We start from the raw sequence: 516,107 nt of genomic DNA, 5'->3' as shown, positions 1-516,107 counted from the left end.
AAACCCGAGTGCTCCAATTTGGATGAAGAATATCAGATCCTTATGAAATGTTTTTCTTTTTAATTTTATTATTGTTTATTTAATTTTACTTCTAACACTAGGGGGTACGGGTACTTTTGTTCTGAGTTCAGGGTCAAGTTGAATTCACTCGATGATGTGGGAAAGTACTGATTGTTTCGATTTACGTCTGTTTCTTTTTGGGTTTTTTTAACGCTAAAACTGTTTATAAAAAGTTTTTGTTTTTCAATGATATCACTGATTGAATATGAATTTTTGAGTGCTTGAAAATTTTTGTGAAGTGCTTGAAAAGTTTTTAAAAAGTGCTTATTTTTGATTCAAAGATTTGGCTACGCACCCTGCATAAGCTTTATTTACAAATCTTGCCTTCTTCTTTTTGGATCAAGCATATTTTACTGATTTTAATTGTACATCACTAAAAAAAACATATTTGTTGCTTTGAATCCTAGTATATTATCACTTTTCTTTTTAACTTAAAAAATGCTTAAGTGATGCTGTTGTGGAAACAATAGACAAAACTAAATGTGGCAACCATAATAGATTATTCATTGGAAGCACTTTCAACTTTTAAACCAAAAGAACTTGACTTTTACTTCATTTAATTCTTTTTTTTTTTTGTTCCCTAAGTTAGATGAATTCAATGAACAACATAAACTTGGCAGCATGCATGGACTACATCACCATAGTAGTAATCCTGTATTTATGTTTTGCGAAATTAAATAATTTAAAATGGAAGGTAATTGAAATGGAAAAAAAAAGCATTTGTTATTTATTGAAAAGCACAATTAACAAAAAACAGTAAGTAAACAAAAGTAACAGAAATAATCGCCATGCTATTATTGACGATAATGATTCTAAATTTAGGTAATGGGTGCATATTGAAATAAAAGAAATAAGCTATGTGCTAAAAAGCAAAATTGATGGAGTTCGGGTACTTATTTGTTTAGTTTAGAGGGACCGTAAAAAATCACTACTATTATTGGCGCCAATGAAAATGTTTGTAATATGTATTAATTGAAATAAGTAGATAAGTTTGTACTAAAAAGCAAAGTTAAAGAATAGGTATCTATTTATTTGGGGAACCATAAAAAATCTCCGTACGCAAATGACACTATTAGTTTTGGCAATATGTACTAGTATTTTGGCAATTGGTGCAGTTTTAATAAATATTCTTTGGATTTTCTGCAATTTCAAAAAATATTTTAATGCTAGTAAAAAATGGTGTATTAATAGTAAGAAGTAAACACTTTTTCCACAACTACTTATGAATATTTTAAACAGTACAATGAATGTCGTGTAGAAAAATAGTCACACTCTAAAGTACTTATCAAGATCTTTAGTGTGTTTCCACTGATAAATATGTTTCACACTAAACTCAAATATAGAAGAGTTTTGAAATAGGTACTAAATATATTAATATAGGTATAAGGTATTTTATTGATATATTTGGTAATTATATAACTTCACCAATATTGTAGAAATAAGTGTCTTATGGTATAACCGCCATGAGTCATCCTCGTAAGTGGTAGCGAACACGATATTCAGATTTGTATTGAGAAAACTCTAAAAAAAATAGTTTCAATTTTAAGCGAAGTAAAATATTTTTGCCTCAGCTTATTTAATAGCAATTAAGTATTTTTAAGTGGTGAATTTTTAGCTTTTTATTTGAATAAATCAATATTATTAATCACGTTATAACTCGATAAAATGAACATGAAGGACTGTTTGATGTTTTTCATGAAGCAATATGTGTACTATTTCATAATAGAAAATAATTTAATAAGAAATTTTTTTCTTTTAATTTTAAATCGTGATTCATAATAACTATTTTTAATGTCAAAAGAATGAACCCCATTTTAGTGTATTTTCTAATGTGTAATCAAGTATTGGATTTAATCGTACATTTGAAAATAAGAAATGATACATTTTAGTACAGAAACGAATACATGACAAATAAAAATATCTTATATCGTGGCAGGAAAGAGGCAAATAAAGAAATTATAATTTTATTGGCACATTTATAAAACTGCTATTTTAAAATGGGTCCTAAAAAATTCTTTCAGAATCATATGATATGCATTTAAATTCCAAGTGGAAATGTATTATAAACATAAACACTGTATTTATTTACAAATTAACCACGCATATAGTATAAAAATATAACAAAATAATTTAGCTAAGTATTTAAGTAATAGTAATTATAAAGTAATAATAAATAAATTATTTAGAAAAGTATGTTGAACCTTAAGATTATAAAACTTTAAAATAGTATTTATTATTTTCAAAAATAAATATAAATTTTTTTTATTTTTGTTGACTATTATAAAAAAGTGAAGTATTTTCAAATATGAATTTTTTCTAACATATAAATTTATTGATGACAATCTTATAAAATTTGTTTAAAAAAATATCACAAAATAGAGATTCCTATAGAAAATTATTAGTATAATATTCTGAGCAGAAATTGTTCAATAATTAAAAAAAAAATATGCACGGTAATAGAGAAAAAAATATTGAGTAAATTTTCTGAACTGTATTTGAAATAGTCTACAAGTTATTGTTAAATTGTAATTAAAAAGAAAATTTTTAAGATAGAAAAAATTTAATAGCATTTAATAAAATCGTTTTTCCTTTTACTCAATAAGATACAACTCAGTTATTGATATATTTTTGTAGGATACATTTCAATGAATAATGTATACATATGTATAAACTATTGTTTTAAAGCTTGTTTACATAAATCCTTCCAGACTTATAAGATAAACATAAAAATGAGAATAGCTAATTTAATCTGGATACAAACTCAAAAGTTTTTTATCATTAAGATTGCAAAAATTTAAATTTAATTTTTTTGTTTAAGTGTTTCATTTTTTGTATAAATTATGATAGGTCACTTCGAAAATAATAACATATCAATTTTTTTGTTGTTGCTAAATTTGTACAAAAAGAGGAAATATTAATTGGATAAATTTATGGAAAAATAGCAATAAATCGAGAAGATTCATTAATATCAACGAACTATATTGAATATTAATTAAAAAGTTTTCTCTTTAATATTTTCTAATTAACAGTAGAAATCAAAAATTATCTATCTATATATGTATATTTCAACACTTTTGACAATCTTTGGTTAATGTGACGCATTAAAATTCAATTACAAAATCTAATAAATAATTATAAAGTAGTAAAAAATTATTTAAGACATCATCATTAGATATGCAAAAACAATTTATCTGTGTTAGAAAGATTAATACCATTCGAAGCATAAACAGCAGTTTCATTGACATTCATCAAAAATTATAACGTACAAAAATTAAAATGGCTAACAACGAATTAAATTCCTTTTTTTATTGATATCGTTTATTGCATCTGAGTTTTTTTTTGTTTTCGAGTATAAATATTTATGAAATTTCACTCATATAAAAGTAAGCTATCATTAAGAATAAATAAGCTTCAAGTGCCAAACAACAGTTATTAATTTTTATTTCTTTCAGAAATGCAACTAAACTGCTTTTTTTTTACTAGTTTTTTAAAATAATAAAAATCTCAACTCTTTAATGACATCTGATATTTGTTCATGTATATATTTAAACAGGAAAAATGAAGTTTACGAATGCTTTGCTAGTTTTATATTCATAGTATTCGCTTACAATAAACGAAACAGAAAATATTTTAAATCTTAAATGCAACTTCTTTCATTATGTAATTAAAAAGCTCATTATAAAGCTTGCAAAAAACAATTTAAAAATATAAGAGATAAATAACTCACTCGAGTATTAACAGTTATTTGATAACTGTCTCCTTTAATGGAATTAATCCATTTTCGTTTCATTTTTTCACTTTTGGGAAACTTAAAACCTGAGACTTAAGGCCGATTTTTGTAATTCCCTTTGCATTTTGGGACTGCATATAGCATTGTTAAGGTTGTATAATAATATAATATATATTACCACGTTTATATCAACTTGCATTCGTGTATGTCTGTTCGGGTGGAATTTTGTAATCGATTTTAAACTAACTTCCCGACTAGCTACAAGCTTCATATTTGGCCCATAGTTCAGAATTGGATGACAATGCATGAAAATGAAGAGAAAGGAGACATACAAAGTAAATTAAAATTAAAGAAAAATTAATATTTTTGCGATTGTCTTTTGTTGTCGATTCGATTATTTCAAATTAGTATCACATGTCAGTTGAAAAGTTTTGTGTACAGTGAGTGAAAAAATTGAGATTTTGGAAGAGAGTACAAAAAAAAAAAAAAAAAAAAAAATCAAAATAAAAAGTAATATTTTTAAAAACCACGTTTTTGTAGTGGAGAATAATAATTACAAAAATTTGAGAAACGAAAAATGTGGCGCGCATGAAATAAATAAAAGTACATATACACATTTTCTTACTCATACAGGGCTGATTGTGCTCTGGAAAAAATCCGGATTTCCGGTTTTTTCGCTGATCCGGAAGTTTCCGGAGATCGAAGGTCCAGACGTTTCAAAAAATCATTGATCACAGAAGTTTCCGGAAATCAAATTTTTAAAAGTGGAACTTAACACAATTCATTTTATTTGTTTGTTAGGGAGAGCCAGATACTTTATAAGCTTATATTCATGATTAACATTCATTTTTTATCAGTAAATAGTTAATATAACCATAAACTGAAGAAAGAAAGACATATTTGTAAATTTTAATTTCTTCTCCAGGTTATCATAGGTATGTGTAAATAGTATAGATATGAGTAAAATTTTAAATATATTTTATGTAAACTAAGAAATATTGAGAAAAAGGAAGAAAAAAAATCTTGCTTAATTTTTTTCTAATTTTTCAATTTAAACTTTTTTTTTTCAACTCGGGAAATTTTCCGGAATTTTGACTTGGGCTCACAATCACCCCTGACTCATACGTATGCACAGCCACATATACATCCTCATACACAAACATATTCCACATTCAGATACAATTACAGATATACATACGCATATTCTCATGAGCACACATACACACACTAATATAACATTACTGTTATGTATTTCATGCGCCCCACGTTTTTCGTTTTTCAAATTTTTGTTTTTTAATTATTATTCTCCACTACAAAAACGTGCTTTTTAAAAATATTACTTTTTATTTTGATTTTTTATAATAATTGCTTATAGCGAATCACGTATCCGACGAACAAACGTGGTTGTTGAATTACAAATATTTGAAATTGGCGGCTTGTCAGCTATATGCCACAGTATGTAATATTGATGATCTCAACGGCCTTATTTCTCGTTGGCTATGCTTATGGTCCCTCAAAAGGGGAAAACCGGAGAAAATTGCTTGAAAGTGGTAAATTTCAACCACCGTGAGTTGGGCGCAAACAAAAGCATCATTGTTGAGTTCAGTCAATCTTAGTTGTCATTGGATTAATTATAAAATACTTGTTTTGCTTAATTTAAGAACGGAAAGTTGCCTGTAAGGGCAACGGATTATTAACCAATAAAAAAATTGATTTTATAGCTCTTTGTTAAATTGTGTCGGTATGTTTAGTGCACGATTTCATATTTAGTTCTGATTGAGTGATGCTTTAGTTATTTTTTTTTTATTCACCCCATACGAAGAACGGTTTGTTCGTGTTATGATGCACACATTTTAAAAGAGTTTTTTCACGTGTTCGTTTGTTGACTTGTTACTTTAAAGATTCAAATTTTTTTTTTAAATCTTCCAAAAGTCAAAATTTAGATCTCTTCCCCTCAATAACATGATCTAGGAAAGTAGAATATGTTAATGGTGTAAAAAAAAAGATGATGAATAATGATGTATTAGATAGTTAAAAAAGTTCTGCAACACTCTTGCTGAAGGATCTCGTTTATAGCAATAACGAATCAAAACCCAAAGTTCAGTTTTATCCAAAGTCATTTAGAACTTATTGATGAAAGTTTAAACTTAGAACACCAAATAACAGCAACACAAAATTAAAATTCATAAAAGATGAAATTTTCGTAAGTGTTGCAGAACTTTTTTAGCAACCTAATAGAAAATTGTTCAATATTTCCTGTCAAATGTAGATAACAATTGAACATTTAATGGCTTCTTTAATAATTTATAAAACTTGCTAGATTATTTTTTAAACTTTCAAAACTGTAAAGACAAATGCCTATGGAAACACTAAATAAAAAAAAATTATGACAAAATATATTTGCATATCTCGGCAAAAAATTTCCGATTGCAAATGCAGAAAAAATTTAAAAACTACTCTAGTTTTCGAATCCATAAAAGAAAATAAAGCCTTTTCTTTTATCTCTAATTCACGACATTTGTTGAACGATCATTGTTAAACATTCACGAACGATTGATTTGTTGAACATTCACGAAAATTGAAAAACTACTCGAATTTTCGAATCCATAAAAGAAAATAAAGCCTTTTCTTTTATTTCTAATTCACGACATTTGTTGAGTTTTGCATTGCTATGTGAATATTTGAATTTTTTTTAAAAAGTATGCCATTATTGTGATATTACGAATCTCATGAATAAACTCTAGCAGCAATTTTACCTTAGCCCAAGTTGGGCTCAAAATTAGCTCAGTATAGGTTCTATAAGAACATGCATCAAAGGACCAATATTGGTCACAAACTGGCCAGTATAGGGTCTATATTGGCTTAATAATCAATATTTACATTTCATATGGAATTGGTTGTAAAGTGGCTGTAAAATATCCGGAGAATGTGACAATTCTGTATAGGGTAAATATCGTAAAAATAACGGTCCTTTGAACCCTTAATGAACCAAGATTCATGAATATTGATCCAATCGGGGCTCAAGTTATTTTACTGCTAGGGAAGTCTCAAAATTTTACCAATGAAATAGATGGAGATGAGTTTAAAAAAATATTTTGAATGAGTTCATATCTCTTCATTATGCAAATTGCCTTTCTGATATTTTGCCAGATTCTTAAGTAATATTTTGTACGAAACTTTCAAGATCTTTTTTCTTTTTAACCATTTATCGACCACAATGCTGAAGCTAGAAACCTTGTTTAATTGACAGTAACTAAATAGCAAGATGAGTGAAAATGGCAATATCCTCTTCATAACCCCCGGTGGAAAGATCTATTAACATGCTTACGCATGCCACAAAAATCGGGCTTATAAGATAAATAACATTTTCTATTAGGAAAGAGAGAAAATTGGAAGTCAAATTTATAAAGAATTAAAGAAATTTTTTCAGCGTAGCAAGAAAGTGAAGGGAGAAAAAAAAACTTACGACATAAGTACGTTAACAAGTTTTGAAATTATAGCTTCCCTGAGCTGTCGCCCACCTGTTAAGCATGGCCCTGATTGATTCTTTCGTGGCACTCTTTGTTTAAAGCCTATCCTCCACGACAAGGTGGTGCCACATCGGATAGGATCGGCTTTTAATTGTCCTGCCAAAAACAAGATAAACTGCAGACACCCTAGTAGCAAAATAACTTGGGGCCAATATTTATGAATCTTGGCTTAGTAAGGGTTCAAAGGGTCTTTATTTTTCTGATATTGGCCCTGTATAGAATATTCCGATTCACCCGATATTTTACAGCCACTTTGCAACCAATATCGGTCCTATATATAATTGTCACATTGACCCGATATTTTGTATCCATTATTTAGCCAATGTAGGTTCTATATTCGCCAATGTGGGTCCTATATGGGCCATTCTAGGACCAATATTTTTATTTTATTTTAAAACCGTCGTTGAACAGCCGACCTAATTTTTTTGGGTTTACAACTACTAATGTTCAATTTCTTAGCCTTGTAATTTTGAACCCAATCCAAAAGACAAGGGAACTCCTGGATCGAGTATTGGGAGAAATTTGCCTTTGTGGAGGACTTTCTGATGGAACTAACCCGCATTTGCGTTACATGAAGAGGAAGACCACGAGAACCTCCCTCGGTTAGCTTAACGGCAAGGGGACTCTAACCTATGATTCGTCTACCACTGAGGATATTTCACGTCAGCACTGAGGTCGGTGCAAGCTGGATGCGAAATTCGTATCGACTGGGATTCGAACCCGGTTTGCCTCATTGGAAGGGGAACTCTCTATCCCCTGAGCCATCGTGTCTCCAGACATCCCAATATTAGTCCCTCGATGCATGTTCTTATAGGACTCATATCGATCCAACATTGAACCCAACAGGGGCCAAGTTAAAATTATTGCTAGGGCAGAGATTCGATTTTTAATTGTCCTTCGGCTAAAAATCATGTAAAATGCAAACAATAATTTTGTTTTTAAGCCAAAGGACATAGAAAAAGCAACTGTAAGAAAAGATATTCAGACAGCGTAACCCTCAAACCATGCTGTTGCTACTTATCTGGACATCCAGAAAGATTAAATTAATCTTTCTGGGCCATACAGAAAAAAAGTTCTGTCTGGATCAGAAAATTCAATTGCACGTGAACAGGGATCACCCTGTCTAACGTTGTATATTAAACAGCGACTGAATTTGAAAGGAAAAAAAATTCAGATCTTTTTAAACCAATGACAGTGGGTATTTAAAGCCCTTTTTTTAAAAAGAAATTAATAAGAACAAGTTGATAGCACCACTATTAAAATGGAAATGACTGGAACAAAATGAGGTTTCATTATTACTTTTGTAATAATTAAATGTTAGTGTAAATGTAGTATGTAAGTATCGTTGACATGAAACGAAAGTAGTTTGTTCTAACAACAATTTAAACAAGAAATAGCTTACCGTTAAAATGCATTGCAAGTTAGAAAAATTATGTTATAATTGTAAAGAAATATACCATATTATTTATAATACAGATTTATTATTTTCAATAAAAAAACAACTTTTAAACTTTTTTATTTATTTTTATAACCGTCGTTGAACAGCCGATCCAATTTTCGGGTTTACGACTACTAATGTTCAACTCCGTAGCCTTGTAGTTTTGAACCCAATCCGGAAGACAACTGAACTCCTGGATCAAGTATTGGGAGAAACTTGCCTTCGCGGAGGATTTTTTGATGGAACTAACCCGCATTTGCGATACATGGAGAGGAAGACCACGAGAACCTCCCACGATTAGACTCACGGCAAGGGTACTCTAATCCGTGATCCATCAGCCACTGAGGGTATTTCACGTCAGCACTGTGGTCGGTGCAAGCCGGATGCGGAATTCATATCGATCAGCCATATGGCCGGGATCAAACCCCGGTTCACCTCATTGGAGGGCGAACGCTCTATCGCCTATGCCATAGCGGCTCAATTTCATATTGGCCTTCAAAAGTTAAGGTACAACCTGTTTTCTGTGTCTTATTTGCAAATGAATGAACATAGAAACAAAAAATTTGAAGAAATGCGTACTAAGCAATTTTTTATTGAATGCGACAGAGAAATTTACATAAATTTAAACGCTAAAAGAATTGACAACATAGAAGACTTGGCAGAAAGAACACCTCTTAAAGAAAACACTATATCACAGTTCTATATACAGTGGTACCTCGATTTTAAGTTATCCGTCACAAATCTTACGCTTTGCAACATTTCGAAGCGCTTTTTTTTGTCGAACTTTTTTTAATGGTTTTAAATTAAAATAAGGGCCTCAACTCTCTTCTCGCTGCCCTCTCCTATCCCAAAGCCTTCGTAGCTCCTTTCACTCGCTTATTGAATTATCTTTATATAACTTGCTGTACTTTTTAAAATGAAGTTTTACAATTTTGCAACTGTAAAACTTCATTCCTGTGAAACTCTTGATTTATGTACATTTCTTTCATATTGTATTCATTAAGATTTGATTCTTATGCTTTGCTACTTGAAAATCTCATTTCAAGCAAGTAATTCATTGAATTTCGTAGAAACTTTCTTTCAACTCTGTTAGAATTTTCATTCTAAAATTATGGTAAAATAATAGGCAGCAGGATGTCCATTCGATTAACCGTAAAGTTTACGATAAAAGAACATTTTTGCCTTTACGATTTTGAAACCGTTTACACTTAATGTGGTTAAAAAAAACCTGGTTTAATGCTAATTTCTTTTTTAACTTTTTTCACCATACTTCGTGATTATTTTAAACGAATCCAAAAAATTTTTACTCAAAAATATAGAATATCCAAAGATAATTCCATGAAAAATTTTTTATTTTATTTATTATTTATGTAACAAGGATCAACGAAGTTTTGCTTCGTAGGGTTCACATGTTTGTACATAATTTTAAACTTTGTAGCTTTAAATGACAAAACACAAAATTTGAATGAAATTGGTCGAATAGTTCTTTAGGAAAAGAATTTAGAAAATATCGCTTTTTTGAAATTTTATATCTCAGAAATTATTCCACCGATTTTTCTCAATTTTCGTATTTTTTTCATTTAAAATAACCTAATTGTAAATAGTGCAAAATTTTGTATCCCCTTAAGTTCACATATTTTTTGTCCCTTACTTCATCTATATGAAATAGTGTATTTTTTAATAATTAATAAATTTTTTTTCTGTTACCTACTACTTTAGTTTTTAAAAAGCATCATGCTTTAGCTTCAGATTCAAATATAAATATTCAGATTATTATTGTGTTATGTTGAGCAAAATAAAATAATTCTGCAAAATAAATCCCAATAACGAAGCACTTATCTTTCTTTTTTGATATAAAGAGCCATTATTTTAAGAGGACGCTTAGCACTAATAGGTTACATAAAATATTAAAAAAATTTTTTACATAAAATTATCTTTATTATGAATATTATCAAAATTATGAAATAAATAAATTTCATAATTTTGCGCAAAAAAAGTTTCGTTTCGCTTTAAAATATAGCTAAGATATGACTAAAGACGCCGAAAGTGAAATTAACATTAAGGAGCCTAACTATTGAGAGCTGTCCTGTGGGACCTTATTTTCCAAATTACGGCTGCACCCTTATTTTGAAGGACAAAAACCTAAATCAATTTTAAAAAAATAGGTGTGTTTATTTAGAAAAAATACGTTTTTGTGACTGTTTCTTTAACTTAATCAACATTTAGCTATACTAAATTAAAATATTTTAGGATTCCCTTTGGAACTGTTAAAATTGGCACTTATTTTTGCAGCATCCTATCATTAAAACAAAAATTATTTAAGGGATAGTTTGTTTGTTTTATTCTGCGTACTGCACGTATAAGCGTTAATGATTTAGAATACACAGTTTACTCCCTTGATATATTAGTTCTGGGACACCAAGGGAAATTCTATCTGTTTTTAAGCAATTTCAGTGCTACGATTTAATGTTTTATTTAATAATGATTATAGAATGAAAAAAATGCACCTTATAAAGAAACTAAAGGAATTTGTGAAGTATTGTTCAATAACAATAAATAAATTGCCGAACACGCAAAAAGCGATGATAGATTTTGCGTTTCTCTGCATACTTAACGTAGTTGCGGAAAAGACACTTTTACAGAGTAAACTGAATAAAAACCTAATGCGAAAGCGACAGATTGGGTCAGTTTTCTTGGGCATGGAGCTGTTAGAGCCTGCTCCAAACTGTTTTGGCGACGGCGTTCGGAAACAAACTGAGAAGTTTAATAGTTTTCATCTTAAGAGAAGAATTAAGATATTCTTTCCTTCTCTGTTTGTCATAAATAAAAAAGGTTTCTGTAGAACTCAGATGTTTCGAAAACAAACTTTTATTTTAATACAAAATATTTTCCAACTCTGCGCCGCCAATATTTTTTGTCAATATTTTATGAAAATAAAAATTCCTGTAAAATTTGTGTTTAGAAATTGAGATTTTAATTGGCGTATTTAAAGTAGTACCATCAAACTACTCTCAGTTCCTAAGTTTGTAAAAATCGTGAATTTTTATTTTAGTTATTAAGATTTTAACTTTTTTTTAATTGTAGTTTGGTCTTCTGTAATAAATATTTAAAATTAATAAATAAAGAATAATGACATCAAATAAAAATTGAATCAATTGAAAATTTAACCGTTAAATAATTGACAACTGTTAAAAGTAAATGATAATCTTCTCTAAAGTTGAGGAAATTTGAAGCGGGCTCCAGGCCAATTTATTCTAATAAAAAAGAACACTACTGTTTAGAAAGAGATTACGTAAAACAGCGTGATTAAATAATACTTAAGAATGTCTTCTTGCGAATCTAAGTATTGAATTAAAATTTCTCAACTGTAATGAAATTTACAAAAAGAAATGAGCAACCTTTTTTTCTTCGAAAATCGACCTTTTATATACATTATCGTTTTGATAAATTTAAATTTATTTAATACATAATTTTTATTAAATTGTCAAGAAAAATTAGCTTACAGTCATACAAAAAGTTAGACCAGAAAGAAAACTTTATTTGGGAAACAGAGATTTTTAAAAGTAAATGAAATGCGAACATTTGCGCAATTGTTCTTGATATTTATAAAATAACTATTCTTTATTTCATTGTGATAAAATTAAGCTTGTGATTGGCGTTGTTAAATATATTTTCAACTATTTTTATAACATTATTCATCAGTTATACATTTAGTTCAACTGCAATATTAAAAATAGCACAACCTTACTAATGAAATACTTCCAAGCGAAAATTATTCGAATTCGAAAAACCTATCAAAATCCCAAAATAGATACTACTCTTGATTTAATTTTACTTCAAGCATTCCAAATGAGCTATTATTAGCAGATTTATTTCAGTCGAATAATTGCTCGAATCTAATAAAACATGAACGTATTATCATCAAATATATCAACATCATTATAGCGAGGAAAAGCGGAAATGGAACTATGCTATTTTTACCAAAGTGAACAAACTGTAATGTAAATAAGTAATAAGTCACAGATAGAATAAAAAAAACAACCGGTGTTTTTATCCATATACAGTACTAATACATTTTCGAATTATTGCAGTTGTCCTTCTACATTATTCGCTGAAGATCCTATGTTTCCATATTTAGAAGCTCATTTATAATTCACGACTTCGCCGACAAAATAACATGAAAAAAAGCATATCACCTCTCTCCCTGGAGCTTTAGCCCCAGTATACTAGTTCTAATTCTAAGGCAAAAGTCAATGATATTGAGAAGAGTTATGTCTGACGTATGCACCTACTCAGTTTCCTTGTTTCCATAGCAACTTGTTGCTCACCCTCCTACCTTATCTGATTGGTCGGCAGATTAGAAGGGAAATGCGTTTTCTACCTCACGGGCAAAAGAGCTACCAAAAATAGCTTTCAACATTAAGCGGAAACGCCAAAAATAGAATTCAAGACGAGCTTATTTTTGAAGGGATGGAAAATTTCTGGCGCTAAAAATTCTTTTTGAGGTATAACTGCATTTTTGACAAATCAGAACTATTCGCGAAAGCTTTTAATGATTTAAATTTAACCCCATTGCACTTACGGTTTCTATTTTTGAGACGATGAAAGAAAAGTTTCGAATTAATTGGAAATGTTTCGCATTTTATTTTTATCAAATGTTATTTATATTAAATACTGTCATGCATATATAAAGAATAAACGTATTTAGCTTTTATGAATTAAAAATAACGAGAATTCATCAAATTGATATTATTTTTGAACTACAAAAAGGAGCAGAAAAAGTGTTTCAGAAAATACTTTTTTAAGCAAATAAAAATAGAAATCAGAAAATAAAACGCATTTCACGATGTCTTATTACAACATTATACAGATAAATTAGTAGTAAATCCTTTCTAATTTATTAGTAAAGCATTAATAATAATTTGAAGCCATAATTTGAAATAATAATTTGAATTAAACTTTTTAGATGATATTTTCATACAAAAAATTGTAGGTTTGTTCCTTCCAGTCTTCCAGACGCCAGGAATAATCATGCTTCTTAAAATTTTGAGTTTCCATCTTTTCCTTGCCTGAACATAATCCTTCACTCAAATCAAATTTTTAAAATAAAATTTATTTTTAACAAATTTTTTTTTGATTTGTATTGAGTAATTATGCTTAGTAGTCCTTTAAAACATCTTTTATTTACAAAATAAATTAGCTACAATAATTACCAAAAATTCAAAACTTTAAAAGTATAAATTTGTTTAGCTCCGTACTGTATCACCGAGTGATTTTGCTGCCACCGTTCTCAGACTCGTAGTGGCTCAGGGAATAGAGCGTTTTCCTCCCAATGAGATGAACCGGATTCGAAACCCAACGTTGACTGGTCGATACGAATTCCGCACCTGGCTCGCACCGACCGCAGTATTCACGTAAAAATACCCTCAGGAGTAGACGGATTAGAGTCCCCTTGTCGCCAGACAACCCGTGGGAGGTCCATCACAAAGTTCTCCATGAAGGCAAAATTTCTCCCAATACTTGATCCAAGCGGAGCCTTGTCTTCTGGATTGAGTTTAAAATTCCAAGGCTACGGAGTTGAACATTGGTAGTCGTAAACTCTAAATTGGATCGGCTGCTTAACGACGGTAATAAAATTAAAATAAAATCACCGTTCTCAATATATATTTTTAAACTTCTTGTCAATATTGTAATAAAAAACTTGGATTGTCAGATAAAGTAGGTAGATAGGTACTTTATTTATGTCGCACTAGAGCTGCACAATGGGCTATTGGCGACGGTCTGGGAAACATCCCTGAGTATGATCCGAAGACATGCCATTGCAATTTTGATCCTCTGCAGCGGAAATGGCTCCCTTCCTTCGGTAACTAGACGACCTGCGCGTGAAATTGACCACTTTACGGTAGAACAGTTTAACGAGGCCGATACCACGCACTCTCGGTCCCTACGTATTCTGATTAAAGTGGTAACCCATCTGCTTGCTGACCGCAGCCAGTGATGCTTGACTTCGGTGTTCTACTGGGAACCGTGTCATTACGATCAGTCCACAGAATTGCCAGATAAAGTTTGAAAACTCTATTCTTAAAACGCTATCAAGAAGAAATCTCATAAAATCTATTGGAAAAGTTAGAAATAGACATTTTCTGTATTTCTGAAAAGGAATCAGCGATTTAGTTTATCTTTTCCTGTTTTTTATTCACAGCAAACTGGAAATTATCCTTTAAAAAGCGATTGAAGAATTGGTTAGCAAACTATGAAAAAAGAGTAATCGAATTTTTTTAGATTTAATTACAAAACAAAAATTACTAAAAGAGTAAAAATGGATAGAAAAAGAAACTCGAATTTTTAATATTAATCGATGAAGCACTATGAAAAAAACAAGATTTGTCGCAAAATTATTTTGAAAATATATTATTACTGTTCATTTTTGATGGAAATAGAAAAGTCTTAGAACATATACCCGTTTTTTAAATTACGTAACTAATTTCCTGGAAAGAAGACTGAACCGCTAAAAGAAAAGTGATAATTTTCGATGAGCAAGAGTACTCAAATCTCTACTGCAGCTAGAAGCCTGACGACTATACAAGTTTCAACCTTATTTCGACTGCTGCAAACAGAAGTTCTTGCCAATACGAATTTTGTTTTTTTTTCCCTGATTAGTGAAATTGTTCAAAACTTAGGCAGGAGAACATTACAAGTTTCAATCATTTTCTGATGGCTACAAGCAACTTTTCTAACACCATTTTATCGCAAAATAGAATTTATCGTCAGTCAAAATTTTAACCTCCTTTTGACTAACTAGAATACTGAAAATTTTAACTTAGGATCAGCGTCTGACTTCAATATAAGTTGTTATTATTTCCCATATGTTACAAGACAATTTTTTCACTATTCGAATTTCAATCAATTTACGACAGAAATAAGCTAATAGTCACAAAATTAAGAGAGGAAATAATAAAATAAAATGGAATTTGGAAAAATTGTTGTGCTTCGCGTTTTCGTTTTAGGTTTTACGAAAATAAGATTATTTTAGCAAATTTTTTATTTTATTTTATTATTTTACCCTTTTATATCGAATTCTTTTTTAAAAAAAATAATAAAAAACTTTAAATAAAATACTAGCGAATTCCTGACAGTGAAAATTTAGCCAGTTAAAGTTATTTCTTCAGACATATCACGTGTATAAAATAAAGCGTAATACAGCTATTTTTCCGTAAGAGTCTAATACTAAATCAGTTGAAACTCATAATTTCATTTTATAAAAAGTAATTTAAAACTAAATTTACTTTTTTTTAATTAATTTAGAACTAACAAACCAAAATTAAGTTTTAAATAGTATTTTTTTTATTATATTAAAGTAAACGGTATATATCTAAACACTGGATTAGAAATTCATATAAATTTTCTATGAAAGATGGTGAAAACTAAAAGGCTACCGAATGGTTAAATAAAGAAAGGAATGAGGAAATTGACAAATAATTGAGAGATTGACGCTGTGCTCTATTTCGGGAAAACTAATCTCTTATAACCTTTGGGGAAAGACAAATGTAGGATTTTTCCAATATTCTCTGAGAAGGAAAAATTGAAATTTATTGGGATTGCATTAATAGTTTCATTCGCCTTTAAGTGAGTAAGTCAACTTGATTAAAAAACTATTTTTGTAAAAATTTATTATGGTGTTGCTTAACGTATCTACAATTCTCTCATTAACAAACTAATATTGTCAAATGCCATGATCTCCTCTTAAGAATTAGGAACCTTAGCAGAGTTGATGCACAGATTTTTTATTTTGAAATTTTTATTATGTACCTAAGAAGTAAGATAGAATCGTTATCATAAATATCTTGCAATTGTTTTTAATAAAGCAAACTATTATGTCTAACATATCTCATACCCATCTATTATGTCATTACATTTAAAATTATCTCTTGGGCAAACTAACTTCGTCAAATGCAATGATAGTTTTTTTAAAAAATAATTTATGCGTAATTTTTAAGCATTTTGCAATATTTAAAACAACAAATTTTTTATTCTCTTTTAAATGAAGAAAGTTACTACGACAGCAATATCTCGTAGCAATTCGTAATGGGCATTATATTTATAATAGTTTCATGGGTAAACAAAAATTGTTAAATACCATGATAGCTTATCAAAAATAATTTTCGCGTAGTTTTTTAATATTTTGTATTATTAATTACAACATATTTTGTACCATAAGGGGAATACTGTAGATAATATGTTCCGTCAGTAATATTATCTACTATCCATCATGGGCAAACTAATTTCGTCAAATGCAATGATAGTTTTTAAAATAATGTATGGACAGTTTTTGAATATTTTGCAATATTAATGACAATATATTTTTATTATTCTTTTTTAAATGAAGAAAGTTATTATGGCAACAATCATATCTCGCGACAATCTATTATGGCCTTAAATCTGCAATGGTCTTATGGGCAAATTTATATCGTTAAATGCAACCTTTTTTTTTTCTTCAAATAATTTATTCGCAGTTTTTAAACGTGAATAAACATCTTCCATAAAATGCACAAAAAAGGCTAATTCTCATGTTTGCAACTTTTTTGAAAATACTATCTTTTAGACGGTAATTTACAATTTGAAACTAGAAACATCAGTTTACGTAAAATGGTTACAACCGAATACCTGCAAGCAACGTCATCGTTGATAAATCATGTCATTTGTTGATTCAGAAGCCAATCAGGTTCACCACACACGCGTGACGTCGCTTACAGGAGGTCAAGGAGTTGATCTCATACCTGGAAGATCGCAGGTTCGAGTCCCGCTTCGAGTATGGGTGTAATTCACTTCTAGATGCTCCTTGTGTTATTGGAGCGACAGTGATTCTCCTAAATGGTGCCCACAACTAAGTGATTATTATAAAAATTAGATATGTTAGGCACTACGGAGATTTTATTGATTCATTTTTTGGAAAAAAATAGAATGACGAAATATTTCGTTACTATTGACGAACTATATAACTTCTGCAAAATTCGATTCGACAACCTTCTGGTTAATGCGGATGGTGGTTAATGCGGATGTTGTGACGGTTTTAGAGAATAAAGAATCACTATTTATGTTTGAGGCTTCGTATCTCAGAAGCTATCAATGTTTGGACTTTGTGTCAATGAGAATTTTTGATCAGAATGTTTTGAACTACAACATATTAAATTTTTAAGACAATTTGACAGAGATTTGACTTCTATAAGACTTGTGCGGGTCCTTTGTTATAACAATATACCATTAATTTTAAAAGTTATTTAAAAAAAATTATTTATGTTCACTAATAGTTCTTATGTAAATATTTTCAAGTACGGGAACTTGCCGCACAAGTGCAAGAAAACTTTTTTTTTAATACATATATTTTAAATAAATTATTTCAACTTTCGTAGAAAAAATGGCTTTATACAAAAACAATCATAATTATTTTACAACAATCATGGGGGTTACAGAAGGGCAACGAAAAGGAGACTTAATCCCTTAGTCAAATAAAATATTGTTTTATTAATTCACTAATTGCTCTCTGAAACCATTTTACTAATGACTTCAATTTTTTTCTTGATTGTTTGAAACTACATTATTAACAGTGTAACATTTGAAGTTAATATAAATGAAAATTATAACTGAAATGAAAATGAAAATTATACAAAGATAATTGAATTTTTGATGCAAATCTGTAAAATCCTTTTTAACCCACATTTTGAAAAGCATGTGTAATTCTCATATGAAAATAAAGTTGTAGAACCACGAAATTTTCCCACTTTGTGCCTATTAATACTTCATCTTAAGCCATAGCAGAAATCACGTGATAATCATCATGGAACTAGGAAGGGAATGTTTACTTCTGTATCTGGTCTCTGGAAAGGGCGCGAAAACAACTGCCACCTATTTATAGCAAACTTCACCCATTCGCAACCCCATGATTTGTTTGATTATTACAATTCGTATTTTTCACTAACCATTGCCTCTGAAAGCAAAACAAATCACATAAAAGGAAAATTAACAGAAAAATATTCTTTTGCAAAAAGTTTTATGATATATATTGGTTAAGTGTAATCTGAACCTACCAGTTTATTTATTTATCATATTACATTATTAAAAACAGTTCTGTCATTCAAATACAGGTCCCACGATCCCCGAGGTCTTTGCGACCTGCATCTTTGAGTAAACTTTTCCTCCTCTCATTCTTTTCGGATTTGCTGCCTTTTTTTACAAAGTTACAACCATAGTTCATAATGCAATTTAATTCCGTTATTGTACGTAGTAACGTTTGTAGCGCTATGTAGTCGCTCAATGACCATCATTATGTATTAGTCAGTAAATCTCGGTTCGTAAAAAAGGGAAGAAAAGATGTAACATTGTCAATAATAAGCGTAAGATCGTTAATAATTTTCTTTAAAATATAACCAAACTTGTTTATTATGAGCTCTGCCTTATAGAAATCAAGGTCTTAACGTGGGGATTTTAATAAGTTGGCTTAATGTTAAAAAAATTTACATTAATCCCCGTTATTGCGATATTTTGATTGACTTCGCAGCATAATCTTATTGAAACTTGAAAATAATGTTATTGTCAGAAAAAGAGAATTTGGCACTATATAACTTTAGCTAAATTAGCTAAAGCAATTTAATGAAAAGCGGAAACTATATTTTCCTCATACGCTTAGCCACGAAAGACATAATTGCAAATGCAAACCATTGCATAGATTCTGTACCAATTATTGCTCATGTCTGAATTCAAGTTCCTGATAGTCATGAAAGACACAATAGTAATGACTCACTGACTGAGTACGCTGCTATGCAAACCATTGAATAGATTCTGTACTAATTATTGTTCATGTGTCTGAATTCATGTTCCTGATAACCATGAATGACGTAATTATAATAATTGAAAGAGTATGTTGCTATGAAAACCACTGAATAGATTCTGTACCAATTATTGCTCATGTGTCTGAATTCATGTTCCTGATAGCCATGAACGACACAATTGTAATGACTGACAGAGTCTATTGCTACGCAAACCAGTGTTGAATAGATTCAGTATTAGTTATTGCTTATGTGACAGAATTTGTGTTCCTGATAAACTTTTTGAAAAACGTCACATTTGGCAGTGATAAAGAAGAGACAATTAAAGCACTGCCAACCACATCCGAAGACATGTTTGAAAATTGCAATTTTTCCTAGGATCAATAGGAATTTGTGATAATGTATTCAGCAGTGTGCTTACAGTAGAAAGAACAATTGATAAGGTTGAATTACGAAAAAAGAAAGTCTCAAATATTATTCCAATCAGTGGGAATTAAAAAATAAAAAAAAGCTGGTCATTTTTTAACATTTTTAGTTCGGTTTTTTAAATAATAGCTAGTAGTTTGATAGTTTTTGCTGATACGGGCTTAACGATTGAACGAACGAATTCCGTTTATAGGCGCCTGAGACCCGATCTTTAAATAACGACAGAAAATGCGATTTTTACTTAGATATGTGCGATATTTACCTGCCGATGAGCAGACCGATTGCACAGTACGACTAGTCCGTTCTCCAGAGGTGGTATCCACTCTTGCAGGACCACCACAATGGGTGAGATACCGTTGGTCATGTTAATTTGGACGTCTAGTTTCTGCCACACTAGATGGCAGCACCGAGACTTTATTTGGATGCCAAAGTGCAATAGGAATTTAATTTTGCCGGAACTGCCAAGAGCCAATAAGGCACTCCAGGGATCTTTTACATGCCGCATAATCATACGACATGGCTGCTGAGGATTTTCTGCATCCCGAAAATCCGGTGTCTGGGCCGGGGATCGAACCCGCAGACTTGGGTTCAGAAGGCCGACGACAAACCAACTGCGCCACCCAGCCACACGACGACGAAATATTCTATGTTAAAAAAAGTTCAATTAGTTAAACTTAATGAATTCTTAGTTATTGTTAAGTATAACATAAAATTTAAAAAAAATAAATTATTTTTTGGAATTTTTTGCTAAAGGTTCTTTTTATAACGTATTTTTCTTAACATTTCGGTTACTAAGCAAAGTATACTAGACTCGAATAATAAGATATTTATAAACCATAAAACTGCCAAAAACTTGCATAAAATTTTTGCCTTTTCTTATAATTCCTTGAAATTTGAAAATTCTGTCCAACAAGGAAATTCTTATAATATTTCTAATTAGAGGTAACAGATTTGCGAAGTAAAACATTCTTGAAATATCATTTTTTAGAGATAAAATTGCACCAAATGTTTACTAATCTTTTGGACAATGATCTCTAGTAGATAAATGAGTTGCATTGTAGGTTCATTTAGCCGTTTGACGCATAATTTTTATTTGGAATATTTTTCCTACTTTATTCATTATTTTGTATTAAATTAGAACAAAATAAGTAAAAAATATTGCCTTTAGCAATTTAATAATTTGTAGTTATGAATTACAGCATGAAACATCGGTGTCTTTTTCTGTGTTAAAGGTTATATCTTCCAAACAAGACTCACTTCCAAACAATAATTTTTCTAATTTGCAATTATTTAAATCTAAAACAAATAGTTATTCATCATCGAAATTTCTTTAATTTGCACGATCAATTAGTGACAAATTTTCGAACATGTATAGGAAGAAAAAAAATTCAAACTACTTTTTTTTAGATTTTATATTTTAGTACAAATACAATTCCGATAATCTAACAGATGTTTTTAGCAACTATTAGACTGATTTTTCAATTCCTACTATTAGTTCAAACTCTCCCTATATCCTGTTCACATTTTCAATAGTTAATAAAATACTTTTTACTCATCCACCCAAGTTCAAATACATTTTTGTTAAACTTGTAGTGGATGACACATGATGTTAATTCAGTTTTTTTGATATGTATTAATTCATTAATTAAAAAAGGATAAGCGAAAAACGAAACGGAATTTCACTGAATGGTTAAACGTAAGTCATTGTTTTAAATTATACTTTAAGCGATTCATTTTTTCACATATTTTAAAAATAACATCAGTGATAATTTCTAACTTATAGCTCTATTTGAATAAAAATATAGTTTATTGCGCACATTTAAATATTTAATTATTTTATATTCGCTGTGTCAGATTAGAGCCCCTGAATTGGGTATAATATGAAAAAAACACAACTACTTCGATTTAGTAGGAACAACATATGACGCAATGCTAAACGAATGGAATTTAGTTGTTGTTTATTTAGTTATTGTTATTAGTAGTTGTTGTTATTTGTTTTAGTTGTTGTTGTTTATTTAGTTGCATTTAGTTTCAATAACTTTTCTTTATAATGCAATAAAATCTGGCGAGCAGCTATTTAAACGATCGAACACTTCGTCTGTTTATTTGTGGCTTGAAGTTAGGCTCGCAGAAAATGCCGTTCATGGGTTAAATTTAGTAGGAACAACACAACCTGTGACGTAGGCTATATTATACCCAATTAGAGGATAGTATAGGAGCCTTATGTTAGATAAATTCAATAAAGAGCATTACGTGGTACCACGTGTGGTTCACGTCACCAAATTTATACTTTTATAGTAGAGCCCATGAATTGGGTATAATATAAAAAAAAACACAACTACTTCCACTTAGTAGGAATAACATTTACCATGACGCAATGCTAAATTCTATGCCACTATCCACATCAATCAATTATTAATCAAAAATCGAATATCAATTACTTTTCTTTATAATGCAATAAAATCTGCCGAGCAGCTATTTAAACGATCAAACACTTCGTTTGTTTATTTGTGGCTTGAAGTTAGGCTCGCAGAAAATGCCGTTCATGGGTTAAATTTAGTAGGAATAACACAACCTGTGACGTAGGCTATAGTATACCCAATTGGACCTAGTATAGTAGCCTTATTTTATAGTTGTCTGATACCACGCGTCTTTTTTTTTTCTTTTTTCAATTCCTACTATTAGTTTCACCTGTAGAGACATAAAATTTAAATTATTATTTGAACGTGTTTTAAAAAATATAAGTTTTAGTTTTGGCAACGGTGTGAGAGAGATAAAAAAATGTTGTTGTGTTCGAAAATGTTTACGAAATAAAATATGTTATTTTTTTTGATAAAATTATTTGTAGAATCATAAATTGGCGTTCATTTAATTCATTTAATTCAGTTGGCACAAAGACCCAACAAATTGGTGACCCGTATTTTTGACATGACTACAGAAAACAGTGAAAAGATCGAAGCAACGATCGTCATGGACGCCGAAGCTAATAAAGAAAGCATTAAAATTCCACCTTTTTGGAGAGAGAAACCCGACATTTGGTTTTACCAAGTAGAAGCACAGTTTCAAATAAATAAGATCACAACTGAAGAAACCAAATTTAATTATTTGATATCCCAGCTGGAACCAAAGTATGTAGAAAATATTTGGGACATTATTAAAGACACAAAGCCGAACAAATATACCTTGGCGAAAGAAAGACTTTTAAATACGTTTAAGGAAAGCGAAAACAAGAGAATTCAGCGCTTAGTTACCGGATTAGAACTTGGAGATTACAAGCCAAGCCAACTTTTGCAAAAAATGAAAAATTTAGGAGCAGACGATTTTTCAGAAAAAGTGTTAAAATCTTTATGGCTTGATAAAATGCCGAATTTTATACGAAATATTCTGCTTGTCAGTGAAGAAAGTTTAGATAAACTGTCTACGATGGCGGATAAAATTCACGAAATGAAAACTGGGGAAGAAATATGTACTGTTTCACCAAATGTTACCAACAATGATGCTTTAATTGCACGAATAGTAGCATTAGAACAGAAAATTGATTCACTGCAAATAAATGACCGTAGTAGATCTAAATTTAGAAATAATTACCGAAATACATCTCGAAGTCGCAGTCATTCAATAAAAGCATTCAATAGGAAAGGTAAATATTGTTACTATCATTTTAAATTTGGTAATCGTTGCCGACCTGAGAAATGTTATTCACCATGTGCTTGGCGAGAAAAGTCGGAAAACTCCATGATGCAACAGGATTAGCGGCTACAACTATTGCTGATGTTAATGAAAGCCGCAAGTTCAGATTATTTGTAAAGGATAAAAATTCAGGATTACGATTTTTAGTTGATTCAGGAGCTGATGTTAGTCTAATACCTGCAACTCATCGAAATAAAACAGTAGAAGATTTTAAACTTTACGCAGCAAATGGAACGGAAATTCCTACTTTCGGAATTAAAATTTTAAATTTAAATTTAGGACTTAGAAGAGAATTTAAATTTTCTTTTATCTTAGCTAAAGTTGATAAACCTATAATAGGAGCTGACTTTTTGAATAAATTTAAACTTTTAATAGATATTCACAATAAACAAATTATTGATGGGATAACTAATTTGGCTGTTCGACACCACTTAACGACAGTATCCGTGGATGAGGTTATCAGTACTTTGGATAAAAATTCTAAATATGCTAATTTGTTACAACAATACCCAAATTTAACTAAGCCTAATTTGACAGCATCTAAATGTGAACATGATACTGAACATTTTATTACAACTAAAGGACAACCTACTTATTCTAAAGCTAGGCAACTGGATTCAAAACGATTAGAAATAGCAAAACAGGAATTCCAGTATATGTTAGAAAATGATATCATTCGACCATCTAAATCTCAGTGGTCCAGCCCTCTACACATGGTACCGAAGAAAGACGGTTCTTTTCGCCCATGTGGGGACTACCGACGCTTGAACGCTCAAACAATACCAGATCGTTATCCTATACCTCGGCTAGAAGATTTCAACCACATTTTAAAGGGTACTAAAATATTTTCTAAAATGGATTTACATAAAGCATATTTTCAAATTCCAATTAATGAAGCTGATAAGCAAAAAACTGCAATAATAACACCCTTCGGGTTATATGAATTTAATGTAATGAGTTTTGGCTTGCGTAACGCTCCGTCTACATTTCAAAGATTTATCAATGAAGTATTCAGAGGACTAAACTTTGTTTTCCCGTATTTGGATGATGTTTTAATTGCGTCAACTACGGATGAAGAACACGAAACACACCTGAAATTAGTTTTTGACAGATTACAAAAGTATGGATTGAGACTAAATATTTCTAAATCTGTTTTTGGAGTTAAGGAACTGGAATTTTTAGGTTTTCTAATAACAAACGAAGGATCAAAACCCCTTCCTGAAAAAGTTAAAGCCATTAGCAATATTAAACTGCCTGAAACTGTTCATCAGCTACGAACCTTCCTTGGAATGGTTAATTTCTACCGTCGTTTCTTGAGAAACGCTGCTAGTACTCAAGCCATTTTACATGAATACTTGAAAGGATCAAAGAAAAAAGACAATCGGAAAATATCTTGGAATAAGGAAGCTATTGAGCAGTTTGAAAAATGTAAAAATGATTTGGCAAATGTTGCTGTTCTGTCTCATCCAAATTCTGAATTACCTCTTTCATTGTGCACAGATGCTTCAAATAATGCAGTGGGGGCAGTTTTACAACAACTTGAAAATGGCAATTGGAAACCGATTGGATTTTTTTCCAAGAAACTTAATGACGCTCAACAAAATTACAGTACTTACGATCGAGAACTTCTCGGAATCTATTTATCTATTAAATATTTCAAACATATGCTTGAAGGCAGAAAATTCACTGTGTATACTGACCACAAGCCATTAATCTACGCATTTTTACAAAAGTCAGATAAAGCATCTCCACGCCAAATTCGACAACTGCAATATATTTCCGAATTCACAACAGAAATTGAATATATTGCAGGAGAAAGCAACGTAGTAGCGGATGCTCTATCAAGAATTGAGGAAATTGCCGTAATGGATTATGACCTAGTTGCCGAAGAACAAGAACAAGACGAAGAATTTCAAACATATCAAAAATCAACAAGCTTATCATTTTATTTTATTTTATTTTATAACCGTCGTTGAACAGCCGACCCAATTTCATGGGTTTACGACTACTTACGTTCAACTCCGTAGCCTTGTAATTTTGAACCAATCCAGAAGACAAGGAAACTCCTGGATCAGTACCCCCAGAGGTATTGATTTGTTGTGGGAACATGGAGGACTTTGAGACTCGACAGATTTAACGTGCATCAGTCACCATTTACTACACGGGGAGTCTTCGGCCGGCGAGGATCGAACCCACGACCTCTTGGATATGGGCCCAGCGCCCTACCGACCAGGCTATCCCGGCCCCAAGCTTATCATTTAAAAAGTATTCACTTCCATCAGGAAAATATCTATGGTGTGATACTTCAACGCAGCAGATCAGACCATATGTACCTAAAAAGTTCCGCATGAAGATATTTCATCAGTTTCACGGATTATCCCATCCAGGAATTAAATCTACAGTGAAATTAATTTCCTCAAAGTTTATACGGCCAAATATAAGGAAAGATGTCCAGCTTTGGGCGAAATCATGCATTCCATGCCAAAAATCAAAAATTACCCGCCACACAAAAACAGCATTAGGTGAATTTCAGAAACCATCAGGTAGATTTCAAGATGTACATATTGACATTGTAGGTCCACTGCCACCATCAAACGGTAACACCTACTGTTTAACGTGTATAGACAGATATACAAACTGGATGGAAGCTATTCCTCTGGAAAACATTACTGCAGAAACGATATCAAGAGCTTTTTATAGCGGTTGGATAGCAAGATTTGGAGTACCTTGGAAACTTATTACTGATCGTGGAACCCAATTTTCATCCGAAATATTTCGAACCTTGTCAAGAATTTGCGGTATTAAGCTTTCACGTACCACAGCCTATCATCCGCAATGTAACGGCAAGGTAGAGCGTTTACACAGATCTATAAAGGCTGCTTTAAAAACACATAACAATATATCTTGGAGTGAAACGTTACCAACAGTGCTGTTAGGTTTACGAACTGCGATCAAGAAAGATACTAATTATACTATTGCAGAAATGGTGTATGGAGAGAATATTAAACTTCCTGGAGAATTTTTTGAGGCAAATATACAATATACATCACCAGGAACTTTTATAAATGATTTACAAAAAGCTATGGAATCAGTTAGACCAATCCAAAACCAACACAATAGTAATTCTAAAATATTTGAACATAAAGATTTGAAATCAACTTCTCACGTTTTTATTCGCACAGACAGAGTTCGAAAACCACTGGGAGCACCATACCAAGGCCCATATACAGTTATCAACCGAACACCAAAGTATTTTACCCTTCTGATAAAGAATAACGAAGTAAATGTAACAATAGATAGATTGAAGCCAGCTTATATATTACCAGAAGAAAATGCTGAAGAACCTATACCTAAAACGTTTGTAAAAAATATGCCTACAACACTGCCAGTAAAGATTCTGTTCCAGCCTGAGCTGAAATCAGCGATTAAACAATCTCGGACTGGTCGAATAATAAAGACACCAATAAGATTCAAAACCTGAATTTTATTATGCATTTCTCCTACTAGAAGCGTAACGTTCGTTACTGGTAGGGGAGTATATGTAGAGACATAAAATTTAAATTATTATTTGAACGTGTTTTAAAAAATATAAGTTTTAGTTTTGGCAACGGTGTGAGAGAGATAAAAAAATGTTGTTGTGTTCGAAAATGTTTACGAAATAAAATATGTTATTTTTTTTGATAAAATTATTTGTAGAATCATAAATTGGCGTTCATTTAATTTAGTTGGCACAAAGACCCAACACACCCTCTCCCTATATATATTTATATATCTTGATCGAATTTTTATTCGTTAATAAAATACTTTTTATTCATCGTGTAGCGCATCAAGCCATATTAAAGAACTGTTCAGTTTTTTTATAAAAACTTTTATTTACAATCAACGCAAACAGTAACAAATATGAATTACCCGCAACGGGATAGTGAAAGATCATAAAACAGCAAGAAAAACCCGTAACGGGATATAAGGAAACTCACCCGTAGCGGGATAGATAAAATATTATAAAACAACTAGATAAAGTCCCCGTAACGGGATATATAAAATATTATAAAACAACTAGAAAAAGTGCCCGTAACGGGATATATAAAATATTATAAAACAACTAGATGAAATGCCCGTAACGGGATATATGAAAACTCAAATTCCACACAAAACTCATTCTAAAAAATCAACAACTTTTTGGTGTTCTAATTTTATCGTCTGCTTTTATTATTTAAATTTATCTTTTTATGTGTTTATTTTATTTATGCTTTTGCCAGCCCGTTAGTTTTTAATATTTTTACTTTTATTCATGCTTTTGCAAACCAATTATCTTTCTTATATTTTTAGACTTTACAATCGATTCAGGTTCAAAAATTTTTTTAAACTTGTAGTGGATGACACTTGATGTTAATATAGTTTTTCAAATATTAATTCATTAATTTAATTTAATTAATTAATTTTAGTTTTATATGGGAGAAATTTTTTAATTATTTAATGAAAGGTAACTAAAATAAAAATTTTATTTGCTAACCTAAGTAGGAATTGACTTTGAAATTTTTTTACGTAACTTGGTATAATGGAAATAAGACAAAACATATTTTTGCTTGTAAAAGGAACACTGGTGTCCCATTGGCGTCAAAGAGTTATGAACGAAAAGTTCCAAACATGTTCAAGAAAAAAAAAAAGCACCCGTATACATTCACAACGATCAACACTTGAAAGATTGCATTAATTATATAACTTAAAATAAATTAGCCCACCCATGGCTAAATCTAATTTAAGTATGGGTTTTATTTCTTGTACAGCTATGAGCAATCTTTCATTGAGAGATAAGAGAACATGGGAACGATTTTGGCAAAGGAGCATGAAAATTCCCGAAACAGTTGTCATTTTTTTTCCCTCGTCAAACGCCATTCATCATTTTCTTTCAAGAGAGCAAAATGGCGGTGCGAAAGAAATACATCATCAAGTCTTGAGCCAAAATCTTGTGTAACTTCAAGAACTGATTCGTTGTATGTCAAATATTACGTCTTTAACAATCAAATACGTTGAATTTCTGAGTTCTGGTTCTTTTTTTTAATATAAACTCTTTTCAATAATAATTAAGTTTTTCAAAGGACTCAGTCAAACTTTGGCGGTTTAGAGCACAGAAGCCTGATAAGTATCTTGTTCGTTGTTCGGATTCGGCTATTTCTAACCAATTTTATCCTTATTTTTATTTGGTTATTTATTTTTATTCTTCTACATATGCAGGCTTGAAGAATCAACATTCAAGGCTTTTAAACTGAAAAACGGAAAGTGTAACTTAGAGAAGAACAGGACACAGATACTTCCAGTCGGGATTCGTAACCGCTACCTCTAAGCTTGGCGAAGGAATTAATAGAGAGATTTTTCATTCCATTTGTCTTACGTTTACCTTAATAATAACGTTATTGTTAACCCCTTAGCAATATACCGATTTGTAGGAAGCTCAAATAGCGCTAGGAGGAAACTGTAACGATATGTAAATTTTTTTAATTACCCATCAGCATTGTACTTAATTTATTTGTACTTCAATTTACTGTGGTTTTCAATCTCTCATTGAGTGAGATTTTTTCTAAACTCGCCTAAGGCATCAGAATACCTTCGGAGGCAAAATTTTGAAAATTTTTATTCATACATTTTTTATTTGGATTTATATGTGTATTATGCACTAAAACATGGTATAAATACAAAAAGAAAATGAAACAATTCTTTTTTAGAAAATATAGGGGGGATTATTAAAAATGAGATAAAGAAAACGAAATTTTTTTCAAAATTGCATAGCTTAGTCGAAATTTTTTAGTTTTTCATTATTCTTGCTTTATTATTCTCATAAAAACTCAACTACTATGTAATTATTGTAACTACGCATAAGAATAAACTACGCATAAGACATAATATTTATACCGAGGTATTTGGCAACAAATATCGAAACTTATTTTGCCAAAAAAAGACAAAAGTTGCAGTTATTTATTTTAATTATTGCTGTGAAGTCTAGAATACTAATTCAATCAACTAGTTGTAGTCTATTCCCTAAACATATGTAGAGAAAATGTTCATGCAGTTTCAATTAATGTGAATAATATATTTTGAGATATTGCATTTAAAGAGGAGGAAAATAACCAAAAAAATTAGTTTTGAGCAAAAAAAAAAAAAAAAAAAAAAAAAAAAAAAAAAAAAACGAAAAAGGCACAGTTATCAGTGTAATAACCAAAATAAACGAATGATTTTTTAAAAATCGCAATAACTTCTGTTCTATATGACGAAAAAACAAAACTTAAACACTGTTTTAGAAAGTGAAAAGTTAATAGTTTTATTTCATATGAAACAAAAAGATTTTTTTTATAGTCAAAAATGTTGTTTTTTTCAATTCTATAACTATTGCTAACGATGAACAACAAACATTCAAGCACCGATTTAAAGAAATAATGCATTAGCGCAATAATCTCCGTTACCTAAGATTTTATTTTAGCGTCGCACTAAAGTTAAGCGAACAAGCTATTAATATATCGATAAGAAGCTGAAAATATATATTCTACAGAAGGAAAAAATGCAAAAATACAGTGTTTTGCTTTTGTTGATTGTTTATTTGGTTATTTACCTAGCAGTGTATTGCTCCCCAACAAATGGCAGAGTTAGTATGATAAATCGGATTAAAGTCGATTTTTTTTTGTATTGCCAAAGTAAAATTATTTCTACAAACACAAAATATGGCAACAATGGAGACTTCTGAAGGAATTATTCATTGTTATTATTATAAATATCATAAAAAATCTCGTAAATGTTGTAAAAAGGAAAAAAACTTTTATTTCTTCTAAGCAAGGATAAAAAAAGTGGAATGTCCCAAAATAATTTTTCCATTATGCTCTTATTATCATCATCAGATGCTATCGATTCTGGAGTCTGCCCGTTTTCCGTAAATACTTGGGTGCTCTACCCGGAATAACGGAAAAGTGGGGGAGGAGGCAGATGAGACAGGGGGTGAATAGAGAGGGGGGTAGAAGTTGCAGAAAAGGTTCGATGTTGACCTTCGTTTCTATTCCTGCCCTCCTGAGTATCTAAAAATAAACCCTAGGACTTCGCTCAATCTCCAACGATACTAACTGCGCATGCGCCGGGATCTACTCGGCAAGGCTACAACCGCATTCGCGGATGGAGGATTTCTAAAACCATGCATTATCGCCAAAAGTTGGCGACAAGAAAACAATAGCTTTCTAAACAATGTTACGACGAGAGGAATATTTAAGTAGTCTGATAATAAGCATAATTAAGTAAAGCGTAATGTTTTATTCGACCTAAGAGTTTGTCCGTAATAAATTTCATAGGTATTCATTTGTTGCCTGTGAATAGAAAAGTATATTTAGGGTTTGACACGATTTGTTGTTTTATAGCATTGATATCATAGAATTAGATACCAATGAAATTATTATTATTTTTTTTTAATGTTAGAATTAAAAATGGTGATAGCTCAAGAACCCTTCATAATTAAATTTGTAATTAAGGAAATAATATTTAGTTTAATGTTATGTTAGAGTGAGATAACTTAGCAAAAGTTAATTAGAAATATTTACACGAGATAATAGTAAGTATTAATAAAAATATTTCTATAACATATAATATTGTTATTAGTTTTCGAACCATTAAAATGATAATTAATTAATAATGTAATAATTAAAAAAGTGACAGTTATAGTTAAAAAAGTGATATTTAAATTCTTATTTCGGAAATAATATTTAGTTTAATGTTAGATTATGTTAGCGTTAGATAGCTTAACAAAAGATAATAAGAAACATTTACACGAGGTGAGAATAAGTATTAACAGTAATATTTCTATAACATATAATAATGTTGTTAGTTTTCAGATAATTAAAATTATAATTGATAAATAATGTAAATAATAATGTAAATAATAATGCTATAATTAAAAAAGTGACAGTTCCACAATTCTTAATATTAAAATAAAGATCTTTTAAATTTTTATTTCGCAAATAATATTTAGTTAAATGATAACTATGTTGGAGGTAGTTAATTTAACAAAAGTTTACAATAAATATTTACATGAGATAATAATAAGTGTTAAATAATAAAATTATTTCTATGAAACAGAACAATGTTATTAGTTTTCATATATTTTGGTTTCTCTATTTCTTTCAATTAGCAGTTATGTATTAGTTCGTTAAATTCAATTGACTTAATGGAACAAAACTCACTTTAAACCAGAGGTCGCCAAAGTGGTCTATATAGACCCCCAGGGGGCTATTTAACAAAATTAGGGGTCAATCTGAGCCAGGGGGTCGAATGGGGGTCGATCCGAATCGGAAGGGTCGAAGAAAAAGCAGCTCTTAATACGTAAATCCCAAATATCTAATTGAGTATGTAAAATTTGTGAATTTTTTTTATAATTGACTTAATATCAGTTTCTTTATAGAACATAAATTAATAAACGCATCATCAAAAACGTGGACATCAACCAGCAAGAGGAGTTTGCTGAATTATTATCGGATCTTGAAGCAAAGACGCTTTTTAAGAATTTAACAATAAGTAAATTTTGAACAAATATAAATATAATGCAAAAATATGTCGAACTTTATGAAATAGCTCAGCCTTTTTATGCTAGCTTTTCCAAGTTCGTATATGGTTGAAGCCGGTTTCAGTCACGTAAATTCAATCTTAACTAAGTACAGAAATAAATTGAATGTGAAGTTACGAGGGGATTCAAAATTAAAATTGACCAATTTTGAACCCAATATAGCGAACCTTGTAAAAAAACACCAGGCACACTCATCTCATTGGTTAAGAAGCAATAAATCTGTAGTTACTTTACTTATTATTTCTACTTATTTATAATTACTTATTATTTAATAAATATTAAGGTATTTAAATTTCAACATTAATATATTTTTCATAAAACTATTGTTACACAATGTACTATTACTTTAATATATGCTTAAATCATGAAATAAATGTACAAACACAGTATCTTATAGAGTTTTATCTTAATTAACGGAAAATTACTTTTATGGGGGTCGAGGGTGATTTCGAAAAATTATATAGGGGTCGATGATGAAAAAAGTTTGGCGACCCATGCTTTAAACTGAGCTTAAAAACATAAATTAATTCATGCGTATTGTAAGAACAGCATAATTAATGATGATATAAGTAATTAAACAAAATCTACAGAAAACTAAGCAATAAATCTATCAGAGAGTAACTTTTTAATTTGTAGAAAAATAGTGGTTTTTTATAACTACGAATTTGAATATGATGTAGATTTTAACCAAACTCAAAATTATGCTCCTGAAAACACCGATTTTTGATTAAAAATATTTATTAAGATTTTTATTTTCAAAAGATTCATACGAAAAAACAATTTGGTAATTGTCATTAAAGTATTCTCTCTGCACGAAAGTATCATTTAAGTACACGCTACATAAACTCCAACATCCGAAGTTGAAACATCGTATCTTTAACAAAAACAGAAAAATTAAAGTTATAAATTATTTATTTTTTAGTTATTTAAAACAAAGCAATAAGGTCATTGTTGGAGTTTTAAATCATGTTGTTTATAAAACAAAACAATGTGGTCATTGTTGGAGTGTCAATGTATATCTTTTAAAATCGAAATAATATAGTAATTGTGTGAGTTTTAATGCATATAAAAGAAACAAATAGGATCATTGTTGGAGTTTGAATGCATATTGTTTTTAGAAACTAAACCATATGGTCATTGTTGAACTTTCAATGCATATTACTTTTACAAACAAAACAATATGTTTATTTTTGAAGTTTTTGTGCATAATTTGTTTTAAAAAACCAAAACATATGGCCATTGTAGGAGTTTCTATGCATATTGTTTTTAAAAACGTTATCGTCATTGTTGGAGTTACAATGCATATCATTTTTAAAAATAAAACAATATGGTCATTGGCGTTTCAATGCATATTGTGTTTAAATTATTAATAATACATATTTTAAAACTTTAACTTTTCAATTTTAGTGAAAGATGGGACGTTTAACCTTAAATATCGGATATTGAAGCTCAGACAGGGTATCCTTGGTTGAAATTTTTATGTCGAGAGAGCTGGGGTTCCTTTGATTTATTTATTTTATAACCGTCGTTGAACAGCCGACCCAAATTTAAGTTTACGACTACAAATAGTCAACTCCGTAACCTTGTAATTTTGAACCAATCCAGATGCCAAGGAAACTCCTAGATTAGTACCCCCAGAGGTATGATTTGCTGTGGGAACATGGAGGACTTTGTAACTCGACAGATTTAACGTGCATCAGTCACCATTTACTACACGGAGAGTTTTTGGCCGGCTGGGATCGAACCCACGACCTCTTGGACATGAGCCCAGTGCCCTACCAACCAGGCTATCCCGGTCCAGGGATCTTTTGATTCCTTTGTTTGAGAATTCGACTAAAATAAAAGATGAAGTTTGTTGGTCTGAAAAGACATCATGTTGGTATTCCGCACGTTTCCCATGTTTTTATAAGAATTATTGTTACGTGTGAGAGAAAAGAGATGCGTTCTTGAAACCCTATGTTCGTTTTTTAAGGGACTATTTTTTTCCGATTTGATTTTAATGGACTTCAGCGCACGGCCAGATAGGACCTCTGTTGAGAATTTTCTGGAATGCAAAGATATTCACTGGATTAGCTCGTCAGATCTCCAGATCTGAACTCGAAAACTTTTTTACTACTACCTTGGTTTGTAAGTAGCTGCTATGAATCCTCCTACTGATCCTTAAGGACATTTAAAATGATGTTTACTCCATGTCTGGTTTTTGCTCCCCTTTCCAGCAGCTGTAGGGAAAGTCGATGCCACCAAAGAACTAGAGAGTTTTTTCAAAGTGCAACGGTTCCCCCTTTCTTTAATATTAACACCATTTGAAATTATAGCGCATGCGCGACGAGTTCCGACCAGAAGCTAAGTGTCGCTAAGGATAGAAAAATAAGGTTAGCGTTACGGTTAACACAAGACAAACTTGATGCAAAATCTCTCCGCAGTATATACCTTAAAAGAAGCTATATTTGTAATGATAATACAACAATTTCGCACATGAAACTGTTTGATCTAAGCTTTCTGAAAAGGTACTTTTCTGTTTTTAGAAAACAATCAAAGTCAAATACGTAATAATAGCATAGTAAAATAAGTAAAATAAATGTTACAGGTAAAATGCCTTTAAATTAGGCAGTAGCTATTGCACCGATCTTCGATAAAATATCTCCACCGCTAGCCTGCCGACTTTAAAAAACAGTGACTTTCTATAGGAGCAAATCCGAGCACTTAACTTAAAAAAAAAAAAAAAAAAAAAAAAAAAAAAAAAAAAAAAAAACTGTGTAAGGTTTTTGGGCAGTGGCACTTAACCTTAATGAAACATCAGTGTAAGATAAACTTTGCGCTTTTTACCTTAAAAAACATCAGTGTAAGGTAAACTGGGAAGAGGTATATCACGCATTAGTACCTAATCTTAAAAAACATCATTGCGGGTGTATCGGACTGTGGCACTTAACCTTAATAAAACATCAGTGTAGGGTAAACTTTCCAGTGACTTTTTACCTTAAAAAACATCAGTGCAAGGTAACTGGGAAGAGGTATATCAAACATTAACACTTAATCTTAAAAAAAAATCATTGTGGGTGTATCGGGCAGTGGAACTTAACCTTAATAAAACATCAGTGTAGGGTAAACTTAACAATGACTTTTTACCTTAATATCAGTGTAAGGTAAACTGGGTGGAGGTATACAACGCAGTAGCACTTAATCTTAAAAAAATCATTGTGGGGTATATCGGACAATGACATTTAACCTTATTAAAACAACAGTGTATAGTAAACCCGGTAAAAGCATTTAAACCTAAAAAAAAAAAACTCTTGTGTAGGATAAACAGGGAAATGTATACCGGATAGTAGCACTTCACCGTAAAAGTCATCAATGTGGGATAAATCTGGCAGTGGCACTTAACCTGAAAAAAAACTTGTGGGAAAAAAGTGTGGGATTAACCATGTAATGACACTTCCCTTGGTCATTCTGACTGTTAAAAGTAATAAACGGTGATTAATAATAACGGTCGTTTTCAATAAATTAAAATTTTCCTTTATTTTTTGCATGAAAAAATACCAAAAATTCCTCATAAGAAGAGTATGTGATCCCACAGCAATCATTGCAGCTATTATTATCAAGAGAAAAAAAATAAATAGGAACAAGTAACGTGAACACACTCTGGGATTTGTCGAAATTTGCTTCAAAGCAGTAACAAAATGAATTTTTTTGAGCCAACTGATCGATGTCATAAACATTTAAATTAAGAATACACAAACATTTAATGGGAAAACAATACCTTTATGATTTTTATTAATTTTATAATGATGGCAGAGAGAAAAATATGGAAATTTATGGGGAAAAACTGAATCGTACCATATGACCAATAAAAATCTACCGACAACAAAGAAATCTGCGTTAGACCATTATGTGTTTATGTTATATAGAAATATGCCTGTTTAATGAAGGTGTATTTATGATTTTTAGACCAAGAGCTTAGACGTTTCAGTTTTACCGGTTAAGGTTAGAAGGTAAACTTAAAGAACGTGCGACTGATGAACAGATTGAAATTTTTTCAGTCTCATTAAATAAAATTAGAATTAAGATAAATCATTATTATTATTTTTGCAAGCAGATAAGCTCAACCAAGTTTCTTTTCATAGTTCACATTGATATTTCTAAATCGAAGTAAGTTTGTAAAGCAATGAATCGTATTAATATTATTTACCATGTTATTAAAATCAGTTTTAATACGTTTAACTGGAAGTATCGAATGCAACTAAACATCTTAATGGAATATGGATATATAATGGAATGTTAAATATTTTTCTGTTGCTTAATTTTAAAAATCGTTAGATTTTCTAGGTTTAAGAATATATTACAGGTAAAAATTTTAAATATTGATGTTTTCAATGGAAAATGATATCTCTCTACATTATGAAAGAGTTATAATCACCAACCGATGTTACAACTAGCAACTATAAGAAGTCATAGCGTTAAATAACGTGATTTCTCATAGAAAATGACGTCTATCAACATTATAAAAAAGTTATTTCCGTGGACGAAATGTTACAACAATTTGCAACTTCAAAATTTGTTTTGTTTATGTTAAGGACATTAATTTTAAATTTATTTTTCTTAAAAATTACAAGTTTTTTTGTTTTATTTTTGTCGTTAAATTTCGTATAGAGAAAACTAAATGCAGTCGTACGCACTAATTTAGCATTTATTATGCTTCTTGCTTTATGAAAGCTCCAAAAAGTTTGTTAATTTTTACCGAAATGCTTTGATAAAAATTTTAGAGAAATTAACAATAAAATGTTGTTTTATAATATGCATTAAAATTTGATAAATGTGGTAAGGTTTGGTAATTTTATTAAGATATATAAGAGTCTTTGGCATAAAATCATCTATTCGGTTAAGTTTACTCTTCAGTTTCGTATTTTTACTAAATGTGTGGTAATTAGAACTAAATTTAGAAATCCAGAAATTCAGGCAAACCATAACCATATGAATAGTTTATCATATTATCATATGATTAGTTTTAATACTGTATATTTTGTTTTTATTACCGGAATTATGTTTCTTTTTCCCAGAAATATTTTTACCATGCAGTAAGGTAATTTTACATAATGTTTTTCTTCCTTTCATTGCGTTTTAGCTTTTTCGATGTAAAAGAAAAAATTAATCGCAATAGAATTATGTTTGTTTTTTCTAATCACGCACTCTTGAATATATCAAATGAAACGACAAGGCTTATTTAACATTTTGAATCGGTTTTGTAATTCTTAAGTTTAGTTTTCAGCTTTTTTATTCGTAAATATTTCTTTTGCTTTTTATTTCAATTGTATAATCCCTAATGATTTTTTCCAAATGTTTGAAAAATATGGCCAAATAATCTGCTTTCATTGAAAAAACTAATCGGATTATTTTAACTTGAGGACACCAGAAAAATTCCTCTAAATTCCTTTTGAATCTACAGGACTTAGAGTTTAGCATAAATATTATTTCTTTCCTCAAATGAAAAATAAAACTAATTTTGTTGATTTTATTTTATTTTCTGTGCAGAACTTTGCTGAAATGGTCGAAATAAATTTTTAAACTCCTATCCTTTTTAGATATAGAGTAATCTACATTTACAATGTGCTTGTTGACCATTTTTATGATGTATTATAGAAACTATTAAAATATAAGACGTAAAGCCAAATGTTTAGAAAATGTCCAATTTTAAGCTTTAAATTTTAAAAACATACAAGCAATAAATGGATGAAGTTGTATTGTGAATTTAATAAATTAAGTTCAAAATAAGTTATTATTCCAATATAATCGAGAACTAAATTTGTGGAACCAAGTAAGTTGGAAAACTTTTTTCTTAAATTACTTTAATGTAATTAGTTATAAAGTAATCGCTGGGGTAGGTAAGCGGAGCGAGCGGGAAATGGAGCTTCTCTAGTTTCAAATTATAAGTCGTGCGTTAAAATTGTAAATTGCCTTAAGAACTATTGAGTATAATTTTTTCCTTGATTCTTTCTTTGTTCGCCATTTGTCAATAGAAAAATCTAAACTTTGTCTCCCTTTTTAAGTGCAAAATATTATGTTTTCGAAAAGTGAACACAAAATAAATTCAGAAAAGCAGTTACAATTTCAATTGTAACTTTGAACACATACTAAATTGAAATTCCCATTTTAATAATATTATTGTCTGCAACTTTTTAGACTCCACCTCGGTTTTCCAACGTTCTGAGAAAAATAAAGAACTAATAATAAAGTTTCTAAAAGTATATTCCAAATCGCACCTCCTCAGTTTCCTTATTTTTTTTAATTTTATTTATTTATTTTTTTTTTTTTTATAAAAAATCACTTTCCTTACATAAATTTTATTAAAGATTTCTGTTTTAAGAATTATAAAATTGGAAACATAAAATGGTTTTGGGACTTCTTTCTACAAAATTTACAACCAGTTTTTTAATTTTTTCACGGCGCTGATAAGCTTTCTTCGGTTTTAATCACTCTTTGTGTGACAGATGAATATAAATTTTTACATTTTATGGTCGAAAATGAAACAGAATATACTAAGTTTAACCTTTTGAAACAGAGAGGGCACCGGTGTCCGTTTTTATATATATTTTTTCTGATGCTCTAATTATAAGCAAAAATATATGTTGATATCTTTTTAATTATAAATCAAAATTTAATAGTTAACAAAGAAACTGTTAGATCGGAAAACTGTTATCGGAATTATACTTGTTCTAAATTATTAAATTTGAAAAAAAAAATGAAGTTTGAAAAGACTTTTTTTTCTCATTCATAATCAAAAATTTATCAATAATTGATTTTGCAAATTAAAGAAATTTCAATGATGAATAACTATTTCTCTTAGATCTAAATGACTGCAAATAAATTGCGAATTTTAAAAATTATAGTTTAGTAGTGAGCTGTGTTTGCAATATTTTACCTTTGACACAGAAAAAAAAAAACTGGTGCTTCATACTGTATTTCATAAAATGCTGAATCTATTATTTTTCACTTATTTTGAATTAATGCAAAATAATAAAAACTATGAGTAATATGTTAATATAAGTTCATCAAAGGGTTAAATTTACGCAAAGGCAAATACGAATAACCAAAGAAATATTCACAAGTTTTGTTTGTTTAAGAGGTTGGACTCAGTTAAATACATTCGGATGGTAACCTTGATTGGAGGCTAAATTGGAAGGTCTTATTTAAATTTATTGATCTTAGTTAATTTTTAAAGATCATACTTACACTTTATAGTCGAGAAATTAAACAAAATAAAGCAAAATTTAAATCTGCGCAAGAACTAGTAATAACTGCAAAGAAATATTTCCGAAAATTATTCTGAGTAAACTGTTGAACTAAATAAATAAAACTCTGAAACAACCTTGATTTGACTTTCGATTGGAAGATCTTACTTAAATTTATCAATCTTGCATAATTTTTTTAAATTTTACTAAAATTTTATAGTTGTGAAATTATGCAAAATATAGTAAATTTAAATTTGCGCAAGAACTAGTAATAACTGCAAAGAAATATTTCCGAAAATTATTCTGAGTAAACTGTTGAACTAAATAAATAAAACCCTGAGACAACCTTGATTTGAATTTCGATTGGAAGATCTTACTTAAATTTATCGATCTTACTTAACGTTTGAAGATCATATTAAAATTTTATAGTTGTTAAATGACACAAAATATAGATATTTTAAATTCATGTAATAAATAGTATGAATGGGCAACGAAATATTTCCAAAATCTTATTTTGTTTAGACTGTTAGAGCTAAATAAAATACATCCCTAAGACAACCTTGATTTGAAGCTATATTGGAAGATCTTACTTAACTCTTGGAAAGTTGTGTGTGAATTTGCATGCCAAGATTCCAGGGAATTCTAACAAAGATCAACACTGTTCTTTACAGGGCGTGAAAAAAATAAATAGGATTTATTTATCCGAACGATATTTTCAGATGATAAAACGGAGCACAATTTATAAATAGTTTTAATTGTGAGAAGAACGACTTAATTTAGCTCATTTGTTTTATAAATATAAGCTAAAAATGCGAGCGTAAGTAAAAAAGAGCGAAGACTGCACCATTTTCTACGAAAGCCAAATACTTAATCTTGGAATTCATGCATGTTATAAGGAGAAAATATTGATAGCATATTAATTATTTAATAAGAAAGGAATCTACTATATTTAGTTACGCCTTAAATTTTAAAAAAGTGTGCAAAACAATAATATTTTCAGTCTTTTTTCAAAAGGTTTCATGGAGATTTTTCTACTAATAAATAACTCAATAACTTTAGCTTTTTGTATAATGCGGTCTGTTTTCATTTCATAGATTGAAGTAATAAATAAGCACAAATAAAGTTCAAATAAATGAGTTTAGTTCTTGATAAACAATGAATAAAGTGTAAGACATAGCGGCTCACGGGTGTCTTGGTAATGTGGATATGTTGGACAACTTCCATTTAAACTCATGCATTGTTTGAACTTCATAAAGTCTATCGTTTTCTTCCTTTTTTTAGTTTCTAAACCAAAGAGAACGAGAAACAGTTAAGTTAGTGTAACTACACAGGAGGAAAAAAATTCTGGTAAAGTTTCCGTACTGTATGGTAATATCATTTCCGGTAAAAATAAACATAATTCTGGTAATAAAAAACCCAAAAAGTGTTTAAACCATTCATTTGGAAATTTTTCTACTTATACGGTAACGGTTTACTAGGAAATTCTAGTTTTAAAAATTATAGTTCTGATTACCACACATTTAGAAGAAATACATACCTTAAAAGAAAATTTAACTGAATAAATGGTTTTAATGCGATGCTAATGTGGTATCATGATAAAATTACCAAATTTTATATTTACCGAATTTTATCACATATTGTAAAATCGTATTTTGTTGTTAATTTTACCAAAATTATTACCAAAGCGCTTCGGTAAAAATTGCCAAAAATTGCGCTTTTACCATATTCTGGTAGCTTTGATATTTTTTTTTTCTCAGTGCAAAAATTACAATTTATATCAGCTGCAGGAAAATTCATTTATATTGATGATTTTGCCCTAATTACATTATTTCGCTCAAATTACATATTGATGATTTCGCCCAAATTACATTATTTCGCTCAAATTACATAATGATGGTTTCGCCCAAATTACATTATTTCGCTCAAATTACATAATGATGATTTCGCCCCAAATTACATTATTTCGCTCAAATTACATAATGATGATTTCGCCCAAATTACATTAATTACATTAATTTAAGTTACTATTTCTTTCGTTAATTCTTGTGCTAATTGGAATAGACATTTCCATTTCAAACAACGATCACTTTATTAGCTGTAAGTACATAGTGGGTACAATGATTCGTAAACCTGAAAATAAATTTGAAAAAAAAAAAAAAAAAAAAAAAAAAAAAACAATAGTAATGGCGAGAAGTAATGGAAAAGTGGATAAATGTTTATGATTTTATACATGTATATACATGATCATGTAAGTATTTTGTGCTTATATATATGCGTACAAAGAAAGATTTTAAAAAATTGGTCGTATGTTAAAATGTTCAAATTTTTTTTTTTCTCCAGCTACAACAAAAATTGAATATCGTTGATGGAAGGGCACACTATTTGTTTTGTAATTAATTATTAGTTCGTTACGCCTATGCCCGTATACGCGCTAATTATTTGGGTTAACTCCCCCACCCTGCAAAAAGCATCTCGATACGACACTGGACCCACTTGTGTTTGAAAAAGGTTTAATTCAAAAATTAAGATTCGCTCTCAAAAACTATTAGGTCTTTAATTTATCACATGCCATTATAAATCATTTCAAATAGAAAATGAGAGACAAATTACAATAGCACGCATCAACAATTTATAAATGAAGGGTTTTTGTTTTTGCATAGCTGATTGAAACAGTGCCATTCATCACCCAGTGGTTAAGACGGGATGACAATACGAGTAACTCTCTAGGCGTGTTAACTTGGCGAAATATGAATCCATCGCCAAGGAAAAACTCAAATAAAGCAACCCTTATTTTACTCCTGAGAGCAGACGATAGCAATTGTAACTATAAGAAGAGTTGAGAGGACAGACTCTATTTTATCTCTTTATTTTGTCTTTCTCTTAAAAATAGAAACTCAGTATTTGCACAAAAATTCTAAAGGATACAAATGAAATAATTAATTGATAAATACGACACCAAAATAAATTATAAAAATACACACATTGCAAACGCATGATTTTTCGATGGTGTTTCTAAGTAGCGAGATTTTAATGACATTTGTGTGTTGACATCTTGCCAATTTTAGGGACGATTTTATAAACAGTGTTTCGTCATCAACTCAGCTTATAAACTCTTTATAGTTCAATAATGCATAGCATATGGAACATTTAACTACTCCAGCAATGTAGTGATGCATTGTGACATTTTTGCGTCTCTTTTAGATATAAATAGTATTTTTTCTGGGCACTTTAAAAAGTTTTGTGACGTAATATTTCCTTAGAACTACTTCAAAAGGATTTGTGCCAACTTTTTCTGAAGAAAATTTGGAAGACCTGTTGCTTTTCTCATTAATTAAATAAAGGTTAGTAACCTTTCTACTAACTTTGGTTCAAGAATTATTTTGCAAACATTGCCGATGCGAAAAGTTTTAGTTTAAAGGCACAAAGTTTTTAAAATCACTTTAATTTTGAGTATTTCCTGTTTATCTTTTTAAGGAATTTCTTATGATTAATTTTATGACTAAGAAGAAGTGCCTGAACTTGTTTTCATTATCAAAAAATTATTTTAAATGCAAAAACAAATTTACACTCTGAAACGAATTTTTGGAAAAATCATCACTCAATGGAGTTTCAAGTTAAATTTAGGATATTAAAATTTTTTCAATGGAACAGAAACAGTGAAAATTAGGTTCATAAAAACAATATAATCTTATTGCATTCTATAGTCTTATAGTATTATAGTCAATATAGTTAAAATTGAGTTATCTTATTCAAAATGCTATTTCTTTCACTAAAACTAAAGTTTGTTTTATCTCTCATTATTGTTTATTTCAAATAGGCTTAAATGTATCAAATATGAATAAAATGTTTGTACGAAAGTAATGAGTACGAATGGTAATTACACGAAATATAATGATAGTTTTTAAAATTGCCTTTTTATTATGTTTGTGTTTCATTACTCATTAGTTAGTGAATTGGAAATTATCCGAATAATATTTTCTAAATTTTGTATTTATTCATAGGCATGAAAGACATAATACATTATTCTATCTATCCCTTACACATATTGCGCTTAGAAAAATATTTTATTCAAAATGTTTTTTTGTTTTTTTTAAAAAAAAGAAAGAAAAAAAAAAGAATTTTGATAAAAACAATATTGGTTGCCTGTTAAAATAAATTGGAAGTGTTATTTATATCGAAGATTGAGTTTTTTGATTTCAAATATGTAATAAGCAATAAACTAAATAAATCAGATACTAAAAAAATCGCTTTTTTCCACGGATAAAAAAAATGGTAATGAGTTTAAAAAAGGAAAAAAAGAAAAAAAAACGTAATTCTGGTTAATAACACCAAAATATGCGGTATTTAAATAATTCATTTGGGAATTTTTCTGTTCACATGGTAACAGTTTACCAAAAATTCTGATTTTCAAAATTATAGTTCTTATTACTACAAATTTAGTAAAAAAATACAAAATTGAACAGTAAGTTTTACCGGATAAATGGTCTTTATACCCTGCTCTAATGTATCGTGATAATACTACCTGCTACCAAACCTACTACAGCTACCTACTACTTTATCACAGATTTTAAAATTATATTTTATTGTTAATTTCACTAAAATCATAACCAAAGTGTTTCGGTAAAAATTATAAAATTTTTTTAGTGTTTCCATTGAGCCAGAAACACGGTAAATTTTACCATATTATGATATTTTTGATTATATTTTTTTTCTCAGTGTACGAATCTTAATTTAATAATCATCTATATATTTTAGAGCAGTGTTTCCCAAACTTATGACTTTTGTGTACCCTTTCTAAATTTTTCGTAACGCTGTGTACCACTAATAAAAAAAAAGAAGGTATTTTTTACGATAAAAAAATTGCACGACAGTTTAAAATCACAACTGGTTGTTGACACTACTAATTATTAACTGTTAACTCTGCAAAAAATAACCAATAGAGAAATACGTAATCGTAAATTTTCATGGCCAGCTTTGTTTAGAAATAAAAATTTTTGAAATTTTCGTTTGTTGCAAGATATATCGTATTTAAACGCGTACCCCCGCTAAATTAACCGTTCCCTTACCCCTGGGGGTACGCGTACCACACTTTGGGAAACACTGTTTTAAACACTTACTTTTCATAAATACTGACGTAAAATATTAAGTGCATATATTCTATAGTTTCTTTTTGCCTAACATTAATTTAAAAAAAAAAAAAAAAAAAAAAAGAACGAAAGTTGGCCCAAGAAAAGGGTTCATTGCCATCCAAATGATTGCTTCGCAATAATTGTTGCTTCTTAGCAAAAGACAGTCTTTTCGACGAAAGTTTAAACTATTCACTTAAAATATATGGACTATAAAGAATTCTGTTTACTTACGCTTTTACCCCACTTCCCGCTTCTTGCACTCATTTTTCTAAATTTTACGTTTGTTTTGAGTTAAATTCTATTGGCAAATAATATCAAAAATCTCGTTTGATTCTGATTTCCTTATGATTCTATCAAGATCTAATGGTGAACATGAATAATTTTGCTTAGTAATAATTTTTTTTTAACTAAAATTTAAATTCGAGGTACATACCTATGACGAAATTCTTGAGTTCACAACCGTAGTTTAATATTTTCGTTTATCAAACAGGCTGTTATTAAACACAATTTTTGAATGCATCACATTGTGCATGAAGCTGATCAATAAATTATAAATTATTTACCGAATCTCTTTAACGGAATTAATAATAATATTGATAATGAGTTAAAATAGAATCACATTATAATAAAGAAGTAAATCTTTTATTTTAAAACTCTGAATTTAGAAAACAATCAAAACCAAAAACATAATAATAGCAGAGTAAATTAAGAAAATTAAATATTACTGGTAAATGCTCTTTAAATTAGGAAATAAAAAGATTAGGAAATTTAAAGAATTGTCAAAAATTTCTGAAATTAGAAATTCGGATAATTTTGAAATTCGTGTTTAGTAAACTGCATCTTATCAAACAAAAAAGTTTTTTTTTTTTTTTTTTTTTTTTTTTTTTTTTTTTTTTTTTTGATTTTCAAAATGAATGTTGACGTATATAAAGAAATATATATTCCGTACTAAAGTTTTTGTTCACGGCCATCGGGCTCCAGAACTTGCAAATCTTGTGATCAAGACTTGACGAGGACTCTAATCTTTGCACTAGCACTGCATGCATAGACACGACAACAACAACAACAACAACTAAACTTTTTGAAAAATATAATAAAGATATAATTAATTTTAAAATGTTAAATGTTTAAATTGGAATTTCGTTTAACCAAAGATAATTTCATGCAAAACATGATTATTTCAGTAAAAATGCATTATATTTAATTATTTTGCTTAATAAAAGTCGAAAAAATTTAGAATTCTAAGGTATACCTTATTATTCAAGATTTTCTCGACCTCTAATAAAATTAAATAATAAAGAATAATTAATTTTTAGTGAAAGTTACATTTTTTCTGGAATCATCTTTGAATAAATGAATTTTATAATTGTGCGCCAAATTTTTCCGATTCGCTTAAAAAATTCTCGAGCTATGGTGAAATACACAAAAGAAGAGGTCCACATTATGGGGTCCAAACTACCCCCCATATTTTTGGGGTCAGAAATCCGAATCCTTCGAAAAATAGGTATGTTTATTCAGAGTTCCTCAAGTACGTTTTTGTCTCAAATTTCGTAACTTAAAATATTGTCTGTCTTAATTAATTTCTTTTTATAACCGTCGTTGAACAGCCGACCCAATTTTATGGGTTTACTTCCACTAATGTTCAACTCCGTAGCCTTGTAATTTTGAACCCAATCCAGAAGACAAGGGAACTCCTGGATCGAGTATCGGGAGAAATTTGCCTTGGTGGAGGATTTTTAGATGGAGCTAACCCGCATTTGCGTTACATGGAGAGGAAGACCACGAGAACCTCCCATGGTTAGCCGGACGGCAAGGGGACTCTAACCCATGATTCGTCTACTCCTGAGAATATTTCACGCCAGCACTGTGGTCGTTGCAAGCCGGATGCGGAATTCGCATCGACTGGGATTCGAACCCGGTTCACCGCATTGAAAGACGAACGCTCTATCCCCTGAGCCAGAGCTTAATTAATTAGCATATTTGAGATCAAACCCCGAAGATTGAGTCCTAGATCGCGAAGATTCGATTATTAGATCAAAAGTTATTCCTGGTGGTTCGCACTGTACGTGGGAAAATTGTCTCAAGTTAGCGCATTGCTTAGAGATCGAAAACTTGGTTTAGAAATAGACAATCATTCTAATGTTATTAAACTAAACTTGGTTTAGAAGTAGACAATCATTCTAATGTTATTAAACTAACAGATAAGAGGAATTTAAAAAAAAACAATTCCCCTGAACAATGGATTATTTGACATAAATTTCCCTTACCAACACATAGTGTTCCTAGCTTACTTTAAAGCTCTTTATTTAAAAATATTTGGAGAGGCAAATTGTATTGAATACATTGCAGCATGAATTATTAAAGAACTCTCCTTCCACATGAATCTTTCCACCACAAATTGATGGATTCTGTAGGATTCAAAATTTGGAATGGAGATGACAGAAGGACAGTTTAATGAATATTTTGTTTTCCAATGTCTCTTTCTGCATTAAACCAGAAAAAAAGCGATTTTATCATCAAACAAAATACTCATCATAAAACTATTTTCAAACTAAAATATATATGTATAAAAGAAAACGATTAAAAAATGATTAGTTGTTTACTTAATTTAAGTCGAAACCTTTTTCCTTGTCGACCAGCCACCGTGGCGAGTATTTATTTTCAAGTCTAGTTCAAATTACCAAAGATAATCCAGATTTCAGCATGAGTGAAATAACTTTTCACATTACAAAATAAAAAAAGATAAACGGAATTCATTATCGTCGCTATTAAACGCTAGTATTTAGAATAGCCATTAGAAACAGTAGAACAAAGGGAAAATGTTTATGAATGTCTAGTTTTTATCTTTTCTCGATTTTTTTTCACTCTTTAAATAGCCTCAATAAGGCATAACGATGTTGCTAATTTTTAAAAAAAATTTTATTGCAAAATTAAATTTTCTTTTAGTTATTGAAGATTTTAGCACTGGTTTTAAGAAAATTCAGACGTCTTTGTCGTGAAAAGGACAACGGATAGACAACGAAAAATGTACGCCTTCACGCTTCTTATCATTTACGTCTTTTAACTCTTTTTCTATTTCTGAGGCAAAGAAGCAGGTTTTGATGGTTGCCACTTCTTCCTTTGTATTAATTAGTTGGATTTTTTCTTACTTTAATTACTTTAGAAACCTTAATCTGCAAACTGTTTCGATTTCCTTTTCGGCAAGGAAGTCAAAAAAAGTTTGCCTATTAGGTAAAAATATACATTAAGGGTGGTTATTGCATAACACCCAGGTACATCATTAAGGCTTTTGATTGATAGCTTTTATTTATGCACACAGACTATAACTCGAGGTTTTTTGCTTGGCGAAGTTTTATTATTTTCCCTTCTTTTTAAATTTTCCTCTTTTAAGTTTTTAAACGAATTTTGGTCCAAGGAAAGTACCTATCATTATAATAGCTATAGATTTGCTCGAAAACCTAGCGTTAAAATACAAAGCGTAAAATAAAAAAAAGCCGAACTGCTTATAGCTTTTGCAATGATCAGAATCGCATTATGCTTTCTTAAAGATCCGAAGGGCTAACTTTAAGTATGCTAATTAATTTGCTTTAATTATAGTAGAAGTGACGAAATCAAAGACAAAAATGTACCTTCTTATGACAAGCATGCATTTATTTTGGACTTAGAGGATTATTATTAAGATTTTTTCTTCAAAATCGTGTGGGGGGGGGATAGCCGCTGGTTGACTCAGGAGAGCAGTTGAAAATTTGAGATCTCCTTAAATTTGAGATCCCCTGCTTTTAGCATATTTCGCTATGTCGAAGAACTATTTAATCGCTTTCGTATCAATTTACGGGTAGCGAGGAAAAACCTCCGGTTGAGGTGTTTTTACACCGGATAATGAGACTCGCTATACCAAATTTTATTTCACGATATGAGAAGATTACAGGCACCGTTGCATGAATTGAGGGGTGATTTTTCTTAAATTTGTATTTTCTCTTATATTGAAATTACTTAAAATATCATCATATTATTAGTAATACTTTCTTTTTAATGACGGTTAAATTACTTGTTTGGATTTTAAGAGCGATTTGTATCAGCTGTGTGAAAGCTCTAATTAAAAATATTAGAATAATTGAAAAAGTCTACGTGAAAATTCTCTTTCTTCCTTCTTTTGTTTTTTACTCATTTAAATTTAATGACAAATTAAGCGAGGCCAATTTACATATTTCACAATATTTTTGAACAATAAAAAACTCTGTATAAAATATAAATAATACGATTTATTTTTGAAAAAATAAATCATATTATTTTAATAAAATTTTATGTGGACCAAGATATTTAAATATTTTACTAAACACTAAAATCATATTGTAAATGGAGAGAAAAAGTTATGTAATGTTTTGTAGCATCGCCTTTAGCTTTGATCACTGCATATCAGCGATTTTGCATTGAACAAATAAGTTCTTGTCAGTCTTTTTTTTGTCCATACGAGTATTAGCCTAAGTAGATTTAATGTTTTCCACTAGCTCAGATTTGTTTGAAACAGCTACTTCTTAGAGTTTTCTCTTTACTATCCCTCGTTAATTTTTAATTGGGTTAATATCTGGTGAGTTAGTTGGCCATTGCAGCTCTGTTATTTGACGTTGCTCCAGGCAGATCTCTTTTGATTTCGACTTATGAAGTGAAGCTAAGTCTTGTTGGAGAATAAAATCGTATTCAGAAATGTTTTCAGATGATTGAATCATGTAGTCTATCTATCTTGATATATATCTATTTTGATATATAACAACCTTGATATATGTACCTAAATTTACATTTCCTTTGAGGATGCATAGCCTTCTAGGTTCATTTGATCTTATGCAGTTCTATACCATCGCACTAACTTCAAATTTTATCGAATGTTTTATGCACGCTTTATTAAATGCTTTTTGATTTATCCTCCAAATTCAAATACCTTGATTGCCATAAGATACACAAAGCATACTTTCATCACTAAATACTATTTTTATCCTCCAAACCTCATAACAATCTTGAATTGTACCATCTCACTTTCGTTTACTTATTAGGTCATAAATGGTTTTGTTTCTGGAAGACGAGACTACGTTTGAGAAACATTAATTTCGTATTCTTTCAATTTCCGACACAAAAATTGTATCTTCTTAATCGACGATTTTATTTTCCAAGAAGATTTGGCTTCACTCATTCAACAATATCAGCAATATCTGGTTAGAACAATGCAAAATTGCAGTGCTGTCATGGCCAGCTAATTCACCAGATCTTAACACAATTTAAAATTTTTGGTAGATTGTGAAGAAAAAACTACAAAAAATTGCTCATACAGAGTTGAGCTAGTGGTAAACAAGTAAACTTGGTCTAATATGGACAATAAAAGGATCTCATGTGACATCATTCTAATATTTTGATTTTTTTAAAAATATATAGTATAATTAATTTATGCTTTATTTCAATTTTTTTAATTTTTAAAAATTGAGAAATATGCCGGTCTGATTAGATAAATTTGTAATTTAATTTAAATAAGTAAAAGACATATAAATAAAGTAAGAGACTTTTAAATGTCGACTTTTTCACTTATTCTAATATTTTGAATCAGAACTGTGTATATTTTCCATAAAACGTAGAAATTGATTATTTTGTTCCACAGATTATCTAGCTAATTTATCGATTTACTAGGGTGATCTCTGAAAGTGCCACAAAAAATTTTCATTTCTGAAATTATCTAAATAATTTGTAAATTATCAAGATAATCTGTTCATTACCTACTAGGCAGTTATTAAAGTGGAAATAGAATCATAGCTGCAACAACAACGATTCTGTTCGCTTAACCCTTTCGGGACGGGGGAGTCATAAATGTATTCATACGGAATCAGTATCAGGATGGTAAAAAATAAAAAGCGGTAGCTTTAGTTTGGGCAAAGCTAATTTGACAGATTTATTTTTTCTTTCACTTTGAATCTAACACATCCAATCCAGTTGTGTTAAAAATATAACTATCCAATTTTTAATTCGTACTAAGTAGTGGTGAATTAAACAAAGCAAACTATCCCCACTCATAAACTGCAATAAAAATAGTTTTGCTATCAGTTTTATATTTTTTTTTACCCTGATTATCGCCATCCTAAGAATGCATATATGACTCGCCCGTCTCGGAGAAGTTAAATTGACAAATTAACCTGATGTTTATTATTAATTTTTCACTATCTAAAATCAAGTTAACTTGATTTTAGATAGTAATAATTATTGCGATCAAACGATCAACATATTAGCCAACAACCACTTTAAAAAAAATGAATCAAACGGCTTAAAATATTATTACAATTAAGAAAATAAATGTCATTTATTTATTTTTAAATGTTTAAAAAATTAAATCGATACGATCAACAAATTTATTGATAGAATGAGAGTAGGAAAGGTTTGAACATAAACGATTTGCGGAAAATGCTTGATTCCGCATTTTAAACCCCGGGTTAGTAGCTAGGTAATATCCATAGCTAGGTAATATCCATATATATATCCGGATAGCTAGGTAATATCCATATTAACGGCTTTAGAGTTAACAATTATAATTTTATAAACGAGTTTTTGCAGTAACATATTTATTCTCGCCACTTATTTCCATAGTTTTTATTTCATTATTCCATCGTTTTTATTTTATTTCATTATTAACGATAAATGAATGCCGTAACCGTAACTTGAAAAGGTTTGGGAGCCCCTGGTGGTCTAAGCTATCCTTAACTGAAATAATTAATTTTTTTTTTTTTAAATTAAATTCGTCATAAAATTGAACTCTTTTCTTTTGCCCCTAAATAATGTGTATGGGATACATTTATATCTTTAATAAAAAGTTTAATACGTTTATATCTATTTCGATAAATATGCAGATATTATTCACCATTGTAGGTTAAAATGTAAAATCTCTTAGAAAGATAATAGATAAATTAAAAATTGCCTATAGTCTTCTAATACGCCGAAAGATGGCGCTGTTTGCCCGTATACTCTTCTGAACGGCTCATTGCATCTTCATTCAAATTGAAGATCCGGATGATGATACAGAGGAACAAAATCTTCGCTTCGACCGTAAAATGAATACAAATATCTAAAAACCGGAAATCAACTCAAACTTAATTCGTTATAATTTGAGGTTCATTTTACATTTTAACGGATTTTAAAAGAAATATTTTAATAGCCAGTTAAATAATTACATTGGTATACAGAGCAATGAAAATACATAGTTTGACGTAGTAAAGAAAATATTCTGCCTTTGTTGTGATTTACTGATAACAAAAGTAACGCCAAACCATTAAAATTGCTGTTGAAATGAATTTTATTAAAATATTCCTTACATTTAAGTCTTATAATCATTACTCATCGTGCCGTTAAATATTTACCATCGATATAAGATTTGTTAATTGTACAAAATATTAAGAAAAAAAGAGATGTCTTTGAAATGGAAAAAAAAATAATAATTTTTAAAAAGTACTTAATTAATATAGTTGTTTCAAATATACTTCCCAGGACAGGACGATTTTCTGATTCTGATTTTCTGATTTCATTTTTACCAGAGCTTCGATTACTCGCTAACAGCCGGAACGATTTTTACATTTTCTTTCTGATTGATTTGATCGTACAGCAAACTTAAGTGATACTCTCTAATTTTTTGAAAGCAATAAATACGCTCAGTAATTAAAAGACAGATATTGTCTGGTATTTGACACTGAAGCACGTGATAGCTACTAAAAATTAAAATTTAGCACAATATGCTAAGCAAATGCCTTTATTTTTTATTTATAAATTAATAATTGAAAATTTGACACTGATGATGCGATTTGACATTCACATTTGTTATTAATGATGCCGCACATTTTTTTTTCGCTTTTAATTATGTGTAGGTTTCTGAGTCATCTGGTTTTATACATTGCATCGTTTATATATTGCACGTATATGTAAATTTATAATACCATATGTATAAAATTGCGAGAATACATTTCTTTAGCATCTCTTATATTTTTAGATTTTGATAGTTCTTTTTTCTTCTTTTTTTTTAAGTTCTGTCATCGCCTCTACAATTGTAAGATTTTTTTTATTATTTTCATTTTTAAATGAATACTTAATCGCTGTCAGATAGGACTTCATAAAAGTGATTTTAGATCTGATTTCACGATATTCAATACTAATTTGGTTTTATAACCGGAATAATTTTTTTTACCTCTATTTATTCATTTTTTTAAACCAGAAATGATTTTATCATGCAGTACGCTAATTTTAAAAGAGTTTTTTTTTTCATCGTGTAGGCTTTGAATTAAGCTTTTTTCTGCATTTCGTTGAAAACACTCGGGACGAATGCTAAAAACACAATAAAATCCTTATTAGTCACATTATATCAGTGAAAAATTTGCATATTGATTTTTAACATTGCTACTGGTAAACTGAGTGTTAGAATCATTGTGATATTATTTACAATTAAATTTAATCTCATAGATTACAATCAAAGTTTTTTTTTTTTGCATAAATAAAAAAGAATTATTAAGCTGACTATTCTCCTCATTCTTCTGCTTCGCAAATCATTGCTCAGTAAGTTTTCATGTTTATTTCAGCAGCATTTAATCTTAGCTACACTTCTGGAATTTTCCTTCTATATTTACATTAAAATAATCGGCAGCAAACTGTTCATCAGATTAACCGTAAAGTTTACGATTATCTGGTACCGTATTTCAAAACCGTAAAACTAAGGAATTGTTACAATTCTTTTCCTTTACGGTTTTGAAGCCGTTTACTACTGGTATGGTAAAAAAACCGTGAATACAAAATTATACGGTTTTGTAACCAATTGCAACTAACATGGTTTCAAAACCGTAAAGTTGAAATTTAATTGGAGTCAAGTTATCTTAAGGATTGGATATTGGAGATAGGTTGTGGTAGAGTTGTGTTTTGTCACATGAACCGTGGCACGTAGCTTAATTAGTATATCTAGCAGTGTCATCACTTCAAGAGCTGCAAGAATGGAAGATATATTGTGTTTTCAACGCTGGGAGTTGAACAGCCGTTCAGCCAGTCATGAGGTTGACAGTTTAGCCATTTCAATCATAGTTTGTGACCAGCAGCAAGAAGCTAAGGGGTTTCATAAGGTGTTTCTAGTTGGTGTTGCTAAAATTCTGGTTGCTTAACCACATTTGGTGAAAATAATCTTAATGGACAATTTTTCTCTCAGTTAGTTCAGTTTGTATACCAACTTTATTATGGTTATTTGACTGTATAGGTTGTATATGTTAAAATAACTACTTAACAAATAGTTATTTAACTATTTTTTCAGAGAAATTACTAACAGTGTAGTGAAAAAATAGCTTACTTCAGGGACCGTGGATCTGAGGGGACAAATGGGGCTTTAGCCCCCCTATTATAAATGAAGGGCGCAGCCTCTTCTAAGATTACAATTTTTCACTCTATATTTGTGTAATTAAATTTACAATTAAAAAAAAAAATCATAGTTTTTTGTGTCAGAATCGTAAAAAAAAAAATTATCTATTTCAAGCGAGCTTTAACATTTCTTCGGTAAAAACTGCTACCAAAGATTGGAAAAAATTCCCGGTTTTGAATGTCAGAGTGAAGAGAGTAAAAAAGAAAAAAGTTAAACAGAAAAAAAAAATACCGTTAAAAGAGATAAATAATTTACAGGTGAACAATTAATAACGAAATTTATCTTAATATTAAAGCAATTCGAATTATGAAGTTGAAATTGCAAGTTCGAATGTTCTTGATTGTTATTTTTTGAGGTTAAGATAATTTGGACCAGGTTAAAACTAATTGTAGTGTGTCTACCACTACAGAAATACAATTCCAATTCACTAGTATATAAGACATGTTAACTCGATTCTATGTTGGGGTACCTTATCGTAGATGAAGGTTGACATTGTCGATATCTACTCTTCCCACATTGGTGACCCAGACGTGATGTGAAGATTCCTACCTTGAAAGAAACTCCCAATTTTATATGAACACGCCTATCTTGACAGTAACGCCAACTTCGATCGGAACACGCCTATTTTGGTGTATTGTCCACATTGAACAGTTGACTTGCTACTTGTGACTGCGACATTATCCACCTCCTCGCGCTCTTACTACTCAGTCTCGATCACACACAACATCAGCCTGCGTTCTCTCGACTGCTAAAGGCAACACAGGAGCGACCACGACAGTGAACTTAATACAGCTCTCACGATCAGCAAAAAGCACGGCGATCTTAATACAGCTCTCCCGGCTTCTCACAAAACAGCGATGAATCAATTAGTGGTATCCGTTCATCGAATTTTATCACAGCTATAATTCTGGTGGGGGCGTACTGTAGTGCACTACAAAAATACAATTCCAATTCACTAGTATATAAGGTTAACTCGATTCTATGTTGGGATACCTTTTCATAGATGAAGGTTGGCATTGTCGATATCTACTCTCCCCACATTAATCTATATATATCCACTGCCACTGGCTTACTTAACGTATAATTTGTTTTTAATAATCAATGTTAATTTCATGTTGCTTAAAATTACAGAAATCTTATATTTATTACAGCGCATAGTTAGGAATTAGGTACAACAAATTGTAAAAAGCACCCTAGTAATAATATTTGAATTTTAATCAAAAATATAAATGCGACTTTTGTATCTAGCAAGTCAAAATGAGATTTTTAAATAATCCAAACTAGTGGTTATAATTTTAAATAATCTTTCTCTTAGCATAGTTTTAATAAGTCTCTTAATAATTCTCTTAACAATTATATATTGAATATCTAAATATTCTTTAATATAAATTTATTTCCTTTTCTTGCCCTTTAACAAAAATACAACTTTTCGTAACAATATAACAACCAATGAATGCTTTGTTCTGTGCGAACTTTGACTTTTTCATCGTCTACTTTGGCAGTTGAGTGGGCGGTATGTAATCTGTTTGGTCTATTCAATCTGTAACAAACATAAAAAAGAAAAATTTTTCTGTTTGTCATGGAGATAGTTAAGGGATTTACTTTCAATTTCCGCTAAAAGGGAAACAAACAGTTGATTAGAAAAAAAGGTTGGAGATTTCCACAGAACTGGCGTTAATTTGTTTACGTTTGTCAACCATATAAATATATATGTTTGTTTACAGTATATAATAAGGAATTAGGATAAAAATGAATGCTGGAAAATTGTTGTTGCTCATATCACATATCCATTCCAAAAAAGAAGAAAAATAATATTTACTCCTGGAATAATGAATAAAAAATTGCAAATAGTTTAAATACAAATTGTTTTATTGGTGTACAGAGTGCCCAAAATAACACCTTGAATAACTTTTGATCCAATTTTTGATCGCCACTTTCTAGGACTATCTCTTAATGGTGACTTCAAATATGCTAATTAATACGTGCAGACGATATTTTAAGTTACGAAATCAGACACAAAAACGTACTTTTTCTGAATAAACATACCTGTTTTTTCAATCGATTTCGAATTTCTGATCCTCGAAATATAATAAATATGGCAATCTGGAAAATATGGTCCCCATAGTTTAATCAGGAGAGTGATTAAAAGTTCGAACCCCTTAATGTTAACTTTACTTTTTGAGTTTTAAGTTATAAAATTCGTGAGCACACAGTTAGATATCTGAGTATTTTGAAATTCAATTTATTATTCAACTATTCAACCTATTTTGTTCAAATTTTGTATTTTTCCATGTAATGTTATTAACCAAAAATTGTATACCTTAAAATTAAAAAAATTTTTGACCATGCTTAAATAAAATAATAAAAAATATAAAATATTTACCAAAAGTTATTTTTTCCATGGAATTATCTTTGGATAAATGAATTTTACGATTGAGTGGAAAAAATTTTCAATTCGCTTAAAAAGTTTTCGAGATACAGCGAAATACGCAAAAAAGTAAAATGAGCATTCTTTCAACTTTGGAACTTTGTTAAAACTGAGGAGACACGTGGAAGCTAACGCGACTCCTAAAATAAAAACATAATATTCAAATAGAGAGATGAACTAAAATGAATAATTAAGTTGATTAAGAATAGAAACAATTAACAGAATGCCAGCCATAATTAAATAATAATAAATTTAATAAAAAGATAACAATTAAGGTTACAAGTTAAGTTCTAGATTAAACATCGTGGCGGACAGGTTGTCCCAGTAATATACACAGGCGTCGTCACAGACCGAACTGAGGAGAAAAACAGGTGCAGTTAGGTCTGCAATCGTGATTGTCCTTATCGCCAACTGGCGACGTAAGTTTGCCACATTTCGGCGTTTAGCATGAAATTGGCTTAAAAGCAGCAGCCGCTGCATACTCCCTCCGCAGTGTAACGGTTAAAAATGGACATACCGTTGAGGTCTACGAATTGTTCTACCGGTACGAGTTGTGTTGGCTGGATCAATCGGTTTCACTGTCTCTGAGTTTTTTGCAGGAACGGTTGATTCAATCGACTCGACTGGAGAAGGATAAGTATGTTGATTAGTGTCTTTGGGCAGGAAAGCTGGTTTAAGCCTGTCTATGGAAATGGTATACTTTTTCCCCTTAAGTTCGATGTCGAAAAGTCTGTCACTTCTTTGCAGAACTCTATACGGACCATCGTACGGAGCTTGGAGTGGCTTTCTAACAGCGTCGTGTCTGACAAATACATGTGAGCAGTCCTTCAAATGTGGGTGAACAAAAATTGTTCTGTGTCCATGACGAGACATCGGGGCTGGTCTCACATTTTCGAAGTGGGATTGCAAGTCCAGGATAAGTTGATTTTGGGAAGCACTGGTCGGTGACGGAACGAAGAGTTCGCCTGGTAGTCTGAGAGGTCTTCCATAGACCAATTCGGCAGTTGTGGCTCCTAGATCCTCTTTAAAGACTGCACGGAAACCTAGTAGCAATGTAGGTAGAGCTGAAGACCACTGCTCGGTATTATAGGCCTTCAGGGCTGCCTTTAGTGGACGATGAAACTCCTCGATCAAGCCATTTCCCTGAGGATGATACGGAGAAGTCCTGATGCGTTTGATGCCTAGGAGTTGTGACAGGGCCACGAAAAGTGAACTTTCGAACTGCCTGCCTTGGTCAGTAGTAACACGGACAGGACAGCCAAACCTGGAAATCCAATGAGTAAAAAAGGTCTTTGCAACTGTGTGTGCAGTTATGTCAGGAATAGGGACAGCCTCTGGCCACCGAGTAAATCTGTCGATCATAGTTAAACAATAGTAATTCCCGTTGGATGGTGGAAGAGGACCCACAAGATCCAGGTGTACATGCTCGAATCTTTGTGACTGGTCTAAAAAATTACTTACTGCAGATTTTGTGTGGCGAGTTACTTTTGATCTTTGGCATGGGACACATTGTCTAGCCCATTCTGCACAATCTTTACGTATGGACGGCCAAACAAATCTAGATCGCATCAATTTTGAGGAAGCGCGAATCCCAGGATGGGATAAATTATGCAAAGTAGTAAAAACTTTTTTACGAAATATTTCAGGAATGTATGGCCGAGCTGTGCCAGTTGATAAATCACAATAAATTGATTTACTACAATCAGGCAGGGTTATTGCTTTAAATTTTAAGACGTCGGAATTTGTCAATAAATCATTTAGTTCTTCGTCGGTTGTTTGTGCCTGTGCAATTTCGTTATAGTCGATTGTGTTGGGCATAGATATTGCTTCGATTCTCGATAGTGCGTCTGCCAAAACATTATCTGATCCTTTTATATGATGAATATCGGTCGTAAACTGAGATATGTAATCTAATTGTCTCGCTTGTCGCGGAGAGCAATTATCAGAGCGCTTTCGGAATGCAAAAGTTAGAGGCTTATGATCTGTGAAAAGAGAAAATTCTCGCGCTTCAAGCATATGTCTGAAATGTTTGATTGCCGCATAAGCTGCCAATAATTCTCTATCGTATGCGCTATAAATCTTTTCAGCTGGGGAAAGTTTTCGAGAGAAAAAAGCAAGTGGTTGTGCATCATTGTTAACTATTTGCGCTAAAGCCCCTCCTATTGCGAAATCCGACGCATCGACATGTAAAATTAATTTGGCATTCGGTTTAGGGTGCGACAACAGCACAGCGTTTGCAATTAATTCCTTACACTGTTTAAAATCATTATTAGCTTGATCTGTCCATTCAAGTTTCGTTTTGTCTTTCTTTTTGGCTCCTTTTAAATACGCCGTCAAGTGTATTTGATTTTGTGCTATATTCGGTAAAAATCTACGGAAAAAATTTAAAATTCCTAGAAATCTTTGAAGTTCATTAACGGTTTGAGGTTGGGGATAATTTAAAATTGGTTTGATTTTGTCGGGTAATGGTTTTGTACCATCTTGAGAAATAAGGTGTCCTAAAAATGAAATTTCAGGTACACCGAAAACACATTTGGAAGTTTGTATAGTTAATCCATACTTGTTCAAACGATCAAAAACCAAACGTACGTGTTTTCTATGCTTTTCTTCAGTTTCACTGAAAATTAAAATATCGTCGAGATAAACGTAGCAAAAGGAAAAGTCACCAAGAATTTCATTCATAAATCTCTGGAACGTTTGAGCTGCTCCACAAAGACCGAAGTTCAGATAGGGAAACTCAAAAAGGCCAAATGGTGTACATACCGCGGTTTTCTGTACATGTTCCGGGTGCACTGGTATATGAAAATATGCTCTCACAATATCGAGTTTTGAGAAAATTTTCGCACCATAGAGAGAGTTTGAAAAGTCCTGTATGTGCGGGATTGGGTAACGATCCGGAGTTGTACACGCATTTAATCTGCGATAATCTCCTACAACACGAATACTACCGGAACTTTTCGGAACCACGTGGAGCGGAGAAGACCACGGTGACTTGGATGGTCGACAAATTCCCTGCTCCATCATGAATTGGAATTCTTTTTTAACGGAATCGTATAATCTAGGGTTTAATCGCCTAGGCTTACAATGAACGGGCGGTCCGGTGGTTTCTATATAATGCACAGTACTATGGTTAGAATCTTTTAGTTTTAATGACAATTTAGTTAAATCTGGGAATTCTTTTAACATTTTATGATACTCCGATTCTCCGGAGATGAGTTTAATTGAACTAATAGGTTTAGGTTGGGCAAACATACCCTGTATTTCTAACTTAGTTACACTGTCAACAAGTTTTCGACGTTTTAAATCAACTAAGAGGCCAAAATTCTCTAAAAAATCAGCACCTATAATGGGTGTTGGAATAGTTGCAATTAAAAAATGCCATTTAAAATTTCGTCGAATACCCAGATCAACATTGATTAATTTTGAGCCAAAAGTTTTAATTTTCGTGTTATTTGCAGCGTATAATTCCAAAGGCTCAGGTCTTAATTTTTTAGATACCTTAGGCGCGGGGATACAAGATACATCGGATCCTGAATCAACTAAAAATTTTAAATGAGAACGTTTGTCGTAAACATAAAGGCGACATGAGTTTTTGGCTATCGGGATTGCAGTCGCAGACACTTGTTTTTCGATAGCCGAATCTAGTTTTCCGGATTTTTAGTTTGATTATAAGAACAAGGCTCTCTACAATGTTTTGCACGAGCGCCAAATCTGTTATGGTAAAAGCAAAATTTCGGGTCGCCACGCGATCTTGAAGGAGTTTGATGTCGGTGGGGAGATTTGTTATATCGTGATCGAGACCGATCTCTACTACGCTCGCGAGATAATCTCTTAACTTCTGCACTCAACGAAGCTATCTCGTTTCGCAAAACGCTTATTTCAGACGGAGGATTGCGCTGTGAGCTTTCCGTAGTGTGTTGCCCAATAGCAAACACGCCAGTTTCTGTCGGAGTCGTACGGACTTCTGAAATTTTGTCAGCCATTTTGGCTAAATTGTCCAAAGATTCAGAGCTAATTGATAAGATTGTTTGAATTTCTTGAGGCAGTCTCTGAAACCATAAAGTTTTCAAAAAATCATCGTTGACGCTTTTACCCCCTAATTCGCGCATTTTTCTCAATAAATGGGACGGCTTAACGTCTCCAAGATGCAATTCAGAAATTAATTGGCGAATTTGTTCGTTTTCCGAAGCAGAGAATTCGGCTATTAACCGGTCTTTCAAAGTGTTGTATCTATCCGCAGCCGGTGGCGCAAATAAAATATCGGACACTGAGGATAAAGTTTCAGGATCTATTGATGAAACGAGGTAATTATATTTCGTTAAATCATTAGTGATTTTAGCTAGCTCAAAATTACTCTCTACCTGAATAAACCATAGTTTAATTTTTGATTTCCATAACGGGGGAATTTTTACTGAAAGATGGGAGACCTGAGATGCATTTGAAGAACGTGCAGCATTATCTGCATCATTAACCTGCTCCACCACATTCGGCATTATTTTAAAGTGTTAGTGCAGCAAATAAAATTAAACAATTTGTATGATGCAGTGATAAGCGCAAAGATCAAATTAAACTCGAAAATAATGCAAATACATTTACTAAAAATGGTAAAAGGTTTAAATAATTATTGCTAATGAAAGTGATTTTCAAACATTTCGGAAGATAATGCACTAAGATAACAGACTCCGTACATGCCGTAGATCAATACTAACAGTAAGTTTAAATCAGAGATACTAGCAGTAAGTTAAATTAATACATTAATTTAAACATATTAAAGCAACAGTAATTTTGAAATGACCAATCACAAAAAGACAGCAGAAATTCGATAACATACCCTTAAAATATCCATGTGTCCATCCATCCATATCTCCTTGCAATCACAAGTTTGTAAATAAAAAAAAATTTTCAAAAAATAACGCTAAATTTTAAATTTAGTTCTAAAGGAGAAAAGGTTATTAAAAATTTAAGCTGGTCTTCGCATAAATTTAGAAAGATTGCATAGATTCAAAGCCGGGTCACCAGTGAGGAGACACGTGGAAGCTAACGCGACTCCTAAAATAAAAACATAATATTCAAATAGAGAGATGAACTAAAATGAATAATTAAGTTGATTAAGAATAGAAACAATTAACAGAATGCCAGCCATAATTAAATAATAATAAATTTAATAAAAAGATAACAATTAAGGTTACAAGTTAAGTTCTAGATTAAACATCGTGGCGGACAGGTTGTCCCAGTAATATACACAGGCGTCGTCACAGACCGAACTGAGGAGAAAAACAGGTGCAGTTAGGTCTGCAATCGTGATTGTCCTTATCGCCAACTGGCGACGTAAGTTTGCCACATTTCGGCGTTTAGCATGAAATTGGCTTAAAAGCAGCAGCCGCTGCAAAACTTTGGGTCAAAACTTTGGAACTCTCTCCTGATAAAACTATTAGAACCATACTTCCGTGATTACGTCTACTTTCTATAATTTGGGGATCAGAAATCCGAATCCGTAGAAGAAAAAAGTATGTTTATTCAAAGAAAGTACGCTTTTGTGTCAGATTTCGTAACTTAAAATATCGTCTGCACTTATTAATTAGCATATTTGAAGTCACCCTTTTGAACCCCTTTGAGTCATTATGATTCAGTCCTAGAACGTGAAGATCTAATCATTAGATCAAAAGTTATTCAGGGTGGTCTGTTTTTTCTTTTTGGCTCACTGCGTATTTAAAATATGACGCACATTTGTACAATTATTAAATAATTTTTGCATCATGATACAAATCACTATAAATGATAATATTTTTTAATTTGTTTTAAGCACTGTTGTTAAACAGATCTTGCTATTTTATTTTATTTTATAACCGGTGTTGAACAGCCGACCCGATTCTGAGTTAACGACTATAAATGTTCAACTCCATGGCCCCATAATTTTGAACCCAACCCAGAAGACAAGGGAATTCCTGTATCAAGCGTTGGGATTAACTAGTCTTCGTGGAGGACTTTTTTGATGGAACTTACTTGCATTTGAATTATATATAAAGAAAAACAACGAAAACCTCCCCCTGTTAGCCTTACAACAAGGGGACTCTAACCTACTGGGTTAGAGTCCCCTTAACCACTGGGGAAAGTTTACGTCACTACTATGGTCAGTGCAGGCTGGGAGCAGAATTCGTACCAACCAGCTACAGCTGAGATTCGAATCTGGGGTACCTTATCAAAAAGCGATCTTGTAATTAAAAAGAAATTGGAAAAAAGTTAGTATATTTGAACAATTAAATTCCTTTAATAATTAAGAAATATTTAATTTACAACAAAGCAACGCTAAATTAAAATACAAAAATTTTAAAATTAATCATCTCGACTTTTAATTTTCGAATTATTTTGTATATATATATATATATATATATATATATATATATATATATATATATATATATATATATATATATATATATATATATATATATATATATATATATATAAAGAATAATTTTTATCTTAGGATAATTATTCTTTATTCAGAAATATCGCATTTGTAGCAATAGATGTGTCTTGATAACGACTATTTGCTTTTACCATTCTTGCTTCTGTTCCATTTAATTTTTTATTTTATTCATGTTTTTCATGTTAATTTGTGTATATATATATATATATATATTTGTGTATATATATATATATTTGTGTATATATATATATATATATATATATATATATATATATATATATATATATATATATATATATATATATATATATATATATATATATATATATATATATATATATATGTATATATATATATATATATATATATATATATATATTTAACGAAATGCAAAAAAATTAAGACGTGAAACGTGTCCCCAAAATACAAAACTCTCCCACAATCATATTGTGCTAATCTGTTTTGAGTCACACATATGTATGTATGTCTTTAAATAAACATATCCATACTAAATGTAAAAATAAATATATAAAAAATAAAATAATTAAAACGTACCCATATTTTGAAGTTCAAAATATGTGTTCGCAATTTCATTACATCATAACATAATTAGCCATCAGTACGAATCAATTATCTAGTTGTTTTGATCCTTGATTATATTTTATTACGTGAAAATCCTATCATTATGTTTAAGTTATTTAGGGTGCAAGTAAATGCTTTTTTTCTCTCTTTCAATCTCTGAAATTTCCCCATTTTTGAAATTAGGCTTATGATATTTAAAGCTTAAACTAATGGAGTAAAAAGTACAGTTCACCCTACAATGAGAAAGAAGTAAGGTCAATATGGTTAAGTTAAATACCTGAATATGGTTAAAAACCTGAATATGGTTAAATTTACATATTTTTTTGCTCCATGGGAATACTGAGAAAGTCGGTAGTTTTAATCGAAGCGCTTTTGTAATGATTTTGGAAAAATTATCAATATAATATAGTGTTAATATGAGATAAAATTTGGGAAATAGTTCAATTTTTTTACTTCTTAAGAGCATGGCATAAAAACCATTTATTCGGTTAAATTTACTTTTCAACTTTGTATTTTTTACTAAATGTGTGGTAATAAGAATTTTAATTTTAAAAACCAGAATTTCCGGGAAACCGTTAACTTACGAAAAGAAAAAAATACTAAATGAATTGTTTAAATACTGTACAGTCGGACCTCTATTTAACGGACATCCCTTTTAGGAATTTCTCAATTTTGCGAATTTTTTCGAGAAACCAAGAACATTTTGGAAATTTCTCCGTAAAATAACTTCCAAATAGTGAAGTGAATTTTCTATTTAACGAACTTTTCCTTGAAATCCACTTTCCCTATTTCCGAAAAATTTCAGAACATTTTAAACTTGTTAACGCATTTTATGGGGAAAATGCCCTTGAATTGATTTTTGAAGCCACTTAACTTTTAGAAAATGCAGAAAAATCCTTTTCCCTTTTTTTTTTTTTTCTTTTTTCTTTTTTTGCATTTTAAACGAAAAACTCAAACAAAATTAACGGATTTTATCAGTAGCAATTAAACTTAACGCATGTGGTAACTTAATGCATGTTTAACATTAGTTTTATAATAAATGCAAATACAGTACAGGACCCGTTATCCGGAAATCAAAAAACCGGAAAACCAAAAAACCGGAACGAAATTCGATAAATTTTCCCATTTTTTAAAAAAAAAAAAATTTTTTTTTTTTCCTCTTAAGATTTTTCTTTCTTTTTTGAAAGATGTTTACCTTACCATCATTTTGGAAATAATCATTAGTGTATTACTTCATCGTTTTTTCTTCTTTTTAAGATTATTTCCAAATATTTTTTTTTATAGTTTGGTTTAACAATAAAAAAACCGGCTTTTTGTAGCGATTCAGAAAACCGGAAAAATCAGTTATCCGGAATAGCGATGGTCCCGATCATTCCGGATAATCGGTTCCTTACGTATAATTTTATACATTAATTCAGCTTTTCTTAGCTGAAAATATATATAGCATGTATTGGATAATGTTTTGCTCTATTCTTGCTTTCCATGCAGATTTCTTTTATGGTTAAGATTTTTTAAATAAATAGTAGATACAACTTTGCTAGATAAAGGTGTACTAATTGCTATGTTAATTATGTAGTGTTTATGAATTTAAAACCTGATTTGTGATGTTTAAGTATTTCAAAAGATTACTTTCTATTTAGCGAATTTTCAATGTAACGAACTTATTATCGGGATTTAGCGACTTCGTTAAACAGAGGTCCGATTGTATTTGGTTTCATTAATCAGAATTATAGTTTTTTCTGCCAGGAAATGTCACATTACCATATACTATGGCAATATTACCATAATTTTTTTTCTCCGTGTGTCAAATTAAAATATTTAGTAATTCGTTTTTATAGCCAAGTCCCAGCTTAAGATGAGTAATGTTTTGATTAATTGTGTAATGAGGGTCCTTGAAAATGGAAAGGGCACTTGCATGACTGACAGAATTAAGTGTAGGAAGAGAGGGAAAAATTGGCGGGTAATAGCCATAGGTGAAACTCCACGCTGTCTCTGAAGGGACCTATCGAGTTATATAAATCCCCCCTTTTCCCAAATTAAACAAAGAACACTTCTGTTGATTCTATTTTAAGATTGTGTGTCTTGCGGCCTTGTTCCGCTTAATGCCTAGCCGCAAATAGAATTCCCCAAGCTCAAGTACACACACGCAGCTATTCCAATCTAAAGTTATAGATGTCGTTTACACACACTAGGTGCTAAGTTCCTTCCCCCCTTTCTTCTTTAACACTCATTACAAACATCGATCCTATTTGTTCCATAGAAGTAGTAACTAAAATAAGTTAAATATTTATGATTTGATTTCGCTATATATCATAAAAAGGTAATTGTCTTCTTTCCGTTTCGTACATTTTCATTAGATATGGCCTTTTTTTTTACAAAAGAAAAAAAAAATCAAGATATTTTTGATTGTCTTTAGCATAAAATCAATAAAAGTTACATCGATATTTACCTTTAGTTACTCTTCATTTAATAGTATTTTCTAGTACTTTAAACTCTCGGTTGCTATTACTTTTTTAATTTTGGTAATAATTCAAAATAGTTTATGTTATTATATTTCCTCAAAAATCGCACGAAATTACTTTCTTATGCAACTTTTTATAATAACGTAATTATCTGATGTTTTGCAATTATAAAACGGTAAATAGGGGAGAGTTGGATAAAACGGGATACCATTATTGTTTATATTTACTACGGAATATCTGTTCAGGAAAACCATACATTACTTTTTTTTGTAGCTACAACATTTATCGAAGCACACAAAAAGCATATTTTAAACTAATTTTACTGACTGTGAAATAGAAAAAAAAATTAATTTCCAAACTCTTACATATCCCGTTTTAGCATACCTGGGTTGGATAAAACGGGATAGGGTTTACAATGTTTAAATTTTTGCATATATATAAATATAAAATTATAAATAATGCAAATATATTAATAATATTGTTTATACATAAAAAAGCTCAAGTCTTCATCAGAGAAATACATTACAATTAGTTCTAAAGAAAGATGTGAAATCCTAGAGTCGAAAATTAAATGCTTAATAATGAACGTTAATAAACAAATTTTGCATTACTATATAAAAAGACTAAATTTTTCAAAAATCTATATAGCTAATATAAATAAGTTGTTTAAAAAGCCTAGGCCTACATTAACATATGGCTATTTTAAAAGGTAATAATCCAACAAATAAATAGGTGGATAAAACGGGACATAAAAAACTCTATCCCGTTTTATCCAACTCACAAGTGTCCCGTTTTGTCCGACTCCGACACTCTTTGAAACAAACATGGCTGCTGTCTAAATATGAAAAGAAAATTAGATAGACTGCACATCAAAATATTGGTTAATAAATGATTAATTAAATTTAATACTCACCGGAATTTTATTCCCATATATGTAGGCAGTACAATGTAAAAAACAACGCACGTAAATGTAGAAAATGGCTAAAAAATAGAGTAAAAAAGTTCTGAGACTTATAACTTTCTATCAAATAGTGATCTCGAGGCGGGACGCACCGAGAATGATATAATCACGGTCGAATAACACGTTTCTGTCGTTGTCCACTAGATAGCTGCAATAGTCTGGTCCCAAGGCGACGTATCCCGTTTTGTCCGACTATCCCGTTTTATCCAACTCTCCCCTAAGTAATGTTTGATTTTTGCTAAGCTCTATTAACTTTTATAATAAATTTTATGCATCACTGTTGTGTCAACTTAAGTTGACGAGTGCAAAATAATTATTTAATGTAAAACGATGAGTACAAAATAATGAATTAAAAATCTCTAGCAATATTTAGATTAACTTTTTGCACTAATGCTAAATAATCCTTTCCAAATATTCATAACAAACCAAACTTTAAATACGAATTTTAAAAACAAGTTTGTGAATGAAGTTGTTATGGTAACCAAGTAAAATCATCAAATTTAAATTTTATCCCAATAGCATCAGAATGGAACTAAATCTGTAAATAATAATGAAACTATTAAAAAATTATAATAAAATATATAATAAAAATGAATAATAAAAATAAATTTTTAAAAAACATTTGAGAACTTTTAATAAAATAATTTTAAATTTTCAAGTACTTATCCATTTATTGTCAAGAAGCAAAGGTTTTTGACGAGCAATCATGGGGGTTGGCGAACGAAGCAAGCAGGCGGCGGTGCCTTATCGGCTAATCGTTGGAAGGCTGTACACACCTACACCGAAGAACCATTACATTATGACCACCCTGCTAATAACATGTAGGACCACCTTTAGCCCTCAAAACTGCTAGCACTCGCCGTGGCATTGATTCCACAAGGTGCTGATAGATAGTCTGAGGTATCTGGTACCAAGCGCTCACCAACTGGTCTTGCAATTCCCTCACATTGCGAAGGGGTAGCGTGGCAGCTCGAATTTGGTTTTCCAAGTAGGACCACAAATGCTCCAAATGCTCAATTGGATTAAGGTTAGGTGAATTTGGGGGCCAAGACATGACTTGAAAGTCACTGGAATGTTCCTCGACGATTCGACCTTTATGACATGGTGCATTATCCTGTTGGTAAACACCATCCCCCGCAGGAAAAACTGTTGCCATGAATGGGTGAACCTGGTCTGCAACTATGTTCAAGTAGCTTACAGAAGTCAGGGATTGTTCTATGAGGATTATGGGTCCTAATGTGCCCCATGAAAACATTGTTTCTGGGCGAGAAACCATGAAAACCTGGGCGAGCCCATTGTTATAGATGGAGGGTGGTCATAATATAATGGCTCTTCGGTGTATATTTCTTTGAAAGAGATGAGTGTGATGTGAATATTGAGACGAGTCTTGGAGCCATATTTTTTGCCATTTTTAGGGCAGCTGTTGGACTAAATTTTATTTTAATGGAAACAATAGGTGGAAACTTAAAACTGATCTTCGTGTCGATTATCTGAAATTCGAAGAACTTGATCGTATGGATGGGCTTCAGGCATCAACCTTGTTGAGTAAAGTTTGTCTACAGCAAGAACCCCCCCCCCACAAAGTCTGAGGCCATCTGCTGCTATGGAAACAAGAATAGTGCATTTCAAGATGGGATAGCTTCTTCTCATTTTAGGGTTAATACAGCAGATAGAAGAAAAATATTCCCTGTCTCACACTGACCAGAGCCAAGACCTGTTATAAACAGTGACCTCACACCCCTTCTTGAAATAATTATACCTCGTTAGTATAGTTGCAGCCACGGGTCCAGACGAATCGCTAGGGGAGTTCTTACTTTGGACAAACTATAAGCCTAGGTCTGAAAGGGTATATGCAACTCGCAACGCCCCTCACGTAATCATTCAGGGCCTGAAAACATGATTGCTTAACGGTTAAGGTTTTTAACTAGCGTCAAACAATGCCAAAATTTTCTGACCTTCAGTTGTTTCTTCCCTTTCATTGATTTTAAGAGGATTTTTTTTTAACAACGTGGCAACTCAGCTTGGCTGCCAATTATTTTTTTCTTTCCGACTTACGACCTTCATACTTGAGAATTTCTGCTTTTGTTGAGATATTAAGCAATCGTAAGTTTTATCCTTAACCAATTTTTTTATAAATATGATTTTTACAGTGGTTTTGGACACAACTAAATCTATACAATTTACACAACACTTGATAATCTAAGACTAATTGATAATTTAAGTGCTGGTATAATGAAACAGCCTGAGGCGGCCTTGGCCGGAAACCGGCTGTAGTGCCTAAGAAGAAGAAAATGAAATAAATGATTACCTCAATTGTTTCTTCGCTATCACTTAAAAATACTGTGGGGTTCTAGAACTTTCGGGCTGGCATGCATGAAGCACATTTGCTAACAAACATATATATAAAAGGAAAATTTTAAGTGATGAGGTTTTTTCATTTATCATTAAAATAACTTTATATATTAAAATTTGAATGGATCAAAAAATTTCCTTTGAGGAAAATTAGTTAGCTGTTGCTTATAAGCTATTTTTTTATTTCTTATATTTCCTCGGCGGAAATTTATATATATATATATATATATATATATATATATATATATATATATATATATATATATATATATATATATATATATATATATATATATATATATATATATATATATATATATATATATATATATATATATATATATATATATATATATATATATATATATATATTTATATATATATATATATCATAAATCTGGTTTCTTTTCGTAAACAATTCTTGCAATTAGCTTCTTTCTTCCTGCCCCAGAAATATGTTCTTTTTTCGACTCCTTGAAGTGTCCAACTTGTGTACCTATCAGATACTTTATTTATAACTCTGCATGCTCCTCATCAGGGCGGGAAATATCATGTGCGCAGACGCCGGACTGATGCCGGACCAGCGCTTGTCCGGGAAAGTCCAGGGATAATGGTTTCTATTTTAGGATCTCTGGCTGTCAGGGGCTTTTGCAGCCCCAAGGTCAGATTTCTGCTCCCAGGGCGCCCTATTTTGCCCCCCCCCCCCATCTTTACAAATGACTTCCGCTTTCCATATCGTAACTGAGTATTTTGATTATGAAACTAATCATCGTAAACAGAAAACCTGATCGCATGCAAAACTTGTTTTCTATTTCATTTTTTTTTTTTTTTAAATGATTGCTTTTTTTAAAAACTTGTATTTAAAAAAATTTTTATTTTGAAATAGTTTCATAATTTTTACCATTTTTATAACAGAAATATTTAATTTAAATAAGGCGAATTTTTAATCTCTGTAAAAAATTCTGGATCAAATTACGGTATAAAATATGGGCGCATCATCCGTAAAATTCATTTTACCGTAAAATCCATTATTACTTTGAAATATTATACCGTAATTTTTCACAGAAATATTTATTCAATTAGAATGATTCAGCAATTTTACGGTAATTATTTCTGTAAAAATTACGGTATATCATAATCTTTCTGTTCTGTAATATATTCCGGTAAAAATGGATTTTACGGTAAAAAGTACCGAACCCTGTTTATTTTTACCGTTATTTGATCCTGATTTTTTTTTTTACAGTGCAGGCTTTGTTTTGTTTAACCATTAATAAAAATGAGTTTTTAATTTCCTCTATAACTTAAAATTTAGGTGAGTGATTCAAAACGAATACATTTTTATGTTTCAATATAAAAATATAAATCTCTAATATTTATTGAAGATAATTATACCGTAAATGCTAATTCCTTCCTTTTCTTAGAGGTGGTTGCAACCATAATTGAACTATTTGTTGAAAACTTTGGTATGCAACGTGCTGAAAATAGTATCAAATTTAATAGCATAGAAATTGAGATTTTTAAAAATCAAGATTTATTATCATTAACTTTTGAAGTGAAGTTAAATTGCCAGTCCTGCGTACTTAGAGGAAAACTCAAAAATATAAACTAGCTTAAACATGTAGAAGGCTAATACCAAATGAAAAGTAATGAATTATAATTAGATAAAAAATTGTTCTGTCATTCATTTGGTAGAGTTATTTATGTCTGCTTTATAAATATCAAGGACTTTCAATTTTTAAAAGAATTTGAATTCAGTTTAAATTGCATCGCCATAGATTTGATGTATTAATTCAAGAAAAAAAAACAGTATTTTTTTTTCTTTCGCATTTGACTTACCGATTTCTATGAAGCTTGCCCTAGTAAGGGAATTACTTTTTCGAATTACTAGACTTTATCTTGTAAAAGGACAATTATTTATTTTATTCCAAGTTGAGCCGCTGTGACTCACGGGAAAGAGCGTTTGCCCAACACCTCCTAGAAAGAACAGGCCTCAGCACGGGTTACCATAAATATCCCTTAGTAGTCCAAACGCAATGACATATTTTGTATTTTCAACCACTGCGCAGCTTAGTACCCCTAACGTAATGACATTTTTCTTATTTTTCGTCTACTGCGCAGTTAACTTCGTCACATCGGACTACTAAATTGATCCGTGCTGAGGCCTTTCTACTTCTAGGAGGTGTTGGTTTGCCTCCCAATGAGGTGACTCCAGTTCGAATCCCAGTGATGACTGGTTGATACGAATTCTGCACCCGAGTCTCTCACCAACCACAATGCTGGCATAAAATATCCTCAGTGGTAGATGGATCATGAGTTAGAATACTTTCTCTGTCCGGCTGACAGTAGGAGGGTTTCATGGTTTCCGTCACCACTTACCGCAAATACGGGTTAGTTCCATCAAAAAGTAAAGCAGAAAAGATAATCTGTCCCAATGTTTGATCCAGGATTTCTCTTGTCTTTTGGGTTGTGTTCAAAATTACAAGGATACGCAGTTGAACATTGAGAGTCATAAAGTAGTACTACATCGGCTGTTCAAAGCCGTTTATAAAATAAAATAAAAACGTTTGAAGTAACGTAGATCTTAGAACTTACTTACCTATCAAAAGGTATTTTGACATTACTTGTTTAAAAAGGTAAAAATGAAAACTCTAGGTCAGCAGTTTGTCCGACTCAGGCTCTTTAAGCAACTTTAAGCTCTTTAAGCAAATAAAGGATTTGCTATATTCTTTAGAGTATCTAAAATCTTTTGAAGTTTTAAGTGGAAGACCATAGCTCATCTTGTGAAATATATCACTTTTAGGATATTCATACAAAAAAAGATTCCCTTGGGGGCAAATATATTAAAATATTTTAAGAAATGATTTTAAAAAGTAAAATAAAGTTTTTTTTAACTTCTTTAAATTATTAAAAAATTTAAAATGCGTAAGATGCAGCAATTACTTTAATAAAATAAAATAATTTTAAAACATTACTTTTATTTCAAATATGAAGTGAAACTGAATAAAATTTTAAAGAAAACGTACTACCGTGAGTATAAAGTGAACAAATGATAAGTGTCTGTTATTAAGTGTAAATGAAATTAAAATTCTAAAAAAATGAAAATGTTAGACCTGCTTCCAACGAAGCATAATTATAATTATTTATCATTATATTATCACTATAATTTAATTATTATTATTTTTATAATAATTATAACTTATCTAAAATTATTTTGTCTTTTCCCACAATAATTTCTTTTTAGGTTTAAATATTATGTTTCAAAAATGAACTCCAATTTTTCCACGCACTGGAGATTTATTTACTGTATTCTTTTATCCATAAAAGTGCTAAATTACTCAAATATTTTTTTCAAACAAATGTTAATGTTACTTAATTGCCAAATTCAAGCAAATGCTAATACTAATTAATTATTAAATCCATACATATTTCATTCATAACATATTGCATATTTTAGATAATATTTAGATATTACATGCATAACATATTTTATTCATACAAAAATTCATAATATTTCTAAATTATTGGCTTCATACAAATGTAATGTTGCTGAATTATTAAATTCATATTAGTTTAAATGTAACTGAATTAATAACTTTGAAAATGGTATAATTACGTAATTATTAAATTCATGCGATTGCTCAAATTACTGAAATTTTAACTTTATACCAATGTTAATATTATTGAATTATAAAATTGACACAAATTTTTTTAATAAGGAATCATTAAAAACATTTAAATGACAGTTACTTCATAGAAATTGTTACATTCTCATACAATTAACTTCATACAAATATCAATGTTGCCAAATTATGGCGTTTATACAAATGTTAATATTTCCTAATTATTAAATTAATATAAATGTATATAAATCTGCATTAACTTCATACAAACGTCATATTAATTTCCTATATATGTTAATATTACTGAATTACTGGCGTCATTCAAATGTCGCGCAATTACTATCGTTACCAAATACTATCGTAATATTACTGAGTTATTAACTTTATATAAATGTTAGTAATGGATTATAAATTTATTCTTTAGAGATGGTTTTCCTATGAATCACTTCATTTTTCCATTTATAAAGTTTGAAGTGATTATTTCAGTTTCTGATTCGGATCATCCTCGTGGATGTTTCTCTGACCGTCATCAATAGCAGTTAAAGTGACGACGTAAATAAATTTCTGCAGCAACAACAGTAGTTACATAGGAAAAAAAGCAATTAACCAATGAAAACTCAAAATTAGCAAGTGTTTTCTAAATAAAAAAAAGGTTATCGAACTGAACAATTTTGCGTCATCACGAACTATATTACTACTGTTAAAGTTATCGAATTCGACCACATTTACTACCAAACAGCGTGCTAATAAAAACTATATTTTGTTGTTAATTTTAGCAAAAAATCATTACCACTGTAAAAATTACAGTTCTTCCATAGAGTCAGAAACACAGTAAATTTTCCAATATTTAAGAAGTTTTAACCGTGCTTTTTTCTCAGTGTAAAATTTGCTTCAGATAAAACAGTTTCTGTCAGAAATATCGCGCAGTGGACTTATCGTTAAGATACGGTTCTCAGTAGAACACCGAAGTCAAGCATCACTGGCTGCGGTCAGTGTGCGGGTGGGTGACCACTTGGGTTAATCTGCGTAGGGACCGAGGGTGTGCGATATTGGTCCTCGTTAAACTGTTCTACCGTAAAGTGCTCGACTTCGTATGCAGGTCGTCGAGCTACAGAAGCGGGGGTGCCATCCCTTCTGCAGAGAATCAAAATTGTGATGGCATGTCTACGGATCATTCTCAGGGATGTTTCCCAGACTGTCTTAAATAGCCCATTGCGTAGCTCTAGTTCGACGTAAATAAACTACAACTGCAACTATTAGAAATATGAACATAAAATATAATCGTACTTACCACAGTTTTTATTTTACACTTGTTATTGTTTCACAACAAGGTATTTATTTGTAAAATCTTGAATGGATTTTATACTTATGTTTTGTTAATTCATTACAAACAATTTTCGTTGGATTTTAATAGTTCATATTTTATTAACTATCCTTTTTCAATTTTTTTAAGGTCTCATTGAGAAGGGGTGGCATGATTCAAAGCTGTCATAGTTGGAGTAGAAGAAAGGCCCGATAAACATAAGCCTCATTTTGAATTTCGTATCTTTATTAAACTTTGATCCATTTGCAGTTGCTCTGCAGAGACCGGTAAGCTTTATTTAGAATATGAATTGCTGTATACGATTATGAATGACTCATAATTTCTATCACCTTGATTATAAATTGTTTATGACCTATTCCAACGAGATCTTTAGTTTAGATATCTTGGCTGAAAGGTTTATTTTGATTATAAATTCCTGTAAAAGATTATGAATGACTCATAATTTCCATCACCTTGATCATACATTGCTTATAACCTATTCCAACGAGATCTTTAGTTTAGACATCTTAGCTGAAAGATTAATTTTGATTATAAATTCCTGTAAAAGATTATGAATGACTCATAATTTCTATCTCCGTGATTATACGTTGTTTATAACCTATTCCTACGAGATCTTTAGTTTGGATATCTTGGCTGAAAGGTTTATTTTGATTATAAATTCCTGTAAAAGTTCATGAATGACTCATAATTTCCATCACCTTGATTATACATTGTTTATAACCTATTCCAACGAGATCTTTAGTTTAGATATCTTGGCTGAAAGGTTTATTTTGATTATAAATTCCTTTAAAAGATTATGAATGACTCATAATTTTTATCACCTTAATTATAAATTGCTTATAATATATTCCAACAGGGCCGGAATAGCTTGGTTGGTAGGGCACTAGGCCCATGTCCAAGAGGTCGTGGATTCTAAACCTGCCGACTGAAGACTTCCCGTTTAGTAAATGGTGACTGATGCACTGTAAATCTGTCGGATCACAAAGTCCTCCATGTTCCCATAACAAATCATACCTCTGGGGGTACTGATCCAGGAGTTTCCTTGTCTTCTGGCTTGGTTCAAAATTACAATGCTACGGAGTTGAATATAAGAAGTCGTAAACCCAAAATTGGGTTGGCTGCTCAACGGCGGTTATAAAATAAAAACAAAATATATTTCAACAAGATCGTTAGTTTCGTTATATTGGCCGGAATGTTTATAAATTGTTTATAAATTGTTTACAAAAGATTATGACTGTCTCATTTCTATCATTTTGATTGTAAATTTCTTATCTATTTCCCTTTGATTATTAGTTGTTCATGATCAATTTAACTTCGATCATAAAGTGCTTATAATCTAATTAATTTTAATTATAAATTGCTTGTAGTGAACTTTGATTGTAAATCATTTATATTCAGTTTCACTTAGATCATAAACTGTTTATAATCCATTTATTACTGATTATCATTTGATAATAATCTATTTCGATTTCAATATAATCTGCTTTCTGATTATGATTTGTTTTTTAACATGATATGATCTACGCTAGAAATTTTTTTTTTTAATTCGGTTATTAGTCACCAACAGTTGCTCAAAACAAAGTAGTGGAAAATATGATAGGGTGATTTTTTTGTCATTTTTATCATCCTACTTAGCTATCATATTTTTAAGCAACTGGCAAATTAAAGAATAGCTTTAGAATTTATAATAAAACAGATTTTTTGATTTTTTTTCTTCAAATTTACGAAATTTTTAATTCATTTATCTTTTTGCAAACAAAATAATAAAATTACACATAAATTAAACTATAAAATTCAATTGCATAATATTTAAGCAATGCATCGTTAGAGTAATGAATGTATAACATTTTAGAAATTCTCAATATGGGAATATATTTATAAAATTATCTTAATTTACATATTATATGTATCACTCCCCAAATCAACTTCGGGATTACATTGAAATCACGACGAAAGCGAAATTCGACTATGCATGTTTTTATAAATATAACTTTCTGTAATATTTTTGCATACAAATCTTAAATATAATCTTTTATCTCAAGTCTTTCTAAACCCAACTAATAAGCTATCTAATTTTGATGATATATGCTTGAACTGTTAATATCTTCTTCTAGCATCCATATCATACCAATAATGGATGTCTCTCAGCCGCGACTAATTTAACGCGCACCAGTTGTTTATCAAAAAACATATCTCAATTGAAGAGCTTAGTGAAAGAAGGTTCTAAGAGACTTTTTTCAACTTAATAAGCTATAAAAAAAATACATAGCAAAAGCAGAAAGGTGTTAATTAAACACATCTGAGCATTAAATACCGTCTTATTTGCTGAAGTGGAAATAAAACTCAATGCTTACGACTGACCTTAACTTTTTAAAACTCAAAATGGCGTACTTTGACAGTCACTCGGTATTTTCTTTCACTAAGTCTTTCTATGAAATACAGAGATAAAGTGTGTTTTAATCACTCTGTCAAAAATTAAGGTAAAAAGTACCGGCACTCAAGGTGCCGGTACTTTATACCGTAATTTGATTCGGAATTTTTTACTCGTTTTTTTTACATGATTTATTTACTTGCCCCACCACGGGATTCAATAAGAATATTCAAGCAACGAATAGAATCTCGTTCTTACACTCTTAGAAATGTCGGTTGTTATAATTAAAAGCATATTCGGTAATTTTGTTGAATACTCTTCTTTATTGAACTTCTCTGGCATTTGAGTCAATGTTAGTAAAGCTAACTTGAACTTGAATTTTATCCACTCTGCACAGCTTCCATTAGCATCAAAGAGATTTGGGTATAAATACATAGGTAATTTCTTTATCCTTTATCACTCATCCAATAATTTCTTTTCGTCTGTAGGGTCAGTCCAAGGCTCTAAAAACGTGTGCAGTCTTTCTGTGATGCACAACTTTACATAATTAATTAATCTCCCTTTAAAAGTATAAAACTGTTTCTCCCCGCTTTTAATATTTTTTAACTGAAAACTCACGATTCAAAGAAAAATAATGGTAGTTTGAGTTGAAACACAACATTTATCAGACAAATCTTACTCGCCAACATTAAGCAATCAGTCGTCAATGGCGAGTAGAAATTTCGCGCCCTACTTTATTATATATTTTTATATTTCTTGTTTAAAATGAATGCATATTTTATCAGTTATCGGTATGAGCTTTGTTGCATGCGAATATTAATAACGTATTTCCAATAAATCGCAAATATATGGAATCAAAGACTTACATTCTATTTTTAAATGCAATTTGTAATATTTATACAATACTTGTTAATTTTTTGAGATTGAGAAAGTTGTTCTTTCTTTTAATTCATGGATTTTTCTTTTTCTTTGAATGAAACTGAGCTTTTGGAATTAGCCAATTATAAAACTATTTAGTAAATCAGTCACAAAGAGATTCGTTACCTAACAAAACAAAACACGGCTTTCTTTCATTTTCTCCGTTTTGCTAATCTACATTATTAATTTTTTATTCTTTTTTGACGAGCTGAAGAACGTCTTTGATTGGTTCAAACAACCAGAAGAAGAAACGCCTCGTTTCTATTTTTATCCTCAAGGTTGCTTATTTGTTATTTGTGACGAAGACCAATAGAGGACGCTGACTTCGCCAAACGTGCCTCGGTCTATTGGGAAACTTTCGTAAGATAAACGAATAGAATAAAAACATTGTCCTGAAAATCTATCCATTTTTTTATGACTCGTTAATAGTTAATAGCTGTCTGCAAGAGAGGCTTAAAATTTAATTTTGAGCAATGAAGTACAAATATTGTTCAAACACAAAAACCTGTGCAAATACTTGTAACTGTAACAATGTATTCTCTTATAAAATATTAAACAACTTTATAAAATTTTCTTAAAACGGACGGCAGGTGTTTGAATTAAAAAAAATAATAATTGAATTACTTATTATAGTTGGAGAAAATTAATGTATGTATTGTTGGTTGAAAATTAAAATATTTCTATGAAAAGTGTTAAAAATAACAAATATCAAAATTGATTGAACCGATCCAAATCGATTGTGTTGATAAGTTTGAATTTATTTATCAGTAATGTGATCTCTAATAATATAGTTAAATATTACAATTAAACTATGTTGTAGTCAGATTAAAATTTAAAAAAATTATTGAAATATTGCTAATTGCTTCAATTTAAAAATTTCAGTGGCTCTAGGAGATGACCTAGTTCACTGGCCACTAGGCAAGGCCTTGAATGCAGTGCTGCTTCATTTTAATAGTACTCACTCATTTTAATAGCCTCACTTTGTACGTAATATTATTTCTATTTATTAGTAAAATTATCTCACTTCATTTGTAACAAGTCGCATCTGGAGACCAGCTGGTTCACATTTTTAGATCAGTAGAATTGCAAGTATTTTTAGATTTAAAATTGTACAGTAAAAAATCAAAAGGCAAAAATCTGAGAAAGTATTAACTCATATTTTCATTTTCGACACTTATAAGTTTGTATTTTTAGATCTTGGATGTTTTGGGCCATTTTTCAGATTTGACGAAAATTTGCAATTAAAAATAATATTTGTTGTTCAGTACAATATATGCTATGGTTTTAAATTTAAAAAAAATGTTAATTGGCTCAATGGCACTTTTGAAGGTTACCAAAACATGATAATGATAACAAATAATTAGCATTATTATCAATTGGAAACAAAAAGTTTTAGTATTAGCAATTTATAAATTTAAATCCCTCGAATTTAAAAGAGTGATTAGGCTATAAGGTATAAGCGCAAATGAAATTTTCTAGAGATGGTAAAATATAGTATTTCTTTAATTTTTTTATAGCTTATGTTAACTTACATACTTGTTTCTAGCACGCGTTTTATCAGGATTTAAACTACGAGTTAAGTAAGCTTTAGATATATCTAATTTTTCTCGAAATTTTGTCTGTTTTTCTGTCTGTCTAAAACTTTTGAAACAATCTGTAACGATGCTTTGTCCATGACAGCACACGTTGAAGTAATAAAAAAAGACACTTTTTTTTCAGTATTTCAAGGGATTATATCCTTTTCGCTGTGATAGAAAATATTGCAAAAATGTTAGCAATCGATAACAAAAAGCGCCGCTCCAATCGGTGAAGAAATTGAATTTATATCAGAGTAAGTTTAATCTGTAGCAACGGGTTTTAACAATGGAATTCCGTATTTTCAATTTTGTGCCCGAACTACATGACGCCGGAAAGTGGCGATTGTTTACAAATCACACCATGAAGATTTGCACACTGACGATTTGAAAAAAAAGAAGGAAAAAAAAAGAAGAAAAAACGATCCAAATCGGTACTTTTGTTCTTGATGTATTATCGAAAATTCATACAGAATTTCGTTTTTATATATACGTAGAGATATTACGCATAAGACTTTTTCCTCAGTTTAGTGTAAAAACTATATGTAGTAATTAAAACGAGAAAATGTTAACCAGCTTTAAAAATCCATCTTTCTTTCTTTAGAAATTGCTTCTCGAGTTTATTATAGAGATAATTAAAAAAATGTTTGAAATAAATAAGATCAATCTCTTGAATGATCTAAAATTGTGAATTTTTTTAAAAAAGTTTTAGATGATATGATGCGTCATATAACATAACGTAAGTTACACCGAAAATTCATTTTTCATGATTGACAGGCTACAAGCTTTAAATCATATTTTAAATTAGTCTGATGGTTAATTTATTTTCTTTAACATCTAAAAATAGGGAATAAAAATCATTTTAAGCATTTTTTTAAGTTTATCATTTTACATAAACTCGGCAAAAAATTTTAAAATTTCAAAAAAAAAAAAAAAAAAAAAAAAAAAAAAAATACTTGCAAAATTGTATACACTAAAAATAATAATTAAAGGATAATAATTTAGTCAGGCTTTCTTTAAGTTATGCTATGGACTACGTATACATACTTTTTATTTTGACTTAAATTATATAACGAGGTTTTAAGATAGACGAAACAGTTAAAGAGAAACATAGTTTTTCGTCAAACTCATTTAGATACAAGCTTAGCTGTTTACTCATTTACTGGCTTAAAATAGGAAAAGCAGGAAAAATATCAAAATTCCAACCAAAGGCTTATCCTATAATTAACTGGAAGTCTAATCGCTTAAGTCTTAATATTTTTGGCGAAATTATTCATTATTGCATTGAATAATGCAGGGAAAAGCCTTCAACTAAATTTTGTAAAAAGCCTGAGTTCAACGGATAGTATTTTTTATTCATCTACTTATTTATGCGTCTAGGTTTACTAATTTTGAAACTCCAACATTTTGCTTTAAACTGAGTCGCCCAGTTTCAAAATCTGACAGAAAGTGAAAATAACGTCTATGGCGTTTATTTTTCCAGTTTACCGATCGAAATTTATAATCTTGACTCCAGAATTTACTCATAATCCCATTATAAGGTTATTATACTTTATTTTATATTCTATTTTATTTTATATTCTATTTTATTTTATTCTATTTTATTTTATATTTTATTTCATTTTATTTCATATGTCATAATAGGGCGCTTCACCTATTATAACCTGTTCTGAAGAGCACGAAGAAACAGTTCGTAATAGTGAAGCGTACCTAGAGGCATATGGTGACATTTATTTTATTTTATTTTATGTGTCATAATAGGGCGCTTTCCTTATTATGACCTGTTTTGAAGCACACGAAGAAGTAGTTCGTAATAGTGAAGCGTGCCTAGAGGCGTATAGCGACATTTCTGGGCATGGATTCCTATGAAATTTTAATCCTGATGACGTGAAATAACTCCCCTAAAAGTTAGTCGCAACATTTGTGGGCCCACTTATATATAATGTTTCCATACTTGTACATTTTGCCCAAAATATAGACTAAAAATGACATTTAAAAAAACTGTAGTTTGGAGAGAGAAATCGATTGTGAAATTTGAAATTAGCGATACGAAAGTATCTAAGATCTATTAAAAAATCTCATTGAAAAAAATTTTCTCTAGTGTTATTTAAACATGTTTTTTATCCTACGTTTAAAAACAAATTGATCAAAATGCTGCCTTATTCTGATGATTTTGTTTGCATTGACTAAATTTTGTAGATTAATTATGTTTTCTGTTGCAAACATACAAATTCAAAACATTAATATATACCATTTCAGTGTTTCCATCTCAGAAGAAAAATGGGTGAGAATTTCTCACCCTTTCTCAAAAACAGGGTGAGATTTCAAAAAGTTAAGTGAGATTTCAAAAAAAAAAAAAAAAAAAACACTAAGAGACTTGAAAAAAAAATCATTTCTTTAATTATAATGCATTTTTAACATCTTCTAATTTTTAAAGCATTGAATATTTTTGCTGCATCATCATATGGAAAATGTTCTATATCTACTTTTTCATCAGCTATTCTCATTAGGTTGCTCAAATGCGTATTTGTTTCGTTTTGATCGTTTCTACCCACATTTGTTTCATTTTCATTTGTCCGTTTCGGAGTAGAAGATATTGGCTTTACAAGGTATTTGTCCATCTTACATTAACGAGCAAAAAATTTGAACGTCTTACATGACCTTACCTACGGTAAACACGTGGTTGCAGAGAAATGCGTTCTGAAAGAGGTTCCGTTTTTCGGAAGGATGGTATTCTGTTGTTCTTAAAGGTTCTGAACAATACTGGTAAATAGGGAAGCTAGATAACGGGGCAGATGTTGAAAATAATGAAAGATCCAGGAAGAAAAGTGAAACGGATTTTATTCTAAATGGCGCAAATGAGAAATTTTTTTCAAAATGCGAGAAATTCGCGAATTTTGAAATTGGTTTGTAGAATGCGCGAATTTCTCGCGGTAATCATTTTTTAATGCGAGAATATAAAAAAATATGCGAGATTCTCGCGTTCTCGCGCTGTAGTGAAAACACTAATGTCATTAAAATCGTAGCTACAGTGTAAAAATAAAGCTTGAAGCATGTTCCATTACGTAGCATTTTGTTTAAAAAATGAAAATATATGTTTATGTAACATAATTTGTGATCTATAACAATTGGGTGGGAAGGGAGTTGTGACGTGTAACACTTTGTGACAATGGGCAGGAGGGTTTAAACTCTATTGGGGGAAAAAATGAGACCTCGTTTATGGAAAGTCTTTTAAAAAAAGACATAGCAGTGGAAAGAAAAATAAATATTTTAGTGAAAAATAAATAAATTAAAATCTTTACAAATTTGAAACATCTTTGCGCTTTTGAAATTCTTAAATAAGGGGCACATGGAATTTACTGACTTAAAAACAATTTTAACGTTCTGAGATTGACCAAAAGTGTGTTAAATTGCCCAAAATCCATAGTTCTGAAAATAGTTTGAACTAACTTCAATTGTAATCATTATGCACTTACTGCGTGTAAAAAAAACTATTTAACTATAATATTTACTGATACAATTTGATAAATATTAGGTCAGGTCAGTAGGAAATGAAATTCCGCGATTAATTGTCGTAAGATTATATTTATAAAATATGTGTATAATGTATTAAAATATATCGTAATTGACCAATTGATATTTATAAAATTTTATACATAAAATTCATAATATTTTGAAAAATTTCATAATAGAGTTCTTTCTTTCTTAAAATATGTTTCAAGATGAGATTCTATACATTTTTACTTTTAGTTAACTTATTTTTGTCATTTTCTTAAATTAACAGAGTTTCGCACTTAAAACTGCACTACTATATCTAGTTTTGAACAGTTCAAAACGGAAAGTGTTAGCAGAAATGAATTAATTGTTAATTTCGTTCTGTTGTCCATTGTTCGTATTCTTTTAATATTGTTTAAAAGAAAAATTAGCAAAATCTAGCTATGATTGATTAATTGATTGATAAGAATTTTTGGCACAAGAGCCATGTTTTGGCTATACCTTGCATAAAACCAAGTAAAAAAATATCTAGCTATGAACAAAAGTGTTTTGGATAATTTAACACAGTTTTGCACAAAATATTTTACTTCAATAATAGTGGGAAGAGGTATGACGCAGCAGTTGAGCTTAATTATTTCGAAAAAATAAATAAATAAATTATGGATTTAAGTAAAAATAACTAACTAAGTTATAAAGTTAGTGCTGAAAATTACATTTATGTCAACTAATCTGTAATAGACGCTCGAATCTCGCTTTAACTGCAGAACAATTTCAGAGAAATCTGTTCTACAATGTAGTTTAGAATGTATACACTGCCAATATTACTTCTAGATTTAAATATATAGAATTTGTATTTTGCAGTCTGAGAAAAATCTATTGTTAAACATAAACGTATAATTGAATTATCAAAATACCTATAACGCCAGTACATTGAATTATTTAGCAAAGTACAAATTTGCCTCAACCTTTATAATACGTTAAATTTAACACTGTTTACACTCAAGGTTAATAATAGTTTCACGTAATCAGGTTTAAATTGACTGCTGTTATGATTCAACACTTATTAAACTTTTTAAAGGCGTAGGATGAACCATATAAGCGTTATCATGAAAAATCAGTTTTAAAAATAAAAGAAAAATTTGATTAAGATTGACGATATCGATATAATATCAATAAAATCAACAACAACTTCTATCCTTTTACGATGGAAAATTTTGTTTTACAATATTTCAAATCTTGCAAATGTGGTTTTTCAATGTTTAAATGTTGTCAATGCTTTAAAATCACGCACAAAATATTCACTCTAATTTATATATATTCACCCTAAAAATATATTTATTCTATATTCACTCTAAAAACAGGTTGATTTTTGAAAAAAAATATTAGAATTATGAGACATAGCTTTGCTGCAAACGTAATTAAATTACTTGTAAACCTATTTTTTTTTCTTCGTATTCAGATTTTTACATATTAGAATACTCTACAAATTCACACTATTTTGAATATTGATGGTCTTTATACAAGATTATACAGAACTGTTTTTCAAAAATCTACACTAAGGTCAGGAATATCATAAAAACATGATTCACAATGAAATATATTGTCGCTCTAAGTTTCTTCTATGTGGGATACTGAAAGATTCGAGACAGGTTACAAATAATCATACTTTTTATTACAAAGGTGAGTTTACACAGCATTTTTGTTTAAAAGTAAGTTTTAATGTATGTGTTCGAAGTTGCGACTTAGAATTGTAATACATACCTCGCCATAATAATGTATCAGCTGGTGTATCAGCAATTACTTAGCGCTAAAAAAAGATTCATTCTTCCAACTCTATGCCCGATTCCATCAGGTTTCCGTACACTGTAGTTTTCATACAACCTTAAAGGGAAAAATCAATGCGAAAGAAATCTGGATAACAAGGTGGCCACACTCTCTTGCGCGCCTGGATTGCCTTTGATTAATGATACCCTAAAATGGAAATTTTATAGTGAAGCCTAGTTAATTAATAATCTTAGTCCAATAGTAGGGGAGAGTGGGGTTAATTGTAACATTTTTTACTTAACTATTTTTAACTAACAAAAAATCCAATATATTATTAGTATTAATTGGCAGACGAGTAAAGTAGACTATCCTCTACTAGAAAAAAAAAATACCTTATTTTAAATTTTATTATATTAGTTATTAACAATTTTTGACAGTCGTGCACTTGTTACAATTGTCTCCTCTTACGGGGTCAATTGTAACAGTTCATAAATTCAACTAAAACATAGTTAATTATACATATTATCATAGTTGTAACATATTTTCTTATTGATCAAAATAGTAGTGATATTTTAGGAGTAAAAATAATAATGAGCAGAGATCTAAAGGGTTAAACTTTTAACTATAAGGGGTTAAAAATTTTAATTTATGTTGTGAAAGGTGACAAATAAAATAATGCACATGCAGCATAATATAAATGATATAGGAAACTATTAGCAGTTCCTAAAGAGTTAAGTAATGGTTTGTAAACATAAGATTATTTATTTTCAGCTGTTACAATCGTCCCTTTACTTATTGTTACAATCGTCCCCAAGACGCCATTCCAGCTTCATTTGTTAAAAACAATGCTTGTTAATTAACGAAACTAATCTTTTTTTTGAAATGTTAATTAAGGTGTCCACTTACATATTTGGTTAATAATTTTTATTTGTTTAAACAAAATTACTTTGTTACAATATAATATTCTAATACCAAAAAAAGTACTTACGTAGCATGAAAATATCTTTTGTGATGTAACTCTTTCAAAAGTACATAAAAATGGTTGCCAGCATGTACATGTAGATTTATTAAATACACCTTGTGCGCCACCTAGGAACCAAATCTAGAACCCGACACTCGAAATTTTTGCTCTGTTACAATCGTACCCTGTTACAATTGACCCCACTCTCCCCTACTCTTTTTAGCCCACTTTGTTTAAGAAAAAAATTATGACTAAAACTAGTTTAGCTCAACATTATCGTTCACAATTTTTTGTTTTTTGTAGAAGTGGGTTATAGATACATAATAATATTAACATTTTGAAGTGCCAGCTTTGCATAATTTTCATGTGCACAACTAGAAACTCGTATGAAAATAATAACTCATATGAAATGAGAGCATTGTTCCATTTTTGCTTAGTTAATTTAAACTGTTCTGTTTAAGATAATATTATCATTATAATATTTTCTTAAAGCAAACTGATACAGATTACTATTATTTATCCTTTTTATGAAGTGGATGTTGACGTTGACACCGTCTCTCTAAAAATCACAACAGTGAAAAGTCAAACTGCCGACTGGGTTATATGAACGTGTGGTGAGAAAGAGGTAGTTGAAGATATTTTGGGCCTCCCACACGCGGCGAACTGGTTCTAAAAATTACACTATCCATAAACTTCTGCTTTAAATCGTCTCATGCGCTGACTACACGAGACAAACAACCCAGGCTTAGGAAAAAATATCCTTTCTTTTTTTTTTTCCAACACAAATTTCTCACATTTTTACTATATGAAGATGGTTGCGTGAGCTATTTTTGGATAATTTTGCCTCCGGTCCTTGATTTTGATTATGACAATAAATAAATAAATGAATGTGTTATTTCCATAATGGAGACAGTCAGAATTCTATTGCATGTTTAACCATCTTTCATGTAATTTGTTTCAGACTTTAAAAAAATGCTTTGCTTTTCTCTTTTGTTTGGGCCAAAAAATATGAGTGTTTCAGACTCGGGCAGGTTCAAGTCCCTAACTTAGTTCTAGTGATATCTGTTTATGATTTGCTCTATATATACAGGGTTTTTGCAAATATAATCTTTAGAACACATTTTTAGAATCCTTTTCAAGAAGTAATTTAAAGCGTATGCGTATCTCAGCTAAACAAATGCAGAAAATGCAAAAAAAAAAAAAACAAAAAAAAAAGCAAAATGCAATTGGAAGACGGTGGTGATTTGCTTAGCTCCGATGCAGGCATTTTCAGATTGAAGAGCTACGAAATTATGGCAGTTTGTAAACTGCGGTAACTTTGAAGTAATGCCAATTTTTCAATAATTTAATTGTCCTCACCTAAGGCAAAACAGACAAAAAAATTCATATACATTATTTTCTAAACTAAAAATATTAGTCATAAAAATAAACTGACGTTGCTTTGCGAACAACGCTTTGGATATCCTAAATTTTTGCATCTTTTTTTAATAAAAGAAAAATATAACTGAATTTATAACTGAAATTTAGACTATATGTTATTAAAATTTTCGCTTGTGCTATCATGTTCTCTAAGACCTTTACTAAAATATCTTAAGACGAAATTTCGATACAAATATATTAAGTTTTTTTTTCTTATCTTCCTAACTTAATCTGAATCAGTGCTTTCTAATACACTAAAGGCGAAGTCGCAGAAGTCATTTTATTGTAGATAAAATACCAGCGAATCACTATGATATTTACTGTGTTTCTAAATCTTAGTATGAGAAAAACATTCTTGGAAGAACTGACGCAAGATTTTATCTGTATTTGACATAGTGTCTATGATGTCTACATTGAGAAAAAAAAGTACTGTCAAAAATACCATAATATGGTAAAATTTATTGTGTTTCTGGCTCTATGGGAACAATAAAAAGTTCGGTAATTTTTACCGAAGCGCTTTGGTTATGATTTTGGTTAAATTAGCACTAAAATATGGTTTTATAATATGGGATAAAATTTGGTGAATGTGGAGAAATCTGGTAATTTTTTTCCGTGTAACAATAGTTTTTAACAGTACAACAACGTGTAACAAAAACTTTGCACTGCGTGAATTAAGCAATAAAATCAAATTACTGTGTTGAAAATTTATTTTTTAATTGAAATCGATATATTTGAGATAGATATTGATTATATATGCAATTTGATTTGTAGCATTTTAATATTATACATATATAAGGAGCAAATACAAAAACAAACATAGAAAATGTAAAAAAGTTTAACATGAAATAATATAAGATTTCAAGAAAATAATATTAATTTTTATTTTATTGCTATTTAATAAAATAATTGCGCTGCAATAAGTTGAAAAATTCAAATTGAAGAATAGAAGTAACCAGCTATACAATGTCTATTATACAAGTGTTAAAAATTTCGTCAATTTGCTTATACCCCAGCTAAAAATAAACTGTAGAAACTTTAAAGAAAAAATCGGTCAGAAGACTGGTGATTTAGCCGATTCTGAGACAGAATTTTTAAGATCGAAACACTACAAAATTATTGCAGTTTGCACCACTGTATAGGCAGATGTATTAATTTCAAAAATTCTGCATTGGAATCGGCCAAATCACTGCATTCTTGAAACTACATTTTTCCTGCAGTTATAATGCAAAAAATATAAATTTTTTATGCTAATAAGCGAAGGAATAATTTACTGATTGCGATGAAATTAATGAGAATTTAAGTTAACTATGTGTGAGGAAAGTGTTTCTATTAAAGTCTCATCAAGTAACCAAAAAATTCGATTAAATAATAATAAAAAGCAATAAATAATAACAAATTAAAACAGGATATGTTTCGGATTAATTTATAGTGAGAACATACGTCTTTCAGTTTTGAGCGTGATTACGTAGCTTTGATCAATTATTTACTTTTTTTAACCCGTAAAAAGAGCTATTATACAGTTAGTGCTAAATAATAATTATACTCATGTTAACCACAGTTTCCTACTTTTTCATTATATTTTATAATTGAGTACTTATAAATCGTAAAGATGAATACGTAATTAAGTCCAAAAAAGTGATTTAAATCAAATTTAATTCAACTTCTGTAAGCGATATCACGCGTGTGTGTCAAACCTTACCGGTTTCGGAATCGACGGTGACGTAGCTTGGGTACCTTGATCCTGATTGGTTGTAAACGTTGCATTTGTTTATGTTAGCAATTGCTCTTACCATTCTATTTCGAGCAAGTCAACACCGTCAAGTATCAATCCTCTTAAGTGTCACGTTCTATATTCTTTCGCCAAGATTCTTTCACAAAGATTTCGACTCTTTCACTGTATATATTTTTTTACTTTCGTACTAAGACCGACTTGGAACCAAGTAGAACATAAACAAACTAATTATGCTTCGAAATTGTCAGGTACACAAAAGGAAAATATATCACGGTTACAGTAAGATACAAAAATCTAAGTTAAATAAAAGACGTATACGAGAAAAAAATTATATTTTAAAAAATTCGATGTGCGATACGCCACTGTCTTAAGTTAACTTCAAGTTAATAAACATTCTAACGTATATGAAGAAACTTAGCTCAACTTTTACAAGCCATTTCGCTTATAAAAGATCAGCTGGCACTGACGTCATAGGTCACATAGGTGGGTATCCATGATCTTCTTCTTCTTGAAGTGCAAGTTCCCAATTAGATACTTGCAATTTGAGAAGAAGAATACCGCTGAAATGCTTAATCACGTAGTTTGTATGGCGTGATAATGTTAGAGTTATTATATGTTTAGTTTATTATACCGCTGAATCAATTTTCGAATCAGATTTAACTGGATACCTGCAAGCTACGTCACACGAGTGGAATCTAATTGGCTGTTGAATCGTGGTACAAGCACAATGCCACGATTTACCTAAGAGTGACGTCACTTTCAGGCGTACAATTAAAATAATGAAGTGAATGAAAAATAGTTCAGCAGTCAGATGTAATATAAAATCAATTTTTTGGCTATTAATTTAATCATCTACCTGATTTAATAGTTTTAAAAGACAGAAGAGTTTCCCTTATCAAGTTGTGGCTTATTCTTCTTATATCTTAGTTTTGAGCTGTTCTATTGTATTCTGTATAATTTCTAATGTAATAATTCTTTAATTCGAATTAAGCAGTGTTTTTGTTGCAGTTTGAATCCTTCTCAATCCAGAGCGTCCACCTTAGCCAGAACTTAATGATTCTTCCTAATGGCTAGTTTATTAATTTATATATTTATCTCTTTTTTTTGGTTTTATCGGAACCAATCAAAGGTATATAATTTAGCTGTACCTTTTTGAGAGTTTGTATCAAGTTCTGTGGTTCTGACTTTAAGATATATTGTAATATTACTGAATTAAAAACCTATATTAAAGCACGAAAATAATAATTATGCTTTAATGCTTTTATTAAGTTTAATTTTTTGATGCAATACTTACATTGGTGCGTCCTCTAAGTTTTAACTAACCTCTAACCTCTAAGTTTTAAACTAAATTTCGCCAATGGTTTACAATTTATCATGCATTTTGTCGTCCCTCATTAATTTCCAACCAGTGATTTGGTGATGAGTTTGTGTCCTAAAATAGCACCACAGTAATAAAATATTACAAAATATTTCATAATAATTTTATTGAGGCATACTGAAGTGATTTATTGCTTCCAAAAATAACGAGATTTGTTTATTCAGCATTTATGCAAAATGCTCTTTGGTTTAAATCTTGATTTATATGTTTGCTGTTCCAAAAAGCAGGCTTTTGTTTTCGGACAAAATTTATTTTATTATACTGTATCATGTACTATAAAAAAGGAATAAAGTAATGTCATTTTTGTCCAGTACACGTTTGAATCACAACAAAATAAAAATTCGGAAGCATGAAAAACCTCCTTTTATCTCCTTTTAGGTTTCTAATTATATAAAAAAATAAGTTTCTATAAAAAAAATAACTATTCAAATTATATAAAAAAATATTAATTATATAAAAAAATAACTATTCAAGCAATTGCACGAACTGTCCGAATTATTCTAACGGCAAAAATGCCTCGGCATTTTATAAAATGCACTTTTAGGTGAAGTATGATATTTCCGAATTAACATTTACTTAACCTAGGCAATATAAAAAATATTAAAGAATTCTCCAAAATGACAATTGCTCTTTTGGCAGATATTGATGAAAAATGATAAAGAAAGAGAATTCTAAGAAGACTTTAATTCCTCAAAACTATAAATGTTAGATAAAAAAAAAGACTGCCATTAAAGCGGCCAATTATAAAGTATAGAAGGAATAAACTTTACCCAAACACGGCCAAGCACTACCCATTCATATTATGTCCCCTTTAGCAAGCATGCTGCCTTTCAACTGCCATGGTAAATTGTTGATAGCATTAAAGTTGCCAGCAATGTGGGAAATTAAGACCATCCATATAAAACCTTGTAATTTGTATTGATGCAATTCATATTTTACTCATTTGCAATCTGATATTCAATAGAATACCTAGGCAGTGAGTGAAATGTTTAATCGTTTCATACTTTGCCAGTCAGGATAAGGCAAAGAAGGAATAAGCATCACCCAAATATTGCCAAACACCTAGCTTCGTAAACGATCATGTTACCTTTTAACTGCCATGGTAAATTGTTGATAGCATTAAAATTGCCGGCTCTATGTAGGAAACTGCGACCATCTGTGATAACTTGGTAATTTATACTGATGCAATTCATAATTTGCCGGTTTGTCATCTGGCATTCTATAGAATACCTAGGCAATGAGTGAAATGCTTAATCGCTTCATACTTTGCCAGTCAGGTTAAGGCATAGAAGGAATAAGCATCACCCCAAATATTGCCAAACACCTAGCTTCGTAAACGATCATGTTACCTTTTAACTGTCATGGTAAGTTGTTGATAGCATTAAAATTGCCGGCTTTATGTAGGAAACTGCGACCATCTGTGATAACTTGGTAATTTATACTGATGCAATTCATAATTTGCCGGTTTGTCATCTGGCATTCTATAGAATACCTAGGCAATGAGTGAAATGTTTAATCGTTTCATATTTTGCCAGTCAGGTTAAGGCATAGAAGGAATAAGCATCACCCAAATATTGCCAAACACCTAGCTTCGTAAACGATCATGTTACCTTTTAACTGCCATGGTAAGTTGTTGATAGCATTAAAATTGTCGGCTCTATGTAGGAAACTGCGACCATCTGTGATAACTTGGTAATTTATACTGATGCAATTCATAATTTGCCGGTTTGTCATCTGGCATTCTATAGAATACCTAGACAATGAGTGAAATGTTTAATCGCTTCATACTTTGCCAGTCAGGTTAAGGCAGATGACATTATCGGGCATTGGTTCTTATTCAGTTTTAATCTTTATGATGTGCTCTAACTCATTATACGTTTGTCTCAGCATTTATGCTATCCTTGGTCACATATAACGTTTACAAGCTTGTATTTTTTGACGAAAAATGGACTAAAAATGTCACTCCAGAAAAATCCTTAGCTTTCAGAGCAAAACTAATTTCAGCGAAATCAAGTATTTGCATAAATGCAACAAAATTTTTGTTCTCCAACATAATTTAAATCTCTGACCAACGAGGATAAAAATTCTTTTCTATTTTTACCTAAATAATCTCTTTTAATAGGCATACAAGTAATCTTACAAGTGAAAGTGAAAAAATAATGCCAAATTTTGTCCGATATATTAGATCTCAGATTCTGGTTGCAGTTCCCCATAATGATATCTAGAAGGTAAGCCAAGAAATACGATATCCACCATACTCAAGAAACATGTCCCGAGGTTTCCATAAAAGATATTTCTTTCCTATTCACACTATTATTCCCCCCCTTTTTTTTTTCAACAAGTTCCCAAATCCTCGGGATATTAGCAGCTGATAGAAGCTCAGAATAAGACGAACTTATGATAGGGATGATGTAACGTATTTTTAAGATTCTTTGGCATCAGCAGGAAATTAAGCTAATTCTTAACTTATCTTGATTAGCAGTGCGATATGCCATCTTTCCTTCTTTGTAAAACCGGAGAACCCCTCAAGGGCAGCAGGTGATTTCCACATTTAAAACTGAAGATCTAAAAATACTTTGCATTTTTCGATTTTCATTTTTCTTCCCACGTTTATCGATAACGAAGACTCGTGGCTTAAATTTGCATTTAAATAAAACCTTGAAAATTACCTGGTTGGGGAGTATAAAGAGTGCTTTTGGCGTCGATCTTAGCTTAGCTTTCCAAACCCCTTTAGGATTACGCAGTTATGCAATTCGTTCTCCTCGAGCAAGAATTCGTCAATCGAGGGAAGAAAAAAAAGAAAGAAAAAAAAAAGACTCTAGGGAAAAACGCGTGAATGAAATGTAGCTTAAAATATGTTCAGAATTTACGTCATGGCTTTAAACTTGATTGAGTGACAATTCTAAAAATTGTAGAGCTATTTTTAATGTTAGTATGCGCACCAAGAAACAGAAACAGAGAGTTAATGTGTTTTAGGTCTATTTGTAATGTTTTAAAGCACAGACTAGTTGTTACAGTAAAGCTGTTTTCCAGTCTTAATCTGTTATTAAAATGCTACTGAAAATGCTAACTCATGAATGGAACAAGTTTGAAACTTTTCAAATGTATTATTTATTTATTTATCCAATCCATACAGCTTCCAAAACCTCATTTTTTCTGAATAAATGTTATGATTTTTGAGTTTGTTGCAAAGCCTGGAAATAAACTTTGTCAAACACATTATCGAAACCTAAAACATGCTTATTTCAAAATAAACTTTTGAATTCACTATAAGTAATTCCGGATTAAATTATATATAGTATAAAGTACCGGCACTTTGTGTGCATCATCCGTAAAATCCATTTTAACGTAAAATTCAGTTTTTAGTAAAATATTATACCACTCTTTTTACAGTAATATTTATTTAATTACAGTGATGCAGCGATTTTACGGTAATTATTACTATAAAAATGACGGTATATCAGATTTTTTGTTCCGTAACATGTTCTGATAAAAAAAAATTTAGGGTAAAAAGTAATGAGGTACTTTTTACCTTATTTTGGCAAGAATTCGTTACTGAGTATGATAAATTTTTTTCAGGATTGCCACGACTGACTATTTTTTTCCCTCATAGTCTAAGTGATGAAGAAACATTTTTTTTGAAATTTTGAAACTTTAATTGCAATTTTTTTAAACAAATGGTTTTGTTTTTTAAATTTCCAAATTCTTAAAATGGTTCCAAGGGATCTTATTGCAATGGTTGTAATTTAAGTTTTCGATCATGTAAAAAGGACTATTCTGAAAAGGGACAATGTTTAAATAAAGTGGTATTTTTTATGTTTGTTAACAATTTAAAAAAAAATTAAAATTTTGTGACTGTATCTACAAATAAGGAGCAATTTATTGCTAATAACTCACAGTGGAATTATATTTTCTGTTTCTTCAAGATAAAACTTAATTATGAAGTAGTTGTAACATTATTTTGTATTAATTTATTCTGCCTTGGAAAAAAAGAAAAAAAAACTGTCCACGTTGCATAATGTAAAATATCTCTAAGGTGAATGGATTCATTGAACCTATTCACAGTACTGCGCCGTTTAAGAGAACACAACGAGAAAAACCTTCAAGATAAATTCTCCTTCATCTTCATTAAAACTTTATTTACATACAATTTAAAGTATAAAATAAGAAGTGGGTTCCAACAAATCTAGAGTAAACCATGAGGTTTCAAACTCTGAATAAAAAAAAGCAAATTATGGCAGGATTAGTTAGGATAACGCAATGGGGAAATAACCCCACCGTAATTTTTTTGCATTTTGTTGTTTTGAAGAAAAATTTCAGTATTTGAAACTTCATGATTAATTCTAGGTTTATTTGAACTCATATTTCTGTATTTTAAAATTCCAATGGAGGTGAAACAGAAAATTTGCCACGAGAAATTATCCCGTTGTATATCGTTCTCTTAATGATACTCTAACGATAATATAACCGTCATCGAACAGCCGACCCAATTTTGGGCTTACGACTACTAATGTTCAACCCCGTAGCCTTGTAATTTTGAACCAATCCAGAAGACGAGGACACTCCTGGATCAGTATCCCCAGAGGTATGATTTGTTATGGGAACATGGAGGACTCGATAGACTGTGACTCGACAGATTTAACGTGAATCAGTCACCAGTTACTACACGGGGAGTCTGCGGCAGACGGGATCGAACCCACGCCCTCTTGGATATGGGCCCAGTGCCCTACCAACCAGACTATCCCGGCCCATACTCTAACGATAGTGGTGAAAACCAAAACTTAGGTTGTTGTTGTTGTTGTCGGCCATTAAGGCAGAGGGGGTGCGATTATAAATGCTTTCCAGTGGAGCCATCTATGGGCAAGAATTCGACTTCTGCCACAACCATACATCACACCCGTTTATAGGGCGGACCCATTCATCCACAGATCGTAATTTTGACCTGAACCAGAGAACGATCAATCGCCAATTCAGTACCCCCAGAGGTATAAATTTGTTATAGGAACATGACGGGCTTTGTGACCTGACAGATTTAACGTGTACCAGTCACTATTTAATACAGGGGGAGTCTTCGATCGGCTGGATTCAAACTCCCGTTCTCTCAAATTCGCAAACCAGGCTATTCCGGTCAAAGGTTAGGTAAGAACTATTAGTCATAACATAAAAAATGCACACATTATTTTTGTTTGAGAAAACGTTATTTCTATTAATAAACGTATACAGTGGCACAAAACAAGTTTGTAAGCGTTCTATGAGTGAAAAAATCCTTAGTAATATTTTTTTTATGTCATAGGCTAATTAGTAAATTCAACTCTTTCGAAATGTCGAAGTCTTATTAGCCAGGCTAACTAAAAATGTTTCCACTATTTTCTCTTCAGTCTGATATTTCTAGGCTTATTTCAATATTTATTAAAGTTTTCTTTTCAATATTTCCTATTTCTCTTTAGGCTAATTAAATATATGCTAAGAATTAATCAATCAATTTGGATTAAATATAGGTATATTGAATCTATGAGCCTTTTCCTCTATCAGCACTTTCTACACGGAAAAAAAAACAATTCTGTTAAAATTACCGTATTGTATGACATTTCTCTCTCACGTCTCTCAGCTCCCAACCAGTTAACCTCTCGTTCATATAAAGTCGCACCTACCCGAGAAAAATGCACCGCAATAAATAAAATGGAAATAATTTAATATTTCTTGGTGCTCTAAGGTATCATGATCAAATTACCAAATTTTACCCACAATTACAAAATTTTATCACAGATTACAGAACAATATTTTATTGTTAATTTTAACAAATTTATTGCCCAGCTAATGCCTGAGGCAATGGAACCAAGTCAGACATCTACCTTTTGGCTCTCCAGTCATTTCTTTTTGATAACAGTAGCTGCCCCCTTTACTCCATCCATGATGTGTCACTGATGGCTAAAAAAGCTGAAAATGCCTCTTGGACCATCCACCTGTTCACCAATGGCAACACAGAAAGTGCCCTCTGGGGGTGCACTTTCAAGTCTTGTAGGCGGGACCAGACGGCGATCGCCAGACTTATCAATGGACATTTGTCGAAAAAAGGTTTTGCCAACCTGTGTGAAGTGTGCTGACCATCAGGCCAACCCTGACCATATACTAGATTGCGTGGAGCGTTCCAGACAAGATCACTTCACAAACTCGATTCTAATATTAGATTCTCTCAGTGACAGATTTACATATTACATTATTTGCATATCTCCGTTGCTGAGCAACGGAGATACGCAACAATACCAAAATCATTACCAAAGCGTTTCGGTGAAAGCTACCGAGGTTTTTTGGTGTTTTTATTGCGCCAGAAATACGGTAAAGTTTGAGATATTCTGGTAGTTTTGACGGCACTTAATAGAGATAGTACCTTCTCAGTGTTTAAAGAGAAGGAGCAAGCTTTACATCTAACTGTTTGAATTGACTTTAATAAGCTTTTACTTCACTTATCTTCATTTGAATGATCTTTCATTATTGTGGACTTGAATAACCTGATTGAGAAATGGGTGGTGCATTTTGGTAAGTAGGCTCATTGCGGGATGCTTAAATTTATTAGAATGATTCGAAAATACTGGATACTTTTCCAATAAGTCTGATGCATTGCTAGCAGATGGCAGCAGTTTTCAAAGAGTCAGAATTTCAACTAGAACACATAAAAGAACAATTACTTCACAAGAATAACAATAAAATATCATTTTACAACATGCATAAAATTTGGTAAATGAGGTAAAATTAAGTAATTTTATTATGAAACCTTAAAATATGGCATAAAAATTATTTATTCGGTTAAATTTTCCTTACTTTTAACTACACGTATAATACTATGAACTATAACTTTGAAAACCAGAGTTTCCGGTAAACCGTTACCACAAGTGGTACCGCCGTGGTTTTTCTGTTCAGAAAAACTATCAAATAAATTGTTTAAATACCAGTTATGTTGTTTTTTTTACCAGAAATATCATTATCATAAAGTACGGTAATTTTACCACAATTTTTTTCTCTCTTATTTTCAGAAATGACTCAAACTGAAGAACATTTCGGTTCAAATTATGGTGAAAAGTACCGGCACTCAGGATGCTTTTTACCGTAAAATCCATTTATACCGGAACATGTTACGGAACAAGAAATCTGATAAACCGTAATTTTTTCAGTATTAATTTCCGTAAAATCACTGAATGACTCTAATGAAATAAATATTACTGTGAAAATTACTGTGTAATATTTTACGTAAAAATTGATTTTATGGATCATACACCCAAAGTGCCGGTATTTTATATCGTAATTTGATCCGGAATCTCTCACAGTGCATGCAAATAAGGGCCGTTTTTAAAAATAACCATGATTTTCAAATGTTAACTTTAAAAAATATTACATATATATATATATATATATATATATATATATATATATATATATATATATATATATATATATATATATATATATATATATATATATATATATATATATATATATATATAAACTCACATATGGTCGGTGACCTTATATTATTTATTATTTACCGAGACTGGTTAATAGGTGTAAAACATGAAATATAATTGAATCATACTATTATAAAATAACTTAAAGAACTCGTCATAATTCGAAACAATTTAATCTACATATTTTGTATTTACCTTTTTTGCATATTTTAATAAAACTTACTAATTTTATTAGATGAATATTTTATATCACTTTGGAGATATACTGCAGATTTAATAAAAACAGTTTTTTATGTTTATTTGTAGATAATGAGTTAATTTTTAGTGACTGGCTTAAATATTATAAACAATATAGAACTGTGAATAATTATGGTCGTCAATTCAGTCATAATTAATTCTGCTTTGAAGTCATAAGGAAAAAATCACAAGGATTCATTATGTAACAGAAAGACTTATTATTTATGATATTATGATTATACTAATATGAATAAATTTACCATTAGGAATATAATATTTCATTTTTCTTTTGACTATCGATTTTCATCTATACTTCATTTATTCAATTTTTTTACATTAATGGGTACACTGTATACATATTAATTAATAATATATTATCTGAAGATTTATGATAATTAGCACCTATTGAAATATTCTTAAGGACGGATAATCAACAAATCAATTATTAATTACATAAAACAACTGCGTAATATTTTTTATGAATGTCAAATGAATGACATAGTGTCCAAATGTTTTCAGGTTTCACTTAATAAGCTGTATGCATTTTTTTAGATTTTGTGTAATTCAAATTTAATGCTTCTTAAAAAAGTTACACGCTATTTTAAGTCTAGTAACCTAACGCTATTGTCCATTTTATAAATTTCGGATTAAAAAAATTGTTAAATCAAAATTTTTATTTTTAATCAACGTCAAATAAATATCTAAGACAATTTCACTTATTTGTATGACATTTACTTATAATTTCTTTAAATATGATTTTTTTTAAGCGACATTTTTTTTTATGTTCTCGCTGAATGAGGAACACCTTTAATTTAAATGTAAAAGCTACTTAGATAAGAATATTCCTTATTGCGAGATGCTTCTGTATTTTAGAGTAGTTATGATCAATTGATTTAAAACATTGTCAGAATTTTAAGTCAATTATGTATCTTAATATTAGTAAACTAATGTGCTAACTTATTTAATAATTAACCTAAAAAAACTGATATGAGATATAGTTAAATACTGTGCTAAAATAGACTGCAGGATATTATCAAATGACCACTCACAATATATATTTTTATAGTAAACTGGACAAATTAGAGATCGCAAAATTGCCCTTTTATTCGGGAAATTTTTTTTCAAACTATGATTTTTCTGTTTTATGACTGTAGTTGATAAACTGACCCATTTTTATGCTTACGGCTTTAAAGGTTCAACTCCGAGTTCTAATAATTGAGAACCCTACCCAAATGACAAGAGAACTCCTGGACTAAACAGTGGGACAAACTATCCTCTCTTTCATATTATTAATCCACATTTTCATGGAGTGGAAAACCACGAAAACCTTCCATTGTTTGCTTGACAATAAGGGGATTCTAACTCATGAGCCGTCTCTCACTAGAGATATTCTAGGTCAGCATTGTGGGTGAGTGGTCGGTGCGAGCCGGGAGCAGAATTCGCATCGTTTAGCCATAGCTGGGATTCAAATCTAAGTCACCTCGCTAAGAGTTTCGCAGTTTATTTTATCAGTGGCACTGCTTTACATTAGCCTTTAACTAAAAATTACCTTACTGATTTCAATAATGATTAACCAGAGTATAAAAACATTATTATTCTGTTTCATTTCAATATTTATTGGTGAATAAATGCGCATATAAATAAAGAGCGGTCATTACGGAACACCCTGTATAAAAACAGTAGCGTAAAAAAGTCTTGATAATATCAATACAACTGTAGATTGTAAAGCTTAATCTTTTTTAATTGAAAATCTAGAAGAAAAAATTATATTGTTTTTGAATGATTTACTAAGAAATCCTGTAAAAAAAGTAATTTAATTTATAGAAGTCTACACTGCCATAGGCACAAACTGCAATTTTACGACTTTTTTAACTGAGATAATTCTAAATCTTTTGTTTATTTTTAAAATTTAAGAAGCTCCAATTGTTATAAATAGCTTTAAAAAAAGGTTAACTGTTTTTTATTTAAATCCTAAAACGCAGCAAGCAAAAAAAATTTTACCAAATAAAAATAATCTTTGAGTAAAAAGGGTTTTTTCTTGAATTTCAACTAAACATTGCATTATAGTAATAAAAATCTTGGGCGGCTCGTAATTCTTTTATAGTAACAACATACTTTGAACCAATTGATTAAATATGATTTTACAATAAATCATAAACAAGTTAATATTTGTCTTTCGGATTACATTTAATTTAGAAAAACAGATAAACAGATATCACAGATAAACTGTGTTTATTCTTAATCAACCGTTTTATTTGTAACGTTTCAAAAAGCTCCTGTTTGAACTGAAGTCATTAAAATAACAATAATAAATTGAGGTTAATTTATTTAATTGTCAAAGATACACACTTGTGTGTAAAAGGGGGAAATAAACATGCCTTTTGTGTAATGGTGTTGTCTTCTATTTTTAGGAGCTCTTTTCACAGTGAATGAAATCGTAGATTTGTGACGTCAATTATTCCTAAAGAATAGAATGAAGAATGGAATGACGTCAAAAGTGAACTCAAAGCTCGAAAAATATAACGTAAAAGAAATACCTGACTTTTTTTCAAACATCTTTTTTCGTTTCCAGAAAATCTCAACCATGCGATTGCCGTAAAAGATTTAATGATGGCTAACACAATATTTTTTATTTATCTTTTGATAGAAATGATATCGAAATAATATAATTGGTTTCACAATTAATTATTTTAACGCCAAGTACAATTTTTAAGCTTTGCTTTCTAGACTAAATATTAAATTGAATCGGGGAGCTTTCACGATTTTGATCTGCAAGAGAATAATTAAAGCATTTTTCAAACAACTTTTTTTTAAAATATTTTTCAGTTTCTTAATTATTCTGAATCAAATTTAAATATATTTAAAAATAATTTTATTCATAACCCTAAAATAATGCGGGTAATTGTAATTTCTATAAAATTATAGTACTCTGACGTGGAATCATTCAATGTTAAAACTCAACAGTAAAACAAAAAAACTTAACTTAAAAACAAACTTAAAAACAAAAAAAGAATGATCAAAAATGTATAAATAAGTTCAAAAAAATAAAATGAAAATATTAAAAAAATAAATATTTGTAATATTTGAAATTAGTTATTTTCAATGCATAAGAATTACATTTTGAAATTAAATGAATTTAAAATGTAATTCTAGGAAAAAATAAAGCTACATGAGCTAAGCTGCCGAAGCCGAAGTTATCAGGGCCTAGCAAATATATTTGAAAGTTAAACCAGCTTTGGCAAATTATTTTAATATGGCATAGGAAAAAAACTCTTCAGGTTTAATTCAGTTTTGATATGTTAACTATTATTTTATAATATTTTTGTCATTTGTGACCTAATTTAATTTCAATTAAATTAAAAGTTAAACATTTAAATTAAAATTCTTATTTTAAATCTGTCATTAAATTTCTAATGCATTTGTGATTGAAAAAAAAGAATGTTAAAAGCGTTTTCATTTGAAACTAAGTTCTTCTTTTGTAAAAAATTACTAAATTTTTGTTATGTATACATTTAATAACAGAAAACGAAAAAATATTTGAAAATTGTATACACTATCCTCGTAATAAAGTTTTTTTCAGCTCAGTGAATAAACCACATAAATACTAACTTAAATAAACTTTAAAATTTAAAAGACAATAGTAATAAATTAGAACTCAAATTTCTAAATTCTGTAAATTTTCTGAAGTCAAATTTCTAAAGCGACGGTAGTAATTTAAAAAAAAAAAAATACACGAAGAAAAGAAATTCTGGTAAAAGAACCGTATTGTATGGTAATAACATTTCTGATTTGAAAAACAACACTTCTTTGGTTAGTGAAACTAAAATATGTGATCTTTAATCCAATCATTTGGTAATTTTTCTGTTCGTTGTAACGGTTTGCCGGAAATTGTGGGTTTGAATTTCCACACATTCTTAGCACCACACATTTAGTAAAAAATTAAAAACTGAAAAGCAGATTTAACCGAATAAATGATTTTTATGCCATGATCTAAGGAAGGGATGGGCCCGCGGGCCAACTGAGGCCCGCCGGAAGATTTTATCCGGCCCGCGGATAGAATTTTTATTCGCCGATCAGTGACAAATATAAAGAATATACATCCATTTTCTTGTCGACTATGTTTAAAATTATTTCTGTTTTTCCTTTTTTAACAAAATACTGATGACATTTTTACTTTTTCTATTTTTGTTCTACAAAACATAAATTGATGAAAATAGTTAGCACAGACAGTTTCAATTGGTAAAATGTTGAAAGCAGAAGTTCTTTATAAAATAGCCGTAGATTGGCTCCAACAAGCGTTTGTCTTTCTCGAGGAGCTGACTTATAGAATCTAATATAGGTAAATTGTACTTCACATTTGGCAGACTGCGCATTTTACACTCCAAAGAGCGGACGATCTAACAATCATCTGAAGCAGTTGTTTCTAACTACGCCAAAGTTTTACAAATCATTACCAAAAGCTAGTTTGCAAAATTTAATATTTCATGCCCAGAAAATCAGTGCTATGTTTGCTTGATCTTATATATGTGAACAAGAGTTTTCAACTGTGAACCTCAGAAAAAATCATTTCAGAAGTAGACTAACAGAAAAGCATTTAACCTTGTTCCTTAAAATAAGCACATCTCACTTCGAACCTTAATATTAAGGAACTTTAAAAAATGAAATCGAAATTTCCTTCATCTCACTAAATATTTAAATCAAAACTTGTATATCGATTTTTTTTTTAAATTTTGAAGTCTTTACTTGGCCCACCAAAAAAAAATTTTCTTGATTTTTGGCCCTCGACCAAAAAAGTTTGCCCATCCCTGGTCTAAGGTATCATGATAAAATTATCAAATTTTAACACATTTACCAAACGTTATATATTATAAAAACATATTTTACAGTTAATTTTTACCAAAATCTTTGCCAGTATGTATTTTTCACTTCAAAGCACTTCGATAAAAATTATTGAGTTTTTTGGTGTTTACATATGGAACTAGAAACACGGTAAATTTTACAATATTCTGCTGGAAGTTTTGACTAACATTTTTTTCTCAGCGTAACAAATGGGAAAAACCTTTTCGCTTCGAATACTTTGTAAAAGAATTACCTTCACTTTTTTTAAAGTATTTTTTTAAAGTATCTTTTGTTATTTTTTTTCTTTAAAAATAAACGGAAATAAATCCTTGAAAACTATAATCGTCAAGCTCTTAGTGAAGTATTAGCGAGCTTTAAATGCTATTTAGTTAAAAATGTAAAAGATCAATAACTTTTATTATTAATTTGTACTAAAACACTTTAACAAAACTCCCTTTAAAATCTTAATAAAGTGCGCACCGCATTTTCATATCATATTTGTTCTAAGAACATTTTTAATTTTTTTAAAACGGAATATCCACATTTAGGGAAAAATGCTTGAACTTTATATTTAACGAATACATTAAAAGCTTGATTAATTGCTACATTTGTATTTTATTTTTACATTTGACATTTTATTGTAATTTGCAGAAAAGTTTTAAATTATTAGTGTATTTGTTTGATTAGTAAAATTTGAAGTTAAGGATTCAACATTGTTTAAAAGTTAGCAAAAGTTTTTGTAATTTTAATTTTTTTTCTTTTCTGATAAGTTTACTTTAAAACAGTGGTCCCCAAGTTTTTTTGGTTGCGGAATTCTTAATAATTTTGAGGGGAGCTCCACAGTTTATTAAGGTAATATTGAACGTTATAACTTACAAAAGACTATTTTTAAAATGTTTAATTAGAGAAAAGATTTTTTTTAATCGTTTTATCATTCATCTTAAGTTACGTTTTATGCCCGACTATTAAATTTGCAGTCCTTTTGCTGTATCTTGTCTAATTATGAATTTGTTTTTGGTGTTTATAAATAAACTGAAAATGAATAAAATAAGCCGAATTATGGTTTACTTCGAAATGAAAACTTAAAAAACTGCTATAAGCGTTGAAAACGGTTATTACGGAAAGATATTTTTTTATTAAAAAAATTTGTTATTTTATTTTAGTTTTAAAAACGCCATAGAGAATAGTAATGTAATATTTTATAAATTCTTGTTCTTTTCATAATTTGTTTATTATATTGGTATTGGAAATATTATATTTTCTTTTAAAAACCGCCATTTCTATTTCATTGACATTTTACTTGAAATAATTTCATAAACGCAACCGAAATTATGAATAATAGGTTAGATCCTATCTATAATGAGACGATTCAAAACTCATCACTATAAAAAGTACTAACTTGTTCAACTATTTATCTTTTCCACGGAACCCTAGAGTTCCGCAGAACAACCATTTGAGAACCACTGCTTTAAAATATCAAGAAGCGCTCTTTAGATAGAGGATAGATTTTTCACATTGAATGATTGAGTGGTGAATCATAGACATTGAAGGATGATAGACATTTCATGACTTCTATCTATTTCTAAATAGTGTTCTTCTGGATTCCTTTGCATTTGTCTTCCATAATTTTTTCAACTCTCACTCTTCAATTTCACTTGAGAACTGCAATCTGCATCTATAACTGTTCTTTTGTTTATTTGCGTGAACTAGAGCTGCACGATGGGCTATTGGCGACGGTCTGAGAAACATTCCAGAGGATGACCCGAAGACATGGCGTCGCACTTTTCACCCTTTTCAGAGGGGATGGCTCCTCTGCTTCGGTGGCCCGACGACCTGCACGCGAAGTCGAGCACTTTACGATAGAACAGTTTAACGATGACCGATGACCGCACCCTTGGTCCCTACGCAGGCTGATCAAAGTGGTCACCCACCCGTTTACTGACCGTAACCAGTGATGCTTGACTTCGTTGTTATACTGGGAACCGTCTTTACGATCAGTGCACTGAGGGACTCTTTTTGTTCCTATGGGCAGAGTTAAATATGTTACTTTTAAGCTAAAAATCTTTCAAAACTTAAGAAAATAGAAAATTCTAATTATAATAAGGAGCATAGATTTTAATTTTAAAAACATGCGCCTGCCAAAAATTTGATTCTACAAAACGGCGAAAATGATTTCATTAAAGGATGTTTGAACATGTTTTAAAATTGTAATGATTCTGTTCCTGCAGATTTTATTTTATTACTTAATTCAGTAATTTTATTAGTGATGGTCACAGTATTCACTTTTAAATGAAATAAAATTCCCTCCAGACTTTTAAAAATAGTCTTACTTTAGTAGAGGGACGAGCACTTTTTTCATATCTTTAATATCAATTTAGATGTGGTGACGATACTATAATTCCACCTGTACCTTAATTGTTAGATCACCTGTTTCAATGGCACTCGCTTTCTCAAATAACTCTACTTAATAAAAGGTGAAAAAGTGAAAACTGAACAAAAACCACCAAATATGAAACACCCCGCCTTATACACCCCGCCGTACAAATACGCAACATTATTTTACCTGTAAATTTATTTAACTGTGGAGATCAAATTCTTATAGTATATTATAATTCTTATAGTATAGTATATTATAATTGTAAGCATATTATATTTACAAAATAATTACAATTTGGAGATGCTGTTGTAAATATTATTTCTTAACATCTATGTAGAAAATTAGTACTCAAATAAAATATGTAGATTTAAAAGTACTTATTGAACTATCAAGTCGAGAAGATCTTTCAAATCAATACAGAATCAGGTGTGAAAACTTAAACAGCTGGAAAAATATTTTTTTCCTTTTTTATGAGCATTGTATTTGGAACAAGGCGCATGTCAAGCTTTTCTTATATTAAAAGCTTTTTTTCATATTTTTTATATCCTCTTTTTTTATATCAAGTTTTTTTTTAATATTTTTATATTACTTCAGTAGTGTTATCACACTTTTATTATTATTTTAGTTTTTCATTTTAAATTGCGATTACTGTCACAGTTTTAATACATTTTTGGTTTTAACTACTCCGTAGTTTGCAATTTGAAGGATTAGGGAATTAGTTTATGACCGTATTAATGGATAGACGAATCAATTAATAGACGAACCAATTAATGAAATAATAACTTTATAAGTAAATAAGTTATAAAACTTGTAATTAGCATTTGAAGACCATATATATATATTTAATAGGGATATCGAATCAAGGTTATTTTAAGACGAATACAAATAGTCCATAGTGTAGCTTTGATACGACGAGCACAAATTACAATTTTTTAAACTAATTATGTTAAAATTCCATTCTAAAAATACACTAGGATTTAGAAATATGAACTTAATGTTTTTAAGATTAATTTATTCTAAAAGTTTTAATTAATTTAATGATTTATTTTTAATTAAGTGATTTAGGGAATAAATTTTTTTCAAGTAATATGCAAATTATGTACTGTAACATGCACTGTTCAGCGAGAAAATTAAAAAAAAACCTGTTATCATTTTCACTACAATTTTACAAACAGTAAATAAATAAAAATTGAAAATTCGAGTCTGTATTTTCTGAGTTACAAAAAAATTAGCCATTTTATCGTTAGTTCTATGGGATCATCCACGAATATTGCAATTAGTGCATGGAGAAAAAAATTCTGATAAAATTACCTTGCCGTATTAAAAAAACTATAATGCTGGTAAGTATAACTGAAATATATTGTATTTAAACCATTCATTTGATAACTTTTCCCTTCATATGTTAACTGCTTAACGGAAATTCTGGTTTTCGAAATTATAGTTCTCGTCACTACACATTCAGTAAAAAAAAAAAAAAAAATTACCGAATAAATGGTTTTATGCCATGCTCTAAGGTATGATGAGAATATTACTAAATTTTACCACATTTACCAAAATTTCTCATAGATAATAAAATTATATTTAATTGCTACTTTTACCAAAATTATAATCTAAGCTCTTCGATAAAATGTATCGATTTTTTTGGTCCTCCCATTGAGCTATGAAACACGATAAATTTTCCCTTATTTTGTAGTTTTGACCCTACTTTTTTCTCTCTCTGTTTGTAGTCAGGGAATTTTAGCAACAAGTTTAAGTTAACTGCAAAATTTTTTTAAACGATTTCCAGAAAAAAGAGTGAGGGTGATATTCGATAAACTGTCTGAAGTTGCAATAAATAAGCATTTTTATAACTTTTAAGCATTAGCATTAATTAAGCATTTTTAGAAAAGTTTGTATAAAAGACTATTTATCTTTAATATACGTTATGCCATTAAATTATAATACACTATGAGAAAATTATAACTACCAACAGTCTCGAAAAATATTATGATAGATATTTTATAATTTCTCTAACGTTATAAATTTTTGCACGGGGAGTTTTCTTGCTTACAAGAAAGGAGATGAATCAGCAGATTTTGTAGCGACGTCTCACCCACATTTTATGGCAAACACACGTATCTCATAGCCCCTTAGTTTTCACGAGAAGGGTGCTGAAAATAAACTTAAAACCTTTTAAACGAGAGATCTAGTTGCTGGAAACCTCGAAAAATCGTGCTTTTATAATAATTGCTCATTATAAAATCATGAGTGCAATGTTAGTTTTTTTGTAACGAAAATTTGATTTCTCACAAAATCCAAATTTCAGAAATGCATAAATAACAAAAGATTTCAAGATAATTTTTAAATTTAAAACTTTTGTATAAAATTAGTTTTTGCGTAGAGCGAATGAATGTTATTGAGTGACAAAAAAGTAACTTTGACTGATATAAAAGTTTTAATGCTTGTCAGATTATAATAATCAAACTTTCAAATAAACTTAAAGAGCTGCGATGGCTCAGGGGATAGAACGTTCGCCTTCCAATGAGGTGAACCGGGTTCGAATTCCACGAATTCGATACGAATTCCGCATCCGGCTGCACCGACCACAGTGCTAACATGAAATATCCTCAGTGGTAGGCGGATCATGGGTTAGAGTCCCCTTGCCGTCAGGCTAACCGTGGGAAGTTCTCGTGGTCTTCTTCTCCAAGTAACGCAAATACGGGTTAGCTCCATCAAACAGTCCTCCACGAATTCAAATTTCTGCCATTGCTCGATCCAGGAGTTCCCTTGTCTTCTGGGTTGGGTTCAAAATTACAAGTCTATGGAGTTGAACATTAGTAGTCGTAAACCCATAAAATTGGGTCGGCTGTTCAACGACGGCTATAAAATAAAATAAACTTAAAAACATAACTACCTGTAACAAACTTACAAATTTTGGATGGGACCATATGGTCTTAATGGGACCATATGGTCTTAAAACTTTAAGCGTGTCTCATGATTTTCTGTCATGATCCACAACTCACCTACATATATTTTGGCTAATTACTTGCACAAAAATATTTTTAGTTATGCCAATGTCTTCATATTATGCCTTAACGCCCTTTGCCTGTAATACCGTCTCCAAGATGAAACTAAAAAAAAAACATTGAATTCAAGTCTGATAAATAAAGTAGCCATACTCATGCTCTAAGAAAGTAAAAAAAATATTACACTATTCTTAAGTATCTTTAACTTTACATGCTTAAAAAGAATTCTTTTGGGATTCCCAGTTTTGGCTTCAAAAGAAATTTTGTACTCAAGGTGGCATATCATCGTCCAAAACAAGTTTGCATAATTGCATATATTTATTAAAAATTTGAAAACAGAATTTTGTTTTCTATACATCAAAAGGGGTGAACAGTTTCTGAGAGCGAAGTTGTACCGCTTATTAAAACTGTTGAATTTACATTGTATTTTTAAATGTGCGAAGTATTTCACAATTTTAACTCCATACGAGAAAAATATTAAATTTTAAAGCAGGAGTTTAAATATTTTTTACAATAATAGCGTTAATTATAATTGATGCGGGCCGGGATAGCCTGGTCGGTAGGGCGCTGGGCCCATATCCAAGAGGTCGTGGGTTCGATCCTCGCCGGCCGAAGACTCCCCGTGTAGTAAATGGTGACTGATGCACGTTAAATCTGTCGAGTCTCAAAGTCCTCCATGTTCCCACAACAAATCAATACATCTGGGGGTACTGATCCAGGAGTTTCCTTGTCTTCTGGATTAGTTCAAAATTACAAGGCTACGGAGTTGAACGTTAGTAGTCGTAAACCCATGAAGTTGGGTCGGCTGTTCAACGACAGTTATAAAATAAAATAAAATTATAATTGATGAATGTTTGTACAACAAAAAGTATGATTCAGGCAAAGAAATTTTACTTTTTCATACCGTGGATATGTTTATGAACGAATAAATGCTTGTGAAATTGTAATGTTCAGTGTGACCATGTCAGTGCAGTATGACGGTTGCAGAAAATTTGAATCATATTGTGGTGCAACAAGCTCCAATTCCTAACCATGTAGTTACACTAATTAAGGATTTAAATTAAAACAAAGTGTAATGAATATTGTATCCCTTATGAAGAAATAAAATTTTAAATCAAAGTAACTAACTATTTTTTACATTGTTGGTGCAAATGGAAAATGAAAAACGTTTGCGAAATCGGAAGGTTAATCAATCATTATTCTAAGAAAATGCCATGCTCTCTCCTTCGATATTATCGCAGTTTGTTACTTCCAATCAACCATGGCAACATAAGTTGCTTTTCTTTGGAGTTCAGAAATAGATTTGGCTGAGATCTTCTTCATTTACTTTGGCTTCCGCACAACATCTAAATACGACGTTTCTGAGCTTTTAAGCGGACATAAAGCGAGAACCATTAGTTCCAAATTTATGTTCCATTTTTAACGATATCCATCTTTTGAGGCTTCTTGTCAGGGGGTTGCCGGGAAAGTATCATAAATTTCCCTCCCCCTTAGAGTTCAAGGTGTTACATAATTTTAGACACTTTCTCTTCTTCTTGGTATTCTGTTATTTTTCCTGGTTTTTCAACGAAAAAAAAAATGTTTTTGAAGCTTTTGATTCCATTTCATACTTGACCTTGCTGTTTTAGCAAATTATGTTTATTGTTTAAGAGCAATAAAGAGGACTTTAAATAAACAAGAATCTTGGCAAATGGTTAAAGAAAATTCGTTTGCTTAAAAAAAAACTTGATTTTATGTTGTTTACTTATTAACTGATTGCGTTTCATAAAAAGACTAGTTTTCTTTGCGATTAGAATGAGTTATGAATCAGTGTTCATTTTAGTTTTCTTCTAAAAGTTGACCAAACACACACTGGGTATGGAAAAATTTAGGAACTTAGATAGAGTTTATGTTTACGCGAAATAATAAAAACATTAACTTAAAAAAAAAATCTAATTTGTCAAAAATTTAATTCAGTAATTTAAGAACATTCCTTTTCGATTAACTAAGATCCAAATTCGCCGAAAAATAAAAATATTTGTAAAAAACATTGACCAAAATCGCATCTAGCTAACGCAACTACATCGCGAAATTCCTCGAAAGCTATTCTTTTTCTTAACAAGCAGTGGAATTTTAAAGAAATCACGTGTTCCCTTATAGTAAGCAAGCTAATGAAATAATTGAATTAATCTTTCTTTTTTATTTAATTATCTGCTCGTATGTATCTTAGATACCCATAAATTGAAAGAAGCATATTCAAGTGCTCTTACCTTACCTTACTTTAGAAATCCTCTTCTTTTTCGATCGTGAACGTCATAGAACAGTCTAATCATACATCATTATGTGCACACCATGCCCTACCTTCTTAATTATTTGAGAATTAAGAAGTCTTTCGCACAAATAAAGCGTTTTTTTTTATTTTAATTAAACTGAATTCTCCAAATATTTCTTTTATTCATTTAAAAGTTTGTTAAAGATGTTTTTAGAGGAATTAGAAAAGTTCCTCGGGTTACTGTGTCAAAACAAAAAAGCTAACTACTACGAAATGAGAAGAAATTGACCATCTTTGTTCTGTTGGTTTGCACTAAAAATAAAATGTTCTGTACATTACGTTCTTAAGTTTAATAAAAAAATTTTGGATGGGTTTTTTACATTCCAAAACTATTTTCCGTAAAAGTATCAATGCAAAAGTTTTCTTGTTTTGTTTTCAATTTCTAAATTTAATATGAAATGTTTTGTGTGTAATAATATAATTGAAAAGTGGTTTACGTGATACATTACAGAATTTGAGTTAACTAACTTTAAATTTTATGCCTTCATTTCTTGTCCGCTAGATTCCCAACTGGCAAAATCTATAAATCCCTAGCACTTATTTGAACTGTTCGCGGCATACTCTGTTAGAATTTTCATTCTAAAATTATGGTAAAATAACCGACAGCAGTCTGTTCATCTAATTTTTACGATAAAGAACATTTTTTTACCCATACGTCTTTGAAATCATTTACAACTTCTATAGTTAAAAAATCATCATGAATACAAAACTGCGAATTTTTAACCATTTACATCTAGTATAGTTTCAAAACCCTAAAAAAATTTAACTGGGTATTGTAGCTGGACTTTTCGTTAGGTAATAGACATTGAAGTTGGGTTATGGTTCAGTTGCGTGTTTTAAAATAAACAGTGGGAAGTGGTTTATTTAGTTTTTCCGGATGTTTCCCCTATAGTAAGAGATGGGAAATACTAAACTTTTTTGTGTTAAGCAGCTTTATGGCGCTGCTATCTATGCGTGAATGAACAAATTGAGGTGTTCAGGACACTGGAAACTATTAATTTGTTGAAGGGAATGGGGGAAATATTGTGGTATCAACTCTGGAACTCGAACCCCCGTTCTGTAGATCATGAGATTGACGAATTTGCCCGCTCGGCTATAACATGCACCCAGTTGCATGGAACTAAGTGGCTTCATTACGTGGGTCTATTTTGGTTGTTTAACCGCATTAGATGAAAGCAGTTAATAAACGATTTTTCTCGCTGTTACAGTTTGAATACCATCTTATTCATGGTTATTTGAATGTTTTGTTTGAATATGGTAAAATAACAATTAAAAAGATTGTTATGTAACCATCTTTTCAAAGAAATTTCTAACAGTGCTTTGAGCATTTTTCTCCTTAGTGTTCTAATTTCTTGTCAAAGGAGAGGCTGTATAACATTTAAAATTACTCGTAGTTATCAAACATTTTTAGGTTCCTTCTTTTTCTCCCCATAGTTCTGAATGTTTGCCCCTTAGTACCTTCATCTACAAGATTTGCGAAAATAAAGACGGCGGGGAAAAATATGACCTTTACGAATTTTATATAGTTAAATAAGACTATAATAATATTTTCCCTAGAAATCTAATTTTTTTTTTTGTAAGAATCATTTAGATCTTTTTTCCATTTATCCATAAAGCTCTTAAAATTAGTGCATCATTTTCTAGCATACTTTTATAGTTATAAAACTATTACTTTTTTTCTTTAATTGTACGCTTTTTAAAAAAAATTTTTAACTTTGAACATGCTTCAACATTACGATTGTACGATGCTTCAACATTAATAAAGTTATTAAGTTGGCAATATTTGGGATCAAGTTACACGACAATGTCGTACAAACATATTTAAAGAGGAATAATTTTGCACTTTAATAGGACTCAACATGGCATTTTAATGAACAATTGCAGCCGAATTAAATTTTTACAAACTTATCATATCGGACGGGATTAACTTTTGTTCGAACACAATAATGCAGGATAATGAAAAATATACCTTTATTACACGGAGAAAAAAATTCTGATTAAATTAAGTACTTTATGGTAATAATATTTACGGTAAAAAATCATAATTTAGGTAATAAAAACTAAAATACATGGTATTTAAATCATTTATCTGGTAATTTTACCACCGTTCATATGGTATAGGTTCTTTTAGTACCCAAAATTATACTTCTTATTACTACACATTAAAAAAAAAAAGCTAAAAGAAAACAAAACTGAAAAAATACATTTAGCTGAATAAATGATTTTTATGCCATGCTCTAGGGTTTCATGATAAAATTACAAAATTTGAAAAGTACTTAATTTTATCACATATGATAGTAAAAGTGGCAGTAAGCTATATTTTACTGTTACTTTTACCAAAATCACTACCAAAGCGCTTTTGTATAAGCTACCGATCCTATTGATGTTTGTATAAAACAAGAAACACGTAAATTTTATAATATTTTGAGTAGTTTTGACCATACTTTTTTTCACAGTGAAAAAAGAAAAAAACTATTATATTACATTTAAGCGCAATTTGTGAAACATTAATTTTAGTTTTATATATCTCTCAACTCTATCGATTTAAGTGTGCAGTAATTTTCAATACTATAAGATAAGTATGGTTCTTTGCTCTGGTTGCAAAAAATTGACAAAGGGTTAAAGTTTCAGCACTGTATTCAACATTCTACAATATTTTTCATATGGAATATTAAGTTATAACAGTAACATTAAACAGTTTTAATATATTACTGATAACTCCAAGATAAAATACGCTATCTTCTTAAAATATTTGAAACGTTTTTTTTTTAAAGTTTTTGAATAAACTTTTTATGTGCGTTTTTTTAGCCCAAAATTCAACTTTTCCGTTGAGTTGTAAAAACGCTTTTATTTTCGTCCATTTTAAAAGAAAGGTTTGTGAGAGTTACGGATTCATTTTGCAATCAAGATTTGTTGCCAGCACTGAGATGTGAAAAAAACACATCACGGATTGTCATGTCTCGTGCCAAAATCAAGCCTCTGTTCCAGGAATACTTAAACAACCGGATGTTTCAATGGAAATTCAAAGTTAAAAGAGGTTTTAATTTTGGCCCTTCCTGTTTTTATGTAATTTTTAAAAACCTGATTTGCCATGTTATTAGCATCAAAAGCTTATTTTAAGGCAGGTTTTCTTGTTTTGAAATGAACCAAGAAATCTCTCACTTTTGTTCTAAAAGATGAATTTACGGTATCTGCACTTTTTCTCTCAAAACGAAACTAAGTGTGGATAAGTATTGGCAAAATGAACGCGTTTAAAATCCATTTTTCTCTTAAAGTTTAAACTTCAGTCTTCATTGGCGGAAATTTTTAGCACAGTGAGCCAAAAAAAATATTTACACTTTAAATAACTTTTCGAATGATTGCTTTTTCGCATACTAAATGCCAATCTTAATGGTTTGTGGGCAAACCCCAAATATGCTAATTGATTAGTGCATATATTATCAGCTCTGAAATCAGTCTCCTTAATGTGCTTTTTTTTTTTTTTTTTTTTTTTTTTTGCAAAAGCAAACTTTTTTGTCCGAAAGATTTGGATTCTTGACCATCAAAGTGATGCAACCGTTATTTCTAAGATAGGGTTCCAATTGTTTAGCCAAGAAAGTGGTCAAAAGTTTGGTTCCCTTAAGGTTATTTGCAGTTTTTGCACATTTCACAATATTTCGGGAATTTTTCAAGCAAAGTAAAAACCTTTATTTAGCGCACAATTAGGAAACTCATTTAATAAAAGATTTTTTAATACAAAACTAATTTTTAATCTTCATTTTATATTTTTTATTTGTTTAATTATTAATTGTCAGAAAAAGTTTGAATTTTAAGATAATTTTCACATCATTTTAATTCACAAAATGCGAAATTTGAGTTAAATCTGCCGGATAGTTTCTGAGTTATAAAATTTCGAAAAAGGCGCACTTTAAAATGTCATTTCTTAAGAACTATTTTTCACATATTACATTGTAGTATTTTATAATGATATCAAAATTTGATGCCTACGTACAGCATATTTTAAGCAGAGTAATTCGCGTCATTTATAAATTCTTTGCCAGAATATCTATAACATATGTCTGTTTGAAATGAAAACATTATTATTGGGTCCATATCTTCGAGATTGTTCTTTTCCACTTTTCTTTGGGGGGGATGAAAATAAAAATCTATTGAAAAATATGCTTGTTGATTCAAATAGCAAACGTTTATGTGCCTTATTGTGTACAGTAATTAGGTACTGCATCTTCTTAAATAAAAATCCGATCATTTCACCAAGTAACTAGGGATTTTTATTTTGCGTACTTTAGATATTTATATCTAGTATTTAAATTATTCTAACTGCTGTGAGTTCTCAGATTGCCTTTCATAGATTAAAAGCAATCTGAAAAATTTATCATTTAGAACTTAACAGTGAGGAAACTTAATAATTAAGGCTAAACGTTTCTGTTTTGCCTAAATTAAATCTAACTTCTTCGAAAAAATAATATCAATGTTAAATAAATAATCCCTAGAAACTGAAGCTGTAAGATATAACCTGATTGAAAATTTCCTACGCTTCACAAATATGCAAAAATGAAATGACATTCGTCATGTATCAAGCGCATCAAAAATAGGAGCCCATTTTCAAGACTTAACAGACGTGAATGTAAGGAAACAAAAAAGATTTGAAAAAACGTAAGTTGCCCACGAAAAATTAAAAAAAAAGAAATAAAAGTGAGAAACAAAACTAGAAAAACCACAGAAGCCTAGTTAAGAAAAAAGGTAACAAAAAATATTTATATATGTAAATAATACTGTGGCCGAGAGTCAAATCAAGGTAAAATACATCTCTGTTATGGCAAGGTAGGGAGGAACTAATTTTGTTGACAAGGGAATCAGCATTCAGATGAATTAAACAAGATTCCAGGGTATCAAGATGAACTGACAGGGATGGGAAATAATTTAAGCCTTGCCGAAATTAAATTTATGCCCAAGATTCCAAAAATGTTAAGCAAATGAAGATTTCTCGAATTCTTGATAACGGACATATCTATCGGTTTCCTTAAATCTGAACTTTAAAGTGCGTTTAGTTTGCTCGATGTAGCCAAGATCACACTGACAAGGAAAATGGTAAATTAGAACAAATTGGAGTAACTTGTTTGAATTGCTACACATTGTTGGATCAAATTATTTGGGCGGATCAAATTATTTGAGCATAAATTCAATTTCGATAACGCTGAAATTTTTTCCACCCCTGTCACATCAGCTCACCTTGATACCCTGGAATCTTGTTTTATTTATTTGAATGCTGATTCCCTTGTTAACGACGTTAGTTTTTCCGCAGTTCTTTATAACGAGCGGAGATGCATTTTACACTGATTTGCCTCTGGGCAACTGAGTTTTTTCTTGTTCTGTTTTACATCTTGTTATTTCACCTTCTGTGGTTTTTCTAATTTTGTTTCTGATCTTTATTTTTTCATTTTTCGTTGGCAACTTACGTTTTTTCAAATCATTTTTGTTTCGTTACATTCACGTCTAGCAAGTCTTGAAAATGGGTGTTATTTTTGATGTGCTTGAAACATGTCAAATGTCATTTCCTTTTTGCACATTTTTGAAGCGTATTAATTTTTTCAATAAGGTAATACCAATGTTATTTTGTGCTATACTGCTTCCCTTTTTATTCTTAAATTAAAATTTAGTGTTGTCTTTGATTTTCAAAACAGTGTCTTACTAGAAATGTTTTTAAAGCATTGACATCTTTTTTAGATTTCTGGAAATTCGATATTCAGTGCCAAGTTTGAGGCGACTGCATGTCATTTGACTATTATCCTGATCACAAGAGATGTTTAATTCGTAATCAGGTAATGATTGTTTCATTTTTTATTATTTATCTCTCTATATGAAAAAATCGCAAGGGATTCTGACGCTGTTTTGGGTGTTAAACTTAAAGTTACATTTTATTTTACTGCGCAAAAACTGTAAAACTTAAAATTATTAAGGTGTGTAAAATTGTGTTCGGGGATTTCGATGGAATAAAAAAAATTAATATCCGATAATAAATAGTTTGAGAATTATTAACTGTATAATTTGCTGAAGAAAAATACCATACTGACCGATCTACAGGTAGAAAGTGTATGCAATTGCAAAGTTGAAAGTCCATATATTGAAAGAGGAATTGTTTATGAACTTAATACAGAGTTTTTTCTAATTATCTATTTGTTCGAAAGTTATTGCGACTTTAATTGCTTTTTTTGAGAATTTATTCTCACTTTTTTTTTGCTTTACGTTACATTTTGCTTTTCTGCTCAAAATACATCAAACCTAGAAACTTGAAATTACGAAGATGTGTTGAAAAGAATATAATGAGTAGGATGAAATAAAACGACGACTGTCCGCTGAAATGCAACTACGAAGTTGAAATTTGACGTGCTGATAGGACAATTTTTTATTTTATTTTTAATATGAAATTCCTTCGAAATGTCTATTTGTTCGAAAGTTTTTTTGAAATTTAAGTGCTTTTTCGTGATTTTTTTCAGATTTTTTGCTTAAAATATTGACTTTATTTATTTATTGTTGTAGAAAATTTATTTTTCCCTAATTATTTATTTATTTTATAAGCTCGTGCTCGAGTAGATGTCAAACAAAAGTAGCAAGAGAGAGACAGGCTTACATGCTGCCAGAGTTAAATCTTAACATTCATAGTGAAATTTTTATAAATAAAAAAGGAATTCGAAAAAACAGCGTTAAAAACTGTTCCATTTTTAAATAGCAATAATTCTTTTAAACGAGCAAAATTGTTTCGCCTCCATTTTTTCTTATTGAGTCCTTCAATTAATATTTTTTTTCAAGTGCAGAGGACTATTTTCCAAATCTAGGTAATCGTCGATTTTTGTTACGATTAAAACATAAACAAAACGTTCTTACATAAAGCTACAATAATTGCCTATTTTGAAATTAAAATGTTTAGCATTTTCGGGGGAAATATTAATGTTTAAAAAGAACTAAATAATGATGAATGAGAAGCAAATACGGGGATTGACGAACGGAGCGAGCAGGGGATGGATTTTCCTAGTACTGAAAGAAAACTTTCATTGGATTTACACCTTGTCGTCGTCGCTTTTCAGTATACTGTTTTTTTATTAAATTTTCTTTCTTTCTTTATTTTTTTTCTTCCTCTCTTTGGTAATTTTGAGCATTACATAAGGTGTTTTTAGCTGTGTTTTTCTTGGAAAATCAAATTTTCTAAACATTAGTTTTTATTATTTAATCTGTTTCTTAAAAGAAAAAATCTCATGATTTCCAACTTAATCAACCATTATAAAAAAATTTTGTTTACGCAAATGAATCTTGTACTTGTCGTTTCTCAGTATATTGAGAAATAAGGTCCTTTCTGCAATTTTGGGCATCGCATTAAGTCCTTTTTAATTGTATTTTTCGATGAAAATCTAATGAATTTTATAGACATTATCATTGTTTAATCAGTTTTTCAAGAAAAATATTTATGATTTCAAACTTTGAAATCTATTTTAAAATTTTGTTTGTGTTGTGCATCGAGACAAATAACGCAAGGAAAAGGAAAAATAAAAAATAAAATAAATTTTTTTTCGTGAAATCCATTATGTTTTTCAAATTGAACTAGAATAAAATATTTACAAAACTATCCCATCTATAACGAACCATTTATTGTAATTCCTGAACAAAGATTTCTCACAGTGATGCAATCGAACACATATCTCAGCTTTCGTGCCAGAAACGTCGCCAACGTTACCAAATAATAAAAATATTTTGAAGCCCCTCTTAATCCTTTCTTTCAGTTAGGCGGCAGATGAAGACGATTCTTCCCCTTTTTTTCTGCTCACAAAGTGCCATTGATAAATATTGAAGTGACCAATCAGAAAACTAATTCGTGCAGAGTGTGCCCATTTCGAGACTAGAATATTTTAACCATTCAAAGGTGAATTATTTCGATAGAGGCGTATAATTTTCGAAGTTTGCCCTTGACCACAAAGAGATAGCGTGCATAAGTCTGTGACAGGGTGGGAGTTTGAAAAAAAGTTATGCAGAACTCAGTCGAGGTATTTCCTTTTAGGTTTGACTCTCTGAGCATTTAAATAATTAGCGACAACCGCGGTAGAAAACATTTCAAAATTTATTGATCTCAAATTCTTCCATTTTTAATATTTCACCAAACATGAAGCTCTTCAAGAAATTAAAATAAATGCGAAAAACTTGCCATCAATATTAATTTTTGAATTGAAAAAGCTTAAAAAGGGACTATTTATTTTTAAATCTTATATTTTTAAGTGAATATTATTTTATTTTATTTTGGGTGGTTTTAAGAGCAAAATTTGCTACGAATTATACTCCTCCCCCTGTAGGAATAGAAACTCGATCTGTAGCAGCATAGTGTGTTACTTAACATTTCACATTTATTGGTCAAATTCCGCCACTTTCAATAATTTAATATTTTGCGGAACTTGAAACTTTTCAAGACATTAAAATAAGTGTGGATGATATTTGCAATTAGTATTAACTTTTACATTGGAATTGCCTATGAAATGTTTATTTTTTTATATCTTATATAAAAAAAATAATGTATAATTACGCGTTATATAATTAAGTTAATCTTATATAATTAAGTGTGAAGATTACTTAAATTTTATTTAGTGTAAAATAAAAGTGTAAATTTTGCCTCAATATACTCAGCATAGAAACTCGATCAATAGCGATGCTATGCATTAGATAACATTTCACATTTATTGGTCTAACTCTGCCACTTACAATTTTTTACGAAACTTGAAACTCTTCAGGACATTAAAATAAATGCGGATAACATGCGAATATTACAATAAAGTATGGTTTAATAATGTGTGATAAAATTTGATATATGTTATAAAAATAGGTAATTTTAACATGATATTTTAGAGCCTGGATGAAAACCATTTGTTTGGTTAAATTTATTTTTCAGTTTTGTATTTTTTACTGTGTGTGATAATTAGAACTAAATGTGTGATGATAAGAACTAAATGTGTGATGATAAGAACTAAATGTGTGATGATAAGAACTTAATTTTGAAAACCAGAATTTCCGGTAAATTGTTATCATGTGAACAAAAAAGTTACCATATGAATTGTTTAAATACAGTATATTTTTGTTTTGTTAACCAGAATTATGTTATTTTTTCTTATATTTTTCTTTAACTAGAAATGTTGTTATCATACAGTATGATATTTTTACCAGAATATTTTTTCCGGGTTCTATTTTGTACTTATGCTTATTTAAGAGATTTACATATCTACGGAATCTTATCTACACAGCTCAAAATACGATATTTTAAAATTATGTAAGAGATTGTATACCTTATGATTCAAATTTTTTTAAATTTAATTTCTACTGTAAAATAATAAAAAATAATAAATACTTACTAAAATTTATTTTTTACGAGGAATTGCCTTTGGATAAACTAATTTTATAACTGTGTGCAAAAATTTTCCTTTTCGCTTGAAAAGTTCTCAAGACATAGCGAAATACGCAAAAAGTAAAATTGACATAAAGGGTTCCAAATTTTCGATCGCCCTCCTGACCAAATTATTGGGACCATATTTCCCAGATTGCAGCTTGCTACTCCTTGTATTCTGGCAGGCAGAAATCCGAATCCGTTATGTTTATGCAGAGAAAACACATTTTGGTGTCTGATTTCGAAATTTCTAATTATTAAATGAATAATTATTTAGGTGTTCCATTTTTTCGTGTATTGTATTGTTTTCTGTGTAATAGAATGAGACTCAAACCAAGTCTGCAGAATAGTTAAATAGTTACGAATTTATGGGATCACAGATCCAAATTATAATTTTTTACTTGAAGTGCTTTTAAACATTTCTCCACAATTGTGAACAGTTTCATATTTTTTCATTGAATATAGCTTTAGTCGTGATGGAAATTTTGTGAAACTACGCTATTGTTAGTAATTTGTATTTTTAGTGGAACTGTGAGGAAAGTAATTAAACTGCTGTTTGTAGAAAATGCAACACCATGAAAGAATCATCAGAATCAAATGAAATTTAATGCAGAAACGACTTGTACTGATACAAATAAATGATGAAATTTTCAAAACAAAAGAAACAAATTAAGCGTCCGAAATCAGTATTTGGTGCAGCCACCACGCGCTGCAATAAGTGCTGCTATACGACGTGGCATGGAGTCAAACAGATGTTGAATATCTGCTTGAGGAAGAGAATTCCATATCGCTTGTATGCGCAACCAAAGTTCGTCTTTGGAAACTGCAGGACGCGGATCACGAGTGAGACGCCGACCAACCATATCCCACACGTGCTCAATAGGCGACATATCCGGCGAATAAGCAGGCCAAGGAAGAAGTTGCATGCGTTGTGCTGAACAGAAGTCTCTAACAGTCCGCGCAACATGTGGGCGTGCATTATCCTGCTGAAAGATAGCTCCAGGGATGCCTTGAAGGAAAGGAACGACTTCGGGCTGTAGCACTTCACGGACGTATCTGTTGCTATTGAGATTACCCTCAATTCGTATCAAATTGGATCGTCCATGATACGAAATCGCACCCCAGACCATAACTCCGGGTGTTCGACCACTATGTCGTTCAATAATACACTCAGGAAGGCAGCGTTGACCGGCATAACGTCTAACACGAACACGGCCATCATGGGTCCACAAATTGAAGCGTGATTCATCTGAAAAGACAACTTGGTGCCAATCAGCTCGCCAGTCTCTGTGCTCAAGAGCCCACTGCCGACGCAGCCGTCGATGATCCGCCGTGAGGGGAATCCTGTATAATGGCACCCTTGCACGCAATCCACGGCGCAGCAGACGACGACGAATTGACGAAGCCGACAATTGCACACCTGTAGCAGTAGACCAATGTGCTGCCAGCTGCCTGGAGGAAGCTGTGCGATCATTCACCGCCATGCGGAGCAGGTGTCGATCATCGCGCTCTGACGTCACCTTCTGTCGTCCAGTGCCTGTTTTTCGAGTTGTTCGGTGCTCGTCGGTCCACTGCTTCCAAACTCGCATCACTGTGGAACTGTTCCGCTGCATACGAGCTGCTATTGCGCGATAGGAAAATCCTCCTTCTCGAAGGCCGATTATCCTCCCTCGTTCAAACTCCGTAAGTTGCTTGAATTTCTTATTCTTCCGTCGTGGAGGCATACTCAGGTCTCACTAAACGTTTGCCACTAACAAATAATCATAGACTATTTTCAACGTCCCGCTACAGCACTTTATTTATACGCTTTCAGCATCAATTCAGAGGGCGCTGCGCGCGCCACGCACGCGCGATGGCTCTGAAACTTTATTAATTTGCATAATATCCTATAATTGACATTTGCTGCGAATTTCATTTGATTCTGATGATTCCTTCATGGTGTTGCATTTTCTACAAACAGCAGTTTATTTCACGAACTAAGAGAGATATAAATTTTTAAGATATTTATTTCAATCAGATAAAAACATGATTTAAACCTATTTATCTGTCGTGTTCGTCGTCTGACTAATAAATGTTGATTCGTGCTCTTAATTCGTGAAAAGATTATCTTCACATTATCACTTGCATAAGACCTCAAACAGTTATAATTAAATTTGCTTGAGAAATTAGTTTAGATACTTTTCTGACAATACTTATTATTATTCTAACAATACTTATTATTATTATAACAATACTTATTATTATTATAACAATACTTATTATTATTATTACACATTTATTATTATAAGGAAAAAGCTCTGGTAAAATTACCGTACTGTCAAATAAGGATATTTCTGGTAAAATAATACCATAACTGTGGTTAATGAAACCAATATATATGGTAATTAAATCATTCTTTTTGGTATTTTTTCCGTTCATATTGTAACAGTTTTCCAGAAATTCTGGTTTTTAAAATTATAGTTCGTATTACCAAGCATTTAGTAAAAAATATAAGACTTAAAATTAAATTTAACTGAAAAAAGGGTTTTTATGCCATGCTCTAAGGCAGTGTTCCCCAACCTTTTTATCACCGCGGACCTGTCAACGTTTGATATTTTTACCGCGGCCCGATTGGGGGGGGGGAATTGATTGTTTATATTTTAGATTATTTTAATTTATTAATTTTAATTTAATTTTATTTAAACATGCCTTCGAAATAAAATGCAGTTACATCAAAAATAAATATAAAGTGATTTAACATTTTAACTTACTAGAATGAAAATTCAATGAACACCCTGAGCTTGTTTCTTTGCAATGAGACGGTTCCATCTGGGGGTAATCGTTTTAAATCATTAAAAAATTTACGTCACTACCTTCAGGGCCCCTTTTTTTTTAATAAATAAAATTTTAATGGAACACAGATATTTTCAATTTGGGGTAAGAACCTGGGAATTTAAATTCAGTTTCAATGAAATGGGTGGCCCGGTACCATTTGATCCACGGACCGGCGGTTGGGGAACACTGCTGTAAACGATCAGCTGGCTCTGACGTAGTAGGTCACATATGTGGGTATCCGTGATCTTTGTCTTCTTGAAGTGCAAGTACCCAATTGGAAAAAAGAAAAGACAAATAGAAAACATATTCATTTATTAAACTATGTTTTTAGCCATAGTTTAATAAATGAATATGTTTTATATGTATAGTTTAATAAATGAACCTGGGAATTTAAATTCAGTTTCAATGAAATGGGTGGCCCGGTACCATTTGATCCACGGACCGGTACCGGTCCACGGACCGGGGGTTGGGGAACACTGCTCTAAGGTATCATGATGAAAATACCTCATTTAACTACATTTACAGACTTTATCACATATTATAAAACCATATTTTATAGTTAATTTTACCAAAATCATTAACAAAGCTCTTCGGTAAAAATGATCGATTTTGATCATAAGGTATGTATACATTCAGACAAAAAATTAACTAAATTAAAAATACGCATTTTGAGAAAAATTTGTAGTTTTCTGAACGAAACTAATTTCCTATTTGAAATCTTGAAATTTGATTCAGGAAACATTTGTTTTACTTCGAGGAAAAGAAATAAAAATATTCACAAAATGTTAGTTTTTTTTATGAATTATATTCCAACTTTATATTAAATCTGTGCACAATATACTTTATATGTGCGTACATATTTAATATAAATACAAAAATACATATTTAATATGTACAATGTGACTTCATATAAAATATGTTTTACATTAAGTATGTTCCTTAAACTATTATTTTATATAATATTTTAATATGAAAAATAAATATTGTTATGTTTTATTAAAATTAAGTACTTGTATAATAATTGTAATGCTTAAGTTTGTTTTAATTCTGTTTTTCTCAACTAAGGTTAGGACTTAACCTGTTATTTTAACTCATTTACAAATTAATTATGATGTCTTGTATACAAAATCAGATATTTTTAAGAAGAAAATTAGCTCTTTTTTTATCAGTCACACTCGTTTTTATTTCAAGGAATTACTTTATATCGTTTTACTGCGGGATAAAATTATTTTGCATTTCCTCAAATATGCAATATGTTTTTTTAAAAAAGATTATCTTATAGTTAAAAAATTTAGATTAAAAATATACTAGACCAATTTTAAAAGGTTTGAATAATTTCATACTATTTTATACTTATTTTATTAAATAATACTAATTTTACTTTTTGTTAATAAAATTAAAGAAAAGATAAATTTTTTTTGAGGAAATTCACTTGAAATTAATTTAGAATGAAGCTCATTTGTACCTTAATCCATATAAATTGACGCATAGTTGGGAGTAAATTTGTTAATTATTTGTTACTAAAATAAATATTTTGTTTTTAATTATTTGCAAAAAAATCTGACATTATTTAATTTTCCAACATACTATAAATATTTTAAATAGCATTATTTTTTTGTTTTTGTTTTTTGAATGAAAATGTGTAGAAATGATAAAAAACTATTTTGATTTCGTTTTTAAGAATTTAATTTATGAACGAGTCAATTGATATTGACAAAAATAAATTCCGTAATAAGACAGACTAACTGTTTAAAACTAAACTTTGTTTTTTTTTGTTGTTATTTTTAATAGTTTTTAATACTTTGATAAGGTTATAAAATGAAGGTTTAACAAAATTTAATCGAAAAGAGGACTAGTCCAGTTTCTATGGTTCTATTTTTTTAAAAATTATTTTTGATCTCGTTGATAAAATATAATATAGCTCAGGAAGTGTAAGCTAATCTTTTCACACAAACTTGCTATAAATGTTTAATATAACCAATAAAATAATTTTTTGTTATCACTTTTTGAAGAAACGAATGAAAAGACATTAAAGGAATGTATACTTTTTTATACTACCCACTAATACACTCGGTTAATGCATGTGTGATTGTAGTAATATTCCATACATATTTTATTGCGTTATGGGTAAAACAATATTTAACTCTTGATTTGATTGTTAAAACTAACCAATACTTGTTTATGACGTCTAGACTATTGCATCACAAATCCCATTTTAAAAGAATGCACAGTGAGCTCCTTGTGTTAAACATCATTATTGCGATGCATATTTATACTAGACAGGAAGTTTTGTAAAACGTCTCAATTTTAAAGAAACATTGTGAAGTTTTGTTTTCAAATTTAAGCTTATTTCGCTTCTAATGAATAAATTTAAAATTTTCCCTCCTAATGTATTATTGTTTAGTTGCCTTATAAAAGCAAGTAGACTTTGTAGGAAGTGGTGTTGTGATGAAATTTAAAATTTAAATGACATTGATTCTTTATTTAAGTCTGAAACGTATTTGTTAAAATTATAATTAAATTGATAAAATTTGATACGATTCTCTATGAACTATCTTGATTAGGTCACGTGCTTTCAAAACTAACTAAGCGTGTTTGAATATAAATTTCTAAATAAGCTTGTTTTAGCGTTTTTTTCCTAATTTAGTGATCCAATTCTATGTATTGCATATGAAAGAAATTTTGTCTCTCAAGTTTTAAATAATAATATGCTTTGTAAATGTAATAATTGATGTAATAATGATAATTTATGTAACACAGCCGTGGGGACTCAGGGGATAGAGCGCTCGTCTTCCAATGAGGTGAACCGGGTTCGAATCCCAGCGATGGCCAGTCGATACGAATTCAGAACCCGGCTCGCACCGATCACAGTGACAGTGAATATCTTCAATGGTAGATGGATCATGGGTTCGAGTCCCCTTGCTGTCAGGCTAACCGTGGGAGATTATCGTGGTTTTCCTCTCCATGTTACGCAAATACGGGTTAGTTCTTTAAAAAAGTCCTCCACGAAGGCATATTTCTCCCACTGTTTGATCAGAAGTTCCCTTGTCCTCTAGATTGGCTTCAAAATTAAAAGGCTGCCGAGTCAAACAATATCAGTCGCAAACCCGAAATTGGGTCGGCTGTTCAACGACGGTTATAAAATAAATAAAATAGATGTAACTAAGCCATGGTGGTTCAGTTAATAGAGCGTTGGTTTTCCAAGGAGGTGAACCAGGTTCGAATCCCAGTTTTTACTGGTCGATACGAATTCCGCACTCGGCTAACACCGACAACAGTGCTGACTTAAAATATTTGCAGTAGTAGACGGATCATGGGTTACAGTTCCCTTGCCGTCTGACTAGCCGTAGAAGGTTTTCGTGGTTTTTCTGTCCATGTAACGCAAACGTGGGTTAGTTCCATCAAAAAAATCCTCCACGAAGTCAAAATTTCTCCCAATGCTTGATCTGGGAGTTCCCTTGTAAGTCAAAAAGGATCAAGGATCAAGTTCAAAATTACGAGGTTACAGAATTTAGCATTGGTAGTCGTAAACTCAAAATTGGGTCGACTGTACAACGAAGGTTATAAAATGTAAAATAAAATTTATGTAACTGATGATAATTATTACAAAATTTGTACGAAATCAAGCCAATACTTCTCAAGCAAATAGATACAAGATTCTGCGCAAAAATTGCTGCTGCTAAATTAGAGATGCAACATACAAATTTTTGGTATTTAGCCTATACTGCTCAACACAGAATATTCATTTCGGACCAATAATGGAAACAAAATCACTCACATTTTTAATAATTTCAATTGACAAATTTTAAATAACACAACTTAGTTTATGTATCACTTTTAATGTGTTACGCATTAAGTAAACTTGAACAATTCTTAAATTTATAATATTTTGTTTAAAAAAAATTTGACAGAAATTAACTTTTATTTACATAATATTCTATTAATTAATTTTATGTATAAATATAAATTGATCAATTATTTATTCACAAAAAAAATTATGATATAATATTAATAAGAATGCGCACACGATGCTTGTAAAAGTAGAAATACTTTCTTAGAATACTACATTTGGAATTTAAACTTAGGGAAACTTAGTTTGTCTCCAACCGTCTTTCTTCCTCACCCCAGAAGGGTTTATTCGATTAACAAAACAATAATGAAGAAAAACGAATATGTGAAGGGTCCGGTTAAAAGATAAATTATTTTGTGAAGGGTCCGTTGACGGTTAACAGACCCAAATTTATTCTAAACAGACCTCTGTTAGAACTTAGGATTTAGAAGCCATTATTACCAATCAAGCATAAAAAAATAAATAAAATATGTTTTTAATTAATATCTTTTACAAAAATAACATTTTTAGTGTTCAATAATATTGACGGTATTTCAACCTCTTCACCTACTTTCTATTTTTACTTATTTACTTGATCCCCCCCCCCAAACTTAAATGCTTATATTTTTACTTTGTCTAAAAATAATCCCGTAGTGGTTCGTATCTCCCTATTTTCGCAATATTTACTCTAAGCATTTGTAAACACTACAGCTATATGTACTTGTCCCGGTGCAACACTGAAGTTCAGGAAACCTACAAATGTTCTTTTCTCCTTTGTCGAACATTTTATGGGCTTTGAATTGTTCTCGAATCTTTTGCAAGAACGTAAAATTTCTCACTGCTTTGTTTTTACGCCTCGTTTATATACTCAGCTGAACGGGTTTATTAAAAATGCAGCTACAATAAAATAAAAGCACGGATAGTTTATCGTGTTTCTTTGATTTAAAGAAATACATTTTGACTTGAAGTCAAAAATAGATTCGACACATTTTGCAATTATAGAGTGATTAGGGTTAACATAATTCAACATAAATTCATCTTAATAATTTACATCATTTTGAAAATAACCATAAAAATTTAAATATATATATGTATTCTTAACTTTTTTCGTGTTTTCTTGTATTTATTTATTTTGTTATATATATATATATATATAATAACAGGGCTACATCCCTATTATCATTGTTCTATTCAGCTTGAATAATTCAGTCGTAAGCCATAATACGTTATCAAAAGGTTTATTTAAAGGAAGGCTGGTGGTTATAACAGTTCACAGCCCCACTCCATAAGGGAGGGGGTGTGGACAAAACTCCGGATGTTTCCGGTAGATCTTTTATGGAACACGTTATTCAGCAAGAGACATGCGAAAACCACCGCTCCCGCATTTAAATACTAACAGACATGGAGGTGAAAAGGCTCAGTCACTGCATAGTTTGTAGCTCTACGCATCATCAATAATCATTTAATGCTTCCTAATATGGAAGTGAAGGAGGGACAAGATTCTAAAAATAACTCCTCCTTTGAAATATAAATCTAATTATAATTCAATGGTATGTTTTCAGTCTTGAAGTCCCAAAATAGAATTTCTACACCTATTCTTTACCAAAGACATTTTATGAAAACGAGAGAGTTTTAATGTTGTTATTAATAATAATAATAATAATAATAATAATAATAATAATATATATATATATATATATATATATATATATATATATATATATATATATATATATATATGTTAAAATGTAAACCTTAATGTATAGAAAGTATGCGCACTCTCGCGACGAAAATAAAGTTTATACGCGAAGACTTGTATCATTCGTCAATTTGTTTATCATCAAGAATTAAAATTGATTGCGAAGCTGTTCTGTGTTAAAGAGTAGAGCGAACAGGGTACAAAAACCCTTAAAACTTGCACAAAACTTAAATTAAACTGATTGTTTTTTACAGACATTTAAGTTGAAAAACAAAAAGGAATAAGAAAATAAAAATTGTAGGTTTTATCACTCACGCGCTACGGTGAGGAGACGTGTGTTTGATATAAAAAAGATTATATTAAGTTATAACTGTCTGTAGTAGACGAGAAGACAAATAGTAGTTAAATTTTATAGCTACCAATAAAACGATCTAAAGAAAATCTAAACTTTCATTCTTGATATCCTAAATTTCAGAAACTGTAATTTCAAAAGAATTCTGGTGAAATATGAAAAAGCTTTAGGAATGGTGTGTCACTATTTGATAGTATTGTAAATTTGGGAAATTATTTAAGGTGACAGTGACCAAAAATAGTTTAATAATTAAACTCAACAATATTTAGAAATTGTATAATTTGTTTTTAGGTTACAGGTTATATTTCAGGTTTTATTTTTATTTCAGGTCTAATTGTATGCTGCTTCCGGATCAAATTACGATAAAAGTCTTTACCGAAAAATCCATTTTTATCGAAAGAATGCTACGGAACAAAAAATCTGATATACCGTAATTTTACAGTTATAATTACAGTAAAATAACTGAATCTTTCTAATTATTATAATAATTATTATTATATTCTAATATTATTATATCTAATTATTATTATATTCTTTCTAATAACTGAATCTTTCTATTTAAAATTACGGTACAATATTGTAATGGATTGGTAAAAATGGATTATTCGGATGATGCACAGGTGTTGGTATTTTATTCCGTAATTTGATCCGGAATATTTTAGATATTTTACTATTAATTAATTTATTAATTAAATAAATTAATTATTTAATAATTAATTATTAATTAATTCAATTAATATTATTATTTAATTATTTAATCTAGATATTTAATTATTAATTAATTTAATTACTTAATTTTTCATTAATTCAATTAACGATTAATTTATTTGAATTTTCATATGATAAGTGGTTAAAATTGTAGAAGCAAAAAATTCACAGTGTAGATCCCTGGATATTCAACATGTTTTTTTTTTTTACAAATATTAAGTTCGCCATTATGTTTTTTACTAATTGTGCTTAGTTTTAACCAAACATTAAATGTAAAGGTCATTTTAAAGAATTTCTATTTCTCATCTTAAAAATGTCTTTGCAAATGACATAAATGTATTAAAATATTAAAAATATAAAACGTTTTGTATTTAAAGTAAAATAAGCATCTAAAGCGTTTTAATTCCGATGTGTAATTTTCGTTAATTTTCTTTTTCACTCTAAATTAATTAGTTCAAGTTAATAACTTTTTTGTTGATATTTTTGTATAGAATGTTTCAATTTAAAGAATTGATCGCTTTAAATGTAAAAATTGTGCTGTATAAATGTTATTTTATGCGATTTTGGAAACGGTGGAAATTGCATAATTGTTTACGTTTTCTTTCTTTTTTGTTTTGTTTTGTTTAACTATATCATTCACATCTAAAAACATTTATTATATATTTACTTGCTCAAATTAAATTTCCATTTTCCTGACCATCCATATTGAAATCAGAAATCAAATGAAGTGTTACATCAAAGACTCGTAACAAAAGGTGATATGAAGTAAACTCAAATCAAAACAAATAACAATACCGTACTAAATAAATTAGCAATGGCGTATTTTCCATATAACAAAATAAATACGTTTTAAATAAGTACATGAACAATATTAAGTAGCAGTGAAACTGCTATACTGATGTATATTAAATATATAATACCTAAAGAGGTTGTAAACAATTTCCAAGTTTCTCTTTGTATTTAAATTGAAGCATTAAAAATATATATCTCAAAAAATCTCAAACAAAATTCGCTTACAAGCGCTTACCTTGATTTTTACTTTAAAAAATGAAATTATGAAATAAATTAAAGGTAACAAAAAGAGTGTGATTCGAGGTGTAGTTTTAGACAGTTGACAATAGCGCATAAATAATAAATGAAAGTCGCGTAGATTGTTTAGCGTACGATTAAACAGTTGTCTTAATAAAACAATTTCCAGTATTATATTTTTGAAAAGTTCTAAACTAAAAAAAATCCAAGCAAAAAAAAAAAAAAAAAAAAAACAATTATGCATAGATAGAAATTTGTATTAGGCGTATACAATTGTTCCGATGCTCTACCTATCATAATTATCAAAACTTCACTCACAAACTTATGATCATGATGTAACCTTAACATTTTAGTACTTCCCTGAGTTTTTTTTAACTGTAAATGTTAACTGAAAATTGTTGCATACACTTGATACACAATACTTGTAAACCTACTTCGGAGCTTAAAGTAAGTAGCAGCTTATCATCTTAAATATAAAGTATCATAGCAGTTTTAAATCCGTGATCAAAATTTTCTTCGAGCTTTTTACGTTATTCTCATTAATTCAAACGATATTTATGCTTTAGATATTTTATGTCTTTTTAAAATAACTTAATTTTCAATTATATTTTATTAAAATGTTGCGTACTGTTGAACCTTGGTTTTCCAACACCTGATCATTTGGTTGTTTGACTTGCGCGAAAAGCATTTCGATGTAGGATTAATGACTATAGCAGTTGTTGTTTAGCACTTCTGTTGTAGCAACGAATTCAAATCTGGCTCTTAAAGAAACATCAATTAACAAAAAAAAAAAAAAAAAAAAAAAAAAAAAAAAAAAAACTTCTTTTTTTTACATTATTGTATCGTTATTTATGTTATAAAAATTTAGAAAGGATTTATATATATATATATATATATATATATATATACACACGAAACTTTACGAAACTGTTTTCATAAAATTACTGACTCTTGTTAATGAGCGTTAATTAATAAGAAGCGCATTTAGAAAAACTGTTTTTTAAAACAGATATATTGAAATACAAATACTGCGTTTCCTGTAAAAGTGTCAAATTCGTCACATTTATAGTTTAGCATAAAAATATTCTACAGCTTTAATTTTGCAAGGAAATATTTTAAAAGAATTATCAAACACCGTCCATTGTAATCTCCTGCTGTTTGGATTTTTGTGTACTTACATGCTGTGTATTTTCCTATTTCGTCACCTACTACGTATCGAATTGTTTAAGAAATCGTCACATGATTCTAAATTTTCCGCATTGTTGCAAAATCAATTGCTACCGACATCAGCACTCCGAAGAAAAATCGTTTGCAATCGGTCAAATTTTCTTTCTTTCGAAATCTCAAGTGCTATTGTTAGTTCTTCTTTAATATAAAAGATTTTAAGCCAGAAAAAAAATGAGGAAATTATTTAACTTTTCTTTAAACAAACTACGTGGTATCCATTTATTATTTGCTTCGTATTATTTTTTGTCTAAAAATATGCTTCACGTTGTTCTCTTGCTTGCATTATATGTTGGCATCATCTTGTTTTATAATATGAATAATTTCATTTCTTATAATGAAACGTAAGGTAAGCATTTGTAAGCGAATTTTCTTTTAGATATTTTCTAAAATGTCTTGAATTAATACAAACATAATCTCATTGACATTCTTCATTTTCTTTCTATGCACTTCTTTTATCTTATTTTACATTTATTTTGATTTATTTTAAATGTTTTAAAAGCTTTTTTTCCTTTCAAAAGAATGTTCAGAAAAATGAAATAGAACCTCTTTTTTTTATATTTTAATTTAAATATTTTGCGGAGCAAACAATCAAAATTAAGTCCGTATAAATAAGAATTGTTTTATTAAGAAAAAGTTACACAATGTTTGTGAGTTTAATACAAAAAATAAACTGATTTTTTTGAAATTTTTTAATGATTTTTGTCTAAATTTGAAATTTTTGAACAGTGAATTTCAGTATTTGTTAGTAACCAGCACTTCTTAATTTGAAGAGAGTTTTGGAAAATTGTTTATATAAATAGAAATTCAACAATTATTTATATATTTTTATTAAAATTTATTTTTAATTTGAATGATTTTATTTTTAAAAGTCCAATAGGGGATAAATGCATGCTTTTATTTCAAAAAAAGTTCTGAAAAAATATTTGTTTTGAAATGCATAGTAAATACAAATAAAATGTTTATTTACAATTTCATTTTTAAACTGAAAGCATTAACACTCGATTTTTAGTTTTTCTATTCTTATTTTTTTACATTTTTAGTTTCAAATACCTATAAATGATGTTTATTTGTTATATAAAGTTGAAATCAATGCTTCATTTCTAATTGTTTTCAATGAAGTTTTTTATTAAATTTATTTTTCAATTAAAAATTGATTTAAGTAAAACAGAAGTTTTTATTTAATTGCATTTGAAAACTATTGAAATCGTTTTTGAATGCCGGTGTTAAATTCTCTAATAATTTGTGTTTAATCGTTACAGAAAAATCGAAGAAATGTTGTCGAACTAAATATTTGTGGTGTCATTCTAAAGACTAAAAAATGACACATCATCTCAAAATTTGAAAATATAATAAAATTGAATACATGTTAAGATATTGTGATTTATAAAATTTAATTTTGTCGTAAAATGACCAAATAACAACAAACTAAACAAGTGTAGTGAAAGAAAAATTGGCACATTATCATTAAGTAATCAAATACCTCAGACACAATCAAATTAATGAAACATGTGATTATAATGTGCATAAATTTGATTATTTATTTTAAAATAACCAGATGAAAATAAACTAAGTTATGTAGTCTGATATAGCGGTTTATTACTATATTATTATTTCATTGCTTTATAGTAATAAATATCGAAAAATAAATAAATCTGTTTCAATTAGTAAATAAATCATTGATGATGAATGTATTTGAATGTCATTATATGAATAGTCATGCAGCTAATATTTGCTAAGCAATAATTTTTCTAAGAAAACGCTTTCTTTTGTGCAAAATTTCAATTTGTAACTTATTTTTCAAGAAAAATCATTTGCATCATCTATTATTCATTAAGTGCAAAATGTTTTTTCTCCTATTTACTCATTTTTTTTGCATGAAGATGTATGGTTCGAATATGCAATTATGTCCTCAACTTATTTATATGGTATATTGCTGCAATCGGACAAAATCATTTCATATACTATTTATGATCATTAAAACATGCGAAATTCCATTTTCATAATCAAAAGGGTTTCATAAACGGGCAGTAAATATTTGAGAAAAATTAAAAACACAAACCAAAATATCTGTTGTGTAATATGTAATAAAAATGTGCTCTCTGATATTTTTGTGCATTTTCCATTAATTTCCAGTTAGATACCTATGCAAAATATAGAGTGTATTAAAAATTATAGGTCAAACATAAAAGATAATACTTTCCGTAAATAGATATAATTACTGCTGAAAAATTGCGAATTAACATGTTTAAAAAAATAATAAATGATTCAATTGTAATAAGACACCTATAAGTCCTTAAGAAAATAAGTTTTAAATAAAACTTTTGTTTTTATTTTTAAGTTCCATTTTTTGCATGGAATAGTGGGGAGTTATTTTGTTTAGTTGTTCTTCGAATGTTGTCAATCTTACTATTGATCGCAAATTTTTTTTACTGATAGCTTATTTTAAGTCTTTTATTAATGAAAGAAAACTTGAAAGAGTGCTTAAATTTACGTTTAAGAATATAATTCAATATTTTGTAGCTGAATGTTAAAATGAAGAAGAAAAAAATAGTTACCTAAGTATAAAAATGTAAAAGTATTTAAGTGAGTGCTGAAATATATAGTTACGTTTAAATTGACCATAAGTTTTTAATGTTGTTTCAAAGAAGTGTTACAATATAAGGTTAAGAGTATGATGAAAAGAAAAAGGTAAGCTGAGTGTAAAAATGTAAGATCAAGTAGTACATTAGCTCGAGTAGTACATATAGTATATTAAAATACATTTGCTTTAATGTTAAAATGAAGAAGTACTTAATAGCTAAGAGCGGAAGTATAAATTTTTATCTGATCCTAAAATGACAAAGTAATAGAATTACCTATTCTAAAATAATAGTATTATCTATAAAATATTGATATATTTATTTTTACTCTTTAGAAATGTCTATGACGTTGTTTCCTTAAAATTCAAGATATTGTTAGTTGTATAAACATCTTGGAATAATTATGTATTTTATGCATAACATTTATTAATTATATACAAGCATCTTCCGTTTTATAATTACTTTATAAATGTCATTAAATTACTTCTTAAAAATTCTATCATATTTCGATACTTCATTTTCGAAAATAATTTCTATCTACGAAAGGATAGTTTCGAAAAGTAAAAAAATGATGATAAGTATAAATGAGGAGTTTTTCCAACAACCACTCCCTCAAACATCCCCTTCTCTCTTAATCATTCTTTATCCTCTTTAATAATAAAAACCGTGTTGAGATTCCTAGAAATTATCGCCAACAGGCGCAATCTATTGATGCCAAAATGTTTCTGTTTGCAACCCTGTTTTGTGCTTAGGAAGTAGCCGACTCAACACGTGAGACGTTTTCGTGTACAACGGAGGTAAAAAAAAATCGCTTGGCTGCAGACGATTACAAACGTCGAGAGAACGGAGCGCCGTGTAGTGCAGTGTATATTCCTTGAATGTTCCTACGCAGAATGAAAAGAGGTGTCCGCCGCTGCGGCACTCATGTTTACTACCCAGGATAACAAAGATTTGTGAAAACGTATTTTTTTCTTGACATTCTTACATTCCTAAAAGTGCTTTAGATGTAGAACTTATTAATTTAGAACGCAAAATGTCTGCCTTTAAGATGGGACCCGAATGGCGAGAGCCTATTGGTAAGTGTTTGTTTTTAAATAAAATTTTGTATCTTTTATTTACATATGTGCAGTTTGCGATTTGCGTAAAAACGCTCTACTGCGCAGGTAGGTAAGAGGAAGAAATGCAAACGTGAACTGGCTGAGACTATTAGATAGGCTCTTCAAGGCCGAACACCCTGCCACTAGTGACCGTGGTGTTAGATGCCTAATGCGCGGTGGGTACCGCTACATTTCATCCCCGGTGGGATTGCCGACGGAATGAGCAAAACCTCTACACAGTCTTGTCTTAAATAACATGCTTCTCATGATGCTGATTTCTTATATATTTACAAAAACTGTAGTTTTTGAATAATTATAGATATATTTATAGAATATTTTGCGATTCGTCGTCGAATACTTACTTTACCTAGTTTTTTCATTAGGTATTGTTTAAATTAATGTATATGTAATATATAATAATCATAGTTATAAAAATATATATTATTTTAAACGCTTTCATTAAATATCACATTTTTATAAAATAGTACTGTTTACGAACGTTGAACATGAATGTTCAAATAACTGCTTATAAACATAACACTTTAAATGTTTTTCGTATTGTTTACATCATTGGTTATGCGTAACAGTAAAATTCACAAACTGTAGACATCGATTAATAAATTTTTAATTTTTGATAATATCATACTCAATTTTGAATGCATAAAAGGTGTTTTTTAAAAATGAAAGCATATAATTTTCAATAATTAGATTAGTTTCCGATTATAAATAACATTTTTCTTTAAAATTCAAATAGGTCTTTTAAAGTAAATGTGAGTTTTAATTCATAGGTAAAAATAAAAAATTACAAAAATACCTTTAAGCACTTAGCTACAGGTATTCTTTTCTCATAGTACATTAATATTCGTAAAATACTAGATGTATCTTAGTACATCGGTCTTTTTTCCAAGTTTTATTTTTTATTTAACGGATTAAACTTTATGTTGTTATGTTGAAAAAGTATCTTTAACAAATTCATTACGTTCTTAATTATCATTGAAGAAATTCGATAATTTTTAATTATTTTTGTTAGACGTCTTGATATTAGACAAATTATCCGCATTTGTTTATGATTTTTGACAAAAACAAAAAGGACTAATTTTCATTTTCAATACTTTAAAATAAACTTATATTATTTATTTATTATGTATGCTAATTGTTGTACACGTTATTTAATATTTACACTAATTATTTAATATTATAGATATACTGAACACATTATTTAATAATATTTCTGAGTAATATTTCTGATAATTTTTTTTACATAAATAAAAACTTCTAATCTAATGAAGTTAATGGTATCATGTATTTAATTTAGATTTTTTTTTTTAAAAGGGATATAGTCTCTTATTTTTTAATCGGAAGTCTTAGTCATAGATTATTAACTACTTATATAATAATAATATATAAGATAATGTAGTCTTACGAATATAATAATTAATCATCATAAAATTTACAGACAATTACTCTCCTATAATATTTGTAAAGATATGTGTTGCTTAGATGCAAAAATAGCTTTATTTGGTTCAATAAATCAAAAAGGAAAAAAATAAGCTTTAACTAACCTCGCCTATATATTTTAATACCATGAAGTCATTCGTTATCTTAATTGAGATAAAAATGTTAAAACAAGCCTTAAAAATAATAAAATACTGTGTTAAATCTTCAGTTATATACATGAAAAAAATTCTTTGAACAAGGCGCCAATTAAAGGAAATCCAACCTTGCTGGAGTTCTAAATTCATGTGTTAATTATTTTTATAGAATGTGTAATCAATTGAAAAATAATTATTAAATGCTATTTCTCCTAAATTAGCGTGAAGCAATTTTGTAAAATAAAATAAGTGATACACGGTTAAATTATTTTACATGAGTTCGATGATAAAAACAATCTTGCAAAATATGTGTAATTCTATATATTAACATTACTTCCCAAGAAATCGGATAAATAATTGTAACAAAGACATTTTTGAGATAATAAAGTTTAAACTTTAATTAAACGTATGTAGGTTTTTGTTGTTGACTAAGGGTCAGTTACCTCAAAACAATTAATTGTTTTTGTTTCTCATTTATAATTTTATTGGCATAATTCTGGTTAAATATCTGGAGTACATGTGATTAGAATTCTAGTAAATATACCTAATTGCCAGTATCGTTTGACCTTGAAATTCCTCACACTCCCATCAACCTTGGCTAAAATCCATGTTGCCAGGAAATCTGGATTCGATCGATCGGAATGGGCATCTAGGCCGTGTTGTGACAGATCACTCAGTCAGTCCTCCACCCCCATTTGGATGACGCAATCCGCAAAAACTCAGCTGGGTTGCAGGTATGGGGAAAACCCCCTTTCCAAAGGAATCGTTCTTACCCTGGTGATTAATGACTCACGGTTTTTCTCCGAAATAAAAGGAATTCAGCTTAACTGTTAACTGTATCAGACAAATAATTATGATTTTTTTTTTTTCTGTTCTGCTCAGATTTTTCTGCGAAAGACATTCTTTGTCGATGAGGAAGCACGCAATTCCTTTATTGGTATTTAACTGGTTTCGAAAAACAGGACATTTATGTTTTAGAGATAATATTATTTCGAACAACAAAAGTAGTTTTGTTTTGTAAAATTTATGAGATGGTTTTTTGTTGTCCGGTATTTTAAATCTTATTTACTCTTTTGATAATTAAGTTTAATAAATTTTGTGTTAATTCTGTATAAATCATAAAAATGTGTTGTTAACATTTTCTGCACATGAATTTATTTTAAAACTAATGATTTCAAATATTTTTCATTTGATTGTATTATAGTTGAAAAAATTATAGTGAAGATAAACACATTTTTGTTACCTGAATAACTAGACAGAGTTTTAACTGTTACTCTAAAATCTTTTGTATTTTAAGAATTTTTTTTAATATCGAGAAATGCTCAGAAAGTTAAAAAAAAAATTTTAAAGGCTTATTTAAAAATTATATTTAAATCCTTTTATATAATATATTACTGCCTTCTTTTAAACGTGTTAGAATACAAAACTACTATTTTATTACGTTATGTGTACATTTATTTATTTTCATAGGATGTATTATATAGTAATAGTTAAAGTACATATTCATTGGCTGTTAGATGTAACCAATTAAAACAAATATAAAGATTGTTTGTGCAAAATGTCCTTGCTTTAAAGGCTAAACAGTGATTTCTATATTTCATTGGCCGTAGCGATAGCACATTAATTTATCCAAACCTCTTTTAAAGTTAACTGTATGACAGAGTTTTAGCGATTGTAGCAATTTTTAGCGATGATAATTTTTCCTCTTACGTATTGTTTTGAATTAGAGGAAATTATCTTCGACTTAAAAAAGTTGCATAGTTTTAAAAGGAAAATTATCAGTAGCTTATTTGTTGCTCGAATTATGTTTCTAAAAAAAGATAATATTTGAGTTCATGTGTACTTGCACGCGATTACTTAAACATGTATGTATTTATGTAGACTTTTTAAACCAAAATTGTTTAAAAAATGTTGTTTTTAAACCTCCAACTTCATTTAGTAAGAGTCAAGAATGGATGCTAAATTTTTGAAGCTGATACTGTTATATATCATTTTATTATAAAAACGTAGGAAACTAACTGGTTCTGGCATGGAATTCCCCCCCCCCCATTTATTTCTATGCATTGTAATTAAAAAATATCTTCAAAAATTTTATTTAATTTATAAAATATCATATTAATAAAACTTAATCTTTTTTCCTGATGAACCTCAATAAATCTAACTGAAAACAGCATAAAATAAATTCAGTTTTCCTTAATTTGTTATTGTTATAATTCTTCAAAACAATAGTTCATGAGTTTTTCTTTAAAAAATTTTTAGTTTTGGGGTTGATCTATTGATGTTTACATTGTTTGTATTTCGATTGCTAAATAGTAGAAAATAATTCAAGGTTAATTGTTGGAAGTAATTAAGGTTCGAAAATGAAGTCAAATTCTATTTGTATATTTCAGCATGTAATTGGCAGCAATAGCAAATTTTTTTATTCTAGAATTATCGTTTGAAGTTAAAGAATCATCACAATAATAAATTAATGAAAACTGAAATTTTTTCTATGCTGCTTCCTATTTATTACAATATTTATAATTTTTTGACAAGTATCGAAACATAAATAAAGAAACAAAAACAAATTATGTATTTTAAACATTTGTTTTGTATTGCATTTTAACTGTTTGTTTCCTCAATATCATCAAAATCTTTATTTTCTTCTTGAATTGATGTATAGCAGTAATATACTATTAAAAAAACTACTTTCTATAATATTTTCTGCTGATAAATTTATTACTTTTTATACTATGTTTAGATTTCGCTCCATTCGATTAATAAATAAGTGAAAATAATTCAAAGTTAGTTATTGGAAACAATTAAGTTTCAGAAATAAAAACTGATTATATATTTTACTTACTCAAGTAATATCGTTTAAAACAGATTATTACAACCAATCGTAATTATAACTTTTAAATATTATTCAAGTATCACTCAAATTTGTCTATATAGTAATTCCACACTGAGAAAAAAGATATGGTCAAAACTACCAGAATATGTTATAATTTACCATGTTCTCAGGAGAGGACGCCAAGGACTGTAGTTTTTATCCAAGCACCTTGGTAATGATTTTGCAATAAAATATGCTTTTATAATGTGTGATAAAATTTGGTAATTTTATCATGATACCTTACAGCGTGGTATAAAAACCATTTATTTGGTTATATTTACTTTTCAGTTTTGTATTTTCAGTTATGTTTCTACATTTTTAGATTCTTTATGTTACTTTTAGCCTTATTATGTTACAACATTTTTAGAATCACTATGTTTGTACTTCATAAGATTCATTTCGCTTCTACATTTTTAGACTCATTATGTTCCTACTTTATATTCATTATGTTTCTAGGTTTTTTTCTTCATGTTACTACCTTTTTTTTTATTCATTGTTTCTATTTCTTCAGATTCATTATGTTCCTACATTTTTAAATTCTTTGTTACCACTTTTTTTAGATTTATTATATTTCTGCATTTTTAGATTCACTATGTTTCTACTGCGTTTTTTACGTGACTTGATTTGTTGCCACCAGGAACTAAATTTATCTAAAAGGTAAAATGCGACGACAACAAGGCATTTGAAAATTTATGGTGATATTATTAGAGAATGAATTGTCATACAATATTTTAGAACTGTAAAGCTGATTAGATTAGGCATATCATTTTGTTATCACTTGCTTTATTTTTAAAATGGAGAATGCAGCACCAGGCTGTTTCTCACGGATCTGTTTTGTAACAATCTTTCTAAATCTGTACACCAAGTTTTAAAAAGTTATTAAAAAACCTTACATAATAAAGACATTTGTTTATTTAATAAATATGATTTTTTGCTTATAATGCCTGTATTCATTCAGTTAAGCTTCTGGTTTTTGATTCGTTGGACAGAGGGTTTATGCATATATTCACCAGAAAATATCTTTTTAGAATTTTTGTAAATATATTACAGCTATTCATTTTCTTTATGAAATATATTATAATACTATTGCATTTAAAATAAGTTTAATAACAATTACCTAATGAATCAAAATTTGTTTTAATAACTATTGAAATAGTCTTATATTTTAACTTCCCTAGTCCTATTTTATTTCTTTAATACGCAATTTTGTCATGTAATGTTTTAACAAATTAATTTTTATAAAAACCAAATTTTCATAACTTTTCAAAAGTTCGAATTTAAATAATTTTCAAACTGTTTTTTATTTTGGGAATGTTTGTTACATTGTAAAATTTCGTACAATATTAAAAATTAATTTTTAAAGAAAGATTTTTGAAATTTTTAGTAAAAGAAACAGTACAGCATTTGGAAATAAATAAAAAAAATAAATATTTATTTTACATTCCATGTTTTTTTTTCGGAAATTTTAATATTTTAATTTTAACAGTTTATAACTTAAATTTTTTCTATTTTAATTACATGTTTTCAAAAACAATAGAGTATTGTATTTTTCAGTATGAAATAAAATTTGTTATTTCATTTTAAAATAAAAATTTTATTTTATATTGAAAATTAATTTTATTTTCGTTTCGTTATTAAAATAATGCTGTAATTAAAAGAAAGTTTATTCGGTAAAACATTAGTGTGGAATTTGAACGAAACTAATTACATAAAATAAAGCTGATTGTTAGAATTAAAAAAAAAAAAAAGTCTTTAAAATATATAAAATAGAAAATGTTAGAATGTTGCAGTTTCTTTTCTCAAAAATTGCTTTATTGGAATTAAAGTTCTCAATTTTAATTCAAAATTAGTGTTTCTTAAATTATAATTGAATGAAATACGCCTTTCTCAAAATATTCGTAATCTGAGCTCAAAATCTGATTTACTTTTATTAAAATTCGTAAAAAAGCAACAAATCAGTATGCTTTGCTTTCGTCGTAGAATGAATTGCCTGAAATAAGTTACTTAGTGAAAAAGGAAAATTTGCACAAAGTGTTCGAAATTGCTACAAATATTGTTTAGACTATTAGCCCCAGGTCGTTAATGTCAGTAACAAAACTTGAATACATACTTCTTATGCATATAACATGGTTTTGTGCTAGAATGGTCGATTTTTTTAAAAATCTTCATATAAATTATCTATATGAGATTTTTTTCGAGATTTTAGACTTAAGTTTTTCTAACATTAGTGATTAAGCGATTGAAATCCCTCCGACTTTCCTACATTAGCGATCTAACATTAGACATTAAACAATTCAAATATAATCGAGATGAAACGGGCTCAGTCCGAAAGCACGAATCCAATCCCGGGCTTGAGCCCATTAGCTGAAAGAGGTCTTCTGGTTCATTCTAAAGGATCCATTGCTTCTAACGCAATGAGTAAGCTAAAATTCGTTTAATTCAGAAATAAATGTGAAAATTATTTAGTGTGAAACATACATCATTATGCATGTAAATAATTGATCTCAATAATCCTTTCTCTTAACAAATTTTAATTTTATACGTTTGTGAACATTAGTCCTAGCTCACGTATAAATTTTCTAATCGATCTGGTTCGGATTTAAAGCTTTTAAAGGTTCACAAAGAAAAAATTCTGATAAAATTACCTTTCTGTATGGTAATGAAATTTCTGGTGAATAAAACTTAAATATACGGTATTTAAACCATTCACTTGGTAATTTTTCTGTTCATGTGTTAACGGTTTACAGGAAATACTGTTTTTCAAAATTATTATTCTTAATGCCACATATTTAGTTCAAACTGGAAAGAAAATTTAACCGAATAAATGGCTTTTATGACATGTTCTAAAGTATCATGATAAAATTACCAAATTTTACCATATTTACCAAATTTTATTGCATATTATAAAACCATATTTTAGTTAATTTCACCAAAATCATTACCAAAGAGCTTCGGTAAATATTACCCAGCTTTTTGGTGTTCCTATAGAACCAGCCACATTGTAAATTTTGTCCTATTCTGGTAGATTAGACCATATTTTATTTCTCAGTTCACGTTTCAAAATGAAATAGTTTAATTAAGTATATAGCAATATCCGTGGATACTTTCTAAAGGCAGCTGGTGTTAAAAGTAACAATAAAAATTATTTTTAATATTTAACGCTCTTTATTTAGCTTTAATTGTGTTTTCTGATGAAATATCTAAATCTAGACTGATATCTCTTGAGGGCATGTACTTGCTCTTTTTTATCTCGAAAACATAGAGCTTTCTCTGCGTCAGAAAGAAAAGGAAACAATAATTGCGTAATTTTTAAAGTGGCTCTGTTGATAAAAAAAAAATTCTATCCCATCTTATTGAATGGCTTTCAAAAGACAACAATTTGTTTATACTCAAATCGGAAGTACGTTACATCTACTACTACTACTACATGCTTCCTAAAACCAATAAATTTCTTTAAAGTAAATATGTTGGATTTATCTTTATCTTAAAACTGAATTACTTTTATGTAATACTTGATATAGATTCTAAACTGATTTAGCAGGGTAAAAGTAATTTTTTATGACTTTTAACAGTAATGATACTTGTATATGCCCTTGTATGCATCAAAAAATTATTATTATTTGGATACTTGCGAAGTTCGCGTAAGAAAATATGCTGTTAAGCTTCATACACTGTTAGAAATTTCTCGATAAAAATGGCTAAATAGCAATTTATATGTAATTGTTACTGTACCATATTCAACCAAAGCAGCCAACTAACAGTAAAAAAGATGATATTTAGACAGTTAAGTGTGAGAAAAGACTTTAATTGATTGTTTTTACCTAATACTGTTTAACAATCTATCTACACCAATTTGGCTCACTTTATGATGCCATTTTGTTCCCTGCAGCTGGGTACATACTATAGCTGAGAGGGCTAATCGATCAATCTCATGACCTGCTGACTAAGGATTTGAATCCCAGCTTTTATACCACAATATTTCGTCCATTTCTTAAATACACTAAAGGTTTATTGTGTCCTGCACTTATCAATTGGGGATCCTAGACTATTAGAATACGAAACTATCATTCACGCGCAAATGGCGCTGCACCCATACCTATGTCCTTTTAAATTTCATTTTTACGGTTTAGGAGACTATGCTAGTTGTAAATGGTTACAAAACCGTATAATCTTGTTTTCAGTTTTTTTTTAACTGTATCAGTTGAAAACGGTTTCCAAACCGTGATTTTACCGTAATTTCAGAATGAAAATTCTAACAGTATCTAGTAACTATATATCGTTTAATCTGATGCTACCTTATAATATGATGACAAATTGATCCATATTTTCTTACCAATCGTCATACTACATATAAAAACAATCGTTAAACAACACTGGCAGAAGTTTTTTTTTCACATTAAACCATTGTTTGTAACCTTTATATGGTACTAAATTGAACCATATTATCGTGAACCATATCATATTACAATGTTAAAATAATTTGAATGTGTTAAAGCAGAACAGTTTAAACAGTAAAATTATGCTATTGTTAAAATCTGGTACAACCTTAACATGGTGTTAATTTGTACCATATTATCCTGTCTCTTAAATTTGTTTACACCATATTATGGTTGAAGCAAACTTGTGCCGTATAATGGGTTCGCGATACCAATATTATGGTTCAATGTTAAACTGATTTATTTTAGAGTGCGCGATGATAGTTTGATGAAGTATTTCTGATAATAGAAAATATTCTACTTAAACTAGTGCAAAATCTTCAAAACAGCTGGCACACTTTGAAATTGGTAAATCAGTATGAAGCATAAATTCATAAAACTCGAGGGAAAATCGGACTTAGCGATTTCATAACGAAAACAAACAAAAATTTTAAAAAACAAGCAGTTATTGTAATTATATTTATTTCATTATGTTAGCACTATGATATTACCAGACTTAAATAAAATGAAAAACTTTCTACGAACTAAAAATTTCTATTAAATAACTTTTTCTGCGCAATTAATTTACTCCTATAACTAGTTTAAATTTTTTCCATTGCCGCCTAATTTGGATAATTTTTTTAATAAAATTTGTTCGAGAATCATTGCGTTAAAATTTTTATAAAACTTTTTTTTGAAGATATAGAACTAGTTACTATTCTTTTATACAAATTTTCTAAAATTGACGGTGAGGTAGATTATGAGATTTCGCCCCCTCTAAGTCACTTTTTTTTAATAATGAGTAAAATTTTCTTCGATAGTGACAAAATTTCCGGTACGTTCGTGTAAATTATGCTGGATATTACTGTGAAAAGTGTTTAGATTACCAACTTTTATTTTTATTTTTGAAAATTTAAATAAATCTTATAAGAACCAAACTTTAAAATATACGATATTATTATTTTATTTTTCATCTGTTTTTGTTGTGTTGTTTCCCCCATAATGTAGAAATCTAAAACGCAATTTAACTTTATACAAAACAGAATAAAAGATTTCCCTAAAGACATGATCTTCAAAAATCGAATTTTTTTCCTTCAAAACTCGCTTTAAATCCCTCAAGAAATAACTTTAAACATTTTTAGAAATGTTGGAACGTATTAAATGATACCGTTCAAATTTTCCACTTTGAAATTATTTCACAAAATTGGACCATATTATTGTGCAAAATAATCCAGTAATATCTTGATTAAGCACAATGCTATCGTTCAACTTAAATGGAAACACGTTTCAATCTAACATTTTATTAAGGTCTCAGCAAATCAGCTCAATATTATGATACTGAGTAACGGTATTACGATTTAACGTTGAACCGTTTTTTCTGTTCAGTTTAAAAATAAATACTAATTGTAACTATATATATATATATATATATATATATATATATATATATATATATATATATATATATATATATATATATATATATATATATATATATATATAGTTACAATTAGTTTTTATTTAATTTTTTGTTTATTTTCGGAAGACTATATAAATATTTACTACTTTAAAGTAGTCATTTTTAAAAGCATAAGTAAAGTAAAAAAAGAGATGTAAATAGCTTTTTAGAGCGTCACGATGGCTATGTCTTCTTTGTCAGCAAAATTAGTTAGAGGTTTTGATATTCACCAACTTTTATACGGAAAAATAAAAGTTGGTAAAAACTAAGCTAATCACGTTTATATAAAATTAAATGTTAATGAAATAGAATTATTTCTACCTGCTTTAAACAAAAGATTTTTTGTCAAATGAGATGATTTTTAATCTAAAAAGTGATTCACAGTTTAACTAAGCGCTTAGCTCAAATGATAATCGGCACCCTCCTCTCGTTTGACAAGATAAGATGTTGTTACTCATAAAAAAATTTAATCTTAATCACGCGATTTTTCTATAGCCTTTCCTCACTGAGTTTCCTGAAAAATCTGCTTTCAACCGGCTGAGTTTTTGTCACGGTATATTTTGAAAAAGAATTTTTCTTTTCTTCAATCGATTCAAGTTCATCATATGTAATCGTTTTAAATGCATCTGCCTTTGTTTAGTATTTAAAAAAAAGTTTAAGAATTCAAATTAATTTTGGAAAGGAAATTGAATAGAAAATTTGATTGATTTCAAAATGAAGTCATGAAATCATGTGCAGCTTCAACTCTTAGACCGTTTTTTCTTGTTATGCACTTATAATAATCCACACACACACAGCACAATACATGTTTTAGACACAGATATATACTATAGCTGATATGAATATAGCAACAAAAAACTCAAAATTTAGATTTTATCTATAGTAATAATTTTTAAATGATTAGCTACAGATCAAAAAAAAAAAATTTTTTTTCAAAAAAAAATTTTGTTTTTTCAGTTTTTTGAAATTCTGTTTTACCGTTCGTAGCATAAGCAATGGAAAGAAAGTAGTAATCAATTTTTTTTCTCCAAAATCTATAGTGAAGCATTTAAGTTGACATTTCAATTGCACGGCAGTACAGGCTGTGGGGTATTGGCGTGTTTTTAATCTCTCTACAACATGTTTAAATCATGTTTTTTCGTAATTTGGGAAATATAACATGTTATTAAATGATTTTGCATTATTTCGAGTGTTTTTTTTTAAATCTATGTTTTAAAAATGAATTGAAACGTTTTATTAAAAGTTACAAAATGAAATTTCTCGATCGTATGCAGCCAAGACTTATAAAAATGTTCGTGTCGCTGTGACGCTTAAATTAGCGTATCCTACATACAGAATCTAACATGTCATTCACAAATATTTTTTAGAAATAATTTTAGTTCCTACATATAGAATATAGCATATCATTCAGAAATATTTTTTAGAAATAATTTTAATTAAATGATAATATATTAGTTTAAAAAAAATTCAATGTTTTTTTGCCTTTCAGGAGCATGTTTACAAAAAATATCAATATCAATTTGCATAAAAATATCACGAAACTTCTGTACCTAATGGCAATTATTCTAATTGGAAAAGAAAAGTTCTGGATTCCTAATTTAAGCGTTTCCGGGCTTTTTTGAATTTTCAAAATCACCTATTAATGTAATAAAAATAGATTATTTTGCACTATGTAGGTTTTTTTAAAGGAGGCTTGTATCTAAATGCCTATTTAAAGCATATTTTTTTTTTTAATTTTCTAAGTCGCCATTAAATGTAATAGAAATAAATTATTTTGCTCTTTAGTAATCATAAAACATTTTCGGTCCTTTTTGAATTTTCAAAATTATTTTTAAAGGTAATAAAAATATATTATTTTGCACTTTAGTGATCATAAGTTGTGTTTTGGATCATAAAAAATAATGTCGAAAACCGAATCATCGTGTAAAATATATTCAACGTTTATGTAGAGTATGTTTTGAAGTGAACAAACGCATGGAGCGTTTCAGAAAACTTATTAAATACTTTCTTTAGCTAAAAGTATTAGCGTTATCTAATCTATACTACTTGGTATGAATTTTTTAAAAAATAGTTGCGATTAAAATAAGAAAGAAAAAACTTGCCTCCTAATCAGATATGTACCATCAAATTTTCATTCAAATTTTTTTCTTTTGTGTGGCTTATCATTATTTAAAAGTAAGATTTATTTTACTTTTTTTCCAGGCTCATTGTTGTTTAAAAACATAGAGGCGAAAAATTACCCAAAGCGTATTAGCAAAAGTTTACTATTAAACTTTTTTTTTCTTTTGTAAGGCTTAGCATTATTAAAAATTTTTCAATTTCTTATTTTTGTTTAAAAATAAAGAAAGGATGAACTGCCCGTAACACATTAAAATAAATTAACCTCCAAATTCTTACTATTTTCCTTTTGTGGTTTATAATTAACTAAATACGAACTGTTCTTTTTTTCACTTATATTTTTATTACGTTGTTTAGATCGTTCATTGTCTAAAATGAAAGAATTTATTGTTATGACATTCAGCAAAAGGTGACAGGTTACGAAACTGAAACTGCACTTAATCAAACAACTTTTCTTTCGTTAAATGTTTCAAAATCTACGTAAATAAAGCCCTCTATGAGAAAACTGCAATATTCAAATAGATTGAAATTGTAGCTTAAATTTACTTCCGTTTGGTTTAGTAATTAAAAATAAGTGCTTGTTTAAGTAAATCCAAGTTATATTCACAAGTAAACTTATCTTCTATTTGACAACCATACTTAAAAGTTGCAAAACTTAATCAATAGGTTGAAACCAGTCTTGAATCACTTTCAGCCTTAAGGAGATTTCTGGTTAATTAAGTCTTGTTTAAAGGAAAATTCTAAATATCAAAGGCGGAAGCTTATTATTATTCAAATAAGATTGCCACTTTCATTATTCCAAATGGATATTAAATTTTTTTTATTTTTTGGAAGCGTTATCTTTTAGTTCCTCACTGTTATTTGGGTCACTTTTAGTCGCCTTTGAAAAGGACTTATTCATTCTTTGCAGGGAATTTACTAACATCTGCTTACTATGTATCCATTCTTTTGAATTAAAAAATTGCTTCTGTATAACTAATATATAATTTTATAAAGAAATATTTCAAATTTCATTACGGATAATTTTTTAGACTTTAATTAAAGTAATATTAGTCTATAAGATGCCGAATGCATCTCAAATCTAATTATGAATAAAAATGTCTAATTTTTTTTTTTTTTTTTTTTTTTGTTAAAATCTTTTAAGACAAAAAAGTATTAAATAATTAATTCCTTAAGGCATCAAGAAAAACAATTATTATTTTTAAGAATATAATTTATTATCAATGAATCTCAATGAATTAGAATTATAAATTTTAAGAATATGATAATTTAATTTAAATAAAAAAAAAAATAAAAGAAGAATCATTAGAAGAAAAAGATATCCTTGATATTGTAACTAAAATTTTTAAAGTAATGATTTTATGATTCATAAACGAATTTAATGGTTCAACATAATCGTTTAAATAAAGTAACGGGTATCAAGAAATAACATTATTATTAATTTTCTATTTTCTATAAGTTTTAAGAATATGAAATTTTTAATTAAATAAAAAATTAAGAGAAGAATCATTAAAAGAAAAAGATATCCTTGATTTGATATTGTAACTAAACTTTTTACAGTAATGATTTAATGATGGATTCATAAACAAATTTAATGGTTCAACATAATCGTTTAAATAAAGTAACGGGCATCAAGAAATAATATTATTATTTATTTTCTATAAGTTTTAAGAATATGAAAATTTTAATTAAATAAAGAAATAAGAGAAAAATTATTGAAAGAAAAAAATATCCTTGATATCGTAACTAAATTTTTAAAGTAATGCTTCAATGATGGCGTCATAAATGAATTTAATTAATGGTTCAACTTAATCGTTTAAATAGAGTACGGGCAACAAAAAATAAGATAATTTATATTTCATAAATTTCAAGAATATGAAAATTGTAATTAAATAAAAAAATAAGAGAAAATTCAATAAAAGAAAATAATATCCTTGATATTGTAACTAAATAATTTACACTAATGGTTTAATGATGGTTTCATAAATGAATTTAATTAATGGTTCAACTTAATCGTTTAAATAGAGTGACGGGCATCAAAAAATAACGTTATTTATATTTCATAAATTTCAAGAATATGAAAATTGTAATTAAGTAAAAAAATAAGAGAAAATTCAATAAAAGAAAAATAATATCCTTGATATTGTAACTAAATAATTTACACTAATGGTTTAATGATGGTTTCATAAATGAATTTAATTAATGGTTCAATTTAATCGTTTAAATAGAGTGACGGGCATCAAAAAAATAACGTTATTTATATTTCATAAATTTCAAGAATATGAAAATTGTAATTAAATAAAAAAATGGAGAAAATTCAATAAAAGAAAAAAAATATCCTTGATATTGTAACTAAATATTTTACACTAATGATTTAATGATGGATTCATAATTGAATTATATAAGGTAGACATTTAGTAATTTTGTGTTGAATAATATAGTGTTTTTTTTCTTTTCTAAATAATCTTCTTGATGAAAGAGAATAGCCTTGAAAATGTACCTAAATTTGCTGCATAAATGAATAACTGATAGAATTATTATTTTATTTAATGAAATAAATGTTTCGTCGGTGTGACTAGAATTGAAAATAAAAAAGTTTCATTGTATAACGTTTTCAGAACCATATTAATTCATATTTAATCCAAACTTTATTAATCTACTTACGCAATATTTATTATTTTATTTCTTTTTTATTACTTACTTATTCCTATAACACTTCTGCTACCTACTGAAATGTGTTGAACTCATTTTGACGGAGTTTTATGTGATTTAATGCAGAAACATGATTTGAAGGCAACATTTTCGAAAACGAATTTATTATAAATTTAGTATTCCTATACTCTTAGCTAGCTTTCAAAAAATGTTTTACTTTTGTTATTACTACAATTATTTACTAAGTTATAGCAGTTTTTGTGCAAGATGATAACATTGGATAGACTAATGATTTTAAGTCTTTAGATGCTTTTATCTCAAAATCATTTTCCCCCACTACATTAAACACGATATCTCGTGTTGTTTTTAAATAATTGTCTACATGAGTATTTATGATTATAGCTCGCATGTTTTGAACTACATACTAAGAGAAAAAAGTAGAATTTCCTTTTTTGTGCATATTTTTGGCAAAGAAAAGTACGGAAAGTTTTAAATATTTATTACCTATAGTAGTAGGATATTATACACTTGCTTTTAAGGTAATTGTTCCTAGTTTATAGCCTTCTAAATAAAATCCTCAAAGGACTTATGGTTTTAGACGATAGAAATCTTTTTACTGTCTTTAGGGCTTATACACAAAAAAAGCCTTGTTTTTACCTATAAATGGCCGTTTAAAAAATAACAATAATATTTTTTTGCTAGTTTTATAAGTTTATACACATGATAAAACAATTAAAATAGTTTCTTATAACTTATTAATATTTAAAAAAAAGTTGCCGAAACTAGTCAGATAGAATACCTTAATGGTTGGACAGATTTTAAATTACTACTAAAATCCCATACTTAAAAACTTGATCTCGGGCATTGTTTGAAAATATTCAAAATTGAAATCAAAGTACTTCCGCACTGGCAACAGTTAGACGGTGTAAAAATTTGGTAAATATATTGTTTTTTAAAACTAAGTAAGGTGTGTTAGGATTGGAGGAGGGGTTGAGGAATTAAAATATTTAAATACAGTTGTGCTGTGCCTTGGTTATCAATAAGTTTATATGTAGTACGTCACCAAGCTGGTTGCTAAAAGTAGCTAATATTTATATTTTAATGAATTGAATCTCATTAAAAACATTAAAAATGTGTCGAAAATTGTTTATATTTGTGATGAGAAATAAAAGTATTTTAAGTATTTCAAACCTTAGAGAAAGGTGTGAAAAAGAACCAAGTCATGTGATACAGTTGAGTTATTGGATTGGTTGGCCAGCTTTATTACCGGGTGAAATTTAATGGTGTTTCTAATTGGTTATTCTAAAAGTATTTTAAAAACACTTAAAAGGTTTCTCGAAAATGAGAAAAATGTGTCAAAATAGTTTCAAAACAAATACAGGCGAATTTGTAAATCCCATGTATGCATTACTTAGCATGTCTTACGGCCATGTATTCATAATTGAGCTTTGCTGAAAATATTTGTGAGCATGTCACTATAATCAATAATGAAAAAAGGGTTTTCATATTGTATTATGGTTGTTTCGGAGCTAGTTTTACACATTTTTGCTCAAATTTGATATAAGCACCCATAATGAAATGGTTAACTGATTATGATACACATACACAATATCTGATTGTGGGTTTTAAAATTTTTATCTGACATTGTGTTGCTATGTCTAAGACGGTGGCTTAAACTTTTTTTTCTATGATGAATTGTTCTTTTGAATAATTTTTAATGTATTGAAAATGTTTATATAATTAGATTTGACATCTGTGTAAATGTTTAGATTTAGGAAATATCCAGCTCCATTAAAAACGAAAAGAAAGAAAACTTATTCATACACTTGCGACATTTAACTCGAAAATAAGTCCTATGATTAATTTACTCATTATTTATTAAAAAAAGTAAAAGCATATCGAAAAGTTGCGTGTATTTTTTGAATTGCACTTTTGAAAATTAATGATGAGTCTAGACCTCCTTGAAAATAAATCAGCTTGTACGAAAATCGCTTATTACTGTATAAAAAATGTAAAATTGTGTAAGAACTGATTATGAAATGCATTATTTGAAAACAAATTTTCAAGTTGCTTATTAGTCTTTCTAAATTGCTCTCTTAATTAGAATCTAACTTTTCAACTCTAAAACTTACCTTTCTCTATGTTGTACTCTGTACAGTGAGCAAAATAAAAACCAGAATACCCTGAATATTTTTTGATTTATTGATCAGATTTTCGAGTACTAAAACTCAAATGTTAATGACCGGCCCTCTAATATGCTAATTAATTAGTGCAGACTATATTTTAAGGTACGAAATCAGACACAAAAACAGTATTTTCTCTTAAATAAAATTATGGTCTGGAAGTTTCGGACCCAATAGTTTAGTTTGAACCCCTTAATTTCATTTTTTGCGCATTTCGCCTTAATTCGAAAACTTTTTAAGAACAATGAAATAATTTTGTACACGATTCTAAAATTCGTTTACTCAAAGATATTTCCCGTGAAAATAATTTTTAATAATTATTTGTTACTTTTTTATTAATTTATTTAATAATAGTCGAAAAACTTTGCAGTGTTATGTATGCAAAATTTTATATCACCTTAAAGAAGGTAATTTTAAATGACAAAATCCAAATTTAAACGAAATCACTTGAATAGTTTTTGAGAAATAAAATTATAAATATATAACGTTTTGTGAAATTTATTTACTCAGATTATAAATTAATTACCATATTTAAGATTAGACCTTTGAATCATTAAGATAGAGTTTCAGTGCGGCGTGAAAATTTGTCCCCAGCTGGAAAGAAAAATTGAGAACCGCTCTTGTAGGAAATACAGTTTTACTCCCGTATCTAGAACTCTGAACGTGAAAATGATTTAAATAGGAAGTAATTATTTGATATCTCATTTGATAAATGAAAGTTATTAAATGTTTAAAATGAATTATTAGTAGTTGAAATGATGTAAAATGAACGACTAATCTACCGTTTCGCATAGATAGGAAACGTTTGATCAATATTTTTCAATCATTTCTTTAGTTTTGACAGTGAAATCATGTGACAAGGTGATTTTTTGTGGTTAATCGCACGTTATGTTTTATTTATATTTTTATTTCGATTTTTCCCAAATGTAATCGCTTTTCTTTGACTTTTCTTTCTTAACATTTTTACAATTTTAAAATTAATTATAAATTATGTCTTATTTTGATAGTTAAAAACAATAAGAAGTATAGCTGTTAATCTTAAATTTTATTTTGATTTTATTTGTTATTATTCTCAGAGTTCTCCCTAGGAATAAAAGAGAGCATAGTAAAAGAACAGAAAAAGGGCTTCTTGAGTTTTGAAAGGGCACTCCCTCCCTTAACACTGCAAGAATTTATCAAAATGCGTAATTTCATGTAATAACTGAATTTGATCCTCAACAATTTTTAAGTTACTGTCTTGTGTGTATATTTTAAAAAGTAATTTTCACTCATTATCTAAATAAAGAAGACAATCTCTATGCATGCATTGTTTTTTCAAAAATAGCAAAAAAAAATTTTTCATAAACAGCTTAAAAGATTTTTTCTATAATTTATTCTGAAAATTATAAGAGACCAAACATTTAAAAGTGCATTTATTTAAAAAAAGATATTTATTTAAAAAATAATTTTAAAATTTAAAATCACTTAAAATTTTTTTAATATACCCTCTTGAGAAAAAAGAGAAACTTATAGAAATTCAACCAGTTGAGAATAATCCCAACAAAGTAAATATTTATAATAGTAATCAGGATTAAACCTATAAATACCGATAATTTTTGCATGCAATTATTATTTTAGCAGTTATTTAATTTCTCTTAAAAATGGAATATGAATAAAAAGGCGGTGTTTTTAAGGGATTGCTGCTTATTTTTACAAAAAGGACAGAGAGGGAGCATTTATAGGGATCAAAGGAACAGGCAAGGGGCCTAAAAACGCTTAGGGAGAACACTGTTATTCTCAAAATTTATACGTAATAAAAATATTTTCGATTTCATTTTATCGCTGTTATTGCTAACATTGTGTATGAATTTTCCAATTATAAACGTTTTAATTTATTAAATAGTTATAAGTTATTTTTTATGTATTTCAATTGCTCTTGAAGCTTGAATATTTTGATTTCACTTTATTGCTCTTAGTTTTAACATTGTATATGAATTTTCCAATTATAGACGATTGAATAGTATTAAATAGTTAAGTCCTTTTTGGAATGTTTGAATTGCTCTCAAAAATAGTTTATTTAGCTTTTAAGTTCATTAATAATTTATTGGAAGTTTTCCATTTAAAGCTTATTTTATCCTTTCCAATAGGATACAGAAACAGTGGAATAATTCGATTCATTTTATTTTATCAAATTATTTTGTTATTATAATTTAAAACTTCACTTATTTATGAATCCATTTTTTTATTTCGAAAAAGTAGTCTTATGCTACAGCTGTAATTTAAAAGAAAATGGAAAACTGTTAAGTAGTGCAAACAATTAAATCATAGATATCCAATCGTATGAAACAAATAGAGATAAAATAAGCGGAAAAATATCGTATGACGTAAATAGAGAAAAATTTACAATAAAAAGATATATTTAAAATTTGGACCAAATTATACCTATTATAATTCTATAAATTTTTTTTCAATTAAGATGCTTGGATATTTTATTTTATAAAGCACTGAATCTCTCTGACTATCTCTCAATTGTTTTAATATCTTCTTTAGACTTTTTTTAAAAAATTCATATCGTTATAAAGAGTATTCTAAAACTAATCAATTTCAGTTGAAGTTAAAAATAAAATGTTTTTGTGATTTGTCTTTGAAAGCTTATAAATTCGTATCTAAATTTTATTAATATATAATATATTATTACTTAAAAATATTATTGTGATGATAAAGCTACTTTTCTTTGAATACTTCTTAATGGATTTTTTCAGCGGTTTACCTTTTATTCGATCAAAATTATCATGGAATATACTTTTTTAAAATGAAAATTCAAATATTTTTCATCTGATTTGATTTTTTTTATTAATTAATGAATTCAATTTTTCAGTTTAAAAACTGTTCATGCTTTATTTGTAAATTTTTAATACTTACTTTAATTTACCTTTTAATACTACCTTTTAATTTTAATATTTACCTTTATTTTGTTGTCAATTAACGAATTCAATTTTTCAGTTTAAAAACTTTACATGCTTTATTTAAGCATAAATTTTTAATACTTACCTTTTATTTATATCTTTAACGTAACGTACTGTAGTTAATGATTTAACTTTATTCAGATATATCACATATCGATACTTCAATGTTCAAACACCTCAATATTAATGATCTTAACATTCATTAATTCACTATTAACTTTTTCAGTATTCATTATCATATTATTTAATAGCTCATTAATCTTTGATGCAAAAGCTGCAAACAGTGTAATCGAAGCGTAGTGGCATCGTATTTTAAACATACTAACTCGTATGAAAAAAAGCAAAAATGTATCTTTTATACAAATTTTTATCAAATGCTTGCTGCATACAACTGATTTTATTTAAAAAATCAAATTTATCAGATTTTGTTTTCGAGCTACTCAATTACTTTTTTAAAATTCTTTCCCATTCGATCTACGGTGAAGATTTTTTTGACATTTATTTTGAAAATATTTTTAAAATTACGTATATTTGTTCTTTTTAAACCTTTTAACTGTCTAAACATGCCCTACTAAAATTTTGTATCGTTTTGAAACATAACAGTCGAACTTGCATAGTGCGGTTCACATTGATTTACATTACTGGTTAATTTAATCTCTCTTAATCATTGTTGAGAAATAATATGGTTCATCTTTAACGGAAACACAATAAAATTTAGAAACTTACTAAGGTTGCTGTAAATTTGCACGATATTGTTCAACATACCGATTTTAACAAATGGAACATTTAAATCAGTTTTATTACTGGGTGTTTCTAAGGATTGCTTTTCACCTTCATTTCCTGCAATAAAACAGGTGTCGATGTTTTTTTAAACAAACCTTTCTCGTTCATGGCTCGCTAAAATGAATTTTTTTCCCTCGTTTTAAAAGTTATTTATGATCCTAAGTGTTTAGATATTTTTCACTTCATATTTGAAAATATTTCAAAAAGTGCGTATTAAGAGCAGTGATTACGAAACATCCGGTCATTCAATAGTTCAAAAATATTCAACTAATATTTCCAAAATTTAATTTTCAGTGTCGTTGCATAGCCATAATTGCAACGCAAAAACGTTTAAATTTATATTTTGTATATATTTAATAAAAACTTCATTTAAAGTTACAACTATTTTATCCTTATTAATTCTATTTTATTTAGTGAATAGGGAATATAAATTTATTTTTTACCAACATAACTTCATGGTCAATTGTAAATTGTTTTTTTGTTTTTTTTTATTGATAAGAAACATTTGAATCTATATTTAGCTAATGTATTCAAAAATAGCACTTTATGAGTTCGTATTATGATCTGAAATACGATTTCAATTAATTCGATGTCTTTTTTTTTTATGATTAATAACTTTGACTTCTGTGTTGAACAATTCCTTTCGTATGTATTTCTGACTTAATTTGCAACCAGCTTTACAACCACGCTGCTTAAGATTTCTAAAAAAAGCGCATAGATATGAAAACTTTTTTTATGGCGCAGCTATGTCACCATAGGTAGGCAATAACATTCGTTCTGTGAGTATTTTAATAGCACACGACTCACGAATTGTGGTTTTCAAAGTCGTAGTGCAATGCAGCTGTGTCGTAAGTTTCAGTATTGTTAACGTCTTTTAGTTGTATCTAAAAATAAACAATCACCGTAAATACGAATAAAAAAACTGCCTTTTTTATGAAATGATGTTTTATTTATGTGCATTTGAAATCATTCCCCCTTCTGTTCAAATTATTTATGTTCTAAAGTGATGATACTCGTTCCTTGGTATTGCTCAAGACTAGTGGTTATTTTTGTAAGGAATATTTAAGCAAAATATCAGGGAACATTTAAAAAAAAATAAGTAACTATAAAGAATTGTAGAATCTAGTAAAACCCCGGTTTCGATAATGCGGCAAACTATATTTTTTTGAAATGCAGTCTTACGAAATTATATTTGACTGTAAAACAATAGAGCATATTCACTGATAATCATTGTAAATGACAGTATTGCTGTAAAAATATGTCAAAATATCGATATTTTATATCTAAATTATTAGTTTATAAACTGAAATTCTTGTTATATAATAACATTTTATTTCACCAAAAATATTTACTGAAATTATTCTATAAAATTTCATTTAAAAAAAAAGGTATTTATTAATAATAATTCCATGAAAATTTATCATAAACTTATTTACTGATATTTATAGTGTACTTTGATTCTAAGTTTTAATTATTTTGTGAAACGCATGTTCTTATCGATTTAAAATATGTTACTTTGATTATGATGATTGATGATTTATATAAATCAAATTAAGGATCAAAAAAAATTTTTTTTTCTTAATTTCTTCATTTATGTAGAAAACTTTTACATAACTCCTTTTTAAAATTTGGAGAATTTTATTTTTTAATTAAAATTTACAATTCTAGTAGATTTTTGTCAAACATTGAGTTAAAGCATAAAAATTAATGATTGAAAATAACAAAATGCGAAAAAATATGTTCAAAAGTAATCAATATCAATACAAAATATTCGATTCGATATGATTTAGTAGTTCTTCACAAAAAACTACATTAAATTTTTTGATTAACTTTTTCGACTTCATCAACGACTAAAAATAATTATAATTGCAAAAATGTACACAAAGCGATAAGGAAAAAAAGTGTTTAAAAATTAATTCAGTAGTTATCAAAACTTCACCAAGGTTCGCCATAAAATAGTAGATCGTCCGACTGGTTTTATAGGTAAGAATGTGCTATTTCTTCTCGAAGAGTTTTTACTTTATTTCATTGTTTCTAACTTCAGCGATTTATATTACACGCTTCTTCTTTTTTTTTTTTTCACTTTAAAAAACTTCATGCTCTGAATTAACAAACAGTAACTTTAAACGAATTCAAGTTACAAACTAAACTGGCTTTGTTTTTCTTTCAACTTGATGCCTCGCTAACATACGAAGATAGGACCCACGGAATCAACATTAAATACAACCCATTGCCGCCGCTTCTAAGAAACGTAATACTTTCTCGTTAATTAAAACATTAAAAAGGTTTGCGCTCCAGTACAATGGATTTCATTTGGTAATTAGACGGAAAAAAATATACGTAAGCAATACTCTTGCCAACTATTATGTTGCAGAAAGAAAAAGTAATTTGTACTTAAAGTTAGGCGTTTTTTTTTAAATTTTTTTTTATAAAAATAAAAGTGAAAAAATATATTTTCTTTCATCATAACCTTGAAATTGTGGTTAAGCTTTAAGTTAATCCTCTTAACATTTTTAATTTTTATTCTTGGTAAACCTTATTGTTTAAAAGACACAAAACTTTTATTCTTTGGTTAATACGGGTAATTGCGATGAACGTTGAACCGCAGCATCCTTTACGTTTGCTATAACCTAATTACGGTGCCGAGTTTTAACTTTATTTAATGATATTATGGCTCATTCTGAACAGAGATAGAGTTAAATTTGGAATCTTATTGTCACAAATTTGTACAATAGTATGGCAAAGATTATTGATAAATATTGAACCGATTTTTTAAGAGAAGAGTAGTAATATGTGAGATATTTAGGAAACCTTTTGCAAGTAGTTTTTAAAAGTTTAATTATTATTTTCACAGAGGTAAAATAAATGTTTTTGTTGTTTTTGTTTTCTGGCCTAGGCTATTTTTAAACTGCGTTCCTATAATCTTTTATAAACTTCAAGATTCCTTTTTATCACCCGCATTTATTCAGAAAACTTAAAACATTGAGTTTTGGATTTCACATTTAAGGTACCGCATTTTTATATTGCAAGACTTTTATGATAATTAGTATTTGCTATTTGTGCACTGAAAAAAAAATGGTGAAAACTACCGGAATATAGTAAAATTTACCGTGTTTCTGGTTCTATGGGATTACACTAAAAAGCTCGGAAATTTTTACCGAAGCAATCGGCAAATGATTATGGTAAAATTAACTATAATATATGGTTTTACAATATATGACAGAATTTGGTAAATGTGGTAAAATATTGTAGTTTATGATGGGGTTTTAAAGCATGGCATAATTACCACTTATTTTGTTAATTTCAGTTTTCTATTTTTACTTAATGTATGGCAATTTGAATTAATTTTGAAAATCAGAATTTCTGGTAAACCGTTACTATATGTATGGCTTAAATGAATTTTTTTATTAATTTTTTTAAAATCAAACTTATTGTTTTTCTTCTTCTTGAAATGTCATTACCATACAGTTCGGTAATCTTACCAGAATTTTTTTCTCCGTGTGGTTAATGGAAGAAGTTATAAATAAATAATTCAAATCATTATATTATATGAAATAGACATTCGTTGTGTATGATCTTCTTCCTGCCGTTTACTTCGTAAGAAAATCGAAACGTAGGTACTTTTTTATCTGACAGGTATCTTTAATTTTTAATAAGGTTCTAAATTATCAATTAGTTCTTAGACTTGAAATTGATCATCGTCGAATCATAATGTCTGTACTTCGAACCATAATATCTTTCAGATTTTTTGAAAACTTGATAAGGTGCTAAAATAAATTTTTTTTTTTTAAAATTCTAGTTGAAGCTTTATTTTGTTTAATCATGTTTGAGATTATTTATTTTGCACAACAATAATGCGGTTTAGCTTTTACCGTATTACGGTTGCAGCAAATGTATACGATACTGGTTCTATGCGCTGCAGCATTTTTAACAGCGTAGACTAACTTGTGTGGAAAACTAAACTGCTTTTTATAATTTCTTAGAATAAATAAAATGGAAAAGTTTCAACCGTAAAATTATAAAATTTTTAATTCGAATTTTATGACGTTTTAAATGTGGAGTTTTTCGTTTTTGGGGTTCTTAATGTAAGAAATTTTGAAATTATTAAACTTGTTGCTATGTCGTCTTTTTCACTCTTCATAGGTACTGCATATTTAGCAAATACGTTGTCATATAATTGGAACCTTGGCCAAAGATTGGAACGAACGAATTTTGCATAATAAATGTCCTTGAAGATAGAACTTAAACCAGACAGTTGCTGATCCGATGCATCGATCATTATACTACCACTGTCAATAAAACTAAAACTGTAGCTTAAATTAAATTTAAATGCGGCAAATTTTTCTTTTTTTGAAATATTTCTAAAATTCTTAAAATTAATGTTAAATGTTTTATTTAGAGTTATATGTTTTTATGCGAACAAAAAGTAAATTTAAAAAATAAAATGGAAAGAGAATATATACTCATAAATATATAGGACAATTACATAGGTTTTGTGTATTTGCGTTAAAACCAAGATGTATTTATTCTAAACGCTTCTTTTAATGCACATCTAAGTACTTATTTTGTTACCAATAACTTTACCGCAATTTATAAAGTTTGTACTTAAAAAATCTTTTTCAAATTTAATTTTCAAAGAAGAATGAAATAAGTAGAAGTTTAGTTCGACATAATTTTTGTTTGTTTTTGGTTATCATGATAGACATAAGATGAAAAAATAAAGACGTTTAAGACGAAATACGTTTAACTAAGTACTATTGTAAACAATGATCTTATGAAAATATATAAGTAAATATTTATAATCAAATATCTGAATAAAAATATTACTCTAATTATTTAAATTATAATTTATTTACAATTTAAATTATAATTTATTTACAATTTAAATTATAATTTATTTACAATTTAAATTATAATTTATTTACAATTTAAATTATAATTTATTTATAATTAAATTATATTTTATTCAAATTATAATTTAAATTATATTTTATTTAAATTATAATTTATTTAAATTATAAATAACTTATGTTTGGTTAAACTGTTGAAAAAGTTATTAAATTTCAGAATCAATTTTATTTACTTTAGTTGAAAAGTTAACTAAAAAGATATGCAAATAAATTTTTGTATCATATTTGTAATGGTTTCTTAGTTCTCAGATATTCTGTAGAGAATCTTCTGTTTATAAGGTATTTAAAAATATGCGTGTGTAATATTCATATTTACACGGAGAAAAATAAAATTCTGGTAAATTTTATCATACTGTATGATAATGTCATATTTTGGCAAAAATAAAAACTGTTCTGATTAAAAAAAAAAAAAAAAACTACACATTATTTAAAGCCATGCATTGGGTATTTTTTCTGTAAATATGGTAACATATGGAAATTCTGGTTTTCCAAATTATTGTTCTTATCACACGTTTCGTAAAAAATACAAAACTGAAAAGTAAATTTAATTGGAAAAATGGTTTTTATGCCATGTTCTGAAGTATCATGATAAAGTTACCTAAGTATACCACATTTATCAAATTTTATCCAAGTTTCTAAAATCATATTTCATTGTTAATTTAACCAAAATCATTAGCAAAACGCTTCAGTAAAAATTAACGAGCATTTTTGTGTTCCCATAGGGTCAAGAAACATGGCAAATTTTACTATATTCTGGATGTTTTGACCAGAGTTTTTTTTTTCTCACTGTAGGGAGACATTGAAATATATAATTTGAAATTATTATTTACTAGTAATAATGTTTATATTTATCGGATTGAGGAGATTTCCGTATCGCGATCTGTGGCAGAATAATCACGAAGTCTTGGCAACTTTGTCGCGAAGTCTTTGGCTCGCGAGAAGCTTTAAAAAAACAACTTCACAGGAAGAAATTAACTCAAAAGCTATAACTCGCACTGGTTAAATACATTGTAGTTGGCACGACAGATCACGATATGGAAATATCCCCATTGAATTCAATGAAACTTTCAATAGAGAATAAATCGAAGTTGCACTCTCCAGAGTAAAGCCTTGAGTCGAAGTCCATAGCGAAATCTTGAGTCAATTCGAGCATTTCAATTACCGACTGCCAGGGCTCGAAAAAACTTAGAAATCTTGTCCAACAATGTACCCGTCCACCTTTGAAACTAACCCGTACCTTCTAAATAAATAAAAATATACTTTTCTCTTATTTATTACGAACATTTATGTAAATTGCACAATGAATTAGTAGTTACTAGGATTACATTATACAGTAATAAAAGAAATACTAGGTTGCCAATAGTAACCTAGTATTTCTTTTATGAAATAATTTATTTCTTTTATGAAATATTTTAAATGACAAAGAATCTAGAATGATCTAATCTTATCTAGAATATCAATTTATCCGAGGGTGCTGCGTTTTTTAAATGAATCAAATACGACGTTTGCCTGTTCCACAATCAAGCCAATGATTTACAGAGGTTTCTGCACAGAAATCTGAAAGGGGTTTACCATTTAGGTAGATGCTCATAATTGCGTTTAACGCTTCTTGTTTAAGACCAGTACATAATGTGTTTTTTTTGTTTCGAATTTCATTGCTGAGAAGCCCCTTTCAACCGCTGCAGTACTCCCAGACAGAGAAAACATCAATTCCACCATGCGCAGTATGTTGTTGTATTTCTAGATCAGAGGGTCATTTTAGAAGTGGGGCGCTAGACTCTCTTGTAAGATAACAAAAATTAAAAATGTATCTCGAACATTAACGGGAAAATGCCGTCCGCGCGGACGTCGGATTCGAGAAATTCGTTGTCCGAGGGGAATTTTTGACCGCCGAGGACGGCCGGACGGGTGGTTTTTCGAGCCCTGCCGATTGTATGTCTCTGACAAGAACACATACAATCACTTAATAAAATCCCTTACTATCATAACTAGCTAAAACTAATTTAAAATCAACTTTGCTTTCCTGTTTTTAGAAGTTTATTTCCTAGAAAGCCATCATTTAAAAACCACCACTTGGGAATTTTTTTCTCAGGGATATCTCTCAAGGCAAAACCCGAATTTTTTCTCGAAAACCCCTTTCTTAATTGTATCCTCTCATAAGTTACGTTCCGCGAACTCTTTCTAATGTCTCAAAAGTGGTCTTGTTATTTATGACTTGTCATCGCTTTGGTTAGCAACAACTACCGCTAATTTCACCCACAAGTAAAACAACACGTTCTCATTAGTTAAAAGACTCCTTTGCCGAGGGATTATGAGAAAAAGAAGAAAGTCTCTCTATGGAAACTGATTCCGACAAGATCCACTTTTGGATGCTCTAGAAACAAGAGAAGACAGCTGTTGGGAACAATTGTTTGATTCATTGGCGACACTCTCCAGACTGTATGGCGAAGTTAAAGCTTCTTCATCCCCGCCAATTTATTTTTAATTTTTTTTTTTTTTTTTTTTTTTTGTGGTTTGCCAACCATACAACCACTTTATCTTTTGTATCATGTGACTTTTCTTCACTAGTTTTGCACTTTCAGGTAGTTTTTTTTTACCTCCAATTTAAAATTTGTTTTTGTGAACCACATTAGATAAAGAAGGTGAAGTCTTGGAATTTTTTTCCCTTTCAAGATCCAGATATCCACTTATTACTTGTAAATGTGAAATCAGTGACTCATTTAGTTTCATTTAATTCCGCCGCTTTATTTACGTAAGGTTTTGAATTCATAACTTAGACCAACTTAAGAAATTAGATAAAGAAAAAAAAAGAAATCTAGAATTTTCTCTCCTTTTAAGCTTCAGAAATTCATTTTTATACTTGTAAGTATGAAATCAGAGACTAATTTAGTTATTTTTAAGTCGGTAGTTTTATTTTCGTAGATTTGCGAATTCATAACTTAGTTTAACTTACGAAATTAGATAAAGAAGAATGTGAAATCTAGAATTTTCTCTCCTTTTAAGCTTCAAAAATCCATATCTTATAGTAAATGCGAAATCAACGACTTATTCAGTTACATTTAAAATAAATCGGTAGTTTTATTTTGGTAGAGTTGTGAATTCATAACTTAGCCTTACTTAGAGCCACATTAGATAAAGAAGAATGTAAAATCTAAAATTTTTCCCTGAATGATCTCCAGAAATCCATATTTTACTTGTAAATGTGAAATCAGTGACTTATTCAGTTACATTTCAATCTGTAGTTTGATTTTCGTAGAGTTGGGAATTGATAACTAAGCCTCACTTCTATTTTTAAGTCATCTTCTATTGTTGTGAAATTTTATTTTTAATATAAGTAAGTTAGTTAGCATAAATTAGCTATAATATTTATCGTAACATTATTTTTCAATAATTTTACTCAATAAACTAACTTGCCAAGATATTGCTATTGTGTGCTATATTGATTTATTATAAAAATTATAAATTTTTCACTTGGCAAAATATTTTCAAATGCTTAGATATTGCTCTCTTCAAAATCTAGTGTGATTTATATTTATAATTATTTTTTTCAATTTTTAGCATAACTAAAAAAATATAATAAAATCTTATTTTTAAAAATTGGTGGCATAGTACATATAGTTTTATAAATATTGCAGAAATGGCCAAGACAAAAAGTTATGTAATACTGCAACGATAAAGTGTACATCCTTACTATACGAGATAGTTTTTTTTATTTATTTTAAAAAGCAACTAAATGTTGACATATTCTTTTCACTGCCTGTTTTACCCAATAAACTTGATTATTTTTTTTAAAGAAAAAATACGCGCAAGGAAAAAAAAAACTCGTGAGAAGAATTTGTATTTACTCATTAGAATCCTTATTCAATTCAAGGTCGTTTTTTAGCCTTCAATTTTTTTATGTAAAATTTGTTTCCGTGAGCAAAGTTTATGATTTTTTCTTTACGTTTACTATTGTGAAGAAAAAAGTCTCTATTACCTTGCCTTACGTTATATATCTTGTCTGATATCAAATTAAACGCTATTTACTGTTTTTATGCTTTTTTGAAATATAAAAAATGAAAAAAAAATCGTTTATTTTTTTTTAATCATTTCTACGTAAAATAATTGATGATGCATTATTCATCTAAAATTGTGAGAAACCTGTTATAAAAAATCTAGTTTTGGCTAGTTAAATGCTTTAGGAGTTTTGAATTGTGTTGATTGTTTGAACTGAAGATATTTTCTGCTATACTTTCCATTATAAAAGGAGATGCTTTCCACTTTAATTAGAGTAAAATCTTAAGTTAACCCTGCTAATCTTTCTTTAGCATTCTTACGTGTAAAAGCCTTCATTATTCTTATAGAAATAGTTTGATCACATCAAACTTGTAATGTTAATTATTCACAAAATATTGATCTGTATCCTTTTTATAAAACTAGTAAAAAGTTTTTAGCGAACACAAATAAAACTTCACACAAATGGTGCACATCAAATTTAGAATTATAAATTACAGCATCGTGTATAAATTATATCTTCTTAAATCAAGATGTTCTGATAAAATTCTAAGAAATTCAAATGAATATTTTTGTTATTAAGAGTTTTTTTTATATATAAAATAGAATATTACTTATAAGAAAATTTTATGTTATTGAAATTTTAATTACTTACTGTAGGAGAGTGAAATTAAATCATCTATATCAAATTTTTAGTTCAGACAATTCTCATAAAAATATACATTATTTCAAGCTTAAAGTATTGAACGAAGAGTCTAACAAAGAATAGTTATACCACAAATATGTATTATTTAAATTTTAGTGAAATTTTTTATTTCCCTTTTTAAATTCTATTTAATATAATTTCATATTAAAATGTGTATAATTTAAATTTAAGTTCATATATATCCCTTTTTAAATTCTATTTTTTGTAATCCAAAAACAGAATCTTTCCTTCATAAGTCCTCGTATAAATGGAATCTGTTATGCTCTTAGCCTATTATGATTTCCAAAGATAATATTTTCTAAGGTTTTTTTGTGAATTTACTTCCTTGTTGTATTGGATTCCGACGTAAGAGATTCGACTTAATTCTTCGTGATTTTTCGACATCACGGAAGGATATGTGAAGCACAGGAAAAGGAGTGCTGAAGAAAAGATTCGTTTTAACATATTTATCTTGATTTCACATATTCTAAACATACGATATTTATAAAAAAAAAAATTGTAAAACTTAATTAGTTTAGTTATTCATATTTAGTTAAAAAAGTATTATTTGAGTTTTTTCTTTTTTTTTTCTTTTTTCAATAACCAGAAATTGCAACTCTTAAGAATTTTCAAAAGCCATGTTTTCTTTATTGATAATTTAATTCTAACAGTTGAAAACTGTAGGCGATAATTATAACTTACTAGTAGAAATTGTAATGAAATTTTTTTTTTGAACAATTCAATAAATCTTATTCAGATTACAGCATTATTTTGATTTTTTTTCTTCATTTTAAATCACAAGAACAACTTGGAAGAAATTGCAATAAACCACGTTTTCTTTCTGTAAATAATACAATTGGGTATACTATAGCCTACGTCACAGGTCGTATTATTCCTACTAAATTTAACTTGTAAACAGCATTTGCTGCGAACTTGATTTCTAGCAACAAGTAAACATTAAACGAAGTGTGTTGTTATAAGTCGCTACTCGTCAGGTTGGAAATTTATTAGTCTAGTTCCTTTTGAAATAATTTATTTTGTTGTTTTATCTACGTTTATGAATTTAGTAAACATATTTAAAACTCAGCTCATTAATTAAACTAAAAGGTAAATATTATTCCTAGTAAAATTTTCGGAGTGGAAGTAGTTGTGTTTTTTTCATATTATACCCAATTGGGTATACTATAGCCTATGTCACAGGTTGTGTTATTCCTACTAAATTTAACCCATGAACGGCATTTTCTGCGAGCCTAACTTCAAGTCACAAATAAACAAACGAAGTGTTTGATCGTTTAAATAGCTGCTCGCCAGATTTTATTGCATTATAAAGAAAAGTAATTGATATTCGATTTTTGATTAATAATTGATTTATGTGGATAGTGGCATTAATGTGGATAGTGGCATTTATGTGGATAGTGGCATAGAATTTAGCATTGCGTCATGGTAAATGTTATTCCTACTAGGTGGAAGTAGTTGTGTTTTTTTTATATTATACCCAATTAGATACATACAAATGACGTCATCGTAGGTAAATCGTGCATTTGTTGATTCAGAAGCCAATTAGGTTCGACACATACGCGTGACGTTGTTTACAGGTATCAAATTAAATCTGATTTAAATCACATGATTAAGCACAATCACTTCACTTCTTCTCGAGTTGCAAGAACCAATGGGATACCTGCAAGTGACGTAGTGTGGGTATCTTGATCCTGATTGGTTATTGAAACGTGGCATTTGTTTACGCTAGCAACTGTTCTTTTTATTCTACTTTGTCAAGTACCAATTCTCTTAAGTAACCAGCCTATAATCTTTCACAAATATATTAATTCTACCACTATATAATAACACAAAGACAGGTACGAAGCCATGTAGAACACAAACAAACTTATTATGCATCGAAGTTGCCAGGTACACAAAACAAAAATATATAACAGTTACAATTAAATACATGAACAAATAGTAAATTAAAGTTAAGTAAAAGAAGTAGACTAGAAAGAATTATATTTGCTATACGGCTCTCTATTTAATTAACTCAACGTTAATTAATATTTTAAGTTATGTAGAGAGACTTAGCTCAACTTTAATACTCTATATTGCTGATAAAGATTAGCTGGTGCTGACGTCATAGGTCAAATGCATGGGTATTGGTTGTCTTCTTCTTCTTGGAGTGCAAGTACCCAATTGATTTATAATTTAACATTTTAAAAGTTCAGACGATATTTAAAATTCACTTGTAGGTTTTATTTAGATTGCTAGTATTATTTGAATTCTTTTGTCATTTCAAACATTAAAATTGTACAACTTGTAAGTAATTGCAACAAATATTTTTTTCGATAGTAAAAATAACAAATAAAATAATTATTTTCATTATTATTATCTCGCTTGAAGTCTTCAATCTTTTGCAATGGAACAAAAATTTTATAACGAGAGCAATAAATATAACTAGTTTTTAGGAAGTGAGTCATTTTAAATAACATGCAACTACAACTACAAGAAATTGTAAGTAGTTAGTTGTTCAGTAAATGATAATTTAGCTTTTTATAATAATATTTAGATTTTCAAATCTTCAAGCTTTTAAAAAACGAATAAAATTTAGGAAAAAAAGTATTCAAATAAAATTAACTATTAAAAAACATGTTAATCTGAAGGATATTATAATTCGCTTAAGAATTATTTAGTATGATTTAGATCAAAGATAAGTATCCTTTTTCTTTTATAAAAAACTATACATGCTTATTAACAGAATAATAATTACTAATAATGTTCTAAAATATTTAAACGCAAAAGAAGTTATTTTTTATTTATCTATATACATCACAAGTAATCTATTTCATACTTTAAATGTTTTCAATTAATTTAACTATTATTTTGAAATAATTTATTACAAAATTTTAAAGAAAATGGAAATTTTAAAATGTTGGACATGAAATAAAAATTTGTTTCTTTTAGTTTATTAATTCAGATATCTGATTAAATTTTTTGTTACATTTAACGAGTGAAAGTAACTGTTTATTTTTATTTTAGATATAAACTTTTTATTTAAAAAAATACCTGTTATAACTTAATGATTTATTCCGCGAAGAAAACGTTACAAGTTACCTAAAAGTTTCTCTTTATTGTTTTCTATTTTTAGTTTCTAATTTGTTGTTTTTTCGTGTTTCTATGACAACGAGTTCTAATCTCGATCATTTTATTAGGGTTTACTTTGTAAATCAATTTCAGATATATTTTCATATTTGTATCACTTAAAAAATCAATTCCTTATCTATTTATAATTCATTTACGTATGAAATTTTTAAATAAATTACTTTCTCACTACCTGAAAATAAAACTTATTTTTCTCTTGAAATTTCTTTAAATATATTTGATAAAATTCTCTGCTTTATTGTTGAAAATTCTTTTGATTCGGCATCTTTTTGGTTGACATAAAACTATTGCAAGATTGATTGACCATGCGAAAATTTATTTAATTATTTTGCACTGTTTTTATAGCTCATATTATCTAATTTTTCTTCAACTAATAACATTGCTATTGTTAAAATTCTATATCCAAAAATAATATTTGAATAAATTCCCCAGAAATAATAATTTTACTATTTTGAGTTGATTTCTCAAGAACTATTCAACTAATTTGGTTCAATCTTAAGATTTTGTCATTTAAATTTTTCATAGAACCACTCGTAGATTGCAAACATTTTTATCCCTTGAACTTATGTATTTTTACGAGCATTATGGGCAAACCAATCGAGGTACATTGAAAGATTAAAAATGGCACTTTTCAATCAGTTCTGGTATTTTCTAAAGGAAGCCTCTGTTCCTTTTTTTAAAAATTCTTTTATTTACATTATTATATTTCTTCTTATTTTATTGCTTTACCATAAATTTTACTATATTTATGACGTAAACTATATGTATGGTGTAAAACGGCGCTTCTGAACTTTTCTGTTATAAAATTGGTCCATGGTATGCAGAAAGTTGGCAACCCTCTGTCTAAACTTTCAGCAAGTTTCTTAATTAGCAAGTCTTTATTTTCCAGATTGCTAAAACCCCTTACTTTTTGAGAGCTATGGATTATAATCCGAATGCATTGAGAAGAATCATAAAGAACATGCATTTTATCTGATTTTGTAACTGAGAAAGCAATAATTAACCAGCATTATTTTATATATATTCTTCTATTTATTTTGGTTGCAAGTTAGTAAAAATCTGATCACTAGATCAAAAGTTATTAAGGGTGATCACTTTTTTTCTGTAAAATATATATAGCTAATATTTTCTAACACGATACTCCAAATATGAATTTTTCATGACTCTTGCAAAACACGAAATCGAACTAGAATATATATAATAAAAAAAAAGGAATGTAGGTGTTTTTATCTCCATCCCTACAGACGTTCTTTCAGTCTCGATTAAGCAATAAAATTCATTCCAGAAAGCGAAAGCTGCAAATGAAGTTGTCTCAGCTGCTATTCGAAGCATCTCAAGGCTCTCAAATTTATGAAGATCGTGAGGTACTACACACCGAAGTATTATGACGTGGCCGTCCGCATCAAAGACTCTCTTATTTTTTTCAAAAACCGGGAGTTAAATTTCAAACCTCTGTGGCCATCTGTGATTTATGTAACCAATACTACCCGGGGTCAATCCTCTTTTTTTAAAAACAACCTGTGTACTGTTGGTTCCCTTCTTTTTACTTCAGAGACATATAAAAGAGTTTTCTGCTAATTGTCTGAGTATAAACTACTCATTTGTTTATTAGTTTTTTTTTTTCCCTTCTCTCTTGGGTAGTCGTCGTCAGTAGATTCGCTCTGTTGAGTACTTGTGATCTCTATCAGAGCTTCCTAGAGAAAGTAGACTCATAAAAAGAAAATAGTGTGACGTGTTCGTGACGCTGGTGTTTTCATTTTTGTGCGAGTGGCATTGCTTGGTATAGCGTGGGATCTGGTTTACAGGGGAAGTGGTGTAAATAATGAGCTGCACTCATAAAACAGGAGTTTCCCAGCTCTAATGTGGGTCGTGGGGTTTTGCGAGTGGGTTTAGCTAAACTTCTCACGCTGCGAAAAAATGTCTGATCAAAACTACCAGAATATGGTAAAATTTACCGTGTTTATAGTTCCATGGGAACACCAAAAACCTCGGTAATTTTTACCGAAGACCATTGGTAAAGCTTCTGGCATAATTATGCATAAAAAATGTTTTAATAATATGTGTTGAAATTTGTTAAACGTGATAAATAATATAAAAATATAAAGGAAAAAATCTGATTTAAACATCTTTAAAATGTAAAAAGTTTCAAGCAATTTTCTAAGTAGTATTTGTACTTTGAAAAAAAAAAAAAAACTCAAAATGATCAGGGTTTTTTCACAAATTTTTATTACGTAGTATTGCAAATTACACTACTCTATAATGACTGAACAGCAAGAACAAAATTAAATATGTGGAAAACCCTTTATCGTTTTGAACTTTTTTAAAAAAAGTACAGAAACTAATTAGAAAATTGCTTAAAATGTTTTATGTTTTTAATATATTTAAATCAAATCTTTTTATATTAGTTGCCAAATATGATTCCCTATAAAATTATGAAAATATAATTTTAATTTTTTTCCGTGCATGCGCAGTACAAAAGAATTACTCTAAATGCACGTATTTTGCTCATTTTTAAAAATTTATTTTTAAATTTTAAAAAAAATAATTTTGCTATAAACATTTTGTTTAATTTTACTGAATATTTTTAAAGTTTTAGCAAAAAAACATGAGACAAAAAAATTTGTTTATTTGTGAAAATGTTCTTATCTCCATAAATATTTAAACTAGATTTAGGAAATTGTACATAGTCATTGCAAATAGATCGAATATAATCGATGCAAGTTACAAGCTTATTGCTGAAATTTTTGGTGTATGGTGCTCAAAAATAATAATAATTTTTTCTTTTTTTAGTAACTTATTGTCGGTTCTTACAATCCCTGATGACTTTTAACTTAATTGCAAAGTATGAAAAATCTCATGAACTAATCACTTCTAAAATTACAAAATAGTCCTCTAAGTAAACCTAAAAAATTTTGAAAAAATATCAAAAGCTTAAAGTGTCTCTTCTATTATTGTAAGGCAGTATATATATTTTTGTTGAATGTTTATATATATATATATATATATATATATATATATATATATATATATATATATATATATATATATATATATATATATATATATAACATTTAGAGTAGCGTTTATTTCTCTTTCATTGCAAATTATATTAATAATCAGTAGTTAAAAACTAATTAATATAGTTTTCTTATCTCTGTGAATATCCATTTTAGTAGCCTCGTATTATTCATCAATTTATCTACGTTTTTTATTATCTGTGTCTATAAATAATGGGGCCTGAAATATCTTTTCTTCTTGTGATAAAATAGAATTGCATGTTTTAAGCGATAACTGTAGTTCTAATAATGGTACAGAAAGCGCTCTTCGGTAGTATGTGTTTTAGCTGTATATTTACTAAAGCTATGTATTTACTATAAAAAAAATATATACTAAAAGTTATAATTTGCATGAAATTATATTTATATAAAAGAATTTTTTAGTTGTGTGAAAAAATTTTTCAATTCACTTAAAGAGTGTTCGAGATTTGTGAAAAATAACCAAAAAGTAAAATTTACATTTAGATAGAGTTTACCTGACTGAACTATTGGGACCATATTCCCTCCCCCACCTCCTATATATTGGACATCAAAAATCCGAATCTCCCCCCCCCCAAAAAAAAAGTATGTTTATGCAGAAAAAGTACTTTTTTTGTCTGATTTTGTAACTTACTATAGAGTCAGCACTAATTATTTAGCATATTTGAGGTCCTTCCTTCAAATCATTAAGATTGAGTCCTAGAATTTGAAAATCCGATTATCAGATCAAGTTAATCACGAAATTCATACTGTACTTAAAATGTTTGTTAACATGTTATACATGGTGTATCTTATAAATAATTCTTAAAATATCATAAATAATATATCATGCGAATAATTTTTAATTATCGTATAGCGGTATATCGTATATTGCTGCTTTAAAGAACCAGCGATATTTCAGGATATAATGCCCATTTCTAGTGACTAGAGTTAATTACTCGTAACTTTCAACTACAATAGCTGTAACATAATTCTAAGTAACATTCTTAAGATTTTGATTAAATTTTACTACATAATTTATTAAACATCTAAAAGCTGCTTACCAAATATTTTTACAGCATAACCTTTTTTCCGAACATAACAGATATGGGAAATGGCTATTCTCTATTTACTGACGTTCGCTAGAAGGCAAAATTTAGTTTCAACACTGATTTTCTCAAATCCGGTTTATATGTTTGAATCTTAGTTCAGTCTGATATAGTAATTTTTTGAATAATCTATTCTCTTTATCTCTCTATTCCAAGTTTTACAAAATGGTGGGTAAAAATATTTTTTGTGATTATTAATTTCTATAAGAGCTGTTTTATTTATTATATTCGTACTAAATGTTTTTAATTAATTTATTATTAAGTTATTATATTTAAAATTGTGATTATTAAGTAATGTTATTATTAAATAATTTTTATTTTTAAAACTTAACGTAATTTATTTTACTGGATAAAATTTTTAATTTAATTCAATATTACGTTAGATTTAAAATTTATCATAGAAATGTTTATCCTTTAGATTTGTATACCTTTGGCTTCCATGTTAATTTATAATAATTTATTTAAAAAAACGAAAACTTTAGTTTAGCGTAACATTATTGTAAGTTAAACATTTGTTTTCGAAAAATTACTTTTTACATTTCTAACACTTGACCTCTTTATTAACTTATTTTTGTGAACAAAAAAACTTATTTAACTTACATTATGATGATAAATTTAGAACTCTCTATCGAAATGTTTATTTTACCGATTTCTAACGCTTTGTTTTCTTATAAGTTTATAATAATTTGTTTAAGAGGACAAAAAACTTTAAATTAACTTAACAAGTTTAAATTTTGCTAATGAAATATTTATATTAGAATTGAGATTTATATACAGAATATTATCAAGCATTAGAAATCTAAGAGATTTTTCATGCTCTTCTTTCTTATTAATTTTTTAATTTTATATTAATAGAAATTTTTAAAAAAAAATTTAGAGTCATATTAATATAAATTTTTAATTTACTTTAGAAATATTCGCTCCTGAGATAAAACGCTTGAATTCCTTATTAGCGTAGCATTATATTAAGATAATTAAATGATCTAATTCGGTGTACTATACCCGACTTTATTCAAAGATCAAAACATTATCTGCTATAGAAAAGAATGAACTTGAGATATATGAAAATAGCGAAAGTAAAAGGTCAGAGGTGTCCGGTTTTCAGCCTTCCGTAAAGGTCGAAAGGTGTCGCTTGACCTAAAAAAACCTGCGGAAACAAACTTTCTCCCCTGGAGCATTTGATATACTTTACGGTATGGCGAAAGAGCGGAAAAAAAGTATTACGATGAATTAATGTTGAGTAATTATACAAGTTTGATTATTTATTGGTTTATTTGCTAAAGTTATTGACATAGTTGTACTCTAGTAGTCTAACAAATTAATGCTATGGCCGTAAGTATATTTCTGCCAAATTAAAATATGATGGTTTTAAATTGATAATATGTTTTATATATAGCTTCCAAATGTTTTTGTATATTATAAATGTAATGTTCGATTCTTATTGGCATTTTTTCCAATAAGGTCATCGTGAAATAATGATTTTTAACAAATAATATGCTATTTTCATGACTTATACGAGTCTGTAGCAGTTATTTATCACTGTTTAGTTTTGTGTCCATTTAATGTCCAACAAGTATGGAAATTGCACAAAAAGTCAATCTGAAGAAAAGAAGGAATTAGGTAAAAATAGAAGTGTTTGACCCATTTATTAGTTTTATTACACGATATTAGATTAGTCATTCCAACGTTTCATTTTTTGGGAATACATCCTGTTATAAAGATCTAAAAATTGAAAATTATTCATTCTTTTTAATGATTTTATTGGAGGTATTAAAATTTCGTCTAATAACCTACTTTTTGATAAGTTCATAATTTTTTTAAATATTTAAAATATTTGACCATTTTAAAGTAAAAATCATCAGTTTTTACCAAGATAATAAAGATTGTATAAAGCTAAAGCATTGAAATTTTAAATATATGTAATAAAATAGCAACTTCGAATTTATTAAAAATAATGTTAAATTTAACATGCTGAGTGATGGCATATTTATTTATTTATTAATTTTTTTTTTGGAGAAAAAGTATAAATAACCTTATAATCGTTATAAAGAAAAATTACTTTTCAACGTATTTTGATATTAGCTTCCTTTTGAGTTCCCGGAAAGCTTTAAAATACATAAAAATTGTAACACTGACCTTTTCTTTTTTGTAGCGTATTAATCATTTAAAAAGTCCAGTCGTTTATTCATGTATGTTAGTTTTAAAATATCAATTGATGACATAGAAAAAATTATATCCAAGGTCTTTAAAAAAAAGTATTTAACTGTGTACAAAGAATGATTAGAGAGAAATTTGAAAACGGACTGCATAATAGCATTTAAAAATAGAAACGAAACTTTCCTGAAAATATTTTATATTTATTTCCACGCGGAGAAAGAAATTCTAGTTAGATTATGGTACTTTATGTTAATGACATTTCTGATGAAAAAAACAACATAATTCTGGTTAATAAAACCAAAATATACGATGTTCAAACCATTCATTTGGTAATTTTTCCGTTCACATGGTAGTGATTTACCTTAAATTCCGTTTTTCAAAATTATGGTTCTTATTACTACTCATTAAATAAAAAATACACAGCTGAAAGTAAATTTAATCTAATTTTTATGCCATTCTGTAAGATATCATGATAAAATAACTAAAATCTCATTTACCAAATTTTATCACACGTTATAAAATCATATTTTATTGTTAATTTTTCCAAATTCATTACCAAAGTGCCCATAGAACCAGGAACGCGGTAAACCTTACCATATTCTGGTAGTTATGACAATATTCAGTGCAGTCTTTAAGGAAAAAGTTAATCCTATATTTAAATATTACATTTGAGCGAGTTAGATGTATATGTTAATCGCTTCGTTGATAGAAAACAATCAAGGAATAAATTTGAATCCCATTCTGGCATTTTTCTTTGTTTCGCTGCCTTAGTATCTGCTATAATTGATGATTTAGTTTTTTATCGTATAAAGGTAATAAAAATATAGTTATTGCCGTATTCTTGTCTTAATAATAATGTACACTGTTCAATTGCATTATTCTTAGTTAAAAAAGTGCTTTTACTTCTTTGATTGTGAAAAATGAATTTATTGTGAAATCTCCTCGTAGCTCTAAGTGAAAATAACCCTATGTCGAAACAATTTCTTGTAATGTTTATTCGGTGAATTAAAAATTCTGGCCAAAATATTTGAGAAAACCTACTTTCTTGCATTCTATGTAAAGTTAACTTTTTTCTATTAAGTTATGAAATTTGTAATGATGTCTGAGCTTTTGTATTATTTAGATAGAATAATTTGATTTTAATCTATGGTTACATATTTATTACTTTCCAAGCAACTTATGATATGGTTCTCAATATTAATATTTTGTCTTTGATTTACTTTGGTGGTTTTGCGTGGTTCGTATTACGAGTTCATGAAAATAGTGTTGATCGGATTTTTTGATAAATGACAACAAAAAGAATGAACTGCAGATTAATAATTAATGCGTTTATTATAAACAGCGCATTGGTCTGTCTCTGTAGACGCAATGAAACCAACTAAGAAAAAACTTTTTTTCTAATTAATGTAGGTGGCGCTACTAGTACAACATACATACCGGCTTCTACACTTTTTTACGTACACATATTTACGTTATAAAAAGTTGATAAACATCCAGTAATGTGTCTTTGTATAAATTTTGTGCAATAAGTGATTATGTCGCGAAATCATATTATTGTGGTATCAACCTCGCTGCTTTTTCTTGACAGATCGCACTTTAAAAACATTATTATTAACTTTAAACATCATTTTGTATTCGAATTATATAACTTTTGTTATGCCATACGAGAAAATTAATTTAATTCACTCTGTATGTAAATTAACCATGAACTAATATTTTAGCTAATTTTTAAAGAAACTTTTCACTGCAACTAAAGTTGAACAGTGTGGAACTTTTGATATATCAGTCAGATTTTTACATACTTTTTTGCAATTTTGATTGCTCGAGGGCCGAACCTTCGTTAATTAGTGCAGACGATAATTCTTAGTACGAAATCAAATACAAAAACTTACTTTTTGTAAAGATACCTTTTATTTGATCGAGTTTTGACCCTTAAAATATAGGGGATTGCCGCAATTCGGAAAATATGGTCTCAATAATTTAGTCTAGAAAACGATCTTAAGTTAAGGATTGAAAGTTGACGAGATATGGAGGAATACTTTTCGTATTCCTCCATATCTCGTAAAGTTTTTAAGCAAAACGAATGATTTTTCCCTTCAATTATAAAATTCGCTCATACCAAGTAAATTCCATGTAAAAATTAATTTTCAATAATGGTTTATTATTAATTATTATTTAGTAACTGTTGAAATAATTTTGAATTAACCCCTTAACTGCCGCGGGCGTATATATACGTCTCGGCCAGACGATGCGTTAACTGCCGCAGGCGTATATATACGCTTTTCCGAAGTACGATGCTTTGCATTGCGCTGCTATAAATAGAACTACACCCCCTACTTCAGAATGCAGTAAAATGGCCTTGAAAGTATTTGCTTTGCGAATGTATTACTAATTTCGGAGGAGGGGGAATGGGAAAAGGATGTTATGGAAAAGTGATATCGTATTAATCGCTTGTATTTATTTGAGTAAGGTCGGGTTTATTCTTTTTTCGCTTTTGTTTCCCGTATGTATTTGGCGATTTTTATTCTTTCCATCAACGTCTTCAAAGAAAAATTCATCGCGAAAATGTGCTGTTTGTTCAAGAAAAAAAATTCGTCGTGAATCCCACTATCAGTGCGATGAATGTGTCCAACCATGTTTCAGGATTTATCATACAACAGCTAAGTTTTAACATGTTTTATATTGAATTTTTATTATTTAATTTAAATTTTGTATTTTCTTTCCTTCCTTTTTCTTGTCTTGTAAAATTAAACTGTTTTTAAATTGTAAAGCCTGCATCCTTTCCCCCACCAAAACACCGTGTAAGAAAGTGCACTTGAGCGAAAAACGGTGGCACTGGGGAGTGAATCACGTTAATTTTGCTCGGCAGTTAAGGGGTTAAAAGGTATATAAACTCTTAAACCATAACTGTAACTATTTAAGCAAATTCGTTCAAAATTTGTATTTACTCTACTGCTGCAACCTCTCTTCTACTGTTACCTAAGAAAAACAACAACCTTTCTGTTTATAATTCTGAATCATGATCCAAGTAATATATCTAGTTGATTTTTCGAGAAATTTGATATTAAAGCTATTTGTATCTTGGAAAAAAATAAAAATATATATATTTTTTCAAAAATTTGACCTAGTAAAAAAAATAAGTAATAATAATATCCTAAAATAAATCATTATGTTGATCACGTCTCACTGATCTATTTCCTGATTAAAAAAAAGTATACTAAATTCGTCAGTTTATTAAAAGAGAAGCCGCCCATGTCTTAATATGTCACTCCAATATGACCAAAAGCAATAATAACTCTAGAATCAAAGATACCTCGCAGTATCACATTTTCTTCTTCTGTTATGCAAGAAAAAACAACAGCCTTGCTGTTATTTACTTCATTTTTTTTCTTTCTCCCGGTGCACGTGTGTTTGCATTGTTATAAATGAATTCCGGTGTTGCTTATATTCTTTTTATGTAATTCTGAAACGATGAATAGAAATGAAAAGAAAAATAAAAACAAGAGAAAGACAAACGTGGCGAAAAAACGTGATATTCGAACAAGAAAGAAAACAAGCAGAAGGCACGTCATTATTCGGCACACCCCCTAAAAACGTACGTCTCATTAATCAGCTTTGTTTGTTCTATTTAATATACTGATAAAAACAAACTCAGTGCGATTAAAAAAGGACATATTTTAGTCTCCTATGCTATCTATCTCATGCTACTTACAAATAAAATAGAAACGAGAATGATTGCAAAAGAGGCTCATTTTTATCTAATCAGTGTTCTTTGGCGATAATGTGAGATCTATCCTGCGTCTGCCATTGAACTTCTGTGGTTATCAGGAAAGTACGGCGAGAAATGGCGAAAGATCCATCATAAATATATTTGTTTTCTGAATGTGTGCCAGAAAATTTGAAACTACGCATCATTTGCTAAAAATGCTATTTCATTTAATGAAATCTGTTGAAAGTACAAATTCATTATTAAAGTTGTGTTGTTTTATGACAAAGTATATAATTACGTAATAAAATCACTTTCCTGTTTAAATATAGCTATGTGCATTTTAGATTATTTTTCACAGTATATGAAAGTTTTAAAACATTAATTAAGGAGTGATTATGTCTAGGTTTTTTTAATTACTGTAGTACTATAATAGTGTCATAAGCGCACGGCTTCGCTGAACAATTTTATATTCATTAATAAGATGTGTGCATTAACAAAATAATTTCAAATTTGGTTACAAATTAAACAAAAATTAAAATAGTCAAAAGTATACCTAACTCCATTAGCAATTTTTTATAACTATACTTGGCTTGCATTTTACTTACTCATTGGTATTTGAATATGTGCAGTTACTTATTGATATTCATTTTATTAACTATTTAATTTAAACATTACTTTTAATAGTTATTTTTTTAATTAGTTCCTAGTAAATTTTGTTTGGGTGCAATTGTAAAATTTTGTTCAAAGTGCACGTAAAACATATTTCTTTGTTCAGTTTCGATAAAAAAAATCTGCAAAAACAATGAAATAAAAATTAGCATGCAAAACATTTAGTCATTATCGTTTAAATTAATTCCTTTTCTGTTTCCCGTCTGACATTTCTAAACTAAGTCCTAATAAGTCTGATACTTCTACTTCCTCAGTGACGCTCAACTTTAGATTCCTTAAAATCTTTGCAATTTTAACCAATTGCAATTTTTTTCCTATTATTTTATTATAAAATAATACTGCGATCTCCCGTTTGTTTTCTTTTTCTAAAAATAAACTTAAATAGTTTTAGAAAACCCAATATTTCTTTTGAAGTACGTATAACACAGAAAAGAAGGCCAATAAAACCTAAATATCTTGCCGCATTTGTTTTCTCAGAAAAAAAATTTTTTGTTGTTGTTAAATATTAAAACAAAATTTTACATGCTTCATTACCTTTTATAAGATATACTTGGGCATCGTAACTTAAATAGCCAACTTAAAAGCTTACTATTCGGTAAATGAATGTAACATTTCATATCATTTATAACAATTATCTTTTTGTTTTGTATACATATATTATTGGCATTTTTGTAACAGTTGAATAAGGAAATTTTTGTTTGTTTGTGTTGTGTTTAACTATATTTCAAAATTATGCTTATATTGGGTTTTTTTTCTTTCCAGAAAATCTTGGGCATCACAATACAATGGAGATTAATAATCACTTTAATCACCTTCAAAGAAAGGGTATGTTTAATTTTCTTTCCCTGCTAATTTTTGAATTCTTAAAATGCAGTTATTTTGTTTCGTGCAGAACTTCTAGTGTTTCATAAATGTTCCATTTCAATCGAAATACTTCAAAGACGAAAAACGTTCGCAATCACAAAAGTGAAAGCGTGGGAAAAAAACATATATATATTTTTAAAATTTTTTATTATTTTTATTTCTCGCTTTTTGTTCCGTTGAGGCGTGCGTTTCGCGTGATCGAAACGTTATGTTAGCTGACTGCATTTGATTATTTGTGAAGAGTTAGACAATTTATTAAGCTATTGTCTCTTTCCTTTAAAAGATTATTTATTTAGATGCTTTATAATGGTTAGTAGAGTTTGAAAAGCACATTCACTTTCATTTGTATTTCATAATAGAAATGTTTAACTTTAATAAGATGTGAAGTTTTACTGATATTGGTTATTTAGCTTTATAATTTAAGCAAATAATGTAAATTATGCTTTTTTTATAATTTTCCAAACATAAAACTAATCTGTCGAAATAGATTTTTAATTTGTAGAAATATCATGAATATGCATTTACCGACAAAACTAGACATATTTTAAAGGAAATTTCCCGATTTAAGTTTTTTTTAAATTTAATTTCTCTCATTTTCAGAGAAAAATTAATAAAGTGTTTTTCAGTAGTTTCTAGCAAACACAATATCATGAATAGAATCTTCAAAATTAATGACTGAAGAAAAAAGCGATCTTTGCTTATTTAAAGTTTTTAGATACCTCATGTAGCAAAACTGGTAGAAATAGCATTTTATTTTATTTGTACAAATAATAATGTGAAATATTTTCAATTTTTATTATAGCTGTGATATATTTTTGATCTAAAGTCTATTTATTATTATATCATATAAATTATAATAAAAAGTGAGAATGGATTATGAATCTGTGATACCGAAATAGGTATAAATATAAATTATATTACTAAAAAAACATTCATGCCATTTGGTTTTTAGGCGTCGTAGTTCGTCTTCAGTTAATGAACCTTAATCGTTAAATAATCGATTATTAATACTTTTTTTTGACAAATTGATTTTATTTCTATGATTTTAAAACAACTGAGTGCATTTGATCATTTAGTTTTTGTCCTGTTAGTTAAGAAAAACATAATAGTTCAAGTTATTTTTGCATAATGAAATTTTTATAACTAAAATTTCTTTGTTTGTATCCTCCAGCTCCAAAGATTGTAATTTAATGTCTTTATTTTCAATGTATTATATAATATTTTATTTATGGATTAGAGATAATAAGCTAAATTCATAAAACATTGTACAAACGTCTTGCCGAAATTTCTGCCTCATTTAGCCTTTGTAATTATCATAAGAATTATGTAGTAAATAAAAAAAAATTTAATTAATACTGTTATACAACTAATACACTAGCAGTATTACCAATTTCATGTTGAAAATATATATCTATTTAATAAATGTGTAGCGATCAACTGAACATGTTTAGATCGAAAAATATTTTTTTTTCAATATTTTCTTGCTTATCTTAATTCTCACTTTCGCTAATTTCATGCTGATACTCAATTAATTCTAAAACCTTTTATAACTATTTCTTTATTTATTAAAAGAATTTTTTTTTCTTCTCCTTGTATTATTTTCTGGTCTAATTTAGCTTTATCCATCCTGATTGATACTTTAAGTAGGGGAGAGTGGGGTCAATTGTAACATTTTTTACTTAACTATTTTTAACTAACAAAAAATCCAATATATTATTAGTGTTAATTGATAGACGAGTAAAGTAGACTATCCTCAACTAGAAAAAAAAAACCTTATTTTAAATGTTATTATAATAGTTATTAACAATTTTTGACAGTCGTTCACTTGTTACAATTGTCCCCACTTACGGGGTCAATTGTAACAGTTCATAAATTCAACTAAAACACAGTTAATTATACATATTATCATAGTTGTGATATATTTTTTTATTGATCAAGTGATAGTAGTGATATTTTAGGAGTAAAAATAATAATGAGCAGAGACCTAAAGGGTTAAACTTTTAACTTTAAAGGATTAAAAATTTTAATTTATGCTGTGAAAGGTGACAAATAAAATAATGCACATGCAACATAATATAAATGATATAGGAAACTATTGGTGGTTCTTAAAGAGTTAAGTAATGGTTTGTAAACATAAGATTATTTATTTTCAGCTGTTACAATCGTCCCTTTACTTATTGTTACAATCGTCCCCAAGACGCCATTTCAGCTTCATTTGTTAAAAGCAATGCTAGTTAATTAACAAAACTAATCTCTTTTTTTTAAATGTTAATTAAGGTGTTCACTTTTTCGGTTAATAATTTTTATTTGTTTAAACAAAATTACTTTGTTACAATATAAAATTCTAATACCAAAAAAAGTACTTACGTAGCGTGAAAGTATCTTTTGTGATGGAACTCTTTCAAAAGTACATAAAAATGGTTGCCAGCAGGGGTGTACATGTAGATTTATTAAATACACCTTGTGCGCCACCTAGGAACCAAATCTAGAACCCGACACTCGAAATTTTTGCTCTGTTACAATTGACCCCACTCTCCCCTACTAAACAATCTTAGGAAATTTTCCTATATTAATTAAAATAAAAATGGACTTCTCTTATTGTTTCCGTCGTCTCTATTTTCTTCCCTTTTTTTTCAATTTTTAAACGTATAAATTAAAAAGAACCGTGATTATGTTTTGTCAAAAATTCGACACTGATTTGTTGCGTGCAGGTATAAAATGGGACAAATGTATCTCCTCAGATATGAGTCCATCGTCTTTCGGCTCCAGCCCAACGTTGGCCAATGACCATAATGAGGTGAACCCTGCTGTCCACGAACAGCATCTCCAGTTCCAGCATCAACTGTTGCAGCTCAAACAGCAACAGCATATTCAGCAGCAACTACTTTTGCAACACTTCCAACAGCAGCAGCAACAACTTGCTGAGCAACATGAAAAACAACTTCAAGAAAGGATTAAAGTGAGTGCATTTTTTTATGTATTCAGTTATGAATTTATGCTGGGACAAATCTTAATTATGAATTCGTTTAAATGAACTGAAGCATCCGACTGAGAGTTATGAGTTATATTACTTTCTTGTTTTATTCCAAATAAAAGATTTTTCATTTAAAAAGTTTAAAATGTTTCCAAAACCCTTTTAAGATTTTGTTATTTTTTTCAGTTCAGAATGTTATTCTTGAGTAAAATAAGGCATATCAAGATATTTTATGGGTTACAACTTATTGTATTACATCTTACTCAAAAAGCGTTTCTGGTATGCTTATTCAGGGCTGATTGTGCTCCGGAAAAAATCCGGATTTTTCGCTAACAGTGATCCGGAAGTTTCCGGAGATCGAAGGTCCAGATTATTCAAAAAATCATTGATCACAGAAGTTTCCGGAAATCAAATTTTCGAAAGTGGAACTAAAAAACACAGTTTATTTTATTTGTTTGTAAGGAAGAGCCAGAGAGATACTTTCTAAGCTTATATTCCTGATTAATATTCATTTTTTATCAGTAAATAGTTGTTACGATCATAAACTCAAGTAAGAAAGACATATTTGTAAATTTTAATTACTTCTTCAGGTCATCATAGGAATGAGTAAATGGTATAGGGGTGTGTAAAATTTTAAATATATTTTAAGTAAACTAAGAAGTATTGAGAAAAGGAGAAAAACCTTGTTTAAATTTTTTTCTTCTAATTTTTCAATTTAAATTTTTTTTATTTTATTATTATTATTATTATTTTTTTTTTGCAACTCAAGAACTTTCCGGAATTTTGGTTTGGGCTCACAATCGCTTATTTAACCTCAAAACAAAAATTAACATTTCAAAATCACAAAATGATTGTAAAACTTATTCATTTAGTAAATAATTGTGAATTTTTTTTCACTTATTTTCAAACAAAACTGAAGCACGTTATGATTCTTATTATGGTTTATAAATGGTTGTGTTAAACTTTGTAGAACTATCACACAATTGTTATTGTCTGAGTGCTAGCTATAAAATCCTTCCAAATTTTCTTCATTTATAAAATCTTCTTCGTTGCGTTTTTTTTTTTTTTCTCCCTACAAATATTTTTTGGTTTTGTTTGTGTGTGTGTTTAAATTGTGAAACATCATTGCATTTTTTCAATTACAAATTATTGTAAAATATTTTACTCAAGTGTTCAGACGTGTCTTACCTACTTAATTAGATGGATTTAATTATAAAATGAGAAAATATTCGCTTTACTACTCGATTTTTAAAATAGTCTTCTCAAATAGTTATAATACTTTGCCCCTTTAAATATTATTTTTGGTTATAATGAATATAATAATTCATACCAAGATTATTATCCGGTTACATATAGGTGTGCTAAATTTTGTGGAACTAACAGATATCTGTTATTGTCTGTTAAATTTAGCAAAATTTCGATTAAAATATTTAATAGTAACTTTTACCATCTAGTGTTAAAATTTGGAAATGTACCCCTTTTGTAAAAGTAGCAGGTATTTGTTATTGTCTGTAAATTTAGCAAAATTTCGATCAAAATATTTAATAGTAACTTTTACCATCTAGTGTTAAAATTTGGAAATGTACCCCTTTTGTAAAACTATCAGGTATCTGTTATTGTCTGTAAATTTAGCAAAATTTCGATTAAAATATTTAATAGTAACTTTTACCATCTAGTGTTAAAATTTGGAAATGTAACCCTTTTGTAAAACTAACAGGTATTTCTTATTGTCTGTAAATTCAGCAAAATTTCGATTAAAATATTTAATAGTAACTTTTACCATCTAGTGTTAAAATTTGGAAATGTACCCCTTTTGTAAAACTAACAGGTATTTCTTATTGTCTGTAAATTTAGCAAAATTTCGATTAAAATATTTAATAGTTTATCTAGTGTTAAAATTTGGAATTGTACCCCATATTTTTACTTCAAGTGTTTTTAAATAATTATCATATTTCTTCAAGAAAGAAAAAAATGTGTAAAGAGTCACGGAAAATTGTACTACAGAAATTGGTGACTGAACTCAGTCACCGATTTCTGGTGCTTATATAACATTTCTGCGTGAAGGGTTTAAATTGGATTCAGGTTAATAATTAATTCGCTGTCAAATCCATGCTCAATAAAATTATGGTGTGGGAATTTTCTTCTTTTTATTTTCGCAAGGTGGTTAGCTCTACGTCATATCTTGCGTCAATGCCCTGTCCTCGGTAGTTTTACATACAACCTCTTCAAGAAACGAGTTGGAAAAACGAGAACTTCTGATAAGGCTCTACTCCATTGTATTTCTTAGGTGGCCATCAATTTTCTTTAGCACTTGTGGTGTTTACAACTCGCCGGATATATGTCCTTGATTTGCACTTAAAATAAACGTTCTTTTCCCTTGATTGGTTTCAAAGACCTCCTTCATTTTAAAAGTGCTTCATTCGCTATTTATATCAGAATGCGATTTAAATATAAAAATGTATGTTAATATTTTAGTCGTAAATATTTTATCGCGAAAAAGTGCGTCGCATAGTTGCATTTAATTTATTTAGTTTATGAGCACATTCTATTCTTTAATCTATTATTAATAATACTTCTAATTCTTTATTTCTTCGATCATGTAAGGGGGCAATATTATTTAGTTCACCGTCCGAAATGTAGTGAATCGTCATCGAGCTTGATTTTTTCCATACCTATACCCTTTCAATCATCTGAAATGCTTTCAGAGTATTTAGGGGAAAATTATTATTATTATTTGTAAAAATAGTAAAATGATTTCAATCTATATATTTTTAAAAAAAAAACTTGTGTAGGTTTAGGGCTGCACAATGGGCTATTGGGGATGATCTGGGAAACACCCTGAGTACGATCGGAAGACACGTCCTCGCGATTTCGATCTTCTACAGATGTGATGGCCGCTTTGGTAGCCCGACGACCTGCGCGAGAAGTTGAGCACTTAAACGTAGAGCAGTTTAACGAGGAACGATACCGTGCACCCTCAGTCCCTGCGCAGGCTAATCAAAGTGGTCACCCACCCGCTTACTGACCACAGCCAGTGACTCTTGACTACTGGGAACCGTGTCCTGACGATCAGTTCACTGCGGGACGATAGATTTTAATAAAGCACTTTCATAGACATTGGAACATTCGTTAAAACGATTATTACATTTAAAACCTTTAAAAAAACACTGTTATGTAGTTTTTTTTTAATTGCTTCGTTATACAGCTAATGATTTTTGTTAACCTGTTTAAATCAAACACATAAGCATTACATCTTTCTACATCATCTTATAGGAATATTTGGACCAACAGAGAAAGTTGGAAGAGGAACAGAAAGAAAGGAGAGATATGGAAAGATTAGAACAGTTGAAGAAAAAAGAAAAGCACGAACAAAGTAAATAATGAAATCCTAAATAATTAAAAGTAGCTATTAGTTTAACGATATATTTTAAAAATAATACCTATTTATTTGTTTAAAAGTATGACGATACATGTTAATACCTTGACTTACGGAAAATGTTGAATATACTGTAAAAATTTCAGATCAAATCACGGTATAAAGTGTCGGTACTTTTCACCACAAAGTACATTTTTACCAAATCATGTTATGGAACAAAAATCTGATATATAGCAATTTTTACAGTAATTACAGTGAAATCACTGAAGCACTCTAATTAAATAATAAATATTATGATGTAATTATATATACAGTGCATACGATGACTATCGTCATAGATAAATTCGTGAATATTATCGGTGATAGTTATTATTTTATAACCGTCGTTGAACAGCCGACCCAAGTTCATGGGTTTACGACTACTACCGTTCAACTCCTTAGCCTTGTAATTTTGAACCAATCCAGAAGACAAGGAAACTCCTGGATCAGTACCCCCAGAGGTATTGATTTGTTGTGGGAACATGGAGGACTTTGAGACTCGACAGATTTAACGTGCATCAGTCACCATTTACTACACGGGGAGACTTCGGCCGGCGAGGATCGAACCCACGACCTCTTGGATATGGGCCCAGCGCCCTACCGACCAGGCTATCCCGGCTATTATATATATATATATATATATATATATATATATATATATATATATATATATATATATATATATATATATATATATATATATATATATATATATATATATATATATATATATATATATATATATATATATATATATATATATATATATATATATATATATATATATATATATATATCAAAAATACGAAAATGTCTTATTGTCGGCAACGAGAAATCCAGAATGTAACTCTCATAATTAATAATATTTTTTTTTTGGATAACGAAAAGATTGACCAAAGCAAATTTGTTGTTATTCATTAAAATAGAGAAAATGTCGTAATATATCATGAGATATCAATATTTCTAGACGTTTAGTCGCGCTATTAAAACTCTGATATCAACTAGCCGTAGTAGCTATTATGAGTATAACACCTTGCTTTTTAAGTACATTAAATACATGATCAAAATAATGAATGAATCTAAAATATTTAAATATACGTAGATATGTTGGCTAAAAAAAACAACATATATTAGGGTTTAAACTATCGGATTTCTATCGGCGTTTTAACTATCGGATTAAACCGGCCGCAACTATCGGACGTATTTATGTCTTATAAAGTTTATTCTTCTAAGTTTTCTTTGAGCATTCTGTAATTTAAATTAAATTCTTCCATAAGCTAACCTTTTAAAATAAATTCTGCCAAAATCAATAGTTGTATGCTAAAATATGATTTTTTAACGTAAACTTTTGTTTGGAGCTATACTAAATGATCGTGTGAAACTCTCTTAGGTGCAATAGCCTCTTCCGAAGTCAAGCAAAGGCTCCAAGAATTCGTATTAAACAAAAAGCAACGTGAAGCTGCTGTTAACAGTACTAACAAATCTCCCTCCAGCTATAGAAATTGGTAAGCAGTTGTAATTTATATTTAAAAAAAATCTAATGATTTATTTTAATTTATTTTAAAATAGTAGCTAATTGGTATATATTGATAATTATAGAATTTCTGAACATGTATGGTTTGTTTGAATTACGAATGATATCCCTCCTAATAAATATGCATTAGATTACGAGATAGTATATAAAATTAGTAATGATGTGTTTTCATTTTAACGTATTTTGTAATTTGTAAACTTATAATTTAAAGAGGTATTTCTTTCATAAATGATTATTTCTTGGTAATTTAACTTGGTATTTGGTAATTAATTAAATGGTTCTTTTTAACCTGCAAAGTAATTTTGGTAGTGTGTTGTAAATAATTGTTTGCCTCCTAATTTGTATTCTCTCCACGAATATTAAATTGAATAAATAAATATAATTTTAACAAAACGGACCTTTAACAAAATATCTTTTCATTAAAACGGACCCTTCATAAAATAATTTATCTTTTAATCGGACCCTTCACAAATTAGTTTATCTTCATTATAGTTTTGCTAATTGAATAAACCCTTCCGGAGGGGGGAGACAGAAAAACGGTTCGAAACGAACTAAGTTTTCCAAGTTTCTGTAAATTTAATTTCCAAATGTAGTATTCTAAGAAAATATTTCTATATCTACAAACATCGTGTGCACATTCTTATTGATATTAAATGATAATTTTTTCTGTAAATAAGTAATTGATCAATTTATAAAATAAATTGATCAATTCATAAAATAAATTAATAAAATATAATGTAAATAAAAATTAATTTCTGGCAATATTTTAAATTAAAATATTATAAACTTACGAATTGTTTAAATTTACTTAATGCGTGATACTTAACTAAGTTGTGATACTTAATGTGATACTAAGTGATACTTAACTAAGTTGTAATATTTAAAATATGTCAATTGAAATTATTAAAAATATGAGTGATTTTGTTTCCATTATCAGGGGTCTGTTTAGAAGAAATTTGGGTCCGTTAACGGACCCTTCACAAAATATTTTAACTTAAAAACGGACCCTTCACAAAATATTTTAACTTAAAAACGGACACTTCACAAAATTATTTTTCTTTTAATCGGACCCTTCACAAATTGGTTTATCTTCATTATAATTTTGTTAATCGAATAAACCCTTTCCAGGGCAGAAAACAAGAAAGATGGATGTAAACGTTTTGTCTTCGGCAGACGATTCTTCCATTATTCGTCCGAAATGAATATTCTGCGTTCAGCAGTATAGGCTAAATACCAAATATTTGCATGTTGCATCTCTAATTTAGAAGCAGCAATTGTTGTTTATTTTTTAAAATTAAATTTTTTTAATTACAATTTTACAGTGTTGAGCATAATCTTGTATGTCTATACAATTTAAAAACTCCTTGAAAAAGTTTTTTTTTTGCAATAACGGACCCTATTTGCACAAATTCATAAAAGCGGACCCTGGTTGAAAGAATGTGAGTAATTTTTTCACAATTTCACGAAAAACGGACCTTTCACAAAATGTCTGGACAGACCCCTGATTATTCGTCCGAAATGAATATTCTGTGTTGAGCAGTATAGGCTAAACACCAAATATTTGTATGTTGCATCTCTGATATAGTAGCAGCAATTGTTGAGCTGAATCTTGTATCTATTTACAATTTAAAAACTTCTTGAAAAGGTTTTTAGCAATTTTTGCTATAACAGGACCCTATTTGCTCAAATTCACAAGAATGTGACTAAACGCTTATTTTATATTCTCAAATTATGAGTAGCTTTTTCACAATTTTACAAAAGCAGGACCTTTCACAAAAAGTCTGGATAGACCCTTGTATATATATTAAAATAAAATTTCAATTCCTTTTAATATTTAAAACTTGAGTCGTTCTGGTTCAGGGTATAGAGCGTTCGCCTTCCAATTAGGTGAACCGTATTCGAATCTCAATGATGGCTGATCGATACGAATCCCACACCGACTACAGTGCTAATGTAAAATATCCTCTGTGGTAGACGGATCATGGGTTAGAGTCCCCGTTTGGTCTGGTTTGGACACCGTAGGTGGCCAGCCGACCCGATCCGAAGGATCCAGGCCGCTCGGATGGAAACCACACAGCCGTCACCCAGAAGACGAACGTGCGGTTCCCCGCACCTAGTGCCCAATCCTACAACCCTACAGACTCATTTTTCAATAATTCAAGCTCAGAATATTTTGTTTTCTTTCTTTTTCTTTTCTTTCGAATCGAAACATGTTGAATTTCGCCTAGTTGCACGATCAAGATTGCGGCGTTTTCTTAATTTCAAGATAATCATTCCGATAATCAAGATAACAAAAACGTTGAAAAATAATCCTCTAGTGTTGTATGATATGTTAGATAATGATTTACTCTTGTTTCACAAATATATTTGCGAAAAAACTACTTTCGTACTACTTATATATATATATATATATATATATATATATATATATATATATATATATATATATATATATATATATATATATATATATATATATATATACCGGATTGCGTGTAAACGGTAGACTCTAAGAATACGAAACGAAATTCAGCATGAAGCTGAATGATTACATTGCAAACTTTTTACGAAATGAAGTCTTTTTACCAAATTAACTTTTTCCGATTTTTAATCAGATTTTTAAATTCGGAGACATTTAAGAAATGGAATTTTCTCATTGGCTTATTGGAAGCCATTGTTTCAAAATAAGCCATAGAAGATTCAATTTTGTCAAGTATTTTAAAGATGTGGCGTTTATTAACTCATAGCTCTAATCAAAAAAAGTTGTTTAGTGCGCATTCTGCAATACTTAATTATTTTTTATTCGTTATGCCAGGTTTTCTGAAAGATCAATGTGACTGGGCTTGCATAAGCAGAATACGTCCCCTGATTCATATTTTTAATGCTATCTGAAACCACGTGTTTATTTTGTTTATAGTTATACTTTTAAAACGGGTTATTACAAAACTAAATAATTTAAAATCAATGTTAATTTAAATAAAAACAAAATAAGAGTTGAACTGAAAACCGTAATCGAGGGAAAAATAGTACTAATTCTTTGAAAAGAAAGTAATAAAACGCCGATATTATTGTTCACGTGTATGATAATTAATTTTATTAATTCGCGATCGCAACGAACTATAGGGGGCGTTGTTGTATGAGACGCTTACCTGCGATTTCCATATGAACCGTCATTCAGTTACTCTGGAGACGTCGTTAATGTAGCGTGTAGCATTGCAACGTTCCTTCTTTAATGTGGCTTATTAAATTTAAAAAAGAAAAATGCTTGATCTTCTTTCTTGTACAACCGAAAACAAAATGGTATCTCTTTTTATTAGAGAAGGAATATCCAAAACACATCGGAAAAATATTTGTACATTAACAGAAAAAAATATGTATATTCTTATAAGAGTTAAAACCTAATGCCCGAGAAATAGTATTACTAAATTTAATGATATAACATGAAAGGCCCATTTAAACTTTACATTCTATAGTTTTAAGAATCATATTAGTTCAAAAATTAAAATGAACAAAAAGTATACATAAGCCTCATAATTTTATGAAATTTAATTTTGTAAACAACGTTTTTTGACAACAATTTTTATCAAAAAATTTCAAGTTTCAATAAAAATCATTATTTAGAAACTAAGAAACGTAAAATAAAGAATGCTGACGAAACAAAAACAAAAAACAATTCTTTTTTGTCGCCATTTTTAGTGCTACGAATATTCGTCTTTGGGATTTGCCAAAAACAAAACAAGATGCAATTTTATTTTTTCAGGAGGGAAATATTTTACCGAAAAAACGAAAATGTACCAATTCCCACAACATAAAACTTTATCTTGGCAAACGTACGTTTTGGAAATGTTATTTCATTTGGAATCTTATTCATCAGAGTTCATATGGCGATATGATTGTTTTGAATCTATACTAAACTCTATATCGGCTCATTTTCCACCGAAATCCAATTAACTATTTTGATTTTAAATAAAGTGTTTTATTTTATGAACTGTCGCAAAAATTTTAAGTGTAGATTGGCGGCACTCAAAAACCGCCAAATCTGTAGCGGCGGTGGCGTTAATACGTCGTAAGTACCGAATTTTTATTCCATACTTTTCTGAATCATATTATTTCAAACATTGGAATATACAAGAAGTATACATAAACACATAATGTTATACCATTTAATTTTTCAAAAGTATTTTGAGAACAATTTTTATCAAACAATTATAAACTAAAAAACGGAAAATAAAGAATTCTTAGGATAAAAAAAACGATTTTAAGAATTATTAACATTGAAATAAAAACTTTCATATTGTTTCTTTTTTTTATTATTCTTATAGTTCTTAATCAGACGTAAAAAACCATTCTGTAGAGAACCATCATCAAATGAAAAAAAAATATTTACAAGCAAATTTTTTATTGTAAAAATCATTGCACTTACCTGATATGATTCCCGGAGAATTCCAAAATGATAAGTTCCTTGTTTGAAAACTTTATTCTCAAATAATAGATACATAGTTTATACCTTCATTACTTTTAGATAACATACTACACAGCAAAATTTTATAATTGATATGAATTTGAATATGTAGCTAAAAACAGAATAGCTGAATTCTAGTTGAACTTATTCTTTCAAAATTAAAAAAAACTTACCAAGAAAACGATTTAAATTAATTAAGAATCAGCACAAATGGCACTATTTCAAGTAACTTGGATAATTTTTTATTGTTGTTTTCCGAATTATATGGATACAGAAATATATACTATTCTATAACGAAGAAGAATATGCTATAACTATTACAATTCTGTATGTTCTGAATTCATATTTATTCACTGGAATGACGAAAGCAATGTTGACTTCACTTTAATTCGTAATGAATTGAAGACCGAAGAAATGCATTTTACCTTAATACACACATCTGTAACAGTATCCGAAATCGGAAGTCATCAGTTGCAAGTTTGTTGATAATAGAAATTAAAAATTATTGAGGAATTTTTCTTCAAATGTTTGGCGTGTTCTGTTCCTGAAAGATTTACTAATATTCTGGAGATTTTTTTCAAGTTCTTCGGCCTTTTCCTTAGGGAAATTTTGTTTCTTATTTGCTGCTAAAAAATGACGTCTGATTCAGTCAATGACTTTGATGGAACTAAATGAAAACGTGATAAATTAATGTCCGATATTTACAGGCTCCCGCTAGACGGCGTACTCGAGCGTTGCGATCGCGAATTGTTACAATTTGAAGTAAAAAATAAGCCATGTACTAAAAAGGAAAACGTAATCGAAAAATCGTACTAATTTGTTTAAGAGAACATTAAAAATCGATAAACTAATATTAATGTTAATGATGCGTAATTATTTTTGGTAATAGGCACTAATTGGGTATAATATGAAAAAAACACAACTACTTCGATTTAGTAGGAACAACATATGACGCAATGCTAAACGAATGGAATTTAGTTGTTGTTTATTTAGTTATTGTTATTAGTAGTTGTTGTTATTTGTTTTAGTTGTTGTTGTTTATTTAGTTGTATTTAGTTTCAATAACTTTTCTTTATAATGCAATAAAATCTGGCGAGCAGCTATTTAAACGATCGAACACTTCGTTTGTTTATTTGTGGCTTGAAGTTAGGCTCGCAGAAAATGCCGTTCATGGGTTAAATTTAGTAGGAACAACACAACCTGTGACGTAGGCTATATTATACCCAATTGAAGTTAAAAAATAAGCTATGTAATAAAAAGCTAAATTGGTGGTGAACAATATCATGAGTTGCCTTGAGAAACAGCATTATGCCAGATAATACTAAATAATGCAGTTAGCTTTTATGATGTTAAAAATGTGTTTTGATTAATCTAATAACGTAAATCCATGTAGAAGGGTAACAAATAATCTGTACATATAATAAAATAAAAAATTTCTGTGTATTTCCGTCTGAGTGTGTGTAAACCGGATTGAGAGTATACCCTAAGCTCTATGAATGCGTAATTCATAATAAATCTAAATGAGTAAAATTGTAAACAAATTAAGAAGCCCGATTTTTTTATTCTATTTTAAATTCACACATTTAAAAAATGGAATTTTCTCATTCGCTTAGCAGCAGTGTTTCCCAAAGTGTGGTCACGCGTACCCCCAGGGGTACGGGAACAGTTTAGCAGGGGTACGCGTTCTTATGAAATATCTAATAATAAACGAAAATTTAAAATTTTTTTATTTAAAAACAAAACTAGCCATGAAAATTTACGATTACGTATTTTTCTATTTTTTTGCAGAGTTAATAATTAGTGGTGTCAACAGACAGTTGTGATTTGTAACTTTTGTGCAATTTTTTTATGCTAAAAAATGCATTCATTTTTTTTATTAGTGGCACACAGCGTTACGAAAAATTTAGAAAGGGTACACAAAAGTCATAAGTTTGGGAAAGACTGGTTTAGTGGGAAGCCATTGTTTTAAAATAAGCTATAGACGATTAGGTTTTCAAATATTTTAAAGATATCATCAGTTACGTTTGTAGTGTTATATCTTTAATCAAAAAAAGATGTATTTATTAATCAAGTTTCAAATTTATGGCAACAAATGTATCAAACAACTAGACCGATTCATCAACACTTGGAAGAATGGAATAAGGTTATAGAAATTTGAAATCGTTCTGGAAACTGAAGAAATATTTTTTTTTTGTTTAAAAATCGGAAAATTCATTCAATTTCATAATTTTTTATGTACCCATGTCACACCAGTTCCTTGCTATACCCCAAAATATGCTTTTAATATTTACTTAGAAAAAGTACAATATTGAAGATTGAACCATAATATTGATTGCCATAATGTGTGAATAATAAAGTTTTAAATTGAACCATATTTCAGTTCGAATAGAACTTTAGTGTAACATGTGTAAATAAGTGAAAGAAATACAATAATATAGTACATCATAGCACCTTATTTAGTTTGCATCAAATTAGAACGCTTCGACGCGCTTAGAAAAAAAATTTTTATTGTTATATAAATTTTAACATGGTCTTAGTAATTCGTAAAATGATAAAAAAAGAAAATAATATCTTACGAATTCGGATGGCAGGAAATGTAATGATAAAAAAAACTTAGTGACATAATTAAAGAGGAAAATTTTAAATCAACGAAATAAACTCTTTTTTACATTGTGGATGAGAATTAATAAAACTCGGTTATCTAGTTTGATTTAGTACCATGTATCAAGGTTGCTGAAAATTTGAACGATGTTATGATTTAATATATTTCAAAATTTCTATAAGTGTGTACTTACCTTTTATTATTTTTTTAAAAGCGATTGGGTTTCCGTGAACTATAGTGACCTGCATAAATAAATTCATAAAAATCGATTATAGGATGAGTGTGGGATTTAAATATTTCATTACAAAATTTGTCAAAGGTTTAGTGCTGTAAATCACAAATAACATTTTATTTTTCTAGGCAAACTGTCCTTGGTAAATACGATGATGATTTTCCTCTTAGAAAAACAGGTAAGAAAAAAACTTGTTTGTTTTCGATAAATGTTTCTTAATTCTATATCCAAATTCAAAAATTGTTTAATAATAAAAAATAAAAAATTCGACTGTATTGAACTCCATAAAGTTCTTAGAATTTTTTTTTTTCAAATTTCGCATATAACTTTTCCTTGAAAAAAGAATTTACTTCAAATCAAATTAGATTTATTTTACAATTAATTTATTAAGGAAAAATATTTAAAGATTCCTGCGACTAACTCTGCATGACATGGATTCATTAATAATTTAGTGCTTGGCATGAACTGCATGATAACACAAAAGTTAACTTATTAAAACGTAACAAAAGTCATGCTATTTTGTTGATACTTACAAATCATTAAAATGTAGTAGTTTGGGACTAAAATATGCACAATCCAATTTAAATCTATTTTCCAGACACAAAGTTTGTGCAAAGTTTTTTTTTCTCTATAAAGACCCAAAACTGTCCCAAAAGTAAGGTCTCCTGTTTTTTTTTAACCACAAAAATACTTTAATTTTCTACAATTTTATATAATTTTGAAAGTTGAAATGTTTATGAAAGCATATTAACATAATCGCTATTTAAGCCCATGTATCTTTGTACACTTAGTGTTTTTTTTTCTCTCCTTTTTTTGTATACCCAAGTCATGCCAGCTCCCTGCCATGTCCTTTAGAAAACATTGAATTTCATCTTTTACTTTGTCGTCTCCGACTTTTTTACTTTGTTAAACCACCACTTTTTTGCATTAGTTTCAATGAAATCCAAGATACTCATAGCTAAGCTTAGTACACAGTGACTTCCACACTTACGTTCAAAGAATTTACAAGTCCCTGGAAGAAGATTAAGCCCCGACGATTAGATGAAAAATGAGGTTCAATTCAAGGACATGGCGGGGAATTTGTACGACATGGTTCGACAAAATATTTTACAGCATCAATGAAAATGCCTCTACCGAAGTGGCAGTTATGTCCAAAATAGACAAATCTTGGACTTCTAAAATGATGTAATGTTGTAAAAAGTTTTTATTTCTGAAAGATAGGAAAAAAATCTTTTTTGGATTGGTGTCGCCCTCGTAGTCCTTTTATTGTGTGTAAATTTTAAGGAAATTTTAAAAAATAGCCAGATATGTAATGAATGGATTTTTATTCATTATTTCAGGGGGAGGGATATGATTTCGCAGTATTTCTTCAAAAAAATATTTAGTATTTATTTTGTTTTTAGAATATTTCTTAAAAATGTAAAATTTTTAGTTTAAACTTATAGAAAATTAACTGTTTTTGATAACAATCGCTGAAGCAGAATTAAGAAAATTTTTAAAGGGTTGACTAAAATCTGACAAAAGTTAGTTCGGAAAAAAAGAATTTTTTTTTGATATAGCTGGTTGTGAAACAAAACATCTCGTATAAACTCACTATAGTAGCTTTCATTAGTTTTAGTGCCTGCCATTTTGTGATGTTGCTCATATTTGTAATAATATCAGTTCAAGAACTAAACAAATGTTTTAAAGCCCTTTTGCCACACATTTATAATAACGTTTTTAACATAATTAATTACATTTACAATTTTTAAGTTGCAACCGTTAAATAAATATTATTATTGGTGAAAAAATAAAACGTTGTTTAGCTATCTAATTGAGTGAATACTGTTTAAAAAAAAACTAAAGTCTAAACCAATGGATGAATGTATGTGTAAAAGCAAATTTTCAAAAGAATTTTTAAACATTTCTTTATATAAATTTAAGGTAATTCATTTCCATCCTGAATATACTTTTTTTTTTATATTATAGCGTTCAACATGAATAAGTGAATTAAATTATTACAATTCATATTTAATTGTGAAACAAAGCTGGATTGGCGAGAAATATCAATCAGAAGGGTTGAGCCTACGATTACTAGTTTACATTAAATAAATAACTGGATAAATGACATTTCTTAATAAAGCTCGTGTGTGAAGCTCAAACTGTTTTGTTATTCATTCCACTGATTCGCTAATAACAAAATACCATGCTTATGTTTGAATCAATATGCTCACCCTCACCCTGACTTCATCGTACTTTTGAATTGCCCTCACAATGATTTTATGAGCTCATAAAGTTCCTTGAAATCAAAAGAAGACATATCTTAATTAGGAAAAAAGAAATTGCTCAAGATTGAGTCTCAACAAGGGCTGCCTAAATGAAAAGCAGACATGCGTGATTGCGTCAGAAATACGATAGCATCACCAGTGTGCCGTTATGAATTAGGGTACGAGGAGAATATCAAAATGATCAAATAGTTCGAATTTTAAGTGAATGTAAAATGCTACTAAGATGGATACATCTAGAACTTAACGTGCATTAGCACAATTTTTAGTGGCATAAAGGTGGAGATAACGCGGGCTATTTTTGTCAAATGTTTGCCATTAAAGGTTAACACTATTTGGGACAAATAACTGTGAACAAATGGTTTTTAAATTTTCGGAAATGGCGTAAAAATATCGTCCTGCGCAAGCAAATGTCATGACCTCCTATGAATTAATTGCTGTCATTGATAATATGATTAGAGATTATTAAAAATTGTGATATCTGTTCTGCACATAATTTGGTATAAGCTAATAAATGGTACAAACACCTTTTGTCACTAAAAATCTTTCTGCCTCGTGTTGTTTCATTCTAGACGCATCCCTCTTTACTTGACTTTACATTCACTTTAAATGCTCTCATGTGATTTAGTTAGTCTTTATACGCAGTGTATGGTGCTTTCTTCTAACCAAATTTTAAAACTCTGAGTGATGGCTTTACTGTAGTTCTGACCTGCTATAATCACTGTACAACCGTAGAAAAAAGTGTATTACTTTTCATTTAGGCAACCATTATACATTATCCAAGAAATTAAAGAATATATATTTATGCTGAGGCTATTTATGGGTGCATCGGTTTTCCTTTTATCTTCTTGCTTCTTTCTAATTCAACAAAGGCTTGTCTGCTCAAGTAAGAAATCTTGAACTATCTCGCCTCCAAATCTGGCACCACGTGACTTTCATACATTCAGGAATTCAAAAAAGGATTGCAAGGTCGAATAATGATATTAAATGGATGATAAATTTAAAAAGTGAAGGCGAAACTGATTTGTTAAACAGCACCTTTATTAATTCTATAAGCATGGAATTCATGCTATTTTTGTCCTAATGGAATAAATACCGAAACAATTACGGGGAATAGTTTTGATTTTCACGAAATAAATTTCAAAGGAAATATATTATGTAGACTGTGCCTAGTGTTTTTTTTTTATTATTATATTGTTTTTTAAGAATTTAACGAAGAATTTAACGAAAAACTTAATTCACTTAAAGTAATTCATTCTTAAAAATTAAATAACCATTTTGCATTCCAAATGACTACTAATAAACACTTAAATTATTGCAATGTTCTTTGTTTTTACACTTTAAGAAAGTTTCATCTACTTGTGATAAAAACTAGTTATCGACAGAATTAGCAATTAAAGATAAACTTCCGATTTATAGAGATCATTATTATCCATTGTTCGTAAACTATACAAGGTTCACAGCAGTTAACCAGCTATTAGAAGTTATTATTATTTTCCTTTTTGACTGACCTGTTTTTTAGCCAGATTTAATTTTTAAAAAGTTGTTATATTCATGCGTAATATTTAAAAAATGTGTAAGTAATTTTTGTTTTGTTTATCAATTTAACTAAAATTAAAATGGCCGTTAATAAATAAGCAACTTTAATTATCCAAAATATAGGTTCAAATTTACAGTTCAAAAAATTGATATATATGTGTGGCAAAGTAAATAGGGCTAGTTTATGAAGAAAAGTTGGTAGTCAACAAATGAGATCTAATTTTTATTTTTATAAATGTTATGTTCAATTGAATGCTGCATTTTATATAAGTTTGTGTGTGTTTGTTAATGAAACTAACCAAAATGTTGTGGTGTGTGATATGTGCTTTTGCATCGTGCTCCTTTATAGCATCTGAACCTAATCTCAAAGTGCGATCGGTCTTGAAACAGAAAGTGATAGATCGCCGAAGTAGTCCTCTCCTTAGAAGGAAAGACAAAGGACCGGGACCCATAAAACGAAGGACCCCCCTCTCAAGTATGATAATCTTTTACATTTTTTTTATTTATTTTCATTTAAGTGAATAACCTCTAATGGTTTCTATTTTTAGTTAAAAACGGACTTAATTTGCAGGATTACTATGGATTTTCCCTTAATTTCTACGAAATTTAATTCCGTCTGAGAAATTTTGTAAAACTTTTGAAAATTTCGGAAAAAATTAATAACGAATTTTTTGATATTTTCTTGTTTTATGGTATTTTATTTTAAGTTATGGATACTCCATTTTTAGACACGCTTTCATAATTTAGGGAACATTTTTTTTTTTTTTTTTAATGTTACATTGGTACTATTTATTCGTTTTGCAGCTGAACTTTTTATTTAGCACAATCTTTCTGATACTTTTATTGTTAACTTTCACGTATGTATTATGTGTCTTGAAATCATTTTATCGTTTTAAAAATTTGTAACTTTTGGAACGTCAATTAAACGTTTTATATTGTACTATTTCAATATTACTATGGAAAGTTTTACGGAAATTGATCTTCGCTGCTATGGAAAATTGGGTATGTGACTACGGGAAAACATCACTAGCTTAACACCTCTGTGTATTATTTATTTTAAGTCAGCTCTTTTAATTAATAAACTTAGTTGTTATTTTTAAATTTTTATTTTTATTTTATAAAGTTTTTATAGCTGAATAATTATTTCTTTTATTTCATTTAACAATCATTCGAAAATTACTGTTAATAATCATTTATGGGTAGGGTTTTGTTACTGTTATACGATATACAATACATTAAACCATCCTTGTAAAAAATTTATTATTTTTTACCCTTAAAATAATTGAGTTAGTTTGAGTTTTAAAATGTTTTTTTTTAATGTTTTTCAAATTCTTTATTTAAATCATTGAATTTTTATGAATAGTTAAAAACCAAGTTTGTTGTATCAATTACAAATACAAAATATGAAGTGGTTAAATTTTAAATGGCTGACAATAAGAAAGTGTTTTTTTTTTTAATTTGATTACAATATGAACAAAGAACATTTTATTCACTTTTTTGTGTTTTGCTTATATTTTTAAATACTTCTTACAGGTTTTGTTTTTTTTTAAATAAATATTCTATCAAAATATTTTAAATATTTCAAATTTAAAAATGCAAAATAAAAATGGGTTATTCGGATGTATTTATTTAAAATTCATATATTATAGTTTCAATTGTTTTTTTTTTTTTTTTTTTTTTCAAGAGAAAAATATCAATACAAGGAGTTAATTGCATCATTTTAGTTTGCTGCATGTATTGAGTTTGCATGGTATTTGCATTTACTAAAAATTTAATTAAGTTACTCCTTTGTAATCAATAAATTAAACTTTTGATCCCTTAACAAAATAAAGTCTTTGAAAATAAATTGTAAATTTCATATAGTTTTATACGGTTTCATACAGTTTTTATGATTTCACACGGTTTTATAATACTCATCATTATGTTTTATCATTATTTTTAAACACCGTCGATATTATATTTCTTTCTGTGTTTTAGATGATACATTTCTATTGATAAAAATATAACTAAAAATCTGTTATTCTACAAAATGCTTCGAAATTAGGCCTGCCATTCATTCCACTAAAATTTCCACGCATGTGTTTTACTTTTTGTATGATGTACTTTCGGTTAATTCGACGCATTACTTAAATAATACATTAAGGATATAATCAAGCGTTGAAAAAAATAAGCCAAAAACTCAAAACATAAATGTAACCACAGAGGAATTGATTTTTTAAAAATCTTAACAGGAAAACTAAGTAGGATATATTTCTACCTTATAAATTTAAACATCTCTTCCTGAAAATATAATAAAGGCAGTTAAAAATGTAACGTAATAGTTGTCTCATCGATTACCGAAACGTGTTCATACAATGACTGAAAATATAATCAAAAACTATTCAGAGTGAGTTGTTTTTCTCAATGCAGTGCCTTAAAATATTGATAGGTAATATCGTTTATTCTAACTAGGTGGTTTTGTTTCCATTTATTGATATAAATGACGTTATGTTGAAGATAATAGTCATTTACTTCAGATTGCGGGTTCTACTTGTATATTTCAATTTTTGTTATAGTCAACTGCGTGTGTTAGTAGTGAAAATTTAGTGGATTTGTTCCATTAACATAAAAAGTTCAAAAAGTAAATTTCAGAGAGATTGTTTTAAAGAAGGTTCGTAGGCCTTCCAATTGATCGCTTAGTGGGTCGCGGTGTGACGATTGTCTTTCTGCTATCGGCCCGGTTTTGGTGCCGTGGGCCTGGATTTAGAGTTGGATTGCTTATAAGTGTCTCTTGTCAAGCGTGACTCGGGGCCTTGTGTCTGAGGATCTGCTATGCTTGGCGCTTGTGTTGGGCGGGACTGCTTCATTGCATCTGTCTTATGGACGGTCTGGGTCGGCAATATTTATTCCTTGGTTTTTTGTGTTGTTTTTTTTGAATTTTTTTTATCATACTCACTTTATATTATTAAATTAATAAACCTTAACATAATTTTATATTGAGTTTTAAGGACCTCTTTGAATAGTGGTCAAACTCTTAATTTTGTTGACATTGTGACACAGAACCTTTAAGTCAAAGGAGTAAGCTGTTTTTTCTCATATCGCCTGATTTTTAGTATCCTCTGTTTGGGAGAAGAAACTATTGATATAGTGATAGGAACTATAGATCTTACTATTTTTTAAATAGTTAGAAGCTTCTATATATAGAAACTTCTTGTATGCACATCAATATGAGGCTAACTATTTATTTATTTTGAATAGTTGGGTTAGACAACTATTCTAGTAAAGACTTTATTTTTGGTCGAAATTAAGTTTGCATAATAACTATTTTCATTTATGTACACATAGGGTACATAATTCATAATTAGATACCGTTAGTTTCCGTGACCGAGTTATTGTGTTCATTTTTTAAGTGCTTCTTAATTAAAATTATACGCATTTTTATGTTATTATTTTAATATTTTACCAAAAACTTCACATAACAATTTAAACAAGCTTCACAGATAATGAATCTATTATTTAAACGTAAGGTAAATAAAAGTATTTGGGGAACTGTATAGGATATAAAACTATTCACGTGACTTTCTACTCACATGACTTTTGTAAAATTGGTGCATAGCCGAAGGAAGAATGTTAAGGTCGTCACCCTTTCTGCACAATAACAAATCTTGCAAATTTTAACAATTAATTTTTAATAATTTGTGAAAACTTAAATATCTCCCGAAGTGCATTTCTCAAAGTTTGAATCTTCTTCAAATAAGAGAATGATTACAAATTTTCACCACAGTTCGAAAATGCGTACACTTTATTGTTACTTTCATTTTATTTTATAACTGGCGTTGAACAGCCGACCTAATTCTAAGTTTACGATTATCGGTTTTCAATTTCATAGCCTTGTAATTTTGAACCTAATAACCCAAAAAACAATGGAAATCCTGGATTGAGCATTGGGACAGATTAGCCTTCGTGGAGGAGGACTATGGATGGAATTAACTCGCATTTGCGTTACATGGAGAGGAATCTCCCTCTGTTAGCCCTACGGCAGGAGATTCTAACTCATGAACCACTGAGGAGATTTGTGTATCACCCAGCCACAGCTAGGATTTGAATCTGAGTCCGCTTATTTGTTACTTTCATTAAATTTTTTGAAGTAAAGAAATTTGTTGTGTGTGTACTGCCTTTGTCGTCTTCCAAAAGCTTTGCAAAATGGTAGACTGAGTTGGAAATATGAATTAAAGAAATTGGCTTTAACTTAAAAATAAGAACGAATAAGAATTATTTTTAATAGTTTTTGGACAAAAACGTTCTTAAGCACATTCAGGTGTGAACAAAATGAAAATGTAACTGATTAGTATATCAGGGGTCTATCCAGACATTTTGTGAAAGGTCCGTTTTTGTAAAATTGTGAAAAAATGACTCGTAATTTGTGAATATAAAATAAACGTTAAGTCACATTCTTTCAACCAGGGTCCGCTTTTGTGAATTTGTGCAAATGGGGTCCGTTATTGCAAAATAAACTTTTTCAAGGATTTTTTAAATTGTGAATAAATACAAGATTATACTCAACACTGTAAAATTATAATTAAAAAAATTACATTTTAAAAAATAAACAGCAATTGCAGATACTAAATTAGCGATGCAACATAGAAATATTTGGTATTAGCCTATACTGCTGAACGCAGAATATTCATTTCGGACGAATAAAGGAAGAAGCGTCTGCCGAAGACAAAATTTAGTTCGTTTGCATCTGTCTTCCTCCCCCCCCCCTCCTTCCTGGGAAGGGTTTATTCGATTAACAAAATAATAATGAAGATAAACAAATTTGTGAAGGGTCCGATTAAAAGATAAATTATTTTGTTTAAGTTAAAATATTTTGTGAAGGGTCCGTTTTTATGAAAAGATATTTTGTGAAGGGTCCGTTAACGGACCTAAATTTCTTCTAAACAGAACCCTGTATATGCATTAAATAAATCGAGCTGACCCCCATTCCCTATGAAAATTTTCTCACAACGCCTCTGCACATATCGTTCAAAAAATTTGCCGCCACTTTTTATTTTGTTTTATTAAATTTATTTATTTTTCTTTTTTGGAATGAATGAAGCTTTCAATTGGTTTTTACACTTTATGTAAGCAATCGATTTTTAAGTTACTAGTACTTTTCAGATTTCGCTTCATCGCGGTCATATTCCGTTTATCTGAACTATGAGAGTCACCCCTTTTGATTATTAACGAAAGTTTCTCCTGCACTAGTGCAATTGATCGTTGGATTTCCCGGAAGACTTAGGCATGCGCTTTTTCTACCGGTGGAAAAAGAAAGATTGACCGGATAAATTAGACGGGGCGAGACCTTGACCGACTTTCCTACCACCCCCCATACCACCTTTCCAATTTTCACAAAAAAGGGCGGAGTCCCAGAAGAAGAGGGAATTTTTGACTAAGAACGTTTTTTTTAATTTTTTTTATCATTATTATTTAATAACCTCCCTCTTTGTTCACTTAACTTGAAAGCTCATCATTTTAAGAGCTTAAGCTCCATGTCTATGCTGTAAAAGATAACAAATGACTTCTATTAAAAGTCTAGCTCAAAATTTATCGCGAATTTATCATTCACAGTTTTCTTGCTGTTCTTTAAAACTAAAGGGTAAAATTTTTAGTGTATTTTTTTGTTATTTTTAAAGGTTCGCTGATATAACGATCAATATTCGCTGACAAACTTGATAATAATACTTCGATATCTCGATTAATTCATGTTCTTATTGTGAAACAATGATAAGCCACACCATAAAGGCAAATTTATGGTTAAATGTATTTTATTTTATTTTATACCCGGCGTTAAGCAGCTGACTCAATTATGAGTTTATGACTACCAATGTTCGAGTCCGTAGCCTTGTAATTTTAAACTCAACTCAGAAGACAAAGGTACTCTTGGATCAAGCATCGGGACAAAGTAGCCTTTGCGATGAACTTTTTTGATGGAACTGTCTCGCATTTACGTTATATTGAGGGGGGAAACGAAACCTCCCATGGTTAACCCGAAGGCAGGAGGATTCTAACCCATGATCTACTGATACTACTGAGGATATTTTATGTCAGCACTGTGATCGGTGCGAACCGGGGGGCAGAATTCATATCAACCAGCAACCGTTGGGATTCGAACCTGGGTCACCTAATTGGGAGGCGAACGCTTAATCCCCTGAGCCGCTACGGCTCTGATAAAATGTGTTATATAGTGTCTCATCCTAGCTGTAACTTCAGAAGACTTTTCTATTTGAATCAGTAGAGAGTAAAGAGAGGACAAAGTGGGCAACTTCCACAAGCTTCCAATTTCAAGAGAGTGTCCATTCTGATAACTAAGGACGCAGAAACGTTGTACCATTTGCTATTGTTTTATTATGAAACTAAAAAGCTTTTTGTAAATAAATATTTGTTCGAATCAGAATATTAGAAGAAGATAGAGACATGTTTCGTCAACAAATTTAATAATAAAATTTTAGGTCATTAAAATTTAAATATTTTTTAGTGTTAATGTTCTATGAAAAATAATAAGTTTCTTTCTATAAAATTATTACTGCTTACATACCCATAAAACTAAGTTTCAAACATCGTCTTAGACTTGTTCAATTATATAAATCTCTAATAATTTATTTATTTTTTAATAAATTGGGTCTATTTTCTGCCCCAGAGGTTACACTTTTCTTTTCAGGAGCATCTAATCAACGAGTTTGCCCCGGGTATCTAATTCACCGCCTTTCGCCATTGATTTGAATTATTTTACTAATTCGGCTTAACGTCACTGTGAAGCAACACTGTTTTCCCATGGACTCTATTCCGCGTTAGTTTCCGACAGTTTAAAGACAATAATGGCGCATTTACACACTACACTACCGCAAGTTGAATCAAGGTCTAAATAGTTGTATTAATTATCCGGTCACCGCATCACGCTCTTCAACCGTTTGTGAATCTTCTCTGATCTTAAACCACCGAGAACGCTATATCAGAGTAAATTCGGAACCAATTTGACTCGTGATCAGAGAAAGGACAATCCGTCATGAGACCCAATACAAGAAATTGAATTCAAGACCATAACTATGCTGAAAGCGAAAATACTATTCAGAACAACTGGGTGGCAATATTTCGCAGCAATCACTATCGTCATGTGTTGTGTCTTCACAATTGATTGAAAACGGGATGGAGTACTTCATTACAATTTTTTTTAATTTTCCAAATAAGCATTAAAAAAAAGCAGTAACGTTGTTTTCGTTTATTGTTTCACAACATTATCTTATAATTTATTTTCTATTGTTGCACTTACACACTTTTGATACGGCCTATATTTATTGGAATATATAAAAAGTTCCAATTTTTTTTCATGAAATTTATATAAACTCGAACTTAACTACTATTTTAATTCCACATTAACGTGTGTTGTATCGTATAAGTAGATTGAAATAAGCTTGCCTTCAGTCAATGAAATAGTATTGACAATCGACGTGGCCATGCTGTTTATATAATCTCTGATTTAATTTTTTAAAGAATAATAATTAATATCGCTCTTTTCTTTTAATGTATTTTTTTCTATCTCTAAAAACATTTTTTAATTAATATATTGCAACAATAAAAAAAGAAGATAATGCCATATTTTAGAAGAACGCGTCAACGGTATCTGCTTAGAAAACATAATTCCCTTTCCTGGCTTCACTGTATTTACTCTAAACAGAAGGAGCAACTACATTTACAGGGGTAAAATGGCTTCAATTAAAAAAATGACGGATTTTTACAAAAAGTAAAAATATTTTAAAAGAGAACCCATTCTGATGCATATGTAACTGAATTTGTTCGCTTTACTGTAATTACACTGCCCTTTAGAACAAACCACATTTACGGAGAAAAAAAAGAAGAAGAAAAAGGGATATTTTATAAGACTTCGTTCAAGTTCACACGCTTATTGCGTGTAACTGGCTTTTTTTTTTCTTTCTTTCTTTCTTTTTTTTTTTAGCTTCATTGCAGTTATACTGTATGCAAAGAGTAACTTTATTTACAGGGGTTCAAGTTGGACAAATCATCGTTGTTCTTTAATAAGTGCAAAATTAAATGCTATGATGTTACATTAAATGTTATTTAGTCCTATAATATAATTTTTATCAAGTGATGGTCCAAAAAAAATGATGCTAGCAAAAAAGGTTTCTGCAACAATTTTTTCCTGCTTTTAAGTACGCACATCAAAAGTACGTGCGCTATTTTAATTAAAGTTTGGTCAAAGAGTTTTTTTTTTAAATAGTTTTACCTAAAGACAAGTCACATGTCACATTAAAAACCATGCAAATCCCTCATTACATTTTTATGAAACTATCGCTTTAAATACATCAAACATAAATGATAATTTATGTTTGATGTATTTAAAGCGTATAAGCGTGATGTATATAAATGATAATTTATGAGATATTTTCACACATTAAAGTTTACTATATTCATTAGACGTTTCAGTATGAATTATCAATGTTACCGGTTTTCATTAATTTTCTATTTCATTTTAATGTTTTCTTTTCCATTGTAGAGAGTAAAACAAAATTTGCATCACATTTTGTTGTTGTTTCATTTAGATTAAAAATTTTTTATGTGTTCAGAGAGCTTTACAACTGATACATATTTAGTACTGGGGTCATTTTGGGAGAAATTTTTGCCTGTTAACGGACTCTTCTCCTAATAGTGTATCTTTAAAACGGACCCTCTACAGGTTATTTTACCACAGAAACAGGCCCTTCAAATTATTTTATCGTAAAAACGGACCCTTTACGAAATTCTTGCTTTAAAAAACTGAGTTTATGCCGTTTTAGCTCATAATTTTGAAACTACAACTCTTTGAAAGACATGATTTTTATGTTATTTTTTTCTCTCTCATAAAAACATTATCTTATTTTCATATATTAACAGAAACAACTTGGCATGACGAACCCGTTTGTACAGTAATTTTAGATTCAGAAAATGAATAGATTTTCCATTAATTCACAAAAATCCTGAACAGATAGATCACTAGTTTTTGTCATTTTTTTTACAAAATCAAGATCTCAATTTCAGAAATTCTCAAAATTATGAGCAGACTTATTTACAGATATATACCCTGTAATAACTTATGAAATCTTTATATGGTGACTGTTATCTTATGTATCTTAATGCGGGGACATATACACTGCTGTTAGTTTTCTTTTGGGATAATTAAAATCTACCATAAAAACTGAACAAAAGCACGATATTGATTCAAAATAAATTAAATAAATAACTAATAAATTGTATAAGTTCAAATAATCCCCTTAGTCCAGTGTTTCCCAAACTGTGGTACACGTATCCCCAGGGGTACGGGAACATTTTAGCGGAGGTACGCGTTCTTATGCGAAATATCTTGCAACAAACGAAAATTTCAAAAATGTTTATTTAAAAACAAAGCTAGCCATGAAAATTTACGATTACGTATTTTTCTATTGGCTATTTATTTTTTTGCAGAGTTAGCAGTTAATAATTAGTGGTGTCAACAGCCAGTTGTGATTTGTAACTTTCGTGCAATTTTTTTGTAGAAAAAAATACATTCATTTTTTCATCAGAGGTGCACAGCTTAACGAAAAATTTAGAAAGGGTACACAAAACTCATAAGTTTGGGAAACACTGCCTTAGTCGGTAGTTGCAGCGTTCTCTTCGGGGAAATCCTGCTCTAAAGTTATGTATCTCCAGTTTTTGTTGCTGTTAGTCATTTATTAATTCGTGACGAAGCGTCAAAGACGGGACAAACTGCTTTTATTTTCCCGTATTTTTAAATATTGCAGTGGTATTGTTTGATTGTAAGAAATGTTGTGTTATTTTTTTCCATAGTTGAAACCAGTAAATGCGATAATACATCAGGATCTTCTCCTCCTAATGGTGCAATATTGCAATCATTACCGGGCATTAATGGAAGGTCTACTATACAAGAGGTAAAATAAGAATTTTTCTTAATATTGCAATTCTTTTTTTTCTCTATATTCCATTAATTGTCTTAGAATTTTTCGCAATATTTCTTGCACCACCATGCAATTTTTCTTCATAGTTCATTATTTTATAACATTTTATTCTTTATCTTTCAATTTTCTCAAATATTTCTTTATTTTTTTAACATTTCTTTCATTGTCATAATATTTTTTTTCTCAATATCAATATTTCTTTCAATATCTTACAATATTTCTTTATCTTACTTTTTCTAAAATCTATATTATATTAGTTAAAAATTATTGTAGTAACGATTTTGTTTAAAAATAAACGATTAAGATTTTGCTTTTTCCATTTATAAGGAGTTAAAAATTATTTTTTTCTTCTTTTTGACAAAAGTATTTTATTGCTATTATGATTCTATTTTTATAAAGGTATACTTTATTTTCCTTAACTTTAAGGAGAAACTTTATGTAATTTTATTTCGACTATCTTAAAAGAAAAAAAAATTAAATGAATTCTCAAAAAAATCAATTACTGGAAAGATAGGGGTGGTGTGACAAATACGTCTATCTGACGTCATGTGTGGTAGGCGGTCTCACATAAAATTTATTTTCGCTTACCGCCTTCAAACAGCCCGAAATAGAACAATTTCTATAAAAAAAAATTCGTCTAACGAGAAGGAGACGAAAGGAACACGAAATAAAGTAAGAAAATTACCGCTTCCTGTCCAGCTATTTTTAGCTCCAGTCGACCACTAACTTTGATTGTAAAAAATTATAAACAAAGAATTTCACTTACAAATTGAAGTGAACAACATGTTTACGGGCTTCTCTACGAATATACCCACCTAGGGTAAAAATAACATATTGATTTTAGTCTCTTTTTAAATGGTAGAGGAAAATGGTTGACATAAATTTCGCTACTTCGTTTATAAATAGCCCATACATTCCTTTTTCTAAATTTAAACTCTTGTTATGAGATTATATTTATAATCTACACCCACGAAAAATTTCTACTATGGCGTTAAAGGTTTATATTCTAGACAAATGATTTGTGATATTCTATTCTTGTTGTACTGAATTTAATATTAGATAGAACCAAAAATACCTGCTGAAGTGAAAAATAATTTTAACCTTTAAAAGTATCGAAATAACTTTTTATGCTTAATAGGTTTCTATTTAAAAATATAATGGATTAGTAATTGCTTAATGTCTAGTTCGTTAGTGTTGTACATAATACTAATCTAATGAAAAAAAAATTTAGCATCGAAGCCTAATTCAAACCTAACTAAAACTTGTTATGTTCTTTTTATTCTGAAATGTTCTGTATAATGCGCAGCGATTAATTATAATATCATTCTTTAATACTTATGAAGTTATACAATTTTATTATATACTCCAGTTTTATTTTGGTCCCAGTAAAATTCAAAATTGCTTCTACAAAATTCATACTAATCTAGAGTTTATCCTAATGGATCTAGATAACCTCGAGCAATAAATATAGGTCCTATTTAGGTTGAATTTGAAAAATTTTGCTGAATAATTGTTATTAAATATCGAATGATTCTCACAATTACATATAGGCCCTATCTGAGCAAAATAGTAAAGGCGTCATTAGGCTTTATTTGGCCGTGATTTTCAAATATTGGTCCTATGATAGCCCATATAATAAATCTATAATTTAGACAATCTCGAAAAGAGAGTGTTTCTTAATTTAATCCATTTCTGATAAATTTGTTTTATGTTTATCTTCAAAAATATATCCCACAGCGTTTGAATAACTGTTCTTCTCATTAAGTAATCTGCAGCGATACATAAAATTGGCCGCACATTTACGTACTTTATCTGCTTGTAACTTTTTGGTGTTCAATAATTACCGCCTGAAATACATATTAATAAAATACTTATCAAAGACGAATCACTAGGGAGGAAGGTGAGATGAAGAAGATTAAAAGCAGTTTCCTTGCCTAATGAAACTCGTGTTTCTAGTTATCGCTCTTTAAGCCTTTTTAGGTTCCTTCGGCAATGAAACAGGTTTTGATGTTCTCATTCCCACTCTCTTCAGTTGGGATTCGTCGAATATCGATAGCGTTTTTGTTTTTTCCCTGATTAATTATTAATTCACGACCTCTAATGTGTATACTTGTTTACAATCATTTTAAACATTTATATTAAGATCGGTCGTTACCAAACACCCTATATATTCTAGGGTAATTTAAAGAAATAATAAAACTGCTTAATTTCACGCTAATATGTTTTTGCTTTGAAAAAGTAATAAGATGAATCATTAAATCAAGGGCTAATGAAACGACCTTTTAATTTTCAAGATCACGTATAAGTCAACAACATTTGGCCTGATATACATATTAATAATAAATAAGTAATAAGATGAATCATTAAATCAAGGGCTAATGAAACGAACTTTTAATTTTCAAGATCACGTATAAGTCAACAACATTTGGCCTGATATACATATTAATAATAAATAAGTAATAAGATGAATCATTAAATCAAGGGCTAATGAAACGAACTTTTAATTTTCAAGATCACGTATGAGTCAACAACATTTGGCTTGATATACATATTAATAATAAATAAGTAATAAGATGAATCATTAAATCAAGGGCTAATGAAACGAACTTTTAATTTTCCAGATCACGTATGAGTCAACAACATTTGGTGGTTACTGTTAGGGTTAAAGTAATAAAAATTGCGTATCGATAGATCAAGGTTCAATGAAACGACCTTTAAGCTTTCTATAACACGTATGAGTCAACGTTTGGCAATTAGTTACTCATTTTTCTTTTATGAACAATGTGTAACTAATATCATATCAATTACGATATTCAGGGTTAATATCATGACAAATTCGCAAAAAATAATACATAAAAAATACGCCCTCTTATTAAAATGTTATTTTTATCCATAATCCATATTGTACAATTATGATTCGTTCTACCAAAAGTGTTTTTCTTAATGTATTTTTCTGAAATAAATACTCGTAAATCTTGCTCAACGTTTTACTATATCGTAATTGCATATCAACTCCACCCATTTTAGTGAGGTTAACATAACACATTAGTAGGTTACAGAACTCGATGAAAATGACTAAGAAAAATTTGTTTTCTCAATAAATCTTAGACAGTAATTGCTTTAGAGTTAAAATATTATTTTTATTGTAAAGTTACTGTTAAGGTAAAAATTATTTCTAATGCGTATATTATTTTTTAATCTTTAACAAATTATTGAACTTTCGTGTAATAATAAAGGGTGTATACATTTTTGACGTCTTGTCAAAAATGAAGTTAGAAAAAACATACAAATTTGGGGACGTCAATTAATAAAGTGAGAAAAAAATAGAAATGGTATCGAAACATGGAAAATCATTAACTAAGAAATAGAGACTACTGACATCAAAACTTGTTTGATTGCTGAAAAAATTGAAAGGCAGCTATTCATAGAAACACCATAAAATTTAATCTGTTTTTCAAACAGATTTTGTTGTTTTGAATTTCCCGTTCCTCGATATTAGATTTGTCAGATTTGAGAGTATTTTTCAGATTTTGATGACGTTTTTGTTTTTTACTTGCATAAATACTAATTTGCGGCTGCTAATGTGTATGTCTATTGCCCTCGTTTTTAACAAGGAGTTCAAAAGTATAAATTAAGGGCAGTCATTACGGAACACCCCGTATAATCTGTGAGGATCACTACCAGTTTAATTAACTTCAATTGCATACTCAGCATTTTTATTGTGTCAATATCACACTATTTTGATCATTTAAAACCCTGACAACCGTTATGTGAATGTTTTGAATATGCCGTAGTTTCCGTAAAATCTTTAAAACGATTTCTAAATCTTAATAATTTTCAAATCTTTATAATTTAATGTTTTATTTATTATCAAGTAATAAAGAATGAATATGCGTAATGGGTGTAAATTTAGCAGTAATCCGAACTAGTAAAACCGCAGCTTAACTTAGCTAACTTAACTTAAAAATTTTGAAACCTTGCCAAAAATGATGTAATTTACGCATGTTGAGTCTATAACGTGTCATTGGCAAAAAAAAAAAATTTAAATCCGGCTTATTTCAAACACGTTTCCAATAATTTCTATTGGTTAGAAAATAAAGAAGAAAAGAAGTGGGTAAACGATTGATAGAATTACAATTTCAAGACAGGAGAAAATCGTTATTTTTTTACGCTAATAACCCCCTCAGTAAGCATCAGATATCCTCTTCTATTGAGGACATTTATTAAATTTTTTAATCGAAAAGAACAAACAAATTCATTTAAATATGTGGTGGTTGTGTTCAGGATAGGGGTTGATCTAGAAATTTTTCCGGGGGGGGGGTCATAGAGTCATATTCCCCCCCCCCTCCACAATTAATTTTTTTTAAATATTTTTTTGGAAAAAAAAACTGGGGTTTCTATAGCTAGTCTTCTCATTTATTTTGTTCATAATGAACAATACATAACTATGACGAATTTCGTTTTAATCTTTTGGATTATGATTCTTGAAACAGTGAAGAACATAATTAGATGGAGAAAAAAAAAAATCGATTTTTCCGACCTTCCTATGTGTATATGCCTCCTTAAATAATTTTTTTTTGTAAATTATTAAAAAACTTATAATTTTATTCTATTTGTAAAAAAAAAAATTTCTGGGGGAGGGGTCATGATTCCTATGACCCCCCCCCCGCTGGATCCGCCACTGAGTCATGAGAATAATTGATAAAGTTTATATAAATTTAGTATTTATTTGCATTTAAAATATTAAGTATAAAGAAGAGTAATATAAATGAGGACGTTATGCAACAGTTAAGATTCTTCTGACGAATGAGAAGTTAGAGTTAAAATTACTGATCATAACTGTCATGGTTACGATTTAGTTGAGTCGCCGCAAATATTTTTAAAAAATTTATATTGAACTCTAAAGATGCCCCTTTGTTGGAGACTTTCTGCCTTCCATTAGAAAAATCCTAGCATCACCCTCTATTTTAATTATTATTTTCCGTGCTGTATCCTAAATGCATGACTTTTGTTTAGAGATCACTGAAATAGATCTTCTAAATATGTTGTCACATAGATCTTCAAAAGGAAATATATTGCCTAAAATGCAAATATATGTTATTTTAAAAGTTAGCAGAATAGAATTACTCTTAACTGTTAATTAGAATAGCTATTATAATAAAAACTTCTTGATAACTATATATAAGGATGTGATAAATATGTATTTTTGATATTGAATTTTATATTGGTATCACATATCCATTGTGACCAAACTTTTAATTTCCGAACGGTTGCAGCTAGTTATACAAATGGTGCCTATGTATGATAAAGCGGCTGTGCACTAAAAGATGCGATTGCTTACAACAGCACCACCTGGTGGAATATTGCATTGTTAGCATTTCTATCATGAAAGCGTTACAATAAAGGAGAAAATAATCTATAAAGTGTATTGATTTTAAAAGAATGTACGTTTTGTAAACATCGTGTAAAAAAAAGAAATGCATATTTATGTTTCAGACTTTAAACAGTGGGACGTAATGAAACGATCTATGTGAAAATGTCTAGTTAACTAACATAAGACACATTTATTTCTAATGAACAACGCTAAGAGAAGTTTAGACATTGAAAATAAAGGTTTGTCGCAAAATTGAGCGTTTATTTTTGAAAGTGGTAGATCCATTTGAAGCTAAAAAACCCGTTATTTATTTATTCTTTTACGATTTTAATAAGCACTGCTGCATTTTGATGTTTCATAAAATTATAGTGTTAAAAGCATCATCCAAATAGATTAATCTTTGTCAAAGACTAACCCTTAAAAAATGGAGAGAAAAAATGGACTTATTCCACTTTTAAAAATAATGGCACATTTATTTTTCTGTTTGAAAATAACTATAATGTTAATAAATCTGTTAAATAAAAACAAATAGCAGTAACACGTTGTTAAATAACAGTTCTTTATTAAATTCCACAAGGTATCTATTTGTGTCAAATCTATCTGAGACTTTTTAATTCAATTTTATCTCCAATATCTCATATCGTTTTTGAGATAGAAATGGTAACTCCAAGTTTTTTCAGCATATAGATATAGCGCTTTTCACATTACCTCTTTGTTATGTATAGTCACTTTATAATACATAGACACCACTTTTGCTTCAGTAAGTACCTTGCATATTACTTAAAACTAACGAAATATCATATTTTAACAGAATGTAAATTTCATTTAACACTTAAAACTGTTTAGCATACCAAATTAGCATTTGAAATTGTGAAACGTTCTTTAACTATATTATCATTACTTTTTTTAGGAGAGTCCTACATCCTTATATAATTCAGTCAACAGTCCAGGTAGTATCAGTGATTTCACATTGTATTCATCACCATCTTTGCCAAATATATCATTGGGGAGACCTCCTGTACCTACATCTGCTGTAAGTTTATTTTGAAATTGTTATAAGAAAACATATTATGTTCTATAAAAATGTATTTATTTAGAATTTTATCCTTCTCTTCCATTTGAATTATTTATTACTCATATGTTCATTATGCTGTAAAAAAAAAATTCTCCCCTTTTTGTTTAAAATTTTAATCTCAATGCTTTTATAAATATCTTATGAAATTCAGCTTAAGTCACAATTTTAAAATTTCTCGTGTTTTAGAAGAAACAATCGATAATTTAAATTAGGAAACATTTTTTAACATTCAATTATTATTTATTACCAAGTTTCACTTTGACACAAATTTTACTTTTTGAACGCTTGAATACACAACTTTTAAGTGAAAGAATTTCAAGCTTTTGATGTTTCAAAATTCTCAATATATATAGTTTTCCATGATCCTCTTAATAAGCATTTTTATAATTGCTTTCCAAAAATGAAGTTCAAAAAATTGCATACATTACTAGATGCTAATTAATTATTAACTAGAAATAAAAACACTATGTAACAAATCACTATTGAGAGCATTGAAACCTGTTTGATTGCCGGAGGAAACAAAGGATTTGAAAGAAAAAAAAGAAAAAGAAATTCCGTCCTGCTTTCTTCAGTAGTGATTCATTGATTTCAACTGAAACATCCTTTGCATTTGTAGGCATAAATAATTATGCCTTTTAAATAAATTGGGGCTCATATTTTCAATGTAATGCTTCCTTTAAATAACTGTAATGTGCATTCTAGTACAGGTTACATTTATTATATTAAAATGATATCTTAACTTGTTATTTGTAATTTTTTAAGTATTTAGAAATGAAATGAAATAATTAATGATTCCTATTAGAAATTATGTTGCAATCCTTTTTCTTCTTTTAATCTTTAAAATTGCGAGCAAGTGAAGCAACTTCTCCTAAAAAGAAATTATCTATATCTTAAATTTCTTTGATTGACTTTTATATATAAATGTGATTTTTAATGCATCAATTTGAACAGAAGAATAATATACACCAATACTCATAACATACCCTCCCAAGTTCTTTAGGCGCTAAGTTGTAAACATCATTATTACTTAACCCTTTGCTTACGGTAAACCACATTGTACCATCGCATGTGGTCCACATGTTGTACCAGCCGTAAGCATAGGGTTAAAGAGGTCAACAGTACACAGTTCTTGTTCACTTCTGTAAAACTCTCACTTTAGGCATATGTCTCTTCTGCTAAGGGCGATAAAATGGTGAATTAAATTTTAAGTTTATTTAAATAATGAGCTTTCTTTCAATTTTATTTTAAAGCAACTTCTATTTTTATCATATTCTATACTGAATCTTGAACATTTTTTACGCACTCTACAGGAAATTGGTAAAAGTGCTGTACCAGCTGGTTCTGAAGTACAGGGAAGAGATATTTCCACCATAAGACTAGGAATGCCTCTTACATCAAATGTCTTACATTCTTTAACATATTACCCAGCATTACCAGGTATACTCTCTATTTCTTAAAAATCTAGTTGTCCAAGTAGCCATTAATCATGCAACAATTTTTTTAAACACAATAAATTTTTAATTTTAAATAAAATTGAAATTTTTTTTAAACATAATAAGTTTTTAATTTTAAGTAAAATTGAAAAGATATCAGCTTCAAACTATTGTTTTGTTTTACAATAACTTTGATTCTCTGTTAACTTAAATGCAAGAATACTTCATTGAAATCAATATATATTATATATTTAAATCATAATAAATATATTAATGTGCATGAAAATTTCTATATTTCTTATAATTTTTTTATTTTTTGTCAAATTTAATCTGTTTATAATTCATGCATAAATAAAAATACATTAATAAATTTAAATTATTATTTATAAATGCTTTAATATACAGCATGTTTCAAAATTTGACTCACAAATTCAGAGGGGTGATAATAGATACGAAAAGGATAAAAACTTGACATAGAACAAGGGGTAACCAACTACGTTAAGAGAAAAAAGGGATTTTCCAGTCTACAATGACATAAAAACGATTCTCGAATGCACATGGAGGTGACACCTATTCTTTTAAAGTCTGCCAAATCAATGACAAACCGTGCTATTCTCAAATGTGTCTACAAGTCTTGTGATTCAGTTTGACCCCATAGGAATAGTGATTCAGTTTGACCCCATAGGAAAAAGTTGCATGGACTGTGAAACAGGTCACACTTGCCCCATTCACGATTCCAACCCTCTGAATGTTGTTTGCTGCACCATGTTCTACAATCAGTTTTTATTCTATTAGTGTATTTTATTATCCCTCTGAATTGGTTAGTTGAATTTTTAGTTAGTCTGTATAAGTTTTATAATATATATTCTTCTAAAATTTTTGTTTATAGAAATAAAAATTCATCTATTAATATATTCAAGCATATAAATTAATGAATTTGTATGAAAAATTTATATATTTTCTAATTTAAAAAATTTTTTATTTTGATTGTTTTTTACAGTGATTGATGGAGACTTCACACCTCCAACAAGTCCAGGTTATATCCAACCTACTAAAATTCTGGACGGCTCTACTGGCATCACAAGTATGCTTAGAGTATATCCTACCACAATCACTGATGCACAAGTTGCTCAAGCCAGATTACATAGGTACGTTTGTTTAATCACGTAATTTAATATAAATTAGAGTCTATATGTTCATGGTTCATAGCTTTTTTAAAAAGAGCTTAAAAGTGCTTATCTTCGATTTTCGTTTTTTAAAAGCCCTTGCTTAATTTTCCTTTTTCGGAAATGAGATTTTTTTTACCCTGTCGATTTTCGCTGTGTATTATGCAAAAGTGTTGTTTTCACGTTGTTCTATACAACGTTTTCACAATTCATTCAACTACAATCCATTTCGTCAACCCGTTGGCCCGTAACGCGTGATAGCGCCAATCATGTTACATGTTTGATGAAATACTTGGGACTGACTACTGAGTTGGGTTCGGTGAGATTCTTGCACTCTCAAATGCAACTCTGCTGCATTTTGCAAGATATTCTCAATTTCAGGCTTCATTTTACACCCTCTGAAATCGAGCCAAAAAATCTCTGTATCTTTTCATGGTGGCTAATATAATCAAGAAAAAAGTTCTTTGTCAGTAACTAGTTATTTTATCATGATGATGTAAAGTCTTTGACATTTATTTTGCATTTTGTTAATGTAATAGTACTTAAAAATATTTTTTGAGTGCTTAAAAAGTACTTTAAAGGTGTTTATTTTTTGTTGAGATATTTGATTATGCACCCTTTATGTTAATTTAGGATGAAATTTAAAATAAAATGTTAGTTTAGCTAAGATTTTTTCACTTTGAATACCCTTTGCCATCACTGTCATCAATTACTTCTGATTTCCTTCAAAGTTAGTTGATAAATATGTTCACATTAAAGTTGTTAATTATGCTTGAATGTAGTCTATAGTCTAGCAAGTTTTCTTTTTTTTTTTTTTAATGAACTGGAATGTATTCCAATCTGTTAGTTTCATAAGTTTATTAAATAATCTACCTCAATTTCAATTCTAGAACCATTCAAAGACCTCTTGGGAGAACCCAGTCAGCTCCACTACCTCTTGGTCATCCAATGCTACAACCACAAGCCATACTTTTATCACCTCAACAAAATGAACAATATGCTCGCGAAAAGAGACTCTGTGAGCAGCAGCAACATAATCTACTCAAACAAGTAAGAGGTCTTCTGATTGATTTAATTTGCAACTTCAAGAATTAAAATATTTTTTGTCTAAATCTTTTGTACATTCTTTATCAGTTTTTTTTATTTTTAGTTCTAAAATAAATACTTTTAGAACTTTTTTAAATTGTTCTTATTTTTTCTAAGTAAGATCTAAATTGAATTTAAAATATATACTATTACTAACAGGTTATGGAATATCAAGAAAGAAAGAAAAATGCTTTTGATCCTTTTTTTTAATAGTTAAATTTTAAAGTGTGTAGCTTTTATGCTGTTATCCCACTCTAAATAAAGAAATCATTTCTAAATTATTTCTGTTCCAAACTTAGATTAGTCATCATGACAGAAATTGCTTAAATCAACTAATGTATCTGTTCTCTTGTAATTATAAATGCACATACTATGTTGTAAATTTATAATCATTATTATAGCAGTTTATATTTCATAACTGATATCTTTTCCAGCACATTCGACAAACTGTATTGACCAGAGCAAGCAGTAAAAACCAAGTAGAAAACGTTGAAGAAGAAACTGAAGCAGCAGTTGCTCAAGAAATGAAGGAATCTGGGCAGCCTGAAGTAATAGACTTGACAGATGGTCGAACGAAAGAGACAGAAACTTCACAACAACAAAGAGATAGAGAAATGTTCTTGCAACAACATCGTGACTACATGACAAAGCACACTCTACAAATTAGCGATGGTAAGTGATTTGCTTTCTCAGTTCCATTTTTTAAAAAAACAAATTCTATGTACCATAGTATTGTTTTGTTGGTATTATATACTCTGTAATATTTCCTATTAGAAAACATCTATGGCTTAATCAGCCAATAGAGTATAAAAATCAGATGTGCTCTCACACTTAGTGATAGTGAATGCTATTCTCTCTGTCCTTTCATTTATATATTTTTGTTGTTGTTTTAATTAATATTGTTACAAAAACTGGACTATCTTTATTCCACATCATTTAAATCACCTTTACAGCATCAAACCATCTTCCACAAATAGTGACCAGGACATAATTTGAACACGCCTATCTTGACAGTTTCACCCACTTTGATTTGAACACGCCTACTTCAATAGATAGTCCGCATTGAACGGTTGACTTGCTAATTGTGACTGTGACATTGTCCTCATCACGCTGTTGCTATTTAGTCTCAATTACACAATATCGCTCAGTATACACTCAACTGCTAATGACAACACAGGAGCTATGTATGATCTAAATGTAACTCTCATGACCAGCGATCAAAATCCAGTGAACTTAATACAGCTCTCCAGTCTATACACAAAACAGCAATGAATCAACTAGTGGTATTATTCATCGATTCTATCACAGATAAAATTCCGGTGAAGGGGTAATGTAGTGTGTCTACCACTACAATAATTTAATTCCAGTTCACTAGAATATAAGACATGTTAACTCAATTCTATGTTGGGAAACCTTTTCATGGATGAAAGTTGACATTGTCGATAACACTTGTCTTTATGTAGTATATGTCTATGTAAAAATGTTAGAATGATTTAAAATTATTCTCCATACATTGGTATATAAAGAATGGGAATATTTTGTATGTAATCTGTCACCTCAATTACAATTTCCAAGGGGCCAAATGATTTTGAACTTGCAATTTTTTTTCGAAAAACATGTAGAGGTTGGTTACAAGTGATACCCTTTGAGATAGTCCCCCCTTCTGCGTTTTTTTTTTTTTTTTTTTTTTTTTTTTTTTTTTTTTTTTTTTTAGTTTCTTGTGGGTCACTACTCGAAAATTGTCAAGACTTGGCAATTTTCTTCTTCCTTTGATCACGATACAGAAATCTTTCCCAATAAATTATTGATAAATACTCTAGATGCGAAACCTGCTGCTTTTAATACAAGGCATAAAGAATATATCTGCTGTATTAAAAATTTTTGTAAAAAGTTTAGAAATGAGAGCATATTCCTATTGAACTAATCGATATGTTTAATTCATAATTTTTCCGGCTTCACAACTAGATGACTCCAATGTTTCTATTATTTAACTTTATGAATTGAAAACAAATAAAAAAATTTTATAATTAAAGAAATACATACTTCAACATATATGTGTAAAAAAGCTTACTTTAGTTAATCATTTATAGGTACCTACATCAGGCATCATTTGGGAAGGCCTCTGTCTCGAACATTATCAAGTCCTCTTGTCGCTCTTAGTCCAATTGGAAGTCCTCAGGAAACGCAAGTTCCTTCTCCTCATACATTTACAACAGGTGCAAACCTCTTTCTTCAAAGAATAACTTCATAAAAATTATATTAAAAACATTTTGGATATTGCAAAGCAATACTTAAAAGAAAGAAAAACAAGCTATTGAAATCAGATGAATTATTAATGAAATCAATCAAGGATGGATTAAAATTTTAAAAAATCCTGGTTAGTTAAGACTGAAGCTGAAAGCTGGTTATTAATGAAGTGCAAGTACATTCCAGTAACTCTATTTAATCTGGCTTTTGATAATTTTAATCCCTCCTTCGCTCTGATTGACTTTGTAGATGATTTGATTACAAATTTGTTTTTAATCACTTAAGTATTTATTTGTGACCCCTTATTGTTTAATAGTTTGAGCTCTGTTTTTTTTTTTTTTTAAATACTAAATTTAACTTTTTAACAGGTGTTGTGTACGACAGTTTAATGTTAAAACATCAATGTGTTTGTGGTAACAATGCTCATCATCCTGAACATGGTGGTCGCCTACAAAGTATATGGGCAAGGTTACAAGAAACCAGTCTTCTTAATAGATGCGAGGTAAGAGGCAATTTCAAATATTAAAGAAATCTCATTTATATGAGATAAATAAATACATAATAATACCATGGCTCAAAATAGTCAAAAGATCTCAACTTTATTTTTTGTCATGTTCACAATATTTGCATTTATTTTCATTTGGTGTTTTTAATAGCCTTTGTCTATACTAAACAAATCTTATCATTGCCAAAAAAACGAAAGTAAACTCATTGAATATCTAATCTATCAAATTAGCTCAAGAAAAAATTCTAGTGTAGATAAAAATATAAGAAAAGTCTTACCTAAAGAGAACCAACAAATATTGGGAGGTAATATATTAAGGAAGACAAAATGTTCTGTGATAGAACTCAAACTGACTGAGTGTCATAAAAAATAGACTCGTATGAACAATATACTGGTCATATTTAGAAAATTGCCCTTATTGAAGAGTTTTGTATTTGGATATTTTGTATTGTATTCTAATTGTCAACAGTTAACCATATTTTAGTTTCTCAAAAGTATCCTTATAACTTGAAATAAATAGAAAAGTATTAACTTAATAAATAGAAAAATATTAACAAATGTGTGCCATTTTTGGGAGGGGGAAATGTAATTATTAATTTTTTTTTAAATGCTTCCAAAAACAGTTTTACTTTTGCAAGATGCTGAAGAGCTTTAGCTTTTTTAGCAACTTCGATGAAAAATATACTAAAGCATTCTTGAACGAAATTTGATAGCTATATTTTAAAATATGTTATTTTTATATCTCTAAAATCTTATATCTGGCTATATGATACATAAACTGTAATGTTAATTTCTTTTAATGATAAGCTAATTATTAAATTACTACAATAATCAGACATTTATTAATAAAATTTTCCTTCGCCTAAATGGAATAGAATTATTGAGGTATGTAATCATATAAATTTTTAATCATTTCAAAAAGGGATGTTATTATGATTTAAAGAAGACTGGAATAAAAGATCATTAGAACTACAGAGGTTATAAGTTTAACAAGCTTATATTAAGAGAATTCAATCCCATTGTAAATATATGAAAATAGGCAAAATATAGAAAATTACATGTAATTAAAGTTCTGTAATACTTAATGACATACATTCTAATTGGAAATATTTTATGTTATAAAATAAATTCATATTCATTCTCAATGTTTAAAAACTTTTAAATGATAACTTTTTTTTAATTCTTTCCAGAGAGTCAGATCCAGGAAAGCAACCCTAGAAGAAATTCAGTCTTGTCATAGGTATGCTTTGAAAAAACTTTTAATGTGCATTTTTATAACTTATATTAAATCCTAAATTTACAGTTTATGAAAATATTACATTTTCTTTTTATTTGCTTGTTTAGTGAATCATATACTCTCTTATTTGGGGCCAATCCTTTGAATCGACCGAAACTTGATGCCAGCAAATTAGGTATTAAAATGGTTTTTGTTTTGATAACAGTTTTATGATTATTCATTCATACAAAGGTTGAAAACTTTTTTTTACATTATATTAAAATTAGATTACAATATGTGGTGAAACTAAACAGTTTATTGTTGCAAATACTTTTTTTTGTAAGTTTTTAAATTTCACCGAGATATACATTAAGCTTAAATTTTAAAATAAAAAGAACCAAATCATCCAATTCTTTTGTTTGTTTCAAGCAATTTCTTGTTCATATTTAATTTTAATTAACTTACCAAGATAAAAAATTGAATAAAAGATAATCATGAAGTTGGAACTTAATTATTTAAGCACTGTTTCAATTCACTAATAAAATTCTGTGTCAGTCAACTATATGATTTGAAATTATAAATCTTTTCTTTTTTTAATAAAGAATTACTTAACCTCTAACTGCATGGAAATACATTTCTCAGTTTAAATGGGTATAAAATTAAAGATTTTTAATTTAAGAAACTGAATAATATAATTATTTTATTTTATTGAAATTATTGTTTGTAACCCTTTTAATTTAAAATGCAAATTTAAAAAAAATGTTTAAAATCTAATATTAATGTAATCTGAAACTTTTCTTTTACTTTAAATAACTTTTATAAGTTTATAATTTAATGATAATAGTAGTTAAAATTGAAAGTTTAATATTTAATCAATTGCAGCTGATCTTCCAATGAAGAATTTTGTGATGTTGCCTTGTGGTGGCATTGGTGTAGATTCTGACACAACCTGGAATGATCTACACACAGCAAGTGCTGCAAGAATGGCTGCTGGATGTGTTGTTGAATTGGCCATGAAAGTAGCAACAGATGAAATAAAGGTATTACAAATATCTACATTTTAATACTTAATAGTTATGCAATACAATGATAAGCTTATTATCAATCATCATACAGAAAAACGTTACTGCCTTGAGAAAATTTTGTATATTATTAAAAAATTAAGAAATAAAAGGACTTTCCCACTATAATTTGTTGTAAAATTTAGTTTTTGCTTTGCTACATCTTTTAAATCAACTAGTTAGTTTGTTCATTACTTCTATAAGATTAATTTTGTTTTTCTTACATTGTTTCTTTGTATATTTAATTTTGTTTTCCTTCAAACATTACTTTTTTTTAAGACAAAAGTTTTTAGGGAGTTAGATACTTTAAGTCACTAAAGGACAAAACTTACCGAGGAGTTGAAGCAATAAAATGGGTAACAGAAATAATTTCATCATTACATATTTTAACTAGAGGGGAAAAAAGCACCAAAACATTTGTTAAAACAATTTCAGGAAAAAGAGTAACAGATTTAATAGTAACAGCACTTTTTAAATGAAATACTTATTATATTTTAAAATAATTTATGTAAGAAACTTCGAAGATCAATTGTTTTTTTTCTTCCAAATACATTTTTTGTTTAGCCTTTTTTTCAAGATTTGTACATAAATCTAGAAATAGTTTACTTTTTTTCAATAAAATATTTGATTTATTTGTAGAATGGTTTTGCTATTGTCCGTCCTCCTGGACATCATGCGGAGCATCAACAAGCAATGTAAGTTTTTCTTGAATGCTTTTTATTGAAATATATATGTACGTATATCGTATAATAATAACGTGTAAATATATCATATAACCATATATAAATTACAATAAAGATATATTTTAACCGATATGAATTGCATTTATTCTGAGATTTCTAATTAACCTGTAGCAATGTTACAGTCATCACACTAACAAAGATAATTTATCATGTTACATTTTTTCCATACAATAAAATAACCTTTAATATTTATAATTGATTTAAAATTACGTTCTTAAATTCATTAAAGTATCAGAAAGAGTACCAGAGAGAGAAAAGTATCAGAGTGATCAGAAAAAATAAGTTTAGCTATGCATGAAAATAAAAGGTGTGTCTCTAACTTTAAAAAAAAATGCTATTAAAACAAAGGGAAGGAAATTATAAGGGGAATATAATTTGAATTTAAGTGGGAATAAAATAATTAGGGGGATTATGGTCAAAGAGCAATTCTCATTTTCACATGGAGCCTTCTATTCAAGATAAGAAAAACAGTGGGATTATTTCATAAAAAGAATTTACAGAAATGTTTCTCAAACCTTCTAGGAAGTAAAAAAAGGCCATTTCATACAAAATTATGACTTCAACTAATATAGTGATTGTTATCTAGATACTGATGGACTTTTTAAAAATAGCTTATATTAATCTTAGAATACTTTACTTTGTTAATAGTTTTGACAGTTTATCTTCATGTTTCGTTTCTAGCACTTTTTTTCTCCAGTACATAACTACAAAAATAATTTTAAAATTCAGCAAAAATGATTAATGCCCTCAAAAAAAGTTCAAAAATTTATTACAATATTTTAATTAGTTTATCAATCTATTTTCAAAGTTTTACTGAATTTAAATATATTCAAAACTGTCTAGGATATATTTGTGGAAATTGTTTTAATATTTTCTTTCACATAGCTATAGCATTAGTTACAAAAATCTCTCAAATTTTTATTTTTAAAAAAGAAAGAAATAATAGTAATTAAAACATTTTCATTTACATTACATTTTCATTACCCTTCAAAATTTTTATTATATTTCTATATTATTAAAGCAGAAGAATTTTCTCTATAAACTAAGATTAAATTTTTACTCCCAACATTTTTTAATATTACAGGGGTTTCTGCTTCTTTAATTCTGTAGCAATTGCAGCAAAACAGCTAAGAGAAAAGCTGAAGCTTGAGAAGATACTCATTCTAGATTGGGTAAGATTTGTTTGTTAAACTAATGTTCTAGAAAAACATCTTTGTTGTGCTTGTTTTAACAAGAAAAGTGAAACATCCAGGAAAGACCACCTGTAGCGACCACATTTATTTATGACCACTTTTGAGATGCACAGAATTTTCTTTATAGTTTTTGTGTCAAACAAAATCTTAAGGAGAGACCATTAAAACCTCTCCTAGGGACTGGGAAAACAGCTGCTCCAAATGCCAGAAAAGGTCAAATAAGGAAACACGTCAAAAATCATAACAAAACAAAGTAGATTAAAATTAAAATGTATTCAAAATATTTGTGTGAGGTTCTTAATTAGAGAGCTCTTTTTGACGATGCAACTCATGTCGCAGTGAGAGTGCACTAAAGGCAATGCTATCAATAATTTACTTTAAGCGTTAATTTTTTTGATTTAAAAATTTATACACACTTAAACGAAAAACAAAATTGTTTATTAATTAAAATAGCTAAAATTGGTAAATTTATTTTTACACATAATTATATCAGTTGGGATCATTTTTATTAGACGCTAAATTTTATTCATCGCTTCGTCTTTTCATGATGCCAACAGAAGTGGCATTTCCGCACCAAGAAAATGACACTGACTAAAATTGAAATTGTTTGCGAGAAATCCCTTCGATAGCAATTTTGAAGTCAATGGAGGTAACCTCTAAGAATGACCAACCTCCAACAACGATCATTTTACTGTGGAACGGAAAGTGGTCGCTCATGAGAGGTTTCACTGTACAAAGTTTTCTTATTATTTTTGATTGTGCTAGTGAGCTAACTGTGCACGAAAATGTAACTTGATGTTTATTTATTGAAGGATGTTCACCATGGGAATGGACTTCAACAAATATTTTATGATGACCCACATGTATTATATATTTCACTGCACCGTCATGATGATGGAAACTTTTTCCCTGGCACTGGAGCAACAGAAGAAGTAATTAAATAATATTTTATTTATAATTTAATACTTAATTTTTTTTATTATTTGTGTAATGAAAGCATTATTAGATGTTAAAATTTATTATTTACTTATGGAAAAAAATGTTTCTAGTAAGGAAACTAATAAGTGCTATTATAAACCTAACCAAAATTGCTTTAGTTGAATTATCTCTTACAATCTAAAGAGAATTGAGTAAAACGTTTTACAGCTTGTTTATATAATGCAATCGTTATTCTTATTAATATATAATGACTTATTTAAATTTTAATTAGTTTCTCTTGAAATGCATTCTATGTTAGTTAACTAATTTAAGAACTTGTATGTTACTTTGAAATAAGACTAGGCATCAAATCATGATTTTACTTTATTTATATATTTTATTTTTAATGAAAACTTTTTAAATGTGGTTTTAATCTCAAAACTTTGCAAGTTTTTAAGCAGTTTGAAAATAAATATTTTCAACTTTTTTCTTCTTCAATAATTTAGATAATTAATAATAAGACTTATAATAAGACTAATTTGATCCCACTATTTTTGTATTTAGTCACTTTTTGCGTTAATAATCTATTAGCCATTCATATGCTTTCTTTTATATTTCACAAAAGATTATATTTCTGATCTCGTTCTCTCAAATTTAAAAAAAAAAACTAATATTTAAATAGTATAAACTTTAAAACATGTATTAAAATTTGCACAGTCAGTTAAGTAGGTGATGAATAGCAACCAGCATTCACACATAGCAATGTACACATTAAGTTGTAACTGAAAGTATTCTCATTGATGTGGTTTGTAACTTTGGACAGAGAGGAACAAGCTTAGTTACTGTTCACATTTAGAGACTGGGGTATAAATTATGCGAATTCTCTTAAAGCCCTAGAAAGATAGAGCCTTGAATATTGGATACGGTTGGATAGTGTGTGCTGAAATTATTGTAAAAAAATTTTCATGAAACTTTTACTTCAATATTTATATTAAAAAATAAAATTACATTTGTTATATCTCTAACGAACTAAGAATTTTAAATGAAGGAATATGTTACCCCATAAAAAAAATATTTTTGTCTTCATGTTGTAAAATAATGATTTTGAGAAAATACACTCAATAATCAGTTGAACAACATTTTGAAAATCTTTATATAAATTAAGATATAACTCAAATGTTGGGACTTGAATTGAATGAAATTCCAAAGGAGAAAGTTGTTGTTTAGAGGAGAATCACTGATTTAAAGAGTCAAATATAAACTTATATCCTTGTTATATTTTTTGAGCACCACCTGCAGAATCTATTAGTATATTGTCTTGAAATGCTGGATTTTTCAGTTGGATAAATGCAGGAACAGCTTCCCAAAAAAAAATTGGCAAACTTTAACTAAATCACAAATAATAACTAGTTCCACAATTTTTTCTGCAAGTTTTTAATGCCACTGCCTCCTTACTATTAAGAGCAAATTTCTCACCAAATTTTTCATTGAGCCCCACAAACCTTCTCACAAAATATGTTTGAATGCTTTCTTGCGCAATACTTTCCTTCAGATACTATAATCATTCATTTTAACTTTTAGACAAACTACTTCTTTTTATACCTGCTATTTCAACACTCATAAGAGGATAATTTTATATTTTTGACAATTTAGGTAGGTACAGATGACGGTATTGGTTTCAACATTAACATCGCTTGGTCCAATGGTTTGAATCCGCCACTAGGAGATGCTGAATACATGGCTGCTTTCAGGTAAGTTGAATTACATTTCTTTGAGACAAAATTAGAATTTTTCAAATCCAAAATTTTCGTATTAGTCATAAATTTAAAAAAATTATAATTCTCACTTTTAGGTCTCTTATAATACCAATTGTGCGTGACTTTGATCCTGAAGTAATCTTAGTAGCTTCAGGATTTGATGCTGCATGTGGGCATCCAGCTCCTCTTGGAGGATACAGAGTTACACCTGCTTGTAAGTACCTCTACTGCTTGATAATTCTGGTTTTAAAAGCAACTCAGTTCACTTTTTTTTTCAGAACTTGCCTCAGTTAGTCAGAACTAATCTTTAATATCTTTCTATGGTTTTTATAAAAGCAGTTTTGGGTGGAGTTTTTTTTAGATTTTTTGTTAAGTTTCTAACAATGAAATGTGTGGTGGAAAAACCAACTAGTAATTTCTGGTGGAAAGGCTGCACTGTCTTATATGCCGCACCAGTAAAAAACGTTTCTAATATTTTTTACATCATCACCGCACTTCCAGATTTAGATTTAGTCTCGATAATTTTTTGCCACTATTAAAGGGAAAAAAGGCATTTTAAGCGCACAAAAGAAAGCGAAAACTGCTAATTGGCTGCAATTGAACAGAAGGGGTTGAAAATTAAACATGGTGAAACTTGATTTCCAATGTGACACTGATGTCCTCATTAAAAACAGCTAGAATTTTTTTCTCATCCTTTCTCTCTTCTCCACCGACTTGCTTAGTCCAATCCCAAGAATTATTCTCACAGGTGTGAGTTTGAATTTTCACTCAGGCTTTGTGTCTTTTCTTCGTCGCATGATTTTTTTTTTTACTGCATGTAATTGTTATATACTCTAACAGACTTTTTCCAAATCTCCAGTTCTCAAACATACAAGTAATTATTATCACGTTATGCATTAGAATTTATATTACAGTCAAAGATGATGTACAGTTCATCGGTTATTAATAATTTGTTTTACTGGAATGGGAATAATATTTAAATGAAAAAATAATAGTTAAAGATGAGAATTATATACCATTTTTTGAACAAATAACATTGATTCGCTATTTTAGAAATTTTTTACGCAAACATTTATTTTTGATTAAATCTACGTTGATCACAGAATTCTTGCGTGAAGCTCTAAAACAATTAAATCACTGGATAGGTCTCACCAATGGATAATTGGCACTTCTTACTTCATATAAACCGTGGCATATATACCGGAAATTACTGTACTTTATGCAGTTACTGTATTTCAAATAAAGTTTTAGTTTCTAAACAAATATCAGTCACAAAAATTATTTATTTTGAATAATTTTTGTTTTCAGGTTTTGGTTACATGACTCAACAACTAATGCATTTTGCAAAAGGAAAAGTTGTTCTGGTTTTAGAAGGAGGGTAAGTAACATATACATATTAAATGTCTTACTTAGAAACTAAAATAATTTCCTCCAAAAAATTCCTTTTTAGCTGAACTGCTTTCATCTCTATAATATTCTATTTTATTTTATTTATAATACACTATTTAGTACCACGATTTCCTATTTCTGTAATCCTTCCATTAAAACAGCTGATACGGGAAGCAGCGTTTGCAATTCTAAAGATGCAATGTTATTTTATTCCTATTAGAATGCCTAAACTGAACCACTTATTGAATTTAGTGACAAAAATTTTGTTTAATTTTCTCTTAATTCCAGGAAAATCACTCCAAAAATAAACATATTTGCCTTTTGTTTATAACAAACATTTTTCCATTGGCAACATATCAATGAATAGTAAAAGTCTGGAGGAAATTATCTAAACTGCTATTTCCTTTGATATTACTGCTCAATTAATGTAAAACCTCTTCAATTCTCTGTGAATGAAGAAATAATCATTCTTATCCTAGGTGTAATTTATGGTAAAAAAAAGATGGGTATTGCCAATTATTTTTCTGTATTGAGAAATAGAAGGGTATATTACATCCTCGTGTGGAAATAGGAGTTTCTTGTGTGCATTCATAAATCATGACCTCTGCAAATTTCTTTACAAAGGGTTAAAATCTTCATTAATGATATGTTATTTTTGTTTAAAAACTGGATTCCCTTTTTCTATTGAAGTATTGTAAAAGATGGTTTATTTTGAAATTACAACACAGTATTATTCTAGATTTTATTTTTGCTTAGACTACAGTTCCCTGGTATATTATTAAGCTAAAATGCTCATAACCAGCGTAATGTCATATGCTTAGAACAAATATTAAAAATCTTGAAGGAAGGGGATAAAAAGTAAAGATTTATTAGAAGAATAAGTCCGGTAATTATAGGTTGAAAGCATATATATATTATAGCTTTGTAAAGTTACAAAATAGCGATTCCACCTCATAAAATCCATTTTCGTTTGAATCACAAGAAGTCGCCTTGTCAAGTGTCTACTGAAATTTTTTTCCCTATTTTCAATTCTACAAGCTTGCCAACAAAATATCTTTTCATTTCATAGAATTTAAGAATCTTTTAGCAATCAATTGCCGGTGGTATCGTTTTTGAACCATCATTTTGTTTTAAGAAAACCTTTCTTCAAATGTTATTTTTTTAGCACTAAAACATTTTGCAAAGAATTTGGAAGTTAATACATAAAAGAGTTAAGAATTCAATAAACTGTTTATTCCTTTTTTTAAATGTAACCATTTGTGATATGATTGAAAAACTAGGAATGAGTAAATTAATCACATTAATGAGATTTTTAACCCTCTTGGTGGCGAGCTTTTAATAGATTTTCTTATTAAAATGGTTTCTCTGAATTTTAATGGCCATAGAAATATTATAAACAAAACATGTTGATTAGTATTTATTGGTGCATGTTTTTGATTTATCAAAAAATAAAATAGTTCTTTTCTTTCTTTAAACAGCTATGACCTTCCAGCTATATGCGATAGCTCTCAAGAAGTTGTGAAAGCATTGTTAGGAGAAGAATGTACTCCTATCAAAGAGGAAGAAATGCAACGTAAAGCTTGTCAGTCAGCCATAGATGTACTTCAAAAAACTATAGCTGTGCAAGGTAGTTTATTTATATAATTTTATATTCATTATTTTATATTAGTTGGCCAAATTAAATTAAATTAATTAATTACTTCACTTGAGTAATAATACACTTTATTAATTTGATATTAAATCATTATTATGTTGGTTACTGAATAATGATGATTAACATCAATACATACTAATTGCATTGCATTGATTCTTTCTCCTTGTTCATTTATTAGAAAACATGTGGCTTAAATTTTTCCAGTGCATACTACTTTCAAGATTAGAAAATGGGAATGATAAATTTCTAATTTTAGGAACTAATCAATTCAAATTTCTTCTGGTTGCAGAATAAAGGGAGGGAGCAAGTGTCAATTGTATGTTTATTAGAAAGCAATAGGCTAAAATTTAGTTGATTTTAATGCTTTATTAAGTTGATTATCAAGCTCCCTAAATTGGAAAATTAAAATTATGAATTTAATTCCCCGGTACAGTATATATATATATTAGAAATTTTTGATTTTGAAACCTTTCTGATGCACTGAAAAATTATAACCTCCTGAATAAATGATTAAAAGTCTCCTTTTTATATTATTTGTATTGCAATATCTGAGCAAACACATATCTGTATCAGCAATAACCTATTAGAAAAATTATATGATTAGAAAGGAGATTATTATATCGAAAACTAAATTTCTAGAGATACATGTAAGCCATTAAATGAACTAATTTGAATCTATGAGTCGTAAAGGGGAATTTTTTTTTAATTATGTTGTTGGCAATAGTAAATTTAAAATGTTTGTCAATTTCCATGTAAAAAAAATTTTTTTTTTGTAATTTTATTTAATTAATTTTAGCAACACATTGGCCTTGCATCAAACGATGGGCACACACGCTTGGTTATTCTGCGCTAGAAGCTCAGCAGAAAGAAAGAGAAGAGGTAGAAACTGTCACTGCTCTAGCATCCCTATCAATGGCAGTACCACATGGCCATATCCAGTTAGTAAAATTTTTATTCCTTTTCAACTAACAGCGTAATACAGTTAAACTCGCTTATAACGAGCCCTGATATAACAAGAACCCAGTCAAGAGAATTTCAGATTTAATAATAAAGAAATTGGAAATAAATTATTGGAACAATGTTAAGTCAATTGGAGATTAGTTCTCTTTCATCGAGCAAACCTCAAATTTAGCAAGTAATATTTCTGTGATTAATAAAATTTCTGCAAATTTTCACCTTTCCAGCTCAGCTAATCCTTATTTGGAAAAATTAGTTTACCATTCTAAGGCCAATTAAAAATTAGTAATGAGTCATAAATCTAGCAAACACATGAATTATTATTTTTTTAAAAAAAAACCTAATGTGCAAATGATGTTTTTTGGGTTATGATCGGGTTCTTATCCTAAGAAACAGAGACAACAAGTCAGTTTGACCAATTTCTTTTGTACTGTACAAAAATACAAATAAATAAAATAAGTACTATATTTATAGTTTTGTAAGTATATATGAACTTTTACGATTTTTACATTAACCCATTCTTTACCTGCACTCCGTTATAGCTAGTAAATATTGTAGTCCCTTTGCACTCATAATAAGCGAGTTTAACTGTATATATTATGGAAGCTAAAAACAAGTTTAAGATTCTACATTTATTTTTAATATTTTTTAACACATCTGGAAATTAAATAATCTGCTTAAAATATACATTAGAATAATATATATTAATAGTTTTTCATGCTACACAATCATGTTATATCATGTTACACAAAAGTTGAAAGTTTTTGCAGTAATTATTCTCTTTAGTGTTGGGCTTTCCAAAAATTTGTTGAATGCAGTTCAAAATTAAAAATCAAATTGGTATAGTATTCTGACATTACCATTTTTTTTAAAATTAAATATATATAATATTACATAAAAATGCAATAAAAGCAATAGTATTAGTAGTCAATAAAATAGTGCCAGTAAACAGCGGTCTACAAACCCCATGCACATGGCAGTCAAGGTGCGAGAAACCATAACGAAAATTGTTCACAAAATATTTTGTAAAACTTTACACTAATAGAAAAAGCTGTTACTGCTGCTTCTAAATTTGCCGGATCCTAAAAGTTGATTCTGACATTAAGAAATTTTGCATTTTTGCAGACCCTTGCTATTAAAATAGATAAAACATTTTCACATAAAAGTTATCCAAAATAGTTACTACAAACAGTTTACAGGAATTCTTTACCCCACATTAGTGAATAAAATCTTGTCAATCATTGGATTTATTAATGATAAAAAGCATTTCAAGTCATGTTAAGGCTGGGCAGATGGTTCATATTCTGTTTCAATGATAGTAAATGCTAAAAAGATATCCTGAGATTAAAAGAAATGGAAACAAAACTTTGATAAGTAAATTATCAAATTATTTAGGAACTGGAAGGTACCAGGACACCAAATTTTGTTATCAATCCAAATCTTACTCTTAATAACTAGTATGCACATATTTTTTCCCTTTTAAAGCATAATTTAACTAAAAAAAAGTTGAAAATTTTAAATAAAAAATAATTATAGATTAAAAATTCAGTATTCTGAGAGGATTTGGTGGTCATCTCAAAGATCACAGTAGTAGATGAGCTTGAAGCCCTTGTTCAAATGCAATGCTCATGCATTTCGAAAATTACTGCAGCATCAATTATTACTCTTACAATAGCTAAGAACCGAACTAATATAATCAGCAATAAGGATCATACACCTAAGAATAAAAAATAAAAAAACTTTGTTTTTGACTGGGTGACATTTTAAATTAAAACAAAATAAATTTTATCATAAAGATATTTTAAAGAAAATTGATTAATTCCCATAGTGCACAACTGTTTTTTATTGATGATATGAGATGCACAATACATTTCGGAAGATGCATATATATTGTATTAAAGAAAAACACATTTCCTCTTTTTCATAAAGCAAGTTCCCCTATTAAAATTTTTTATTTTGCCACTAAAAAAAATTTTTAAAAATTTAAATATATATTTATATATATATAAAAAAAAAACTTGTGATGAATTGTTCTTTCATTCACTGCAACAATACACATTTTCAAGGAATAAAATTAATAACTAGCAAAAAACACAACCCATTACTCTAATCACCTTATAATGATTTACCTTGCAACTGCCAAAACAGCAAGAATTTATTATCAGATAGAAAAACGTATGACTGATTTAAGATAATAAACACACCTATTAAAATATAAAATTTATATTAATTTTTTTTAAAAATTTAATGCAGAAGTCCAGAGTCTAAGGAAAATGAAGAAGTGGAAGAACCAATGGAAGAGGATCAAGAAAAGTGAAAATATGAATTTTTACACTGGAACTGTGTTAAAAAAAGACTGATTAAAAAAAACTTTTTCTGGACTATGGAGCCAGTTATTTCCGCACAAAATATACATGTTTTTTCTCTTTCGTTCTTGTCATTGTGGCACTAGCGTCATATTCTTCTGCAAACTGTCCATAAAAAGGAGGCTTTTGCCACAATCTTGCAACAAGGAAAATATATTATCTTATGAAAATATATTTGTACGAATGAATGATTAGAGGATAAAGAATGGATGAAACACATGAGTCAAACTCATATCAATATATTTGTATGAGTGAATGAAAAGAGAATAAAGAATGGTTGGAAGACATGAGTCTAACTCAAATCATGCTTTTATTTTCTAAGAAATGAGATGTTTTAAACTGTCAACTTTCATTAATGAGATGAATGTTTTTCCCCCAAATGAATTTGTACATCTCATCTGTTTATTTAATGGCACTGTTCCAAGCCACATCACACAATTGGGTTCAAGTTTAGTTTTCTAAAAATATTTTCCTCAGTCCCATTTTCAGCAAACAAGTCTGTTTTAATATTTATTTAGCCACCTATTTTGATGGCAAGGTTGAATGTCATGGGTCCAATGTTGTGTGAGTTATCTTGTTGATTTTTGTTGTTGAGAAAAGAAAGTTTAGTTATTACCAGTGAAGCATTATTCCTCTATGGCAACGCTGTATTATTTATCTGTAAAAATATTATATTAAATATGCCTGTCTGAAAATTCATTGTGCTATATCAGATTTTGAAAGAAGGTACCTAATTCTGCAAAAATAAATAATATGTGGCTATGCTGTATTATTTATCTATTAAAACATTACCATTAAAAAAAATTGATGTGTCAGCAGCCTGAAATTGTATACCTGTATTGGTACCTGATTATGCAAAAAGGAACTTTTGAAAGTATTGCAGATACATTTTTTCTAAAAATTTCATTATTTCTGTACATTTTACTTTCATTATTCTTTGTAAAATTCCATCTATAAACTCCATTCATTGCTTTGTAAATAGCTGTTATGTTTAACTTTTAAATGCTTTTGAGTTTAAAATGAACTATTTCTGTGTTATTCATTTCTTATAGTCTTTTATCTTGATGAAAATATAATTGTTCTACTTTTCAAAATTTATTTATTTGTTTGTTATTTTATATTTAAGTGTTTTTAGAAATAAACAATAAAAAACTCGGCACATTTGGCAAATCACCTTCTTAAATATATACACCAATGCCAGTTCAAATTGCAATGTTTTAAAGAATTCCAGTTAAAAAAAATTATTACTTAAGAAGTTATAAGCTATTTCAATATATTATTTAATATAATTTGACTTTTTATCCTTCCCATATTGCTTCAATTTAAAACAAATGTATATTAGTCTCTTAGCTGCCTTTTGGGTTATATAATTTAATCAGAAACTAGTGTGTACAGTACAGCCATAACGACCTATCAAAATTTTAATTAAACATTTATGTAAGAATAAAAAATACACATCGATTTAAGTAAAAAATTAAAACAAAAAAAATTTAAATATGTGTTTATTCAAGCATTTTTTTTTGAAATAATTTTATATAGTTATTAAATTTTTTTATTTTACAATATTAAAAATCAAATTTTAATGAATTTTCTGCATTATTCACAATTAATCTATTGTTAACAACAGACTCGTGCATAAAATGATGTGCATAGTACCGTTAAAATTTTAAACAGCAATTTATATAATGCTTAAAGTATGTGTTAATTATTCATTATAAGTAGAAAAAAAATATAGCTTCAATAAAAATATCACAATTTAATGCATACGAAACAGAATTATGTACTACTTTGATTTATAATAACTTTTTAGTTTTAAAAAATTTTTACAAAATGGATTTTTATTTTTAAGTAATGAATCTTCACAAATAATTGGGGTAATTACCTGTACATCAAAGTAATAAAACGAATCAAAACTATTTCTAATACTACTATATTAATCGAAGTTAATGTAAAACAGGTTGAACAAGTTTGTATGCATATTTCATAAATCTTTAAATGAAAATTATAAATTAACAATCAGTAGCTGTGTTTATTTACAAATGCTCATTAAATTACAGTATTTTCTTACAGTTTAGTCCAAACTATTTACGATGTTTTATCAAATTATTATTTCTGTTAGCCTGAATTGGCTTCAGTGTATAAAAAAAAAGAAAAAAAGATGAATATTTTTTTGTCTGTTCGAATTTTATCGAAGCAACTGATCTAGTCCTTTATATATATATTGCAGCTGAAGAGCTTTTTAATGTATTTGTTGTATTTTTATTTGTTGTGTGATTTTTTAAGATGTTAAAAAGAAAAAGATATATGAAAAGATTTGGATCGAATCAGAGATGTAATTATATGCCTAAAGTATAAATGTGGATGAGAATTTTGGAAAAAAATGTAGCTACTATTATGATAGCATGGAATATATATGCATTACAATGTATTTTTTTAATCATCATCTTTTTCTGTGTGCTGAAAGTTTTGGCAAAGTATTGATATATAAAGAGTATATATAAATATACATATATATAACCATCACTTCATCCAAAAAATTTGTTGTTAAATTGTAAGTTTGTGCTTTACAATCTGTTATTCTAGCGCTTGCCTGTTGTTTAATAAAGGGTTGCCAACTTATAAAAATAAAATGCAAAAGAATTCAGTTAAGCACTATACGTCAAGAATTATTAATCAATAATAGACATAAGTGATAATTTTGTTTCGAAACTTATGCACTACTAATATTATTCTAATTCAAATATACATGGTTTCCAATTTTATATTAATATTTTTTTTTAAATCCAAAATCAGTTATTCAATTTTTTTTTAAATTTCATTTTCCAATTGACAAATTATATAATATTTATAATAAGAACTTTGGTGCCTGAATATATATTTATATTGATATTTTCAGAACTACCAAACATGGCATTTTCTTTATCAAATTACTTTTTATTCGTGAATTATTTTCAGATGCTGTTTAACTTCTTCAAAGTCATTTTTTTTAAACAACAAAAAATACCTACCATCACATGAAAAAATTTAAGAATTATAATAGTGTCCCTAAAATAAAACATGGAAATTAATAAAATTTAACAATCATTAATAAATTTTAAAATATGAGTTTTAAAGAATAACGTTCAAAATGTCTGAAATTCCATAAAACAATCATTCCAGTGACATTGATAGCTTTTTTTAATTTTTTACGTTGTAATGGTAATAATAACAGTAATGAAAATACATTTTCAGTAAGCTAATAGTTTGGTGATATTTGTTTACTTTCCTTCATTGTAAGCAAGTTAATGCCTGGAAGATATCAGAAAATTTTTGCAGCACTTCATTTAAAAAACCGAAATTTATACATATTTTAACGTTTCTAAAAATCAAATTACTCTTTTCTTTTAGTTATTTTTACCTTTTTTGTGTAAATTAAGCTTTAAAGATTTGTGGAATTCTTTTAAAAAAATTTCTAAGCATTTTGCATTAAATTTTAATGTGCATTTGTTAAAATATATCATATTGCTTGGCATTTATTTCAAAATTAGCATTTAAATAAGTTTTCTGCTTTTTTAAAATTAAAAAAACCTACATTATAAATATGAGTATTAGAACAAAATGAAAGAAATGTTGGCAACCCGATATATAATGTTACATATTGTAGTTGAGCATTGCCTGCATCCGTACTCAAATGTTACTCCTGCATTTATTGAAGTGGAGCTGGACTACATGTGACGTAGATGAAATTCTTAAATAATGAATATTGTTTGAAATTGTGAAATAAAAATTTTGATGTTTTCATTTGTATTTTTTTAATATGCAAGCATTATGTTTAAACACTAAACTAGATATGAAAAATAAATAACATAGAACCTAATATCCAGGGTGAGAACCAATAATTTTTAACCCTACTTTAAAACTATTTGATTTTTGTAGTTATGAAGAACTCTATAAACAAATTTAGATAAATTTGGTATGAGGAAATATTAACTAATTGATACTGGTTATTTTTTAAGGCGACAGTATAATAGATATCTTTTATACACATAGATCTCAAACTATTATAAGTTGTTCAGTGCTCCATTTATAAAAATGTTTAAAAAAAAGTGTTTTTTCTGTTCAAATTTCTTTTCAAGGTAATTGGTTAAGTTACACTATGAAGGCATAATTACAAATAATGTGCATTATGTAAAGAGAAAAAAAAGCAACAAATGACAATGTGGGACCGAAATTAAAGTAATATAAATTCTTCAAGACTTCAACTTGTGTTCAGGTATTGATGCTAATTGTGGATAAATTTAAAACTTTGTTTTTCGATCACAGAACTTTGTTTTATGAACTTTGTTATAGTTGTTGTATGTACCCAGTGAGAAACGAAATGCCAAATAACATTAAATAAAAGAAATTGTTGATATTAATAATGTAAGGCAATTATTTTAGAGTATATCTCAAATTATAGTAAACATTACAAGATTCGTTTTTAAAATGCAGAAAAATTTTAAGAAACAATCGTATTAAAGTAATTTTCAGAATATTTTAAAATATTCATATTTATATATAAAAAAATAATAGAATGCACATGATGTGCATTTTGAAAAAAGTTCTGATCGGGTGGCAATTGGCAGAAATTTTTTTAATTGCCATTTGTTATAGTTTGTTGTCCTGTGGCGATCATTAATTTTGTCCTATAAGGAAAATATGTAGACAATTTAAAAATTGAAATTAGTTGTTTATAAGCAATAAATACCAAAATGTGTGTAGATAGAAACACAGGGTGCGTTATTTAAAAATTCCTGATTTTCGTTTTTTAAAAGCCCTTAAAGGTGCTTTTTTCATTGGACGTTTTTAAAAAGTGCTTAATTTTTCATTCTTCAAAATAAGATTTTTCCTTTACTATGCTGATTTTCGCTTCGAATTATGCAAAAAGACACAGTTCATATTGTTCTATACAACGTTTTCACAATTAATTCAACTCCAATCTATTTCGGCGCATTGTCAGTCCGTGGCGCATGAAAATGCCATTCGTTTCACATGGTTGAAAATTTCATGATTTGTGACAATTATCAAAAACAATGCAAAAAGTTTTTTTTTTTTTTTTTGACATGACAATTAAAACAAGATAAAACAGTCAATTGTCAAAAACTTTCCAACCCTGCCTAATTATATTTTTTTAAAGTGCTTAAAAATATTTTTTGAGTGCTTGAAAAGTGCTTATTTTTTTGTTTAATAATTTGGCTATGCACCATGAAACACTATTACAAATAAAAATTATTTGTAATTAATGAAGATCAAGTTGAATTATAATAATAATTTGCATTTTTGGTTGTAATATTAACACAGTTTTGGTTGTAATATTATCATATATTATATGTGGGATCATAAGTAGAAACACTATTAAAAATCAAAATTTGCAACAAATGGAGATCAAGTTAAATTATTACACTAATTGAAATTTTTGGTTGTAATATTAACTGGGATCATAAGTAGTAACACAATTAAAATTATTTGCAACTAATGAAGATCAAGTTCAACTATAATACTGATTAAGATTTTTGGTTGTAATAAAAATTAGGATCATAAGAAAAATTTGTTAAACAATGCATCTTTGAGTATGAAATACTTGAGCATTATAAATAACACTAAACATAAATATTTTAAAAACAATGTATTTACAAATAGTACACATTGTATAAAATGACACTGTATGTACAAATTATTTAAAGAAAAAATATTTTTATTCACTTGCTTCCATTTCTTGAGACCTTTCAAAATACTTCCTTTCCTATGTAGAGACAATGTTTAATATTAATTTTATGTTTAAAAAAAAAGCCACCACATTGAACAATTTTTATATTATTATAGCAATATATAATCGAAGATTTCTGACGCCTAGTGGCTGAGCGGTAGCGCTTCGCGCTGTCGTGCCACAGGTCCCTGGTTCGATCCTCGGGCCGGGCAAGGTTCACTCAGCCTTTCATCCCTTCAGTGGGTAGATAAATAAGCTCCAAGCATGCTTGGGAGCTAAACACTAGGGGTTCCGCGTTCGGCTGACCACCTGACCGGAACATCTGCTCCTGCACCCCAGAGCCCAAGGTCTAGAAAACTGAGATGGGCACAGTAGGCCTTGGTCCCCTAGGGTTGTCACGCCACTGAGTTTTTATATTCAAAGATTTCAGGCTTTCAATGTTAAGAAAAATGAAACATAACAGAAAATATTTTTAACTGTGTGGCAAGATTATATTGAGATAAATTAAAAGAACAAAGAAACAAAAAAAATTCATAACAATCCTGTCACTGGATATGCAAATAATTAAAAAAATATATTACAGTAGGGAACCGATTATCCGGAACGGTCGGGACCATCGCTATTCCGGATAACTGATTTTTCCGGTTTTCTGAATCGCTACAAAAAGCCGTTTTTTTTATTGTTAAACCCTACTAAAAAAAAAAATATTGGAAATAATCTTAAAAATAAGAAAAAACGATGAAGTAATACACTAATGATTATTTCCAAAATGATGGTAAGGTAAAAATCTTGAAAAAAAGAAAGAAAAATCGTAAATCTTATGAGGAAAAAACTTTTAAAAAATGGCGAGAAAATTTATCGAATTTCGTTCCGGTTTTTTGGTTTTCCGGTTTTCTGATTTCCGGATAACGGGTTCTGTACTGTATATAACATTATAACGATGATTAGAAAAAATTATGAGTAATGTAGATGAGATTTTTAAAAAAATATTCTTAGAGAATTTTTTTCCATAACTCTCTCCAAAAAAATTTTTTCTTTTTAAAAAAAAAAAAACTCAATGTAAAAGTTTTAATTTTTAAGCGCTAAATGGAGAAATTAATACAAAAGTTTATATGCAGTATTTTTACGAGAGAAATAGGTATTATTCACATTAAAAATAAATTTATTCCATAAGGAAACTGTTTTTAAGCTAAATTTGGGATTGACAATAATAAGGTTAGATTTTCAACACTGTCTAGATAGATTATTAATTTCAATGAATCCCAAATAAAAGAAAAAAAGCATTGGAAATTAAATTTAAAAACTTAAAATTATAATTTTTATTAGAAAGAGTTGAGGAACTATGTACATAAATTTCACTTGCATAAAAAATATGAAAGTTACTGAAAAACATTGGTTAGTTTTTACTTACATTTTTATTAATTGATGGTTTAATTTTCTTTTCATCTAGCACTTCATCAAAATGGTCCCAATTGACAGTAATTTTAGTATTTAATAAATTAACTTGCTTTTTTTCTTCAAATTCACTAATGACTTGTTTTACAGCTTTTTGTGTAGCTTCACGTACAAGAAAAGCAAGATCAGCACCACTGAAATAAAAAATACATATATATAATGTCTGTAACTATATCCTACCACTCATTTCTGCAGTGACATGAATCTCATTGAATACGCAAAAAATTTCGACTTCTTAATTTCAGTTTTAGACTTGAAAATAATAATAAAACATTTAATGGTGAGTTTATAAATTCATACAGTTAAAGGATATTATTTTCTTTTGATATCTTCATAAAAATAAAAAAACATTTTTCTTCACAATAATAAGATTACCTTTAATTTTTAAAACTAGACATAATACATACCTTGAAAAGAAATACATCCTTCTACATTATCACTCTAGCCACCACAATAATAAGATAACTTTTATATTCAAAAGCCGGACATAATATCCTCAAAATATATATAATCCTTCCTCATTTTCATTCTATGCAACACAATAACAAAATTACTTTTATATGCAAAAGTTTGAAATCCGGCATTCTATAGAATGCTAAATGAGAAACCGGCAAAGTATAAAATTGTCTGTGGCCATGCATGCTAAAAAAGGTGATGAAATGGATATTTTGTGCACTATTTGTTTCTAATCTGAAAATAACTGCGACTTAAATGTGAACTTTTTATATGAAAATTTTGTTTCCCTTAATAAGAAAGGCATAAATTATGTTTTGTACAACTTTCATTTTTCTTTACGCATTTTGAATAAATTTTTTTTAAAGGCACTCTCATTATTTTTTCAGAATAACATTTTTATTTTTGAGAAATGCACATCATTTACATAATAACCTCATCGGGACGTTTTTTTCATACTTTGCCTAAATAGTATTTGTCATTCTATAGAATGCCTAGGTATTATATACAATGCTTAGGGAAAGTATCTAATGCTTCTCATATTTCATACCTTGCCTAAAAACATCCGGCATTATATAGAAAGCCGGCGTTTCATACTTTGCCGGTAACATATACATACACAAGGAATCCTTTCATTTCCAATTTCAAGACAGCAGACTATTGATGCTGACCATGCAAACGAGTCAACTCATTCCTCGGTAACCCTTTCTCCACCTTTGACTTTATAAATTATGAGCTGGCTGTAAGTTTTTTTTTTGTGTTTTTTTTAGCTACAAAAAATTGAGTTTGTGAAAACTACAGTTAAAAGGAGTAAAAATTAAGATCATTCAAAAATAATGATAACAGGGTTTGTATCTTATAAAAAACGAGTTACTGTAATATTTTAGTTATCATACTTTAAGTTATAATTAACTCACTATATAACATTTAAACCCTAATGTACAGAAAATGTAATAATATTTTGCTGAATTTTATAATTTTTGTTTCAACAGACAAATTTTATTTTGTAATAATTACCTGAATCCATCACATCTCTTGTCTAGAGCTATTGTTTCTAAATCTAAGTTGTCTGCAATTTTGGGACAAGTTTTATTCTAAAACAAGAAAAACATATCTTAAAACATTAAACTTATATTAACAATACTAATTTAAAAATAAAATAATAATTTATAATTTTACTTTAGTTAGACTCTTTAATATGTCTGCTCTGCCATTTGGTGAGGGCAACCCAATATATATTTGTTTTTCCAGCCGCCCAGGCCTTAACATAGCAGTATCAATTTTTTCTTTTCTGTTAGTAGCTGCAATTACAAATACTTGTTTACGTTCTTGTATACCATCCATTTCAGTGAGTAATTGATTAACAACTCTTTCTGCAGCAGCATTCTAAATTATAAAATCATTGAAATAAAAAAATTATATATTATTCAATAGATAGAATATATGGAAAAGGAAATAATAAAACGTCTTAAAATAAAAAAATATGAACATAGTAAGTAAAAAAGCATAATTTATGATAAGTAAGTGAGTTCATATCAGTCAGATTAGGTATAAGCTATTTAAGAAAAATAAACAACTTAAGAATAAATTAGTATTTTATCAATTTAGGGGGCAAATTAAAGTTAATATGTTATTAAAATAAGCATAGAGATTAAATAAATTACACTTTTTAAGACAGACTTGTCATTTTCCAAAATATCTCAAGCAAGAATTTTTTTAATCAATTTGTTTAATAGGATCCAAGAAGCACTAGTTGAAATTTGTATTAAGAATGTTATTTTTTGAATGCTTTTTATACTAAATTGAAAAGGGCATATTCTGAGTAGAGGCTAAAAAGAAAAGGGAAATGAAATTGTATTACATCTGAAAACTATTTAATGAGCATTCTGTAATTAGTTTTTGTTTCATTTTTGCTTTAGTAATTAATTTTTGTTTCGTTTTTGCTTTAGTAATTAATTTCTGTTTCAATTTCATTTTTGTTGAAATATCAAACCAAATAGATTCAATTTATAACCAAGAGTCAATCTGAAGGTTTTTTAAATATTCACTAATAATTTATATTATTAACATTAATTTAATATTCAATTAAAAATTGTGAACTGGTTAAATACTTTTTAATCAGAGCTTAGTTTCATAATATAAAAGAAGCCCCGCGCTACGAACTTCAAATTACTAGCCAGTAAATTAGCCAAAGTCTTAGCAAAGTAAATAAAAAACATTTTCTCATAGAAAACTTTTAAGTCAAAATACAAATTTACTATAAATTGGACTATTTTAAAAAGGCAAATCTAAATCAAGTCATTTTATAGTTGAGGAGGAGTAAATAAGCAATGAATGGGGGAAAGGATCAAAAATGTAGATGTTTAATTGACTTTGAGGAAATAAGAATAGGTTAGGATTAATTTTTCATAACTTCTTAGGCTAAAGTAGTAAAGATAAATCTGAAGCAACATTCGATGTTTTTATAAAATCCTACTATCTTTTAAATGACTATATTTCATTTTAAATAAAACATTTCATTCTTTAAGTCTTTTATTTCTTAAAAAAAGAATCTTTACTGTCTTGCTTATTTTATACTGTGACGATGATAAGTTATTTGAATAATTTCACTCTGTTTTAAAAGTTTTTATACTACTCGCAGAGATTTTTTAATGGATTTCAGGTGGAGTTTTGACACATTCATTGCCAGCAGTGTGCAAGTGGTTAGATTTTATCTATCATTAAAAGGTGGAATTCCATAAAGTTAAAATCAAAGTTAAATTTTCTTATTTTAGCAACAGTTTTAAATTTTACAATAGTTTATTTTAATAAACAATATGCAATTGTCACGTAATATTTTCACTTAATCTGCTTTATTGATACAAACTTTCCGTCACAATTTCACAAATTTTACAATAAGTTTATTTTAATAAGCAATATGCAATTGTCACGTAATATTTTCACTTGATCTGCTTTATTGACACAAACTTCCCGTCACTTAATATCACCTGTGATCAGACAATGAACATATCTTATCTTTTCTTTCGATGCTTGCATAATCTCTCTTTTTGCGCATATTTTCTAGACTTAATATAACTCTAATTAGTTATGTGATATATCTAAAGGAAATTACTTTAATCGAATAAAAAAACTTACGTTTTTCAAAAAAATTCATATTGATGTAGTTTTTGTGATCAAAGGAAACAAATATTTTTCTTTCCGGTAGAAAAAAATCTCTCACCTATACTTTCGCTGAAGCACAATTTGTTTCACCGAATTTATGATTTTATCCGCATTTTATGTTTATCTTTTCTTTTCTAATACTTACATAATCTCACTTGTTACTTACATTATCTGGACATAATATAACTAATATTACTTATACGGCATACCTAAGGGAAATTACTGGAAGAATCGAATTAAAAAATACAATATTTGTTCAGAAAAATTCATATTTATGTAATTTTTGAGATCAAGGAGAATATATATTTTTCTTTTCAGTAGATAAAATTATTCGCCAAAACACTATTTGTTTTGCCGAATTTATGATTTTATTGCATTAGGCGTAGTGGCGAATGTGTAGTGTGAGCCCCGCTAGAGCTAATAAACCTAAAGTGTTATTACCATCCACATACTTTAAGCAAAACATATACAAGAAAAATGAACTATATAAATAATTATTTAAAAAAACAGCCTTTTGCATACATATACAGTAAAGTCCAGATTATCTGAGTTTCCGCTTTAACTGAGCTATCTAATATTTAAAGGATTTTTTTCTCCTCATTTATTTTTTATTTTCAAAACTACCGCTGAAAAAAAATCTGAATTTTATCATCCAAACACTCAGTAACACGAAATCCAACAACCTGATCTGATGAAATGATCATTACTATCATCAATAATGAAAATGAATCCAGCGAAAATGAAAATCAACATATAAAAATCTGTCATACAGATGGACTAAAAGCTATCGAAAGTGCAATTGAATATATAGAACAACAAGCAGTGATGACATCAGCTCTCCTGTTATCCCTAAAAAAAATGGGAAAACCTTGCTACAGAAAAGCACCAAAGTAATGCAAAACAAAAAACGATTAAGTAATTTTTTAAGTAAAAACTCTTCAATTCTCATAAAGTATGCTCGTTAAGTTATTTTAAGTAAGCTTTTTAATTATAATATAGATTGCATGTGGTGTGCTCGTATAAATTTTGCATTTGCTAAATATATTACGTTTGTTAAATATATCGCATTTATGCTCTTTGCTTTAACCGAGTTTTTCGGTTATCCAAGTTAGTCCTGATCCATATTTTAACACGGATAATTGGGACTCTACAGTATAAAAATTACTTTTTTTAAAAATAGTTTTTTGCATACATATATTTTATTTATGTGAAATGTTTTGAGCTTACCGAGCTGGATGCTGATCTAGAAGGACAGAAAGCATCAAATTCATCAAAAAATATTACACAAGGAGCTGAATTCCGAGCCCTTTCAAAACATCTACGAACTGATTTCTCACTTTCTCCAAAGTACTATAAAATATAAATATTAAATAAATCTTTTTAGAACAATATTCAAACAATTTTATGTAAGTAAAAAAGTACTAAAATTGAAAAAAATTTGAATGATCCAATAAATTTTAACAGCCACAAAGGACCAAAATTGATGAATTAAAAATGATGAATAAAACTATTTTAGAATTTAGTGGGTGGTCAGTAAAATATGAAAACTCATCTATAGGTTCATTTCTTAACGACTATAGAAATTCTCTAGGAGTTCAACAAATTAAATTTTACAAATTTAACATAGGTGTTTATAAATTTAAAAATAGCATGATAATATGAACGTCAAACTGCTTTATTTTTCACTTTATAACAGTGCCTAATAAACCATAGCATAGGTTTCTATTTGTCCTTTTTCTAAACAATACAATGTGATTTGAAGAACAACATTTCAAAGGATTAGGCAACTCTTGGCTTTTGATAATTTTTTTTTTTAATTTCCTTTGATTAAAATGTGTGTTAATGCCTTAAAATGATAAATCTTAAGTTTTAAGAGCAAGATAAATACTTAAGCAGTCAAATTTTTATAGAATGCTCAGAGTGTGCACCCAGAAACCTACAAAGGTATAATTATCAAAGCTATATTTTTTTAAGTCAATTGAAATTCCAACTCAAACAACTATTCACTGATTGTCTTCAAATTGGAATCATATGTTTAAAATTATATTATTTAGAGAAGAATGAAAAACTGCTTAATTTTATCATACAGATTTGTTTTACTTATAGAATATTTTACCGGCAATCTCAGGTTCGAATTTTCGGGGAGAAAATTCTTATGGATGCTCATTCCACCAGCTAAACACAAGCAAACTGAGCAATTTTCAGTTTTCATTCAGTATTATTGTTATTTTTTGAACAAAAACTGAAATAGGCATTCTAAAATGTAAATAAAAAAATTACAAAAATTTTTTCAACATACTTGTGTTTGGCAAATTAAAAAGTACCGCACAAAGATAGCAAAGTTCTAATTTTATAGTTCAGCAATACCATTGAAAAAAAAAGTGCATTTATAGTCAGTTTTAATATTAGCTGGTGCTGCAGTGTAAGCAAAAATAGTTTTCCAGCTCTAAACTTGCTTTATATTATGTTGGAAAAATAAGATAAAGAAATGGCCAGTTCTCTGTCCTTTGCTGTGTAGGGGACAGGGAACTGACCTTGCATCAAAAAGGTTCTGGGTTCAAATCTCGTACAAGGCATGATGTTCTTTCATTCTCTGAACTACCGATCCTTACGGTGGGGATCAACGTTGGCCCACCTAATATGGTGCCCCAGAAAGAGTGGCCAACAAATCTGCCCAGGTGGGAGTTGGAAGAAGAAAAAAAATATAGGAAAAATTTATTTTTACAGTTAATTGAATGCATAATAAGGACCTTTTTTCTCTTCAAAATTTTGATTTTAAAAAAATTCCTGAAATATGCTTCTTTTTTCTGCTACTAGAAGGATGTATTTTAAATTCTGTGCATGCTGTTGAACTTGTAGAGGAGCAATAACTGCTACGAGTGTTGTTTTAAATTATATAGGCATTGCTGAGGCATTTACTCATTCTACACAAATGAGAATGCTTGATAAACTAAATAAAAATTAATTTTAAAACCATATGTGACAAAAATAAAGCAGTATTCAGTACTATTGATCATGAATATAATTTTAATACTTAGTATTTTAAAACTCATAGCAATAGTTAAATAGTTATCTGAATATTATTATTATTAAGAAAAAATTAAGAAGTATTCTAAATAAATGAATTACTATTAAAATAAATAAAATAACTGCATTCCACAGGGTTATCTTACCATGTTTAACAATTCAGGTCCATTTACACATAGAAAATTTATATTGCATTCATTTGCTAAAGCCTATAATAAAAATAAAGAAACAAAAACAGGTTGAAATTTAAAAAGAAATAAAGAATAGAGCATTGAAGAAATTAAAAATTGTAAACTAAGCATAAATAGTTTATTATAATGAGTTTTCAACTTTAATGAAAAATATGTTCATTAAAATAGAAAATAATCTTATTAACGTTATCAGCATAGATTGAAAGAAAAGTCTAATGCATTCAAGACACTAATGCAAACACATTTTTTTGAGCTGAAAATAAAGAATAAACAAGAATCTCTGGTCAAAAACTGTTCATTTGACCTTTCTCATTTGGATATTAGGTTTCCCTTGAATTTCACTTATTTAAATATTATTTTGCACAGCGAAAATATTATTTTTTACCTTACTGATTCATGAAATGTTAATCAAATGTAAATATAAATAAGTAAAACTGGAAAAAATTCAGCAAATTTTTAGAGTATCACTCCATCCGTACTCATCAGATATAGGCTTTTTATTTAATAAGCAATAAAACTTACTTTTTGGAAGAAAATATGTCTAACATTACATTTTGCGAGAAAAAATGTTTCAACAAAATTTTGCTAGATAAAGGTTTAGTAAGTAGATTTTAAGATACACTAACATATAAATTTTAATTCAAAAATATATTTTGTACAAGTGAAATATGAAAACATAATGTAACATAGTTTATTTATAGAGTAACTTCAGCAAATAAACATCTAAGAAAGACTTAGAGCCAAAATTAATTTATATAGCAACAGTGTTTTCACTACAGCGCGAGAATCTGGCATATTTATTTATTTTTCTTGCAATAAAAAATTATTAATGCGAGAAGTTCGCGCACTCTATTAATCAATTTCAAAATGCATGAATTTTGGAAAAAATTTCGTCTTTTGCCATTTTGAATAAAATCCGTTTCACTTTTCTTCCTTGATCATTCATTATTTTGAACATCGGTCCTTGTTATCTAGCTTCCCTATTTACCAGTATAGTTCAGAACCGGTGCGAACAGCATAACACCACCCCCACGAACATCTTTCAGAACACATTTCTCTGCAACCACGTGTTCACCGTAGGTAAAGTTTCTTCATGTAAGACGTTTACATTTTTGTGCATGAATGTAAGATGGACAAATACCTTGTTAAGGCGACATCTTCTACTCCGTAACGGACAAATGAAAATGAAACAAATGTCGGTAGAAACGGTCAAAACAAAACATATACAGATATTTTTCAGCCAAATAAATATAATAGCTGATGAAAAAGTAGATTTCCATATGATGATGCAGCAAAAATATTCAATAATAAGATGTTAAAAATGTATTATAATTAAAGAAATAATTTTTTTCCAAGTCTATTCGTGTTTTTTTTAATTTTTAGAAATCTCACTTAATTTTTTGAAATCTCACCCTGTTTCTGAGAATGGGTAAGAAATTCTCTCCCATTTTTTTTCTGTAATAAAAACACTGAGCAAGCTAAATTTGGAAAAACTATTACCACCAATCAAGTACATTATTGAATTGTGAATATGGCTATAATTTAAGAAAAAATTTTAGATGCAGAAATTGTTAAACGAAACAATTTTTGTGCTAATTAATATTTCAATCTTAATTAAGACGGAGACTTTTAAAATCTCAAAACCTTTTGTCCATTTACTTTTTAGAAGAAAATAGTATATAATATTAATATTATGATTAACTTGATTATGTAAAAAGTTTAAAAATTAAACAAAATTCAAAGCAAGCTCACAAACCTATTAATATAAAAATAGCTTGAAAAATTAATAATTTTACATACTTCCTAATAATAATAGTTGCATAATAGATGCATTTAGAAAATAATTAAATTTTCAATCAAAATTTTCACTATTTTTTAGTTGATTAAAATAAAGTTGGACAGATAATAGGCATCATAATTGCATGGATATTGAAATTTGAAAAAATGTAATTTTATTTTATTCTAAACAAATATAAGTTAACAGGCCACAAATATAAGAAAATATTAACTCATAAAGAATACTTATACAACAGTACTTTGGCAAGAAGTGTCTTTCCACAGCCTTTTGGTCCATATAACAGAATGCCTTTAGTACTAGATAAATTATTTTCTTCATAAAATTTGTTGTATTTAACAGGCCACTAATTAAAAAATGAAATAAAGATGCTTATTAAATTATAAAGTTAATGAAATTATAAATTTTTAATAAAATAACAATGAATAATGACATAAAGATATAAATCATGAAACTTTTGTAATCAAAATTCAGGTTATACTCGACCCACATAATTAATTAAATGATTTGATATTAAAACCTTATTATTTTCTTACAAAAAATAATATTGACAGGAGCCCAATGAATAGTTGCACAATACAGAGCAACATAAGCAGGTTGCTGGGAAAAAAAACAGATATAAATTTGAAGACTTACATAAGGGTTAAAACATCACTTAATTTATCGTAATTATTTTCACATCACATTAAGCAGGGATGGCTAAACTTTTGAAATTGCTTCAGATGTTACAGAAAATCATTGTTTCTTTTTAATGTTTAATAACTTTATTTCTCTCTCTAAATCATTAGTTTACCTTAACTATAGCGAACAAGAATGTAGCTTGAATAAAAATTAGTCTATGTACATATACGGCAGAGCCCAATTATAACGAGAGTGCATTCAACGAGTAAAATGTAATGTTTTGATCGGACCAATGTTATAAATGTATTAGAATGTACCTTACTTCCTTGCGAGTTTAACAAGAGAAATAATTCTGACACTCAAATATTTGTCAAAATATTTAAAGAAGCACTTAGTTGGTGTTATACAGTATCTCTGACAGAATATTTATAAGCCTTGAGTGTTAAAGGCATAAACAAAAATATTATTCATTCAGTTTAACAGTAATACATGTATAATATTTTTATCAAATCTTATTAAAAAAATATATATGAATATATTCTTTTCAGTTTCACAGTAATTCATGTGTTTGCAAACAAATTTGCTTGGCAGAGAGAAAATAAAATTAAAAGACTAATTTTATTAGTATAATTTTGATCTAGGTTAATAAAGACTAACAATTACTAATGATCAACTCTGTAGCCTTGTAATTTTGAACTCAATCCAGAAGACAAGGGAACTACTGGATCAGTACCCCCAGTGGTATGATTTGTTATGAGAACATGGAGGACTTTGTGATCTGACAGATTTAACGTGCACCAGTCACCATTTACTACAGTTTTCGGCCTGTGGTGATCGAACCCACCACCTCATGGACATAGGCCCAGTGCCCTAATAACCAGGCTATACCAGCCCAATTAAAAGACTTACCAACTGAACAGAGTTATTATTTTTATATCAGAGCAGAGTTATTATTTTATATATTAAGCTACTTTTTACCAGTACAGAACTGTCAACCTCAGAAATTCAAAAGGCCAGACACTTTTTTGAGACCATAGCCACCATATCTTGCGATTTCCACAGACAGTGTAGAAGTAGCAAAATTTACACAATCCGTATTTCTGTGGAGATGCATTTTTTCTGTCTGTTTAACTGTGCAACTCACTATTTTCCTGTTCATGATTTTATTTTCGCTTTGCTGTGTTGTTTAACTGTTTATTCAGATCTAGGTTAACAGATTGAGCTAATTATCCATTTTTCTGCAAAATACACAAGTCAGTTTTGCAGCATTCTGCATGCTCCTTAAAAAAATTTATCTGGCAAAAGAAATTCTAAGAAACACAAATTTAGTTCTAAGATTGTGAGTCTTTGCCTTGAGCCTTGTTTCCAAGTTCATCATACAAAAACCTTGTTTTTAATAAATTTTTTGTAAGTATTTTGCATTATACATTTAACCTTTGTATTTCGTAAAGTAAATCATAATTTAACCAAGATCAATTAATTTTAAATATTTTACTCTTAAAAAATTATTTTTCTAATTTAATTATCTAAAAATCTTTCTTATGATCTAGTTTAATACTGAAGAAAAAAAAAACTCTTTTATAAAAATATTTTATACATTAACTCTAAAACATATGTAGAATTGAAATGCCTGATCAAAAAATGAAATTTATGAATCTATTTTGATTAAAAAAAATTTAAGCACCAAAAGGGATAATAAGTAAAAAAATAAATACTAAAAAAATAATTCACACATTCATTAGATTAAATTTACATAAGTACATTTTTTACTCCTTACAATTTGAAAATAATAATAAATAAATCTATTTTCAATATGTTATATAAATTTTTTTCACCATCAAATTCTTTTACGTTTATTAAGAAAAAAAACAATGCCTGACATATCTGGATTAGTTAAAAAAATAAAATTTGAGGCTAAATGCTCTCTGAAAGATTGCAACACTATGAGGAATGGCCTACACCACCAGCTTTAACTTGGCTAATATTCTATAAATCTTATTTTTCCCACTACTGACTACACATCATTTTAAATTGATTGATTGGATCAAAAGAATAAAAACAGAACTTTTGTTCTAAAATATCTTAAAAGCATAAAACTGAGTTTCTGGATTATCAAGAAATGAGTTTTGTCATCTTTTCGTAAAACAGTTACTAACACAAAAAACTATCAACAAAAAGAGCAATTGAAATTTTACTGAAATTAGCCATTTAAGCAAGCATTAGAGTGGAATTCTAAAAATAGAAATCATCTGTATATGTTTTCTTAAAAGCAATATTATACTTTTTTAAGACACTTTAAAAAAATAATAATTAAGTTCTAAAAAGATTATTTTGAAGGCTGTATGCTAGCTGTGCATGGTTCTTTGATTCATATGCTTATTAGGAAAACAGCCTGAGAGTTGGTACGTCTGCCTGTACAATGGAAAATATTTTAGAAATTTTTTTAAAAAAAATTGACAAAGCTCAGTTATAAGATATAATGAACAAGAATGACCAGAATTAAGAAACAGATAAGATTACATTTCATCAATACAGTCTTAGGAATACATTGATAGGACTGTTGAGAACACTTACGAAAAGAGAAAATGGATATTTTCAAATTGAGAAAATATAAAAAATTTGATTTATAATGTAACCAATTAAATCAGTGTTTCCATTTCCTTATTTTTAAAATTTTTTTAAAATTCAGATTATTGGAATGACCAAATATATATAAATACAGTGAACTCTGGCTACTACGATATCCGATGCAACAATAACTCCTTCTATTACAATAATGTTTTGTGGTCCCGACGAACTTGCATATGAATCAATGTTATTCAACGCTCAATATTGCAATATTCTCTGAAGCAATAAACCCTTGCAAAACGATTTTTCTTAGTTTTTTCTAACAAGAGAATTCTCACTGCTGATTATGTTCTTATCTTATTTCTATTCCCCACAGTGAATGGCTTTTGTATTCCAATTTCAATACCCCATCCTTGATGTACATAAACCACCCCAAGACCTTCCATTCTTAGAATTGCCTCCCTTATCTCTTAAGAAATCACAAATGTAACATTTCTATCTGATTTCATATTTAACCATAATTACCACACTGCAAACTAAATTTTTATATAATATATAAATATAGAATTACAGTTAATACATATATAACATTAAAATTTAAAAAAAAAATCTTATTGTGTCCTCAAAGAATGTAGGCCCTCGATATAATAATATATCCCTCTACAGTAATATATTTATTTGGTCCCCAAAATATTGTTGTAGCGAAGTTTCACTATATACACACACACATACATATATATATATGTGTATTGTAGTACGGAAAACTCTCACCATTGTATTTTGAAGTTCTTCTTTCACATGTTCTAAAGCTCCAACATCTTCCCAAGTGACATTGGGTACTGAAGCAAATCCTTCTCTTTTAAAATTAGGGACATATTCTTTAAGTGCTTCCTAAAACAAAAATCGAAGCATTTTGCAACAATATATAAACCGATAAAAGCAACAAAGTTTTTAAATATTTACACAATTATTAACTAAAAGAAGAAAGGAAGGAGGAATTACTTTAAAATCGCAAAGATCAAAATAGAAGTCAGACATCACTTCTTTAGATGAATCAAGAGAATTGAACCAAGACTCAGCTGTAACAAAAAGAATTTTTTAAAAATTAAAAACAAGGCAAAATTATAAAATAATGACAATGTCACTTTTTCTTGGATCAACCTAGATCAAATGAAACAAAAAATTAGACATAATTTCAGATAAAAAGAGAACAAGATTCTAGAATTTCATAAAAATATAATTTCATGACAAAGCAAGTTTATCTCAGTGTCATTATTGAAAATTTTGAAATCATATATGTGTGTCATTATAGAAAATTATAGTCATCATTTGATCATATAATGACTATATTTATATATATTTATATATATGTATAATAATCATAAAAAACAAACATTCAATGCAACTATTTCTTAAAATTGCAAATTAGGTTACTTTTACTTGTTTGCTTTTTCAATAGCTGTATCATGTTGAGAATTGTCGTTTGAAAAAGGATTTTTTTTTCTTTTAGTTTTTGCAACACTATGAACATAGCAGCGATTCAACAAAGAATTCATCAATATTGTGAGTTTAGCATAAAAAGTAATAGTTCACAATTTTAAGAAGAAAAAAAATTTTTTTTAATTATACTACTTATAGAATTTCATAATAAGCTTTTATTAAATAGATACAAAAAATTTTGTCTTTGTATTACAGTAAAAAATAATATTTATTTTAACTTGTAAAAATGAATCAAATATACATGGTTTATTATGTGGAAAAGTTGTTACTCAATTGACCATCATTTATTAATGTTATACAGCAGAAGCATAACAAGATCCCACCTAACAGTAAAAAAAAAAAAAAAAAAAAAAAAAAAACCTAACCCTTCCAGTTTTTCAAAGAAAATTTAAATAAAATTTTGAACCATAATTTGCCATAAGAAGATCATTGTTTTCTTTAACTATGTTTGTAGTAAGTTACATTTCGTAAATTACTGGATTTAATGTAAAATAATTTTAACATTAACAACATACATAGCTGCCAACTCTTCCGGTTTTCCCGGAAGATTTTATTTTCATATTTAAAGTGCTAGCGAAATTCATGTTATTTCACTAAACTTTTCGAATTATAATAATAATTTTAAATCAGTTTGACCACCACTACATATAAATAATCACAACAAATATATAAATGCATATTATTCCTTACGATAAAGAATTTCAACCTGATTAAAATATAATTTTGAGGAAGATAGTTTCTCGGTAATTGTTTTACTACCACTTGGAAAATCCATTCTCGAAAAGAAAGAATGTTGGCAGGTATGAACATATATAACTTAATATGTTACAAAAAATAATTGTACCATAGGTCAGAATAACTTACTTTGGCTACTCATTGTTACTACTCATTGTTATCTGGCTACTCATTGTTATCACTACTTCTAAGAAAAGATGAGTTTTACATTTCTGTTGTTGTTTTTTCAAATTTTAGAAAGAAAAAAAAACCAGTCTGTTTTTTTTTCATTTACCAGAGAGTTTCAGGTTTCTGCTGACCTCTTACAAAAAGCAAAATCTTACAGAATTATTAAATCATTATTAAATCTTACAAAAAGCAAAATAACAATAAATTTGCACACAACACCAACAGTAATTGTCCTTAAAAAAACTCTAATCAAAATATCTATAAAAGGACAAGAAATTAGGAGACAGTAAAAACAAAAAAACCTTCCTTGAAAAATTATTGTATTAGTAAAATTTTGATTTAACAGTCTATAATTTCTATTAAACTATTTATTAACTTTTATGTGCATTTTCCCAAAAACCTATCACATACAAAAATAGAAAACATATTAACTGTTATTGATCCATGGCTGATTTTGGTAACAATACATAGATTCAAATTGTTGCATATTCTTAGAATTTATCTATCATTTAACAAAAAAGGCAGCCTAAGTGTTTATGAATAAAATAATCATGATAACAAGCGATAATTATGCCTTATTCAATTATAGAATTAAAATAATGTAAATAAGTTAAAGGAAATTTTCAATAGATTTTAAATGAGAATGATATCACAATAGATCTATTTATGTTCCATAATCAAGATAATATAAAAGAAATAGTAGAAATAAAAATTTTACCCTTTTCAAGAGCAGAGAGTGTAGGATCATATGAGTTAGAAGTTGATGTAGAAATTTTGTCTGATGCTCTGGAATTAAAAACCAAATGGATAAAATTTAAACTAAAAATTTCACAAACAGATGATGAGATAAAATTTATTTTGATAAGCAAATCATTTTGAATAAATATTATTACAGAAGGTGAAAATGAGGAACAACAATGTTTTTAATTATGAGGAATTTTGCATCACTGATTTTTATTCATTACATTAATTTATTTTTTTTTAAGATTATAGTTTTAAAATATAACTATTCAATATTATTAATTTAGTTATTGTATCAGTTATGTAATAAATATATGTTAATAATATTTATTGTAGTTGTTAGATACAGCTGACTTGCTTATAATGAGCCAAGATTAAGGGAACTTGGATTTAATGAAAAAATCAATAATATTTGGTATAATGTAAAGTCTATTAAAGCATAACTTGCTTTTAAGGAGCAAACCCTAGTTTAGCAAGTAATATACTTGAGGTTCTTAAATTTTCCATAACTATCTACTTTTTTTGGAATTAGCTAATTTCTCTTTTGAAAAAAAAATTCTTTCTTGATGCTTAAATTTGAAAAAATAAATCCAACAAATATGTTTATTCCATATTTTTTTTATTAAAAAAAAAAGCAGGGGTACAAATGACAATGCTTTTTGGGCCGTGAATCTTATTCAAAACACAATGAAGAGGTAATTAGGCAGTTCAAAGCAAATCAACAAACTTTTTTTGCACTGCGCAGAAATTAAAAACAAATAAAGTATTAAATTTATAATTTAAAAAGCATTAAATATATATTAAAGTATGCATAACTTTTTCATGAACACATATTTTACAAGCACTCTGTTATAACGAACAAATATTGTGGTCCCTTCATTCTCATTATAAGCAAATTTGACTAAATTAGAAATCAGTGTTTAAAGTGCAAAATAAAAATCTGCATAATAAATATTGTTTTAAATAGTACTTATAATAATAGAAGGAAATGGATAAATGAAATGTTTTAAAACTTTAAACTATCTAGCCTAGAAAAAAAAGTTTATAAATTATCATATTTTTTATTTAAAAACTTAATTAAGGTAACTTTTTTTAGAATTCAAACTAAAAAAGACATGTGTGACTGTAAAATGCATTTTCTTAAAAAAAAGACCATGTAACCAATAATTCTAGATCCATTGGTGCCTCCTAATGCAAAAAATGTTAAGAGACTCTACCAGAAAGTGCAATACTCTACTAAATAACTACTACTTAACAAAAATAAAATTATTCTGACTTCATTTTACAAAAAACAAGAAACATAACATTTATTTTACACAAAAATTTGCTCTATAATATCACCATAGCAACCAATGATAAAAACTCTAATGAAGATGATGACTCACGGGCATATTCAAATAACGAATAAAAATAAAATCTAGTACCTTTAACAGCCTGCTAATGAGAAATTTGGCTATATATTAATTATAAATTCAAATTGACTTTAGGTGAAAAATTAAGAATTATTATTATCTGAACATAGAAAAAAAAACTGATATTTTCAGACTTTTTATTCAATTTTTAGTGGTGTCTGCTGATAGGAATTTTGACAGTAAAATACTTTTAAAATTCAGTATGACTTAAGGTAGAAAATTAACATAAATATAATTTCAATTTGTAAATGCTTTTCATACCTGCATGCTCCAATTTCAATAGCATTAGACACCAAGTTCCTTAAATCAGCAGCAACATATCCTGCAGTATGATGAGCTACCCAGGTGAAATCAAAGTCAGCAGTTAACTTAACATCCTTGCATAAAACTTGCAGCATTCTGAAACAAAATATTATTGTTCAATAAAAGTTCTTAGTGCTCTATAAAAGTAAAAGTAATGTTGAGTAGTATTCTTTCAAATGAAAAATGTTATTAAAAGAATGTATTTTTCAGAATATAATCCTAATCAGTTAGTTATGATTAGAAGTGAAGAATATGTAAGTGAATGAGGTTTGAGGAAAGTTTAGGTACCCTTAGAGAAAATTTTAATCTAATATTTAAAAAAAAAAAAAATTGCCAAAAAATTTTTTAAAAAATTTCCAGAAAAAAAATTCAAAAATATGTTTGTTTTACATAATTTCTAATATAATTTATAATTTGTTAAATCATATTAATTTCTCATATAAAAAGGAAAAAGAACATTTCTTGTTGCGCCAATTCTTTATTTATTAGTTAGAGTTCCTTAAGTTTTCAAATGGGACTTAAAATTTAGTTCTATAAATTATACATCAATTTAATATCTCCTAATTTTTACTACTTTCAACTCATATGCAGTTATACAAGAATTGAATTAATTTAATTGAGTATATTTTTTTATTTGTTGAAGAAAAATTATTATTAAAAAAATTTAACAATACACAAACTTATCTTTCAAAAAATATTTCAAAAAAATAATTGAACCCAAAAAAAAAACTACTATGTTCTGGGGAATTATTAGGCTTTGAGAATTTTCTACATCCCTGGCTATGATAACATTATAATCAAATAGTTGGTTAAGTCTGAATACATTGTAAAAAAGTTAACAATCTATCTAAAAAGAGAGTTCTGAATAAAAATAAATTTAACATTTTAGAAAAAAAAAAAGTTTTGAGCTAAATTCTACAAATGAGGTTCACTTCATTATGTATTAATAATGCTTATTTAAATATTCTAGCAAGCAAGCAATAATCTGTACAAAAATTTTATTTCAATAGGGATTTTTTTAGGATAACTTATTCAATTTTAGGGAATTTTCTAAAATGTACAAAAACCAGGAGAATTTCAATTAAGCCAGTAGACCAGGAGAAACTGGTAAAATTCAGTAGTCTACCGGAAAATCCAGTAGAGTCGGCAGCTATGTTTATAAATCACTTTTTAATGATATAGTATAATTACCTACACTCAAAGGGCAATGAACGTGTGAAGCCCATGCCCAAATTTTGATAAAATAAATTTTGCTTAATAGTACAAAAACCCATAAATTAGAATTAAATTATTCAAATAAATTATCCTCTATAGAGTTTTTTTTCTTTTTGAATGATTACATCACAACAGTAAAAAATAAGCAAAATAGTAAAAATTCTTATTAAAAAATAAGACTTGAATGAAACATTGTATTCAAAATGAAATATATATATTTAAAAGATAGTCGAAATATATAAAAAAACAACAAATGTTGCTTCAAGTTTATCCTTATATTACTGCTCAGGTCTAAGAAGTTATCAAAAATTAACCCCAACCTATTCTTATTCATTTTCTCAAAAGACCATAAAACATCAAAATTTTTGCTAATCTAGAAAAAAATTTAAAATTATAAATTATTAATATTTTTCTGAAAAATTTAATTAAAGATTAAAGAAGTTTTAATCGTACAGTCAAGAAATTTTTACAGTGATTTATTGTGAACCTTATTAGCTTCTTAATGTTATGGACACTTCTAAAAATTATAATTTTTTAGGTTTAGTGTACGAGTTTTCCAAGCTTCAGAAAAAAATCTGCTATGTATATAAATTTTTTTTACAGGCCAAAATAAAATTTCCAAATGCCTAGGTCTGATCAATTGACACTCTGTGTTATAGAAAACAATACACTTTTATTTAGATCACTTATAAAAGTAAGGAAGAGAATTGAAAATATAATACTAAAGTATTTCATGAATTTAACTATTAAACATTTTATACTTCATGAAAGAAAATGTAACATTACCAAATAAATACATTACGTATAGATAATTTTTTTTGCTATTTAACTAATATTTGGGCTTACAATATAATTATTTAAATCACATAAAAAATTTTAAAAAATACAAACAACACTTATGCACTTTAAGTCAATATTGTAATATTAATAGATAAATAAATATAAATCTCACTGAATTTTAGCTTGCTCATTTGGTATTCCTATAGCCAGTTCACAGCGAAATCGATTTCCACCGCGTAAAGATGGATCAATAGCATCTGGTATATTAGTAGCTCCAATTACCATAACATTAAAAGAAGTATCTTTATCATTTAGATCTATAATATCAATAAAAATGCGGAATTATAAAACTTGTACTAATAAAAATTACTCATTTTATTAAGCCTCCAAGTGTTAGTCCTTGCTTCTTTTTCTTTTTAAGTTTTTCTCACATTTGATGATATAAACTTCTTCTTATTCTTAAAACAAAAAAAGGTGGTAGAAAAAGAAAGGATGACATGAATCTCTAGTGCTCAAAAATAGGCAGTCATTCTTAAGACTAGCAGAAAACATTAACTTATTAATAAAAAGTAAAAAATAAAGGTGAAAAGCAAAACTTGAAAATCTGCAGTAGCCAAGATTGAAAAATGAAATAAAAAAATGAAGGTGAAAACCAAAGCAAGAAAACCTGCAGTGGCCAAGAGAGGTAAATCAGAGCAAAATACATTTCCACAGGTTAGAGAAAAGGTTTCTGCTTCAAATGATTTTTGTTTTCATCATTCACACCTGCTGCGTCTCGATAATAGACGCCTATTTTCAAGCACTCGAAACAAGTCAACTTTTATTACTATCTTCGTAATCTTTTTAAGCAAATGAAGTTTATATTACCAAGAATATCTTTCTGCTTTTAATTTCTTGGGTTTATACACTTACTTTTCCTTGTCCTCGTGTTATTCAGAAGGAAAGTACAGAATGTAAACAAGGAAGTTTCAGTACAATTTTGCAAAGGAGCTCAACACTTAGAAGGGAAAAAAAAGTACTCCATTTACCATCCATGCACTTTACTAACTGAGTCACCATGCGCCTCTCCATTCCCCCACTGGCAGTTTCTCGCTTTGGAGTAATTGCATCAATTTCATCAATAAACAAGATACAGGGACCAGTATTCATAGCCAAATCAAAAGTGTCTCGTATTTGACTTTCTGATTCACCAGATATACCACACACCAATTCTGTTGCTACTACTTCAATAAGAGGTAATGAAAAATGCTATATAAGAAAGTAAGGATAATCTATATAAGCAAAGTTTTAACAAAAATGTTTCTATAAAATCTTAACTCAATTAAAAAAAACAACAAAAAAACACTTACATTAAAGAAGTAAAATAACAAGATATGATCAAAAGTTTATAACTTATACAGGGTGCATAGCCAAATTTTTCAACAAAAATAAGCACTTTTAAGCAAAAAATAAGTACTTTATAAGCACTCAAAAAATATTTTTAAGCACTATATACATTAAGAAAATGCAAAATAATTTTCGAAGACTTTACATGATCATGATAAAATAACCAGTCTTTGACAAAGAACTTTCTTGATTATATTAGCCATTTAAAAATGATCAAAAAAATTTTCTGATCAATTTCAGAGTGTGGAAAATGAAGCTTGAAATTGAGAATATCTTGCAAAATGCAGTAGAGTTGCACATAAGAGTGCAATAATCTCACCGAATCCAGCTCATTATAAGCACATGTGGACTCGCAAGTATTTAATCAAACATTTAAAATGATTGGCGCTTTCATAAGCAGTGGACCGGAGGTACATTGAAATAGATTGTGATTAGATGAATTGTAACAACGTTGAATAGAACAACGTGAAAAACGCACTCCTCCATAATATGTGACATGATAAAGAAAAAAATCTCATTTTCAAAAAGGGGAAATGAAGCACTTTCTTATAATACCCAATAAAAAATGCACATTTAAAGGCTTTTAAAAAACGAAAATCAAAAATAAGCACCTTTAAACACTTTTTAAAAATGCTATGCACCATGTTATATATGTAATTTAAAAGTACTTCTTAAGTTAAAAATAAATAAAACAGTAAACAAACACTATTAAAAATAATGAACAGGAAACAACAGGCAATTCAAAAAAAAATAATAATAATAATTCAGAGCTTTAGAAAGGAAAAAATGAATAATGAGGAACTTTAAAAACGTGCAGCTTTTGATACTGCATTTATAATAAATATTTTATGATGATTTTGAAATGATTCATGATATTTGATTCTTAAATTGCACATATATGAAATATCAATCCCAAAATGTAATGCTAAAATATTGTTGTGAAGGAACAGAAAAATAAGATTCATAAATAATGACATTGAATTGTGATCTGAAAATCATGAATCACGGAGAGAAAAATTATAAGGACAAATTTATCAATATATGACAAATTATATTCACTAAACTCATGCAATTGGAGGAGAAATGACATTCTTACCATTTCACATCAGAAAAATTGAGTTGGTAAATACTCTTATCTCATAAGACTTATTGCACACATTTTAGATTGAATATCTATTTTAGGGTTAACATTATTAAAATTTTTTATAACTGATATTTATTTTTATGCTTACATATTAATACATTAGCAATTAAAAAGATATTGAATGCTAAATATAATAAACATTAACACAATTGGAGATATAACACATTTTGGAACTCAGAGAAAGTTATTAAATGCTACATTGTAGGACTACACAATCAGAACCGTACAATAAAATTTAACCTTCACATTATGTTCAAAAACTACTAGCCTAGGAATAGATTCTTAAACACAAAAAGCTCTAAGACCAGTAAGTGTAAGTATATTAAAAGGAGAAAAAAAAAAACAGATAAAAGCAATTTAAACAGGCATAGGATTGTAATGCAATAATATAGAACTTAATACAAAGTCTTAAAGATTTGTCATTACATAAACAAATCTCTGTCCCTTTAAAAAAAAAAAAAAAAGAGAGAGAGAGAGATTTTTCTTTTCCCTGCTTTTCTGTTAGCTAAAATTATATTCTAAAATATAATTTTACAATAATATTTTAAAATTATATCTTAAATAAGCACATTAAAACGGTTTTCGAAAAGACAAGAGCAGTTAAAGAAATATAAACTTTAGGGAGAAGAATAAGGTAAGAATATTAATGAATCTGAACATTAATAATATTTGAAAGAAAAAAAGATCTTTGTTTCTCTTTAAGGTATAACTTTTTTCATTAAGGCTGCACAAGGAACTTTTCATTTCTACTGATTCGATCAGTGAAATTTAACCCACCACATAACTAGTTAACACTGTGGGCGCTATAATATGGGTGCTCCCAGATGTGAAAATTATCCATAGTGTCAGAAAAGAGGAAGATAAAAATTTATAGATTTATGAGAATTTAAAATGCATAATGTTCTTGTGGTGACATTACATTTCATTACAGGAGTGAAGAGAACTGGATCCTTGGGAAAAAAAATCTACTCTTCTGCACCTTATTTTATGTTATTTTTTAAATTAGGTTTCTAATTTAGGTTAATTGAGGTTTCTTTTTATCTACCTTTCCTAGCCGTTATTTTTTTTTGCGATCAAATAAGGAAAGAAAAGAAAATAGAAAAATATGTCATTATTCTTGGAAGAGAAAGCTCTAATTATATTTGGCTCAACTTTAGTCACATTTCTTAACTATACATTTCAAAAAACTAACTATTCTTTAGTTAATTAAGGGTAATTCAACTTCTAAAAAAATCAAACATTGTTGTACGAAATTTCGATTTGTTACTTTTTCTATTGAATAATGCATGATTTGATGTTCCTGAACCCTAAAGATCTATTTCCAGAAAAATCTATTTTCAAGACTTCAAATCAAGAGATCAAATAAGGAAAGAAAAGAAAATAGAAAAATATGTTGTTATTCTTGAAAGAGAAAGCTCTAATTATATTTGGCTCAACTTTAGTCACATTTCTTAACTATACATTTTAAAAAAATAACTATTCTTTAGTTAAATAAGGGTAATTCAACTTAAAAAAATCAAACATTGTTGTATGAAATTTCGATTTGTTACTTTTTCTATTGAATATTGCATGTTTTGATGTTCCTGAACCCTAAAGATCCATTTCCAGAAAAATCTATTTTCGAGACTTTCCGAAATCTCAACAACTCTGGATATGGGATTTTCTACAGTAATAAACGAGTGAAATTGAAACATAAAGAAACAAAAAAAGAATATGATTGGAAGGAATGGACATTTTGTGAGCAACATTTTCTTTATATGTTATAAAATTTAATACATTATAATATTTTGAAATAGATTTTTTAAAACTTTGCATAAAGAAGACTGTTATATTATATTACTAATACATTAACAGGTCAGAAAATATAGAATTTGAAAATTGTTCATATAATCTAGGAATAAAAGGATGAGAAATCTTCAGTTTTAATTCAATAAGATCAAATAGTACTTAACATCAAATAACATCAAATAGTACTTAGAAAACAGTGGAATACCAAAAACTGATAAAAACTTTGATGCAGTATGGTCATTTTTTTAACATCCTCAGAAACATAATGAAAAAAGATTTTTTTTAAAAAAAGAAGAAAAAAAGAAAGTTCATAGTTTCAAAGAATAATCGCATGCCAGGTAATGGTTGACCCCTCCTGATTTTTAGAACTTATCCTGACATAATTTTTTTTTAAAAAAAAAAAAGCTATTATACCTAACAATATATACAGAATAATTTATGTAAAGTGCGCAAAAAAATAAATTTACAACCCCGAGTAACATTTCATTTAAAGATTGGATCTTCACGTTCCAGGACTCAATTTTAATGGTCCAAGGGGGTAACCACAAATATGCAAATTAATTAGTGCAAACGATATCTTAAGTTACAAAATCAGACACAAAAACCTACTTTCACTAAATAAATACATCTTTTTTTTATGGCAGAATTGGATTTCTGACCCCCAAAATATTGGGGGTAGCCACTATCTCCGAAATATGGTCCCAATAGTTTTGTCATGAGAGCGATCCTAAGTTTGGACTCTTTAATGTTAATTTTACTTTACTTATTTCACAATATCTCAAGAGTATTTTAAATGAATTGAAAAAGTTATGCAATTTGTTTAGCCAAATATAGTTCCATGCAAAAAATAAATTTTAGTAATTATTATTTTTTATTATTTTATTTAACATGGGTCGAAAAATTTAGAATCATAAGGTATGCAACTTTTAGATCACTTTAAAGAATGAAAATTTTTATGGCAGAATACAAAATTTGAGCAAAATCGATCAAATAATTTTAAAGAAATCAAATTTTAAATATACGACTTTTTTAGAATTCAATTTGCCAGGAATTATTCAACCAATTTTGTAAAGTAAAATTCAATTCAATTCAATAAAGCAGTAAGAGCATTGGAATTTATAAATTATGATATATTATATTAAATAATATACTTACTCCAGCAATGGCTCGAGCCAAATGGGTTTTTCCAGAACCTGGAGGACCATGTAAAAGAAGACCTCTAACAGGTGAAATATTTAAATCTCGATAAAATTCAGGAGCTTTTAACCTCATGAACATTTTGAACAAGTCCTGAAAGCATAAAAGCAAATAAATTAAGAGTTTCCAAACATATGTGTAAAATAAGATGACCGTTGCTTACTTTTAACATGTTATCTATGCCTCCACAATCTCTAAAAGTAATAGATGACTGTTTAACTGTTAAATCTGCAATAAAAAATTTCATAAGTTAGATTTAAAAAATCTGTGTGTTCATATATATATTGATATATAAATTATGGGTGTTTCACATGTGCTACACACTTAAATATCAAATTATTTTTTGACCTAATCTTTAATAGCCCCATAGCAATTTACATCTATTGCATAATCATTTGGATCACATTGTCTGTTAGGAAATAATATGATAAGCATTTCAAGAAAACATATAAAATGGACAGATAAAAAAAAGAACTAAAATATTACATGCTATGCTATTTTTGCATTAGAAAATAGTAAAATAAGCTCTTCTGTTTTAAAAGTCATATTTATTATTCATTAAGACTTTAAAACAGAATTCTGAGCTTCAATCACAAAATGATGATTGCAAAATTAGATTTAATATACAGTCGGACTTCTATTTAATGAACTTCCATTTTGCAAATTTCTCTATTTTAAGAATTTTTTTGAGGAATCAAGAACATTTTGGAAATTTCTTCATAAAATAACTTCCAAATAGCGAAGTGAATTTTCTATTTAACGAAATTTTCTTTGAGATTCACTTTCCATAGTTACTTTACAGATATAATTTTATACAGCATATAAATACAGTCAAAATTGTATGCATAAATTTAGCTGTTTTTAGTTGAAAATGTATATAGCATAATAGTGTAGCACTGGATAATGTTTTGCTCTATTCTTGTTTTCCATGTAGATTTCTTTTATGGCTAAGATTTATAAAATAAATAGTAGATACTAGTTTATAAGATAAAGGTGTATCTATTGCTTTTTTAATTATGTCTAGTGTTTATGAATTTGAAACCTGTTTTGTGTTGTTTAAGCATTTTAAAAGGCGACTTTCTGTTTAACAAACTTATTTTCGGGATTTAGCAACTTTGTTAAATAGAGGTTCGACTGTATTTATAGGAAAATGGAATTACTTTGAAATATTTAGCTGCACATTTTGTTGAATTAAATGCTGTTCATATTAATTCATTTTTCTTTCATTACACTTTTACTTTCTTACACTTTTTGAAAACTGCTGCTCTTGAAAGTGATGTTTTAAGTTTTAATTCTTTTTCTCCTTGGTAAATTCAAGATGGACGTTTAAGCTCACTTCTGCGGAAGAAGCAAATTTCTTAATTGAAATTGAATCACAATTTTTAAATCAATTTTCAGTTTTCTCCTAGTCATAACTACATTAAGCTATTGTTCAAGACATAGGAACTGGCCTAAGTGCTAGAAAATTTTTAAAATATATTTTAAATATTTATTTTATAATTAACAATTAAGCTTGTTATTAACAAGCTGCTATTTTGTATCATACTTTTACTAAAAGTTTTCTTCACTTTCTTTGCAGGTGTTTTAGCAGGTGTTCCTGTGCCATCAAACTCTACTCCAGACTGTAAAAAAAAAAAAAAAAAATCTAATTATTTTATGACAGAAATGAGCATTTATTAATGAATTATTCAAAAACAAGAAATACAAAAAACATTTAAAACATATTTATCATGGTGAGATTTATATTCAAATTCTAAACATTAATGGCTTAAATTTACTATTTTAAATTTTTTGTAATAACATGACTAAAAGTAAATACAGCAATGACTAGAATACTTTTAAGAATAATGAATAAGCAAAATCATAAGTGAATAACATGGAGTAGAATAATAGTAGTTTAATGCTTTTGTCACAAAACTAACCAATTGTAAATAATAAAAAAAATTATACTGACACTACTTTTGTTATCTTTATTCTCTGCTCTGTGCTGCTTCATAGGTGAATCATTAACAGTATCTAACAAGGCAAAAATTCCATCAATAAGTTAAGAAACTCATGTATAGAAGATGTCAACAAAAAAAAAGGAAAAAAAATATCAAAAACTTTTTATAAAATATGTATAAAAAATATTAATGATAAAAGTTATAAAAAAAGAACCTTTTTATAAAACAATGGAAATGCTAGTCAAATAGAATACAAATGTTTATTTTCTTCATTCCATATTAAACATTTATCTGAAGAAATATGTTAGTTTCCAAATGAAATAAATTTTAAATTTAACCCTTGTCTAAAGTTTTAACTTGTATCTGTTCAGCTTACACGATTTGTAATAAATTGAAGGGACAACCTGTCCATTGATAAGGAACTTTCATTGATTGCTGTGCATTGATTGCAACTGTCCATTGATAAGGAACTTTCATTGTTTGCTGTCCATTGATTGCAACGGTCCATTGCTAAGGAACTTTCATTGATTGGAACTGTCCATTGTTTGTCTATTGGAAGGAAGGTCCGGTGGAAAACCATAGCTGAGGTTCTGAAGAAGGGACATCCTGTCCACTGCTATAGGCCTTGTCCATTGCAACCTGTCCAAACCCATAAGTGGATGCCGTAGTTGCAACTATAAGCTGATGGTCTGGAGGGCTACTTTGACATTAAGGAGATAAATTAGAGGAGACTCGTTATCTAGCGAATAGATAAGGAGGTAAGCTTAATTATCTTCTAGAGGCTTTTAAATTATTAAAACTGTTTTAATTTATGCTAAAATTTTTGCAAAAATTATAAAGCAAATGTGCAATAAATTTACATAGATGTTTTAAAATTCCTTTGAGAAATAATATAATTTTCGCTTCAAATGGAAAATAAATTTTAACTATAGTATGGAATTTTACAAATTCTTTAAATAAAGATTATAACAAAGGTTGTGAATTTAGTTAATGCATCTAATTACAATATTAAAAGGGTTATGTTAATTAAATTTTGATTATTGAGAGTAAGTTAATGATAGATGCTTATAAAATTAAGGTGTATATGTTTATTTCTGTGAAAAACCAGTTACATTAAAGGAGTTAAGGCTCAAAATTTTATTATAATATTTAAAAAGTGCATTATTGAGAAAAAAATGTGTCTTAATTTTTTTCGGAATTTACTTGAGTTAATATTTTTGAAATTTTCATTTTGTATTATTGTAAAAATATTGCATTATTACATATTGTATTGAATTATTGTTAAGAAGGTACTTGTTGTGTATTATCGTAAGGTAAATTTCTAAAAATGTCGGAGTTAGGAAATTATCGCAAACCGGACTTAAAAATACTTGCGTATGAGTTTGGGATAGGTTTGACGGCTGCTGATAGAATTATAGATATTATTAGAAAGATAGAGAGTTCTCCCGATTTTGATAAAACTATCGCGCTTGCGCAAATAAAACTAATTAGTGAGGAAAGATTAAAGAATGAAGCTGAAGAGAAGAGATTGGCCGAAATGGCAGCTCTCAGAGAGCATGAGTTAGAAAAACTCAAAATTGAACATGCAGCGGATAGTCGCAGTGTTTTATCAGCAAACAGCGAAAATTCGAAGGGCATTTCCTTAAAAACCGTCATGCAGAAATTTGACCCGGAGAAATTGGATATGGCATTATTTCTTACCTTGTTTCAGCGACAAGCTAAAAAGGCACAAATAGATGAAGGAGATTGGGTTACTCAACTTTTGGCATTATTGCCAGTTGAAATAGCCGAAATCATCATTAGGGAGCCTGAAGAAAGGGCTGATGACTTTGAATATGTAAAAAAATTGCTATTAGATAGGTTCAAACTAAGCCCCGAGGCATTTAGAACAAAATTCATTCAACATCAGAGGCGCCCCGGAGCGTTGTGGAAGGATTTAATATTTGAATTACGGAGTTACCTCGAAGGTTGGTTGGAGGGTGTACAAATTACGGATTTTGAAGCCCTGAAAAAACTTATGCTAACAGATCAAATCAAAAGGCGAGTCCCCGGAGAAATTAAAGAGGGTCTAATAGATTCCTGGGTGAAGTTTATTGACCCAGAATCTCTAGCTAACAAACTTGATGAATATGAAGCCGTTAGAAAACCATTACGCAAAAATATAACTCATAAAAGTCCCATATAAAAATGGAATGAAAAACCTAGAGAAGTAGAGAAAAATCGGCCTGAATCTAAAGATCAAAGAGATAAAGAATTAAATTGGAGGGATAGAAGCTATCCAGATTCAAGAGAAAATAGAACTAAATTCTTTGAAGAACGCCGCAAACCCGCATGTTACGAGTGCAAATCTACGGATCACCTTCGGCCTCAGTGCCCGAAATTGAGGAAAAACAAATTAGAAAGAATCAATAAACTCGAAACAAATGAGTTCGGACCATCTTTTGCCCCTTATTTAAGTGAAGCCATTGTGAACGGTACAGAAATGACCGTTTTACGTGATTCGGGATCAAGTATCGATTTAACTTCGAATAAATTTATAAAACCTGATCAGTTAAATGGTGAAGTTATATGGGTGAAGCAACCGCTTGAAAACTCGTTTCGATGCCTGCCTCTGGCAAATATTGAACTCGTTATAAAAGATGTCGGCACAATCCGCACGAAAGCAGCTGTAGTGGATAGCGAAGTAGAGATGAAACATTATTTGCTAGGAAATCAAACTCATGAGCTTATTGAAATAGTAAAGAGGCAGCCTGAGAAAGTGAACGCTGTGGTTACTAGACAGACCACTCGATCTCAGAAAAGCGATAAATCAGGGGAGACGAAAATAGGGTTGACCCCTGCCGAGAAAGAAAAAGAAAATTTAGTTAAAGAGATAGAATTCATGGAGAGGATAGAATCGTCAACCCCCCAGAGAAGGGAAGGAGAAGAGAAAAAGGTTGATCAGGGGGTAACAATCTTGGAAGAAAATGAGGATACCCTTTCCCTCCGCTTTGTCCAGAGAAAACTGGTGGAGGAAAATATTCAATTACCACCTGCAGAAAAAAACGAGATTTTTGAATTAGCGGGAGTGAATTCGAACACTTTTCGCGTTCGACAAAAAGGTGATGACAGTTTAAAAAGGGCATGGGAAAAGGCAAGTGAAGATAACAAAGAGAATGCAGAATTTTTTATAGAGAAACAATTATTGTTTAGGCAGTCAATAGATCACAGAGGTATGATTCAAAAACAATTAGTGATACCGAGTAAATATCGAATTAAAATATTAAAATTATGTCATGAAGAGATCGGAGTTCACATGGGAGCAACTAAAACCAAAGATAAGATTTTACGTTATTATTTTTGGCCTAACATAATTAAGAAGGTGGAAGAATTTGTTCGTAGTTGCTATCCGTGTCAGCGGGTTGGTAAAGCGAGGGAAATTTCATACCCAATAGCTGATTCTAATATTTACGATTTTGACGAAATCATTAGAGATATTGAGTTAATAGAAAAGCGCACTCCTGTACAAATCGATCAATTAAAGAAATTGCTAATGGTGCACAAAGATGTTTTTTCGAATGACCCAGGAAAAACTGATTTGATCGAACACGATATAGAATTAATAAGTAACCAACCCGTAAGGTCAAAACCATATAGGACATCACCCAGGCAGACTGAAATATTAAAAGCAGAAATAAAACGTATGCTAGAGTTAAAAATCATCGAAATCGGAGAATCTGACTACACATCTCCTATGATTTTAGTAGAAGCCCCTGGTCAGGATCCCCGTCCTTGTATCGATTACAGGAAACTGAACTCGATTACTCGGGCAGAATATTTTCCCTTACCTAATATTGAAGAGAGAGTGGAATTAGTGGCCTCAGCAAAATTCATAACTCTAATTGACCTAACGAAAGGTTATTGGCAAATTCCATTGACCCCCAGGGCTCAAAAATTAGCAGCGTTCGTTACAACATTTGGTTGCTATTTACCTTTGGTTATGCCTTTTGGCCTTATGAGAGCACCTTATAAATTTTCTAAATTTATGGCTCTACTTTTAAAAGGATGCGAAAATTTTTGCGTGCCTTACTTAGACGATATGGCGATTTTTTCTGATACCTGGGAGGAACATTTAAAACATGTTGATATAATTTTAAACCGAATCACAGATGCCAAACTCAAAATAAAGCCCTCAAAATGTAAATTCGCTCAGCGTAGCGTGAAATATCTTGGACATATAGTTGGAGGAGGTTTCCGAACGCCAGCGGAAGCTAAAATACAAGCAGTTATAGATTTCCCTCCCCCTAAAAATAAAACGGAGATTCGTCGGTTTCTAGGCATGTCAGGTTACTATGCATGTTACATTAAAAATTATGCTTGCATTGTCGAACCTTTCACTAGAGCACTGAAAGGAAGCTATTGAATGGAATCAGGAATTAGAAGAAGCGTTTTCTGAATTGAAGGGTAGATTAACGAAAAAACCAGTATGTACGCCCCAAATTATTCAAAAGAGTTTGACATTCAGACTGACGCCTCTGACAAAGGTATCGGAGTAATTATGGCACAGAGGGGGGCGAATAATGAAGAACACCTTGTTCTTTATCTTAGCCGAAAATTTTCCGAACCAGAAAAACAGTTCAGCACGACGGAGAAGGAATGTGCAGGAATAATTTTCGCAATCAAGAAATTAAGACACTACTTGGACGGACAAAAGTTTATAATAGAAACTGACCATAATCCTCTCGTATGGCTGAAAACAAATGCTGGAAATAATCCTCGTTTGATGAGGTGGGCATTAGCCTTACAACCTTTTAATTATACTGTGATTCACAGACCAGGAAAGGATATAAAGCATGCTGACTGTCTCAGTAGAATAGAATAATCTTAATGATTTTTTATTTTTTTGTTATGTTATAAAATTTTGTTTTAAATTTTTGTTTGTATAAAATTTTTGTTTGTATTTTTTGTTCAATCATTAAAAAGGGAAGAAAAAAAAGAAAAGAGATTTTTCCTTTCATTTTCATAATTATTGTTAAGTTGTAAATTGATAATCTTTACTTAAAATTAATGCAATCTGTTAGTGTTATTTAGTTAGACTTTTTCTTTATGGTCTCTAGTAAAGTAATTAAGCTGCGTTGTTGTCTAACTATTATTTTTTAGTGATTTTGCTCCTAAGTTCACAAAATCGTTTTAAGGAGGGGGTGTTTGTCTGTAACATCTTGGACAGCTGACCCCCGAGTACATTCCCCTTTGGCATCCGGTGTCTCCCCATGAAATTCTACGAACTCGATGCACCTGCAAAAAGAGGAGAAAGACTGGACTCTGTAACAGAGGCGACAGGCAGTCTGGTGAGACGAAGCATCATGAGCGGACCTTGTGCCGTCTCGATTTGAGAACTTTTTATTACATAATTTTGTGTTCGGTAGAAGTGATGATAAGTGTAAATAACGGTGTATATAATTGTAATACAACCTTGTACATATAAAATTTACCCAGAAAACTTTATCAAAAGTTCTATAAGTTTTTTATAAGAGTTTTAGTTCAACCTGAACAAGCAACGAAATCGTTACAGCCTCCTATGATGAATTCTTCAACTTTGCCATACAACAGAGCAAGTATATCTTGCCTGAGTTCAAGATCACAAATAAACGGCAGATTGTATATATTGATTGCCGTGTACTGTACAATCTTTGGGGAACTTCTCCAGACATTCGCCACTTAGAAGATAGAAAAGTAGAAACCACAATTTTTCACGGTCAAGAACACTTGTGAGATATCTGTGTTAGGTCGGATGATAAAATAGAGAAGTTCTTTGCAGGTAGCTTTATAGTTTAAAGAAAATATGCTTATAGAAAATAATGTTAACATCAATAAATAGTAAGAAGCCTCAATATAACATATATATATATATTACTCTTACACGGCGACAAAAAAAAGCCTCATTACAACTCCCCAAATGGCAACGCTAGAAAATCGACCAATGATTGCCGCTAAAAATGTCACATGCCAAATCTAGCTGAGATGGCTCAACATATAGCGCTTTTAAAAACGGAGACTGAAATAACCAGAGAGAGCATAAGCTAGGCAGAAGTGAGTAGTCTTTGTCGATAGATCTCTATTTTAGTATTTTGTCGAAAGCGCTTTTTTTTCACGAATTTATATATTCTGAATTTATTTGATGATTTTTGATTTATATCACGAATTTATTTGTTTATGCAGGTTTTTCCATTGCAATTCACTTATTTAAATGTTTAAAAGACTTAATTATAGCCAAAATCTTAACCTTTTTAAAGAGATATCAGTTTTAGAAATTTTATCTTAAGATTTTATAATATAGCACATTTCTAATAGGTTTAACGAATTACATGTCATTTATTTGAATTCAAATTTATTTTAATGACTTAGTATTTACTAAAAAGATGTAATTTTTTTTTAAAAAAAAAAGGTGTTATATGGATTTGAATGATTGTTTTGAATTCTTAGAATTTTGTGCATTTGCAATGTACCTAAGTTAGTAGCAAGCGAAGCGAGCTTGGTTTGCGAAGCAAACCATATAAGATTGCGTAGCAATTTTCGGGGGTTGGCAAGCGTTTGCGAGCAGGGGGCGCAGCCTGCTAGTTCATATAAATTGTATAAAACAGAATTTTCTTTTTTTATGAACACTGTTTTACAGTTTTTAAGTGAATTCAAATTTCAAAGTGTAGATAGAAGTGACAACTATTAGCACTTTTATTTCCAGATAATGCCAGATTTTCATCAGTTGTCTCTGCTTAAATGTGGATGGTACCAGCAACCTGTAGGTGCCAAAATTGATTGTGTGATTAGTGTTATACTGGTTAAGGTACAAAGAGCTTGCTCAGATAACCTTGGAAATGTATCCGCTGATAATTTGCCTATAGACTGCATTTCAATATTTATACACATTATTTTGCTCTACGGCAAGCTCTCAAAAATATTTTCATCGAGTAAGCATTGTTTTAATGATAAACTTTAGAATATTTTTATTATGAATATTCCTAAAAATTTAATAGCAATTTATTACCTTTTACACTTTAAAAAATCACTTCTAACTAGTATTTATTTAATTTTTTGAATTTGCTTTTCTTTCAATTCATTTGGTTGAATAGTTTTTACTTTGGAAGATTTTCATATAATTCACGGTAAAATTTCAAATAAGATTTTTAACTTAAATTAACCTGCAAAATCAGAAAGATCATCAATTTAAAATTTAAATGTATGCAAAATAAATGAGCTTAAATGATAATATTTCAGAGACTTCAATTTTTAAATTAAAAACATATTCATAGTTTACCTCTGTAATTCTTTTTCTCCAATTTTGTAGACCTATTAACCATTTTTGTCTCTTCTGAACTATGTTCAGCCTAAAAAATTAAAATAAAACAAAAAACTTGGATAAAATAAGGAAATGTCAAATGCCAAAAAATAAACAAAAATTATATTATAAGCAAAGGAAAATTAATGTAGTATCAGTAGGGTTAATTTAGACTGAATTACTAAGAGCACATTTTAAACAAATAGGCAAAAAAAAAAATTACAGCACTTACTGAACTGTTATTACTTTCAAATACTTCAGTTTCACTTCCTACATATGAGTTATTCTTTAATTTATCAGCTTCCTTTTTGTACAAATTAAGCAATCCATCACTGAGGGAATTTTTCACCTAAGAGTAAAATTTTACAAAATGAATAATTTAATCAAAGTATAAGTAATATTTCTTTTAATTTAAATCAGAACTTTAATCAGTAGAAAATATTTGATAATAACTATATTCAATATTAAATTTATAATCAAAATAAAATTTGAATTAATTCAAATGGTTAAAAACAAATAAAAGTTATACAACCTAATTATTACTGAAGAATTCGAAATATTAAAGCAATTAAAAATAATAATAATACATCCTATGGAAAAACGCGCTAAGCAGCAGTGACTCCAAAAGAAATTAATCAAATGAAAAAATTGGAAAATATGACAACCACAGCTGACGTCTGCAGGGGGTACCAGCCTCGGATGTCATAAAAGCAAAACCTTTTCTATCGAGAAAGCAAGACAAAAGTCTAAAATTGCTTTTTCTGTACCCCAAAGGTTTTGCCAAAGTCCAGGAAAAGAATAGAATGCATAAAATACAATAAAACACAGAAGAATACAATTTAAAATATAACTGTTGCAATGTAGGGCATTTTATTTATTCTCGTCTGCCACTATTTCTGTTAATTTAAATGTTCAATAAATTTTTTGACGAAAAATTATTTATTAAAATTGCTAAAATTCATATATAATTTTATAAATATAATAGTAAATATTATACTAAAATTAATAGCTCAAAAGAAAAGTAAGTTTTTTGAAAAATTATTGGACTTGGTGACATACTTGAAAATTAAACTAATTTCTTAACCCAGATTTTATTGATATTTATTTTAATTAAACAAAATATCAATTGCAATATTTTCCAGATTGTTTAAAATTAGGGATTCACCAGACACCAGCCATATTCTTACTACCAAGAATCAGCTAACAAATTTAAGGGTATCAAAATAATTGATTTTTCCTCACACCACGCATTTATGCACAACGCAAATACATATTAAGATTCATATAAAATTTAAGAGTACATCTCTCAATGAAAATTTAGATGATTTTTTTTATAGATTACTACTATAATACGCGTCTGGGCAATAAATTCAACTTTTGTCCAGTACAAGATTCAGTTTTCGCCGGGAATTAAGAATTCGGGCCCATGCATCTCTTTTTAACATTAATAATTATACTCGTTCTTTTGTCACCCTGTATTTTGTCCCATGCGAAGAAAAACTCAGACCATTGCTTAGCGGAAAACAGAAAAGAAATTAGTCAACAGTCACTACTGAACAAGTATTCATACTAGCACATTCATTACTATGTTTCTCAAGTTATAATGCAAAAAAAGTCATTAGTGAAGGAAGAGACGGTATTAGAAAGAGAAAAGTTAAATAATACTTCTTTTGAACAGTTCGCTGCTTGGGGAGTAAAATGAGATGAAGATTTGCGACGCATTTTTCTGTTAGATTCTCTTTCATATATATTATCAAACCCACGTTTTTTAACCATTACGGGTGATTGAATATTGTATACACGTTTACTAGAAACGTTAAAGAGCTTTCATCAGAAAAAGCAGTGCACTACTAAACACGTTAGTATTTGTTTACGAAAACACGTTTATTTATATTTTTGACTGACGCTTCCGTTTTCCTACTTCTGCTTCATTAAAGTCATAATTAAAGTTTATAATGAACTAATTAAGCAGCTTATGAATCTTTTTTAAGGAAAGGATGCTATTAAAACCATTTTTAAAAATATATAGAATAAATCCACTGTCAAAAATTCATTTAAATCACCCTTAATGCATTATTCTTAAAAGGACTTGATCCGAATTTAAGGTTCCATAAATCCGGTGGCAACAGAAAACTGGGTTTTTTTTTCTTTTTTTTAGGTTAACCTTATTTTTGTGGTTTATCTTATTATGGGCGTTAAAAAAAATTTTATTACTATTTTTTACAGTAAGTGTTTAGTTCTTATAGTTGGCGATCAAAATGGCTACAGGTGGTGTAAAGCAGAGCTCTCTACCTATGGCAACACTTCGCATGCTTTCACCATTAGCGTGTGGAGGGTCATAGAAGAAGGAAGTATGTTAGTTTCCTTCTTGATTAAATAGATCAAAATCTTTTAAGTTAGTAAACTACATGGAACCGAAAACTACATTAAACACAATTCTGAAAGAAAGCATCGTGAAAATTTTAAAAAATATTTTTAACAATTGAATAAAAAAAATATCATAGTAGTACATTCCTATAAAAGAGAAGGTGATGGAAGGGGGGAGTGCCAAAGGCATTGAATCTGTCTTCTATTCGCATTCGAGCGTTGCGAACACCTATAGAAGACAACAATATAATAAAATATAGAAATTTATAATAAAATGTGTTTTTACTTTCTTTCAAAGTTGCTAAAACTTTTTTACTTAATTTAGAAATATGTTCTAATAACTTAGTTTATTTTATATTAATATTTATTTTGATAATTTAATTTTACAATTCTAAACTACTGACTGAGCCTTTAGTAAAGTGTACTTGTGATAGAATTAGTAAATCTGTACAGAAATATGGAGCACCAAATTATAATAAAGTAAAAATTGAAAAGAAGCATACAAAAAGGAAAATTTAATTCTGGGAGGGTGCGTTCTTGAAAATTGCGTCATTTAAGAATTTAAAACAAGGATTTACTGACATGATTTATATTATAGTAAAAGAACCTTCACACAGAGGCCGCAAGTGAACTTTACGCATATTGGAAGTAAAATGTGAAAATAAAAAAGAAGAACATCTGAGGAATCACAGTTGTGGAAGGCGAGAATGTAAAGATGGTAGTACATTTCACTTCAAGACGAAACAAAAAAAAACCCTCTGCTAGCTTGACGCTAGCTTTTATCCATCAATCTTCTTATAACCCTATATTGATTGTGTGACCAAACTTTTTCGCCAAAGCAATTGGCGTTGTTTAAACAAAAGCTATTGTTATAGAGGAGAAGCCATTTTCTGTATTTGGCTGCGCGGGATTTCATATTTTATCATCATGAAAGTTTTAATTACAGGTAATTCTTATTAATTAAAGATTTATAATATTAGTGTACGTTTCATAGCAGTATATAAAAAAATTACATGAAATTTTTAAAAAGATTAATGAATTTTATTAAATATCTGAATACCACGCGTTAGATTTTAAAGTAAATAGTTTGTAAAATGTATGTATTTTAAGAAAATCGTTATAAAAATTCATTTATCAAAGTTTTTCTCTGCTTCCTTAGAAATCCTTTGTTTGATCTGCCGAAATTGTGTGAAGCAGTTTAGTAATGAAATTTCATTTAGTTAAATTACTTGATTTATGTTTATTTTAGTGACATAATACAGAGGTATCTTTTTTTTCTATAAAATATATTGCTAATTAAAATTTATTTTATATAGAAAGATTAATATTGAATTTTCTTAAAAATAGTGAAGAGGGTTTTGATCATGTCTAAAATAATTTGTTTCAATTTTATTGTAAACTAATCTAAAAAAAAAATTCTGAGAGAAATGGAACAAATTTAGATAATATTTATCATTTTCATTCACAGTTACTGCATTCATTATTATTCTTTTAGGTTGTCTTAACTATTGAATAAATCATGAGCATGCATACTTTAAAAAAAAAAATTTTATTCTATAGGTGTATCACATTTATGTGCAAAACATTTTTGTACTCAATAATTTGTTTTATTTAAAATACATAATACAAATACTATAATAAATTAGAAGATAATTCAGATTAGCAAGTTATCTTAAATTTAAGTTATCTTTATTAGATATTAATATGAAATTGAATTTTTTCAATTATTTAACTTCTCAAACTATATCTATAATTGTATTTTTTTCATTACCCTAAGATTTTTGACAGTTTACGTGGACAATGTAAAGCAAACTTTTCATATTTCTTCTTTCTCTTCATAAAATACTTTTTTACTAGGTGATTCCTTGGAGAAGTATTTGGCTAATTACTTAAATGCTGAATGAAAATGGGATATCGATGTTTGCACACCCTGGAATCGGTGTGGACAAATTAAGTGTGCGGTTGTGAAGGGACGATTGTGTTTTTGTCTTAATTCATGTTGGTAAGTTGAAATGTAATTGATTTACATATTTAATGATTATGTATCTAAACCATTTGTTGGCATTGTTAGTATCTTGTGTAACTATTCTAATTCAGATACTTATTTATTTTTTTATTAATATTACTTATGGTTGTGCTATAAAATAATAATTTATTTTGCTTTTCTTAAAAATAAAGGAACTAATGATGTGCAATTGGGTACAATGCCCAACTTTAAAAAACTGGCTTGTGTGGTTAATAAAATTTGTGGGGTTATTGGGGAGATTTTGTTTGGTTATCTGTGGAAGAATAATTCTGGGTAGCCAGCCGCCAGGAACTAATAAAAAGAGAAGGGAACTCAGAAGGTATAACTCGTAACCACCCCCGGACAACTATCTACATGTGTTTTTTTTTTGTTATTAAATTTGCAAGTTTAAAATCTGTTTAGCACCTTGGCGATTGTAGTTGGCACGGCAGATCACAATACAGAAATATTTCTGAGTTGTTTTTCTCGAACGAAGAGTTTAGAAATTTCTCTTGCTGAAAGATCAGCGTATGCATCAACATTTTGTTAATCTTGAAAACGTCACTATAAAGCGATTCAATGAAGTAATTAAAACTTTGTGAATTTTACTTGGGCTAATGTTCTGTGAATCAGCTTTATCTGTGGATGAATGTATTGGTTAAGATCACATACATTTAAACTGCCAGGGCCATATTCAACTGGCAAACATCTTTGAAGAATGCATAGCAAAGTTGCTAAAAAAAGAAGTGTATTTATACACAACTTTATATACTAATAATATAAAAATATTGTAATCTTGTCTTGACATTTAGCCAGATAACCAGAACTCATCCCATACAAATAAGAAAGAGTAGTCACAGTCAGATATCTGTTTAGAAGAGATTTGGGTCCGTTAACGAACTATTCACAAAATATCTTTTCATAAAAACGGACATTTCACAAAATAATTTATCCTTTACTCAGACCCTTCACAAATTTGTTTATCTTCATTATTGTTTTGTTAATCGAATAAGCCCTTCCCGGGGGGGGGGGGAGATGTAATCTAAATAAATTTTGTCTTCGGCAGACACTTCTTCCTTTATTCGTCCGAAATGAATATTCTGCGTTCAGCAGTATAGGCAAAATACCAAATATTTGTATGTTGCATCTCTAATTTAGTAGCAGCAATTGCTGTTTATTTTTTAAATTTTAATTTTTTTAATTATAATTTTACAGTGTTGGACATAATCTTGTAAGTCTTTACAATTTAAAAACTCCTTGAAAAAGTTTTTTTTTTTTTTTTTTTTGCAATAACAGACCCTATTTGCACAAATTCACAAAAGCAGGACCCTGGTTGAAAGAATGTGACTTAACGTTTATTTTATATTCACAAATTACAAGTAATTTTTTTCCAATTTTACAAATACGGACTTTTTACAGAATGTCTGGACAGATCCCTGACAGTACTTGAACAGATTTAGTACTATGATGCTGTAAAGAAAAATATTCAGTAGAGAGTGTTTTTTTCTAATAATCTTATCTGTGCTACTTTACACAATGCAGAAAATTTTTTAGATGCAATAGAATATTTTATGACTAGTTCTCTCTCTCAATGATTCTGGTTCTACCCTTAAAGGACAGAGGGAAGATTGTTTAGAGCATTGTACCTGAATTATAAATACTCTTCCACTTTAAATGCCTTTGGTAAAATATACTAAATGAATAATGCTAATAACGCTAATGAATAATGCCAATTGCTATTTCTAAATAGCAATGGGTATATGTTCAACACTAAAAGAGATTATAAAAAATTTTAGATTGCACGGAGATTGATCTAATTCTATTCTTTGTTAGCTTAAATGAGATCTAGACTTAACAGAAGCTAATATGAGTGTCTCAGTTAGTATCTTTCTCTTTTATTACTATAATGTTTTGATTATTCGGAGAATTGTATATTTTTAACAGTGGCATTATACCTTAATCGTTGTGAGTTTTTTTCCCCCAACTGTATTGTTATAGTATGGATTGTTTACTGTTAGTACAGCACTGTTTATAAATTATTACAGTATTAATAAAATAATTAAAGTCAGAATGAATTAAATGATCTTTTAATGTTTATCAGTATTTGTCTTTAATCACACCGTGGTTAAGGAAAAGACAGTGCCCTACCAGTTAGTATATTCCTCTTTTATTAATAATATATATTCTTTTACTTTGATTATTTCCAAAATATTTATTATTTTTGTTTTTATCAGTGGCATTTATTGCATTCTAAATAAAAACTAATTTAATGTTTGATCTAGATACTAATAAGTTTAGAAAATTAATTTATGATTTTATTTTTTATTCTTGTAAAAGGTTTAGAAAATAATATTCATTAAGGAACTGGTGATGTCGACAGAATTTAGATGATTAGATACTAAAAAACTGGGAACAGTGCAATCAAACCTGAACAATGGACAAACACATCAACATGTACTGGCTCATCATTAAAAGTCAGCGTGGGGATAACACAACATGCACATTCCATGATCCATCATGGACTCGTGCCTTTAAGAAGCCTACGTGGCTGTCTCTAGGGTAAACAGTGCACGCACCAACTGAACAATTGGCCGTGGGGTCATTTATGTTGTGTAAAGAAAATATAATAAAATCTGTGCTGTGACTAACTATTAAATGCTGTGATGTAATGTCCTGTGATTGTCTTGTTCTTAAAGCCATTAGTCTTTATATGTAAACCCTGATTGATGCTGCAATAGAAATATTAAATAATATTAATCAGACACTTTCCCTCTCTTTCAGATGTAAGTAACCTGACTAAATTGGGGATCTGCAAAAAGAAAAAATCGAGCAACAAAGCTAATGTTGCAATAATTTACACTCCTTTTTTATGTCTTGATTTTAAAGTGACAGATGTGTCAAATCCCCGAGTATGAGTTTGAGTGATGCTTCCTCCCAAAAGAGTTGTGAGACCACTCTGAAAGTGTCGCAAGTATGCCATATGCGTGGAAAAAGATGGATATGCCAGATTTAATAATAATAAAAAAATTTCTGTTAATCTGTGCTTATAACTTAAAACTTATACTTCTCTGCTAAAAGTTCTTTCACTCTGTAATTCAAATTGATTCAAACTAATGTATGCAATCCTTTATTAGATTCACAATTTGAAGAGTTGTGCTTTTATCTATATACTTAACCATTGGTTGAAATCTTAACAAGGTATCTTGATTACAATATTAATTTGAAGCAACTTGTTCTCTTCTAGCTTTTGCCTGGATTCTGCTGATGATTCATGTTTGTCCCGGGGAATGATCTCACAGCATTGTCTGCTTAAAGCTTTTCTGTGAGATATATTTACCAGGACTTGATTTTCTACAATGGTTTATGCAGAGTCTCATTTAGTTTGAAGAATATCTCTGTACCGTAACAAGATAACATTTCAGTCATTGATTTTGCTATATGTATTAAATATAATTGTATATTTTTTAAATTCATAAAAATAATTAAGCTCTTTATTTTCCGGCACGGTTGTCAGTTATTAATATAACTGAAGTCTTTGATTGGATTCTGATCCACTGTAGAATTTTAAAGTAACATGATTTCTATTTTTTTATCTAGAAAAATGCTTTCATTTTACAGCTGACTAAGCAGACAATAGCATAGCTGCCAACTGTTCAGAATTTTTCGGATTTGTTCCTAATTTTTAAATCCAATCTGATATTTTTATAAAAATTCTGAATTTTCATAAAATTTTTGATTTTAAACCAATCCTTTTTTCTGATCGCCACAAGCATGCATCCTGTGATTATTGTGCTAAAGTAATTTTTAGTAGCTTTTTATTGGAAAATATTATTCCAATAGCTGTCTGTTGCTGATTATTTCACTAAATTATTATTTTTGGAAATTTTTTTTTGTAGTATTTAAACACTTGCATCAGAAATATTTGTTTATGATGTAGATTATTATTTACCAGTGTTTTATAATTTGGAGATAAGTAATTATATATTAATAGGTAATGTTTGTTTTTAATATATTATACCGGTATTCCTAATTATAAAACATTAATATTATAAGTTTCCCACAAAAGATAGTGTTTATAGTTTTGTTTTACTAATTTACATATTTAAATGTATGTCTATTAATGTTATGATTTAATAATTAAATTTTTATCTTACTCTCGTAATTAGTGCGTATAATTTTGTCGCATATAGTGTTCCTCATTTTTGATTCATAAGGTTGGCAGCTATGCAATAGTTATAAAGAAAGACTTAGCTGCTCTTTTTCTCAGGATGATGCCACTGATAGTGGTCATAGACCTTATATGATTGCATCTGCAAGCACCTTCATAGAGTCAAGCTAGCTACCATACTCTGTCTATTGTGTAAGAACAAAAACAAATATACGTGCTTCAAATTCTCAGATCCAACTTGAATAATTTTTTCTTCTTCCTTTTTTATACTTTTTACATATGCTGTACTCTTACCACTAAAAATAAATGTATTCAAAAGAAAATTTATCTCATTTATTTATTCTTTCTTGAAGATGTATATCAAGAGAAAGATACTATTTTATAGTACATATGTATCCAAGGTGCTACTACTATAACACTGCAACTATTTCAGTTTAAATGAATCTCAAGTTAGAATTTAATGCTACTATATTTAATTAAAATTTTGAAAATACGTCCAATAGTACGTTTAGAAGTTATTTGACTAAAATATTGATAAGTATTGTACAAGGGCTAGCTCTTGACCTGAGAAAAAAACAAGAGTTTCGGGAAACGAAAAGCGTTAGTTAACTTATTTTTAACGAACTGTAATTCAACTTTTTTTTATTTTCAACTAGCTAAATATCCACTCTTCGAACAGGATTAATAAAATCAAAAAAACAATAACTCGGTACTGAACAACCCAATGAAATCGTGGACAAAACTGAACGGTATATACTGACAAAATTAATAAGCAAAAACATAACAAAACCTGTTTTTTGTTGTTCAGCCCATTAAAATTGAGATTAACTGTATTCAACATTACTAGGCATAATATCGAAATTAACCATTAACTTGGAATTTTTGTAAATAAGTAATTTTTTTAATTTATATAATAGGAATTACCCATATTAATTAAGCATCATTGGCGACAATAATAGTATGGCGCTTGTTTACGATTAATCTATACGAATAAGTACCTGAACTCCATAAATGTTGCTTTTTGTAACATAATGGCTTACTTTTTAGTATTTCAATATGCATCTATTACATTACTTAAATGAACTGAGTGTCAGCATTAACACTTTGACTCAGAATTTTCATTAAATATATTTTTTTTCATTATTTCTTTGTATTTATTCATGTCAGGATAGGTGAGAAATAAATTTAGAAGTTTAATAATATTTGGTGAGATGAAATATAACGTGAAACACCATGTCTTTTCCTGCATAAAAAGTCAAATATTTCAAACGCGGTTCACTTCCAAACAATTTAACTAATATGCAGTTATTTAAATCTTAGCGAAACAGTTATTTATAATTGAAACTTCTTTAATTTACAAAATCATTAATACATTTTTGAATATGAATCAAAAAAAGATTTTTCCAAACTAATTATTTTGAATTTTATATTTCAGTAAAATATATAATTCCGTAATCTAACAAATATTTTTTATCAGCTGTTTGACTTTTTATTTTTAAAGAGAGAATACCAAAAAAATATATATATTCTTACTAGGAATTAAAAGGCCAGAGAAAAAGAAAAGAGGGACAGCTGTTAATAAAACTGAAGTAATTTTCTACGTTTTTCCTAAGCAAATTAGTACCACTTTCCCATTAATTTTGCCTTTCATTGCAAAAGAATTTTTTTTTTTAATTTTAATTACCGCTGTTTTTAAATTATTTACTTATACCGAAACACATTTTGACAGACGTGACAAATTAAATACGTGATTTCAGATAACTTCAGAGATAATTTGGTGACATAGTGCTACCACGTAAATTTTTTTTTTCATTGTTGTTTACGTCGCACTAAAGCTGCTCAATGGGCTATTGGTAACGGTCTGGTAAACATTCCTGACAATCATCTGAAGACATGCCATCACAATTTTGAACTCTGCCGAGGTGAGGCTCCCTTCGCTTCGATAGACCGACGACATGCGCGTGAAGTCAAGTACTTACGTATAACATTTTAACGAGAAACAATACCTTACACCCTCGGTCCCTTCACAGATTGATCCAAGTAGTTTTTCACCCGCACGCTGACAGCAGCCAGTTATGCTCGACTTCGGTGATCTGCTGAGAACGTGTCAACAATCAGTCAATTGCGGAACTGTTGTTGATTGAAATTATGACGTAGCGAGAAAAAAAAACTAAATAAAGTACAAGCAATAACTCTTTTTTATTGTTATTAAATAGAGCTATAAAGTATCAATGATGTTATCTTTAAGATTTTTGAGGAAACAACGGCTAAGGCTTAACCAGTCAACCCCGCTTAAAGGAATATCATCAGTTCCAGCCAAATCTATGCAATTGAGCGGGTTATTCGATTAAAAGGATAGTGCAATATTCTATCCTAAATTTCTGCGAAATTTTATTTTTAATGGTATTTAATGCAAATTATAGTGTTTTGATTAAATAAACTTAGTTTTATGATCAATAAACAATTTTGATTAATAGTATCTGTGTTAGTATCATAAAATATAAATGTCATTTAAAGTTATATAAAAATAAATCAATATTAGTGAATAGTATAATATATAGGTACTAAAATATTATTTGATCCCTTTCGAAAAAATCTATAATTGAAGACTATTTTTATACCCGTTTAATTCGTCAATTTATCAAAATTAGATTTTCCCTTTCAGTTTCTATTAAGACTTTCATGAATAATTGCGTATTCCTCTCAAACGTATAGTCAGATTATTTATTTTAAATTTTTTTTTCTAACCTCGTCTTGAGAATTTCCAAATTAATGAGCTGTTTTAGTTTGGAATTTTTTTTAATATATCGTTTCCCAGATTCATTGCCCCCCCCCCCTCTATTAATTCAAATCCATCCTTTTCTTGCTGAACTTGCAATCATTCTCAGAGTTATTCTCTGGATTAAGCAATAATTATTCTTACTTAAGAGAAAGACACACTGTATACTGATTTGTTACGTTTTTGAAATTTTTTCTTATGAAAGCTAATAACGCACCAGGAGGGGACCACAAATCTTGACTACAAAACAAATCACTCTGTACCTTTTTAAAATTCTAAATGATGTGTAAGTAAGTACAATTTGTCTAAAGTAAGAACTCCCCTATTCGTCTGGACCTGTGGGGGTGACTATGGTAACAAGGTATAACTATTTCAAATAGGGGTGTGGGTCACTATTTAGGATATATTTTGTCTCGGGTGGGGGAGAGAAAGGGAATCATTTTTCTTCATATTGCCCTAAAGCAGTGTTTCCCAAAGTGTGGTACGCGTACCCCCAGGGGTACGGGAACAGTTTAGCGAGGGTACGCGTCCTTATGCGAAATATCTTGCAATAAACGAAAATTTCAAACAAACTTATTTAAAAACAAAGCTAGCCATGAAAATTTACGATTACGTATTTTTCTATTTGCTATTTTTTGCGGAGTTTGCAGTTAATAATTAGTGGTGTCAACAGCCAGTTGTGATTTTTAACTTTTGTGCAATTTTTTTTATAGTAAAAAATACACTCATTTTTTTATTAGTGGTACACAGCATTACGAAAAATTTAGAAAGGGTACACAAAAGTCATAAGTTTGGGAAACACTGCCCTAAAGTAAAGAGAAGCTACCCTCCCTGAAATTCGCTATTCTTGTTTCCTTAGCAGCAGACGGCCTCAGATTTAGTGGCGGGGGGAGTTCTTACCGTAAACATACTATAATTCAAAGAGGGGTAAAACACTCGTCGCTCACTTCAATGTATAACTAGCAGCAAGATTAGATTTTTTTTTTTTCAATTTTACCCCTAACACCTGTTTAGACCAACTAATGAACAGGACCCTTTTGAAGTGACCACCTATTGTATCCTTATCTTAACTGAAAAACGAAAATTTCATTTTAGTTAGTGAAGCATTTCTCCAAAATAAACAAATTTTTTTCATTTCAGTACCTCTTCTTCATGCAATTAGGCGGGGACAAAAAACAAAGAATGTCAGTTTAAACGGGGAAGTTTAACATTAGTTGCATACAAAATGATTTGGTTCCATTCGTGTAAGCTTGTTATTCGATTATCCGACATGTAATTAAGTGGACATGACGCAAGAAAGTTCCAATCCGTTTTTCGCTCCAACGGTTTGTAATATAATGTTTTAATGTGAACAGTAACCTTCGTGCGACGAACTATTAGTATGCCAAATTTCATTGCTCTCTGTCGGATGGTTTAGTCCAGGGGTGGCAAACCTTTATGTCTCAACGTGCAATTTTTTCTAAAAAAATGTTTAATGAACTAGTTAATGTATAGTTTGTCTAAAGTAAAAACTCGCCTAGCCATTTGTCAAGACCCTTGGCGGTGACTATGGTAACGAGGTCTAACTATTTCAAGGGATGTGGGGTCATTGCTTAGGACAGATTTTGGCTAAGATTCAGCGAGAGTAAGAGGACTTTTTTTCCAGTCTATTGTGTTAGCCCTAGAGTGAAGAGAAGCTACCTTCCCTCCCCCCCCCAATGCCCTCCTGTGTTAACATTGTTCGTCAATTCGGACATTAACAGGGCAGATTTGTTGGCCTCTCTTACAAGGGCACCATATTAGGTGGGCCAACGTTGCTCCCACAGTAAGGACAGATAGTACAGAGAAGAAAAGAACATCCATGCCTTGCCCGGGATTCGATCCCAGAACCTTTCTGGTGCAAAGGCAGTTCCCTAACCCCTCCACAGGCCGGTCGGCTAGCTACCTTCCCTGGAATACGCTATTCTTGTATCCATAGCAGCAGACGGCCTCAGACCATGTGGCGGGGGGAGTTCTTAGCTTAGACAAACTATAAATACTCTGTTAAATTCTGCATCCATTTATAATTACATTCATGTTTTTAAAATATAGGAAAAAACAAGTGAGTGCGAGCGAAAAGGACACATAGCCTCTAACATAATTGGATATAAATAGGAGAACAGATTTTAAATTATCTTAAGTTAAAGCTAGACGCCCGGTGGCTGAGTGGTAGTGCTTTGCGCTCCCGTGCCACCGGTCCTGGGTTCGATCCTCAGGCCGGGCAAGGTTGACTCAGCCTTTCATCCCTTAAGTGGGTAGACAAATGAGTACCAAGCATGCTTGGGAACTAAACACTTGGGGTTCCGCGTTCGGCTGACCACCTAACTGGAACATCTGCTCCTGTACCCCAGAGCCCAATGTCAAGAAAACTGAGATGGGCCCAGTAGGCCTTGGCCCCCTAGGGGCTGTCGCGCCACTGAGTTTAGTTTAAGTTAAAGCTACATTTTTTTTCCTTCGGCGTAATTTAGTTAAGCTAAGATTATAAGAAGTAAAATTATGACCGCGGCAGTACCTATAGAGTGGGGGGAGTCTCTCCCCCTCCCTATATATCTATGTGTGTGTGTAACATAAAGCGCTTCAACTAATCTTTTTATGTTATTCCTTTGTCGAAGTCTTTTTCTTAATTTACTATTCTAAACTAAACGCTCTTGCACTTTAATATTCACATCCTGTCTTGTAATCTACTTTTGGTTACTCGAGTAACAGTTTTGATTTTTCCCCTTATTTGAACTGTGAGAAAGATTTTTTCACTCGCCTTATTTAAAATATAGATTTTGTTTTATAACCATCGTTGAACAGCCGACCCAATTTTAGGTTTACGACTCCTAATGTTCAACTTTGTAACCTTGTAATTTTGAACAAATTCAGAAGACAAGGAAATTTTTGTTTCAGTACCCTCAGAGGTATTGATTTGTTATAGGAACATGGAGGACTTTGCAACTCGATAGATTTAACTTGCATCAGTCACCATTTACTACACGGGCAGTCTTCGGCCAGCTGTGGATGAACCCACGAACTCTTGGGCATGGGTTCAGTGCCCTACTATCCAGGCCTATAATAGATAGATTTTACTTTATTTTATATCCGTCGTAGAACAGCTGATCCAATTTTTGGGTTTACGACCACTAGTGTTCAACTCCGTAGTTTTGTAATTTTATAATTAAAAACTGGAAAGTTCCGCCCCTTGTTTACGTTGCTGATCAACCCTCATGGTTGCTTCTCATTAATCATTGCGGATTAAGAGAAAAAAACTGTTATTTTCCTTAAATTACGATCGAATTGCTATTTACATTTTGAAGATGACTAAATTTAGACAAAACAATAAAATTGGTACCAATCAATAAAATTGGAACATCCTGTAGAGTTAATACTCAGTGAAGATGGAACCAAGGGAAAGAGTATTCGCCTCCGAATGAGGTGAACCAGATTCGAATCCCAATAATGGCTGGTCGATACGAATTCCGCAGCCGGCTTGCACCTACTACAGTGCTGATGCAAAATATCCTCCACGATAGACGGATTATAGGATTTCGTGATTTTTTTCTTCGTGTAACGCAAACGCGGGTTAGTTTCAATAAAAAAAATTTCCCAACACTTGATCCAAGAGTTCCCTTGTCTTCTGGATTGGGTACAAAATTACAAGGCGACTTTGTTGAACATTGGTAACAGTAAACCCAAAATTGGGTCGGCTGTTGAACGACGATTATGAAATAAAATAAAAACCACGCGCTCCAATCACAATATTTTTCAGTAATATCCCGATTTTTTTTTTTTTTTTGAGAGTCAGATTTAAAGCTCTTAAATATCATTACTTAAACTGCATAACATATTTGAGTTTGGATGGAGTTGGATGACTGCATTCAAATCATCCTATTACAATCATTGTTGTCGAAACTGGTTGTCGTAATAATTTCATTTAAAAACAATAAAAGGTTTCAACTTAAACAGGGCATTTCATAAAGTTCAACCTTAATGTATATTTTTAAAATCCTTGATGAAATTTAAGTAAAAAAACGAGTACACACATTAAGGGTCATAAATTAATATTTAGGCAAGGAAAAAAAAATCAAAATTTAATGAATCACGACTGATGAATGTGGGATTGACTAAAAACTTGTGATTACTAGAGAAAACAAAACTTAGAAGGCGATTAAAACTTAACACGTTCGTGTGTCATCGGCCATTCAAACTGGTTTTCTATTTTTCATACCGCCTATTTACCAATTAATTTAACTGATACGATGAAGTTGTCATTTTTTCTCCTCTATGAAATATCTATTTGCAGCTTTCACAACGTGTTAGATGTAATTACAGAACACCCTGTATGATATACAGTATTTTACGTGATTATTAATTAGGTAATTTTCACAATCAAATTTAAATTTTAATAAGATAAATAGCTTTTCTAATACCTAAAATTTAAAAATATCATTTTTTAACTTCTTGTAATTACTACGTCTCTTCAAAATTATGTTGAAAAATTATGATGTTAAGAATGATATAAAATGTTTCATACCTTTTAAAATACACTTCTTTTTATAATCATTAATGAATAAAATACAAATAATCTTTAATTCTTAAAGGAACTTCAACATTAGTTTTGGACAAATAAATTTTACTGTAATGTGAAAATATTTTTAAATTCTTGAATTTAACTTCATAGATACGACGGAAATGCGAATTGCCATAGCATTTGTGCTCATATTTTCGACCGCTCTTTAGAATGAGCTATTGTAAAAAGTTGCATAGATTTTACGAAAAAAAGAACAACTTAGTGTTCAAACGATATTGAGGAGCATTTAGAATGTCGAAGGCACTCTGGAAAAAAAAAAGTAAATAAATAAAATTCTGCTGCTTTTATCCTTGTGTTTCATACTAGGTTTATCAGGCATGTTGCAAATATTGATGAGCTTTCTTTAATATCATTGATGTTTGGAACAGTGCAGTCGATTCTGGTAATGCTGTCATTAAACTATAACTGAAATTTCATCTAGAAAGAGTCAGTCCAGTTTGAGCTTTATCCTAAGCACACTTCTCTTCAAATACAATTAATCCATATATAAAACGTAGCAAATCAAAATTGAAACATTATTTATTGATTACCAGTTAACCTCACTATTTTCCTTAGTAATAAGCAATGAAAACTCACCACTCATGCTCTAAGGAAAATCTTTTTCAATGGTGCATTAGAGTTCAAACAGCGATTTTACAAATAAACAATTAAAAATAAATAATAAAAAGTACTGTTAAATTAATGGGGTATGCCTTTTTATTCTATGCATGAATCATGGGGATAAGCATAGGCTTACTGTTTGCGGGTTGCAGCCCAAGGATAGTCAAAGGGTCATCTAAGAAATGACAAAAATAAATAAAATAAAAAAAGCTATATTCAATAATTTTTTTGAAAAAAAATGTCAAAATTCTAAAACTGCTAAACAGTATGAGAAAGAGCCTTAGTGCAGATTATACATAAAAGGCCAATTCTATACATGCAAATAAAATAAAAATTATACATATATATTTTTTTCATGAGTAAAAAATTAACTAAATATTTAACAAATCTCATTTTCTGTATTAAATTTATGAAAATTTATTTTAGCCATGATAAAAAAATGAAAAGAAAAAAAATTATATATGTGTAACATGTTATGAAAAAATGAAACTTTACTTGTAGCTTTTTTTTAAGACTATGTACAAAAGCAGCTTCTTTTTTATATTAGGTTTTATTTCATACCAAACTTTGAGTTCATTAACATTGATACAAATGGTAAATAAATTAAGAATTAAATATACTTTTTATGACCATTTAAACTGTAGTTGATTTAGACTAAGAAGAAATAATACACTTCTCCATTTGATTACAAAACAAGAAATTATTATTTTAGGCTATAAAGTAGCAGTAACCATGTAAGCATAAACAAATACTGTTAATTCAAATAATAAAAAACAATTTAATTCTATTTACTTAAGCTGATTTGAAATGAGATCCACAATCCCTTAAGATGTTCTTTGGTCTCTTTATGTTTCTAAACAAAGCATAAAAAATAAATGCCCTTTTAACATAAAACGATAGTTGTACTGTAAAAAAAATTTCTTCCTTCATGTTTCAGCATTCATATATAACTTTTTCAGAAAAAAAAATCTATATATATATATATATGCTAGCAACATTTAGACCAATTTAAATTAGATATTCATTCAACACAAAACAATCCTATAAAAAATTTTAAAAAAAACTTTGATGAAATAAAAATTAGAGTAAATTATTTACACTTTTTAATATTGTGTTCAATAAACAAATTTAGTGTATTATAAAATCATATTATGATTGTGAGAAATAGAGACACTTTTTTGAAAAGCCACACAATCTCCGGTACACAAAAAAATATATGAAAACAGACACGAAAGCCACACATCAATTAAAACGAAAATGTATTAAAATTCATCTGAAAGTAAGATCCAGTCAGTGGTGTTACATCCTTTAGAACTGCTCTTAGAAGATATTAGAGGGTATGTTGTAATTTTGCAGTACAGCCAATGGTGGATACGATGTATTTTAGATGTAAATATAAACTACGAAGAAGTTAAGATACGTTTTCTACAGCCTCATGGACCCTCACTGTCATACTCGTACCCACAGAAGCCTTTGATATTGAAAGTAAATAAATCACAGATCATTTAGAAGGTTGAAGTACTAACAACAACAGGTTAAGATTTTTTCATACCGTCTAATGAGATAAAAATAATTAACAAAAAAATAGCACTACATCATTCCTAACTTTTTCATAAAATTTTATAATGCTTATATGTTTAAAAAATTACTAATTCTGTTCATAACATATTGTAACAGAGTTAATAATCATAATTTTAAAAAATATTTTCTATGAAATAAATGTTATTCATATCTTGTAACTATTTCACATATTTTTTGCATATCAAAAGGTAAACCATTTTTTAATAAGAAAAATATAATACACTTGCTAAAAATAAAAATGTTATTTTCGATACATTTTAGGAGACAAAAGTATGGGATAAATACTACTTTTGGTATGAATGATCATTGATTTATATATTGGTTTAAGAATTTTAGGCTTTTTACTCAGTTTTCCATGTATATTGTATGAAATGTCTTAAAGGGGAAAAAAGTTGTACAGCATACCACTTTCAATTAATAAAAATTTTGGTTTGCAATAATTAATGTTTTTTTTTTTTTTTTTTAAATTTCAATTTCTATGCTACAAATTTGAAAGGTGTAGAAGAATGTTGTAGTTAAAAAAAAATATTTCTTTCATAATTCTTTGAGACCACATATCACAGGTCAAATCAGGTTGCTTTGAAAGTTGACCTAGCCTCAGAAAGTCATATAAGGTATCAAATGAAAGGTTTATTGCAATGGTGTTTCAAATCTTTTTTTAAACACCATTTACTTTCTTCTAAAGTAAAAAAAAAGTAACTTATAAAATAAAAGTTCTTAAAGTAACTTTTTTTAAGTAAAAAAAAAATACAGTTATTTATATGTATGCAAGTTAGTGGTTTTTTCAGTGAAAATTTTATTTTTTCAAGTGTTTATAACTTGGACAAATTTCAAATTAAAAATTGTTCGAATTGTTTACTTTATCATGTGTGCATGTTCCACCAAATTTCATTAAAATAGTAGGGGGGTCAGTTCAAAAGTGATTGATATATTGTTCAATGACTCATTATGAAATTTTTCCTTTGCTAATATTTCTTTCTACTTATTATATAAATATAATTCAAATTTTAAAGGATCTTTTTGATTGATAGTTTCTAAATCAAAAAATAAAAAATTTTACTCTTATATGCTTCAAATATAGATTTTTATATATTTATTATTTGATTGTTACAAAATTGTTTTTCTAATAAAGCAGTGGTAAGTTTAAAAAAAGCAACATTTTTATACTGCCACTTGATGCACATTTGACCTAACTCTTAATACACAGCAGTAAATAATATGTAATCAAAAATCTAATCTATCATCATGAAAGTAAGTAGTCAACTATTCGAAAATAAATTTCATGTAACATGAATTTTTTTCATTTCCAATATTATTGTTATTTCCACAGAATTTTTATCATTTCAATATTATTGCTTATCATGATGTGCTTAGATTCACAAATATATTATTACTTTTCATTACTTCCAAATAAATATATAATAATTGATAACCACATAAAAATTTTACCGATAATTTTTCTCTTGCCATAGTTTTATTAACTAGCGATAATTTTATTTTATTAAAACTGCGGGTTACAAATTCATTTATAAAATGTTAGAAGTAGAAACACTTTTAATGTCGAATAAACATAATATATAAACACTTAAACATCAATTTGAACTTTACTCCAGAATTATTTTTTATGTTACAATTATAATGCTTAATAATTAAGTACAAATGTTAGGAAATATGCATAGGATGATTAGACATTACATGGCATAATTATTCTTTTAATTTAGATCCGAATTTTCTTTTCCTTACAACAGAATGTAAGAAAATTATATAAATATTGCAGCTAAGCTTTTATAAGAGAATACTTAATTTAAAAGTATTAAGAGCAAAGTATTAAGAACATACTCTTAATATCAAAATGACATACTTTTATTTAAAAACAAATAATAAACATAGCAAAGAAAACATTCATTTTTATTGTTACATTTATAAATATCTAAAAATTCGAAAACATTTTCGCCTAATTTCTTTTTTAAACACAAATCTCCTCTTTTCCAGTGTCTGTTTACGAAATAAATGTAAACACAATCCATCAATGAACCAATTGTTTCATCACACCAAATACGAGATTACGCGAGAACACAGACAGGCGTGCACAAAATTATTGAAATTTTTATTTTAATTCACAATAAACGCGATAACTTCCCAAATTCTTGCAACCATGAGAGATAGTAAACAGCCAATCACAATGCGAAAAGCCCATTGATCCGTCGTTATCATTTCCTTGTTGCCATTCTGTAGTAGAAACTATGGTTTAAAATTAGTTACCAATTCCTTAAAAGATAGAGACCCATGAACTTATTAAGCAGCTTATGAATCTTTTTTAAGGAAAGGATGCTATTAAAACCATTTTTAAAAATATATAGAATAAATCCACTGTCAAAAATTCATTTAAATCACCCTTAATGCATTATTCTTAAAAGGACTTGATCCGAATTTAAGGTTCCATAAATCCGGTGGCAACAGAAAACTGGGTTTTTTTTTCTTTTTTTTAGGTTAACCTTATTTTTGTGGTTTATCTTATTATGGGCGTTAAAAAAAATTTTATTACTATTTTTTACAGTAAGTGTTTAGTTCTTATAGTTGGCGATCAAAATGGCTACAGGTGGTGTAAAGCAGAGCTCTCTACCTATGGCAACACTTCGCATGCTTTCACCATTAGCGTGTAGAGGGTCATAGAAGAAGGAAGTATGTTAGTTTCCTTCTTGATTAAATAGATCAAAATCTTTTAAGTTAGTAAACTACATGGAACCGAAAACTACATTAAACACAATTCTGAAAGAAAGCATCGTGAAAATTTTAAAAAATATTTTTAACAATTGAATAAAAAAAATATCATAGTAGTACATTCCTATAAAAGAGAAGGTGATGGAAGGGGGGAGTGCCAAAGGCATTGAATCTGTCTTCTATTCGCATTCGAGCGTTGCGAACACCTATAGAAGACAACAATATAATAAAATATAGAAATTTATAATAAAATGTGTTTTTACTTTCTTTCAAAGTTGCTAAAACTTTTTTACTTAATTTAGAAATATGTTCTAATAACTTAGTTTATTTTATATTAATATTTATTTTGATAATTTAATTTTACAATTCTAAACTACTGACTGAGCCTTTAGTAAAGTGTACTTGTGATAGAATTAGTAAATCTGTACAGAAATATGGAGCACCAAATTATAATAAAGTAAAAATTGAAAAGAAGCATACAAAAAGGAAAATTTAATTCTGGGAGGGTGCGTTCTTGAAAATTGCGTCATTTAAGAATTTAAAACAAGGATTTACTGACATGATTTATATTATAGTAAAAGAACCTTCACACAGAGGCCGCAAGTGAACTTTACGCATATTGGAAGTAAAATGTGAAAATAAAAAAGAAGAACATCTGAGGAATCACAGTTGTGGAAGGCGAGAATGTAAAGATGGTAGTACATTTCACTTCAAGACGAAACAAAAAAAAACCCTCTAATTTCATCTTGAATTTAGAAATTTCAGATAACGTCTTAAAAAATTGGCAAATATACCTTCTAATAATTTTTTTTCAAATATAAAGTATCGAATCAAAAATAGGGTATTCCGTAATTGTTACTTTTAATACAAGGTGTCAATATAATATTGCCCGGTATACCCTACACTAATATTTTTTAAAGTCAAGTGCCATTGCCCGGTATATCCTACACTGATGTTTTTTTAAGGTTCAGTGCCACTGCCCGGTATACTCTACATTGATATTTTTTTAAGATCAAGTGCCATTGCCTGGTATATATTTGCCCGACACTCCAAACATTGTTGTTTCTTCTAATCTATCGTCAGTAAGTATTAAAATATCGAATAAATGTAATTATATATCCACGAATAAATTAATATCAAATCGGATGTAGTAAATATTTCGGATATTCACCAAAGCGACTATGTGATTGTCAACATTCACCGGTGAAAGTCAACAACAACCGTAACATTCACAGTAACATGCACATCATTTACACAATAACCTCATCAGGGCGTTTATTTCAACTAAACATTTGTCATTCTATAAAATGCCTAGGCATTATGTACAATGCCTAGGGAAAGTATGTAATACTTCTCATATTTCATACTTTGCCTAAAAACGTCCGGCATTCTGTATAATGCAGGCGTTTCATACTTTTCCGGTAACATATACAATACTTGGATTGGGAATTACGTCAATTAACGGCTTTTACTCAAATTAGTTCATGAGAAACTTCGCCAGAGTCTTTTTTTTTTTTTAATTTTGTAAAACAAAACATCAAAATTGAGGCTTGCTATCGTTTCTCAAGATGCATGAATGTATTCCGGTCGCACGCGTTAATTGTGGCCGATATTGGCAAATTTCCAAGTTTCTTTTAGGCTCGAAAAATCTCACATTTTTTACATAATTTGCACGAACAATCATTGATGGATCACTCCGGAGCATTCTTATTAAGAAAAAAGTTAGATGGTCAATATTAAAGTACTACCGGTGACTGCATGCCTTTTACTTTAGCATACTTAAAAACGATGTTATAAACTTTTATATTAATTATTTTCTTAGGCACAGCGATTGGAAACTTTTTATATTCGTATAAAAATGAAGCATTATTAAGGAATATAAAAGAAAGAGGTACCTTAGTCAAATAAATTCTTATTTATCTATTTAGTATAAATTATAATTTATTTACAGTTATTTATCTTTTAAGATTTAAAAAATATAATGTGTATTGATTTTTTTACCCTTCCTTTTTCCCATCCAATCATATAAATTTTCAGGACACTTAATTGGTATTTTACGGTTTCTTCAATTTATTCTTTTCATTCTCGACCATATTCGAAGAGGTTAAATACATGAGCCGGGTCCCGGGAATGTCGGGTAATACAATTTTCCATAAAATGCATGACCTATAGTTTAATTAGAATTAACTAGTAAAATAACTAGTTTCTAAAAATAAAAAAAATCTCGTTGAAAAACTGTCCCTCAGCATTTAACATTATAATTTTTAATCATTGTTGAAATAAAATTAATTTCAAATGAAATATCTTTTTATTTATTTATTGGTTAATTTTATACGTTGCTTTAAATTTTTTGACATATTTGAAGCGAATGTATTCCGAAATACTTTATTAGACTGTCAAACAATTTTGAGAATCAACGGATTTAGAGAGGATCAGATTGCACAATGCTTCAAAATACAAAAAATGATCGAAAAATGCTATCCATAACTGAGCAATTATTTTTTTTAGTTTTTATTGATACCTTAAATCTAATTATTACAAATATACATTATGGTGGATGCGAATCTTCTAAACCTCATTTGATAAAAGGTGAAAATGGAGTAGTAACTTTTTTAAAAAATTTATTTGTTTCAATGGTTTGGGAAAGAATATCTAACAAAAATTTCACAATCTTTGTTCTTACTTAATTATTAACACGAAACTCGAAATTGGGTGGGCTGTTCAATGTCTGTTATAAAATGAACGAATAATTTGGCTGTAATAGCCTGGTTGAGGACTATGGACTCGTGTTCATGAGAATGGGAGTTCGAATCCAGCTGACCGAAGAATACCTATGTATAAAATGGTGTCTGGTGCATGCTAAATCTGTCTGGGTCACAAAGTCCACTAAGTTCTCATAACAAATCAATACCTCTGGGTACTGATCCAGAAGTTCCCTTGTCTTCTGTATTGAGTTCAAAATTACAAGGCTACGTAGTTAAACATGAGTAGTTGTAAACTCAAAATTGAGTCAGTGTTTCAACGGTGGTCATAAAAAGAATAAAACTAATAATCAAATTGTATTTTCTTGTATTTCTTTCTAACTCCTTGCATATTTTCTACACACCTTCATAATTTCATGTTTCTAAGTCTATGGATTTTGAGCAGCAAAGCAAAATGCAATGTAAAGAAATTTTTTTACTAATTCAATGATAATACTCAACAATAAAAAATGACAGTTTTCCTCATGTGTATATAAATAGAATAGAACTAATAAGGGCACCATCTTTTTCAGTAACTTGGGGCCTCGCCAAACTTAAATCCGGCCCTGCCCAAGGCACCCAAAGTGCCCATGTGGTAATTTTCAGTCACAGAAACTTTTTTTTTTTTTTTTTTAGATTTCCCTTTGCGTTTTAGGATAAAGTTTTAATGTTCACCTCTAAAAAATAGTACGGATATACATTGTAAATTACTCATAAGTTTAGATCGCAAAAAATATTTTTTGATAACAGTTTCCTTTATATATTTTCCTACTGTAGGCAACAAAAATCAATTATGTATTTATGTTTTTTGTGTTTTTTCTTCAAGTTCATGAACGGCTAAAAAAATAACTTCATAAACACATAATGGATATTGCTCTAAAAATTAATAATAACAATTTAAAATAATTTGAAACATTAGGTGATTAAGTTTTAATGAGATCTTTTAATATGATATATTAAGTTGTCAGACGGTAATAAGTTTTTGAGAAAAAGTGAAAATGACTTTTCCCATAAACTAACATTGCTAAAAACGATGCCAACAGTCTTAAATCAACTAACAGAAACCAATAGAATAAAACTCTTTTAATTAGACACGCTTTTCTATAAATAGCCTTTTGGACTAGTAAAATTTATGGCCCGTGTTCCTTTTACTTGCCCGCCCCTGGGACTTCATGATGTTTTTGAAAGTGCGAACAATCAAAGGAAAAGAGGGGAGCAAATTGAAAAGGAAATAAAAGTTGAGCACCTAAACACCTCATTGAAATGTAGAGAATTTGGTTTCGGATCACATTTTGATTATCACAATTTGAAAAAAGAAAAATATATATACTATTTATTCAGTATAATTTATTTATTTAAAAAGATTTACAAGGCAATGTGTTTCTTCGTAGATTTTTGTTCTAATACAATTAATTGGAACTCAAATTTTCAAGAGTTAATCCCCCCCCCCTTCCTGAGTGCCTGGGACCCCAGGCGCCAAAGAGAATTTTTTTTTAAAAAAAGAAGAAATAAAAGTACATGAAATGCTCTTGCATGTTCTAAAACATTCTAAATAGCATTTTCTATACAGCTGTCAAATCTTCAAAAAAAAAAAAGAAGAAAAATAAATAAATAAATAAACCACCATTTCTGTTTTATGCAAATACACACTTCAGTAAATGAAATAAAATAACAAATATTCTTAAATACTAATTATTTTAACTAATAACACCTCATCTACCACCGCGTTGCGTGGGGGGGGGGGGGAGAGAATACATGAGGTTTAAAGGACGCACGATTCCAGAATTAATAAATTTCATCTATATTGATGAGCCTTCTACGGCCTGCGGTCTCTCTTAAACAAATAAATAAAATAAAAACATGAATAAAATAGAAACTACAAATTTTTTTCACAAAAAAGGAAGAAAAAAAAAAAAAGAAAGGAAAAAAATGAGTCTTTGAACGCGCCAAATCTAAATCATTGTAGTTTTTTTTTATAGCTCTTTTCGTTGTTTTTCACTACAAATTTTCATAGTTTTTAAAATTCCGATTATTTTAACTCGGCAGTATTATGTTGCGTGAATTTCGAATTTTAGTAATGCTTTTAAAGCTCTTTATTTGAGTCCATTTCAAAGTTAATCCAAGTTATTTTCGATCGCGTTTTATCGGCAGTAAAATTTTCAACAGCTACCTCACCCCCCTGAGTCGGATTTCCAAATGGTTTCTTGTCCGGTCTCTTAAATGCAATATTATAACTGCTCGAGACTTTCGAATCGGGCAAGTAATAATCTCACGTTATTTATGTCAGTCTTATCGTAAGAACAGGCTATTTTTCTATTGCTTGTTTTCGGCAATACGCATTTACTCATGGTATTAAATACGGTGATATGATCTCAGATCTCGGGGTTTCAATCATAACAAACGCCTTTTAACATAAAATATATTTAATAACAAAAAGGATGATGATAATGGTACAGTGTTATGGAGGAAACTGATTAGAAACTAAATGATTTTACATTACTGCGCAGAGCGCCATCTATTGAGATTTAGAAATTATAATTAATATGGAGAAATAATATTAACACACTTCCCCCCGATGAACTCTTAGTTCATAACAATTTAGTCATTTCATATATTAATCAAAGTTATTTTTCTCAAATGTAAGGTACCAATATTTAAAATATAATATAATCTTACCTTTTTACAATATGAGCCCTTCTTAATTATATAAAGATTATAATGCAACAATATTAATTGAATTCTTAAAATAATATGTTTCATGAGCATTAGTTCAAACCTTTAACAAATTATTACCAAAAAATGAAATTATTGAAATTTAAGTAAATATCAATTGATGAAATTAAATTATCATATCATGAATAATAAATCAAGCAATTTTCACAACACAAATTCTTTCACATGCAAAATATTTCAATTTTAAACAAACATGCATTTAAACAAGAAAATATATATGTATGCATATTTTCTTTAAATCAAAAAATTTAAATAATGTCTTAAGATAAACTTAATTTGTAAGTTCAATGATTATCTTAAGTAATATTGTAAAATAAAATGTTCAAATAATAATAAATGTGAATTTAAAGTTCAAATAGAATGTTCATATTAATTTAATTGTTCACTTCTAAATTATATAATAAATTTATAGGACGTTTTATTATTGACGTATCTGTTTTCAAAGCACATGCTCTTATTTTGTTATCACGTCCTTGAAATGTTTCCACATTTTTCCAAGTTTCCACATGCTCCTTGGAAGTTTGTCATCATGAATCAAAACAATATCATTTACCTTAAAATTTTGATTACCTTTATCCAAATTTACATAATTGACAGCTCTTAAATTTAAAAGATAATCCCCTTTCCGTTTCTTCCAAAATAGATTTATAAGTCTTTCTCGATATTTAAATTTTTTAATTATCATTTTTTTGTCAATCATGCAGTTAATACCGGATAATTTGACTGACGGTAAACTTATTAATCGTCTTCCAAGTAGCATGTGGGATGGCGTTAGAGGAAAAGTATCTGGAGAGTCTGTAGTCACGTAAGTAATAGGCCTCGAGTTAATCACAGCTTCTATTTCACATAGAACTGTTTCGAGTTCTTCACTAGTCAAAGATGTTTTCCTCAGTAATTTCCGAAGAATGATTTTCATTGAACGAACCATTCGCTCGTAGAATCCACCCCACCAGGGTGCTCTTTCAACGATGAATTTCCACCTTATTCCCCTTGAGGAATAAAACTCACTCACTTCAGAACTGCTCAAAATAGTCCACATTTTTTTCAATTCAAACTCTGCTCGTTTGAACGTCTGAGCATTGTCTGAATAAATAACAGAACAAAGTCCTCTTCTGGATATGAAGCGACGAAAAGCAAGTAATGCTTCAGTTGTTAAACTGGAAACAATTTCCAGGTGTATCGCTCGTGTAACTGCACAGGTGCATAGCATGATGTAAAACTTACTGTCAGAATCTTTCACAAATAAGGGTCCAGCAAAATCCAGGCCTGTAACTGAGAATGGAGGTGACTGTTCTATTCTGTCTTTAGGAAGAGGAGCCATAATTTCTCTTCCTGATCGAACATTGAATCTTTTACATAAGACGCATCTTCCAATTATTGACTTAATAAATTGCCGACCTTTCGGAATCCAAAATTTCTCTCGCACCTGTGTTAATGTGTCTGAAATACCAGAGTGTAGGGTCTTTTCGTGTGCTTCTTTCACTATCAGTTCTGTAAATTTAGTTTTTGATGGTAATAGTATAGGATGTTTTTCATAATAGTTCAAATTGGAGTGCTGTAGTCTTCCACCCACAAGTAGAATCCCTTTGTCAGAAATGAACGGATTTAAGTCTCTGATTTTTGAGCACTTCCAGGGCCGTCTTTAAACTATTTGAGGCCCTGGGCACATTAGGATCATGGGGCCCCTATGACCTTGAGAAAACACTATTTAGTTACAATAGATAAAGAAAGACAAACAAGGTTCTAAATTTATTTTTATTTAGTTACTAGCTATAAAAAAATAGGAAATATAAAAAATAATCTACAAAAGTAACTCGCTTAACTTAAAATCCTTAGATTAATTCTATGTTGATTGCAAAGGTACCCTTCTAGATTTAAGCATTTAAGATGAGCAAAATCGTTAATCACTTCTTCAAAATCTATGGTATTGAGAATATCACATTCTATGGACATCAGCGACAAACTATTTAATCTCTCTTGAAGCATTGTACTTCTTAATTCATTTTTTATTCGTTTCAATTTGGAGAAGGAGCGTTCTCCGCTGCAGTTAGTTACCATCATGCTTAAAAATATTCTCAATGCAATTTCTACGTTAGGAAATGTGTCTTCAATTTTGTTTTGCTTTAATAGATTATATACTTCCTGTACACTGTTAGATGCTTCATTTTCACTCTGAACATTTATTAAGTATTCTTTTAAATGTTGACATTCTATTTCTAACTCTTTTTCATTTACATCTTCGTGATAGATTTGAGAAAATTCTTTGCATCCTTGTCGTATCTCTTCGGAATTCAGAGTTTTTAAGTGAAAAAATAAACTAAAACGTTGACTGACGATCTCATATGAACTTTGTCGCTGTTTTAGATGAACACTCAAGGTATCGATTATTGGGAGAAAGGTTTCTACGTTGAATCGCTCTTTTCCATTCAATTGGACTGATGGCGCAGAGCCATCAAAAAAACTCTGCCGTGAGCTTCTACGTCTTGTTCTTTGAGATAGATCCTTGTAGTCAGATTCTGGGTTATTTTCTTTGGCAGATGATTCGAAGTTATCAAATTTATCCCTGAGGATAGTAATAAAATCATAAAGTGAAGTCAACATATTGGTTGCAACGTCCAGTGTTATTGTTTCTTTCTGAAGATAATTACTTGTTTTGTCTATTCTTTCCAATATAGTGCTCCAGATTTCCGTCAGTATAATAAATTCTAGATTTCCCATTTTTCTAAACAGACTAAGGGCTTCGTCTCTTGTTTCTCGTGCCTGTTCAGTATCGTTTGCGATGGTGATTAAAGCTTCTAATATTCTTTTATAACCCCCATGCAAAGCACTTACTGCATCAGCTCGGGCTGACCATCTGGTTTGTGAAAGACTCTTAACAACTTTTTTTGAACCTAAATGTTCTGTTAACATATTCCATCTGTGGGTAGAGCCCGAAAAAAAGTTGTACACTTTCTGAACTATTTCAAAAAACTGTGATGCCTCCGGTACACACCCAGCAGCATGGACAGTGGACACCTACCAAGTTTAGTGAATGTCCTGCACATGGTATAAAGGTGGCAAATTCACATTTTTCCTTGATTCTTGTTTGTAGACCACTATACTTTCCCGACATATTTGAAGCATTGTCGTAGCTTTGTCCTCTGCAATCTTTTATGGGAATATCATGTATCTCTAAAAAATTTAAGATGGTCTCCGCTAAATACTTAGATTTATGTTCTTTAATAGGTATAAATTTCAAAAACCTTTCAACAGGAACACAGTCTTTTACGTATCGAATGATGAAAGTTAGCTGGTCAATATGAGACAGATCGGGCGTACTGTCAACGCTTATGGAAAAATATTTTGCTGATTTAACTTCATTTATAATTTTTTTTAGAACCTGTTTTCCCATTACTTCAATAAACTCATTACAGATATTTGCTGATAAATAAGAAATGTTACCCTTTCCAGGATTCCCAAATTTTTTTAAGTGATCTGCAAGAAATGGATCAAATTCACTCAATAATTCCACACAACCCAAATAATTTCCATTGTTTGGAGATCCTAGGATTTCATTGTCGCCGCGAAATGGAAGCCCTCTCGATGCCAAAAATTTTACAACAGCTACAATCCGTTTAAGTACGTTTCTCCAGTAATCCACTTCCTTTTGATGTTGAGATAATAAGTCTATATCTACTCTACCAACCGCTTTACTTCGTGCCAGATAAGTCATCATAGATTGCTTATGCGCTGGGCTATTTTCATGTGTTAAAATTATGTGATTAATATGCTTCCAATCATTACATCCATTCCGAGAGCAAAGATTAACATCAGTTGGGTTAAATAAGCAGCATGAAAAACAAAATACAGAGCATTTGGAAGGCGAATACAGCAACCATTTTCTTTCGACGCTTTCATTGTTCTTTAATTTGCGAATAAATAATGCTTTGTTGAAATATCTCGTTACTAATTTATTACTATCTTTGTATGTTCTGGATGCCTCAGAAAAGTCAGAATCTTTATTTTGAAAATATACTGGTCCCTTACGAATTAAAATTTCGCGATTTATTTCAACAAACTTTTCGTGAAAATAATCGGCGGGATCGTGCGATATTAATTCTTCTGTGTTGGAAAACTGCTGTTCAATTGACACAGTTGGAGTTGTCGGTTTTAGTGAAGTCACTGAAGTCGTTGCACTTTCGTCGTAGGAATAGTCGCTTTCTGATTCAATATCTTTTTCAAAATTGGAACATGAAGGTTTAGAAATTCCCGCAATTTGTAATTGAGCTGAGTCATCATGTGGAACATTTATGAGTTGATTGCTACTTACAGAAGTTTCTCCAGTAGTAGTAAAATATGATGTTAATTTTGGTAACTTTTCAATTACTTCTTTCTGATGTAGAGCTTTTTTCCTTTTTTCAGATCCACTAGGATATGACCGTTTCGACATTTTATATTATAATTCACTATTTAATTAATTTTATAACGAAAATATTCGCTAACACAAAACAGACAAAACGACGATTTAATCAAACAATACTATTTTTTTTATCAGAGCTCGAGCACAGTCAGTAACAAACTAACAACTACAAACAAAACAAACGCCACAACATCGCAGACAAATACTTGAAGGGAATTCCCGTTCGTCAAGTCAAACGACGATCGGGAATCGGGAATTCCCCTTTTTTGTCTTTGGTATTACGAATGACGTTCGAATAGGTTTCTTTAAGACATAAACCACACCGCATCAAATAATTCTTTTTTTAATTTAATAATTTTTTTTTAAATTGTATTCTTATACTTACATATAGGTATTTAAATTAACCTAAACATACTAATATCGGAAAAACTCATTTTTGAGAGAGAGTGGAGTATTATACCCTGTTTATTTATTAGTTTGATCTTTCTTTTTGACAGATGTCAAATCTGAAATCGATATAACTTTGCAACGACGAACAATATCTTCTTATTTTAATAATATTAAAAATTGATAATAATCATAAGAATAGACACACAACATAAAAGTACCTGTTAAGGACTCAAGCATTTTCCGAAAGTCTTAAGTGGTTTTTATTGCTTCGAGGTAAAATTTAAATAGAAAAACTGAAAACAATGGTTTCTTACCTACCCAATGTTTTTATGTCTAGTGCAATAAAATTGATTGACAAATGAATTTATTTATTTTGAATAGTTTAAAACATACATACAGCCACATATTTAGCCAACACATTTTTTACACCAATAGATATTTTCTGTTTCCCATCACTGACCCATCTGTCAAAAAGTTCAAGCTATGTTGTACAAGGTATAGCTATCCGCATGCGGCAAACTAAAGCTAATATAATAAGCGTAGGTATTGTAGTAAGTCATTATCATCAGATTTTTCAAAATTAATGTTTTTCGGTAATAATGTATCGGTTATCATTTGGTAATCTGGCAGGAACTAGGGGGCCCCATTCGATCGCGGGGCCCAGGGCACGTGCCCATAGTGCCCAGTGGGGAAGAGGGGCCTGAGCACTTCTGTAAATGTTGTCCTTCCTTTAAGCAATCTATATCCTTACTGTAGTTCTTTGCTTGTACGTGTCTCAACCAAAGTGTCACATATACACTTAATGTAATGTGACAATTTTATTTCTAATTTTATTTAAGCCTTCAATTTTTTCTTTAAACGTTATTCCTCTTTTTTTATTTTAGTAATCTTTTTAACTTTCTTGGTGACCTTTCTCATGGTCGTTGCGGTCTTCGCACTTCCTGTGGGGAAAGTCAACCAACCCCTCTATTCACGCCTTTCTTTTTCCTCTTTTAATTTTAGGGGGGCTAACTAGCCAATCCCTTTACTTTAAATTTCAAACTCTCCGCCTCTTTAAATTTAATTGGTCGTAGTTTTTCTGGTCTACCCCAGTTAAGGAATTTTTAAGTCACTTTGAAGATATTCTCTTTCTCTCGAGCCTTCTGGCTGGTTCCTTTTTTTTCCGAGATGCGGACTTCGGTCCGTATCGAGGGATTTCTTTTTTTACATTTTTTTTTAACCTTTATCTTAAATTAAATCCTTAGCTGTAATCAATTTCTGAAAAATTTAAAATCAGCAGTTTATACCTTTAATTTTTCTTTAACATTAAAAGTCCTCTCAAATTTAAGTTTTCTTTTCATATTTATTTTAACGATTTAAATTACTCGTTCTTTAATATTTTACTTTTATGTATGACGCCTTCATTGTTTTAATTCTCTTATCACCCATTTCTAATAATCGCCATTCATGTGTAGTTAATGTAACGATCGATATTTGTTACTAAATAAAAATAATTTGTTAATAATTGAATGTGGTGCTGAAGTGCTTATTTCCCCGTCTTCCTTTGATGTCAGTTTGTTTAATATGTCCTCATGTATGGTGAGTACCCTTTTATTATTGTTTTGGGCATTGTATTCTTGATAATATTGGAAACATCAATTTACTCCATTTATCTACATACTTATATCTGGATATAGCATGACCTTGTTTCTTTATCTTTTTATCTTTAATTATTTTTTAGTTTCACCCTTATTCTAAATTCGGTGATACCAATTTATCCAGTTTGTTCAAACCTCACAGTTTGTGACCTTTTGAACCTATTGGGCTATTGTTATCCCACATTAGCATTGTACTACCACTTTCCTTAACGATCACATTCTCCTTATTTTAATTTAATTACCCTGTTATATATGTTTCGGCCTTTAACCTTTTTAATCATGACTATATCCAATTATTAGTACTTTACCAATGATTTCAACCCATCTATCAATTTTTATTACATAAATTACGTTTATTTTATTCGCACCAAAAAAAAAAAAAAACATTATTTTTATTTAACTCTTACAATTTCCCTAATTTAGACAGCTAGACAATTTTGACTTTTTATTTAGACAACATTGTTTAGTTAAATTTTGATTTGATTTTTTAAGTTTCAGAACATAATATAATATCTTCTAAAAAAAATCCAATGTCATATGGGTGGGGAGTAACACTTTGAGGGCCACTTTCACATTCATCAGATTTTGTTATGCTAGAAACGTTTTCTTCAACGGAAGTATCACATTTCTGTACAACAGAAAAACTTACATTGGTACTAGATGCTGTCACCTTACTAACTTCAGGTCATGATTTTTTCTCAAAATAATTAAAAATAGTTAAATTCTTGAGTTTTGACATCCTACAGATCCAAGAAATATATATATATATATATATATATATATATATATATATATGAAAGACAAATCTGCTAGCCAAAGAGGATCTCTCAGTTCCAAAAATGTTTGATTTTTGGCTGCAACATAATTTTTTATTTCTCCAATTAAATGTAGAAATCTATAAAGTACTTTGCCATTACTGAACCAGAGTACCCCAGTATGTATTTGCATAGCATTTATTGGGAAAATGGAAAACTGAAATATTTTATCGTTGGGCGCAAGCAGCGGGCGCACCTAGATCGATCGACGGGCGCCATGGTGCCCGCTGGCATAGGGTTGGGGACCCCTGCTCTAAAGCATGTTTTCAAAAGGTGATCAGATGTCGTCGCTTAAAATCGAGGTTGCCCGTGGTAAAAATGTAACAGAATTCTATCGAGGATTAGTGGAAGCCTGTGGGGCAAATGCTTTACCGTATTGGACAGTAGCACGATGGGTTCAAGCATCTCGTCTTTTTCGTCAGTAAGCCTTTTGAAAACATGCTTTAGGGCGATGGAAACGAAACTCCTCACTTTAACGCCACACAACAACTACCCTTCTAAGCAGAACGACTGTTTTTTGCACTCTACACATCGACAACAGCGCCACCTCATTGTTCCCATATCCTATTTGCGCAAGCCCACCCTTCTGTGAGTTTCAAGGTTAAGTTGCCACTATTTAATTTACAACCCTCGTATATATATATATATATATATATATATATATATATATATATATATATATATATATATATATATATATATATATATATATATATATATAATACAAAAAGTAAATACTTTTGTATTAATAAAAGAATTAAATCTCTTTCGTTTTCATAAAATGTCTTTGTTAAAGAATAAGCGTAGAGAGATTCTATTTTGGGAATTCAAGGCTGAAAACATACCATTGAAATATAAATAGATTTATATTTCAAGGGAAGAGTTATTTTTAGAATCGTTCCCTTTTTCAATTCCATATAAGGAAGCAGAAATGATTTTCCTTAATGCGTAAGGATACAAGGAATGTACGAAGGTGCCTTTTTACCCTAAATCTATGTTGGTATAAAACGTAAGAACGCATTGTTTTGCGTGTCCTTTTCATCATGATGTGATCCAAATAAGCTGTGCCGGAATTGTCCGGAGTCTTGTCCATTCCCCTCCCGTAGGGAGGGTGGACGTGAATTGTTAGCATTACCAGCCTACATTTAATAAACCTGTTGAAAATGTTTTGAAAATTTTAGTAGAATAGTTGTATTTCATCAAGTAAAAAATATTTTTAACCACACAGAATCTTAAATTCTGATTAAATGACACTTGTTGTCCAGTTCGTTTCCATAAAAAGTTGTATATTTTTGTGTGAAAATTTTTTTTTAAAATTTTAGTAGAATAGTTTATAAACATGTTTCATTTTTCTTTCTGTTTAGTTGTCTAAACAGATGAAGTGCATTATCATGTTGTTATTTTTGCCATTGTAAATAATTTTTTTTTTTCTTTACATAATTGAAAAGATGTTGTTTGTAGTAGGGAAAAAGGAACAGTCGTACCAACCTAAAAATTTTAAATTTAAAGTTTTCTAAATTTTTTTTATTTTGGCTCACCAAAATTTTTTTTTTTTGGGGGGGGGGGATGTAATACAAAAAGTAAATACTTTTGTATTAATAAAAGAATTAAATCTCTTTCGTTTTCATAAAATGTCTTTGTTAAAGAATAAGCGTAGAGAGATTCTATTTTGGGAATTCAAGGCTGAAAACATACAATTGAAATATAAATAGATTTATATTTCAAGGGAAGAGTTATTTTTAGAATCGTTCCCTTTTTCAATTCCATATAAGGAAGCAGAAATGATTTTCCTTAATGCGTAAGGATACAAGGAATGTACGAAGGTGCCTTTTTACCCTAAATCTATGTTGGTATAAAACGTAAGAACGCATTGTTTTGCGTGTCCTTTTCATCATGATGTGATCCAAATAAGCTGTGCCGGAATTGTCCGGAGTCTTGTCGTGAATTGTTAGCAATACCAGCCTACATTTAATAAACCTGTTTAGAACGTATGATGGCTTATGACTGCAATTATTTCAAGCTAAATACAACACTGATAACATGGTTGGAGCCCTGTTATTACAAGTCGACAGGATTATTACACACACACACACATATATATATATATATATATATATATATATATATATATATATATATATATATATATTGGCACAGAAATATCCGCTATGCTGCGATCTCAAAGTTTCGAGCTGGAATAAATAGCTTCAACGAGCACAGTATCTCCAATGGTATTGTTACTGATTTCTTCACTAGTCGAAATAGTGGCGATGATGTGTTCTGCGATTGAATGAACTTTTTGTTGAAATAAATCAAAACAGATTTAGCGACAAGCTCCGGGCAGAGATAAATCTTAGTCTGACTAACTAACTCCACTGTACTCCATTCCCCATTTTATATAATTTTTCACAGTATCTCCGAAATTCTCGAATTGTCTCAAAGACGACAGAACGTCTAGGATTCCAGAATCATCTCGTTAAGACCTCGCGAATGACAGCCAGTCTCGAAAACTATACTGGGAGGACAGAAAGGAACCAGTCCGTAACAGTATCACGTGAATTTGGTTTCAAAAGTACAACCCTATTAGAGTAAATGTTTTTTCAGTATTCTGAGAAATACCGTGAGAAAAAAAAAAGTAGGCATAAGGCAAATAATAATATATAGTCTTAAAAAATAATAGCTCGCATAATTTCTACTAAAATTTTTATTTTTGCCATTTTGTCTGAGCTCAAGGGGGTGTTAAAACCCCTAAACCCCTCAGAGCCTGACAAAGGCAGGGGCATGCGGGGCAGCCGCCCCGGGCCCCGACATCAGGGGGGCCCCCAAATCGACTAGAAAGTTTATTTTACGTTACTTTCATTAATAAATTTTTTTTAAACAAAATATCAGTTCAGTGTAAAATTAGCTTCTTTATTAATCTATCGTATGTGCACAGAAAATCTAAATTTCGTAAATCCATGGCTTCCTAGGACATAATTCAGCTATTCCAGCTTGTATTTTTACATATCGCAAAATGTGATATGTTTACAAAAATACAGGCTTCTGATTGGCTTAATTGAGTAATCGTAATTGTTAATCGCAACTGCTGTTGAATATCGAATGATACCGCACAGTGATGACTGCAACCGTATCTTAACTGATCACGTGACTTCACGATCTTTGTTTACAATCAATCGGGTAGCGCGCTTTCAAATGTAAGTCTATCGGATTTTGATGCCTTTTTGAAACATTTTCTTAATTTCTTTAAGTACTAATGGTCGATTTTCGTGTTGAGCTTCTAGTAAACTTTATGGTAAGTTTCGGCTAAACTATGTCATTCTTTATTTGAAAAAACTTTAGATTCTTATAGGTGGTGAGTAAGTTCTGTTTCTGTTTACAGATATTGTTTATTATGATACATACTGTACATAATTGTTGACTTTTTTGTTTAGCCCATAATAAATTAGATTGACTGTGATGCCAGATTTATAAATAGGTCAGAATAATTTAAATATTTTTTGTTACAAGGTGATGAAATTGCTTTGTTTTTTGATTAATAACTTCAGGGTGGCAGAGCTGAACCTTAAACATTTTGCTGACATTTTTAGGTATACACGTTATTTTTTTTAATTCTTATATCTATTAAAAGCAGAATTTATTCATTTTTATGTGTATCTCTCCAAGCTTATTAAAATATTTTAATTAGGTTTTGATGATAGTATTTGTTTTCTATGGGTGGGTGTGCTTTTTCCTTAAAAATAGAGTTTGTTTTGGAAATTAGAAGTGGTTGTTTATTTCTTACGTATGCACATAGTTGCTTAATTATTATCGTATAGTTTATAGGGAGTAATTTATTTTGCTTAAATTCTTAATTATACTGTATTAAAGCTACAATAAAAAATGGAGCGGTCTTACATGTCTGGGAGCCAGAAAAGGAAACATAAAAAGGCTCGAGAACTTCAAGCTGAAAAAGCTAAAGGGAGCATCTTAAAATTCTTTCCTGCACGTATAGAAGAATCGGAAATCTCTCCTGCATTACAAATGCAACCGTTACCCAATTTGCAAGATGCTGGTGATAAAAAGCCCCATGAACGCGAAGAACAGGAGTGTGCTTCTGCAGATGAGGTGCCCAAAAATAACAAACAGGAAGTACCAATCAATGATCCGGCTGCCGATTATGAAGTGCACAAAGAACAAGAATGTTTTACCGCAAATGTTTTATCACCTGAAAAGGACATTCAGCAAAAAGTGCCGATTGATGATCCGGCTAAATGGCACACTATCACTGATGATATGATCGATCATTTTCTTAGAAAGCCACCTCCACAAAATATGGATCTGGTAAAAAACACTGTGAAAATATTCAATGGAGGCAAACGTCTTTTAACCAAAATTAATTTTTTTAAAATTAAAAAAAATGGTGAAAAATTGGCAAGAGAATGGCTGGTATTATCAGCATCAGAAAAGAAATTATTTTGCTGGGTTTGCAAATTATTTGGAAACACAACAACTAGCCTTTCAACATCTGGCTTCGATGATTGGAAGCATGTTGTCATTCGACTTACAGAGCATGAAAATTCTTTTATGCACAGGGAATCAATTTTAAAGTATACCCAGAGACTTAAAACTGAAAAAAGAATTGATTCTGCAATAATCAAGCAATATCAAAGTGAAGTACATTACTGGCGGTCAGTATTACAAAGAATTGTTGAAACAGTTAAATTTTTATCATCAAGAGGTATGGCTTTTTTTGGGGAAAATGAAACGTTCGGTTCAACTCATAATGGGAACTTTTTGGGTTGCCTTGAATTGATAGCCCAGTTTGATCCATTTCTTGCGAAGCATATCGAAAAAGCTGGTAATCAAGGAACTGGCAATGTTAATTATTTATCATCAACAATTGTGAATGAATTTGTTGAATTAATGGGTGAAAAAGTCTTGAATGTTGTTATTAAAGAAGTTATAGATGCCAAGTATTTTTCAATTATAGTGGATTCTACTCCAGATGTTACCCATATGGACCAGTTAACTTTAATTTTGCGATATCTTGGTCCTGATTATGAACCTGTTGAAAGGTTTATAAAATTTATACAAATTTTTGGTCACAATGCAGAAAGTTTAACTAATGTTATATTGCAAGTTTTGGAAGATTTAGGTCTTGACATACAAAATTGCAGGGGCCAAAGTTATGATAATGCCTCCAACATGGCAGGGAAATATTCAGGTGTTCAAGCAAGAATTAAAAATATTAATTCTACTGCGGAATACGTACCATGTTCTGCTCATTCTTTGAATTTAGTTGGAATAAATGCTGTAGAATCCTGTATTAGAGTTGTGAATTTTTTTTCTTTACTGCAAGAATTATATAACTTTTTTTCTGTTTCAACATACCGATGGCAGATTATGATTGATAATTTTAAAGGAAATAAGCAAAAACTGACCTTAAAAAATCGTTCATGTACACGATGGTGTGCTGATGCAAATGCTACTAAGGCATTGCGTCAAAACTACGCTTCAGTTTTAAAATCTTTGAGTTATTTGGCAGACGATCAAGACCAAACTCCTTCCACTAGAAATGAAGCTAAAGCTCTTTATAAAAAATTACTTAAGATTGAAAATGCACTAAATACAGTTGTGTGGGATAGCATTTTACAAAGATTACATCAAGCAAGTAAAGTTCTGCAAAATTCTAATGCTCAATTAGAGATAGTATCGCCATTATTTGACTCTTTAATAAATTTCGTGCAGTCAGTTCGAAATGAATTTGACAAATATGAAGATGAAGCGCTGCAAATTTTGCCAGAAAACAGTATGTATGAGGCAAAAAGAAAAAAAATTACACCTCGAAGTAGACTGTTAGATGATGGAAATGCACATGAAGTTAACCTTGAGCCACGCGATGAATACATTATTAACTGTCACTACAAGTTATGTGACACATTAATTACAAACTTAACAAACCGCAAAATTCCATATGAGAAATTACAAAATAGATTTTCATGTTTGCTAAACACAGGATCAAATTTCCAAATAACCAAAGCAGAGGAATTAGTAAGGCACTATCCTTCTGATTTAGATGAGGAGTTCCCTGATGAACTGCAACATTTTCATTCTTTTCCAGTAGATAAGCAGGCGACTGCATTAGATATGATAAAAATGTTAAAAAAATTTAATTTATCTTCATCATTTTCTAATGTTGAGACTGCACTTCAAATTTTTTTATCATTACCAATTTCAAACTGCACCGGGGAAAGATCCTTTTCATTGCTGAAGAGATTAAAATCGCCCATAAGGTCATGCATTCTTCAAAAAAAATTGTCTCAACTTTCTATGTTGTGTTTAAATTCGGATATAACGAAAAATATTGATTATAATGATATAATTGATAATTTTGCTGAAAGTAAAATTAGAAAAAAACCATTGAAAAAGAAATAGATATAATATTGACTTGTCATGCAAAATTGTCTCTGTCTCATAACAATATTGTATGTAATTGTAAAATTAAAGTTATATTACGGTACAATTTATAATCTCCCTCTGTTACACTGAATTTCTAATTATGTAATTTTTTCTTCATTTATTGAAAGAATAGTAAATATTGGTTAAAACTGAGTAAGTAATAAACATGTTAAAATTTTGTTGATTTAAAAATAAACATTATCATTCAAGGTCAATATAAATGTTATTATTTTCAGTTTTTTTTTACATAGTAATGGACGTTTGACCGACCATCTAAAGCTAAGCACATATGGCGCTAGGGGGGCCCCCAAAGAGGTTTTTGCCCCGGGCCCCAATCAGGCTAAGTCGGGCCCTGAAACCCCTCCCTTGCGTACGCCACTGGGTTTGGCTAACAGTCCCAGTGTTTTTCAAAGATATATTTTGCATGTGTTTCGAGATCTTATTAAAGATGAAATTGAAGGTTTCGCTACGTTAAAACGTGTTTTAAAAACAGCTGCTGATAACGGATTGGAATTAAATTCCTTTCGTCTAGTAGTAAAATTGCTAGTAGTTTTGGTTTCGCAGCATTTCTACTTCAAAAAGCAGACAATGGTAAATTTTATCCAATCCATTATTTTAGTAAAAAAACGTCCCAACAACAAAAGAAATATAGTAGCTATGAATTAGAAACTCTTGCCATAGTTGAAGCGCTTAAAAAATTTCGAAACTATTTGCTAGGTGTAAAGTTTAAAATTATAACCGATTGCGCTGCTCTCCAAAGCAGAATGAGTAAAAAAGAAATTATCGCTAAAATTGCGCGATGGGCATTGTATCTTGAGGAGTTTCACTTTGATATGATACATCGGCCTGCTACACAAATGAAGCATGTTGATGCCTTAAGCAGAAATGATGCTCTTATAATTCAGCATGATGAGGTAACCATGAAAATAGCAGCTGCCTAAAAAGAAGATGAGCAAATAAACACTATTAAAACATTAATTGCCAATGGAAATGATAATATACACTTTATTAAAAATGACATTCTTTATCGATACGATAATGGCAGGGATCTTCTAGTAATACCAGACGCGATGCAAAATATTATCATTAAAGAAGTTCATAGTAAGGGACATTACGCACTCTCTAACTGAAGAAGCTATTAAACAAAATTATTATATTCCTGGTCTAAAAGCGAAAATACAATCTGTTCTAGCGAATTGTGTTGACTGTATTCTATGCAACCGAAAGCGAGGCAAGAAGGAAGGTTCTTTACACCCGATTCCTAAAGAAGATGTACCTTTAAGTACATACCACATTGACTATTTAGGTCCATTGCCTTCAACAAAAAAGAAATATCAGCACATTTTTTCTGTGATTGATGGTTTTTCAAAATTTGTATGGCTTTACCCCGTCAAAAATGTAAGTGCTCAAGCTGCTTTAGAGAAATTGCAGTTACAACAGACAACTTTTGGTAATCCCTCCAGAATTATATCAGACCGTGGTGGTGCATATGTGTCTAAAGAATTTAAGGACTATTGTCAAGAAGAAGATATTCAAAATATTCTTATTACTGCTGGAGTACCTCGTGGAAATGGTCAAGTCGAGAGATTGCACGAAACTCTTATCCCTATTCTCACAAAGTTATCCATCTATAATCCAATGGACTGGTTTAAACACGTAAACGATGTACAGCGATTTATTAAAAGTTCAGTTTCAAAGTTCAAAACGCCATTTCAACTAATGATAGGAATACCCATGAGAAACAAAGAAGATTAACGGATTAAAGAAATTCTAACTGACGAATATGAAAACTACTTTATGAAACAACGAGAAGATCTTAGAAGCGATGCACAGCGACGAATTATAGAAATTTAACAGCAGAATAAATCAACCCACAACAGAAAATGTAAACAACCCCGCAAGTACAGAAAAGATGACTTATAAGTGGCGATTCAAAGAACACACCTTGGAACTGGTTTAAAATTGCGTCCCAAGTTTCATGGTCCTTACAAGATTGTTAAAGTGAAATCCAATGACCGATATGAAGTAGATAAAGTTGGGCAACATGAAGGTCCTAACTTAACAACCACTGCTGTAGACTATATGAAGCCATGGACAAATTAGTGCATATTTACTGATGGAACTATGCAGCTTTGATTTTTTTCCTTCAAAAATTTGCTATGTATTTGTTATGTTTGTTTTGTATACAGCTTTGTTTTTTTTCTTCTCTTTACAGATTTTTTTAGTCATTCTGTTTCGAGGACGAAACCCGTAGGATGCCCGAGTGTAACATGCGAGACTACAGCCTCTCTGTTAGTACGCCAGATGTCGCTCTCATTAACGAAAAGCAACGAAATTTCTCGATGTAAATGAAGACTTAGTCAGTTGATGTGTAGTTTCTAAGTGAAACTGGTTGTTTTTAGGTAAAACTTGAAACCTGTGTGGTTCGAACCTAAGTGGTTAGAGTCTATGTGACTCATGTTATTATTGAAGAATAAATATTATTGTTATTGATCAGATCGTTGATTGATTTAGTTGATGATAACCAACATCATCACATTATGGTGTAGTTTGAAGTAACTCGGCATATATACCTGATATATATATATGAACAATTCTACAAATAAACGCCAATTAGAAAGAAAAAAAATTGGGGGGGGGGACACGCTATTTCTACATGAATTTTCTTTTTACACCCTAAAAAATCGTGAACATAAAATATTTTCTTTGTGACATAGTCACAAAGAAATTGTCTATTTCTTTATTCCTATTGAATTCATGATGTTTCACGTTTATTCAGTGGTAAAGCCAAAAGTAATAGTAGTATTTCCTCCACGCTTTTGTTATTCATAGATTCACACTCACAGAAATAATGTTAGTTTTTAAAACTCAAAAAATCTAAGCACCCTTTTTTTACTAATTTCCAGAGAATAGGGAAAAAAAGAAATTCGGTCGTTATTTTTAAATGTGTGGTTCAGTTCAGATGTTCTAACGGCTGATAAAATAATTCGATGTGTATTTGGAAGAGCAAATGGGACTTCATGTATCGGTCGTTATAATTGTAGGTTTGTAGCATTATGGAGAAGAGTAACGTACTCAAGAGCGTAGACTATATATATATATGAACAATTCTACAAATAAACGCCAATTAGAAAGGAAAAAGATTGGGGGGGGGGTCACGCTATTTCTACATGAATTTTCTTTTTACACCCTAAAAAATCGTGAACATAAAATATTTTCTTTGTGACATACTTTAAATGACAAAATACCAATTTTAGAATTTTTCCGATTTTTTCAATTTATGAACTTTGATTAAATTTTTTATACTTTTTTATACTAAAATATAATCTTATGTTCTGAAATCTCTATATATACATTTTAGAGAGACATTATAATAATATTACTTTTATGTAAATATCGTTTTATCTGAATAAATGGCTCAGACAAATCTGAGCCATTTATTAGCTTTGAATATAGTATATCTTCCTAGATTTTTGGGAATAGTGAGGAAAAATTAATCACTTAAAATTGTTGATTTTTCTTCAGATAAAACCAAAAAAAAAAAAAATAATGTTGTAACAATTAAATTTATTATGAAAGTTGCGGCAAATAATATATAGCAGATATTGTTTTATTAATATTAAACAACTAGCACTCAAAAATGGAGTTACATATTCATTACAAAACAATTCATCTTTTAACAATGATTGCGCAGTGAAACTGGTTTTATTTGGATTCCCTTTTCATCGCAAAACAAATGTTCAACTATCATCTGCTATCTTCCTCAACAACATTCTCCAGTAAATGAAAGAGTGCTGAAATCTGTGGTTTCAATTCATCTTGAAAAGAGTCTAGAGTGTGACTAGTCTTCTGCTTCAGAATTAGTGATTTTAATTTTTTAACTGTATTTAGGGATAGAGGCGACGACCACATTACAATTTCTTTCACGTGATTCCAGTCAGCATCAGTTAGTAATTGCTTTAAGATTAGATCCTTTTTAATTCCTTTCTTAGATAGTATAAGTTCATTTTTGTATCGCTTTTCTTCATTGATATCATCGAAAGATGCATTCAAAAGTAAGGTGGCACTTTCAAGAAAATCTTTACTCAGTGCATACTCTATACAACTACGACAAATAAGTCGAAATTCTGTAACGTTTACAAGAGAAGACAAGTTGTAATTTATAAATTTTTGTAACACATCGCCTTCACTTTTTGATATAATGAACGGCATGTCTATTAATCGCTTGAAAAAATAATTACCCCATTTTCGCAAAAAGTCTGCTTTAAATTGTTGAATTTCTTCTCCAGTCTGGAAATACCAATTCAGAAACTGGTCCACACGCTCATAGTTGGACAAAAATATTAATGTCAAATAGATCACATATGGAGATGATATTGTTTTCTTAAATGTTTCAATTTCCACAGATTGATAAACCCATCTCAAGAAGGACTCAGCTGCTTGGATGTTACCATCGCATATCCATTCAATACAAATATGCCAATCGCTAAATCTAATAAGCCATGATATTATGAGTCTATCTTGCTCTCTTTGCTCTGTAAGATTTATTTTATAGGGATAACATTCTTTTGGCAAGGTAGATTTTGATAATAACATGTGAAGCGAACTCAGATTGCTGGAGTAAATTGCACGGCGAAATTCAGGCTGACAAAAAATAAAGCAGATAAATAGTTTAATTTCTTCTTTGGAAGCATCATTTAATATAGTAACAGCCACGTTCAGATTTTCTAATTTCAGCAAACGCAACAACACGACGGCGCAAAGAAGTTCATTATTCAGAAATGATTGTCTTAGTCTTAATGGACTGGCACTCCATATTTCTTTAAAAATCATCATTTCATTTCCACTTTCACTCATCTTATAACTAATACTCTGCATTATACATGAATAAATGTCTTCTTGAAGATTATCCAATAGTTCAAAAATAATGGAGAAGAATATTCTTTGATATGGCCAACATTCGAACAAAAACACTAACACGCGAGAATGATTACGAAAAAATTCGGTCATTTGAGTTATACGATTGACATGAGATAATAAAAAACATAAAACATCTAAAGTTTCTGAAGAATACTGATAAATTAAAGGATTTTGAAAAATTAAAGGATTTTGAATACCCACACGTCGAGTAGCTTGCAAAAGCCATTTACTCAAATTATCGTTTTTCTCCTGCTCTGACAATTTCTTCCAAAAATACTTTAGGGCAACTATGTTATTTACATTAATCGAACAAGCAATCATATTTACATCAATACTAAGCTTATCATCGTATATGTTTTCATGATCTATGAGTCTAGTTAGAAAACTCCCTAAATTATTCTCGAGGACACATGTCCAATATATTATAAAATGACAAGTGTACATTTCTCCGAGCCGAGCGATTCTAAATCGGTTTCCAAATTCTTCTGAAATCTTCTCCCAAAAAATTGAAGCATATTCCCCTAAACAGTGAGAGCAGGCTATCGCATACAAACGGCAAATATCTAAGCCTCCGCTATCGAATAATTCCGTACAGGATTTCACTATGTCAACTGTCCCCTCAACTGTCCAATAAATTGTACCACGCTTCATGTAATACTCATAGAGATTTCTTTGATTTCCTGTCCAACTACGGTAAATACGAAACACTTTCAGCAACTGCAACTTAATGGGTCGAATGACGTATGAGATTTCGGTTTTCAGCGATGAGGGCAAAGAGCTATCGAACAATTTTCCTAATATTCTTTTCTCTAACTCATTCATCCCTCGAGATCCGTTATCGCGTAAGATATACGTTAGTTCATTCCTTATATCAGGCGCCGTCCATAGCCCAATTGCAAGCGACACTATTGCACTACGCTGCAGAGAAGGAGGTTCTGAAAAATTGTTTATGAAGTCAGTTCTTTCAGTCGATTCTGTTTTTAAAGTCTTGAGTGTCCAGTTTCTAGATCTTTTTTCTTTGCGTACTCCTTCTGTAAAATACAATTTAGTTTTGAATTAAAGATTCGTATTAAAAAGAGTCCAAAGAACATTAATGCATGCGTACTTTATCACGAACCTAAGTCAATATAACATGTTAAGCAGAAATCAAGTATTTTTTACAATTACCTAGGCTATGTCTTATGCAATTTAGTTACTATTTTATGAACTAAGGTAAACAACGTTTAAGAGCACAAAAATATATAAAAATACAGACAGTTGTTTCGGATGCCCAAAGGGCAACCTTCATCAGTGCAACAGAAAGAAATAAGAGAAAACACGGTAAATATATAGAGAGAAAGATGACGTCACAAGAGGGTTTAGAGCAACGGACAAAAGGAGGGAAGGGTGAATGGATGACGACGAATTGGAAGCAAGGAACAAAAAAGGTGGTTAGTTAGGTTTAATCATAGATTTCCAAACGGGAGAAAGATAAGGAACGCTGGATAGGTCATTGACCAACAGTTTGGAATTTTTGAAAATATGATAAGACTCGTAAAAATCTAAATCAAATATTGAAGAACAATTTTGAATGACTTTAGAAGAAGGAAAATTAAAATTATGATTAGAGTCCCAACAATGTTGGGCAATAGATGATCGTTTAAATTCTTGTTTTTTGACATAAACTTCATGTTTCTTGACACGGCACTTTAAGGCACGCTTAGCTTGGCCAATATATGAAAGGGGCCGGGATAGCCTGGTCGGTAGGGCGCTGGGCCCATATCCAAGAGGTCGTGGGTTCGATCCTCGCCGGCCGAAGACTCTCCGTGTAGTAAATGGTGACTGATGCACTTTAAATCTGTCGAGTCTGAAAGTCCTCCATGTTTCCACAACAAATCAATACCTCTGGGGGTACTGATCCAGGAGTTTCCTTGTCTTCTGGATTGGTTCAAAATTACAAGGCTACGGAGTTGAACGTAAGTAGTCGTAAACCCATGAAATTGGGTCGGCTGTTCAACGACGGTTATAATATAATTATAATATATGAAAGGCCACTTTGACAATTAATTTGGTATATACCCCAGCTATTTTGACTGTCAAAGGGCTGTTTGAGATTAGAAAATTTTATCTTATTAATAGGACTGAAAATAATATTAAAATCAAACTTTTTTAGGATATTAGCAACTTGCCGACTTATTTTGGGGAAATAGGGTAAAATGACTAAATTGTTAGAAAATTCTTTGGAAGGTTTATCGGTAGGCGATTGTTTAGTTAAGTTTTTATAAATATTATCAATAATGTTAGGAGAATAATCTCTGTCATGAGCAATGGCTTTGTAATTTAATTCTGCATCAAGAAAATCAATGTTGGAACAAATTTTAACAGCACGGTAGACAAAAGACAGGAGAAAAGCAAGTTTTGGGTTGGGAGGATTTGTAATGAGGGGGAAGAGAAACAGCAAAAGGTTTACGAAAGACAGTAGTATGGAATGAATTATCATACCGAGTCACAAGAACATCTAAGAAAGGAAGTTTTTGATCAGTCTCTAATTCAAAGGTGAACTGAATGCATGAATCAATGCTATTCATAACATTAGGCATTTGGTCTAAATTACAATTATTTTCATCTAAAAAAACAAAACTGTCATCTACATATCTTTTATAAAAGGGGAAAATTAAGATTTTGAATAGATTTACTTTCAAAATAATGCATATAGATGTCACTAAGTATAGGGCTCAAAGGATTTCCCATGGCAAGACCATTGGTCAGATGGTAAAATTTGTTGTCAAAAGCGAAAGTATTTTGTTGTAAACAAACACTGGTGAAGTTAACATATTCATCGACCTCATATTGGGAAAAATGATATTCCGAAAGTCTAAGTTTTAGGCATTCCAAAGCCCCCTCAACAGGAACATTAGTGAACAGTGATTTGACATCAATGAGGCCATCAAATAATCATTAGGTTTTAGATTTTTAACTTCTTTGACAAACTCAAGGGAATTTTTGATAGTGAAATAATTATTACCAAGAAGAGGGGAGAAGACAGAAACTAAAAATTTTGCGAGTTTGTAAGACGAGGTACCAATGTTGGAGACAATTGTTCTAAAAGGAGTGCCAATTTTATGTACAAAAAGTATAAAATCTAGCGCAATGAGAAATAGAGGGAGTCAAAACAGCCTTAAGTCTATTGGGAATTAACATAGAGGATTTAATAATTGATTTTATAACATTTAATTCTTTAGTGCTTGGTTCTTTGGGAATTTATTTATAAGGACCATCAAGAATAAGATGTTTAGAATTTTCCAAATAGTCTGTTTTGTTTAGAAAGACAATTTGACCACCGTTGTCAGCTTTAGTAACGATTAAGTTGGGATTGGACTTTATATCTTTAAGAATTACTTTAAAGGAAAATTTTAAATATTGTATTTTTAAATATTTTTGTGCTCTTAAACGTTGTTTACCTTAGTTTGTATTTTAGCACAAAGGTCGCCCATTTGTGTATTTACTATTTTATGATTTGTTTTCTTTTTTGCTTTTAAGCGCAAATTTGTACACTTTTTTCTTGCTTAAGAAATTTTTAAAAGTCGATTATTGAATACATTTTTGAATACCAATTATTAACTACCTCTTTGTGGTATCATGCAGTGGTAGTTCAATCAACTGCAGGTGGCTAGCATAAAATATTATCGTCGAATATTGATGTACGTAAAATATACAGTATCACTGACTCAATATTTTGTTTGAACTTGCAGTATGATGAAAGATTTTAATTTTTATCTGTGGACATATTATATACAAAGTGATGAGCATTAAAAACTCTTATTAATCGTATTTAGTTATACTAAATGTTATTAATACAGTTTTATAATTTAAAAAAAGTTGAAATCAATGAACTATGCACATTTGTGTTCACAGGTACATAATTTTTGTAAGAAATTCAGAGAAAATACGTTTTAGTGTCTGATTTTGTCACTGTAAATATAGCCTGCACAAATTGAGTAGCATATTTAAGTTCACTCCCTTGAACTATTAATAAGTTATTCAGTGTGATTCATTTTACCTTCGTTTTTTACTCACTGCAGAGTGCGCAAAAAAATCACCCTGAATAACTTTCTTTCTAATTTTCAGATTTTCACGTACTAAGTGTCAATCTTAATGGTTTCTAGGGGTAACCTCAAATATGAATAAACATATATATATATATTTTTTTATATATTTGGATTCTTGACCTGCAAAATATAAGGGGGTAGCTGTAATCCGTAAATTGTGACCCTAATAATTTGTTCCGGAGAGTGGAGGAAATTTTGGTCCCCTTAATATTAATTTCCCTTTTTGTACTTTTAGTGATATCTTAATAATTAAATGAGCAATTTCAAAAAAAAAATTGGACTCACTTATGAAACCCATCTACCGAAAGATAATTTCACTCAAACAAAAATTTTTAATAATTATTTATTATTTAATTTAATTGTGGATGAATTATTTTGAATTATGTTATATTATTATCATTTTGAATTATGAGGTATAAAATTTTTATACCATATAACCCCACGTATTTTTCTTTAGCAAAATTAAAGTTTAAGATGTTTTTTTTTAATAGAAGCCGAGATAAATTAAAATTAATTACTTTTTAAAAAATGATTCGGTGAAAATGTAGAAATATTTAAATGGGGAGATTAATATTTAAATGTGGTTAACGTACGATGAACTTGACTTACGCATGCGTAGCGTAAAATTTCATTATTATTTTTTCCGCTGAGAGTTAATCTTTTTTTTTTAATTATGAAATACGATGTTTCTTTTTAAGTCATCTGAAAATTTACTCTTAATTTAGCAAAGAGATTCGAATAAAACATTATATTTAACGAATGTTGAGTTTTATAAAATCATGTTTCTGATAAAATGTCTGCTTTTTCTTAAAAAAAAGTTTTAGTAAGTTCATTGAATAATTGATACAATTTCAATATACATTCGTATAAATTGAAATGGAATAATATATTCAATAATTATCAAGAAATTACAACTTAAATGAAAATAAAAGAGCTATAAAATGTATCGTTATATCGGATATAATATCATCGAAGATTATGTTTAATCGCGTCTTGATATTCTATGTCACCACCAAGAGAATTTCCGAATCGCGTCAAGATTTTTAAACATCTTAAAATTTCTCAACATGTTATACATCGTCTTAATCTTAAAATAAATTTTCTCATTACCTGGCAGCGCTTGTTTCACACAACCTTTGACCAAATAATTAATTATAGTATTCTTTTCATTTTTCAAAATTTCATTTTATACGCTACCACGTAGATTATTTTTTCAATAATATACTATTGTTTTAGCACTTTAAATTAGGTTTCATTTTAAGTTAAATGCTCGTTTTTAAATTATCATCTACTTGAAAGCTCAGAATTGTTGATAATCAAACTTGCTAGGAAATTAACTGCTGCTTTTAAATTTTTTGATTCAAAACATCCGGTTTTTTGCATACTATTTTTTCAAAAATTGAAGATAAATTATTTGTTTTTTTTATTGTTTCATATCTTATTTGTGTAATGCAAAACAGCTGTCATAGGTGTATCATCCTTGAGTCTGGTTTTCATCTGGAATCAAAGCCTCTTATGATGCTGAGCCGGTAAACTAGGTTGGCACGATTTACCACCGAGGGCTTATTGTCAATGAAATATATAGAACAAAATATAGAGGAAGAGCATCCTCATATTTGAGATGCAATCTTTTCAACTAATTTTTAGTAATAAACTATCCAACTTAGAACTGTGGAAGGTATTTAGAAAAAAGAGATCATACACTTAGGATGTTTGAAACAGTAAAAAGAACTAGCAGAATTATATTTTCAACAATCAAAAAGTTTATGCACATTTTCTTAAAATTTTATTTTTAAGCAATATTTATTTTTGAAAAATAAATTATAGTTTAAAAAAAAAAAAAAAAAAAAAAAAAAAAAACTCATTTTTATAGGAATTTCTTTTTTTAAAAAACATATGTATTCTTTTAACAGGGAATTCTTACTTTAAATAACATTATTAAAATTTTTTAAAAATTCTTATTTTCAAAAATTTTATTAAATTTTAAAATCATTACTTATTTTTTAAAGGAAATTAGTATTTAGAGAAATATTGTTATTTTTTTAAAAGAAAAAGATCGAAAAAAACATTATTTGTTTTTTATTTTGTTTGTTATATATATATATATATATATATATATATATATATATATATATATATATATATATATATATTGGGTCTGTCCAGACCGAATTTACTACCGTTTAGCGGTACCTTCACAAATTCAACTTTAGGAAAAATGGTAGTTTCACAAATTTAATTTTAGGAAAAACGGTAGTTTCACAAAATACTTTTTCTTAAAATTTTATTTTTGTATTCCTTAAGAAATGATAAATCCATATTCTTGCCATATTTTTGTGTTGGATTTTTAAATATAATTTTTAATTTTTCTCAAATTATGTCTAAATTTTCACAAAATAGGTACCTCTCAGAAAAACCTAGACAGACCCCTGATATATATACAGTAAAAAAAGTATTGAAATTTTTTAATTACGCAAGTTTTAACATGCCAAGTCTAAATCACTGCAGTTTTTCGATCACATTTTTTCGGTGGTTATCACAACAAATTTCCGACGAAAGGAATTTTAAAAATCACAATTTTTTTTATTTCGACAAAATTATGATACATGAATTTCAAATTTTAGTAATCACTTTAAAGCTCTTTATCTGTGTCCAGTTTATAGTTAATCTAGGTGACTTTTCGATCGTGATTTAAGAGGTTACTATCGGATTTCCACGTGATTTTAAAATTAATTTTTTAATGCATACATTATAACCACATTTGACATCTTAAAAAAAAAGCATTTATAACACAAAATTTCCTTTTTCTGAATTTAGAAAATTGAACTACTTATGAAAATTGATGTCTTAAATTATGCTGAATGCCCCTTCCTCGTTTGAGATGAATAAAAAAAAACAATTAGTACTGAACCACACTACGAAATCATGCATAAATCTGAAACGCGAATACTACCACTATTAAAGAGCTTAGTGGAAGAACCAGGTCAGTGGTATGCTTAGGGGTACTTAAGAATCAGTGAAAATAACATGGTGGTTGTCTCAATATGGGTAAATTAAATGTAGCTGAATTTTTTTTGCTTACACTTTAATCTAAACATAATTTATTTTATTTCATTTCATGAATGTCGTTGGGCAGTCGTCGCACTTTTGGGTTTACGCCTACTAATATTCAACTCCGTAACTTAGAAATTTTGAGCCCAACACAAAACAAAAGAGCTCCTGGATCAAACTAGCTGTGTTGGAAAACGTTTTGATGAAACTCACCCTTATTTGCGTTATATGGCGTGAAAAACCTCAAAACCCTCTCTTGGTTTGTCTGATGGCAAGAGAACTCTAACCCATGATCCTCTACCACTGAGGATATTTTACGTCAGTTCTGTGGTCGGTGCAAGCTAGGTGTGGAATTCGTATAGACATGTATGTTAACTACATTTAACATCACTTGAAGTATATATATCTCTTTTAAATAGTCATACTTATTTCCACAATATCAATATAAAAACTGGAATAGTTTTAATATTATCTATTAATATTTGGTGATTAATAAAACTGCACTGACATAGCGAATAAAATATAATTAAATATTAAAGTACGTGCAATAAACTCTTTTCTTGATCAAACAGAACTGTAAGCAAGTCAAGTATCACACTCATATTGGATACAAACTTTAAATGTCGATGTCTAGGTTACATTTTAAATTAGGTTGAAGTGTTTTTTGCCTTTTTACAAGGGACTATTACATTACATTATTGTATTAACACTTTTTGTCTTCGGAAGCTGTACAAAAATGTAAAATTTTAATCTGAAATATAAATTTATACTTTTTAACTACAATGAATGTATTAAACATTATAATTTCTTTTAATCTTGTAGAAATAAGAAAAAATTACAGGAGAATATAATTTTATAGACACTTTTTTAGCGATTAATATGCTGACGAAAAAAAATAGCAATTTATTAACAAAATTATCAAAGAATATTATAAATGATGCTTTTAATAAATATTTAGCATCTTTGTTACACATAGAACTTCATATTTTTGTGTCATAAAAAAGAACTTAGTTAAAATCTGATGTATCATTATCAGGGACATTAATTAAATAAATATCATAATTGAGACTATAACTCTTGAGAAGAAAGCCATCAGAAACTATATTAGGCTTCACCCTTTAAATGTGAATATATATTTTAAAAAAAGGTTCCTCAAAATTTTAGTATTAAAAAATAAATAAAATAAATGAAGAGAGGTGTATAAAAAAATTTATATTACATATGATTTATTTTCATTATCATGCGTCTTTTATTGATTGCTCTAAAAAAAAATTTCATCTTTAACTTTAAATGGTTTCTCTACATAACATATATCTCAGTCTGGCATATGCCTTGAATATATGTAAATGTTTAAAAACACCGCATAACCATCAAGGACTGACTTTCCAGAAGCAAAAAATTCCTCTTCGACCATATTTCATATTTGTGTAAAATACTCTAATTACAATGTCATAAGCGAACTTAATAAAAATATAAGTTTTCGCATAGTTAATTACTGCGGCTCGAGGATTTCCATTTCTCTTCATTTATTTAATTTTTTTAAACTAGTTAGTTGAATTTTATGAATGTATGGATTCATCAATAAAGAATATTTCGGAAATAAATTCAAACTACCATTTATAATGTCATATGTTTGGTTCATGAAGAACAAGCTTTTTACAAGACTAGCAGATCGAACAATTTACACTTTTTAATTACCATCTAATTTAACTATTAAACATTTTTTTATTTCACAAAACGCATCATTTTTCATTTTAAACTTTGCTTCAACTTTAAACTTTGTTTTGTTTCAATATGATCGCAAAAGTGGAGTTCTCATACCTTATATGCAAAGTACACGCATGAAAGCTAAATTTATATTTCATTTTTTTAGTTCTTATACTTTTTTCATTTTATAATAAATAAATTGTTTAAAATAAAGTACTATTTCTATATTTAAATAAAGTACTATTAGGCCCCATAACTTTTAAAAGCCACATACTATTTATGCATTAAATCAAATAACTTTAGTAATTGTAAGCAAAAAATAAAAATAATAATGGGTGCAAAAAATAAACTCTATAGAAATATGCTGTTAAGTATACCCTAAAATTTAGATAAATTTTGGATTGATAAATAAAAATGCATTTTCAAAAAATTTCAAGTAGAGCGGATACGTTAATTTGTTCGAAGTAATTGACCTTGTAACTACTTAACTTCGATTCCGAGAGTGACTGTCTCATTCAACTTTTGAAATTTTAATTGCAGACATATTTGTTTGACATCCTAAAAAAAAATTATTTTTACGATAAGCAGTAAAAAAAAATATAGTATTGATTTTTTAGATATTTTTAACTAATCTTATAATATTTTTTGCAATCTAAAAGCTATAACCATTTTCTTACGTATAACTTTTTTTAATACCGCGTTCAGTATTTTACTTTAATATACTGTGTTACTAATGTTCACGTCACGAAGTCATTCCTGTCTGGCAAGTCTGGAGAAGGATGTGTTTATTTTTAAGCTCTCGAAAACTGTAATATTTCATGCGATCCCATTCTCAATGGGGATCATCTCATTCCCAAAGGGGCCCATTCTCAAGATTCGCCAGACGTGAATACGGAAAACAAAAATAACCTGAAAAAAACAGGAAAGTATCTTGAAAGAAAATGGAAAATAAAAGTGAAAAGCAAAATTAGAAAAATCGCGGTAGCCGAGAGTGAAACAGGGAATGAATGCGTTACTAGTCCAACCTTTGCTGCATCGCACAAAACAGACGCGCTTCAAAAATTTGGTAGCTAAGCCCGTTATCTAGAATGTAATAAGTATTCATGACTTCTTGGAAATGGTCGAGCTTGCAACTGGACATTGAGGAATAAACCACAACAGCGATTGCTTTGCTGAACAAAATTATAAAATTTCGAAACTTGAAATTACTAAGGCATGAAAAATTTTTACAAGGATTACACTGGACTGGAATAAAAACAATATAATTTTCAAGAATCATTATATCTGTTAAACTTGTAAAAAATACCATGCTGGTTACTCTGAAGCAAAAGGGAATGTAACTGCAAAATTAAAATTTGACGTGCTGAATTTATTTATTTATTTTTGACATTCTAATTCACTTGAAAGTTTTTGTCATTGTATTTTCCTCTCTCTAATTTTTCACTCTTTTTGCAATAAGTAACATTTTGCTTCCTTCTGCAAAAACAGGCACTTGGAAACTTGAATTTGCAAAATGTGATGAAAAATGCACGAGAGAATAAAAAAAAGTAACATTCGTTAAATAGTTCAATAATTTTCAACTGTTAAAATTGTAGTAGAAAATACCACGTGGGACTCTCTGCAATTTTGCAGAAATGCATTTGCTGAAAAATCCATTTTCCTTTATGAATTTGAGGCGATTTTTTTTTTCTTCTGAATTTCTATTTGTTCAAAAGTTTTCTCAATTTTAAGTGCTGTTTCAGCTTTTTTTTTCCATTTTTCTTTGCTTTAAGCAATGAATATTGTTTTAGAAAAAAAAGTTTCCCCTGGAGATCTTAATTTTATCTTTTCTTGATGTAAACTTTAATAAGAAAATAAATATAATAAAAGCGTGATTGGTTAGATGTTGCCAGGCATACATTTTAGCATTTTTATTGAACTTTTTAGGCTATATAAAAGTCTCAAGAGAAGAAAAAAAGTTTCCTATTTGAATTGTTATATGAATTAAAGTAATCGTTATACATATTATTATGTGCGCATGCTATATATTTTTAGCAAGTAAAATTATTTCTTATCTTGCAACTCATTCTGTATTCTTGAAGTATAATTTTTTTCTCAAGTACAGTTGATAATTTTTTAAATCTAGGTATCTATTCATTTCGTTGTAACTAACATGTTAATAAACTGCGTTTGCATAAATTTATAATAATTATATAGTTTATAAACAAAATTATATTTTTTTATCGACTTTTAAGGGGAAAAAATAACAATGATGAAGGATAAACAACCACGGGTATTGAAGATTGGAGCCTCTTAAATTAACAAAAAAAAAAAAAATACATTTAGTTTAAATTTTACCAATGAGTACTTGATCAACATCCAATCATACTTCTTCATGAGCATAATTTAGAATTGGTGTTAAAAATAAAATAAATGCTGCAAATGACCATTCATTTTCAGCGTATTTATAATTATTATCATAACCGACAGGAACATGGTGGTCATTAAATATATCTTTACAACAGTAAGTCTTGTTTTTCAAATTCTAATAATACTTCTATTTTATATTATATAAAATCTAATTATTCGAATTTCGTACAATATTCATTGGTTTGGTGTAATTTTATAAACTTCTGTCTGTATAAATAATTACAAATGTTTATTTGCGTTACAATTGGGTTTTTGCACTTTAGGAAGAAGACTTCCCATATCCCACACATGTGAGCTATGACGTCAACAAAATGGCGCATTAAAAATGAGCAAAGTTTCTCTATACATAAGTTAGAATGTAAATTATCGTTAAATTAATTAAATACAAAGCTGTATCACACATCGAATTTGTTGAAATATAATTCTTTCTCGTCAACTTTTTTTACTTAACTTAGATTTATTGTTTGTTTATGTATTTCATTCTAACCATGATATATTTTTGTTTTAAGTTTCTGAGTACCTGGCAAACTTCTATGCATACTTAGTTTGTTTATGTTCTACATGGCTTCGTGCCAGTCTTTTTGTTAAGTCTCTGTGTAAATATATAGTTAAAGAATTGAAATCTCTGTAAAAAAATTTAGAAAGTGTCACATAAAAGAGTTGATAATTGAAAGGCTTGGCTTATTCGAAATAAAGTAGAAATAACAGTTGCTATCATAAATGCCACGTTTAAACAACTAATAAGGATCGAGATTCCCACATTACGTCACTTGCTAGTAAGCTATTGCTAATATACGGTAATATCGACGAAGTATAGAATACAAATAATACAAAATTCAGTGATGTACTTCATTCGCAGTATATATAAATAAGACAAAGTTTACATCTTCATTTTTACCTCGATAAGGGCTGTTATGTTTAAAACACTTGCTTAAAATACTGGAATTTAAATATGTTGACATTAAATGCAAAACATATATGTGCATTTTCTTAAACAACACAATTTTGCTTGTATCTGTGATGTTTTGAAAGAAAAATATGTTGAAACGTCTGAATCTAAAAAAAAATGTATTGGTACAAACACTGTGTTATTACACTCCCCTGCCAGAATTTTTATCTGTGATAGAATTCGATGAATGAAAACCACTTGTCGATTAATGCTGTTTTATTTATTAATTGATTTTTTAATTTATATTATTTCGCCCATTAGTATTTTTTTTCCTTCATTTTTATTTATAAGGCGGGAGAAACTTATTTACTTCACCGAATTTTCGACTGCTATTTTGTGTGCAAATCAACTGCGTAATGGGACCATCTATCGATGTTGCCAAGTTCGTATCACGTCTGGAGGTCACCAATGTGGGGAGTTTATTATCGACTATGTCATCTCTCAATTCTCAAAAGGTACCTCTATATAGAATTGAGTTAACAAGTCTTTGCTACTGAATTGTTTTTTTCACATTTCTTATTGCATTAGGTATTGGTGTACTGATATTTTACGAAATTTATTTCTAATAAATACCTGGTATACATCACTAACAAAATATACGCATTTGTTTTTTAAAACAATGAGTTTAATTATAAATTTATGTCGCAAATTATAATTCATTCCGGTAATTAATAAAAGTTCTTAGGATTCATGGGGCATTTGATTAAAAAATATTTTATGTCATAAAAGAAAATAAATGTATCTTTATTTTGATTGGTAACAGGAACAGGTAAGATATAAATGCATAACACGAGCAACGTGAATAACATGAAAAATAGCATAACGTGTTGCTTTTACACTCTTCCAACATAACCATGTGTAAAAAGACTAAAAAGTTTTGAAAAAAAAATGTATTTTAATACTTACACACCTGCATAAGCTATTTTATTTAAAATAAATATTAAATGTTGAATTCTCTTCTCAAGTACTGGAAGTAACTGCATCGGAAGTTTTACAAAAGATAAAAATGTTTTATTAAAAAACTACACTTCTGATGTTTCAGGATTGAAAAAATTGTTTTAAGCATTTAGTTTTCCAAACAGCAAAAAAAAAAAAAAAAAAAAAAAAAAATCGAAGGGCTGTAAAATATGCAATAATCGTAGCTTTTAAGTAATACGTTTTTATATTTTCCAAAAAAGCATGTTTTGCAAAAAGAAAAAAATGTTCTTAAAAATAGCAATTAATAAAAATAAATGATAAGCGTGAGCAATTTGTGCAGCAGTTATTCTTTTTTGAAAAAAAGTTTTGAAGTTTTTTAAAAAAGTGCCTAAAACTAGATTTTCTTAAAAATGTTATATTTTCCTGAACTCGTCGCAATCGCTGATATATTCAAACTTTGATGACGCAAATGTTATTAAATCCACAAATCAAGAATTATGTACTATTTACATTATAACTCTTATGAAATTGGACTTATATATCTTATTTATGAAATATTTTAAGATATCACTTTTGACTTTAAATTCATATTCAATCATTGAAGGCAATAAAGTAGTTTGCATTTTACTTCTTATTAAAAAATTGATATATTATTATAATATATTTACTTACAATGCAATTAATCATTGTATTTCTTACAATATTTTGAAACCTAGTCGCAATGGCTGATAAATAACAATTTTGATGACGTGTTAAAATAAATCAACAAATGAAAATTAGCAATGTATTCATAAACTATAAAAAAACGAACTGGCAATCCCGATTGCAATAAAATAATGACTTATTTTACCAAAATTGAATGTATATTTTAAAATATCACCTATGACTCTGAAGTTCAAATTCAATAGCTAAATGCAATTATGTTTACTTCTTGCTAAAAAATTAAAATATTATTATAATATATTTAGTACTTACAATACAAATAATCTAGTTGTATTTCTTAAAATTTTCTGAAAACCAGTCGCAATGGCTGATATATAAAAATGCTGATGACATTTGTGTAATTCAGCAAATGCAGATTCGTAGTGTATTCATAAACTATTAAAAAATGAATTGGCATTCCCAATTGTAATAAAATAATGACTTATTTAAAGAAATTTTTTGTAAAATAATTATATAATCTGCATTATACCTGCATTTTAATAAAAAAACTTTAGCTTCCGTTTCTTACTTTTTTTCTTAACCTGGTCTCAATAGCTAGCATATGAAAATAGGGATGAAGGGAACGTATAGAAATTAATGATTTCAGATTTATAACCTACTCACAAACCGCGTGTATATACATATATATGCATATGCATACATACATGCACACATAGACATGCATACATATACATGCGCGCACACACACACTCATATATATATATATATATATATTGAATACTACTTTAAATACTTAGCTCCTAACATCTTAATGTTCACACATATAACATTAAAGGTACTTTTAGTTTAAAAAAGAGCGATATTGCAAATTTTTGCAGAGTCGTAGGTTGTATTATCATAAGAAAGCAATTTTTTTTTCAATTTAATTAGGGCTCGGACGCGTGCATGTTCGGATACATATGCCCATTTTATTTAATTTATAATTAATTTATTTTATAATCAATGTTTAACAGCCAATTTAATTCTGAGTCTACGACTATCACAGCTGAACTCCATAGTCTTCTAACTATATAACCTAACCTCATGTGCGTTACGTGGACAGGAAAAGCACGAAAACCTCACCTGGAGAAACAACATTTCCGATTTATAGGGAAAAAAAAAAAAAAAAAAAAAAAACGAAAAATGCTCTTTTTTTCAAAGCTTTTTTGAAAATACTCTTTTTTCCTTTATATATATATATGAAACATTTCCGATTTATAAAAAAATACGAAAAATGGTCTTTTTTCCAAAGTTAATAAGGAAATACTTATCTAATTCGCTTTTAAATCCAATAAATTTTATTACCGAAAATAAATCTTCACATTAAAAATTATTTATAAGTATTTTATAATAATTCAACTATATATATTCAACTATACTTACCATCATCATTTCCAATAGCATAACTTTCCATCCTTACAGTTATATGCACCTACTACGTTCGTATCTAGTACTCACGTTACTCTGAATACACTGAACTATATTTCTTTTCCTGAGGAACCTGCTCTCATTAGACTAACCCCAGTGCACCCATTCATCAATATCGAATACGAATTGTTCACTTCCCTGAATAGCCACACCCTTACTAACTCTCAAATGAATGGTTTCTTATCTACCTTTTCTATTGATGCATTCCAAAGCAACAATATTTACTTACTAGTAAAATCGATGAAGTCAGTCAGGGTGGTCCTTTTTTTTGCTCACTGTAATGTTACTAATTTACGACATCTCACAGAGGAAATTTGACTAGGAAAATAAAAAAGCTCTTCATGTTGCCTATTCTTGTCCCCCCATGTCCGCAGTAGCCTATTTTTCCTCTAAATATAATGCTAAACATAAAATACGAATTTTATAAACCTCTAGGTCTTTTCAAGACAAACCATTATAAAAATGAAAATTGTTTATTAGTTTCAAATCTAAAAATTTCAACTCCCGTTATGAAAAAAGAAGGAAATTATAGACTTTTTTTTTATCGGGACATATACCCACATTTTAAGAAGTCACAACTGAAAAAATATACGGAAATTTTTTCTCTACATTCATTGATTAAAAAAGTAATACTCGAATACGCCATCTGGGGAGAGATTGGTTTCATGCCTTTAGCCCTTCCCTCTTCTCCTCTTTTCAGTTGTATAGGAATGTACTACGATAATTTCCCTTTTCTTAATATTTTTCCCTTTTATTTAATAAAAATATTTTTTAAAATTTCTATGATACTTTTCTTTAGAACTATGTTTAATGTAGTTTTCAGTTCCATATAGTTTTTCAAGCTAAAAGATTTTAATCTATGTGAAAATCAAGAGAGAAACTAACGTACTTCCTTCCTCTATGACTTTCCACACGCTAATGGAGAAAGCATGTGAAGTGTTGCCATAGGAAAAGAGTTCTGCTCTACGCCACCTGCAGCCCATTTCGATCGCCAATTTGGACAAGGTTCTATAAAAAAAGGTTTATTTTGAAAATAATTCGTTCTTGAACATTTGGCCTATTCGCGATCGCAACGCTCGAGTACGCCATCTAGTGGGAGACTGAAAATATCGGACATTAGTTCCCACAAAGCCATTGGCAATGACGGAAGCAATTTCATTAGCAGCAAATAAGAAGCAAAATTTCCCTAAGGAAAAGGTAGAACTTCTTGAAAAAACTAACTAGAACATGCCAAACATTGAAGCGGAACACGCCAAGCATTTGAAGAACAATTTCTCAATTCTCAATAATTTTTACCTTTCTATTACCAACAATATAACTTCCAATTTCATGATCACTTGCTGTTACAGATTGTGTGTATTACGGTAAAACAATTTTTTCATTACAAATTAAAGTGAAATCAGCATTGCTTTCGTCATTCCAATGAATAAATAACAATTCAGAATATGCACAGAACTGTATAATATATAGTTATAGAATATTGTTCTTCTTTATAGAATAGTATATATTTCTGTATCTATATTATTCGCAAAACAACAATAAAGAATCATCCGAACTACTTGAAATAGATTCATTTGTGCTGATTATTAATAAATTTGTAACGTTTTCTTGGTAAGTATTTTTTAGTTTTGGAAGAATAGATAATTTCATCTAGAATTCAGCTGTTCTGTTTTTAAGCTACATATTCAAATTCATATCGAGATCTTACATTTATAAAATTTTGATGTGTGGTATGTTATCTAAAAGTAATGAAGGGATAATCTATGCATATATTATTTGAAAATAAAATTTTCAAACGAAGAACCTTTCACTTGGAATTCTGCGGATTTATAAAACAGGTGAGAGTTATGATTTTTATAATAAAAAACTTGCTTGTAAATATTTTTTTTTTCTTATTTGATGATAGTTCTCTACAGAATGGTTTTTTACGTCTGATTAAGAACTATAAGAATAATAAAAAAAGAAACAATGTGAAAGTTTTTATTACAATGTAAGGAAATCTTAAAATCGTTTTTTATCCTTAGAATTCTTTATTTTTCGTTTTTTAGTTTATAATTTTTTGATAAAAATTGTTGTCAAAATACTTTTTTTGAAAAATTAAATGGTATAACATTATGTGTTTATGTATACTTCTTGTATATTCTAATGTTTGAAGTAATATGATTCAGAAAAGTATGGAACAAAAATTCGGTACTTACGTATTAACGCCACCGCCGCTACAGATTTGGCGGTTTTTAAGTGCCGCCAATCTACACTTAAAATTTTTGCGACAAATCATAAAATAAAACACTTTATTTAAAATCAAAGTAGTCAGTCAGATTTCGGTGGAAATGAGCCAATGTAGAGTTTAGCATAGATTCAAAACAATCATATCGCCATATGAACTCTGATAAATAAGATTCCAAATGAAATAACGTTTCCAGAACGTACGTTTGCCAGATAAAGTTTCATGTTGTGGGAATTTGTACATTTTCGTTTTTTCGGTAAAATATTTCTCTCCTGAAAAAATAAAATTGTATCTTGTTTTGTTTTTGGCAAATCCCAAAGACGAATTTTCGTAGCACTAAAAATGGCGACAAAAAGAATTGTTTTTTTTTCGTTAGCATTCTTTATTTTACGTTTCTTAGATTCTAAATCATGTTTTTTATTGAAACTTGAAATTTTTTGATAAAAATTGTCAAAAAACTTTTTTTACAAAATTAAATTTCGTAAAATTATAAGGTTTATGTATACTTCCTGTTCATTTTAATTTTTGAAGTAATATGATTCGTAAAACTATAGAATGTAAAGTTTAAATGGGCCTTTCATGTTATATCATTAAATTTAGTAGAACTATTTCTGGGCCATTAGGTTTTAACTCCTTTATATCCTTTTTTTTCTGTTAATGTACAAATATTTTTCCGATGTGTTTTGGATATTCCTTTTCTAATAAAAAGAGATACCATTATATTTTCGCTTGCATAAGAAAGAATACCAAATATTTTTCTTTTTTAAATTTAATTAGCTACAATAAAGAAGGAACGTTGCAGTGCTACGTGCTACATTAAAGACGTCTCTAGAGTAACTGAATCACTGTTCATATGGAAATCGCAGGTATTTGTCTCATACAACAACGCCCCCTATAGTTCGTTGCGATTGCGAATTGAAACTTCTGATCAGACAAAATGAAAAATAATTATATGTATTCATGGCACCTTGTAGTTATACGAGGGTTGCTATTTATATTTCTGGCCTTGGCAACAGTAAGTGTTGCTAGGCGACCGCAGACGATTTTAATCGAAAGTTTGATATTTTTAAACATAAATTCAGCAGACGATTTACCATTATAGCTTCATTTGTGTTGTCGACAGTAAATTGAAAAGTTCTTCTCTTTCAAAAAATGGAATTGAATCGTGAACATTTTCGTGCCATTATTTTTCATAACTTTCGACGTGGATTGTCAAGACAAGAGTGCTTCGATGAACTTAATTGTTTATTCAGCGATAAAGCGCCATCCTACAGCACTGTAAAAAAATTGGTATAACGAATTCAATCGTGGTCGATGTTCGATCCAGGACGAATCCCGTGCAGGTCGTCCAAAATCCGTTGTTGTGCCAGAAAAGATTGATGCTGTGCGTGAACTGATAAAGTAAGATCGTCATGTGACATACCGTGAGATAGAGGCGTCTTTGGACATGAGTATGACTAGCATCAATAAAATATTGCATGAACATGTGAGCGTAAAAAAAAAATTGTTCGCGTTGGATCCCGATCCCGCATAATCTGACAAACGCTCAAAAAAAAGGCTCGTGTCGATTGGTGCAAGAAAATGTTGGAAAAATACGTTCAAGGTACATCAAAGGCTGTGTATAACATCTACACAGGTGACGAATCATGGATCTATGCATATGAGCCGGAAACAAAACAGCAATCAACTGTATGGGTCTTCCAAGACGAGGCAAAACCAACAAAAGTTGTTCGAGGAAGAAGTCCATCGAAACAAATGATTGCCTGTTTCTTCGGCATTAACGGTTATGTGGCAACAGTGGCGTTAGAGCAACGCAGGACGGTCAATTCTGAATGGTACACGACCATTTGTTTGCCAGAAGTCATCGGAGAAATTCGAAAAAAGCAGAAGAACAGGCGAATCATTCTTCATCATGCAATGCGAGCTCTCACACATCGACTCAAACAAAGGCATTTCTGACGGAAGATCGAACTGATGGGTCATCCACCGTACAACCCTGATTTGGCACCCAATGACTTCTTCTTATTTCCACACATCAAAAATAAATTACGTGGACAACGATTTTCGACCCCCGAAGAAGCGGTTGATGCATTCAAAATGCATGTTTTGCAGTTACCTCAATCAGACTGGAAAAAGTGCTTTGAAAATTGGTTCAAACGCATGCAAATGTGTATTGATCTTCATGGAGAATATTTTGAAAAACAATAAAACCAATTTCGATCCTACATATTTGTTTTTTTATTATTAGGCCAGAAATATAAATAGCAACCCTCGTATATGACAAGAGTAATATTTTTTTTTTAACATTCCAAAACGAAAGAGGAGAAAAAGTCGAAGCAACTTTGCTAATTGAAAAAACAAAAAATTCTTTTTAATGGTTTGTCACGACAATGAATTTTAATTGCTTCGTACTTCTAAGCTGAAAAATGCAATAACTTTCAATAAGAAACTTCAATGAATATCTTTATATTGGTTACAGAAAAATCATCTTCACAATTATAAAAATATAAATCTCAAAACTGCAAAAAAAGAAGAAAAAAGTGGAAAGTTCTACAAAACTAAAGCAGTCTTATGTTAAATGTGTTTCTCATCTTGTTCCGGTTTAATTTTTCTGGTTTTAAATCGAAATGTCCATGTAAAAAAATGGAAAATAAAGTTAATTAATTGATAAACATGTTCATTTCATTGCGAACACTGAACAGGGCCGGATTTACGTATAAGTTAAATAAGCTGTAGCTTGGGGCCCCAAGATGGCAAGGACCCCCAGATCCAAATTTTTCCCTCTTTTTTGAAAGTTTTATTCGGAGCTGGAGCCCTCTGAAGCCTAAAATACATTTTTTTTCTTTTTTACATTGGCGAACGCTTTTCAAAATCTAATAGAAGTGTTTACAAATATAAAATAATTGTTATTCTTCACTTTTTTAACCAAAATAGCAATAAAAAGGCCTTTTGAGTGATGAAAATATCCTGTAGCTTTAGTAGCTACCAGTGATGGGAGTAGTCCATGGTGATTTTTGTTGTTATTAAGTGTTTAAAGCAGCGTTTCTTAACCTTTTTGATACAATGGACCCCTTTTAAAATTTTTTAAGAAGTCATGGACCACCCCCCTAAGAAAAAAAAAATTGCAAAAAACATCAATTTTTAGTATTTTATTTATTTTAGTATTTAGTTTTATTATTTCAATAGTATACAAAATATTTAAAATTAAAATTTTTAGTCTGAAGGTTGTTGCTGCTTTTCTTTAAATAATAAATTGAATAGAGCTGGCTTCGTTAAGATACACTGTAGCTAACGAAATTATAGCTGAAATCGCTCGCTTTTCAAGCAATGGGTAGGCTTCTTTTACAGAAGACCAGAACTCTCCGAGTGTTTTTGAATCGAAATCCATTTTTAGCAAGGACTTTGTTCTAAGATCTATAAGCTCATCTTTGGCAAGGTTCATATCAGTCAATATCACAAGGAAAAGGATGACGAATCCACAACTCATCTTTTATCTTTATCTCATCCAATTTAAAATATTTTTTCAATGAAACTTGAAGTACTTCCAGGTGCTCACAGATTTCATTTTTAAGTTATTCAGTAACAAATTATCTTGACAAGATCCATTTTCAGAAAGCACTTCGTCCAACATTTAAAAGTTTGCATATATCTCATTTGGAATTCTATTTTTTTCAAAGTGGCATTTTCAATTAGAATGCTTGTAATTTCTCAATTGCATTCATAATGGTATATCGGATCCTTGGATTAAAAGAATTATATTGTTCATGCTGTTAAAATTATCTGCCAGGTAAGCCAATTTATAGGTAAAATCCTTTTTGTTTAAATATTCGAAGAATGAGTTATCTTTTTCTTCTAGAACAAGTGATAATTCGATCTTCAACATGAAAAATTGTTTCAAAGTCTGCTCTCGTGACAGCCAGCGCAATTTCGTGCGGTACAGAAGTACCTCATGCTCTACGTCCATTTCTTGACACAGCGTTTTAAAGAGACGAGGATTAAGAGCTCTACGTCTAATAAAATTTACAGTTTTAATAACATTTGAAAATGCTTCTTTTAAGCTGGTTGGAAGCTCATGTTTATGTAAAAAACAATGAGTAACAAGAACATTAGGAGACTTTTTTTTTACCAACAGGGCAGAACCAGATTTATTGCCAAGCATCACAGGTGCTCCATCTGTACGAAGTGAATGAAGTTTTTCTTTCCAGCCGAAGTCTTGTTTGGTAAAGGAAACATTTAACATTGCTAAAACATCAACTGCCTTTGTAGTTTGCAAAAGAGACTCACAAAATAAGAATTCTTCCTTGATAGTATCAAGAGACACGTAACGAACAAAAACAAGAAGTTGAGTATAATTCGAGATATCTGTAGTTTCACCCAGTTGCATACTAAAGGGAAATGGCGATACTTTCAATTCATCGATGATCTTTTTCAAGATATTGCAAGAAATTTCAGCTATTCTTGAATGTGTCACATCACATCATTTGAAAATGGAATTGCCTCAAGTTTTTTTTCTCTGTTCCAATCTACAAACTAATTCAACCATCTCCAGCACACATGGCTTAATTAACGTCTCTCCAATATTATGCGGCTTCTTGCTTTTAGCAATATGATATGCAGCTTTGAGAGATGCCTCAACCAGAGGTTTTTGTGGAATACCAAATCCAAGTTTGTCTAATGTTCCAGATTTCAAAAACTTGGCTTTCTTCTTAGTAAAAAATTCTAGCTCTAGTAACCTGAACAAGGTGTCAAATGTACGTAGCTTGATAGGGGATAATAAAAATAGTACAGCGGACGTCATCAGGGGGTTGCCCCTGATGGTGCAAACTGAAAGTGGAGGATGTTAAAAATATGACAGGGATATTTGAGGGCTGTGTGCAGTCCGTACTGAATTTGGGGTATCTCGATCACCTAGTTTCAAATATGTATGTATTTTCACTTTTTAGAAAGAAAAAAAGATCAATGCTATTTAAATATTATTGATCCAAACGTTTTAAAAATTAGGAGTAGTCGGTGGACCCCCAAAATATGACCCATGGACCCCTAAGGGGTCCATGAACCACAGGTTAAGAAACACTGGTTTAAAGTTAATAAGGCATCTAAATTTTTTAATTTATAAGGATTTTAAATTTTTAAAGCAAAGTCGAAATGACTTCTTAAAATTGCAAATTGAAATTATTTATAAAATTTTGGCAGATTTGTTTTTATTTTAAGTCTGTGCATTTAATTTAATAAAATAAAAACAAATAAAAAATAATTTTAAAAAATATGAATAAATGACTAGATAAAATGTAAAACTGTGTTGTCAATGAAAAGGAACATATCTTTTAAACAATTTGAGTATTAATAAATTATTTAAAAATAAACAATTTTAAAAGGTAGAAAACTTTTTTGATTTGTTTAAAAGGCGAATTTTGTCCCATCATTTGATCAAGAGAATATCTAATGTATATAATTCTCTTACGTGGCTCCCAAATTTTGGCTGTATTTCTTTTCCGCCGGTGGCAACGTTTGCTTTGTTTTGCTTAGTTTTGAAAACACCAAAGTAGTCTGCCTTTTAATGATGTGTTTCTGATCTAATATATATAATTCTCTTACGTGGCTCCCAAATTTTGGCTGAAGTACTTTGTACAACTAAATAAGATTCTTTTCACATCACTTAAATATTTACTTCATTTTCTTCATTTATAGAGAAAATAGTCGGCAAAGAATTCTGTTAGGTTAAAAAACATTTCTCTAAAAAAAATAACGAATTCTAAAAGAAATAAAAATAAACAACTTAAAAAATAAAAATGCTGCTGCCAGCCATAGAATTTTTTGAAAGTTAACTTAGCAACATAAATCAAAATGACATAGAAACGCAACTAGATCAAAATTACGATACCTGAGCGCTTGACGTAACAAATCCTTCAATTTTATAAGTGTTGTATCGCCAAATGCCTAAATTAACAATTGTGTTTTTAAAGAATTTCTATAAAAAGTTTTAAATAAGCAACCTACTTCTACAACTGCTTCTTGAAGAACTTGGCTCATTGATTAAAAATATTGTTTCAATTTTACAGTACTAACTTCATTATTGCTATGACCCTCTTTCATTACATTTTACAACTTCATGCTAAATTTGAGGACTAAGTTGTTTTGTGGTTGAATACTGACATTTAGAAATGTGTGCATAAAAAAAAAAAAATATTTAGAGGTTAAGAGTTGCCTCAGAAAAATTTGAATTGTTGACATTGAATTTAACAATGGAAACAATCGTTTTTGTGAAAAATTGAATTGTATTGTTGACATCAAAACTAAAATTATTGTGTTTTAACTTTTCCGTTCGCTGTTAAGGGAATTATTTACGCTCTATGTGGTCAGCTTTTGGATGGGAGGGTCAGCCAAGGGAATGACAGTTTGATGGATGGAACTCGTTATGTAGATCACTTTTCAACTATCTTTTTTGAATCCTCCTGCAATTCAGTGTTTGTTTCCAGAATGTTTTAATCTTTTTACAATTTATATTTAAAGGACATGACTGTATGGCCCTCGCCTTTCTCGTTGATAAAGATTGTTCCACAAATTTTATTCCAGTTTAAAATTAAACTAAAAAATTAATTATAAAAAATATAATATGAATCTTGAAATAAAAAAAATAAACATTGAAAACAATATTATGCAGTTTAAGTTTCTTTCTTTTTTATTATTAAATTTATATTGATTTAGTGTTTATCATCACTATGCATATCGTTTATAATTACTTTTAAGATCCTTTAATTTTCTATAATATTTAATTTTGCAGAGTGGCAATCTTTTTCTTTTATTTAATCTAAACCATGATCATTATCTTCATTTTACGTGATATATTTCTGAATAACATTATGGAATATTTAAATTAGTTTGAAAATAGTAATGCGTATCCTTTAAATCGATATATTTCTTGGGCCAATGCTAATATTAACCTATGAAAATTTTAAAATTTACTCGTAAATTTTTTTAATGCATGCAAACTGTGTGTTGCGTGGTTATTAGCATGGTTTGCTATTATTCATTTTCTTTTTCTGCTCAGAATTTTTTGTTTTTCTGAATTTTTTAGAATTTAACAGATTTAATTCTATTAGAATTTTCAGACATTAAAAATTAAATTTAAAAAAATGTACAAGTAAAGTACAGGAAATATAAGTGAAAATTCTTATTTAAAGCCCAAATAAACGTTGGTGTTGCTAAAAACGAGCACATCCCCTAATCACTCTAAGAAATTATTCATTGTATATATCAATAAAAAATTTAGTTTTTAACTTTAACATAAGAAGATAACCAAAGAACATTCATTTCTTTACAGTTCTTCGATTTTTTTCTTCAGTTTTTAGATTGATTTTAAGGTGGATACCTAGAGAGCAATTGCTATTTAAAGTAGGCTTGATTTTAAATAGTTTGTTTCAAACCGATAGAATTTGAAACATTTTGGCAAAATCTTTTTTTGTCTATGATATCTATGAATATTCAATAGTATTCATCACATTATGCATGCCGTAGACATTAGGTATGAACTATAAGATAACGATTAAGAGAATAGCTTGAAACAAGTTTAAAATGAAAAACTTAGTGGTTAATTGCAAAATTTTTATAGAATTTCCTCTTGTGGTTATTTTTGTTTAAAATCTCTACTTTTTCGGTGTAAAGAAGAATAAAGGGAAAATATAAACTTAAATTTACTATTGATTTCAAAATTTTTCCTCAGTATTACTTTTATTGGAATTTTGAATTGTATACATTTTTTATTTTATAACAAATCAATAATTGAACAAAAAAAGAAGAAAAAATTTTTTTTTTAGTAATAAATAAAACGGACCTATAATAAACAAACGTAAATTAAAAAAAATCACAAAGATCATAATCTACATTTATGAATTTATATCCTTGAAATGGTTCCATTTTTTGTGATTCCTTCATATTTATTTATATATCCAGTCTCTATCCATATCAGTAAAAGTCATTGAAAGAAATCACAGATTGATCCAAACTGTGACTAAAAGATTTTTTTTTTTCAATTTCTTGCATAATCATATATCCTTTGCATACGCCAATTTAAAAGTATGTAACCCTACTAAACAGAATTTGAACCTAATTTTTCAGTTATAGTATAATAATATGACCAGGTTTAGAATTTCAATCAGGAAAACTAAATATTTCAATCAAACTTCATATTTTGTGATTTAATTTAAACATTGGTTTCTCTAATGAAAATCATATACTTCAGTTTTTAAAAAAATCACTTTTTAATAAGAAAGTATTCTCAGAATAAAACAATTTTCTACTCATAATGTTAAAAAAAACAAAAAAAAACAATTGATTAAGACTCCTATATTTATATTTAAATTTTCTGTATTTTTGTATAAAATTTTAATTTCCTTTTTTTATATACTATTCACATTTTTTGGAAGCTCACTAGAGTAAGAGCACAATCGTAGTCATCTTCTAACTCCTTGCACGCATTTTCTTTCACAAAATATTTTTCAAATCTGATTAATTGAAATATATTCAGCAATAACGAAATTCAAACTAGTATTAAAAGTCTGAAGTTAAGATTATCAAAAAATTTCCTATTAGCTCTTGACAAATTTTTAAAAATAGAAATGATTTTAAAGTGGTAACTAATTGGATACAAAATAAAGCATTAAAGAATATCTTTTGTTCAAACTACTATTCATAAATTGCTGGTAAGAGCTTTATAAAAACGGGTTTAAAATCCTTCGATTCTAAAATCAAAATTTTTTTTCATTAAATAGAACGATTTTATGATGACTGATTGATTCAATATAATTATATACTCAGTAAACACGAACTCTATTGATTCTGATATCCCTATTAAAATTTAAAGTTTATAAGTTAGTAAAGTAATTACGCATTCTGAAATAAGAATAGAAATCAGATTGAGAAGCTGTGGACAAATTATATAGAGTTTAGTTAGGAATTAGTGATCTAGAAAAAGGAAAAAACAAACATTATTTAAGAAATCACGACTTCATGAAAATCCAACACCAATAAGAGATAATTGATTAAAAAAGTTTGCAACATAAAATATTTGCAGTTGACAATCTTTTTACCAATTAAAATAGAGTGAAAAAATTCAATGTCACAAAACTATTTTAGACTTTGAGAATGGTCTATATTCAGCTTTTGGGAGCCTTGAAAGAGAGTATATACTCCCTTCATTTACACTACTTCAAAGTTTTATATTAAATCTACTTTTACTAGATGACATGACCATTTTAGTTATTTTATTAGTGAACTTATTAGTGAAAAAAAAAGAGGTAGCATATTTCATTTTGCGCTTTCTTTTGAAGCAATAATACATTCTAACTGAAGGAAACTGAAGATATCCTGGGGTCAACACTGTGTACTAAGTGTTAGTTTTCAAAGAATGAAAGCAAATGTTGCAACAAATTTCTTGAAGAATCACTTTCTAAGATTACAATAGGTATAGTCAATACATGGGGGGATTGGCGTTTTGAAAGAGTGATATTTCCTTCTCTGCAAGGGGTCATTTTCTGTATCGCAGCCCAGTAGTTGCTAATACAGTCGTCCCCACTTATTCGCCCCTCGGATAATCGAATAACCCGCTTATAGGAATAAAATTTAATGGAACCAAATCATTTTATATTTAACTAATGTTAAACTTCCCCGTTTAAACGGTTTTCTGTTGTTTTTTGTCCCCGCTTAATCGCATATAGAAGTAGTACTAAAATGAACAAAATTTGTTAATTATAGAGAAATATTTCACCAGCTGAAATGGAATTTCCCTTTTTCACTTAGGATAAGGATACAGTAGGTGGTCATTTCAATGGGAACTTCTTATTCATTATAGTAGGTGTTTGGGATGAAGTTGAAAAATTAATCAAATCTTGCTGCCAGTTATACATTGAAGTAAACGAAGGGGGTTTTACCCCTCTTTGACTTACTTCACTCACACATAATTTAGTATGTAAAAAAGGGATAGAGTGATTAGTTTTTAGGTCAAGACTTGTGGCCCCCTCTTGATGCACTATTAGCGTTGATAAGAAAAAGTTTTAAAAACCTAATACACTAGTGTAAAGCATGTCTTCCTCTTAAGTAGAATAATTGCTTAATCCAGTGAATAATTTTGAGTTTGTTGCACGTTGAGCGCAAAAAAAAATTCTTTAAATTAATCGGAAAAAAACAATGAATCTTAGAAACAATAAATTTCAAAAAAATCCCCAACTAAAATAGCGCATTAAATAGGAATTTCTCAAGTTTCAACGATAAAAAAAAAAATCTGAATGTGTTTGAAAGGAATACGTACAAGTCATGAAAATTTTTGTAGAAACTAAAAGGGAATATCTAATTTTGATAAATTAACGAATTAAACGGGTATAAAAAATTCTTCAATTATAGAATTTTTCGGATGGGATAAAATAATATTTTCGTTCCTACATGATGCTTTTTGCTAACATTGATTTATTTTTTTGTAACTTTAAATGACATTTTATAATGATACTAAGGCAGAAAGTTTTAATTATAATTATTTATTGATCACAAAACTGAGTTTATTTAATCAAATACAATTAAAAAATAAAATTTGGCAAAAATTCAGAATTAAAGATTGAATATAGCACTCCCCTTTTAATCGAATAACCCGCTTAATAGCATAGTTTTGGCTGGAACCGATGGTATTCCTTTAAGCGGGGTTGACTGTAGTATGGAATTCCAAGCTTTGTACATTTCTGGAAAGAAGATAAATCACTCTCTGAATCCTTGACACTCTGTTTTTAAACCTAGTCTTTAAATTTCTCTCTTTTCTGCCTGTCATCTTACAAGAAAAGATTTTTGGCGAAAAATTATTGCATCATAGTTTGCAATGAGAAGCGTATTTATATATGTAATTTGAAAAAGGAGGGATAGAACAAAACTTAACAAACAGTAAACAAATTAAAACCAAACATTTAATTTATTGTCTAAAATTATAAAGTTGTGCATAAAAATAAAATACCTTCACAGTAAAATAAAATTTGAAAATAAAATGTCCTTTAAAAATCAGCTTTATATGTAATAGAAAAGCAATAAGAAATAAATCTTATCAGTTGAATCTGCTAATATACCTTTTTGAATAATATACTTTTAGATTTATTGTCAAGGCTCATCTTGAAGAATTCGTGTTTAAAATTGCAACCATTGCCAGAATATATATATATATATATATATATATATATATATATATATATATATATATATATATATATATATATATATATATATATATATATATATATATATATATATATATATATATATATATATATATATATATATATATATATATATATATATATATATATATATAATTTTAAAAGTTATCCATACTTTATCTCGCAGATAATTTTATTGTGACACATTCAACGATGTTTTCTAGAATTTTAACCACAACCAAAATTGCAGGACCATCATATTTGTTTTGTTGTAAAATTTTTCCAACAGTCTATTCATAAGTAAAAAAATTAAACATTTTTTAAACTGTTCGAAATGCTATCTTAGCATATATTCATTTCGCTAAATTATCTAGTAAAAATAATTTTCTGTAATTTCTCTAATATTAATTTTTGAAAAATTCTTTTTTACACCTTACTAAATAAATATTAGATTGTTTGGCCTTTTTTTTGGTCAAGTAAAAGTAAAGAACTGTGTAATACAAAAAACTTTGCGTTGCCTTTTCCTTTGATTATCGTCCTTAATATGTATTGATTATAATTAAATCAGAAATTTGAAACAAATACATAAGAATAGTATTATTAAAAAATTTTGATAGAAAAAAGAACTTTTAAAAAATAAAAATTATTTTATACTCTTTCGTTTACCTAGTCTTGTTTTTTGTAGTAAAATGAAGTTAGTTTTGGATACATTTTTAAGCAATATTAGTTTATTAAATAATAGATAACTTTCTGAGGAAGAAGAAAACTACTAAGTAATTTCTAGTTAAATAATAAGAATCCGAATAACTATGCTAATTTGCAATTCGTTAAATTCCTTTATTTTGACGCAATAAAAAAAAGTATCTTATTTAGTTTTAAGAATTTTACTCTCATTATTAATAAATTACTTGATAGTATCACTTGATATTAAAATTGTCACAGGAAGTAATTAGGGTTTAGCTGGGAAAAATTGCTTCAAAGTATTATTATATGGTTTTTATATAAACTAATATTATTTAAACTAATATAATTTTATATAAACTTTAATTAAAATTAAATTTAAAAAGATATTTAATCTCGTTGGTTTCTTTGTGGTTATAAGATGTTTCATTTTGCAAAAAAAATTTTGAATGTGCAAGTTATTTTTTAAAATTTCAATAACTGTCTTTCGTATTCTGTTCAATTTTTTTTTTAAATTTTATTTCTGTATAAATTTCAGATGCGATAATTCAAAGAAAATGCTTAAAACATGAAAAAAAAAAAAAACAGAATTTTATTTATTCGCTCTTTATTTATTTATTTATTGTTATTGTTATTTTCTTTTTGCTCATTTCCTTCTTTGCTTGAAAATTTTTAAAATTATGTGAAAGAAATAAAATAAGTCAAAATCTAAACTAAGTTAAAATCTCTTCCTATTAAGTTCAAAAATTAAAATTAAATTAATGAATATTATCAAAATATCGAATTTACAGTACTTATAATGAAACTGCAGAACATTATTAATAGAGATATTTTAAAATTTATTCAAAATAAACAAATAATTAATAATAAAAAAGTTAAAAGTAATTTGCGATAATATATCCCCCCACACACTTTTCTAATTTTACCAAGAAAAACTTCAATTTAAAAAAAAATGATAATAAGAATTAAACGGCAATGAAAGAACGAAATGTTTGATTTGATATTAGCAAAAGAAAAAAAGTTAAAATAAATAAGTAAAATAAAATAAAACATTAAATTAATTTTTCCCCTTCACCAAAAACTTTTGCTATCAGTACAATTTAACTACTAATGAACTGCAAAATAAACTCACAACTCCTCTGTTATAGTGATTTATGATGACAGCTATCCCCACCTCTCAATTAGTACCCAGTCGGCGGTCGTAGGGGAAGGAAAATAAACACCAGCCAAAAACTCGGGCACGCCGCTAGAGAGGCAGATAGGCAACCCGAGTTATTCCGGGCTTGCCGCTTTGCGTGTAGAAATGAAGCCCGAGTTATTACGGGACCGCCGCCAGGAGGGTTAATTTATAGTTTAGAATTGCCTCGGGGAAATTTGAATTGTTAGCAACGACTTGAACAAAAAGTTTTATTTTAACTGATAAATACTATATTATAATTTAAATTTTTTCTATGACTATACTAATTTTCTTACTCTTTTTCTTTGTTTTTTATACATTTTATATTTTTGTGATAAAATAAAAACTTATAGTTGTTCTGCTTCTGAATACGGATGAAAACACAAAATGATGGGCTTCATCAACTATCAAAAATATATACATTTATTTTACAAATTCCATATTATTAGGGTGGCGCCCTTCAGAGAATTAAAAATACAAAATTATCTTCATCAAAGCCGATGCTTTACATCCGGCGTTCAGTGGCAGACTACTATTTCATATTGTTTTACAACACATGGCTTTAGCCCTCTGGTGGGAAAGACTTTAAAACAAAACTTACAACAGTTACTTTTCTCAACAACTGAAATTTAGAATAGTGTGATTATGCAAAATATGTGAACTGTTCGCAATTTCAAATTAATATTGAAATGTACAGGTTTAGAATTTTCTACAGTGAAAAGATTTTGGAACTTCAGTATTCAAAAAAGTATACAAAAACTAGACGTTAAGAACGTATCCAATGAGCGAGCAAAGTGAGCATCGGATTGTGAAGCAATCCGAAATGAACTTCGAAAGCAGTTCCGGGGGTTGGCAAGCGCCAGCGAGCAGGGGGCGAAGCCTCCTAGTTTAATATATGTTTCTAAGAAGCAGTCGGTAGCGTGTGGATGATGTAAGTAAAAGAGGCATACAAAAAAAGCCAATTTAACTTCAGTTAATGCATTGATATTATATTTTTAAACTCCTCGCAAAAATGTAGTAAAAAAGTTATACAAATTAATTGTCGCAAGCAAATTAATATTAAGCAAGAACGAATCAAAAATGATATCGCAATATGCTGAATCACTAATGAGACAGGCGGGATGAAAGACATCGAAAGCAATTTGATTAAATAGTAAAATTAGAAAGTGTTTCAAAATTCCGGACATGTATCAGGCTTCAATTTTTTTTCTGTCGCAAAATTTATCAGGGACAATTCGTTAGATTTCAATACGGGTTATGTTTTTTCTTTAATTAAATATTATTAAACATTAACTAACAGCATTAATTTTCAAAGCTTTTCATTCTGTAATAGCGAATGCCAAGCATTTAAAGTATCCAGTTCAAGAATGTCAAGTATCCAAATGACTTCATTTATTAAATTTAAAAAATAATAATAATAACAATAAATAAATATCCGCAAGGCAGGTGTGTATATTTGGGGCTGATGATTATGAAATCTAACACAAAACTGCGAGATCGCGGGTTCTATTCCAGCTGATGACAGTTTTTAATTATTATTTCTTAATACTGAAAAATGTATTTCTTATTTTTTTTAAAGTATACATGTTAAAAACTAATAATTTAACAAGTATTTAAAAAAACTAGAAAGCTACACCCCCTGTTCATTTTGCACACTAACCCTCATGGTTGCTTCTGATTAATCATTGCAGATTAAGAGGGAAAACGGTTTATTTCCATCTTTTTATTCTGCAAAAATTACGATTGAATTTCTATTTACATTTTGAAGATGACTAAAATTTGGCAAATCAATAAAATTGGTACCTCCTACAGAGTTATTAACCCAGTGAAGATGGACTCAAGGGCACTGAGTTCGAATCGCAGTGTTGACTGGTCGATACGAATTCTACACCCGGCTTACAGCAGCTACTGTGCCGAAGTAAAATATCCTCAGTGGTAGACGGATCATAGGTTAGAGTCCCCTTATTGTCAGACTGACAGTGGAAAGCTTTTGTGGTTTTCCTCATCATGTAACTTAAATGCTGGTCAGTTCCATCAAAACGTCCCCCTCCAAGACAAAAATTTCTTACAATACTTGATCCTGGAGTTCCCATGTGTTCTGAATTGAGTTTAAAATTAGAAGTCTAATAAATTGAACATTAGTAGTCGTAAACTCGAAATTAGGTTGGTTGTTCAATGACTATTATAAAATAAATTAATAATTTGGCCGGGATAGCCTGGTAGGTAGGGCGTTGAACTCGTGTTCGTGAGAACGGAATTTCGAATCCAGCCGGCCGAAGAATACCCATGTATAAAACGGTGACTGGTGCATGTTAAATCTTCCGTGGTCACAAAGTCCTCTAAGTTCTCAAACAAATCAGTCTCTCAACAAATCAATACCTCTGGGTACTGATCCAGTTCTCTTGTCTTCTGGATTGAGTTCAAAATTATAAGGTGATTATTCAGTATTATACGGAGTTAAACATTTGAAGTCGTAAACTCAAAATTAAGTCGGATGTTCAACGGCGGTTATAAAAAAAATAAAATTAATAATCAAATTGTATTTTCTTATGCTCCTTCTAACTCCTTGCTTATTTTTGGCACACCTTCAGAATTTCATGTTTCTAAGTCATAGAGCAGCAAAGCGAAATGTAAAGTCAAGAAAAAAAGGCAACTTAAAAAAAAAATTCGCAAAAAAAAAAAAAAAAAAAAAAAATGTCATTTAAAATTTTAACTAACATGTATTAAGAATTTCAAGAAAAAAAAAAAACTCTGTTAAACATATAATGGTTCTTCTAACATGCCATATCTTTACTCTGTACTTATGATGTTCTTAAAAAGAGTTTCTGTTTTCTTCCTGGTTCAAAAAATATGTGCAATAATAGAAAGGCTCTACATTATAGTCTCATCACAATCAATATATTTAAAACTCAAGCAATGTTATAAAATTTTTAATAATATAATGTTAATATTCAGCAATAAAAAAAACGACAGTTTACTTTTGGTGTATTGAAATAGAATTGAACTTAAAAGGGCCCCATCATTTTCAGTAGCTTAGGGCCCCGTCAAGCTTAAATCCGGCCCTGACACTGAAGATGAAGCGATTTAACAGATAGAAAAAGTAGCCACGATGACTGAAAAAGGTAACCCATTTTTCGTTGCCACAGAAAAAATAGGACTTTCACTTCCTCTTGTGGATTCCTTATATCTGTGAAAATTCTATCTAAATAAATGGCTAGGCCTAAAAGTAAATAAACAGCGTAACGAAGTATTCACTGCCAGGTAATTAATTACATTTTTCTCTGATTTTTTTTCTTCTTTTCGAAAATTAATGTTAAAAACTAAGAAGTTTTTTTTTATTTAAATGTACTTCTTTATTTTGGTATTTACTTTGCACCACTTTTCTATTTTTATTACTGTATTGCGTTTATTGCACATCTGATGCAACAAGATTCGTTTCAAGTTGAAAAGTAGAATTTTACTCTTGTTTATAAAACGAATGTAATTTATTTTGATATTTTTTTACTTATGGTATGATAGAGGTGTCAATTTTAAATTATATCCCAGCTTTTAGAAGCTTTTTAAAATCAGGAGAAAAAAACGCACAGAATCCCCCTCATTCCTATCAATTGTTTCTTTCAAAAAAGTTTTTACATTAAAAAACATATATCCTAGTGTAAAATACTTTTTGGTTTTATTTTACACTGTGGAACACATTTTCTTGTACATGATCAGGGGTCTGTCCACGTTGAATTTACTACCGTTTAGCGGTACCTTCACAAATTCAATTTTAGGAAAAACGGTAGTTTCACAAATTAAACTTTAGGAAAAACGGTAGTTTCACGAAGTACTTTTGGGTGGACTATACTTGAGGGTGCCCCCGCCAAGTTGTGATCGCGATTGATCGCCAAGCTGGGTGATGTTGAAAACCAATCGTGATTCTGATTGGTTTCGATTTGAATCGTGATTCTGATTAGTTTAGAATTTAGCGTTGTTTTTAAATGAATTTTTAAATGTAATTTCAGAGATCCGTTAGTTCTACTTTGGATACCGGCTGATACGGTTATTTTTGATTCTGTTAGTAAAAATGAATACTGTCAATAAGATAAACCGTAAGTTTCTGTACGATTTGAATAACAATGGAAAAAAAGCAGTGATTGACTGGTGTATAAATGAAGGTTTAATTAGTAATAGATATAAATTTTCTGTTTGTGGGTTACCACGGCGTTCCCGGCAAACAAGTATGGCGCCAAACATAAGTCGCCAAAGGGGCACCCTCAAGTATATTTTTCCCATACTTTTTCTTAAGATTTTATTTTTGTATCCTTAAGAAACGATAAATCTATATTTTTACTATGTTTTTGTGTTGATTTTTTAATATTTTTAATTTTTCACATATTATGTCTAAATTTCCACAAAATAGGTACCTCTCAGAAAAACCTACACAGACCCCGGATGATTCATGCTCTCACCACTGACCAGTAGATTTTCAAAATGACCGACAGCGATTGAAATTAAACAATGTTTTTAATAAATTTAGTCCAAACTCAAAATATAAATAAAAAATAGAAAGTTTGTTTTTAAAGCATGTCAAATTTGATACATAAATTATTTGTAGACTCATAACATATTTATACTATCAGATATGTGTTTTGGGTCTGTTTTCTTCGACATTTTTTTCTCACTAATATTATTTCTCAGACAATTCCTTAATGCAATGGTGGTAAAAAGAAAATGATGAAAGAACTGTTTATGAGGTTATTATTGTAATATATATCTGCATGTATTAGTAGTTAGAATTCATCTTTCTTGTGAAAATATTCTCACTACGCTCTTGCGCATGCATTAGCGTCATGTATAGTCTGTTTCAGATATGCTTACTATACCCGATCACCGTTAGCAGAAATTTTTTTTTCACCATCATGAAAATTTTGGGGAGATTTCCATATCCTGATCTGTGGCAGAATAATTGCCAAGTCTTGCAAACTTCCGGGTAGTGGCCCGCAAGAAACAAAAAAAAAACCATCACAGAAAGGTACCAACTCGAAAGGTATAACTCGTAGCTACCCACTGGCAAACATCAAAATTTTATTTGTAAAAAAATTGCAAATTTAAAATCTATTTGGCCCCTTGGTGATTGTAGTTGGCGCTACAGATCAGGATACGGAAATATCCCCAAAATTTTTGATCATGAGTAGTTTTTTTTTGTAAAAAAAACTTAAGAAATTATGATGTTCTAATCATGTATCCCTCTTTTTCTTAGACGGAAACATCAAGTATGTCTATTTAATTATAGTATTTTTCAGTGATAAAACATGAAGTGTGACAGTGAAACAATTCAATTTTCATACTTTTCATTTTTGTACTATTATATATTATTGTAAAATGAGTAGCACAAAAAAACAAGATTTAAATATTGAAGATTGATTCTTATTAAAATATTTATTAAATCTTAGCATTGAAATGTTTTTGAGTGAAGATTTATAAGAGGGCAGATCAATAAGTAAGTTTGTACTGAGTCGCAGCAAGAATGTGTCATAATCTTGAACAATGCAGAGAAACTGACAGTAGGTGCTCAGATGTCTGATGAGAAAATTTGTTTTTCCTCTGTCTTGTTTTCTGTGTATGGTGGGCTAGGATCAATGGTGTGTCATTTAGAAGTTCAGTCTAAATTGGGCAGGTGCACAGCAATCAGATTTCTATGGGGCTAAATGGGTTAATTGCAACACAAAACAATCAGAAAATCACTGCTGTATATGGTTAGCGCTCAATTTCTCATCAAGGTATTGTAGAGTGGAGTTAAGAATTTGAAGCCGGATGAATGTATATTATAGATGAAAACTTCATCATCTAGCACTGTTGCAAATGTTGACCACGTAGCTGCAATCATTAGAGACAGGTCGGAGCATAAAACTGGGGGAAATTGCCAACATGCTGAACATTTCGCATGGCAGTGTTTTCTTCATTGATTTATCTATTCATAAAACTTCTTAATTTAAATAAAAATACGCTGATATGTATTATAGTCAATATAGTTTTTTTAAAAAATTAAAGCACTTTTAAAATTGATTTTTGTACAAATTTCTTAAAAACTATTTAGTGGCAAAAAGGTTGAAAATAGCTGTAAGAGTCAATAAATTGCTCGGAGAAATTTTTTTAAATTGAAATTTTGTGTTTGCGGAAAGTTTTTCCTTTTATCTATGTCTGGTCTATTTTATGTTCTTAGATGCTATAAATTCACTATCGTGATTATGTGTTTAATCATATACAGTCGGACCTGTTTATCTCGAATCTCACGGGAAAGGCGAAAAATTTGAGGTAAAGAAGTTTTGAGTTATATAGGTACTTTAAGAAATTCAATTAAAAGTGCTTTAATTGTTTTTAGTAGAAAAATACAGGCATCTCTGTAAACCACTTATATCTATTTACATAATTTTTTTTAAACTTACCTTTAACAGTGAAAATGATTCTTTTAAAGAATTTTGATTACCTTCTTTGTTTGTCATGTCTGGGCATTTGAGCTCGATTATTAGATATTCGAGAAACAGAGGTTTTTAAAGAAAAATTTCGAGATAGACATGGAAAATACAATGATATTAAATAGTGAATGTAAGGAATTTTAGAAATTTTGAGATGTAGAGATTTTCGAGATAAAGAGGTTTGAGATAAACAGATTTAACTGTATTATTCAGTTTACGAACCATGATAGAAAATAATATTTTTGCACGACTATCTTTTTAGATTTAAAAATGTTTTTCATATTAAATATTTTTCATATTTGCAAAGTAGCATTTAGATAAATGAAATTTGTGAACAATTGCATAAAAGCTTATTATTTTTCTTTTATAGCAAGCTATATGGCACGTGAAAGCAGTGAAGATTCTTCTATTTCAAGCAGCGAAAGTGAATCGTGTAGAAAAAATAAAATCAAAAAACCCTCTCAAAAGTATTTTGAATCGTCTTCACATAAGTATAGATCAAGATCACGCTCACCACAATTAAAAAGTCACCGAAGAAATTCAAGGTCTCCATATTCAAATTATAAAAAACATCAATATCAGTCTACTTCATCCTCCAATAATCATCACAGGTCTTCTCATTCACCTGCATCCAGGAAAAACAGTAATTCTCATTCACATAAAGATAAAAATCATTCTAAACAGAGTCATTCAGAGTTCTCAAATCCAGAAAACTCTTCAAACAAGCATCATAAGAAAAGATATAGGGATAAATCTTCAGAAAGTGAAGATGATAGAACACAAAGGGCCGCACACAATTATGAGGATTCTCAGAAACGAGAAAGGTCCTATATGGGAAAATTTAATGACAATGGTAAGCATTATGTATCCAAACAAGGAAGATACGATGGAACTGACAGAAATTTAGATCATCATAGGAAAAATCGCACCCATCAGGATGACTTCATGGATAGGTTAGATTTAATTTGTTATTTTAATGATAATTTTTGATATCAAATAATTCTTTGGTGTTTGGTTAAATACTGTATTGTGAAGTAAAACACCTTAACTAAAGAATCGTTATTTTTTTTTTTTTATCTAATGATTGTATTATCACGTTTTAAGATGTATTATCACGATTCATTGGTTCGCGATTCTTATTGGTTCAAGGGATTGACCTGAAATATGCTAATTAATTTGAATTGTATTTTAAATTATAGTATCAGACATGAAAATATATTTTCTTTAAATCAGGATGCACCTTTCCATTAACGAAGACAAGACCAAATTCATGGAGTTTTCAAGCTCAATTGTAAACTATAGTGAACCTTTGCAGATAAATGGACATTCCTTTGAAAAGGTTAAAGAATTTAAGTATCTTGGTACAATTATCAATGACCAAAACAAACTGAAATCTGAAATTGACAATAGAATCAATATGGCCAACAAATGTTTTTTTGGACTAAAAAGTCAACTAAGATCGAATTTTATTAGCCGAAAAACAAAACTAAAATTATATAAGACACTCATTCTGCCTGTCTTGCTATACGGAAGCGAAACCTGGACTTTAAACCTTGACGTCCAACGCCCGATAGAAACGTTTGAAAGAAAGATACTTAGAACTATCTTTGGTGCCATACCAGAGGGGGGATGTTGGCGAACACAGTAGAACTTTGAACTTTATGGGCTCTATAAACATCCTCAAATTATGCAGATAATCCGAAGCAACCGACTAAGATGGCTCAGCCCTATATGGAGAGGCTCTGAAGATAGCCCTGTAAAAATTGCCACCTTCAAGAACCCTCAGGGGTCCCGCTCTAGAGGTAGACCACCTACTCGATGGCTCAACGACACCTAAAACGACCTCAATGTCCTGAAACTTAAGAACTGGAGGGGAGTTGCCATGGATAGAGGGAGCTGGAGAGGACGTGCTGTTGAGGCAGCCAAGGCCTGCAAAGGGCTGTTGCGCTCCTGAAGAAGAAGAAGAAGGGTGCATGGTTCCAAGACCAAAAGTGGCTCACAAAGCCTTTTAAATTAAAAAAAAAAAAAAAAAAAAAGCTGATAATTTCTTAAACCGTGGTCTGAAGCAGCAAGTTACTGATCTAGTTCACAGTTTTTCTTAAAATATTAGAATGTGATTCTTTCATTATGAAAGTTCTATTTAAGCAATGGGTTCAATGTTTCTAGTAAAATGTAATTACTCATATATTATTGTAACTAAATGAAAAAAAAAATCATTAGTTGTTGAGTTAAATATAAAAAAATAATAATTTACAATGATGATCATCGCATTTATCTAATTCTGTATTAGTAACACATTTTCTTTGTTATATAATAGTGAAATTTAACTTTTCTGATTAATATAAATTTAACTTCCTCATAATTATTTCCTTATTTGCTTTTTAATATAATAAGTATGTTTGTTTAAATGTTTGTTACCTTAAAATGTTTTTAAGCCAATGCCAAAGACTGATTACACATTTGTAACTCATTCATATTACTTTCAAACAGTTTTTAATAAATTTTTATAATTTTGGCATTATATTAATGTTGGCCCCCCAACACTGTATTTTTTAGTTTTTCACACTACCCTAAAATAGTTGTGCATCTCTGTTTTAAATAAACATGCTTTTTTTTTTCTTTAGTCGCAATCTAAAAAAATATTTCAAAAGTTTAGGTTAGGAGATTAATAAAAATTTTATGCTTTAATGTTGATTACAATTTTGACATACTACTCCCTATTTCTATAACTATTTAAGAGTATCTAAAATTTTTTTTAAACAAAGATGTAAAAATTCCTTTAATCCAAACATAAAAGATATTTTATGTTTATTCTCTAAAATTTTTTTATCGTAAAATAATGATTAGGAAACTTTTGAGTTGTTAATGATTTAATGATTAGAGGTGCAGAAATATATATACATAACTTTTAACTGTTTAATTTTAAATGCCAAATTTGACTTGAATATGTGAAATAGTTTTTGAGAATTTCTCACATTACTCAGAAATTATTTGCCCGATTTTGCTCAAATTTTGTATTTTATCTTTTACAATTATTTAGACAGAAATGTAATAAAAATGAAGCCCGGTGGCTGAGCGGTAGCGCTTCGCGCTGTTGTGCCACAGGTCCCTGGTTCGATCCTCGGGCCGGGCAAGGTTGACTCAGCCTTTCATCTCTTCAGTGGGTCGATAAATGAGTACCAAGCGTGCTTGGGAACTAAACACTGGGGGTTTCACGTTCGGTTGACCACCTAACCGGAACATCTGCTCCTGCACCCCAGAGCCCAAAGGTCAAGAAAACTGAGATGGGCACAGTAGGCCTTGGCCCTCTGTGGGCTGTCGCGCCGCTGAGTTTAGTTAGTAATAAAAATTTGTGCGTTTTATAGTTCAAAATTGTTATGACCAATATTAAATTAAATAAAAAAGAAACACTTCATGTGAAATATAATTTATAAATATTATAAAAATATATATTTTACATGATACTATTTTCATACCAACAAATTTTACAATTGTATTAAAAATATTTTAGATTCTCTTAAATAGTGAAGTATTCAAAGTTTGTAATTAACATTAAGTCCAAGCTTTTGAGCACTCTCCTGTCTAAACTATTGAGACCCTGTTTTCCATATTGCGACCAATCCTTATATTTTTAAAGTCAATGATCTAAATTCTATACAAAAAGCCATATTGATTTTGTAACTTTAAATTCATCTGCTGAAATTATCATTTGAAGTCAATCTCTAAAACTATTAAGATCACATCTTAGTAAATTATAATCTGATTTTTAAATTAAAAGTTATACAAGTGTTCTTTTTATTATTATTATTTAAAAAAAATAAACAAACAAACTTGTATGATATATTCAGTTGGCTTTAAATTAAGTTTTTTAAGAAGGATCTTGTGTATTGAGCTTTTTGTTTATTTAAAAAAAAAAGAATTCAAAATATTATTAAATGAAATTTTTTGTGTAACTTCAGTTAATTTTTAAATTAAATTTGTATAAGTACTTTGTATTGAAGAATCTTTTAAAAAAAAATGTGCAAAAAGTTATTTTACTGCATTAATGCGTTTGATATGGTATTTAAAATAACCCAAATAAATTACATTCTTTAAGAATCATTATTTGATCTTATCTTGAAATTCCAGAGCACTATACAATTATGAAAAATTCATTCTCATTTTGCTTCAAAATTCAACTTATTGAGTTTTTCCAACTCTGTTTTATTTGTCATAATTTATGTTTCATCGCATATATTTTTAACAAATCCGTCAACATAAATTTTATTCTTGTTCATTACACTTAAGGAATATTCCTTCAAAAATAAAATATTTAATCTTTTTTCGCCTTTTCTTATACCTAAAAACTGGAAATTTAGCATAACACTGAAGAAAATTTAGTGTACATATTTTTGAATTTTGGAACATTTCAATAATATTTAAAGATGTGAAATAACTACTAATACTTTACTCAACCTTTTTTACTTGGAACTATGAAAAATCTGAACTATTAGAAAAACAATTTAATGGCACATGGGCAAGATTATTCTGATAGATTAATGGTATAATTTCAGATTATTCATAATCATTGTATATAATATTTACAAAAACATTTAATTTGGATCCATGCATTTTTCCATTTAAAAGTATATCAGGAATTTTAAATTTAGTAAAAATAGATTGTTGCAGAAGTAAAGATAAAGGTGCTGAAGTAAACATTAATTTCTGAATTTATTCAGTGCAATAAATTATTTCAGTATAATGTGAAGTAATTTGATATATATTTATTACTGCATATTTTTATTGAAGTATTAAAATAAGCTATTGTTTTCCTCAGGAGGCGAATGGAAAGAGAAAAAATTGGAAAATCGGGTGTGCCTAGCATTTGGGGTGTTTCTCCAGAAAGAATATCTGAGTAAGTTTATATTTATAGTGATTCAGAAGTATTTATTATAGCATTTTTATATGAATTTGATGTAAAAATGTTGTGATAAATACTTTGTATATTTTATATTGTTGCTTCTATGTTCTATAATGCCACAATTTTCATGTCAATATTGTATGTTAAAGAGTTAAACTTAGTCCACAAATTATTTTTGAAATAAATGTGTAAAATTTTTTTTTTTGAAATTTAGCTTTGTGTTCATTATATTAAATGGGGTTTAAGATTGAGTTGAGAATAAGTTATGTTATTTTGAAACCTGTTAAAAAAGTGCTATTTTTATTGATGCTTAGTGAAAAACAACACTGTCAGAAGTACAGGTTCTTAAAAAGCTCTTAATTCGTAACTTAGTTCAAGGATTTTAAATGTGCTTTTTTTTCTTTGATTTTCCAATTTTCTAAAAAGATGCTATTTTGTTTTGTGGTATAATTATGTGAACCTCAAATAGCATTAAAGTTAAGTAAAACCTAAAAAATCTTTGCAAAATCTCTGATATTCTCATTAAAAAAGAAGTTTTTTATTTTTATTTAGTAATTTTTTTTATCAAGAATTTTGTGATTTATGAAATCTACAAATTTTGTCTTTGCATACATTTAAGACTTCCATTATTTTTGCTATTTCTACCGCATGGGAAATCCGATGTCTTTGAATAAAAGGATTTGTAGCTTTATTAATTCACTATGTTAATATATTTACAGTTGTACAGTTCTTACTTTTAGCAGCATTTTTATAAAGTTATATGTTTTTATACAACAAATATTGCCTTTTTTTACACTGCAGTTCGGCATAATTTAAAAAAAAATAATAATATTCAAGGCAGATAATAGAGATAATAAAGCAAACTTAAAAAAAAAAATCCTTGAATTAAAATTACTATTTAAACTGAATTGGTTTTAAAATTTTCATTTTTTCTTAAAATTAATATTTTTGCAACATTATTACTAAAAAATAATTTTTTTTTCTCAATAATTGCATGTAATGTCTGCTTATAAATCAATCATTTTAATTGATATAAATTTTACTTTATATTTAATTTTTATTTCAGTTCTGATGAATATGATAGTGAAAATGAAGTAAAAAAGAAGAAAAATAAAAGTAAGTTATTTAATGTACAGTATAAAAAAAATCTTCCTGATATTTTGAATACATATATATTGTTCTGATTTTTAGCTTTTTGTTCTGATATTTATAATTTTGATGTTTGTTTACAACATCTCATTTTTTACAAATACTAATGACGATTTTATAATAACAAATTTTGTAAATCAAAAGATTCGATGTAACATCTTTTCATTTTAATTAATAATGTTTGTAAAGATTGCTAAATTCAATTATTCAAACCTCAAAATCGCTAAATAATTACATATAGACTGGGGCATCTAGACTTATCTGCAGGATTCATTGTTTTCAACTATTTCAGAATTTAATCATTTCATGAAAAAGAAATTGAATTAAAAATTTCACTTTGTTAATTTTTTATGTTGATAAATTCAGGGGTCAACATACAGCATTGTAAAAACTTTATTTGCATATTGATATCAAACTATTATGAGTTACTCAGTGTCCCATTAATAAAATTATACGAATAACTCTCTGTTTTAAATAAAGTAACCTAGAAATTAAAAGTAATATATTTTGTTATTCTTTTATAATAAAATTTGATTTTATTATACTTTAAAACAAATAAATTTTTTCAGTATGTCATTTTTCCTTAAAGTAGTCTGGTATGAGTTATTGTTACAAAAAATTTCTGAATTTTTTTTTCTTTCTGAAAAATGATATCCTTTTACATTTTTTGTTTGCCCACTACTAGGTGGTATTGTTCAACTAATTACTTCACCAAATGTTTTTCAAATTTTTGAATTTTAATGCCATATTCTAAACTAATTTGTAAATAAATAAATATTAAAAAATCTATAAAAGTAAACTGACTATATTTATTGACTGGTTTTTTTTCCTTGTCATCTTCTAACATATTTTATTTTTTCTTTAAATCTTTGCCCCTGCATCACGTTTTTTCTTGAAAGTCTTGTTCATAAATAAATCTTATTGATTTTTATAATATCTTGGGTGAATTGCCAAAAGTAACCAAGCCACAATATAGTAGCAATGATGAGCAAGTAGAAATCAAATAATAAAGCAAATAAAAAAAAATGAAAATTGGTAAAATATAAATGGAAAATAAAGGTACTGATTTTACACATGACATTAAACTTAAAAATGTTATTTCTCATCATATTTGATTTGACCACTTTTGACATTATACCCATGATGTATTAAATATAACTAAATTGTGAATTTGAAATGTTCAATTTAGAATAAATTTTTTTTAAGGTAATTTTAATCTTTCATGCTTTAAAACGGACATTTTTTAAAATTAAGTAATGTTTGTAAAGGGGCAATGCAGCCAGTTTTCTGCCATTGGCTGCAGAAACAATTGGATTGGGAAGTTAGGGCTTGGCAACTTTAAAATCAACGGCATGAATGTTTGAAATGTCGTCAGCATTGTGTATCCTCAACGATGAACTACTATGTGTATACCATTTTTATTAGAAGTTCGTTGTTATTCTTACTTGTAGAAATATTAATAAAAATGGCAATTTGAAAACTGTTATGGAAAATTTGACAAAATCAACAATTTCTTTACTGCAAAGTGTATGGTCCTCAGTATAACCTAAAGTTATATACCTAAAGTTACCATTGGTAATTAGTGTTTTCTTTAATTAATCACCATTTAGAACTCCCATTCCATCACACTTTAGAAGAAGAGTTCATCTTTTTGTTAGACTTAACAGCTTTAAATAAGTTATTTTATACTTTAATTAAAGTTAAAATACTATTTTTTTTTATTTATTGATAAAAACAAAATGATCTAGTTTGATTTAGTAAAATATATAACTGAAACAGCTGTTTAAATGTATTTGGTATCACAGTAGTTGTTGATAATAAACTTGTAGATAAAACAGTTTGATCATTTATGGGATTATCATTACATTAACACATACATTGATTAAATTTAGCCCATATTTAATGAGTTTTTCATATTAAGCAGTACCCTTAACAAAAAATGCTCTTGAAAGAATGTCCAGACAGTGATATTATTCTCATTAGTCTTATTTACTCAATCGGAGGTACAATTATAAGAGAATTTTACAAATATGTGTCTGCACAAACTTTGTTGATTTCATAACTATTACTTAAAGTTTATTTGATATTTTAGGTAAGAAAAAGCATAAAAAGAAAAAGTCAAAGCTGAAGAAAGAAAAAAAGAAGAAAGAGAAAAAAGAAAGCAAGAGAAAGAAAGTTTCTTCCTCTTCCAGTGAGTCAGAAGAGGAATTAAAAGAATTTGAAACTTGGGTAGAGAAAAAAAGTAGGTGATAATAACAGTAAAACCTAGAACTCATTTACTTATTTTTTTAAATCTAGTATCCAGAGTTTTAGAAGATTGGTTAAAAACTTATACAGAATTCTATTTTTTGCCAGAAAGCATTAGCTTATTCCATATTATATTTATTTATTTAAATTTTTTTTGTAGAAAAAAAATTTCAAAAGTATGTTTTTTTTTTTTTTTTTTTTTGAAGAAAAAGATTTTGATTTAGCCACTTTGCATCTAAATCATATTCTCTTCAGTCTATTTGCTAGTCTTGATGAACATTTTCTCACTTCACCTATAAATGACACTTTTTCTTTCTTAGTTTGTTTATCTGTAATTAATTAGACTTAAGATGACTGGTTAATTCTTTTTTTGTGTGTGTTTGTTCTGTTAAAAGTTTTAAACAGTTTGAATCCATATTATTGTTTGTTCAAAATAGCAAGTTTATATTATCAGTTAAAGCAGGTAATTTCCACTTTCTTTTTCTCGACTTTCATCAATGTTACAGCAGTAAGCTTTTCATTTTTTGAGTTCCATTGTGTCCATTTCTTATTGCTACAATTTAGAGTAATTTAAAATGAAAAGGGCATTATTCCTTAAGCGTATACATTTTTATTATATTTATTTTTGACAAAAAGAATAAGTTTAACACTGATTTATTAACTTTTAGAACTGGATGATGAAGAAGAGGATATAATTGGACCTGTACCAAAAACTCATGTTCAGCTATCTGCTAAAGAGTAAGTACTATGTAATGCTATTTTTAAGATTAAGAAATGCTTTTTAAGAATATTTAAACATTTTTGTTAAATTCTTTGCATGAAATATTTCAACTTTTATTTGGCTAACAAAAATTAAGAGATTTAATTCAAATTTTAATTTTTTTAATTAGTTTGAAGCAGAATGAGTTGCAAATGAATTTATAACAATTTCTCTTCAGTTAGCAAAAATGGTCAGGTACAGTACAGATGTATTCAACCAATTCTACTAAATAATTACAAGAAAATATTTTTTTAATAGTAACTTTGAGTACCAATAGTTTCTGATTGTAATTGTAAATAATTTCTTATAAACCTTATAGAAATTTTCACGCTTTAGAATTAACATTAATTGTATTAAATTTATAAGATCATAAGATTTTTAATTTCATAATAGATATTGAGGCTTGCGAACTTCTAGATTTTATCAGGGGATTTTTCCCAAACATTTAAAATGGTAGCAAAGTTTTGTTTCAACATTTGATTTATTCACTTATTGTCATAAAAAAAATCTAATAAGCTTGCTGTTATATATATAGTGCCAACAAATTTTTAGAACTTTGCTGATTTTATTAATTTTTATATTGAAGATAATATTTAGTGTAGATTAACCTTAGGATTATGAATAGATTTTTCTAAGAGTACTATTATTGTATAAGTTAATTGCATTTATATAAGTTAATTGCATTATTAACTTATATTGTATAAGTATTGTATTGTATAATTATATTGTATAAGTTAATTGCATTATAAATACTTACATAGTACATTACATTACATTACATTAATAGTTTGTTATTTCAGCAATTCTATATTTTATACTTATATTTTATTTGATAAGAAAGTATTTTGAATATTTATAACATTTTTTTTTTAAAAAAAGGTAATGCTATGATTATATTAATTTTTATAATAAAAATATACAGATGATAGTTCAATTTTTTTGTTCAACTAAAAATTCTTTAAAATAATAATCTGTTTAGTTCATTCGAATTCTTTTTGTTTAATGAAATTACAGGCGCAGCATTTATTCTTATTCAAGAATATGTACCATATTATAGATTTTCATGCATTCCTTACAGCTAATTGAAAATGACTATTTGGTGGTTTGAACTAAACTCCCAGTTCTTTTGGTACAGCAATATATTTATTTAAATTTCACAGTCCTCATCTTTTACTTCATTTGTGAGATCAGTTCTAAATGTAGCTGGGTTTATGCTGCAGTACAGGGATATTTTACATTTCAGCTTTTGTACAAGATTTAAATAAGTAAATTTTTGACCAAATGTATATTTATATGTATTGTTTTTTATATGATGTATTTATGTTCGAAATTGAATTTTTTCTTCACATATTTCTGTATTTAATAAGTGTTGCATCATAAATATCCAAATTCAACACTGAAACATATGTATTTTTACAGTTACGGCAAAGCTTTATTGCCTGGTGAAGGTGCAGCTATGGCTGCTTATGTTGCTGAAGGAAAAAGAATTCCCCGAAGAGGAGAAATCGGTTTGACAAGCGATCAGATACAAGCATATGAAGCTGTTGGTTATGTCATGAGCGGAAGCAGGTAAGTTTCCCTTCTAGTTATTATTAATGATGCTTCTTATAAAAGAGTATTCATGCATTAATTGATGTTAGTAATATGTAAAAGTATAACGCTGATATCATTTAGTCAGAGGTCTCCATTTTTTTCTTCAAAATATATGTACATCATGACGTTTACTTTGATCTCAATAAAACTACCTTAGTTTTAAAAAAAATTTACTACACAGATCAATACTTAAGACTAGCAATCAATAATAATTTTTATTTTTAGTTCTGCAAATTTATGTAATATTGGTAATTGATTCACATGTTATTAAAGTCTCTTATTCAATAGTAATCAGTTATAAATTCAAGCTATTATCCATCTATTCTAAGATATTAGCAATTATCTAATTTTTTTTGTTTTTCAAATTGAATAACAATAAAATCAACTATTTTTTATAAATTTTTCTAATATCTTATTCTACATAGGTGGGTGTTTCAGTGTTAAAAAATTCAGTGCTATTTCTACGTATAGGACTGTTTGTAGGTTGAAAATGGAATGAGGTTATTCATGTGCGCAATCATTTGGGAGGGTTAAAAAAAACAACAAAAAAAAAAAACGTTCTATCTCCACAACCACCACCACTGGGTTAAGTGTGCAGTAAAGCAGTTAATAATTAATCTAAACCGCCCATATTTTATTTTTTATGTAGTGTAGGATCTTGATCATCCAAATTATAGAGGTAATTTTTTTAAAAATGTATTTTCATCAAGAAACTCTGAAAATTGAGGGTTTTTTTAAAAAAAAAATAATAGTACTATTATTTAATATGATTTAAAATTGTGTTTTTGTCAAATAGGTATAAAGATGTTTAATTTTAAAATTTGCTTGTTTTATTACTCCTAATAATAGTATTCCTTTTATTTTTGTGAAAAATCATTGGGTACAAAGCATTTCATTATCAATCGTTTCCTGATTTTATTGATTTGTATTCCTTTGTAAGATCTTTTTTATTCCATTTACATCATATTAAATTTTTCCAGCAAAGATCATATGATGCACTTCTTTTTAACAGCATTGAAGGCCAAACTAAACTACTCCTAATAATGAAAAAAAGTTGGAGCAACAAAATTATGATTTTCAGATTTTTTAGCAAAATCAAAACAATAGACTTCAACTATCAAAATTATTTGCATAAAATAATCAATTCTATTTAGTCATATAAAGCAAAAAGTGCTTTTCTATTTTATTTCCCAACACTCTTTGCCTCAGGGAATATCTTATTTAGAGCTGAAATAAGACAGTTTTATTGAAATTAAGGAAAAATTATATTCATGTTTAAAATAACTTTGGAAAAAATATTCATTAACAGAAGTTAAGATGAAAAAGGCTCAAATAATCAAGATTCTACTGTATATAGAAATCTTTATCTTATTTCAAATTATCAATAATATAATTCAAGTTAATTTAATGAAGAATCAAATCTAAGTGAAATCTCATGTAACTATTAAAGTTAACTTTAATTTATTATGCTTCTCTTTTGTACTGAGATATTATTTATTCTATTTACATAATATTGAAAAAAAGGGACACAAATACTCCATTTTAAATATTTCCTATGCAAATATACAGTCAAATATTCTCCAAGGTATAAAATAACCTAATATAGTTTTTACCATTTACATTAAATAACTTATGCATGCATGCTATCTTTCGTAAATTCTATCATTAATTTGGAATATAATGGTCGTAACATAACGGAAATTTTTAAATTGTAAACAAGTTTTTTTTTAAAGCTATTTACTTGTGCTGGAGTTTGGTTTACAATATTTAAACTAAGTTTTATTTTTACCCAGGCATCGGCGTATGGAAGCTGTGCGATTAAGAAAAGAAAACCAAATTTACAGTGCTGATGAAAAACGTGCACTTGCCATGTTCAACAGAGAGGAGAGGCAAAAGAGGGAGTCTAAAATTCTTTCTCAATTTAAAGAGATGATTAAAGTTGCCAGTGATAAAAGTTAAAAACTATTTCTGAAAAATTGTGTTTTGTTCTTGTAAATATGAATACATGTAAATAAAACAAAATTTATATAAACCTTTAATATTTTATGTGTTCTTATTTCTTAACAGTTTTGTCAAATTCAATTCTTTTTTGCAGGAAACAGTTTTTTGGCAATTTCAATTCAGGCAAATTTAAACTTCTTCAATTATCCTAATTTTGTACTGTTTAAAAGAGAACATTAACAAATTTATTAACTCTGATAATATTTTGTGTTAATATGCATTTACATATCTTTTTCAGTGCCGAACATTTACAAAAATTATATTTAAAACTTCAGTATTTTGCGAAAACTCGCCCTGTTTCATGAAAAATATGCTAAAACTTGCACAGATATATATATTTTGTTCCATGCGATAAATAGTCATATTAAATTATGTGAAAAATTGAGTTCCACAAATATGGTATAAGAATGTTATCAATGGTGAAGTCCAATTGTTCAGTTTATCAGTATTGAAATTTTTTATGTGTAAGAAAAAGCATGAACTGTCAATTGGTTAATGAAAAACTTAACCTATAATTTATTTCAAAATAATCAGTTTAGATTTTAGGGTAAAATCAATTTTATTTAAATGCATTTTTAATTTCAAGATTTATAACATTTATATAAGTTCCATGCTTAGCTCCTTAAAGTTGCTTGAATTTCAGTCACTTAATGATTCAGCAGCTGCATCAAATTGTAATAGTTGATCAACTCTGAAAATGCCTGACAGTCATGATGATTCTGTATTAACTGTAAAAAACATTTTTACTACATAATCATAGAATTTCTGAAATTGAAATTTGCTTTTTGGTTACACTGGCTTCAAGGATGAATTCAACTGTTTTTGACAGTTTTTATGAGATTAATGATACACATTGGGATATTCTTTAAATTTCTCAGGTTAAATTTATACAGATTCCATACTCAGCTCTTCATAATCATCTGAATTACCTGTCACTCTGTATAATCCAGCCTCTACTTCTATTTTATATATCAGCAATTGTATCAGGTTGTAATGATTGATCCAGTCTGCAAATGGCTGGCAGTCATCATGATTTTGCATCTCATGGAAAAACGTTTTTACTACTTCAAAATCATAGAATACCACACCAATTCCTGTCAAGAGTTGATTTTTTGAAACACCAGCATCGAGGAGGAATTCAACTATTTTTCGACAGTTGGTAAGGGATGAATCATAAATATTAGGATATTCTTTCAATTTTTCCCTAATTAGTATTTCAGTGCAACTAAAGACACCAGCTAAGTAAAAACAGATTTCTTTGATGCAAGTACGATAATCTGATGCGGACAAATATTGATCAAATTGTGATTCAGAAGTAGTTAACACACTGATAGAACAAGGAATACCACGTTCCTTTAGGGAATGTAATCTGCGCTCAAGAATACTATAGTGGTATACTAGCCACAAGAATTTTTTGTAAGATATCAACAAGGAAAAATCCTCAGAATTACACAATTTTTCAAGACGCTGTTGTAGAGTTGAAGGATTGAAGTTAATAATTTTGGGACAACACATAAGTTGATCCCCAGTTATACTGTATTCTTTTAAAATGTTTTCTGCTCTTTTTATCAAACAAACAGGTCTTCGTAACACTATTGGAAACTTGTTAATTAATTCAATAGTATTAATTCCGAGAATTGTGGGAATATCAGATAAAAATTTCAGGGCGATTTCAGGATGCAACGATAACAAATTTGGAACCGAGAATACCTGTAAGCAAGAACAAAAACCTTAAATATATCATAATAAAAGGTGAAAAATAATTTCAACAAGAAATCCAAGTATAAGATGTAAAAAATTTGGACAACTTTAAGTTGTTTTAGCTCTTTAATTGCTTTTATTTTAATCAAAAATTTCTTGTTTTTGTATCTTTCGGTAAATAGCAGGGAGATTTTAGAACAATTTTGTTCAGAGGCTTTAAACTTGCATAGAGAGCTAAATAAACTCAATTATTTGTTACATTTTCAAAAGAGCATTGCATTATAGCAGATTCTTTATTTAACAAAGTAATAGGTTTTTGGAAAAATCTTTTTTAAATTATGGTTCATAAATTTGAAAATTCTAGTTATTTTTTCCTATAAATTTTTTTTCCTCCATCATGTCCTTAAGCTTACGTTGTTTTTATAACAAAATGTACAGAATACTCTGATGTTAATGAAATTAAACCTCAAATTCTGAAATTATATCCAAATTTTGAAATATTTCAAATCCTCATAGGAATAGAATTGTAAAAAAGCTGACTAGCGTCCTAAAAAAACTATAATTTCTATACAGATATTTAAAAACTTCCTGCTTTATTGTTCCAATTTAATATTCTGAGAACAGAAATTTCTTGAAAGAATTCTTAAACAGAAATATTTTCTTTTAAAATATTTGGTAAAGTAAAGAGGTGAAAGTTCTTTAAGGAATTTTTCTACCAGTGTTTTTAGTTTAATAAGGATGCTGGACAACTTAATTATAAACATTATTTCAAAAAATTTTTTTTTTAACTCTAAAAGAAAAATAATAACAATAAGAAAATAACTAGTAGGGTGACCTGGGGTAATTCCTGATCAAAAAATGCAAACATCTACTTTGTGAAAAAACTATTCAAAATAGAATTTTAATATTTATTGGAAGTTTGACGCTATATGAGATGAGTCCTATGCCACCTTCTTTTGTTTGAAATTCTAATTAGAATTTAAAAGATTTTTAATTTTTAGTGATCAGGAATTACCCCTGGTCTTGATCATTTCTGGGGTAATTCCTGACCACTTCTGGGGTAATTACTGATCACCAGTTTTTATTGTAAAGTGGCTGTTTAAAAATAATTGTATAATGGTAATTAACAAATAAGACATCAAGATCAAACAAATAAACCAAAAAGATATATTTAAGCAGCTAATAAAACAATTTATTTAAAAGCAAGAAGAAAGATTAACACTTTAAATTTTCAAAAATCTTTGGATCGTGCCATACATTTTAGGCAATCAGCCAACTCATTCTCATGCTTCGCTGAAATATAAGAGAGTTCCCACATGAGTTACTTATGCTGGATTTTTTGAAGAAGCTTCATGAAGGGAAAGTGTAAAATTAAGTAAGATATGTCAACAGCACTGGCAGCAGCTCTCACACTGAAATTTTCATTTTCAATCATTAAAAGAAATTCACTAATTTTGCTTTCTAGAAGCTTAGTATCCTTTTTAGGCTTATAATTTCTCACCATATTTATACTAGGCTAATTTATAAACTTAAAAATTATTCTAATAATGTACACACATAAAATTAAGATAGACGCCAGGTAAGACAAACCAAAAATGGTGCAAATCAGAATACAGTCTTGTATACAGTTAAAAACAAATTTTGTGATGACAGTTAAAATATATTTTATGGTTGTTCCACTTAATAAATATGAACTGTTATTTAAGAAAAGACAATTAGCTATTTTATATACTATTTATAGGAAGAAATGACAATGATCTGGAATTACCCCAGTGATCAATAATTACCCCATCTGTAGGAGGCAATATTTGATATAGTTTCCTATAATCAATTATAATGTTTAAAGTAGGTGTGAAACAATTAAACAAAAGCTTACACTATTTTTATATCAAAGAAAAAGAAAGTAACTCAAAATATTTATTATTAAGAGAAGGAGGTGGATCTTTGCAGAAATGTGCACATTTTGAAGCCCATCTTTGAAATGGAAAATACAGAAAGCAATTTAAAAGATACTTATTTTGTTAGATTAAGCAAAAAACTATTATTAAGTAAATGTAGTTATACTTTAGTAAAGTGTACAAGAATTCTTGTCCATGCCTCAAATTTAAAAAAAAAAATGTTTTTTTTTAAATAAAACTTAGGTGATCATTATTTACCCCAGAAACAGAGTGATTGTGAATTACCCCGGGTCACCCTAATGTATAGATTAAAATTACATATATAATCACAATATTACAACATGTTCCAACTTTGTTTCATAAAAAAGGGACTTATATTATGCTGATAAATGTTTTTCATTAGTTTATAATTAGTTATTATTTACCTAAACAAATTCGAAATTATTTACTTATATTACACCAATTGTGAGCAATAGCTAAATTTTTTTTTGGTATTTAGAGTGCTGTAGATTTATGGCTTTATCCCAATTAGAAGATTAAGTGATTAATAATCAGAAGTAGTGAAAAAATTAATGATTAGGCAAAAGTATTCAAAATTACAAATTATTACATAAAGTTATACCAGCTTATTACTTTTTCAAGTGAAATTTTCAAAACTAAAATATAATTCATTCTTACTTTCGAAAGAGGAAATTGGAAGTCTTTAAAAAGTACATCTAATAATAGATTTGTGTTTAATATACTTTGTGTTCTCAGAGGAGGATATTTCTTGAACATCCTGTGGATTGCAACAAGAGAGCAGTTGAGTTTTAAGCTTAAGAATTCAGCATTCATAGCAGTTTTGATCTCCCACAAAGAGCTTCCATCTCTATACATTTTGTAAAAACGTGATTCTACTTCACTTTGATTTTCACAGTCTATCAAATGCAAATAAGTTTCTAAAAAACTGTCAGCATTAAAAATGATTCCATCCTTTCTTAGGGTTGTGGGAGATTTTTTTAAAATTTGAGGAAATCTGAAAAAATAAAAAAAAATAAAATTGAATTTTTAGGTAACCAAAGAAATAAATGGGCAAAAAAAATTAGTTATTTTTTAATAACTATTTTCGGTATCTTAATAATAAAGCAAAAAATAGTTAGACAACAATGGTTTTTAACTAGCTGAAAAGTGCACAAAAAAGGGAACACTTTTAATAACTTTTATCTAATAATCAGATATTCACATACTAGGACTCAAACTTATAGGTTCGAGGACATACCTTGAATATGCAAATCAATTAGTGCCAGCAATATTTTATGTTCTGAAATCAGATAAAAACTTAGTTTTAAATTTAACTTTTAACATAATAGTAAAATACTATATCATCCAAGTCGCACAACCAGATAAGCATAATGTACTCAAATGCCATTCGTGGAAAGTTTATAAATTTTTATAATTAAAATTATCATAATTTTTTTTAAATATTACTCATTGTTAAGATGTAAACGAAAAAAGTCAAAATCCTCATGTTCTACCTTGTTGGCAAATTTTTTAGAAAATTCAAACAGAAAAATTTTGGTAATAACTAACTTCATATCATAAGAAAACTGATATATTTAAAAAATATATATATGCTGGTATGTATAATAATCAATACAGGGATTTATAAAAATTAAAATGCTTTTAAAAAATATCAGTGATTTTCGGCCACATTTTTTCAACATTAGGTAGAGCCAAAAGGGTTAAAACAAGTTTCAAAAGTTAGTAAAATGTTAGGAAAATATATATTTTTTAAATTGAAATTTTTAGTTTGCATAAAGTATTTAATTTTACCTAAGTCTGCATACAGCTTAAAGATTTATATTTAATTTATAGGGGAAAAAATACCTCTGTTTGGAACAAGCAACAATTGCAAGAAATATTATATATAGCAATGCTATAAATAAGTTAATGAAAACATGAGAATGTTGGTAAACAAAAACATCAACAAAATCTTAAAAGCCTGAAAAATAAAATGTTATTGCGTGCATCATTACCAATGCGAAATTCAAGCCATATTACTCATTATTATTATATATTCACATATTATTACACCTAAAAATCAAAATTCAATTTAAATAATCCACAACATTTTGAAGAATTTATAACAAATTATTTTAACAAAAGACTTATATCATAAACCACATTCAAATCATGAAAAATATCTAATACTTTTAGATAAAAAATTAATGAAAATCCTCATTAAAGATTGAATCTTTAAAAAATTATTAAAACATTAGAGCAAAAATTTTTTTTTAATAGAGTTTCAGTAAAATCTCTTTACTACAGTGAAACCTTCAGGACAGACCACCTCTATGCAGCGATCACTTTTGGGAGGCACAGAATATTTTCCATAGGCTTTGTGTTGAAGAGAACTCTTTAGAGAGACCATTAAAACATAACCTAGTGACCAGGCAAACATCTGCACCAAATGCGAAAAAGGTCAAATAAGGAAACACCAAAAAATATTGAAACAAAAAATTTAACAAAACTAATAAGTAGATTAAAATGCATTCAAAATATCTGTGTGAAGCTCTTATTCAGAGAGCTCTTTTTTAACGAGTCAACCTCATGTGGCAGTTAGAGTGCACTAAAGACAATGCTATCAATGATTTACTTTTAAAGTAGAGAGTTAAATTAGAAAACAAAGTTATTTTAAAAAATATAAGCATCTTAAACAAACAAACTTATTCTCATCTTTTAAAGCTAAATAATTTTTTTGATATAAAATTAAATCCAAACTTGAACAAAAAACTTAATTGTTTATTTATTTAAAACAGCTTTATCATTCATAATTTGAAAATTTGTTTGTACACGTAATTATATTAGCTGAGATCATTTTTGTAGAAGCTCAATTTTTTTCATAGATCCGTCTTTTCATGACGGCAACGAACCCCGAGCTTTAAGTTTCAAATGCTCTTAAGTTGCATTTTCTCAAAAGATTGTTTAATATTAACACTTTCAGGTTGAAAATATAAAATCATAGTATAAGTATGTTTTTGACAAATCATGAACAATTTAGGACATTTGAAAAAGGAAACGTTTCGAACCAAAGTACAGGTATGAAATCAATTTGTGAGAAAATTAGATGCAAGTTCACATACCTAATGATATAACTAACAGAGATATTAGAACATCCTAATTCCATGAGAGAAAAGTAACGATGCTGTAGTAAGCTAGGATTATATGATATAATGAGAGGAAATTCAACCACATCACTAAATTTCAAATGTTTCCGGCAAAACTCTGAATTTCGTAAAAAGGTATCAGAAGTTATAGCAATAATATTAGAGTTATGGGATACTATTTTCTTAGCAGTAAAATAAGTACAATCAAGAATTTCAGAGAGTCTTGTGATTCGGCAGTTTACAGCCTCTTTGAGATTGAGTTCAGTCAATGATGAATAGGCAGACGATTTTAAACGAATGTGCTTATATCCTAAAAATATTTTTTCTCCATAACTTAAACTTTTTAGAAAAAATACCATTTCTAAGAGTTATAAAGGCATCTATGCTCTTACGAATTTTGAGCACATTTGATTGTTTATTTATTTTTGCTCTATGATGCAAACGCAAGACTCACTTCACTTTGCACCATTACAACAGCAAGTTCCTAACGAAATAAAAAATTGAACACGATCTTTAAACGTTTTTTTCTTCTTATAAGTTTCAGAAATATGATTAATTTTATAATTCAAATTACTAAATGGAACTACGCGTTTTACTAATAGTATCAGATTCTTATAGAGTTGGCATAATTTTTGAAATTTTAGGGAAATAGTGGAGACTCTTGGCAACATTAAAAAGTTACAGACGCAAACATTGAAATGTATCTTTTTCAGCTGAGATAATTTTTCAGTGAGTTTCATTTTCTTAAGCTGTCAATGATCAACTAACTTTATTCAACTATATATATAATTGTCTTATTAATGTAATAAAAATTCTTCTTTTCATTCCGATATTATGTACAGATTTATGCTATACATTTGTGTGAATTTAAAATCAAAATCTAATATGTGGCGTGGGTGTTCAAAATCTAGGATTATTTCTAAATATAGTTTTTTATTTTTTTATGCATTTTTATTTTATGTGTTTTTTCCTTGGACAATTTTGAAAAAGTGACATGAACGCAATACATAGCTGTCTTGTTTACGGAGCAATACAATAGTTGCGTTGTTAATTAGCATGAATGAAGCATTTCTTTTAAATAAAGCAAGAATATGAATTAGTTTCTTTATGCGGTGCATTAAAGAAAGTAATTGTAAAAAGTTTAGCTTCAAAATTGTTTGCTAGCGTACTGTTAAAGATTGAGTTATTAATTATTATAATCAACCAGTTAAAACTTCTAGCAATCACTATTCAAATCACTAGCAATAGATTCTAATTTAGTTAAATTTTGTATAATCGCACTACATAAATACTGTTATATTTATGTTTTTAGTTGATCTAATTTTTATTTTTTTTCTCCATTTTTTACCTCTAAAAACAATGTTTTAGCAACTGAAAGGTTTGTCCAACATTTATTTATTTTATTTACATATGCAGTTTCTAAACTACTGGAACATGCTTGCTGTTATTGTTAAATAGTAGAGTGAGTAAAAAATGATGACAGGATTTCTGGATAAATTTTTAATGGTAAAATACTTTGCATCATAATGTTATCTAAAATATTGAAAGAATTTTTCTAAAAAGATAGTTCTTTTTTTACATTATAAATAACAATATTGTGCATTTTAATAATAGGTTGACAATATTGTATTTGTATAAAGTTTACAGTAATAAGTAATAATATTGTACAATTTAATAATAGTACAATTTATAAATAAGTTTTTACTTACTTTCAATTAATAAGTTATTACTTTAGCACTTAGCTAATTTTTAGGTTGCTTTTAATTGTAAAACCTTTGTCAAAATTCTAAGTGCGCAGTGAATTTTTTACATTCTTTATAATTATTATATTCTTTTTTTCAGAAAGCTGATGCATTTTCGAATAGTCAAGAGTCTTTTGACACTGCCAGTAGTCTATCACTATTCCAGAAACAAAATAACTGATTATTGGTCACATTATTGTAGAGCTGTTTTTCAAAGTCAGTGGAAGCCTGAATTGCAGCAAAAATGTAAGATTTTAGTTGATTGGAATGGTTTTAAAATTTAAAATTTTCTTTTACAAAAACATATATTGAACTCTTAAATTGAAAAGTGAAGGGACGAAAGTTTACTCTGCTAGTTTAATTATTTATTGATATTATGTTTTTAGTCGCAGATAATTAGTTATTAGTTTATGCCTTTATTATAACCTTCTTGATCTTGAGCTTACCATACTAACACCTATTTTTCTAGTACAATACATCTTATATCACCTACCTACAATAAGTAAGCAATTAAAACTAATTTTCTTGACCTAATTTCATTAGAATTTAATGTTATACTTACTTGTTTTGTTAGCTTTTAGAATCGATCATGATAAATATTAAATGTGCTGTTATACAAATTAATTTTGGAAAATTTATGTTTCAAAGCACCAGCATTTTTTGTTATTTTTATTCAAAGCAGGTCTTCTAGTTTATAACTTTTTTGTATGATAATATTGCTAAAAATCATTTATAATACATCATTATCATGCTTTGGAATGAAGGTGTATCTTATTTGGTTCTATTATTCTTTTTATTTATTATCTTAGTCCTTAAAATTTAGACCATAATCTATATATTATTTTAGATTTATTCCGAACTATGGCATGTTGCGGAAATAGTTGTGGGTCTGACTTCAGTAAACAAGAACTTAAAAAGCGATTGACATCAATACAGTATCAGGTCACACAAGAAAATGACACCGAAAGGTAATTTATTAATTTCTTCTTAACTTTATATTTGAATTGCCCAACTTTACATTGATGTAGAGAAATTTTTAGTTTATTTTAAATTATTTTACTATATCTAAACTAAAGTTTTGCGCTAAATTCCATAATAAAGCAGCTTTATTTTCTAATAAAGATCTCCCAAGCTCAAATCTTTTTTCTTTCTGATTTTATTACATTTTTGTCTGTAAGATTAACTTTTTTGAACAATAGAAAATATTTTAAGGAAATAATTGTTTTTTAAATTTTAGATATTGAATAAAGTTTAAAACTTTTTCATTAAAGTATATTTGCTATATTTAAATGTATATCATATTAAAGGTAAAAAGATTTATTTGTTATTAGTCTAGAATGTCATTACATTAACTTTTTAATGAATAACCCATGTTTTTTCTCATTTTGAAGTAAACTTAACCATTGAGTTTTATACCATTTGTGCTATTTTTAAGATAGTATTTCATTTATTTTCCTTTCAAGAATATGAAGCTTAAACTAAGAAAAATTTCATTCTGGAGGAACATTTAATTTTAGAAGGCATTAACTTTTATACTGTTTGAAGTATTTTTGATGCTATTATTATTTGAGTTTAATGATAATGGAAGCAACTGCTAATTTTAATTTTTTGTGTTGTTAAAATCAGGGCTGATTGTGCTCCGGAAAAAATCCGGATTTCCGGATTTTTCGCTAACCGTGATCCGGAAGTTTCCGGAGATCGAAAGTTCAGAGGTTTCAAAAAATCCTTGAACAAAAAATCACAAAAGTTTCCAGAAATCAAATTTTCAAAGGTTGAACTTAAAAGCACAGTTTAATTTATTTGTTTGTAAGGGCGAGCCAGAAAGATACTTTATAAGCTTATATTCAAGATTAATATTCATTTTGTATCAGTAATTAGTTATTATAATGATAAACTCAAGAAAGAAAGACATATTTGTAAATTTCAATTACTTCTCCAGGTCATCATAGGTATGTGTAAAATTTTAAATATATTTTAAGTAAACTAAGAAATATTGCTAAAAAGGAAAAAACCTTGTTTAAATTTTTTTTGATTTAAACTTTTTTTTTTTACTCGAGAAATTTTCCGGAATTTTGACTTGGGCTCACAATCACCCCTGTAAAATAGCATGAATGATTTAATACTTTCTAGTTGTTATGTTTGCATTTTTAATTTGTAACATTACTATTTATATCTGTAGGAAGGCAACAGTTAAAGTAATGTGTCATAAATAAGAAATCATATTTATTTTTTGTTTGCAATATTTTTTTGGAAACCTAATTGTTTTTAAATGAAGTCTGTTAAATTATAAAATCTTTTTAATATTATTGTTCTTTGTGATGTAGAAATATATATATATATATATATATATATCAGTGATCTGTTCAGGCCAAATTTACTACCGTTAACGGAACCTTCACAAATTCAACTTCAGGAAAAACAGTAGTTTCACAAAATACTTTTTCTTAAAATTTTATTTTTGTATCCCGTAAGAAACGATGAATCCATATTTTTACCATAGTTTTGTGTTGGTTTTTTAATATAATTTTCGCAAACGATGCCTAAATTTTCGCAAAATATGTACCTCTCTGTAAAACCTAGACAGACTCCTGTATGTATATCTATAGATATATATATATGTCGAAACCTTTTGAGGAATTTTTTTTTATAAACCTTTTTTCTTTTTCTAAGAAGCATTTTATGTATAAATATCTTTAAGTATTGTATTTTGTTTCAGACCTTTTAGTGGAAAATACTGCAATCATCATGAAAAAGGCATTTATATGTGTGTTGTTTGTAAACAGGACCTTTTTTCCTCTGAATCAAAGTACGAGTCAAAATGTGGCTGGCCTGCCTTTTTTGATGTAGTTAGTAGCGATAATGTTAAATTAAAAAATGATTTAACTCATGGTAAGCTGTCAAAATTTCTTTTTCATTTTATTTTAAATTATATCTTTTAATTATTTGTTTTTTAAGTAGAATTTAAAAACTAATATGAATAAAATAGTATCTAACAACCAATATTCAACATTTATATATTTTTTAAATATATTTGTGTCTTAACTGATATTGAGCTAAGAATTACTGAGTGTCTTGTCGTAGTTTTCTAAACAAAAATAAATAAATAAATAAATAAAATTAATATTATTTTATTCTAGTGAAATTAGAACAAAATAATAAGAATTTTATTTCATTAGTTTTTTAAGTATTTTTTTATTTTTCTGCCTCACTCTGAGTTTGAGTATTCAATGGTTTTCTTTTATGTGCATAGAATTTTTGTTTCTCTAAATTATGCTATGCCCTCTGCAGAGGGACATAATAGTTTTATGTTAATCTTATCTGTGATTCAAGTGCAGAATTATGTCTGATGTTCGACAATCAGAAGACTTGTGATTATTATAAATATTCTATGATTATCATCAAATAAATAACTCTCTTTAGTTAAATTATTACTATTTTTCTAATTGATGAATAGTTTTATTTTCAATCCAAAACTGAAAAAAACGGAACCATTATTAGTTAAATATTAAATTATTTTTAAATGTTTGCTTAATAAAGAAAAAATTCCAATGGAAAAGAATGATTTCTTTCTCCACTTAGACCTAAATTGTTCTGCAGAAATGTGGACAAATATATTTAATTCTGCCTCATATATAAATTGTTCTGCAGGGACCTTGATTGTTTTGTGACATACGTTAAAGTTTTGAGCATTTTCTGCTTTAGGGTCTTCGAAGTATTTAAAATAGTTTTAAACAAAGGCTATTATTTTAATGAAATAGTTATCATCTAGTATCATATATTTTTTTCATAAATTGTAATTTGCGACTGAACAGTCTGTAGGAAGTGCTGTGAACTGGCAAACAAATCATGCAATAATTTGTTTGATTGCCCATGCATAAGCTGTCAAGCTAGATCAGCTGTTTTTTAGAGGAAGAATTTTTGCATTGAGTTGGACAATGATTGGTGAACAAAACTGCCTTTAAAAAGCTTACTGTACTCAGTGCTACGTGGCATCTTCCTAGCTCTAAAGCAGTGGTTCCTGAACTTTTTTGTCTTGTAGACCCCTTGCCATGTTTTTCGGTTTCGGGTAGACGTGATATTGATTTTTTGTAAATTCATCAACTTCAAATGTATTTTTGACAGCTGGTATAGTGCTACTCTCTGTGAAAGATTTAAATTTCTAACTGTAAGGAAATGTAGTGTGAAAAACTTAAGAAAAAGCACATGTTAATTTTATACATTTATTAATTAAATTCAAACTAATTAAATTACTAATTTAATTTTATTAATATGTAAATGGAATAAAATAGTGCACTATAAAACCCGTATTCCATTACTAATATTATAATTTCCGAAATAAGTCTGTATACAAAACCGTAGTGTATTGTTGGTCTGTTAATTACGTTTTCACATAAAAACTAAGCAATAAATCTCCCATATCTTGTGCGCAGTTAAAAATTGGAGGTCAAGCTGGCTAAAGAGTTGACACACTTGCTGGACTACAATTTACCGCAGAAAAATACTTTTTTGTTGCAAAACAAAAATTTACACACAGAGAAAATAAAATTGTACTCAGTTGGAGCTGCAGACAACTGCTAGTTTATAATAATTCAGTTTCGTAAATCAAAAAATAATCCTAATAACTTAAATTTTAATAAAATTTTTTCTTCATAGCTACTTTTATAAATTATGTAGAATGTAGATAGATAAATGTCTTTATATTATAAGGTAATATAATGTAAGTAAATAGATACTATCAGTGTATGTTGATTATTCCATTCACGAAATGCCAAAATTAAAAGTCATGACCTGCTTATATGAAATCCACTATTGTTGAACCCCACTTTTATTTCATGGACCCCCAATTTTTTTTTCACTTGACATGAACCCCTTGCAGGTTGTAGTCGACCTCCTAGAGAAACGGATTATTTTTCTTAACTCTTCAGCTGTGTGTCTCATATTGAGTTCAATACTCTCCTTGTTTACTTATCTTCATAGAAAGGTGGTTTTCCTCTTTATACATAAATATTGAAACGCTTTGCAGAGCATTTTTTATTCAAGATGCCTTTGTCGAATGTGATATTTAATCGGGTAATTTTACTTTTGAATTCAAAAAATGTTATTAATTAACTTTTTGAAATTCTTAAATATTGGATTTTTGTAATGTAGAAATATTAAAAGTAATTAATACTCATATGTGTGAAGACTAATAGAAGCAGGGCCTGATGTAAAAATGTGGAGGCCCTAGGGACAGAACTGACAGGAGCCCTCTGGTCGCTACTTAAATCAAAATTTCCCGGTTGTTTAGTAATGAAGCGTTTTTAAATAATTTATAACATAAATAAATTATGATATATTAATAAACTTAGGCTTGTATCTATTTCATTCTTTGTTAACTCATAATTTTAACAAACAATTCTTGAAAAAAGAACCACGAAAGGAAATTATTTGTAACATTTAGGGGGCCCTAGACCTGGTCCTCTTGTGCCTTATGATAATCAAGCACTAAATACAAGTCGTATTGGAAATTAAAAACCTGATTTGACTTTTGCTAGTAAATATTTGATTTTTAAATTCAATTTGATAGTTGGATTTATTTTCACTATTAGCTTACATACTTAATAAAAGCACATTTCTTGTTTTATTATTGGTACTAACCTACTAGATTGGTTAAACTGAATCCTTCAAAAATAATTGTTTATGTATTTTGCATAAAATTTTATTTTAGTTTTTCAGTTTTATTTTAGTTTTTCAGTTTAATTTGGTTGCTTAAAAGAGTATTAATTCAAGTATATTAGATTATAATTTTTATGTGTATGTTTTTATAAATTTGTATGTATGCAATTGTACAGTAATAATTTTTTGTTCTTAATGTAAATGTATATAGCATTCTTTTTCATGATTAAGTTTTTGTTATTTTTTAAAATACAATTTGAACATTTTAAAAATTCTGTATTTTTGTTTTTAATCAGATTTTTCTGGGAACGGTTTACTTATTTCATTGTTGAATCAGAAAAGAAAATGTTTAGTTTAGTTTTTTTTAATAGTGTATTTAATATAATGTCAACAATTTATAACTTTTAAGTTTCGGGAAAATTATAGTAAGTTTTATGAAAATTAATATTTCATACCTCCATAAATATTTCATTGGCTTAAATTTATTAGTTTTATGTTTTTTTTCCTCATTTTTTTTTTGTTTAATTTTTTAAAAGTGTTTATGGTATCCCCTTAAACTATATCGGGGAAAAAAAGAGTTGTCAAAATAGATGTAGTTAAAAATAAATTTTGATAATAAACAGTGAAGAATATTAAAAGAAAATAATTAATTAAAAAAATCTATATAGGGTGTCCTAAAACTCATAGTACATGCGTTAGGGTGTGATAGAAGACAACTAGAAAATCACAAATCGCCATACAATCCATGGTTGAATGCAAGTCGTCAAGCACTAGAACATGGAAAATGCTGTGTCACAAAATGTTGGGAAACAAGACAGATATAGAATAAAAAGAAACCAATAAAATGAAGAAAAACAATTTATTCAATAAAATTAATTTAAACTACACCAATTTCCCATCACAGGAACTGCTCAAAATTGCTGCCGCTAACATTAATGCAGGCTTCACATTGTTGTAGGAATGATCACCGAATCACGCAAAAAAATCACGCTTCTCTCTTTTGGTGTCAGCAGCTGCAGATATCCGGGCTACAATGTCTTGAGTAGAATCTATGGAAATATCTTATTTTATTTTATAACCATCGTTGAACAGCCGACTCAACTTTTTGGGTTTACAACTACTAATGTTCAACTCTGTAGCCATGTGATTTTGAGCACAATCCAGAAGACAAGGGAACTCCAGTATAAAGTATTAGGAGAAATTTGTCTTTGTGAAAGACTTTTTAAAGGAAATAACCTGCATTTTCGTTATGTGGAGAGGAAAACCATGAAATCATGATCCTCTCCGAATTTCGTGGAGGGGAAAACCATGAAAACCTCCCATTGTTAGCCCGACAGCAAAGGGACTCTAACCCATGATCAGTCTACTACTGTGGATATTTTATGTCAGCACTGTGGTCGGTGCAAGTCAGTTGCGAAATTCGTATTGACCAATCATTGCTGGAATTCAAACCCGGTTCACCTCATTGGAAGGCTGACACTCTATCTCCTGAGCCATTCTATGGGACTATCCTCATAGATGAGGCTTTTCATATGACCCCACGAAAAAAAGTTCAGATATGAAATTTAAAGTGCAGATCCCGAAGGAAAGTCTATGCCCTCTAGTGCGATAGGACTATGGGTTGTATGGTGATTTGTACTTGTCTAGTTGTTTTCTATCTCCCCTTAACATATGTGCCATGAGTTTTGGGACACTGTATATCTTGCATGCTGAAGCTAGCTTTAAAAACCTAACGCAGTAGATGTAGATTACTAACTGGTTTCAAGATAAACACTTAAGGATACATTTCTTTTTTTCTGTTCCCTTGTGATGCCCTTCTCTTATAGTTAGTTGTAATCTTCTTCTCCTAACTATGCAACCAGATATGAAAAGAATAGAAGTCTCTTGCTCAAAGTGTGGAGCCCATCTTGGCCATGTGTTTGATGATGGACCCAAGCCAACTGGGAAGCGCTACTGTATCAACTCTGCCTCTCTTGATTTCAGAAAAGCTGAAGAAAGTCCTGATACTGCCAACTCTTGAAAAAATAAGATTTACGACTATTTTACAAATTGAAGGATTTGTTGTTTTTTTAGCTATAGATGTTGTTAAGCACACTTTGTTTACACTTCATGCTATTTTGTATTTTCACCTTTTGTTTGTGCAAATTTTAGTTGATTTTGGATAGGGTAATATGCTCATGTTTTCAAAGTAACTTATGAATTTAGTTTATTTTTCTTGTATAAGCATAAGCACTTAATTTGAGAGATTTTAAAATTCTTGTACCTTTTTTAATTATCAGTATTAGGTTGGAGCATATAAATATTTTTAATTTTTTGTAGTAAGAAAAGTAGCATCATGAAAGTGGATCATTTTATTTTCTATATGTAATCCAGTTCAAAATGAAATTATTGCCTATAGTCTGACAATTAAATTCAATTTAAAATAAATTCCACAGGTTATTAATTTCAATCTCTTATACTTTTTACTACTTATTATGAAGTACCCTAAAACATTTTTATTTTGATTCTTAATGCACTATTGTGAGTTTACAGATTATATTTATATTATATGTAAATAAATGATTGACATTTTGTAATTGCCTCTTGGGCTGTTGTACTTAAAAATTTGCTCAATTGTTTTAAACGAATAATTATAATTTTTCTGTTAATAATATAGATTTCTTTTGTTATTTTGATGAAGAAAATATAATAATTATTTTTGTTATTTTGTTCATGAAATGTTTTTCCTTTTTTTCTGACTGTCACACTCATATAAAAATAACAAAATAACAATATTGTAATTATATATATTCAGATATTCTAATTATTGTTTTATATCTTGTTTTATTTTTCTGATTATGCAGTCTGACTAAGGATATTGCTATAAAATTGATATAACTTGTTAATGTAACCATGTAATAATAATGTATTTTTTTATTTTTTATTTTCGTATGTTGCTGCAATAAATTTTTAAAATGCTATTTTAACTATTTATAATGTCCAAAATTTTTTAAAAATAATTTTGAATTGCAAGAGGTGGGTAGATTTTGTTTCATTTAGTTCTTTAAATATTCTATGTGTTTATGATTTTATGGACTTCTTTTCTTAGTGTGTTTTATTCTTTTTTAAATAACTCAAGTCTTATTTAAAATTTAAGCTGTATTAATATTATATGTTCTTAGAATAATTTCTTTTTAAAAAATATTATTTTATTTCGGTTTAAATTTTTTTCTTTCTGAAGAGTTTATATATATTATATATATATTTACCATAATACTCTGTATATGGAATAATATTTATTTTAACATTTATATTTAAATTTGTATAATTTATATGAAATACTCATCACTTATTTAAAGGTTAAACACTTGTATCTAATACTATTTTATCTAATACAGTTTGCATTTCTTTTTTTACGTTCAGTTTCAGGAATCTTGCTTTCAAATATTAAGTATGTAATTTTATCAAATTTGTTGCTTTTTAAGATTAATCAAAAACAAAATTATTTATTTGCACCAACCTAATATGACAGTCTTTTAAAAATGATACAGATATTTAAAGAAGGGCTGTTTGATAAATCTGTGTGTTAAAATAGTTTTTTTAAAAATGTCAGAATTAATTTTAAGAAGGTTATAAATTTTTTTTTTTGTTGAAAATTTGCTAATGCTTGCATTTTTGATCAAATGCAAATTCCAAAAACATATTATTCTTACAAAAAATAATCAGAACTCTCATAGCCTGTCCAGTTTTAATCAAGTTTTTTGAGCCTATTTTCCTATTTAAAAATATTTATTTATTTTTAAAATATTAATTTAGAAAAAAATTATCCAAACTGCTTTAGAAATATTTCAAATAAAAATAAATAAAGAGAAAGATAACATGTGATTCATGACACATGCATTCATTTTTCACTGCCTGAATAAAAAAAACAGTAGACTTCTGTCAGAAGAGAAGTACACAGAATTATTAACAGCCCTTGTAGGTAATGAGTTTATATTGTTTGAAAAAAGTATTTATGTTTGAATCATTTCAAACAAAATCTTCTCATTGTTTATTTTAATAATTGGCATGTTATGTATTAGAATACATTAAATATTTTCCTTTTTTGCAAAACTATTCTTGAATAGAAACGCTGCATGAAACCTATACATAAAAATGGCATTATATCATGAGGTATGCAGAAAGAGGATTTAAAAGTTGATATTTTTTATGTACATAAATAATTTTGTTGATAAATTTATCTTTTTACTGACAATATTAAATTAAAATAGTTAGGAAGAAAAACTCCAGTTTCAGTTTCACAAATTTTTCAGTTTGGATTTTGCCTGAAAAAATTTTCATGAACGAGCTTATATTTTTAAAAAAATTTGAACTATTAGTTAAAATTGTAATTATTAGTGAACAAACTTTTAATTTTAATGCTCTATATTTATTCAAAGTGTTTTACATTTTAAAGTAGGTTGTACAAAATTTACATAGACCATTTTTATTTTACTATTAGTTGATGAATTTTTTTATTTATATATTGCATTAAAATGAAATTATGGAATGCTTAAATTTTTCTTTATTAGTTTCTTTGTATTATTTATTTACTTTACTGTTTATTTGAGCTTTCATTTGTTTCTATTTATTATGTTTGAAATAAAGAAACTTCTATGACTTTTGCAATTTGTAAATTCTTGTCTTGTTACAATTTAAAGATAAAATCAGCACAATATTTATGGAAATTATAAAAGTTTAGTATTCGTTATTTAGTTTATTTTTCAAATCAGACAATAAGAATTGAAGAAAATTCACGACATCTCAATCACTCAGAAATTTTTAAAAAATTCGAAGTGTATAATGTTATAAGTAATTCGCTAAAATTTTGTGTTGCCAAATCTGAGAATAGATTTAGATTTTTACGCTTACGTTTAAGGAGGTTATGCATTATTTATTTGCAGTAATGTTTCTTTTTCCATGTATTAAATCTCATCTATAAGTAAAATTTATTGTTTAAAAATGATAATTTGTAATTTAAAATTTTCCCAGCAGTCGAAAATTTCATCGAATAATTATAACGTCTTTTATAGATGTTTAAATATTTTTAAATCAAATTTATCGAAGCAAGAATGAAATATAAAATCTCTGTTTTTGATATTGTTTTAAATACAGAAATAATATCTTCAGCAGTTCGCAGCTATGGATTATACATTGAAGAAAAATTACCAATTTTCTAGAGAAACTTATCTGAGTTTCTTTCATTTTTGTTACTAAAATCTTATTCATAAATAAAGTTTAAAATCCTTTTCTAAGCCAAACTCGAAAAAAAAAGAATTGTTTCTACATTAAGTGTTATCTTTAATTAAGGTTTTTAAAAAGAATTATTTTTCAGAAAAAGGTATCATAAAATATGCAACAAAATGTAGAATTCTTTCAACATATTTAAGTAGTAAGTTACTACATATTTTATTTATTACTAGCTGAATACCTGTTCTTAGTACGGGGTGTAGAAAGCATCAATAATTTAGTATTGAACAATACTAAAAAATCGTGCACAAAACTTAAAGACAAAATAATTCTTATGTTTTTCATGTATTACTATTTGTTGCCTTTCTCGGTGGCTTTACGTTATTAGATTAAGTAAAACATGTATTTAGTTGTTCATTTCATCAAAATAAAGATTAACTGTATTCAGTATCATCTAGCATGATGCTGTTGCTCAAGGCAACTCATGATATTTAAAATTTACCACCACTAAGTTACTTTCTCCTATCTTCGTGGGGCTATAAAAAAAATCTGTCACAAAAATGTGCAGTATTGGTGCCGCTGTTATAGGCACCAAATTTGCTCTTAAAATATTTTATACCTATTAAAACTGCTCCAATTAAAATGATGCCAGTTTTAAGCATCATTGATGTCAATGATAGGAGGGCGACTTTTTACTGTTCCCCGCAAGAAATATGTACCATTTCTCCCTTAACTTTGAATTTTAGTTCAAAACCTTTTTATTTTTAAAATTTCATTTACCATTATTATCATTCATATTATTAAAATTTCATTCACATTATTTGATTTTAATTTTTTTAGATTTATAGCTAAACGTTTTAAAATTATAACTATAAACAAAATAAACATGTGGTTTCAGATTAGAAGTATTAATCTGGTGAAGCGGTCCGCCTTTGCTATCACGTTTTTATTGATCATTCAAATAACCTGTCATAACGAATAAAAAATAATACGGAACGCACCGCAATAAACTAATTTTTTTTAATTAGAACTATAACCTGGCAAACAAGGAAAAAAATAAGAGAATAAAATAAGCTTAAAAAATGTTTCGTTTTTTTTGTAATAAAAGATAATGGTTATCAAGGAGGCATATTTCTTCATTGTTTAACTCATATTATTTTGAATGGAAAAGCTCCATGGAAATATCTATCTATATATAACCAAATTTTTTTTAAGGCTTCAAATTCTGATGCAAAGAAAATAAAGAAAATTTTTTCCTGACTTATGACATGAAATTTTTAAGGAATTGATATCAAGCAATCTGAGTGTAACTTATGTCGCAATGGGTCACCAACAAAAGCGGAAAATCTCCAACTAAGTATTTTTTTCCCTCTCTATAACACTTTTTTTTCTGAGGAGACGAAGCCTACTTTTTTTAATGCTTATATATATAATAATTAGTATATCATTATATAATTATTAATAATTGTATAGATATAAATTACATAATAGATCAATTCTTACATCACACAAAAAAAAAGAAAAAGCTGAAAGTTGTTTCAAAAGTTGTGATTTTGGACCCAATATCTGTAGAACAATTTTACCTGTTTGATTATACTAATTTAAGTGTCTTAATCCTTATTTAGGTTCTATTTTCTATCTATTATTATTACACTGCTCAAAACAATACTATGGCAGCTAAAGCTCACCTCGAAGGAAAGGCGATTTTCAGATATCCATATTTAACCCACAGCTTTTAAAACATCATCAGTTTTCCGCTAATTATTTCTGAGTTCGACTGCTTTAGAATTGTCCTATAAGTTATTAATTTAATTAATGATTTTAATATTTTTGTTTTTAATATTTTTTTTTAAATAATTGTAAATATTTATGTTTAAATTATTTTCATTCGATCGGAAACTTTTTTTTCTTGTTTTTATCTATCAGACTTAAATTTTAATGAACCGGAATTATAAACCGGACTAGAAAATTTTTTCTCGTCTCCGATTCTCGTAAAATTGTTATCGACTCCAAATCCCTGAGACAAATTAATTGATAAATATTTGTTCCAATATGCTTAATTTTTTATAAGTAAAAAAGATAAAAGATTTAAAAAAAAAGATCCAGATTTTTTCTTTGCAAATCTTGCAATTTTAAATTGAAGGAATATATGTTATTACGTTGCCGCCAGGAATAGTAGTTAAAATAAGAGACCACGAAAAAGATTAGAATTCCCAAACGTAGAAACTAATATACCTTTTATTCAAATTTAAAATTTTTAATGTAGAAAAGAAGGTATTACAATCAATTACTTAAACAGAAAAAGAATTATCATTTCTAAAGAACATACACGAGATTGGAAAGGAAAATGCTTAATTACCTCTTTGTAGACCTTCAAACTGCATTTTTTTTTTCGTTGTCTTTCATTCATTGTTTTAGAAATACATACACATCATTTTTATCAACGTTACTACTTATTTCTATTTTATTCTCTCCACTTATTTGACTAACTTTAATACAATTTCCACTCAGTTCTTTTTCCTCATTAACCAACTTAACTCATTTCATTTTCACTTTCTTTCTCACATCACCCCCACCCCCAGGAATTTCTTTTATTTTTATCGTCCTTTAAAAATCCACCCCTTCAAAAGTCAAAACCCAATTATCTTAGATTATTTTAGATTAACAGTAAAGCTCCAATCAAAACTTAAATAATTTTAACCAATCCTGATTTTTCTTTTCTTTTTCTAGCGGAGTTCATCGAACAACCCACTGGTCAAAGGTTATAATAACTCCTTAAATTGGGTTTTTCTCACAGTTGCACAGGAAACATAAATCGCTCTTACCAGCAGAAGTTCCAAAAACAATAATTTATCTTAACTCCCGACTTTTTAAGTAAAGAAAAAGGGCAATTAAACAAATAATTGAGTTAAAATAAATACGAAATTAAATTAGTTAAAATATAAATTAAGTTGGGATACAATTAATGATAACATAACAATGTATCTTCCATTCCGTTTTCGTGTTATCTCCTTCTAAATATCAATTTTTCTTATCTTGGATTACCCCATGTAACCTATTAATTGTAATTAGTACGAAAAAATTGCTTTTTAATATTTCCTCCAGAGGCATAATATACAAGTTAACACGGCTACCGATCGTGACGATTTTCGCATTTTTTTTTGTTCCATAAATTACGAGGGCCTGTAAATGTAGAACATACACATTTTTCAAACGTCCTTGAGATACAGGTGCTAAACAATTATCACGTTTTTGCGAAAACGAAAATTTTAAGTATATGAAGTACGGATGCGTGTATTTGTTTTCCTGGTCGTAGTAATTATCGGTGTAGAAATGATAACTGGAAATGGGGACAAAATAAAATTTCACTACAGTAGGAAATAAGGTGGGAAGAAAAAGATGACTGATTGAAATCGAAAGTTTTAATTTTGGAAGACGATAAAGCACTTCTTCATGACCTTAGGCTTTCTGTTTCATAACAGTTATTATTTATTAAACCATTGCAGCCGCCAGGGTTTGAGATTATAGGTACTTCCTCGAATTAAATTTTAATTGGAAGATAACGCACTATACTTTTGTGTTTATTGTTCCATAAAGTTGCGAAATTTGTTTCAGATATATTTAAATATGTATTATAAGATCATAGAAATATCGGTTCTGCTTTGAACCATATCAATACCTTAAGTCGTAATAAGCAGTGCTATAAAATTTGTGAGGTTTAAGATTGAACAATGCTTCTGTTCAAATTTAAACTTAGTATCGTACAGCAATGTTTATGAAGTACGTTGACGTGGTGCAACTACAATTTAGCACCATATTAAGGATGCACCAAGTTTGTACAGTATTATTGTTCTACTCTGTAAATTTCTAACAGTTTCGTGTGCATGTTTTGCGAAGATTATAGACTAGTGGACTAAACAGAACATGAGTTTCTTAAGTACTTAGTGCGCTAAATGAAATTTTGAGCTAAATGACTTTTGATTTAATGATCGGATTTTCACGTTCTAGGACTTAATGGTTCGAAGGTCTAAGCTTTAAAATGGTAATTAAATAGAGCAGAGGGCATTTTAAGTTACGAAATTTGACTCAAAAATGTTTTTTTCTTTTTCTCTGAATAAACACAAATTTTTTTTGGATTTGAATTCTTGACCATCAAAATATGGAGAATTGTTACAATTTCCAACAGTTTAGACAGGGGAACATGTGGGCACTTTTATCCCCTTTACTTTTATTTAAAATTACATCATGTATTTGTATAAAATCATATTTTGTATTTCTACTCCTTTTTTTAATATTTTTTAAAATTATACTTTGCTCTTAAATGTTATTAATTTCTTTTAATTTTAAACAATCACAAGTAATGCTAGTTATGTGTTACATTAAATCCACCCCAATTCATAAACTAAGTACTAAAGTTAAGTTGCATATTTTTAAATTTAAAGCTAGAATTAACTTATTTTTTTTTGCTACTGAGAAGATATAGCAGAAAAAAAAATAATAATGGAAAATTAAAAAATTATAAAACACTAGAACTCTTTGTTATTTTCTTTTGTCCTCAAACATTATTTAATTAAAAATAAGATTTTTGTTAACTTTTTAATTATTAAAATGTAATTTGTATATTTTGATGTATGCTAGTAAAAATGCTTTTCAGAAATACTATAAGAAAAATGAGCTTATAAATCATTCTTGAATCATTAAATTCTTAAACTATTTTTCCTGGATGTGTCCGCATGAGAAATTTTCTGTGAATTCTATGAAAATTTCCATATTTCCGGAACTAATGAAGCGAATAAAAACTCTTTGCATACAGTTATAAAATTTGTTTATTCAAAGATATCCGAGTAGAAAATTACTTATATTTGTTATTTTTTTATCAAATGATATAAAAATTTTGAATTTTAATGCATAATAGCTTTTACCCTTATTTAATTTTCGTAATTTTATAAAACAAAATTCTAAATTTATGTAGAAAACTAAATACGCAAATATCAATTAAAAGAGAAATCTAATTTATTTTATTGGAACTATTTGAAGTGTTAAACAGTTTAAAATTACGACTTCTTTGAGATGATGAAATGCGCAAATAGTGAAATTAACATTAAGAGGCTTAAATTTTCGACCGCTTTTATATTTTAACTGTTAAAACCAAATTTTCCAGATTGTAGCGAACACTCATATATTCATCAAAAGTCCAAATCCTTTGAAAAATGAATGTTTATTCAGAGAAAGTACTTTTCTGCGTCTGATTTAGTACCTGTACTGTCTGTACTAATTAAGCAGCACATATAAAGTTAGGACATTAAGACTGATAGTTATTACGTTATGCATTGTACTGTGCGCAAAATAAAAAACGGACTACCCTGAATAACTTATGATCTAATGATCGGATCTCATGTTCCAGGACTCAATCTTAAAAGTTCAAAGGGGTGACTTCAAATGTGCTAATTAATTAGTGCGGATGATATTTTAACACGCAGATGATATTTTGATTAGATGATTGACGAAATCAGGCACAAAAAACTTATTTTCTCTGAATAAATAGAACTCTTTTTCCGGCGGATTCAGATTTCTGATCCCTAAAGTATTGGGGGGTAGCCGTAATCTGGGAAATATGATCACAATAATTTGTTCAGTACAGTGGTCTAAAGTTTGGATACCTTAATGTTAATTTTACTTCTTGCGTATTACACCATATCTCAAGAGCTTTTTAAACGAATTGAAACATTTTCACGCACAATTATAAATTTCGTTTATCCAAACATATCCATGCAAAATATAACCTTTACCACAACTTTTAGTAAATATCCATTATTTTTCATTATTTCAGTTAATAATAGACGAAAAAGTTTTGAATTGTAAGGTATATAATTTTTTGCCATCATTTTTAAAAATTGTAATTTTAAATAGCAAAATACAAATTTGAAGGAAATCGGTCGAATAGTTCCTGAGATATCGATTTTTAAAGATACGACTCTTAAGTCGTACATATAACGAGAAAATCCCACAATGTATTCAAAAGTTAATTAAGAGTTTGTTATTTTGTATTGTGCCCTTTACGTTTAGGGACACAAATATACCTATGATGAGCTGTCTGACAAACAACACCACATGAAAAAAAAATCACATTATTAAATCAAAAGTTAATAAGGTAATTGTTTCTTTATTTCCGCAGATCTTCGTATATTAATGTAGATAAAATGAAAGAGTAGCTCTTCGCAAGCGTGTTAGTACGCTGTGCCGGAATTAAAAGAAAATTTAAACGTACACTTTCATTTAAAGTAATGCAACTGTGAAATATGTTACAAAGAGAAAACTACTAAACATTTATCGCTTTAAGATTTTTAAAAATTTAAAAAATAAACTATTATACACTTTTTGAAAAGTTAGAACCGGCAAAAATGCCTTTTTTTTTCAATATTTGTGTATTTTAACTCTCTCTTTCCAAACCTAGTTTAATTTTTTTAAATTAAAAGAGTTTTACTGTTTGAAATATAAATTGCGATGCATTTCTAGTACAAGTTTATTAATTAAGTTTTTTTCTTCATAAATATATTTCTTCTTTAAAAATTCAGTAATCTCTCATTTTTTTGTGTGACAAGTTTGGGATTATTTTAGCTTTAACAAAGTTGTTATCATGATTAAAAATGATAGCCCTAAGAGGGCTAAAGCTGAGCGAACCACTAATCCCATTGTCCTGCAGGAACTATATCTATGAACACGACACCAAACAACCGATCCTGATAGCTTGATACTCGGTGACATTGCGAAAATAATTTTGATAATCTTTTTCTAGCAATTTTTTTTTCTTAAGTTGAAAAGAATTGCAGTATTGAAACGAAACAAATTACTTTAAGTTTGGTACTTCTATATATACTACAAGCTAAATACTAATATATATTATATTTTAATATTAAAATAAAATAAAATCTTTTGAAATTTTAAAATAAAAAGTGTTAATTTAATATTTAAAAATATATTTTTATACAATTTAATTAATAAAAGTTATTGGATTTGACCGAACTGCCAAATTCTTTACCATGTTACAAGTTGCTAGATTTGTCTCACGGTTACAGAATCGACACGGTTACGAATTATTTGTTACTTTTGGTTAAGTTCTTCTTCTTCTGGATTCTCAAGGCCTACCAAACATGAATGAAACTTTTGTTTGTTCTTGAGAAGGAGCGCCTTGTTTTGAATGCTCGAAGCATTCTGATGTTTTCCTTTGAAGAAAATGAAATTTTTCCATTGACAAGTATGTCTAACAGCCTCAGTTTCCTGAAATTATTCTTTTCATGTAGTTTAAACATGTCATTGGAAAATTTCAAAGAGTGCTTTACATTTTGATGTATAAAACTTCTTTAGAATAATTGCTATTAAATGTTGAATTCGTTTTTAAAGTTATAAATCAAAATGTTTTGGATATAAAGTAATAAAGATAAATATTTTCCAAATTGCATTCTGAATTTTTCATATTAGTCTCTATTTAAAAAAAATCTTTTCAAATAAATGTTAAGCTCCTTTTTAAATTTATAAATCAAAATGTTATGGATATAAAGTATTAAAATTTTTTTTTCCAAATTGTATTCTGGAATTTTTATTTTATCCCTTTTTTTTTATAAAAAAGAAAAAAATCCTTTAAAGCTTTAAAACTGTTTTAACAAGAACTTAAAACCAATTGCTATCCTATTTCTTTTAAATATTTACTACAACTGTGTAAAAAAAAGTTCGACATTTTAAATCTATAGCTACATTTTTAATGGTTCTATGAAAAAGCTTTCTATTATTTAAAGAAAAAACTTGCAATACAGTATTTCATTAAAATGTGTGTGGAAAATATATTTCCTCGAATTTCTTTATCTTGTTTTATTACTGAACTCAAATAAAAAAAAATTGAACGAAGAAAAAAGTAAGAGACATTAAACCAATTTGTTCACACTCTTTTATATACTTCAAAAGATAAATACGAAACAAAACAATCCTTATCAGACGATTTTTTTTAATTCTCATTATATTCGAAAGAGGAAGGAGGAACAAAAGTATTTCTTAATCCTAGTTTATTACGGATCTGTCCGTAATTCGATCCACCTCAATAATTGATAAAAGTTACCAATGAAACAAAACGTGCGAAACAATCGCCAACAAAAGAAAGTCAACCAATATATAAACTAGAAAAGTGCTGGTAAAAAAAAAAAAAAAAAAAAAACTAAAAATGTCGATTTTCCTTTCGTATCAAATATTTGAAGATCAGTAGATGAGGCCCCTGGGGGTGTTGTCTGTCCGTTTGAAAAACGTGTCCGAAAGTTAAAAAAAAATAAAAATAAAAAAATAGGGCGTTTGAGATTAGGAGCTGCAGGGCGCTGACCATGTCCATTAGATAAAATCTCAAATTTAGGACATCTTTTCTCTATTTAAAGAAAAATCAACCCATCTTTTTAGATCAATCGTTTGGGAATTTTGAAAGAAATTGGTTTTTAGGCTCCTTACCTGGAGTATCTCAATGAACAATGTAAGTTTTTTCGATGATTTGATGTTGGAAAATTATTTTTAACTATTTTAGAAAACGAGTTTTTGCATTTTAAATTTTTGAAATTAGTTTTTCTAATTTTAGTTTTTGAAAACAATTTTTGCTAATTTTTAACTTTCAAAAACGATTTTTAATAATTTTAACTTTTGAAAACAATTTTTAAATATTTTTATTTTCTAAGCCATAATTCTATATTTAATCACGAGTGCAAAGATTTGTTGGTTTTGAAGCTTTTTCCTCTTGATGTGTTTAAATTTTACATTTTTTCAGCAAAAACTACTTCAAATTATAAAATTATTTTAAATTCAAATTATATACTTTTTACAAATTACTATAGGAAAACCATTTGTTCTTTAAGAAAAGTCCTTATTGGTTATTTTAATTAAAAATAAGCAAAATTGGGGAAACTATTGAATTTTTTTCTACAAGTGATTTTTAATTCTATTTCACAATTAAAGAAGAATTAATAAGCAAAATAAAAATACTATTTTCAGTTATTTCCTGTTTGAAAGAAGTATTTAAATATTTTAGAAAATGGGCATTTATGATTTTTTTTGGAAACAATTTTTACTAACTTTAATTTTTGAAAACGATTTTTAAAAATTACATTCAACATTTATTATGAAGTATTACATTTATTATGAAGTAACATTTATTATGAAGTAAAAATTACATCAAACATTTATTATGAAGTATATGTATTTACGGCAAAAATGTTTTATAAAATATAAATGATTCTTTACCAGTTCATAAAATTTATGTAAACTTTCGAAACATATTTCAGCGCAATTCTTATAGAATAAAGTGTAAACAAAGTTTTAATAAAGTTAAGAATAAAGTTTTATTAAATGGTTGTAAAATGGGCAAATATTGAAGTATGTTATTCCTGAATAAAATATTAAAAGGAGATAAATTTGCCATTTAATTTTAAATTTTCTAAAATGTAAAATTTATTGAACTTTAAAACAATGATTTTAAGACACATCAAGAGAAACACAGTATGTTGTATTACAAAAAATTTTTTTTTAAATTTTTTTAATATTAATTAATTGTCCTCTTCGAAAGCACTTTTATATAATCATTTTTTAATTTTATACTTGAGTGAAATATAATTATTTAAAAGCTATTTGTACTATAGATAAAATAATAGAAATAGAAAAATAAAATAACATCAACAGAAATAGCTTGCAAGTTGCTCAAATTGTGAGAGCTAATTACATATTTATTTCAGATTTTTTTTTTTAAAGGAAATAAATATGTAAAATTTCCTTTCACTCCCAATGTTAGATGAAATAGCTCAAATTTTTTATTAAACTATTTATAACGAATGTTGTTGTTTATTGTTAAAGTACAGAAAATTTTGTCTTGATCGGTTAGCATTGCACAACAACTGCCTTTACACCCCACTCATCAATCTGAAGCAGGATATGCTTTAAGCCGTCTTCGGGAATTGAACCCTTGTTCTACAAAATATCAGATGGGTACCTTAACCATTTAGCCACTGCGGCAATTTGTTGTAGTGAATTTAAAACATTATATATTTATAAGTAGCATTGAAAGTTCACAACTATAATTGAGTTACATTGCAACACTGTAAACATTTTAAATTCATAAAATATTATGAATTGTTTCAATTTTAGAATTTAATTAGTTTGAACTCGTGAAGAAACTCATTTTCGCTAGTCCTGGATGATTGCCCGTTCATAAACCCTTAACACGGCCCTGGAGAGGGCGAATCGACTGGCCATCGAAGGGTGCTAATTTATTAATAAAAGTTTGAAATAGAATATCAGAGAAATGTTTTAAAATTACGCCAATGGTAAAAGTGTTCATTAAAAAAAGTAAGTAGATGTTTAAGGCTAATTCTATACTGTTAGTATTTTCATTATAAAATTATGGTAAAATTAAGGCAGCAGTCTGTCCATCCGATTTACTGTAAAGTTTATGGTAAGGAATGTATTTTACTTTCACGGTTTTGAAACCGTTTGCAACTAGTATGGTTATAACACCAAGAATGCAATATTATACGGTTTTTAACCATTTACAGCTATAGCTTCAATACCGTAAAAAAAAGAAATTTAACTGGACATAAGAGATAGACTTTTTGTTCGGAAATGGCATTGGAGACTGCATGACACAAATCGGCGAGTGTAGGACATTGAATTCTCTTCATGTGTTGAAGGGAGTGGAGGAAATATTGTGGTGTGAACGCTGAGACACGAACCCAAGTTCTGTAGGTCACGAGACTGACAGATTAGCCCTCTCGGCTATAATAATGTTCGCAGTTGCAAGGAACTAAGTGACTTCGTTAGGTGGGCTTAGTTGGTGAGATAAAATTTTTGTTGTTTAATAGTATTTGATTATCATTTTATTTATGGTTTTTTGACTTTTTTGTTTGAATATGGTAAGGTTACAGTTAAATAAATTGCTATTTAACCATTTTCCCGATAAATTTCTAAAAGTGTAACATATAATTCTTAATAAATATTTTTAATATATAAGGGTTGGGCAAAATAATGGAAACATATCTGTACTAATATATTTTATCATATTTCACAAGAAATAATTGGAAAATTATTTTATAACTTGAGAAGTATTCATATCATGCGATTTCTCACAATTTTCTATGAAGTTTAATGTTTTAGAGATTTGAGGGATTGATAATAAATTACGAACGGAAAATAGTGTTTTTGAACACAATGTAGGAATAAATTTGTAACTTTTAACAATTATTCTGGTTATATGCGATAATTGCGCAAAATTTCATAAACCTAGCTTAGATATTAATGGAGATAAAGACATTTTCATAAAAAATTAATTTTTTTGTCTTACGTTTTTTGCTATAACTTTAAATATATTCAATAAAGTGAAACAAAATTTTTAGAGCAATTTAAAATTAATAACAAAATTATTTCTTTCAAATTTTAGAACAATTTATCTAAAACTTAGCAAGATACGAGAAATCAAAGTATTTTTTTAATGCTGCACATGTGCAGGAAAAATATGAAACTTTTTTCTCAAAATTTTGTAGAGAATTGTATTTAGCAGCTAATAAAAAAGTTAGATTTGAATATCTTAAATATTATTTTCGTATATTATTTTATTTATTAAATATTATTTTTTAATCATAAGACAGAATTAAATAACACGATAATTCCTCATAATAAACGTTTATACATCAAAATATGATTGTATAAGGAAAGAAGACAGGTGAAAGAAAAGATGCTTTAATGGAGGATGATCCCCAACAATGCCGGAGCCATTTTTAATAAATCTTGTTTAATAGTACAAAATAAAATATGTGGAAAACCCCTTATCATTTTAATTTCTTTTAAAAAGTACAAAAACTACTTTGAAAATTGCTTGGAACTTATTAAATTTTTAAGATATTCGAGTTGGACTTTTTTTTAGCTGCCAAATACGATTCATTACAAAAATATGAGGAAAAAGATTTAAAATTCCTGTTTATGTGCATTATAAAAGAATTATTTTAATTACTCATATTTTGAGCAATTTTAAACAAATTTCTTAAAGCAATAATTTTCTAGTTAATTTTAAATTGCTACAAGAATTTGGCTTTATTTTATTTAATATTTTTAAAGTTATAACAAAAAAACATACGACAAAGAATATTATTTTTCATAAAATATCAATCTCTCCATAAATATCAAGCGAGGTTTATGAAATTTTTGAAATTATCATACATAATTACCAAAATAATTATTACAAGTTACTAATTTATTCCTACAGTTTTTGGCATTGGATGTTCAAAAATACTATTTTCCGTTTGTAATTTATTGACCGTCCCTCAACCTCTGAAAGCTTTAAACTTTATGGAGAAGTATAAAATCGCATGATCTAAACACTTTTGAAGTTATAAAATTTTTCTTTTATTTATTGAGAAATATGAAAAAATGTATTAGTGCAGAACAGTTTCCATTATTTTTTCCACCCCCTTCATATTCATTTAATAACCTTTTTTGGAGAATTATTAAAAGAAAACTTATCCTCTTAAAGAAAGGAAAGTGCTGTTTTATGGAAAATATGTTGTAAATCAATAAACATTTTTCTTTCTTTAAAAATGCATTCTCGTAATAACAATAATAATAACTTCTAAAGCAATGCTACATTATGCATGACTAATAATAACTCCCTATGAATGAGAAAGGACTTTTTTGATGACTTTATGTTGCTGTGTTAAAGAGGAAAAAAATTAAAAATGTTTTGAATTGTCCAGGTGTTGTATTATTTAGAGTTTTGAAACAAATTCTGATAGTTGTACAATTTGTGTTCATTTGGGTTACGTATCACAATAAATTTATGTATCCTTTTTGGTCTTCTAGACAACGTACATATGGTTCCTTACTCTGCTTTGTGGAGTATTTTCTCATAAGAAATACGTCACAGAGCCTGTGGAAAATGGATATGATCTGAAAACATCTTATCCTCAACATCACGAATATGTAAGTGATTGAATATGAAACATTCTTGCTTTTTTTCAAGATAAACGATACTGTGAAGATAATTTTTTTATTTTATTTTTTCGTTTGCTTTTATGTAATTTAGCATCTTTCGAGTTAGAGAACTCAAAAAGTATAGGTATAAAAAGTATAAAGAAAAATAATAAAATGCACTTCAATTTTGCATGAACGTGCTATGAATGGAAAATGCGTACGTAAACTTAAACAGATTTGTGCTTTGATTTTGGTTTTACAGACTTAGTTACGTAAATTTTTTTTTTACCTTATACTTTCATTCAAAGACTTGATTCACAGTCTTTAAATTCATTCAGTCTTTAAATTCATTTCATTCAAAGTCTTTAAATCAAAATATAATTACAGAAGAGTGCCAAATGTACAGAAGAGTGTAAATAAGAAACAAACTCATATAAATTCATAATTCAAAACAGTCAGGTAAACTGCATCTATGTTTTTCCTTTTAACTACATGAATTGTGAATCTAAATAAAATTAAAATGTCTTATTAGCACTTTTTATTTTGTATTAATTGAACTAATAATGTTTAATTGTATGATAATCTTAAAATTTCTACCATTTATTCATTACAATTTGTATAAATTGGATTATTCGGGATATTTGCTTATCCGGGACGATTTATTTGCTTATCCTATATTATGATCAAAACTATTAATTTTTTTAAATAAAGTTTTATTGGATAATACTGTGAAGATAATACATCACAAGTAAGAGAAGTAGAGAAATTTGAAAATATTCATGAAAAAACAAGTTATGAAAAAATTTAAAATTTTTTACTTCCCTCTTCACTTTTTTGTAACATTGCAGTCAAAACATTTTAATATTTTATTAGTTTATTATATATCATTACATATAATATTATATTCCTTATTTAGAAAACCGATCCTTACCAATTCGGCTATGAAATTAAAGATGGTAAAGGAAATGCTCATTTTCACAAAGAAGAGAGTGATGAATACAATTACAAAAAAGGTTCTTATGGATATACAGATGCGTACGGAATTTATAGACATGTTGATTACATAGCTGATCACGAGGTAAGATTATTTTTATAAAAAAATATTTCGTCCTTGCAATCTGTAATAATAGTCAAATAAGTAAAATAAACATTTCTCCACCTAAAATAGCATGAACTAAAAGATTTTGAGAACACTGCTTTTAATAACAACGTTATTTTTTTTAAATGAAAGAGTAGAAGAAAAATATTTAATATGTATCAAAAATAATACTTAAGAATATACATACCCGGATAGCAAGTAACCTTATCGAAAACGTAGTACTTTTATTTTCCTTTGGTTGGCATGGAAAGTTTGAGTAATTTATAATTTTTTTAAATAGTAGAAATAATAGTAATCCGAGCTTGTTTTCTTTAGGATTGAATAAAAACATGCAAAAAATCTTACTTTTTTAGCTTTTATTGTAAACATTACAATATAGCTTTGTCCAGGCAACATTTTATTTGTGTTGAAAACTTAATAATCAGGCAAACCTTCACTTTTAAAGTGTTAAAAAAAGTATATAAAAGGTTACGGAAATAAATCTTGCTTTAGTCATGATTTCTGAAACCTAATATAGATCTTGAGAAGTTGCATTTATTTTCTGTTTGTGAATGCTTTCTACTCTTGATTTGTGAATCATAGTACATCATCGCTTTCAGAAGGTTTTCTAGCCTTGTTTTGTAAATGCAAATTCAATCTCAATATAAAAGGGTTGTTTATGCAAGCTTAATGCGAACCTCAAAGTACATAAACTAGCATAGCAAAATTTACTATTATTTCATGCTTGTTTGGTTTATTTGATAATCATTTATAAACTTTGTTGGGGTTTTGAGGTAAATGTTGTTGCTAACATTAAAATCACATTTGCGTCTCTATCTGTATGTGTTGAAACTTAAAAATATTTTATAATTCAATGAACACACTATTTGATCTGAAATATCTTTAGTTTTTTAATAAAGTGATTGTATTACACCTCAGGAATTTTTAATATGCAACTTAATTTGCCATTTATATTAATGAAGAATGGAGTACATTCTGAAGATAATGAAGAAAACTAGATATGATCCGTTTATCTTCACTTCTCTTGTTTTTCGCAAATTGTCATTTCAACAAAATGAAATCAGGAGTTCCAAGAAAAAATGACTATAGTTCTTTAAAGTCTACCCTAAAAGATAGGGAAATATAAGAAATTGTAATTAAAACACAATAAGATAACTGAAAAAGCCTTGAAAATTTTTTTCGGGTAAACTTCGTGAGAGAAATTTTGAAAAAGTTTAAGAAAGGTAATAGAATGAAAGATTTCTTTCGATATATTTTTGCAAAAAAGTAATTATACTTCTTTACCCGAAGCCAGCATCAAAAGTTTAAGTACATACGTTTCATTTGGGCTTCATAAAATGTACTTTCACACAGCAAAAAAGAGTATGGAACACCAAATTGCTCTTTACGCTCACCGTGCTCCATGGGAACAACAAGCTCTGTGATTTTTACCGACCGACTCATTTTGTAATAATTCGAAAAATTTATCCTGGTAAAATTTACAAAATGGTAAAATTTACCCTGTCTCTGGTTCGAGAGGAATACTAAAAACTGTGGCAAGTTTTACTGAAGCACGTTGGTAATGATTTGGATAAAATCCTTAATAAAATATGGTTTTAGAATTTGTGATAAAATTTGCTAACTGTGGTAAAATTCTGTAATTTTGTTACTATACTTTAGAGCATAGCAAAAAATCATTTATTCGATTAAAATTACTTCTAAGCTTTATTTTTTATTTTTTACTAAATGTGTGGCAATAAGAATTAATAACTTAAATGATACGGTAGTTTTTCCAAAATGTTTTTTCACCGTTCATGCATATCTCTTAAAGTATGTTTTTAAAGTCCTTATTAAAAATGAAGTGAAAAGTTATAGGCATTAGAGGTAGAGAAACAATTTCTATATTTTTTAATTTACTATTGGTTCAGTTTTTTCACTTTTTCTTTTTTTCCTATTATTTTTAATTAGGGTTTCCGTGCGAAAATCAAGACTAACGAGCCTGGAGTTGAAAATGAAGACCCAGCAGACGTACATATATACGCTGAGCCACCTCCCTACAAATTGCAAACTTTATACGCCAAAACAAAGTACCCGGAGCAAATTTACACACAACAGCATACAAAATATGATTATCCGACGCATCATTTGCAACAGCAATATCATCAGGAAAAGGAATATCATTCAAAAACACCGCATTTCCATCAACAAAATTACGAAGAAAAGAAATATCCTCCGCAAATTCCAACCCATCATTTGCAACAACAATACCACGAAGAAAATGTTTACCATTCAAAAATACCTGATTTCCCTGTCCAAAAAGAATTATCATTTCAAGAAAATAATTATGAAAAAAAGCAATATTATCCGAAAATCCCAATTCAACAATTGCAACAACAATACCAGGAAGAGCAAGTTTATCCTTCAAAAGCACCGATTCAACAACAGTACTTCGAAAAAGAAGAATATTTTTCGAAAACTCCGATTCAGCAAAAACAGTACCATGACGAAATTGCTTACCCATCAAAAACTCTGATCCAACATTACCCACAACAAAGACATAAAGAAAAGTATCATCATTCCATGAAGGGAAAAAGTTATAAGAGTGAGCACAGTTCTTGGGTACCTATTTATTCTCCACCAAAAAGTAAATATGCTACTTACAATCATTAATTAATAGCTATGGATCTTGAAAATATGCAAAATTGTTTTCTTATTTTCTCCATTTTCAAATTCATTCCATCATCATACTTTTGCATAATCTCGCTCTTAAACTTGTATATATTCAAATAAACAACAAAAATGTTTGATTTCTATTTTTTTTATGTGTTTATTTATTATTTGTTTTTGTTTAATTTCATATAAGCATTTACGTTAGTAAGACTTTTAAATGTTTTTATGTTTGCCTTGATGGTTCTAAAATAGTTTTTTTTCTTCACATTAATGCTCATAAAAATTCATTTGTTTAAGAACGTTTAAGGAGCAAGTAGTTAAACTTCATAAACAGATATTTAATAAAAGTTGGTTCTTAAATGATTTAGACTTTCTTTCTTATCAAATTAAATTATTTCCAAACAGACAATATTTATGAGGAAAATATAAACCATTGAATCGGAAACCCCATTTGCATAATTTATAATTTCACAGATTACTAAAAGATGTAACCTTTTCGAACATTTAATTTGAAAGTTAAAAAAATAATAATCCAAGAACTTAATTTCGTGTGACGAAATCAGACACCTGAAATCAGACAATTTAGAGATGCATAAGTAAAAAAAAAACATTCTAGGGACTCAACTCATTCTAGAATAATTTAATTGAGAGCAAAAAATTAAGATGTATTCTGTAATATTTTAACTTTTGACTGAGCTCATTAATTGATCCATGGTTTAACTTAGAACTTAGTTGCTGAATTCCTTATGTCGGCAGAATAATTATAGTTAATTAAATTATATAACTTAACTTAAATAGTACGAAGTAAAATTGAACTATATTTTAGTTCAAGCTTTTTTTTAGTCCTGGTAAATCTGCGAAAAGCTGCAACTTGCACTTAAATACTATTTGAACTAAAAAAATATCCTTAATTTCTTCTTTCTTTATCTCATTTTAATGGTCTGACAAATCTTACAAAGATGACACATGTATATTTTATTAAATACAGGTAATGTAATTATTAAAAGACTGTGGAGCTGTGACAATTTCTTTTATTCACATACGTTTGGAATATTAACATAAAATCCTGTGTAAAAAGACAGAATTTGCATTACAATACTTATTCTTTATAGCGGTTAAAGTGAGTTATTTAAGTGAAATATCAACCAGTTTTTTTAACAGCGCGTAATTATCGGGTTTTTCAAATAACTTGGTATTCCATAGAAAAAGTTATTCTGAATCCTAAATTGTTGTGGGTGTCTAAAAAATATGAATAAATTACGTTTTGCAAAATGAATCACTATTATCTTCTTAGATAGTGTTCTTAATTTATATTACAGTCAGTTTTATTAATGGGGTAAACACAAATCTGTGACAAATTCAGCGCTCCCAAAAATGTCGTAAGTTTACGCCTAATGCAAAACTTCACCTATTATAACCTCCTTTTTTTATTTTAATTAGTGAGGATAAAACAATTCTCACTTTGTAAATAGTCATTCGATGATGTATCGAGTTTCAAGGCTGTTGCCACCCTCGCAGACCAAGCTAATTGGTGTTATATTCCGTGCAACCTATGTTGCCCAAGTCGCATACATATTCTTTAAAAACTACTATCCCTTATATGTCAAAATATGACAACAAGAACAAAGAACTTCAGTTCTGCGAACGACTTAATATTTAGATCTGCATTCATTTTTGTTCCTTTGACCCGATTGCCGAAAACGAAAACAGGATCACCCGCCATTTCATTGTTTTATTAGCAATTTTTTGTCCAGAAACACCCCTATTAAAAGAATTTCACTTTATTTTTTATTTATTCGAAAGCTGTAATTTAGATTCTGTTTTACAAAAAAGTAGGTGGTCTAGCTTACTTTATTTTTTTTTTACTTCTTGCCGATGACCATAGATACGATAGTTGCGAAAGGTCACAGCTTTATGTGCTCGCTTTCGTGAATTTCTAAACGAAAAATTCACACAATGCTAAAAAGAATGTCTATAATTTGCAGTATGAGTGGTTTTGCAAATACGAGTATAAAAACCTTCAATATCCAACCAATGTGGGAAGTTTGAATGTCTACGAGTTTGCAAAGGTTAAAGCTATTATTTCAAGAGAAATTTGTTGCTGGTGTTATATATTGTCTGTTGTTTACAATGAATGTGATTTTTGCGTTTCATAATAATTTAACTGGATTAAACCTACATATGGCGAAACTGTCTAGCAGTTATTTTTTTCCCCCAGGATACAATTTTTATTTAATTGCACATGATATGATAAGTAATAAATTTTTATAAATCATATGAAGGCTTGCATAAATTCCCGTAACGTAAAAAATTGAACCAATTTATTCAAAGCTATTTGTTTAAGTATTTATTTTGAAGTATTCTTTTGATAAATGAAACAGATTTTGATCGCAGATGAAAGGTTTTCGTATATAATAACTTATTGCATCTGCAGAATAACTTTTCCTTTTGAAATGATACAAGACCATGTTTCTGTCCAACAAGCTGATTAGGACTTCAATATGGACAAATTATTTACTTATTTAATTTGTATGTTGTTGTTGTCGTGTCTATTTCAGCGCTCAATGTTTCCAAAAGCTTGGAGGATGAGTGTTACTAGTTCTGACCCCTGAGGACTGCATAGGATGTCCTCTACACTGTAAAAAAATATTACGGATCAAATTACGGTAGAAAGAACAGACACTCAGGGTGGCAGTACTTTTTACCATAAAATTCATTCTTATAGTAACGTTTTACGGAACAAAAAAAATCTGTCATCCGTAATTTTTACAGTAATATTTATTGTAAAATCACTAGAGTTACATAAATATTACTGTAAAAATCACGACATAAAATTTTAATGCAAAATAGATTTTGCGGTAGGACAAATTTTTAAGGATTCCGCAATCAGGATATGAGTATTTTTACCGAAATTTGATCTGGTATTTTTCTTACAAAATAGTCATGCACCGAGTTTAAAAAATGCAACTAGAATGTCTTGACAGTTGAAAATATACGTGAAACATATAAATTTGAAAATATTTATTTAATATTTTTATCCAAACACGTATCCATATTCTATAGCTACGTATGTGTCTGGGTAGATATATTAAATATACATAAAGTTAATTAGGTTTTAAATTAAACAAAAATAAATAATGTCAGTGGTATGTTTTAATACTAAGTGAAACAGAATATATCGTAGCAATTCTATGAGATGGCATATTTTTTTTTAAATATTCATTTAAAAGCAAGCTAACTTTTAACTGTTTCAAGTTTTTGTGTAAAGAAATTTTTTTATTTTATTTAGGAAAAAAAAGGTTCCAGATCAAAAGTACTTAAATAAAAAAACATTAAAATATTGAAGAAAATTTCGAATCATAGAGTAATAAAACATGCAGTTATACAAATCATACAATGCTTTATAATCGTAAGATTATTGACAGTAGATTCATAGAACAGAGATTCCTAGAAAACAACCGTAAAATTACAATGCAGTATGATTATAATTTTTGCTGTAAAATTAAATGTAAAAAAAAACATAATCTTAATGGCATTGAGTTTTAACTTACGCTCTGCTAAAAGGTTAAATTTAACCGCAAATATTGGAAAAAAGGATTCATCATCAAATTTACCAAAAAGGAGATAAGTATTGCTGGTCAAAGAATCATAAAATAATTAAAAATATTCCTGAATATGTATAGAATTTTTATAAGTAAATTATTTTGAATGTTAAAAGCAATTTGGAGCATGATCAAGAACTGTTGTCGAAAACATGTAAATTATAATTTATTTGCTATAAGTTTTTATTGTTACTTATAAATAAATAAATATGAAAGTTTTAAGTATTAACGTTCCAAATAAAACAATAACTATTAGAAGTATTTTCATAAATATTTCTTTCAGTGTTTTAACTGTCTATTTCAGGGCATGTTTGTAAATAGGTTATATTTTATGCAGTAGAATATGAAATAATTTTTAAACTATTAATGAAGGATTATCAGCTTAAATAAAATGTAATTTTTCAAATTTTAAAGCAAATTTTTTTCTCATATTAATAACAAAATAATGACAAGTTTGTTTATAGTATTACAAAATACATACAATAATTTTATAAAAAAATAAGAACTATCACAAAAATGCGTACTCAGAAATATATTGTTGTGAAAAATAAAAGTTTATGATTCCATAAAACAATGATTACGACCTATAAAGATCGGATTGAGAAAAGTGAAATAAAATAAATGTAAGAACAATGAATGATAAATTTGGATTTAAAATATGTTATGAAATATGTAAGCTGTAACCAAAGTAATATAAAAAGATCAGATATTAAATAATCTTGCAGTGATTTGAAACATGATTGTAAATAATATCAATCCAATTTTTAAGGAATTATAGTATAAATTAATACATATGCGCTAAGTAAAAAGTATGATCAAAACTACCTGAATTTGATAAAATTTACCGTGGCTCTAGCTCAATGAGAACACCAAAAAGCTTGATAATTTTTAAAGCGCTTTGGTAATGATTTTGGTAAAAATAACAATAAAATATGATTTTATAATACTTGATAAAATTAGGTGCATGTGGAAAAATCTAGTAATTTTATCATAACAATTTATGTCATGGCATAGTTACCATTCATTCTGTTAAATTTTATTTTCAGTTTATTTTTTTATTTTTTGCAAAATGTGTGGTAATAAAAACTGTAATATTTAAAATCAGAATATTTGGTAAACTATATGAATGAAAAAATTACCTAATAAATTATTTAAATACCGTATATTCTGGTTCTTATTGATCAAAACTATGTTTTTTATTTTTTTATTATTATTATTAATTTTTTTTTACCAGAAATGTTATAAACATACAATACGGTTATTTTATCAGAATTTTTTTCACTATGTGCAATTTTGATATATTATATATAATTTATCTAATATATATTAATATAATAGATAAATTATATTTGAATTTTTAATATATATCTTATAATTAATTTGTCTAAGTATGTCTTGATCTATCTTATAGTAAATTAGAATAAATTTATTCGTTTATGAAATCATAGAAGTGTGGTAAAAATTACATGAATTGTTACAAGGTGACAATTATTGTGCTATTAGAAATAATGATTTGAGAACATTACAGCAAATTGTAATCTAAAAATTTGAAAATAGAATTGAAAAATAAGCAATTAAAAGGCATATTCCAATATGGATAATTTTATTTTAGCGATTTTACTGTACAGATATTAAAAATGATTCAAATTTTATTATATTTTATAACTTCAATATCATCTATATGTGTTCTTAAATGTGAGCTATTGCAAGATCTATCGATCACAAATAAATGATTTTTTTTATGAAAGGCTTTTTGAAAGTCAGATAAAAATTTAAGAGTGGTGATTTAGTCAAATAGAAATGTTTTGGATATAAAAATCATAGCAAGTAAAAAAGTAAATAGCCTATTCATAAAATAAATCTAATAATTTAAGTTATAAAAGGCCTTTCGTAAAACATATTTGATTATAGAAGATTAAAAGTTATGGAAAAGCGTTACAAAACAGAAGAAAAAAATATGCCTTTTCTGTGTATGAATACTTTTTTATATTTATTTCATGAAATTATCAATATTATTTTTTAAAACGTGAACATGCTATTATATTTTAAATTTTTTTTCACTTTTGAAAACACAATTTTTAAAACAAGAAGGAATTTTGGGAAATAATGATCATTATGATGAATAATGATCACAAATATATATCTTCAGAAGAAAATATATATCACAAATATATATCTTCAGCCCACAAATATATATCTTCAAAAGAAGTAATTCGAACTTGCTAATCTAAAAATATATTTAAGTTCTTTTAGACAAGAAAACTTCTGTGACTTTTGACAAGAAGTTTGAAAGAAGTGTCATTGAAGGAGGGGTGCTTGAATGTTTCTAATTTTGTTTAACTTAGGTAAATCTGAAGACAAATAATTATTTGGGATAGTGTTCATAACATTAGCTTTTAAATTGAAATCTTCTAACACTCGAATCAAATTACGGTAAAAAGTACCGACACTCAGGTGATGTACTTTTCACCGTGAAATCCTTTTTTATCGAAACTTGTTACGGAACAAAGCACCTGATATAGTGTAATTTCTACAGTAAGAGATACTGTGAATCACTTTAATTAAATTGATATTACTGTAAACATTTGACCCGGGTGCTTTTCAACGCAACAATCCAAATTTCTTGAATGTTATTCTGAGGGGAGCCAATGTTCAGAAATTTTTTTTTCGTAAAAATTCGCTCGAAATTACCGTTAGATTTGATCGTATTATTATTCATAAATTTTTACGCCACTCTTGTTTTTATTCTTTTTTTGCTTAATAATTTAAAGATAGGTCCAATTTATTGATATCAAAGTGTTTTTCCTCCTAAACAAATCATCGATAACTGACGCGTGATCCATTTGCCTAAATTTTAATAAAACTCGATAAGTAAATCTTTATTTAGCTATGATTATTGTACAGTCGTGTCACTTGATCAGAAACAAAAATCTATTCCTTAAAAGCAGACATTCACTTCGTCATCTAAGCTTTTAATTGCACAAACAAAATAAAAGAAACCTGAAAAAGCAGTCGTTTTACTTTCAAGTTACTCACTTTAAAAGCAGAAATGAATCAAACAAATTCTAAAAAAAAATTCCATTCAATCTAGACATTTGAAGAGTGATAAGCTCTTGCAAAGTGATGAGTTCTGGGGGTGTAGCAGCAAACTGGCCTATATTTATTCTCTTGAACAGAAGAAGATTCTGATGGGCAAGGTTGCAGTTCTTTTTTTTTCTTCCAAAAGTGAATCTGCTGTTGACCTTTCAACACAAATCCTCGGGGTATAAAAGTAATCAGTTTTATTTGCGAACGTATTTCAGATCTAATTGAATGTGATAATTTCATGAACGAGATGACACAACCTTAAAGATTAGTTTATGTCTTCGGTTTTATTTGCACGCTTAGATCGTAGGCGAGTAGGCAAATTATTCTGCCGTCCTTTAAATTGAAATTAGATTTATTATTATGAAATCGGTTTAGTACTTTATTTGAAAGCAATATGGAAACAAAGAAAGCTCTGTATTTCAATTTGGTGCAAAGCGGAGTTTAGTTATACTTGTTATTAAAATGTCTGGCAATGTTAAGTTGTTGCAATATTAAATTATAGAAAGGAATTGCTTAGTGAGTTTTGCGTTCAAAGTTTTATTTGCTTGCAGCAAAGTAGATACGTTTACGACAATAATTTGAAAGGATAGGCGTATTTAAGGATTTAATCTAGTAGTCGTCAATAAATTTAAACTAACATATGTCACATCATCACTTAACATCTGTCAGCTTACGCCTTAAATCAAGAGTAATAAAACTGTATCGGCAAAGATTGAACTTAAATTTCCCGTAATGGGTATTTATGAATTTTCATTTTATTTTATTATAACTAGAATAATATTTTCATTTGATTCATAGATGTGTATGTATTTTGAAAGTAGAATATCTGTAAGATTAATGCAAAAGAATAATTTCATTTTACCTGTGACTGCATTTGTTTCTGATATGAAATAAAAGAGAAGAAATTCAGGAAAATGGTTTATTCAACAGCGTGCTCCAAACAAAATTATGGAAACAATAACAAAAACACATAAATTATTTCATGTTATTTAAATTGATGTCATTTGCAAATAAAATAAAATAAATATATGAGTGCAATATTTTCTGCTTCATTTATTTACAATCGCAAGCTTGAACAAAATATTTTAAAAAGTTTAGTAAGAAAATGATCCAAGAAAAACTCAACTGGTCTGGTTTTATCTCAAGTACTCATCTATTCTGTGTGTTCCATTAAATACTTAAAATTTGTAAATAAAATGATTAGTTGTGTTAATATTCAGTAAACATTTTGTATGAATCAATCTGATCACGTAAGTAGCAAACTAACGCAATTCTTTCAAAGCACAAATAGAAAGGATAAAATTATAAATTTTAAATTTTATAAGCTGTCGGGATACACATTTCTCGTTTCGTGCATTACGGTGTGTTAATTTCGTTAAGGTTAAGGTTAAGGTTTCGTTAAGGTTTCGTTAAGGCATTAAGGGTGTGTTAATTTCGTAAATTAAATTATCGCTCGATACTTTTCAAATTTTAATGAAAATTCTTGGAAATTATAATCTTGAATTTTTTTTATTTCTTTTATCCGCCCCACCATACTTTTATGTCTTGGTAATTAATTAGAAAAATGTAATTTCAATAAAAATGTTCTTAGTTTTTTATTTATTAATTAAAGGAGCGCAAAATATCAGTGAAAAAAACTTCTTCAAAAAGATTGTTTGTAATTGCTTAATTTTTGATGATTTTATTTTTAAATAATTAAGCATTTATTTTTTTATTTTTACTTAATTATTGTTATTTCGTTAATTTTTATCATTTATATATATATATATATTATTTTATTACTCATTAGTTATATATTATTTAATTACTTCGTAAGTAAGTACTATTTAATAACTAATTAATTAATTGTTTTTTAATTTAGTCACTTTTTAATTTAGCCATTTTTTAATAACTATTATTATGATTATAAAATAGTTATTATGAAAATTAAAATAAAAAAGATCTTTCAATCTGATTAAAATAACACACACGCATAATGGTGCCAACAAAGCCTTTGCTTCTACATTTACTTAGGTGTACTTATTATATTTTTTTGTTTAATTATTAAAGCAATGTTATTTTGTAAGATGGTATTCGCAGCAATTTATCTTTGTGATTTAATGCCTGAACCCAAATGGAATATAATATTTTTAAACTAGTAAAAAGTAACAATTATTCGGATATATTAGGTTTCTAGTTTTAAATAATCTTAATAATTAGTAAATATTTGATACCTTCTTTAAGCCAGTTGCGATTTTCTGAAGATTATGTTCATGTTATTATTTTTAATTTTTATAACCAACATGTATTGAGTTCGCAAAATTAAACTCGTCAAATAGATAACTTAGGTGTGTATAGTTTTAAAAGACATCGGAAATTCATCTCTTTAATTGCTAAGGTATATTTAAAATTTTTATGAGATATTTAAAAAAAATCCTTTGTAAATAGCATAAGAAGTCAAAAAAAGATTGAGTAACGGAGCGTAATATTTTTATCTGATATAAAAGGATTTTTTTGATTTTAGATTTGGCCAATTGTAAACTATTAGAAAGAACTTTACATTAGAAACATTAATTATTTTGTTGTTAGTTTCAAATATCCTTTTTTTTTGTTGGAAGTTGTATCAAAGCTAATCATATCTTTTGTAGTGCTGAATAGAATTCTTAATTTACATTTTTCAAAACTTCTGAAACAGTTTTATTCATAGCTAGCACGTTTGTTTTCTTTTCTAAAAGTATGGAAAAGTAATCATTTTGTTGTCTTATCTCTCTTTTCCTCTGTGACCATTTGTTGGTTACGACCAAATTATAGTTTGTGAAAACTGATGTCAAAACTGTTTTTAATACGACTGTTTCCGTCAAGTGTTCTATGGCAAATACTACACATTTTTTTCCATGAAAGTTTTAGGTTATACCCAAAAGACTAGTGTCCTGATACATTATTGAAACGTTACATGCTGCAAAATACACAGGACCAGCAATAAATACGATTTCTTCTCTGTTGTTCTAAGCTGATTCAGTTCCTAACATCAATAATAAAGTTTAATCAGGACTGAACTTGCAAACGATTACAACTTTTAAATCAAGCTCGTAGCTCTCTCTGGTCGATCTGACACAGCCTCATTCTACCTTCAAATTATCACAGACAACATGCCTCATCTTTCATAAACAGAGACAATATGTCTCAGCATTCTTAAGCAAATTTACTCTTAGCATGAAAGCTAAACCAACAATTTAATATTTAGTCAACTATTTATCTCTATACAATGGCAACTCCGGATAATTTTCGAAGCCTTTAGGAGTATGGATTTCATACTGTGGACTGTCTTTTGGTCTAGGTCTTGGATTCCGGAGTCGTCTTGGATATCGGTTAGGTGGTAAGGCCGGATTAATCAAAGAATAACTTGGAGTGTTAGAGCCAATGTTTGATGTTTTTTCTCTGAAAATATATTCTTGATTGACATTCGGTGCATCAAAGTAAATATCTGATTTCAATTCTGAATTATAATCATTTGGCACATTTTGATGGAAAACCGGTGGTTTGTTAGGAGATATGTTATTTTGGTAATAATTTGCATTCGAACCAAACGGAGGATTGTATGTATCTTGTTGTCTTCTGGGTAAATTCCTCTGAGCCTCAAATATAGGGCCATTGTTGTATAAAGAGTTTTGATCCACAACTCTTAAATTTTGTAATGGCTCATTAAAATGATTATTTTCTTGGGGAGGGTTCGAAGTAAAATTATAGCGAGAAAATATGTGACTGCTATACTCCAGCTGTGGTGAATTTCGAATTGGTTGCAATTGTGGCTGATTGTTGTTCAAATTTTCTTCGACTCGAACACTCACATGAGCTGGATCTACTGGTACTGTTCCTGGTTCATTAGTTCTAACGGTAGCTCGGAATCCACGGTGATCTGCGATGTAATCAACTCTTCTATAAGTTCCGGATGGATCTATGAAGCTGTATGAACCAGTTTTGGCACCATCTGGATCCGTTTTTTCTTCTCGAACTTGTGTGGTGCCGTAATCATCAGTGAATCGATAACCAAAAGTGAATGGAAGTTTGGCTGCTAAAGCAGGATCCTGAAATTAGAAAAGAAACAGAGAAAGTCATAAAAGTAAAAAAAAAGATATTAGCCTTATAGCGATTGCTTGATTTATTCGTCCTAAGGAATAAGTGCACTGTATTGTTTCCGTTTCACTTTAATGTACTTAAATAGAATATTTATCACTTGATAACCTTATTGAGTATATTCTGGCTGTAAATTCACTAAAATTGTTAAAGTAATATCATTGCAACTTGAGAACAGAGAATAGGAAATAACCAACGGTCAGTGAATTTTAATTATTTTGATTCGATTTTCCACGTTCCCTTTTAACTCGTTTAGTTCGTTCTGCGTATAATTGTTTCAACAATATATATATAAATATATATATATATATATATATATATATATATATATATATATATATATATATATATATATATATATATATATATATATATATATATATATATATATATATATATATATATATATATATATATATATATATATATATATATATATATACATATATATATATATATATATATATATATATATATATATATATATATATATACATATATATATATATATATATATATATATATATATATATATATATATATATATATATATATATATATATACATATATATATATACTAGAGGGCTAAGCCCCCTCCTCGCTGCCGCTCACCAGCCCAGATAATTGCTTCGCAATTATTGTCGTGCTTCCTGGCAGAACGCAATTTTTCCATTAAAGTTAAAATTATCCAGTTAACATATATGTAGTAAAAGAAATTTTTGCTTACCCGCTTGTGCTTCTACTTCTAGGGTCCAAATATTACACTGGTGTGCAAAACTTAAGCAACAAGTGCGTTTTCAGTCATAGCTCTCATTGAAAGAATTTAAAGAAATCGCTCCTTAAATAGCCCAGAAAACGCTTGATATTTAAAGAAACGAAGTTTCAATAAAAGATTTTAAATGAAGAAGTATTTTTAATTAAAGTTTTGTACACGAAGTTTTTTATTAAAGAGCGAACTTAATGAGAAAAATCATGAAAAATTTACATTAATAAATTTATTTATTTATAATTGCTGTTGAGAAAAAAAATTATTAGGGTGAAACTGAAAGTGATAACTTTTCTTACACGCTAGACCTAAGTACAAAGATTCAAAAATTAACTCATTAACTGCATTCTCTGAAAGTACCAATTGTAAGCATATTGTACCACGGGTTAATTTTTGTTTCAAGGATTATTTCACTCTTTCGAGTTAACACATTATATACACCGGTGTGCAAAACTTAAGCAACAAGTGCGTTTTTTGTCATAACTCTACAAGAAATCATCCGATTCACATGAGATTTGAATATGATGTACATTATTTTGCACTTAAACGATGGTAAAAGAATAATGGCACAGAAATGAATATAAAGCTTAAAGTAGGGTATGGAACAAAAAAAGGCTTTATTTGACATATAGTGGCGTTACACATGATTGCCTGAAGAAGCGTAAGTACAACTGGCAGATGTTCCCTAGTATGGGAAATGCCCTCCCCTTACTGTAATTGTTGCTTGGCATCGTCTCTCCATGCTAAGCACCAGATTATCCAAGAGTTCTTGGGGTAAACGTCTCCATTCATCCTTTAACGTATCTTTCAGCTGATGGGAGTTACCAGGAGGATACTGTCGTGTCGCAAGGCGTCTCTCTAATGCATCCCACACATGCTCTATGGGATTTAGATCTGGAGAGTAAGCTGGCAAATCCATTCGCGTGATACCTTCACTTTCCAGTAGCTCTTGAGCATTAGCAGTACGGTGTGGCCGGGCATTGTCATCCATAAAAATGAAATCTGGTCCAATGGCCCCTCGGAACAGACGCACATGGGGTAGGATTACCTCATTGCAGTAGCGGTCTCCACTTACAGAACCTCGGTCGAAGATCTGAAGCTCAGTCCGCCCGTTCAACATAATGCCACCCCAGACGACAACTCTAGGACCACCGTAACGACCTCTTTCCGCAATGTTATTGGGATGAAATCGAGCTCCAACCTCTCTCCAGATCAACTGACGTTGAGAATCGCTTGTAGCACTAAAACGACTCTCATCTGTGAAGAGGACGCGACTCCATTGATGAGGAGTCTAGGTTTCGTGTTCTCTGCACCACTCTGAGCTGTGCCGCCGATGGCTAACTTTCAAAGGTATTCAGCGTTCAGGACGTCTAGCAAATAAGCCACCTTTGTGGAGGCGTCTGGCCACTGTAAATCTTGATGCTTGTCGTCCTGTGGCTGTGCACAGTTGCTGAGATATGGTGCTCGCTGACTGAAAACGGTTTCTTTTCGACTGGAGGACAATGTAACGGTCATCTCTTGGTGTTGTTTTCCTTGGACGGCCACCACCAACCTTCCGAACAGCTGTACCAGTAGTTTTAAAGGCATTCCAAGGACGAAAAACAACATTTTTGTTGATCCCGAACTGTTCGGCGACACTGGTCACACTACGCCCCTCCTCAAGCTTCCCAATCATTTTTCCTCAAGTAAAGTCGTCTAAATGATTTCTTGAAGACATGTTTTACAAAACAAATCACTTGCACTTGCAGCGAATGTCTTTAACTACGGTGCTCTTCATCCTTTTATCACAGCTTTGACCTGCGCGCTCCGACCCACAAGGTTTACGTACACTTACATCACCTACGACGTTTTATTTCTAAAATTTGCATACAAATAATCTTTCTACTGAATTACGTGCACACCATACTGCAATTTCATGGCTATCTTATACTTTGTTGGGGAGCTGTGGCCGAAAAACCACTTATTGCTTAAGTTTTGCACGCCAGTGTATTATCTATTAGTCTTATTTAAAAACCTTACTTAAATCTTATTTAATTGCAAAATCTTGTTTAAAACTTTATTTTAAAGAATATTCTTGTTTAAAACTTTATTTTAAAGACATTTTAAAGAATATTTTCTAATTCATAAGTTTCATTTGTATTATTTTTCTATTTTAGTTCCTATAAAATTTAATTAATTAATTTTTCTAGTTCTATTATTTAAAAAGTCCCGATATACAAATAAAAAAATTATGCACATAAACTAATTAAGTGTATTTATTTCATTTTATTGTTCGACTGATTAAGAGAACAAACAATATAATTTTAAATATTTAGATTATCAATTAAAGTTTAATGCTCGTTTCGGTTTGCAATGACAACTTCTAACCAAGAATTTTGTAAGTAGAAAGACTGTAAATGGAATGACAAGATAATGAGATATAATGATGATACAATTCTTTATAACAATGCTACTAAACCTGTTGGTTCGGGTACATCTGACTACCTATTGAAAAAATGAAAAAAAAAATAGTTCTAAAGCAAGTTCAATGCGTAGAGATATTGTAAACGTCACGGGTAGTGGTTAATTCCGTTTATATAAAAACATAATATGTGCTTAGTTCCGAGTTCACCTCAGGAATAAAAAAGGCAGGATGCTTTCTCATAGAAAAATGCACTTTGACTTTTGAAAGAGATCTCGCTTAACACCGTAAATATTTATCAAAACGTGTAATATCATGTAATAACTGAATCTGATCCTCTACAATTTTTAAATTACCGTCTTATACTATTTTATAACTATATTTCAAAAAGCAATTTTTACTCATTATCTAAATAAGAGAAAAATTTGTAGTTCATAAATAATAATGAAAGGCATGCTAAGAGACAATCTATGTGCATACACTTTTTTTAAAAAAAAGTAAACTAAAAAAAATATATTTTCTGATAAACAGCTTAAAACAATTTTTCTATAATTTGTACTGAAAATTATTAGAAAATAAACATTTAAAGAGGATTTTTTTAAACAGGTATTTATTTGAAGAATAATTTCAAAATTTGAAATTATTCTTCAAATAAATCTTTTTATTAATATACTCCCTTCAAAAAAGAAAAACTTACAAAAATTTAACCAGTTCGGAATAATCCCAACAAAGTAAATATTTATTATAGTAATCAGAATTAAACCTATAAACACGGATAATTTGTGCGTGTAATTATTATTTAAACAGTTAATTAATTTTTCTCAAAAATGGAATATGAATAAAAAGGCAGTGTTTTAAGGTATGGCGGCTTATTTTTACAAAAAGGGCCGTGAGAGGGCATTTATAGGGATCAAAGGGCAGGCAAGGTGGGCCGACCTTCTAAAAATGCTTAGAGAGAACACTGCTTAGAATTTTTAAATTTTACTTTGATGCCATTATTTTTTTGTAATATTCAAAGTAGTTAAAAAATAAAGACCTAAATTTTAACTGGTTCTCAAGACTTTTTATTCAATTACTAATATTTTCTACAACTACGGGAAAAGTGGTAACTTGAGTTTTCATTCTTTTATATTAGTGCTGCCATGCTGTCATCATGTTGTTACCGGGAAAAATTGTGGCCTTGGATTTAGTCAGTGTAATATATGCGGTAAAATTTTTCTATTTTTTGTAACATTTCTGATTTAGACGCATATTGTTGATTAGAGCCAAATAATTAATAATACTATAATTATTTGCTGTAGAGCTGTTTCAAATCAGCTGTTGACTATTAGGCTGTTCATACATTTAGTGATCCATTGGCGTAGTATGTCAATAAGCTCTAAATAACCAATCATCAGCATGTGTTTTTTTTAAAAAAATTATCCTTTAATTTCGATACTATACTTAAGTAAATGGGAAGCATAAACAATTCTGTCATAAAAAAATGTAATTGATTTTTAGGAAATATTTTAATTTGTTATTAGTTATTATTCTTACAATTTATAATTAATTTTCATAAAGGAAATTTTTATGATGAAAACCAGACCAAAAATGTTTCTCGAAAAAAGAATTTTCAATTTTTTTAAGTTTTCATAGTTTATCCTTTATTTCTTTCTCCACAATTCTAATTGTGAGAACACTTTCAAGCTAAAAATAATTAAATAACTTATTTAAGAATAAAAAATTATTGATGAAATCCTTAATAATATTTCGTAATGCGTGTTTATCAATCGAAATTTTTTATAGCGTATAAAAATACTTTAACAAGCATTATTGCGCTTATAATGTAAAAAAAGGAATATCACCTTTACATTAATTTAATAACATATCAGGATTTGTTCTGTTTAAGACACAAATCATTTGATATTTCTTAATGATTTTGATAGTGGTCTTATCATTTCTTACTCATTAAATACAAGGGTCACTGTGAAATAACATGTGATTTGATATCCTAATCCTTTTAAACAATGAATAAAATATCGATCAATATTTATTATTAAAATGCAATAAATTTTATTATATTTGATTATACTCATGAGACAATAGAATGAGTAATAAAATAAGCATGTTTTTTTTACAAATGTCGGACAAATTAGCTTTATTTAATGAATTTTAAAGCAAATAAAAGTTGTCTTTCATTTTTGATTTAAAATTTTTGTATGTTATTTTATATGAGAGCACATTTTGAGACCTGAAATTTATATTTGATATGCCGTAAAAGTTAATTATTGAACCTTGATGTTGAAATTCCATCTTCGTTTGAGTCACTTTGAAAAACCTAATTAAAAGCTATAGATCTTTTATACGACTTATTGTTGAGATTATTTAATACCGTATAGTAAATGCTTTTAAGCGATTATAAATTTATATTAATATTACATTAACGGCTTGTATTAAGTTAAATACGTACTTTTGAACTGATGTGTAATGCTAACTACATTGCCTTTATCGTGCTATTAATTTATAATCGTTGAGCCGTAATATTCATGACCCGCTTAACAGACAACTGGCTTAATTAACTATTTTAATATCCTCCAGTTTTGGTGTGTAATAACAAGAACATTATTAGATATTCTACGAAGCTATTTAAACACAGATGGAGATTACAATGTTAATTCCCATTGAGTTATTTAATAATTTCGTCATATAATTTATCACTACTCTAATCTTAGAATGAAACCTGCTATGTACGACTTTAATTTTGCATGTTGTTGTTAAATATGATTCAGTTATGTTGAAACATAAACATTATTTGAACTCTTACGTTTAAACACAGATGAAAATAATGATATTGATCCCCATGGATTCATTAATTATTTCTCCATATACTAAGAAAAAAAAGTATGGTCAAATATAATAGAATATGGTAAAATTTATAGCGTTTCTGCCTCTACGGCACCACCAAAAAGCACAGTAATTTTGCCAGATTTTTTTTCTCCGTGTATAATTTGATTTCTAGTAGTTGTCACCCAAAAAATATTATTTAAAATTCCACACTGTTATTTAAACACGGATTATGATATCGATATTTCTTCAACATTATAGACTTATAACGTACCGCTTTAAACACGAATTCAAAAATTCTTTAAGTTGTCACGCTACTGAATAAATGGTGTCAGATTCTAAAACCCTTCAAGTTGGATGATAGGTGGAGTGTTTCGAAACTTCAGTTTTGACACTATATCTGCTGCTCAGTAACATTAGATTTGACAAAAATAATGTTTGAATTAAAAACAGTAACTGCTATTATTGCATTCTGCGTCTTTGTAAAGCAATCACCAGATTAAGATCAGTGTGAAAATGCGTGAACCAAGAACTGCTCAGATCCATCACCGTTATCGTCCAGTTTTTTTTTTTTTTTTTTTTTTAAATTTTGTTTATATCAAAATGTGGTAAAGTCTTTTGCAATAGAGATAAAAAAGTAATTGCCTTCGAAAAATAAAAAAGGCAAACGTAGTCATCGAATGGATAACAAATGTTCAACAAGATGGCATACTGCGAATTATAACTAAATATTGGCTTGATTTTAAGGAATATGTTCCAGCTGTTATGAGGTACTGAGAAAAAAGTATGGTAAAAAATATCAGAATATGGTAAAATGCACATTATTTCTGACTCTCTGGAAACACCAAAAAGCACGGCAATTTTACCAAAATATTTTTCTCCGGGTATAATTTGACAACACAGTAAACTTCGAAAGCATATCGCTAAGCACGAACTTAATTCAATATGCTGTTTTTAGATATGTTGTAGTTATCACGCAAAAACACTATTGAAAGTTCCGTTTGCTTATTTAAACGCAGATAACAGTAATGATATTGATACCCACATACATTTTTTCAACGTTATAGACTTTGTAAGTATCCCGTTAAGCACGAATTCAATAATTCCTCAAGTTATCACGCCATTGAATTAATAGTGTCAGATTCTAAAACCTTTCAAGCTGGATGATAGATTGAGCGTTTCAAAACTTCAATCTTTGGAACAGTATCTGATACACAGTAGCATGTGTTTGGACGGGAATAATGTTTGAATAGAAAACAGTAACTGCTCTTTTTGCATTCCGTGTCTTTGTAAAGCAATCACCAGATTAACATCAGTGTGAAAACTCGTGACCGAGAACTGCACAGATCCATCACCGTCATTGTTAGCGTTTTTTATTCTTTTATTTTCAGAATGTGGTAACTTTTAATATAGTCTTTTATTTTCCAAAAGAGACCAAAAAGGAATTGGCATTGAATAATAAAAAAGACAACGAAGTTATGAAATGGATAAAAAATGCTCAATAATATCGCATTTTGCGAATTATAACTAAGATTGATTTAAATGAATTTGTTCCAGCTGTTATGATGCATCGAGAAAAAAATATGGACAAAACTACTGGATTATGGTAAAATTTATCGTGTTTCTGCCTCTATAAGAACACCAAAAATGTCGATAATTTTTACTGGAGCACATCGTAATGATTTTGGTGAAATTAAAGATTAATAAAGTTATGTAATCTATGATAAAATTCGGTAAAATGAGCTAAAATTGTTTTAATTTTGTCATGATACTTTAGAGCTTGACATAAAAACCATTTATTTAAATAAATTTACTCTTAAGTTTTGTATTTTTCACTAAATGTGTGGTAATAAGAACTATAAAGTTGAAAACTGGAATTTTCGGTAAATCAATATCATATGAACGGAAAAATTATCAAGTGAATGGTTTAAATATCGCATATTTTGGTTTTATTAACCAGAATTATATTTTTGTTTTTTTAACCAGAAATGTCTTTACGGTACTGTACGGTAAATTTACCATAATTTTTTTTCTCAGAGTGCCAATAATATCTATAACTGTTCCGAAGTAAAAATGTAAGTATTTTATTCTTTTTGATTGTTTTAATTGCAATAGAAACATTTAACTTATCATTTTTCAAGAACAGCAAAGAAATAGATCCATTATTAAAATTTTTACTGTCTAAAGTTAATCAGAAAAATAGATTACTTATTGAGAAACATAATGAACTTAAGTGTAATAAAAAAGAAATATACTTTTTCAGGAACTGATTTAAAGTTCGCGATGCTCCAAGTCTGGAAGTATGGAAGAGGAGCTAAGTCTAGCCTATAAAAGTCTGGAACTAATTATATATCTTGTTGGAACAGAAAATATATTTTAGAATTGATTTTTTTATAACAAGATATGAGTCATTCAAAATTATCTTTACAAAAGAATGTATACAAATTAAATTCATTGATTTGTAACGGAGTTAACTGTACTATTTAACTTTATAGAATTTATGACTATGGAAGAAAACTAATAAATTCACTAGTTTCAGCTAACTTAAGGGTTTTTAACATAAATTTATACAGCTTTCTATCTGTAAACTGTTTTTAGCTAAACGTAACATCGTGATATCATTTAAAAAGGCAGCAATCGTTAAAAGGTTCTTATTTAAAAAAAGAAAAAGAATGAAAACCATATTAATAGATAAGTGAGTGTACAATGAGACATTTATTAATATTATTGAATATTTATGTATAATTCCTAAATATCAGAACTGGATAGGTTTTAAAATTTTTAACATCATTTTTGCTTAAAAATTAAAACAGTATAAAGTATTTATTGTTATTATTTATTGTTATTATTTATTGTTTTATCCAAAAAATCCCGTGAACATCTTTCAAATCAGATAGTTGTGAGAAAAAGTACGTTTTTTTACTATAAACGGATATAATTAAAGGTTATTAATTAAAAGTAATTAAAATTAAAAGTTAAATTTAAAGAAGTGGTATTAAAAGTTTCCTTAACTTTTGATTTATGATTTTCAATAGTAAGTTGTGCAAATAAAATGAATACTTACGTTTGTGGGTATTGTATATCTACTTGTGAAACTTTCGAGACGCTTTGCCGGAGAAGCATACCTCCTTCCGTCTTCTAATGCTGATGTTCTTTGAAAATTTCTCAATAGAATAGTCTGTAACGAAAGATCACAAAATGTTAAAGGTGTATAATTCAGAAGAAAATCAAAAAACGTTTTCGAAGCAATGAGTTTTTGTTATTTTTATATTTATAATGCTTTACTTACAATTAGTATGCAAACAGTTAAAAAAATATTTTCGTAAAAATATTAAATATTAATAAAAAAGATAATTTATTATTAATATAATAAAGTGTTCTGGTTTAAACAAATACATAAATGGACTTTATTTATTAAGAGAGTAATTATGACACAGAGTATCAAAAATCGAGTCAGTAAGTTTTCAGAAACTCTGTAAAACGGATTCAAGTTAATGTCTTGAAGAAGAATCAGAATCTGCACACGGATAAAAAAATTCTAGTGAAATTACCGTACTGTCTGATGATGAAATTTCTGATAAAAAGATAAGCCATAATTCTGGTAAAAAAATCCAAAATATATGGTATTTAAGCTATTCATTTGGTAATCTTTCCGTTCATATACAAACGGTTTACCATAAATTCTGATTTTCAGACTGAACTTTTTACAGTATATTTAGTAAAAAAAAAAAACTGAAAAGTATATTTAACCGAATAAATGGTTTTTGTGCCCCGCTGTAAGGTATCATGATAAAATAACCAAAATCTCATTTACCGAATTTTATCACACATTATAAAATCATATTTTATTGTTAATTTTACCAAAATCACTACCAAAGCACTCATAGAGTCGGGAACACGGTAAATTTCACCATATTTTGGTACTTTCGACATTCCTCAGTGCCATCTTTAAAGAAAAAGTTAATTCTATATTTAAATATCATATGCGTACTATGATAAAATTACTAACTTTTATCTCATTTACCAAATTTCATCACATATTATAAAACCCTATTTTATTGTTAAATCATAACAATAAAATAGGGTTTATACCATACCATAAAGTCATAAACACGGTAAATTTTACAATATTTTGGTAGTTTTGATGATATTATTTTTCTCAATGCACCAAAAGTGTTTTGAGGACCTAAAACACTACGGCATTAAGTTTTAAGAGTTTGTTGGTATTGGCAATTTTTAAGAGTTTATTGGTATTATAAGAGTTTATTTTAAGAGCTTATTGGCAATTTAAATAAAAATTTTCGAAAGGCTTTGTCACTGGAAAATAAAATGAGCTCCATTCGTGCTTTGATTAAAAAATAAAGCTTCAAGTATTTATTGAAATTCGGACTAGGATGTTGCGAAAAATTTAAATTTTTTTTGGGCTTAAGTACTATTGTTGAAAAACTACATTCGTATTAGTTTAACTTTGTAATACGTTAATTCGTAATAGTTTTATACTAGTATCGAATACTTCTGAATATAGTTTTCATTCATATCCCCCTCTCTTTCCAATTTTTTTATTATTTTACCTAGCAAAAATGTAAAAAAATTTTTATCCTTTAAATTTAACGTTATGTAATTGCTATAATAATTTTCAAGAACATTTATTGACTTTAAACTTATTAATGGTCAATGTAAAAGTTTTACTTTATTTTACTTTGTTTTCGTTTCCAAAAGTTAATCAATCGGCGTCAACCTATTGACGCGAAATTATTTTCAAACATTGTTGAGGGAATGTAATTTGTGCGTCTTCTTCATTATTTTCAATACCAAAATTTATTAAACAAGCTAAAATAAACCTAGAAAGCTTTTCTTTGTGTTCCAAATGAAAAAAGTTTCTTTTTTTATGTAACACATTCTAATAAAAAGGCCGTGTAATCATCCGAATTTCAAAGTTATTTTATTTTATATATTTTTATTTTATAACCGTCGCTGAGCAGCCGACCCGATTTTTGGATTTATGACTACTAGTGTTCAACTACGTAGCCTTGCAATTTTGAACCCAATCCAGAAGACAAGGGAACTCCTGGATCAAGTATTGGGGGAAATTTGCCTTTGTGGAGGATTTTTTGATGGAACTAACCCGTATTTGCGTTACATGGATAGGGAGACTACGAGAACCTCCCACGGTTATCCTGACGGCAAGGGGACTCTAACCCATGATCCGTCTACCACACAGGATATTTCACGTCAGCACTGTGATTGGTGCAAGCCGGATGCGGAATTCGTATTTACTGGGATTCGAACCCGGTTCACATCATTGGAAGGCGAACGCTCTGTCCCCTGAACCATCACGGCTCTCAATGTTATTTTGTAAAATTTCTGCAAAAACTATGCATATTTTAATAAATTAGTCGTATGGTAAGCATTTACAAATAAGTAATATCTGCACTCTTCGTTATAAAATACTCATTTTTATTCTTTTGTTAGGAATTAGAATTGTTTAAATGTCTTAATCCTGAAACATAGTATTAAATATATTCCACGATAATGATTGCCATTTTGAACCAGTGCAAGTATATCATCGGCAAGTGCAAGTATATTATAGCAAGTACAAGTATTTGTGCAATTATGTAATATACATCCGAGTTTCAAACTAGATTTAAAGCTTCAATTCTATAATGAGAAAAATTTCATGACTTTTATTAAAGGAGAGAAACAACAAATAAGAATATTATGAAAATATCTCATGGCTTTTGTTAAGGGATAAAAACGACATTTAATAAACACGGATATTATGAGAATATCGTATGACTTTTGTTAAGGGATAAAAACGACATTTAATAAACACGGATATTATGAGAATATCTCATGGCTTTTGTTAAGGGATAAAAACGACATTTAATAAACACGGATATTATGAGAATATCTCATGGCTTTTGTTAAGGGATAAAAACGACATTTAATAAACACGGATATTATGAGAAGATCGCATGACTTTTGCAAACGGTGAAAAACAACTGTAAACGAACATCGATAACACAATGACAAACGATAAAATTTTTAGTAACTAACAAAATGTTTGAAAATATAAACCTTTATTTGATATTTAAGAAAGTTTCTTTATACGATATGAACTTCCAATATTTTGTTTTTTTCTTCGAACTATTAATAATTTTATTGATTGTAGACTCACAAAGCATTATAAAGTCGTAAGATAAATTGAAAATTATACATAAAGCATACTTTTGATTTATTTATTGATTTTTTTCTAACAATAAGATTTTTTTGTAGAATATTAAATATTAGTAGTTATAACTGGTGCTTATTAAGTAAAAAAAAGGGCACATTATTGGTTGGTTGACCTACATGAAAAGTATGAATTTTTACAAGCAACTCTGTTGAGACTAAAATAATTTTTTACAATTTGAATCATATTAAAAATAATTCTGTAATCAAGGGGAATTTTGCGTTCGGTTAGACTTTAGCTGCATTCAAATACAATCAAAAACGTAAGAAGTGTTCATTGTGGTACATAAATGTAATTGAATTATATTTCGAGAAATATTAGCTCGATTACCTCGTTTCAGTACCATCTTCAATAATATATGATCTAACAAAATTTTATGCTATATTTTTACATCCTTTTTTATGCAAATTTCAAAAATACAAATTTCTGAAACAAATTTACATCATCTTATTTAACGCGTTTTGAAAATGGAAAGAAAAAACTGAAAGAACGTAAAACTATTCCCCTTACGTAAATCGAAAGTTAAAACATCTGTGACAAAGATTAAATAAAATGCGTTTTTATAACAATATTAATAAAACTGATCTACAGAAAATTATTCTTGATGAAGTTGTAGTTTTTCAATGAAAAAAAAACATTATAAAGATACATTATAAAATACATTATAAAAGGATCAAACCTTGAAAAGATTATGCAATTTTTTTTAATAACTATATTATTAAAACTGTTAAAATGCTTTAAAAAATGAATGAACTTAAAATATTTTCTATACAATTATTCTTTAGTCTTTGCCCTTTAAAAATTAGTGTTTATAAGCTTTTGTAAAATATAAAAAAAAATAATGATACGATATAAAATAAACTTTATTTTTAAAGCTAAGATAATTTGAGTCGCTGCTAAAAAGATTTTATTCCATACAAAGGTTTATAGTTCATATTAAAATTGTTGGAAATTTAATAAAGTAACTATATCTGCACATTTCCCCCACACATAATTTTTACTGAATATAAATTTTAGAAAAATTTTTTTAGTCTGTAAATTTGCAATTTGGATCACTTCATTTAATATTCGAAAAAGATATGTAAGATAAATAAAAATTGAAAAAAGAATGATGCTTAACCGTCAGGTTATGCTTTCAACAAATTGCTAAACACGGAAAAATCGGAAAAAAAAATGAAAGAACAACTAAAAGAAAAACATGACTCCCACAGCTTGCTTGACCTTTCTTTTACGGGTGACCGACAGTGCAGGTGGTCAATTAGTGGAGACCAAAGCGGTCTAGTGCACTAGAGAATGAAAAAAAGAAGAGAAAAGAATTAATATAAAAAAAATCGAAATGCCTTTACCATTTGAAAACATGGATCGTGACTGGATGTTTATTCAAATGATCTAGATCAGCTTAGTGGGGGATGCGTCAACAGTTGCTTTCACTTTCACAGTTGTTTAGCTGTTATGAGGGGTTATGTACAAATTGAGATTTTGAATTCAATTGTTAAATTTTTACTATCTATTTGATCACTTGTTATTAAAATTAACTTACCGTTTAACTCGTAAGTGAACACACGCGTTTTGAACAAACTTATATACGGTGTACAATGCGCAAAATAAAAAAATAGACCATCCTGAATAACGTTTGGTCTAATGATCGGATCTTCACGTTCCAAGACTTAATCTTAAAGGTTTGAGAGGATCTCAAATAGGCTAATTAATTAGTGCAGGAGATATTTTAGGTCGAGAAATCAGACACCAAAACGTAATTTCACAAATAAACGTAAATTTTTTTCGACGTATTCGGAATTCTGACTCCCGAAATATAGGAGGAAGCCGCAATCTGGAGTAGCTAAATTTTACTCTGCGTATTTTACCGTCTCTCGCGATCTCTTTAAGCGAATTAAAAATTTTTTTGGACACAATAATAAAATTCGTTTATCCAAATATAATTCCATGTAAAATATATTTTTAAAAAAATGCTTGTTATTTTTTATTATTTTACATAATAATAGTCGAAAATTTTTAAATTGTGATGTACCATTTTAACAAAATACAATTTTAAATATCAAAATACAAAATTTGATTGAAATCGATCGATTAGTTCCTGAGAAATCTAATTTTTGAAAAATACGTATATATAAAATTTGATTTCTCAGGTATTAATCAACTGCTTTCTCTTGAATTTTGCCATTTATAATTGTACTTTTTAAAATAATGTCAGAAATTGTATATATTATACAGTATTAATACCGTATAATATGCAGTATTATTACACAGTAATTGTACAGTTTAATTTCTTTTCGACTACTATTATATAAAATACAAAAAAATAATAAATATTTATTAAAATTTATTTTTTTGCATAGAATTATCTTAATATAATCGAATTTTATAATTGTGAGTAAAATTTTTTCCATTCGCTTAAAAAGTTCTGGAGATATGGTGAAATATACAAAAAATAAATTAACATTGAGCTGTCCAAACTTTGGTTCGCTCTCCTGACCAAACTATTAGGACTATATTTCCCAGATTGCGGCTATCCTTTATATTTAAAAGGTCAGAAATCCGATTCTGTTGAAAAAAGTTATGTTCATTTAGAGAAAGTACGTTTTTGTGTCTGATTTCTTAACTTAAAATATTGTCTGCACTATTTAATTAGCATATTTGGGGTCAACCCCTCGAATCATTACGAATGAGTTCTAGAGCGTGAAGATTCTATCATTGGATCAAAAGTTATTTTGGGTGGTCCGTTTTTTTTTGCACACTCTACACTTTAAAAATGTGTTTTTACTCTAAAAAATGACATGTTTGGACTTATATTGACTAATCTTATAATGTCTGATATTAATTCTAATTCTAAATGAATAAATATATCTATGACTAATCTTTAATAAATAAATTATTATAACATCTTAATATTTTACACAACATAATTATTTTTTATTTGACAGTAAATTTTTTTTAAGTGATAGGCATTTAGTTCGGTTAATAGAGTTTACCCACAATTCAGCAAAATGATAATGTTAAAAAAATCTAAACAATACTTTCTGTTTAACTATACATTAATAACGATGATCAAAAATTTTTAGACGTATTTTTAGCCATATTTTGTTGTCATACTTTAAATCAATAATTTGCCTTTTATTTAAATATGATCACTTCTACAAAAAATCGTTAGTTTATTTTATGTAGCCAAGACTATCGTAATCAAAATCGTGAAATTTTAAAATAATTTGTATTTTTGCCACTTTGTCGAAGTTCTTAGATCTCTGAAAATTCAAGTATTTAACAATCTTCCCCCCTGACTCTCTCTATGCATGCCTCTTGTTTTATTTTAAAAAGTGAAAAGTAATGGAGCTTTATTTTATTATTTTTCAAAACACTTAATTTTTCTTAATTATTAGTTAATTGAAAAGTCTCCATATTGGAGGCCAAAGGCATGATTTCAATTTTTTTTTCGAAACTAAAGTTATAGAAAAGAAATAAGTAAAATATTCTTGAGTTATAGATTTAAAAAAAACTCGTACTCCTTAATTTATATTTCTCAAGAAATATTCGTCTGACTCGTTATCATCGTCGTCGACTCGACTGATTAAAATTTCTCATTTTGTCTTTTAAATTTACATAGCTTAAAGAGTAAATACATGTTTGTAAAATTTTTCAAAATTTCAATTTTTGACTATTGTTAAATAAAATTATGAACTAGTAAATAAGCATTGAAAATTATTTTACATGTAATTATCCTTGAGGAAACTAATATTTCAGTTGTGCGCAAGAAGTTTTTGATTAGCTTTAAGCTAAACGAAAACTTCTTGCTCGTTGTTCCCAAGACAGTCAAGACGAGCGTGGTTTAAGTTAAACGAAAACTTTTTGCTCGTTGTTCCCAAGACAGTCAAGACGAGCTTGGTTTAAGTTAAACGAAAACTTCTTGCTCGTTGTTCCCAAGACAGTCAAGACGAGCGTGGTTTAAGTTAAACGAAAACTTCTTGCTCGTTGTTTTTAAGACAGTCAAGACGAGCGTGGTTTAAGTTAAACGAAAACTTATTGCTCGTTGTTCCCAAGACAGTCAAGACGAGCGTGGTTTAAGCTAAACTAAAACTTCTTGCTCGTTGTTCCCAAGACAGTCAAGACGAGCGTGGTTTAAGTAAACGAAAACTTCTTGCTCGTTGTTCCCAAGACAGTAAAGACGAGCGTGGTTCCAAATCGTTGTTCTCAGACATTGTTCTCAAATTTCTAAGACGGGACGAAACAAGCAAAAAGTGCATTTGACAAAGAGTCCAACCTTTCAAACGCTCTCCTGGTTGAACTACTGAAACCATATTTTCCAAATTGCATCTATTCCTCAAAATTTGAATGTCTTGAAAAACATCACGTTGATTCAGAAAAAAGTACAATTTCGAAGTCTGATTCCGTTACTTAATAGTTAGTACTAAATAATTTCCATTGTTGAGATCAACCCTTTGAAGCATTTAGATAGGATTTTAGATTGTAAAAATGCGATCATTGGAACAAAAGTTAGTCAAGCAGGGTTGCATGCTTTCTCCTGACTTGCTTACGCGTAGAGAGTCAAGTCGCTTATTAATCACAGCTTAAAAGAGTAGACATGTCTTTGTATAGCATATTACAATGGCTCTTCTCTAGTTTAACTATTGTTTTAATTCATTATAAGAGTTAACGTCTGGAACTATGACTTTGAAATAAAGGATTGGGAACTGCATTCTTTGGATGACCCGAGAGTCAAGAATGAATAATAATATTTGCTTAAACTCAACACACCTAACTTAACCGGGTTAATTAAAGATTTCTAACCTCTTCAACCTGCGTCGTACAACGATCAAAACTTTTTAAAAGTTATTTGCTTTTTACGAGTTGATAAAAGAAATTCGTGTATTATTTTAAAAACATTTAATGAACGCAAAAAACATTTTATGCGACGCGTTATGGAGATTGAAATCATTTAGTGTCTAAAGTTATTCATTTCTGGCCGTTTTGATATCAGGTAACCAACGCGTCATGATATTTCATGACGACTGAGACTTTTTCAGACGTTAAAAGCTTAAAACAAATTACTTTTAGAAAAGGAATAAAAATTATCCCGTTTACTATTTTATAGGTAGATAACAATATTTCGAAGCTAACTAAAGTAATTCTACGATTTGAATCTAACTAAATGCTATTATTTCCTTAAATTGAAAGATTAATTTTACGTTAAAAAGTACTAGCATCCAAGGTGCAAAATCCATAAATTCAATTTTTTCTGTGAAATATTTTACAGCAATTTTTACAGTATTATTCATTTAGTTACATTGATTTAATGATGTTACTGCAAATATTACTGTAAAAATTACAGTATGTCAGATTTTTTGTTTCATAAAATGTGGTCAAAATAAATTGGTAAAAAGTTCATGAAACCCTGATTGGCGATACTTTTTACCATAATTTGAACCATAATTTCTTACGGAGTAAAATATTAACTTGTTTATTTATACATTTGCTAGTATAAAAAATGAAAGTGTCTAAAAATTTAACGTCATATATTTATCTTTTAAAGAACGTTTGAAATTTATAATAGATTACGGAAATCAAACCACAGATATGTAACATCAACAGAAATTTTTATTTTTAACTTTTCCGTAAAAATGAAAATATTTTATTTTTTAGAGCTCCGTATTAAATTGTCTCTTTGGGTCCCGACACTTCTAGTTAGTCCCTGAGGGCAGCAAAACCAGTTTCATGGAAACAGTTTGATGGACACAGTTATACAACAAGAAATAACAATGAGTTTAAGAAATATGGAAGAAATTGAAATACAGATATAATTATTAAAGTAACTCGATAAAATGATCGCTTGATACCATGTTTTTAACTGTGCATAAAGGTACAACTTAAGAAAACGAGTTCAGGGATTAATGTTATGAAATGTTTAAATATATGATGAAATTATCCTAAATATAAGTGCAATTTTATAAAATTACCTGAATGTAAATAGTATTAAAATATGCGATTGAAAACTTTACTTGAACTGGAAACTTATGACAAGAAAATTAGCAACCAAACTTAAAATAGCGTTGCTAAAATAAGCACCCAAAATTTACCCAGCTAAAGTGTACTAAGTTAGCTCTTCAGCCTAAGAAATCTCGGATAACCCAAAACATTTGGGATAACTAAGTACAGGACATTGACCATTTCAGCTCTACGGACAATTCGCGTTTTTTTTCGAAAGATCAGATTAATGGCTTAAAGAAGAGATGATAATGCATAAATCTAATTAAGTTTGTTTTTTATATTGCTATTAAAATTGTACAATGAGAAAAAAAGTATGTTCAAAACTACCTGAATATGGTAAAATGTCTCTTTGGGAACACCTAAAAGCCCGATTAAGAATTTGGCAAAATTAACAATAAAATATGGTTTTATGATAAAATTTGGTAAATGTGACAACATTTGATAATTTTATTATGAGACCTTAGAGCTGGTATAGAAACCATTTATTTGGTTAAATTTACTTTTCAATTTCATATTTTTTACTAAATGTGAGGCAATAAGAACTATAATTTAAAAAAACCTGAATTTCCCAGAAACCGTTATATATAAACGGAAAAACTACAAAATGTACGTTTTAAATGGTGTCTTGGGATATTCATCCACTTTTAGATGCACCTGGATAATTTTTTTAGAAAATTTTTTCCGCACATGCGCTGTATAAAGCAACTACTCTAATTACTCTTATCTGGCTCAGTTTTTATCATTATTTTTTTTAATTTTAAAGCAATAATTTTGTTATCAGTTTAAAATTGATTCAAACGCTTTGTTTAATTTTTTTCAAATGTTTAAGCTATAGCAAAAGTGTCACTAGACGTAGTATATATTTCTGACATTTACCAAAGGTCTAGTCATACTAGGTCTGGTTAAGTGCCATTGCCCGGTATACCTTTGCCCGGTATATCCTACACTGATGTTTTTTTAAGGTCAAGTGCCACAGCCCGGTATACATTTGCCCGGTATACCCTGCACTGATGTTTTTTTAAAGTCAAGTGCCATTGCCCGGTATATATTTGCCCGATACTCCCAACACTGATGTTTGTTCTAATCTATCGTCAGTAAGTATTAAAATATCGAATAAATGTAATTATATCCGCGAATAAATTAATATCAAATCGGATGTAATAAATATTTCGGACATTCACCGAAGTGGCTAATTTGATTGTCAACATTCACCGGTGAAAGTCAACAACCACCGATTTCGGTCATTCACAGTAACATGCACATCATTTACATAATAACCTCATCAGGACGATTATTTCATACTTTGCCTAAATAGCATCCGACATTTCAAAAAATAAAAATAATTGGTTTTGTTGGCGATGATCTCGTTAGGCGATAAAGAATCATGCATAGTCAAGGAATCAAGGAAGATATTAATCTCGAAAGAAAAGAGGATGAATCAAGCCCGTTTCAAGGAATCAAGGAACCGTTTTAAATACTATATATTTTGGTTTCATGAACCAGAATTATGGAATTTTTAGCAAAAGTGTCATCTCCATACAGAACGTTAATTCATATTTTTCACTAAATGTGTGGTAATAAAGAACTATAATTTTGAAAACCGGAATTTCCCTTAAATCACATTCAACCTGAAGAAAATTAAATTTTAAATCAAATATGTATGTTAAAAAATTCAAATTATAAATGTCTAAATGGAAAAAAAAGTTCCTTTAAAATGAATAAAAACTCCAAAAGAAGGAGGGGGAAAAGGATGTCAAATGAGAGGAAGTCACAAACTACAGTAGCAAAAATATTTTAAGTTTGATTGCTAATTTTCTTGTCATAAGTTTCTAGTTCAAGTAAAGAGTTGAAGGCAAAGAACGAATAAAAGAATTCGAGATATTAGTTTATATAAATATTAACATCAAGTTCCCAGATTGAAATGTTTCTTTTTTTCAATGAAAGCTGAATATTTTGTTTCTGTTTAGTACAAAAGATGGAAAAATGCATAGTTTTTGTTAATCCTTCGAGTTATATAAGAAATAATAAAAATTGAATAACTCTTAAATGAATTGAAAATTTTAACGAAGAATAAGAGTTTTTTTTTAAATCTGTATTCACAAGAATATAACAGTTGCAAAAAATTATTATTTCCCTGTGATTAAATTTTCTAAAATTTTGTAAATTCGTTAATCTAGACCAGAGGTCGCCAAAGTGGTCTATATAGACCCCCAGGGGTCTATTTAACGAAAGCGGGGGTCGATCTGAGACAGGGGGGCGAATGGGGGTCTATCCGAATCGGAAGGGTCGATTGTGGGTTTAAAAAAAAAACAGTTCTCAATACGCAAATCACACATACCTAATTAAGTATGTAAAATTTGTGAATTTTTTTATAATTGACTCAATATCAGTTTCTTTATAAAACATAAATTAATAAACGTATATTTATTGGGGTGAAACAAGTATTTACGTTCCACCGCGCAGTGGCACGAACTCAGCGCAGTTTATAAGTCATATGCATATGTGCGCTTGTCCAAATGTCACGTGTGACGAGCATTGACGTTACAAATGCAAATATCATACGCAGTATCAGCTGTCTTTGCAAACTGTGTTGAATATTTGCAGTGTCATTATTAAAACTTTTATAGTTTTGGATAATTAGTTATTGTTTCGATAAAACCATTCGTTTGGTTTAGATATCAATTTTAATTATCAATGCACAAAAAAGAAGGTAAGCTTTAATAATATGGATTAGTACAGCCCGCGACAAAACTATAGCACACTTTGTATTTTTTTACGAAAATTACAAAATTGACCAATTTTTGTAAATTTCAATATTAATATATTTTTCATAAAACTATAGTTACACAATGTACTATTACTTTAATAAATGTTTAAAATCATAAAATAAATGTACAAACACTGTATCTAATAGAGTTTTATTTTAATTAACAGAAAATTACGTTTGTAGGGGTCGATGGAGATTTCGAAAAATTATACAGGGGTCGATGATCAAAAAAGTTTGGCAACCCCTGATCTAGACAATTAAATTTCCTCAAAACTAATCAGAAATTAAAACAAAGCGAAACGACTTACTCATATACAATCATAAGCTACCGAAAAATCATGATTTCCCTGCAAATAGTTTTCGTTAAACTGAATATTGCTGCGCAAAAAAGAAATCTTCCCATGTGATGTAAAACAATTCAAAAAATAAATAAATTACCACATCAAAAATATTTGAATATATGAATGTTCTTCAATCAGTTCTCTTAAAATACGAAATATCTCATATCGTTTCATGAAATAGTTTTTGAGTTACAGCAGTGAGAAACACGTTTGCTGATAATTTTCTGAATCGGTGGTAACAGCGATAATAACTTTTTTTAAATATTAAAAATAATCAAAAGTACTGATAAACATTAAAAGTAGGTTAAACATTTAATATTGTATTGTTCATGCAGTCTTTCAATCATTGAAAATTTCTATGGATGTAAATATTAGGATAAGTTCTTTCAGTATGTAATAATTTGATAATTTACTTAATGCAGAAAACTACATTACATATCAAACTGCATTTGCCTATTCATTGTTGCATTTTTAAAATTTTTCTTTTTCATTAAAGGAAAGCGAGAGGGTTTTTGAAGACGAGTTAATTGCCGACTCACCTCTCAGTTTCTATTGAAACTGGCTCCTTTGTATTAGGAAATGGGAGCTCCATGACGAGTGGTTAACAAATTGGCTTTACAATGGCGAGGTGGGGATTAGACATAAGAATTGAGAAGTAGATGTCTGATAAGACACTTATGCATACTTTGTTTCATCAATTAAGTCTACTCACTTAAAATAACTCAACTCGAGTGAAATTTCACTCATTTGTCTGGAAAAAAGGAGTCTACTCATCTTGAGTAGAATTCACTTAATTTAAAGAGTCAACTGAATTAACTTAAATTAATAACGAAGTGCTTAATTTTAACTCGAACTTGAATGAATTTCAATCATTTTTAATTGAACATCTGTATCACTTGATTGGATCGTTTTAAGTCAAACTTGAGTGATTTTAAATCATTTTTGATCGATCATCTGTATCATTTGATTAGATCTTTAAAGTATAATGTAAGATAATTAATGATGGTGTAATATTCAATAATTTCATTTTGTTTTCTTAATAAAAAGAGAGAAAATAAATTTTCGTAAATTTGTCGAATAGCCAAGTAAAATTTGCTGAATAATGAAAGTCTTCGGGAGGTCATGACGACCTAGTGAGACCTCCCATACCATCTCCCCTGACACTGCTCACTTCCAAACAATAATTTTTGAAGTTAACACTTATTTGCAGTTATTTAAAAAAAAGTAAACAATTGATCAGTGACATTTTTTTAAGTTAAAAAATCAAGTATTAATAAATTTTTGAATCAGAAAGGAACAAAATTTAAATTACTTTTTTTTGAACTTTATATTTTAGTACAAATATAATTCCGATTATTTAACCGATTTTTTTAGTAACTATTAAAACTTTTTTATGATAAAAAAATACAAAAATATATTTTTTTCTAGAAATTAGAGTGTTAGAAAAAATATATATTAGACACCGGTGTCCCAAGAGAGTGACACCGGTGTCCCATCTGTGTTAAATGTTTTAAAAAAAGGCAGTTTTGTTAAATTAAACGTGACAAGACGATGAAAGCGTATCTTTGGATTATAACGCAAAAATGTATGCTCTTCAAATTTATTTGAGCAACAGAATGTCTAGCTGTTCCTTTATAATTTAAGAATAACGCTGCAATTGTTAGCTAATTCCTAAAAAGGCTTGTAATACAATAGTTAAATAATCGCTATTGTTAGTTAGAATTTTTTTAAACTAGAAATTTATTGCCGAAATATGTTTCTCATGTAGTACGTGCGAAAGAAGGTTTTTGATAACATCAACCGTAACAAATATTTACACCAAATAAACAAGATAGCAATCAAAAAAGATTCAACAACTTATTTTTCATTTTTTTTCTCCATTTCATTCAATTGTTATGTTTCCCGTAACAACAATAGTTGTATTAAATTGGCCGAAAAAGTGAGAAATCGAAATCGTTGTGGAAACAACAGCTCGCGTGCACCCAAACCATATGGGGACCCATTTAACAAAATGCTAACTGGCAACAATGTTTCCGACTGGTTACGGTTACGAAAGTTCTTTTTCGCCAGGTGACATAGATTTTGTTTGGGGTGAGGTGAAGAAAATTAGAGATAAATTATACCGCATCTTAGAAAATCGCTTTGAGACAAATTGTTGGTCCACGTGGGCGGTAACATTTAGTGCTTTTAGAAGAACTTAATCCATAAAACCGTAAGCACTGCCTTTAAGGTGATTGTTATAGTGCAATCATTGTGTTAAATCGAACTTTCACGCAAATATTGATTGCATAACTTTTTGAACTGAATTTCGTCGTTTTGAAAAAGAATGAAATATTTCAAATGAGAATATGAGCACAATTTAAATGTAATTAGGGGAGAGGCAGGCTAGTGTGAGCATGGGGCTGATGTGGAAAGTTGAAAAAATTCTGTTATTTACCAGTCAAATTTTTTTTAAAAAAAGTTTGAAAATTATTAATTGGAAGTGTAAATAATTGGAAGAGTCGCAAATCTGTTTCACATTTATATATGCAGTTGAATGATAGTACACTGGTTTGCTAAATAGTGAAGTATAAATCAAGGCTTAATGCGTGGAAAAAAATCTGTTTTTTATTGGAGAAAATTTTGTTTTGTTTTTTGTTGCAAATCTACAAACGATTTCTCTTTGTTAGTTACAATTTTAGTCGATTTTTTTTGCTTAAATGTACAAATTGAAAAACGTTTTGCATAACAGCGGATCGCGTAAATTTGCGTCAAATTTCTCGGGAAGTTAGGGCACATCATCGGGATTAAAATTTGCAAAGGAACCCATGCTCGGAATTGTCGTCCTAAGGTCTGATGGGATACTTGTCAATTTATAAACTGTTTCTTCGTGTGCTTCTGAATAGGCTCTGAACTCAACATTTTTAATTATAAGGTTATGTAAATTTTTCATTATTTTAAACTATGTAATTGAAAAGGATAAAATACAAAATTTGAACATAAATGAGCGAATATTTTCTGTAGCATTTATAAATACCATTATAATTATATAGTATTAAATTATTGCATAATTATTGAATGATGGACGAAAGTAACGTAAGTTGGGATAACTGAGATATTGGTTGCAAATTTTCAGTTGCATTTCAGAAAAAAATTGAATAAAATATTTATTAATAATATTAATATTGTAAAATTTGGGAATTAAATATATTACTAGTATAAAAAATACTAATAATGACTTGTCTGTTTCATACTTTTGAAAAGACAACAAAGAATGGAATTAACTGAATTAAAATAAAATATATATTTTGAGGACAAATATGAAATAATAAATAACAACAACTAATAAAGCATTGATATGTACGATTAATAATTATATAACTATTAAATAATAAAAAAATTTAAAAAGTAACCTGTGTCCAGATTATCAGAAGTATTGATTTCATATTAGTCATATTTCTGAAAGTGAATTATCTAAATAAACTATAAGTAAAATAATAACAAATTAAAAATTCTATTATCATCAATATTCACAGTTAAATAAATTAGTAACATTGGGTAATACAATGTTTATACTAGCAATAACTCAATAGCTATAAACTAGTTGAAACATTTAAAAAATAACCAAAATTAAAGAGACCGAAAAAAATTTATACTGCTAGTTACGTTTCCGAAATCGAATGAATTGATAAGTAAAGTAATAACCGATTAAAATAATAATTATATTAATAATAATTACATGAATATTTGTTATTCAACTTTGAAGATAATGGGTTAATATAAAGTTTCTAATATTTACATAGTAATCCTTTCCCCCAAAGTGTTTAGTATTTCTCAACACGTTCATTGGTAATGATCCAAACTTATTATGATACCATTATCGCAAAGAGTTAATCATTACAGAATTTCATCGTCTCTTAAGTTCATATATTCTGCTTTGTTATGAAGTGATATTCTGTATTGAGCTTTATTTACTTAAAATTTTTATTTGTTATGGCATTGGAGGTCAAAATGTAATCTCCCCAAAATCGAAACCTGTCTCGCATGCCGCTTAAAAAAAAAAGAACATATTGATTAATGCCTTTTCCATACTGACATTTGACCGGATTATCCCCCTATAATTCTGCATTTGACTAATGGACTGCGATTTGTATGATAAGCATTCATAAATATTTGTTCAAGTATATGATGTTGGCGACAGTAGACCGGTAATTGGCGTTTTCTTTCTCTTTTTGCGTTTCATTCACGGATTCGGAACATGGGGAGTCTCAATAAATGGCATCAAGGTGAAAGGTGCCGAGCATTACTGGTTAGTTGAACACAAAAAAGAAAAAGAATGATGCACTTTAGAGTAATTAATTCGAACAAGAATAAGAGTAAGTTTAATTCATGTTGGGTGATGTAATTTGGCATTGAATAAATTGAGAATATAAAGGCTGATGTAAACTAGATGTATCTTTCTATTTTCCCCCATGAGATAGTCGAAGTGGACTGAAAATGAAGCGACAAGAAATCATACATATTTGCCCTAATCTCAAATTTAAGATTCATTAAATGGAAATATTTAAAAAACATAGCTCTGATATTTCATACATTCGCAAGCTTCAATTTTATGTTTTTACCGTTTACATAATATGTCCTATTAACAGCCAATAGTTTGTGTTAGGGTAAATGAAATATGTTTAACACGGCTATGTATAGGTAAAACAGAATGTAAGAATTTATTGAGACCAAATTTGAAGGCAGCGAGAACAAACGTATATGCACTTACTCACATCTCGCAAAAGATATTTAAAAATATTTTCGTAACTAAGTTGCCAGATTACAAAATATGAACTTAAAGCGTAAATAGAGGGAAGTGGGATATATTATTTTAAGGAGCATTCTTCCTGAAGTACAAAACCAAATTTGATTTGTCTGTTACCCTAGATTGTCCCGAAACTGGATTTGCGCAATGTAATTATATATTATACTGGATAATTTAAAGTTTATTAATTATGGAAATTTAAATTTTAAATACAACGTTTTAATTTCGATGGTTGTTTGAGAAAATATTAATGTTTTTGACATTTTTTTAATTAAATATTATAAGTTTTTTTAGCCTCGTATTTGTCCTAATTGGGTTTGAATAGGGTTAAAAATCAGGTTAGATAACAAAATTTTTTTACGTTAATAAGTTTATTAACAATTTTAACACACAATTAACTCAATGATTTTGTATATAACTTAACTCTTGTTTTTAATCAAACTTAACTATTACTTAACTATTGCTTTTAATAAAATTTTGGAGGAGTTTGTCGATTTGTTTTTTGGATAAATAAATATTACTATAAATCTTTTAATTCTATTTATTTGATAAAAATAATAATAATTTAATAAATATTTTATGGAACATTAAAATTCCATGTAATTAGTTTATTTACACTAAACTTAAAACCATTATTTTATCGTTAACGTCAGTAGATATTTTTTTCATTTTTAATATTTAAAGCCAAAAAAAAAAAATTGAAATTATTGTTATCATCATGATTCCGAAGCAAGATTAATGCATCAGGATAAATGTTATTTAACAAAATTGTATAATTTTGGAAATTAAAGATAATTAATTCATCAATAAATGTATAAACAAATTTTATATTTAGAGTATAAAGTTTTTCATAACAGTGTAAAAATAAATTAGCCAGAAGTGATAAAAAATTAGATCTTTGGGGTATTCCACTTATTTGAATAAAAAATATTTTCAATACAAAGATAATTATCAAAATACATATATTAATTAGAATTTCCCAGTAATCAGATTTGCAATTAAGTATTTTTATAATCATAGTAATAACTTAAAAGATCATCCTTTAGGTTAGAAAATAGAATGCTATTAAAGAGTTCTTCAAAATGAAAGGTCGAAATAGATTTGATTTGATTTTGTTTAATAATATTTAAAATAGTTTGATTATTGGTGATAATCCAAGAAATTTTTTTTTATTAATAATATCGTTAATAATTTTATTTAAGTAGTTGGAGAAATTAGTGACTGGTTTAGTGAAGTAATTATTCGACAAGTGTTTTTTTTTGTCTAAATTTGATAAAAATCTCATAAAATTTTAGACTGATAATTAAGTATGGAAATTGTACAATATTAATTTTAATTTTTAAGCTCTTCTAGAAAACTAATTTGTTTCAATTATAATATTATTGTTTAAATTACAAAGATTTAAATTTTTACTCTTTATTAATTCTATATGCAAATGTTTAGCACAGAATTTTTTACAGCAGATTGCATAATTGTTTTAGCTTAATCTATTGGGGGTTGATGCAAAATTCCTTTGATGCTACTCAACAGCAAAATCAGTTTAAGAAAAATTTGTTGAATTATTACTGTTATTTAAAGTTCCCTTATTATTAAAAATAAAGTTTTTAAAGCAATAATAAACAGCTTATTTCCATTCCGTAAACAAAAATAAAGGTAAAGAGAATTTGTTTGAAATCTTTAGGCTAAAGTTATTGAGACCAATTAGAAAGCTTTTTAGAATTCTATTAATTAATGTATGGTAAAATGAAAATACACATAATACAACCATACGTTATATAAAAATTTTAATGTATGGTTCAAATTTTGTTGCGTTTATTAAATGTATAAGTTCTAAATTTTCTACAATATTTAAATTTATCATTGATTGATATTGATAAACAAATTCATAACATTTCTTTTCTTCGCAGTGACATTCATAATCGGATATATTTATTTTCTCTTAATTTTTGCTAATACCATTATAAATAAAAATAGTTCTACCAAGAGTTTTATAATATTTATGGCTTTTTATTATGTTAACCTCATTTAATGGAAAAAATTCCTTAAGTTGTCAAATATAACATGAAATATAAACTTAGCAAAAATAGGGCTTTGAAAATCAATAAAAAAGTATAAATTTTCCAAATTTTTCCTTTTATTTATTGGAATTTAACTTATTTTAGCTTCCACAAGTTCAAAACGGAGAATTTTAATGTGCAAATTAATAAAAGAAAAGTTGTTAACAAGATCTTGAAGCTTATAGATATTATCTTTAAGGAAGAAAACAAAATCTTTCCTTGGTTTAATATTGTAATGTTTATTAAATCTTTTTCCTTAATAGAAATAAAGATGGCATTTAAATTGTCACTTTTATGAAAATCATTGTTACATCCTGAAACCCGTTTACCTCTCTTTATATATGCTTAACTTTAATGGGAAAAAGTAAGAAAGTAGGTAGTATTAAAGTTTATACGTGCATGTTGGAAAGTATCATTTAGACTATATGGCAAAATTGTTTTGGGTAAAAACATGTAACATTTTTCGTTTTGTAGTCTTAAATCAAAATCATCTGCAATGTCTTATCGGTTATAGTGTATGTAATAGGTACTCATCAGTAATAGGGATAATAAAGCTAAGCTCGCCAACAAGTTTGAACAATACAAAATTCTGGTTTACCCAGATCACAAGTATCGATGATTTACTTGAGTATACCAAAAACAACAATATCACTCTCTTTAAACAATAAATATGGATCTGAGACATGATAATATCACTATCCTTATTAATTAATACAGTTATCGAATACGATAATATTGCGTGATCATTCAAGACAACATAATATATCGAAAAGATAATATCGAAAACATTATACATTAAGATATTATAAAATACGATATTATTCTGAGGAATAATAAAAATTAGTTGAATTGAAACAAATGTCGCTATTCGATGTAAAATTCGATATTTTTTGACAATGCACCGCGATATTAAAACACATACTTTTTGGTTGTAGCGACCAATGTTGTTGATAATAACTTGGAAAGGCAGTAGCCAATACATGGCCCCTTTAACAGGTAAGTTTTTGAGTTTATAAGTTTAGTATGTAAGGCCTTTTTTGTAACACGACCGATTATGATTATATTCCAAAGTTATGATTACATTCCGAAGTTCAGAAATATGAACAAAGTTATTTTTTCTTGTGTTTCCTTAAAAAATTATTAAATCGTAATAAAATAGCATGATAAATTAGAAATCATGCCGAATTTAAATATTAATTTTTACTATTAGCATTTCTATACTTTAAATTTAATTTCCTGAAAATTTAGAATTGAATTGTTAGTTTGAATTTTATCTAAATTTCAACGCTTTTTTTAAATTCAATAAATCACAAAAATAAATTTCACTCTCATATTCTTTAGACCAAAGGTTCTCAACCTTTGTTCGAGGACACAATAGTGATCATTTTACGTAAACCTGCTGCTGTTCGACCACAATAAAATACTCCAGTTTTCAAGAAAATGCAATGTAAAAATATCAAGTTCAACTTCAAATTTTTAAAAAATAGATGGTATATGATGCCCAACCAGCGTTCTAGGACGTGCAATTAGATAGAAAAATGTTGAAACTTTTGTCTTAAATGTAAAGTGCTCAAAAAAAAAAAAAAGAAAAACAGTAATTACATTGTACGAAAAAACTAATATTTAAAATTGTTTCTGATCGGGAATTTTTGAATTTTTTTATACTTAACAAAATCAATAAATTTTTTTTACATTCGTTTAGTGGGAAAATATAAAAAAAGATTTGAAAATGAAGAGCTAACCAGCCCTAATAATTTGTACCGCAGATTTAGAAGGAATTGAATTTTATGTTACTTGATAAGCACTGTAAAAAATTCCATATCAAATTACGGTATAAGTTATTGGTATCACCAATAAAATCTATTTTACCGTAAAACATTGTACCATAATTTTTACCACAATTTTTATTTAATTTTCGTAATTTTTTTCCAGATTACATTAGGATTTAAAGAATCGGCTCTTTGCATCATCCGTAAAACCCAGTTTACCGTAAAATCTATTTTCACTGTACAATATTGTAGCGTAATTTTAACAGTGATATTCCTTTAATTAGTGATTCAGTGATTTTACGTTAATTACGGTATATTAGATTTTTAAAATAATGGTATATCAGATTTTTGGCTCGTAATGTGTTCAGGTAAAAAATGGATTTTACGGTAAAAAAATCCGTCGTGCTGAATGTTGGTACTTTTACCGTAATTTGAACCGGAATATTTTTTACAGTGGGATATGATAAGAAAAGAAAATTAAGTTCTAATTATTTTTTTCACTCAAATAAAAAATAGTATCCTTCATTTAATCAAGTGTGCTTGCAAAATCACAAGCAGATACATTTAATGTTTGTTTACGAGATGGCAGTTCATAAAATACGAAAGTTCATTAAATACAATATATTCACAAAAAGCACTTTTCTTTTTTACCGTAACTATATTATTCAATTAATATTTACATATATAAATGATCGGGAATAGGGCAGGTTTTTCGCTTTTCAAGTTTTTATTGTGTTGGTCGGATAGTAAATTAAAACTAGTTTGATAATCAGCAGTTTTATTTTCATGAAATAATAAATTCATGCATACCAATATAAATTCTTGTGGGAAAGTAGCAAATATTTTTGTTTAATTGAATAAACTTGACGTGTTACTTAATTAAGTTTTTATATGCTTCTCACACATAATAAGATTATAAAAGGTTGTGATCCTAAATAAAGGAATTAACCTGTAAAACTATAATGTCAAAAGATTTTTCATTTCAGAGTCCTTTAAAAAATTACTAAGCAATCAATCTTTGCAGCACTCCCTTAAGAATATCAGAGAAAATGCAAAATAAAGGAAAATATTGCCTCACAAGTCTAGAAATATAAGTAAATATTGCATGAAAATACTAAAAGTTGTCCATTTATGTATTTATCTATGATAATTTTGCAAAGTGAGGCTTATAATCAAGTGAAAGTCAGGGTTTATTTTCATAAATGTGTGGTTAGATTGAATAGATTGAATTAGATTGAAGACGCTGTAATTTTCAAACTTTCTCGAATTTTTTGGAGGCAATTTTTAATTAAAACAATCGCTGAAAAACCTCGATCTTTTATTCTTTCAAGATAAATTCTATCGTCAAAACATTTTAGTTTTTTATGTAAATCAAAAAGGAAAAAGGTTATTTATTTGTTTTTGTTTGAGCTATTTTGAAAGAACAGAGAAAAGAATTCTGATAAAATTATCGTACTGTATGGTCTTGTCATTTCTGGTAAAAGAACACGATTCTGGTTAAGAAAGAAAAAACCAAAATATACGGCATTTAAATCATTCATTTAGTAATTTTTTCGTTCATTTTGTAACATTTACCGTAAAATCTGGTTATCAAAGTTATAGCTCTTAATAGCATACCTTTTGTAAAAAATACAAAACTGAAAAATAAATTTAACCGAATAAATTTATAAGGTATCATGGTGAAGTTATTAAATTTTACCACATTTGCCAACTTTTAAAGAATTTTACAAAATTTCATTTTATCATTAATTTTACCAAAATCATTACCAAAAAGATTCGGTAAAAATTGCCGAGCTTTCTGGTGTTCTTATAGAGACATAAACACGGTAAATGGTACCATATTCTGCTAGTTTTTTTTCTCTATGCGGAACTTGAATTTTACTATTTTTGTAAGGTTAAATAAATGACATTCACGAATTTTCAAATACAATAAATAGAGAGAATAAAATGTAAACTAATAATTTGAAAAAATCTAATAAAAAGCATTAAAAAATAAGTAAATAGCATGTGTTTTTTTTAAAGTAATAGGCAAACTGGAGTAAATAAACAAAAATAAAATTAACAAAAGTGAAATTGAAATGAATGAACAATATTTTAGATAAATCAATTTAACATTATGTGAAACAAAATTTGAGGGAGGTACAAATTTGAAAATTTTAAGAACAATGAATTTTCAGATATAAAATTAATTTTTGCTCGCCTGCTGGAATGTTAGTAGAAGAAAAACACATGCAATGGCTGAAGTAAGTGAATGAGGATGAGAAAAGTTCAAGAGGAAGACAGGCATCCGGGACAGAGCTTTTACTTATGTCGAGAAAACATGCTTGCGGCAGATTTTTATAATAATATATGTATTACAATTTGTTAATTTACTAAATTACATTTATTTGTTTCGTAAAATCATGGTGGATGTTATACAGTTGTTTTCAAAGAAAGAAATATATTTTTGATTGTTTAAGTTAAAAATTCAGTTCATTGAAAAATTGGGTCTAGCAAGAAAAAACCAGAATTATAATTCACCAAGCAAAGATCAATATTCTAAAAGTGAAAGATTTTTGGACGCTGTTAGATTCAAGCCTCAAAGCCAGCAAATAATTTAAAATTAATATTCTGCCTTGCATTTGAAAAAAACAGTGTAAGGGCTTCACGATAGAGTTTTGGAGTGGCTGCTTGACAATTTTTTTACCGGTTGCTTAATATTACCAACACTGAAATAGACTGAGAATAAAAGAATGGTCAAAACCTTGCAAATATGGTAAAATTTGCCATGTTTCTGGCTTTATCTGAACACCATATAGATCGGTAATTTCAACCAAATTATTTTTGCCATTCTATTTTATTCTCATAAAAAAACTTCGCAGTGACCAATGTATCAACCATTTCTAATAATCACTTTAACGTGGGCACATTACAACAAAGACAGATAGAGATAAATAACACCCAAACCCCGAAGCAGGATTTGAATTCCGGATCTTTTAATAGGAGGCAATTTCTTAGACACCATACAAGCCAGTCTGCTTAATTTGTCTCTTTATTTTCGATTGTTTAGTCTTTATTCTAGTTTCCTTCTAGTTAACAATTCCTCGCAATGCAATAAGATAAGTTTTTGAGTTGAAGAAACATTTTCGTCATATACTTGAGTATACATATACATATGCGTTTCATCACAAATCACGTGATTTCGTGACAAAATGATTCTCAAAATTAATGAAATACAGCTCAAGGATTACTAAATCATCAAAAGTGAGAGTTTTGTTTCTAAGAGTGTTCAAGTGTAAAATGAACATAAACATCAAATTAAAAATAACAATAAAGGATCCAAACTTTAAACCGTTCTCCTGACCAAACTATTAGGATCCTATTTTCCACACTGCGGATACCCTTTTTACTTTAAGAAGTCTGAATCAATCATAAAAAGGTATGTTTATTCAGAGAAAGTATGTTTTTATGTCTGATTTCATAATTAAAAATATCGTTTGCACTAATTAATTAGCTCATTTGAGGTCACTCTCTCAAACCTTTAAGAATAAGTCCTAGAACGTGAAAATCCGATCATTAGATCTAAAGTTTCTCAAGGTGGCCAGTCTTTTTTTTTTTTTATTTTATTTTATTTGAACACCGTACGTCATACAATTCTCCATAGGTAAACAACAAGAAATGAAAATTCGTTTTTCTGACAGAAGAGAGCCCTTAAAATGTCAAAATATTGACTTATACGTTCATGCAATTCTCCATAGGTAAACATTAAGAAAGTAAAATTCGTTTTTCTGACAGAAGAGAGCCCTTAAAATGTCAAAATATTGACTTATACGTTCATGCAATTCTCCATAGGTAAACATCAAGAAATGAAAATTCGTTTTTCTGACAGAAGAGAGCCCTTAAAATGTCAAAATATTGACTTATACGTTCATGCAATTCTCCATAGGTAAATATTAAGAAAGTAAAATTCGTTTTTCTGACAGAAGAGAGCCCTTAAAATGTCAAAATATTGACTTATACGTTCATGCAATTCTCCATAGGTAAACATAAAGGAAGTAATGCGTGTATCTCTGTCTGAAGGGTGTTCTTAAGATGTCAAAACTTGGATAGTTCTTACGATTCTGCAAAGGTTAACATAAAGAATGGTAGAACTCTCTTTTCCAACTGAATGGAATGCTTGAAATATCAAAATGCATAAACATTTTTTCAATTCTTTATAGGTTAACATAAAGAAGGTAGACTTTATTTTCCTGAAAAAAGATCCTTAAGATTTCAAAACATAGACATGAACGTTCATATAATTCTCCATTGGTAAACAAAAAACGGGTGTACTGAGGAAGAAAGTATGGTCAAGACTACTAAAATATGGTAAAAATTACCATTTATGTCTGGCTTTATGGGAATATCACAAAGCTCAGTCATTTTCACTGAAGTGCCTTAATAATGATTTTGAAAATTAAAAACAAAATATAGTTTTATAATATTTGATGAAATTCAGTAACTGTGGTAAAATTTGATTATTTTATTGTGATATCTTAGAGCATGGCATAAAAGCCCTTTATTCGGTTAAATTTACCTTTCAGTTTTATATTTTTTACTAAACGTGGAGGAATAAGAACTGTAATTTTGAAAACCAGAATTTCCGGTAAACTGTTATAATATGAAAGGAAAAATTAATCAAATTAATGATTTAAATACCATATATTTTGGTTATATTAGCCAGAATTATGGATTTTTTTCACCAGAAATGTCATTACCGTACAGTATGATAATTTTTATCTACGAGCAGAATCCATTTTTCTTGAAGAAGAGAACCATGCAACAGTTAAGACAATGACATAAATGCTCATATAACTCTTTATAGATCAGCAGAAAGAAAGTGAAAATACTTTTTCTTTTTCAAGAAAACCATTAAGAAGTCAAAAAGTAGATAATTTGGAAACTGAGAATTTAAAATCTACTGAGAACTGTATCTAAATTATAAAACATTTTAACTTTATTTATATCATTATTTTGATAATAATACCAATCGTCTAGGTAAGCAAGGTTAATATATTTAACCTTTAATTTTAAATAATAATTACTTTTGGACAATTTGTTTTGGATTTTAATCATACGCCAATGACCGATGCTCTCCAAACCCGGAACACATAAATACATTCAGATAATGATTGCATCGATAAATCTTTCATTTCTACGACTTCACACAGCTTTTTTAACGCTCTATTTGACAAGGACGATTCTCCACAATCTCAACTTCTCCAATCTGATGCTTTGGAGGAAAATCTTCGAACACCTTTGGAATTTCTAATGAGTTGCTCTCACTTTGACAGGAATGCATGCACTCTGATCGTCTGATTTATTTATTTCATGCGAGTTACATATTCAGGAAATTATCCTTTGCGCTATTAGCTTATACTAATTTTGTTTTTATACGCAAATACTATATATATATATTATATGAGGAATAAGGGGGATTAATTTACACGCAACAGTTTGTAAGTTGACAGTTTTAAAATTTCCTCCATACGTTTAAATATGTTGAATTAAATAAATTATCTTTATTCAAAAATTTCTTTAAATCTTGCCCGTTTATAAACATCATAAAACAGGATTTTTTAAGACGTTAACGTCGTTTTGATTTGTGGCTATATTTAATCATACTAAATCACTTAGATCAGTAAAAGAAAATTATGATTGCTTTGTTCTCATAAGATTGTAAAGTAGATAAATTTTTACAATTTATTTCTTACCAAGTGTTATAAATAAATCCAATTATAAAATTTTCAAATTCGTATTTAGATAAATTTTGAGACTTACTATTTTATAAGAGGAGCATAAGAATTACGTTAACTAAATTTATATTAAATCAAAATAATTTCTGATTTGTCTTCTAAATTGATGTTATTATTATATAGTTTAAAGACACATTGAAAGAGCTTTCCAAAAGTTTAATCAACTAGAAATTCAAACATAAAATTTTAATTAAACATATTAAAGTAGAAATTGTATTTTTTATGCTTTATTAATATTATTTTAGAATAGTATTTTTTTTATATTTTATTAAATCTTCGAATTTTCTAAGAAACGCTGAATTAGAAAGTCTTAAAGTATATTTTCCGTCAGAAATATTACGCTTTAATATCTTATATATACTCTATAACAAAAAAAATCGACGCACCAAGAAGGAGTTGTCCGATTGAAGCGAAAATTTGTCGATAGGAAGACAATGTACAGAATAGTAAATGATTAAAATTTCAGAACAATTAAATAATTTATTGCAGAGTTTCAGTAACAAGTTCAATAAGGTATTGACCCGCCTCTAGCCTGGATACAAGCTGCCAGACGGCGTGGCATAGACCGATAAAGCTCCCGGATGGTCTCTTGTGTTATTTCCTGCCAAATTCGATCCAATTGTCGAACGCGGTCATCAACATTCCGTGCAAGATGCAATCGCCTTCCCATCATATCCCAGACATGCTCGACGGGAGAGAGATCTGGTGATCTGGCAGGCCAGGGAAGAGTTTGACAAGCTTGCAGACAGTTCATAGTAACACGTGCCGTATGTGGTCTGGCATTGTCCTGCTGAAAAACCAGCCTAGGGCGCTGCAAAAGGAACGACAGCAAAACAGGTCTTAGGATGTCGTCGACGTACCGCTGTGCAGTAAGTGTACCTCCAATGACGACCAAAGGGGTCCAGCTGTCAAAGGAAATGGCACCCCAGACCATAATGCCTTGTTGAGGGCCGGTGTGGCGTGCAATAGTGAAGGCAGGATCCCCCCTCTGCCCTGTGCATCTCCAAACACGTCTTCGATGATCATCAGGACATTGTTGGGATTCGTCGCTGAAGACTATACGTCCCCAGTCGGCATCATTCCAGCTATATATGTTCAAAACATTCATGCATACGAAATTTCAAAGCAATCGGATGATTTCTTGGTGCGTCGATTTTTTTGTTACAGAGGTATTACAGAGAATTTGCATAGTGTTTGTGCTATGTTCTGTAAAGCTCAAATAGCGCTTAGCGAAGCCGGAAAGCTTCACAAAATTTTTTAATAATAAAAAGAATAAATAATCACAATATCAAATATTTCTATATGATAAAGTAAAAGGAAACCAATTTTTTATTTATTTAATAACAGAAAAAAACTATTAAAGCAAATTTTTTTTCAAACTGAGTAAGACTATGAACCTGCAATATACGGAAACTATGGTGACTTCACATTAGGCATTTCAAATAATTTCATATACATTTTAAAACATGATTTTTTTGACTGCCGATGTAAAGCAATTTAATAATATGAGATCATGCATGGAAATATTGTTCATTTTCATGTATTTGATATTTCGTGCCTAGTTGTCTGGGAGTAAAAAAAACTACCGAGTCAGTTATAAAAACAAATTCGCATTTCAGAAGAATTGTTTGAATGAAATTTATTTACTTTTGTGCTATATAAAAAAAGGAAGTCTAAAATCATGTCTAGGTGCTACCGACGGATAGTGAGTTTTATTAGAAAATTTGTTCCTTTACGCTTTGGATCTGCTCGACTCAAGTACGTTATACAAATCAGCTAGATATGGCCGTGTTATAGACCTGGTTTATTTGATGAAATGAATGCAAAATAGGTACTTTATCCTATAATAGATCTCACACTTTAATAACCAATCAATAATTTGATAATTTTTTAAAAATTGTTATCAAGGGAAAGTTTGAATAAACAAAAAAAAAATGAGCTTAATATATTATTTTTTGCAAACGACATATGATACTGTAAAAAAATATGTCTTAAATTACATTGCTGATTTTTCTAGATAACATCTGTTAACAGAAAAAAAATGAAATCTCTAGGCAAAAGTTCTTTTTTATTGTTTGTTCAGTTACTGTTCGTCCACGATTTTCTGTTTAAATGATTCATTAAACTGTCGAAATGAGCAAAGAAGTAAAGTTTTTTAATTTAAGGATTTAAGCTTGAAAACCAAAAAAAATGAGCTTATTTTATAATTTTTTTTACAGGGGAAATATGCTATTTTACAGTAAAAAAACTGTGTCTAAAATTACATTGCAGATTTTCTAGATAACATCTGTTAATAGAAAAAAAATTAAATCTCTAAACAAAAGTTTTTTATTTTGTTGTTTGTTCGGCTTCTGTTCATCCACGATTTTTTATTTAAATGATTTATTGAACTGCCTCAAAAAGAAACGAAATTGAATTTGTTAATTTGAAGATTTAAGCTTACATAAGCAAAAAAAGGCATTTTTTTTTAAAAATTTCTATCAAAGGAAAACTTGAATAAACAAAAAAATGAGCTTAATTTATTATTTTTTACAAGCGAAATATGATATTTTACTGTAAAAAAATATGTCTAAAATTACATTGCTGATTTTTCTAGATAACATCTGTTAATAGAAAAAAAAATGAAGTCTCTGAACAAAAGGTTTTTTTATTGTTTGTTCAGCTACTGTTCGTCCACGATTTTCTATTTAAATGAATCATTGAACTACCGCAAAGAGCAACGAAATTGAATTCTTTAATTTAAGGATTTAAGCTTATATAAACAAAAAAGGAGCAATTTCCTTAAAAATTTTTATCAAGGGAAAGCTTGAACAAACAAAAAAAATGAGCTTAATTTATTATTTTTTACAAGCGAAACACGATATTTTACAGTAAAAAAAATATGTCTAAAATTACATTGCTGATTTTTCTAGATAACATCTGTTAATAGAAAAAAAAATGAAGTCTCTAAACAAAAGGTTTTTTTTATTGTTTGTTCAGCTACTGTTCGTCCACGATTTTCTGTTTAAATGAATCATTGAACTGCCGAAATGAGCAAAAGAAGTCGGAGATAATATCTCAGAGGAACCTCATAATGTTTCGAACATTTGCCATCTCGGGATTTTCCCCTAACTTCACGGAACGCACGCCAAAGTAACATCAGAACACATTAAGACACGGATCATCAACAGAGACAGGTTTTGGGGCTGCTGACAATTGCCGGTTTCGTAATGGCAGTGAAAGTTTTTGATTTATCGAATAATCGTGGGTAGATGGGTTATCAAGCAGCGAAAGGAAACGTGAACGTGCTGCATAGTAAGTCGGCAAATATGGAAATTGAATTGATGTGTGTTGTTTTGAATTGGAAGATGAGATTTGCCGTGATTTGTTAGGTTAGGTTAGGTGAAGTTATTGCATTCTAGTTACGGTGACGAAAGAAATGTTACCAAGGTCGTATATATTATGAATGATTAGTTTGTTGAATTAAAATTCATATAAATCTGAATATTAGTAATAACCGTATTCAAGTGTACGTAACGTTTCATTTTAACTTTTAAAACTCAATGTAAGAGTTTAAAACTCATTTATGAATCCTAACACCATAAATAGATATCATAGCAATGGCGTCCAAGGAGAAGAAGATGCATCCAGCCAAGGGATAGTATCCAAAGAACAAAATTCGATGATACTTAAACTTAAAATTTTCACAATTATTTAAATAAATTGTAATTTTATGAAGAAAATGATATGATTTCCAAGCGAATTTTATAATGAAACTTCAAAGAGTAAAAATTCTAATGAAAAATTTGAATATTCTTCACAATTGAGAGAAAAAAGAATAAAAATATTTCGTTGGAAATATTTAATTTTTTATCATAGAATAATTTCCGCTAATAAAAATTGCAAAAATGAATTTAAAGAAAGGATTTTGATTTTCATAAATATATATATTTCCCAGTGTCTGTTAGTTCAATTAGCATATTTAGCTCCCTTTAGTGATTACAGTACTCTTTTCACTATTTAAAAAATTTCCTCCTGGAATTTAAACACCTTTCATAGTATGTAAGTGCTCTATAACGAAGATTAGTTCACAAAATGAAAGGTTTCTGATTTCAATGTATTATCGATACAGGTATATTCAGGATAAAAATATAAATCCAAAAAGTAATTAAGGAATGAATTTGCTGAAAGCATTTACATATAACACAGACGAAAGTGTTTATAATAGTAGGTGCTTGTGTTGGAAAATAAAGTAGACACAAGAAAGCACCAAAGTAGACAAAGTTCTAGATTAGTTTAACTCATAACATTTTAATAAGGTTTGTTTGAGGCAAGCAAAAATGCAAACGTGCCACTTAACTTCGAAAGGGTTGATAAAATATTTAAAGGAAATCGTTTTCAGTTTTGAAAATTTGGCGAAATCTTAGCTAAATGTAACGGTTGATTAAATTAAAAAATTGATTAAAGGAGAAAGAGCTCTTGTTTTGTGGTTGGTTGATTTTTCGGTGAATTTTTACAATTAAAATAAATTTCGTAATATTTCGGTGTCTTTCACTGGGAAACAAATAAATAAAATAAGAAAATAGAATAATTAAATGAAATAAATTAATATATAAATAAAATAAACAAGTGAAATAAATAATCCATGACTAATTTACTGGAATTTCCTTTACATCTGTCATTAGTGAATATGACGCATTTTGGTGAAGATAGATTTTTTTAAACCAAAATATTCCAAATTTCAAAATATGTTCTTAAATAATAGAAAAGAAACTGCTCTCTAACAACTTTCTAACAGTATTTAATATGCATCGGGAAATGATTAACATTTCTGGGTGCGGAATAACAAGAAATATATGGCAAATTTATTTGCTTTCCTTTAAAAAAACAGTCTAACTAACACAAACTATTTTAATTAAAAAGTAAGAACTGATGTATGTTTTTTCCTTTCATATTCAAAAGGAAAATAAGAAAAAATTCATCTTCCAAATTTTAATTAAAAAATTTAACAATTTTTAATTACGAAATGTTTTTTTTTGTTGTCATTTGTTTAGGAATAAGAAAAAGTAAGTTAAGAAAACGAAATAAGTTAATTTTTGTTATTAATTAAGTGGTGAAATGTGGAAACATCATACAAAATTGAATTCAAGTAAAAGGAATAGTTTTGGATGTTTGGATTTAGGTAATAAATATTCATATAATGGCGGGTTTTCAAGTTTGGTTAAATGATCTCGTATTTTTCACAGTATTTGTTTCATTTTTTCAATCTAACATTTCTGCAACTTCATAAACCATTTTGTAACGTGTATTTTACAAAAGAGTTATTAGCGAAAAGACTGCAACGCTGAAAATGAAGTTGGTAAAGTGACATGTCCAAGATATGAGCTAAACCTACCAACACATATCAATCGATATTAATATGTTACCTACCTTGAGGCATTTATAATTTTTTTCTCAAAACATGACTTGATAATCTGTGATAAGATGTTAATTTTTCATAACCCTTATGTATTATGTTTTTCCCAACTAGGTACTTGCGCTTCAAGAAGAAGAAGAAGAAGAGGAAGAAGAAGAACTCCCATACCCACATATGTAACCTATGACATCAGTACCAGCTACTCTTTATCAGCAAAATGGCGTATTAAAGTTGAGCTAAGTTTTTCTACATAAGTAGGAATGTTAATTACCAATAAGTTAGTTTAATACAGAGACGTATTCGAATTAGTTGAAATATATTTCTTTTTCGTCAACTTCTTTAATTCAACTTATGTTTATCATTTTTTCGTGTATTTTATTGCAATCATGATGTGTACCTGGCAGCTTCGATGCATAATTAGTTTGTTTATGTTTCACATGGTTTCGTGTCTGTCTCTGTGTTAAGTCTCCGTGTAAATATATAGTGAACGAATTGAAATTTCCGAAAAATAATCTTTGTGAAAGAATTTAGAATGTATTATTTAAGAGTATTGATGCTTGACGAGGTTGGTTTATTCGAAACAGAATGGAAAGAACAGATGTTGCCGTAAGCGAAAGCCACGTTTTAACAACCAATCAGGATCGAGATACCATTTTTTCGTGTATTTTATTGCAACCATGATGTGCACCTGGCAGCTTTAATGCATAATTAGTTTGTTTATGTTCCACATGGTTTCGTGTCTGTCTCTGTGTTAAGTCTCCGCGTAAATATTTAGTGAACGAATTGAAATTTTTGAAAAATAATCTTTGTGAAAGAATTTAGAATGTATCATTTAAGAGTATTGATGCTTGACGAGGTTGGTTTATTCGAAACAGAATGGAAAGAACAGATGTTGCCGTAAGCGAAAGCCACGTTTTAACAACCAATCAGGATCGAGATACCATTTTTTCGTGTATTTTATTGCAACCATGATGTGCACCTGGCAGCTTTAATGCATAATTAGTTTGTTTATGTTCCACATGGTTTCGTGTCTGTCTCTGTGTTAAGTCTCCGCGTAAATATTTAGTGAACGAATTGAAATTTCTGAAAAAATAATCTTTGTGAAAGAATTTAGAATGTATCATTTAAGAGTATTGATGCTTGACGAGGTTGGTTTATTCGAAACAGAATGGAAAGAACAGATGTTGCCGTAAGCGAAAGCCACGTTTTAACAACCAATCAGGATCGAGATACCATTTTTTCGTGTATTTTATTGCAACCATGATGTGCACCTGGCAGCTTTAATGCATAATTAGTTTGTTTATGTTCCACATGGTTTCGTGTCTGTCTCTGTGTTAAGTCTCCGCGTAAATATTTAGTGAACGAATTGAAATTTCTGAAAAATAATCTTTGTGAAAGAATTTAGAATGTATCATTTAAGAGTATTGATGCTTGACGAGGTTGGTTTATTCGAAACAGAATGGAAAGAACAGTTGTTAGCGTAAACGAAAGCCACGTTTTAACAACCAATCAGGATCGAGATACCCACACTACGTCACCTGCAGGCATTCCATTAAATATAGTGTACTTAATCCGAATTACTCTCTTGCGGACCATCGTTGGTTATAAAAATGCAATTTTCTGTTTCTTATTTTTAAATAATTACTTATTTTAGTATTTTAACAGACATAATTTGGTTTTCAACTTTGTCTGTTGTTTAAGAAGAAACCATTGGTCAGTTCCAAAAACCGTAGACACGGGTAACTAATTATTTTTATTAAATTTTTTATTGGTAAAAAATGACTTTTACTTTTTTTACTTTCAAATTTATTGTGAGAGAGATAATAAAGTGCACTTATTTTAAAGTTCGCAATCACTAGGTTGAGAAATTTTTCTCACTGAAATTAAGACTCAAACTTTAGGAGGACTTAGGAATTGTTATTGTTTTCATTACAGTATGTGAAAAAAATTCTGCAATTTTGTTAAAAATACATAAACGCGTATTAAACACTTTTTTCTTTTATTTTGGTAGAAATTACTTGCTAAAATTTTTTAACTCTACAGGAATGATGGTTATGTCTCTCTTTTGGTTCTGATCAATTTAGTATATGATAATAATAGATTTGGTAGTTTTTAAATTTACTATTTCAAAATTTTGTTTAACATATTTTTAAATAAAAGATATAGCACAGTATTGATTTTTAAACTGACATAAAAAGGATCAGTTTATTATATTTTTGTAACCTCAACTTTCTAATAGTGTTTAAAACATTTTATTCCTTAATTCGTATAATTTAAAAACGTGTAGTTTTTAGTGAATTTCTAGATAGGACTTTAGTGGTAAAGAGTTTACTAAATTATCAGCACACAACATTTTTCCAGTGATAGATATCATACATGAGATTGATAACTTATCAATTATATAACTTTATTTCCTTAACTAATTGAATTATCTCGTTAAGCACAATACATTATATCTGGTTATTGAGATTCAATTGAGTCTTTGAAATTATTAACTTATACGAATAAATATTTTAGCATTGATCAATTGTTTTAAATAAGTTGATTTGATCCAGTAAATCAGTTAATTATAACATATTATATTTCGTTGAATACAATACCATAAGAATAATTTATTTGAATAAATGGATGCCTTTGATTTTATTGCTTGATTTTTTTACCCTTGCTTGAATCAATCCTATGAATCAGTTTTCGAATAAGATAATATATGAATGAAATCAATTTTTTTTTCACTTACTTCAATTCCATTGATGTGAATAAAATTTGTTGATTTGTTTTGACACAAACTCGAATCAATGATTCTAATATATTCAGTAGCACCAGTTAATGAAAATCAGTTATTCTATAAGATTATTTCTAATTTGATGACTCAATTAGTTGGTTCGTTCAATTAAGACAAGATATTAATTGTGCATAATTCATGAGATTGAAAAAATATTTATCTGTTTTGGTTCACATTTGAATCATTGTTTTTTTTCTATTGTTTGGTTAATAAAAATCTGCAATTTGAATGAATTAATTTCAATCTAATGATAATAGTAATCTGATGATTCGATGATATATTTTTGAGCAAAATAAATCGGTAAATGTTTAATTTGTAGTTATAAACTGTATTTTAAACGTATTAGTTTTATGAATAAAAATTAATATACAAAAAAACAAAGAATTAAATTATGATGAGTGATTTGTCAAGAGCAAAAACGGAAAAAAAGGAAAAGAACATTTAAGTGACTTTGTTTTGACGGCCAAATTCTCGATAATTGCAACCAAAAACTGAAGACGCTAAAACAGAAAAATGCTAAACTGGCAACTTAAAAATCTTTCTCAATTGGGTGAAGGACAAGAAGTATTCAAGGACAAAGGCAGAAATTTTGAGGCAAAGTCAAGTACTGGACAAGGAATGCTTCAATATTGTTATTTTCTGAAATAATTTTGAATTTTAAAAACGAACGACCTTTTTCGTTATATTTGAGGAATACAACTAGGAGACAATTCACAGATACCTAATGGCAATCGACTTTTTTTGGTCAAATCGTTTGATATTTTTCCCAGGCATGAAATGTAAAAATTAATATTTTTTTTAAAGTTACGGCCAATTTAAAATTTTCTTTGTGCACTGTCAGCTGTTTAATTGAATTGTATTACAGTCATTTGTAAATTTAAAGAATAAACAACAAAATCCTAAGTTTGTAATAGGTCATAATTTAAATAGTAGTAATAATATTTGTTAAAGATAGATATCTGCTAACTTAATCATAGATGTTTTATTAAATAATTTTAACATCAAAAACTGCTATTCTTTTTTTAAACTGATCAATTTTTTACTTTTTAACTAACCAGAGTTAGAGTCGATCCAATTTTTATCTTAACTCTGATTTCTTGATTTCTAAATGTCTGAAATAATGCATTTGAAAAATAATTTTCTTTCCTTCTAAAACTAAGCTCAGATCGAAATAATTTGAATAAAAAAATTCTTAGTTAGTTTAATTGATTAAACGGATGTTTTAGAGAAATTCAAACAACAGAAATGCCAACGTTTCCTGTTTACTCACGGATTTATATTTTACAATGTATGATACCAAAAGATTAAGAAAGAGAAATATGATTTTGAATCCGACATTCAATTTCAAGAAAACTGTACCTTCTCAACTCAAACTTTTCAAATACATTTCATTTCGATTGTTTTATGTGATTCTATTTCCTCCAAATCTTCTCTAACTGATTTCTTGATGACATGATAAGTTGACATTTCCTGTTCATTGTTTCTGAGCCACTATTATGAATTTTAGACTAACTGCTACTTATCACTTCATTTGTTGTGCGGATTAACCTGCTGATGTGCAGTGAAAAACTAGAGAGTTAACACCATGCAGTTAAGCTTCAACAGAAGATGGCGAAATCTTAGTTATACTAATTTCTCATGCAAATATATTGAATGCATTATAACTTCATAATTATTATTTTATTCAGTTTTTAAGTTCGTTAGTTCTACAGTGATTTTAAAAACGAAACCTTCAAAATAGAGTATGCACTAGATATAATATTAATATTTCAATAATTTACTAATATAATATTAATATTTCAATAATTTACTGATATAATATTAATATTTGAACAATTTTTGAATAAAATATTGATCTTTAAATAATTTCTAACAATAATATTTGAATAATTTATTGATAAAATGATAATATTTGCATAAAATATGGCCAATACAGGTTAATATAGCATCACATTACATGAAACAAGCTATTAACTTGATTGAAAAACAAAACATTGATTTTTTTTATTTGGCTTTAGCATTTAAAATCTTAGTTTGATTAGTTAATGCGTACTAATCAAACTAAGTATGTACACTGTAAAAAATCCGGATTAAATTACGGTACCAAAAACTGGCACTCAGTGTGCCTGTACTGTAAAACTCATTTTTACCGAAACACGTTATGGAACAAGAATTCTGATATACCGTAATTTTTGCAGTTATAGTTATAGTAAAATCATTGAATCACTCTAATTAAATAAATATTACTGTGAAAGTCATTGTATAATATTTTACCGTAAAAATGGACTTTACGTATGATACACCCAAAGTGCCAGCATGTTTTACAGTAATTTGGTCCAGAATTTTTTTTTTACAGTGCAGTCAAATCCCTAGATATAATGGAACTTTGCATAAATGATATTGATTTTAAAAAATAAAGTGAGCAACCTGAATTACTTTTGATCTAGCGAATGGATTTTCATGTGCCAAGACTCAACCCTAATGCTTCGAGAGACTAACCTTAACTATGCTAATTAATCAGCGTAGACGTTATTTTAAGTTACGCCAATTTCAACTTTTACATATTTCGCTAAGTCATACTAAATTATAACTGTAAAATTTATAATTCAAATTAAAATTTGTAATTTTAAGTGAAAAAATTCAATATTTGAACGAAATAGGTCGAACAGTTCTCGAGAAACCAAATTTTAATTGTACGACTATTTAAAAATTCTAGAACAATTCTACCAATTCCGTTTAAATTTTGTATTTTATCGATTTAAATTAAAAGCATTAAAATTATATAAAAATTTGTATTCCTTACAATTGAAACATTTTTTGGCAATTATTAAATAAACTAAAAATTATTTTTTTGTTTCGATTACCTTTAGATACACAAATGTTTTAAATGTGTCCCAAATTTTCATTCAAATTGGTTTAAAAAGTTCTCCTGATATAGCGGATTAAACGAAAACTAAAATTAAGAGGTCCAAACTTTTTGGACTGCATTTATCGAGACAGTGGTTATCCCCCTCTAATATTTGAGGGTCAAGTTTCAAATTTCGTTGGAAAAAAAATTATGTTTATTCTGTGAAAGTACATTTTTGTGCCTGATTTAGTTACATAAAATGCCCTCTGCACGAATTAATTAGCAATGCTAGGTTCTCAAACGATTAAGATAGAGTCCTATTACGTGAAAATCCAATTGTTAGATCAAAAGTTATTCAGGGTGTTCACTTTTTCTTTTTGCGAACTGTACATACGGGGTCATTCAGTACACTGCTTACAAACTAGAAGGGGATGTAGGCCTATTATAAAATCTTGACGTGAAATTATGATAATTGGGTACCTGCGATTCGAGAAGAAGAAGACCGCGAAAATCAGCCGGTTGAATATAAACAAGATAATGTGTCAGCGTAACAGCTCTTAGGATTGGTTTATTATCACGTTAAATCAACTTTCGGGTCAGATTTATTAGGATAGCTACAAGTGACTCACGTGTGGGTGTCAAACCAGATTGGCTGCTGAATCGTGGCATACACAAAAGTCACGATTCCGCAGCCAATCAGATTCGAGGTCCTTGCGTGACGTTGCTTGCAGATACCCAATTTAAGTAAATAAAAATACCATTTCAGCAGTTCACGAACAGTTAGTTCATAATAATATGGATATATATTTATTATACCAATTTTTTTTCAATTAAATGTCTTTTATCTCTTTGCACTTATTATTTAAGTAGCCTTAAACAAAATATTTTAACGAAGGGATTATTAGGAGCGCCCAAACGCCTCTGCAAGCCACTCATATAGAAATGCTTTGTGGGATGAAAATTGCACTGTGCCAAGTTTTATGCAATATTTAAAAGATGCATTTTTTATTATCTGTAGTGTATCTGCCACTACAAAAATATAATTCCAATTCACTAGTATATGAGATATGTTAACTCGATTCTATGATGGGGTACCTTCTCATAGGTTGATATTGTCCCTTACTACTATCCCCACATTGGTGACCTTCGAACGTGATGTAAACATGCCCACCTTGACAGAAACTCCCACTTCGATATAAACAAGCCTATCTTGACAGTAACGCCAAATTCTATCTGAACACACCCTCTTCGATGGATGGTCCACATTGAACAGTTGACTTGCTACATGTAACTGCGACATTATCCACCATCTCACCCTGTTGCTACTCAGTCTCGATCACATACAAGGTCGGCCTGCATGCACTCGACTGTTAATGGCAACACAGGAGTAACCACGACCATGAACTTAATACAGCTCTCATGATCAGCACTCAAAAGTACGGTGATCTTAATACAGCTCTCCCAGCTTCTCACAAAAACAGCAATGAATCAACTAGTGGTATCCTATTCATCGAATTCTATCACACATAAAATTCTAGTGGGGGAGTACTGTAGTTTATCTGCCACTTCAAAATTATAATTCCAATTCACTAGTATATAAGACATGTTAACTCGATTCTATGGTGAGATACCTTTTCATAAATGAAGATTGACATTGTCGGTTGCTAATATCCCCACATTATCTATAATAATAGAGTTTAATATTTTTTTCGAATTAAGAAAAAGGAAATCGAGAAACCATTTGGGATAAAAATTATTCTGCGATAGGTTTTAGGTTATGAAATAATTGAAAATAAATTTAGTCATTATTTTACTATAAAAATTTATCAATGTCTTCCTTGAATTAAATTAGACATATCGAGGCATTTTTTGGGATAAAAATTGCTCTATAATAGGGTGCAGCTGTAGGGTATGCAATATTTTTAAGTTATCTTTTTTATTGGGACATTTTAGTATTTTTCAGTACAAAAATCATATAAACACATATTTAGGCCTCTAAATATGGAAAGTAATATATTTCGACAGCAATATTTGAAAGCTAGTTTCATCATAAGTAATTAAAAAAATAGAAGTTATTTATTATTAGTCAGTATAACATTTGTAGGTACAACAAATACGAAAAAAATATTTTGAAAGTATTTCAATTCTATTTAAGAAATTAATGCAATGTGTGATTTTATAACATTTCTGTCCTTCATTTAATTTTCATTTTAATTATAATTACATGATATTTGCTTTGAATAAAATAAATATTTATGACTATTTTTCGCCGCATTTAATAAATCTTCTCTTTTTCACCATTGTTCCCACTTGGGAGGTTTTATGTTAACAATTTACATCATAAAAATATAAAATCATGAAAAAACAAGATCAAAATTATTCTTTAATTTTTCCTCAACTTTTACAGTAATATAAAAAATTTCGTAACGGTTGAAACATAAGTAAAATATTACAATAATTTAACTCATTAATTTTCAAGTCCCAGTTAATTAAGGTATGTTATTAGTAACTGCCATTATGTCAAATAAACATTATCATTAAAATGTTTTATTTGAAATATTGTGTTGTATTTGAAAAGGTTCGTCATTTTTAGTACATCAGTGCAAAATATAGAAACATTAGCAATGTCTGAAACTACGTGAATTCCATAAAAAAATATTTTACACTTATACTAAAATAACTAAATAACTATTTTGAATTATCTAGTTAGTAAAAATTTCTCATCAGAGCATTATAAAAATCTCTTTAGAGTTAGACTTATGAATAATAAAAGGTTAACACCGTGAAAAAACTCTGGATAAAATTACGGTAAAAAGTATATACATCTTCCTTAAAATTCATTTTACCGAAAAAATTTATTGTATCACAGAATTTTATACCTAAATTTTTGCAGTAGTATTTATTTAAATACAGTGATTTTTTGATTTTGTAGTAAATATTACTGTAAAAATTGTTGCATATCAGATTTTTTGCTCCATAAAAAAGCAACGGCACTCAGGGTGCCGGTGTTTTTTACCGTAATTTAATTCAAAATTTCTTACAGTGTACATTGCAACGCAATGCTTGATATGTTCTTTAATTGTAAAAAACCTAACTAAAAGAATTATTTAAAACTATTTAATTTATGTAGAAAAGCAGTTTTTATGGAATGAGTTCCCTAAAGGGTCGGTGTGAATTTTAAACGGATACAATAAAGTAATAAGTAACATTAAAATACCTTCTTTTTGCAACTTTCAAAACTTCCTTTTCATAACTGAGTCCTCTTCACATATAACAGATTCTACTATCTCCATGTGAACTTAAAGAGAGTTGCCTGTCCGAAATTTTTTATTAAATAACAAATTAATATTTTCTATTGCTTATGTTTTACTTTATTCATCAAAATATTTTCTATTGAACATAGTAACTGATTTTCAAATTTCTTGTAAGCTTAAAATTTAGCAATTAAATGAAAAAAAAATCTGTATTGTGAAAAGTAACTGGATATTCTACAGAAAAAAGAAATATTTTTCTCAGAAAAAGCCGATATACAGGTAAATACTGATTTTTTCTGCTTTTCATACTGTTCTGTTTTTAAATTTTTTTTTACAAGAGCAATTCAATTTCTTTTTTTTTATAATTCTTCGCTGTATATTTGATGGTTTAAATCTGTCTTTCACATAACAGATTTTCTTAACTGTTCACCTTATTCAAAAACGGATTAAACTTGTCAGTTGAAATACCAGTCTTTGCTATACAGTTTTGCTTACTTTAAGATAACTTTATCCTTTTTCAAGTCTTTTTACGATTATTTTTTATTCCTGCTCTTACGTTTCAACAATTATTTTATTGTTCTGAACATTACATAAATAAAGTTACGATTCGGCTTTATTGTTAAACTGTTAATCTACATGATTATTATCAGTCTTTAGATATAATCTTTTGGTAAGTAAAATTGCCACACATTTTTATCAGGATTAGCCACTTCAGTTTTAAACGGTTTTACCCTTAAATATGATTTCAATAAGAAAGGCTTTTAAGACCAACCAAACAAAACATAAAGATTTCATTAAAAGAAAAAAAAAAAAAAAAAAAAAAAAAAAAAAAAAAAAAAAAAAAACACCAGAGCGATCTCTTCCCAAAGAAGGGATCCAAAAACGAAACCCGGTGTTGATTGGTCGTACAAATACTGCCCTCGGCTCGGACGGACCACAATGCTGACACAGTGTACTTATTAAAGTTTTCTTTAAAATAGCAGAGTTTGCATAAATAACTGTACTCATTTACTTAAAAAACAGGCATTTGTTTTTAAATAAGAGTATTTTTCTGTGTAATAAAAGATTTTATACAAGCATACCAACTAACAGTTTTTTTTGTGTGAAAATTTTAAAATTTTTTTACAGTGCAAATAAATAAAATAAAATTAAAAAAAAGCGTTCAGAAATATTAATTTGTTATTTAATAAATAAAGAAATTCCGAATGTATATAATTCGCAGTAAGAAAGCATGGAGGAAAACAAAGGAGATTTCTACCTGACGGGGATAATTAAGTTAAAGCGCAAAAGATGCAATTATAACATTTCAGTAACAATAACAATAATAATTTGTTGGATTTATTTAATAAGTAAGTATTATTTTAATAACGATCCACATTCATTAATAATAATGATACGAAATGGAAAGCAAAATTACGAATTCATATATCTAGTTCAGTTTATATGACTTATGTTTATATCAGTTTACATGAGAAACTATTGAGCCATAAATCACAATTCCTCGTACATTACATAACTATTACAAGAATAAGGTAATTAGTTCACCTCCTTTTTATAAAAAAATGAATATAATTAATCTGGAAAATACATGGACAGTGCTGCATCTTTCTTGGCAAACCTTTCTAACTAACTAAAATGCTCCATTTTATCTGGTTAGTAAACGACTCATCAATATACGTCAATCATCTCAGCACGCTAATTGGTATAAATTATCTGCACGAAATTTTCGTAGATTACTCTACGTGATATAGTTGAAAATAATTTGCATTATAGCGTTCAGAAGCAGAACTAACTGCATGACGAAATATTGTAATTACCTGTGAATTATTATAAACCGGTTAGTTCCAGGCGCGCTGAATCTCAATAAACTAGTTAAACGATATCAACGCAGAGGTAATTTATATTACAGAAGTTTTATTAAATGCATTATCAATTAAATTTTACGGTCGAGAGCAACTTAACATTTTAAAGGTATATTTATTGTACTGTGAAATTACAACTATTAAAATCACTTGTGTGTTGAATGGTTTTTATAAAATTTGCTACATTGCATTTCTTAATGATGCAATTGATTAACTTAGAAAAAAGGTATTGGTGTTAATAATATATTAAATTACAAATACTTGTTAAAATGATCAGGCTTTTAAATTATACATTAATAAATTATGCTTAATTATAAACCTTTTGTTTGTAATATAATGGACTTTTTGTTATTATTAACTAACGTGAAAGAATTATTTTAAATAATGATAAGCATATATAAATTATTAGTTTGGAATGTTATGGTGTTGTTATTATTATCTAATAAAGTAAGATTGTGGATACAATCTTTAAAGAAGCTAATTTTTGATTAATGATTTTAAATAATGATAAGCCTATAAATTTTAAAGTTGTTATATTATGGAGTTATTGTTATTATTAACTAACGTCAAATAAGATTGTGTATACAATCTTTAAATAATGGTACATTTCTGATTAATTATTTTAAATAAAGATAAATCCAGATAAATTGATAGTTTGTGATATTATGCAATTATTGTTATTATTGACTAGTGTGAAGTAAGATTGGGGATGCAGTCTTTAAATAATGATAAGCATTTTTTTAATTCATGATTTTAAATAGTGATGAGCATATAAACTTTCAGTTCGTTAATTCTGGAACTATTATTATTATTATTAAACTATTGTGAAATAAAAATGTGGATATGATCGTTAAGTAATTATAAGCACATTTTTGATTAAGGATTTTTAATAATGTTAAGCATTTAAATAAGACAAAAAAAGATAAAAAGCAAAACAAGAAAATCTACAGTGGCCTGGAGGGCAAATAAATTTGCTGCACACAGTTGGAATATTGGGCATAAATTCAATTTCGACAATGCCGAAAATTTCCCCCCAGTCACATCAGCTCATTTTGATAACCAGGAATCGTGTGTCATTCATATGAATGTTGATTCCCTTGTTAACGACAATAGTTCCTAGCCACCTCTCCATAGTGCGTGGTAAAGCACTATGGAGAGAGGGACAAATCAGGGTAAAATTACCCTGATTTGTCCCTCTCTGTGACATTGGTTTTTTCTTGTTCTGCTTTTCCTCTCTTTCTTCTCTCGGCAACTGAGGTTTTTTAAGTTTTGTTTCTCACCTTTTTTTTTCATTTTTCGTAGGCAATTTTACTTTTATATTTCAACTTACTGTTCTGTCAGTCTTAAAAATGAGTGCCTGCTTTTGAGTGTTTGAAACATGTCGATTGTTGCTTCCAATTTATGTATTTGTGAAGCGAATGAAGTTTCTAATTAAGTAATATCTTACTGCTTCAGTTTCTTGTGATTATTTATTTAATAATTTTATAATTAAAATTATTAACAGATAACCATGATTATTGTAATATTGTAATGTATAACTAATAAGAAATTAGTAAGAGTTTTTTTTTATCATTTTGCTTTTTATTTCTTGTTTTAATCTAAAAAATTATAATTTTCTATATTTGTAATATTATACTTTAAACTATCTGTATATAAATTTAAATTTCTGCATCATATTTAAAAGTCTCTTTATGATTTTAATATTTTAATTTTGATATATTAGGTAAGAGGTTAAATAGGTAAAATGGTAGTATATTTTTCAATCATTAAACTTAATCACGAATATTATATTAAAAAAGAATGAATAAGTAAAAAATGATTTACATTTTTAAAATCATAACAATTTTCAATGGTTTTAATCATTTGCGAAGTACTTCTTCATTAATAGCATGGAGATCCAACTATTTGGCCACCATACTATTGCGCTTGGCGAATATAAATTTATTTACGTAAGATCACATTAAGATACACCATCACGATCAAGATGTATAATGTGTACATAAAATTTGAATAAAACTGTGATTATAATGTAAAAAAGGTAGATATAAATCAGATATCACGAAAGAGAATCTAAGATAAAATCACAATAAAATTATAGTTTAGACCGAAAATGGTGAAGGCTAAAAGACTACTCATTACCATATTAAATATGTTTCTATGTCTGTGCTAAAATGATTTTCCTTTTTCCATGTTTGCAATATGGTGATTTCAGTTGTTTTTTTTTTGTCTTGCAAAATAAAGGAAATAAACCGTTATTTAACTGTGTGTGGACTAGAAGTCAATTGCAAAATTGTAAAGGAACAATTACGCAATAATTAAAACAATGTCCTCAGAATAATTCGTTCTGAAATTTCGTTAGTTATCGTAATCTTAATTGTTGTTGATTAATGCGAAAAAAGTCACATTTTTTAGAAAATGACGAACTCTTATTACATGCTTAACAACTTAATCAAAAATGTAAAGGTGATATTATAAATTTCGTTGCGATTTATGCATAAAATTTGCTTTAAAATAAAATAAAAAAAAGGAAAAAAGAAACTCAATAATGAAACCAATTTTCATTTCTCCATTTTTTTCACTATACAAGATATTTTATTTTTATAACTTAAAAATAAGAAAAATTATAATTTGTGCTCCTAAGAAAATATAAATTATTTAATAGAGCATTAAAGAGAATTATGATAATTTTTCTTTATGAATAACTATAACAATTTTTCATTTTTCTTATTTTTCAAAACATTTCATTTATTAATTTACTATAATAATAATTCTTTATATTTTACTACTGTAAAAGTATCAAAATATCGATCTGTGAATATTTTTTTCTCATTATTTGTAATGTCAAAGCCAACGCTGAGAAAAAAATATGGTCTAAACCAGTGGTCGGCAAAGTGCGGCTCCAGAGCCGCATGTGGCTCTTTGTCTCCTTAAGTGCGGCTCAGGCACAAATATCCACGGAAGGTGCCATAATATCTTCATTTAAAAAAAACTTGGTAAGAAAAAAATTGCATCTTATTTTGATAAAATAAAATTCTTCTATAAATTGAGAACATGTATAATTTTTTGTTTAAGTTAAAAGATAGATAGGTGATTAAAATTTTATATTGTTGTAAAAATACGTAACGAACATCGAGTTTAATTTTATTAGTTTTCGTAAACGTAAACACAAACCATGTACAAGCTACCGGCTGAAACTGTTCGTATGTTTTCGGCGTACACCGGTGTGATATAAAGGTACCACAAGCATATGCAAGTATACTTTTTCTAAAGTAGTGGGGGCACAAATTGGCATCACAGACCAGCAGTTGCAGATCAGCACTCGCGTTTGCTGTTCTTGCCCTTTTCGGTTCTACATATATATGCGAACAATCTTTTTCAACAAGAAAATTGTCAAGAGTAAACTGAGAAGTCGTCTTATTGATGAGAACTTGGAATCATACCTAAAATTAAAAACAACAATATACAAACCTGACTTACTCAAACTTTCCAAGGAGATGCAAGCACATTGTTCGCATTAATACATATTTATTAAGTATGAAATAGTTTTATTTAGTGTATTACTTATTTAGTGTAACAAAAGTTTACTAAACAAGCAGATTTGGCTCCTAAATTTTTTTAAAATTGTTGTAATGTTCATATTTGGCTCTTTGGCCAATAAGTTTGCCGACCACTGGTCTAAACTACCAGAAAATGGTTAAATTTCCTGTTTCTGGCTTTATTGGTTTACTAAAAAGCACGGCGATTTTTACCAAAGTGCTTTGATAATGATTTTGGTAAAATTAACAATAAAGCATGGTTTTATTATCTGTGATAAAATGTGGTAAATATGGCAAAATTTGGTAATTTTATCATGATACTTTAGAGCATGGCATTACTCACCATTATTCGGTTAAATTTATTTTTTAGCATCGTATTTTTTTCTAAATGCGTGGTCATAAGAATTATAATAGTGAGACCCAGAAATTCCGGTAAACCATTATCATATGAACAGAAAAATGACGAAATGAACGTATATTTTTTTTATTATCAGAATTATGTTTTTTTTTTATCAGAAATGTCCTCAGCGTATAGTAAAAGTTTTTTACCAATTGTCCTAGATATACAATCTATAAATGTTTAGAAAACTAGAAATAAATTTTAGGAATAGATATAATGTCAGCTATTTTATAATTGTAAGCTTATTTTAAATAAATAATTTCGCTCTATAGCTAATATTAATTATTTCGATACCGAAACAATTTGCTTCGAAACTGGAAAAGATAACCTGACTATTGTTTGTCATATATTCTGTACAAATTTGAATGATGACTTTCATTTCGTGCAATAAATTTACGTTTGGAGTAATTTTATTTACAACTGCTATGAGGACAATAATTTCCAAGCATAACACTTTGAGCAATGCCTCAGTAATGAATTACGCCATGGAAATATAATACGTTGAAAAAATATTATTTTGGAAATATATGTACAGTGCGAAAAAGAAAAAACAGATCACTCTGAATAACTTTTGATCCTAATGATCAGATTTTCACATTTTAGGACTCAATCTGAATGACTCGAGGATGTGACCTGAAATATGCTAATTAATGAATGCAGAATAAATACGAAATAATACGAATAAATACGAAATAAGACATGAAAACGTACTTTCTCTGAATAAATACTAAAAGAAAACACAAATATTTTTAATTCAAAATAGATAAAACTTCTTTGAAAAAAACGCGCTAAAAAGCAGCAGAAATTTCAAAAAAAGTAGCAATAAAGGAAACGAAGGAAATAAAAATATGACCACCGAAGCCGACATCTTCAGGGGGTACCAGCCTCGGTAACCATAAAACAAAACCATTTCTAATTGAGGGCGAAGCAAATGCTTAAATTAACTCCCTCAGTACCCCGATGGTTTTGTATAGAAGTCCAGGAAAAAACATGCAATACTAATAACAAATTAAGAAAAGAAACTCAAATCATCAGAAAAATAAAAACTCACTTAGTCACAGGTCAAACATCGATTTCACAAGCAAGCCGAATGAAAAGAAAACACTAAAAACTAAAGAAAACAACGCCCTCTATTACAATGCGCAGATGGAGAATAAAATGAAAAAAGTCAAGAGAAAGAAATACGTAACAAATTAATAGAATGCTTCTCTGAATAAACACATCTTTTTTTCAACGGATTCAAATCTCTGACCATTAAAATTTAAGGGGTAGCCGCAATATGTGAAATATAGTGCCAATAATTTGGCCAGGAGAGCGGTCCAAAGTTTGGACCCTTTAATCTTAATTTTACTTTTTATGTATTTCGCCATAACTCGAGAACTTTTTAAGCAAATTAAAAAGTTTTTGCACACACTTATAAAATTCGTGTATCCAAAGATAATTCCCTGCAAAGTAAAGCTTTTATCAAATATTTATTATTTTTCATTGTTTTATTTAATAATAGTCGAAAACTTTTCAATTGTAAAGTATACAATTTCGTACATCATCTTAAAGATTTCTGTTTTTAACGGCAAAATACAGAATTTGAGCCAAATTGGCAAAATAGTTTCTGAGAAAACAAAATTAAGAAATACGAATCGTAAAAATTTCGAATTCTCAGGAACTACGAGACCGATTTCACTCATTTTTGCATTTTGTCATCTAAAATTGAATTCTTTAAAATGATTTGAAAAATAATATGCCTAATAATTAAAAAATTTTCAACTTTAACTAAATGAAGTAATAAATTTAATAAATTTTTGCATGGAAATATCTTTGGATAAACGAATTTTATAATTGCATGCAAAAATTTTTCTATTTGTTTAAAAAGTACTCGAGATACGGTGAAATACGCAGAAATTAAAATTAACTTTAAGAATGAAACTTCGGACCAAGCTTCGGATCCAAACTTTGGACCGCCTACCTGACCAAACTATTGACACCATATATCTCAGATTACGGTTACCCCATATATTTCAGAAGTCAGAAATCTGAATCCGTTAAATAAAATTATATGTTTATTCAGAGAAAGTACGTTTTTGTGTTTGATTTCATAATTTAAAATATTATTTGCTCGTATTATTTAGCATACTTCCTTTTGAAACATTAAGTTTGAGTCCTAGAACGTGAATTTCCTATCATTAGATCAAAAGTTATTAAGGGTGGTCCGTTTTTATTTTGCACACTGTACATATATATATATATATATATATATATATATATATATATATATATATATATATATATATATATATATATATATATATATATATATATATATATATATATATATATATATATATATATATATATATATATATATATATATATATATATATATATATATATATATATATATATAGAATATAAGTTCAAAATGAAGAATAAAACAAAGAAAAATTATAGACATATGAAAAAAAGGGGGTGGGAAATAATAAGTAAAAAAATAACTTATCTAATGAGTGCTGTTTACTTGCAGCTTAAGCGCAATAAATGAAACTTATTGTTTTTCTTAACTTTCTTAGTGTTTTCTTGTATTTATATATATATATATATATATATATATATATATATATATATATATATATATATATATATATATATATATATATATATATATATATATATATATATATATATATATATATATATATATATATATATATATATATATATATATATATGCACACACACAGAGGTGGCTTTTAAAAACATCTGTTTTTATAATTAATCAGTGATGCAAACCTGTGGATTAATTTTTAATAGTTTGTGATGCTTTTTGGATATAAAGGGAAGTGGAAATCTGCAGGAAAATAAAAAGAATAGTTTAGAAAGCTTTTAATGTAACTAATTCTGTGTAATTTCTTCAATAAAAATAAGGAAATAGAAAATAAATGATCAAAAATTTCAGAAGAAGGCAAAATCTACTGAAGCAAACAAAGGGTACTTAACAAATCGAGAACCATTTGTCTGTACAGAAAATAAACATTAAAAAGTATTTTGCGATCGTAACTCATTCCGTTCACACCACATTAAGAACTCAACTTGCATTACTGATTTAGTTTCTAATGTCTCAATCAACAATCCATTTACTCCCATTGCATTGTTGGAAGGATGTGTTCATTGTAGCAAAATCTCATGTTACCAAGATCTGCTTCTCTTTCCTCTCTTTCTTCTAACGGTTTTTTTCCCCTACTCCTTTGTTCTCGATCAGTGTTTCCGATCTATTTTCATACCTTTTGCCACCTTTCAGTTCTTAATTCTGACCCGTTAGACCTCACGTCGTGAGATGAGGATGATTTTTTCATGCCATTTTACAATGTGATTGAAAAATGTGTCAAAAGCTTGTACATCGTTTTTTTTCTTGGTAATCACGCAGAAGAAGATCAATGTGTTTGAAATGTGGTATCGGAAAGAGAGCAATACAGGGCATTTCATGTTTGCAATGAGAACAAGCATATTTATATAAAGGAAGCATACAAGTCATTTCATGAATATAAAAGGGTATCAGTTCCTAGCATGTTAAGCATGAATTTCCCCTTGTCTAACATACCATCTGTTTAAAGCAGGGTTTCTTAACCTGTGGTTCATGGACCCCTAAGGGGTCCATGAGTCATATTTTGGGGGTCCGCTGACTACTCCTAATTTTTAAAATGTTTGGAAGCCTACCCATTGCTTGTAAAGCGAGCTGTGGCAGCTATAATTCCGTTTGCTACAGTGAATCTTTGCGAAGCGGGATTTTCCACACTTGTGACAATAAAATCAAAATATCGAAATCGATTGAATGTTGAACATGATATGCGCGTTGCTTTGTCGAATACCATCCCCCAATCCAATTTATTAATTAAGGAAAAGCAACAGCAACCTTCACATTAAAAATTTTGAATACTATTAAAATAATAAAAATTTAATTTTTTCTAATAATTGATGTTTTTTGCAATAATTTTTTTCACAGGGGGTGGTCCGTGACTTCTTACAAATTTTTAAAAGGGGTCCATTATACCAAAAAGGTTAAGAAACATTGGTTTAAAGAAATAATTAGACGACTTGAGACTGGATGGAAAGTTAGGATATATGCATTTTATAACTAAAAAATAATATTAGAATATAAAAAAAAAATAATTAACTACTCTAATATTTTTTCCAGCACAGCACATATTTCATACTTAGGAAATTACGGTTTATTTGACTATACTTTTAACTGTGCAAAATATTTTTTATATTGTAGAAAATTCAGATGTAAATTGTACATTTTTGTTCACTAAGTATATTATTTGCTTAAGAAAAGAAATAGACTACTTGATGCTGGGTAAAAAATTGGTACATACGTATTCCAAAGCAAAAAAAAATATAGGAAATACGCAAAATTAATTAACTACTCAGATATTATTTTCAGGACAGTACATATTCTATAGTTAAGAAATGACGGTTGATTTATCTATACTTTCTATTGTACAAAATATTTTTTTTATGTTATAGAAAATTTAGATGTAAATTGTAAATTTTTGTTAGTTAAGTGTATCATTTGTTTAAAAAAAAGAGATAGATTACATGACATTGGATGAAAGATTGGTACGTATGTATTCCATAACAAAAATAGTTATGGAACATAAACAAAAACAATTAACTACTCCAATATTTTTTCAGCACAGCACATATTTTATAGTTAAGGAATTACAGTTAATTTGTCCATACTTTCTAAACTGTTTTCTTCAAAATATATATTTCAAATCGTTAACAAAAAATGTTTTATGCCATTTTGAAGTTATTTGTCACGGCATTTCGTTGAAGTAGGATAAAAAATAAATATTCATTTACTTCTTATATGCATAATAATTAATTATACTAAAATTATGTCTTAAGAAACATCTTTGGACCTAAAGGAACGACGCAGTGTTTTAGAAACAAAATTGAGTTTTCTGTACTAATTGAGCGAATTTGGGTATAGAAATTATAGAAATAGCCAATATGCCATAACAATTGAGCTCATGCATCTATGATATTTTAGAAATGAAATATTTTTAAAGTGAATTTTTTTTAGAGAAAAGCTTTATTTATGTGAGCAAACCTGCGAGATAGAGAAGATTTTGCTGCATGAGAGTTGCTTTCTTCCGACGGGTTGTATAAACTAGAGTTGGCCAAATAATGACGCATGCACTTAACAATGCACTTTTGTTAGTTCTGATATTAAGGGAAACCACTCACTATTCAACTTTATGTTTCATTAATTTCATTTCATTTTGGTACTTACGCATTATCCCGTCGACCATTTTCGAGAACATCACGACAGAGTCATTTCGGTACAGTTCAACTTTATTTAATACAGTAATTGATTATAAAAAATTAACAAAATGCAAATATAACATAGTGTAAAAAATGAGATAATATTTGAATTTGAATCATTTCCAAATTCATATGAAGAAAATTCTGGTAAGATTAACGTACTGTATGGTGACGAAATTTTTTGTTAAAAATACCATAATCCCTGCTAAAAAACTCAAAATATACGGTATTTTAACCATTTATTTTGCAGTTCTTCCGTTTATATGTAAAGGTTTTCAGGAAATTCTGGTTTTTAAAGTTCTAGATCTTATTACCACACATTTAGTAAAAGAATACAAAACTGAAAAGTAAATTTAATAAAACAAATAGTTTTTCAGGCGTACTTTACGATATCATGCTAAAATGACGAAATGTTACTATATTTTATTGTTAATTTTACCAAAATCAACTCCAAAACTCTTTGGCAAACCCTACCGAGGCTTTTGAACCAAAAACATAGTAATTTTCACCATATTCTGGTAGTTTTGACCTTACTTCTTTTCATAGTGTATTTTTAGATTTGGTGAAAATGGTCAACAGAAAAATACGTAAGTGCACATATTTTTACTTGCTGATCCATGACTTAATCATAAAGATAAGTTCTAGTTGCATTATGAAGTTTTCTGCCTTAACTTTACCAATCAATGGCACTGGAAAAATGCGTGGTTAACACAATATTAATGCTTCTGAATTAAGTTGCCGAAAATTCAGGTGAAAGTCATGGAAACACAAATAGTTTATAGGAAAAATGAACTGTACACCCCCCCTTTCAGGATTGATCACCTCTCTTACTATAGTACTATGGGATGAGCGCTTCAACCCTATTCGGATCGATGACCTCTCATCCATAGGATGAGCGTTACACCCCACTTCCTCAGTATGGAGGAGAGTTCAACTCCACTTAAAAGCTATAAGTATGGATGACGTAGTTATTGGACGTAGTTATTGACGTAGTATGGATGACGTAGCTATTAGTGTGGATTGAGTGAACAAATGCTTCTAAAATATTTTGAGTATTTATTTCCTCACCACTGTGGATGTATTTGAAAAAATTAACGATGACTTTTTAATCTGAAACAAGTTTCAAATGAATTCCTGGTAGCTAATAATCATAAAAAATTCTCAAAATGCCCTCCATGGTTGCATAAACCCTATAAAGCTCTTAACATCGCATGGTTTAGACTAAACAACTGCTTCTAAACAATTTTAGGTATTTATTTCTTCACAACTATGGGTATATTTGAAAAATTGATGATAAATGTTTAATCTGAAACAAGTTTCAAATGAATTTGTCATTGCAAAAATTTTTAAAAAATTTCCAAAATAAACTACATTATATTAACTATATATATGCTCCTAACGTGGCATGGTTTAGACTAAACAAATGCTTCTTAAAAATTTTTATTACTTATTTTTTCACATATATGGGTATTTTTGAAAAAGTGAACGCTCACTTCTTAATCTGAAATAAGTTTCAACTAAATTTCAGATTGCAAATAATTATAAAAAATTGGGAAAGTGCCCTCCACTATGTTATCGATAAATATGCTTATACCGGGAGTAAACAAATCCTTTTTTAAAATTTTAAGCACTTATTTCTTGAAACATACTGGTATTTTTTAAAAAAAATGACGCTTACTTTGTGATTTGAAATAAGTTTTAAATGAATAACTTATTGCAAAAATCTATAAGAAATTCGCTAAGTGTCCATCAATATGTTAACCATATATATGTTCATAACATGGCATGGTTTAGACTAAAATACTTCTTAAAAATTTTTTAGTATTTATTTTTTCTCATATATGGGTATTTTTGAAAAATTTGACGCTTAATTTATAATATAAGGCAAGTTTCAAATTAATTTCTTGTTCGAAAACGATACAAAATATTCGCAAAGTGTCCTTCTTTATTTTTCTATGTATGCTCCTAACATAACATTGTTAGGACTAAAAAATGAGTCCTAAAAATTTTGATTTCATATTTTTTGACAAATACGGAGCTTTTGAAGGAACTGACGCTCATTTTTGAATCTTAATTAAATTTCAAATAAGTTCCTCTTTAAAAAAGTTATTAAAAAAATTCGAAAATTAACCTCCTTTTCGTCAATTATACATATGCTCTTAACACATCATTGTGTGAAGTAAACAAAATCATCTTAAAACTTTTGATTACTTATTTCTTGAGACATGGTTATTTTTGGAAAAATTGAAGCTCACTTTGTGATCTGGAACAAGTTTTAAACGATTGCCTCATTGTAAAAAATTATAAAACAATTCGCAATACATCCTTCATTATGCTAATTATATTAATGTACTTAACCTAGTATGGTTAAGAATATTATACGTTACTTAAAAATGTTGAGCATTTATTTTTTCACATCTATGGGTATTTTTGAAAATAATTACTCCTGATTTGTTATCTGAAGCAAGTTTCAAATGAAATCCTAACTTCCAAATGAATAAAAAATCTGCTGAATGTCCTCCTTTGTTTTTTGTATATATACTCATAATGTAGCATTAATTGGACTTCTTAAAAATTTTGAGTATTTATTTCTTGACACATATGGGTACTCTTGAAAAAAATTGACGCTTACTTTATAATCTGAAGCAAGATTAAAATTATTTTCACATTGCAGATAATTAAAAAAAATTCACAAATTGTCCCTTATTACATCTACAATTATACAAATTATCATAATTATGCATATTATAATAATAATAATAATAATAATATGTATAAAATAATAGTATGTATATAATAGTATAATACAATAAAAAATTCATTTGAAATTTGTTTCAGATTACAAAGTAAGCTTCAAAGTTTTCAAAAATACACATTATGTGTAGAAATAAATATTAAAACATTTTTTAGAAGCATTTGTTTAGTCTAAATCGTGCGACATTAGGATCATATATATGGTTAACATAATGGAGGACACTTTGCGAATTTTTTTTATAATTATTTGCAATAAGGAATTCATTTGCAATTTGCTTCAAATTAAAAAGTTAGCATCAAAATTTTCAAATATACCCATAGTGTTGAAGATATAACTACCCAAAATTTTTAAGAAGCATTTGTTTAGTCCAACCCATGCTACGTCATCCCTACTAAGAGATTATCAGTGGGGTTGAACTCTCATCCATACTGAAAAGTGGGTTGTAGTGCTCATCCCGTAGCACTATAGTAAGGGAGGAAATCAACCCTACAAGTTGAGTATAGTGCTCATTTTTCCTGACTACCCATCCTTGTATCAATAGGTTTTATTACTGAGGCTTCACTATGAGAATAATGTAAATACATGACGAAAATAAATAAACTAGCTTTTGAAACGGACATCGATCATTTTTTTAGAATCTTTTATATATGTAGAGTAATTACTGCCTCGAAATTCATAACAACAGTTAAGAATAAATTAATTTAATGCTACGTATTTTAAATCAATACTTATATTTTTCACTTAATTCATTGCTAAATTAGATAAAATCATATCAAAGCTTCTAACTTCGAAAATATTTAGAGTATATTATATGCTATAGTCAATCAAGGCGCATCAATCATATTTGGAAAAACTTCTAAGATTGATTTGATGGCAAAGGCGAAAAGCATCTGAAGACCCACTTTTCTAAATGCCTAATATTTCACAATTTAATGAATACTTTAAGATTCGATCACCTTCATGTTAAAATTATTTAAAAAATGCAAATAATATTCGTTAAAAAATAAGGGTGTGATAAATAAATAATGAACATGTCAGTTTAAAATGGGGAAAACTCCTAACTTAATATTCCTGGGATCAAAATTGCATCAGTTATTACTTTTAAGCATGTGTCATTATTATGTTGATATGTTTAAAAGGAAAGAAAAAATCTTGTTGATGAATCTACAAAGCCATTTCTCTTCTTCTTTTTTTAAATTGCCCTCTGAAGTTTTACTTTCGAAATATGTAACTATTACATACACAGGATATTTGTACAATTATAGATATTTCGTAAAACATAATGAATAAATGATTATAGAACAATTGCTTATAAGAATGAATACAAAATCCTCTATCGTTTCTGGTAAAAAAATAAAAACATCGTAAAATATTATAAAATATTAAAATATATAAATATTAAATAATATTAAATATATAAATATATAAATTGTAAATATATTAAATATATAAATTATAAATATATTAAACATATAAATTATAAATATTAAATATATAAATATTAAAAATTTTCAAAAAACATTGAATAAAACGAGACATTATTAAACAATTGTAAATTACACTGTAAAAAATTCAGTATAATTACGGTATAAAGTAAACAATTGGCACTTTGGGCACATTTTCCGAAAAATTTATTTTTATCGTTAAATATTACACCGTAATTTTTACAGTAATATTTATTTAATTAGAGTGATTCAGTGATTTTACAATAATTATTACTGCGAAAGTTACCGTAAATAAAATTTTTTGTATATATATATATATATATATATATATATATATATATATATATATATATATATATATATATATATATATATATATATATATATATATATATATATATATATATATATATATATATATATATATATATATATATATATATATATATATATTTATATATATATATATATATATATATATATATATATATATATATATATATATAATGAAATGCTTAAATTATTAAATAAATATACAAATAAATGAATGAATAAATAAAAGACTAATTGAATTAAAAGAAAAATAAATTAAGTAAGTTATATTATTTTAGCGTTGGAAAAAATCGGTCGTGATAATTATGCTTTTTATAAAACCTAGCGCAGCTTTGACTCAAATTCCAAGTTTATTCATTAATTCGAGAGTCTAACCAACTTTAATCATTACTTTGTTGAATTAGTTTCTGTTTTCTGCTAAACTCGTAACATTGTTTTACCTAAGCTACTTTTATCAATAGGATTTATGTAATTAATTACTAATAATAACAGTCTTGAAATTGTTGTTAAGAGGTTTGTTAACTTCTAACTTTAGTAAAATTGGTATACTTTATGTTCATTTACGAATTAACTTTAGAATAAGATCTAAAATTAAAATTGGATTAATTTATGAGAAAAACAGGAATAAAATAATAATTTATAAAAAAAATTAAAAAAATTTCTTGCAGAACTAATTTTAACCAAAACAAATCAATTCACTTTTTTCTAAAAAAATTAAATGCATTGGACGAAATTTTGCGATTGTTAAACTATTATTGAGAGAAGGTTTAATGTAACAATTGCAACGCAGCTTTTACAAATTATATTACATAATCAAACGCGATTGGCTACTAAATTTGGTTGAAAACTACATCCATTATTAGTTTCCTATGAGTAATGTTCCTTACTACTGACGGTATTTTATATTCTGTATATAAAGGTGTATTGATCTTTCTTTTTCGATCTTTAAAAAACCCTGTTTGCAGGCTTCAGTAGTGACCTTAATTAATAAAGTAATTCAAACACATCGCTCTATATTTACGCACTTGTAAGGAAAGTTATTTCTCTGTGTAAACTCAATAAACTTCCATAATCGGATTAAGGTAATTTAAAGACTCGAATAGAACGATAGAAGATTGCCGCTTTCGAACAAACCATGCGGTTAATTTACTATAATGAATAATTTAATGCGTTTAGAGCGATGTTTTGTAATATAAATAGTGTTAACTCTCCGAAGACCCTATCAACTACAAATTATGGGTTTGGGAAGTAAACAGCAATTTTTTTTTCTCACATCCTCTTAAAAATTTCTCAGCCATGACGGGAGTGAATGGAAAGTTTATTTAGAATAGTTTAGATTTAGTTGTGCTTTTCATTCTATTTGTTTATGTGTACTATGCAAAAAAAGTTAAACAAGGAAATTAAATTACGAGCTAAAAATAATTTATTTATGCTTATATGTATCTTAATTTTTGAATACCTTTTCTCATTCTTAATACATTATGAAACTTTGCTTTGATGGCTTTTAATTTCTTAAACTCGATACTAACCACAACTGTAACTATTAATAACAAATAAAATTAAGTAATTTTTTTGTCTACTTACAAGTAAACAAAAATTATATTTGTAATATGACTACAGATATTTGATTTGACATGAATTGTTATTATTTAAATAGCGTTTGATATTAAAGCGCAAAATCTGTAGAAATGATTATATATTAACTACATTTTTGAAACAATTTCTATTTAATGTTTATCTTTTTCAATTTTTAACAGTCTGATTGAACCAACTGATAATAAAAATTGCATTATATCAAAAAAAATATTTCTATAAGTAGTACTCAAAAAGTATGACATTAAATAAAACAAAAAAATTAAAAACAATGTATTTCACAGCAATTAAATCGATAGGTTAAAATGCAAATAATAAAATTTTATGTCGAAATATTTCAATACAACAGCTGGTTAGTTTGTATTGAATAGGAAAAAGAGAATTAATTCTCTATAATCATTTAAGAATATGAGAAAGAACTTAGTCGCCAAACATTTTAGTGCGTATCCCAAAACTTACATAAAACGTGATACAAAGAAAAGAAAAGAGTCACGATATAAATTAATGTGTTTCACAATCAATGAATCAATTTCGACTCTTTCTTTCGCATCATCGATCAATGAAACGGCGGAAAGCGGTTATGATAGAACCGTTATACACCACTGAAGGACCATACTTCTCAATCATTTAAAATGTTACGTCAGATACAAAATTTTATTGAGCGTTTTTATTTCGTTTGGCATTTAAGCCACATTACGTAAAATGTTTGTTTTATTGTGTAAGAGGATGCCTTTGTAAATCAAGTTATCTAATAAATAATGAAGGGTTTTTGTCTTGGAGTAATATACTAAGAAATGATACGGAATAACAAATTTTATTACATTGCATTTAAGTAAGCAACTTTGTATTCATTTGTGTTTTCTGAAGAAAGATTCTAAAATATAACTCACTATCAATAAATGCTTGTTCAATCTAATTTAAATATTATTCCTTATCTATGATTACCTATATATTGAGAAATGTGGTGCCAAAATTGCGAATATTTTTAAATCGAAGTTGGCAACACCTGGGTCACATCTAAGTTTGCGTTATATTGAAGTTTTCCTTTAAAGATATTTAAATATAGCTATAGCTTTTTGAGAAGAATTTTATATGCACCAAGAAAGTTTTTTTTGTAGTTTTTCTGCTTCGAAATACATTTTTAATGAAAAAATTTTGAGAAATATTTAAGAAAAATATATCCAATAAAACTATGTTGGCAACACTGTAAAAATATCACCCCAACGATATTGGACTTTCAAAGATAATATATTAGGAATTAGGACGAAGATAATATATTAAGTAGAATTGTATAGTATCAAACTCATTTTAGTCACCGAATTAATTTAAAATAATATCGCAGCAGCTATTTTAATGGATGATTTAATTTTAAACTTAATAGCTCAAAAAAGTAAATACGAAAATATGCCACCATTACTTATGTCTAGTAAGAATTCAGCTCCTCTCTTTCTATTTTTCTCAAAAAAAGAGGAAAACGTACAAAGTAAAGAAAACTTTAAAAAAAAATAATAGCGTTTTTTTTTCTTTTTTTAAACGGGAAAAAATTTAGTGAAAATAACTGTCAGCTGCTGTGCCAGTATAAAATTATTTATTCACCGAAAAATAATGTTATTTAAAAACAGATACTTGTTTACTATTTAAAACAGATACTAGAAACAGTAGATAAGTACTGTTATTTTACCACGTTTATATAAACTTGCCTTCGTGTATGTCTGTCCGGGTGGAATTTTGTAATCGATTTTAAACTAACTTCCCGACTAGCTACAAACTTCAAATTTGGCACATAGTTCGGAATCGGATGACAATGCATGAAAATGAAGAGAAAAAAGACATGCAAGGTAAAATAAAATTAAAATTTAAAAAAAAAATATTTTTGAGATTGTCTTTTGTTGTCGATTCCATTATTTCAAATTATTACGTGTCAGGTGAAAATATTTCTGTTGTCGGAGTATTTTTATTGGCTGAAAAATCACGTGGTAGGATCCAGTTTTTCCTCATTCATTTCCAGATTGTTTTGGTTGTCATCAGCATAAAACTAATGAAAGTCGTAAAGGTATCGCTTTTCTATAAAGATTTTTGTATCCCTAATTTAAAATAAAAGTTCTATTACTTTAGTGGTCTTGTAGTAGTTTTGACTACTCTTGACTAAGAAAAATAATCTAAATAAAAATATATATTTTTAAAAACCACGTTTTTTGTAGTGAAGAATAATAATTAAAAAATAATAATTTTTTAAAAATATAAAATAAAAATTAAAAATTAAAAAAATCATAGTTTAAAATAAAAAAATTCAAAATAAAAAAATTCAAAATAAAAAAATTCAAAATAAAAAGTAATATTTTTGAAAACCACGTTTTAGTAGTGGAGAATAATAATTAAGAAAAAAATTGAAAAACGAAAAACGTGGGGCGCATGAAATACATAACAGTACATATACACATACATATACACATTTTCTTACTCATACACATGCACAGCCACATATACATCCACGTACATATGCATATACAAAAGCATATTCCACATCCACATTCAGATACAATTACAATTACTGATATACATACACATATTCTCAAGAGCACACAAACACACACTACTATAACATAACATTACTGTTATAATATAACATTACTGTTATGTATTTCATGCGCCCCACGTTTTTCGTTTTTCAATTTTTTTCTTAATTATTATTCTCCACTACTAAAACGTGGTTTTTGAAAATATTACTTTTTATTTTGAATTTTTTTTATTATCAAATAAACTCTGCTGTTTTAACGAAAAACTAAAATATCTATGTCGACAAGATGACCAGTATGAGCCGAATGTAGCATTCGTACGATTAGCTAATGTTGGGATTAAGTCTGGTTCACCTCACTGTATGGCGAGAGCTCTGACCCCTGATTTACCGCAACTCGTACATCTCAGTACGAAAAATAATATTTAAAAAAAATCTTATTTTAAAAGTCTTACTTACTGAACTATCATTTAAGTGTCAAAATGTTAAAAACTACAATGACGCACCCGTATAAAAATGTTTGACAACTTAATTCTCCAAAAATTATATCTCAATAAATATAATAACTAGTTCAGTTAATTAGGAACAATATCAGTATCAGTTTGAAATTGAATCGCAGTTTTACTTTATGATATTTAAAACCGTAAAATAATTACTGAAAAATAATAACAAAAGAATGATATGTATATCGCAATGATATGAAAGAAGGTAGAGTTACTGCTTGTTAAGTAAAACTACAAGGCAAAAACTAGAATATTTACTGATGGTTTTATTCTGTTTATGATTAGGATAAAAAACCGAAAAAACTCATTTTTTTCAATAAAACATCTTTAAATCGCCACATAAACCGGGAAAGTCTGAATAAAGAACTGGAATTTCTTACAATGCGCTGATAACGGTTAAAAACATAAAAAGAAATCTGTATTTTTCTTTAAACCGTTTTTTCAGGGATAAATATGCTTTTTTTTTCCTATCAAATTTATAACTACTTTTTTAAGTGCACGGGAGTTTTCAAGTAACACACTTATAATGTTGAAACGAAGATTTTTGCCACAAAAAAAGGGAAAAAATCTATCAGGAATTAATTTCTTCGAAGAAGCACTCTTTTGCTGCTATAATTACTGAACTATCGAGAGTTTTTCATATTTGAGATTGATCAATAGGGAGCCATAAAACGGAGAGTAAGTGACAAAACCGAAGCATTCAGAAACATGTTGCCCGAGAAATTAGGGTTAATGTCTGTGAGAGCGGATTAATTAGCAGACGAAGATTAGTAATAAAAATTTAATATTACTTACAAGTTATAAATAATGAACTTATCAAACAAAAAGCTTGAAGATCATTTCCTTGTTTGATTTTTTTCATAAATGATAATGATTTTTTCCGCTTTAATTTTTACCTCGAAAGGTTTATTTAAGAATGTGTAGTAAAAAATGTTTTTTTTTTTAAATTTAATAGTATAAGTTTTACAAATTAAATTAAACAGATCATGAAATATTTTTGTCTAAACATAAAAATTATTCTAAAAAAATCATAAAAAATTATAAAGAGTTTTCATCAAAAACACTCAATTCATCAAATTATCATGTCAACAATTTCAATCAACCTGCTATTATCACAGCTTTTGTCTTAAACCGTTTAAACGTCATTCATCTCGTTACCAGCATATTTCATGGCTAATAGCACAAAACATGCATTTAAAACTTTCTTCTGTGGGAAAGTTTCAAAATTGATTTTTTTTCAGTAGTCATGACTGAAAAAAAGAAAGAAAAGGAAAATCAAGCACATTATGAGAGAATTGATTTGGCACAGGTTATTCGTATTATCGGTGAGTCGAAGGTCGTCTAAGCACTTGCCAAGGATTGGAAAACTTGACCCCAATGACTTTTAATGTCATTGCTTTTTAGGATGAGATTTTACTATTCATTTATATTTTGAATATGACTGCTTATGCGGCGATTGCATATTAAAGATTCCTTTAACATATTTTACATCAATAATTTTTTTCTTATTATCGACATGTTTGAGAGATTAAAAGTAATCAATTTTTTGCTTGTGTGCTTCATGAAAGGTAAAATCAAAGTTCAATTAAGTAAGGAATTAAATTTACTAAGACTATTATTTTTTTAAAATTTCGATTACATGACATTGGATACGTACTGTTTCCAAATACATTGAATGTAAACAAAGCAAAATCTAGCGTTTTCTGATTTGGCAATAAATTTGCTTTTAAGCTTTCATGTCTTGTATATTTTATCATTTTTCTTTTAATCCGCTTTTTAATGCATAGTTAAAATATTAAATAAAATTAATTGAAATAATTTTATGCTCTGTCTGTTTCGTCTGGTATAAAAATTCAGAAATATTGTGTCAAATTGGTTTAATTAATTGATATTAACAAATTTGATGAAATTCTAATATTGTATGCTTTATTGTTTTCATTTAAAGAATGACTTTTAAAAGTGCAGTAATTACACGAGTGATTGTAACCATGAAAGATTAAAATTTGAATCGGAACTCAAAGCTTTTAAAAATTTGGCGGAACAAATATAACTAAAATTTAGCACTCATTCAGTTTTTGCAAAAGTTAGATTTAAGTACTTCAATTAATAAATGATAAATGTTATTCAATCACCTGATTTTTGGGCATGTTGGGATTTCTAGGAATGGACTTCTGTTGCGACTCATACCACTAAAGACATAATACGAATTTTAATTAAATTTATACGTATTCAAAAAAGAGCAATGAATTTATTGAAATTCAGTAATTGAAATCTATACCGAAAATGTTTTGTTTAAAAACATAATAATCCGGTAACTTTTCTCCAAAAAGATTTCTAATCTTTAAATTTACAGAAATTAACTGTTAAACTACATCGTAATCTTTCTTAAGACACATTTTTTCTGTTAACAAATAAAATCTTAAGCATTGATTCAAATTGTATTTGATGAGCACATATTTTTCAGTTTTGAATATAAAAAAAATTTAGTATCAAAGCTGCAACAAATAATCTGGTACATTGATATAGATCTCGACCGGCTTGTATAGCGGTCAAAGAGTTAGAATTAAAAAAAAAATTCTGTTAAAAGAACATATTAATCTAGTAACCTTTCTACAGAAAATTTCTGCTCTCGAAATCTACAGAAATTAACTGTAAAACTACATCGTAATCTGTCAAAGAGTCATTTTTTTCTGTTAACAAATAAAATTTGAAACATTAATACAGATTGTATTTGTTGGGTACAGATTTTTTCAGTTTTGAATTTAAAAAATTTCGGCATCAAAGCGACAACAAATAATTTGATAAATTGATATAGATCTAGACCGACTTGTATGGCGGTTGAAGAGTTCGCCTCATACCAGGTCCCGGGTTTGAATCTCGCTTAGGAAAGATGAAAAAAAAATAAGAATTCTATAATAAAATAAGAATTATTTACGATTCTTTCAAACTTAATTGTTTTCAATATCTAAATAATCACGCAAAAAATAGAATAATTAAAAAAAACTAAGCAAAGTTTCCGAATTCTGTTTCACTATGCGAACCAGAGAGTATGCAGCTACCTTCATGCCCACCTACGAGAAATATCTGGTGCGTACAGATATTTTCTGCAGTGTTTTCTTACAGGAAAGTTCTGCCACATTTTTTTTCCCTAGTATACGGATAATCACTACTAAATTTGCTGCCTGATGTTTTTCGTTGTATAAAATAATTTTTTCACAGTGTATAAATCAAATCCGATGCAAACCAAGTGCTAAATTTAAATTTATTTAATAAAATGCTGAGCAAAAAAAGCATGAAAATGCTGATTGAAACAGTGTTGAAACATTAAAACTTACTGCCCGAGATTATTTGAGCCTATGAGATTAAGCATTAAAGGCATTAAGCCTATGAGATTAAGCTTTTCTTTCTGAGCTGTTAAACGTTTTGTTAGGATTAACAAGAAAATTCTTAGTTCTGCTATATAGAAAGGTTTAATATATTAAAAATTAGAATATATAAAGGTAAAATATTGCCTTTTCATTTAAAAGTTTCTTTGAAATACATAGTGTAGCCAATTTTTGACCAAGAATATTTTGAATGGAATAAGATACCAAATAGATTTTTACGAAATTGAACGTTGTTTACACTTTATTTACAGTATTTGTTTGATAAATACTACGATATTATGAGCTTACTGCATTATGAGTTCAAAGAATCTCTAAATTTTTTTGCAACGTGATGGATTTTTTTTTTACTTAATGGTTTTGATTTTTTAAAAAATAGCATGAGAATTTTTTTGATGATGATGATGAATGAGACAGGTTTGCCGTGCAATATGTCTTGATGAAGTTTATAAATAACTGATAGCAAAATACGCGAGTTTTTAACTTTACAGTGTGCAAAATAAAAGATGGTCACCCTGAATAAGTTTTGATCTAATGATCTTATCATGTTCTAGAACTCAAACGGAATGGCTCGAGGGTGTGATCTCAAATATGCTAATTAATTTGAGCAGACCATGTTTTGAGTTACAGAATCAGAAAAAAAAATCCAGCACTTTCTCTGAATTATCATACTTTTATTTCGATGGATTCAAATTCTTCACCATCAAAATATAGTCACAATCTGAAAAATGTGATCTCAATAGTTTAGTCAGGAAGGCGTCCAAAATATCAAACTATCGAACCCTTAATGTTAAGTTTACTTTGTGGTGCGTATTTAACCATATCTCGAGACGTTTTTAAGCTCATTATAACTTTTTTTCACACAATTCTAAAATTTATTTATCCAATTATTACTTTGATTTTTTATTTATTTATTTCTTTGTTTCATTTATTTTTTATTAATGATTTTATATTACTTTATTTTTTATTGCTTTACATACTAAAATTTAACAAAAATTTTGAATTCAATTGAATTTGAATTTAAAATTCATATATCCAAAGATAATTCCATGTAAAGAATAACTTCTAGTAAATATTTATTATTTTTCATTGTTTTATTTAATATAAGTCGAAAAAAAATTTGAATTCTAAGGCAGGAAATATTTTACACAATTTTAAAGTATGTAATTTTACATGGCGAAATACAAAATTTAAGTGTAATCAGTCGAATAGTTTCTGAGAAATCAAATTTTAAGAAAATCCTATTTGTAAAATTTTTCAAATTTTGGACCACTCTCCTGACCAAACTATTGGGACCATATTTCTCAGATAGAGGCTATCCCATATATTTTTTGAGTCAAAAATCCGCATCCGTCGAAAAAATGCTACGTTTATATTCGAGAAAGTGCGTTTTTGTGTCTGATTTCGAAACTTAAAGTATTGTCTGCACTAATTAATTAGCATATTTGAAGTCCACCCCTCGAACCTTAACGATTGTGTCTTAGAACGTGAAGATCCATAAATAGATCAAAAGTTATTCAGGATGTTTCGCCCTTATTTTGGGCACTGTACACCTCAGTTCTGGGAGAGATATGAAGCCTTACATAGTGGACACAACAAAGACACATCAGGACATTCTAATAACCAATTCAAAACTAATAACCACTAATTAATTAGAATATTTGAGGTCACAGTCTCGTATCATTATAAGATTGAATGCTAGTACCAGAAAATCTGATATTTAGAACAAAAGTTATTCAGGAAGGTTCGTTTTTTTGCACACTATACATTAAGATATTAAATGTAATAAAGCTCAATAATAATGAATGTAATAAAGCTCAGTAATAAAGCTCGGTCACAGTCTCGAATCATTACAAGATTGAATGCTAGTACCAGAAAATCTGATATTTAGAACAAAAGTTATTCAGGAAGGTTCGTTTTTTTGCACACTATACATTAAGATATTAAATGTAATAAAGCTCAATAATAATGAATGTAATAAAGCTCAGTAATAAAGCTCGGTCACAGTCTCGAATCATTACAAGATTGAATGCTAGTACCAGAAAATCTGATATTTAGAACAAAAGTTATTCAGGAAGGTTCGTTTTTTTGCACACTATACATTAAGATATTAAATGTAATAAAGCTCAATAATAATGAATGTAATAAAGCTCAGTAATAAAGCTCGGTCACAGTCTCGAATCATTACAAGATTGAATGCTAGTACCAGAAAATCTGATATTTAGAACAAAAGTTATTCAGGAAGGTTCGTTTTTTTGCACACTATACATTAAGATATTAAATGTAATAAAGCTCAATAATAATGAATGTAATAAAGCTCAGTAATAAAGCTCGGTCACTGTCTCGAATCATTACAAGATTGAATGCTAGTACCAGAAAATCTGATATTTAGAACAAAAGTTATTCAGGAAGGTTCGTTTTTTTGCACACTATACATTAAGATATTAAATGTAATAAAGCTCAATAATAATGAATGTAATAAAGCTCAGTAATAAAGCTCGGTCACAGTCTCGAATCATTACAAGATTGAATGCTAGTACCAGAAAATCTGATATTTAGAACAAAAGTTATTCAGGAAGGTTCGTTTTTTTGCACACTATACATTAAGATATTAAAAGTAATAAAGCTCAATAATAATGAATGTAATAAAGCTCAGTAATAAAGCTCGGTCACAGTCTCGAATCATTACAAGATTGAATGCTAGTACCAGAAAATCTGATATTTAGAACAAAAGTTATTCAGGAAGGTTCGTTTTTTTGCACACTATACATTAAGATATTAAATGTAATAAAGCTCAATAATAATGAATGTAATAAAGCTCAGTAATAAAGCTCGGTCACTGTCTCGAATCATTACAAGATTGAATGCTAGTACCAGAAAATCTGATATTTAGAACAAAAGTTATTCAGGAAGGTTCGTTTTTTTGCACACTATACATTAAGATATTAAATGTAATAAAGCTCAGAAATGTTTGTAAAAGTTATGCGTTAAAAGCTACTTATAAACGCGTAATTATGCACATTTTATTTAATTCTTTAAAAAAAAAATCTTTGAAGGAGTCGGCGGAAAACATTTATCGCTGAAAATCAGCTAACATTGTCCCAGACAGACGTTATCTGCCATTTGATGGTCAATTGACTGTGAAATTGCTCATCTTTTTCAAAATTTTGTTTACTTGTGCTTACTCCTAACTTCTCGAATTGCACTACTTCATTCACTGAAATATGTTTTCTATTGACAAGAAAATTGGTTAAAATACCAGCATTTTTTAAATTATCCTAGCGAAATAGGAAAAATATCATTTTGAAACAGGTTTAGCATTCAATTTAAATCAACAAACATTCGTAACAAGTAAAATCTCTTAAATCCATTTAATAGTTCAAACTAATTTTTTCTTTGTATTGATGGTTGTATAGATAGTTGGCACTGGGCTACGTATGTCATAGTTAAAGGTACCACATTTAATAGGTTCACTTAAACGCTGATATCGTAAAGTCTTACACAATATTCATAACAATGAGAAAATAGATTGCATTCTTAGAAATAAAAATATTGAGATATGTGATAAATCATATTTTATTATGAAAGAAGGAATTTAGCAGTGAAAGTCTTTACAATAATTTAATGAATAAAAATTGTTTCATGTATATTGTTAATGAATAAAAATTGTTTCATTGTATTGTTTCATTGTATATTGTTATGCATTAAAAACTGTTTGGTGTATGTGGTTATACATTAAAACTATTATTCGTATTTTAAAAAAAATATTGTTTAAAGTTTTAAAATTTTGTTTACAGTATATACCTCAATTTCTAAATATTTTATATGTGCCTTTATAATTTCAATAGTAATAAATATTTTTTATTACTATATTTCAATGGATGATAAACTTTCATAAGACAAAATAAACATTCTTCATAAGGAAATACTTTTTATTGAAATTTAAATTCTTTTTTAAATTGTAAAATTTAGGTATATCAAACTGTATATAAACTGAAAAAAAAATAAGGCTCATTGTTACTGTGATGTCGATAAAAATGTTTAAAATATTTTTAAGTTAAAATAAATCGCATCAATGAATCTTTTTGAATACGCTATTTATTTTGTTTTTTTTATTGTTGTTTAATCTGTGTTTGAAATTTGTTATTTATTACCCTTTCTAGCGTTTTTCAAAAATAAGTTATGGAGAAATATATTTAAAAAACCCGCAATAGATAGCTGAAACTTAAAGCTATCAAAATTTTTGAAACTTATCATATATGATGGTGTACAAAAATTTGGAAACTGTTGTTAGGATTATAACTAGAAGATGAGGTAAAGAATTGCGAAAAGTTTTTTAATACTCTTATAAAATTTATGAGTCTGATCCTTGTAGTATAAGAAATTTACATAAATTAGATAGAAAAAATAGCCAAATATCTTTTACAGTTTTTTTTGTAAAAAGGACGTTGCAATATCTTACGGAAATAATCTTTAATAAATGGAATCTAATTACTAAGAATTTAATTAAACCTAGACGTTTGTTCCCACAGTATTATAATATATCTCTTATCAAGTGATTTATATCATTATGTGCTTTAGTTTTTTATTGCATTCTTCGTCTAATTGGTTAGGTAAAAAATCAATTCAGACGAAATTGAGCTGAACGTGACACGTTTTTTTTTATCACCTTTGTATCGAAGGAGCAGTAAAAAAATGATTCTATTTCATTTTCGTTAGAGTGAATGCTTCTAATGACCCTAATATTTTATAATAAACGGAACATTATGTTCTTTATTGGATACGTTTGAAATGCAACAATGTATCGCTGTTATGCTTGCATTTCTTTCTTTGAGTTAGGGAAAAAAATAAAAAAATTGGATGATTAGTGATTAAACTTTATAGAAACAATTTTTTCAAATAATTTTTTTAAGTAGTTATTTTTTTACTGTAAGTCTTGCAAATATATATTTTAGTAGTCAACTGTATATTATTAAAGTTTAAGCTTCTCATTTTAAACTGCAATTTTAAAAAAAAAAGAATTATAAACTAAAAACATTTGCATCAGTTGAAGTTTACTTCACTGCTATACGTCTTACAAGTGTAATAGATGTAGAGGGCATCAATTCTAGCAATTTTATCAATGAATCACATAACACGGCAAAGTGGTTTATAGAAATCCACAAATATGATTTATGTATCACCTATAGAAATAGCATTATGGAGACATATTTTAATGGAAAATTTAAATTACAAATGCGAGTGATTTAATTTATTATAATTATACTTTAGAATTCTTTAGGATTTTGAAAAGTTCAGCGTAATTTTTCCCCTACTGGGAAAAAAGTATGAGCAAAACTATCAAAATATGGTAATATTAAACAATATTGATGGTTCTATGGAGAAATCAATAAGCTCGGTAATTTTTATCGAATCGCTTTAATGATTTTGGTAAAATTATCAATAGTATGACGAAATGATACAATATGCGATAAAATTCGGTAATTTGACCATATTTTAGAGCATGACATTAAAAACCATTTATTCAGTTTTCAATAATGTATGTTTCACTAAATGTGAGGTAATAAGAATAATAGTTTTAAAAACCAGAATTTCTGGTACACTATGATATATGAGAGGAAAAATTACCATATTAATGGTTTGAACACCGTATAATTTTGATTTTATTAATCAAAATTTAGCATTAAATCATTTAATTTTTCTTTTTTTGCGAAGTAATTTTCACAAATTTTTATTTTGTTTGCTTATGCATAACTGATGCATAAAAGCGCAGAAACAGTATAAGTAAATGAATAACTTTTGGATGACTGAATAGATTTGTTACCACTGGACTACTTCGATTGCAGTATATATATATTAATGCAACCTACATGGAGAAAAAAAATTCTGGTAAAACCATCAAACTGTATTTAAATAATATTTCTGGTAGTAAAATCATGATTCTGATTGCAAAAACCAAAATATATGGCAATTTTTCCGTTCATATGTTACTGGTTCAAAGGAAACTCTGGTTTTCAATATTATAGATCTTATTACCACACATAATAAAAAAATGCGAAAATCAAAAGTAAATTTTAAAGAATAAAAGGTTTTTATGCCATTCTCTAAGGTATCATGAAAACATTACCAAATTTTACCACATTTACCGAATATTATCACATATTACAAAACCATATTTTATTATTAATTTTATCAAATCATTACCAAAGTGCTTCATTAAAAATTAGAGTTTTTTTCTTCTCCCATCGTACGTGAAACACGGCAAATTTTACCATATTCTGGTAGTTTTGACCATACTTTTTTTTCAGTGCACGTTTTGTCAGCATAATAAAATGAGACTTAATATATTCAATAAATTAGTATTATTTCAAACATATATATTTAGAATAAAATGAATAATATTGATCTAGTACATCTGAATGATATTGATAGTCTAGTATATCTGAATAATATTGATAAGGCCATAAAATTTAAGGAATTTCTTTTTGCGTTTTTCTTTCATACCACAAAAATAAAAAAAGTGATCTATTGCAGATACATTATCAATTTCTAATGTTAATTAATTTTCAACGCAAAGTATTAATTTTACGTAGCTTCATAACAAAATTATGGTCCATACTTTTATTATAAAAACAATAAATTTATTCAATTTAAAAACAATAATAAAAAATAGGCAATTTTTAAAAAAAGAACTAGTACAAGAACTATGACATTCAAATGCAATCGGAATACAATCAAGAAATTATTGAATACATCAGCAGTGATTTAGTATTCTTAAACAAACCTGAGAATAAATATTTGATACTTTGGCTCATGAATTTCTGTTTGTGAGCAACATTATGATAATTCTATTACGTTAAAATCATTTTTTGAATTAGAAGAAAGAGAACACATTTTTTCTGATTCTCCTAATTAGGTTAACACATAAAATTTTTATTGATGCTTTCGTTCTTTAATGGTAGTACAAAAGATTTACGATTATTTGCCAGATATGTGTTTCAAAGCAACCTAAGATACTATTTCCTTTTATGGTTTCTCACTGTTTACAGACGTCAATGGATCACACAAAGTGAATCATTTCAACTCATTGTTTTCACATGTATTCAAAGTTTGAATATCGTCTCATTGACTATGCGATGACCCTATTTCAACGAATTGATCTAACACAACTCAAATGGGCGAAAATAAGCAACCATTTTTCGTTTTCTTTTTTTCATTCAATGATTTTTAAACGATTCGTGTTGTGAAACCACTCAAATTATTAACTCAATAACAACGCTTTTTCTGTTTCTAGCTACTGGGGTCCCAATCATTAGTGGCGAATACAATGTTGCGTTCATAAAGTAGATCTTGTGTGTATGACAGCGTGAATTGTTTTTTTCTTAAATGGTACTCAGGAAATGGAAAAAAGGGTTAAAAGAGGAATGAAAGACTGTGAATAAAGAAGAGTTCGCCTAAAGATCATTATGCTAAATGAATTAACAAAGTGATGAAATGAATTGTGAGTGATGACGAAGGTACAATTAGCAACACTTTAGGAATTTCAGGAACGCAAACAAATCACGAAATAACGAAAAAGTGCTTTTCTTTGTTGTTTGCATGCATTCTGCAAGTTTAAGCAGTGGTATTTTCATGCGTTTTGCATCTATACACTGAAAAAATAGTATGGTCAAAACTACCCGAATGTGGTAAGATTTACCGTATTTCTGGCTCTATAGGAAAACCAAAAAATTTGGTACTTTTTATCGAAATGCTTTGGTAAAACTTACAAATATAAATGAATAATCTTCAAAACTTTGAAATAACAATAAAGTATAGGTAATATAGGATTTTGGTAAAATTAATAATAAAATATAATTTTATAATACGTGATAAAAGTTTGAAAACGTGCTAAAACTTGAGAATTTCATCATGATACCTTAGAAGAGCATGGCGTAAAATTCATTCATTCTGTTAAATTTACTTTTCAGTTTTGTAGTTGCTAATAAATATGTGTTAATTATTTTCAAGACCAGAATTTCCAGTAAACCGTTATTATATGAGTAGTTTCATTACCAGAAATATAATTTTTTTGATATCAAAACTGTCTTTAAATACAGTACACTTCATTAAAAATTTCGATATTCAACTTAAAAAATGATATTCTACACAAATATAAATGTAGAATAAAATATTTTGTTAAATATAGTAATTTCACATATACTCGAGCACGCAACAATATTCACTATGCACTGATGATAAGGTTATAAGTATTAACTGCTCGCTGACTTTAAAGCTTGTAAGCTAAAGCTTCTAAGCTAAAGTTTTTAAGTCCTGCATTCTAGCTACCATACATACACTTCCGTATATCTATGTTTTTTGAACTATAATCAATTCTGAAACAAAAGACAGAATTAAATATGAGACATTAAATTTTTCGAAAAAAATATGAATCTGAATTTTTTTTAATTAACTGTTTTTAGGGTTAAAAGACATTTTAGTTCTCAGTAAAGCAATCAAATATTAATGGTGCTACTCAAAACAATGAAACGTAAAAAATATTCTTAGGTAACCTACTTTTTCTGTATTTTTAATTGACACATTGCTGTTTGATTCCTCAAATTTTGCTTAATCCGTGAAAACTATGGCAAATAGATAGTTTCGTAAAATTAAATTTCTGAAAAAAATATTTAAGAAAACTTTTAGCGTAAATTAAAAAAAAAGAGATATTTTCCCAAGCATCAATACATTTTTATTGCTCAACATTATAAAAAATAGAGATATTTCAACATTTATACTGAGAAAAAAATACGGTCAAAACTTCCAGAAGATGGTAAAATTTACCGTGGAAACATCAAAAGGCTCGGCGAGTTTTAATCGAAGTTTTTTGGTAACGATTTTGGTAAAATTAACAATATATATGTTTTTATAATATGTGATGAAAATTCGTAATTTAATTTTATAATAATATCTTAAAGCATAGTAAAATACTACTTATTCGTTTACATTTACTTTTCAGCTTTGTATTCTGTATTTTTTACTATAAATGTATGGTAATAAAAACTATAATTCTAAAAACCGAACTTTCTTGCTTACCATTACAATACGAACGGAAATATTTCCATATATATGATTTAAATATCGTAAAATTTGGTTTTATTAACCAGAATAATGTTTTTTTTCTTCTTCTAACGAACCACAAATGCCATTACTATACAGTACGGTACAGTACAGAACTTTTTCCCCTCTGCGCAAGCTAACAAAAGTTCTGGTTTATTCACAAATTTATTTTTTATAGCTTAAATACAAACGAAACAGAAAACCTTAAATTATGCATTGAATAAATGCATTTAAAAAAACATTTTCAGGGAAAACTGAGAAATGTAGATATAGTTGCAATGTAGCATTGTATCATAACAGAGATACCACTTATAAAATGTACGCTTTTAAAACATATAGATATCTGGGGTATCTAATTTAATTAAAAAAGTACTATGACAAAAGTCAAACTTATCTATCACAAATATTAAAATTGCATGATCTTTTCCTAAATTTAAAAGTTAATAATCCATTCCAAATTTTAAAATTACTTAATTCATTACTAATAGAGAATACATAATAGTATCAATATTAAGATTTTATTATTTCAATGTTCATTTTAAAATTAACACAATTAATTTTACACTAACTTTTATAGAATATTTCATTCAACGAATAAATAAAATAAAACTTAAAGATAGGTAAGTTAAACAAGCGTCTTAGACTTGAAGTTCCAGTTTGGTAGCATTTAATCTATTGTGTCTATTTATTCAAAGTGTCTATTTGGATCAAAGAGTTATTTATTGCCAATCAAGAGAAGTAAACAACAGGAGTAGACATTTACTGAGAGTGATTGAGGATTTATGAGATCTAAATACCTGCTTTTTTGATGAGTATTACATACGTAAAAGTGAAATTACTGTTTTTTATGTGAGCTTTAACTGCTGCGTGGACATCCGTAACTGTTTTTTGAGGTTGGTTAAAGTAGCTTAAGTGTCTTAGAATTTATAGTCAGTCATTGGTTAACAATAAAGTAAAGATAACACATTAACGATTAGTCGTGACTTTTGTGACCTAAGAAAAATCATGGATTAACAGTATGCGTTTACCAAGATGGTATTTAAAGTGTCAAACACGTCACTTTCATAGCAATTAAATGTTAATTACGCTAATTATGATTGAGGTTTATTAGTATTACTTTCTTTATGCTTGTTTTTTCCTATGCGGCATTATATCTTTAAAAACATTTGCAGCCGTAATTGCGTATTAGTTTCAAAGCAATATTGGCAACAGTTAGTTTAAAAGTTAAACTAAAGTTAGTTAAAAGTTAGTTTGCCCTATTTAGTTTAAAGGCAATATTGATAATTTGTCCTTAAAAGAATAAGTATTAAGTTAAAAATGATAAAAAAAATTATTAAATTAATCAAATAACTTTTAAACTTCAAATATGCACTCAAGAGTATTTATTAGGATGTTTCTTTTTCACACTGAATGTATGGTCAAAAGTATGGTCAAAACTACCAGAATATGGTAAAATTTACCGTATTTATGGCTCTATTGGAACACCAAAAAGTTCGCTAATTTTCACCAAAACGCTTTGGTAAAAATTTTGGAAAATTAACAATAAAATATCGTTTCATAATCTGTGATAAAATTTGGCAAATGTGGCATTACTTGACAATTTCATCATGATATCTTGGAGCATAGCTTAAAAACAATTTATGCGATTAAAATTACATTTCAATTTTGTAATTTTTACTTTACAAGTGGTAGTAAGAAGTATAATTTTGTAAACTGGTATGCCGTAAACATATGAACAGAAAAATTACGAAATGAACGGTTTAAATAGTGTAAATTATTGTTTTATTAACAAGAATTACTTTTTTTTTAAAACCAGAAACTGCATTACCATACAAGCGGTAACTTTACCAATTTTTTCTAGGTTGCACAAACAATGTGGGCACCTTTTTAAAGTTTTCAACTTTAATCTTAAAATGAAAAGAAGTATTTACACATACATTTTGCAATTTTGGTTGTAACATTAATATTGCAATTTAATTGTTAGATGGAAAATGAATATGATTCTTCATTTATACTATATGTGTTTTTGCAACAAAAAATTCCATAAACATAGGCAAACTTAAATAATTTGAAGAAAAAAACAATAAATATGTAAATCAATATAATCTCATGTTTATATTCTTGTAATAACTTAATTTTAAAGAAGCATTTTCAGAAATTTTTATCATGTAATTACAAATTTTGTTCCTAGAAATACATAACTTGATATTTAAAGACGCTCTACTTTATCAAACATGATGTCGCAAAATGCAATATTTGTCCATCGTGATAAATTCGATTATCATATTGAAGTCTGTCAAAAGAAGACAGTCCCATAGAATTAATTAAAAGTAAAAACTATTTTGATCTGGATTCTTTATTAAAAAGATTCTTTTATATTAACTTTTGTTTTTTAAAAAAGAAATTATTCCAATTAAATCTAAATTTTTTCAGATTGAATTTGTTTCGTAATTTTTTCCATAGTTTTCCATAGTTTGAAAAATGATTTTGAAAAGATTAAGCTTTTGATTCCATGATTTCTAAATATAGTTGGTTTTACTTCTGGTAATTACAATAATAATCAAGATGCACATTATAGGGGTTATAATCAGGTTATAATCATGAGCAACAATGTTTGTATGAATCAGTACGTGATACTAAAATATAGTTTTGACTCAATATTGATTTAAAAGCACCTTTTATTTATAAAAAATATAAGAAAAAATCTATTAAATAGTAAATTATGTTTATATAATTTCAAAATTACTTAACTCAAAAATTAAGAAGAATTAATTAACTAAATAATTTCAATTTGTTTGTTACTTGTTAAATTATTGTAATGATGATTTATAAAAAAAATTTTGAACCAAAACCAATATGAAGTTATACTAATTACTTTTTCAATATAACTAGTTATTAAAACGTAGACGTAAAATAACTATTTGGTATAATTTTAAACGTATTAAGTTATAAAAGAGTATAGGAGTTCCTTCACGTCACCTTTTCGAATTCATAGAAATACCCGAAATACCGATAAATCAAAAAAATAGCAAGATATTGTGCTGCATTTTTATTCATTCCTTGCACGCGAATTTTAAATTTGTAAATTGAAAATCCTTAAAAATTTGGAAATTCACACTCATTTTTTATTTTATTCATTTTCAAAATTAGCCATAAAAATGACCAAAAATTTGGGTTGAAATAAGTGAAGTATGCTAAAAACAGTTAAAAATGAAAAAATTTATCTAAGCTGGTTTGCATAATTTTAATTTAGAGGAATGGTGAGAGAAAATTATAGGTAGAAATAAGCCGCTTAATTGGGTATACTATAGCCTACGTCACAGGATGTGTTATTCCTACTAAATTTAACTAAAAAACAGCATTTTCTGCGAACCTGATTTTTAGCAACAAGTAAACATTACATGAAGTGTGTTGTTATAAGTCGCTACTCGGCAGGTTGGAATTGTATTAGTCTAGTTCCTTTTGAAATATGAATTTAGTAAACATATTTAGAACTCAGCTTATAAATTAAACTAAAAGGTAAATGTTATTCCTAGTAAGTAGAAGTAGCTGTGTTTTTTTCATATTATACCCAATTGAAGAATAAAGATTGTGAAGATATAGAAATTTACCTTCAAGTTAAGGTATGGAAATTTACCGAAGATAGAAGGTTATTTCAATTTCACATTCGAAATGAAAGAGCCAGAATGTGATGTAAAATTCTCACAATATCAATTTGCTTAAATATTATATCAGATCCTAAAATTAAAGTAACTATTTTGTAAAAAAAAAAAAAAAAAAAAAAATTAAATCAGACTAAAGGAATTTTTGGTTGACTTTTAGAGATAATATAAGTGAATTTTACCGTGAAGAAGCTAATAAAAAGCTTAACGAATTAATAATGCTGAAAAATCTTCGAAATTAAAAAAAAAAAAGGTCGAGATCTTTGATGTTTAACAAGGTGGAAAAAAATGACAATTTTACTGTGATTAATTTTCCTTTACTGAAAAAAGCCAAATATTCGCACAAAACGAAAATAAAAAAATTTAATAACTCGAGGAGAGCCGTGGTTGTTTAGGGGAGAGAGCGTTCACCTTCGAATGAGGTGAACCGGGTCGAATCCCAGTGATAGCAGGTCGTTACGAATTCCGCAGCCAAATCACACCGACCATAGTGCTCACATAAAATATCCTCAGTGATGGACGGATAATGCACCCCCTTGCCGTCAGGTTAACCGTGGGAGGTTTTCATGGTTTTCCTCTCCATGTAACACAAATGCTGGTTAGTTCCATGAAAAAGTCCTTCACTAAGGCAAATTTCCCCCAATACTTTGTTCAAGAGTTCTCTTGTCTTCTGGATTGGATTCAACATTACAAGGCTACAGAGTTGAACTTTAGTAATCATAAACCCAAAAATTGGGTCTCCTGTTCAACGAGGGTTATAAAATAAAACAAAATAAAATAACCCAAAAACTAATTAGTAATTTTAACAAAGGGAGACGCTATGCGTATTTTCAGACATCCGAATACTTGATTAAAAATATTCATTATTCTGCCGCTAGTGATGTTCACTAAACTAAATTACGCGGTGCAGAAAGAAAATAGAACTTCACTTTGTACATAAAATAGTTCAAAAACAAATCTTAACATCAATAACATTTTCATACCAAAATATTTCTGATGTATTTTAACACGAGTATAAAACTTCATATTTATTCATCTAATAGGTTAGGAGACATGAAAGTGAGTAATGCATTCGGAAAAAATTATGTTAAGGTGTCCAACTGCATTTGACACTTTTTTCTTCTGAAAACAGCTTAACTGAAACTTTTAATTTTTGTTAAGCAGAGTTACTAAAATAATAAACTTTAAAAATTACTGAATTTTATTTTTAAATTAGGGCAAGTTTGAGAATAAAAATTGCACATACTTCATGTCCCGGTAACAGATCCATGATAAACTGTAATGCATAAATATCAAAGTATTTTTTTAGATCAATAATACGATTACCTGTGCTTTGAACTGAAATCTTTACAAATATCAAATATGCAATGAAATAAACTATATATATTGTTGGAAATTGATTTTTAAATTGAGTTTTTAAAATTGATTTTCTTAACATCCTGACTTAAGCCATGATAAAAATTACAAATTCATACTTAGATCTTAGTTTTTAATTCAAAACATAGCTAATATAATGTGAAATCTACATACAAAGTTTCAAAGAATTCTAATATAATTTTTTTTTCTGTGATAGCGTGGAGAGATATTCTCAAAATCAAAGTTTTTCTGAAAATGCAATTAAAGTACGTAATTGATATTCTGTTTCATCTGGCAGCATGCAAGGAAACAACTAGAACTTCGATTCTAAAGTTCGGCAAACTCAAATTTAATGTGATTTAAAAAGCGTATCTACAAAATTTCAAATCTAAATACAATAATAAATAAATAAATAGAATAAAATTTTTGTCGAAATTGCCAATTTTCACTCCGTCAGATACCTTAAAGAGTAACAGGAATGATTAGAGATCAGCAATCAAATAGAAATTTTTTTGACTGCATTAGAGAAGTAAACAAACTATTACAGAAAAAAAACTCATGATGTTGCAGGTTTATAGCTCTATGAGTAATGCAAAAGTATAAGACAGGGGAAAAAAAGATCTCTTAATAAATAATCAGGAGATAGATTATTAAGGCATTTATAATAAATATCGCGATAAAGCTATTCTAATAATTACAATTTAATAATCTGTTCATCTATCTATTGTCTAGGTATTTATCGATAGTCTGATTTAAAATCTAGGTATTTATATACATCTTTTAAACAGCATTCTGAACCATTTTTCATTAGAGTATCATGTATTTGATGCAACTGATGTTCATCACTGAGTTATGGCCAAAGCTACCAGAATATCATAAAACGTACAGTGTTTCTGAGTCTATGAGAACACCAAAAGACTCGGTGCCTTTCACCAAAGCACACTGGTTGTGATTTTTGTAAAATTAACAAAAAATAGGGCTTCATATTAAAAATTAGTATATGTGTTAATTTTACCATGATATTTCAGAGCATGGTATGAAGCCCATTTGTTAGATAAAATTTACTTTTCAGGTTTGCATTCTTCACTTAATAAGAATTGCAATTTTGAAAAGGAGGATTTCCGTTAAACCGTTACCATATGAAAGTAAAAATTACAAAATGAATGGTTTAAATACCATACATTTTGGTTTTATTAATCAGAATTATAAATTTTTTTTACCAGAAATGTTATTACCATTCAATACGGTAGTTTTATCAGAATTTTTTTTTCTCTGTGTGGAATCCACAATGTTATATGGCATGCAAAAGACGAAACGTCTTTTTAATATTAATCTTTAAATACCCAATTCACGACTTATAAGTAATATTTTGAGGCATATTAATGCTAAATATCATGAAATAATGGCAAAACTAACAAAAAATGCTCTTCCCCGCTGAAATTTTTTAATTTTGTTTCAAAAATTCGAAAACCCCAAATGATTTATCAATCCCTGAATAAAACTCATTTTGAATGATTTACCAATTGCATTTTGATATTTTTGACAATCATTTCACCGCAGTATCTCGTGATTTTTGGCGAAACGTGAACTCCCAAATATTTGATGAACCGTTTCTTCACTTGTGTGAAAACTCAAACTGGAAGCTCTCCAACTTTTTTTTCAAAATTGATTTTAAAATCATCTGTACTGCATGATGAGATGATATAGGGTTAAATGTGATTTCATGTCGAACAAGTTCAAGTTGAAGTTTTTCTGGTATACATATTATTTTCCCACGAATTCTCTTTATTTAATGTTCTTTAAAATCAATATATGTCATTGTGTTAATCAATGGTTAGTATTAAACCTAATTCATAATTATTTGTTAATTCTAAAATTATTAATTAATTCATATTATACATTAATTTCATAAATTTATAAAATTTAATAATTATTTGGAATAAACAAAACTTATGAACAAATAAAACATTTGTGAATAACTTATGGCTTTTGTTATAAATATTGAAAAAGTTATTAAATTATTATGACGAATAAGGAGAAGGCATAGATATTTGATACATTTAACGTGAATAATAATGATAATGATAATTTGGGAATAACTTCAAACATAGTATGTACTTTTGTTATGAAGTTATTAAATTATTATAACGAATAGAGAGAACGTATAATACGATACATTTAACGGGAAAAACAATTTTTAACAATTATTTTCATCTTATGCATTAATTTAAAGAAAAACTATTTTATTTCTTACCGTTAAAAAGAAGATAACTGGAAATAAATATTTCATCTTGACGTATTGTAGGCTTTTAAAGGAAAACAAACGTAATCCACCATGTATCTTTTTGACGAATTGTTCTATCGCTTGTGAATTGGGGAATATCCGAAAACGATATACAAAGCAGGAGTAAAATCAAACGATGCGCGGTGAAGTGAAAGTAGTTTTCTTTATAACCGGACTCCTTAATTGAAGCAAAAATGAGGACAACTCTGGCCCCGATTTTGAAACTTTCACTCTCATTCGATCTTTGAGTGGGGCTCCTCTGCCTCTTCCGAACTAATACATTCAAAAGATGGATAAAGAGAGTTATCGCTAACCTTGAAATATCGTCTGATGATTGAATAAATTTATTCAGAACTGATTGCGCTAAATGGTTGGTATTCATTCATCGGTTTGCTTTCTCCTTCAAATAAGATCATAAAGAGATTTAAATTTATGGGGTGTTAAATTTTAATATACTAAAATATGAATGAATGTAGATTGGTTTATCAAGTAAAGAAGAAGTCGTAAAACTCTTAACATTTTCATCCGAAAATGTATCGTATGGAAACGCCATTCTTTAAGATTCTTATATTCTTAATTCTTTAAGATTCTTTAAGATTTTTCTAAGTACATTCTGCATTCTTTAAGATTCTATAAAGTTTAAGTTTAAATCTATAAAATGATTAATGAATAATAGTTATTCTGTTAAAATGTAATTTTTGCTTCTTTATAGTGTAGATGAATATAAATTTTAAAAAAGCACAATCTAGATGATTAAATAGTAAGTATAATTCACAATTTACTGAGAAAATTGTAAAATTGTAAAAAGATTATATGCTGTAAAATACTTCTTATGTAGTTTTTATATCGTTTTTAAACAGGTACTTATTTTTGAAATGTTTTAGAACGTTTTGAAACGTATACCTAGTTTTAAATTTCTTAATTCCAGACAGTATGAACTAGCATTTGAGGATACTCTAATGTGATATATCAACGCATTTTTTTAGTTTCTTTTGTCCTTGTCGCGGTTAAGATTCTATTAACTTTAATGGGAAACATTTAGTTGCTGAAAATTCAAGATTGAACTTGAAAATTGACTTGAAAATTCAAGACTGAACTTGAAGGTAACTGTCTATATTTAGCCTTGCTCTTTACTTCAATTTAATTTACTGTAACATCTCACCTCAAGTGATCTAGGGGGGCGACATCAACATAATAAAACAAACCTTAAAGCCACCAGAATAAGAAAAACCATATTTTGGGATTTAATTCAGTTGATATTCTAATGTCGTGAAGATCATTGTTTTTACTGTAAGTCTGCAGTAACTTTGTTCATGAAATAACTTTTTATTTTACTTAACCTTAAAATAGTCTAATAGAGTAGGGGTGGCATAGAAGTTACGACTACAAAATTTCATGCCCAACATTACGATGGTTACGATGTGGTTAGTATCGTCCACTGAGCTCATTTTTTGATCTTGAAATCATGTTTAGGAATTTAACATAGTTGATATTTTAATGTTGTGAAGATCGTTGTTTTTACTGTAAGTCTGCGGCAATTTTTTTCCTAAAATAAATGTTTTATTTTACGCATCTTAAATTTGTGATGAAGGGCTGGGGTGGCGTAGAAGTTAAGACTGCACAATGTCATGCCCAACAACATGATAGTTGCAATGACCAACAACATGATATCGCACACCAACCATTTTTACTTCCTAAACAAGGTACTTCTTGCAGCATCTTTGGTAATTAAGATAGCTGCTACTTATTGAGCTGAAAGAGGGCAGAAAGCTTCAAGCTGCCATCGGAGATAGAACTCCAGCATTTATAAAATCATGTGAAAAATAATATTGTCCATAATCTCATAAAAATAGAATTTAAATGAGTTCAATTGCATCTGAGACATCGATAGGAAACGAAAGAAAAATATTGTTCCCTGAAAAATGTGATTGGGATATGTTTCCTTTGATATAATAGGGTAGGAGGCATTTGAAAAGAATAGCTCAGCAGGTACTTGAGACTGCGGCGACTCAACTTAACAGTAACCGCGACAGTTACGATCAAAAATTTGAACTTGAACTTTTCATTCACCGGAAGAATCTGAACTGTCTCGTTAGTATGACTTACTGTGCTGATTTATATTCCTTATATTCACCTTTTTTATACTTTAATATAATTAATGTTAATAAATTCTAATGATTTGTCTCCTTAACATTAACCAACCACCACAAGACACTCGCTTTATATCAAGTTTTAATTATACTTTTGATTAGTGTTTCCTTCGTAAACTGCAATCACTACCTATAACAGTCCGTTTCAGACAATCTGTTACAAGAACATTAATGCAACAGCCAAATTTGATACCATTAATTATTTAATCGGCAATCAGCAAATAAACTATATAAGGATTTCTACGGGAAACATATAATTTTAAAGTAAACCAATTATCAAGAAAAATTTTAAAAATCCTCTCCATTAAATAAGATAATTGTTGGATGACACAACGCTTTATTATCGCACAATCTTCACATTTTCGATATAAAATTTAACGATAAAATTAATGTAAATAAATCATTCAAACATTTGTTCAGAATAGAAACTAAAAGGACGGACGTATGACGATGATTTTCGCAAAATTTACATTTGAATTAATTTAGCACTTTTTTCTTTCTTCATTTTTGTAGTATAATCCATGTTTAAAAAATTTCTTAATTGAAAATTCTGAACTTGTCGCTGTATATTGTTATAAAACTCTATTTTTAGGAAACGATTTTAGCACATTATTTGTCACGTTACTTTCATCAAATAAAATAATAAAAAATTTATTTGTGAAAAGTTTCAGGTTGTGTTTCTTCAACAAGTGATAAACTTCATAACCTTTTCTCTCTCTCTCTCTTTTTTAATTATCTTAGGCTCATACAAGGTAATTAGTAATTTTTTTTCAAAATAGCGTCATGGAGGACGAATTTAATATGTCTGAGAACTTTTTTTTTCTGATAAACTGATGCGACTTTATCAGGACAATTTCTTTTATCTAATTCCTCATAATTTATGCAAAAGAAGAGGAATTCAAATTTTTAATCTAAATTTCCTTGTAATTTTAAAAATATCAATTACCCCTATATTTTTAAAGAAACACTAATAAAAAAAAATGTCGAGTCGATTTGCCTTAAATATTTGTCTACTCACAACGAAAGTATTGTACGCAAAAAAATATTTCAAAGTGAGAAAATTTATCAAAACATGAGTTTACATAACATTAGAAAGTTTATTGACTTACTATGAAATGCGATCATTCTTTCGATCATGCATTTGCGATCATGCCATAATTTAAAATTTTTCATGAAATTTTTCAATACCTAACTTATTAAAATAAATTCTGCTCTACGCCGAATCATGATCATTTTAAAACAGTTGCCATTGAGTCAAATATTCAATTCTGTTGGATAAGATAAAAACACAGATGAAACTTTAAAAGAATTTTAAGTCCTTAATTGAATATTATCTTGTTTGGATTAAGTTTTAAAGTGATTATGCTCTTAATCGCATAATTGCATGCTTATATGGACAATTGATTATATTTCTTCTTACTTCCAAGGCAAATGAATAACAATAAGATGCAAATAACTATCTAGATCAAAGTTATATGGTCGAATCAGACTCTAACGAAAAAATATAATTTGAAATAAACAATTGAATAATATATAACTACAAACAAATAATTTAAGAAATGTATCGTTAGTTAAGTGGATAAAATTCTTCTTAAGACCAAAATAATAATTATTCCTACAACTTCTCTCATATTATTAAGAAAGAATGCTATACTTTTTTGTTTGTATTTCAACAATCCTATAAAAGCATAACAATGTTTTGTTTCTCTATTTATGTTGAATAATTAAGATTTCGCTATTGCTTTATAGATACTGTAAAAAATTCTGGTTAAAATTCTGGTAAAAAGTAAATGCATTATCCGTAAAATTCATTTTACCGTAAAATTTTATACCATAATTTTGACGATAATGCTTATTTAATTACAGTGATTCAGTTATTTTGCAAAATTTTATATCAGGTTGTTTATTATGTTAAATTTAATGATAAAAATGAATTTTATGGTGAAAAGTATCAGCACTCAGGATGTCAGTATTTTTTATCGTAATTTCTAGCAGTGTTTGCACAATTAGACCATATTGTTTGTAAAAATGAATCCGATTGCATGTTAAGCTGAAAAAAATATATTACGTTACTTCTCAATTATTATATATTTACTCAATTATTACAAATTCAATTATGATTAAACAATATTCCTTAATTTCAATATTAAAAACAAGAAGTTGCTTGACAATGAAATAGCCAATGTCTCCCGAAGGGAAATAACATTATAACCAAAAATTTCTTAGCTGTCGAGTCAACTGTCAGCATAAGGTCGTTATGTTTGAAACTTATTTTCCATTGAAAGAATTCAATTGAAATCAAATAATGTATACTATTTTCTCGTCTTTTGAGAAAATTGACAGACATAAATTGCTTTTTCAACTAAAATTATTTAAAAAATATAGCTATCTTTGTTTAAATTATTTGACGCATTGCTTTTAATTAAAACTCAGACATCAGTTATAGCCTGCGCTAAATTCAATTTTTTAAAATATATTAAGCAAATAATATAAAGCGAAAAAAGGTAATTTTTTGCTTCTAAAGTTTACTTTTATTCAAAGTTTTCGGGGAAATAAATGCAATGTTGCTTATTCATAAGAGGAAGTAACAATGAACAATACTTGAGAACAAATTTTGCTGAGTTTGTATAAATACTTGATTTCGCCTAAATCGGGTTTCGGGTTTTCGAATCATATTTGCTCTTAATTTATATTTTTAGAATATTTTTGACTAAATATGCATGTTTAAAAACTTTATGTATAGCAGGGGGTCATGATAATGTTGCTACTATAAACTTTTAGGGGAGTTAGTGCACATCATCAAGATCAAAAATGCACAGGAATCCATGCCCAGAAGTTTTATCGTACTCAGCTAGGGGCGCTTTTCTGTTATAACCTGCTCAGAAGCACACGAAGAAAGTGTTTATTATAGGGTGTAATGAGTTCCTCAGCAATGATGATCCATGACGAATTTATGATGTTCAATCCATGATGTAATATAACTTTCCTAGAAGTTTGTCGCAGCATTTATTCGACCAACTGTCAAATATAATGCTTTCAAACTTCACGAAAAATGGACACAAAATGTCAGTTTAACCCATAAGTTTTTTAGAAAATGGACAAAATGAAAAAAATCATGCAACTGAAAAAAAAAATTGTTCCTTAGTGAAATCTATAAGTGTAATCCATTGTGTTTTAGATTATTTGGTATTGTGTTTTCAATTTTTTCAAATCAATTACTTTGTCAAACTTATACCTAGACAAGAAGGAATCAGTTTTAATTTTTTCTTCTGAAAGGTAGTAGCAACTGTAATTTTGTGAATCAGAATTTGTAACCGTTACCATATAAAAAGAAACAATTTCTAAATGAATGGTTTAATTCCCATATACTTTGGTTTTAATTACCAGAATTACGGTCTTTGCAATCGTGATGTTGTGTTGATGCTTAGAAATTCCATTACCAAGCAGTACGATAATTTTACATGAATTATTTTCTGCTTATCTACTTAAAACTATAAAATAAATTAGCCAAAGAAATTTTTTTGTGCAGAACAATACAAAGTCACAGTGATACAAGATTAAAAATTTTTTTCAGATTTTTTGAAAAAGGCAACAAAATTCTCATAAAAATGCAAGAAGACTACGTAACTTCAAATATTTAGATATTTGAAAAAGAATTCTGTTTAAGTTTTATATATTTTGAAAACAGGAAACAAAACCTCGTAAACAAATATGGATAAATAAAACACAACCATGCAGAAAGACTGCATAAATCCAAAAATACTGACAGATCTGTAAAAAAAATAGGCATCTACTTCACACGTAAAATTACTAGATATTTTTCCAATGCAATATCTTGTAAAGAATATCCTGGTATCGTGCCCTATCTAATATGGAGAAGAGGGAAAAATATCAGGCTATGTTCTTCTCTATGTATTTATATACATTTCTATGTGTGGAAATATACCCATTTTACCCCACACTTTATACATGTTCCTTTGAAAATATTACCGTAAGAAAACAATCAAGCAAAATAGATAAATTATGCCTCACATTTTATCTATATGAATCTAATGTACATAAAATGCATCAAAATTTTCAATAAAATAAAATTAATGATTTGGTTTTAGAGCCTTCTTTAAAAAAAAGCTTGATTTTATACCCACTTTACCCCATCTGACTCTATCAACTTTCTTCGTAACTGTATTGAACAAGATTCCGTAAATTTAAATATTTTCCAATAAAATAAATTCTTCCAAATAAATGCATATGATGCATAATTCAAATATGTCGATTTCTGTAGGCAATATCGGATAGAATCTTTCAAAATTTCAATATCTGCTGTACAGTTTTTGAAATAAAGATTTCTAAAGTTAGATCTAAGTTCGAGTAAGTTATTAAAAAAATATAAAGGATCATAATAGAACTAATATGTTTGTTTATTTAGTTTATAAGCTTTGCACACAGTAAAACTACGGAATGGAATTACATTTTGGGATAAATTTAAAATGAAGTTATTCAATTGAATTACATGCTATTGAGTAATTACATAAGCTAATGGGAAGGCCATGCTTTTAAATAAGGAGAATTTTAAATTTCAGACCAATATAATTTTAATACAAACAATTTTCTTTTGAATGGTCCAATTAGCAACGAGCTGTAAGCGCACCCACACTCAAACCTGTCAGCATATCCCCATTTAGATAATTTATGATTTTATTCCATTAGCGCAATTTTTAATGGATTGCTCCCATTTTTTTTTTACAATATTTAAAAAGATAACTGGAATTTATATTTATGGAAAAATAATTTATTTTTATTTTCAAAACAGCAGTTATTATATAATTTACTAGATTATTTTTTAAATATATAGTGAAAAATTTGAAGAGCGCCATTGAAAAAATTGCAAATGACATGAAGTCAAAATTGTCTACGTTTGAGTAAACTTACAACTTTTCCGATATTAGTTTGATCCTTTAAAGTTCAACATAATATGTACTATGTAAATTATTTTAAAAACGCTTATGAGTGCTATATCTTAGAATTTAAAGCTTTCAGAAAATAAAACAAAAGTTTTAGTTCACTTATTATTAATTAATTGATAATATCAACTCAAATATTTGAAAAAGTTCCTTAAAAAATTTTGATTTACGGTCGTTATGTCTTAATGCCACGATTACCTTTCTTAAATGGAATAACGAATAAATTTCAATTAAATACGTAATTGCTATTTCAATTACAATATTAAACGAACGTGGAATTATGGTTCTCTTCATATTGTTATGGGTTATCAACTAAATAATAAGGATTTTTAAAATCATTATCATTGTAACAATCATTCTCCTAAATATAATGATCTGCACGGAAAATGGCTGAACGTCTAAATGACATTTAACCTAGACATCGTAGAATCCTCCGAGACATTTCATGTCGATTATATCACACGAAACATTCTTTCCCTTTTTCTTTCGTAACTCTTTTTACATTAACTTTCTAACTTTTTTCTGTGGTAATAACTCAGAAAGTTTGTTTATTTGACAAGTATTGTTTACACCCCCCCCCCCCGCATTTAGTTACATATATCACTTCAGATACGTTTTTTAACTTAAATAAATTCAGAACATGCAATTGATAAAAAAAAGTTTTTTGAATTGCTAATAATAATTACAAACATAACTTTTTTCATTATTAGGTTTATGTAACAGTATCTAAAGCATCTTTGAACGAATCTTGTGGGTTTTCATTACATTTTATTTAAATTTATTCCCATACCGTTTCCTACACTGCTAGAAATGTTTCGAAAAAAAGGCTGAATAACAATTTATTTAGTTGTTATTTTTATCATATTCAAACGAACAGTCAAACAACCATAACTAGGGAGGCAATGAAACTGTTAACTATGTTAATAACCGTTTATTAACTGTTTTAACCAAATATGGTTCAACAACCAGAATTCTAAGTCCCTCCCACCCTAATGAAGCCACTTAGTCTTTACAACTGTGTACATATGATAGCCGGAAGGGCTAATCTGTCACGGAACTGACCGACAAAATTTGGGTTCGAGTCCAAGCGTTGACAACGCAATATTTCTTCCAATATATTCACATAAATTGTTTCTAGTGTCCTGCACTTCACATTTTGTATCCTGCACTTTCAAATACCCATTATGAAATGAAAAGCCTAGCCTCCTACGTTCAGATAAATTTCTTTTTTTCGGTTTTAAAACTATGATAGTAGTAAATGGTTAAAAACCGCTTAGTTTTTTATTCATGGTCTTATAACCATACTAGATCTAAGCGGTTAAAATGCTCTTTACCGTAAATTTTAGGGTCAATCGGATGGATAGACTGCTGATGGTTATTTTAAAACGAAAATTCTACCAGTGTAGTTTTCAAAATTTTAACCATTAAGTATTATTATTAAATTAAGTATTTTTTAAGAAAGTATGCAACGATCTGCAATTAAGAAAAAATCCGGATTAAATTACGGCACTTTGGGGGCATCATTCCGTTTTTACGGAAAAATCCATTTTTATCATGCAATATTATATTTCAATTTTTACAGAAATAATTATTTAATTAGAGTGATTTTGCGGTAATTATTAGTGTAAAAATGACAGTATATCGGATTTTTTATACCGTAGCATGTTCTTTAAAAAATTGAGATTTTACTGCAAAAAGAACCGGCACCCTGAGTTCCTGTACTTTTTG

The 516,107-nt window shown here is 28.7% G+C and overlaps 7 protein-coding genes and 1 long non-coding RNA gene across 25 annotated transcripts; 5 read left to right on the top strand and 3 right to left on the bottom strand.

Annotated features, from left to right (window-relative positions):
• The first annotated feature begins 42,307 nt into the window (after nt 1–42,307).
• HDAC4 (histone deacetylase 4) lies at nt 42,308–236,013 on the top strand. Of its 9 annotated transcripts, none has more exons than XM_087150219.1 (30): nt 42,314–42,854; nt 74,346–74,482; nt 99,937–100,049; nt 115,782–115,876; nt 179,981–180,043; nt 182,824–183,041; nt 186,330–186,429; nt 187,862–187,976; nt 195,430–195,479; nt 199,454–199,579; nt 208,942–209,042; nt 215,354–215,476; nt 216,829–216,955; nt 217,952–218,099; nt 219,008–219,167; nt 219,638–219,875; nt 221,294–221,419; nt 221,819–221,952; nt 223,146–223,195; nt 223,300–223,367; nt 224,054–224,211; nt 224,872–224,927; nt 226,060–226,147; nt 226,981–227,100; nt 228,740–228,837; nt 228,939–229,057; nt 230,152–230,221; nt 231,711–231,859; nt 232,683–232,824; nt 235,097–236,013. In XM_087150219.1, exons 5-30 carry the CDS (start codon nt 180,004–180,006, stop codon nt 235,158–235,160), a joined length of 2,988 nt encoding a protein of 995 aa, XP_087006345.1. In that variant the 5' UTR covers nt 42,314–42,854; nt 74,346–74,482; nt 99,937–100,049; nt 115,782–115,876; nt 179,981–180,003; the 3' UTR covers nt 235,161–236,013. The 9 variants fall into 9 exon arrangements, with proteins under 9 accessions (XP_087006344.1, XP_087006342.1, XP_087006348.1 ...); XM_087150217.1 differs by having other exon boundaries at nt 182,794–183,041; XM_087150218.1 differs by lacking the exon at nt 99,937–100,049 and having other exon boundaries at nt 42,308–42,854.
• A 4,823-nt stretch (nt 236,014–240,836) lies between these two features.
• Nucleotides 240,837–336,128, bottom strand: LOC107450167 (nuclear valosin-containing protein-like). 3 transcript variants are annotated; one of them, XM_087150225.1, is made up of 20 exons: nt 335,923–336,051; nt 276,063–276,179; nt 275,810–275,879; nt 268,530–268,591; nt 268,122–268,197; nt 266,739–266,803; nt 266,534–266,668; nt 262,089–262,308; nt 261,233–261,377; nt 259,024–259,161; nt 257,328–257,395; nt 255,209–255,285; nt 254,978–255,097; nt 251,259–251,363; nt 249,178–249,240; nt 247,232–247,354; nt 244,022–244,228; nt 243,860–243,936; nt 242,346–242,523; nt 240,837–240,970 (listed from the first exon to the last, which is right to left on the bottom strand). In XM_087150225.1, exons 1-20 carry the CDS (start codon nt 335,941–335,943, stop codon nt 240,923–240,925), a joined length of 2,115 nt encoding a protein of 704 aa, XP_087006351.1. In that variant the 5' UTR covers nt 335,944–336,051; the 3' UTR covers nt 240,837–240,922. The 3 variants fall into 3 exon arrangements, with proteins under 3 accessions (XP_087006351.1, XP_087006349.1, XP_042912779.2); XM_087150223.1 differs by lacking the exon at nt 335,923–336,051 and adding an exon at nt 277,496–277,750; XM_043056845.3 differs by lacking the exons at nt 240,837–240,970; nt 242,346–242,523; nt 243,860–243,936; ... (14 more) ...; nt 275,810–275,879; nt 276,063–276,179 and adding an exon at nt 319,390–321,746 and having other exon boundaries at nt 335,923–336,128.
• Nucleotides 278,977–283,239, top strand: LOC147806122 (uncharacterized). The gene is made up of 3 exons (XR_015428726.1): nt 278,977–279,143; nt 280,055–280,199; nt 282,540–283,239. It is a non-coding gene; the product is annotated as an uncharacterized LOC147806122 (long non-coding RNA).
• Nucleotides 336,129–354,326: 18,198 nt separating the features above from the next.
• LOC107442649 (NF-kappa-B-activating protein) lies at nt 354,327–370,384 on the top strand. Of its 4 annotated transcripts, none has more exons than XM_043049667.3 (8): nt 354,327–354,499; nt 358,067–358,649; nt 362,513–362,590; nt 363,663–363,712; nt 365,838–365,987; nt 366,661–366,730; nt 368,172–368,321; nt 370,139–370,384. In XM_043049667.3, exons 2-8 carry the CDS (start codon nt 358,075–358,077, stop codon nt 370,302–370,304), a joined length of 1,239 nt encoding a protein of 412 aa, XP_042905601.2. In that variant the 5' UTR covers nt 354,327–354,499; nt 358,067–358,074; the 3' UTR covers nt 370,305–370,384. The 4 variants fall into 4 exon arrangements, with proteins under 4 accessions (XP_042905601.2, XP_087006339.1, XP_071037539.2 ...); XM_071181438.2 differs by lacking the exon at nt 354,327–354,499 and adding an exon at nt 354,635–354,687; XM_043049676.3 differs by lacking the exon at nt 354,327–354,499 and adding an exon at nt 354,638–354,718.
• Nucleotides 370,385–370,834: 450 nt separating this feature from the next.
• On the bottom strand, nt 370,835–377,555 carry mTerf5 (mitochondrial transcription termination factor 5). The gene is made up of 3 exons (XM_043049663.3): nt 377,068–377,555; nt 374,624–374,960; nt 370,835–372,056 (listed from the first exon to the last, which is right to left on the bottom strand). The coding sequence occupies exons 1-3, from the start codon at nt 377,448–377,450 to the stop codon at nt 371,232–371,234; spliced, it is 1,545 nt and encodes a 514-aa protein (XP_042905597.1). The 5' UTR covers nt 377,451–377,555; the 3' UTR covers nt 370,835–371,231.
• Nucleotides 377,556–377,682: 127 nt separating this feature from the next.
• LOC107442650 (methionine sulfoxide reductase SelR) lies at nt 377,683–389,135 on the top strand. Of its 5 annotated transcripts, none has more exons than XM_016056271.5 (5): nt 377,683–377,820; nt 378,934–379,079; nt 379,681–379,801; nt 381,550–381,722; nt 386,315–389,135. In XM_016056271.5, the coding sequence occupies exons 2-5, from the start codon at nt 378,941–378,943 to the stop codon at nt 386,506–386,508; spliced, it is 627 nt and encodes a 208-aa protein (XP_015911757.2). In that variant the 5' UTR covers nt 377,683–377,820; nt 378,934–378,940; the 3' UTR covers nt 386,509–389,135. The 5 variants fall into 5 exon arrangements, with proteins under 5 accessions (XP_015911757.2, XP_015911760.2, XP_071037543.2 ...); XM_016056274.4 differs by having other exon boundaries at nt 377,687–377,820; nt 386,351–389,135; XM_071181442.2 differs by having other exon boundaries at nt 377,775–377,893; nt 386,351–389,135.
• Nucleotides 389,136–397,348: 8,213 nt separating this feature from the next.
• LOC107442646 (uncharacterized) lies at nt 397,349–406,521 on the top strand. Its single transcript, XM_087150212.1, has 4 exons — nt 397,349–398,205; nt 402,567–402,686; nt 403,594–403,755; nt 405,724–406,521. Exons 1-4 carry the CDS (start codon nt 398,197–398,199, stop codon nt 406,423–406,425), a joined length of 993 nt encoding a protein of 330 aa, XP_087006338.1. The 5' UTR covers nt 397,349–398,196; the 3' UTR covers nt 406,426–406,521.
• A 9,173-nt stretch (nt 406,522–415,694) lies between these two features.
• Nucleotides 415,695–507,543, bottom strand: LOC107442647 (uncharacterized). The gene is made up of 3 exons (XM_071181443.2): nt 507,239–507,543; nt 426,283–426,396; nt 415,695–417,178 (listed from the first exon to the last, which is right to left on the bottom strand). The coding sequence occupies exons 1-3, from the start codon at nt 507,272–507,274 to the stop codon at nt 416,342–416,344; spliced, it is 987 nt and encodes a 328-aa protein (XP_071037544.1). The 5' UTR covers nt 507,275–507,543; the 3' UTR covers nt 415,695–416,341.
• Nucleotides 507,544–516,107: the final 8,564 nt, after the last annotated feature.

The sequence above is a fragment of the Parasteatoda tepidariorum genome, chromosome 8, assembly GCF_982258835.1.
Source record: "Parasteatoda tepidariorum strain Cologne lab strain chromosome 8, Ptep-v5.0, whole genome shotgun sequence".
NCBI lineage: Eukaryota > Metazoa > Arthropoda > Arachnida > Araneae > Theridiidae > Parasteatoda > Parasteatoda tepidariorum.
The sequence above is the reverse complement of the archived record's forward strand: the minus strand, read 5'-3'. Positions and strand labels throughout refer to the sequence as shown.

What these genes read in the sequence shown, in the direction of transcription:
- mTerf5 (XM_043049663.3), bottom strand. Translation starts at nt 377,450, where the DNA reads ATGGTATTTTTTCTAAAAAGTTTAAGTTATGGAGAAAAAATATTTTTA. An exon ending in TCTGTTAGTTATATCATTAG is followed by an intron (nt 374,961 to 377,067) that starts GTATGTGAACTT and finishes TTATTTTTTCAG; the next exon opens with ATTTCCTCAAATTTTAAAAA. An exon ending in TCCAATTTCCTCTTTCGAAA is followed by an intron (nt 372,057 to 374,623) that starts GTAAGAATGAAT and finishes TCTTGCTTACAG; the next exon opens with GTATTCTCGGTTCCAAATTT.
- LOC107450167 (XM_043056845.3), bottom strand. Translation starts at nt 335,953, where the DNA reads ATGGAAAGTTATGCTATTGGAAATGATGATG. An exon ending in TGCTATTGGAAATGATGATG is followed by an intron (nt 321,747 to 335,922) that starts GTAAGTATAGTT and finishes TGTATTTTACAG; the next exon opens with AAGGAGTACGCAAAGAAAAA.
- HDAC4 (XM_087150214.1), top strand. Translation starts at nt 134,743, where the DNA reads ATGTCTGCCTTTAAGATGGGACCCGAATGGCGAGAGCCTATTG. An exon ending in ATATTACCCAGCATTACCAG is followed by an intron (nt 216,956 to 217,951) that starts GTATACTCTCTA and finishes TGTTTTTTACAG; the next exon opens with TGATTGATGGAGACTTCACA. An exon ending in GAATACATGGCTGCTTTCAG is followed by an intron (nt 228,838 to 228,938) that starts GTAAGTTGAATT and finishes TCTCACTTTTAG; the next exon opens with GTCTCTTATAATACCAATTG.
- LOC107442647 (XM_071181443.2), bottom strand. Translation starts at nt 507,274, where the DNA reads ATGAAATATTTATTTCCAGTTATCTTCTTTTTAACG. An exon ending in CAGTTATCTTCTTTTTAACG is followed by an intron (nt 426,397 to 507,238) that starts GTAAGAAATAAA and finishes CTTTCGTTACAG; the next exon opens with ACTATTCTATTGAGAAATTT. An exon ending in GATATACAATACCCACAAAC is followed by an intron (nt 417,179 to 426,282) that starts GTAAGTATTCAT and finishes TTCTAATTTCAG; the next exon opens with GATCCTGCTTTAGCAGCCAA.
- LOC107442650 (XM_016056271.5), top strand. Translation starts at nt 378,941, where the DNA reads ATGCATTTTCGAATAGTCAAGAGTCTTTTGACACTGCCAGTAGTCTAT. An exon ending in CAAGAAAATGACACCGAAAG is followed by an intron (nt 379,802 to 381,549) that starts GTAATTTATTAA and finishes ATTTTGTTTCAG; the next exon opens with ACCTTTTAGTGGAAAATACT. An exon ending in AAAAAATGATTTAACTCATG is followed by an intron (nt 381,723 to 386,314) that starts GTAAGCTGTCAA and finishes CTTCTCTTATAG; the next exon opens with TTAGTTGTAATCTTCTTCTC.
- LOC107442646 (XM_087150212.1), top strand. An exon ending in ATCCTCAACATCACGAATAT is followed by an intron (nt 402,687 to 403,593) that starts GTAAGTGATTGA and finishes TTCCTTATTTAG; the next exon opens with AAAACCGATCCTTACCAATT. An exon ending in ATTACATAGCTGATCACGAG is followed by an intron (nt 403,756 to 405,723) that starts GTAAGATTATTT and finishes ATTTTTAATTAG; the next exon opens with GGTTTCCGTGCGAAAATCAA.
- LOC107442649 (XM_043049667.3), top strand. Translation starts at nt 358,075, where the DNA reads ATGGCACGTGAAAGCAGTGAAGATTCTTCTATTTCAAGCAGCGAAAGT. An exon ending in TCTCCAGAAAGAATATCTGA is followed by an intron (nt 362,591 to 363,662) that starts GTAAGTTTATAT and finishes TTTTTATTTCAG; the next exon opens with TTCTGATGAATATGATAGTG. An exon ending in AACTTGGGTAGAGAAAAAAA is followed by an intron (nt 365,988 to 366,660) that starts GTAGGTGATAAT and finishes ATTAACTTTTAG; the next exon opens with AACTGGATGATGAAGAAGAG.